This window comes from Lates calcarifer, linkage group LG11 (assembly GCF_001640805.2).
Source record: "Lates calcarifer isolate ASB-BC8 linkage group LG11, TLL_Latcal_v3, whole genome shotgun sequence".
NCBI lineage: Eukaryota > Metazoa > Chordata > Actinopteri > Centropomidae > Lates > Lates calcarifer.
The window spans coordinates 3,061,791-3,627,214 of NC_066843.1; the positions used below are offsets into that span (position 1 = coordinate 3,061,791).

Consider the following 565,424-nt stretch of genomic DNA (forward strand, 5'->3'; position numbering starts at 1 on the left):
CTTCATCATGACAGTCCACTAAGACATTGTCACCACTGCTGATCCTACAACAACCCCCTGACAATCTAAATATCTGTCTTACATCCTCTCACTTACAAACAAAACCCTCAGAACTTTTGCACTTGACAAAGGCAGTCCATCATTTTTCCTTCAGACCATATCCATTAGACTTGGACTTGCTGAAGCTCATCTTGAAGGATAGCCTCAAATTTTTTTCAAGCCTGTCTTAAAATAACACTCACTCTCCCATATATTGAAATAGTTATTAGGTGCTGTAATCATCCCTCCTGTGCACACTGGCCATATAGAGATCCCCTCCAAAAGCAATTTCAGTTTGAGTGATGGGGGACAAAGTCTTCCCTCCAAACAGTTCGTCAGACTGAGCTCATCTTCCAAAGTTATAGTTTTTTTTTAAAGAACAAATTACCTCTTTGTTAATGTCCCTCAACCACAGCTGCAGCAAATTTTGTACTAAGAATACATTTGAGTCTAGCATCTCCTGGTAACATATCTGACTATTCTCACCAAAGTTTTACTGGCTGATTTGTGATAGAGCGCCTTGTTCCTTGCTGTCCCCCTTTACAGTCTTAACAGGCTGCTCTCAAATCCATGTCTTATCCAGAACATTGATTGCTCTCACTGTAATGAATATGTCTGCTGAATTGGAAATTTTGCTCAGAATTCATTAATATGATAGAAGAAGGTAAGGGAGACTGCTAGAATTAGGACTGGATTTTAAGAATTAGAGTTTAACCCTTTAAAGTTTGAGGTTGCTATGTAGAGGTGAGAATATGGGTTTAGGGAATAAATATAGCCAGCAGAAGGTTCTCATAAGTAACATGTGTGGGTGCACACACGCATGCATATGTGTGTAGGTGTTTAATGTGTTGGCACACACAAATGAGCCACATATTGTGTATGTAAATCCATCTGTGTAGTGTGAAAGAAAATAGCAGTCTGAAAATCATGAAAACATATGCAAAACACTGATAAACTGCACTGATAAAGACGAAGAGTGGTCGAGACAGACACTTAATGGGATGGCTGCTACACAGTACACAACTACAGCTTCAAAATCACCACATAATGAACTCCTCCACAACAGCCAAATCTCAGTGAAAAATGTATGATGAGCTTAATGAATCTTCAGAAGAGGGAAGACGGATGGTTAACGAAGACAAAATGTAATTAAAGAGAAAGATTTCGGTTTGTTGTTTTGTCCCTTTCTCTTGGAGAAAGACCAAGATTGCCTCCAGTCCAGTATCTGCTGTCAACTCTGAGACATGATGGTGGATCTGTAGCAGCTAGCAACTACGGCCAGTTATGTACTGGAATAACAGTGTGTTTGATGATTGATCTGCATGGTCATGTAACAGACAAGGACTATGAGGCCATTTCAAATGGCAGATGCAGCCTCGGGTGCAAACACTGCTCCATCATGATGTCTCCGCACTCGACAAGACACTACTACATCCACACACACTGCTACACTGAGGCATGGCAAGTCTTTATAAATGCTGCACACTGTGACCTAATCTGTGATCATATATCACAATCTTTGCTGCGAACCCGCCTGGACTGCAGTCCACAAAGGCTCAGGCCTTGATGTCTAAGACAGGTGCCCTGACCAGGGGTACTTCTGCAGTTGGCAGGTGGCATTTTGAAAGATTGTGGAGTAGCTCAAATCATTTGAAGCAACAGAAATCACACACACGAAACATACTGAGTCAGCTTTAACACCTGAACCACTGGGTGTTGCAGTTGACAGCATGTGCAAATGAACTAACAACTGAGCAGAAAATCTAAACAGGGCTCTAAAAGAAAATGATAACAGCTGCCTTAAAGGTCTTATATGTAAGTATTTTAATTTTAAACATTTAAAATGAACTAGAATTATCAACAGAATGTTAAAGATCTCTGTGTATCATGTTGCAGCGATAGCTATTGAAGTTAGCATGCTAACCAGCTAGCAACATTCATCCTGTCTTGTATTACCACTTTTTACCTAAAGAGGTGATAGGGAGTCACTGGGGACGGCTTTTGGCGAGTAAAGAAGTTTAATTCTTCAAGACTGGAAAGTAAATGGCTGTTAATGCTAACACTGGCTACGTAGCGATAGCAAAAACTTACATTTAGCATAATAACAGTTATTAGCTAAAACTAGTGGATAATGGCTAAAATGTCAAGTCTCTGCCACCTCAAGTAGAATAAATATGACCAGACTGACCTAAACAAAACACTGTAACAACAGAATCAATAGAGATAAATAACATCTAGTTTAAAATCAATTTAAGTCGATTAAAGGGAGCATCTTTTGGCAGGGCTGTGGGGGAACATCAGACAAAAAAAGGTGTGGGAGCCACTGCTGTGCACCGATCGCACTAAAAAAGGGCAAGAAACAGTTCATGGCACTTTGAAATAAATCACAGGGTCTGATTCCCCGTTGGAGGCCAGACAGTGCACACTGCATGACACTTGTAAAATATTTTTAAATCTGTTCTCTCCAAGAAAGTAAAAATATTTCAATTTTTCAATGACTCAGAGGGCCTTGGACTTTTCTATCATTGGAAACAAAAATTCATGAACAGCAGCATTGTCTCAGCCAGCAGCGTCATCTAAGATTTAAACATCACCGAACTTTTTATTTCTGAGATTTTCACTTCCCCCTCGTCCCTCGTAGAACTCGAGGTTTTCCCACTTGAAAGAAAAGCTCCAAAATCCCACCACACGCAGTCCAAGAAACAGCATGAAAGCCTCACAGGGAGGACTGGAGCTGTTCTGAACGGCAGCAAACGGTGGTCGTCCTCCTTATTAGCTGCTTGATATTCACATATTGTTAGGCTGCGTCTTTTTATTTCGTCAGCCCCCTCTCCCTATTGTGTTCATTTTGTTCTCTCTGCATGTGTTTGATCATAATGTCCTCACCTCTGCTGGCTCCTCATCATTAACTCCCAGGAATCCTGCAGTCTGACAGACTGAGGAGCATCGGCCTCCCTCCTCCACCTCCACCTCCCTTCCCAATACAAACACACATGACTCCCCAGAGAAGAAGAAACTGGCAGCACTAACTACTAATCTCTGCACTTTGGGAGTTTTTTTTTTCCCTTATAGGCTCCTCTGCAACGGAAAACCCTCGCTGTTGAATTAGATTTGCTTACTCGTCCTCACCCATCTTCAAAGGACTCAGATAACTGAATATACCTTTTATTCATTTCATGGCACTGTAATTGTTTTTTTTCCCCACTGAGCAAATCCTGAGCAGGTCTTTGGGGAATAGAATTGTGTATATGGCTGTGCTTTCATCTGCATTATGTTTAGTAATAGTATTATTATTTTAGGGTATTGTTTTTGGTCTTTTTTTAACGTACTATTTGTTATATTTTTCTGCTTTTACTGTGCTTTCTCTTTTCCTGCCTCCTCTCTGATTCTGGGAACAGCCTTGCGCTGTAGGTGAGTGGGACTCATCTACTATCACAGGGGTGGGGGGATGCCTTGAGGTCTTCCTATTAAAACAATTACGCTAATTTCACTTTACTTGCAGAAGAAAAAATGAAAAAGAAATGCTTTATTTTAAGGAATCTTGGGTTTGAAAAACTGCAAGCAGGGAAAAAAGTACAGTATATAAAAAATGAAAGGGGAAAGTGAGAGAGAAGACGAGCTTGTCACTTTTCAAGAAGAACAGTGATTAATGCTTTGTATATGTTTCATGTGTTTCTTTGATGAAGACAATAAGAGCAGCTCGACATTAAAGGGATGCAGAGATTTCTCTCCACATATCTGCACTTCCTCTTTTATCATTAAGGATGGAAATAATTTTATCTGCCCAGTTTCGTGTTGAGAGTGATGTTATTAGTTTCCCTGCGCTTGTATGACCACAGCCTTACAATTAGATCCTTCAGATAAAATCAAAGCCTTTTGACGCATCAGAGCTGTGGCGAGATATCAATTATTACCGACGGATCTAAAATAGGACAGATTAAATTTCACAGTCATGGCACTTTTTTCCCCTCCTCTTCTTCCCTCTTTGGCACACACACGAGAAGTCACACAAAGCATTGTTAGTTGCATTTTTTTTTTTTTTTTTGTAAATCTTTTCTTCACATCTCTTGTCTCAGTCAGCACTGTCACATTCAAAGCTCCATTGTTAAAGAAACTACTCTGATATGTGCCTCAAAAAATAAAAATAAACAACTTTTAATAGCTCTTAGATGATAAGTCAGATGCAGCTCACTGTAGTTGTAGAGTCCAGTTGAGTTGTGAGTCCCTTTGGTAAGCTAAAGCAAACTTTTACTTTTGGAAAACCTCCAGTGCATTATTACACAAACAAAACCGCAGTGCATGCTACAGAAAGCTTTAGGCTGTCTATATTCTTGGCCGTCCTACCCGTCCCTGTCTCATCTGAAGGAGGATCTATCAGGGTTGGCAAATGAGGCGGTAAATATGTTTGACTAGACCGTCAGTGGTGAAAGCCATTTCAACTTAAATGTCTGTGCTTTATGTCCTCCTCTGTTGTAAAGGGAGAGCAACATATACAGTTTGTCATGCTACATGCTGCACCATTAGAATGAATGGGTCACCTCTGCATATTCACAGATCTGAAAAAAAGAGAAAGAAAAGGTAGATTTTGATCAGTTTAAAAAATTTGAAATCATATAACATTATGTCTAGTGAACAGAGCACCATCTTGTTTAGCTAATTAATTCTCTTTCCACAGGGAAATGTGTACATATTCAACATCATAAACTTAGTATGGGACTCTCTACAAGGCAGACAAACTTGTTTATTAACAGGGCTTATTGACATCCACCTTCTCTCTTAATTAAAAATGTTTGCTCAGTTGTGTACACATGTTTATTTGTGTTTTCTTCTCCTTTGTTGGTATGGGTTTAAACCTTTCCTTTGTTTTCTATGTAATTGAGTTGTATCACAAATATGGGACTTGATTTTATAACGATATACGTTGTATGCTCTCACTTTTAAAGGTGCTGTATGGGAGTGTTTTGCGATTGCTACATAGCTAGCATTAGCATTAACAAGTCTTAGCTGGAGCTTCAGTCATTGTTTACAAGAGGTTAGAATAAGCTTTCTGGACAGCGCTATTTCCTCATCCTCCCATGTTGGACTGAGGACAGACGGGACATTACAGTAACTCACTATCGCCTCCTGAGGTACGAAGTGGTATTACAAGACAGGGCAAGCCAGGGCCAGCTGGTTAGCATGCTAACTTCAGTTGCTCTTCAAAGGAATGACGTTTGGTGTTGAACATGCAACATTTCTTCTAGACTGGTCAGTAAACAGCTGTTAATGCTAACGTTAGCTATGTAACAATAACGAAAACTTAAATATTGCACCTTTAAAGTGTTCCACTTTAATATGTAAAATAATTAGGAAGATTTTGCACAAACACTGCCAATGAAGTTGCTCTTTTCAGGGTTTTAAATTAAACCAGAATCTAAATTTTTGAGGGGGGGGGGTTATCTCCCTTGGGGCCAGGCCCAGTCAGGAGGGGGCTGCTGTGACTGAACTCCCAGGCAGCCAGTCAGTTCCGACTTACTCCAGTTCACATCATCAGGCTGCATCCCAGGGGAGGAGTCAGGAGTTTGACAGACAGGCATGCAGCTGAAACACTTGAGAGGACAAGCTCAAGGTAAGTAGTGGAGGAGGAGAGGAGGCTTAGGCATTAGGTGCTCGCCCATAATCATGTTTGGTTCTTGCACAAGGAGAGGATGCAAACATGCACGGGCACGCACACACTTGTGTGAAAAGACAATTGGCTCACACAGCCACACAGCCAAAACCCATCAAGGCTCAAATCCATGCAGGAAGTGCACTCAGCCAGGTGCAGTAATGGCACGTTGGGTTGCATAAAAAGTTGACGACACACACACACACACATATACAGCACACATAAACACGTGTAGGTTTAATGCGACAACATTATTGTCTGTACTGAGGAGGAGAAAAGGGAGAGAGTAAAGATAGCATGAGAGAGAGGGAGAAAAGAGGTAGAGCGAGGGGACGAGTGCAGCAGTTTTGAAAGCGTTTGGCTCCGTTCAAATAGTTGCCATGGTTTCGAGATGTTTCCATGGAAATGCTAGCTGCCAATAAAATGAATTTGAGGAGGATCTTTGCAGCAGGTTGGCAGGAAGGTGAGAGCGATGCAGGAGAAAGGGGGGAGCGGGGGGGAGGAGTAGGGGAGGAAAAGGTGAGGAGGGAGGACGCTTCACAAGCTTTCATAATGCACCACTGTGTCACTTACATGGTGTGGTTGACGGGACGGGATGGGGTGGGGGTGGGGGCTCGGGGGGAGAATTTAGGGTAAACAAGGTGAGGGGAACATGGCACGCAATGGAAAGCAAAAGGCACTGAGACTATTTCAGTCTGGATGGGTTGCCATAGTAACCGCAGCCTCACAACACAGAGAGCAGGTAAATACATAGGAGCCTGGCTGGTCACTGATTAACATGTGTGCGATCACAATCACGTCTGCGTGTGTGTGTGTGTCGGAGAGCATGTGCGCGAGAAGGTAGGTGTGTGTGCATGTGTGTGTTTGCGCACGCAAAACTCTCTCAAAACACTTTCCACTAACTCTCTTTCAGGGAAGCGGAGCCAGTGAAGGGAGCTGAATGCATTAGCAGTGGCACCGACTCTGACGCACATTTGTTTATGTGTGTACACGAGTGTGTAAGATCACGATGTTTCATACTTTAGCTGCTCCTTCAAGGGCTAAACAAGGCCTTTAATGTGCGGCCGGTCAGTGAGCAATGTCTGCCCCCCCCCCTTCTGCATCGTCTGCCCCCCCATTCTTCCTTCCTCCCTTCCTTCCTTCCTCACACCCTTCGTCTCATTCCTTCTCTCTCTCTCTCTCTCTGAAGGACAGAGGTATTCCCACATTTCTCGGTCGCCATGGCAACGCTGCAGCAAGAAAGAAAGAGAGGCCGCAAGAGGAAGGGGGTGGTGGGGACGTGGGGGGGTGGTGGGGACGTGGGGGGGGTGATGGTTGGGTGGAGGGGTGGCGGGTTGGTGGTGGTGGTGGGGAGGAGGAGGGCGAGGCTGGGGATGTGTGAACAATGCTAATGCTACTTCACTGATCATCGATTGTGTCCCCCCCCACACCCCCCCTCCCAAAACCCCTGACACAACACCCCATCACCTCCTCCCTCCCACATTTATTTCCCTCTTTTCATTTGTATCGCTCTCTTTCCATCCTCATTACTCTCACGCTCCAGCCGGCGTCCTTCTCCCTGTGGTTTTAAAACTCAATCTCCACATAGTGCTGTCATTGTTATCATTATTATTATTGGGTCATTTAGCAGGCAGCGTTGGTATCCACGGCAACCCGGAGAAGTGTCACCAGTTCCTTGGTGAATACCAATATAGACAAGCATCCATCAATATCCCAATGACTCATTATCAGTCTAATGGTGAGGCCGCTGCTGTCACACTGGACTATAAATAATGTCGTCCCATTAGGCACTGCTGCTGCGCCCCTGCGTGGTCAGCGGCCTGGAGCGTGTTTTTTGCGGGAGGGCACGAACGCGGCGGCTGAAGCCCGTTGGCTTAGCACGCAGGAGTGGTGGAGGCAGCCGAGCCGAGGAGGGCAGGCAGCAGGCAGCTGCACTGGAGCCTGGCTGAGGGGGCTGACTCAATAAACCAGGTAGTGGAGTAAATAAGGCTCTCGCACTCCTTCACATAGGTGTGCACGACTACAGGCTCTGCCCCCGTGTCTGCTGTCTCTATCCCTATCTGTTGTGCAGGCCGACGCACACACATACAAAACACACACAGGCGATCCTGCAGGACCGCAGTGGCTGCTGCCTGTCAGTCCTCCTCTGTAGCTAATCGATGGATTGAAGACGCTGATGAGACTGAGAGAAAGAAAGAGAGAGAGAGAGAGAGATTCACCTCAACCATCGCCTCCTTGCCTGAAGTCATTACCGCAGCTACTTGAATCGTTTAGCACTGCAGCACAGGGATGGAAGCAAGCGGTGGCAGCGGTGACCACGTGCGCAAGCTGAAGGTTGCACGCCATACAGTACACGGATCTTAAAATGTACTACAAGTGCGCAATCACGCCTCGGCGTGCACCAACAAGCCAGTCAATTCACCTTGGTGAAACAAACACAGCACCTTTATGTAACCAGGAGACACAGACAGAGAGAGAGGAGTAAGAGCAAGTTGGGGGTGAGGGTGGGAGGAGGGGGTGAGGCAAGGCAAGGCTGACTCCACTCTACACAAGCAGCTGCTGTTTGCATGTCAATCATCTCCAATGTGTAAGAAACCTGAGAGGACTCTTAATTCTGCGGGGTTGTGCGACAAGTCATTGCGTGTTGATTGCCTGTCTGCTGGATGGTAATGCATTCATAATCGCTTCGTGTTTGTTTGTACAGATTGTCTCCCGGTTGTTCTGCTCTAGTCTGGAATGCTGAATATCAGAGATAATTATCCGATAGAGCAGGTTGCAATCCGGCCGGCTGAAACGCTCTCATCTCCTTTGTTGGATGTCAGGCTATGAGGAGCTCCGTGGAAACGGATGAGGTCCAAACCGGAGCCTGTGATAGTGTCGTATCACAAGTCAACATGCTGCAAATGCTGCGCGCCACAGAGGAGGCTCTGGCACCTCCTTAAAGAGCTGTGTTCACTGCACACACACTCACACACGTCGGCTGGTGGACTGGCTGGTGGTTGATGCCTCCACCGGTGTCTCAAAGAACATATGCTCGCTCTCAGGGAAAAAAAAGACATCTCTTCATGGATAGCTGTGCATGAAATAGTGTCCCTGGGTAAATCCTTGTTATAAATTACATCTTCTGTTGTTTGCTGGATTTTTTTGACCTTCTCCTGGGATGACATATTCTCTGCTCGGTCTAACTGCAAACTGCCGGTGTCATACCTGCCCTTGTATGCGAGCCACATGTGGCTCGGAGTGTGTAGGTTTTCCATTATGAGTTTAACAGTGCGGTTAAAATGTGTCACTGTCAGGTGGAAAACGGTATCTCCCGCGCGCTGCCTCTCCAGAATTGAAATAAACGGCCTTGTTTTCAGCTTGACCAACATGCATAGCCTTGCAAAGCCACTCTCGAATCTTGTGATTTCAGTTTTTCGCAACGAGATTTCAGCCAGGAAAACCTCAGCTGAGAATCGATTGAGCCTGGCAGCTTAGACCCAAACAAATCGGCAAATTATGGAAAGTGGTTTATATGATAATGACAACCAGCAGCAGTGGATTTGGAGTTTGAAATGAGGGCCAACTCTCCACATCTCTCTTCTGAGCACATGAACCTGCTTGGTAAAGATGTAGGTCTCAAACCTACTGAGAAAATGATTTTGAGGGACTGTTCAGGTGAGATTTTCAGTTTGCCAAAGCACAGGCCAGTGAGCGGTGTGTTCGTCCAAACAGTGAACCTCAGTCACCTGTTGGTTCGTCAGAAAGCCGATCCAATCACCTGCTGAGTAATTTTAGTCTCCTCCCACTGACGCTGCGTCTAAAACAAGCTAATCAAAAACAATAAATGAAGCTAAACCTGTTTCTTAGCAGCGGATTGTTGATTTCTCCGCCCACAGACAAACACACATCCCTTGATCTGTCAAACATTAAGATCCACAAAATCTGAATTGCAAAGATTTTCACACGACAGCGCCGATCTGTGTCACCTTTAATTGTGTGCACGCAACATCGTGTACACACCACATCGCAACATATGTTACATGGGCATGCGTGGGTTCGCTGCCTTGATACAGCATGCAGGATGTGTCATAGGTTGTACGTGTCATCCGGTCTTCACTCTCTCTCTCTCTCTTTCTCTGAGTCGCATTACCTCTCCCCTGCAACCTGCTTTCTAATCAATAACTCATCTCTCGATGTCGATTCCCCTCTACCCCCACAGGAAAACAAACGTCCTTCCACAGGACAAACAAAGAGAGGGGAGGACGGAGGGAGGGAGGGGGGAGAGAAGAGGTAGGCACATAGCTGAGAAAATACTGTAAACCCAATGAAATACCTAAGTAGCCTGTTGCGGCGAAGAGGAGGGGAAAGGTGGAGAGGAGGTGGGAGGCGAAGCGAGGAGGAGAGGGTGTAAAGAGACAGCGAGGTGGAGGGAGAAGGATTGAAAGGGTAGCTATGGGATGGATGATTAGCCCCTGTCTCCAAGGTTACACTTTACAACTGTATCACTGCAGAGCGGGAGAGTGGCGATGTGGAGGAAGAGCGAGGGGGGTGGGGGTGGGCTGTAGAAGGGTGACATGGACCGTTCATCACGCCAGACTGAATTAAAGAAGACAGAGGCACCTTTTTCTGGCTCTGACCTTCACCATCCAGCACTAATGCCAGCCTTGACCTCCAGACGACGCGTGCACCTCCCCGAGTAACTACACCAACGACGACGGCGGCGGCGGCCGAGGCAAAGACGCAGACGCCGCCAACTGCCAGCACAGCATGAGCACCAGAGCAGAAAACCGGAGACAAATGGCAGCGAGGAGGAGAGTGACATGCGACAGGCCCCAGAAGGGGAGAAGCAAGGGGACAAATCACTTAGATTCCAGCCAACTGCGAGAATTGGCCTTTTCATGAGAAGGAGAGGCAGAAAAGGGAAACTTGTTTGCAGCTCATCATTAGGACTCCCTCCCCTCCCTTCCTCTTCTTCTCCTCCTTCCTCCTCCTCCTCAAATCCCCATCCCTGTCCTTCCATCAGCTTGTATTTTCTCCCTCACAGTTCCTCCAGCCAGCCTGCCTCCCCCCCTTCAATCACAACTATTTTAACCTAACTAGAGCTGAGAGAGAAATAGAGCCTCGTGATTGAGTTGCATGCTTTAGCCTCACTGTTTTGTCACATATAAATTGCCCTGGATTTCATGCAGTCTGTTCCAATCTTAAGTACGTGCTCGCTGCTCTACCCTTGAGTCATGTAGATACTAGTGTCGCTGAGGTGAAAGTGAGAATTGTTAGGTGGTTTTGCATAATCGACTCAGCGCGACTGTGGACTGCAGCCCAGATAGCGTGTACGCGAACGGAGGTGGTGTCACATCAGCATTTTGAAGTTCCGACACGTGACGCTCGCTGCCGTGCAGAAAACATGTCACACTTACACTTTTTTCCCTTAATGGTAAAACAACTGACATGATGTTCATGCAGTTCAAACCTGTACGCTTTAACATGGATTGCGCGGAGACATCATGCAAAAGAGGACAGTGCTTGTTTTTTTTTAACTGCTGCTTCTCATGCACACACCCACACAAAGGCTGGAGGAGTAATACATGTGTAACTGGATTACAATAATCTGATTACAGAATTTACTGAATTTTTGGAGAAAAAAATAGAAAAGCTAAGTTGCTAGATTACCAGCTTTGGGTGAGGGGGAATAAATGCTTCCTGGTTTACATCCTGTAAAAGCTGTTAGAAGGGAAATACAGCACACGCCAACAGTACACATGGTTTTAAATAATAAGGACAAGACATCACGAGTGTTGTGACTTGATTTTCGTACCGGCAAAGTAACCAAATGATAACGTAAGAGCAGAGTCTTTTGAAGCTAATTTAAGTGTCAGAAAAAGTGTGAAGTCCTCAAGTGAAAGTCCAAGACAAGTCACCAGTTTTCATACTCTCTAGTCTCTCAGGTCTGAATACAAAACATTTAAATGCTACAGTAACAACATCACTTCATCGGTCAGTTCACCACCTCAGTCCAAACTCAAATATTTTGCACAGACACTCATGTTCCCCAGAGGATGAATCCTAAAGACTCCTCTGACTTTTCCAACAATTAAACTGACATTTATGGTTGGGACGTATTGCCATTTATTTTTGCTACGACTATAAGAGCTTTTTGTGACTCTGACAGTTTCACTTTGTCCAGTACTTTCATTTATGACCAGATGCCTGCAAAACTAAATACCCATCAACCTCAGCTGTGTTTAGTGCTAATCAGCAAACCGCGATACAATACTCCACAATCTCGTATCGCAACACCATCACCGCACAGAACAAAACCTTGGTATGAACCGAGCCGTGGATCTGGAGACTCGTTACATTAGCACGAAGAACTGTTGGCTGTGGCGTCTTCGTCTTGTCACGTGTCTGAGACCGAGTCCTTCTGATGTTTCGGCCTCATAATGTATTTTTCAGGATGTCAACACGTCAACACACACGATTAAAGTCTCACAGCCAAATCAAGTCCACAGCTCCAGCTGAGCATCATTGATTATGTTTAATTCCTGATCACATTATTGAACACAGTTTAAACCTGGACATTGATAATATTGTACAGAGCTCTGCTTGTGAGGAAACACACACACACACACATGCAGTACATCTGTTTCCCATCACTGGTTGTGCTCAGCTGTCAGCTGGTTTGCAGCAGAGTTTAGTGATAGGTTTAGAAAGGCACTTCACTGAAATCACATCTAACACTTTCAGAGCTCGGCGCCTTTGTTGTCGATCGACAGGCAGTTAACCGCCAGAGCTCTGATATTAAAATAGGTGAATAAGACAATTTATTCCTCAAACGTTACAGAGGAATCTTTGTTAAGTGACTGAGCGTTAACCCATCCCTGCACCCACACACACACACACACACACACACACACACACACACACATGGTAAGCCAATAACTGTAACCCTGAGTCAGTAGCATTCAGAAGCTGACCTCTTGGCAAACCCCCAGCCAGCACGAGCTAAGTGTTCACCGCAGGCTAAACAACATCCCACGAACAACACACACACACACACACACACACACACACACACACACACACATACAGGCAGACATGGGGCGCAGGCGTAGGTCAGCCGCTCAGGTCACGATACACACCCTGCAGCCAGCCGGTCCACAGCCTCAGTCTCAAATCAGCTTTAACACACTGACACAATGCCTGCAAGACACACACACACACACACACACACACTGCAACACTGCTGCGGCACACCGAGAAAAAAAAAAAAAAAACGATGTCGACTGAAGGAAGAGGAGCCTCTCTCTGGAAAAATAACAGCGACGTAGGAAGAACATGCACATTAAGAATTCACACATGCTGGTGAAATAACCTGCAGACACACACACACGGTCTGTTGCTGTTGTGCTCTAGTGATTTGACACACATGGTTCTCCACTCGTTTTCTGTCTGGATGATTTAAGTTAATAGACCTACAGTTTAAAAACAAAAACAAAAAAAAAAAGAAAAACAAGCACCACAATCTCACTTTGAATTTTGTGAAAAAACGTTATTTTTATTTCATAAATTTCTCAGTATGGCACATGAACAGAGATTGAATGTTCTGAAAAAGATTTTGGCACAGAACCTTGAAGCAGAACAAATCCACCCTCCTCCACGCATCACACTCACACACTCTGCCACACACACACACACACACGCAGAGACACACCTCCGTGACATGTTCCTCCAGTGTTAATTCGCACATCTGTGGTTATAACAGGTTAAAACACAGTCTTAAGAAACAATCACAAGAACAACCATAGTCAATATTGCAGAAGAAAAGCCGAAGCGAAACAAAGAAGCAGATGGAGGCCATGTTTAATTGAACAGAGGGAAGGAAATATCAGAAGCCTTGGTTTATTGTTGGGTTTGTTTTCCATTTTCCTGAGAGAGAATTGGAGTGGTGCAGGGGGGTAAAACGAATGCGTGAGAGAGTGTGTGTGTGTGTGTTTGTGTGAATCGAGGGGTTAATACAGAATCACAAGTTGACATCTAGCTGCAAGGGGGGTGAAAAATGGCAGAGGGAGGAGGTGGGAGGGGTAAGACAGGAAGCATGAGGTAGATAGAGAAGAGCGGAGGAGGGGAACAGGAGGGTTAAAGGGATGAGAGGCACGAGAGGACGAAAGGGGGATAATGCGAGGCGTACTCCCGTGAGCGAGCGAGCATACGAGTGTGTGTGTGACTCAGAGAGAGAGAGAGAGAGAGAGTGGGGAGAGAAAGAGAGAGAGGTTTTAGCTACATTTCTGAAGGAGAGGGTGAGAAAAGGCAGAGAAGCAGGAGAAGTCAGCCGTGCTCCTCCTCTGCCTCCCCTGGGTCGAGGACAGAGAGGAGTCACTCCCCCTCCGGCGCTGGGTGACATATAAGCACCACGGCGGGCCCTTCCTCCTCCATGTCTTTATCTCTGCCGCACACAGATACACAAACACGGACACCGTGCGCACTCGAGTGCACACAAGTGCGCACGCAACCCAATCGGACGTATGCATAAATATGCATACTTACGCCACTCATGCAGATATTACACAAACACACACACACACACAGAGCTGAGGCCTCTCTGTGTGTACGACATATTACACACATGCAAACACACTCACACATGTACAAGTGGACTAAACCCTACATAGATATGGACTGACAGGATGTCTCTCAGTGTCATCTTTTATTCCTCCTGTCACCCTCGTCTCTTTTCAAGCTCTCTCTCCTTTCTCTTTCTCTATTTCTGTCTGCCCCGTCCTCCCTTGTCACTCTATTTCCTCTGGGCTCGGAGGGTGGGGAGGCCTGAGGCGACAGAAGCTGTTGCGTGGTGAGCGGGCTCCACTGCCGACGACGGGCCACACAGAGGAAAAAAACAAAAAACAAAACGCTGCAGCTTGAACGCAGCGGAGGCCTGCCGACCGTCGCTTGAGCCGTTCACGAGCATCGGGGGTAAAAATATAACTTGTGAGGTTGGTGTCACATAGACTGCGAGCAGAAATGAGAGCAGACGTGAAATGAGGGTACTAAGGGCCAGATCGGATAAATAAATCAGCACCAATGAGGAAAGCAGCATGCCTCACTGGCTGACATGTGGGGGTGGAGATAAAAAAGGGTAAAGAAAAATCAATATCTCCAGTAAAAGTTTATTTCATATTGATGACTGTTTACAACTGTTTCCTGCTTTTTTTTTTTTTAACTTCTTTCACTGGGAGGATGTTGCAGGTCTGACTCAAAGCTCAGCTGGGGAGGCTTATCTGGGTCAGGGCTGATTTCTGCTCTGGCTTCACCTCTCCGAGCCCAGACACATTCTGACCCTGGCTGTCGACGTCCGGTCTGGGTTTGACCTCACGTCCTCCCGGTCCTCTGCCACCTCGGCCGACAGATAAGGGTTAGACAGCTCTGTTATCAAACCGCCGGCTTATATCCATATGGCTGTTTGTGTCTTCCTCACTGCCTCCATACGGTGCTCCAACCAGACCTGAATTTACACTTCAAAGCGCTGAAATGTACTCTATGGCCCCCGCCCAGCTTCAAACAAACATCAGACACAGCAGAGTGTGATTATGATGCTGAGCCAAGGTGCCCATAAACAGTAAATCTGGGAGCTGCTGTGGATAGAGGGGAATGTGCGTTTGGAAACTTAACAGTGAGCCTGTCCTCTGAGAGGAGCACAGCTGCTGGGTCAGCACATCCTTTAATAGTTACGGATGGTTCAGGACATTCCAATACAAGTCCCCGAGTCCGCACACATCACAAACCGGTTTCCCACAGCGCTGCAGGGCATGAAGTTGCTCCAGAAGAATGTTTCCAAATCCCAACACGAGCTGCTACATCCCGGATTGTTCTCAAAACACGAATCTGTGTTTGAAAGCGCAATATGGTCGGTGTCGGGTGAAAACCTTGCATCGCCCCCAAATGTCAGCTTTTTCAGGATCTAAGAAAAGCAGCCTTCTTTTGAACTTGCCGCGCCACTTTTTTTTTTTTTTTTTTTTTTGAGTTTACCCCGTGGAGTTGTGAAAGGGTTTCAGCAGCACAAAGGGCTGTGGAGTTTTCTCCCTGCAAATAGAAAAATGTAATCACTCCACTGATGTTCAAAATTGGAGTTACAAGGTTTTCACATGACGACACTGATATCCTCCTTTATAAAGCATTCATGAGAAGCTCTGTGTTAAGCAGCGCTCCGGCTTTACTATTCCCATTAATCGGTACTTTACAATTACATGGGCTGTGAGCGTGTCCCATTTTACTATTTGAGCGACTGTGTGGATTTTTCTGAGTTTTCTTCGGAGCCTCGGCTCAGAGGTCTGCTGACCCACAGCGGAGTGACACAGAGGAGATAGTCATCTGGGATGAGACACCACTCATCACTCTCACATCACAGCCCACACGCGCTGACAACCCCCCACCCCACCCCTCCATCCTCCCTCCGACTCGAAGCTCGCAAGACGACCAAAACGGACATCTTGTGACCGACGACACGGTTACCAAGGCAACAGGGAAATAAGCCACGTGCTAATGGACCGGCCGTTCTAAAATTAAGGACACCTTCACAGGATATAAAGCACACACACACACATGCATGCATGTGTGAATGGCAGCGGTTTCCGTTAACCTCCACTGCACTCAGCTGCAAATTGTTTAAGAAAGCCCCCACCTCAATCAATAAATCACTCAGTCAGTCAGTGTCAGGGAGTATATGTGTGTGTGTGTGTGTGTGTGTGTGTGTGTGGTCAGCTTTGATAAGTGGCTGCAGGGCAGGGTTTTCACAGTGATGACACAGAAAAACGTCTGTGCACATCTTATCTCGAGCTCCAGCAGAAGCAACGTTGCAAACGTAACCAAAAAAAACCCTCCTCATTCAGTCATAACGCGACTGAGCAGAGTGACCCGGGCGTCTAAAAAACTGGTGCCATCGAATCGGCCTCAGACCAGCATGATGGTGATGAAACCAGCCCCTTAACTGCCAAACATCCCACGGCAGAGGCACAGCCAGGCATAGCTAGACAGAGCTGCTGCTGCTGCTGCTGCTGCTGCTGCTGGCCGGGGGGTGGAGGGGGGTGGATGGAGAGAGGGGTGGGGGTTCGGTGACACAGTGGCACACAAAACACTGCTGCACTTAACGGAATCACAGCAGCCATCATGTGAGGAGACAAGCTGCAACGTTTGGCACCGTCTTGATGTGTGTGTGAGAAATAATTGCAATAACGATGCATATAAATTACGGCGGCGCGATGCTCTTGGCCTCTGCAACGGGGAGAAAATTAGCACTGGTGCCTAAGCACATGCATCATTGACACCATGTGTATCAATAATGCATTGAGCTCTGCTGTCGCTTCACCGCTATTTTTAAAAGAGTTGTGGGGGGGTTGGGGTGACAGAAAAGAAATTAAGCAGTGTGGAGCTCACACGGAGCTTGTAGAGCTGAGGTTAACACGTGTGCGACACCGCCCTCAGGGACCGGTGCGAGTGTGGCCGTGGTTTCTAACACCGGCGGCCAAAGCGAGCATCACCCTGAACCTGGAGCGCCCTCGAATCTGTGATTACACAAACCTAACCCTCCGCAAGAGAGCACCCCACCAACACCACCAAACCGCTTAATGTGCATCATTACGATTATGACTCAAAGTCACATCACCACAAATACAGCCGCTGAAAATGCACATTAAAAATCACTTAAGCTTCACCAACAGGTGTTCCTCTCCTGTATAACTGAGCCAGGGCAAGACGATTAAAAAACAAACGGCACAGTCCAAAATGGGGACGCTAACCTTGACTAGCCGGCTAAAGATGTGAGGTAAACAAAAGCTCGCCACTGGCCTTGACCCCTGACCCGCAACTTCATGTGGCGGATTGACGAACGAGCTGAAAGAGGCTGCGGATGATGTGTTGAAAGGAGGAGGTCGGCCTGATTGAACAGACCTTTCATCAGCTGGGTTTATCCCAGTATGCAGAGAGAGAGAGAGAGAGAGAGAGAGGAGGGGGGAGCTGCTTCAGCGCCAAAAAAAAATCCTGTTTTTACTTTAAGTGTCAGTGAGAGGATCATAAAAGTAGCCTGAAGCAGAGGGAGACAGACAGAGCTGGTTTAAACTGGGGATTTAAAATGGAGGTCTGACCGCCCCCTCCTCCCTCTTCCCCTCCTTACACAACCTAGCTCGTGTAAGCCCACCTGAACACACACACACACACACACACACACCGAGCAGTATTGCATCAACAATGGTGTAACATCTTTTGCCATAAACAGCGCACCGCGTCAAATGTCCTGATTTCTTTGCTTTATACAACACTACAACAGGCATTTTATAATCCAGAGCTGCACACACACACACATGAAAACACCACACACACGTACACACACACACACACCCATATTCTGGTGTTTTTCACCTATTCCCTGAATGGGTGAACGAGCGGGTCCCTTCCTGCACAGTAAACACAGCATTTCCATTAGAGTGTTGGGAGTGTGTTCAGTGCTCTGTGACTCAGACACTGCAGCACCGTGACTGTGTGTCTCCGGCTCAACCGCTGCTCTCTCTCTCTCTCTAACACCGAGCCTCGGCAACATGGCCTCTGGTTTGTGCCACTTCACAGGAGCTATAGGGGATACACAATGCTTTTCCAAAGTGATGAGCTACTACAGGAAATAGGCAGGGCACGGGGCATCTGAGGAATTAGGGGTAAATAGCTTTTGTAACAGTCCTTGCTCTCTGCCACTGATGTACACAAAACTGTCGCACACACACTCATCGTACCCACATCCGTGCCCACGTGATAGTTTCTCTGTCATTTGCACACACAGAGGCAGATGAATATGTAAATAAGTTGCGAGGGGAATATGGATCCCTTGTGCTGGGGACAGGAATATGTTAACGACGGATGCAGGGTATGAGTGTTAATCACAAGTGTAGGGAGCATAAATGCGATCAGCAGTGGTGTGTGGGGCCTATGCAAATTAAACGCACAGGGGATAGAGGCATGTAAATCGCATGATTCACTGACAGAGAGTCAGCGGCGTGAGAAATATAGCTGTTGGTCTAAGCAAATCAAATACATTAACGAGGGGAATTACCTGGTGAAAAGAGGGAGAAATCTTTAAGATGGATGTTCGGATGAAATTCTATACCGTCTGCTCTCGTCTGTTTAACATTCGAAACCCAAGTCAAGACGCTGTGATAAGGGCTGTCGCAGCGGCAACAGTTGCTAGGGAAACCTGATGGCAGGATGCTGAGGGTTGGAAGTAGGGAGGGAGAGGGGGGAGCTGGAGGAAGGGGAGGGGGTTTTGTGTGAGGACACGGGTACAATGCTCAGGTTGATTTGCTACCACAGGAGGAACACTGTCCCGGCCCGTCAAGATACGGCACCTCAAAGGAACGTGACTGACAAGGGGGCAACAGGGTGCCTTACGAGGCGCCGACGGTGACGCCGTTTGGCGCATTTAGTCTGAGTGTGTAGCCATGGCAACGAGGTGTTGACATAGCGCCATCGCACTCCCGAGCACTGTGATGGCGATGACATTCAGGAAAGCACAGAGCGAGTGTGAGTGAGCTTGTAAACCAGAGCAGGGTCTTTCCTGTCCCCCTGTGCAGAAAGTAAAAAAAATAAAAAACAAAAACCAGAAGGACCCAGTGCTGACCAATTCACATTCGCTATGTCTCATCTCAAGCAGAGCCAAAGGGATACAAACAGTGATACTACAATTAAAGTTGATTAGAACAAAAAAAAAAAGAAAAAATATATATAGCCACCAAATTTCACAGACTTCAACTGCCATTTTATGTGCCAGGTTTTTTTAATTTTCAAAGTGACCTCTGCTAACAGAACATCTCTCATAATTATAACCAGTGTAATTAGCTAATTATAATAACAATAACAATATTACAATAAAGATAACACTTGATTTAAAAAAACAGAAAATAATCAAACTAGATAAAAACCCAAAATGAAAAACACTTATCATAATAGTTTTGTTTTTTAAAAGAGATCTATAAGGTTCTATATTTTTTCATTTAATTGTCCTTTTTCTTTAGAAAAAAATTCACCCACCACTGTATACTGTACTGTATGTCACCTTCTCCTTCACTGAACGAGCTTCGCTTACCTTTAAAAATGCTTGGCAACGCCTGTCGTCCATTTAGCTCCCTGCTGCCATGAAATCCACTCATACACGATAACACTGAGATACAGTTGTGAAATAATCCTCTGCAAAGGAGCAGTCTTCATCAAAGGTTCATGTCCTGTCTTTAATGTGTGATAACATGAGGTGGTGGTGGTGGTGGTGGGGGGTTAAGGGGGGGGTCCTGACTGCTTGAGACATCAGAGCGGGCGAGTCAGTGGGGGCCGGACTGAGGCGGCCATTTTGAGGGGCCAGGTTATTTCCTGCTGATGTTCACGCTGAGTCCGTCCCACTGCCGATCATCAGCCGGAAGTCCAACAGGATCAGTCATAAAACAACTTCAGTGTCATATACAAATGAAAAAAAAAAAAGTACTTCTCAGCTATTTGTAGGCACAGGTAGTAATAATAATAGTCATCTGAATGATAATAATGATAACATAATAGCAATAATATGTCATATCACAGCTATGACGTTGAAACCGAATGTTGGTCAAATCTAGTTTGTTTTTAGCGAGCATGCTAAACTAGCATGTGCAGCTTTTTTAGTAATATGTACAGTTACATATCGTCGATCATTTAACGTGTTAATCATTAAACGACCATTATAACGACAAAGAAAGCTCAAGCTTGTTATCATTATCACCACTATGATCATTATTATTAATACTGCAGCTGAGCTGGAGACCAAATGATGAAGAGCTGTGGTCGTATTTCATATTTTCGCAAAGATCCCCCTTCTCCGACGACCTTGTTTATGTGAATGTGGCAGGAGAGGAGGAGGTGGGACACACACACACACACACACACTTTGTGTGCGGCTACAAAAAAGTCGAGACCAAAATAAATTCACTCAAATTCACTTTGCCGGGTTTTTGTTTTAGCTCCTTCTCAACGGACGCCGCTCTCCCAACGTGTGTCCTTATGCAAAGCACAGTCGGAGCGGCCATCTTGTTCCAAGTTGAGAAAAGTTGTAAGAGAGGGCCACTACAACAGCTGAGTGTTTTTTTTTTTTCTTTTTTTAAATATATTCTTCAGACGTTGTAGTTTTCAGTCAGAAGCTTGATAAAGATTCTTTATAATTTATTTCTTTGAATGAAAATATATTTACGGTATATATAATATGTACTTTCGGTCCTTTTTTTTAAAATCTCTCAAAGTCCTTTAAGCAATGGGATTTCTCTTCTCCCATGATAACTCACTCTGTTTCCTTCCTCCTTCAAAAAAAGACAGTAGCCAGTAGGTGTGAAAGGGAAAAAGAAGTGAGTAAGTGAGAGTGAAACCACTCTGAAAAAACCATTGTTGTTCTGTCCTCCTGCAAAGTGCTAGTCTGATACATGTGTCCTGGACAGAATCGCTGCACTGCTCTAATTTTGCTTCCTCTGTTCTGTTTTAGTGTTTCCTGGAAACCTGGGACCGTACCGCTCACCCAAACCATTGTTTGTTATTCGGTGTCTCTGCCAAACACTAATCTGACAACATGTTCAATGGCCAATATTATGTCTCCCTCCAAATATATACACTGAATGTGTCTGGAAATATACGAAGCAATCTGTATAAAACCTAGAGAGGCTCACTGCACATGTGTATTATTCACAGCTTTCCACTGTGACTGTGGACGCAAATGCAACGAGTTGGCTTCATCTTGGACTTTGGCAAAGACTATAGCAGGTTGCACAGGCAACTGAATGATTCTGATGTTTGTGGTTTACATCATATATGTGTTTGTGTTGGATTTAGTTGAAAAGTATGTGCAGATGCTTTTGTGGGACTAGTGCTGATCAGATATTGTCTCCTTCAGCCTTCCTATCTGCTCCTCTCTGTCAACAGATTGACAACACAAAGCAGTGGCAATGTGAAATTTCATCTTTTGTGGAATCTGTCCACGAGGACAGCGGGCTACAATCAGTCTCATGTACTCACTGGTGCTTTCTGTATCACTGTCTCTACCCAGCATCCCCTTTCTCCTTACCTCGTACTTCCACTCACTTTTACTCAGATTTGAGTCTCTTGCACGTTTTCTTTGGAGCCGCTCTTAAAGAGCAGCGGCTCGTTCTGGCCTTTCCCCATTAGGCCTTTCAGAGAACTGTGCAGGCCCAGCTGGGGCAGGGGCACAGGGGAGGGCAGGGTGCCACCCGTGGGCGTCCCCCCAGTGGTGGAGGTTGGAACCTGGGAACAGGATATGGATGTGTTCTGAGACTGGGAGCAGGGCGAGGGGTTGTTGTTGTTGTTGAGGCCCACACCAGAGCCTGTGCCCATGCCCAGGCCCATCATGTTGTTGTTAAAGTGATGGGCTTTGTAGTAGTGGTTGAGGTGCTCTGATCGGGCCAGGTTGGGCAGGTTGACTATCTCCGGGTGGTGCAGCCTGAGGCTCTGGCCCCCTCCTATTCCACTGCTTCCGCTCTGCGTCACGGTGGAGCCTCCCGAGATGCCGCTGCCTCGACCGCTGGCCCCGGCCCCCAGCTCGTCCTCCACGTTGATGATCTCGATGGCACGAGCGGGGCCGTGGTGTTTATGCAGCTGGTGCTGCTTCCTCAGCTTGTAGAACACCACCAGCATCACCGCTGCCATGAAGGTAATGGCTACGAAGCAGCCAATGATGATCTTGGTGGTCTTCATCACGTCATCGATGCCTGAGAAGCCCGGCTCGGTGATGGGCACAGTGAAGGTGGGTCGGGTGGCCCGAGGAGAGGAGGAGGACCAGCCGGCCGACAGAGAGGAGGTTGTGGTGGAGACGCCGTCCGGCCACACGTGTCCCGAGGGAGTGGGACCAGGGTGAAGACGGATGAAGGTCTCGTTGATGGCAACCAGTGCAGATTCCTCTTCTCCTGGAGTCTCCACGGTTTCCACAGTGACGGTTGTAAAGTAAGTGTAGTTCACACTCGCCTCAGCAGCGGTGACATTGAGGACAGCGGTCGCCGTGGTGTTGCCAGCAGCATTGGTGACCATGCAGGTGTACTGGCCCGTGTCCCGCAGGGTGACATTGGTGAAGTTGAGCGTGCCATCGTGCAGGACGGATATCCGCACCCGGTAAGAGCCGTGGGTCATCAGGGTGCCGTTGGGGGTGATCCAGTTGACGGACGTTGTGGAGGTGCTCGTGCGACACTTCAGCTCAGCAGCCATACCTTCGGTGACGTTGAGGTCTGTCGGTGGCTCCACGATGACAGGAGCGTAGCAGGTGAAGTGGCTCTGATCGAGCTCTCCGATGTACTTGCCCTTTAAGAACGGGGGAGCGTGGCAGCGGGCGCAGCAGGTGGTGTTGCTGGGCACTGTCTCTTTCAACCACCAGCTAAGCCAAAGCACGTCACAGTTGCAGACCCAGGGGTTGTGGTTAAGGTGTACCCTCTCCAGCTGGTGGAGGGGCGTGAAGAGGTCATGGGGCAGCGAGTGCAGGGAGTTATGGGACAGGTTGAGCTCCTCCAGGTTTTTCAGGTCGTCGAATGCGTTGCGCTCGATGACTGACACCTGCGAGTGCATGAGCCACAGCTTGCGGAGAGACACCAAGCCCTGGAAGGAACCGGGTCGGATGATCTCCAGCCGGTTTCCCGACAGCTCCAGCTCCTCCAAACGCACCAGGGCTGTCAGTTTGGGAATGTCCTTCAGTCCGCACATGCCCAGGTTCAGGTACCGTAGATTGATGAGGCCCACGAAGGCCGCGTCAGAGATGAAATCCAGCTTCTTGAGCTCACCCAGGTCCAGGCGTCGTAGCGAGGGCACACGGTGGAAGGCATAGCCTGGCAGGGTCTCGATGGGGTTGTTGCGCAGCCACAGCTCCCGCAGCTTGCTGAGGTACTCGAAGGCATGTGATGGCACCAGTGTGAGGCGGTTGTCGAAGAGCTCCAGTGTGTTGAGGTTGGGGAGGCCATTGAACGCTCCGACTTCAATCTGACGGATCTGATTCTTGGAGAGCTGGAGGATCTCGAGGTGCCTCAAGTGCTTGAAAGTGTCGGACTTGATAACCTGGAAGATACAGATAAAGTTACTTTAAAACATGTAGAACAGTTCATGTAGATTACAAACAGACATTTAAGTGTTTGTTACTCAGGTTTTTGTGTGACCAGTGGAAGATTCTTGCCTGATATGTAAGAGCTTGCAAAACCTTATAAAACCATGTAAAGAAAAAAGAAGAAGTCACGTCAATGAATGATTCAAAGGCACAAATATGGCTAAATGCATGTTTAAATAAACAAACCACATAAATATAAATAATTCATTTCCCTGCTCATCATGGGAACAGCTGACCCTTCCACCCGAGTGAAGGTGGGCTTTTCAGACAGATTCCCACCGACTGCTGACAGCGACATGAGCCAGTTAAATATACATGTGTTTCCCAGCGTGTGTTTTAGCTTTATGTTGAAATTTCTGTGTTATTTACAAAACAGGTGATGGATCTGATTCACTAAAAAAGGCTGAAAATAGTACTTCCATAATCCAAATCCATAATCCTGACCTGCTAATGAGCACGGTTGTCTTATTTGGAAAATTCCCTCAGCTCAGATTTTGTTTCAGCATCAAAATAAAGGTGAAAAATACCCAGTGACCAGAATAAGGTTGTGCTATCATGGCACAGCACATGTGTACACACAGGAAAATTCATTTGAAGTCAAAAGAGTGCAAAACACAGGTGCTAGACACTTGACTTTTTGTTACATCTCTAGCCCCTACAGTAAACTGACTGTACATCCAGTCCTGTTCCTAACCCTGACCTTATTCCAGTGCCTGCTCCACACACTGAAGTGCTTTTCACACTGTTGTTTCAGTGAGACTCAGGGGACTTTCTACTGACACGTTATAATCCCATGATAATAAGCTGATTATCAGTGTTGGACTATTCACATGAAGTGTCATCACAAATCACCACAGACGACAAAACTATGAAACTAAATTAATATGTTTAGAAAAAAGCTGTCTAAATATTCCGTATGACACTTTTCTTTAATCCGTTTTTTACAAATGAAAAACGAAATGAAAAGATGGTTTTTCTGCAGCACATGATTCTGAATAACATGGGTGCCACGGGGCCCTGGATGGCACATACTAGCACCGGTGCAGTCCAACTGGAGCTCATTTGGCGAGAAGTCAAAGACAGGCAGCAAGTGAGCGCAACTAAAAGCCCCTTAAATCTCTGACTGTTTGAGATATGTGTGGCCAAAGCCCTCTGTGAGACACACAGAGACTCCTGGAGTCAGGCCATCACCTCTTCTGTATGTAGAGCAGGAGAGGGGGGGTAGGCAAAGAAGGGAGAGGGGTGGGGATGTTAAGAGGGGGTGGGAGCTGTCAAGGCTTTACTCTCAGGGTACTCAGTGAAGGAAAAAATAAGCCAGAGAATCTAGGATGCCTTCAGGTGTTAAAACATTTTTAGATTTTTAATCATTTCAAGTGGGGCTGCAGGATACAACAAACCGAATCGGAATTTGTAGGCTAAAAACGAAACGCGACGAATATTGTTATTATTTCTTTCTTTCTTTTTTTTTTTCCACCATGTGAGCAGCATCTCTTAAAAACCTCACATACAAAATCATGTGGCGCCATGTCCCATTTATGCTCCGTTAACGTCACATGATGTTTAATAAGATGTTTTCTCGGAGGAGTAGAGGATGTGAGCGACTGCTCCGTCCGACCTACAGAGCGGGTTTGACACGATAAGAGATGCACTGGAAAATTTTAACAATGTTTAGGATGCTCGTCGCTTTTCATTAGAGGAGATAAAATGTAGTGGAAATGAATTTAAAATCACAAAAGAAACAAAGCACTGTCAGCAACATGAAGGGGGAATCCAATTACTTCAAATGCAGCTGCAAAGAGTAAAAATCAACCCACTCTGTTTATAAAAGTAGAGATTCATGTGCTTTGTATTGATGGTCTGTGGTTAAATGATCTTCCCTTGCAGCTGTAAAGCCACAAAACGCTGTCTAGGGACTCTAGATAAATTGGTAATGCATACAAAAGGCAGCACGGTGTCATGGAAATATGCCTTGCTTTCAATTCATAAAATATTCCCTCAGTTCACCAGAGGCTTAAGTGCCCTTTTTCTACCATTACTGCTGCTTACTTTTCTGTCTCTTCTCAGAACTAAAGTTTCAAAGAGAAAACCTGTATCAACAAGTTAATCCCAACATCCACGACCGGCTGCAGAGGAAAATGCTCCTTATGATTACAGGCGAAAAAGAAAATGCATATGTAAGTATTAAAGACACATTCGTGTATTTATGCATGTAGGAGATGAGCCTTTGTCTCTTCTATCAATAACTATATAAATAGCCACAGTTATAATAAATGAAATCAATAAGTGTATTAAGACGTGTCAGGGGGGCTATGTGCTGAAAAGACTGTGAAAGCTACATGTGTGAGATGATAAAATGTGTGTGATAAATAAGAAATGAGTGTGAACCATGACCTCCAGTCGGTCATCGTTACACAAGAAACAACCAGCAGTCGAAAGAAATCAATAATATTTCACACAAGCATTAAATTACGTTGCCTGTTGCGATTTATGGCGAAGATTAATATGAGTTATTTTAGATTAAAAGATGTTTATACAGAAGTTTTTGTCATGAGAGTCGTGTGCAAACGCTAATCAACACCGACAAGACACCTGCGCTCACCTGTATGGAGTTCTCCTGCAGGTTGAGGTATCTCGTGTTGACTGATATGCTCTCGGGCACCTCCTCCAGGTTCTGCCTGGTGCAGATGACTCGGCTGGCCTGGTTGGAGCAGGTGCAGAGGGAGGGGCAGGAGGAGGCGGCTCCCACCAACTCCGGCCCAGGGAGGAGGAGCCGCAGTAGCAGCTGGGCCAATAGAAAGAGGAAGGGGGAAGGGCCGGGAAGGCAGGTCAGCGTGGCGATGCGCATGGCAACTGGGACATGACCCTGCTCTTTAATCCGAAGGTACAGGTGAGGTGACTCCACACTGGTGGATTTGCGAGAGAAGGTTTACTTTCCCTTTGGTCCTCCCGTGGCAATTTGTTCTTTCTAATTCCACATCCTCCGAGATGTTTTTTGTCCTCTGTCGATCTCTGTGTTTTCTCCTCTTGTTTTTTGAACATAGAAATATGCAGATAAACAGATGTTATTCCCTCTTTTTTTTCTCTCTCTCGTGTTGTCTGGGGATTTGAGTGAGGCTTTTTGTGAAGTGAGAAGAACCCAGGAGTTACTGTGGAAGAACAAAAGAGAGAGAGACAAAGAGAGGGAGACAGAGAGGAGATATTAAAGACAGAACACAGACAGCGCTTCGTGTTTTCACCAACAGAGAATGAATAGAACAAATAACAGGTAGACATCTACAGTATAGCTTATCATGGGACAGGCTGTCAAAAAAATCTTTGAGAAGCATTAAAACTTCTGTGTCACTGCTCATATCAAATCTCACATAATCCCTGAGCAGACGTTTTGTCAGAAATCAAATCCTCACACCCGGAGTGGGCGGGAACCCATTCCTGTAATTAATAGTTCAAGGTGGCGGTATGGAAATACGAAAACACGCAACCTAAAGTAGGACAACAGAGTGTTTCTGTCTTTACAGGACTGCATTCAGCATGTAAACATGAATAAATCAGAGACACATTAATTTTTGAAACATTCGGTATAATTGTAAACAGATGAGCTGCATCACACACACAGTTACTCTCAGACAGAGACGCAATGATCTGGTTTTTGTCGACCGACAGATTATCAATTTATCAGGATCAATTCATTTATTGAGTTAGTCAGTGTCCAGTATTCAGATGTGTAAGAGAGGAGTCCTGCTCACTGCTCAAACGTCTACTAAATTCTCAATAAGTAATAAATGCACCATAAGATTCTGTGGTTTTTGTGACCATAATAAGGCAAATATACGGTGGCCCTGAGGGACAAAACACATCAACATGTCGCAAAACACAAACAAAATGTGTGAAACTGTGAGGTGTCGTTGCGATTTGACCCTCAGGGCCACCGTAGGAGGTTACCAGAGCTCTACGTGATGCCACGCTGCTTATTGTTGAATTGAATGGGAAAAGAAACACAGAGACTTTCAATTTGCGTGATGTAAAAATGTTCATGTCTGTGTTAATCACTTATGAAAGTTGTCGGTTGATTAATGAGCCAGTTCTCTCAGTGTTAAAAAAGGAAGTGAGACTTATGTATTCTAATAATAATAAAGCTCCTAATAATCAATATAAATAGAAAGATAAAACACTGAAGCATCACGGTTGTGATAGAAGAGATTGTGAGAAGTGTGTAAGGAGGAAACCCATGACTCAAATAGCAAAAAAAAAATTACAATTCCCTGTTTACAGAGTGTGAAACAATGTTGGACTTTAAAGAGAAATGTGCCGCTCTTCAGCACAAAGAGAAACACTGTTGGGTTTCTTGCGAGAGCAGATGGCTGGAAGGAGTGAGAGGAGAAATCACTCCCATCAGCCACTTCAGTAAAAAGCAGACAGGAAGTGACAGGGTTTATGGGACATGTGGTCTGTGTGAGATAGAGGCTTCCAGTCTTATTTGTTAATTACACCAAGGAATAACAGTTAATTGAATGTGCTTGTGTTACCACCTTTTTTAAAAACAACAAAACTGAAAGCTGAGAATTTGCAGCAGCGTAGATGCAGTGGTGGTGGTTTGTGGGACTAAAATGCTAATTCCACTCCAGTATGAGCACAGCATCGCATGCTCTAGGGGCTGGAGAATGGTAGCGAATGGTGCAGTCTACATTAACACTAATAGATGGCCAGCTCAAGTCAGGCTCCACCAGCCTGGAGAGACTCAGAGTCCCCCCACTCCCTCCCTCCTCTGCAGGTTATTTAGACCTGAATAACCTTAAATAAGGGCATCCAGCGATCTAGATGCAGTTATTAATGATGATGGTTGTAATGATGGGACTTTGACACGCAAACTCATTTGACACGCCGAGCATCCTCACTTGGCAGAGTGAGAAAGGAGACGAGGAAGGAGGAGAGGGGGGAGACAGAGAATGAGAAGGAGAGAAGGATTATTAATCTGATAGATGACTGTATGGCTGCAGGCAGAGAAGGGAATTATCAACACTACAGTAATAGATGAATACTGAACAGCTGCAGAGAGAGCGGGCCGGAGAAAGAGAGGGAGAAAGAAAAGAGATAGAGATGGAGACAGATGGAGGGAAGGTTGAGTGAAAGGGATGATGAGGGATAAAGACCCAGAGAGAGGTATAAATAGTGGGGAGAGCAGAGAAGAGATCAGTAGTAAAAGAAAGAAAAAAAAAGTGGAAGAGGGAGAATAGGGAGGGAGAGAAGAAGAGACACATTAATATTAATAATCTGAGGGGGGGCTCAATAGAGAGATGAATATAAAACAGAGGGAGATGGAGGGAGGGGAATGACAACACAGAGACGCATATAAAACAGAGCGATGGAGAGATGGAGGCAAGAGACAATACGAGGGGATGAATATGAAACAGGTGGAGGTAAAGAGGAAGAGAGAGGTTTCTCCTGAGTGGGAGGAGAGGTGGAGTGTGTGTGTGTGTGTGTGTGTGTGTGTGTTGATCAATAATGCACACGCAGTAGTTCAATGACATTAAAACACACACACAAGGACACGATGATAAATCATATCAGCGGCAACATCTCTGGTCAGACAGAGCAGGACAGCAGTGGCAGCGGGGGACGGCAACCGCAACAAGCAACACACGGCAACGGTGCAACAGTCAGCGGATTGGGGTGGGTGGGGGGGGGGGGGGCGGGCGGCTGCCCCCTCCCCTCCTGACACCGGCACTCAAGTGTTATTTTTGGATCGACTCTCACCTTTTTTTTTTTTTTACATATTTTAATTTCCAGTCACCCTTATTCTTTTTTTTTTCTTCTTGCCAGCGAGAGCTAAGTGCCAGAGCTATTTCAGGTAGACAGCGTCTGAGCAGAGTCGAAAGGTGCAAAAAAAAATGAAAGAAAGAAAGAAAGAAAGAAGAAGAAGAAGAAGGAGGAGGAGGAGGAGGAGGAGGGAGTCGGTGGAGGCTGAGGTTAAGATGGTGGAGGTGAGCGTGAGTCCATAGAGGAGACTGAGACTAGTTGGAGCTGACAGCTGGTTAGAGGCTGGTTGATTGTGTTCTGCCTCACCACTGCCACTATCCACATGTTACAATCGTCTCTACCTGTAACTCCCCTCCTCCTCCTCCTCCTCCTCCTTATCTCTCTTGATATCTTCCTCCTCCTGTCTCCCATCTCCTCCTATAAAAGCAGGAACACTCTCTTCCTGTCTGCAAACTCTTTTGCAAACTCATTCAACCCCCACCTCTCCTCCTCCTCCTCCTCCTCCTCCTCTTCCTCGTCTTCCCTCCCAGCTGCCTTACACTTCCTTCCTTCCTCCCCACTACTACATATTTCCTGCACCTCCATCCCCACCTCCCCACCCTCCTGTGCGGCGCGCTGTAGTGTCCACTAGCGGGGGTAAACGTTGCACTGACCTCGCAGTTTGATGAAAGATTAACCTGCTACAATGATGCATATTAACCCTTAACCCCCCCTCTTCCTCCCTCCTCCCCCTCCTCCCTCCTTCCTCCGTCCTCCCCCCACCCTCTCCCCCAATTCTCTTTCCGCCACAAACACACTGCAGCTCCCCCCCCCCCCCTTTTTTGCTCTCTCTGCATTCAAATCTTAGCCAACAGAGTTACCATGGTTACCTATTCACCACAGTCTCCCACTCCGTCCAGCTGTATCCCACCGATTCCACATCCACCCCGCTCCCTCCTCCTCCTCCTCCCTCATTAGCACCCTATACACACTCATATACAAAACGGCAATGGAGCAAACATCGAATGACATCAACCCGCGAGGCCGCGTCTACGTTTCCCAGCGCCGATGACACACTTTAACTCGTCCTGTGTGTGTGTCACCCCCCCCCTCCTGAAACGACAACCAACCATAAATCACGAGTGTAAAGGTCAGGGTCATTTTTCCTATGAGTGATGATGCAGTGGCAGATTAAAAGGTAGGTAAACCGACATTGTGGCGACTCGAAACCAAATTAAACGGGCATGAAAATAAATGAAAGGAGAAGTTTCAGCAGCTTCTTAAAGCTCACATATTTGCATTGCATGTTGCAGCACATGAAAGATTTCTGTGGAGGTGGTTTGAAGGGGACACGGCTCAGTTTGGAGAGAGGTGATGTCACGTTTCCACGAACCAATCAGAATCAAAACATGATGACAGCTGCTGAGTTTTTAGCGTACGTTACTACTAAATTTTAACTATGATTGTTGCTAATTTAGCCACAAATATTTTACCTTAAAATAACAGCGATATAGAACACAAAAATGCGAGATATTTCCTTTCAAATATGCAGAAGCTGAAGCTCCACCGCGGCCGGTTGTGGACATATTTTTTAGGACGTTTGTGCGACGGTTTGCAGTCCTGCTGCGGAGGCAGGGGAACCTGCGTGATCGTGATGCCTTTACTAAATGTCATCGCTTTTTCGTCGTATAGTATTTGTGTTCTAGGTGAAAGTTATAACAAAAACAACAGCTCGAAAAAATAAATTGATGTGTAAAAAAAAATGTGTAAAGGCCTAAAAACCAGCGTTTGTCTCTGATAACCAGGAAACTTTGAAAATATCAAGAATTAGAAACAGAGTTTCGGTGTGTTTGTTACAGCGACAGCACTTCCTGCTGCAGAAGCCGAGGATCGTGGGTAATATACACCTGTTTCAGTACAGCGAATGGGACTACGCAATCAGAGCTGCAGAGGGCGCTGTGGATCAGCAAAAATTACATTTTGTTGCTTTAAAAGGCCACAGTCAATATTTCAATGCATCACTTACTCGTAAAGATGAACCCACACAGATTTATCACACAACATTACAGTCCTCCTCAGCCCTACGGAGCTTTTTAGCATCTTTCAGCTCATTGTTTTGGTTCGCTCCCACTTCCTCTCATTTTAGCTGTTTACAGAGAAAACCCACTGTTCACCACCTGCCCACAACCACACAGCAAAGAGACAAAGTTAGAAACTAAGCTGGAGAACATAGTGGAGCATTTAGCAGCTGAAGAGCCAGATATTTCCCTCAGGAGTAAGTAAAGCCAAAAAGGAGAGTTAAAAACAGAGTAAATGTTGGACTTGGGGGACTTTAACTAAACCATGTATACTTAACATTTTTGGTAACAATTTTCCAGTGAGATCTACAAAACCTACACTTCCAGGCAGCCACCGTTTTTATTCATCTCAGTTTGAAAACTGATTTATCAGACTGAAACTCTATCACAGTGAACACAGAGTCTGCATTAACGTTTGTCAGGAGCAACACAAGCAAGCTTTAAGTGTGCTAATAGATTTTTCTATGATGGGGAAAAGAATGGAAACCATGAAATACATTCAAACTCCTAAAACACAGACGCATGTTTTGCAAAATGAGTGGAGAGTATACACAAGTGACTGGTAACAGATGGGCTAAAATGTGCAAAACTCCTGAGCCTTTAGATATAATGACAGAAAAATACAATTCACACCCCCCTCCCTTAATCGTCGCTCCCAGTATTCCTCTTAAATTTCCCCTTGAGCTTCAAAGAGAAGCTTCAAAGTTAAATAAAACATTTCCCCCCACACTGCTAGACAACATTACATATACAGTATAATCTCTGCTCTATAAAATATTAAAATTCAAGACCATTTCTTGAAGCTGAATGATTCCATCAAATGAAATATTCTACATGTCCCGTGTATTATTCTACACATACAGTGCGTCCCTGTAATTCGCTCTGACACATTTGATGTCTTCAGGATCTCGGCAGGAATTTAAAATAAAGTTTTGTGCATCTGAGAAATGCTTGGTTGCCCAGTATGAATTTTTTATGCTCCACTTGCCAAAGGCTCTGTAGGGTTGAATAGGTTAAAAGACCCCTATCTTCATGTTTCTGATCCTGGCTGCAATGATGTATCCTGCACATTTTTATTTCATAAAGATTTATGTCAGCCTCTAAAGGTTGGGTAATTGAGTTTGGATAATTTTACCCTCCACTACGTCTCTGCCTGTGACCACAGAGCTGTAATGTCGGGGTGGAGAATAAGGAGCGCAGGACTCTGCTTCTCTCTCCACCAGAAGCGAGTGATCATGAGCAGAGTATACTGACCACGAGTGGACTGTGCAGCAGCCTGGTGAGACGGAAACTTTTCTAACTAATACAAAGACTGAGAAACAGGAGGGGAGACAGCCAGAGAGGAAAAAAAACAAAAAACAAAGTGCGCTGACGGTCGAACAAGCGGCGCGTCGAACAGACAGGAGGACGCTCCTTCCCTCCAGTGTCCTGTCTGCACATCAGCATGGAGGCCCATCAATAATGACTTGGCGCACACCAAGATGGCAGCTCATGCAGCCACGAGAAGAAGAAGAAGGGAGGGGAGGGGGAAAAAAAGAAGAAGAGAAAAGCTAATAATGTCGGTTTGTGCGGTGGGAATAGAGCCATGACCTTTCCTGATCGCGGTGACATCTTGCCAATCAGGGTTGTGCCTGCGAGGCTTTAAGACAGTGGAAAATTTGTTCTCACACACCTCAATTTCTGAGACAAGGAGGTAATTTAAAATAATAACGTGAAACAGATTTTATCCCAAACAGACACCTACAGCACCAGCTGCTGGTACTTCTGTTATAAGAGGGATGGTATGTTTCATGGCAGCTGATGATCCAGTCAATTAACTTTTTATTAAAATTCAGCTAGCGCTGGTCCAAGTCTGATATGATGAATATGATAATGTTTTTCTGATCGATATCAGTATTGATCAGCAACCCTGACTGAATCTCTTAATCTGAACTGAATCCAAAAGATCTGGTTCCACAGGAAAGCAGTTACAGTTTTGTTATTATCTTGTGTTTCGCTGCAGACTTTTAGTGCCCTGTGTTCTGCAGTAACTGCTGTTTCAGAGGCTTTACCACCCGGAGAAAAATAAAATTCAGAGGGGAAATTGGCTCCTTCGATCTAAACGGCATCAATATCGGCCTTAACAGCCCACATAACAGATACCAATAAAAAACGATTCAGAAACAATCTCGCAGAATTTTGCGGCACACAGGTTGTCTGTAAATGGGAACAATGCTTGTGGTCTAATTGCTTACGACTGGCAGGGAGTTAGTGCAGCGAGGGTGATGAAGAGGGCAAGAGCGAGAACCCAGATCCACCTCCTGCCTTGTTCCCTCCAGCCCTCTGTCTCCCATTTCAGTGTGAATGCCAACAGCGACGAGTGGATGTCTCCTCGCAAACTGACAGAGTCTTGGCACCTTGAGGCATCGCTGGGGGCAAAGTCTCGAGGGGGGTGGGGGTCCTTTGAACTCCATTTTCAAGAATACAACACAGTTCTGGGTGCTACTCCCAATGGTCAACTCCACCCAGAGCAACAGAGGGGGAGTATCTTATTAAAAAAAGTAAAGTAATAGTAAAATAAAATGAATCAGGAGCCACTTAAACTGTTCTTCTAGGAGGTGAAGAGCCTGCAGAGGTGGAATCAGCCACAAAACAACATCTTTTAAGTGTAAAAACTGGAGGTCTTCTTACTTAACATTAAACTAAAAGCTTACTTTCTCTCAAAAGAACAGTAGCCAGGTTCTGAACCTGAGGGCCGAGACCTCCCTGAAGTAAATCTCAGAGATCACGTCATTACAGAGCCATTTTTCACAGTGAGTTTATCTCTTTTCTGATGTAAATCAATTTGTTTTATAAAGTCTGATTTAATCTCTTTATTCTAGAGCAACAACCTGTTTTCTTCAGTGATTTTGGAAGATCTAATTTCCAACAAATTCCTGAAACAAGTGTATTTCTGTTGGCAACACGTTGACTGTGTCATTACACTGATGCGCTGTGCAGATTTCTTTCCACTTGTTTTAAGAAATTGAGCTTTGATGTGAATCAGTGGGATATATATCTGAATACTTTGAGCTCCTCAGGCCTCGGAAAATCCTTCAAATGAAGCAATAAGGAATAATTCACCTCCACACTGAGGGAAGAACTTGTGATGAGGAGTCTCGAGTAGATATCTCTTCATTTATAGAGGTCACAAGTCGAAAAGGTTGAGAATCACTGACAGACTGAATGCTTAAAACTACAGTGACTGAGCATTTGCTCCACTGGAAGATCATCATCATATTATCACTTTGTAAGCTGATATGAACATGTTAACAAACAGAAAACTTATTTACACAGCAGTTAGAGTCATGTTTCTGTCCATTTGGCAAATATAAATCCAATGTTTTTTGTCTTTTAGCTCCGTTTTTGGTCTCTACCGACAAATATCTGTCTCCTTAGCTGCTAAATGCTCCACTACCTTCATCAGCAAGTCACTAACTTTGTCTGGTGCTACACCGAGCTTTCTCTCCTGACAACATCTGCCTGCTGTGGCCAAAAACTATGATTACTAGGAGAGCAGAAAGAGCGAACGGTAACAGTAAGTAGAGAGCAGCGAATACAGCAAATGTTTAGCTAAAGTTAGCGAACAGCAGCCACCAGAAGCAACAGGTCAAACCAAACCAAGCTGCAGCAGTAAAAGCTCTGAGTGTATTGAACTGAGCAGTGGTGCGTTTTATTGCTAATGAATTCAACTTTTTATTTGTAAGAAGATGTGTTATTTCTCCTGCCAAACGTGGTCATGTGATCTATATAAATATTGATTATAGCAGCTTTAAGTTTTAAAGTGTATGAATTAGCATTGAAGTTATTCAAAGCTCAGTCCTCTCGTTGTTCCCATTCTTACTTTGTCTTGACGTGGCAGTTTTCTCATCATTTAAAAAGACAATGAAGACAAACGGCCTCTAAACACCACATCAGTTCAATCATAATTTCTTAAAGTGATCCAGATTTCCAAGAAAAGGCTGGCCCCCTCCAGTGAACTGCATTTGAACACAAAGCGCCAAACCAAATCAGTCTCATCTCACTGCTTCTTATTAGAAGGGAATATGACGGACCACAATACAATCAAGTAAGAGGCTGCAGCGAGGTCTTTCACTTTCCCAGACGTTAATTTCTCCGGGCCTTCCTGGGCCGAGGCGGAGCTGCTCTATCACAAGTGTGATCTCGGCGCTGCGCAGCTCATAAGAAGCAGACAAATTTAGGATATGATAAATCAGCGCTAATATGATTACCCTCAGTGTCTGCTGGTTAACATAAAACAACCACTAAATTTTCACTTAGCAGGCGCTCCTCACTCAGCCTGCGATATCTTGTTTGTCCCAGCCAGGGGAAAAAAAGCAGCTCGTGCAGGATAACATACAGTACGCAGAGGCCACACTAAATATAAACCCTGCCACCTCAGCTAAAAAATGTAAAATATATGACAAAACACACTGCGTTTGTTTGAACGTCCCCGTCCACAGACGTGTCAGATGATAATCCTGCAGCAGAGACAGTTTCACCATAACCAGCCTGTTGTAATCCCATCCAGACCTTCCTCAGTCTGCTACTAACCAGCATTCATTTTTAGCCCAGTCCGCTCATCTAGCCACACTCAGCCCCTTCCTGGTCCCAGGGTAGTCTATCACACTTAAAGCTTACACTCTTCACAAGCCCTTATAAACATTTAAAGCATTTGACTAACCGCCAGGCAAAATTGACTTTGGGATGAAAAGACCAGGGGGCTTTTAAAAAAATGAAAAAGGGGGAAATTCTGCATCAGGACACAGAAGCCCTGATTTAATGGAAAACAAAAAAAAAAAGAAGTAGTTTTTATTCTGCAGAAGAAGCCGAGTCACGCACAGGGTTTTCTCTTTTTAATGATCAGGGAGGGGGAGGGAAGTTGGGGGTGGGGGGTGGGGGGATACGGGGCTGTGACAGAAGGTGCTTGTGAATAGTTTTCAACTGGGGAGCAGTGGTGGTGGCGATGGAGGGTGAGGGTGAGGGGGGGGACGCCGCTGTGTCGTATTGTGCTGGATGGGAGAGAGGAAGCCCTGCACTCCCCTCACTTCCTTTCCCTCTGTCTCCTCTGCCGGCCTCCTCCTCCTCCGCTCTGTTTCCCCCCCTGGAACTGAAAGAAAGCTGGACGAGCGCTGGCCTTGCTGGTGAATGAAGCCCTGACGTCATTTTGCCCACACACACACACACACACACACACACACAGACAGACACACACTGTAAGCAGTGTGACTAATAGTGTACTAACGTCCTTTGTGTTGCCTCAGTTATACCTGATTCATGTCTGGCTCCCAGGGGAAGGAGCCCCCCCCTCCCTCCTGCTTATTGAAATATTCAGAGATGTTAGTACAGGTGAGTCAATGATGCCAGTCGATAGCCGCCCCCCCCCACCTCAATAGGGATTTAAGAACCGGGGTCTGTTAAACCAGCACGCTGCCAGATTCAGGTGAAAACACCACTATTGTATTTGCTATAGATTTTTTTCTCCCTGATATCACACGCAGAGATTTCCCCACATGTGCACGAAGGTTTATGTAGAGACACGTTTGAATCAGCGTCTGTATTGACTCAGTCTGTGTTTGATAGTGTCGTATGTCGTAACGGGACAGAACGTGGAGGGGGAGCAGGGGGTGAACGTTCGAGCGCAGTCCGCTGGTGTTTTTGTTATTTATAAGAGCTGAAGTGTTTTAATGTTTCTGACCTTTTATCTCGTGACGAAGACGAGACTGAGCTGACCGTCTTTAAACGACTAAAATGGATATTTAATAATAAAACTTTAACAGAATCACTTCCTGTGCCCTTGAATCATCTTCCCGTGACTCTGAACACTGCACCTTTAACACCACAGCTACTGATAAAGGAACATTCACTGTACGTACATTATTGTTGATATTTGCTTGTGTGTTGTGTGTGTTTAGGTGGGGCGGTTTGTTAGTCAGCTAGTTTGTTTTGTTCTTGATGAGCACCCATGTCATTTTTAAATATTATTTATATAAGAGGAGGATTCTTCCTTCCACTGTAATTACTGTCTGTTATATTGGAGATATTGGATCTTTATTACTGTGCAAAATAAACAAACCTTAGCCAAGTGATGAACATAACCATAAACAGGTGAAATAATCCTGTAGTCAACACAAGTTGACGAAACTAAAAAAACGAAAACGAAAAAAATGGAAAATTCGTGTCCATGTACACGAATCAATACATTTAGTTTTGGGACTGTTGCATCGGATTTGCTGCTTTGCTTTGATATTTTGTGGCTTTTTCATCTGAACTTTTATTTAAAATGTAAAATCACTGGATGAAATTAAAACTGAAATGTTCACAACATTTTTGTCAACGAATCTCAGTCTTCTGTCGATTAAAACTCGACTAAACGTTTGTGCTTTTCTTTGACTCGACTAACATGAGATAAAAAAAAGATGGGATCATGGACTGAGACAAAGACTAAACCTAAAAACATCTGATAAAATGAACTCTACATCAATCATTCTTCACCTTGCTAACATCTTTAAAGTCATTTTAAAAAGGATGATTTTACTCTGTAAATTTAACAATAGTTAACACTAAAATACATAAAACTCTTATTTTGAAACTGGACGCTGGAAACTGTGTATTTGTACTTGTTGTCTTCTTCTTGTTACAGAAACACAGGTAAAAAAAATGTCAAAGGATTCCAATTAAATTTGGAGGAAAGGGCAGGTGAACGTCCACATCCATCTGTTTTCTACTTTCTGTAAAGGACATTTTGGAACATTTCTTTCCTGGACGACACATTTCTTCAGGCTCTGTGTTATAAAGTGCTAAATCTAAAGGACTGGGAACCTTCCACCTTTACCACCAGTCACTTTCCATCACGTGCCTACTGTATGTTAATAATCAACTTGTGAAAGTGGGATTTCTTCTAAACGCCTGCATTATAATGGATTAGAAGAAGATTACACACTCATCAATATTTCCTGGTTTCTGGTTTAACCTGAACAGGACACACACAGTATTTGTCCTGTTTTATTATCTATTATATCATGTTCCTGTTGTAATAACTATAACATATTTATAAAGTAGTAAATGGACTTTTGATGTCTTCTAACGTCTTGTTAGCACTTGAGCTAATCTGTCATTTTGTACTCCTCAGCTCAACGTGCAGAAGGTCAATTGAGCTTATGATTGTGCGATAAACTATTAATTAGACAGAAACTCCTCCTCGTTTCCTCCTTGTTTACTTATTAAGCTTCTTAGTGTGATCTCGTGACAGGACGTGCGGCCTCAGATGCCGCCACGCTCGCATTCTCTGCGTGGTTTTTTTTCTTTCGCTGCAGCAAAAAACAAACAAAAAAAAAACGTTTAGGGTTGGTTATTGGAGCGATATTACAATAAGCGCTTATTTTTAGAAAACAGCACAACAGCCTGATGAGGTTTCTCAAAGCGGAGCGTTCGGCGTTCCACATTTTAATCACCACTCATCCTTGTCAAATAGGATACACTGCAGCCCCCTCTGCACTGTATCCGTCTCCTACCTCGCCCTCCCACTCAAAATGTCCACAGACGCGCCGCTGCTCTCATTAGGATGCAGGATGCAGAGAGAAGCCCTGATCTATTCAGAGCTGCTCCTACAGGAGCAGGGACCTCCTCCCTCCCCCCTTCAGAGGGGGCCAAGAGCTGCAGATTAAAAGTCAGTGTGTTCATCACCCTGCTAAAGCACTCCCATTAACAGACATTACATTACCTAGCCCACATGTTCAAATCCCTAACTGGGGGGGCTTGGTACCACTCGTCATTACATGCTGGGATGAAAGTCTTTTTAATGTTAACATCTTCACGTTCACTACACCAGCTCTCAAACTTCAAATGAAATCCAGTTATTACTGTCCGCTCTGTGGCGCTGGCTGGTCGGGACGCCGATTTCGTGAACAATTAATCCGTATTTAAGGTTGTTAAGTGTGTTGATACACTCAATTCCTGCGCGCGCTGAGGGGGAAGCCGAAGCCAGCAGCTAATCAAAATGTCTCTCAGCCATTTACAGAGCAATGTAAACTGCAGTTTTTTTTTTTTGGTGGTGTATGGAGGGGTGGGGGGGGTTGCTCTAAAACCTTTTCCCAGTGTTTCCGAGTCGAGCGTTTGTTGCTCCCAGCTGTTTTGAAGAGGAGGACTTGGTTCAGCATTTCTGTGTTTCATGTTGCCCTCGCTTCTTTTTTTTAACTCAAGAGAGAGCATGCGAGTGTGTGTGTGTGTGTGTGTGTGTGTGTGATTTCTTTCACGAGGTCAAACTGTGGCGTGTCAGCTCCGTCTGTGTGTGTGCTCAGTGACATTTCTGTGATGGGGTCAGTCCGTGCTGCATTCAGCGTGTGTGTGTGTGTGTGTGCTCATGTTGTGTTAAAAGAAGTTACTGTACCATGTCTGAGCGTGCAAGCTACCAGATTTATTTTAAGTCTGTGCACCATGAGTGTGAGCTGGGTCACTTTAAAAACATGTAAAATACAGTTTATTTCTGGGTTTGCTCACAGGGACTGTAACACACATTACTGACTGTCTTTCCTGTTTAATTCTAAGAGTAATTTTCTGAAATAATCCATTGATTTTTCACATCTCTGGTAACGTAACAAGGTGCATCTGCTGAGACAGAGAAACTATTTTTATTTGGATAAAACTGGAGACGAGTGTTTGTTTTTCTTTCACTGACTCTTCTTGGATTATTGATGCGTTTAAGTGCCTGTTCTACAATCACTTATGATAATACTGAAGCGTAACAGCAGTTGGCTGTCACATTCAAATCATACCTTTAGCAAAAAAAATATTTATATTTGCTTCTCTTTGGGCGGATTTTCTCACATTTAAGGCGTCTGTGAACGCACCACGAGTCTACATTATCGCACAAACAATAAGGTGACTTTGAACATGAAACAAAACGTATTAACTGTAACCTGATGCATCATGGGAATCTGAATCAGTGCAAGCTAATATGTGGGGATTGTTCTGCAGTAACAGAATATGTGCTTTGGCATTTACAGCACATTTTAAAACGAAAAATATTTGACTGAAACGCGTCGTCTGTGCAAGGTTTAATTTAATATCCATCATTTTAGACTGGAGTGACATTTTGAGACACTGTGGAGCAGCGTGTACAGCGAGTGTCATCCTCTGCATTCAGTTATTTGTGTATATATATTGTGTCTTCTCTACCATTCTCTCTGCTGAGGCGATTTATAGTTTGCACTGTTTAGGTGGTGCAGAGCCCCGGAGTGTGCTCTCTTATTATTAAGTATAAATCTAACAGTTGGAGGCTGGTGTGTGCTGCACATACCAGGACACAGCTCCCTGATTCTCTAATTGGAGCAACAGCAGCACTTTAACAGGAGTTAACAGGTGCTGGGTTTTTTTTTTTTAAAGTTAAAATGAAGTCAAGTCTCACTCACTGCCATCGTTCACACACTCCACCCGACCGCTCCACCTGAGCACCTTTTAATTAGAGTCATTACAAGTATTCCTTTACTAGTCAAGGTCAAGGTCATCATCCATCATGCTTCATATTTTAGAGAGAAAGTGAGAATAAAGCAACAATTAAAACCAAGAATGATTAATGAAGAAGGAAGAGGAGAGTGTCCTGTTTTATATTGTGTTTAAATACGTCAACAATGCAGCTGGTTAACAGATGTGAAGGTGTACGCTGCGTGTGTGTGTGTGTGTTTACTGTTAAAAAAAAGAGGACTGCAAAAGAATACACTATAAAAAGTGGGATGGGATTGTGATGAATCAGAAAAAGAATTCACATTGTGGTGGACTGCAGTGAAGGAGCATTCACTCTGCAGTGAAGCAGGAGCTTCATTAGAATAAGCATAGAAACATTCACATGTGGAGCAGAGGTGGATACACTTTCATTATGTGTGTGTGACTGAGCACGGGACCTTACAGTTTTTGGTATAAATGGCAACAACAAAAACAAACAAACAAACAAACAGCGTGTGCGTGCGTGCGTGATAAGCGACGCTCTCTCGGCTCCCATCCACTCAGGCCTCGCCCCAGCCTTCCCCCTGAGTGACACACTGACTAATACACAGACAGATAAACACTCACACTGACAAACACGATAAGGCTTTGCCCACGGAACACTGACACGGACTGACTGATGGACGTCTCCATGGAGACCAGTCACCGAGACTGACACAGCGTCTCGAGCAGCCGCACCAACTAAAATCAGAGAGGTGAGGGTGAGGAGAGAAAGGGGGGAGAGATGGAGAGGGAGAGGTGGAGAGAGGTTCACAAAGCAGGCGTTGAAATATTCCGGCGTCCGCGTGGATGCGGCGCAGATCTCGGTTTTAACGGACCACGTGATCGACTCTCCCTGCCCTCCGATCTGCTCCTCTCACACCTCAGTCTCACCCCTCCATCACTCACACCTCTCCTCTTACAAACCCTCCTCCTCTCCTTCCCTTCACCTAAGGCATGTTTATTTCCACACCTCACCTCCTCTGCTGATTTTCTCCACCCTGCTCCTCTCTGCGGGTTCTTCTCTCCACCCCTCTCCCTCTCTCTCTCTCTCTCTCTCCCACGCTGTGCGAAATGGAAGCTCTCACAGAGACCTGAGGTTGCCATAGTAACCTGCCATAGTAACCACTCACCATCTTGCGTGTCTCCGTCACGTTGGCGGGGGCTCGGGGCGTCCGCGGCCCTGCTCTGCAGCTCCCAAAGCGGGGCGTCGGTTCAGTAAACCCTGCGGTGTGATGGAAAAGTCTGTCCCGCTTTTGCCTCGCTACACTCCCCCTCTCTCCCCCTCTCTCCCCCCTTCCCTCCCCCAAACCCTCACTGACTGAGAACAATAGTTATGTGCAGGTCAGTTTGCTGTATTGTTAGACACAGGTCACCGGCGGCTGAGAGGAAGACTGGCTCTGAGTTCTCCTGAGAGGCTCCCAACAAAATGACCGAATTAAGACTCACCTGGGCTTCAGGTGCGGCGTCTTAACCACACCAATTAAAACGCCCATTGTTCCAGTGAAGCCTGAACGCCTCACTGCAACAGCACCCAATCCAAAAAGAAAAAAGTGCAAGAGGGGCAAAATATATAAATAAACCAGTACAACTGAGTCAACACTCTACATAGATCGTGGAGAGTCCGGGGAGTTGGAAAACAAACAGTGAAGGCATGTTCAGGTTCACGCGCTGGCACTGAGAGTAATCGTCCTCACCATACGGCCCAATCTGTGATTTATCACCGCGATGGCGCACGGCTTCACTAACTACCTCCTCTGTGGCTCTTAGCGGGGCCTCCGGGGACCGCTGCCGGTCTGTCTCACCGACCTCCTCTGGAGCCACCTCCCCCACCCCCCTGAAAATACAACCACCTCCAACCAGATCCAAAACGGACGTCTGATTTCATGTCATCTTGTGCGACAGCGAGCCCACGCTGGAAACCGAACCCGTCTGTGTCAGGCTTGAATCACGCGGAGGAAGAAAAAAAAACAAAAACAAAACAACAACAACAAGGAGGAGGAGGAGGAGGGTGAAAAGTGTTAAACACCACAGTTTGGTCATCAGGGCTCTAATTTCATGTTTACTGCGCTCATGCTCTGTCTGCTTCTTGCCATCGACATCATCAATATTTATCCTGTCATCATCAGCAGCATCAGTATGCCACTACTGCTGCGCCTCCAGCCAGGCAGCCAGGCAGCCAGGCAGACAGAGGAGAGGCCCCAGCCTGACTCTGCAGTGCTGGATCGAGCTCTTATGCTGCCACTGACCCGAAACAAACTCCCCCAAGACTCTGTGCCTCGATGCAGCCAAGCCGGCAGCAGCCGCAAAGCATGGCGGTCACTGCGGCCTGACCGCCTTCGTTACCCAATCACATTTACTAATACTTAATCCAACCAGGAGAGGATAACATCTCCTCCTTTTTTTCTCGCGGGGCTGAGCGCGCTCTCTCTGCGGCCAGCTCGTTTCAAACGGCCTGAACCGAACCGCGTCCTGACGGCTTCCGTCTCCGGATTTAACCCTGTTTTACTAACACATGGTCGGACACAGCAGGGGGGGAGGGAGGGGGAGGGAGGGGGGCGTCCCTCTCCACTTTAGGTCATGATGAGAATATATTCCTCAGGGGAAATCTCACCATTTCTAATTATGTCAATTCAATGGATTATAGCATTCATTTGGTGTCATTAACCGTTGCCATTCTTCCAACTATTATTCAATAATTAATGCCCGCACAGTCATCATGGTCCCCGAAGGGCCAACACCCAGGCCTGGACCGGGAGACTCGATCAAACCAATCATGGCTAATTATAACCACCCCGCCATCACGGGCAGCTCAGCATCTCTGCTGCAGACGGGTCAGTGCTCATGGACCCCCCCGGTTACCGAGACTCAAATTGTGCCATATCATGCACAAAAAAAAAGCCGAATCTCAGATCTCCGTCTCCAGGTTCAGGCATGGCGTGAGCACGTGGCGACCGGCAGCGACGTGTGTGATATGATCCCAGTGTCTCAGACTGGGTGGGGGGGCTCGTTGTGCTGCATTATTAAGGGAGGTTGTTCCCACAGTTTTCAGCCTCTCGCGGCTGATGAGCGACTCTCTCCTCACCCTTCAACCTGTGCGCATCAGCAAGTCGCACGGCCATCAATCAATGCCACCCTCGCCCTGTGAAGAGATCAGCCACCAGCTTGCCCTGATTAGAGCAGTTTTAGTGTCATCTATAATCTCTCTCTCTCTCTCTGCCATACACACTGAAATGAGTGTATGTGCACAAACGCACGCTCACGCAGACACCAAATTTAGGGCAACAGTTACACTCCTTGCATTCTAATGTAGCAGCAGAGACGTCCCTCGGAATTAATGCAGCGCTTTGTCCTTTTAGGTACAGTACGGGGACGAGGAGAGGCGAGCGACACTAACCAGATTGAAAGCATCCCGGCTTCATTTGAAAGATGCACAAATGGTTGACATTGGGCAGTGCTGTAGTGGAGGGTGGGAGGGTGGGGGGGTCATTTATATGCCGGACTCCTCTCGTGCCCTTTCCCCCACCTCATGTGCTTGTTTTGCGAGGATTTGCTGTGACTTCTCTGGAAATAACAGTCCACAGATCCAGCAGCAGCGGTGGTGGTGGCGGTGGTGAGGGTGGGGGGCTGAGCATTATCTCAAAGTCACACCTTCCCTCTGGACCAGGTGTGCAGGTGTAATTTACCATGTCCCTGTTAACCTGCTTGCTTGTTTTCATCAAGCTCATCGGCCATGCATAAGTGGTGTGCCGCGGAAATTAAAGAGCAGCCTGGCCTGATTCCTCCGATGACTGAACTCACTCAGCCGGTGCTTCATCTGCGACACGCGGGGGGGTTTTTGCGGGACACGTGCGCCCATGCGTTAAAACTGAGTCACGGTGACCACAGGAAGTCATCAGGCCGGTGGAGAGGTTCAGGAGTTTACCTCCTCGTGTTTTGTCGTAAATCGTGGATCTGCTCTGTTGGCTGTAAAATCTGATCTTTTCCTTTTGTCCACCTCAGTGAGGAGGCTGCAGCCACCTGCAGGTGTGTCTGCACGTGGAGCAGAATCCTTAACGCGGGGACTAACCTGAATAAAACATCCAACTAATCCGTGTTAACCTTTCCCTGTGAATCGTGACATTGTTCAGTTTTAATAACATGCACATTGGGTGAGGAGGAGCGGTGACTTCGCACCTTCAGGAGAGTTGAGCGGGAGACTCCCTGCACCTCCAGGCTGCAGGGGGAGGTTCAAACCCTCCCTCCATGAAACCACTTCCCTCGTTTTCTCCTCAGAGTCGCCGCATCCTCATAAACTGGCTTTTAAAGTAAGCGTTTGGTCTGGGGTAACGCTCTGGGGTTGGAGGGAGGGCAGTGACAAAAGTTCGGGACGAACAAATTCCTCTGACATCTCGGCCTCGCTTCTGCAGCAGCAGCGACGCGTCTTGATATTTTTTGAAGCGCTGCCCTGAGCCGGAGGACCTCGCCTTTAAAATGTGATATCATGTGACAAGCCGGGGCCTCGCGGTGACTGGTGCTGCTGCACACACTTCACGATCAGCCGAGAAAGAAGCGTCAGTACTGGACATAAAGGCCGGGCTGTACGAGTGGATAAAATACATACTTTTACAGGCAGCATAAAAGCTTACATCCTCTTAAAGTTTTACGTCTGTGGGTCTATTTTGGATCTAATGGAGAGAATATGCGGTGGAGCAGGGGGCTCGTAAATGCTATGTGTCACGGTCTTTGATTTGACGGCTGAGCTACGATGGTGCAGAAGTTTACAGGTTCTGTAACAAGCTTTAAATCCAACACGGCTGCATGAATAAAAATCACAGGATGTAAAATGAAAGCAGCAAAACAGGAGGCGCTTAATCGGCCTGTGGAGGTGGAGGTGGAGGTATGTGACACAATATGACACCGCCCACTGTCCAGGAACATGTGGAGCTGGAACGACTTCTGCAAATCTGCAAAAACTTGCAGAGTTGGAGGAGGTGTGTGTGTGTGTGTGTGTGTGGTGGTGGTGGTGGGGGTCTGAAAGCGTCATGGCTTCCTCCCTCCCTCCCTCCTCCACAGCTCAACACTCACCCCCACCCCTCTCCTGTCTAATCCTGCCCCAGTGCCCCACTTCACCTTCCAACACCCCATTAATAACTTATTCTCTCTATCATAAAACTCAGGAGATCATCCAGCTGGTCCACACACACACACACACACACACACACACACACTGCCAGCAATCTCCTCCCGCCAGTCCCCAGCCCGCTCGGATTTCTCTCTGAAACACTGCACATTAGCATTTAAATCCTCTCATAACCGTATCATTGTGTAGCAGATAGAGGCAGCAGATCTTCATTCATCAGTCCTAATCTATCTGCTCCTTGTTCTCAGCCGGAGGGGCCCCGGGCTCTGACTCAGAGCTTAACCCACCGCGCATAAGCCGCAAGGTGCCTGCGCATTTTGCTCCAAATCTGGGGTCATCGGCAGGGGCCAGGGAGGGTAACTGACCCCCCACCACCACCCAGCACCCAACACCCCCAGCACACAAATTAACAGTGTAAACTGCTCCTATTAGGGAGGTTTAATTGAGTATATTTGAGTGAGAGCTGCGCGTTAACCGGATCAAATATTAAGCCCTGTCAACAGCTTGTGCTACAGCGGAGGCTCCTCTTATCGCCAAGGTTAGAGGAACTTGTGTTGACTAACACGCGAAGAATAAATCTAAAAAAGACTGAACAGGAGCTGCGGATGTGAGGAAAGTTTGAATCGTGTATGAGGATAAAAACCGGATTATTGCGAATTTATTCATCTGCCCAGTTTTCTCTCTCTCGCTCACACACACACACGCGCGCGCGCGTCTGTCTCGTCATACATGTAAATCCCGGGTATCAGCCACCTTTCCAGAGCCGTGTAGCCATGTGAGGAGGCCCGTGCGCGGATTACACACCAGGACAGTTCACACATCACCATCATCACCATCAGGTCATGAATAAGGATTTCTAATTCCAGCGCATTAGTAGTTTGTTTGTTTGTTGCGCGTTACACAGCGAATGCACAAACTGTCCGGACACACACACACACACACACACACACAGCAGAATCAGAGCACATGAATCTGCATCTCAAACTGTGTGAATGTCATCGACTCTTACCTTTGTTTTTTCTTAAATGTCTGTGATGCTGCGATCAGGTCCTGAAACGCTTCTCGCTCCACACGCCCGGTCGCTTACTCCGAGAGCTCTCACCTTCCCTCAAATAACAGCCTATTCCACTGCAGAGCCGCCGCCGACGCTGTCTTCTTCTCCTCCTCTCCCTCCTCTCTCTCTCTCTCTCTCTCTCTTTCTCCCTCCCCTGTCTCCCTCACTGTCTCTCCCCTCTCTCTCTCTCTCTCTCTCTCAGATTGATTCACCCTTTCCAAGTGCTGCGCTGCCACCGCTGGTAATGAGAATTGTCTCTGAAATCTTCAGGTGGATGGAACCACTGGTCGACAGCGAGGGGACGCTGGGTTACACTGCTGCTGCCGCCGCCGCCGCCGCTGCTGGGACACTGAATACACAACTTTATATATTTATTTACTCAGTATTTATCCCTTTCTTTTCTGTGCGCCAAAAAAAGAAAAAAAAATGACCGTGTCTACTGTTGCAATCTGCAGACATATCACCCTGCACGCTGCACGCAAGAACCCAGACAGCTTTAAATATTAATAACCTATAATGAGATGATACAATAAACAAGTATCTAATGTGATAATAATATATAATAATAATCCAAATAATTGTTAGAATTATAATCAATGAATGATATGAACCCACGCTCCTCCTCTACAGCTGCATTCACTCCCTCCTTCTCTTTGGCCTCATCCTCTCTCTCTCACACACGTGTCCATATGGTCATATAATCTCTATAATATGATGATGGTGGTGTTTACAGCTTGTTACAAGGAACATTTGCTGCTTGGCCGGTTCCCCTGGCAACGTTCAAGCACACACAGTGCTGAGCCCCACCTGTACAGCTCTGCCTCGCCGGATTCGAGTCCTGCCTGGCATTGCGGCTCCCATCATATATATGGTAGCCTATATACAGCACAGTACAGGTATAGGTTATTGATTGACACGCGGAGATGGAGAGGGAGAGGAGGGAGCGAGTGTTTGTGTGTCAACTTTACAGAAAGTAAAATTTCCCCTTTTTAAAGGAGGTTAGAAATGATGTGATTGATCTAAAGAGAGAGCAGTTTAGCAAAGACTCTCCAGGGGGGGAGAGAGGAGGGAGGGGGGGGGTTACATAATTAAAAGGGGGGAGTGAGGTCAGGTTAAGGTTACAGGTCTGGTCAGGGTTGAGTTGTCAATCACCTCAGCAGGATATTAACATGAGGACGTGTGTGAGAGAGAGTGGGTGGGTGGTTGAGTGTGTCCATCAGATAGCAGAGGGAGGGAGGGAGGGAGGTACAGAGCGATGGGTGAGTGTTGGGGGGGGGTTCAGACGGGTGATTAGTGTTGGATTGATAACGTTCTATATCGAGACTCAGAGGATCGCTCTCTCTCTCTCTCACATCCTCGCACCTCAACGCCAGCGCTCCATCACAGGCACGTGTTCTCACGCACACACTCCTCACACACGTGTCTTCCCTCCACCACTGCTGCACACACACACACACACACACATAAAGAAAAGCATGATTTAGATGGGGAACAAGGTAACGACTGACCCCTACAAACTCACTGACCAATGGACGTCATTTCACCATCACCTCTTTGCTTCAGCTCTGATACAGACCAGGGGTTTTTGGGGCTATGTATAGCCCAGTTTTAGAAACATCATTACATATTTTATAAATGCATAACAACCTCAATGTTTGAGCACTGCACACTCCCACATTTACAGTCTAACTGCTCAGACAGACAAAACACAGACTGTGTTTACTCATATATCTCTGCAACATGTTTAATATACATCAAACAGAGTTCGGCGAACGCACAAATTTCATCTTAAACAAAATGATTTCTACTTTAAAGGTGCTGTATGTGAGTTTTTGTTGTTGCTACATAGCCAGCTGCTTACTCACCAAGAGCTTCAGCCATTGTTGTGTTTACATCTTCATCTTCGTCTTTGTCCTCTCATGAGCGCAGACTGGAAGCTAGTGACTAGCTACGAGACGGACCAGGCCGGGGCTAGCTGGTTAGCATGCTAACGTCAAGTTTTAAATGAACCTCCACGGCCTCTGGTTTCTGAGCAGACAAAACAATCAAAGAGTTAGCTGCATGTTTTGTTCATCACATTTTCATATTTGAACCACACACTTTTTATTTCAGTAGAAAATTTAACATCGTGCAGCTTTAAAAGTAACTAACCCTCTGGAGGAGCAGGGAGAGCGAAGGTACGGGTGGAGAAGTCAGGATGTGGCTCGGCGGCTCCAGGGGTGGCTCTTTGAAAGTTTCTGTGGAGGCAGTGGTTCGTAAATCTTCACTCATACGAGACAAAATGATGCGACGGTGACTTTAAATATTTCAATCGTGTGTACGTTTAATCGTCTTAAAGTCAGATGGTGGAGGAATTAGTAACTATGAATGCAGGTGGGGGAAACCACGCCCTCTACTCCTCCGTGAACGCCATCACAACCTTAAAACATACCGCTAACTCAATACTAAGAGGACTGTTGCTGTGGTGCCTGTTGCACTTGCTCTTGTCCCTGAAAGTCCGAGCCTAAGACCCAGACGTCATCGGCGGAGGTAATCGCTCCACCACTTGTCTCACCTGACCTCGGGAGGACGCCTAATCCTGACCCAGCATTTTCAGAACCAAAGCAAGAGAAAAAAATATTTCCATGGCTCAGATTAGATTAACGCACCAGTGGAACCAATTTAAAAAGTTCCTCTCCACCTTCAGCTCTCATGCAGCCCAGTATCAGCTCACTTCCACCTCCGTGTTTTTGGCACCGTGCAGTCACTGTGGTAGTCCTGGCCCCGTCCACACCAAACATGCTGGACCCCATCTGATCCGCTGACTTCACGCAATGTCCTTCACACTGTCTGATCAGTGACTGAAACACCAGTTTCCACGGATGATCCTCGTGCCAAGTCAGAAGCAACTTACCCATCTGTTTTTCAGCACAACAACAAACAGAGACTTCAGTTCTTGGTAGAACAGCTCTCTCTCTAACTCTTAAACCACTGCTGCAGCTGTTTCAGCTCCTGTGTCCTCTCTGTTCTCTGTGAAGTCTCACAATCTGCTTTCTTATTTGCTCAGGCGAATAAAGAGTTTGTTTTTAATCAAATACACTTCATTTTAATGATATTCCACAGGAGCGTATTTAATAATAGTATAATAGTCTCTTTATCTTGCAGATGGTTGCTCGACCTCCTGACCAGCAGACCACCGATGGTACGAGTGAGTCACCCCGCCTCACCCTCAACACCAGAGCCCCCCAAGGCTACATCCCGAGCCCCCTGCTACCTACGACTGTGTTACCACGTCACACTCCAACACCACCATCGAGAAGCTACCACAGACAGCCCAGGTGGAGAGGGTGGACAGCTTCAAATATCTCAGTGTCCACACCACACAGGGACTTGTCATGGTCCTGCCACATCAACACCCCGCTGGAGAAAGCCCGTCAACGTCTCTACCGCCTCAGACGCCGGACAGACTTGAAGCTCTCAGCCCTCAGGGCGCGCAGGAACGTTAACACCTGAGCGTCGTGTCTGAGAGCAGCACCACCGGGATGAGAGGGGTGGTGGTGGTCCAGTTGGCTGAGTGAACCATCAGAACAACCCTCTCTAACCTGCAGGACATTTACAGGCGATGCAGATCAAAGACCAAGAAGACTGTGAGGGAGCTCAGTCATCCTGACAACAGAGCGCTGTCTGTGCTGCCCTCAGGGGGGCGCTGCTGCTGCCTGAAGGCTAAGGAGGAGCCTCTTCCCTCAGGCCATGACTGCTAAACAACAGCTCTGCCCTGCCTCCCTATTTACACAATTCTGTGAAAAGTACGTGTGCAGAGTCTATATTTTATCTTCTTATATCGTACGAGTGAATTATGTGTCTGCATCGTTTCTTTTATTCACGTCATTGTAATTTGAGCTGGAATAACTGAATGCGTGACAAGTAAAATCTTAATTTGATATTTAGATATGTGTTAATATTCATTCTGCACATTTTAATTACCTGGAGTCACTTTCTGACCGACATCAAACCAAGATGCATCACCATGAATTTTTTAGGGACTAGAAGCAGAGACACTTGTTTTGACTTTTACCTTGACAAGTACAAGAGGCAAGAGGCAGAAGTACAAACTAAAAATGGTTGGATGAATCTGACACTGCATCAAAAAAAGGAGAGAAACTACTGTTCCTATTATTCAGACGAGCACTGATGCATCTTCTTCCCCCGGTTGTGATCACAGCATTAGATTTTCACGTCAGTGTCGGCATCAATTACTATAAATAAACTGATGAAACTTATCTGTAGTTGCGGTTGTTTTCTGCACGTCATTTTGTTTCCAGCTTCATTGTAATCGTGTGTGAAAGCAGCGTGTCACCTTCAGGTCGTCCTCCGGCCGTTTACCTGGGTGTAGGTTTAGGTTGGTTTCACCTGCTCGTGGTTCAGCACCTGACGAGAAAGAAGGTAAACGTCTGTACATCATATTAACTACATCAGTATTGGAACATGAAACTGGACTGGACTCGTGTTTTTGGTCTTTGTTAGACTGTGATACAGTTACTAAGACTTTTTCCAGGTCTTCAGGGCTGAGGAGTGATTCAATTTTCTGACTTACTTACTCTCACTTATGGACCATAAACAGAAAATCCCTGTACACTGTACAGATCATTGCATTGCATCATTTCCAGGGAAACATTAGGCCACTACAGCAGACTGACACCACTACAAGTAATAAGGACAAGAACCTACAGCAGCAAAAACATAATACTCTCGCTCACTATCTGAAGTGTAATAGTGTTGGTAGTAAATCAACCACAGACTCCATCCACTGTGAAACTGGTGAAAGTGCCCCAGTACACACAGTTGCAGTATTCAGCACTTAAGAGAGCGCTCCATCGATTTAGCATTGTACTCCTCTGACACTGTTGGACTCTCAGTGGACACTTTAAAGAAACGGTTGAATTGACGCAGCAGAACCAGAGACATCATCTTTTTCGTTCCACACATTCCCCTGTGGTGCCTACGTTACCCACAATGCAACTCTGGCACCAGCATTTTTGAGATGTTGTGGCTAATGTCGCCTGGAGCCTGCAGGAGAGGAGGAGCAGGGTTACAGAGGTCTGCTAAGATCACTGCTCTCTAACTCCACACTTTTTATTACTTTACGTCTCAGACTCGTAGTCTTCAGTCCCAGCTGACGGACACTCGCGCACAGGGCTCCTCCTGCATGGAATAAATCATGATGCACATAAAGTATGTGAATTAAACATCCATGCACTTCCCCTTTAAGGATGCATTCATGTGCCACCAGGTGAAAAACACTCTCACTGGTGGTGCTCAGATCCTTCACCAAAGTAAAAGTACCACTGAACCATGTAAAAATCCTGCATTCAGAAGTGAATACTTGAGTAAAAGTACAGAAGTACAACCAGCTAAATGTACTGAACTGTACTCACTGCAGGTGCGCTCAGCTCGTCCATTTAAGACGATTAAGGTGAACTTGGTAATTGCCCAGGGCGGCACTTTGGCAAGGGCGGCCAAATGTGGGCCAGGAAGGGGCCAAGTATTCACAAGAAAAAAAAGAATTAGTGAGGAATGTGTCAATCAGGCTGCACCTGCAGACGCCTCCTGCCCCCCAGGTAGGACAGAGGATAAAGAAATATACTGCAGCATGTTTGAATGGTGATAAAATGACCCTGGAAGTGTTAGTAAATATATTAGAAACAGATTTCATTAAAAACTAAGAAGTATTGCTGTTGTTATCATCATGTATTTATGTCTTTAATCTAGAAATATATGTGAATATCTTTGGATGCAGCAACAGGGTGTCCGACCTGTTTCTCTTATTAAACGCTGCTCACTACACTCTGCATGGCCTTGGTCGCCCTTTTCCACGTTATGCACAATATGTTCTCGCTCACTTGACCCCCCCACCCCCGACGCTCGGCTCCGCAGTGAGGGTCCGGCGGCGTCCCGGTCCCGGTCCTCTGTAATCCCAACAACAACAAGGCGTCTCGCTCTGTGCTTTTGCATTGCGTCGCTCCTTCCTCTCTCTCTCTCTCCCCTCCCCTCCCCTGCTGCCTTCCTGCCTCCCTCCCTCCCTCTCTCTCTATTAAATTTCCAGTCACACAACAGTGCAGTGGATATCCCTCCCTCTCCCTAACTCTCACACACTCTCCACCACATCCCTCCCTCCCTCCCTCACACATACATACCTCAGTAGTCTGTGGAGGTGTTGTCCTGGATCTCTCCCTATCGCTCGCTCTTGATATTGACTGTTCTCTCCCTCCTTTACTTTGAACCTCTCAATCTCTCTCACTCTTGATACAAGGCTGCTCTCTTTTCACCTACAGTTGTCCCCCCCCCTCCCCCCTCTCCCCCTCCACTCCTTGCCTCATTATTTAAAAGAGCCCCCTCACATTTCCTCCTCTTCCTCCCCACCCCACTCTGTTTGTATCTCTGTGCTGCAGTGTCTGCTCAGGCTATACGGTGTGGAGTGTAACCTCCCCTCCCTCCCCTCCTCTCTCCGGTGGGTGTGCAGGGCTCGCTCCATCAGGCCAGCCTTTAACTGACTGATTGAGTGGACACCACAGGCCGATAAATGAATAAAGATGGGAGCCACTGTGAGGATTAATGTGCCTCATATGAAGACAGAAAGCTTGCCATCTAGTATTTCTGCCTCCGCCCTGTGGATGAGGCTGCTCTCTCCTCCTGTGCCCCCGCCTTGTGTTGCTGTGTCTTACGCTGCGCTGGCATATTGGTTGAGAGACGTGCAGGCTGCTCCTCTTTGCCCTAGGTTGTGTTCAGGTCCCGCGGCCTCGGCGGCGGTCGCTGCGCCGGGGTGAAAACCTCTGCCATCGCCGTGCTGTGCTGGAACGGCGTGGTGAGAGGAAGCGAGGCAGAGACGCCGTCGGGGTTGAGAACACGCCGCCTGTCTTTCTCCTCCTGCCATTCCTGCATCCTCCCTCCACCGCTCGCTATCTCAAGACTGAACTCTCCACAGCCTCCGAGGCCCTAACTGAGCCCTGATCCGTATCTGATGGTGAAACAGCACGCCACCGGCTGCAGAGACTCCAACCTGTGTGATACCAAATTGAACATTCGGGCCGTCGTGACTAGCAAGCAAGGGCTGAACGCTCCAGCGCTTATGCTTTGTGTACACCCTTGAAACACTGTGTTTTCACCCACAGAGAAAGAAGAAGCTCTTTTAAACACAAAGTTAACCAAGCTTGTATCTCCCCCACTAAAGCCAATACTCCTCCCTTATCAGAAACAGCCCCTATCTGGCAACCGCATCCATTAGGGCTGATACGCCATTGATCTTCCCACACCCAGACCAAGTGGACCTCAACCACCAGGCCTCAGAAGACAAATCCAATTTTAGGTGTTATATGCTCCTCCGACCTCCACCCTCCTCCTCCTCCTCCTTCTCCTCATCGTCTCTCCACGCGCAGGGCTAAACTCATCCGCCACCGCGACCATCACAACACATTCGCTCTGTGTGTGGCGAGGCTTAATAATAAGACTGTCTCTCCTGCTCCTCCATCGCTCGCTCCTGTCATCACCTCCTCCGGCAGGGCGTAAAACAAACTCTGCCCCCAGGCCTATAAACCCCATTATGCTGAGCAGCACTTCCTGCCACCAGGGCTGTATAATCTTCATCTCCAGCCCCGTGGCCTCCTCCTCCTCCTCCTCCTCCTCCTCCTCCGTACCGGCCCTTAAACTGGCCCGCCGCCTTTCTTCGCGGTGACAACGGGGGCAGACAACAACCAAAATGCCACACAGCCGGCACTTTAATGTCAGGCCACTTTGCAGTAAAGAGCAGCTCAGGCTTTACTCGTATGTAAAGATGTGTTCAGGGATGTGATGAATGAGGTTAAGTGCTCTTAATGTGTTCAATTACACTTTTTAATGCAAATGTTATAAATCTATATGAGGCATGTTAAAGGAAATGACCATACTCAGGTGCTTTACACTGAAATGTTCAATGCATTATGGGAGTTTTTTATATTTTATTCTAATACTTTAAAGTATACGTTACACGCTGTTGGTTTTAGCAGTTAGTGTGCAAGAATAGTTTTGTTTACTGTCTCAGGGCGTTTTGTTTTGTCCGTCTCGTTGTCGTGAAGACGACAAACATTCACTTGTGAAAAGACAGAAGGTCAAAAGTCAAGGTCACTGTGATCTCATATGAGGAACGTTTGATTACACCTGGACTCAAGGACGAACTGATTAGATTTTGACGCTAATGAGCTGCAGCTGGACTGATTGGCAGCTGCTCTGATTCTAGTTTGTCTGTGTTTGCTAACAGGAAGTGGGCAGGGTAGGGGCGCTGTTTGCATGCCTGGATTTTTAAGGATACCTCAGCAGGTCTTTTGTCCAGTGTCAACTTTCCTCACACTCAATACTTAGCTGGAAATCTTAATGCTTATATAGCACACTGGGCTTTATTTCTCAGAACACCTTTCACAAGAACCTGCCAGAACTCGTTAAATTCAGCTGTGGGGTGCAGGTGTATGTGGAGCAAACATTAGCTATAGAAATTGATAGTTACAGCAGCACGACGAGCGTTTGCTGCATTGCATTCTGGTCTGCAGAGATGAAAACATCAGCTTCTGGAGGTAGAACTGGTCACCGTGGGGAATTTTGCCAAAAATAATTCAACCTCACTGTGCAGACGCAGACAGAATGAGCTTTAGGAAGAAGCCAGACTGAGTTCAACTTTGCTCTATCGATGAAGTTCTCATATTACAAAATTCAATTCAGTGAATTTATGTCTTGAGTTTGTAGTTTATTGTGTTAAATCACGTCATGATCTCTCTATTCGATGCACTCGACCACAGGATTTCTCTCAACAAAATAATAAAGTTTAAAGTGAACTTAAGAGAAGATGATCTCCAGTTATGAGAAATCTATAGAATCTCAAGTGTGAGAGCTGATTTGGGGGAAAAGTGTGACTCAGTGAAGTGCAGCGAACTTTTGTGAGTCTCTAAACATTTGTGACACACTTGCGAGGACAGTGTGAGCTGTGAAATGTTTGATTTCCTCTTCTGACAAACACTAAAATGTAGTTTTGTCCTGAAGTTCTCTTTGAAAACTGAGTTTTTTAGTTGTGTGTGTGTGTGTTATTTCTCTGTGTGTTTGGAAAATGAGAACTTTTTTAAGGGGAGGTGGGGTGTCTATGTTTTACTGTCATATTGTTTTATGCTGGTTTTTGTGCTGCAGTTTTATGCAGTTTTCTGTTTGTGTCCACTTTCTAAATGACTTTTTAATCCTTCTTTCCATCAGTTTTACTGACTAATGAGTCTGTTTTGGTGCACCTGTTTTTGCCACACTGCAACACCAAACTATTTATTATTTTTTTTAATAAATTGGACGTCCATATTTCTGTTGGCTTTCAGACAAAGAGGGCCACTGTTGGAAGGGAACCTGACCTCTTACAGGTCTACTTGGAGAAGCTACGACTGGATGAGCTGTTAATGTTGATTTTAAGAGGCTGACACTAAACCACACTCCATAACTGTTCATGGCAGAAAGGGCCTCTATGAAACATAATTACTAATCTAATGCATTAATCACTCAACACTTCTTTGTGGTTATAAGTACATAATCAGTGGGTTTTAAATTTAACTAAGGATTTCTATAAATGTTCTTTTATGTGCAGCTTTAAGCTGAAAAACATCATCAGATTGTGGTTCTTCGACAGGTTACATTTATCAAGTTTGAAAAGGCATATTCTTCTTAAGTTACTGTGTATAAACAGTAACAGTAAAACAAGAATCATGGTGTAAATACTGACATATACAGTAACAGACAGTAATGGAGCTGAAGAGGCTAAAGGAAAAACATAAACTAATACTTTTCTTCAAGTATGATCTGAATCAGTATTGATTTTTTTAAATGATTGCGGTGGATGTTTGCCAAACGACCATCATGATTAGAGGCCAGTGTAGCCGCCATTTTATTTACCATCACGGCTCATCACATGGACCTGTGAACAATTTTACTGTTAGTAAAAGAGATACTGAAAAACTTATGAGCTCAGACGGGCGCTAATAGCTTGATAGTGAGATGGAGGGAGATAGATGGAGAGAGAGAGAGAGGAAGATAAAGTGAAGCTAAGCCGGGCTCCGAGGGCCGGCCAGTGATTAAGGGATGGGAGGGATGAACACCAGCCACTGAGGGACTAGTGTCTATCTGTGTGAGTCCATGTGAAAGCAGGGCTGAGGAAAAGCTCAGAAACAAGAACCCACTGTCACGGTATCTTAGCAACCGTCTCTGTCTCCCAGGTGACAGGGACTGACATCACTTCCTGTTGGTGTGTGTGTGTGTGTGTGTGTATTCACAGTGTCCAAGTGTGAAAAGGAAAAAAAAAAAACAAACCCCCTGCACAAACTGATACGTGAATGTGTCATGAACGCATGTGTGAGGCTGAGCAAAGTTCATGTGTGTTTCCCCCCCCCCCCCCCCCCACCTGTGCACACTCGGCTCGGCTCCAGCACCCGTGTCACCATCAGGTGCACGACGGGCTTGTGCCCGGTTGGTGCACAGGGTTGAACTCGCACGCGTCGCGTGTTTGCACGCGAGGCTGCGTTTTTCGAAAGCAGACTGTGAGCATATATGTGGAGTCTGAGCCATGTGCGCATGCGGTCAGCCTGATTGTATGTTATGCCAGAGGAAACATGGCCAACTGATACCATCTGGTAGGACTACTTGGCACAAGGGGACTCTCTATGGTTCCACGACATATTGGAGTAGTTAAAATTAACACTGTGACACTATTTGGCAGAAAAAGACACTGAACTATCTATTACTGTGTCTATTTCAGTCTCTCTCTCACCTTAAGGGTCCAAGCTGCATTCACACAGGGGGGAGGCAGGACTGTGGGGACTTTGGCTGGCTGTCAAAAGCACAACATCATCATGTGCATGCATCAACAGCAAAACCTCTTCGCAATGATAATCTTCAATTATCTATGCTCCTTCATTTTATTTAATCCTCGTAAAACAACGTCATTAATTATTAATGAAGAAACCTAACAGAAACAAGTAAAACCTCCATAAAAACAAAATTAATACTACCTCAGATTCCAATGATAAAATATAGAAATGATAGAATAGTAGACTTTCCAGAAGCATAACATAATTGAGTGTTTCCAGTGTGTAGCATGGAGGATTAGCGTGCTGTCGGTTTGACCATTTACATGAAAAACTAATGCTCGCATTGTCTGCCCCTAATTAACTTCAGCTGCTCAGTCCTGTAAAAAAAAAACACAGAGGAAACTACTCATGATTCGTTCCTTAATTATGTTGAACATTTGCAGCAGTAAAGCAACAGAGCGGATGTATGTGTCCAAACTGGCAAACGGCCGCCGAGATTCAACCGAACACCCTGTTTGTGAGTCCACCGTGCTCAGTCAGATAAGATCCATGAGGATTTCGTCCTCCATGACGCTGGAGACCTGGGGCATCCCGGGCTGGGGTACCGCTCCTCTCTGACCTCCAGACATCAGCATCGGACCTGCGCACGGGTTCAGGAGGGTGGGGTGTGGGTGAAGAGAGGAGGAGAGATTTATTAGAGGGTTTAACTTTACAATCTCAGGGATGAAAGTGATGCAAAGAAAGCAGGAGTGTAAAACCTGTTTCATTCTGTTTCTGTGATGTTCTCTGGAGCGCTGACTTTTCTTTAGATGTTGTCTTTGAAGCAACACTATGCAACTATTTACCTTAAAATAACAACTTCACAATCACTTTTATGGTTCACTGACTTGTAATAGAGACAGTGGAGCCTCTGTCATTACCCCTTTGTAACTTTGGTGAGCAGGTGCGATCTCTCTAACTCAGTGATACTCAGCAGCTGAGCTGTGGATCAGTTAAAAAGACTTAGAAGTCATTAAAAACCAGCGTTCATCTCTGATCTCCAGCCAGGAAACTGAGGGAAATATCAAGCATTAGAGACAGAGTTTGGTTGTTTGTTACAGCGACAGCACTTCCTGCTCCAGAAGCCGGGGATCATGGGTAATATACACCTCTTTTTCTATTCATTTAGTATGGAAGGTCAGCTTAGAGGTGATCTGACTGATGTGGGTAAACATCAAGTGCAGTGATTTGTGTTTTTTTAATGGAGGAGAACAAGGTGAAAAAGACTCTAAAACTTAAGTATTTAAAAAAAACTTTTAGAGGAGACGAAGCACAAATAACCTGTCAAACCACAAAGGGCAACCAGTGAGTGACAGAGGGCCTGAGAAAACCAATCTGCACTCTCACTGGTTGTAACTCATCTTCACTGCACCTTGTGTTTGTCTGAATGGGACCATAGTCTGGCTATCGAAAGGAAATTAATTTTTCAGTGATGGAAATCTTCAAAGTTTGAGCTTCAAAAATCAATATATAAATGTACCAGAACTTCTGCAAACTTTTCCAATCAATGCCCGCAAAAATAATTGACAAATTGAATTTGACAAATATAAATTTGGGCTGCATGCACACTGGGATGGAATAACTCTCTGTAGGTTGATTTCTGTTAGATTCAGACAGCTGCACGTGGAAAACATTTCAACTGGTAAAATAAATAAATAAATAAATAGTACTGTGTCCTTTTCTGACTGTAGCCTGATGCTGTTGGTGTGTTGAACCGAAAACAACCGGTCTCATGTTTTTCTACCCTGTTACATATCAAACCAATCAACCTTCAGTCTCTACATTTCCAGAAATGTCATGTCTACTTGAGTCACATGTCTCAGAAGTCTTTCCACATCTGTGGGGGAGCTTACTGACCTGCCAAGGGCTGCCTCCACTGGCCCTGCATTTGAGCCCCCCCTCCTGGTGCAGAGTGGACCAACTGCTGCCCTAAACCCTGGTGAGACATCATGCCTTGCATGTGAGACACCCCACCCTGCTGTGAAACACAGAGACAGAGTCATGTTAAAAGCAGTTAGTCACCTGATAACCCATGAGACAGTTACTGCAGGGTCAAACAGCCACTCGCTGCACTCTTACCGGCTGCTGTTGGCTGAGGAGAAGGCTGCGAAGCTGTGGATTGGCTCCCGGGTTCGAGAGGCGCAGTATGGGACCCTGAGGCGGGGCTTGTCCCGTCTGTGCGACCTGGTTGGGTGGAGCGCCGCTGACCGGTGGCTGTTGGTTGTTCGGTCCGGCTGCTCTCATCGTCATCTGAGGGAACGTCACAGCACATTTCTGATGAATGAAGCCCAGAGCGCTCACTAACTATCCACTGTTTGAGAGCATGGCTACAGTTTGTCGTCTGTTAGTGTGATAACTTACTACATATGAAACAACACAATAATAAATCTGTATTTCCAGACACTGTGCAGCTGGGTTTCTATTGGCCGACTGAGCGCAGCTGCTTAGTTAAAGCTGAATAAAGACGGACTCTGTCTGTAGGTAGATCTCATCAGAACAGGAAATGCATGCTTGTATTCGACCGTTGCATGGGCTTCAGCAGGAGATGAAACAAACGCTCAGCGGACAGAAATGTAATGTGACTGTACCTCGACGCTCACACATCATTTAAGTCTTAGAAGAAAAACACTGAAACACCACTGCTGAGTCAGCCGCCGGCAATTTTTGGAAGCTATTTTCACATAATGACTATGAAAAAAGGAGTATTCACCACCTTCAGGCTGATATTAGTCAAACGAATGTCTACCACCTCATAGTGGACAGTGACAGATAACAGTTGTGGATATTAACCGTCATGTCTTGACCGGCTCGGTCGGCTTTGTGCTGCCCGTCACCTCATGCTCAATACAAACACTTCCTGTTCAGCAAGATACACAAGCTTCTGCATGCACGTCATTGAATGTCGTTCTTTTTTTTCATGCTACAAGAGGAGCATTCAACAGGCACTGGTCATGCTGATAGGAAAGTGGCTGACACTGTGTCTTACTCCTTATTCATGGTTATTTCTGACATTAAAAATGGGCAACATGAGAAAAAAAGGACAGTACTGCGCTGATAAATCTGATGTATACTAATCTGTGTAGCTCAAAGAAAAAAGCAGAACTCAAAACAACAGAAATTTCAGTTATATGTTTGTGGACACTGACTACATGTTGCTTGTGTGTTAAGGCTACTGTGGGTCTCACCATGTTGTTCTGCCTCTGCTGCTCCTCCATCATAGAAACCTGACTAACAGGGGGCATGCCCACCACCACAGACTGGACACAGGACAGATCAGAGAGAAGGGGGGGGGGGGGAGTGGAGGAGAGTGTTACCAGTAAGGCATGCAGAAACCAGCGGGCAGGAAAAGCGTCAACAACAGGCAGCGTGAGAGGGAAACACATGCCAGCACAGAGTGGGGTCGTTTACCTGCTGCTGGACGTTGCCGTGGGAGACGGGAATGGGACCAGGGGGCCTGTTGAGGAAATTCTGGTTGGGGGGGACCTGGCCGGGTTGCATTGGACCCCCCGCACCGCCCAACTGCTGCACAGAAAGGGAGAATTTAACAGCAATTAGAATGTTTTTAACATTTTAATCACCCTTATTTATCAGCTCGGTAAACACACTCTTCTCAAGCACTGCTCTGCCTCACCTCTATACTCGTTAACATCTTGAAGAAACCCAGCGTGAATACTTTTATCTTTTCCTGCGTTCAGGTTAGGACTGAAGGTGACTGTGGTACCACAACAGTACTCAAAGGAGGGGAGAGTGTCAAAGCCAAGGTGACATAAACATTCAAATATGAAGCAACAAAATGAACCATAACATTAGAAAAAATAAATGAAGCATTGTTAAAACAAGGCAGAAGAGGTGCAGAAGGAACGCAGGAAGAGTGAGTGTGAAAGACACCGATTTAATGCATCTGACTCATTCTGCTGAAGCTTCAGTATCAACTTCAGCTGAGCTTTAGAGCTGCGTCTGTGTATTTATGGCTGCTACAGACAGCAGCAAGGACCAATAATCCTTTCAATATACACATGAGCACAACAAAAAACACAAACCACAAAAGTTCTCAAAGAACAACCCTCTGATCAACCCCTTTGTCCAAATAAAGAAAGAAATTCTACAAATCCAGTTATTTCTGTAGCACGTTCACGTTCACCGTCACATGTAGTTGATCAATCAGAACTTTATTACAAACTCAGGATCCAGATAAAAGACGAGACACTACATAGAAGCACAAGATGAAAACATGGTTTTAAAGAAGAATAAAAACCAGTGTCTCACAGACCGTGACCAATGTCGGTGACGTTCACTGTGTTAACAACAATCCACATACCCACCTCTTCTGTGTGCACAGTTGGTGAGCATGGAGGATGATGATGACAATATGGTGTATCGTCATCATCATCCTCATCCTCCATGTTGGTGGGGATTTAACTTCAAGCGCCTCCTGCTGAGGTGTTTGCTATTCTGGATTTCACGGTTTAAAAAAATAAAAAAAGATGATGATTGGTGACTAAAGCCGTTAACAGCCGTTATTCATCCACAGTCAAAGGCTGAGTAAGGAGAAAGGAGGCGACCTGTTGATTTACCTGCTGACAGATTCTGGATACACTCCTGAAAGTCAGCTCTGATTATTCAGATTTATGTTCTAACTCTGAAACTCTGTATTCAAATTCACGTTTTATTTGTGCAGTCCTGTGCTTAAAAGGAGGGAAAGAATCAGAAGAGAGTTGCAGGTGCTGTGGTGGCTTGTTTGTTTCCACAATGAGGGAAGACAAGGAGGAATAAAGGGTGTCTCCTCTAAAGCACAAATTATTAAATACACACTCAGGGAAAAAAAAAGGGATGGAAAGGAGATAAAACACCATCACCCATCCATCTTGCTGCATCTGAGCAAATCACCCTGGGATTGTGCTAATGCACGGCGTGTTTTCTGACCAACAATAACAGAGCAGCACATCGCTTTAGCTCTTCTGAGGGAAACTAACAAAACAGCTGCCTCTTTCTCTCCTCTACTGTCCGTGATTTATCTCCTGTCTTTAACCCAGTAACCTGTAAAATCCCAGATCAAGATTTAGAGCCTGGATCACTTTGCAGGGAAAAATATTCAATTTCGTCTCTCTGTGAACAGAACAAACTACAATCTCGTTCATGAAGAATGCCACTCCAGGGCTTTGCACAGAGAAACCTTAACTACTGGTCCAAATTGAAATTTTAATTACGTTAAGATTGCTGTAGCGCTTCCCTATTAGCAATGCAGCACTGAATATATGATGATACACAAGAGGTAGGGGAAAAAAACCTTCATTATAATTTCATGTCTTCTGCCTTCTCTAAATGCCCTGATACTCACACACAGCTTCAAGTTACATATAGAGCTGACGCGCTTTTGCAAAGACATAAAATTAGCAGGGTGAGTAAACAAGCGCTATCACTGCTGATGAGAGCAGACTGCGAGGAGAAATGTAATTTAACTCATGTAAACCCAACATTTTTTTTAAAACTGAGACACGCTGCTTCTCTGCCACTGGATGCTGCATTGTTTCACAGCTATGCAGCACCTCTCCTCACTGGATGCAATAAGCTGGAGTGGAGCCCTGTGATGGAAAAGACAGCTAATCCAGAGGACACGTTTTAAATCACCCTGTCTCTGGGGATGAAGATGAGCAGGGCGGGGGGAAAGTGAAATGTCCGTGTCGAGTGGACAAGGCAGCAGCATTTGTAACCTGTAATGAACTCGGCAACAAGGACTGCTCCACCTGCACCATGGGGGCTGGAAGGAGGGGCCTTGTCTCTAAGATTTCCTTATTCTGTCCCTGAAGACTGACGCACACCACTGCCACTCCATCACTGCGCCTACAGCATCTCATGTAATGTTAACATCTGGAGACGCTGCACTGCTCAAGTAATAACCACCTGCATTTTGCAACAACTTCACACATCTTCAAATTAACGCAAAGGTGACGGAGCAACTAGGGGAAATATTTTGTTCTGATGGAGTTGTTTTGACTCAAAAATGTCACTTTTTTTTTGCTGCCTCACACTTCACACACAGGATGCAGCAGAGCGACAGGCTGTAAACTTTACAACCAAATCTTGTCTTAAAATGACCGAACCACAAAGCTAACCGTGATGGAGGTAGAGACTTGAGCGACATCGAACAGCAACTTGTTTCTGCTGTCTGCTCTGATACTCTCAGCTCCAGTGTCAGGTGAAGTCTGTCTGCTGAGAGCTGCACGCCTGTCACATCTAAGTCAGAAACTACCGGTGTTACAGCGGCAGGAGAGACAGTCTGCGGCGCGGTGGGGTTTCATAACTGAGCCACAAACAAGGCGCCAACTTTGAGTCCACTGGATACATGTTTCTGAGGAGGGCTTTTAATTTGAAACGGTGGTCACAGGAAGTGGAGACAGCGGTAATACCCGGTTGAGGCGAGAGAAAGAGAGAGAAGATTTAACTCAGATAACACAGATTTGTAATAATTATTGATCCTCACTCTACTGGGACAAATCCCAAATCCTGTAAAGTTTTTATTGGCTGTGTCTGTCTGGTGTAAATATAACCAACACGCTTCAATATATTTAATATACGCTCCATTGCCAGTTTATTAGGTACACCTAGCTAACACAGCCTAAAACAACAATCCTGCAGTAAATCTGTAGCACTGAACAATGCCCTGTGTTGGAGGGTGAAACTAATTTGACATTAACAGTGCATATGTATTGCACCTATGTTTCCCTGACTTAAACAGAGCTAATGAGGTGGGAGTGCAACAGTCAGCTAATGTTGCAGCAGGAATTTAGCTAATGCTAGTCCCATTAGCCTCTAACCAGAGTGAGAGACATTAGTGGCTGCTGTGAAGATACTGGGCTCGCTAAATGAAATGTCAATAACAATGCACCTTAATGCCTTAAACAATGTGCCTCGATTCCCCGGTGCTCCTCCATAATGCCTGCTCATTACCCCCCCAATCAGCACTCACCGCTCTGTGCTGCTGGACCTGCTTGTGGTTGGTGATGACTTGCCGGATGCCGTTGACGAAGCCGCTCTGGTCGTTGGGAATCAGGCCCATGAATATTCTCTTCTTGGACGAGTAGAGCAGCATCAGCACCCGCACTTCACAGGGCGAAGTAGTGTGGGGGAAGTGGACGCAGCCGGCCTGCAGAGAGGGTCACGGGGCAGATTAAGACCTTGACATGGGATCCTGCCGTAATTATAGGATGGGCTCGGGCTTGGGGACATAACCTGCTCCTGAGCTCCTTTGCCCAATCAAACATATCGGTTTTATAAATTGAATGCAAATGGTATTAACTTAATTCATACTGTGCTTTCCCTGGGCCGTAAATCAAATTCAGGAGAAGAGGCAGAGCTCAGCTGGACTGAATACTATTAATGCTTCTGCTATTTCTCAATGGTATTACCTGATTAACAATGCACCACACTGACAAAACCCCTATCATTATGCTAGCCTTCTGGAACTGAATCTAAACTAAACAATTAAAGTGTTTTGTCTGAACTGATGGCAAATCCTGTTATCTAGCTTGAAAGTGACTAAATGTATGGCCTGGAACCCCCTCTAGAGTCTTTACCCCAACACTGCAACACAGCCTCATGCTCAGTCCATCTACTGGCCACAGGTGGGAGCTGCACTCAGCTGCCACTCATGGAAAATGTATTAAGGCAGACTGAATGATGTATAAGATTAGGGACACGGAGGGAACACACATTTGAGGTTAAGAGAGAGTTAGAGTGCTTGAAAACTTACAAAACCATTGGCCATAATGCGGTACAGGCCTTTCAGCGACTCCACGTCTTTGTTGGTGAAGAGAAACTGAACCATTCGAGAGTTTCTGAAGAGGTGACCTAAGGTTGTCTGGAAAGAGAGGACTCGGGTTATGCATCATTCATGAACAAATCACTGCTGTGAACCAGAGTCAGCACAACACTAAAACAAAAGCATTAAAAGAGAAAAAGGTCACACCAGTAACTGCTGTGGAATCAGCTGCATGATGAGCTTCTGTGGCCACTGGTCTGTGTTTCTGTTGGGAGACACAAACAGCACAACAACGTCAAACTGTGTGATGGAAACAAATCCTTTCTCCACAGACGACGTCCGCAGCGTTTGACTGGCTACTCACAGATTTTCTCCCTGGTTGACGTGAACTTGACACGGCAGGGAACGCGTCAGTTTGGTGGTTGAGTCCATAGATGAGGTTTTAGGCTTCTGCAGGGAATTAACACAGAGGAGACACAAAAGCCTGAAAACAGCTGGAGGAGCACATGGCTAACATTACTCTACAATTATTCTGGATGATTTTAAGATCTTGAAAATGCAACCTTAAGCTCATATGACAAAAATCATTTAATCAAACCAATAAACTTTAAAGTGAACAAGGTAATTAAAGTTTTGAGAGCAGTTTTAGATACATTAAATACCACTGTACTCAGTAAATAACAAATTATAATGGCACAAAAATATATTTACTGTGCTTTTGTTTAACTGAGCCTGTTCTGCATTAAGTGTAGTCATGTGGGTACATGGTATAAGCCCAATAACAGCCTGACCCGACAGATGTAGGACACTGGGGAAAATCGGACACGAGAACTTCAGTCTATCATAGTGGACAACAGCTGACGCCGCAGCTGGGACAGTTCACAACGTCCCAACAAAAGGACTAGCATGCCAGACGAGCATTTTGTCTTCTCTTGAAAACTTTGGTGCAGCAAAACAAAGATGTCTAAACGTCAAGAGGCGCTGTGGTCAATACTTGACTCTCTTACAAGTTATTAAAAGGTCATAAGGGTTTTTTAACTGAAGAAACTTCTTTGGATGAAAGGTGAAACATCTTCAAGTATCTACAGCCTGGTCCAGTTCCCTTTGATTAAACCCTTTGTGGACTGCAGCAGGAGTGTGCTCTGTCACCTGCTGTGCTGTTTGTAATATTTATGGACAGGATATCAAGGTGCTGCTAAGGACTGGTGACACTAGAGTGGCACCTCTGCTATTTGTGGATAATGCTGCCGTTTTGGGTGTGTCTGACCATGACATTCAGCGTTTGCTGGAGCAGTCGGGACGAGGAACAGCACCTGCGAGTCTAACATCGTGGCTCTCTGCAGGAATAATCCTGATTGCTCAATCAAGGTGAAGGAAATGCAGCTGTCCCAGGTGAGAGGACTCGGCTAGTCTCGGTCAAGTTCAGTTGAGGTGGTTCGGCTAAGGATGCCTCCAAACTGTCTCTTTCTGGAGTGAAGGGATTAAAAAACTGGTACAAGACACTAGGACATGCTGAGGGATTATATCTTCCAACTGGCCTGGGAGCAGTTGGAGAATATTGCTGAGGAAAAGGGAAGTGTGAGCTGGCCCGCTCACCCTTCTGCCACCGTGACCTCAATCAGGACAGGCAATTAAAAAAAGGACGGATAGATGGACTTTTAAAGACGGGCAGATAACCTGTTCTTTAGCATAATGTCTAGAATCAAAGAAAAAAAAAGAACAACTTTCTAAGCGCATCAATGCAGCAATGCCGCTGGGAAAACTGCCAGCACTCTTCATCTTCAGGGCATCAATAAAGGATCAATAATCAATCAATCACGTATTAGACAGGCCTACTGTAGTCCTTGTGCTGTCCATTACAAATGCATTGTGCTGGGCTTCCTCTGCAGACAAATGGGTTATTTATTTCCAGAGCTTGCTAGAGGAATAGGGGAAAAAGAGCCAGAGGTGTGGACAGTGACAAAACTATCCTGTTTACACGCATCTACCTTTAATTAGAGGTGGATTTAGAAAAAATGAAAAAGGTTGGCGAAACCATTCTGGAAAGTTACCTAACATCTTAGACAACAAAAGCGGAATTAACAGATTGAAATTCAGCCAAAACAGAACGCACCATATTGATAACACTGTACTTAGAACGAGCACCAGCCAAGTGAGTTGGCATCCCCCTGCGAGAGGTTTTATCAACAACCATTTCTTTAAATGAGTTTTTGTGTGTGTGGTGTAATTCCTCTCAACATTACAGATTACTCCAGAGAAGAATCAGACCTAAGGAGTGAACTACAAGAAGAAACAGAAGATTAAGAGCGATGTTTCCTGCTCCTAATCTGCCCACTCAGGCTGTTTGCGACTGTACATTTTCATAGACAAGATCCAGAGTTTCCTCAGATTCTCACTCTTATTCCTGTCCATTTAACTGACTTAGATAATTCTGACAAACAGAAGAGGGAGAATGAGACTATAGTCGATGGAGGACATTGATCCGAGTCCTTCCACCAAACACAAACACTTGAAGGCCTCATGAGTGTCGCACAAAAGCCATTAACATCCATTTTCCTGGCTCAGCACTGCAACTGTAAACTAAATCGATTTGACCTTGAGCTAAACCAATAGCAGTAGGATGGTAGAATGATGTGCAATTAATCATAGTGTAATAATCAATGACAGGTGGTTATTAAGACGTACTGCAGTGATAGGCCCTAGACAGTGGTGATGATCACAATATGTTGGCGGAGCAGTGGTTACCAACTCCATTTCTGTTGTTTTTAATCCCAGCTGTCTACTACAGGCAGATTTACAGCTGGGACATCAGACCAGCAAAGTTAAATAAAACAATAATATTCACTTTACTGCCGAGAGGAAGATGAGAAGATCGATACCACTCTCCTATCCGTCTGGTAAATATAAAATCTGGAGCCAGCAGCTGGTTATCTTAACATAAAGACCAGCACAGATTTCAGGATCAGAATAAAAAATTAATCTGTAGGTGATGATCTAAATAATACTTTCATTTAAAACAATTCTTAATGTAGCATTAATTTACAGCTTTATTCTCAAGGTAACAAATTCAAATTCTGACTTTTAACTGAGTGTTACCTCTTGCCACTCTAGGACGCCGGTCCATGCAACAATCTTATTGGCCACACCTGGTCCAATTTGGTTTGCATTGCCTGGAGGTCCAGACACACCAGGCTGTCAAAGAAAACAGAGGATCAGGAGGTTACATGTAGTCTACAGGTGCAGTTTAACAACAGAAATACAAGTAAATGCACTTGTCAATTCAAAAGAGCATAAAAATCACAGACTTAATTATGTTTCCCATTTTATTAATAATTCAAAACCTGCTATTCTTTAGAGCAGATCAAACTGGAACATCGTTAAATATTAGATTTAGCTAATTTTAGACAGTGTAATCTATATTAAAATAAGATTCAAAGTACAGTATGCTCTGCTACTATTAATGAATGAATTTGAAAAACAGAAAAAACAACACTGACTGTACCCACAGTGATTTTCTAGGGAAAAGGGAACATGTTCTGGTTTTGATCCGAGAGTAGTACTAACATTTAAAATTCATTTTGATATTAGACTTCAGACAGTGTGTTAGTCTGCAAATTCTGCTCTAGGCTGCTGGTGATACAGCATCACAGATTAAAGTCTTGGTTCTCTGATTCCTAACTTGAGCAGGGCCACTTACATTTGAAAATATCAATACGATTTAAACATTGATATTGTTTACGAGCGGGTGAGAATAGCAAATCAAGTCTTCGACTAAGCGCAGCGAGACAGAACTCCACAGAATGTCGACAATGATGAGATTACAACAAACAGGATTAAATACAAGTTCCAAGTTCCACCGCAGACTTATTGGACGTTTGTGGGACAGTTGGAGGTCCTGCTGAGGATGGGACGGGCACTACGGTCCTCATTCTGTCCAAGTTCATCCAAAGGAAGCATGTGGCTTCAGCGGTCTGAGCTAATTAAATCAAGCTGGTATCCTCAGAGTGGCTTCTTTTTTGTCTTTTTTTAGTACAATATTCCCTCTGTGTTATTATTCCAGCAAGGAAACACAGTCTGTGGAAAAACAGAGGGAATCTGGCACTAAAAACTCAAACTCTTACTTTAGCTTTAACTTTACTGCTGCAGGTTTAGTCGCCCATCTCCCACAATGGAACTGTGTTGGGAAGGGACGGCTTCATGGCAACCAGTAACTGTTTTAATATACATATAGGTATGACAATATCATGAATATAAAAAAGGTCAACCTATCCTTTAGGGCTTTGGTCCTAGATTCTGCTTTTCCACTGTTAACGAACCATAATGTTTTGTATTTTCGTCGTTGAAAGGCTGGTCAGGTTTTCTGAAGTGTCAAAACTGAAACACACTTCCTCGCAGTGTTTATCCAAACATATGTCCTGCGTAATGGATCACTGAATCAGCAACTTAACTGTTTTATTTGTTGGATTTCTTTCTAAGAGGGTACCTGAAATTTGGATTTAATATCTTCTCCTGTGCAGCGTCCATGACAGTGGCTACATTTTAAGTTATGTGTTGTTGAGGTCCTGTAGTGGAAGTTTTGGATTTGAAACAATAGTATAGTTCTATATTGATTACTGTCACTGCTTACCATGTTGGGCTGTGCTGAAGGAGCTGTGGGCTGGTTCGCCGTGGGCTGCTGCTGAGGTGGCTGCTGCGGCTGCTGATTGGGTGCAGGCTGCCCCGGAGGTGGGACTGACTGCTGCTGATTGGGAGCGACTTGTTGCTGTGGCATCATAGGCGGCGTTGCTGTGGTGACTGTTGATATGCTGGGCTGACTGTGCTTCACCCCAGGGACTGATGGGATGTTTGGTTGATTGGTGAAGGGGGGACCTTGACTGACCATTCCTGGGACTGGAGGAGGAGAGAGAACACGGCAAATATCAGAACAGACACCAAAGATCCCGTCATTATAGGTTACTCCAGGCGAGAGAAACCAGTAAATACCAGATATCTGAAACAGCAGAACAAGGACAATGTCTTAGGAAAACTGTTTTCCAAGAAAAGAGTGAATAGGCTTTACTGTAAAATCACAGACACAGTCACACATACAGTATGTAAACACAGAGACATTGCAAATAAAATCCCAGCTAACATAAATTGTTCACAAAAGCCCACTGGTAACTCACAGCGACTCTTGGCCGACTGGCTGTTGGCTGTCTCCACGGCCATCTGTGCAGCCATCTGAGCAGCAGTCATGGGGGCCGGATTCTGTCGGCAAGCAGATTAAAGGAAGACAATGCTGGGTAAAACGTTTTAGGGGAAGGAACATAAACACCACTGTCTGAAACGGAGCCAAAAGCAGGCGGCAGGAATTAGTCTCCAGGCTGCCTTACGCTGTGTGGCTGCTTGGCTTTTACCTGATAAGGGTGGGATGTGTTAATGGGTGGAGGGGGCTGTGGCTGAGTGACAGGCAGTGACTGAGGCGGGAGGACAGGTTTGAGCGGCCCGGGTCCTCCACCTGAGGAAACTGGAGACAGACGATGGGAGAAGCTTAAAAGTTTTTCCACAGTTCTGTGAACTTGAGACTCCTCTGAGGTCCCAGTGTCGGACCACAACAGTGCCTCGTTTTAAGTGAAGAAGCAGCTTTATCTATCTACGAATTCACTCCCACTCAGAGAGGAATGTAGGAGTAAACATTAGGAATAACTTGAATAGATTTTCATCTGCAACTGTTGGCAACTACTGCAAACTAAAAACTCCATCACATCATCTTACAGGAGAATTATGTGACACTTTTAACATTTTACGCAGCAATAATTACATCTTAGTAAGGCCGTAATTATAGGACACTGGCCAAAATGAAATAAAAACAAACGTCTGCTGCAGACAGAGGAGGTATCTCAGAGAAAAGAAATAATAAAAGGGTAATTTAGTACCTCAGTGCAAAGCACACACGCACAAAAAAAAGAGATGCACAAAAAAAGATAACAAACAACATTAATGCCAGCTTTACTCCTGTCGTTTGCAGCCTGAAGGAATACAAAAAAGTGGTGTAACATCCTATCAAAAGTGTGTCTGGAGATAAGGAGCTTACAAGAATGCAGCTCCTACAACTGGGAAACTATAAAGCTACCCTATCCTGCACACTGCTACAGATAACACATTGTTCATTGTGAACAAACACGCTACTGTAATATCATCCAAAAGACTCGTCCTGTATTTGAAAGTGTGTGCCTGCATGTGTCTTCATGTGGCTTCACAATATTATTTTAACCTGCGTCAGCTTCCTGAGTGCTCTGTAACCATCTAATACCACCCAACATAAGAGACCTCTGCAGCTCTCTTGAAGATTACATGATGATATAATATAATTTAAAAAGAATTAGATCAAAAGACATGTGATAAGTAGCTTAGAAAAATAAAAGCTGTACTTATTGATTTTTTTGGCCTGTTGTACACTGATAGACTCCACAACCAGCAGACAGACACACAGCATTGGTATATTATCTCCTAATAACATTAGCACTTGTAGCGTTTCACAAAAACCAACAAACACTACATCAATCAGACAATAAATATTGTTAAGAATATCCTAAGCAACCCTGTTCCTTTCTGCGGACATTTAACTGAATCAGACAGACTGGACTGAGCGCAGCAGCTTCCCACACAAATCAGGTTTTAAACAATATATCTCACCAGGAAGTGAGATGCCTCTGACTAGGACCATGTGGAAGGGGTCCTGACTGTAGTCTGGATGGGGTTCAACCGCCCCTACTACAGGAGACGCCCGCTCGAACAAAGCCCTTAGAGCCGGAAGTTTCCGAGGAGCCACCACCGAGAAGTGAATTCCTTTCTGAAAAAAAAAAAAAAAAGATAATATATCAAATGAAAAACAATAATGTTGTTCTTCATCTAACACAGTAAATAAGAATACCATTCTATTCTATTCATTATAACAGAAATAATGACAAGATTAAGTTTGTCATACAAGTGCCTGATGGAGAAAATATCAGTTAAAACTCACATCTCTGATGATTTTGACCAAGTTGTCTGCTGTGCAGCCGGTGTAGCTGACACTCTCCACAGCAGGAAGCAGATATGGAGGAGAGTTACACAGCAACACACACACTTTGTGGGTTTGACCTCTGGCAACGGCAGAAAAAGAGAAAGAGAGAGAGAGAGAGAGAGAGAGAGAGAGAGAGTGTAAAGCTGAGATTTTTCTCACTACTTTTTCCACACTTTGATACAGTCAGATGTTACTGGAGCCAGCTTGTGCTGGGGATCAGAGGAGCTCCAGGTAAAACACATCAACAGTGGCTTCATCAGTCTGTTGTGGTGCTTGGCACCGTCTCCAGTTGGAGAGCCCTGTTACTTTCCAGTGTGGTCATACCTGGACCTGATCCAAGCCACACTCACTGATACTTTTCCAGGCTTTTCTACGTGATATTAGAAACGCTGATTCACACAAGCATATTATCTTAACACAGTTTTCAACACAAAATATATAAGTGCGCAAGATTTTGATTTAGCTAGTTTATCACAACACTCACTGAGTCTGTGCCTCTGTGTTATCAAGCAAATACATGTAGATGACAGCAGCTCTGTTACCATGATCACACACACAGATTTAATTACTTTAGTCTGACCAAACAGGACACACATCCAAGTGTTGCATACTTTTTAAAGGAGCAATAGATTCCTCAGTAATAAACAACAAAAAGCCTGCCTTACATTTGTTCCCTCATCTTCTTAAAGTCATCAAAGAGCTGCAAGGCCACAGAGAGCCCTTCTGCAATTAGACTACAACTTTCTGCTCCACCTCCCATGAACCTGTGAGAGAAAAAAAACAGGAGATTATTTAAATCATTCAAATTGTCTGCTTTGACTTTGTTATGATAAATGACAAGGCAATATTAAATCGAATAGTTCATTTGTAAGAAATTACTGGATGTTGTCGATCCATGAGACAAACTCAAAGGCAGAGCTGGTTGGTGCATGGCACTGTACATACGACTCCGGGGCACAGTCCACTGTGTTGAACACCACAAGACCGTACTGTGTCCCTCCATACTGAAAGGACAAAAAATGCAGGAATTATTTTATTAACAATATTAACAAATCTGATGCAATATATAAATAAAAATCACTCACATCTCCACCAAAATCTGTTTCTGCTGGGGGCCCACCATTGAAATATCTATGGTAAATAAAATAGAGAGATTTAGGCAACACGAATATAAAGGAATAACTTCACAGAGGAGTGTCTGTGTCTCCTTACTCAATAGCTGGAAGTATATAATTTTTTCTTAGAGATTCAAAGTAGGGTCCAAGGTTTGCAGTCCCCTCGATGACAAACACCACATCGGCCACCTGATTGGATCCAGGCTTCGTGGATGGCTCCATGAGTGCCGAAGCTGCCACCACGGAAGTGGACATAGAGGAGGGACAGGTTTTACAATGAATGAAATACCATTAATCCATCATTTTTTAACGGTAGTCCAAGGTAAGAACAACTGGCAGCATCATTAAAGCTTCTAAGTGGTCGTTAATACTAACTGCAGGGACAACCTGTCTCTCAAAAGTGTGGCGTGCCATTTCTTTTGAGTAAACACCTTGTTTAAAACACCTTTATTCTTCTATTCGTCCTAAAAACAAAAGCGTGAAAACAAAGCTCGAATTTTGCAATTTAACCGCTTCTACTGGGCGACACCGGTGAACCACTTATTAAAGATAAATCATTTAAATGTGTGCCATAAAAGGATGAAGTGTGTGCATTCCTGCTGATCCCAAAATAGAAAGTAAAACTACAGAAAGCTAAACTTCCTGAGCACTGGGGCTAGCATGCTAACGAGCTACCATCCAACCCTTGCACCTAAAAAATTATTTAGTATTATCAGTGTTTTCTAGAGTCCAAGGATCTTACAAAGCATACAAAACAAAGCAAAAACACTCTGCACGTCCACAGCAGCTGAACTGCGCAGAGCTCTTTATGTAGCGTTAGCTAGGTAGCTAAACGATAATGAACTATTTAAGCTAACATAGTTAAAATCCCCTAAACTAGCCGGATACTCTCGAGCTACACAATAATATGGACTGACCTGATGGTAAGCGACCGCCAGTGGAGTCGTGGGTTCAGTTAAACACAAAAATAACGTAAAAAATTAGCTTGGATAGACATTTGTTATATTTTTTTTTGACGGAAGTGACAACACGCCAGGTCGCGTCAATGTGACGTAACGGCCATCTTCTTCGTCCCTTTTATTTTTCGCTCCGCGGCGCAGTGCTGCCTCCCATCGTTTAAAGCCTTTAATCAGGAGTGATTTTCACACACAGGGGTCAGCAAGTAGTTTCATGATAATATGTTTATATGTAAATATCTATGTATATATCTAATATATGTTTTCTATTCGTTTCTCTTTTATATTTTGTTTACATCACTTAGGACTGAACTGAGGACCAAGTGTATGTTTTATGCTGCTGTGTAACAAGAGCTGTAATAAAAAACAGTGGCCTGTCTGTTTCATTTATGGATGAACACAAATCTGGTATGGTCAAAAGATCTATCATCATTTATTATTTATCAATATTATACAATAAGGCAGGTTTATTTCTACCACACAGAGGTAATTACATTAAGACAAAATATAAAGGAAACAAAAGGCATTATAAAAACAGGAAATATGATTTTAAAAAGCAAAATATAATAGAAGAAATGTAACTAAACATATGGTGAAAAGTTAAGTAAATGAAAGCTGAAGCAAACCTGAGGGTTTCTGGGAGACAATGTCGCTTTGTCTCTGGGGAGAGAGCAGACGTGTCCCAGACGACCGGACGTCTGCACTGTTCATAACACAGCAGCCAATTAGACATCTGTATTTTGTCCCCAAACCATTTACTGCTTTATAAAACAACAGGAAGCCAGAGCAGAGGTGTGAGGACTGCTGTGATGTGTTGTTGTTTCTTGAATAGGTTTGTTGTCTGATCGACGACATAAGACGCCACTGACAGTCGAGTCTACTGAAGGTTTCCTAAGTTTTTAAAGGGGATATTTTTTAGTTTTACAATATCTTTGAATAACTGAGATGACTATTTACTGTTGTGCATCCAGCGAGGTTCATTTTATCTCAGTTCTGTGGTCACATTTCCTTTGAACTAACCGCTTCCTGTCAACTTAGCAGAAGTCGACATTTAGGGTAAATGAAGCTTGAAGGCACAAGGTCATGGCTGAATATTATCTTGGATTAAATGTCTAAAACTCTCTCTTTGCAAAGCGCTCCTCCGGTGGCATTAGTCATCAGAAAGGTCATCTGTTATCTTATCAGCCTCAAATCCATCTAATGGCCATCCTGATGTAGACAGGGCAGAGGGCCAAGTGAGGACTTTCATCAAGGGTAAAACTGGGAATCTATTCAAGACTTTTAAGATCCTAACTGACTGCTGAAAAGGCTGCATCACACAATTAACCACCCACCGATCATGTTTGGATTTGTTCACATTGTCGTTGTAAAACTCTAAACTGAGACCAGTCTGGTGATCAGCCTGAAGGGGAGAGAGAAACCTGAACATTCTCCTGGGGGGTGTGTGAACAGCAGCTTAAATATATGCTCCTGCAAGACCTGCTGGACCCCCGCCCTTGTTGAATATTGACCTTGAGCGTGTTTCCTGCAGCAAGCCTTCAGAAAAGCGAGGCAACGTGTGAAACATGCATGCACCAGTGTCTGCAGGGCAAATCCCTTGGAACGTGTAGATGTAGAAGCCATGCATGAAGGCTTGAGATGTGTCCATTGGTTGAAAGCAAAAAGTAAGATTATGACTCATGAGGGAAATGGAGAGATTCAAGGTTGATTCAAGGGTGAAATAGCACAAAGCTTTCACTGTACTGTGTGATATTCTCAAACAGATTTCATGTTATTGAGTGTTTTCATCTCAGCAAGAACACTGGGTATTTCCAGGTGCTGTTGAGCCAGATCTCCAGGAGATGTCAGCAGACGTCTACAGTAAGTACAGTAGATGTCTGCTCTTCATCACAGAGACAAGGTTACAGATTGTTACTTAAAGGGCTTTGAGAGCCAGAAAGCCTTGAGATGGTTTATCTATAGAGTGTGTATATTTAGACTGAGTAAAGTTACATAAAGGAAAAGCTCCAGGGACAACAAACAAGCAACAACAGCCTCGACCACAGGACATGTTTCATCTGACCCTTCTTTTGATTGTATTTAAATGAATATAAAATGTTGTTTGACACTGGAAATGCTGAACCTGCTTCAGGCTGAGCTGGTTTGCAGTTTTCCTGTCCTTTATAACCTTTCCTCCGCAACCCGACCCCCTCCTCCCCTCCGAGGCCTCGCTGCTGAAAACAAGAGCATAATTACTCCAGTAGCTACGAGCATGCTAACCTGCTGTCAGATCAGCGCAACACACCAGCGCCTAACCTGTAGTTGTAGCACATCGGCGCACCGTTTCTGTGGGTCCAACAATAGCAGCTACTCCCCTGTGGCAGTGCCAGCGAGTCAGCTCAGCACAGCTCTCAGGAGGGGGCTTCAGAGCTCATCACATCCAAAACCTCCCACAGAAACAAAGCTACATATCAATTTAACCCAAATTCTGAGGAGGGCAACGAGCTGCGGGGCTGGAGCTGGCTTTTCCAGTTGGGCGTTAATACGCAGGGCCGCATCCGGCAACCTAAGCAAAGTTCATCTGAAGAGGGGTTTTTCTGCCTGAGGTGATCTGGATGCAAACATTAAACTCCCCGCAGAGCTTTATATTCTGACTGAGCAACGTGGCCAAATTAAACTGACAGGATGGATCATGAGTGTTTGTGTGTGTGTGTGTGTGTGTGTGAATGTGCCTGCGTAGGCAAACCCTTTACTTTGCAACTCTGATGCTCTCTGCTGCTCAGAGGGATATACTGTGTCTCTCACTGCTTTGAACTTCAACACACACATAGTGGCAGCAGTTGCCAAGCAATTACAGAAAGCCTGCTCTCCGGGTGTGCCTTCAGAAAACTTCTATTTAAAAAAAAAAAAAACCATTTTGTTTTTTGTTTGGTCAGAGAATGACATAATAAAATATGAATGAGAAATATGGTGGGTGCCGCGGAGCTGCATGTCTGCGAGGTCCAGGTGGCGTGGTAAAGACAATCCGTCTCTTGACCGTGGTACCCAGCTGGGATGCTGAGGGCCAGATGGTCTGCTCACAACAGGTAATCACAGCCAGCATGCTGATACACTGACATCCACACAAATGGGCTACCAGAACCACCCAGAGCATTTGGGATGCTGTGATAGTACCCACCCCTGCCAGTCTCTGGGGCTTTTTCTGTTGAGTCTAGCACTGGTGCTGTGCAGCTCAGGCAGTGAGTAATGAACAGAGCTTAAATATGGATTTTTACCTCCATTTTTTAAATGGCAAGATTCTTTTACTCCACATTCATATATTCCTCTTTAGCGTTCTTCATTTGAAGCCTCTGTACCACAGATGTAATGTCAAAGGATGTTTCACAGAAGTTTCTGTTTGTAAGGTGAATATCATTAAGTTCTTCCTTGAAAGCAATTTACAGAGAAGGTCAGATCCTGAGGCCCAGCTCCCGTATTAATACACTGTTCCCCTGCAGAGGCAAGCGACTTTAATACTCCTACTGGTGGAGGTTTCCACTTCCATGCATTCATTGAATTCATTATTTTGAAAGGTTTTGGGTATTATTTATAGTGATGGAATAAAATGTTAAAAACTGTGTATGTGGCATAATAAGAGGTCTGATAAAGAGGTCACGGTCTCTCTGTGCAGAGCTTTCCAGCTGAGAAAACTAAACTTTTGGAGTCCCAGTCACGAAAGGTTTCTGCCGTGTAGGTGTGTTCAGGTGATGTGCTCGTGCAATGAAGTGAATTTTAATGTTGCGTAAAAAAGTAGATTCAGACACGTGCAGATGATCCTGTCAAGAAAACTGTAACACCAAAGTATCACCCGCAGCGACTGCATTCATCTTTAATGATGCAGGGGAGTTCATTATCATTATGGTTAATAATCAGATGTATTAGCAAGAAGAGCTAATGCCTCGCTGTCAGCTCACTTTAGATAAATCCCTCCAGTGTGATACAAACAGCTCTATATTGCACACACCTCCCCCGGTCTCTAACTTGCTCCCCCTCCCTCCCTCTTTGCCTCTTTCAGCTCACTGAACTGAGTGAAATGTCTTTCCGACTAAATGATTTTTTTTTTTTTTTTTTTTTTTTGCACGGTGGGAACGTTGCCATGGAGACAGCACCCCCCCTCCTCCTTCAGCCCCTCCTCCCACTTTTTCTTTCTCAACAGTCTACAGCATTAAAGCTGTGCTAACTGGTGCGTTGTCACGTGTGTATGTGCGCGTGATCGCAACATACGTGTGTGTGTGTGTGTGTGTGTGTTCCCCTGTTCTTGAACCGTTAACACCGTCAGTATGCTGCAGGTGCCCCATGATGAGTGTGCCTATATACAGAGCTATCCTCCTCCACTTCTACACACATCCTGCACACAGCTATCTCCTCTCCAGGTTTTCCCATTTGCGTCCTCCTCCTCCTCCTCCTCCTCCTCCTCCTCACTGGCATTCTCCCGTTCCTTATCCTCCTTCATTTGTTTAATCCTCTCCCACTCCTCCTTCTCTGTCATTCCCCTGCACATCTGAGCTTGGTCTTCCTCCTCCTCTTCTCTCTCTCTCTCTCTGCTTTCTGCTGAAGCGCTGGGGTTGCAGATTGCTACTGGTGGGCATCTTCGCCTTAACGGGAGATAATAACCACATGACAAATAATATGAGTGTTTTAAAAATAAAGGGAGATGAAACAGAGGCGAGTGTGGTGGTGGTGGTGGTGGACAGATGGAGGAAAGCACACAGGGCAGGCAGCCGTGCTCCATTTTGCGTTTGGGCAAAAAGGCGGCCACAATAAAGAATTCATGACAAAGTGGCTGAATAATTACACCCGACTTTAATGCACAGCAGAAAGTCAGAGAGCTTGGTGATAAAAAAAAGTTCAGGCTGCTTCTGTCCAGGTAGAGTGTCCAACCCTCCATGCCTGCGTCAAATATAGACTATGTACATCTGAAATGCTCAGGGCTTTGCATTTTATATATAGCACACCGCCTGGCGTAGGTGACAGTGTAGCTCCACCACCTTTACTGCCTTCCCGACCCGGTGGATTAAAAAGAAGTGAGAAACACAAGGCTGGATGATACATATCCTTTATTTCCATTATCGTTGCTTCAGTCACACTGTTAACTTACACATTCGCCGACGCTCTGCGACCTGACACAGCTGTCCTGACTGAAACAATCGCCCTGACTGAACCCCACCGCTCCAATTCTCAGCGTTAACCAATAAAAAAGTAAACCTCTTGAATAAATTATATATAAAAAAACAACTGAAAATCAAAAAGAATACCAATTCGAGAAAGATAAATACAGCATAAACAACGTTATTTCATCATTGTTGTTTTTGACCACAGAGATAAACAACTGCTAGGTCTCCATTTAGTCGTCATTAGTAGTATTAGTATCAAGTTCATTGTCAGATTTTGCTTAAAGCATCACTTATATAATTTTTCATTGCATCAAGTTGACATCATTCATGTTAATATAAGCATGCAAACATGTTTCCCCATGACCATTCAGAACTGCACTAACACGAGAAGACAGCGAGAGAAAGAGAATAGAGGGGAGAGAGGAGGGGGTGGTACACAAAAAGAATGAAAGAAAGAGGGCAAGATGGAGGGATGCTGAGGGAGCAGGGAAGTGGGGAGGCGGAGGGGGAACAGAGCGAGAAATGGATAGGTGAGGGGTGGGGGAGAGGAGCGGGAGGAAAGGTAAGGATTGCTGGAGGAGAGAATGAGTAATCAGACAGTAATCAGACAGAAACAGAAAAGGGGAGAAGGGTTGGAGGGATGTGGGGATGGGGAAGGAAGGGAGGCAGACAGAGGGGAGAAGAGAATGAGGGAATGTGCTGGCTCCACTATGAGTTTGGTAATCTATCACCAGGCAGTAACACAAGGGCTAAATAGGGTAAGACACAAGCAGAGAGAGAGAGAGAAGAGAGAGGAAGAGGGAGGCTGGGAAAGAACAGAGAATTATGGGGCTTCGAGACCAATGGATCAATACCATATCCACTTATACCAGCTGATCAATAATCCCCCAGCTGACAGACCTCACCGGGTACTTGCAGGTACGCATCACCTCCCCGAGCATCCGACCGAGCACACCGGTGAAGCCTCCCCTGACGCTTCCATGGTAAGTCCAAAGGTAAAGAGAAATAAACCGGATCCCTCCCCTGAAACAAGCACACAAACACCACCCACCACCTTTATGAAAGAAAGGGTGTGTGTGTGTGTGTGTGTGTGTGTGAGAGAGAGAGAGAGAGGATGAGAGGGGAAATGGCAACGATAGCAATACAAGTAGCTGTAGTGAGGTGTTGTACTGTTGTTTTTGCTGAGGTTACAGTAGTAGTTGTAGTAGCGGTGACAGACATGGCTTTATAAATCTGTATCGGTTTACACAGGAAGTGCAGAAAATCCAGGCGCTTATTTTCTCACAACACCTCCTCCCTGTTGTCTTGCTTTAAGGGGATCTAAATTTGTCATGATCTGTAGGCCGTAACAAATGAGCCTCGGTTTGTTTTTGTTTTTTTTCCTTCCTTCTCATAAATTTAATCAAAACACACCCAACAATTTAATTTTCAATCACTGTGCCATCTGTTTTTTTCTTCCCTCGGACATACAGTACACAAATTACTGAAAGAAGTACACGATCAACACAGTTACTTACATCAGGCAAAGGGTCAGAGAGGAGAGGGGGGCTGAATGACTGGCAGCTGATTTCAGAGACGACATAGACAATACAAACTAATGTCTATGAAAAACAGTGTTTCCCCACCTAGTGCAATGAGGCACGTATAGTACACACACACACACACACTCTCTCTCTCTCACACACACACCCACGCACACACAAAATGGCTCCTTGTAAAGACACAGGACAGAAGACACGTTTGGCTCTGAGACGAGCAGGGGGGGGATTTCGGGGGGGAGTGAGGGTGAGGAGGAAGGCGAAGACAGAAAAGAGGACGAGGAGGAGGGAGGCGGTGAGCACAGAAACGTGTCACGCACAAGGTCACAGTGACACACACAGGCATACACACACACACGGACGCGCACGAATACAAAACAAACACGCCCACAAACACGGAAACACACACTAATAAAAGCAACACGGACGTGTGTGTCCTCCTAAAGTCTTGTCAGGGACATGATGTGGACGTGAAGGTCACAATTTTCGCAGCTGAAGCTGGACGATGACGTCTTGAGAGAGGAAAACCAAAAAAAGTCCGGGAATGATAGAAAAATAAAAGAGTGGTGATTTCCTTCCCTGCGGGATGCATCATCCAGTGAGTGCACTCCAAACAGATGCTGGTCCGATCCTAAACGCAGGTCTCGTCTGACCCGTGTAGTCCTACATTAGGAAAAGTCTGCCACTTTGGCCGGAAAGCCGGGGACGATCGAATAGTCCATGTCTCTCAGAAGCTTGTACCATCTCATCCCCAGTGGACTGTAAAAAATGGCATGAATAAACTCCTTTCCTGGTGGTTATATTTATAATGAATGACACAAAAAGACAGAGGAAAATCATTCAAAAAATAAAAGCCGACACCGATGAGCACCATGAGGACCGTGACAAAAAGCATGAGGAAGAGGGACACATTTCAAGGTTGCGTAACATGCTTAGACCAATGAGTCCGTCCTCATTTTTTCACTCCTCTGACATCAATAAAGACCACTGGACGCTTCGTCGTCTTTCCTCTGGGGAAAATAAGCGAGATAAGTCCGAAAAAACCAGAGGGTAGGGAGCCTGGAGAAGGCGTCCAAAATGGTCGGGAGAATCCACCATGGATGTTTCGTCCTGCTAAGTACTACATGAGATGTTTTCCTATACAGTACGGCATATACTGTACACCAATGTTGCAAAGAAAAATATCGACATAGTGATTTTCTTCTTTTATAGTCTGTACAAGGGCATGAACCTTTGGTCCTGGTTGAAATGACCATTCTGTGATGGCTTTCTTTTTTCTTTTTCTTTTTTTTTTTGTTTTGAAGAGAGAAAAGTTTGTCACATCACACTCCTCCTAGATGAAATACTACACTAATCTGAAGCACACATGAACTACGCACATACTACAAACTCTGTGTGTAGGCTATTTGTGTGTATATGTGTGTGTGTGTGTGAGTTATGTGTGTGAGTTCCTGTGCTGCTAGACCCCAAATTTACACCTGATGTCAGCCCTACTGTACCGTTTAATGTCTGCATGTGTTTGGAAATGTGTGGTCTGATGCTCAAAGTGTAGCTTGTGGTAGATGTTTTTTTTTTTCTTCGTCTCGGTAAAGACAGCACAGGAGTTGGAGGATTCATTAGCAGGAGCAAAACAGCACTAGCAGTTGGACACTAGCAGTGTCTCTGCGTCTCTCTTTCTTTGATGGAGAGAATTATTCACAGATGAGAGGAAAGAAAGGAAAGTCTGGAGCTGGAGAGATGATAACGACCTGAGGACAGAGGGAATAAGGGAGAAGAGGCAGATTAAGCAAGAGAGAGACAGGAGGAAGGGGGGAGGAGAGGGGGGAGAATATATAAACAGTATGCAGTACTGTAAGTTGGGGGGAGGAAGGGGGATGCATTACATAACCCATAACATCTAGATTATACAGATGCTTCTGCCTTAGAGCCGCTAACATCTGACAGCTCCACAGCCTCCACTTTATCACACACTCACAGTCAGGTCATGCTTTAAAAGGCTCGACCAGTTTTCTTGTATAAATCTGACTAGAGAGCATCTGCTGCTCAGTGCATGGGTGTGTAGCCGACTATACTTTAAGATTCCAGTATAAAGCGTCTCTTTTTTTTTTTTTACAGACAGAAATCAAGGAGCTACTGGAGTGTTTGTGGAATTACAACACACTAATCGTACGTGTAAAATCATGCTGTAAGAACAAGAATCAGGAGAGGCTCACAGTTTTAATCGGAGTGAGGACTGTCCACCACGATGTGAGGTTTAGGGGAGGATGCTGTAGCACTCTTTGACACAAATGTACCGATTGCTTTTTCCTGCAGGGAGAAAAAAAGACGGATTTTTATTAAAGTCAATACTTTTTATGCATTCAGTTGAAATAAATGAAAAATTTAATGCGATACATTTTTCTTTTACCACACTATTACTGCCATACTTAGTGGTGAAAAGTATGTGCGTTTACTCAACTCCTGTACTTAAAGGACAGTTCAGCATCTTGGAAATAAACTTCACACTCTGTCACCGAGAGTTAAAGGTGCTGTACGTAAGTTTCTGCTGTAGCCACTCGCTAAACGCTACTTCCTCATCCTCTCATGTTGGTTGGTTACAGTGGCAGGACAGGACGGGGCTAGCTGGTTAGCACGCTAACATTTCTTCTAGACTGGTAAGTAAGCAGCTGTTAATGCTAACGTTAGCTATGTATCGATAGCAAAATGTACATTTTGCGCACATTTCGTACTCTTATTATGTAATATGACAGCTAATTAGCTTAGCTTAAAGACAGGAAACAGGAAAAATAATCCGTCGTAGTGTAATAAAATCTACCTCTAAAGCTCGCTCGTAAGTGCATCTATCTCTCGGCAAGAAACAGCCAAATAGTTTCCCAAAATGTAAAGTATTTCTTTAAAAGTACAATTTTTCAATATATAATAATATTTTAAAGCGAAATACTGCACTGGTTTCTCCACTAAGAGCTATACATAGCAGTCACTTTGCAGATTAAGGTTTTACTCACATAAACACATAATCAGCTTTTAAAATATGATGCATTGTTATAGATTAATTACCCAACAGCATGTAGAGTAATTAAAATTTGTTCCACGTAACAGCCTATTGTTCATATTGTGTATGTTTAATATGATCATTAAATGCATTTTGCACCTAATAATGATGACACCACACTTATATTTTTAAATTTAGGTGTTACTTATTTGCAGTTAAACATAATGCTGAGAATAAAATAATACTCTACCATTCTATTCTACTGTCACTACGACTCACTACTGCTGCTGCCTCTAATAATAATAATAATCATTATCTGATAAAGTGGTTTTGGTTATTATGCCCAGCAGCACTGATAGAAGAATGCAGCATAACATAACATATGTGGTATGAGGTCATACTCGTGACACATGAATGCACACACACAGTCACGCTCGCACACACATGAACACACATGATAACATGGTCATTACCTCCACAAGCTGATGCCAGTGCTCTATTGGTTTGCGAGGGTTGGCCAGCATGGCTGCCCAGTGCTCTCTCCCCGGACCGTCAGCGTCGCTGCCTACACGACACATCCCTATAACCTCGTTATGACCAATACTGACACGCGGCGAGGGATGAGGGATGGAAGCAAGGACGAGAGAGACGGAGGGAACAGAGCAGAGAGTCGGGAAGGGAGGGGGGAGCGGAGAGAGAGAGGGATTATAAGAAACAGGCATTGAGAGTCTCATTTATCAACCTTGAGTATTAGGAAAAGAGTACAGTGGCTGAGGAAGGATATTGAATAGCAGCTCACAAATACACACAGCTCGGTACAAAACCTTGATGTCAGCGGGGGAACAGGCACGAGCACAAACATACAAAAGCACACACCTATGGAGATGCCAAATGGAGGGCAGACTACATAATAGGGAGGTGGTGCATCTATACACAAACACATCAAGCAGCCAAGTGTTGCTGCGAGCGGCAGACAGACAAACACTGGCAGGGTTACACTTCTTCTCTCTCCATTAGCATAAATCATGCCTATTCATGAGGTGCTGGTCTATGTAAAACAGGGAACGTCCACAAGGAGGCTGACTCACGAGGCCACCCCCCCCCCAACCCCCTCATCGTGTTCAACACAGCCGAAAACACCATCAAAATGTGACGGACCACGAAGCAAACACACGTTCCACACACAGCACACTACAGAGCATGCAGCAGTGCAACAACAGCGCCGCTCGCTCACCAGTCATAGTCCATCACCGCAATGATGATGGATACACTTTCTATATTTTCATTGGGAATGTCAAACACCAGCGCCTCGTTGTACGTGGGGTTCAGTGTGTTCTTTTTAATGGAGGTCTTCCTCTTTTTTAGCCTCCGCCCGTCACAGATCAGAGAGGCCTTCACGTACGGGTCTGAAGGAGAAACAAAGACAGGGAGGGAGAGACGGAGAGAAGAGGGTGGGATACACAAGGGAGATAGAAAAAAGAAAAACGGAAGAAAGGGAGGGAGGTGAGAGGAGACAGGGAGGAGGAAAAAAGAGAAAGAGGGGGAGGAAGCAGAGAGAATAAGATAAAGAGGGGGGACTCCTGCAAACACTGTTCAGTATTATGCTCGCAGGTATCCGCGTCTGTAACACATAAAAGGCATGAAAATCAAGTCACCTTGGCAAAGCTGGATTAAGAACACAAAGGGAGAGAAGCAGCACAGGTTGAATCACTTCAGTTACCCATTCAGCATGTGCAGCTCAGTGACAGCAGCCAGGGAAAACACACACACACACACACACACACACACACACAACTTTGTTTTTATGCTGCATTTTTAAGCATCTTTCAGGCGCTGCAATCATCCTGGGATCACTGTGGCAATAATAACACCGTGTGGTCATTATCATCCGAGATCTCATTTAATCTGAGGGGGCACTGCTGCTGCAATCATCCAGCCTTTCAGTGAAGGGTAACTAAAGAATAAAACCTGTATATAATGCCTTTGTTGATTCAATATTAGCATTAGCAATCGCATTTCTTGCCCTCGGTCTCTCGGGTGAAACTACTGCTGTGTTTCTCGGTTTTCTGCAGACACTTCACCTGCAGCTGCGTTTGTTTGCAACAAAACACAAGGAAACAAATTTTTACTGGATGTTGTTTTTTTTTTTTTTTTTGCAACAAATGAACTTTACAGCTTCAGGTAATATATTCATCATGGATAAATTCCACACTTCTCTTACATGGTTAGAAACGATCAATCTTGTGAAGCTCAGTTAATTCCAGGATTTATTTAGCAAAGATTTATAGTCATTTACTTCTTTGTTTTTGCCCCTTCCTTTGACGTGCTTCGTCTAATCCTTCTTCAGTTAGTGATTTATTAGGTTTTGAGAAATCAGTCTGTGCTAAACTTTCAGGCGCAAACTTGTTGGTTTTCTTCACAGGAGGAGGGAGCAGTTGCATGATGACAGTTTTCCAGTAAAAGACGGGTTGCACTCCTCAACACAAATGCAACATATTGTGTCCTGTAGCTGCAATGCATTCTGGTTTATGGAGGCTATCAGTAGAGAAAATCTTTTTTTATTTGCTGCTAAATGCCATAAAAGTTGCTCTTTTATCTCAGGGAACTGGCACCATGTTTACAACGGCTGCATGCCAGATGTTATTCTGTATGTTTGGCTCGTTATCCATCAGAATGAGCATATAAACCTAAAATAAGTCAGGAAAGCAACATGCATCATCAGTAGCTGTTAAAGCTGTTTTCTGACATATTTTTCCTTTAAATGAGTTTCCAGTCAGGCTGCTTACAGGAGGTCTCGCAGCAGCACGATGTGTGTGAGTGTGTTAATCCATTACCTGAGAAGCCGGTCAGGTCCATGGCTTTGAGGTTGGTGGCCTTGATGATTGTAGCAGTGAGCCTGCCTGCAGTGGGCAGGTAACACAGCGAGAAATTAAGCTCCCCGAGATCAGCCTTCTCCTGTGGGTCACCACACACACACACACACACACACAGAGACACAGACAGGGATCAGAAATGCAGCAGGGCCGCTGTGATCACACTCACAGACGGAGGAAAAACACCAACAGACAGACAGACACCCTTTGGTTTTCGATGACTGCCTGTTGCCTGAGAGGAGCTACATCTGTGAGTGACGGCGGCTGACAGCAGGCGTCCTAATGTGGACAGGCAGAGCGTTTAAGCAGAGGGGAAGTGCCGTCACTGTAAATGAATCATATGCCAATCTGTCGATGTCCCCGAGTGGAGGAAAGTGTTAAATAGAGGTGACGATTCTCAAGGCTTTTTATATCTCTCCCCCTCCACTCCCGTCTACTGATCCTCTCGCAGCCTGTGGTCTCGGTGGCACCACAGTAATGACACCGGTGGTATTCAGGTCACACTGTGGCGTGATGGCTCCTCAGTGGCTTTGAGCCTCACTAATCAATACTTCCCCCGAGTGAAACACTGAAATACACTGAGAGCCTGATCTTTTAAACTTATTTAATAAATGAAACACCCATGCCAAAAAATTTTTAAGACTTTGCTCTATCTAATTTGCTAATAGCCTTCTATGAATATTTCATATAAATCTGCAGGGACACTGCTTGATATAAAGTTTGGATGTGGCCAGCAGTGCCTTTCCAGTAATCTATGTTTTTTTGAATTGAATGAATTAATCTATACTGCAGTCTGCACGACTTCTGTGCATCCTCCTCTGCACAACACGAGTTTACATCCATGATCTTGATGAGGAAAGAAACTGAAAACCTAACTGGAGAAATTTAACCAATACTTAATCCTGAAACTTTGAACAGCGCTGCACTGGAAAGTTTGAATTTATGTGGTTTGAATTCCCATCTCTGAAATTTCCAGAAGGTCATCTCAAGCTTTGCATTTCAAAAAATGAGAACAGCTGTTGAATTTTGAATTCTGGTGTCTGAATTTCACCAACCTGAAATTTTATCAGGTGAATTTGAGAAATCTGAATACAGCTTTTTAAATATGGAGCTATTACTCATACTTTCACCTCCTAAACCTAAAAAAAAAAACCTCTAAAATCCTATTTTTAAATTAAAACAGCTTTCTGGAAACTGCAAAAAGAGGAAAAGGAAAAAAGAAGAATTCAAAACACAGATGGCTTCAGAGTAGGATCAAAGTTAAATATTTCAGTGTTTTAAATTTTAATATAAAGTGTTTAGTTTCTTATAATAGAACGAGGAGGTGAACAGACTGAGCGACAAAGCAAAACCTGCACGCTGTTTACCTGGAGTTTCCATCTGTACATTGACTCTATCTGATCATACGAGCAGAGTTCTGTGTATATGTACATGTATTTGAAATCTCGATGTCAAACTGTCACCTGTGTCGTGTTTGATATGCTCCGCTCCTGCTTTTATCTATTTCTCGCAGCTCTGGCTCAGTAATTTGCAGCTGCAACTGCCTGATATCGCCACGAGGCTCATTCAAATTTCATCTGATCTAATCTAAAGTGGTCATCTCCTGCAAATGGATGAGATTATTTTGGGTTGTTTCTGCGGTGAAGAGAGAGGCCGTCCTCACCGCGGTGCCCTCCACGATGTCCCTCCAGACGGGCTTGTCCCCGCTGCCCTCGCTGAAGTCCAGCAGGTTGTCCACCACGACCTGGCCGATCAGGTCGTGTCTGGAGAAGCGGTCGAAGTCGTACACGGAGAAATGCAGCTTCCTGGAATGTAACTCATTCAGCGGCACGCCGAACTGAAACGTCTCGTTGAACACTGGGTTTAAGGTCTTTCTGTGAACCTGAGAGACAGAGACAGACTCTTCACATTCCAGCCTGCAAATTACAGTGTGAATACGTTGTGCATGTGGGGCACCAGTGTAACACTTAGTGGGTATCTAGTAGTGGGTATGAGGGCAGTGAAAAGGGAGTTAATAAGACACTGCTTTATTTTACAGCCTACACACACTGTAATAAGTCTGAGCACTCTCTCTCTCTTCACTGTGGAGTATTAGCTCTAAAAAGTAATGACTGGAAACACTCATACATGCATGTGGTTCAAAAAAAGTTAAAGAACATTAATATTTCACTTGTTGAATATATGGATATCTCACCACAGTCTCATTACAGTGTATGTTATCCACTAAACTTTGACTGTTTGATTAAAAAATACTCAGAGAATTCATTTGACTCTTCCCTCTTATTCCCAAACCTCTCATCTTCTCCCCCTGTACTTATATTTGCCTCCCTATTGGTACCCAGTAAGTATTTTATTGATACCCTTTATATTCAGAATAATCACTCAGTGATTTGTGTGCTGTAATCTGAAGCCTTACCACACTTGTTTTATGGCCTAAGCCTGGTTTGTTCCTCTCATGTAACCATCATTTTTACATTTGAGACTTCTGCATTGATCCCTTGACAGATATGAGCCGCGTTTCCCTCAAAGATAAATTCAAGCCAGATTAAATAAAAACAAGACTTAATGCTATTTTGAAGACGCGTCCTGAATCCTCAAAGACTCCTGTATTTTTGCTGGTATGAAAAATGTTCCGTCCTCTGCACACTAAAGTAGATTTCAGACCCATTTCATGTGCGTCTCCGACAAAAACAAACAGGATGTTTTTTTCCCTCCTGCAGAACCTGAGGAGTCGTCGTGGATTCTGGACATGTCTTCACAAACACAGAAACTGCCGTCAAACGAGCTGCAGAGTTTGTAGCTTTTATCTGTGACTCTAACGCAACTATCAATGCTAAAGTCTCATTTATATAAACAGCTTATCTGTGCGCGACAGAATGGAGCTATACTTGGTCAAAATGTTGTGTTTCTTGTGCTGAATCTTTATCACTGTATTTGAGCTTGGTGTTGTTTTTTTCTGCAAACTGCCCAGCTCTTCTTCTGTTTTATACAAAACAAATTGGAAACATAAAAGGCATCGCTTCCTGTGAACTACATGTTTTTTTTTCCTTCACAGAGAAGCTAAAATCGACTTGTTGTGAATATAAAAGCTTTGATTCACTGCCTGTAGGATGAATCACACTGCACCGAAAGCAAAAAAACAGACATTACTACATATAAAATGTCATGAATCAGTATTTTAAATGGACTGATTTACATTCCTTTAGAAATAAAACATCAAGACATAGTGTGGCTGTACAAGCTGGAATGTCCTGGGGCAACATAATTAACCTCTACCACACTGGCTGACCCTGTTCCTCAGCCAGAGGGAGAAAAGTGCATTTCACTGTTTCTTGTGGGATGAAAGATCAAATCAAACCTTTTCAAATTGAATAAAGACCAAAAACTACATTTAAAACTCAATATTTTGTTCCCGGACATGTCCAAGGTAAAAAAGTTCTCTCTTTTTTATCATGTTTACAACACATTTCCTACTCGTAACTCTATTTATTCCAAATAAATGTAGCTCAATGTTGCGTTTTCTGCCTTTTCCATCTGCGTCCTCCATAACAAGCCAAATAAAACAGATCATTTTAAATCCGGGGAAACAGCCTGATGCAAGGAGAGCTGCTGTAATTTCCCACTCATCATATTTTGCGGACAACATTTGTAAATTTGTCCTCAATCTCATTCAACACAATTTTTTTTCTACTATTTGTTGATTTACTGGTGCGACTTAGTTGCTTTGAAACCATTTGATATAAATGCTGTCATGCAATAAAGCCTGTGATAATTAAAATGTGACACACACTCCATTTTCCAGATCCAACTTTTGTCACTGCATGAGTGGGTCTGTCACTCTGGCTTATTAGCACTTGATGATTACTTGTTAGCTTTGGATTAAACAGCAGCTGGTGGAGATGCTTCGCCTTTAGAAACCAGAAACACAAAGCTCTAACGTCGACTTGTAGGTGATGTCTGTTTCTCTTTTGAAATTAGTTGGAGGGATAAAAGCGTGGCAAAAAAAAAAAAAAAAAAGAGTGGTGTAAAAATTCCATGTTAATGAGGATGTGATTGAAATTAAACAATCATCTTCACTCTAAATAAAAGAGGAGCTGCATTATGCAAATGAGAGGAGCATTCATGCTTTTCAATGGCTGAAGGGGCTTTTGTGATATACAGGAGACAGTCACACAAAGGGGGAAACCAAAAGGGAGAAATTTCAAACTGGTACAGCTTCATTCTCACTCTGAAAGTGTACTTTTTCACACTTTCCTGGCTCTCGCAGTCAATTCTGACCCGTTTCATCTTCAGAATTTCTCCCTCTTTTATTCCAACACTGTACAAAACTACTGGTGATATTTATGGATATACTACAACCCACATTTGTGAAGCCACTGAGCTCATAAGTCTCGAGTTTCTCCGCAGAGAATAAATTAGAAGAGAGGAGGATTTTTTTTCTTTTTTAGGGCTAAGGGTACATTTCCTGGTACAGAACGTCCTGAAATGTACTCAAATATTGACTCGCCTGTCCTCAAACACCAGAATAACACACAGGAGCTGAGCAGCGGTGCCCTGTAATAGTCTGAAGCACATTATCTTGAATAAATTATGCCCCAGATTAGATTAGATTACATTAGTGAAACTGTAATGATTCACCATGAGGAGGCCGGGTCATCAGAGCAGCAGGGAAACAGCAAGTCAGAGCGGGATGGTTAAAGCAAGTTAATGTAGAGTGTAGTGAGGGTGTGTTGTTTGTTGTTTGTTTATTTGTTTCCAGAGAGATCAGATTCAGGTGAGTGTTTCGGGAGCGTGAGGCACCTTGGTCTGGAATTTCTTCTTCCTGTCTGGCAGTAGGTAGATCTTCACGTACGGGTCGGAGAAGCCGTTGGCGTCCTTCGCTGGCAGGTCCAAAGCTTTCAGGATCTTCACCACCAACTGCTCCGTGCTGACACACACACACACACACACACACACACACACAGAAAACTCTTTTTATACTTTGACACGCTCATAGGAAAAGTCAGGGGTCGCACACAGTTACACAAATACTCTGACACGACTCAGACAGGATCAACCCACACTCATAAACACCTGTGCAGGCTTTGCACACACATAAAGGCGTGGGTGGTTCTGTGTCTCCGGATCAAGGAGAACCCAAAATAATGTGTGTGTATGTGTGTGTGTGTTTGCGCTTCGTCCCTGCAGCTGTATTATGGCTGCACTATCAGCGATGTTAAATGTAAGCACAGATGTAAAGCCGGTGAGACAGAGTCTGGCTAAAGCTGAGCTCATTAATAATCCTTAACACAGGAGTCTTTATTCTACAGTCACTCTGGGCCACATACACAGAGCTGTTAGTGCGTGAGAATGAAGCTGAGAGCCTGGCTGATTAACCGATTAGCTGATGAACAGGAAACTAATTGGAGACTTCAGGTTTTGGACTGTTGGTCAGACAACACAAGTAAAATGAAGCCGTCATCTCAGACTCTCAGTGAGGCTTCAACCATCAGTGTCATCAGCATGAGAGCGTATTTGTTCATCAGTCGCATATTTCCTGCAAATTTTAATCAACACGGTGCTGATTGTTTAAAGCAGTGGAGCATTTTGATTTGATTTCATGAGAGTACAGATAATATAACATCTGAATTTGAAATACATATTTGGATGTGGCTATCGCTCCCAAACTGACTGATACGTCTTAAATACAGGCACTGAAATCAGGCAATAACTAGACATAAATAATGAATGTTTAACTCTGTTTTCAAACTGTGCACTAACACAGGCCTAGATTTTCAGTTTTATCAGGAACAGAGGGCTACAACTAATGGTTTAATTAATGATTAATCTGCTGGTTATTTACTTGCTTAATTAGCAAATCAATCATTTGGTAATTCAGTGGTTTCCATGAACCCAAAGCTATTGAGTTTACAGTTATATAAGACAGAGAAAATCAAGCTTTTTAATTTTAGAAGTTAGAACCAGTGCGTTTTGGGGTATTTTCGATTACTGAATGACTGAAACAATGACTCAAATATCCACAGTAACGATGACCTAAATTCTTCAGTTCTAAATCTAAATGAAATCAGATTAAAGTGTTATTTCAAGACAAAAATAAAACAAATGTCACATCTTCTGTTTCAACTGTATTTCTTGTGCTAAGACAGAAAACAAACACTGTAGGTGCAGACTGTGGACTATCAGCAGCATTGTTGGCCCCTGAAGCGACAAACCAAGCAGATACACAAATGCACATGGAACCACTGCAGCACGGGCTGCAAGTGTGTCACTGTCACGCACACAAATATGCAAGCATAAACACACACATGAGCGAGCTGACACACACATCTTTACATCCGCCTGCTCCGACCACAGTCACGGCTGCGTCTCACGCGCCGTTTATTATGTATTTAATTACCAGATGAAGATGAAGACGGCTCGCAGGCCTTTAATCAGACCTCGTTAGACTGTGTCTCCCCGTGTTAACCAGTGTGTCAGCACTTCATTAGCTGCTGCAGGAGAGCAGCGTGAACTTTGGGACTGAGGAAGGATCGGAGGGAGCCAACGCCAACAGTGACCCCGGCAGCTATAACGTCTCCTGTCCGTGTGTACCAATCACAAATAAGATACGCTTGTTGACAATACAACCGTGGCCAATCGGGACACGTGTTTACCTCTGCATCACATCCAATTAAGGCAATCGGATAAACATACTCAGTCTGCAATCACATCAAATCAGAGAGATGATGTACAGGGCAAACTGCTGCAGGAAATTACATTTCCAGCTCAGCCAGATAAATATTTTAACGAGAAAACCCTGACCAATTCAAATCTGTATCTAATGATCATTTAATCCAGTATGATTTTTGCTACATGCTGGTGGTACAGACCCTGCAGTGACTGTGATTAACAACTGTGGCTCACGGCGGCGCTCAGATGTACAAAAATTGGAAACGACAGGAAGCTTGTGGACCAGAATGAAAAAAAAAAACAAAACAACCCACCTCTCCCTGATCATCGTGAATTCCTCCTGCATCTGTTGTTTGTTACAAAGACACAGTTGCAGATTTTTCCTGCACTCACGTGTCTTGTTACAGAACAAGACATGAGCCTGAACCAAAACCAAGGTTTTTACACAGCCCCCGAGGCATGCTGCAGAGAATATACCTATTACTGCTCGAGCAGAGAGGGAAATTCACGGCCTTATTCCTGGCAGACAATGCCCGAAAGCTAGCTGCTATTCCCACAGTGGAAATGTGTCAGCTTTTAATGGGATTGTCAATAGAAATGCCTTTCCCAGAGGATCTGAGGAGGACTGACATTGTTGTTCTGACTGTTACACTCCAAACAGCGGGGTCTCGCGCATTAACATACCAATCTTATCACAGCTCCAGCGCTAACACACCTCAACGCGTGTCTCCACACACATGCCCACACACTCGTCTTGCAGCTACATCTCCAGCCTCTCTTCTTTACTCCTCAAGTCACTCCCTCTGTCCTGCTCCTCCCGCTGAAACAGTTCCCCTCCAGTGTAACGACAGGCGACTACAGCTCCACATAAATTATCTTGTGACTTTATAAATGGGAAAAAGGGACACATGAATGGTTTTCATCATCAACCTCCCTCTCCGTCCAACTCCCTGGCTAATTCTCTGTGTCTGGAACTCTGGCTATAACACAGTCTGGTGTTATTATGTGTAGACAGGGGCTGCTGTTTAAAGTGGCTCACCATATATAATTCATGACTGGAACGGCCTCTCGCTCCCTTTCTTTTCTGACCATCAGCACTTTTGGCCCGTTGTAATGTTTCTACATGTCGGGGGGCAGAAATGGGGTGCGACTGCCAGCTGAGTCGAAGACAGCGAGCTGCACGCTCCTCCCCGCAACCCACAATCACCACCAACTTACTGCACACACACTTATATACACACTCACCCAGTCCTCACAGCATGGCACCCACCAATTACGTACTTAGACTCCAACTCTCCAGCAGAGAATATTCAACGGAGAATTGTCAAAGGAGCAAAATGAAAGTAACTACAGCAATCTGTGCCACGCAGTACATAAAAGACACTGCGCTGCTTTGTAACTCACATTTAATAGCGCCACTTTTTTATTTTTAAACGTGAATAGTGTTATCATCATAAACAAACAGGACCACAGCTGAGCATCATCTCATGCTATCGGCACGTTAAGTGGCGTCCTTCTGAATGAGGACGAATCCAACACTCGCTGTCACAAACTCAGCTTTCTACTTGAGGTTTTCTTTTCATGTCTACTGAAGAGGATAAACACGCTGAGAGATATTTTCCCAAGAAGCACCCTCTGTCTGTTCTGTGCCGTAAAGAAATACCAGAAAAAAGAGCGTCTACTCGTAGCCCTCTGACTTAGTGTTAGAAGAACTTCACACCCACCGCTACGATCAAAGCCATGAAAAAAAAGAAAGATGCATTGACATTCACTGGAGACATGCAAAAAACTATAGAGTAGCAGTTACACCCAGTGTTGGATTCATCAGACAGTGTTCAGGTCTCATTTTAAAGGTTTAGATCCTCCATACGGTGCACTGCTGTCACAACAGAATGCTGAATTTATTCATTTATCTATTAGGCACACTGTGGCTCTTTGGATGGCAATGTTGATTAGAAAATAGAAAAAAAAAGTTGAAGGTACAAGCTGGTGTACATAAAAACTCTGAGGCAGACGCTAACTGCAACTCCCAAGAAGAACCCAATCATCAAGCTTAAAGACACCGCTGAGAAAACAGCTTAAATCATTTACATTTGAAACTCTGGGTGATTTGTGGCTGAATTCTGCAACTTAGCGCAGTTTTTTCTTTTCAAAAAGTGTTTTTAATTCACTACCGAATTGATTCATGCCTCCGATCTGCCTCCTTGCCATGGCAACAGCTGCAAAGGCTCATGGGTATGGTGTTTAGACTTTTCTGCCATGCCAAAAATATGGACAAAAATATTGAGGATGTTGTTTGAAGATAATAATGAAATGGGGAAAACAGAAATCGGGAAAACATTTCCAGAACCAATGAGCCATTAGCACGTTAGCATTTACGTTAGCATTTAGCTCAAAGCACTGCTGCACAGCCTCACCGAGCTGCTAGCATGGCTGCACGCATTCTGTGGTGACATTTTGAGAATTAAAAACTGTGAGTGAAACATTGTTTTCTGAATCCACACAGAAAAGGAGAACAGAGAAGTTTTGCACTATTTGGATCAGACCAGGAGGTGTGCAGTTTTTCCCAGACAGCCGGTCAATGGGGCTTCACACAGACGCTGGTGCAGCATCTTTAGGCTAACCTGGTGGTGATGTAACCGCCTCGCTGCTCACAGGTAAACTTTATATCTTAAAATTGCCTCTGGCGATGATTTATTAATGTTGAAAATCTGCAGTTTTTATTAAGAGGACACTGACAGAGCGGCTGGGTTGTTTTGGTGTAAACTCACTTGAAGGCGTAGCGCAGGAGGAAGCTGATCTTGCCGCAGGTGTCACCCTGTTTTCCTTCTCCCTGGTCGCCCTTGGGTCTGTACAGCTCTGGTTTGATCTGCCCGATGCTGGTTACCTGCTCCTTCTCCTCGCCGTGGAAATCAGGACTGGAGAGCTGGTGAGTCATGGGCTTGGGCCTAAACAGACACATGAGAGCTCAAAGTGAAGAGCACAACACACACACATATACTGTGTGTACTATACAGCAGCTTAATCAGAGATGCAGCAGCAGGTGAACCAGCTAAATGAGTTTATCCACTGCTTTTATTTGCATAAGAGTTTACACACTTGTCTCTACACCTGCATGCATCGTAGTGTTAGCAAATCAAGGCTAGTTGTACGGTGATGGAGCTTCTGGAGTACAGAAAACACAACTTAATATCTGTTCAGGGAGTTATTATCTGCAGCTGTGCTTTGGAAAAGGATGATATCAGAAAATATCCGCCTAAAAACAAAAAGATGATTCAATATGAAACTAATATGGAGAGGTTCAAAACAAAGTCAAAGATGTTTTGCTTTTACAGACCCCAGAAGTGTTCATTAGAGGGGAGCAAGATTAAAGCCAGCGTCGTCTAACCGTAATATTTTTACCAGCGTGCTCACAAAGAAAACATTTTACCAGGTAGAGCTCTCCTTTATGTCATTTTCAATCGGTGGATTTCACTTTAATGATCAACGAGCAGGAGCTTAAAGTTCACTCCTGCTTTTATTCATCATTAACACACACAGAAACATCTAGACTCCACTCGTGTCAGCCAGTGCACTCGTACACTCGGCACTGACCGTGAGGTGACCTGCTGCTGGGAGTGAGCGTTGGGCAGGTCTTTATGAGGATGGGCTCCAGCCTCTGAGTTGGGAACGTCTGGAGACGTCTGACTCAGCTTCAGAGTTCCTAACAGAGAAAGAGGAACAAAACAGTCTCCATTGTTAGCCAGTCGTTACAGGGGTGTGTCTTTTTGTAACGCGGGGGCCGCCATCATTGATCTCATCGATCGCACTGCATTGATTTAACAGACGGTGATTTAGCGGCGGAGGGAAGGGAGGAAATGATCAGACATATTTACAACAGCAGAACACCAGGCAGCATGAAAAGGCATACAAGCCAGAGATGTGAAAGAGTGCACACACCCAACTGCAATAAAGACAGCCAGCAAACATTTGACTGGAGATAATGATAAACAGCCTGCACCGGCGCTGACAGCCAGCGCAAATACAACAACAGACTGAACAGTCATCGCTGTTTCCTGAGCTGACATCAGCTTCAAACATCAGCTCATTGTGAACATTTCTGCTTTTTCTCATCGCTGCTTATTTAGGTTGATGTCGAGCTTAAGAAGCTGATTGTAGCCACACCACCAACACATCTCATAAAAGGTAAATAAATGAAGTGTATATGTGTGAATTATTTTATTTATCATTAAACCTGATTGTCAGGCCCAGAAAACTATGAAAAACACTGATGAATGCAAGTGAGACATTTTCTGGAGCACAGGGAGATGTTATCAAATGTCTTCTTTTGCCTGAATGATGGCAAAAATCCTCCAGATATTGAATTTATAATCATGTAAAGCTGCCAGTTCTCCAATCTGAGAGGCTGAAATGGTCGAATGTTTGACATTTGTTTTTGAAACATGACTTACCACAGTTAACTGAACTTAACTCTCTGTCGATCGGCTAACGCAGCTCTACACGATGTATTTATCTTTCATTTTTGAAGATCAAATCAAATGACGTGATGTGTGAGGCGCACGGGTTGTTTGTAGTAACAAACCCACACTGAGTTACGAGCCAACTCTGCAGCTTAAGCGAACGTTTGAGCTCATTGTTATGGCACACTTACTGTTTGGTTCAGTTTCAGTGCTCACATCAACCTTGTTTCCAGCAGCAGCAGCTGTTTTCTGCAAACAAGCCCTGATAAAACTAACCGCTGAAGAAAGCTGAATGTTTAGCTGCTAAAGAGCGAGATTTTGTTTCCGTATGCAGAGACAAAAACAAAACACAAATGAACTTGTGTAGAGGAGATATTCATCAGGAAGCCAAAGATCATGTCGCTGTTTCAACTTTATAAAACCGTTAGATATCAGTCTGCCAGAAAATTGATTATTGCAGCTTTGAGGAATAAACAAATGAATCATTTAATGAAATGTGGGTGATATTGTTGTAATTGGAACCTAAACTCAAAAACACAGTCTCTCTTTTTTCTTAAAGTTAACCGTAACTAAGAATGTGTGATAAGAGACTGGGACAGTAAGATGAAAAAGTAATAATCCCTGAATGTAACTCTGGTGAAAGAAACCCCATTTATATGTAGAATAATGGTCAGCATTCATCACACTGAATTATTTTTACTGTATGTAGGTAAATGTATTAAATTCAGTGGTGTGAGTATATTAAAATGAGAAGTTATTGACCAAGGCATTGCATTACTCTCAGAGTCAGAGTGTCTAATGTCTGTGAGCTCGCTCCCTCACTCACCAGCGTTATTAGGGTAGGAGTCCATGTCCAGGTAGGAGTGCTCCTGGGTCTCATGCGGCCCCCCGACCACGCCCCCGACCTCGCCCCTCTCCAGCCCCACCAGGTCAGAGAAGTGGGGGTGGTGCTGGCCCTGCTGGCCCAGCGTGGGGTAGAGCGAGGACGAGGAGTGGCCCTCCTTCCTCTGCAGCAGCGGGGGTAAGAGCGACGACCCGCCGGCGCCCCCGAGGCTCCCGACGCCGGCGCTCCCGGGCAGCAGCCCCGACGTCAGGCTCAGGCCGCCGCCCTCCTTGTCCCGCCATGGCAGCCAGCAGAGCTTCCACGAGACAAAGAGGGAGACGGAGAGGAGGACGATGCCGCAGAATGTCACGATGACCGACAGCAGGCTGACAGAGATCTCTACAGAGGAGCAGGGGGGAGGAAGGTAAAGAGAGGAAACACAGGAGGTTTAATTTCATCATTACAGCACCTGTATTTACACAGGAGGGAGCAAATCTCAGGGGGATCACCATGGTTACAATTAATCCTGAAGGGGACATGAATGTGTGTGCCCAGTGTCAAGGTGATCCATCCATTAGGTGTTACAACGTTTCACCTAAAAGCACAAATGTGAACGTCATGGTGGCGCTGGAGGAAAAATCCAGCAGGGAGTAGCTGTAGCCGTGAATCCAGCTGGACCAAGGTGCTGCTAGCACGGGCTAAAAACAACAACCACCTCCTGAGTGTGTGTCCTGTATTCACACAATAACACATATGCCTGAGAAATCAGCTGTAAACCACTGCATGATGAACAGTCTGTACACCGCCTTCACACACAGCGTCTACAAATCACACATCATGGAGAGGGAAGGGAGAGGGAACCCGCTGTAGGCAGAAATTGATATGCAACCATCCCCTGAAGCTCATATCCCACATTTGAATCCTGAGCTTAAAATGGGGGCAAACGTTGGCAGAGTGGATGTTCTTAGTTGGGGGGGAGGTGAGGGGAGATAAGATGGTGGAGGGTTGGGGGATTCAGCAAACAATTAAAAAAAAACAAAAAACAGAAACACCCACAGTGATGTCTCTGTGCAATGTCATCCTGCATTTCCTCATGGTTTATTAGCTTTTTAATCTGTGACGGCTCAGGGATTGTGTCTGAAGGGTGGTGGTGGTGGTGGTGGTGGAGGGGGGGATGAGGGAGGGTTTGGGGATGAGAGAGGGGTGGGGATGTGGGTGTTAGCGAGGGTGGAGTATGACTCATCCGAATTAGAAAAAAAAGAACGTACAGAATAAAAGGAAAAAGCGCCGTTTCAGCAGCAGACTGCTGCCGGACAGCTCCAGCGACGGCTTCAGTTGAAAGGAGCAGGAATGAAAAGAGAGTCGACGTCGGCTCCGGAGCTCGGGAACTTTTGTAGTTTTCCCTGCACGTGTCAGAGCCTATGATACGTAAAATCCTGATGAATTCATGCATTTGTAAACACCCTATAAATATTCCATGAATACTTCTAAATAAATAGACAATGAATATTTATAATCATCCTGAACCATTTGAAGTCTTTTTTATAAATAGCATGTTTGGGGTCTGATAATTGTCTTGACAAAAGGACCAATCAGGGCCCTGAGTGAACTGTAGGGCCCACAGCCCTGAACATGAATATTCATAGTTTGTAAGTAGACCACAAAGACTCATTACGATATAGTGTGCAGATTTTCGTGCGCTTCCACCACCTTGCGGCGTCTGACTGGGATTTTTTTCCCTGTCGCCATTTTGGGCTGCGTCCAGACCAGGGGACCACCAATTAACAGCTCGTCCTGTCTGTGGGCAGGCCAATCATCACCTCCGTGTAGAGCAGCACTTTCTTACTATCAGAGGATAATAGCCCCGACACAAAGGCCTCCTTTTCTTTAACCCCCTTTTTCCTTCATATTTACTCCGATTCAGAGTTTCTTTATGGGCATGACAAAGATATAAACACTGTTAAATCACACAAAAGAGAATGACAGTTTATCTGGAACAGGCTGACAACAAGACTGAGAGCAAATGAGTGAAAACAAGACAACAGCAGCCAATCCTCCAGCCCTGAGGTCCATCTTCTGGAATTTGGTTCGCCTTCTGTCTCCACCCGTCCTCCCTCTCTTTCTCTTTCACTCTCTCCTCTATATAATCCCCTCAAACACCCCTCATTCCTTGCTGTCATTTCTTCTCCCATGCTGCCTGCCTCTGCACGCTGTGACTTTATTCTTCTCCTCAGCGACTGTCTCTTTGTTCGTCACCCCTACCTTCTCTCTTCCCCTCCACAAGTTCCCTGCTTCTCTTTCCTCGCTCTCTCCCTCTCTCTTTGGTGAATTATTCATCGGTCTGTGTATGTCATTAATCAGCACTTGTTCAAAAGATATGATGGGGGGGGGCAAGATGGGGGATGGGCGAGGGGACATCGATCTGTCGCGGAGGAGAACAAGACGGAGTGGGAAGTGAGGGATAAGGGAAAGGGAGAGGAAAAAGGAAGGGAGAGAGAGCATGACGATGGAGATCAAGAGACGGGAGGAGGGGGGGAGTGATGGAGTGGGAGGAGAGGAAAAGAGGGCAAAGGAAGGTAGGACAAGGTAGAAAGATATCTGGGAAAAAAAAAGGGACAGCGGTGATGAAGGGGGATGGAGAGCAGGAGAAAATGATCCAAACCACAGAACGGCCAGCAGAGCTGGGAGAGACAGAGGGAGAGGGCTGAAAACAGATTGGTGGACATGTTGGAACAGACATATAAGCTGACTGGGTTTATTCCTCCTTTCAGTTCCCTCAGAGGAGGAGGATTGATAAAGTCGATGCAACTACAGCGCCATGTGTGAAAGAGTAGAAACCAAAGAAGCAATGATAGAGAGAAAGGGAGCCGGGGAAACAGAGAGATGGAGGAAAACAAGCTGACAATGATTTAGAGCGAAACCTAAAGAGGGGAGGGGTTTAAGGATGAGAAAGGTTAATGTATTGATCTGGAGGGGGAAAAACAAAGCGAGGCGGCAGAGGAGCAGGTTGTGTGCGGTTGGCAGATCAGGGTGCACTGATAAGACACGGCTGTGATCAAACGTGCACAGGGACTGTCGGAGGCCAAACCACTCTCCTCCATTTGTCTCTCTTTAGGGCAGTCGCTGTACCTTCCCGAGCACTGATCCTGCCAAAGATCCATCGCTAATCCACAAAGCATGGATAGCGAGTCAGCGGGCGGGTAGGTGGGCGGGTAGTAGGCCTCTGAAGTGCACCGTGAAGAGGGACCACGACTCCCTGTCAATCAGCGACTGATGCAAGCCCACTGGGAGTCGTACATTGCTCCACATCAAACACATCTCCGCTGCTTACACAAGCCATTCGCTGACAGCTTTCGGCGGTCTCGGTCCTCGGAGGGCCTCGGAGACTTCCGTCAGCAAACACCGAAAAATCACAGCTGGTAAGCGAGGAGGCCAACGCCTAAAACCATGGCGTGACATTTCTTCACAGAGCCATCCAAATCTCCAGAGGCAACACGCAGCCAATCCAGGCTAATCTACACTGAGCCACAGATATCCATGCTAATCTGCATAACAGCGCATTGCACTTCCAAATGCTTCAATGAGAACCCACACACAATACTCTGGCTCACAATGCACTCCACAGTGCAGCATGATGCACCTACTCAGTTTGGTAAAAGAAAATAAATATAATTCTAATCCAGCTCTGAGATAACAATCGCAGAATTCTGCCGAGACTCTTTTGGGGCTCGTAAAAGAAATGGGATGGACTTGTACCGTAGCCATTTCAATCTAGCAGATGAATATTTCATGGTTTGTTGTTCTGAGTGCACAGTACTTCTAACCATCTTTAAACATGAGCACTCCTCTTTGCCGTCTCAAACCTTCAGGTCTAATAGTACGTCATGTTGTTGTGCAAATCCACAAGTGATGTGGCGATGCTGAAAATAGATACGTTTTTCTGAATGAAAGTTACTGTTTCCAAGTAGAAGCCTGATTCAGATCATCATGGGAGACTAGAGCGACCCCCATCAAAGACTCTCCCCCTGCAGGTTTGAAAGGTGTCCGTTAAGATCATGGTTCCCTCTCTGCACCTCAGAGTGTTGAGCAACATTTGGTTAAAATCCTGGGTGTGTGGAGCAGAGAATGGTTTATTCAGCAGGAGATGTTTGACAAGCTCCTGTGTTCGTTTTGACACTTCTTCCAATGTGAAAGCTTGCTATTACTGGAGTACATTCAAACTGACATGAGTCGAGCTGACCACAGCCTCTGTTCTGTGTGAAGGAGGAAACTACCAAGTTTTATAAGCCACCTTTCAAATCTACAGGGGAACACTTCGGGTGTTGTTCTCAGCTTTTTGCAAACTGAGAACAACTGTAATAAAAGCCTCCTGATATTTTGGATCATGGCATGCACAGGCATCGTGAAAATGACTCAGGAAAAGCTCCAGGTGTGTCAGTTACCTGTGTCCAGCTGTCTGTTGCGACCTCTCAGGAGGTAGCTGAACTCCTGGCAGCGTTCGCTCTGGCTGTAGCCCCTTGGGGAGTTGAAGCACAGCTCCTCCACCAACACCAGCGCCTTCTTACACAGGTCTTCATCCCAGTCCCCCGACATCCTCCAATCCGCATCGCACTCTCACCAGCAGTCAGCCAATGACAGTGCAGCCCTCGCCGCCCTCACCTATCGGACGGCGCTCGGGTAAGTTGAGTGTTGGCCCGTCCACCTTTTACAAGGTGCGAACTGAGAGAGGGAGGAGGAGGCAGAGGAAGCTGAGGGGGGGTGGGGGCGGCGGCAGGTGAAGGAAGAACACGAGGGGCTCCACAGGGTGTCTTGGTCCGGATCACAGAGACCAGTCTGACGAGCCCATGTATGACTGAGCGACACCCACCCCCTCTCACTGTCCCTGAAAGACATGAAGGGAAAGAAACTGGCAGCGTGAGCGTAAGGACATAAAAGTGTACAAATCAAGGTTTTGGCAGATTGGTCACCTTACCCATTAAGTGCAAACACTGATGCCAAAACCATCAGTGTGTCCCTGATAGATCATTGGCTCCGGCGTTACGTAATATCACTTTAGCATACACTATGAAGAGTGATACTAGGCAACTGGCATTAAGCAAGAAGTGAGAACATCTGAAACAGTTGCAGGCACATCTAAATGCCAAGTATCCTGATGTGTGAGAGAGTCTGTCGGACGTTTGCTGAGAAATTATGAAGTTTCCCATTTAATATCTGACCAGTAGTCACACCAGTGAGCTACCACAAACCTCATTTTTACATTTTTTAACCTTTGGTAGGAAATACGTCCTGATAAAAACTCTTGACGGCGAGGTTTTGGATAACAGAACGTTCCTTCCGGCTGGGTGCAGGTTGCTTTTGCATTTTTCAAACCACAATTAATTTCCATTTACCTCTGTACAAGGAGGTGCCAGTGGAAGGCTCTTGGGCAAATAAAGGCAACATACAGTCTTAGTGTGGCCGGAGGAGCCAAACCATTGAGTTAATGAGCCTTAAATTACCCCCTGAGGTACAAATAAAGTAGGCTATTCTGACTTGAACTGAATTTAAAAGTAGCTGGAAGCTGAACGGTTGTGCAGAGTTGGGTGTTGGTTCTTCGTGGGTTCAGTTCAATGAGCAACCTATTTTCAAAATGGATAAATGGGCAGCAGAGGTGTAGCGCTCCGCCTCATTTTTTTACTAAAGCGTTTGTCATGCAAGAGAGTCAATAAAAACAAATGGAATGGACAGAGTTGTCATATTAACCTTTAAGGTATTGATTTTAGTCACAATGTTAACTCATGCATTACATGGCATGCAAGAAAACAGCACGAGCAGCACAGGGAGTTATTCCTTCTACCTAGCTAACGTTAGCTTGTAAAAGACGAAGGCAGCAAACCTTTTATTCGTCACTCACTCTTCTGACAGTTTCTGTATTTGTGATGCATTTGCAAAGAAATATTACAAAGCCAGACTATGAAACTTGCACAATGCCTGCAGGAAATTAAAGCTACGTTTTCACGGCCTGTCCTTATTAGATGCTTGACCTCTGCCTGTGCTGCAACATTTCCTCAGAGTGAGGAACAGGTAGGTAAATCAACTCAACTCACTTATAGCTGACTAATGCGTGTAAACACCGGAACCGCTGTTACATAACCTACGAAACGAGCCTTATCTTAACAAAAATAGCACTGGTACCTCTGATGGGCCGAAGCTGCATTTCCACTTTCTATTCCTTAAATGTCAGTCTTCTTACTTTGAATAATGCCACATGATTAAGCACTCACTCTTCATGGTGCATACTAAATTGCACGGAGCCCTGCTGTCAGTGATCTCCTGGGGATGCAGTGATGATTTTGGTGTCTAAAACTGACCAATGGGTCAATCATCCAGAAACTTCCTGTAATATTTCAAAGCAAAACACTCTTTACTGTAATTAGAGTAATTTAGATAATTTCCAGCTCTCTTGTGTTGAGTCTCAAAAACACAAATACACTGAAAAAAAACACACAAACACTCAGAGAGTGAAAGAGACAAGCTGCTTTTTTTCTTTGTAGCAGTGTAACTAAATCCACAAATGCAAAGCTCAGAATAACAAGGATGAGTCTCTTGGCTGAAAGAAGCAGCAGCGACCTTAGATTTAGCTTCACATTTTGCCACATAGATCCCTGGTACTGAAGGAAAAATCCAAATTAAAACATTTCATTATCTTTAATAATGTCATAAAGCCGTGGTTTGTGTGTTTTACCTTTACTGAACTTGACTCTCTAGGTTCAGGACCATGGTGAATTTGCAAACCGGAGCGGAGGCAGTCTACATATAAAGTATTCTTTGCAAATAGATTTGGCTGAGGAATGCAGAGTTATGCCTGCAGTGCATGCATAACCTTTAGCTTGTTATTTTCCTAATGTTTCCAAGACCAGAAATGGGAGCCTGCAGAAAGAGTAGCTTTTTTTTTTTCCTTCGCTACAAGTTGGGAACAGAGTCGAGCTCCTAGTCATCTAGCTCCAACAGGAAACGGTGGAACACATCGGTCTCTGCGTTCCCTCCAACACATCAGCATGGATTGGAAGTCGCTGTCAGATTTGTGGAGACTCTTTTTCTGAAGCTCTCCAGCATCACCTGAAAAAAAGAGAAGAAAATCAATCAGTCAATAAGTTACACGAAGACAAGAGCAGCTGAGACAAACAACAGCGAGAACACCAATAAACACAAATGCTTGGAGGGCTACAAACTCTCATAAAACATCAGACTGTGGTATAATTAGCTGTATTAAGCCTGACTGCCTTATGTGTGTACTCCTTGTCCTTTCATCCAAGAGAAACTAGACTTCTTTAGCATGCTGCCTTTATTTTTGAACTCATTCTGTCTAAATAAAAGCAGGTCAATGCCCAAACTCCAGCTTCTCTCAGTCTGTGAATCTCCAGGGACTCTTACTGAGGAGACAGTATGCAAAGTTGTGTCTAATAATACCAATTTTTAACAAAAAAAAAATACCCCTGGTATTGAATATGTCTGGCCAAAAAATGTGCACAACTCATGGTCTGGCTGGAGAATAAATCACGGGCAAAACAACGTTCGTGGTGAGAGGTCAGCTCACTTTTCCACCGAGATGTTTTGTCCTCGTGAAGCAGCGGACCTATTTCTCAAGCAAGGTGCCTCGTCGGACAGAGGAAGGACTATTGATCATTTGATGTATGTTGTTCTGTGAAATGTCAGCGTCAGTCTTTGTGCATTGACTGGCACCTCCCCAGCAAAGTGCTCCTTATGTGTCCATCTGTCTCCCAGCCATCAATCAATCACCACATTAGGCAAAGACATATTTCACTCCGAACAAGATCCGAAACGAGGAATGCTTCCACTCCCTTTCGAGTTTTCTGTCTCTCCCCTCTCCAAGACAGAAACACACTTTTTCTCTCTTGTTCGCCCTCTGTCTCTGTCTCTTTTGAGAAGCTGATTGTCACATTAGGATAGTGTGTCAGTCTAAAGGGAACTCAGATAATGCAGAGTCTATTTATCTGTCCATCACGGCACAGCCTATTGCAGAAATGAATCTGAAATTAGCGAATCAAAACGTCATCCAGACCCAACATCCTACACCAGCTCTTCTCTTGCCTCTCCCCCCTCCTCCACTCTCTCCCATTAAGATAGTAAATCTGTCTGAGTGACTTTAAAACCCAGGATATCTCAATCTGAAGAATGGCTGTCTGGCACAAAACTGCCCGCCTCAAATGCCAGTGAGAGCATCAGAAGGGAGGGAGAGGCAAAGAAGAAATGGAGGAGACAGACAGACAGAAAGAACGATTGTGCAAGCAAGAGACAGAGGGAGAGGGAGACGGAGAGCGAGGGATAAGAGAGAGATGCTGACATTAAATTGGAGGCGAGACAGATAAAGAGGGAGGGAAAAAAATTGGAGCAGAGAAGGGCAGAAAAAAAAAACATAGGAAGCTGGCGGCGAGGGTGACACAGCAACAATGGTAATCAAGGGTTTGAGGATGCAATTTACTACAAGCAAAATATTTACAGAGGCTGGTTATTCACAGATAAATTTGCCTTCACAAACATGTTGACGAATCATTCCACTCAGATAGCGTCATGCCCAGAAACACACAGTCCAACTGTAGTGTAGAGAGCAACACTAAACCTCCCACAGATGCTCCATTGACTGCTGTTCTGCCTGGGATCAATACTCCCAGGGAACGAATACGCCACAACACAGACCAGTCGACCAGTAAGGTCACTGTCCGATTGGGCAGGGGAGACAGGACGGCACGCAAGGTCACAGTCTAATCACACTACGGAGGGAAGGAGAATCAGCAGACCCGGGTCCTGTCCAATCACATCAACAGAGAGAAGAGGAAAATAAGGAGGAAGTCTGCACTCAATTGTGAAAGAGGCTGGCCGGTCAGATTTAGACGAGCTAAATCTGGGGGAAAAAGGTCAGAAACAAGAACCAGACGCCCACTGGATATAAACTCAAACTCAAGGGTGTAAGAGTCACAAAGAGGCTGCAAGTTCAACCCTGAACCAGCGGGGTGTCCTTGAGCAAGACACAGGAGCCCCTGGCTGGCCCGTCCTGTTAATCACTAAGGATAAGAGCTGCAGCTAAACGCCTCATTTTTAATGGCTCTGTCCAGCCATTACATCCTCAATCTAGCTTATAGGCGATAAAGCAGATGAGGCGTTTATGTTTGTATCCCCTTATAATGAAGGGATCATTCTCGTATTTGCACAGGACGGACAGATTTGGAGCCGCCCTCAGGTGAGCGGAGAGCAGAGAGAAGGAAGAAAAAAAGTCCAGAAAATCCGATACAAATTAGTTTTAGGAAGCACATCCAAAATGTGAGGGGGAAAAAAAACCACAGCTCGACACAGTACTCCTATTTCTTATTGCCGGGGCACACTCCAATAAATATTTATCTAATATCGAATGCACTCCCTCACTCTTTTTTTGAGTAGTTGTATTGGATTTCTTATTTTTTGGCTCAGCACTCCTCATACAAGAATTCCACTGGTTTTTCTTCCTCGCTCAGAAATTCCACTGAAAACAGCCTCCGACAAAAAAGAAAAGAAATCCTCCAGCAGGGCGGATGTGAATTTGATAAAACCCGGGGGGGGCGGGTTTTTCAGTAACAAAGATCATGTTAGAGAGCGCGACTGAAATCTGAAATCTGTGTGTGGAATCTGTCTCTGAGGGATGAATCACACACCTCAGCAGGGTTTGGGAATTACAGTGATAAGGCATTTGAAACGCTGCTGTCTGCTGAATGAGGAGGAGAGGAAGACGTGCAGATGCTTAACACAAACCTGTGATCTGTTGCAACCTCATATCATCATGTGGCATTTCGTTCTCTAGTCAAATCATACATTTGTCTTGATGTTGAACGTGTGAGCGCACAAACTGGAAACGGTTCCGAATTTAATCTTACGAGTTAACCGCAACAATCAGGAAGCTTTAAGATCATATCCTTATTCCGTTTTCAGAAAATCCTCTCTCACTCTGTCTCTCTTCATTAGCTCAGACTAATAGGAATTAATGTTTATTGCTAAGACGTCTTAACTATTTTATGGGGGGAAACTGAACACCTTCATAATTGCAAATGTTAACTGAGAACAGTCAGAACCTTTTTTTGTGTGTGTGAGAACATAATGCTTCTGTAGACAAAGGAGACTAATCCATTGGATATACCTAATAGGATGTTTCAGGCGGATCTCATTGAACCTGCTTTCAAGTCCTCCTATCTGCTGCCACGCTCCTTCTTTTGTTTTCATCTGTACCTGGAAGTCATCTTTAATTGAGCCCCTCATCTTCGCCCTGAACGCCTTTGTTGTCGTCTTTTGTTTTAAAGTCTACATAATTTGCGTAAGTGTTTAAGCAAATTTCACACTTGCCCATGTCTGAGTCTTTTCTGGCAGTTTTCACATTAACAGTATTCTCTTTAAAAACATGTTATTTCCAGTCTGCTGTGCTCCACAGTCTGGCGACTTGGCCCCGTGACCTGCTCCTCTCTGTTCCAGACTTTGATGCTGTCTGCTCGGCTGTACCCTGCTGGGCCGTATCATGTTGTGTACCACCTCAAATCGATGTACTCATGTACCCTCAGATCATCCGCCGTTCGCCATCGACTATTCCTGATTCATAGAGGTCGTGACCTCTCCGCACCGGCGCTGGCATATCTTCCTTTTTGTTTTGCATCACTTCCTTTCGAGGCCACAGCGATGTCTGCCCGAGACAATGCTATCATCGCTCCGCTCTGCTCATTCGGCTGTGACGGATTGATGCACAGGGGTAAACAGATAGGGCTACTACAACACATCTTTTTGGTTACTCCAGTGGAGCAAGTGCTGCGTTTCGCCGGGACGGAGACGGCGCCATATGAGGCCAAGATTGAGCGTGGGGATATTAATGTCTATTGACTGGAGGTAATAGCTTTGCTGAGCCTCAGCCTCGAGGTTGTTCCAATTTAGCCTGTCCTATAATAGCTCCAGGACACCCTTTCAGCAAATAAATAACATGAGGTGGGAGAGAGTGGGCCTTAATATCTGTTTAAGACCATATATCTCTATAAACATGCAATCAAACACCCGCTCACATCCAAGCAGCAACTGTCGCCTTTTATCTCCACCTATTTCTATCCCACATTCACACATATCAAAGGTTGCTGTTGAGGCTTTCACAGCTTTCTGCCACTCTGGGCCTGTTGGAGCTGCAAGTGTCTAAATTATCTATAACGTGGGACAGGAAACAGAGAGCGAGTGGCCAGCCAGGAACCCTGGGATACCGCTGCTGCTCTTCCTGTCTCTCTCACAGCCATAGGAGCTGCAGAGTGGGACCTATTTACAGACAGGGAGTGTAATCACACACACACACACACACACACACACAGACAACGGGCCGCCCTCACTTCATTTTTCACCTACCGCTATGTCAGAGCCGGTGAGTCAGTGTGTCTCAGTGGTTTTTTATTTTTTTGGATCATGTTTGCATAAACACGGTTCTCTGGTGGGAAGAACTGTGCTCCTTTTTGATGGGAGTGGGGTGGGGTGGAGTGGAGGGGGTGTGGGTGGAAGGGGGGGGGGGGGATTACGCACGTCTTACGCACGTCAACCTGTCTTCTGTGTGTTTTCTGCGTGCCCGTGCGCGCACCCCTGCTGTCTGCTCGTCTTCTATCTAATAGCGTTTGCGTGGGAAAAAAAAAAAAAAAAGTTAAATCATCATCAGCTGCCATTGATGCACTTGTGATACAGACACGAGCCTGGGATCTGCTCTATAGGCTCGCTCAGCCTCCATAGCCTCACAGACTGCCTCCTCTCCACATATGCGTCCCGCTATATGCTCGAAACATACCCACCAACGGCAGAATGCAATATGGAAGAGCCAGGGAGATGCACAAATAATATACATGAAATACTGATGGAAAACAGACACACGCTGCTGGATTTGGGGCACATTCAGCAGAGCCCGGTGCGGGATGCAGGATCAAAGGAGATCTGATGCGAATATAACGCAGATATGACAGAGGCGGGTGCATGCTGCTCACAGGAGTAACAAAGGGAAGATCTTCCTACCTTGGCGTTGCAGAAACCACTGTCCCCCACTCTGTCCAATTCCCGATTTACGAGCTTCTCCGCTGTTTTAGTCAGATGCGACGCCTGTAAAGGGGCATTCCGCCCTCTTTCGCTCTGTCCACCCCCCTCTCTCTCTCTCTCTGTCTCTCTCTCTCTCTCTCGCTTCTCTCCAAGACGCACCGAGCAATAAGCCCCGCAACCGGGATGTCAGACTGAGAGGGAGAAATGAACAATATGATATCTCTCCCCTCCCCTCTTTTCCCTCCCGTTTCCTGTGTTCTTCTCTTATATTTCCCCCCCTCCTTGTGTTTTTCCTCCTCTCTGTTTCACTATCCCCTCCCTCCCTCCTCTCTCTCTCTCTCTCTCTCTCTCTCTCTCTCTCTCTCTCTCGCTCGCTCCCTCTCCTATTTTTCCTCCCTGTGCTCTGAATACTAATACTCTGTCTTTCCTCTCACTGCCTCTACAGCTCGGCCAGTGCTAAAGACATACTGATGTATGTGGGGCGTGTAGAGGGAAGGAGAGAGAGGTGGTGTGTGTGTGTGTGTGTGTGTTACTGGGACCAGGGGTGGAGGAGGAGGAGGAGGGAGGGGGGTCCTAGGCTGGTGTGGAGGGTAATGGCCACTCTCAGCCCAGAGGGTAGGTGGGTGGGTTAGAAGGGCCCAGGATCTTGTTTGGTCTTATTAGAGCTGTGATTAGATAATAATACTTCTGCAGATGCCCCCGGAGAGGTGGTGCTGCTGTTGGGAGTGGGTGGGCGGTTCGGGGGGGGGGGAGCACATAAAATGTTACTCCTTTTTATGGTAGCATCCCAGGGATGAGAGGAGGAGGAGGAGGTGGAGGAAGTGGGGATGGGGAGTGTGAGGAGGAGGTGTTGCTTGGATGTCAGGCAGCGGAGAGCAGAGATGGAACGGAGGGCCAATGTTCGGCTCCCAGCCAGAAAAAAAAAAAAAAAAAAGGGACATGGCTGTTCGCCTGTTTGTATGTGTGCTGCTGATGATGATGAGTGTGTGTGTGTGTGTGTGAGTGTGTGTGCCATAGAAACCTGAATGAGAGGAGCAGCAGGTTCACACAGGCCGTGATCTAGTTAGAGCGAGACACAGTCTTATTGGAGTCATGATTAGATTATGATATTCCTGCAGGCCTCGTATAAGGAGAGACGGCGTGCATAAAAATGTTTCTGTGTTTTACGGTAACATCAGCAGCAGGATAATGAGGACCCTCCACGGTCGGGCGGGAATAGGTTTAGACTTTCAATCAGAGTGGTTGTTTTTGAAGTGGCGTCCCTCAGGGCGCCCTCCCAGGTCCCCGTCTTATTCCCAGAGGGGAGTCGTCCGACACAACAGGGGAAAAAACTGTGATGCAATTACGAGGGAGCTTGTAAATCGAGCAGCGAGAGGATGTAGTTTTGATTTCCAGATGTCGAAATCCGAATCTCATCACATCCATCAGCCGAAATAATCAGATGGTCTGCGGCCCAGTGGGGGTGTAGTCCTCCGGGTTAATGAGTTGAAAACACGTGTGAACCCCTGCATCAGGGTTTCTGCTGCGCTCTGTGCTGAGACGGTGCCAGCTCTGGCAGTTATGTAAGGCAAGTCATCCCTCTGCCCCTCAAGATTCTCATTGCATATGGGCCTGCTGCCATGATAAATTAACATGAACAGTGTGTGCTTTTGATTCTTCTTCTCCATGTGATGTATAGCTGAGGTTTTCAGGATCACCGTCCACTGGCGGATATTCCTCCTTAAAGCTGCCGTTGTTTCACCGCGCAGGGAAATAAGTCGTCGGCCATGTTCGTGTTAAAACAGGAAGCTTGCGCATTATTCATTTTTGCTCAAATAGAAAGTCTCCCTACTGTGAGTTTTGTTGTCAAGACAGAGGCAGGCACCTTCATATTTTAAGACAGCACACTGATGAATTAATCATTCTCCCAGGCTGAGCCCAAACACCTAATGGGCCACAAAGAACATCCAGGCCTTATTAAAAACTTTGGTATGGAAATTCCACATGCATTTGGTTAAAAAATTATTATAAATGCATGCTTTAAAAAAATAGCTCAGATCAAACAGTTTTTTATTCATAAAAATGCTAATTACAGACATCAGATGGCAAGTGGAGGGAGGGAGGAGACGAGGGGGGGCAGCTGAATTAGCTTAGCTTAAGTGAATCCAAATTTGATTTTGTGCTTTTTAATGGAGAGCAAAGATCGAGACAAAGATTTAGAAAATTTGTTTGGGATGCGATGTCTAAAAAGGGTCACGTTAAAGGAGCGTTCAGGACTAATGTTCCTGCTGAGCATTAACTGATCTACATCAAAGATTTTATCAGCCTGACACAATAAAACCATGTCACTCCTGATATCTAACAATTTACCAAATGGACAAAAAATATCTCAAGAGTCCCTTTGTCTAATGATTTATTACACTGCCCCACTCACTAACAACTTACACACTGACAAAAGCTCTAATATCTTGTCAGTCATCACATATTTCCCAGAGAATTTAAGCAGGTTTGTGGCAGGAACTAATATGAAATAAAAAGCATTTCCTACATAGTTTAATGAAGTAATACCTCATAATTATATGTCACTGTCTTTGTCATTGTTCTGGAGACGGTGATGGCAAAAGGAGGACGGAAAAATGGCTGTGTTTGGAACCCTGCAGCGGGCGATGATTGACTGATAAATGAGAGTAAACAGTGACCTCTGTTAGCTGTCACAGCAGAGCACAGAGAGAGGCTGAGACACACAACAGAAGAGGACAGGGATGCGCAGTGAGGAAACCAGGATACAGACAGAAGAAAGAAGAGCAGGGTAAAGATAAACAAATGGGACTGAGAGGAGAGAAACTAAAAGCTGGGCCGGGGGCTGCAGCCACCGTCGGCTCAGAGACCTCGTTTCCTCTAAAACCGGCTCTAACACCACAACATCTCTCATTTATCCACTGTGACAGGTGCACACAAAACATGCCAGTCTCCACACATGCATGTTACACAGCGCTGCATCTAAACACATCACACACGAGCCTGAAATATTAAAGGAAGAAGACCAAGAGCTGCTGCAGGGGAGACGAGCCCACGGAGAGAGATTAAGAGTGACTAAGACCACGGGTGTCAACTCGATAAGGCAGAATGTGTCTGAGTCCAAACGTTAATGCAACATTTTTTAAAATACCGTGACGAACAAAAGCCACTAAATGTATCAGAAGTTTAGTTGTAAAAGAAAAACCAGCACCTGAGGGAGAATTCAGGACCAATGTTTCCAATCATTAATCACACTGACCACATCATATTTTCATTTTCAAATTTGTCCCCAGAAAGTTTGTTGATAAAAGCAGATTCAACAGTTTCTGATGACAAATGGGACGTGCCACGACCCAGACTTTGATTAAAGGGGTCTAATGCAAATCCTGGAGAGGGATCAGAGGACTCACTGTCAGAGCCTCTCCTGTCCTGATCCACAGTGGACCAAAACCCAGAGGACGGACCAGGTTGCTGCTTCTTCCTCTAACTTGAGACCATCTATTTCAGGAACAGTGTGGAGAGAGGGGACTTTGGTTTCCATAGTTTATCCTTAAGGCAGCAGCGCTCTGCAGGCTCGGCCTGGTTTAGGGTCACCTCCCAGGACACAGCAGCAGAACTGACTCTCACTGGTAGCCATGTTTATTACTGTCTGATCTCTTCTTGCTGTGAGTTCGACAATATTTTAGCACCAGTTTCAGTATATGAAAATATTTTTATTGTCTAATAACTGCAGTGTCATTGAGTGTGTCCTTTTCTTTGTGAGCAGAGCTGCTGGGAGTCTTCAGCTGGGCCGACAGACTTTAAATAATGAAGAGGAATGAACTCTGTGTTAATAGAACAGCAGTACAGAAAGAGACTTATTTGAAATGATTGTGAAAGGATCTTTAAATGGTGGTTTTCAAAATCTGATTAACTAGAAGTTATGTTGGAAAAATGGAATCATAATGGATATAAGGTCATGAGGTTAGTCTCTGGTTTGTGTCTTTGATAAAACGTCGCATTTGTAAAAACAAAACCAAGGTGGTTTCTGGTTTCGCTGCCTTAAAGGCTAAAGTCAGGGAACAAAAGCCTGAATGTAAACACCACAGATCTGCTTTACCTTCAAGATGCAGCAGGAAGCCACCGTCCATGAAACAACACAAGCAGCAGGGGGATGCCCTGGTCAGTTAGGCTTCTCCAACCTCCACCGGTCTCTGCTGTGACTCACTGTAGTGGAGGGGGGGCTCTGACTAAAGGGAGGTGTAGTCCTTAGTCATAAAGACTCATGTCTTTTAGCTGTCAAAATAAAAGAAGCCAGTTGAGCTGACATTTCTCTATATTCACTCACAAAGGGAGACAGTGACTTTAGGCTGCAGCAGCTTTCTGAGAAACGTAGTTCCAAGCACAAGTGGAGATGAAGATTCTCGAGCGCTCGATTTGACGCCTGTTGTTATCTTAAAGCCCGAGAAGTACGATGAATAATGCATCCTTTCTGACAAAGGTGGGGATGAGCTCACTGCCTGAATCCACGGCCGACCGATGAACATTCATATACATCACATGTAGTGTGAGGGTGTCAGCTCAGGGACTCACTGTTGTTTTATGGCCCCATTACCTCACCTCACGTTAGGTGGCAATGCCAGGGTAAATCTGCAGAATACGGAGCCTGTTTTTAGCTGTTAAATGGTAAAAACAACACTGAGCTACAGCAGAGACAGTGAACTCTACATGTGGATCCACAACCAGATATGGTATTAGCTGAGGTAACTGAGGCATCCCTCTCATCTGAGCTGCACACTGAAAAATCATTCACCTTCACGCTCATCTTTGACTGCGAAGGCTTCATCTGTGATTACCATTGTCACTCAGCCGGGTTGCCTTTACTGACAGTGTGGATTTCCAGACTTTTCTGCAGCATTAGTTCTCATCTTTAAATCTGCCATGTTTCCAAACTCTGGCCAGAAGAGGTGGGGTGTGTGTGTGTGTGTGTGTGTGTGTGTGGGGGGGGTGTCCCTCTTGGCGAGGCAAGACGGACGAGACCGACACAGACATCATTTTCAAAGTAGTGTGTTTGTCTGTATGCTCTGTCTTGTCTTGCCGAAGGGGACAGACATTCAAGGTTGCCCATAGCTCACTAAGTTTTACTTTCTCAGCAACACCAACAAAACAGAACATCAGTCGGATTTAACTCGTGCCAGAGAAATTCCTGTGGCAAAACAATGGAACAGGAAGAGTCAAAGGAAAACTACGGTTTATTGCAGCTTTATTTTATTTTCTTAAAAAGCAGCTGCTTAGATCTGCAAGCCAGGCAACATCTCCAGGAAACCGATCCAAAAAGGCAAAGAAAAACAACAGCTATACAGGTTGTTAACAAGCCGACAGGTTAGCGACATTAGCTCTGACTGTGTTTGGCAGGAATCTACAGCCTTCCCCTCTGTTTACAGGTTCATAAAGAGCCGTGCAAACACACTGTGTGAGGCACATGTTGCTGCTTTTGTATTTTACGAAGACGCTCCAGCAGCAGCGAGCTCAGCCTGGGTGACTGCACTCACTCTCCAGAGCTCCACCTCTGAAGAAAGAGGTGACTGATTTAAATAACTTTACCTGGAGTCACATTTCTCCTTTTTCCGTCCATCGTTTCTCCTCTTACCTCGACAAGCCGACTCCCAGCTGTCGAAACAACAGACCGTTACTGGGATCAGTAACTCATAATCACTGCATCTGAATTATAATCTCTCATGCTGCGTTTAAGGCATCTTCATCATCATGGTTACAGTGATATTGTTGTTAACGTCAGGGAACAGTTATGGTTAAAAAACAAACAATGTTGACATAACTTAAAGCTTTTAATATATGTTGGATCAAATGTGACAAATCAAACTAACTTTTTAAAGTGTGCGATGGTCAGAGATATAACAAGTTTGTCCTGTAGGACATGTCTCCTGAACAGGATCTTTTAACGACAGGAAGTGAATGCATCTCACTCTGCTGTGACGCGAGACACCAGAGCCGCTGCACAACCTTGAATCAGGTCAGATCAGGTTTAAAATGCAGCCATATACGATTTGATGCTTCTCAGAATCTAAAGTTTGAAACTCAGCTGCAAAAATCAACTTTAGAGTTTCCATCAGACGAAGCCCCCACTCTGACCTGACGGTCCTGTATCTGCGTTTCGTGTCTAACGAGATTATACATCTTCTGTATGTATTTGCACTTTCTTTCCAAAAGTCTTCCCTGATCATTCTCACCCTCATCATGATCACTTGTTACCATGACAACTCTCTCATAGGACCAATCGCCCACCTCTCTCTCTCCCTTCTTCACTAGCTGTCTCTCGCTCTCTTTCTTCTATTGCTCTTCATTTTCTTTGTCGTGACTCCCCCTCACCCATCAGCCACTGCCATCACCCACTTAATTTCTCATCAGAGGCTTCCATTTGCTCCTTTTTACCTAATCTGTTCATTTTTCTGACTTTCTTTGCTTCGTTCTTCCATCAGATCAGTGTAGGAAAACTCCCGTAGCCTTTCCTTCCTGTGGCGTCACCAGCCACCTCCAGCAAACTCAGCGAGGTCAGTCCAGTCTTTCAGCCCGGAGCAGTTTGGACAGGCCCGTATGCAGTGTGTGTTAGCGTCAACCTCAAAGTCCTGCACAGGAGTGCACGGAGCGTTGGTACTGGGGCAGCATGAAAAGCAAAATCTGTCACTCGTGTGTTTTTACAGTGTGATTTTTGAGCACTGAGTGTCCTCCGTCCTCCTGAGTGACGGGTAGAGAGTCAGCCATTTATAAAAGGAACATTTGGTGAGTTCCTGTGCCTCTAAAACTGCTGGAACAGCTGAAAAAAGGCCCTGAGGGGAGCTGAAAATCTCGGACATAAGCCGATTTACCCTGGCAGTTTGAGCATTGCCATAATTTGTTGATTCATTTATGATAAAACTTGTATTTCATCCTGCCTATACGTCCTCTTCTCTTCAGTGTTTTACCGTACAGCAGCTATAATCAATATGGCATGGCTGCTGGTTTTGGTTTAGGTAAATTGGGCCCAAATGCAGACTTCACAGCAGGAGGGCGTCACAAATCACCAGAGATACGACCCAAAAGCCAACACCAGCCAGACTGGAACAGCTCAGTCATTTATTTAAACACAAAAGAGGAACAAACAAATCCAGGGAGAAAATCCAAAAAGACACAAAGGAGGAGCATGAGAAACACAACCTAGCATGACATAACACTGAAGAGCACAAAGACAAGAGCATTCATACACACAATAAGAAAAACAGCAGGCTTACCAGCAGAGGAGTGAGATGGCTGGAGCACTGGTCGGACAAACACACAGGAAGAGTGGATTATGGAGGGAGGTGCAGGTGTGGACAGACCAGGTGACTGCAGGGCTGACTGAGGGAGTGGAAACAGGTGAGGAGGTGAAACACACACAGGAACAGGAAGCAAAACCACAACAGGGAGGTCATTTCAAAATAAAACAGGAAACAGTGACACTCAGAGAGGCAGATCATGATGTCAAGGACAACACTTGTAAAGTGTTATTTCCAGATGTTGGTGATGAAAAACCCACTGTGCAGATGGACTAAGTTAGCAACTAGCTGGTGAACATAGTGGAGCATTTGGCAGCTAAAGAGCCTGATATTTCCCTCAGGAGCTGGTGGAGAGAAAATCAGAGCTAAAGGGAGAGTGAATGTTGCTCTTACATTTATCAGGTGGCCACTCCAAATGAATGCTAATGCTGCTCTGGATCTGCTGGGTGTGTAAATAAACCAGTTTTCCAGCAAGTATCTAAGGAAACAGTTTAAACATCAACTTGTGATTTCTCTTTTTATTCTGTCATTTCGAGCATTTCTTAGATCTATCTGATCTTAAACCTGCAGAATCTGAAGCTGTGAACACAGCGAGGCCTTTGAAGTTGATATGGTTCCACCTGATGAATGTAAAACTTTCTTTTTGCTCTGGTTTTGGTCTCCATCAAACCCTGAAGGAAATATCTGTCTCCTCAGCTGCTAATTGCTCCACTATGTTCACAGGATAGTCTCTCGCTGTGGCTGGCTGCTCTTTGCTGCTGCCAAATGTTGTGTACAGTGTATTTTAAGAACATTTTTCACTGGAAATAGCTGGAAACGATACCATGAGAGCGGTGAGAGTGAAGTTATGAGCCAGACAGGGGAAAAAAAAGCTTCATAAAGCTGCAGAATCAGGTGGTAACTGTTTGCAGGTCGTCCATATCACTACAAGGATCCTTTTATCCCATCAGATCGTCTTCACATCGTCATTTGTTTTGTAAAAATGTTGATTCAAGCTGCTTTAAACTGTGTGTGCAGCAGCTTCCTTCCTGTTTGAATTCACTTACTTGCATCTACTTGTAAATCACTGGTACTGTACTAAACTTAACAAATGATCCCCTTGTACTTAATTTAATTGATGATTAGTTTGGCTGACCTGCTGGAGCGGGGAGAGGTCTCTGCGTGCCTCTTATCCTCCGAGTGGACGATGTATATTTTCGTCTCAGCGAGTGATTTTGTCTCGGTTCTGAATATTTGGGGGCTGCGAACGTCAGTTGGTGTGGTGGGAGAAAAAGGTCTGACTCACTATGGGCTGCGTCGGGGGCTGGTAAAGTTGATTTTAGTGCTATTTTGAGAGGTACACTTGTTTCTCTCAGTGTTTCTTACTTATCATTTTACAGTTCTGTCATTTCTAGTGCTGTATCTCTAACATTAGTAATGTCTCATCCCATCCCGTCTCTTGGCACCGCAAGCAGGAGACTAATCTAATCATTTAGGGCCTACTCCTGAGTAGTAAATAATTTTCTTGGCATATCACAAGGTTTGTGAGTGGGTATGAGTGGGTGTGTGTGTGTGTGTCGCTCTGTCCACTTTCTCACCACAGTCTTTTACACCCCCTGAGGACAGCGGCAGCCCCAGACCAATTTTTGATCTTTTTTTTTCTTGTTCTACGGCGACACACTATGCTCCATATTTCATGTCACTCCGACTAAACTGCTCTGCTGTTGAGATGTCCACTTTAAAGCTTGATGCACTCCTTGTGTATGGATTTGGCTGCCATGCCAGCAAAGCACTTTGCCTTGAGAGAGGAATTAAACCCCCGAGGTTTTTCTAAGATAGATTAAATAGGGAGGGGAGCTGAGGAGGCTGGGCTCCTGGGAGGGGCACAACCCAAATATAGAGAACCTGCCAAATGCCAACAGGGTGTGGGCGAGGAGGCTGGCCTCTCTGATGTGTGTGTCTGTACATGTGGGTGGGTGTTTGCGTGCACCGTGAGGATTTCTAGGATGTGTGTAAAACAATGCATATGCCTGTTGTTGTTGTTGCTGTGCAAAAAAAATAAAGACAAAAAGATGCAGTGACTGAGGATTACACAGCAGAGATTCTGACACTGAATAGATGGAAACTGTGTAGAGAACCAGCATGAAAGGAGATGTGTGTTGGGTTTTAACCTCAGTTTTTACCATCATATTATAATTTTGTGTTTATTCGGTTTGGCGTTGAACTTGCTCATCTCTGTCTCTCAGATGTTTTCCAGTTCAGGGTGAGTGAAGCGACAAACAAAAGCAGGTAACGTGCAGAATGCCATCGGAGGCAGGGGCGAGGACGACTTGGAGTGGGAATTACAAAAACACAGAGCAGAGCCGAGCGAGAGCCGGAGGAAGGTTTTGTTTGCTACGTCTCACATGTTTGGTTACTCAAGCTAATGAGCAGCAATTAGACAGCAGCCAATTAACTCTGGCCATCAGACTGAGACCGAGGGAAATGAAAAGAGTAGGAACGAGGAAGTGAGGGAGGGAGGGAGGGAGAGATGGGTAAATGACCTGGGAATCACAAGAGCTGTTATCTGCCAGAGATGTTCATGTGTGCGTGTGCATGCTAATGAGTTGTGTGTGTGGGCGCTGATGTGATTGTGTGTGTGTGTGTGTGTGTGTGTGTTCCAGCAGGGGGAGCTGTGTAGGCTCATGTCACTGTAAGTGCTCTACATGACCATCTGGCTCTCACCGTCAGACTGGATGCTGAACTTACAGTTAACTCTCTCCCTGCCAGCTCCTCCTTCACATCCAACAACAACAAAAAGACGCGTGAACAGATGCCACACTTGTCTCGCTGAGGACGGTTACAGATAAGCACATCCTCGGCCAGAAGTATTATTACAAACTGAGTGAGTGAAACACTTCAGACCACAGGATCGAGGACATAAATGATTAATGACACATTGATGGAGACGCTGTGTGAGTCTGAATCTTCTCTGGCAGCCAGTTCGCTGACCAGATTGTGTATCTGCTCCAGGCTGTGGAGATAAGAAAGCAAATGGTTAATGCTGCTGATGCAGTGTTCCAGCTGAACCCCTTAGAGAGTCTCTCACTCCCTCACACACACACACACACACACACACACACACAGAGCTACAAAAACACACTGTACTGTAGTGCTTGCCATTCTTCCGAGTAGCCCGATGCCCTCCCTTTAATTAGGCTAATTGAAATGCGAGAATAACCATTTTCTTGATTGCTCATTATTTTTGGGCAGTTTAAAATGAAAAGCATGCGTATACATGCAGAGGCCGAGAGGAGCAGGCTCATCATTCTCCTTGGATGACCCTGTTGTCTGGTGCAGATCAGTCTGGCCCCTGCAGGCCCGGGGCCTCGGCCGTGGCCTGGAGTCTTCCTGCTGGCTGTGCCCTGCTCTGCTCTTTTGACTCCTTGTGCCTCTTGGCGTTCTAGCTGCCACCTTGCCTCTGGATTTCCAGGGGGAGCATCCCCCGCTGGTGGCCTTACTGTTGTTTAAGCAAGAGAGTCAAGTGGGATTTTCCAGACATCCTTGAGACAAATTGTAAGAGACGGTTTGTGCTTAAGTGCTCTTGGCAGGTCTACAGGTGGTTGGGCGGCTTTTCCTGTGTTCTTGGCCGCTCTGTAAACCCCCGAGCGGACCCGCTGCTGGCCCTTAGCTGTGACAGGAGCCTCCCCAGGGCAGCCTGAGCTTATGGAGAGCAAGGGGACAGAGATAAAGAGAGAGAGAGAGGATTTAAGGGAGAGGGAGAGAAACGCCAAAATACATCTGGAGCAGGGAGCTGGGGAGTGTGTGTGTACGTGTGTGACAGCCTGAGAAAATGTTCATATGTTTTCTGTCTCCCTGACAAGGAGGTGAGTCATTCCCAGGACACACACACACACACACACACACACACATACAGTCTCGTATACACTCACATGTACACAACCGGCTCTCGACTGGGCTGCACGGGGGCAGATCACATGCTCATCATTAGCCGCAGCAGTGTGCAGAAATATTCACCTCATGATGTTACTTCAGACATTTATCATACGTACACATTATGCACATACAGAGTCGTTTGCCTTCGAGGAGCTATGTGATTTCCTCATTAACTTCTCCAAATGTAATGAGTCATTGAACCAAGTTCTGTGGCTCTGTTAATTATGGCCCCGTTTCAGCAGCGCTCTCCATGGCAACCTAAAGTTCTGCCTGTCACCACATGAGAGATGAGGGAATAAAGACATTTTCCCATTATGCTGCCACCCCAGCGTGCATACACGTATTTCTCTTCAAGACAGGCCTGCTGAGGGTGGAGCTGCTGAGGTGTTAGCACCCTCTGCTGGAGAGCTGAGATATGGAGCTGTAACCACTGACCCCAGCAGTGCAGCCACTGATGACTGAGCAACAAGAACAACCAGAAAGTCCTCTGTGGTGATTACAGCTGGGAGTGTGTCCGTGTGTTGACCTCACTGATGAGATCAACGGCTGACACTGTTGAGCTCTTTCTGTTTGGAGAGCGCAGTGAAAATCACGACATCATTAATATGCAAATCAGCTGTTTCCAGGCATTATTGTGAGTGTTTACATTGTGAAGCGAGCTTCAGCTAATGAAGGTTTCAGAGCAGGTCTGGTGAGGAGCGACCGGTCCGATCTGAAAACTGAGACCGGTGGAGTCGAAGTCAAAATGGAGGAGGTGAAGGAAACAGTGTGTGTGATGGGATCTGCCAGTCGCTTTCTTTCAGCATTGCTCCCACCCTTTCATTGTTCCCTTGTAAAACAACTGAAGCGTTAAAACAACTTGCTACCCTTCAGCTCTTCCTCTAATGTGACAGATAAAGACATTGAGCGCTGGATGCAGATCAAATTTCTGCACCACCAATTACAACCTTCTGTGTTGTGTCTAAAGTGGCCCACAGGGGAGGCTGCCAGATAAAACATCCAGAGAGAGCTCTTGACTTTCACATTGTTTGTTTGCATTATTTCTGCCTCTATCAAAGCCCGAGTCAGGGTCAGGTTCATCCTGAAAGGCTCGACTCTGAAATGAAAAGAAATACTCCTTTTAAAGATTAGTGTGCTCGCTCTGGATGGCAGTGTATTTACTGGTAATAACCTTTTTCTTTAAAGGGTTCTGTGGACCACAGCCAAGACAAAACTCAAGTCTACACTATAACAGAGCTGGCAGAACACTTCACTGCGGGAAACAAGCGCACAGGTCATGGACTTGGTTTGTCATTGCTCATAAACGTACTCTTCTGCTTGTTGAAAACAAGATGAAGGATGACTCATGACAAAGTGACTTTTTCCCACTTGCCACTCGACCACCGCCTGTGGCTTTTGTGCTACTTCTCCAGCTAAAGTGTATGCTGAGGTGTCATGAGGGGTTTACTCATTGGTGAACTTCTTCCTGATGGATTGTTGTGAGTGAAATTCCCTCCTCATTCTTTACAGTGAGTAATCTAGTCTGAACAAAATGCAGTCTAATCTCTGTCACGGTCAAAACCTTCACTGAAACAGATTAAAGCAACACAATGTAACTTTGCAGAACAACGGCGCCCCCTGCAGCCAGGAGTGGTAATTAATTCTGTTGGGCTTCATGTACAGAAAACAAAGCCTAACAGTCTCTAGACCACCTAAACCCATATTTATTACCCACGATCCCCGGCTTCTGGAAGCAGGAAGTGCCTCAGTTTCCTGGCTGGATATCAGAGATGAACGCTGGTTTTTAATGACTTCTAAGTCTTTTAAACTGATCTACAGTTCAGCTTTTCTCTGAACTCTCTGGGCCTGATTCTAGTTACACAGAGCACGAGCAGGTGTTCAGGGAGCAGAGTGGGAATTATTACAACATCAAACTGATTCTTACGTAATGTTGCTTTTGGAGAAATATATGCATCACAGGGAAGATGTCAGGGCTCGGCCGAGACTGTCTTTGCGATTCCGGATACGTCTGCCACGAGAAAGAAAACTGTCATCAGGTGAGGAAATTCCTTCCAGGGTTACATCACTATCTCCATTACTGCTGTGGAAACAGATATTCCTACTTCCTCCTGTCTGCTTGCGTTTACGAGTGTGTGTGTGTGTGTGTGTGCAGAGAGCAGCAATATATCAAGATTTATCATTGCATTCCTTGCTATTGCTTGGCTCAAACATAAACACTGATGCGGGGGCAGTTTGCTTGGCTGATGGCCACGTGTTGATGTCAGGCTACATCTGACTCTGCTGTGGCATCATGGAGATAAAGAGCAGCGTTTGACCTGGACAGTTCTCCTGACACGGACACAAGGCTTAAAACTGACTGTTGTATGAGTGTGTGTGTGTGTGTGAGACAGATGACAGCTCGGTTCATGTAATAACATCCACAGGCGGGTCTCCAGGACTCCAGAGGATGATGGCATGGTGATTCATAAGCTCAACACACACACAACATAGGCAACAACTCCTGCTTTGTCTTTTTTTAAAACACACACACACATACACTTTCATTCTTTCCATTGCAAAGTCAATAACTCTTTTTTTGTTTGTGTAACAGTTTAAAATTTTATTTCCAAAAGACAGGCAGTTTGCAAAAAACAAAAAAGAAAAGGGTTCTTGGGGGATATGCATAGTTTTTACATGACAAATACACACAGCACATACACAGATACTGAAGAAGGCGAAGGACGAGGGCAAGGCAAACCCAGCACTTTCTTACTTTGGTAGAGATGCTCTCCATGATAGGTCATACGTACATAGCAACAGATGATTAGATACTACAGGAAAACTATTTGTTCCCCGGTACTTATCTTAAAGGAACAGGCTGGGAAATACGAATGTTCGGCGTCAAACTGAGAATCTGATGAGGAAGCGCGATCGTCTCCATCTCTGAGCGCTGTGTACAGAGATAGTGTTACATTTAGGACATGTTTAGACCTGAACCCTCCCACAAGCACCTTTATGCTAAGATGATCTTATCTGTCATCTGGGCCTGAAGATGCTTGAGGTCCTGCTTTTAAAAAAACAACAGAGCCTCACTTCATCACAACTGATAAATGGACGGCACAAGAGGACAAAGTTGTTCATCTCATTTATCCATCCTCACATCTTGATGGTACCAAGGTAAACAGAAAGAGCCAAGGATCAAACCACAGAGCCCTGCAATTAACGGACAACCTGATCCTCCTCCTCAGTCTCAGCCACTCCAAAACATGCCTTCCAAGAACTCCAAAGCTTGTCTTATTTACACATTATGTAAGTGATAATGCACAACAAGGTGTCCCAGTACAAGAAATAATTAATTAAGTGGAAGCAAAGAAGTACTGAGACTTAAAGTGGGGCAACGTTTCCTCTGCCAAGTCCATTATTCTCGATATCAGTAGCTCAGAGTGCATTATTGTGATTGTACAGTGGCCACTTAAGGAGCTGACGTCTGAGTCTTTCTCTGCCGTTAATGTGCGTAACGTAGCAATAAAAAAATAAATGCTGCTACCTGTAGTTTAATATCTGTTGATGATTGCATGGTGCAATTTGTACAGCCCATTAAAAAGCATTTAGGGAAATATGCTCCAAAACATGAACACATACACAAAGGAAAAGGAGAATATAATGTAATACAGTAACAATATAATCAGTTTTTTGATTCAGAGGTCATTTATCTGTTTTTGATTTTATCTGTTTTTAAAATTAGAGATTGTAGTAAAACTGTTTCCTTAATATTTTGTGTTTATGTTCTTGTATGTGTTTTGTCCTTTGAGGCCACCATATATTTACACATCCAACTGACTTGGATTCACGTTTCTGGCCACTTGAAAAATTTAAGTCCAATATTTACTCTTTACTTTTGCTCTCCACTGTCTCTCAGGGGAAATATCCGGCTCTTTAGCTGCTAAATGCTGCACTGTGTTCACCAGCTAGCTGCTAACTGTGCCAGTCTGCTGTTTGGTGCTGAGCAGGTCACGTACAGTGTCATTTTTAGAGCTTTTTTTTTTTTTGATGTAAACAGCCACCTGCTGCAGCCACAATCGAGGCTATGGGAGCAGTGAGAGCGAACCGAAACAATAGCTGCAGGGCAGAAAACCAAAACTGTGAGCTGAAATATGCTGTAAAGCTCCACAGAGCCGAAAGGAACTGAGTCAGGTGATAATTCTCTCTGAATCTGCCACAACAATCAACCCCTTCCACATACAAGTAGTCAAGTGCTCTATTGGTAAAATATTGATTATAGCTGCTTTAAGTAAAATACAAACTACGACAGCATTGTGAGTTCCTGGAGTGTGTGTTGATGTTTCCAGGCAAGAGAAGAAACTGACGTCAATCTTTTTATCTGACTGAGAGTTTGACGGCAAACAACCACATTCAGCCTGTTCCTTTAAACCACAAAAACAAAAGAGAAATACAGGTCATACAGCTAACTACACCCATCAAGCTGACTCCACTTATACGGCTGCTTCAGATTAATTATAATCACAGTATTAGCATCACGTTCTTCATAATGTTGTGAGGCTTTGTGAGCATTTTAATAGCAATGTGTTGAGGTGCAAAAAACATAAAACAGCTCAAAGAAAATAGCAGTCCTGTAATGCAGTTTCAGCACCAGATGGCTACTTATATAATGTACCTTTAGAGTCCAGCATATTTATCTTTTTTTTTTCTTTATCTTAAAGCATTGCTTATCATATGGCTTCAATACAAGTGGTCTATACGTACTGTATATATTAAAACATTTGTCAAAAATCCTTCGAGAGATTACACAACCTTGGCAGTTTTTAAAAAATCTCTATACGCTAAAATATCCTCCTAAGTGCGTCTCATCACAGACCACATCTTTGGCTAACAGCTACTTGGTGTTGTTCTTTTACAGCATTGGTTTTATTGTCTGACCAGGCTATGACTTCCACAGTGAAATGAAGCGTGTGATGTAACAGGATCTTTCATTCTCATTCGTCTACATGCGGTAACTACACCACCTCCACGTAGTTGGCTGGGTACAGCCCCTCCCACCCTCCGTCCTTCATCCCCCGACACCAGCCCTGATCATCCTCATCCTCAGTCTTCAAAAACTCCTCACCTGCAGGGAGGAAACAGACGTTTTGTTCCTCTCATTTCTTTTAAATTCAGGTTGCAACTAACGATTATAAACAGCTTATTATTTTCTCAATTAAACGATTACACATTTTGGGTCTATAAATGTTCAAGTGTGAAAGGCTGACCAACTCTAAAATGTAAAGATGTTCAGATGATCATCAGTGTGAAGTTTGAAAACCAGGAAATATTCACATTTGAAAAGTCTGGACCTGTGAATTGTTGGTGTTTCTTTAAAGATTGATTCATATATTTTAGCAAAATGGTTTCAGATAAAATTGTGCTAATGAAATAATCGAGCTCGATTGTTTAAATACACTGTATATCAATCATTTTATACAGTAATATAAACTATGCTACATACATCAAGTAGTGCAGTAAGCTGTGTATGTTTGAAGTAGTGTGTTTACCTGCTTTAAAGGACAGCTCATCTGTCTCCTGACCAACATAATCATACAGAGCTCTTACTCTCACTCCTCCAATCATCACACTGGAGGAAGAAAAAGCAACAGACAGACAAAGAGAAGAGACAGAGGGAGACAGATAGATGTTTGATCAGCAGAACCACAGCAGCTACAGAGCATCATATTAGTGTAGAAACTCAGAGCCCTGTATAATAACTTCCTCTGGGATGATTCTACATCACAGTCAATACTCACCTCCTCTCTATTGTTCCTTTCTTTTCCACATCTTTCTTCCCTTTTTTGGATTTCTTTTCAGGCGTCCATTCCTAAAAAAAAAAAAATTATGAATGTTTAATGATGACAGATTCATCTTAACATCACTTTGAATCATAGAAATGGTGAAAAAAACAAAGAGAATACCTCAAAGTGAGGCCAGTCGGTGGGCATGCCAGGCCCGTGGGTGTTTTTCCACCAGCGAAGGTCCTCTTGCTCGTCGATGGCCATCAGTGTGTTGTGGAGCTCATTGTACACGGCTCTCACACTAAACGGCGAGCGGTGAATGAATGAGAGAACCCGAGATTAGATTTTAATCCGTTAGCCGTCGCTCATTCAGAGAGCAAAGGCAGAATACTCGCTGGAAGAAGTGAAGACTGTTTGAACTGAAGTGTTGCTCCTCTAATAAACACAATGTGTTTTTTTACCTCCTGTGACATCTGGAGAGTTACTGGTCATTTTAACTGACAGATACTTCTCTGTAATAAAATCTTTAATTTGTAACTGGCATGTAATCTGCATGCACTGCCATCCATAGCATTTTGAGTACAGTGTTACCTAAAAATTAAGCAGATTAATAGAGTATATAATTTCTCTCATCTACTTGATATCCCCCTGTGGTTCCGGCAGATTTTAAAAAGTAATTAAGTTGCTGTCTTAGCTATTATTTCCTTTATTAGAGTGGAAGTGAGTCACTGAGAAACACTCATGTGCTAATATGTAGTGGAACAGCTTTTAATTGGGGCTAAATTAAATCAAATTATTGATTTTAACACACTTAGCTCTAAACACGCAGCCAGACACAAGCTGGGGAAACCACGAATTAAAAAATCTGTTCTACCTGTTTAACCACACACATCGATCTTTATCTAATCAGCAGAGACAGCATCTGACACACACACACACACACACACACACACACGGGCTACAAAGCTCTGCGAGTTCACCTCTCGTTGTTGGTGATGTCCAGGTGTTTGTGGATGGAGAGGAAGGCCTGTTTGAGGAAGACGATCCTCTTCCGCTCCTCGTCCTGCGACTGGTCAAAGATGGACTCCATCTCCTCCATGTAGCGAGGAGCGTAGCGGTTCACCTCCTCCAGGACTTTCTCATAGCGGGCTCGAACCTGGGAACATTAATATGAATGTAGTCAAACTTTAACAGACTCACTGGCTCATTCGATTTAGATATTATTACATCGTAGCCCAATTCAATTATATGTTCATTCACCTCTGAATCACCTCTGAATATCACGCAGTCCATACTGTCTATGACAGAAACTGGACATTAGAGGAATAATAAAAGTAAATCTTATGGCAGGAGTTTTGGACTACGTGAGACTGCACAGATGTGTGTCTTATAATAACAAGACCAAAAATGAGATAAAACTTCTCATGTTTTGTTCATAGATTTTTAATTTGGATGTGTGGAGCCCCTTGTTTCCCTCACTTCATTCTCTTTGATTGCTTATTAAATATTCCACTCAGACTCATTTCCCTCCACAACACCTGATTCAAGTACAGCTCAATAATGACACCAGTTTTCATAGTGTTTTGAAACCTGCAGCCATGTGTGCTCATTAACAGTCTTGTTCTTCATTGTAGTGGTCAACAGCTCCATGGGATCCCTTGAATCGCTGACAAAATTTCAAGATCAGCTGGAAAAAACAAACCAGACCCAGATGAAAGAGAGACTGAGACTGTGTCGTACCTTCTCTGCCTCCTGCTGCGCCACCTCTCTCTCCTCCTGGATCTTCTTCTGTTTGTCGATGGCGACGTCCGGGTTTCCCTGAGCATGTGCCTCTCGCTCTCTGGCTATGTGCTCCTTACGGCTCACCTTATGGTACGCCGTCCTGGCTTTATCCAGCTGTGGAGTAAATGTACACAGTGGTGGATATTTATTGGTCTGCAAAGGAAGAGCTTCACATGTCACCAACAACCATACCATCCACTCAAAAGCTAATTTTAAAAATTAAGATGACTTTGAAAAGCATCTTACCAGAATAAACTCATTCCTAAATAGCAATGCATGAAGTCCCTGTGGTCTAAATATAGGCCTTGAATTGAGGCCATTTACCTAATGAGCAGCCATTTGTGATGTTACCGTCACTGTTAGTATACCTGACGTATTGATTCCCTGAGGTGCTTGAGTATATTTTTCATGCAGTTATGTAATTTTGCTTTTCATGGACGTCCCCTCGTTAGCTGCTCTCAAATCCCAGTAAAGCTCAGACTCCAGGGGCTCACTGCTTCTGAATGAGTAACAGAAACTCTTGAGAAGTGGTTTTCTGGCTGAAAGGTCTCTGTTCGTGTCACTGAAGTTCAGGGTTGGATGGGAAAATATGAGTTGGCGATGTGACAGAGAAATGTTCAGAAAAACAAACAACAAAATGGCACAACTACAGTAGAAGACTGAGGATACACTCTGTGAATATGTGGAGTGAATTAATGTGACTAAACCTCAACAAACTATGCAAAGTTTTCAGGCACAAAGCCTCACATTTCTAACTGTGTGAACTGTTTTAAGATCCAAATACCACCATCGTTTATTCTGTAATAGGAGTTCATACAAACCACAGCAACAAAAGAAAAAATAAGTTCAATAAGTTTTACAACATGTTCGTCTGTGAACTTGTGACAGTATCTGTAAGATCAACTCTGATAGCAAACTTTCCATCTCTAAGGTTGGACACATCTTCACTCAATTAGCTACTGTTATTCCAAACTCGTGGTGTGGTAACAGTATCTAAACAGAGTGTTTATTAATGAGACAAAATGAATTAAGGATCACTGTGTGGGAAGAATGGAATTTGAATCATAAAATGTGTGAATCAAAGAATAAGGGGCAGCAGCATTCATCCAAACAAAACAAAACAAAACAAAACAATCTGAGAGTTCAGACCTTTTTAAGTCGTTTGGCCCACGGCTTCTGAGCACGTGCGAAGCCCGTATCGATGTCCTGGGACTCCTTGAAGCCTCCAAATAACTTCTTGTGGAAGGTGTCCTTCTGCCAGGTCCTGACCCGGTCTCCATCCTCCGACACCAGGGAGCGACAGATGGAGGCGTGTAAGGAGGCTAGCCGGTCAGCGGAGGACAAAAAACACTGCCAGGCCTTCAGGAGAGATCCATATAGAGGACCTGAGGGAGGAGGAGGAGGAGGAGGAGGAGGAGGAGGAGGGAAGCACAAATTGTTATATTTGCTCATCATGTTGAAGACAAAGTTAGCTGTGGTGGCAGTTACTATACTCACTGGAGTCCACTACTGGCTTCCACTTGTTGCTCCATTCACTGAGCTGCTGAGCGTACTGCCTCTCAACCCGAGCTCTCTCTTGGAAACAGGCCACTATGTCATTACAGGCCTGGAAGGCGTCCTCTGTTCGCTTCACAGTGCGCTGATAGTTCCCAGGCTGCCAGGACACAAAGAGAGAGGAAGATCTACTGTCCACAGCAGATAAACAGCGGCAGGAGGGAGGTCCAGTGAACTTTGTGCTTTAAACCTTCCTACTAACACCCAGTAACCATTTCTCTGTATTGAAAAAGCTGAAAATGGAGGCTATTCAATACAGTCTTCTAGTTTCTTTTCTTTTAAGCTTCATCATTTCAGAGCCAGAAAATACACAATGGTACATCTGCTCACAGTTGACTCCTGGCAGAGTGGAAACAGCATGTAGAACATAAACTGAATTAAACAAACTCACTTACAAACTAAAACTGAACATTAAAGTGGTTCAAGCCAGCACAGCTTTTACTACTACTACTACCACTACCTATACTGTTACCATTCTATTCACTACTACTACTATTACAATAAATAATACCTCTACTATTAATATTATTATTTACATATTAGAACCACTATCTCTACTGCTACTGCAGTACAACCACAACTACAACTGCTGCTGCAAGTTGCAACAGTTGTTTTATTTGTACTAATACTGGTCCTCAGTACAGTGCTCCTGCTCTTTGTAGCAGGCAAACTGTTTTTATGTGACACAGCAATAAAAAAAAAAGAGGCAGCATGGAAAATACAGACGGATAAAATCTCATCATTTTAATAGTTCAGCAACTACAATGGCAAAATATCACTACAGTACTACCACTACTGCTACACAAAGTACTACTATGACTTCCCACACTAAGTACTACAACTACTCTTACCAAAGAGCTTTCTTTTTGACTGTGCTGTCAGAGGCAGAGTTAGATGAGAAGATTCACATTTGTGCACTACATAAAGACTGCAGTCGTCTTTATGCTATGCTAAGCTAAGCTAACCTGCTCCTGGCTCTGGCTACATATTTACTATTAAGGAATGAATAAGTGTATTTCCCAACATGCTGACCTATTTCTTTAATGACTGCTCTGTTCCATTCGGGCCTCCCAAGTGAGTTTGTGCCAGTTAGGCAGCATGCACAAATCCCTGCACTGGAACAGCTAAATGGAACACAGCCATTACAAATGTTATTAGTTATGTCAAGATGTCCACCATACTGTGAGACTATCTATCAGCGCTGCAGCTACTACCATTCTTTCTTCAACTATAAGAACAGCTACCTCCTCAGCATTTAACAGCTATTATTGGTCTGTGTCACATTCCCTGACAGTGAGTCATAACAAGGTCCAGCTTGTGCTCTCGTCTCCCTTCACAGCTGTGACACTGCTGCAGCCGTCTAAGGTCATCCCCCACGTGCCACAAGTGACAGTTTACTGGCGTTAAGTTTCCGGTGGTAAAGCCTAACGCCGGCGGCAGGGTGCGGGGTGTGGCCGGAGGACATGAGGACGAGGCCTGGCCATAAAAAGCCAGATGGAGACGGAGGAAGAGGAGGAGGACAAGAGGGCAGCAGAGAGGCAAGGCCCTGAGTGTAATAACATATCTGAAGCAAGTGTGTTGTTTGTGGATGTGGAATTTGGAAATCTCTCTGCAATTTTCCTGGCAGCCGCCATCAGCTCCTACTCAGCACTCACTCCTACTCTCTTTTTCACTTTCTGTCTGTCAGACTCTATCTGTTAGTCACTGACACATTTAGACAGCTGGTTCAAAGTTTCTGGACACAATATATGTTGTCATGTCGCGTTAAATCACCTGAGGCAATGCACTTATTGTAAATACCATAAAATTACAGAACAGAACAGGACTTTCTCACGGCTGACATTTTCACTTGTCAAACACATCAGCAGCGGAGCTCCAGTTACTGGTGTTGTGTGCTGGCTCACTGACACAGGTTACTAGGAAAGCCATCATTAATGCAATTTGTGACACCTGCACCAGCTTATTGTACAGCATGTCTGCCTTATAACTGATGCTTTCACTGTCTGCATGCTCTTAATATACACTAAACACATTGCACTCAGTACCCAGTGCACAGCTTCCCTCAGTTTCTCAATGCTGTTTGATTTTGCAAGCTACAATGCTCTTACTTTCCTTTTCTTTCCTTTTTTTCCTTTGGCAAATTCTCTGTCAGATAATATTTCTTTCCCCAGAGGAACAACAACTGCTCATTCTCAACTGTGAGCAGACCTTTGCTTCCCACAATGACTCTGTGTTTGTCAGAGCCTTCTACCCGAGACCTAAATCTTTGTATTTTACCACTAATTGGAAGCTCTTCGATCCTAATGGGAATCGTAATTAGTGGTTAATTAAATTCAAGTGCACTAGAAAGGTCAGTCAGTGAAGTCTTAATATGTTCAAACGTGTTGGAGGTGCTAGCAGCAATCGTACGAGGTAGATTTCAGACATATCCAACAGAATATAAACTGATAATGATTTAAACTTGAAGCTGTCTGTGTTTTTTTCCCTTTCTGTTTACTTATGCTTTAAGGTGTGTGACAGTTCCCGTAAAAAGATTTTTCTGCTCTCTTGCTTTCACATGTCTGAGGACAAAGAGAGTGATTTCTATCTTATCTCACTTCAAAGAGAGCAATCACGGACATTCAATGTGCTTCTAATGAAATGCTTTCGCTTCCTCAGAATCAACTGGGGGTGCTTCTCATCAGTGCCCCTTCCTCCTCTCCCCGTTTCTCCCTCTCTCCTCCTTCCTTACTTTCTTTCTTTCTGCCTCTGTTGTGGTTTGCATTGAATCGCCTCACTCGTCTGAGAATTAAACAGAAACAGCTGAGGAATCCAGTTTGAGGCCAACGGCTACGCTGCAAAGACTCAGCTGGCCAATCTCTGAGGCAGATGCAAATCCGCTACCAGAGAATCTGTCCAAGCAACAAAATGCAGTGTCGAAGAAAATGGCCTCTGCTGGAAAAAAATCCTATTTTTCAAATATGACTGATCGTAAGCTGACTAGAAAGTGTGTCGTTACATGGAAGAAGCGCCTGGAACCACAAGTAGAAAGTCACCTCTCACATCTCTCATGCCATTTAACTGTTAAACTCTCAGGATGAGTCAGCTGATGATCAGTTTTCCACATAAAACCAGAGGGCGATCTTATGTTAATTGTGGTTGGGATGATGACAGCAGTGATGTACATTGTTTTGTGTGAGACTGTGTGGGTGCTTTGGCATTTGTACGTTCAACTTCAAATCTGTGTTTTACAAATTTCCTCTTTGAAACAACAAAGTTTAAGTATTAGCAGAAGCAGAGTTGCAGTAGCACTAGCAGCAGCAGTATGTAGTGTTATGTAGTAGTAGTAGTATGTGGCTAAAGTAAGAATGGTAGCAGTGATGGTTAAAAATAGTTAATGCTGTAGTAGAACTAGTGACAGTCATATGGGCAGCAGTTGTCGTATTAATAGAACATAAAAAGCAGAAGTAAACCATTTCTATGCCAAATGTTAAATTAATCTCCCTCCTAAGTGCTTTTAACAAAACATGTCCATTTAATGAGACGCTGCACAGCTCTAAACAACAGCTTAACAGAGCCCCTGACAGAAATGTTTGTCTTAATAAGATAAAGAGTCTAATCAGTCCAGTCAAACATGTACAAAGTCTGCTGCAGATTGAAAAACACAATCATCTTTTGTTTTATATTTAAGAACAGCAGAAAGGCTCCGAATAAGGACACGACACGAGGGTCTGACTGTGCAGCATCGCAGAGCAAAGGGGAAACTGAAACCTGAAGTGTCATAGCAGCATGCACCTATTAGTATGAATGGCCCACTTGTATACTTTACACAATGGACTGTAATTGCAAACCTCTTTACTGACTTTGCAAATACAAAACAGAAGAGCCTAACTTTGCAGTATAATGACAGACAGCCCTTGAGCATGGCGGCAGGATGACACAGACAGGAACAGGCCTGGAAACACATCCAACACAACAGGAGGCTGCCAAAATTACAGGAGGAGAGAGATGAAAGTGGGGCAGTCCATTGAGGCCAACGGGAGACAAAGCCAATATTAAAGCGGTAGAGCACTCAAATTAGATAGCCGGGCACTCTGGATGTTGGAAGTGTTTATAGCTTTAAAACATGGTGGCAAAACAGAGCTGTGTCTTGTAAACAGAGTGCAGAGTGAATGGAAAAGCCCAACAGGGTGATGTTTGTCACTGCTGCTGAACTGAAGTGATTAAAACCTAGTTCATTTAAAACAACAACCATTTAAAATAAAAAGTCACAGATATTTCCTGAGATTTAAGCTAAAATGAAACTTTAAATCAGTGCTGTGAAACCGTATGCCATCACCTCAGTATCCTGTCAATGTAATATTGCACTCAGGGTCTGAACTTGGTCCTGGTTTTGAACTGAGCAGTCTTTGTTCTGTGTGGTTTGTGCTATACAACATGATGGTTGCGATCTGATTTTAAAGGGACAGCAGCTGGTTAGCTTAGCTTAGCACAAAGACTGGAAACAGTGGGAAACAGCTAGCCTGGCTCTGTTCAACAGTTACTAAATCCACCAGCCGGCACCTCTAAAGCTCGATAAACAACACCGGAGTCCTGTCCACCACATGTCCTCCTCTACAACTATAACACGTCGCTTACAGTTTGTTTTTTTACACTTCTGAAGGAAAGCGCCAAAAACTTCAAACAGTTCATTTAAAGCAACACTGTGTAACTTTTGCTGAGTAACAAATGCCTCTGCAGCCACATGTGGTAATTGGGTACAGGACGCTGACACATAAAACCCTGCTGGGCTCAGAGTCTTAGTAGTTATGGGTACAGGAAGCAGTGTACCCCTCGAGGCTAACAGCTCATGTATAGAAAACAAAGCCTATCAATCTCTGTGACTGTGTAGTCCCACTCACTGAACTGAAAAACGGCCGAATGATGTATAGTACCCACGATCCCTGGCTTCTGGAACAGGAAGTACTGTACTGTCACTGTAACAAACAACCAAACCCTGCTTCTAATTCTTGATATTTTCAAAGTTTCCTGGCTGGATATCAGAGATGAACGCTGGTTTTTAATGTCTTCAGAGTCTTTTTAACTGTTTTACAGTTTGGTATTACTCTTGAACTTGTTGGACCTGATTCCGACAGCTTAAGCCACTAACTATCACTCTGTTATGCACCTCTTCCCGAGATCGTACCCAATCACCAAAGTTACAGTGAGTAAGAACAGGCATTCGGGGCGCAGAGTGGAAATAACAGAGGCTCCATTCTCCTTTTTATAAATCAGTGTAGCATCGAAATGATACTGAAGCTGTTACTCTGAGGTAAAATGTTACATAATGCTGCTTTAAGTCAGTCTGGACAGTTCCAACTCCCTCTGCCAAATTAATAAATGAATGTTTAAAAGATGTAAAATGTCTCTGTATAGCAGCTGAATGCCAGCCATTACTGAAATTTTCCCTTTCCCAGCAGAAGACACCATAAATAAAAACATCAAGCTGTACTGTAGCAGAACAATGATGTTGCAGAGAGCACTGAAAATGGAAAAAACACGTCCTGGCTCCTCAGAGACGTGACCTCTGAACAGACTACTTTGTCAAGCAAACACAGACAATCAAATACCTAATGAGCCGAAGACTATAACAAAAACCTTCTCTCAGCTGCAGTTAAACCCAAGCAAGGCGGTTCAGAGTGTACAATGATTACTATTCACATTTGAAAATGAAAGCACAGCCTTGTTTACACTGATACGTAGCCTGAACGACAAAACTGTTCGGTCTGTTTTGACTGGAAGGTCACTGAGACTGGAGAGAGCGAGAGGGAAGCTATCTCCTGTGTATCTCCCCGTCCCATCAGAATTCAAAGAGGCAAACAGACAAAACCTCACACACACACACACACACACACACACACACACACACACACACACACACACGCTCTTACCATCCAGAAGCTGCGATTGTTGGCATCTTCAGGGCTGTTTTCTGATGACAGCGTCGACATCCTGTTCTCTGAGAGGAAAGAATACATGATTAGCTCAGGCCATGATATCACTCTGCCTTTTAATCTGCTCACTGACCTTTCTGTAATCGGCTTCAACATGTTGGTAATGAAGGTCTTAAAGCTTTGTAGCTACAGTATGAACAAGAATATTTTTAAAAGAAGCCTTCCTTGAGGAACGTTCCAATCATTATAAGACCTAGTTAAATGTCAACCAGTATAATATAATAAGTACAATGATTACAGACTTTATTCTCACATGACTGTTTCCCAAACTACGTTGTGGACAATTACCATATTCAGAAGTCAACCACCAACAAAAATCCTTCCACATGGGAGTCACTGGAGAACCACACATCCATTAGGAAGCCATTTCCTCTAATGCAGTGGTTTTTGCCCTACATACCCTACAGCCCTGTTGGATGGACTCAAATGCCCTTTCACTCGACTGGCTAACGTTCCAATATTTTCTCAAACAACTGAACAGAGAATTTTTAGGTTCGGTTGAGTTTGAAAATTGGCATGGACGTTTACATTAACCATTCCAGCAACGTTTATCCGTGAAGTTTAGCTGTGCACTTCAAGCTGTGGTCGCAGACTTTTACATTTAAATGAACGTCCGTTACATTCAAGCCCTCGCTGATTGAGATCACACAGTGCTGATCAAGCCTATCGGCGCCTGGTAAATCTCTCTGTATTTTGCAGTATGACAGAGTTTTAAGTCTGGTGTCTGTGGCGATACTCGTGCTGGCACATTGTTTAGCGGTGCATTGTTTTCCACCAGTAATGATTGGTTTGAAGGAACTGAAGAGGGGAGCAACGGAGATGGAGTAAGTTACAGTAACTAGGAGGATCATGGAAAAACTAAAGAGTCCAAGAAAAGTTTTTATGCTCCACTTGGCGTTCGGAGAATGGATTACAGTCTAAAACAGAAGTAAGGAATACGTCACTGTTTATGTAATTACTCTCACTGCCAGGAGGGGGAGACAAAACCTTCACAGTGCAGATTCTTTGCTCACTTGCTAACTGTTTCTTTAAGCACTCTTCGCAACGAATAGTGATCAAGTGTTTTACAGCTGTCGCAATACGTGGTCATATCTTTAAATCAAATCATTTATACTTTCAGAAATTACTACAGTTATTCGACAGTATTACAAACTACAACTTCCTCTGGTTTAAAGTCACTCCTCTGATGTGTATCTATTTGAGGGTCTATGATATGAAAGCATGATATCCCCTAAGATAAATGCACTCTTGTCCGGACTAATGCGAAGACATACAGCAGGTGTAACATGTGTCAGTGACCCAATCGTATTGCAGAGGCTCCGTAAACCCATTAAAGTGGTGGGAGTTGACGTGTACAGTAAATTTGGACTGTACAGTAAGTGGAGGCGGCGTCTCACAAGCAGTGACGACATCGGCGAGGAAGGACTGTCCTCTCCCAGCTTTGAAACATGAGCTATCCTAAAATAAACAGGGGCTAAAGGTCAACACACATCCCATCATTCGCACTCACTTTCTTCCCATGCTGGTGGCCTTGGTCTGTTTTTTTATTATTGCAGGAAAGAAACACCTGCACACTCGCTAATATGCTCTTAAACCAACAACAAACACAAACTCACATGACAAGAAGTCACTGGAAAACTTTTAAAGTTCTGTCTCTCTCAGGATTAAGTGATCTACCCTCAGTATTTGTGATGAATGTCCTCATTTGCTTCCAGTTTTGAAAAAGAAACTTTTTTCCAGTTAAATATTTAAGCACACAGCAGTTTTGCCTTCGGGTGTTTTCAAACCCTGGATGCGCCCGTAGCTGAACTCCACCCAGACAGTGCCTTCATGTCCTGCCTGTTTTTCCTCCCTGCAGACATCTCTGCTCATGGCTCTGTTAGACGCACAATTAGATTCAATGATTTTCCTCCACATCCTGCTGCTCACGGGGCATCACATGCTCCACCAAGAGCACAGAGTCATGCCTCTCCCAGACTGAATCTTCCTCTGCTTTACTTCTGTCGTTAGCCCTGCCACCGAGGTCTCGAAGATTACACAACCCCCCGAGACCTGCAGGAGGTCGCAAAAATAATGAATCGCCTCCCTTTTAACCCTTGACCTCAACTTCCTGTCCCCTCGCTTGTTGGTTTTCCTCTGGGTTTGACTGTGTCATAGTTTTGTGAGGAACGTGGGGGTGGGGAAGCTCTGCTGTCCCTGCCTTGATATCAAATAATGTGCTACATTCCTGCAAGTTTCACTGAGTAGTCTCCAACCTTTTGACATGCAGTGAGTTTTAGTCGTGTGAATGCAGCTCAAACTGTATGAAAGATTTATCCTGTGAAGGAAAATAGAAACTCTAACCTCCAGTCTACTAGCTTAGCTGTGATCTACTTGCATGCCTCTCAAATATGATTTCATACTCGTTATAAGCATTAGGCTGCAGTCTATGTGGAGGAGAAAGTATGATGCACAGCTCTATATCTACTCGAATCAATTAGATGGCCACATAGGCCTATCAAATATGATTTCAGAGCTTTTATAATCCATTTAAATGTCACGATGAGGGTGGGATTGATCCAGTCTTTCTACATGTAAAAGACTCAAGTCTGAAAAAATATAGGAATAAAGTGTGACTGCAGTTTGGATACGGCTCTCTGTGTCCTCTCAGATATAACTTACTGCCTTTCATTGAAGATAGAAAAGTGTAAAGTAAATGGTAAAATGTGAATCATAAATATTAAGTACAACAGAGAGTATACCATGTAACTTACCACCTACAAGCACAGATCTAATTCCACCATGGGTCCTCCAGACTTTTTATAATCTCCTGGTGGCTCAGACAGGAAATTTGTTCCCCCAGTTTTCAAAGGTCTCCCTGTGATCCAGTAACTTGCATCAGTCCAGACTTTCCAGTATCTAAAACTCTACATTTACACTTAAAACTTTACAGAAACCAACTAAACCTGAGGCTCATTTGGGTCATAAGAGCCCATCTGGAGCTTCCAGCCAACCAAACCCTTTCACCCCTGTATCCTGCACGCACTCTGGCACACTCGCTCACTCCTCCCCCTGTCCCCGTTTCATCTGTCACACATAACTCAACACACACGCACACACACATGCATTGCATAGAGGAAATATATAGCAACAAATGAACAGGCAGAGCAGAAATAGGAGCTCAATTGCTCCATCAGATCTCTTTGAAATGCAGCCATTCAGCCGTGGCAGGCTAACAAGTTCCTTACCTCTCTGAATGTTGGGGCCCTCTCTGCTTCAACCCCCTTTTTTCCTCCTTTGTTTGGCTGGTTAAAACTTTTTTTTTTCAATCCAATCTTTGTGCAGAGTTTCAGGCTTCTTTTTCCTCCTGACTCGTTTTCTTCACACTCCTCTTTCACCCTCTCGCAACTTTGATTTTCCACTCGTTCTGGACAGTGCTGCTCCTGCTCTTCCCCTTTCTTTGGCCCACTGTTTGTGTCAGATGAGTTGGCTTCTTTTTTTCCTTCTTCTCCCTCCCTCACACCCTCTCTCCCTCCCTCTCCCTCTCTCTCTCTCTCTCTCTCTCTCTCGCTCCAAAACAGCTGCAGGAAACTCAGTCTCTTGTTCTTTGTACTCCCCCACTTGTCAGAGATGGTCTCTCGCCTCTTCACTCGACTCATCTCGCTCAGAGGAGTGTTAATAAAGTGAGGCATACTGTGGGGATTTTTTATAGGGTTTGTTTGTGTGTGTACATGTCTAGATGAGTCAGACAACAACCGAGTCACCCAACCTGTCTGCGGGTGAACGTGTGTGTGTGTGTTAACAGGCCCATTAACTATGTTTTAATATTTTATAAAGAAGCACAAGACAGCACGATCAGATAAGGGAAACTTCATCCCTCTGTGCTTGTCTTCAAACCCCCTTTTTCCTCCCTACAACATTCCCTCGGGATAGCTTGGTAGGCCTGCCTCCACAGCTGGAGGATACATCCGGTGTGTGTACTATATGTGTGTGTCTGTATGTGTGTGTGTGTTAAAGTCAAAGCTGCTTTGAAATCAGGGACCCCTGAAGAAGAACTGCCCACACTCACACACTGTATCCCGCTCTTGGTGACATAACACTGCAATGCTAAACTTGTGAAACTCATGTCATGCCTGAACACGCCATGTAAATAACTAGACAGCTGTTACACGTCACAATATTTACACCCAACTGCAACAACCTGCTCTTAGGAAACAGTAATCCTATGTTAGAGGTCCTATAATCAAATCTGGAAGGACAGTAGACAGATATCATGACAACACCCTGAGATCCTGTAATTAAAATGACAACAGCTATAGGAGACGCAAAATGTCAACAAGTGGAATAAGGTTCCTATTAAGTGATGTTAAAAATAACTTCATGCACCGGTGCACTGTGAATCCCCATGAGAGTTACAGAAATACACAGGATTCTTCATCAGACAAAGAATGCTGAAATGTTTTACTTTAGTGGGCATGTGTTTACTTTGTTAAAATGTATTAAAGTAAGTGCGTCTTTGAATTTAACTTACGAAAATATTGTGTCACTACAAAGAAATGTTGCAGCTCTTATAAATAAATCGTAAATCCAGTCTACAAGCAGTACACTTAGAAATAATGTTGACTATAAATGATTTGCCACGTGTAATTACATTTATCTTGCTTACTTTGATGTGAATTAAAAATCTGTTTTGACCAAAAGGTTGACGAACAATAGACTAAATTTAACAGCTTCATACATTTTTTTTTTTTTGAATAGCATATCTTAGCACCATTGAATGTTAACTGACAATCTGATTGTTGATTAGGGAAATCTTCAAAGACAAGCATAATAACTGTTTGACCTGCACCATCTACGTGAACAAAAACACACAGGCTTTTCTGTGTCATATCTTTATTTATCTCCTTGTACTTTGCTTTATTTAGAGTTAGTGCTTAGTACCTACTGCAAGATCTCCTAGTGCTGTTAAGTTTTATCCTTGTCCCTCGCTTATAAGTCGCCTTGGTTAAAAGCGTAGACTATATGAATTAATGTAATGTACGCCGCCACTGTCTACTCCGGTCCAGTAGGTGGCGGTAAGACACTTTTACAATTCAGCTTGCCGCCGATTTTTATAAGACGAAGAAGAAGCTCCAGGCGCAGTCAGTTGACCAGAGTCTGCGTCGCCTGTAACACTGCCGGTCTGAGTGGTAAGCTAATATTACAAACTCAACTAATGTGAAGTTTATTGTTGTAATAAGATATTTTTAGATCAGTATAGTGTTGTAGTGAAAATTCGTAGTTAAACTACCGCTTTTTTACTGAATGTGCAACGTTAACATTCACTGCTGCGAATTCTTTATGCTCAGAATGTACGTTAAACTTTGACTCGATTTGATTAACGCGAGCAGTAACATACTTCGGGAGCCTTTTGTGAAAGTGGAGTGGTTTATGAAAATATAAGCCGGGTATGTTGGACAAATTACATGCCGAACATAGCAGTGAGACATGTGGTTACGACTCAAGGCATGTGGCCACTTGTAGGGCTCGTGTTGTCTGGCACTAAACTTGGCAACATTAAAATGGCACATTTCTGCATTGGGTTTGGTTGTCGCCAGTTGTTGCCGTTTGTCCAAAGCACGCATTAACTGCTCGTAGCCTGACCGTGAGCAACATTGTGGGCCTATCTCCACGTGGTGGAGCCTCTAAGGTACCATTAGCATGATAGCTAGCAGTGATGCTCTACAGGATTTAGCTGTACCTCTCCCCTGATGACTTGCACTGGGCTCTGAGTCTGTATGGAGACAACGTGCATCTTTGGCCCTGACAAGCCAGAGTTTCTGAGGAGATTATTATTAAATGACGGTCAAAAGTTATGTTCATGACAACACAGCAGTAACACATGATTCTTGTCCTTTCAGGTTACTTCCTACACCACCTTCAGACCAGACCTGGCTTGGGTTAAAGGTACGTAAAAGCCAGTGTTTTCTCATAATTATTATAAATGCTCTCATGGCAACCATCAGCGACTGTGAAGGCAGTCTGTTTTACAAGTGTTGTAATGAAATGTGATCACCAGAGGGCAATGAATGCCCATGATTTTGCACTCTGTTGCTGTGTTTTACATAGAGGCTACTGCAACCCAGTGCTTCTCTGTTAAGTGCATGCTTTACATTCATTCCTGCAAGTTGTTTAAACTCAGGAACTTTAGCTGTACCTCTCCCCTGATGACTTGCACTGGGCTCTGAGTCTGTATGGAGACAACGTGCATCTTTGGCCCTGACAAGCCAGAGTTTCTGAGGAGAAAGTAAACTCATGATGGTCAAACGTGAGAATCATAACAACACGCTGACACTTGCTTTTGTCTTTTCAGGTCTTTTAAACCAGTGAAGCTGCTCCTAGACTGGACTTAAAAATCAGGTTAGTGTCATAATGGTACATTTTTAATAGCAGACAATGTGTGAATGCTCATTTCTTATGATGTATTGCACTGGGCTCAGAAAATCAGTGGTGACAGAAGTGCAGCTCTGCCCTTGACAAGGCAGAGTCTGAGGAGATGATGACTAAAGACATTTGTTAATTAATCTGTCTTGTGTTGTTTACCTGACTCTTGTTTTCCTGTTTTTTCAGGTACCTGTCCTCCCACAGACATCTGCCTTAAAGCCATGGTTGTAATGTCATTTTATTATGTCTGTTGTAATATGATTTTTTTTTTTTAACTTAATCTTGCTTTGTATTTGCCCCAACTAATAAAATAAAACTCTGCATTCTATTTTTTCGTTTTTTTGCTGTCTTATACAGTCTTATACCAGCACAAAGAACAGTACATTATTGAATGATGTAATAAGCTGTGAGCCACTCGTATTCCTCTGTTTCCAGTTTGCAGGTTTTGTGCTATGCTGTCATGAGCAACACTGGCTGTAGCTTACAAGTTAGAGTAATTACTTAGTGTGTATACTGTATAAGGGGTATCAATGCAGTACTTTATGGCTATGGGTAAATATAAGCTAAGAATATGAGTGGGAAATAAAAGACTAACAACTCTGAGAGGGACTTAGGAAATAGATTATAGCAAGTATTCTGCAAATGACTGAATGACCGATTTAATAATTACAGGATACAAATAAAATATAGAGAGCGGGTAATGGTGCTGATATTGAAAGTGTATAGTGTATTTTACTTTAGAAACACTGAGCCGCCCTCACAAGACAGTGTTGGAAACACTGCACATTATCTGTGCATATTCAGATAAACTCACTTTTATTTCATCCATTGCTGAAATCAAGCTATGAAACTTGCTCGCGAGTGTAAACATCTGTAGGGAGACTTTTTACTTACAACTAAGCTCCGCCCACTGCGCCTACGTAGGCATTTATCGTTGCTATGGCGACAAATGGCCACTGCCGTTAGCATGTTAGCTGGTTTAGCTAAATCGTCCGGCCAATATCATCCAATAAGATTACAATTCACCATGTTTAACAAAATCATCAACTATTACCGACCACCATAGTCTTTACAACCGTAGGTAATGTGTCGACACAGGAAGAAGAAATCAAGAAACATAACGGCTTCAATCCCCGAAGAGCAACGTTGCGTTAGTGGCGGTTGCGTCCACAAGTATGACGTTACCCAAGTCGTTGTTCCCTCAATATAATATAATATAATATAACTAACAATATAACGAAGCATAACACAAACAATGCAAACAAATCAACTATTAAGGAGAAAACATAGCTATAGGTAAGTGGACAATGTTCGGCATAACACTTTGTTGTTGGCTAGGGTTAGTTATCGTTGCTACAGGGGTACAAACTCCAACACGGCAAAGAAAAACTTCAGTTTTTCACTTTAGAAAAACAGTCAGCGTAACATAAACTTTAGGAAAACAGTCAGCGTAACATAAACGCAGCCACACAGATTACTTTACCTTACAGGAAGTGGTCAATGAATACAGGACACGAGCACGAAGCCTGTCCGCTCCACTCAGCAGCAGGTGTAGGTTGGACGCCATTTTTGATTATATTTTTTCGGTCAGTTTCTTGCATTTCCTTTTTATCGATAACAACTATTGATCCTCGATTAAAGCTTCTCGTGATTTCTTGGTCTGATCCATTTGAGCGACCGTAAACGACGCAAACCACAGGTATTTTGAGAGCCTGTGACGGTGCTAGCCATGCTGCTAATCACTTTCAGCCCTCCAGCTGCGTTTCGCTGACGTCAGACGCAAACAAAGTATGCTGTCCAATCACAAACAAGGAGGGTTGCCCCACCCCCTCCATAACCCGGCTACTACATTTCTTATATAATAATAGATTTGAAATCAACTCTATTAACTATTTAATCTCCCTCAGTGTTATTTAAAACAGTATACGTTTATACCACAGTCAAATTCAGATGATAACTTAACTGTTGCTGGAGTGATGACAGATTTGGGACCTATAAAAACCTCACCCAACAGTGTTTCACTCAAGAAATCACAAAACATAAATTACAACTTTATTTCTGTATCTTTATTATAATTCTAACAATTTATTATCTCTTAAAACATTTGAAATTCATATATGATTATATGAATGTGTGTATATGCATATCACATATACATATATATTCTGTAAGTTACCTTTCATCAGTTCATATTCTCATTTTTTAAAAGATCTCTTAAAGGAAAAGAAATGCTTTCTATAGAGTCAGACCGATTCCCTCAGATCTTAACTTTTTCACCCGACAGCGACGACGAGCCGCCACTCCTGATCATCAACTACTAAATGCAAAGAAAGGATTAAAAACAGTTTCTCACCAGTCACTTAACGAGAACATCATTGTATCAGCAAGAGATGTTTTCAAAGTTTCTTATCCAAAGTTATTAATTGGCCCTATTTACACTAGCAAACTGTTTAGATACCTGATAGAAACAAGTAGAATCTGGCTGTGGATTGAGTTCGGACAGTGAGCCACATTCTGCTTATTTACCCATTCAGAAACAATCCCCCTTTTTGGCTGAAAATGACTTCAAAACCTCTAAAGGGAAATGCAAAAAAAGTCACAGTTGCTAATGGAAATAGGGTCGTTGCATAATATGCTGGTAATAAACAATGAGCTGTGAGCATACTGGCACGTCAGCGACTGCAGAAGGTGCTTTGTACAAACGAGAAGATGCAAAACGATGAGCGGAGACAGGGTGGAGCTCTTAATACTGTCAGGCCATTAACAGTGGAAGGGGGGCAGATGTAGAGAACAGGTCGAACTGTATAGAAAGCAGAACAGTTAAATAAATACATTGTACCTTTTCATGTTAAACATTATTTGGAAGACAGAGATTCTTTAGAACTTTTGAGACTTTTTTTTACATCTTAAACCATAATTAGATGACCATTATTTTCATCGTCCTTATTGCTATTTCCCTTGCATCCAAATATAATCTTCTCAACCACCACCACAGAGTAATTACAGAAACCAATCCCCCTTAATGACCTTTGCTCATTCATATTTATAGCCTGTGTGTATGTGCACTTTGAGCGAAGTGATCTATGAAAACTCATTTATCTTTTTGCAAAAATAGACTGAGGATAGCGAGGCCGGGAGGAGAGGGAACCCCCCCTCCCCGTCGACACCCTCGATGTAAAAACGCACGTTTGATATGTGTTCGAGGACTCAAAAGCAGCAGGAGAGGTGAAGTGTTGTTCAAGGTAGAGAGGTCATGAGAGAGCCCTTATATTTGATCTCAGCAACAGTGAGAAAAGCAGGACTGAGGTTGTAATGAGATGAAAATGTGCCATGAAAGCTGATGAGAAAATGATGAAAGGAAATCAGGACACTGAAAAAGAAAGGAATTTATGCATGTGATCAATCAAGAGGGGGCAGGTGTTGTCCAGAATTGGAAAAAATAATAATTTATAGGAAGTGTTTAAATAAAGTGATACGTAATTTTCACTTAAGTGTATTGTGGGCATCCCCAGAGTAACAGTTGCTACATTTTCAGCATCTGCATAATATTAAATGGCAATTACCGTTTTTAAAAAAAAAAAAAAAAAAAAAAGAGTGAGAAAATAATATTTTGAGGCCTTAAAGTGTAATTTTGATTAAAGCTTCACAGACTTGACAACAGTAAGAAAAAAAAAGTAGTGATTAAAAATGTGCTTCACATTAAGTTGCAATGCTTCTCGTCACATAGAAGCAATGTTAAGGGTACAGTGCACCAAATAATATGCATCTTTCAGTTCAAAAATACCTACATATATATATATTTAAATATATAACCAACACGATTATCTTCACTACGCAGGCAGAAAACGCTCTGACTGCACAAGAGCGCCAACTCAGCCTCCAAAGGCAGAAACCAGGAACTCTCTGAGGCTTTAATAACAGTAAGGACGATGATAGTAATGATTAATAGTAACAATAAATCTCTTCATATCAGTATCAGTATTCCAGTATTCCCATTTAAAGTTTAAAAATTGTAAGAACAATCATAGTATTAAAATTCGATATAAGTGTTACTCTCAGATCCCCATCGGCCGGGTGGCTGCTTGTTTCCTCCTGGATTTAGTCGAGAAAGAGGAGGGGGGGGAGGCCACTCCTGGAAGGAGCAGGGGGGATTGGGTGGGAAAGAGCAAGAAAATTGGCAGTTTTTCCTCTTCCCCTCCCCTCTCCTTTCCAGTCTCCCTCGGACAGAAGGTCTGAACGGGTGTACGACAGTTGCCTCGACGCTGAGAGGAAGTCTTTCCCGGTAAATAAAATCCTCTGGGAGATTTCTCTTCACATTGTCACGTGTCCCGTCTAACAGTTGAAAGCACAGTCTGTCTCCTTTTTGTATGAGTACATCTTGGATCCAAACATATAGTGTGTGTCTATATATAAGGTGTCCCATAAACTCTAACACAAACACAGGTAAGTGCTTGTGTGTATATGTGTATGTCTACATGTTGGTGTATGCATGCAGGCATGTATAGTAGTAACTTGGGTGCCTGTGTGTGCGTATCAGTGTGTTTCTTTTTTTATGTTGTTGGTCTGGGCACTTATTTTTGCTACAAATTTGTGATACAGTGACCAGTCTGTATATATGTCATTATAAGACTTAAGATGATAAAGAGCTATAGAGAAACACATAAGATCCTGGTGACAGGACCTGCAGTGAGGACAGAGCCCTACCAGTGGTGAGGTAAAAACAAGACCTAACCAATCATAGCCAAAGACGCAGCGAGCCACCTGGACCACGAGCTAACCGCCTGCGCCCTCGTCACCTCTAGGAAGCTGTCATGATATGCTGCTCCTGCGTCGTCCTATGTTCACCAAACAGACCGACATTCACTCTCATCCTCATTTTAAAACTAGCATCCACTCATGCAGGGAGGGGTTGTCATTGATTGCACTCTAAATATTCTTGGTGGGTTCCACTCTTAACAGAATTAACCAGCTGGCTGAGGGGGAAGAGGACTACTGGACAAGATGGCTGCACAGTGAAGGACGCCTCTGTCTTCTCCAGCTCCACTCTTTTAAAAATCTACCTGCCGTTTGATTGTTCCTCTCAAGTATTTGGTTCGGTTTCATCACCTTTCCTCACTATCTGCTGCAGCCATAGTGTCTTCATATGCATTTTGGATGAGAGGGTGTTTTGTGTTTGTTGATTGGTGTGACTGTGCATGTATATTGGGAAGTGTACTTGTGTAAATCAGCCTGCTGCAACTGGGGATTTGCCAGCCGGTGCCTTTATGGATCGTCAGCCCTTTTTCCGTCCCTGTGTTTCCATCTCCCTTTGGGACTTGACTCCCTTCTTTCTGTCGCTCTCTGTGTGAAATCTGTTCCCCCCTCATTTGTTGTGTGAATCTACCATGGACAGCAGCAGTTGTGTCTTCCTCCCTCATTGACTCCAACCCCTCCTTCCTTCTCTCTCTCTCTCTCTCTCTCTCTCTCTCTCTCTCTCCCTCCCTCTCTGCATTTGCAACCTCAGCTCCGACTCCCGTCGTCCCTCCTCCTCTCAGTCTGTCCGTCCCGAGGTGAGAGAACAGAAATGGGAAATGGGCTGCTGGACAGCCTGAGGACAGAAGAACAGACACAGGACACAAGTGATGTTTAGAGCTTTTTAGATCACAGTGAATGGTGTTTTGCTGCACCATGCACCATGCACATTCACCTGCAGTTGTGAATTGTTCTCTTGTGTGATTCATCCTTTTTAAAACGGAGAGAATTATTTGTTCATTAGGAAACTATGGGGTCTAGGGACGTGTTCCGATAGCAGATTCCATTTTGGATCTGGTTCCAAGTTGATAAAATACCAAAAGATTAGAATAGATTCATTAAGCTCCCTCACTGAATCCTTCATTCACGTTTTCTGTTTAGGTTTTCTCTTTTGCCTCCCTCTCTGACACTACAGGCCTCAGCCACTGTACTCTGTCACCTGTCTGATGCAGCAAATTTTCCTTCAGGTAACATTAAAAAATAAGAAATTCATTGAGTTGGTAATCACAGGATGATAAAGCAGAATGAATCTTGTTTCTCACAGTGTTGTTTTTACTTTATTTTCTACAGCTTTTGCAGCTGCAGCACGGCCTATCCAGTGAGGACAGGGTCAGTGAATGTCACACAGCAGTGATAAATGGTGAAAGACCTACAAGCTTTCAACACAGCAGGACAACCATGGTTTAGATTTGATAGTTAATCACTGTAGTTTCTATTAGTGTCAGTGTTTGGTAATTGGTCCCTAACGTGATTCTTGAGAAGCTGGATTGTTAATAATATCTAGTTATAATCTTTATTACAGAACAGTTGACATTTGTTTTGTTATGGCGCCGAGTGAAATAAAAACGACACATTTTTTAAAACTAACAGATGTCTTCATTCCCCCAAACAACCAACGACTGAAAAAGACTCAGAGAGGGATTTGATGAGCAGATTCAGAACTGGAATCAGATTCAGTAAAATGCTACTGAACTCCATCCTTAGACACTGCAGAGTTAATGACTGACAACGGCCAGGTTCATTTCATCAGCTGAGCTGCAGGTACAGGTCAATTCACACTTTGTATCTGATGAAATGCTTTACAGCACAGGAGAGGAAGAGGGCGCTGTTCCTCTGGCTCAAACAGAGCTAAAGCTTTTAGAGCTTAAAATAAGGGCAGACGGAGGAAGGAGTGAAAAGCCACTGGAAATTTATTCCTGACATGTTTATTCTGAATGACACAAGCTGAACGACAAAAGGGAGAGAAAAGATTTTATGGTGTTGGATTTCTAACATTAGGACTAAATATAACAGTGGTGTGACTTGGACGGGGTAACCAGTTATCTAAGCCATGATTTAATTTGTTTAAAGTAATTTATATTATCAGCATACTGGTGTTCAAGTGCTTCACCTTCACATACTACTACAAATACTCTTTCTTTCTTTCTTTCTTTCTTTGTACAGACTGTTTTAAAACGTCTAAATGTACACACAAAACACAAAATAACAAAAACAAAAACAAAACAATCCTGCCACATTGTGCTGGATCTACAAACAGAAAAAAATGACAACACTCAGCAGAGTGTTTCATCACAGTACTGTAATTATTTTAGGGAAATAAACCATATTTCAGCATTTCTCATTCATTCCTGTAACATTTACCACAAGGCAACATGATTTTGTGAAGGAATCCTTCTAAACAGCAGTAATACATATTGCAGTGCTAGTTTCTTGAGGGGAGATAAACACGATCAGTGCTCTGGTACCAGAGCTGATCCTATATGAAGTGTTTTGGTTGCACTGGTGCATTTTAGATATGAGATTAACTGTTGTGTTGAGCTGCATGTTGTTAAAAATAACTGTGTGAAAAGTTTTAAACAAGTGTACTCAGAGAAAAATGCATTTAGCCAACTGTAAATATTCCAAATAATTGAGATGGTCCTGCCAGGACACATTTAAGGATCATCTGTGCCTCCTCCAGTTTAGTAAATGAGTTGGCAGTGGTGAACTGTGCAGCCGTACCTGTCCATTACGCTCCTCAGGGCTCGTTCTATGTTCATGCGGTGGCCCACACGTGTCACGCCCAAGTCCAGATAATCCTCCTTGGTCAGAGAGGGCAGGTGGGTGCCGTCGATCTCGTTGTCCAGGAAACGCTCTCTGTGCTCACCCAGGTTCAGGTATCCTAGCCAGTCTGCGACGTCATACTTGGTCCAGTAGGGCAACGGCTTGGAGGCAAACGGCTTGGTAGGGGACGGGGGCGGTAGATGGGGGTAACTCAGGCAGGGTGGCGGAGGGAGAGGATGCAGGGGTGGAGACGAGGTCCCAGACAGGAAGTGCGTCGGAGAGAGGGATCGTGAAACAACTAAAGTGGAGTTTGGAGGAGGAGGGGCACCAGAGGGGGCAAACAGGGGAGGAGAGGGCGAGAAGTAAGGATCGCCAAGAGGGTTCCCAGGCGACGGCGGGGTAATTGAACCTCGGAGGTCGTAGATGGCGCTATATAGGGGAGTGGTGGGCAGGAGCGGGAGGGATGATGGGCGTGGTGGACCCAGCTTGGGCCTCTCTGACGGAGAGATGAGGGGGCTGGGCGCTCGCCTACGCTGGAGCATGTGTGATTCTGCTTTGCGGGACTCGCGACTTGGGATGAACTGGAATTCTAGGGCTTTGGTCCGGTAGACAGGTCTGTGTTTGGGGGAGGTGGGGTACGGGGAGTAGGACGTCGGGGACAGCGGGGAATGTGAACGTGGAGGCTGAGATGCAGCTGGAGGCTGAGGAGACGGGGATCGGCCCCAGTTGGGGTACTGGGAGGCAGGTGTCGGGGACGGGGACAACGATGGCTGCGATAACGAGATCGGAGACGGGGACTGGGATCGAGCCGAGGGGGGGCTCAGAGCTGAGGCTGAGTCTTCTGAAAATCTGTAAACAGAGAGAGAGAGAAGTTGTTACAGAGGAAAAGCACAACAGAAAGCAGAAAACAACAAGATGAAAAACATGCACACACACTAAGGGAAACATTGTCCAGCTATTTTTGGAACCTCTGGATTAAAATTGTTTTATACTGTCAGTTTGAGAATGTGAACAGTAAGTTTAACATGATTTCCTCTCTTTTCTTACTGTCTCACAACAGGCTGTAAATTCAAGCAGGTGTCAGAGTTTTATGTTCTTGCAGACAGAAAAGAAAAGTAGAGTGGAAGTGGCTCTTTTACCTGTGTCTGCTTCTGAGAGAAACACATGGAAAAAGCCAGAGAAATAAAAAGAGAGGTTTACACAGTATAGACACAACACTTACACAAGACATAAACAGACAGTACAGTTTCAGTCAGGGGAGGTGGAGACGTTACAGACGGCACGATGATGTTTTGACACAAGGTGAAACGTGGATAGAGCGACAATGCTGAAGATGTAGTTCATTCTATGACACTGAAAAACATGAAGCTAAAGTTGCCGCTCATGTACCTGTGTCTGCTCAGTGGTCTCTGGCTGCTCCAGCTGTCCTTGCTTCTTTGCTGCAGTTTGTTGCTCAGCTCATTAATGATGCTGGGCTTCATACTGGAAGCAGGAGGGTAAATCTTCTTCCCTTCTAAAAGTGTCCCGGGCTGGCCGCTGCCTCCATCGCCGGCCATTTGCCCCTCGCCCCAGAGAGGTTTCATCTCCGGGGTGCGTGGCCGATCGAAGTATGGCGAAGTGGGGCGTCCCAAGCTCTGCATGTCCCTCACCCCGTATCCATCCTGGCCACTTTCATCCTCTGCCACTCCCTCCTCGCTCTCGTCATCTTCCTGCTCGTCTCTTCGTCTGTGGGAGTGGAAGGATGCGGGAGCGGTACTGGTCTGCCTGTGTAGATCCCCGGCGCGACCTCCGTCTCTGAACCTGCTGGTTTTTGGGTAGGTGGAGGCCGCTGCTGTGGCATTCTGCATCTCAAACGTTTGTCCGATCCAGGATAGCTCATGTAAGACTCCAGAAAATCTCCTCCCCTATCTGATTCCCCCGTCCCGCCTCCCCCTCCCAAACGTCCTCCAGCTCCGACTCCCCTCTCCCCTCGGTCCAGCCTGTCACCTCGGACGCCGGCTCCGCTTAGAGCTAGGATGCTGTCCAGGTGGTGGTCGCTGCTGCTGCGGCTGTCCAGCTCTTCAATCCCAGAGTCCACCACCGTCTCCTGGGACTCTCCTTTCTTGGTGGCAGGGGGAGGACGGTGGTGCTCCCCTGTCCTGCGAGTGCCCGTGATGGCGGTGGAGGGTGTCGTATGTGTGGTATGTGTTCGCTCGTGGTAGAGCTGAGTGGAGGTGCTTGTTGTGGTGGCAGCAGCGGTGGTTATAGCGGCACAGCTAGCGGTCGTGGCATGGGAGGCAGTGCCCCTGTGTGGAGCAGAGGTGGCAGCAGTGGAGGAGGGCGCTAGGGGACCACGGTAGGCTGGGGGAGGCGCGACTGTGTGCGGGGGAGGCGTGGGAGAGGAGCGCCCAGGGGTGTGAGTGCTGTTGTAAAGGTGGTGAGGGTGGGACATAGAGAAGGGTCTGTGGTAGGATCCAGGAGGAGGCGGTGGTGAGACTGACGGGGGAGGAGGAGGTCCTGCTATCGAGGTGGGCTGCAGGGTAGAGGGCGAGGGAGGGGGCGGGGGGTTGGGGGAGGTCTGGGAGGGCGAGGGAGCGGACTGAGTCAGGTTAGCCACCTCACTGTCGTAAGACGTGAGGCTGGAGGCGGTGGAGTCCCCCGCCTGAGGTGAGGGCAGGGGTGTATGAGCAGGAAACCCGCTTGAGAATGGTTCTTTTTGGGGGGGTGGAGGGGCGGTGGTGGTGGGGGAGGAGGCGGAGGAGGTGGCGGGGGTGGTACCTGCTGTTGGCGGGACGTCAGGCTGTTGGGGAGCATCCCGTGTTGTGCGTACCCTGATATTCCCCTGTCGAAGCTGTTAGCAAACTCTAACGGAGGCGGGAGGGGGTCTGCGTAGACAAACTCGTCGTCTGCATCAACTGAGGGGGCGGGGGGAGGAAGAACCATCAGGCCAGTGCCCCCAGTGGTCTGCTGAGAACTGGTAGGTGGAGGAGAGGGAGGGGTGAGGGACAAGATATAGGCATCAGCTTGACTTTCCATCCTGAGAAAAGAGGGCCTCCGAGGCTGCTGGGACTGGGACGCTTGCTGAGCGGCGCTTTCAGCGGCCGCTGCGTTCGCGGCAGCCTGCTCTGCCCTCCTCATGTAGCCCTCTCTCTCTTTGTCTCTCTCTCTTTCTCTCGACAGCTCCCTCTCCCGTTCCCTCGACCTCTCCCGCTCCCTCTCTTTGTAGGTTGGTTGATACGGCTGAGACTGGTAATGGTGCGTGTGGACCGTTTTGTCCTCAGAGAAGCGAACTCTCAGCCCCTCGCGAGCCCCTCCTCCCTCCCGCTCCCTCTCTCCTCCGCCGCCTTCCTCACCCCACACGCTCCCGACTCCTCTGAGGATTCTGGGTGAGGGTGGGCGGCCGACAGTGGGCGTAGTGGCAGCCAGAGAAGACGAGGTGACCAGGTAGGAGGAGCTGGAGGACTGAGCGGCAGATGACACCGGCTGAGAGGTGACGGTAGATGAAGGGAAAACCACACTCGACATCTGGCGGGTGAAGTGGTGCTCTGCTCCCCTCCTTAACCTGCTATCATCCCTCAGAGCGCGCTCTCTGGCAGCCAGGGCGAGGCCTAGCGGTGACGTGGGGTCAAGAGCCTTTCCTGTTAGAGGGTGAATAAAGGTGGTGGTGGTGGAGGGAGCTGGCTGCCTGCCTGCTGCTGTGTACAAGTCAGTAGGCACAGACTTAGGCTGATAGTCCAGGGCAGGTGACGAGTACTCAGGTAGACCAAAGGCTGGAGGCATGCTGCGGGTGTGATGGATAAAGGTGTCTCCAGAGAACATGCCCTCGTCAATAGACTTGGAAGGGCGGAGCCGTGTGGATGAACTCTCAGCCTGTGTGCTGAGCTGTTGCTGTGACACCTGAGTCCTTGTTACTCCTCCTACTCCGTCACTCACTCCCCCGAGACTCACGTCCTCCTCAGCAGACATAAACAAGGAGGCACTCTTTCTGCGGGCTTCGTGAAACCGTTCCCTGTCTCGGCGAGCTGCCCCGACGATGGCAGCCCCAAACTGGCTGGTAAAGTCCAGGTTTTCCTGGGCTCGCATAGAAGGCAAGGATGGAGGCGGCGGTGCTGGGATGGAAGGCGGGGCAGGGGGCTGCGGAGCAGGAGTGGAAGGAGGAGGACCGTGGGGTGTTTTGGCTTCATCTGTCTCCCCTGACGCAGGAGCGTCGGCCTCCACGCTGCTGCCCTGGCTGCTGCGTCCACTGCTGCTGGTCGAAGGAGCCTTGACGATGATGGTGGGGATGGGGATGGAGCTTTTCTCCACCGAGCCTTTGCCCCCCAGCGTGCCTTGGCCGACGCGCAGGTCCTCCACCTTGGATTGCTTCACCAGAGGACCCTTACCTCTCCGAGCCCCTCCTTTAGGACCCCCTGCTCCAGCCCCGGCTGCACTGCGGTCTGATCGCTGGGGTTGACTCTGGGTAGTCTGTTGTTGTTGGGGCATTACAGTGGCAATGCTGGATGGGGGGACGGCGGTGCTGTAGCCTCTCCTAAGACCTGCTGCCTTTGCCCCTCCACCAGCTGCAACAGCCTCCCCAGTGTAGGCAACCTTCCGCGAAGCAGTCCTGCTTTGAGCAGTGTGAGCAGATGCATGTGCATACGAGGTCGTGTGGTCCACCGCTCCGCTGCTGGGGCCAGTGGTGGGACCACCCGCCTCTCTCCCTGCCCCCGTGGGTGAAGTGCACAGACTGGGAGTAGGGCTGGTAGTGCGCAGAGGTGGATGTGGACTGGGACACGGAGACAGACGGCTGCTGAGACGACTTCGCTCTCCAACCTAGCGGCGGAGCGGAGGAGAACGGAGGGTCTGGTGGTGCAGTGGTGGGAGGAGGAGGGATGTCGTCTGGGCCGGGCACCGACAGACTGCGGGCAAACTTCATGGTTGGAGGATGCAGGAACTGCTTCTCCTCCTCAGGCACCCCTGCAGTACAGCATTCACAAATGGAGAGAAAAAAACAAATAGGGATGAAACACGGCTGCGCCCGTCCAAGTACAGATGGTACAGATGGAGAGTAAGAGGCTGATGAACAGGGGAATAAGAGTGCAGAGGAAATGGAGCCAGAAAAAAGGAAGGCTGAGGGTAATCTATGAGAGTGTCTGTCTAAATCTGCCTGCCCATCTACCTGCCAGCAAGTCTGTCCTCAGTTCTTATGTCTGTTAGTATGTAAATCACTTAGTGCTATATATTCCACAAACAAGTAGCAACTGGACAGCATTACACAGCAACATTTGTGTTATTGGTCACCAGAGAAACTATTTAAAGGGAGAGTTAGCAAAGCCTTAGTAAGCAGCACACCAGGAAATAAGCCATCAGAATGAAACAAAGAGATTAGTGGCACTTCTGCATATAACAGATAGTAGTAGAGTGAGTATAAGACAAACAGACATCTTATTTAAACAGCACAGGTACGATCATCTACAGATAGAGCACAGTTTGCCCACAGACGAGACATCGCTGGCCACAGACAAACAGGTCAGCACAGCGCAGACCTCTACTGGTCCAGAGGACAGACAGACAGGCGAACAGAGGGGCAGACGGAAAGAACAGACAGCCTCACCGATGGATTTCTGCCGCAGCATACCGTGCTGAGGGGCGTGACCTGAGGTGTACTGTCCGCGTTCATAGCCGAGGCCCAACCCCGACGACATCATCCCCATCCCGGACTGATCCCCGTAATTTGGCTGGAATGGTAAAAAAAAAAAAAAAGGAGAGCACGTGAAATAAGGTAAAACACACAGTGGTGAAAGTCGTGTACATGTGTGGGTAAGGATCTGTTCCGGTGGCCGGTTCCATTCTGGATCTGGTTCCAACCCTGATCTGTTAAGCTGTGAGCCTAATGAATCCCTTAATGAATCTTTTATTCACATTCTCTGTTTAATTTGTCTCCTCTCTCTCTGACACTGAACGCGTCAAGAAAGAAAAAAATAATGCACGCTGTTGTTAACAACAAACACTTTAATATTCCAAATATTTGCAGGAGGGCAACAGATCTTCATTCACCACCAAAGCACTTCCAAGATTTTAAAAGATTTGGATTGAATAAGCTGATTCAGAACTGGATCCAGACTCAATTAAATGCTCTTAAACCCAATATCTAGAGAGTTTGGTGTTAATCATTACTGACTGATTGTTAATTCCAAATATCGCTGGTTCAAATAATACAAGAATAAAAGACTTTTTCTGTCTGTTTGTTTCCACAAGAACTGACATATTCACTGGTAATAATTCTTCACTTTTTAACATTTCTAAGCCTTTAAATGAAACATAAGATGTTGCTGCAAACGTTAGTGTCATGTTAGAGAGTTTGGACTATATATTCTGCTCCACATGAATATGAAAAATGCTCCTGGTGTTTTGGTTTTCAGTTGTAAATAAAAGTTTATCTTCAGGGTGAAATAATGTGAAACTATGAAACTCTGTCTGATAACTTTTTGATTTAGGACTGAAGGGAAATGTTGTTTTTTTCTTTTAATTTTCTTAAATTTCTGTTTCTTATTTCGTGCCGTCTTTTCTGAACTCAGTTTCAAAGTAGAAAAGCACACATCTCAAGCTGCTAACACATCCAGTCAACACAGGAACACACACACATCTCAGGACACACGTGAATATCCTGCAGCGTTTCCCAGCACACACCTCATTGCCATAGAAACTTCGTCCTCTGTCTCTTTTTGGCCCCTGTGCCCGTGTCCCCGGCGCCTCATTGGTGCTGATTGTCTGCTGAGCTGCTGCAAGAATTTCATCTAGTTTATCTGAGAGGAAAAAAGAAGGGGAGAGAAAGAGACAGACAGAGAGAGACAGAAAGAAAGAGAGAGAGAAAGGGACACACGGCAATGAAACAGAAAAATGGACAGCAACAGAATGAAGGAAAGAATGTGTGGAGAGGGACACACTGGATGAGGGTGGATGAGAAAGCAAGGAGGAGATTCAGGAAACATCCAGTGACCAACATGAGCTGCCTTACTCAAAGCCATCTGATAGACTGTCCTCTTCTTCTCTGCAACTTGTGAGGATTCGAATTCTGCAGGAAAAGAAACACAGAGTAAGCTCACTAAGTGGCTGAGCGGTGAGTGCCAAGTCATTCTGGACGGACATAAATACAATGCCTTCAGCGACTGGTGTACCGGAGCATACCTGATTTTTTTTTCCAAGGGGTAGCAGCTGGAAGGAGGACAAAAGGAGACTTAAGTTTTGGCAGGCAGTGGAAGTGCGATAGCGTCGTTACAGTGAATACTAATCATATTCCCCGGAGCTCGACAAACTGAGTCACCTCACCGAGCTTTTCGATCTTCGATGTAAAAGAACGTACATCACACCCACGCTCTGAGACAGCTGAAGCATGCACACTTATGATACAGTAAATATGCTGCACACATATACAGTATGCTGCTTGCTGTTACACACACACTCACTCGCTTGCACACACACAAATGTGGAATTAGTCTGAAGCTGACTCCCACCTCTCTCCACTGTTAAATGGTTAGGATCCCGTCAGCGGAGAAGTGTGGACAAAGGAGACAAAGAGGAGACAAGAGTTAGTGGTTAAACCAGTGAACAGTAAAGGGACAAGTCCAGAGGGGAGTAGAGAGGAGGAATTAAAGGTGACCCTTTAGTGTTAGCGGAGTTTGAGTGTGTGTGGACTGAATAGGGAGAGTGTTATCTGCCATACTCATGCTCAAGACATTATATTACATAATGTGTGGTTTACTGAGCTGAATTGAACAGAAGTTAAATTTTAATATCCGATGGTTTGGACTTGTGTTTATTTCATCTGTTACTGCACAAATCTTTTTAAAAACGAGCCATAATTTTGTCAAAACACGCGTCCAAACATATTTAAACAATGCTTGTGTGAAATTAAGGTTGTGACAACAACAATCTGTGGACTAAAGTGCACTGCACAGTGATTTCCATTTTAATGCCCTTGTTATCTTGCAGCATGACTTCTAGGTGAACTGGGACACTGCACCAATCACAGAGGTGAGATAGTTTAATAGGCGTCACAGCTAAATGAATTCTAATGCATTTGAATAAGCATATGGCAGGAGCTGACACGGCTTCATCGCACACTGTGCTCCTCTCACCTTGATCCAGGAGGAGGCACAAGCAGCGAGGATTTAACTCACAAAGTGTCTGACTGCAAATGAAGCCACTGTATCGAAATGAACTTAAGATATTTTGTAATAATTGCACTTCATATGAAGTCATTTCATTTAAAGGTTTTGCTTTATGTGATGTATAAAGCTCAACTGATGTTGGATCTTTGAGGATCCTTTGGATTTTTATTTATCTTTATTGACCAGGAAACATGCTAAGCAGGACATTAATTACAGATACTGATACACTGTATCTGCAATAAGCTCACTATGGTCCAATCTCTACTTTCACACCTGTTTATCACAGTTCAGTTAACTTCAGTAGCTTAGCACGATGGCGACGAGGCACCTCGTCAACGCAGTTTTAACATGGTTACTGCTGTGTTTTCATAATTCTGACATTTTCTCTAAAAAAAAACAAACACACACAACTTCCTTCAGCAAAGAGGATGTAGCTGTTCACTTCACTTGTGCTGGAAGAAGAGCATCTTCATAAAGCTGTTCCTGCCAGTGTTACAGCAACTGTATTCATGTCTCTAAATGAATGTGGAGATAATGGTGACTGTCGTATGTCAACTTCAGCACCTGTACAGTATCACTGCATACACACAGTGTTAGTAGTGAAATCACAGTGTTTACAGTGAGCACTGGATCATGTGTTTTTAGTGGGGAGGTGGGTTGGAGGTTCAGGAAACTGGTACCTGTGTGTCAGACTGGGTGCTCATGCTTTGTGCTGATCAGGTGAGGTCACACCACAGAGATAAGGCAGGTGAGGGGGAGGAGGCTGGCGGGGGGAGGGATGAAGCACTCGGGATTAACTTTAGTCGGATCCTGACTCGGGCGAGTGTCTAGCCATTGTTTGTAAGAGAAAGAGTAACTACTGAAAGACAGTATGAGTTTACACACATCATCAGCTGCGCACTGGGCACGCTCAGAAACCAGACGGCAGCGACAGCTACAGCGACGGCGAGCGATCCTAAATGTTTAGAAGATAAAACCCAATCACCAGATATTAAAACACCGGCCAACGTTCTGATCTGCAAATGGGGGCGTTGACCCTCACCATGCACTCGCCTCCCACTATTTTGCCTCAAATAGAGACGGCATAAGCATAGCCACACATAATGCTGTTACCATAGCAACATACCTAGAACAAAGTTGTTGTTGTTTTTTTGTTTTTTTTTTCTCCTCAAAAATTACTCATCTCAATAATTTTATCCTGGGTGTGATTTCTTCCAAATGAACCAAAGACATGTTCAACAAAAGAAGTGACATTTTTTGCAACTTGCTCACTGATACATGATGTTTGTGGCACCCGGAAACTGCAGCGTTACCTAGGCAACAAATACTTGTCAGCACACGCCTGTGTGTGTGTGTGTGCGTGAGGTGTGTGTGTGTGTGTCGAGCAAAGGTGGGCTGCTCTGTGGGCACCGGGGTTAAAGCAGTGGGGTGGGGGTGCAGGGGGGTAAGAGGTAAAGAGAGGCGGGCGGTGAGAGAGGGAGCACAGGGTGGATGGCGACACTTTTTCTGGGTGGGGTTACCTGTAGTGGGGGTGCTGGAAGTGACAGTGTGGAACCTCTGAAAGAACAGTGAAATGCATTGAGACCGTCATCCACGGCGGTAGCCAATCTTCTTCTTCTTCTGTCTCTTCCCTTTGTTTCTGTCGCTGAGTAAGTACACTATCTCCCTCTCTACTTTCTTGCTGTCTAAATTTAGCCCTCGCTCGACTCCCCTTCTCACTTTCAGCATCCTTAACAACCCCCAACCCTCTGGTTTCACACTGTTTCTATCATTCCTCATCACCTCAATCTATTTCTACCCACTAACTTTTTTTTCTCCTCCTTCTCCCTCCCTCATTGTCTACATCTCCCTCTTCATTCTTTGCCATCCATCTCTTTTCAGCCTCCCAAAAGTTCATCTAAGCCTGTTTCTTACCCATCTCCTCCAGCTCTGAAGTCATGGATTTGGATCGCAGGGCGATAGCCGGCGTGCTCAGCCTCTTGCTCTGCTGGGGAACTGGAGGAGAGGGAACGGTTCAGTCGAGCTGTTCAAGATCATGGTTCAGTTACCACCAGCATCCTCCAACAGCGCCACCCCAGGGTGCAGCACATAGACTTACTTTTCTTCCTCGAACCCTCCTCCATGTCAGGGTTGCGGGTTACCATGACAACCTTGACCATGAGGCTGTTGCCGCCTTGCCGGATCATGTTGACGACCTGCCGGTGTCCAACTTTCACCACATTCTGACCATTGACCTGAGACAGAGACAGAGTATTTGTTCACCTCCATGTCAGTGCTTTAGATAACGCAGTGGTCGATCACGGCAGTACCTCTATCAGAAAATCCCCCATCCTGAGACCGGCTCTCCAGGCCACACCTCCCTCGTCCACTGACTCCAGGTACTGCAGGGCAGGGAACGCCGGGGTGGGAGTAAACTCCTCGATAGGAGTCTGAGCTGGAGACGCAGAGAAAACATGACAGGAGAGGATTCAGTGTGTCGTATACAATCAGAACTGAATCAGCGAGTGAGTGTGATTGTGAGGTACTTCTTACCTTTGGCCCCTCTCAGCACAAAGCCAAAACCCTCGCTGTCTTTCTTCTGCAGAAGCACTGTCTTCTCCTTGATTATATAGTCACTGGCAGAGAGGAGACAGAGGACAGACAGAGTTGGGAATAACAGAAACAGACAAGCTGTACAGAACATCATCTGCATCCACCCTCTGCTGTGATCGATAGAAAGTCAAGTTCTAAAATCAATAAATCAATACATTTACCTTTTATTCCCTAACTACACCACTCATCTCCTCTGCTGCCTGCTCCCCACTTCCTGTGTCCCCCTCTGATGACATCACCACCCAATCACGAGGCAGAAGCTAATTTCACTATGATACTGCAGTGAAACTGTGTGTGAAATAATTACACATCTCCTGTTCTTATTTCTGTTTTTCCTCATGTTTGAGTGCTGAGAGCTGTGAGGTAATTTCCTGGAAACTTTCCTCAATATTTCCTTAAAAAAAGAAGCTGTTTAGCTGTACATCCCTGGGATATTTCCAAGATAGGCCTACACAACCTGCTGCTAATTATAACAGAAATGAAGGAAGTGTTAATTGCTGCAGTTATTAAGTGCTTGCTCATTATATTTGAGTTTTTAAGAAAAGCAAAACCTGTAAACAAAGTACTTTAAAATATACACTTTTTGTTTGACTTATATTTTTAGTGCAGATATAAAAATGGGTTGAGGTCATAGTATGTCTATGGAAAGCCTGATTTACCTGACATTTCACATGCCCTTAAATACGCTGTTCTAATAATCTAATTTTCTATTATTAGTAGAAGTAATAATGTAAAGTGTCTCATGTTCTAAATGGCTAAAAGCTGCTTGAAGTGATGACAATAAATACTTCAAAACGGCTGCTGTTAGTCAAACCATAACCCTCATTAATCTGTAATTTATGCCACAATCCCTACAGTACAGTGGTGACATGACACAGTGTTTTGCTCCGCTTCACTGTGTTGTATGTTTTTGACAGCGAGCCCAGAGCCGGTTTCCACCAGAACCTCAGTAAGAGATGCTATATACAGTACGATGGCGCTGCTTGTTGCCTCAGCAACAGCTAGAAGTGGACGCAGGGAAACTTGCTTGGGTAGGTCCACACCAGAGCCAAGCCTTGTAATGGTACACTATTAGTCACTGACAGCAGAGAACAGGCACTGTGTGCTCACAGGTGGAGCCCATACACTATAGTACACTGTCTGCTCCGTCCTCTGGCACAAACAGAGCCGAAAGATGCAGAGTGGTGGCAACTAACAAAGTACATTTACTCAGTATTTGAGGTACTTATTGCCACATTATACTTCTTCTGACTTCTATTAGTACTTCCAGAACATATTGTTCTTTCTGCTCCGATAGATTCATTTGACAACTACAGCTAAACTTTACTTTCCAGATTAAGAATTTACATTAAAACATATCATAAACTTAGAAAATAAAATTCATTGTTGAGGATTAAACCAGTGGTTCCAAACCTTTTTTGGCACAGTGAACCCTCTACTTGAAGTCTCTTGTCACGTTTCAGATGTCTCTGAGTTGTTGGCAGTTCATCCAGAGAGACATTTGCCCTCTAAACGTTTCAGATGGTTTGATTTAAGTGATTGTTCGAGGTCCAAACGAGGTAAATCCATCCAATAATTCACCACGACGCAAAGATTAGAGACAAGTGTTTAGTTTTTAGCAGAAATTACTTTCTTCCTTCTTCTCTCATTCTCTCTGATGTGACCCTTTGGAGGGGCAGCACCCGTAGGTTGAGAACCACTGGACTAAACTACAGAACTGCACAGAAAGCAGTTTAAACTAGATCCACCTCGACTGGCTACAGCAATAAAATGCAGCTTCTGTCTCATGGACTGATGATGAGACAATGAGCCCCAGAACACAGACATGTTTTTGATTATTTTGCTTCCCCTTCCCCGTCTGTTGGTCATTTGTGGTCATTTCTTGTGTCTTTGCACTCGTGTTTTCTCTCTTTGTGGTCCTGTTGTTTTTCTTTCTGGTATTTTTTGTCTCTTTTTGAGTCCCATTATAGTCATGAAACCTTAAGGCCCAGCTCAGTACATAAACTCAACCTGACTGTGACATGATGTTGTTGTTGCCGACAAATTTACACCACTGGACTCAAATATAAACGCCGGGGATCTCAGAATCACCTACGACATCCTCCTTCCCGTTGACCAATAGGACGACAGAGGAACATATCAGCACCTGTTTTTCTTGACAGCATGTTTACAACGTCTTGACCCTCCTCCTGAAGGCTCACAAGGACATGAAGAATAATTTGCAGAGCAGCCAGTCTCCTGACCGAACACGAAGAAGAGAATTTACAGCACTATGATTTCCTAATCTGACACGGTGACTGTTGAGAAAGACAAAAACAATCGAGGCTCCAGCCCCGGGGCCCTGTGACCTCTTGGGCCTGTTCCCAGTAGGTCTGTTCAGAAATACCTCCACAGTCCCTCTAAAATAACAGGTACGACACGTCACGCACACGGACGCCAGGCCACGGTTTAGTTTAAACCACTTCAGTCCAGTTGGGTCTCAGGAACAGCACCACCTCTGAGGTATCAGGGAGTGTTGTGTTGTTATGAATGGAAAGGCCATTCAGTCAGAGAGGTATATGTGCCGTGTCAGCTGTAACATACTGTAACCACATGCTGATAATCCCATCGTGCACCAAAATAGTCCCAGCCCACTCCATCTGTTCATCCCTCTCTCTTTCTCTCTGCACTGCCTTCTCTTCTTCTTTATATCTCTCCATCCTCGTGGCCCCGCCTTCTCCAGACTTGTATCTGTACTGGCTCTCCTCTCACCTGTTCTCCAAACTTCTAATCATTCACTCATTTTTTTATCTAGTCACATTTCTGATCTTTTCAGTCAGTCTACAGAGTGCATCACTCTCTCCACAGCCTGTGACAGCCTCTCTGTCTCTTTGTTATTCGTGTCCTCTTCTGTCCATTTCTGCGCCCAGTCCAGACCTCAAACGCTCCCAAGACCAAACATGCAGTATACTGTACATAAATACACACGAGTGAGTAGTGAATATAGATTACTGTTTCAGTAATCTTGATTTAGAAACACTGTAGAAGCTTCACTGGATTTAGATGTTTCAGATGTGGAATTCAAACAATCAGGTGAACAAAAACCTGCATTCACACACATAAACAACATCTACTTTCCCTAAATTCTAAACTGTAAGAGTTGCATTAGTTAAATCAGATCCTGGTAAATACAGGCACACACATTAAATTCACCCTGTAGGCCTGCTCTGTCCCTGCAGGCAACACAAGCAACAGGTCACTGGAATTCATTCATTTACTGAGCTGGAAATTCAGCCTGTGCTCAGGCAACAAATAACAGTTCAAGAAACTGGTTATTCTGAACAAATGGTGCCTTATTACAGCCTGTTAGCCAGCTCTGTTAGCCCATCAGCATCATGTAACTTTAAGAAACGTGACAGCAAAGCAGCAGAAAATGCAGCTCTCTGAACCTTCTGCACAACCAAAGTGAACAAATAATTACGGCAACTGTTCTACAAAGAGTTGGTCACTGGAAGATGTGTCAGATCATAACTGTCATGTGTACACTGGTACTACTCATCCCACACTCACTCCGGAAGCCGTTTGTGTTTGTGTGTAAGAGGCTGCATCCGACTACTAACTCAGGCTCTGCTGTCTTCAAGGATGTCGTCAACTTTGTCCCAGATCAGTGACTGGATGCTCTGAAGTCCACATTTCTAGACCGGCTACATGGATACAGGGGCTAACAAGGCCTGTCCCAGTTCAGAAGCTCCTCCACATGCAGCTGAGAAGAAACGCAGCCTACTTTTGCTCACAACTTGTGTGTCCTCGGAAGCTCCCCGAGTCCCTCAGTCCACCGGGAGCTGGTCAGTTATTTAACAGAGCATTCAGGTCATCTCCCCTAACATGTAGAATCAGGGAAGGTCACATGACATGGTCATATTAGAAGGTATTTGTATTCAGATTGTCACTAGTCAGTAGTAAATACACTGGCATGGGAATTTAGTGCAGGGTTTAAATCATGGAAGCAGCCTGGCTAACATGGTTTGCTGGTTTTCTTCACACCTGAACACCTGGATACATCCTGGTCTCTGTGAGGCTCTACCATCTGATTTAGAGAGGAGGAGCAGGTTCAGATGCTCAGGTGCACCTTTGCAGACTGCATCCTCAGAGGATGTCACTCAGTATTTCAGGTGCAAGTGACAGAGCTGGACAATCCATCAGAACGTACAGTGTGTCTCTTACTGCACAGGTAAGAAGCCGAGGCATTAACCAGGTTTGGTCAAACAGGCTTCCATAGAGGTGTCAGAAAGAAGCTGGAACTTGTCATGCATGCTGCATCGTTAAAACTCCCTCACCATGCGCTGTTTCCATTCTGTCGGCAGTCTCTTTCTTTCTCCCTGTCTCTCTCTTTCACACACACACACACACACACACACACACACACAAACATCCAGAAACACGCCACGCATCACGCAGGACACAAGAACACATGCAATCAACCGGCCAACAGAGGAGGAGAAATTTTCCCTCACATACCTTTGTGTTTTTGACGGACAACAGCAAACATATCATCCATGCACACACACACACACACATACACACACACACACACAAACATAGGCATGCATGCACACAAACAAACACGTAATCAATCTGCACATCAGTAAAAGCAGCGAGCATCACTTCTGCCGGTGCAGCGCTGCTAGAGGACGTTTGTTCACAGAGCGATTCAAAGCAGAGAGAAAGAGAAACGCCACACACACACACACACACACACACACATGTTCATACAGCGAAACACAGAACGGCTGCACTGCTCATACACCGGGTTGTGCAGCAGCAGCTCTCGTCTGTCTTCACACACACACACACACACACACACAGGCAGACACACTGAATCAAACACATCCGTCTGCAAGCATGCGTTGCAACATCTGTCAATCTATCTCATCGATCCTGCCCTGCCATCCATGATGTCCACATGCATGCACCCCTCCCTCCGCCCCCCCCCCCCCCCCCCCGTCTCCCCCAGCAACTGGAGGGAGAGAGGGAGAGAGAGAGAGGGAGGGGGGTAGGGGGGGTATAAAAAGCCATGGCAGGTACCTGTAAATGAACCAGACGCTCCTATTCACAGGGCCGAGCGACGGCCAGGAAGAAGAGAGGGAGAGGGAGAGGGAGAGATCCTCCTCGCCGCATGCCCCCATCGCCATTTCCTCCCCTCCCTCTCCTCCTCCTCCTTCTCCTGCTCCTTCTCCTTCTCCTTCTCGTCTTCCAGCGAGACAGCAGCGAGCGCGAGCCGCGAGAGGAGAGGAGGAGGAGGAGGAGGAGAGGAGGAAGAGGAGGAGAGAGAGATGGAAGAAGGGAAAGGGAGAGGGAGAGGGCCGAGCTCTCCCAGCCCCTTCATACTTAAGACAGAGAGAGGAGGAATGGGAGAGGGAGAGAGAGAGAGAGAGAGAGATGGAGATGGTTCGCTGTGACTGCGACACAGAGAGAGAGAGGGAGAGAAAGAGAGGGAGAGAGAAGAGGAGCAGGGGGAGAGGGAGGGGGAATAAGGTGGCTTAAAAAAAGGAGAGAGAGAAATGAGGTAATTTAGAGAGAGAGAGAGGGGTGATTGGGTTTCTTCGCAGGGGGCTTCATGCACAAACACACACATCAACACACACACTCCAAACATGCATGTTTTTCATGCCACACACACTCCTCCTCCCTCCATCCATCTCTCCTCACTCCCCCACTTCCTATAGTTTATATGTATAGTATTCACTCTGCGTATCTATCACTGTCATGATTCCCCATTCATAAAAACGGATGCGACTGAGATAAGTCTCTGCTCTATACAGTACAGTCCTATCTGGAATCATTCATTCAGAGGAGGCTCTTGAAGTTAAAATGACTGAAAAGGTATAATCATCATCATGTGACATAATGATGAAAGACAAGTCCAATTATTATTATGTAATATTACACAGATAAAAGCTTTCAGAGGCTGATTTGCTCTTATTTGTACATGACTACATCAGATCCTTCTGGAGCCTCTGCTGCTCTTATTGACCCCACGTGCCTTTAAATCACACTTAACTAACACCCCCCCACCCCCACCTCACCCCCCCAATCTTCTTTCCTCTCCAGCCTCTAACATGCACACACATACACACACTCCATCCTCACATTAGCTGTAAACAAAGCATGAATGAGAGGGTAGAGCAAGGGAGAGGTGGGGTGGGGGGGAGGGAGGGAGGGAGGAGGAGACGCATCGACGCAGACAGGAAGAGGAGAGAGGACAGAGAAACAGCTGGCGGATGAGTGGCGGAAGGAGGAAGAGGAGGAGGAGGAAGAGGAGGGGGAGAGAGAAAGAGAGAGGAGAGGTACAGATTCTCTCGAATAGGCACTCACATCATCTCTTAGTCAGAGCCTCCTTCCACGTATGTCGAAGCTGTCCTCCGTCGACTTGCCCTCCCCTCCCTCCCTCCTTCCTTCCTTCCCTCTCTACGTCTCTCCCTCTGTTCCTCTCCCCCTCTCTTCCTCTCTCTCCCTCTCTCACCCTCTTGCCTCCCTCCTGCATTCGAGGACGATCACAGCGCTTGTCCTCTCTCCTCTGTCATCTCTCTGCCTTTTTGTTTCCCTCCCTGCATGTCAGGATATACCGCTGTGATTCTGTGTGTACAGTATCTGTTTGTGTGTGCATGCATGTGTGATGAGAGGGAGAGAGAGAGGGCATGGAAGACAGAGGGGCAGATAGAGAGAGAGAGAGAAGGGGGATGGGGGAGGGAGCAGGGGAGGAAACATACAGAGGGACCACATGATGGTGTTTATGTGCGTCTGTCTGATGTGTCCCTGTGCCACAACCTCAACACACACTCTGCGATCTGTATGTCGCAGAAGTCGAGTCAGGTGAAGCCGTGCGAGTTTGCGAAATCCACGTCGACCAACTGTTACGTTGCGTACGCACGAGCAAGAGGCGACGCATGTGTCTGACAAGGAACAACAAACCAGCACAGCAGCGTTTAGCAGGGTGCTCTGCCTCTCTCCTCCAAACTGCATGCTCGCTCGTCCTTATTTGACCCACTGTTGGCCCAAAAATGGTCTCATGTGGGCTGGCAGAGGAGCAGCAGCATGTACAGATTGTGTGGAGTTGCTCAGTGCATCTGTGGCAATGACACAGAGAGCAGATGAACTGATCAGTTTAGAGCTTTCATCTCTTTTATTCAGGAAAAACAACGTTAAGCTCAAAGCTACAGAGCAAATGCAGCTAAAACTGCAACAGCACAAACACTTCTCTACAATCAAACACTCTGATAATAATAATTATAATTATATATATGTAGAGAGAGAGAGAGAGTTAGTTAAATGACACACTGTATGTCAGTATATGCTCTTATGTTTATCAGGAGATTCAGCTGCACATGATGTTTTTCATCCCAGATTATGCAAATTAATAGATGAGGTAGGTTCTTACTCCACTGGAAATTATTTAAATGTATTTTGCTTTTAAGTTTTGTGAGAGAAGGCATCAGACTGCACCTTCAGAAAATAGAGAAAAACCCAAACAAGTGTTAAAACATCTTCACCAGTTTGACGTAAATATGCAGCATAAAGAATCACAGAAACACTGCACAGATATACAACATTATACTGAGTTTACTACAACCAGCAAACACTAGTAAAAGGCTGTTTGTGATCAATGTACATTTCACAACTTGCAGCTTGACAGTATTTACCTGTGTGTTTCTTTAGGTTGTTTCTGTGTTGTCAAAGAGGTGAAGATGTTTTACATATCTGCATGTGTTTTCTTCTGTTGTTAAATAAGTGATGACCTTCTCTCACAAAAGGAGGTCATTGTGTTTGGAGTTTTATGAAACAGGACATCTCAAATTTAAAGATAATTGTCACTGCAAAGTCAACAGCTTCATCTTCATTAAGTGAATGCTGCTCACTACAGAACAGACTTGATTTGTAGAAAATATTTTTCACCTCACTGTGACAGCAGTGTGATAACACCCACATATTTAGAGCATGTCTCACCCCAGCTGACTGAGTGACCTGAATTTGGCTGTAGCAGACATAAGTACAAGTTAAAAAAAGGTGGGGAATATAAATAATATAATTACAGCCACCCAAGGAGGAAAAAGGCTGGAGGAGGAGGAGCAGGAGGGAGGAAAGATGTAAAGTAGGTTGAGGACAAACGAGGGTTGATTAAAAAGACATCAGAGGTGGACGTTCATAAAATATCTCTGTTTGTTTGTCATTCGTCAGCACTGATTCCCAAGTCGCCGTAACCCTCAGCCCCTGTGCTCCTGTTAATGTAATCACTGCACCGCATTATCAGGTTAAAGCAGTTCATCTTGCTGACTGCCTGGTTTCAGTTATCACGCCTTGTTATACTGTCACAGCTTGTCCTGTGCTGAAAAAAAAAAATCAGGTTGCAAAATATATCCAGCTGTCAATAACAGGCGGGGGGGCTGAACAGGAGCTGAGGATCAATGAGTGGCAGAGAAGATGACTCTGTCCATTAGAGATTAACCAATATGTTGGGCTAATGTGAGGCATTCATCAAAGAGCTGGACATGCACCCATCACTCTTACTCACAAACTGCAGCCTCCTCTTACAAATGAAAAGTTGGATTCATCAGGCAATAAAATGCACTGCTGCTTAATTCCATTCTGCTGTGATCGGCAGCTGCTGCGGTTTCAGTGTGTTTTCACTGATGAAAAAGTAATTTTGCCAATCACATAAAAAAATAAATGAGTGTGCTCTTCAGTGGGAAGCTTTGTTTTTCTGTGACCTAAATAATGTTTCAGAGGCTTTTCCTCTCTTTAAAAAAAACACAGTGCTGGGAGAAACTCCTGAGAAGCAGGACGAGGTCTGAAACAAAGAAAATGTTTTAGCTAAAAAAGTAAATAAAGTGTCTCAACTCAAGCATGCTCACACTGGAGTATGGAAACATGCAGAGCACTATAAGTACTTAGACTACTTGAAAATGGCGGCCAAAGAAGGAGGACATGTTGTCGGTGCTGATGGCGGTGTAAATTAAATGTCGCATGAAAAAGGGGGCACACACAGAAAAGTCAAATGTTCACTTTTGAGTCAAGTGAGCAAACAGTCAGTTGAGATTTTGACGGGCGACGATCAGGGTCACATGTTGCGACTGTCATTTCCAGTCAGTGCACGACGGCATTTACCATGTCACTTCTACAAGTATTTAGTCATGAAGAAAAAAACGTTTCTGACCTGATGGCACTCGATAAAAAAAGTCATCAACATCATTAGGATTCATCATCTGAGAACCATACACGTCTGCACAAAGTTTGGCGATGACGACCCAAATCATTTTTTATGTATTTCAGTCTGGAAGTGGTGGATGAAGCAGCTGACCAACTATCAGAACCACAGAGTCCTGCTTTGGTCTTCACAGACAGAGTGAGGTAAGTTAAGACATGGCAGAGGACATCTTTTTGTCTCGCCTGCTTTGGTCCCCTGATGCTTGGAGAGAAAAAAACAAAAACACAATACATGTCTCTTTTCACCCATTTGTAAACAGGGGATGCCTTTCTTCCTTCACCCAAGCTCTTCATCCCGCTCTCCTGTCCCTTCAGAGTGCCCTTCACTGTCTGACCTCCAGATGGAGACACCACAGGGGAGAGAGGGTGATAGAAAGAAAATTAAAAAGTACAGGGGGGTTAGCAATACAGTGATGAATAGAAAGCGAGGGAGGGATGCAGAGATGGTCAGGAGATGCGGCCAAATATAGAGAAATGAAAGGAGGGATAGGTGAGATATTACATGTAGAGATAAAGGCTGTGAAAGTAGGCCTGTGTGAGGGCGGCTCTGAGTCAGCTCTGCCTGCCTGGCCAAACAAACAGTCCCGGGCTCCGTCTATGCTGCAGTACACACCAGCTTTAATTATCCATGATGTGTGTGTGTGTGTGTGTGTGTGCACAAACATACATGTGTGAGTTTGCGTGGCTGCTTGCATGAAATGTCACCGTTGATGAAAAGCATGTTAATAATAAATGATACTGTGTGCACGGCCCGAGAGGGAGGGGGGTGAAGAGAAAGGCCTAACAGAGAAAGCTGAGGAGTCTTAAAGAATCATGACGAGCGATACAAGAGAGAAAGAGCGAGAGAAAAGGCAGAGATTTCACGTAAATAATACATGTGATTGATAATGGCTTTATTTCTATGTAAATAATTCTCTCTTTGCTCAGTCCAAGTCCTGGACACTGAAATGAGTTTGCCTCAAAGCGACACGGCTGCTCGCCATGATGCAGATGCAAGGCATTAAAGGGAATGACATTATATTAGTCTGACTTAATGAGAAGAAGTCACACGCCCCAAAGTCAATACAGGAGAGTTTATCCGCTCTTGTGAGTCAACATCACCTCCCAGAGGAACCAGCAGAGTGTCGGTTTCTGGGTCTGCGTTCAAAAAGCTGATATCTTAACTGTAGTCTGCTGTCAACAATGAAATGCTAAGCATGAGTAGCTGTGTGAGAGCGGATGCTGATTAAGTCACAGTAGGTGGATGACTGGATCTGTATTAACACAAAACGCATAATGACCTTCTGTTACAAGTTAAAGATCTCAGCTGCTATTCTGGGATTATTCTTGGCTCGTCCCATGGCAGACTGATACATATGCATCGGTTCAGAGAGTGTGGTCGTCAGGGGCAGCAACGTTCATCTGGTGATTTCATAAGACTGGTGTTAACACAAAGAAACTTCAGACTTAGTCATCGGGGTCGTCTGAAAGCACCTTCGCCATCACCGACAAGTTCATCTCAGCTAAAAACCGCAGCCTGGCAACGCGTACAAAGGAAGGAGCTTCCACTAAAATCCTGATGTGACAAAAATCTGTCTGTCGAAACCAACTTAGTCAAAACACAGGCGGTAAACCTCCGCCTTGAGGACGACTCCGGTATGAAAGCAAGGCGGATCAGCCTCTAGGCCCGAGGCAGCGAACCCTCACACGTCGTCGTCCCCGCCGCATGAATCACCCACAACACATCACATCACACAAATCAAAGTACCCACTGGAACTTATGAATCACAGCACATGAATCATCTTATCTGGATAGATGTGTACAGTATGTTGCCATACAAACAAATCCCCTGCCAGCATGTGCTGCGCTGTATAAACAGCGAAGCAGGAGGGGTCGCAGAGAAGAGGTTGTCAGTTTGAATTCCAGCCGGAGGATTAGGATGAGTTACATCACGCTCTTCAGCAAAGTACTTAACCCCTCGTTTCCTCAGTTAGACTCTCAGGGTCGTATCCAATTCTCAGTTGAAGCAGTAACCTTCTTTTAACCTTCATTTAACCAGGATAAGTCCTCGTCCTGATGGGATATTTTCATACTTCACTCTGGTCCTAATGTCACACCGAACAGACACAGTGCCCCTGAGCAGAAACCCCTGCCCCGTATTCATCCACGCCCCTGCTGCTTAGAGAATCTGTGCACACCACTGCTTCTTTGGATCGAACTGGCAGGTGTTCACCTCGCTGTAAATCAGTGACGGTTAGCGGCAAGGCAGCTCTTACCTGGGAGCGTCAAAGCTGTCGTAGGATCCCACCGTGTAATGGCGGAACAGCCTTTTGGCTCGTTCTCCACGGCTCTCTGAAACCAAAAACCACAGGGACTGTCAGCATGACTGTACCTGCATTTAATCTATTTGTACGGCTTATTATACAGGTGCTGTTCAATCACTGTAAAAATCTATACCTGCAAACTACAACTGAGACCTTGGTGTATATATGTATTAGTGCAAGATAAATTAGTCAATTAAGTGATTGACATATAAATAATCAACAACAATTTAGCTAAATTAAATGTTAATGTTAAAAAAAGCAAATACCAGCTTCTCAAATGAAGATTTGCTGTTTATGTCACTGTCACTTGAATAGTTTTGGTTTTGGGGGAAAAAAAAGCAATTTGAAGACGTGACTTTGGACTAGGAGAAGATGTGAAGAGCTTGATTTAACCATGCTAAATACAGGGATGTTACTGTCCACACTGAAATGTCAACATCAGGTCACAATCTTAATGTGTCCAGTTTAAAAACCTGCAAAACTACAACCTCAGCCGTGCTCTGCATTTAGCACTAATTAGCAAATGTTAGCATGCTATCACATTAAACTTAGATGCTGAACATGGTAAACATCATATCTGCTAAACAACAGCATGTTCATTTTGTCAGTGGGAGCGTGTTAACATGCTGATGTTAGCATTTACCTCAAAGCACCACTGTAAATACAGCCTGAGCTGCTCACACGGCTACAGACTTGTTTAGTTATTTTTAAATTACATTTTATTGATAAAATCAATCAAAATAACAATTCATATATGAATTAATCATTAAAATAATATTATTGGTTGCACACTTAATGTTTATAATGCTAGATTTACTACACAACTGCTACAAAACTTCTAAACTAGCTGAATATTCAGACGATGAAGAAGAATAAAGTGTGTTTTTCCCACTGAGTGTTTTTCAGGATGACCCTGCTGTGTGTGTGTGTGTGTGTGTGTGACTGGTGGTGATCACCTGATCGGTTGTCTTGGCTTCGAAGCATCACTTCCTCCACGCAGTCGGAGGGGAACCAGCCTGTGCGACCCCTGACCGTCCCCTCCCAGTAACCGCCCTCACCAACACTCAACACTGGAGAGGTGGAGGGGGACAGGAAAGACCAGCGTGTCAAGAAATAAAGGGCAAACCCGACACACACCGACACACACACAGACACCAATGAGAAATGAACACACACAAAAAGACGACAACGTTATACAGACGGAAAGGAAATAATGTAAACACACACACAGACATGCAAACCTCCTACGTACTCACCAAGACATACATACCTGGCGACACCTTAGACTCACTCACAAACACACACATATTCATACCTGCAGACATTGAATACAAACATATATAGAGACCTTACACTCATGTTAGGAAATGGCCATTTTACAAACTCATCTGAAGACACTTCCTCTGGCCTGGGTACTGATGGTGTTAACGTGTAGCTCCTATCAGCTTTGAGTAATCTGTGTTTTTATTTTTTGGTGTTTGCTGTTTATTCAAAAGATGCTTATGGCAAGAGATTGAGAAATACACTCATTTTCTCTCTTGTTAGGAGTGAGATAAGAAGACTGATACCAGCAACTTAGCTTAGCTTAGCTTAGCTTAGCTTAGCACAACAGCTAAAAGCAGGTGAAAACAGCTAGCCTGGCTTTAACTGAAGATAACAACCATCTAACAACCTCTAAATCTCACTAATGAACATGTTATATCATGATTTTTGAAACCTGCACAGATATGAGAGTAATATTAATCTTCTTATCTCACTCTCACCAACAAAGCAAGCAAATTATCTCCCAAAAAGTCGAACTTTTACATTAAGCGTCTGCAGCATTATTGGGAATGTTTAACATCTCCATGCTTGGGTGAGTGTGAAAAGTTTCTAGCATCACCTCTGCAGCCCAGTGCTGTTTTTTTAAAGCCTTTTAAAGCTCATTTTATTGTTTTGGTTTTTCCAGGCTGAACATGGCCTGAATGTCTGTCATCACAGGCATGCCTGTGTAACTTGTAGGAAGGAAAACAAACTGTAGCTGCACCAGATCCAAAAGAAGAGTGAATATTGGATTTACATTAGTCAGGAGGCCGTGACTAAAACTTCAGTGGGATGCTTGTGTGGCATCCTGTGTCCTCTGGATGTGTGAGCGAGCCAGTGGTATAACAGGGCTGTGTTTATTTTGATGATAGCATTAGCCATGGTGCTGTGGTCACTGGATATCTGCCATTAGTATTAGCTAATGCTAGGCAGATAACTAAATGTTCTTGGGATGCAGCAGCTGGCTTTGTGTCCAGAATACTTTATCAGTTAGCTAAATGGTGTTAGCTTAAAAGCTGTTAATTAAATCTCACCTCTGCAACTGTTAAACCCCTGCAGTCAGCAGCTTACATATTATAAGGAACAATTTGAGGCTATGCCAAAGCCCCGAACAGAGACAAGCTACTCCACATGTAAGCTGATGTTACACTGAATATTTTCAAGGTGTCTGTAATGTTACTTTGCATGTCACTTTTTACAGGTGTGTTCCTGTCAAAGCTGCCTGTCTGATACACGTAGACACTCTTTTCATTTACACATTCTTGTTAAAGGGGATAAACGCCCTTGAACGCACCTCTGCAGGTGTTGTGAGAGAACAGAGCTTCACTGTGTTTCATTACAATCCAGTCATGTTAATACCAGGTGTAAACAACATGACAAACACTGACCCCCGACCAGAAACTCATGTGAAAGACAAAATGCAGTATTATACTCCAGAACACACACACACACACACACACAGATTATCATGATGGGAAAATGTACATATACTGACCTTTGACCCTGTCTCCCTTATTGAAGCTGATTTCTCTCTCTCCCTGTGCAGAGTGCGCTCGAGTGGCTACAAAGACTCGTCCTGGGACGGCGCTGTAGAGGCGTCTGCGCTGCCCTGCAGTTTGTACGGTGGTGGTGGCAGGAGCGGGCCTGAGTGGGAGGAGGGAGAGACAGAGATTAAAGAAAAAAGTATTAAAATCCTACACCTGTAAGTACTTCAAATATCAGAAGTAAGAGCCTATTTCAGACTATTTTATGTTATATTTTGAACTGCTCTGTATATTGTAGGAGGTTTAATTAAATATATATGATGTGTTATATTATATATTATTTTTTTCTACAGCCCTTTAACACTAAAACATTTTTAAGGACGTGTGTTCATCCAGTAGAAAGTTTCAAATGAGCGTACAGTGTGTTCTGCAGCACTCACCCCTGTCTCCGGCTCTGCCTGCTCCGGTCCTCCTTGTCTCCGATCCTCCCTCGGGACGGGGACCGAGTCCTCGCTCCTCTGGGGCTGCTGGAGCTCCGCAGGGTACCAGTATGTTTATAACCCTGGGAGAGAAAGAGAAGGAAGGTTATTTATATGTTGGAATATGTCAGTTACTGTCATCTGTGTCAACTTTACTGCAACATCTTTAATTAATTAGACAAACTCTCTGACTGACTGAACCTTTAACAGCACATAATGTTCACAGATTAATATAATTAAATGCATGTACAAATGTCTCATGAATAATCCGTCACTCACCACAATCACTTAAACAAGAAGCCTGTGACTTTATGATTTATTTCATCCCCACTGCTTCATAATAACTAAAATACATCTGGAAGGCTTGTGTGAAAAAGTGAGAAATAAGTTGTTGTAATTAGAAGTGTTCGCCACTAGAGGTTGATAAAGGTCATCCATTATGTTTTATTAACGTCCCTTCACATTTTTTAATTTGTGTAGGAATCGTTGGGATGCAGCTGTTCAAGCCTCCAGCTGTGAAATGGAAATATGGGAATGAACTATTTCTCTCAGGTTTATAGAAAATGATGAATCTACTCTTAGCTTTTCTGTTTGAAGAATCAAATCACAGCAGGTTTGGAAGAACAATGTGACAGTACAGCACCGTGCAGAGGTGGGATTCTATCAGGACTGATGAGAGCTGCATAATAACCCTACAGGTGCGTGTAGTCGGACTTCAAATGAAAAGAGGAGAAGAAGAAAGACGAGGAGGAAGGTAGACACAGTAAACAACAACAACAACACAGAGAACAGGTGACAGCGAGTGCAGGCGCAGCAACAGGTCTACCATGACTCCAAGAGTGACTGAGTTCGAAGCGGATCATCAGGGACAAGTCACAGACACCCAAAGGCCAGGATGGAAATATAATAACGTCTCAAAGCATTTCTAATGAAAGGAGGAAACACTCAACACCTGACAGACAGTGAGTGTTAACTTTATATAACAGTATGTCCTGAAATGTTTCTGTTTGCACACTGACTATATGGAGAGGAGTGGTGTGTGTGTGTGTGTGTTGTGGTATCATATTTGGTGTCAAGCATCCTGACTACACAAACAAAGCACTATTAATGGACTAAAAGTAATTTGATAAAACGTCCCAGTCTGGATAGAAACACTCCATCATTTACTCTCCATGTTGGACAAAGCTTTTCAAAACACAGTTTCTTCAGCTTGCCAACACACACAGTGTGTCAGTTTAGTGAGGAAACATCTATTTCTACCTTGTGGATTGAAGTATTATGAATGTAGGCTCGTCCTGTGTCTCCTGTTTGCGTACTGCGTAGTATGCTGAGTTCAACGACAGTTCCACAGTCGAGACTTTAACCTCTGAACCTCACCTGCACAGAGACGATGTTGGTCCCCGGGGCGTTGGGCACTGCCATCCAGTCCGGCAGGTTCATGCTGCTGTCGCTGTTGGCCCGCAGGAAGGGGTGAGGGTGGGGTATCGTCAGCGTCCGGGCGCTCTCCCGCCTCTGGGGAGCGTACTTTGGAGACTCCACAAAGGGAACTGGGAGGTTAGAGAGAGGGGAGACGGGACGGGACAGAGGTGGACGGTGAGGGTGACAGCAGATTTTACACCTCCTCATGTCTTTATACGTTCCATCCAAACTTTTTCAAACATGCTGCCTCCTTTTATTTTGCTCATGAAAAGATTTAAATCCCTCATGAAGATCCTGTGTGTCCAGAGCTTGGTCAAATGCTTAAACTGGAACATCACACATCTCCAGACTGGAGTGAATAATTCAGAGCAGACCTCAGCTACTCACCCACATCTGTATCCCGGTGGTTCTTGATAATTTCTCCCAGCTCAAAATGGCCGGACATGACAGCCACCTGATAGAAACACACACACACACACACACACAGTTTTTAAGATACAGTAAAGTGGAAAATGAAAGCACAAAATGCAAGTGGGGTAGAAACAGGTTAATGTTTCTGTTCTGTAAGTAGCTGTTCATCATGTAGGCGCTCTATAAACATGCACAGAAATGAAATCTACAAATGATTCACTTGATGTAACAAAACCACCTGAGCACTCTCATGTGAAAACATATCGTTGCATTCTTCCCACCACTGCACAAACGCTTCGAAAAAAATGATGCAGGTCAGCGCACGATATCGCAAACTCTCCTGCTTCCTCTCTGTCGTCATCTCCCTGGTTTTCTCTCCTTTAACATAAACAACAAACTCACACAACAGCATCGTCTCAGCTGGCTGTTTCTGCACCGACAGAGTTAATGTATCCAGATTAAAGAGGGAGGGGGGAGGGGGTCACACACACTCCTGCCACCTGGGACCTGTGTGTGTGCATCGCAGCACAATAATGGTTTAAAGCGAAATTAGGCCCCGGCACTTTCTGCTACGTTAACTTAATAAAACCACACAACTAACCCAACACACGGAATCACCCAGCCAGCCGTTACCTGAAAGGGGGTCTGCCCACTGTTATTCTTTGTGTCTTTATTCGCTCCCCTGTAGAGCAGAATTCGTGCACAGCTTTCCTGCAAACAAAAACAACAGTGATTAATGTGCGTTATTGTAAAATATTAATGCTATAATTACAGCTTAGTGTAGTAATGAATGCAATTTGTTCAAATGTTGTTGGCTTTAGGAGTATGGTACTCTTCTTCTTTTCTTTTTTTCCTCGTGCTGTAATGTTACTGCAAATATGTTATAATTTCTATGAAATATCACATGAAATTTTTTCTTTCTCTTACAAGGAAGATACCTTCATTGTGACTGGACATTAGGGTGGAGAGTGTTTTCAGGTTCAGGATGCTGAACATAAAAAGACTCATTCAGCATCTATGATCAAGTTGTTCTGTTGTGCATCCTCACAGTTTGAGCACAGACACCTGGCAGAGGAGGTCTTGATCCTCCGGCAGGATGGTGAGGGGGTCGGTGGGGTCGTTATATACGTCTTTATGTGGCTTTCACCTTCTTATACTGCATGTTTAAAGACATCAGGTGCTTTACCAGAACATTTTTTCCACTCTACAGCAGCTGATGTTTCATCTCTACAAAAAAAAAAAAAAAAGTACCTTGTTGTATAAAGCACAGATGTGCAAGGCAGTGTTTCCAGAGGCATTCTGGGAAGAGGAATCCGCCCCGTAGAAGAGGAGGTGCTCCAGATGCTGCGAGTTCCCGTTCTGACAGGCCTGATGATCACGAGGAAGAGATGGAAAAAGAGGGAGAGAGAGGAAGAGAGAGGAGAGAGAAGGGGCCGGAGGATGTGAGAAAAATGTGAGAAGATGTACAGGAGGGTAAAAGGTGGATTGATGTGGTTGTTTAATAAAGAGGATGAAGAGGAGACAGCGACACAGAGAGAGGGACAAGGCGACAGTTATTAAGTGACACCACATTTAATTAACACCACCTCCAAACTCAGAGAGACAGGAAACAGTGAGAGGCCAATAATAACAATAATCACAGGTAGAACAATTATAATTATCATATGGACACACACACATTCAGGCAGCATCACACACTGCAATTCAGAACTATAAACTTTTCCTCTGTGTTTTATGTTTAATTATGAGTCATACTATGGACACATTAACACTCATTTCCATTCAAATCATCATTTCCTGCTACATTATGAGTCACTGCTGGACTACAAATATATTTAAATATATACTGTGCAGTATAAAGGTATAAAATCTCAGTATCTGTGTTAAACTTATGAGTCAAATTCCACTCAGCACACACTCAGACAGTGTAAGATGGAGGCCATGAGTGGCTGCGAGAGCTGCAGAGACAGATGCTGATGAGGTGTGGGTGATCACACTGAGATGAAGAGGCTGATACCTTTATTTTTTATTCTATTTTTTTTCTCCTGGCCTCACCTCTCCACTTCACCGCTGGAAGATGAGGCCACAGACGCAGGATGAGTGGGATGGAGGGTGAGAGGTGTCCGAGATGAAGGATGAGAGGCGTGGCGTTTCAGGGTATGAATGTTTTTTTTTGTTTTTTGTTTTTTGACGTAGAGACAGACGCTGTGCAGACGCAGACACTGGAACACAGAGTGCACTGGTACATTACAAAAACGATGCATCCACACTTGTGGAATACAAACAACAGAAACTAAAACCCCCAAACAGCCCGAGGCAGGACTTCTCTCTGTCGCTTTCATATCACAACCCCCAAATAGACACAAATTAGGCCACTGACCCCATTAGTTTGAAAGATTTTACCCCGAGCATCTTCTAACAGAGTTCTCCTGTTGACTTAGTGTTAAATTAACTGTACACAATAAACTCTGATTGTTATTTTCTTTAATTCTTTCATTTGTAATGTAATATTTTCACTTTTTTTATGCGAAATCTAAAAAAAAAATCCCCCTGAGAAATTAAATTCTGCACGTACACATACCTGATGTGTCTCGTCCCAGCCGTTCTCGTCCCTGATGCCCAGCTTGGCGCGGTGGTAAAGCAGTGTTTCGCAGCAGGAGGTGTCGCCTCCCGTCAGCACAGTGTGGTAGAGTGGTGTCAGCCCTCGCCGGTCCTTATAGTCTGGAGACGCACCCAGAGACAGCAGGACCTGCAGGACGGCACAGCGGAACAGGTAAACCTCGTGTACGGGCCCTTCTAGAAAACTCGGAACATTTAGGGAGTGAATTAATGATGAATTTTAGGAACCAAAAACACAACAGTAAAGAAACAGGAGGGGAAAACGGTTCAGAGAGGTCATGCAACACCTCAGGCTGGAGAGAACAATATTTTCAACCTGAGCCTGCAGTAAATCTTCATGCAGTTTAGCAGCTGTTTCTCTCCTTTGTGAATAACATGGGCTCTGACAACACATGTAATAATGAGTTTCCTCTCCACAGGTAGCTGCGTACCTGGTGATTTAGGAGCTGAAAATCTGGACAAATGCCTAAAATGTAAATGTGCCACACGCCTTTAAAACCAGGCGATCTGAATTTGAATACTTTTTTTTTCTCTCTCTCTGTTTGAATAGAAGAATAGAGTTTTTGTTCATGTGCATTTTGTGTGTGGGTCGGTGTGGATTGCTGAGTGGGAGGGTCTGTTTATTCTGTCTTCAGCTTGTTTGCTTAAACGGTATCACAGATGAGGATAATACTGTATCGTCTCCATCTTGCAGATATATACCCTGTTGTCCTGACAATGAATCCTCATTGCTACAGCACTTCTATACATGTGTGAGTGTTTACCAGCAGGGCTGTATGGCGGTGGCCTCGAACAGCCTTGTGTAGCGGCGTCAGTCCATCTTTGGCGCGGAAGTCGATATGAGCCCCTCCCTCCACGAGGACCCGGATGGCCTCACCTCCGCCCGGCTCACACTGCACTGCCAGGGACAGAGGAGTCTCTGGAGGACACACACAGGTTCACATAAGAGTTTTTGGTCTGAGGGATTGTTCCAGATTAAAGTCAAAGTATTTGACAGCCACAGCTCGGCTGGCGGCTCCTTGTTTGGATTCCTGCAGAACAGCAGACGAGACAGAAATCAGTCACATTTAACTCCACAGAAAATAATAACTTGTTCTCCTCTCTTGAAACTCATTGTCTTCCAGGTCAGTCGTTTTTTAGGCTTAAAACATTTTTGTGCCGAGTGCACGGCAGTAAATCAGAGTTCTTTTGCTTTCAAGCAGTGCATCAAAACAATAATGCTCTCTAAAAACAAGAAGCTGGATTTATCTACTTCATTCAGCTTTTTTTAACAGATGTTTTCTCCATTATTATCTCACTTTTGTGCACGACTTCTGGCTCAGAGTTGTAGTTTTCTGTCACTTGACTAATCATCACGATTAATCGACAAGTTGTTTCAGCTACATGTAGTTTAATTCATAGTAAGCCGTCATATTTGTATGTAGGCACAGTACTTAAAAAAAAAAAAAAACTCTCCTTCTCTACTTCTTTAATATTGAATGACAAAACTGAGATGTGCTTTAAAAGAATCATCTGGGGACCATGAATGTCTCATGTCATTATCTTCTTATGCCATTCCACCAAAACTGAATCGTTACTCTAAAATAACCAAGAAAAAAAATCTAAATTCAACTAAATAAAATGATTATTGCAGCCAGTTTAACAATAATCCTCAGCATGTGCATGGTCCCATTAAATTGTCTTGTTTGCCGAATCCAGCTCCAGGACCAGCGTCTGAAACCGTCTAGACTCTAGTTACAGATGCAAAGGACATGTTCAGGTACAGTTTCTGACAGTTTTTAAAGAAGATTCACTCCACAGAAAAGAAATCATTCCTAAATCTCACCATCATCTTCTGGGTTTTATTCCCTGGTTACTCGACTGCACACCCTGAGACAGAACAACCAGCAGTTTCCTGCAAAATGTTCAAATCCATCTCTGTGAGAATGTCAGGCAGAATAAATGCTCCTCTGGAGATTTACCTGTTGAGATGGCAACATTAGCTTCCAAGTAAAAGCTTTCACTTTTTCTCACAGTTGCACTGATGCTTTGCCAGTTACACTGACATCAAATAAAGCTGCAAAGAAACCCAATGAAATGATTTCAAAATTAAAGCAACGCCGCGTTTTAACACAACTTTGTTCACTTAAACTTCAGCAAGAAAGGTCAATGGCACCTGGAAGAAGAAAAGCGTTCAGCGTGTTCCCAGTAAAGACGTGATGCAGCGATGTGGCTGCCATGGCAACAGGAGAGTTTTTGGCAAAGAGGAAAACAACTGAGGGTTTTTTTTAAAATCAGCTTCTGTAGATCTCAGGTACAAATAATTTGGGGACATGTTTTAGCTGTGTTTCCTCTGAAGTTACCATGTCGCGGTGACTTCGGGGATGCCCATTTAGCGGTTTCCAAGTGAGCCACACTGAATGTGGCAGAATTATTCTGTGGTGTATTAACGGCGCTCAGTGTGAGTCCTCTGCAAAGCATGGAGAGAGACTGAGAAGAGACAGGACTGATGTAAAAGGTGTGAACAGTGGTGGGGATATCTCAGCCCTCAAACCACAGAACACAGTGTTTTCCTAAAGGTTTTCCATCAGCTCTTCACTCTGCCTGCTCAGACCTGATGCTGCTTTTATAGTTAATGGACTAAGTGTCCGAACACCTCGACACGACCTCACAGTCAAGAAAGGAGAGGAAACCATCTGAGGCCACCGCTGACATTTTCTGGACACAGTGTTAAAGAAGGGTTACTTTAAATCTGCTTCCTCCATTATGTCCACCACAAATAAACATCCACAAATCCACTTAAAAATCAGAGAAAAGAAACTGCTCTCAGCTCCAGAACCTGCCTGAGGATTATTATATTTTGAAGTGTTCTTCAGTGCCACAGTAATTCAGTGATCGCTGTCAGTACATCTGTGGAAACACTGCAAAAGGGAACTGCTAATAGATAATTCAGCTACTTTTTATGGCTCCAATGTTCCAAAAATGTAATAAACAGGCTAAAAAAGGTTCAAGGTTCAAGCTGTAGCCCATAGATAACGCTCTGTCTCCCAAAGGATTATGGGTCTAAGAGGTTGTTGATCAGGACTCTCTGTCGCCCCCTGGTGCTCTGCAGTGGGAGTGTGTTTCACACCCGTGATGACAGGCTGTGTTGTGTGTTTTGACACTTGCTCCCAGAGTGGAGTGACACAGAGCAGCTCACCCAAACTGTAAATGAGCCGTCTGCCCCCCCCCCCCCCACACACACACACACACACACACACACACACACACACTCCACACACTCCCCCCTAAGCACTAACAGGATCTGAGAAAAGCCACCAAATTGTGAACAGCGCTGGCTCAGATCCTTGACAGAGTGTTAGGCCAACATACTGCAGAGCTGAGGGCAGGAAACAGAGGGGGAGGTTTGTTGTGTGCAGAGAGTTTACAGGTTGAGTTTATGCAGCAGAGCCAGAAAAAGCCACTGTACATTTATGCTGTATATATATATATATATATACTGTCTGCTGCTACATAAGACTCTATGAGTGTGTGCAACTATTATCATCCATAACCTCTGACCTATTTCCTAAATAGCTTTACTTTTACATCAGGATGCATTTTATTTAAAAACTAACTACTGTCTCAGAGGCTTTTTTTATTACGTTTCCTAACCGTGTTTTTCTGCAACTTGAATCATCTGTTAGATATTTGAATCATTCTTGACTCTAATCCATCTTTTAATAGATAGTGTATCTCCTGATTCTTCAACTGAACAGCTTTAAATCAAACCTTTTGTCATGAGGTCCAACTTACTTTATCTTCCTGACAAACTCCAAAAGTGAAATGTTTGTCATGGTTTTATCGTTTAAATAAGTAGGAGAAAAGTACAGCCTGTGGACAGATGATCGACAGAAAGGAGACTATGCTGGGAGTCGGAGGAGTTGAGGTGAATCCTACAGTAAACTGTGTGTCTCCTCACCGCCGGTGTCAGTGTCCTGATAGTTGGGATCGAGGCCCTTGTCTAGGAACTTGCCCATCTTGTCCACAGCGCTGGTTTGGATGTAATCCATAAATTTCTTCAGGCTGGCCTACATGTGGAGACAAGATGGCAGATGTACAGTACAGTATAAAACACTGCAGTAGAGATAAATGCATCCTCAGTGACACACACCTACACAAACATGCACACTGCACAGTGGAGATTTTGATTCACTCATGCTGTGCCATGTAACACACAGATCACATCAGGGAGACAGGCTTCATACCTTAGTGTGCAGTTTGGCCAGTTGCTTCTCATCCAGATTGGTCTGCTTGTACACCCTGGTCTTGTATCGAAACTAGAGAGACAGAAAAAGAGAAAGGAAACGAAGAGTTAATCCCAACACAGAGGGCCTTTGTCCTCAATTCTCTTAGCTTTTGGCCTAGATCCACAAAATGGGGCCTGCAGATTTATTTTACAGCGAGGCTTTATCTGGTTTGCCGTACAAACCTCCTCTTCTACTTCGCTGACGACATGAAGTGTGAAAGAAACGTTGTGGCTTTACAGCAGTTTAAAGACGGTTTAGAGCCTCCACTGAGTCGTAATGTAGCATGAAAAGAAGGTGACTGTACAGACTGGATAAGAGATTAGCGGGTGTAACAGGAGAACAGAGCAGGGAAGCTGAACACTTGCGAGAAGTGTGTGTGAAACTTCATTCATAAACTGGGGCTTTATGTAACCTAGTCTAACTTAAATAGCTCACAAACAGAGAGCAGCAGAAGTGTTAAAAGTATATAAAGAATAATTCAACTGTGATGACCCTGAGAATACTTCACAGGACGATCAGCGTGTGAATGAATAACAGTGACATCTTGAGGACGTTCATGCTGCAGCTCTTCCTCACAGTTCCAGCAGCGCTGCGTCTTACAACTGTGTCAAAGAAAGACTGAAATAGTACCTCTAAATATGGCACCCCTTTCTCAAAGGACTGTGGGTACTCTCTGAGCAGCCTCTCCTCCTCCAAGAACTTGGCATCGTGGCCGTCCGTGGCCGGCTGGAACAGACCGTAGTTCAGGACGTCCCGCAGTGATTCGGTGAGGGAGCACAGCACCTGCTGCTTGGCCTTCCACACCGTGGCATCTGGGTTAAACCGCAAACATTTCTGCAGGAGATATAGGAGGAGGCATCAGCTCAGCTTTCAGTTCATCAGATAACGAGCATTGGTTTACAGAGAAACTCTAAACATCAGGGAATAAAAATAATCTTTACTTGAATTAGTGATGTGAACAGGAGTTTTTTTTTTTTTTTCTAAATGCATAAAATATGAAAAAGCCACAAATATTCTTAAACTAGATGCTTAAACTTTGAAGCAGGACTCTGCCTCAGGACCTCAAGCTGCAATCTGCCACATATGGGGTGAAATGATCTGGAATATTTTTGGGCGGCCAGACCATCTGTGACTTTACTTGAGTGTTTCCACGAGATTTCAGAAGGACATTTTATACGTTTTACTCCATTCGTTTTACAGCTGTAGTTGCTAGTTACTTTTCAAATAAACATCCTGCATAAAACACACAGGAGAAGCTTAGAAAATACAACACATTGTTAGAGGTTAAACCAGTTTTTCCCAACATTATCTGCTCACAAAAAAGCAGTGTCTTGTTCAGGCTTCTTGTCCTGTTCATTAAAATGATTGTTGACGTCCAGAGGAAGATAAATAATTTAATATTCTACATAAAAAGCAAAGATTAAAGAGAAGCTCCATTATAAGCCCTCAGATTTAGTTACTGTGACCCTTCAGGGGAGGCCCGACCCTTAGTTTGGGAACCACCGGACTACCGTACCTTAATATTAAGTTGTTCTAGCTCCCACTGGACCAGCTACAACTTTAACTTCCTGCTTATGCATTCGTGCCTCTGGACCAGTGACCAGTACTACTTTAAATAAACATTTACCTGTAACAGAGTATTTGTACATTGATGTATTAGTACTTTTACTTGAGTAAAGGTAATGTGATTACTTCTTTCTCCACTGGTGTCACCTGAATAATTGATAGATACTTTAACTAAAGCAAATATTTTTATTTTCTTTTGGAAAAATAAATATCTGTGCAGCATTTCTGAGGCTGTTCTCCCCTCTGAGCCAGCAGGGGGCGACAGCGTTAGAGTTAAAACAAAAAGGGGGTGATTCCCCCCGGCGGCCTCTGGCAGCAGGCGGGTTGTGGATGGCAGTTTGGTGCAGCTTCAAGTGTCTCCGGTGAGGTCGTGAATGGCCAAATGCAGAACGGCTCAGAGGCTCAGTCAGCAAAGTGGAACATAACTCACTACACAGATGGCTGACATAAGGTTTTTGGCACTGCTCTCTCTCTCTCCCTCTCTCTCTCCACCTCTCCTTGCCTAAAGTGGAGTTGGGATGTTCTGTGACCTTGAGGCAGCAGCAGGATGATTGGCCTGTGCAGAGCTCAGCCAGCTGCAGTGATCCCTGCCTCTTGCTGCATTACTGCACGGGCCCCAGCACTTCTCCTTCACCCAGAGCGTTCACTCCGTCACTGTCATTCATTTTAATCTCTTCACACACACACACACACACAGAGAGATGCACACACACATTTCTCTCTCTGTGTGTGTGTGTGTGTGGTTCCCACAGAGGAAGAGATAAAGCCCTGCACGGGGGTTTTTGTGCAGAGGAGTAACATAACATTTTCTCCCTCTATTTTATTCACTGTCTCCGTTTCTCGCACAGCCAACCCGGTCGCCACGGCAACCGGTTCATTAGTGGAGCAAGCTGCTTGTTGCCATAGAGACATCCCTGTGTTCCCTAGGAGATGGGGTACTGGGAGGGTGTGTGTGTGCTTGTGTGTGTGAGAGAAAGAGAGAGAGAGTGTGTGCATGCATGTGTGTGTGTGTGTGTGTGTGTTAGAGCAGCGTGGCGAAAGAGAGCGGAGTAAAAGGGAGGGGAATGTCTCCGATTTTGAGTATGAGAGTGAAAGAGGATGAAGAGGTGTGTCTGTTTGTATTAGATTAGGTTTCACACACACACACACACTCACTCTCTCTCTCTCTCTCACACACACACACACAGATGCACACACAAACCTACACACTGCACTTACAGTCCCATCAAAGGATGCAAGCAAACACTCTAAAATGAATCACAACCACAGCAGGAGAGAATGAAGGTTAAGGATTCAGTTATTTCGTGCAGCAGCAATATTCCCACAGTCAAACTGCACAATTAGAAAACACTGATCATCATCAGAAAATAACTCTGACTCTAATTTGTGTAATAACTTTGCTTATGGCCTGAGACGCTCTTACAGAGTTGGAGATTTTACCGAGGCAGCCACGCTGCTTATTGATCCATATACCTCCAGGAATATGAGTGATCCTCCGGCGTCTAACTGGCCAGCCAATCAGAGCTCATCACGGATTCATCATCCTTATCAGGACTGTAGAAAATAAATGCAACCTGGTTCTGTGGACGGATGGTTTTCACATTGATTCACACTGTGTTACTAACATTTCTGTACTGTTAGTGCAGCCTGTACACAGGGTTTGACAGTCCACTGGTGTGATTTGAGGGAAAATGCTCAGTGACGATTTTGTTTCAAAATCCTTCACTCAAACAAAAGTACACAAGCATCAAAAAGTGAAAGTACTAATTATATATCACATTATTAGGTTCATACTGAAGCATCAGTGCATAATCTGCGTTTTCCTGCTGTAGTTTGTCAACATGAAGTCACCTAAACGATTTAATACAGCTTCCCATTTATACAGTTTGTATACAGTGGGATACACAGTAAATCTGAGGGAGGTGATTAATGGGGTAAGAAGGGAAAACAATGATCTTCTGTTCACTTTGCTCTAATCTTTACTTTATATGAAATACTGGATAATATGGCTTCATTGGGCCTCAAACTGTTATTTAAATAAAACAATCAGGGTGGTGAAGGTAAAGAAATGTGACGGATCGGAGGTAAAAAGAAAGAAGAAACGGAAACAGTCTAGCAAAGCACGTCCACTTCACTTTCCACCTCTGCTGTATTTTCAGTAAAACAAGATGAATCAGGTTGAACAGTCACACACAGCCAAAGCATTTATCCTTCTTTGCTACAGTTTGCGACTGGAAATCACACGGACTAAATTATGCATTAGGTAACAGACAGGTAGAGGTGGTACAGAGCATCAGCCGCTGCTGTTCGTCTTCTGATTTTCAACTTGATGTGCAGAGAAATATTTTGTTAGAAAGCATCCTCCCAGGATGGCAGGTTCATTTACAGGAGGCAGAATCATAAACACGACGACGTGCACGTTAGCCCGCTGGTCCTGAGTCTTGTCTGTGTGTCACAGTATCCAGGTTTCTGATCATCTGTGTGCAGGTGACTCCTCAGTGTCTCTGCCTCTCATCTCAGAAGATGAACACAGTTTGGTTTCTGGCTGTCACAACTCTGCTGCATTTACCGCTCTGCAGGATTCAGCTCCTCCATCTGACTAGCTAAAATGGAAAACAAGCATCAATCCAATTTGTTCTTTTCATTTCAGCTCGTTGATCGTCATTACATCATTTACCAGCATATTTTTTGTTTAGAGTTGATGATGCACCTGCACACACAACAGGAGGAAACCCTGTTTTTAGTCAGAGGACTGCAGGTCTCTCAAAGCCAGGATACTGCCAGTGCTGGAAAGTAACTAAGTACATTTACTCAGCTGTGCTTCAGTAATATATTGAGCTACTTAACTTGACTATTTCTGTAGTATCCTGCTTTATACTTCTCCTCCACTACATTTCAGAGGTAAATATATCCTCCTCTGAAATATAATGCATGTTCATTGCACAAAATATTATCATCATGTAATTTTAGTCTGTAATCACGTCCTTTAAGTCTCATTTTCTTTGATAAAAAAACAGAGAAAGAAAATTCCAACCAATTTTCAACATGAATCCCTTTGCTGTATTTTTCATGTTATTTGAAATGGATTTAAAACACAGTGTTCTCACTGCACTGAAGATTTTTCCACTTATTTTAAGAAAAGAACCTTTTCAGGATGTAATTATGAACAGAAATGTCTTAATGAGATTCAGGGTTTTGCAGATTTGCTGAAAATGTGCTCCACTTCAAAAGTAAAAGGGTACTTACACATTAATGCATCAGTTATAATAATCCCATAATATAACATATGTATAATACAGATTTCTGCATAATGACTTCTTTAGCTGATAATACTTGTGGAGTTTTACTTGAATAAGATTTTGAGTGGAGGAATTTCATGGTGCGTGTACATGTCACAGCTTTTATGTAACTTCTAACTTTCATATGATTTTCAGTTTTACATTAAAATCCTAACGTGGCTTTGAGCCCTTCTGTTTCTCCTGTGGTTTTATCATTACGCAGACCAAAAATTCTGTCTTGCCTCCTAAAGCTGTGATCACACTTTCCCACTCGCATACGCCCACTCACTCTGTCCATGCTGCTCTTTATCTTCCCCTGCCTATCTCTACCTTATTCTACCCTCCTCCTTCCCGCTCCCTCGCTCCATCTCTCTGTAACAGCTCTGTCATTTATCTATGCAGAAATAAGAGCCCCTCTCTCTTCCCTCTGTCTGTCTCTAGCTCTCTCTATCTCTGTCCCTCTGGCCTTTTTCTGCAGGCCAACTGCACGGGGACTAGAAGCCTTTAATGAGATCTGTGGGGAAATAACCCCCCTACACACACACACACACACACCACCACCAAACACACACACGCCAAACACACATATGCCAGCCATGTCGCCATTTAAGTCAACTTCTCTCTCCTCTCTCTACCACTCCAGCCTCCCCCTTTCTCTCTACAAAGACGAGCAAATTAATTTCTTTTAAGCATTCCTGTCATCCCCTCTCTGCCTTTACGCTCTCTCTCCACTGTCCCTGTCGTCTTTCTCTCACTATCACATGCTGCCCTCCTTCCTCTCCTCCTCCCATACTTCCCTCTCTATTATCTCCCTCCCTCTGTTCACCTTTGGGGCTCACCCCTTCATTAACATACAACCTGTACACCGCTGTAGCGAGGCATGGTGGACTCTTGTAGACTGAGGAGTTCACATATCCTAACTAGGCACTGGAATATAAGAGTGTGTGTGTGTCTGTGTTTGCGAGGTCTAATCCTGCCTCAGGGGCTGCTGCTTATACTTCAGAGTTTGCAAGAATTCAGCTCAAGTCAAACAGCAGAGAAAAACTCATTTGTTTCACGCTGCTTAATGCGCTCGGCAGGCAAACGCCGACTTGACTGCATGTGCACGAGTCTGACAATCTAATAAACCTGCAAACAAAACTGCCACGACCTCCTGCTGCGACGGGATCACATCGACAACCTGTGACTTGAGTTGTGACTGCGCACGCGGGTGAGTTAATGGACCAGCGTCTTTTTCATCAGCCACCGGTGTCAGAGGAGGGATCAGTGCAGAGCATCGAGCTCCACCACAGTAAACCCAGGAATCACACTCATCAGTGGTGGACCACGTATTCTGATATTTAAAGCACAAATATTCTGGTACAAGTTAGAGCTAGGTTTTCAACATTTTACATGATTATTAGCAGCAAAATGTGCCTAAATAATCAAGGACTCATTGTGCAGAATGGCTCCTGTCAGCGTGTTAAATTTCCATATATATTACAGGATTATTATTACTGATGCATTAACGTGTAAGCAGCATTTTAATGTTGATAGTCAAGGTGGAGCAAATTTTAATTACCTTACATACCACTGGGTGCCTTCATTTATAACAATGCAGCAAAATGTTGCATGTGACATCATAATCTGCAAAGTAACCAGTAACTACAGCTGTGAAATGAGTAAATGTAGTGGAGTAAACATATATTCCCTCTGAAATTATAAAGCAGTTTAAAATGGAAATCGTGAAGCAGAAGTATCTGTAAATCTCTAAAGCAGGTCACTACAGTAATGTAACTGAAACAGCAGCTGTACATCACTTACACCTCAACTGCAGCCTTGTTTCTGGACACCTGACCTCACCAAAATCACCAAAATAGCCGGAGGTAAAATGGGACAGGACATCAGCTTTTACAGAGCAGAGCAACTTTTTACACAGCAGCTGATCTGTCTGTGTCTCCAGCATGAATCCATCCAACTGAACCTCTCCAACTAACTGATAAAGCCCAGGTGTAGCAATGGCCAAAATCCCCTCCTGACAAACGTAGTAGACTGATACTGATAGTACACACACACACACATCTCTCGGTCTTTCTTGTCAGCACCTGATTGACAGGGAGTGGAGAGAGATCTCCCCAGGTGGCTGTTAAGAGAGCTTTAAAGCAGCCAAGGTAAATCCCACCGAGGGGAGACAGGACGCATCAACAAATGTTTTCTCTGAGCGAGAGTGACGAACGCTGACTTGTTGACAAAGGTCTGAGGGCATTACCAACTGCTGTGCCACAAAATGCACAAATGATTACATGCATCTGCTCAATATATGATCAAGTACCGGCATGAGGAACACAAAGAAAGGCTTGGACTTGATATTCAGTCCAGAGTAGCAGCCAGTCCAAGGCGTTAATCCCTTTCCTTTACGCCATCAAGTGCCTGTAATCGTGAACATATTGAGGAGATAATAGTCTCACTTTTCTGCGTTCAGCGACTCCACTTCTTCTTTGGTGCCAAAAAATCCAGAGTCACAGATATATCTTTATCTCAAGTCTTTATATATAAGTTTTCTCAGCTGCTGAACGTGGTTTCTTGTCGGGAGCAGGTGGTGGTGATGGTCGCTTGCCAAGAGCTGCAGCCATCATTGCGTTTAACAATACAAGAGGTTAGAATACGCCCTCACAACATTTCTTCTTCTCGGTGAATAAACAGCTGTTAATGCTCACATTGGCTATGCAGAAAGTTACATATAGCTCCTGTAAAGTGGAGCTGTTTTTCACAATTTTTCAAGAAAAGACCAGGTAGAGCTGGTTTTTCCTCCAGGTCTTACTGGCCTTTAAAACGACACTCTGAAGTTTATGGGAAGTTAATAACAGACCTCAGCAGAGTTAACTGACAGGTTAAGTGAATTTCTTTAAAGGTTACGGCAAAATCCTCTGTTTTTGTTACCATCCTTCTGCTGCAGCTCTGACAAGAAACACTGTCCAGACAGAGAGGGAATTTTGTAGATTTGATTATCTGAGTCAACATGAGGACTGTGTTACTTTGTCCCTCAGCACTTTGACTGAGGAGGCAGAATTACAGCGAGCAAAACATGATTCATTCATTCATGATTCATTGCTCCTCGGGACCTAATTAATGTGCCACTTTAAAAAACTGTGAACATCTCCTTTAACTACCTTTGAGAGATCCTTGCCAAAAATATTTGGTCATAAAAATTTGATTATAAGTTGCATTTAATGTTCAAAAAGAATTTAGATGAATATATCATTACCGGATTTCTAATCATTGGTATGAGCATCAAAAATATATTCACGCTCTCAGTGTCAGGTTAAAGTGCATGTGTAGCAGTCCCACTGGGAACAGGACATAAATTGCTGTAGCAAAGTGAATCAGCGTAAATAAATCTGTAATCAAACTGCATCATTTCAACACTGACTGATGAATATCCAACGTTAAGGAGCTGTATAAAAAGGCAGGATCACCAGTGTTTGTGTGTGTTTACGTGTCCTGTGTGTGACTGCACGTGGACGCTCTTTCGTCACCCGAACAACCCTCCTCCCTCAATTCATAACATTTGCATTTGCGCGCCACAGTCACTCCCTCATCTCATTACAACACAATTAACGAGCAATTAGAGTTTATTGAGGGTGAATTAGCTGACATGTAGAACCGGGAGTTACCCAACACCAGCGAGAGGAGGAGGAGGAGGAGGAGGAGGAGGAGGGAGGGGACCTGAAGAGGTCGAGGACGGGATGAGAGTGAGAGAAAGAGGGAGACACGGTAAATGTCAGAGTTATAACTCATGACCTTGGGGAGCAAGACTGGGCAGGAAGTCTGTAAGGTCACGTTTTAGCTTTAATGCTAATGTTTGTCTGAAGATATGTGAGTTTATGCAGCTAATAAAATCAGACATGTGAAGCAAAGGAGATTAAAAGGATGAAAATACTGATCTCAGCAGTCAGTGTCACCCTCATCTGTCAGCAGATCTAATGAATATGATTATACAGAACCTGTCAATCTTGAGCCCACAAATAGAGACATTGTGACAAAGCCTGTACTCGAGTAAAGGAATCTCATAAAATGCAGCATTTAACTACTTTAATGATATATAATCATCTTTACCTTTTAATTTGCACAGTCTTTTCCTCTCATAATAAAACCTAAATGAGAAAGGTGAGTCTGTCCTTCCATGGAAACAGCTCATTTTCCTCCAACTCTGAATTTCTTCCTTGATTTTGACAAATGTTATAAACTGAGTTGATGTGATGAGGAGGAGGAAACACAGCGCTGAGTGTCCTGCACTGGAGTTTGATTTTTATTCCAATTAATCTTGAGCACAGTTGTTACAGTTCAGGATTTCAGGACCCAAATGCAGACACACACACACACACACACACACACACACACACACACACACACACACACACCGTTTAATAACAAAAAGAGCAGGCTTACGAGCAGATGAGTGAGATGATGAACGCTGGGAAAACTCACAGGAACAAAACCGATAATGAGGAGCAGGTGGGAGATCAGGGCTGCCATCGAATAATCAAAAAGATCTCCTTTCCTAACCACTTCTCCTTGATCTTGATGGAAAACATCATGAGGTCAAACAAAGACGTGAAGGAGAACTGAAGGACTTAGGAAAAGAGAACTGCAGCACTGAAGCTCCTTTCCTTTAACACTTAGAGAACGGGACAGGAAGCAAAACCACAACAGACACAACAAGGAAAGTAATTTCAAAATAAAACAGGAAGTCCAGCACCTCACTTCTGAGTTTCATATGGATTTTTATTCTCTCTCTGTAAATTCTGTCTCCTGGGATTTGTTCTCCTTGCAAGGATCAAAGTTAGACTGATAAAGTGAATAAGAACAGTTTTTAGATGGTGTGAACATGGTCTGATTTTAAGATACAGGAAATCAATATGAAGTACAGCTTAAAAAGTCAATGTCATTCAGCAACAGAACCCTTCCTGTCTGCTTCACTCCATCCATCTAACTCTGTCATCCTCTTTATCACTTCTCAGCTGCCTTCTGTTTGCTTTGATCAACTTCTATCTCTGTCTACCTTCATTTACCTGCATCTCTTTTTTATTTCTGTCTTTCATCTACACCTGTCACCTTCTTCTATCTCTTTCTGCACTCATCAGTCATCTCTCTGCTCACTGTTTTATGCCACTATCAAGCAATTTCTGAGGTTTTAACCCCAAGAGCTCCGAGCGAGCGCTCTCCTCTTTTTACAATTAAACTTTGATGCCGATTTGTTAGAATAAATAGGGAGCGGTGAATTATTTATGGTTGGATTTAAAAACACTGAATCAGGGCACACACACACACACACACACACATAGACACACTGCTGAAAACACCCATGCACAGATCAATAATAAATCACACGGCAGCAAGAGGGAGGAAGAAGCGTTGAGCGAGGCATTTATAGAGCACTGGGATGGTAAATGTAAAATATGGACATGCATACACACAGGCAGTCACAAATACATTTATTTCATTTGTAGTTTTATTCCTGCTGATGATTTATAAAGCCGACACATCGCAGAGGCCTCGATGGCTTAATAAAGGGAGAAAAGAGGACAGACAGCTGATGTCTGAGGCCGTCTGTTTGTCAAACACAAAGGCAGTCTGGTTTTAGCTTTAATCTGGCAATAAGCAGAGATTCACACTTTTTTCTTCTATTTTTTTCCCTCTCCTGCTTAAAAAAAAAACACTTGGATGTAGCCTCAGTCTCATGTAGCCCTGATTCTCTGCTCTGCATAATTCAATTATCAGTACAATTGAGTTACTACTCATTATTCCCTTTAACAGATCGCTCATCAGAAAAACACAAAGGAGAGAAAAAAAGAGAGAAACTACCGCTGCCTGGGCGTCTGGCAAATGCCTTTATTTTTTAAGTGTGGGAGAGCAGCTACTGTACATGGAGGCAGCGGCATCTCCAGCCTGTGAAGCCAATTTGGACACGCTCCTGATGGAAGCGTTTGCACTGATGTGATGTAAGACCACATCTGGGGAGCGGAGAGAGCGATGGCGGCTCGGTCTGTCGTGATTCTGGACAGGCCCCTCTTAAAAGCAGTCACACTGAAAAGGGCTTTTTGTGGCATGCTTTATCGCACCATTTAAAAGCTCTTTTGCAACATTAAGCCAGAGGCAGCGCTTCCCCCTGTGTTACCCTCCTCTCTTCACTTCAACTTCCCTCTCCCTCTCTGGATCCTTTCTTGCTTGGAGTGTTTTTTGAAATCAAACGCTCGCCTCGTATATTCTCATCGTGATTGCTCTTGTATGCAATTTGGCTCCGTCTCTCTCCCTCCCTCTCCCTCTCCCTCTCTCTCTCTTTCTCTCAGGAGCTGGGTCACCTTGAAACTCTCGCTCACCCTCTCAGATCAGTCACTTTGCTGACGAGTATTTGCGCTCCTCTCAGTTTTCCGCCGCTGATGCAGAGAAGAAGAGAGAGAGAGAGAATCTGATCGACGTAATGTGCCCAATCCTCATTAGATTTGCAGTGTTTCCGGAGCACAGCACTTTGCAGCTTTTCACTGAACTGACCACACACAGCTGTCATACACTCATGGACAAATTATGAGACGATGGATGGCCCCCGGGGCACAGACGCCGAACACGGCTCCCTCCTACCTAACATCACTCTTCAAAGTCCTGGGGCTCACACTATATTGTGTCAGCGCGGTGGCATAAATGTTCTACAGAAAACCTGCGGGGACAAACACTTCTTTTGAAGGTGTCTCTTGTTGTGACATCTTTTAAGTGAAAGTTAAAGCTTTTCCTTCAGTGTTTCAGATGAACTTCTGACTCAGGCTTTTTGCTCTCTAACAGGAAATACACCCTCCCACTCACAAGGTCACAAAAATGCTCTGAGAGCGCAGGAACACAGTGTATGTTAAAGCCATTGTGTGAAGTGATTTTACTCACTTTCTTGGTGATAGTTGGATGAGCTTAGCTTAGCACAAAGACTGGAACAAAGGGAAACAGCTGGTCTTGCTTTGATGATCAGCTAAGATGCAGACGAGCACATAAAACAAACCAGATATAACTTGGACAGAGTCAGGCTAGCTGTTTCCCTCTGCTAAGCTAAGCTAACCAGCTGCTGACTTTGGCCTTACAGTATTCCTGTCTAAAGTGGATTTACCAAGATAATTAACTGATGCACGTTTTGATGCAGGCGTGTAAAGTTCCCTGCTTTATTCTTTATGGTGAAATTAATAAATACAACTGATCAGATCTAAGGTGTTCGGACTAACGGGACGGCAGCGTGAGATCCAGACCCTGTGTATTTGTGAACTGTTGTCAGATTCTGTGGGCGTGTGCAGAGACAGCACTGACCGTTTGCTTTATGTCTGGGATCCCAATGCGAAACACCATCATGGCGATGTGGGCGTCCTCAGATGGCGCCGAGCTGGCGCTGCGCTCCTTCAGCCTCCTCTGCTGCTGCTGCTGTATCTGATTGGCTGGCTGTTGGTGTGTGGGTCCGGGGTTGGATGAGTAGGGGTTAGCGGTGTGTCCAGGGTTCCCCGGACGCATCTGTCTGTCCCCGCCGGGTCGTCCGGCCAGTTTACCCGACTGCCTGTGTCCTTCACCTCTGCCCCCCCTCGACAGGCCTCCTCTCCGGACCTCCTCCACCATCTCCTCCTCGTCGTCTTCCTCCTCCCCCTCCAGCTCGCCGTTCTCCTCCTCCTCCCCGTCCTCATCGCGCTCGTCCTCCTCCATTTCCTCCTCCTCTTCCTCCTCCTCCTCCTCCTCGTCCTCTGCCCCTGGATAGAGGTGTCGGCTGTTTCCCAGCATCCTTTGTTGCTCCTCGTCGCTGGACAGGGGGCTGAACGGCATCGTCATGGCGACAGAGAGGGGGGCACCAGTGTCAACACCATCATTCCCAGAGAGACACTGTATGGAGAAGAGGAAGGAGAAGACACGATCAGAACAGAGAGAGAGAGAGAAACCACAGAAGAAGAAGTTAGTAGCAGAGTTTCTAACTCTGGTCTCTATGGGAACAGACGGCTTCGGCTCCAGACATGCAGCACTTCTAACCCTCGCTGCATGATGACATATACTATTCACACCTCATGCATAAAGGAATCCACTTGTGCTGTTAATTTTCAGCTTCCAGACTCTCGCCAGACATTCAGACTTCCTGCCTGCAGACGACTGAACCCTCACACACATGAACCGTATCAGCATTTGACTCGACGAATAACACTACGACTGCATTGTACTATACTGGAACGTGCTTCTCAGGAAATCACTCCTGTGACATGTATGTTCCATCCAACTCAGATCCAGTTTGTTCGTGAAGTTTGCATGATTATTCAGAGTCTCCAGAGGATGAATGAATCCTCCTGAGCTTTAACGGCACAAACATCAGGCAAAAATAACACTTTTTACACAAGAGATATCAAAATCTATTGGGCAAGAGCTACACTGAGCACATTCATGCTCCCCTGAATATATACTCTTCCAATTTTAGTCACTGTCTGAGCGACATCTTCAGCCAGTTCATGCTCCCTGAGGGATAAACCTTTGACTTTAGTGACTCCATAACCATTCTAGCAGCTCTGTCAGGACGACTTTAACATCATAAACCAACAGCGCACTGTTTGTTGTGTGCATCGCTTTTATATTGTCAGTTATAATACACAAAGCAGCCTCCAGGCACCACTACCAAGACCTTGTTCTGCTAAAGCTGCAAAGACCTGATATTCAATCAATACCCTTGAACCATTTAAATATAACAGTGTGTCATTCTGAACTAACTCTCGTTTTCTAAAAATAAAATAAAAATAAAAATCAATGAAATACACATTATGAGTTGACTTTGTTAGTGTGGTTTCTTAAGGCAGGACGAAATTAAACGTCAGCTTTTACTAATTCCGTCCCTTGAGGCTTGAGTGAAAAAGCCAACAACATCTTCTGTCAGCTAATCTCTCAGCCTGACCATACGCAGCAGATTGTTTATCACTACACGTCTGCAATATAGACACTCTCAATGGACAACAGCTCTTCACATGATAAACTGTGCACTCTTTTGCTCTTGCCATCACCCCTGAGAGACCCGAGAGAAGCCACTTCAGAGCATCAGTGATGCAGCGTTGTATTCAAGTACAAGCTGAGCAAGATAACAGATCTGTCCCTGGTGGCTCCTGGTTGGCTTTTGTGCGCTGTTTCAGGATTTTCAGCACCACTACATTCTGGACAGCACCGCACAGAATAAAACAAACAGCAAGAGGGACGACACTCAAATACACAGGAGAGCTGTTATATAGACTGACTTTCAAGACCCAAGAGGAACACATGATACAAGCAAGGTCAAAATTGGCTTCTTGTAGAGAAACAAATCAAGTTTACTTTTCAGATTTTACATTCAGATCTGAAGATCTGTTGCACCACTGATCTGAAAACGTAGCAAAAACAAAACTGAACAAAACTGAACTTCAGATGACAGTTTCACGTTTTAACATTCATCTCGAAAAAAACAAATCAGTATCAAGTTGCTGTTTGTTTTCGTTTCACTTCGAATGAATATCAAGTGCAGAATAATGAGGCGACTTTAAATTGTAAATGTACTCAGTGGTGGTGTGTGTGTGTGTGTGTGTGTCGAGGCAGCTGGGAGACATGAGGGAATCAGAGCCGTGTTGTGAGGGAAAAAAAAATGTGTCAGACATATAATATCAAGGTTTTCCTCATGGGACGCTGTGCGAGAGCTAAAACTACCAGCTGTCCAGCACGACAAGAAAAGAGAAGGGAGAATAAAAAATGAAGAAGTGCCACAAGAAAATGAGAAAGGGAAGGGAAGGTAGGGTGCACAACAAGACCTAGCATGTGGCAAAGACTTTTTTAGCACGGGGTTTAGGCTGGTATTGATCCTTAAAATCTTATTCTTTTTGAAAAATAAAAACATGGCAGTAAGGGGAGACTATTACACCTTTGCTACCTTTGGAGGTAACACCTAAAATAAATGAAACTGCTTTACAGAAAATTGGAAATTCTTGTGCAATCTTCACTCTGTCCAACAAACCTCACTTTGAAACCTGAATCTGAGGCTAAGTCACTGGTTAAACGGGTCATTTTTTCTTCTTTTTGGACATTATCTCTCTTCTCCTTCAATTTCTCCTCACTTCTCACACACAAACATGAAAACACTGAGTGCAGGGCTGCTTGTAACAAACACTGCCTCTCTCTCTCTCTCTCTGGCAGGGTTTCTGCTTTCCAACTTTTTGAAAGCCTATTAGCAGACAAACTTCTGTTCACAGCCATGAAGAAAGACGGAGATGGCAGACGAGTGTGCAGCAAACTGTAGAGGTTTAACAGGCACGACATCCAGACTGCATCGCCCACTAATGTCGACAAGAAGCTCAGACTTTTATCACTTGATACCCAGTGACAAATGGTAAATTTATACTTTGTATTTCATCATTATTTCTGCAGAAATCTGTAAGCAGCATTTTAAATATCCATCTCTCTACTTCATGAATTCTTGGTCGGATAAATCCACATCCACACGTCTTATTTTATGATCTAATCCTGTGTTTCAGATAAATGTAGCAGAGCAAACACTGCAGTACGTCAGGTATAAAGTTGCATAAAATGAAAGTACCTAAAAATATACTTAATCACAGCACTTGAGTGAATGTAAACATGGATGAGAATTAACCGTGCTCTCGCTGGAAAGTCGCTTCCGTTACTGCATCTTTAAAGCTTCGGAAAAGGTTAAAAAGCCTCCATCGAATGTAAATGAAAATTAATGAGGCCTCTTATATAAAGCTGTTTCTGACGATTTAGAGGAGTGCTGGAGGAATGAAAGAAAACCAATGGAATTAGAGCAGGCCTGTGAGACTAAACACAGAGACAGGGGAGATGACAGGGGAGGGGAAGGAGGCTGGAAACCAAATTGTTGGAGGGGATTGATGAATAAAAGAGACAAGGGCACAGAGAGAAAGGAGGGGAAGGGAGAGAGCGGTGAGGTTGTCAGAGAGCTGACCAACCACAGAGAGGTACCTGCAGAAGATATGATAATGCATGGAAGTGAACAATCCATATTTTTACATAGTGCTGAGTAATCAAAGATAGGGGAAGCTACAGAGGAAGAAGAGGGAGGAGGACATAAGGGGGAGGCAGCAAGGTAAGAGAGGTGTGATTAGAGAGAGAAGACGTGTGAAAGAGTAAACTGACAGAGGGAATAAAACAAGACTGCCATGCTAATGGCTGTGCTACTTTGGCAAAGTGGTTCTGGGAACTAAAACCTAAAACATCTGAAGGTCAGTTCATTTTGCACACAAGGTCTGTGTGACGTAAATTTTGTTATCTGACAACGTCTGCAAAGGTCAGACCAAAACACTGGAAACTGGACATTTATCTCCTGTGCTGTCCACGAGTCCTGTTCTAGCTTATTGGCTGTAATCACAAAATACTGGACAAATTATTGCAGCTCATCTTGAAGAGGACACTAAATTTCATACCAATCCATCAAGACGTTTCACTACAAGCCACAAAATCAGAGGATCATCTGAGTGCCACAGATGGTGTGATTCATCCTTTGGGGATCATGAAAGTTTGCACCAAATTTCATAGCAATTCATCAAATAGTTGTTGGGAAATTTCAGTCCTGGACCAAAGTGGAGAACCAGTCCATGGCTAGAAAGCATGACTAAGAGGAGAGAGTGCAAAGAAAATGACACACATGGATGGGAAGGACAGAAGAAGAGTGAGAGAACAGAGAGGTGAGAATCAAAAGAAAAACTGTGATGGAACAAGGAAACAAAGAGTGACTGTGGAAGAAGAGTGAGGACCTCACAGGGCTGGATGTTTGAGAGCAGAGAGGATGAAGGTGAGGTTGACCTGTGATACCACTGCCAACACTTTTCGGTTGAAGTTGCCAAAAACAAGCTAATACTGATATGCATTGTATTTGGATTTTGGCCTTTTTCCCCGCATTATCTTGCCAAAAAACTGGCTTGGAAAAACAGATTTTTTTTAGCAGAATTTCATTCCTGTCATGTTGAAAAAGGCTCTGAAACAGCACTTAGAGGCTCATGGGACACAAAAACGCTCCAGTGAAAGCCATAATGAAATTTATTTTACGGTGAGGAGCTCCTTAAAGCAGGCAGAGGCAGGTTTTACTGACACCTTGAAGCTGCTGAGAAAAATCCACCCACACCACACAGAGATCATCAGCCTCCTTCCGAAATAATAACCTGAAAGTGGATGGCGTGACGGATCTGTTTGTTACGCGTTCTCGTTTTTTTGTTTTTTTTCTTTAAAGGCTGATATTAACCAGATATTGGCTGATCCTGAGGGACGGAGCAGAGAAAATGAAGGTAGAGTTAAAAGGCTGAATCCAAACTTTTGAGAGAATCACTCATCGTCAATTAAGCTGGAACAGGTCAGGACAGAGGGAAAATTATGAGAGAGAAAGTGATAATCAGTTCCCGAGAGAAAAGTTATGACTCACACATAAAAGACCTTCATAATGAACGCTGTGTGTGTGTGTGTGTGTGAGAGCTTATGTGTGTCTATCAGTGGAGATGAAGAGGGCGATGGAGTGATTAGATATTGCCTAACGCCAACAAGTGATAATCATCTCCTCTGCTTCATATCTCACTGTCATAAATCTTTATCGCTCACCATTCTCCTTGGAGAGTTGCTTCAGTTTCAGGTCATATCATTAACACTTTCAGTCTGCGCGACAGCTTACAGCCATATTAACCCTGCTAACCCTCACCTCATCCAGCAATCAGAGATGTTGAAGAAAGAACACCGAGTCGACTCCGATTGATTTTCAAATTAAAAACGTAGCAGGTGCACAAAAGAACAAAGTGCAGAGATTTTGTACAGATAACATTAAAGAGGATGGTGTTACAACTCGTTAATGCGATCTTCTTCTGTGATATTCTGCACATTATGTTCTGATGCTGGGTTATAAATAAAAATGGCTGCACTGCCTTCTGTTCTGTTAAGACGGTGTGTATGTAATTTCAGTGTACAGTATATAAAGACAGGAAGAAGCCCACACACGGCCCATCGCTTCAGCTAGACCTTCATCAGGTAGACCCTGCAGACAAACAGCACTACGCACATGAAGGTTATGGGCTTTCACCCAGGAAAAGAAGCCGCCAATCAGTGGACGGCAGCAACACCTCCCGGTATGAATACAAATTAAGGTCAATGAGCTCCTTAAATACAAAAACAAACATGATAGTGAGCTCCTACAAGAGCCCTCGAGGGACGTTAGATGAGAACATTTTTGTTCCAGCTCAGTCCCATATTACACCAGGGAGCCTGTAGACTTTTAAAGGTAGGAAAAGTCAAAATGGATCTCAGTTGTTTAAAAACTGTGGTTTTTAACGGGTTATGTGCTGGACTGTTTCCTGGCTGGAGCAGTGACTTAGTGGAGTTTTTTATCTGCACTTATTTGGACTTACTACTTTCTAATTCTTTGGTTGTTTTAACTGGTTTTTGTAGTGTGTGTTGAGACACTGTTCTGTGATGCTGGTAGATGGATTTTGTTGAGTTCTGTTCCCATCTGTTTCCAGTCTTTATGCTAAGCTAAGCTAAGCTGACCAGCTACTCGAGAGTGGTATAAATCTTCTCATCTAACCCTGAAACTGAATAAAATTAATTCCTTTAAATGCTGCCATTTAATTATTGAACTTGATTAGATCAATAATAAATAATAAGCTGAATTATGGAGGGTGAATCTTTCAGTTTAACATGCATGTGAAGCTTTACAGACTAGTGAGTTAACGGGCATTAGGAGATGGCAAACTTCATTTATTTTACTGCTGGCAGTGTTGCGTTTGATTGCGTGCCCCTGCCTTGGCACATCTACTGTGGATTCATTTGTACGCTTGCAAACATCTGACAGCTTTCATGTTTATCTGCTCTGTCGGCAGTGTCACTTTAAATAGTGTTTGTGGTTCAGTCTCAGATTTAAGACACAGCAGTGTGTTGTACACACAGGCTATGTCACTCCTGCTTTTCATGATGTGTTTATTTGCAGCTGTATTGTGTATTTCTATATGTTAAATATTGGTTCTAATTGTGAGTCCATGTTAAAGATTATATGAAAAACTGATCATTATGTCACCACCACAACTGATGAATGAATCAGAGCTGGAAATATCTCAGACGGACATCACTTCATTTATATTTGGTCGGCCATCTGCAGGAGTGAGACAAAGAAAAAAAAAAACAGACCCAGATGGGGAAGACACATCATTTGAGTCGAGCATTAAGCATGGTTGTATTGTAATCATATGAAGGGAAATGTGAATTCCAGCTGTAAATGTACCCAATAGGCACTCAAGCTCAAATTAAGAAATGAAACAGGTGGCTGGCGGATCAGGTAGTTGTACACTTGTCAAAAGTGAAATGTTAAGATATTCATGGATGGGGAGCAAGTGAGATGAGCCATTTAACATCTGTTTTAAAAGACGCAAAGCTCCCAGGAAGAAGTGGCTTGTTTAGCAAATCTGTGTTTTGGCAAGGGAGAGGTGGATTTGATCTCCGTTTGTTGACTCAAGACACAGTTGCCAGGTGTAAACGTAATCCAAATAAATCCTGTCTCACACTACTGGCGACAGAAGACGACAGGCAGAGGCAAATGGGGTTATGAGGCAGCATTTCTGCTCCTACTTGAGGGGTTTTTATGTGACAGAAGTGAGAGGGAAAATGAGGTAACTTTGCTGGGTGACTTGCTGGAGTCTTGACCTGGTTCTGCTGAGCTTCGATCTATCGGTGCGTCTGTGTGATGCCAGTACGGTGACATTTAACCTCCCTCCTCCCTCTTTTTATCTCTCCTAAACACACATGTATCTTCATGTGCTCGCTCCCTCTCTCTCTCTCACTCTCTCTCTCTGGTTCACCCTCTCTTTTATGTAGGACATAGCGTGTATATAGATAGATATTTTCAGTGTCTTGGTCCCCAGGAAATTTCACTGGGAAACTTCCAAAGAACAGATCGCCCCACTTTCCTGCCACTAAACTGGAACGGCCAATTTCCCTCCCTCCTTGTTTGACATCTACACACAAAATGGCACTCTGATGCGCACAAATGGACACAAATCTCCTGTACAGCCTGTTTGTGACTTACACACACATCCGTCGCCACGATCCCCTGTGAAGCTGCAGATACAGATGAATAAAGGCTAATAATGTGTGTAAACTCTGACCCTGTGGTCAATTGAGCACACGTGTAATCATCCTCCAGCGCCAAAGCGTCCACGTGGGAGCCGTACGTCACAGAAAATGTCAATCCACACCGCGAGGACCCGTGGGGAGCTCGAGCGAAGGAGAATGAAGCCGCATGTTCTACGCACGATCTGATGTAACCGTCCCTTGTGCTGTTAAACTAGGGTGAGCGCCGGTGGAGGAACCTGGTTTGAGTTTGGGAGGAAAGGGCGGGGTGTGTGTGCCACAGCATCACTGGTGTTCTCAGGATGGAAATTTTGCAGAATTAGGCCCAGGACACCTCTGAAAAGAACGCCAGCACATTTGGTGTCCCAGAATCTCCCTCCTGCACTCACTCGTCTCATCATAGCGTCACAGAGCATGCCAACAGGGAGGCTGAAGTGGGTTCAGAACTGCTCGTCGGATGGTCGGATACCCTCAGAAACACCCTCCCCCCCTACACACACACACTCCTTTCTGACAGCAGATAAAGGGGGGTCTGCGTCCAACCATTTCTGACATCCACACCCACTTCTCTGGACTTGATTGGCCAGCTGTGCAGAGGTGAGAGAGAAGATAGTTTTCTTTAATCATTTGTTAGTTAATTTGTGGCACTTTTGCACAAGAGTTTCGGTTTCTAAACAACATTACACCTCGATGACGGCTGGATTTTCACTCCACCTTCCACTGTGACTTTTCAGAACAACTAGCAAACACATCTTGATTTCCAAAGTGCTCGGACAGAACATCTTGTGAACTACATTCTGGCCTGAACTCTTCTTACAGCCACGTTAGCCAAGCAGCTCTGTGAAAATGCAGTTAAGACACAGTGGTGCTTTAAAGCTAAATGCTACACGATGTTTAACACGTTCACCATGGTAAACAAAACCCTGAAGCTGATGGGAATCTCATTTCATTTTGCCAGTACTTTGGTCATAAACCAAAGCATTAAAAGCACTGTATGTTTGACCTGATAAAGGCACTAGATGAAAACTCTGTGGACCATCAAAGTCATTAGGATTCATCCTCTTGGCACCATGAATGTCTGAGATATTTCAGTCTGGATCAAAGTCGTGCATCATCTTTCCCACCCCCCGGAGCCAGACTGCTGACATGGTTAAAAACCATAATGCATCTTAAACCACTGGTCTTTCTACTTTCAAACAAACTGCTCTGAAAATATACACTTTCTTTAACCCATCTCGTAAAATAAACGGCCAAAACACTCCAACTGCAAAACAGAAGCCAAGACATTCATGCTTACAGGAAATCAAAAACCTTTCACGCCGACAATAAGCCCAAAGACATCAATCCAATTCCGCCTCTCTGATTTTTGAGCATCAAAAGAAACAACACTGTAGTACAGCAAGAGGATTTGGAGACATGTTGGGGAAAAGCAATAAAACAAACCCCCGGAGGGCTCCCTATATATAGACAACAGTGGTTTATAGTGAAGACGTGAGTGGGTGCCTGAAACTACATAAAGACAAAAATGAGCGTGTGAGCTCTTCCTGAGGGGGAAGAGTGACCTCGTAGCCTAATTCCCTGTGGTTCAGAATGGTGTTCACCTCAGGCTACCAAACGTTGCCTCCAAAAACAGCGGCTTTTAAGGTGTTTTCTGGTCAAAATCATGATTTCCTGACTTCAAAGCTCAATTTAATAAATGGTAGCTGGAAGCAGAGCCAGCCAAATCAGAGAAAAATATACTCAGCAGCCTAATTTATAAAGATTTCTCTTTCTGTCTTCTGCCTTACAGCGTCCTACTCTGTTCTCTATAGGTCACCTGCAAAATTAATTTGTATACAAATATTATTACAAGGTTGCTGATGTCCCCTGAGCCACATGTTCAATCATTTGCTGAACTATTGATCAAACGGAGGCTGAGTTGTTTACAAGGACTTGTCAGATCTTGACAGCTAATAAATGTCAGACAGAAAGCAATGCCTGTTTGAGTGAGCAACAGCTCTTATTCTGGAGAGTTATATTCGTGGCAGCGATAGCACAACATACAGAACAAGTAAAAATGTCACTGCATTGATTCAGTCAGGAATGAGGCATGTTACTCATCACAATCCTGAAGAATGGTGATTCAGACACAGCAGTGCGTCTTTGCTGCATGTTCCTGAGATCATTTGTTAGGTTCCCTGAGCGTCTTCTGACTCTAAACCTTCTTCTTGAGTTTATACAGAGCAGCTGGTGCACTGTCTTTGTCTGTTGAGTCACGGCTGCCTCTGCTTCTGTTTATTCCAAACGAGCTGAAATGGAAACACTTCACTTCCTGTTTCCGACAGATTTTTTAAACAGAAGACCAATCTGATCGTTTGCATGTGAAACATTTGGCAGTAGGTCGAATCGCTGTTATGTATGTACATGAAAGTGTCAGAGGTTGTGACTTGTGCAGGAAATTTTAGCATGTGATCCACATCTTGGGTGCAAATGTTGATATTCAAATGAACAGAAAACACTGGTGCACATTCGTTGGTGGTGAGAGCTGATGCAAAACTGATGTCTGACAACACATTCAGACAAAGACTGTACATTTATGATTACAAATACACACACTCTTTGGTATTCTATATATTTTTTAGATGAATCAATGACTCAAGGTCCATCAGACATCCTCAGATGTCTTGTTTAGTATCATCAACAGTCCAGAACCAAAAGATATTCAATTAATTATCACAAGAAATAAAGCAAAGCAGCAAATCCTAATAAATGAGAAGCAGAAATTAGAATGTTAAGTGAAAGATTGAAACAGTTGTTGATCAGTCTTCTGACGATCGACTACGTGATTAATTGGCTAATCATTTCAGCTCCTCTTTATAACAGAGCTGTCTTGTACAAGCAGAAACAGTATTTTCTCTGCGTGTATCTGTGGGAGCACGGTGTTTGTTAAAGCATCTCTTTTCTCCACAGAGGAGATGAAGACAGTCAATCAGCTGGGGAGCCAGAGAGCTGAGATCACATTCAAATAGCCTGCTAATTAATTAGCTTTATTCGTCATCGGCACTAAATCTCTGCGGGGCTGCACAGAATCAGTGCTTGCTCTCTGCTAGCAGCTATACAGTATATGCTGCCTGTTTCAAGGAGCTGAGTAATATCCTAAATCACACAGACTCATCTCTCGTCTGGCTGAAGAGCTGAAGTGGTGGCTTGGCTCAGAGTGGCAGGACCCACTTGCTGCTATCTAGGGCCGTGCTGAGGGCCAAGCTGGGGCTATTAGTTGGCAACGCACAGGGAGCTCATGAATAAATGAACCACAATGGGAGTTGCTGTAGGGGAGGAGACCGCCTGAACATACGAGGGGCTGTGAAATATTAAAGGTGGATGCTGCTCCACGGCTGCGGGCGCCAAATCGGAGCCTGACCATGTGGCAACCTCCGGGTCGTCCCTTTTTGTTTTCGACAGGCCAACAGAGAGCGAATCGCCCGTCCAGCTTCACACGTCTCTCAATGTCGGTCACATTCGCAAGAGCCTGCTGGATTTCTGTTTTGCCTCTCTCTTCAGAACAACGTCCTTTGAAGCCCTGTCAGAAAGTGCCAGCCGTCAGCAGAGTGAGTGCAGCGATGGAAGTTCTGATCTCGACCCGCTGGGAGTTGACCAAAGCTGGGGTTGTGCAAGCTCTGACAAGACTGAAAAAGCCGGGGTTTTTATACGTTGGTTAAAATTAAACACCTTCAACGAGGAGACTGGGCCAGAGCTGTGATACACACTCACTTATACACACTCGAAATGAGGTAGAGACGAGCAGAGGGACAAAAGCTGGACAAAGCTGTCACGGTTTTGAAAAGCCTTGTCTGACCGGGTGTAGAGTTTTTAGCTCCCTGTGGTGCAGCAGAGGCTGCATCAGCACTTCTTCCAGGACGGTCTGTGGTTTCACGTTTCAAGCCTTTAGAATGGAAAATCTATTTCCTCAGACAGATACAGCATCCCAAATAAGACACATCATTTAAACACATCTCTCACCCGCTCTATGTGCAGGTCCTTCCACACTGACTCACAAAATGCAGGTTAATCATCAACACTGGCTCAGAATAACGACTGTACGTCAGCTGAGAATTGTCATAACACATGAACATGACAATCAAATGTTACTGCAATCTTCACAGATAAAGGACATTCAACTTTCTACTTATAACTCACTATATTCTAGAAGTGAATAATGTAACTTTTACACTCTGCAGCTATAGATCCAGGTTACTTTGCAGTATGAGTTTTCAGGCAAAACCTGTGACCCACTTCTTAAATATAATGCATTCATCAGTGCACAAAATCTCTTCTCTGACCATTTTTGACTGCAACTGAATCCTTCGAGTCTTATTTTCTTTTAACTGAATATTCCAGCCTATTTCCTGTGTGAATCCCTTTGTCTCAAGTATTATATTATTATTATTTTTCATAATTCAAGTGCCTCGGTCTTTCTTCTTTCAGGCTTCAGACGCTCCTTTTACAGAGCACCTGAGAACAAACTGATTTAAAATAAAAACTGGCTGGATACAGACCTCTCCCTGCACTGACTGACTTGTTTAATACACAGACATGTCTTCATCAGGCTGGGGAACTACGGTCTTAATGTACAACATGATAAAAGGGACTATTCTCTGCATATTGAGTACTTCTGCTTTTGATTCTTCAGGTATATTTAGCTGATAATACTTCTCTACATCTACAGATTTCAACTATAGAAGTATATTTAGATTTTCTACTTTGAATACTTCTACAGCTGCTCCTCTGTCACATTCAAATCAGTTGAGTTTTAAGCTGATGTGTCTTTGTCACTAATGTGTCACTGGGCATTTCTGCTTGTTGCTGCTGCCGCTGCATGATAACACCGTCCTTTGTTTCCCCAACATCCCTGCTGTCTTGTTCAAACACAGGTTCACCTCCTTGTCCTTCACTTGAACAATCCACTGGGACTCGGCCGCTTTTGATGTGCGACTCTCGTCTGCGTGTTTCTTGTTATCTCGCTCGAAGAAAAGTGACAGATAAGTAACAAAAGAAGATGAGGAGCCGGACGACTGCGAGCCACAGATTCAATCAGACTTCATAAACTCCAACTACGTCAGGGGGAAAGCCATCACATGTTAGCTGTTTTAATCTGAGCTATGTAGGCCAATCAATATGGCTCCACATCAAACGGATCCTATGGGCTGTATCTCCCTTCCCCTCTATCCATGCGTTCATCCTTCCATTTCAAGCTTGTGTCTACTCATTCTCAGCCTGTAGCTTGAGCTGACAATCTCAATCAGCACCACTCGTCTGCAGAAATCATTGGAGGACGTTTGTTGTATTGCACGCACGTTTATGCCCGCTGTAGGAGTGAGGATGTGAGTGTGTCTGTGAACAGGTAACCATCAGATCCCCTGCTCTGTCAGCCAGTCTCACATCCAGCTCTGCATACCGCGGAGAAACTCACGCTGTCTGATGTCCAGGGAGAGTTGGCAGGATGCACTGTATCTCATATATCACCTCCCATTCACGCTGCCACAGCCCCCTTCCACTGTTACTATAAATACCGCCAGCTGTGCTTCCATTATTAATGCACCAAGACGCCCAAACCTTCCTTGGCCCGAACATCGCCGATTCATCATCTCCCATAAACTTTAAAACACCCACCACCGCTGCCTACTTCTGGTGCAAACCGACACACATAAACAAGGAGATAAGGTGCACACAGACACACACCAACACACACTTCTGTCCACGAGAAGTTCATTGGTGGAGGAGGAGGCGAGCAGAGAGGGAGAATCAGCATGAAAACCAAAAATAACGCATTGCATTTTGATGACAGATCAGTTACAGTTTGAAAAAGACTGTAATGTAATATGGAAGCAGAGGGCAGCGGCTCAGTGGGGGTGAACTGAATTAAACTTCTTTCTTGCTTAGACACTAACAAATTGAGGTACAATACTGTTGTTTAAAGAGGTTGCAGAGAGAGAGAAAGGAAATAATGAACTGTTTTGCTAATCTCAAAGCTAATCACTGCGTTGGAAAGTGTAGAGGCAAAAGTTAAATCAGCCTAAATGCATTTTTGCATCAGCTGCAGCTGTTTCGCCGACAGGGTTCCACTCTGACGAAAACAAGGCGATGAAGCTCGACACCTTTCAATCACAAGCAGCAAACCTGACACCAGTTGGAGTTTTCACAAAGCGCCGAGTAACACGTAGTGACAGCGGCGTCAGCACAAGTCTCGCAAACACCACAAAGGTCCAGGACCGGACTGACAGGCTCGCTGACATGTATTTAAACATACGGACGTCTTTAACTGCTGATGGAAACATCATTAAATAATCCAGACACTGAACATTAATTATGTGATATGCAGCAATCTGTGCTGCCAAACAGGATCACCTGCTAACCAGAAACGATTTCACTTCAACATATGGCACAATGCCTCTTACAGCTTACACAGATCTTACACATTTCAGCGTTTGGCTGAATCAAATAAGCCTCTCACAGATAAAAGAACTTGAAACACTCGCTGTGGTCGGATACTCTTTGAACACACAGCTCACGATCGTATCGGGCTGTAACGCCGCACTCAAGGCTTATGGGAATAACTGTGAGAGCAAATTTAGGATTTCCAGCAAACAACATGGAAGTGTTTGTGTGTTTGAGGTTAAAACGAGAATCAGATGTGAGTTTTTTTTCTGCTCCAACTGTATGATCCTTCGCAGGTTAAAAAACAAAACAAAGGCTGATGCACTTAAAATCATTCAGTGTGTTTTTAGAAGTGAAAACAGCATCTAATCACTGACTCACTCCTTGAATTTGCAAGTCGTATTTACCACCTGAAAGCAGAAACAAGCAGTGCTTTCAAGCAAGAAGTTCATGTCTGCTGTCTTTCCCACAGGACCTGAATGCAGCATTAGATCCTGCGGCTGATGCTTATGCTGCTGCCTTCAATGCACAAACACACACACACACACACAAATACCCCACCCTACACTCTGATCATCATCCCAGGCCAGCACTGCTCCACCGCCACCATGCATCTGCTGCTGCTGCTAAAAATAGCAACCCCACTTTGATGATGCAGCGGTGAATGTTGGGAGAACTCAGCCCCCCCTCCCCTCCGCCCCCCCTCTGCCTCTCAATGGCGCAATTAGCCCTAATAAACTGAGTGTATTCATGATGCATGGAGAAGTCTGGCCAAAGCCCTCCACTCCTCCACCCCTCCACTATCCTCCTCTCTAATTACCATGAATGGAGTCTTTGCAATCGGGACAGATGTGATGTGTTTGTGAAGGGAGAGGGAGCAACATAGCTCGACAGAGAAATGATAGAGATACAGTGTGTGAGTGTGAGTGTGTGTGAGTGTGTTTGTGATGGGGAGAACAGGGGGGTATCCCCCTGGGAACCAAAGCCAGGATAGGAACAGTTTCCACATATGCACAAACAGTGATACACACAACCAGAGCATCGTCTGAACATTCAGAGTAAGAGGTTTGTTCTACCACTCCAGTCCAGGCTCCAATATCTCTACAACAACTAGATTAATATGAAGAGATTCGTGGTCACTGGATGGTTGATAGCTGAGACATTTCACAGTAAAATACCTTAAACTACTGGGTGGATTACCAGTAAATGTGCCACATATATTCAAGATCTCTTAACCCTTAACAGGTACCATCATCAGCTCAAAATATCAACAAACAAATCTCAACAAATACCCCTTCAAATGACATTCCCATCAGCACTTTTTGTGTAGTGGTACACATTGCATTGTTGTCGAGAGCATGTCAGCATGCTATGTTAGCACCTTGCTTTTTTTAACACAAATACTTGCAATGATCCTCTTAAGTTTGGTTATTGAAAAATGTAGGACCAATATAAAGTAGGATAATGCCCAAAAATGCATAAAAGTTTGCAGCTAATAAGACATTTGTTTGCTGCAATGTCTATTAGCATACATGCTTCTAAATACAGTAGATATATGTACTGTATATTTGTGTTGAGACAGTATTAAACCATCATTTGTTTCAGTTGTAAAGAGCAGAAAAATGGCCACTACTGCTGAACAGGCAACAGGACTATCAGCAAAAACCAGCACATCAATGAGCTGCTGCCTCCATCAGAGATAAAAACTGGGCTTTAAAAGTGATGGCTGGTTTCTACCCTGTCTAACACAAAAACTCTGAAGCAACACTTACGTCTAATCGTCACCTCCTTTCTGATCAAAGGAGAGGTGTTTCATGGCAGACAAGCTGCATCACACCAGGTAGAGAAAAATGTACTGTTGGTAATGATGGCGCCTCTGTCTCCCAAACACCCAAACACCCTGACAGCCTATTAACACCAGACAGAACCATTACTCTGGTATGATGAAACAGACACAGACGGTGAAATGATTAATAGAGAGTGAGACAGAGTGACTTGCTGAGAGATAGGTGGACAGAGGGAAACGACAGAGGAAAAGGAATAAGGAGAAACAAGAGAGGACAACGCTGAAGTAGGACAGAGCGCAGGGGAGGCCTGTCTGTCCCAGATCAGTCGTTTACCGCCGGCAAGAGAAGGAGAAGGAATGAGTGAGACAGGAAAAAAAGAGAGGAAGGAGTAAGAGAGTAAACGAGATGGCTAAATCTGGAGTTATGAACTACATCCCCCCCTGAGCAGCGTGGCAAATATTGAAAAAGTTTAGCTCCACTCCCTGCATTTGGGCAAATAAACCAGGAGTGAGACTGAAAATAATACGGAGGCAAAACCTCAGAGAAAATAAGGCTCTGACAAAGTGTCAGCACAGCAGCAGCTGAACAGAGGGATAATCAGCCCAAAAGACACAGCATTTACCCCCTTTGTCTCCTTCCCACACCCCTGTGGAAGAAGATTCTGAATAAACATGAAGCTTGAAATAATCCAATTAAGTCCAATTAATCAACATTTATCTCCGTCAAGTTTCTTTGAGTCAGGTAAGCTCTGCCCTAGTGTGCTGATAAATCCTCTTTTTGTCAAGCTTTGTTGAACTGAATGAGTGACGAGAACAGATTTTGGTCCCCTGATCCCCGAAGAGGGATCTGCACGGGTAGAAATGTCAACTGTGTGCTGTGTCCTCTGTGTCTGTAGTGGAACTAAAGTGTGGCGTTCCATAACACTTTCCAACCAGGAAGGAATTAATGGTGTTTCCCCACTAACGTGGGCTGAATGTTAATTCATCCATTCAGGCGGCAAATCACGGCTGTTTGCTGGACCTTGACTCTCTTTGTGCCAAACAACATCTGAGGTACAAACAACATGACAGTCAGTTAATCAACACTCAGCAGCGGCTGCATCGGCCTGTTGAACCAGATCAAGTCGACTTTCACAGGCCAAATTAATTGAGCTCCCTGGGAGTCGAACTAAACAGATCTGGACTCTGGGCCGAACTGCCAGACTTCACACTGACTGAGGCTATTTCTGTGCTTTCCCATCATTCAGAGGCCTCAAAATATATATTCATCTGACCGACAGCAGGAGCAGCTACAGCAGCAACTAGATGTTCAGTGTCATACTGGTTTAACAGTGAAAGAATGGCTTCATTCACTGACAGGCTGCCTGTTGATGAGGTAAATAACAAGAGTGTGTTGGATTCCAGCGATTTCAGTCATTAAAATTCCTGTTTCTTACTTTCTACAAGAAAAAATGGATCAGATCAGTTTTTCAGGTCAGAGAGTAGAAATGATTTGGATATCTGGTCAAAAATATGTCTTATGTGCTTGCAAAATGCTACTGATGTGGGAGAAGCACTTCAGTAGTGGTTAGCCTGCAGCTAACCATCAACAAAAACAAGGCAGCGATAACTACGCCCAAACAGACACCAGAATTTTCTTTGTGCTGTTCAAGACGTAAGAAAATCTTGTTCAATATCCCACTGACATTTGTAACGATTCGACATCGATGAGATGTTGAATGAGGAGATGCACAGAGTCAGTGAAGCTAGTGGAGCAGAGGCTAGCCTCGAACTCTGTCACAAAGCAGTGCAATTTCTCTGATGATTAGCTTATTAATTAGTCAAATTTATGTTAAAAACAAAGACCAGAAAGTTCTCAAAGGTTATGCCAAAGGACGTATTGTAACATCTTGAATAGTAATAGGTTGGACCCTCACAGCTTCATCCTCTATCAGCCTTAAATCTGCCTTAGAAGCTGCAGATAAACGTGACACTGCTTTAATAAAATGTGTGTGGCTGATTCATACTCATTTCTCTATATGAGGAAGTGAAGCGCCACTGAAGCTGACCTATGGAGAGCTGGCAGCAGAGTTAGCGTGTAGCTAACTTGACATCAGTATGTGATGAGTATGTTTGAACTTAGAGCACCACTCAAAGCAAAGACTGAGTCATGTATCTGTTCACTGCGCATTGACAAAAGCACTTTGCTTTTATACATCAATACAGACTCTACGCTTCTTCAAATCCACCATTAACGCTCTGACGGCGGCCTTCAAAGTTCTCACGGTTACAGATTTTCGTTCGTGGTGTGTAACGACGGCTGTCTTCTCTGATGATCCGCTCTGCCATCCTCTACCTCCCCGTCCCAGAGGCGACACATCACATACAGAGCATGAATAGCATGTGCATGTGTGAGTTACTACGACTGCGTGTGTGGGCGATATGTGTGTCGCCGTATGTCGATGTCCATACCTCTGGAGAAGCGAAACTGAACACACAGCCACGTCTCTCACGCTTGAACACCTCCAACAAGTTTCAGCTCTGCTACATTGTGCTGAAATCCTCCTCGCCGCTCTGTGCAACACTCTGCTGTACAGAAGTAGCATCTGTGTAATTATGTTTGCCCTGTAAAGTGACCTGCCATCACCTTCCTGTGGGCTGTGTTCAATAGAGACAAAGGCATCTATAGATAGACTAAACTCAGGTGGAGATAATGACAGGGGCAGACTGAACACTTGTTCCCTGCTGGCAGGGTGACCCTTTTCTTGTAGAGGTAGCCACTCAAGTGAGAGGACAGCAGTTTGAACATCCCACTATCAAATCCATCTGCTGTTTAATGCATGGCAAAACACCTACTACTGTATATCTCCTGAGTGAATCATTTCGCACATTTTTAATGTGGAGGCACATCTGTGTCCATGTTCACCCATGCATACTCTGCCTCTATACGCTACAGTCCATATGTCAGGGCAGCCGAAGTGTGATTTACTGGGTGACTTTACACACTGGTTATCCTTTTAATGTGAACACTGAGCAGTGAGCTGCTCTGTGCACCAGATCATTAGCAAATCCTTGGCATGCATGCAAATGTATGTGGGAGGGATTATCAGTTTGACAGACTGATAAAACCAAGAACTGACAAGTGGCATCTCTCATACATGTACCTATCTGTTTTTAAAATCTGTGTCCCTCCACTACTCCTCCTTTAATTCTCCCACTTTATCTCTCTCCTCCTGCCTCCCTGTAAAGCTGGGATAGTGTATTCATCTGCTGGCATCAAGGAGTAATCCACCACCAAACACTGCTCGGTTTGCCTTCCCTGTGTCTGTGCATCCCTCAGCAGATCCTCTCAGGGGCTCTCTTGCTTTTCTCGATTCATTTGATTTTCATTTCAGGTGTTTATTTTGTGCAACTGCTGCTTATCTTCATTTAAAAGCAGGGTATTGCATGCACAGACCGCCATGTGACAGAGGAATTCATGTTTCACGTCGATGCAGTAAACTTGAACATGCAAACCCCACCACCCACCACCCCCTGCTGCACACACACATACATACACACCCCTCTGACTCCACCACTATCCCTCCACAAACATTAAATTGTACTCTGCTCTGCTCTGCCATGCACCCTCACCCCACCCTCCCCCTCCTCCTCCATCTCCATGCAATGTCTCCTTGAGAGAAGAGAAGAAAGAAAAGCGGAAAAGACAGAAAACATTCTTACTGTCTTCTACAATCCCTGATGAAATACAGAAATCCCTCCTCTGGAAAAAGGGGACAGAAGTAGAAAAAGAGAGGAGGGGGGAGCCCAGTGGTTGCCAGTTGCAGGAGGAATAGGGAGTGAGGAGGGGCGAGCAGGAAGATGAAGAAGAAGACTGTGGTGAAAGAAAAAAAAAAACAAAAAAGAAAAAAGAAAAGACAATCACTGCTGCAACAATGAAGACCCTCCTCCTCCTCCACAGCTGCCGCCGCCGCCGCCACAAGAAATTACAAGGTGTCCGGCGTGCCGCTGTACTCTGAGGGATGGAGCATTATCCTCGGCTCCCAGCCCGTCCTCCAGCAGCAGCAGCTCTGTAGTAACACTTCTATCCGCTCGGTCCGGCAATCTCCCCATCCCTCGCTCTCTATCCTCCCCTCCTCCCTCCCCTCAGCATGTTCAGAGTGCCCCTCTCTCTTTCTCTCTCTCTCTCTCTCCTCCTACTGGTTGGTTGGTTTCTCTCTCCCCCACCCCATACACCTCTCTCTCTCTCTCTTTCTCTCTCCCTTTTGCCCCCCCTCCCCTCCTCCTCCTCCCTCCATCTCTCTCTCCTCCATCATTACCCGGATACAGGGCATACCCCTCCCTCCCTCCCTCCCTCTCTTTCTCTCTGTGTCTTTGATGTTTTGGAGTTAGACTCTTAGCTGTGAAAAGAATCTGTTCCTTTTTTCCTTCTCACAGAACACAGTGGGATCCACCCAACAGAGCCGAGACACACACACAAACGCATAAAAGATTAACCAATAATTACCACGCAACATCATCAACAAAAAGCACACACATCAATTAGAGCAAAATTTCCCATTTTTAATGTATTCCCTCCATAATCCAACGATTACATCCATATCAAAGATACAGAGCAGCGCGATCTGCAGCGGTGCAGCCAACATGTGTATTCTCTCTCACACACTGAAATATGAATTAGGAATGAAAGAGATGTGTATAAGAGGATGGAGGAAGCCACTGCTGCAATGCTTATTACCATACATAGAGGTGGGTGAGGGAGGAGAGGACTGTGGGTGGAGAAGGAGCCTTCCACTGACGAGCTGAATTGAATAGCATGTAGAAATCAACTCCATTATGCCAATCAGCGGTGAGTGAAGCATGTCAAACTCGCCTCACAGGCTTTGATGAGCTAACACCCCTTTAATAGTTGGGAATGAGGAGGAGGGGGAGGAAGGAGGGGGGAGAGGGGAGGGGGTCATGACGGTTGTGTATAATAACAATGATCACAGAGAGAAACAGATGTTCCTCAGCAGTCAGATCTGTCTTGTTGCTAAGGGTGATCGATATAAAGCTCGTGCTGCCTCCCTGACACTCCGTTAGGCACGAAGCTCGTGTGGATATTCAAGCAAAATCCCAGAACTTCCACCAACAAAAAAAACATCTGCTGGAGAAACTCCCCAGCTGGAAAACTGTCTGGTTGCAGCTGATGTTGACGGGCGCCAGGCTGCATGTCAAATACTGACAAAATATCACCGCTTCAGAATCCAGCGATGATTCAAAGAGGACAAGCTCTCCTGCGTCAGACTGTTTCACACAGATCATGAAAAACGGCTCCTCAACACACTGTGTCTCCGAGGTATCAGTGAGAATCTCAATCAGCCTTGCTCCTCTTATTCTCACTACATCCTAACTTGTTTGGCATTTTGCTGGGTTGATTTTTATTCTCCTGAAATATTTTCGAGGACTGTGCTGATCTATTTGATCTTGCAGGTCATCTCATAACATTTTCCTGTTTATGGATTCCTCTCACCTCTCAGGGGAGTTGGGGATCCACTAAATCTAATACTATGGTGCTGTTTTATTTGTTTTTGTTATGTTTTTCATTTTCCTGACAAAAATGCTGTCATGTTGAAACACTGCCTTTCAGTCCAATAAATTTGCACAAGCTCTAATTCAGTGAGCTGATACTATTACTGCTGCAGCTTATTATTTTCCTTTAATTTATAATTATTCCTATTATCAGTTAATCCTATGAAACACCAGAAACAAGTGACTCATGTCTATCGCAGTGTTCAAGAGCCCAAGGCCTTCTGATCTAACGTGTTATTTTACCCGTCCATCAGTTAAAAACACATTCACTAAAATGTCACACAAAGAAAAACAGCAGAAATATTAAAATCTAAATGCTGGAACTTTCAAATTTGTGTCATTTTTGCTTTAAAAATTATGAATAGATCATGAAAATAGTTGCTATCATCTCCTTTTATTTTTACTGTATCTACCATCCCGTACCTGGGCTAAATGTATGCGTACAAACATAATACCGCAGTGAAGCAAATGCCAAGTCATGGTATCTCGTCTCAGGCATGGCAGTCAACTCAAAGGTTACACTGACAGGCAAACCCGGACGTCTCAGCTCTTGAGAGTGACATTAACAACTACAACTATCACCGTCCGTCACTGTATTCTCTCTCATCAACATCACATCCATTAGCTCCAACCTGTGCATTTAGAAACGGATGTGAATGAAATGAGCCCTCACACAGCGGGGGCTGCCCACCTCTTCACTCAGCCAGTGACTCATGCAGAGGTAACTTTCCTCACACAATATTCAAAGTATTACACCATCTGATCTATTGGTTTCTTTAAATTAGGTTTGCATTGATTGCTCGGCCTGCATCTGCCAGCACTACCCCTTTGACTGATTGGGTCTATATGTAGCAGAGGAAGGTGTGTTTAACAGGTTTTGTTCATTAGACTCAGGCTGAACCAACAGTATTAATTGGATGAGAGTAAGTAAGCAGCAGCAGTAAGCTAAAAAGGATCGCTGTGCTTCATCATAACAGCACACGCGACTGCAGCTTGTACAAGGAGACGGGGGAGTCGCCTTAATAGCAGACAGTCAGACTTAATAAAGAAAGATAGCCATAATAATGATAAGAGCAATATCCCTGCTTGTGCAGCTGACATATTTATTCAGCCCCCTCTGTCAGACACACAGGGTTTTGTAACAGTCATAATTTACACTAATGCACTGACATCGCAGCCAGTAGCCAGTCATTTGGAGACTCTGCCACCTGTCACCTGGGAAATAATGTGCAATGCCAGTACACCTCTCTCCTCCCCTCTGTTCCCATCCCGAGTCTGTTTCTCAGGGCTACAGACAGTTTGCGTTTCCTCGCCGCCGACGGTGATGGAGGTTCAGGCGCTCCACACTCATCCAAAAATCCAACAGCAACCCAACACAGTCAGCCATTTCACAAGACTACTGTTGCTGTGCAACACTCATATCCCATGACAGATTATAATCCCCAGAGTCCTGAACATGGGGAACATGGAGTCATGTGGCTACATACATGCATGCAGTCAGGGCTTAATGGAATTATGATGTACACAAGAGTAAGATGAAGAGCGGGTGAAGTGACGTCTCAATAAATAATTAAAATGTGGAAACCTATCAGTGGTAAAATGACTGGAAAATATTTAATGTGGCACAAAATGGAATTCCACTGTATTTTGTAGAACTGGGAACTGCACAGAGGAGACCATACTGAAAACAGAAAAAGTACATTTACTCAGGATTTATACTTTATACTTCCATTTTGTGGTATTTAACACTTGTACTCTGCTACATTTCAGAGAGACACGTAGTTTTTACTCCACTACAGACTGGGAGTGAAGTTATTTTTCAACATCACTTCATCTCTTCTTCTACTGCTCTATCTATTAAAATAATTTAATAATATTATCATTTGAATTACAGAAATGCACCTTAAAGAGTACAAAACATATAAGCATCATATCCTACCTGCTCTTCCTCTCTCTTCTTCATCACCTTCTTTTTCTCTCTGTCTCCTCGTCCTTGTCCTGTTTTCCCCGTTCACAAAGTTTTTTTCTGTGTCAGTGTAGAAAATAAAGATCAGTTGATATTTATGCAAATGTTACTGGATACTCTGAAGAAAAATAAAATATAGAGGAGTATCTCGTCTCAGCATGCACTTCAACCCTTTACACCGACTGGAGTAACTTTGGTTTAAAGTTCATCAGTCTGACATGGATGGAGTTCATGTTAGCTAGTTAGCTAAATGAAACTAACCAGTCTCCATCCTGGTGGACGGCAGCTGTTTAACGCAGCGACAGCAGCTGTCGGTCGGATGCTGTTTGACGATAAATGAACTACAATCAATTATCTTTTTACCTGTAGAGGCTTCAGGGAATCAGCTTCCGGTCCGGTTTGCTGACACAATCAAAGAGCCGCCATGTTGACTCCACCCACCCACACGTACGCAACGACGCAGGTAAACAGGTGAGAAAATGAGTGATCCTGGCGCTGTACGACATCTTTGCAGCACCAAAGTAGATTATTTTAGACCTCAAATCGCCCACTGACAAGTTTATTTGAGATTTGTAGAAACTAGTTACTTTTAAGAGTAATTTTACAATTTTACATAATACACACTTTTAAAGATGAAATCAGTGGTTTAACAAACAGCAGCAAAGATTAGAGAAAACTCCTCATCAATCATCTCATATTTAACTTGTGTCCATGTGAAGGAGCTCCAACACAAGGTTAGGAACCACTGGATTAAACTATTAAACTATATAAAGTAACACTTAGAAATATAAAACTATAATGTCATAATTAATGTCATTTTTTCCTGCAGTACTTTTACTGTAATGGAGTGTTTTTGCTTCAGTAAAGGATATGAGTACTTTTTCTAGCAGTTTAAAATGAAATCAAACTGTAGAGATGTTTTGATAATTTGCTGCAAACAAACAAATCGCTGTTGAATTGTCAGATGAATGAATCTAACTAGAATACATTTCTATATTCAGGTTTTAATATTAATATTTGTCAGTGTTTTTCCTCCCCCCTTTTCCCCCTGCCCCTTTAACTGAAACATCTCCAAGACACCCATTCCCTTACTGCTATAACGGATAATCTCTCTCTCTTTCCGTCCTCATTATGAGAAAACTGTTATACTTGGCATCAGAATTAACTGCTCGGCTGCTACTGAGAGCTAGAAAGAAAAGCAGAAGTGGGTCATATGCTTTAAGAGGAGAGGAGAGGGGAAGGGAGGGGAGGAGGAAAAAAAGGGGGAAGAAGAACACAAATGCTGCTTGGGTGGGATGAAAGTACAGGTAGAGAGGAAGGTAAAAGGCTGAGCACGAAACCAGGAGGATGAACGTCTGCCCCAAGCTTTTGAAATGAACCAGGTCAGTGAGTTGGAGCAGGAGGAAACTGGAAATTTGATTCTAGCTTATTTAAAGAAAGTCATTTATTCTTCTGATTTGGTGGACGAATAACGTACAAAAACAGCTAAAACATTAACATTTCTTCTTGACATCTATTTAACAGTGGCAGCACAAGCACTCAGATCCTCTACTGAATTAGAAGTAACAATACCACAGTGCAGAAATACTTAAAATGATGCATTCAGAATATACTCAAGGTACCAAAAGTACTCATTCTGCAGAGAGGCCCATTTCATAATCACATATATTACAGGATGGGCACATTTATGTTTTGGCATTACTTTAATGTTGTAGCTGTTAAAGTGAATTTTAATGATTTGATTTACTGCAGAATAAATTAATCTAGAATATTACATCATAATTTATTAGCTAATTATATTGTGCATTAATAATCTGAATCTGCAAAGTCACTAAAGATGTCAGATGAAAGTCGTGGAGTGAAGCATGACATGGAAATACAGTACAAGTACCTCAAATCTGTACTTCAGTGCAGTACTTGAGTAAATATACTCACTGTTCCAGAAACTAACAATTAGTTGATTAATCAGTCAATAGACAGATAAGTGTAGAGAGGTATCTGTCATTTTTCAAACATAAACACCGAAACATTTGCAGAAATAATGCCACAATTAAGTAGTTAAATAAATATTTAAAATATATAATTAAGAGCCACTGAGACAAGACAGAAATACAAAAAGGAATTAAGTGTCTTTAATGATATAGGCTACATTTGTACATTTCTACAGCAGACTTTCAGTAAGACTAACTGCCAATTAGAAAAAAAGACAGAGAAAGTTTTACCTGTAACAACAGAAAAAAAAGATAAGATGTCAAAGGCTTTGAAATTAAATACTCAATGTAAATATTCAGTTCAGTATTTTGTCCCATTAAATAACAATAAAAAAACATGTAATAGTTTGAACAATCAATGTGAAATATAAATTACATTAAAGCACCTTTTTCAAGAATGAGAATATTAAAATAAATAATTGGCCTTTCCATATGAAGACAGTACATTTTCATGGTAGTAATGTAAGGCTGTGCAGTCACACTGAACACTCCTGTCCAATGATGTTAAATGGGTTCAACGTACAGAACATCATGCTCACGTGACTTCCACATCGACAGCAAATAACTCCGGTTACAATATAAACACCTATGAATGTGTGGCTCCATCATCAGTAACTACTGTAGGTGATGCACAACTAATTCTTCTGTTCTTTCCCTGGAAAAAAAACAAAGACCAAATAAATGACAAAAGTGAGTTACTCTGTGAGAAGATTGCCACTTTTTTTGTGATGTAACATGGTAATATTGAAATGTGTCGCTTAAAACTTCCAACTAGGAGAACTCCCATTACAAAAGATGTCATGTTGTACTATCCTTCAATCCATTAAGCACAACTGGCCTGAAAAACACATATTGCAGTTTCTCCCACTCACTCGTCCACATGGGTACTCAACCGAGCAGCTGTGAAAAGCTGCAAGTCATGTCACACGTCATCACCGAGAAGAGTAATCCTAGAATATATATTGTTTCAGGTCTGGAAATCGTTTTACTGTACACTGTTCATGCACGAGCCTTTCATATATGCACTAATGACTAATGACCTTAGTTAAATCTGGCAGAGCGACAGTCACGCGATCAGGTACGACCACACACCTTACTTTGATCCCTCAAGACCTGCCTGCCAAATGCATGCACACACTCACACAGAGCTAGACACACACACACACACGCACACACACACACATAGTGATAAAAGAGCTTACTGTGTGTATAAAAACGAGGGTAGACTGTTTCAACAGGTGCTTCAAAAAGTCACAAGAACATATCAAAGACTGAGGCACAAAGCTGCCTTTTTAAAACCCACTGATACAAGTACCAGCAACCAGTGACGCTGCTCCTGTCTCTACTGCCATATATAGAAAATTCATACAGCTATGTTACAGTACAGTAAGAGGGCTTTCTATGTTTACAGGGCCAAACCTCCAGTCACAAATATATTTAATGCTCTGTTTTCTGAAATTTGGTATTCTCAGCAAATTTGTAGTGGCTATTTCATTTTTAAAAACTCATACAGTAAAACACGCTTTACATAAAACCCTGTACAAGTCATTCATACATTAACAGTCCATCAAAATAATGATTTAGAAAAGTGTCAATCAGCCAGCGGGCTTTAATAACTGGTAGACTATGAATTACCATGTTTACAAAAACATTTTGTGGCAGATACTGTATAATCCCCTTTGAGCAAAACAATGTTCAAATGTATGCAGTGACACCGGCAGATATAAATTAATCCGAGTACTGGAGATCTAAGTCTACTGTGCCGTCTGTCACCACCAACCTCACCCTCTTGGGTTTTGTGGCACCCATGGAGTGAGATGTTGTAACAGGTCCATAATGTGGTGGGCCCTGTTGTTCCCCTGGCTGGCACTGTTGCTGCATGTCCTTCCTACAGTGTTCATCCTGACCCTTAAGCCCTGAAAATCCACCCAAGGAGAAAGACGCTGGGTTTGAAAGCTGGGGCCCACAGGGCTCGAGAACCAGCCGCCCTTGTGTGCCTGACGGCTCCATCAGGCAATGGTAGGTGTAGTTTGTTGAGCTGAGTCCGGGGTAACCATCCACCCCATCCCTGAGACCCAGGGTCAATGAATGATCGCCACTGAAGTTGAGTACGTAAGGAGGACCTTGATAGCCGTAAGGGAAAGAGGCTGAGGAGGTTGAGGACTGGCTCTTGTTTGCTGGTGCTGGCGTACCAGGAGGTGTACTGTGGGCCACTTGGGGGCTGTTGTGCTGAGACATGGGCGAAAGAGATGAGCCGAAACTGAAATCAAAGGGGTCTTGCTGAGTGTAACATGGCTGGTGTTTTTCGGAGCTTGACGGAGTGGACTTATCATGTTTCAAACTCTTGTCTTGCGGCGATGAATAACCGTCAGACATTTTGCTAGGAAAGAAGAAGGGTCTTGGCAGCGCAGAAAAGTTTTTGTATGTCATGTTGATTTCTTCATTTTCGTGCTTATCAGATGACATCTTACTTTTACTAAAAGACTGAGGGAAAGAGGAGCTGGGTTTGCCGAAATGGAGGTTGGATCTGTTGTGGTGGGTGGAGGAACCAAGATGGCTGACATCTTTTCCAAACCCATGAACAGGCATGTTGCCCTTATGATGGCTGTCTATGCTAACTCCAAGTTTCTGACTCTGCTGGGTCTTGTCAATAGCACCTGATCTGGTACCGAGTGTTCTGGACACGACGGTTGGGCTGCCAGCAGCCGTGGTGTCTTTACAAGGTGCACTATACAAGTTCTGACTCTGGTTGCCCCCCTGAAACTTAAGCACCCTGTGAATAACAGTAGAGGTTTTCTCATGGAAGTTGAATGGATTGTCTGGAGGATTGGGATTTTTCACAGTGAAGAGCTGAGGAGAGAGGAATTTGTTTGACATTTGAGATGTTGGGACGGACTTTGTCAAGCAACTCTGGGACACTCCTCTGACTGTGTTTGGCTGACTACTGCTTGAAAACGACTGGGATTTACTGGGAATGGTCATACGGTGGAAGGGGCCCTGGGTTCTAAGGTTCGTCTGGACTTTGGAGTGGCTGGTGGTCGGCCTGACGTTGATGGAGGGCTGGGTAAAACTGACGGGATTTTGAGATGCAACAGAAGATGATGTTGCCCCAAACGACCGAGGCTTGCCGACTAAAGAAAATGACTGATTTTTGAGGTCTTCTTTGCACAGCCTCATTCCTGGATTTTTACTCATAATTCGATCCTTAGCAGTAAAGTCAGAGTTGCTGAGAGCTGAAAAACTAAAACTGGGGTTGGGTGGGTTTCTGTCTTTGGAGGTATCCTTCGCTTCACATTCCAGAGGAACAGAGTCACTTTTGGAAGAAATTAGACCTGGAAAAAACTGAAGATCCTCACTGGTAAAGTTATTTCCTGGACTGGGTGGGCCAAGGTACGGTGTCTCAGTAGTCCATGTGTCAGACGGGCTGTGAGAGAGGGGACTGCTGAAAGGATCTGTGGGTGGATCCAGTGAACACAGATCTGATGGAGAAGATGGAAGTATGTTTTGTGGCTGGTAATAGCCCTCAAAGTTGAGACACTGAAAGTCCAGAATATCATCGCAGCAATTTGTGAAGCTGGGCTCACCAGTCAGCATATTATCTGCCGTTGTGAATGGAGGAAACTGGGATGGGGGCTGGATAACAGAATTAGAAGCACTTGAACAGGTTGTTGGTTTTTCCAAAGTCTGAGATGAACACAAGCCTTCTGAGAGCCTGGAGAGACTGTTGTCAATTTGTTGGAGAGTGTGACTAAGACAAGTGGTGGGTGTTTCTACAAGCCCACACTTGCGTGTTCTCTCCATTTTGTGCCTCTGTTTCCTTCCTCCACTGTTCATCTCTGGCCTGTCAATGATTCTATCTGCAGCCGAGGATATAATTTCAGTTTTATTGTCACTTAGAGGGGAAGACAGAGACAGTGGTGATAGAGACAAGGAAAATGGTGGCGGTTCTGTTTTCAAAAGGGCTGAGCTGCTCTTCAGTCTCTGAGAGGATGGGCACTCTTCTTTGAGCTTGCTAAACTCAATACATCCTTTCTTTTGCTTTCCTAAAACATGATCCTTTATCTCTTTCTTAACTTTAGGCTCTACTTTAAGCTCAGTTTGTATGAGCTCCTCTTTGCTGTCCACCTCCCAAATATCCTCCGTCTTTCTGCGTAGTTTAATTACTGGTAATGGAAGACCATTTGAATCCAGTGCCGGCTCCTGTTTCTGTTGTGACCCAGTTTCAAACAGACAGCAATTCTGTACAAATCGGTCTTCAATTTTTGTTTCTTGGCCCACAGCTGAAAAAGGTTCCCTGTCATTTTTCTGACACTCCATTTTTTCAGGCGACTGTTTCACTGCAAGCAGACGCTCCCTATCAAGTTTCTCTTTAATTTCTACTTTGTCACTGGTAGATTCACTGGTTTCACATGCATTTTCAACATTTCTAGGGTCTTGGTCTTTATTTAATTTTGTGTCTGAGGAGAAAATTCTAACCTGCTTTTCACACAGCCTCTCGCCTCTCTTTTTCAAACGATGCAATCTGCTCTTTGACTTCTTACTAGCCTGGACATGAGCCTGTGCTGCCTCCATTTCCATGTTTAATACCGATACAGAATCCATGATGGCTTTAAAAGGATCGCATGTCACCAGTTCATCTCCCTTTTCTGTTTTTAATGCCATATTTTCTAATCCTGCACTTTGCATCTCCCATACTCTACCTCTCCTCCTTTTGAAACGAATCTTAAAATTAAGGCCAGGCTTTGTCTCCTCCAAATCACTGTCTTGGGTTAACGTTTCCACCTCATTGTTCTTTTGAAATGTATTTTTTAGAGTTGGATTTTTAGTACAATGCTCTTGGATTTTAGAGGGGTCCTCAGCTTGTTTGCCCTCGTCTAGCTTATCACTCTCTAGTGTCTGAGCACTGTCGATGTCGTCGTCTTCTTGATTCTCTACTTTACACCTTCGGACTTTCCTCGATAAACAGCCTCGCTGAACTTCATTAGCTCTGGAGCGAAGCACTCTGTTAAAGCAGTTTTGTTTTGTGATCCTTTTGGGGGTTAACTTCTGGAGTTCTGTTCTTCTACATCTGCCTTTATTGTCTCTTTTTGCTTTGCTACTCTCCTCTGAACACAAGGTAAAGTCCTGTCTCAGCACTGCAGACGAATTTAATTCAGCAGCCTCTTTAGAAGTTTGATCTGAGGCAGGATTTAAACCTTGTTCAGAGTCTATTTCCACAGAGCTGCGAAATGTACGTTTTTTCAGAGGTATGTTAGACTGTATGTGTGCCTGTGGATTGGTGTCTGGGTGCGCATTATTTGTAGCTTTTTCTGCAATTAGTGACTTATGAGGTAGTGGGTTGAGGCAGGTGGCCGGTGGGTCATTATGCCTCTGTGTTGACTGAAGCTGTAAACTGTCTTCACTCAATTCAGTTTTAAGTGTGGTTGGAACCTCTTTGCTTAAGTGTCCCTTGGTGCTTTGCTTATCTTCTGCTTTTGTTTTCGCCGCTCTGGGCCTCATCTTTCGTCTTTCTGTAATGCTCCTCTGCAGTGAACGATGGTACCTACCTCCGTTTATTTCAGTTTGTTCTGCCTCCTCCTCAGCACTATGCATTTCTTTAGAGGCCGAGGTAGAAAGCCCTCTTCCTACAATATCTCCCTGTAATCTCTTGCCTATTAAGGGTTTATCTTTTCTTAAAATATCAGACAGCAAAACCTTTGCCTGCTTTATGACTATATCTTCTTCATGCCTACTTACTAGCTGTTTAGTCATACTGTTAACCATTTGTTCCGATAGTTTAACAACTCCCTCCTCGTTACATGAATCCTTTACTTTATTTTTAACACAGTGAATGTTAATTTGTCCTCTAGTTTTTTCACAGGATGCTACTTTACATTCAGTCTCTTTCACTTCTTCCAGGGTCCTGTTTCTTTTATATTCTATAACCGTTGGTGCAGCTTTTCTCTTTTCTCTCTCCCCTTCAATTTTGCCTTTGTCCTGCTGCTCTTTTTGTACACAATCTTTTTCTTCTTCTGACACCGTTTGTATTTCAATAACCTTGCCATCCCCCCTTTTCTGGCCGTGGCCTAAATCACCCACAGTTTCACTTGCATGTCGCTTCCTTAAATTTACTTTATCGACAGCCTTGAAAAACATTTCCCTCACCCCTCTGTTACCTTCAGCTGTGCAGATCTCTGATCCTCCTCCCTGCCTCTGCTGAGACCTGGACACTCTCTTTTCTGACTGTACTGTCAGAGTCGCTGGTCTAGGACACTGGCTCTGCCTGCTCCTTCCTCTTATCTCCACTCTTGCTTTCCTGTCTTCGGATGTCTTTTCTGCTCCTACACTTAGTGGCACTGATAACCTTGTTAGATTGACTGTAAGGTATTGCTTCAGTGATATCAGTGGATTCTCCCCAGCTTTCTTCGATCCATCTGTGGCACGCTGACAAACTTCTGACAGGGATGAAGTTCTGATGGTCTTGTCCGCTGTTTTCTCAGCAGCTGGATTCTGAGCCATATCGCTGACACAGGATTCAACGCTGCTGCACTTGTTGCTTTGACTTTCTGTGATTGCCTTTTCAGTCTTCTCTTGTTTTATTGCACTGCAGGTTTTGTCCACCTCAACAGTTGTAGTGTTATCTGTGTTACTGGACCCTGTCCGATGTGTGAGCACAGAGTGAGCCATGCTCCTCGTCCTCGAAGAAGTCCTAATGTGGACTACCTGCTTGTCCACCACTTTAACAGACTTCCCATTCAGGTCAGTGCTGTTTAGTGCAGGCCTACTTTTCTGATGCACTGACATGGAAGAATTTAGGGTGAAAGGCTTTAAGTTGACCTCACTGTTGTTGTTTTCTTCACCGGTGGAATTCAGTTCACTCAGCCGGATTTCTTTTGCTTCCTCCAGTTCTTGCAGCAAGGCCCGCTCTTTGCTGTTTGGATCCTTACAGTTGAGTAAGAAATCCACTGAGTGGCGCCGTACTCTGATTCTGAGGTCCCTCAGTGTAACTTGGGACAAAAGTGGAACTGTCCGACGCTGTCTGACTGTAGAGGATTTCAATGGGTGCTTTCCTGACCGTCTGTGCTTCTCTCGTCTCCACTTCTTTGTTTGACTCAGTTTTCTGTTCTTCAAGGCATTTCTCCTCATCTGCTGGGTAAAGGAATTCCTTGAGGGGATGGCTATGAAAGGAAGACAACAACAAAACAGTGGTTGAACTTGAGGTCGCTCTATACAAAGGCATTTCTTCTGCTGATGTGTATGTTTTCAGCACAACCAATCAATCATGTTTATTTCAAGAGCAACAAAAATTAAATTAAATTCAATTAAAAACCTCTAGCTACAGATATGACCTGAGTGGCTGAGTCCAGACCCTGAGCTGAGATGTGACTGTGGAGGCACATCAGTGTGATTTTAAATACCCAGTTCATTAAACTGCTTTAAATAATTTTCTGTGCTGTAAGCAATTTACTGCATAGCAGATGCCAAGGTAGCCTGTGGTGCTAACAAAGCATGTGATGCTGAGAAGGGTGTGGGACTAGAGTTAACAAATGTACACAGTGTTAAGAGTGTACAAAAACTACACTGACTGTGAAAAACATCGAGCAGGTTTCAGCTTATTTTCTCGTTACCAGGAAGCAGCCAGGCATGTCTACTGTGGGAGAATCTTTACAGCAGCACTGCAACATATTACAAATGGGATGATTCTACCGTATCAGCTGAAACCTGTGCTTTACACAAATATAAAATATTATATTATTATATTAAATCATCGGTCCAGATAACTTTAAGTGGCTTAATAACCTCTGACAGACAACTTTAAAGAGATCTGACCAAAGCTAATTAAGAGTTCCCATCTACTGTAATTGTTTGTGGTCTCACTTGTTAATGTTTATGATGCTCTTTTGTCTGTTTCCAAAGAAGTAGTCATCTAATTACTTTAAAGCCTACATGATAAATCCTTTGTTTTCCTATGATTACATAAGCATATGCAGGCTAATTATAACCAAACAGATAAAAACAAAAAGAAAAGTGAAGTGTTTGAATATTAGCAGCAGTCTCAGTAAACATGTTTGCAGAGTGTATCTTATGTGGAGTCTTTTGATCAAGCTTTTTCCTTAAAAAAAAAAAAAAGGTTCATGATACCTTTGAGCTCACTGCTTCAGTATAGATCATATTTCAAACATGCATTTGTCCAGGCGCTGGATGATTGCATTCACAGTAATTACAGAGCCATTCTCCGCTCCCATCTGTTTCCAGAGACTGAGATAAAGTTGCTCATTAACACTAACTGACTGCATTAGCTGAGCTGGTTTCTGGTCCAACATTGTGCAGAGATGTCCAGTGGACTTTACTGATTTCTCAGCAGGAGATAATGTAATGCTGATTTTCACCTATTTAGCAATGTTAAATCAATCTGTTGAGGTAACAACAAGCAGTGAAACCAGCCTTTTAAAAAGGTTTAAGGACATTCTGTTGTCTTCATTTTGATGTCCTGTAGTTTTAAAACTGAAATCCCAGTGTGGTTTGTACGAATTTTGAGCTGACTGGACCTTTATGAACGAGCAGTGCTGATTGTCCTTAAGGCTTTGAATCTGATGGTGCTCCTAACAACCACTGAAGTGACTAACGCTGTCGAGCTTTGACTATTACAAGCTGTTTCCCCTTGACATTACTGGTGTATAATTACACTGTACAACTAACAATCCTGTTAGTTTGTTTGGAGCCTCTGGTGCTGACAAGGCTTTACGAGAGAACACAGGAATTTTAAATACTTTTTAGCTTTCTATGATTATTACTATTATTATTTTGGCTGATTTGAGAAAGATACTTTTCAGAGAAAATCCTAAACCGGTTACCTTTAAAGATACCTGAGTGTATTCCTGGTGTAATCGGCCTAGTAGGAAAGTGACCCTTCTCTCTGTGATGACGAAGATATCTCTCTCTCAGGCGGTACTTCTGCCCCACAGGGTCCTTTGTCTCTTCACATTCAGGCTGCTTCCCTCTGTGTCTGAAGTGACCCTCTCCATTCCTAAGGAACAGTAAAAATTAAAAAAGGAAATTTAAGTTAAAGCCGATTAAACCCTTTTTTTCATATCTGAGAAACAAAACCTTCAGTTTTGAGCAGAAACGAAGCTACACTGAGGATAATGTCTGATCAGATGATGGACACACCTCTCACAGGTGCAGCATTCACACATTTCATTGCCTTCGCCAAAAAAGCTGGCACCATAGTAACACGTGATCTCCTCCCCAGGTGAGATGGGTCGAATCACTTCTACCCAAGCGATATTCTTCTCACCAGGGACGAACTGGGCGGGTGAAAAAAAACAGAGCAAAGGACAAAGACAAAGGTTGGTTGGCCCATGGGATATAACAAAACAGCAGTTAGGAAACACAGTTTTTAAAATGCAAAATGTCACAATGATAAATCTTACTGGATTACGCAGATAAGATGTAACACATTGATCATTTCAATTTGTTGGAACTCTTTAGTGCGTGTGATAAATGGATATAAACGATTACCTTGCAGTTTGGTTTGCAGTCTTCAACCCAGAAGGACGAAGACACAGAGAGAAAAACACAGATAAAAGATTTCAAATTATTAATTCAATCACAGCAGTGAATGAAGGACAGCATTTTTCTGATCAGCTGGCTTGTACTGAATTCATTTTGCAAAGGCTCAAAAGCTAAGCTGATTAACTCTCAAACATTATTAAAAGATCTTGTCAAAATCTGGCCTGAGTGGACCGAAGAATTAACTCAAATTTCACTGGATCTTTTGCCCAAATTACAATTCAGTCCACACAGCTGACTGACATGTGGCCTGTGAAGAGCAAGCTGCATGTGCTACACACTGAGCGACGGCTGCAAATAACAAGTAAAATAAAGATCATTTTCATTTCCGATTTGTGTATTAATCAATCATTTGGTCTATAAAACATCAATAAAAAGTAAAAATTGTCAATCACAATTTACCATGGCCCAAGCTGACCTTGTTTTGTTTAACCTATGGTCCAAAATCAAAAAATATTCAACTTATTGTCACATTTTAGAAGCTGGAATCAGTGAGTTTTTGTTCAAACAATAAAATTATTCAGCAAACATTAAAATTACTGCAGAATAATTTTCTGTTGATTGACTGACCTGTTTGTCGACTAATCATTTCAGCACTACACAGGGCACATTTTTGATATGTGACTGTATTTATGAGTCAGATTCAGTCATGGCTACAAAAAACATTCTGGTGCTAATTCTGCTCTCAAACAAACAGGATGAAAAAATGTAACTTTCCCAATGTGGATACAGATACAGCATCTACATGACACCTAAAGGCCTAATCAGTAATTGCTGACCATATAAACTGAAAATATATCACTTAAGTTTGAATGACATGAAAAAAAAATCTGCATTTTGTGAATCTCATAGTTGAAATTCTAAGGCTTTTTCAGTAATGTCAGTAATCAGCTAGCATCACAAAATAATGTAATAGGACTTAACTGCTGTGTAGTGTGAATGCATGTAATAAAAGACCTGTAAATACATTTTAAAGCAATAACAACTTCCAATCTTGTGTTCTGATTGTTGCCATATGCATTACCTTTTATTGTCATCTGGATTACAGACTGAGCTTTTCAAAATTAGCTCCTGGTGAAATGCTCTGCTGATGAAACTCACAGGCAAGCGCTCCTATCAGCTATGAAAATTCAGAATTGGTACAGCTGTGTGTGCGTGTGTGCGCTAGGAAAGAATGAGTCATGAATGCAAACAAACTCACCATGGTTAATGAAAGCTGCAGGCCCGAGCCAGAGCTGAGCGCAGCGTTTGCGTGTGGAATACATCACACTGAAGTCATTGACTCCTGCCCTCAGCACGGCACTGTCGGTGGGGCTCAGCTCTGCTATGCAGCCCAGCAGGACCTCCACCCGCTCTCCTGCAAACCTGCAGAATAACAGTTTGAGCGTCACGTAGCTCACAATTCAAAATACACAGTCCGGCAGCAGCTGTTGTTCAGCTACACGCTGCCTTCACAAATACATTGTTAAACGTGTGAGTGATTACCAGTGCCTCGTTGAGGTTATCTTTGCTCCATTGGTCTCTGAGGAGTATCTGTCACAGGACTCTATTTTGACACCGCTATCCAACAGGAAGGCACTGAGGTAGCGATACACCTACAGACATCACAGGTGGTTTAGATTGTGGTCTCACATTCAAGTGACAAATTCAAGAATTGATGGTAGCTTCCTGAGACCCTGACACAAATACCAAGAGAGGCTTAGAAGCACAAAAGTCATTGTAAAACATAGATTTTTATATTTTGTGATTTTATGTTTGTAAGTTTAAACATGAGCCCACATGTTGTCTCAGCAGCTCCTGTCGATGGCTTCCCAAAGCACTGAAGTAGTCACCAGCCAGTTCGCCCACCGTCAGCGCCTCGAACGTAGCATTGAAGTCATGCGTACGCTGAAAACGCAACAGCGTCTCTTTGAGGTTACCCCATCGCCGGATCTCAGGTGGGGGACTAAAGAGGAGAGAAAGGCAGATAATGGTACATAAGAGAAGCAGAAACAGTCATGTGACAAAGTCTAAACATAGTCTGTGTTAGTCCAAGGCGTGCTGGTGTAAAATGCTATTTTTAACCCTGAATTTTAGATGTTGATTTCAGGAGACTGCTCCACCATGTATCCTTTAAATCCTTAAAACATCCCTGTGCTCAGAGCTGTGACTGTATTTCATACACATTCAAACAGTCATTAATGGTAGATTTTTCCCTCCACAGAAAATCCACTTACATCACACTTGCAGGTGGCCACAATGCACTGGAAACAGAAAGCATCAATCATAACAGGCTTCACGTGTGAATAGGGAAGGTTTGCATGAGCATCTTGTCTGTTTTCCCTTGAGTCAAAGTTTTAACAGCTATTAAAGTGTGTGTAATCCAATTGTTGTGCAGAGCCAGACGATAGTTTCCAGTACACCAACTATAACTGTAGATGGAGTGGACAGAGTACAGGAATTGTGCTGAACTGCACATTGAACTGGGGTCTTTTGAATTAATAAAGGTAGTAAAACACTAATATTTCATTCCATAGACTCTCATTTTATAAACAAAGATGTTTAACTCCTGTCTGTATAGAAGACAACCTTTAGGGTATGTAATGGCATTTGTTACATATCCCTGTGAGCATTCACTCAGTTGGCAGTTCATTAGTCTGAGTCTAATACACCAGTCTGTTTAATGTAATACAGTTCAAAGGCACCACAGACTACAGCCCCAGAAATGATCATTAAGTTGAAATAAACACGATTTCAATAAAAACTGAATATGATAAACTTTATTTATAACAGGACTCCTGTATTAGGCTGCACTAGTTTTAGCCAGGTGTCTCTGCTGACCTGAAAAATGAAAGCACAACAAGTCTAAACAGAAAGTGAAAGATCTGTATTGATGTGGAAACGAAACAGAAGCGAATAGTAAACATTTGATGAAACACTGACACGCTCGAGTGAACACTGGACTACAGGAATGTGACACTGTTTGACAGGTTACCTGATGTTCATTTTGTGGGTGCTGAAGCCCAGCAAAGGGTCCAGCACCAAACCGGTGGCCAGGTCATCGGTCTCACACAGCTCCTTCACACTCATTCTAGTGCATCCGTCCATTGCCTCCCACCATCAGCATGCTGCAATCATACGGTCAAAGTAGCACTATGACAACAATAACAACAAACCACAATCATCTGAATTGTGCATTTCTGCAGATCCAGTCTGCAAATTACAAAACACTAGTGACTTGCTCACTTGCTGAAGTCATTCAACCCGGACATTATTTGCATTCTTTCTCAACCACACTCACAGTGACCAGTAAATCATAGCGGTACGTGTGAGTTAGGAATGTGCCCGGGATCACGTTAGCTTCCACAGCACTTTAGCTTAGCATGTCAGCTTGGGAAGGGGAAAACGCTGGGTTTTGAGCTGAGAAGCTAACATGGTAGCACCAGCTGTCTGCAGCTAACGCAAAATGACTGCATCCAAGCACTGATGAAACCCTGGTGCTGGGAGCAGATATGTGAAGCAATAGTGATGGATACTGCACAAGCGGTATTGGTCAAACCTACCTGGGAGTCTTTTGTAGTCAACGAAAGTATCGTCAGATTGACAATTTATCGCAAGCTGCTCGCTTGCTCTGGCTCCCGTTCGCCTAGCAGGGAAAGTTAGCCTAGCAGCATAACCAGCTAGCTTTCCGCTAGCCCAGCGACCCGCATACGAAAATGGAGTCTCCTCGTCACTTCTGGAATTTGCTGGTTTGCTGACGATTGCAAACTCCAGTGTGGATGCCAATGGCCAGAAATGCACCACACTCAACGACAAATAAGTTTAAAATGTGTATGTTATGTAGCTAGCTAAGTGGCTTTGCATAAGGTTCGCCTAGTAGCAAAAGTTGATGAGAGACGTCCACTGCAACCGAACTATTTGTTGGCCACGCCCACGCGTTTCGCTATTGGCTAAGGTCAAGGTCAATTTAACAAATAAGACCGGGAGCTGCGTATTCTGCTCTATGATTGGTCAGGATTTTTAAAGGGTGGGGCCATCCTTTATTTAGGTTTACTGTGTTGATATCAGAGTAGAGGTGAGGATTTCCTTAGGTACACTGGTCTCAGCTGGAACCACTTCACAGAGTCACTCAGTACGCAGCAGAGATGCTCTGTTACCATACGACAGGAAAGCCGCACATATTTAACGTCTGTGCTGTAAATCAGATGTCTATGGTTGGGATTATTGACAACAGTTATTATTTGCATTAAATTGTAATTAGTGAGTAACTCAGTACATGGGGTTAGTGTTTTAGGGGGTGCAATTTAATTTTAGAGCGACAAATTATTATAATAAAAAAAAAGCTGTGATTAAGGGTTAAGCAATGAGCTTTTATTATAAGCCAGATGTAATTAGGAATTCAATATTCATAGTTGAAGCTTTGTTTTTGGCCTAAAAGAATTTAATAAAACGTAATAATACGTTGTGACAAAGCTAGCTTATGTGTTTTTATACTGATAATTTTTTCAAAATCCAAGTCTGTGTTATATAACTCATGAGAGCATCAAAAACCTTCAATGAGAGATTTTGTTGTCTAGTAATAGTGTTTGTGTTAAATAACCAGTCAATCAATATGAGAGTGATAAAATGTTCTAATCTTGTGTACTGGGTTTTATCGGAGGATCTACACACACTAACTTTAAAGGACTACATTATACTGTATCTCACCCTGTTTGAAATGTACATAGTGCACACCTTCCTCTGCTTGGGTAAGAAGTGTACCTTTAGAATCTAGGTCGTCAAAGTCTTTTGTCACTGATTAACTCTTCCTTGTAAATATTTGGGGAAAATGTTTTCTTAACAGTTTTTTAGAATTAGTTATCTAAGAGGCAGCGTTTGCATTACTAGCACACACTCAAGCTGTTCAAATGATCGTGTCTTTAAGGAAAATTGTATCCAGAGCTGCTGGGGAGAGAGAGGTTGAAAATTTGGATTTTGTCCAACAGCTCTTCTGGAGTGTTAAAATGTCTGGAAATCAAGAAGCCCCCCTGCACCCCCACCACCACCCTCCCATTCTGTGGACAGGTTTCAACTGGTAGTAAACAAGCCAAAGTAGTGCTACTGCATATTTTACGGGGTGTCAAAGCATTTGAGCTCCCAGCAACTGCAATTTGCAAGGATTTAAAGTGGAAAGCAGCCATCACTCTGTGGTATTTTATATTTGCTGAATTAATTCATAGATAATTATGGTGCAGAAGGTAATCAGCTGCTCCCCTGAGGACCTTTAACACACCAAACACATCATCATGGTCTAGTAATTGTAGATTTTTTTACCTGCTCACACCTTCCCAGCACAGCTTTTTCATTTTTTTCTTTCCTGTTGGTGATTAGTGTGAGGACAGGACAGGACTGCACCGGACTTGATGTTGCTGTCTGCTGAAGACTCATACATGAGTCAGATTCATAAATCAGCAGGTGATGTACGAGCTGACGGGTGGTGTGACTTCACAGTAGAGGACGTCGGGCTGCGTTGGCATAAATCTGCAGGACCGTCACACACCACAGCCGACATTCAGCCACCTGATGTGGATGGTGCAGATACAGCAAGTTAGCATCCATCAGGTGTTTTCATCAGAAACTGGTGCTGTTTGATGCTATAGCTCTAAGATACTCTGGCAGAGATCAAACAGAAGTCATGCACACATATTTCCTTATTGCCTGCTCCTGAACAAGATCTTTATCATCCAGCTTTAATGCTCTGGTCCTGATTTTACATCAGAAAAGGAAGGAAGAGGCTGGCAACATGAATGGAAACAGACTGGTGTTGCCTGTTTTTTTAACTTCATAAACTCATAACATCTAATAAATAAATAAGCACACATGTAAACATACAGTATATATCATGCTGAAATGCTAGTCAGAGAGCAGAGGCAGACTCTGCTGAAGAGGAGAATAAAATGTCGGCCTTGATGCAACAAAAAAAGAAGTGTAAAAAAATACAACACTCCCAGTGACAGTCTTTCAGTCAACAAGTGGTTGCTACTTTCACTTTTCTATTGAAAGTGAAATGTTAGATTTAATATTTTCCTCCGACTTGACATCACATTTGCAAAGAAAACCAGACACAAATATACAAATTCTATGTTTTATTTCTACCTTGTAACAGAGACAATTTGTGATCGATTCGGAAACAAATGAAAAACAAATAAAAAATACTGTTAATTTCTGTTGTTTGTCTTTTTTTTCTCCTTAATTGTAATAATCTTATAATTTCATATCTACCCAGCGACAGTGCATGGTGCAAAACATCCCTGATTGATTAAAAAATCCTACACTAATAAGCTTGCAGTGTCTAGCATTAAATTTGTCGGTAAAAACAATATGAACAAAAAAGAAGTGATTAAAGAGCAGATTCTTAGAGGTAATAACAACAGTAAATATAGAGTAACAATTAAAAAATGAATAAGCAGAGGTTTGTACAGCGATGGAAATGGGAATGGAAGTGGTCTTCAGTGGACCATTTATTCAGATGACAGAGATCTACAAGCTCCATGTGTTTTTTTTAGCACTATAACTCTTGCAGGAGTCACTTAATTATTTTGCATTGTTGAAGACAATCTCTCCCCAGCGGAGATCATCTCCACAACATCATAACACTCAAGCCTTGTATTAAGATTGTAATTATCCTATTAGACTTTAATACCATACATTTCTGTACATTTTCATTCTACATATCAATTTTATCCACAAAAGGTGGGTCTGTATCATTTACAAATCAAAATAATAACCTTGAAAGCAACACATCGCTCTGAACATTGTTTCCCCCATGTGGACTAACCAGCATGCCAAGGTTGGGTTCAACTCATGTAAATTTATCCACTTTAAAATCTGCACTGAAACTGTGAGTCATCTGACACAATGGTCTTTATGCACATATTTTTCTTAGTATATGAATCACACCATTGAACTTTGTTTTAATTTAAATATCACTTCCTGAGTTGATCTTATTGGATGTGAATTGAACATGAGCACGCAAGTCCAACGATGTTTTCCTCACCTGCCCACCCCCCACCCCCCCCCACACACACACAATACCTGATGCAGTTTATGTTAGAAAGCATAACAGGATTCCTTACTTGTTGATTACTTACATTACTTACATTGATTTCATCTAAAAAGAAAAAAAATGTTTATTTGCTGAGGTACTGAGTTGAAAACCTCTGGCTGAGAAAATGGAGGGAGAAAGGTGGAGCAGGACGACGGCTGAATTCCAGCTTCCCCACCCCTCTGCTCGAGTACGTGCTTCTGCACTACGCTCAACTCGACCAATATTTACTGTCCAACTGTGGAGAGCTGCGATCACCGTGTGCTCATACTCGGACAGAGGGCGGAAGAATGAGGACAGGCAGCAGACAAATAAAACCAGACACACCAATTATGTAATGGAGGGGAGGAAAAGAGTGTGTTTGTGTTATTAGAAATGGGCGCTGAGATACCCTGAAACACTGTAGAAAGAAATATTTAGTCACCAGTTGCAACAGCCTGTGCTGAACTATGGACTGCTTTCACTGGGGACACCCTGTATGCCAGCTGAACTCAAAACACAGTAAAGGGGATGCAAACGTTTGGAAGTGGCAAAAAGAGATGATTACTTAAGAAAAAAAGTGAAGAAACATGCAACAAAATGTCTGTTAGAATCTGAATTCAATCAAAGAAACTATCAGTTTTCACAGGATCAACTTTATATAAATTATTTGATTCTGTCTATGGCTCAAGAAGTTGCTAAAAAAAATACTTTACTAACTTCTAATAGCAACCAAAATGTTGAGCTATGATCACTGGGAACTTGCTGTACATGATTATCTTGAGTACATTAAAGTGTTTGTGTTACAGTAAAACAAGGATTTTCTACTCAGATTCTCATCAAGGTTTAAAGGGCTGTCTACTCGTCATCAGTTCTCATGTTCCCAGTTTTAGCTTTCATGCAACCTCCATTTGGTGTGGGTTTAGATTTAAATAAGCCCACTCTGTTTTTCTTTTTTTTTTTTCACGGATTCAAATGAAGTGGACTTGACTAGAGCACTTCGAACTGGAAAGGTCAGAGCAATGATTCACCATCCCATCTCCCTTTGATCACAACAAAATATATGGAAACCCTCCGAGCTGCTCTCTCTCAATCGGTAGGCGTCTTGTGTATACAGCACTGCTTTAAAGTTCAGCAGTGATTAAATGTCAGATCTACTGTGGCATCTACCTGTGGAAAATATTAACTGCACATGGTGATGTTGGATTATACAGAGCGGTGTGAGCCCTCAGATCTCCCATTACATTGGTGAGGCTGTGAGCAACAGCAGCTCACTCTGTCTCTGTCCACCCTCCTGCTAAAATTCACTTACTACTCAGATTTCATATACATCCAACAATCATTTGAAAAAAATAAACATTTGGCATTGAAGAGATTCCTAATCTTTTTTAATAAAACAGGTAATGTCTGGTTGTTAAACCAGCTTTGGGCCTTTTTCCTACAATCCACAAATTTCCTCTCAACATCATCTTTGGCTAGATCACACTGAAGCAACATGTGAAATGCCCTTTTGTTTTTAACTGCATGTAAACTGGGCCTACAAAACGTCAACCCACTCTCACAGACGAGAGCAGCCACGATGCACGGTGAAGGTCGCAGACAGACAGGACGAAGCAATGGCAAACACAAAGTGATCAGCATGATGGCATAAGTCAAATAACATGGTTATTTTTTTATTCATCTTAACTTTCAGTGAACTAAAAACCAAAGAAAAAAGAAAAGAAAAATCAAACCATGTTGGTTTCATGTATCTACAAAAAAACAGAAGAAGCAGAACTATTTCACATCCATGACTGTGTTCTCAAATCATTGGTTTTCAAAAGGAAGAGAAAAAACATGTCGTCTCATTGTGAATCCATTTCATTCGGAGGATTCACCTGCACATATCCACCTGTGCACCCAGTGTGTGGTACGTGCTGTTACTGTTTGACCGTGCAACATGACCCGACCCCACCCCACTCCCCCCGCTCCCTCCCCACCCATCACACAGACATACACAGACCTCTGAAACAGGATGTACAAAAGCTTGTGTTTAGCATTAAACAGTGCAGGGCCTTAACATAAACAGCTAAGGCTCCTCTCGCTCTCTCTCTCTCCCTCCCCCTCCTTTCCCCTTCCCCTTCCCCTTCCCCTTCCCCTCCTCCCCTGCACCCAGGTTTGAATTTACGTCACGGGTGGGCTAGAGCCCATCTCTACAAAATGACAGGAAAACAGAACACAGGGTAAAGGAGGAAGAAAAAAAAAACATACATACAGAATTCAGCGATTCCCTCTGTATCATTCTCACTTTTTATACACACTCACACACAAAAAATTACACACAAACAGCCGAACAAACAGTTAAAAATAGTTTTAGAGAGAAAAAACATGATTGAACCCTGGACACTTGTTTGCTTTGTTGCCGTTTGGTGACGAGGGAGAAACAAGTTTGGGAGGTAGAGGAAAAAAGAGTGTTGGGCCGACAGGGGGTAGCAGGTTGTTGGAGGGGGACCCAGCGGGTGTTATTTCTTGGCCTTGGCGGCCTTGGCGGAATTTCGCGGCGGGGTGACCGGTCTCCCAGATCCCATTCCTCCCCCTCCGCCATAAGGATACAATTTCTTATCTGCTGGCTTCAGGATCTGAGCGAGACAAAGAGGTTCTCAGTTTGTTTCACAGAAATAAATAATTAACTCGTAATGACTCAGAGTAGAGAGTCATTACAAGAGTCATTTTATATACACACACACCTGGAAGGAGCACATGAGCGTCTCATCCACACTCATCATGGCACCAGCGTTGTCAAACTCTCCACAGTAGTTGGGAGCTGAGAATAAGGTGACGAGCTGCCTCTTTGCAAAAAACTCATAACCATCTTCTACGACCTAAGGACAGAAATGAGACAGTCAATTCCACACACAGTATAACATCAGAGAAACTGTGAAATGAACGCCTGTCTGACAGTGCCATCAAAACTGCACATTATTCTCTAAGTAAAGGTAGATTGTATGGCTGAGCTGATGTAACAGATTGCATAAGCCTTTACTGGTGTACCACAAGTCCCTTTCATAAAAAATTAAAGAGGACAAAAACACATCCCACAGCTTCAGTTAGCAGGGGCACAAAGCCTCCTGGCTTTTAATCTGTACACAGTAACTAGTAAACATTACCTGATGCGCCCTGCATATTAGGTCCATGTCGTGTTTGTGCAAAAATTTGGCCACCACATCTGCCCCGAATGTGAAGGAGACACCACGGTCGTTTTCACCCCAGCCCAGCACATCTTTGTCTGGATCGGCCCACAGCAGGTCACACAACAAACCCTGGTCAGGCACGTCTGTGGGTCGCATTACTCTGCGGATCTGCTCCATCGACTGAAGATCAGGAGAGAGGCCTGGAGAGAGGACGTGCAGAGAGCAAACATTTAGCCCGGTTCTCATCATCCAATGTGGGAAATAATTACGGCTTCTGTTAACGAGGCCTACCTCCATGACAGCAGAAGATTTTCTCGTCTACGATGGCAGCCACAGGTAAACAGTTGAAGCAGTCTGTGAAGGTCTTCCACAGTTTAATGTTATACCGTCGCTTACCTACCAACGAAGGAGGAGAAATGAGGATTAAGCGAACGGTCAAGAATGCATATTTGTGTTTTTTGTCTGTGAACAGGCTCTGTGCACTTACACTCATCATAGAAACCGTAGATACGATTAATAGAGGCGCATTCATGGTTGCCGCGCAGCAGGAAAAAGTTCTCTGGATATTTAATCTTGTAAGCTAGAAGCAGGCAGATAGTCTCCAACGACTGCTTCCCTCTGTCTACGTAGTCACCCAGGAACAGGTAGTTACTTTCTGGGGGGAAGCCTCCATATTCAAACAGCCGGAGCAGATCATAGTACTGACCATGGACATCACCTGCAGGGGGCAGCAGAGAAGTGCAATTTAAACACCACACTGCTACTGGGTGTAGCTGCTTTTGCACACACAGTCCACACTTATCAAGTGACACAAGTGGCAATTAGAAATGAGAAAACTAGTTAATCATGAACAAAACCTTACATAATGACTATGTCGTCTTGGATCAGAGTCAGTCTAAAGTGCAGCCTCTTACACTTGGTGATATTTCACACTTGGTGTTGATGCTTCATCTGTTAAAACTCACCACAGATTTTGAGGGGAGCCTCTAGTTCCAGCAGGATTGGCTGACTCAGGAAGATTTCGCGGGACTTGAGGCAAAGGCCGCGGATCTCGCTCTCTGTCAGCTGGACATTCTTGCCTGGCCGAGAACCCTTGACTGGAAACAGGGAGATAAAGGGGCAGACATTTTATTGGAGACACAATGACACCACAAAGACACGCCTATGTTCTGAGCTGTGAGAAAGACTGACATAAAGCACAGCAATGAAACGTGATCCTGGGATTTTGAGTCTGATCACCAGAGTGGAAAGTTAACACCTCCCACCAGCCAAATGCTGGGAAATTCTGTTAACAGTCCACTCTGAACAGCCACTGCCGCAGGTAACCACATCATTTAGAAATTTAATTTTGAAAATCAAAATCTATGAACATGAGATTCGCCTTTAATATTTACCAAACCACAACAAGACCGGCCTGTGTAACACGCAAAGAGACGCAACTTCTGAGAAAACCTGACCAGTGGAAAGTACTCTGACACTGTCAGCCTCAAAAGCTAGTCCTTCTGCTAAAGTGGCAGTTCAAACCATGTTCAATGAGAAAGATGTGAAACCCACTTCCCCCTTCTGCAGCAAAGACACTGCAAACACGTAATTAGGACTCTCTTAATATGCACTGTTGAGAAACAAAGAATGGCCCACCATGAGCTGTAATAACACTGTTTCACATCAAAAATAAAGGCCAAGAAACAGGTTGTAACATCAGATTAAATAAAATATGAACTGTATTTTTCATGTAAAACTGAAGATAACATTCTGTTACTTCCACTGATACTATCTGAAGAATTCAGCAGGTCTGTCAAGTCTCTCCTTGTCATGCTTTTTCACTCTTTTCCACTCACATCAGCTGCAGCCAAAACACAAATCATGATAAGGCCTTGAACAAGACACCAATTTATTTTCCTGACAGATTATTTGTCATCACAGCAAATGTGTGGTGTCACAGTTCAAATGAAAAGGTAGAAGTGCGATGTCAATGACAGCAACAGAAAAATTCCTCTTGGAAAAACGGAACGTTGGTGGTAGTCTGACAGGCAGTCTTGAATGATTTACATCAGACTAGAACCGCTGCTCATAATGCAGATCAAAATATTTGCCCATTGACATGCCAACCTTAGGGTGTGGACATAATGCCGTGGGACAGTCTGTAGGCACTGTGGCCTTATGCAAGACTGCTCTGATAGAGTTTGGAATCTGGTTTGTTTGTATCACTGACACAATCAATCACGCCCCCATTCCTACAGTGCATGTGCTGCTTTATACAAAAGCAGCTCCTCGCACAAACCATACAAGTGACAGGCTATACAAACGATCACAGTTACTCCTCATAATTACCCATACAATAAACAAGATATTCCAGTTGAACATACAGAAAACTAACAGCACTTTTACTTTGGGAACTATTGAGCAATTAACTAAAACCTGTTTTAAATGTAGCCAATCCTCAGTTTCTTGTAACCCAAAAGGTGAACAACGAATTAATGCCACCAGAGCAGCATTGAAACAGAGAGATTCAACATCTATGCACAAAATACTGTTTCATTAACACATCAGTCTTCAATGACAACTGTGTAGACAGGCCCATCAGTCTCAAAGGAAACATTTATGTGACTGATCAGACAGTTTTCTCTGGGACAGGTTGAGAAGCTTCCATGTGAATACAGATCACCTGACTTGATAAACCAGGGCAGGGTCTTAGAACACAGAACATCAATTTAGCAATTAAAATAATTGCTGACTAGTAACATTGTCTTGTATACAGATGGAAACAGAGGGACAGGTTATGTTTTTTGATGAAGTGATAAGCCGAAAACTGAAAGAAATCACAGGTCACTTTACTTCTTGTGAATTGCTGTAGCATGTGGCTGACACATTTCTCAGTAAAACTAATCCAGTTTTCATAGTGCTTGCAGAACACTTGGAGAGGGAGGGTGAGAGTAGAAATCAACAAATGGATGTAGAATAATGGCACTATCCTGATGCGAAAACTAAAAGCAAGGCCCTAAACAGTGAAAAGTAGGTACAAATACTGCGGTGCTGCTTGTCACTTTAAACCTGGATTACAGAGGGCTAAGCCCTGACAGAGCTTACTCCAAAGTTAGCCACATAGCCAGTGGGCAACAGTGAGCTTATCATGAGGGGTTCAGACAAAAGGCTTTCCACTGTGCTGATCAGGGGACAGAAAACAAAGAGCTGGACCAGCACGACAGAAAAGCCGTCCGGGTGTCAGGAGTGCTGGAATCAACAGTTGGTTTGGTGCGGCACTCCTGACTCAGTGCTGGGTGTTCTGCCTGGGCTTATGTGATGTCACGCTCTCCAGACATGCTATTAACAACACACACTCCCAGAGTTCACTCTAGATCTACGTAAGTAATCCAATTGAAACTGCTCATTATCCAAACACGTTTAATTGGTTTGGTCTCGAAACACAGTCAGCAAGCAGCGGGGTTACCTTGGTGTCCACCAAAATGGCATAATTTATCAATCTTTTGACGCGGCACCTGCAGTGGGCTGTTTCTGGAAGTCTACTGCAGTCGTAAACAGTGTAGATGAACCAAACAGTTATATCAACTGGCAAGTGGTTATTCTCAGCAATAAATCCACAAATGCCGACAAATAAAGGTCAAGTGAGTTACATAAGAGGATATAAATACTGCCACTATCAGGCTTGTTTGTCTTCTCCTGTGTTTGGCTGAAAACCTTATCACGGCCTAAGTATTACACTTCAGCGGGGTCCACAGTCAAAGTCAAACTACAAGGAGGCATAATGTCTGCACATGCATATTTGTGAATAATCCCAATCACTTCCACCAGCTCAGCTTAGGCCAATTGCACAGGGCCTATATTTAAGAGCGTAAACAAACAGAGGGCCAAGGTCACATTTAAAATTCTCTGTGCACAACATTTCTCATTTACCAGCCAAAACATCTTCTCATACTGGGACTAAAGACTGAATTTTGACCCCTAAGCAACATACATGATGTTGCTCCTGTCAAACAGTCACACAAAGATGTTTCTATACAACAGTACCATAGGGGAAACGTATATAAGAGCATGTGTAGAGCAGGCATGACTCCCATGCCTGGTGCACCTAGCCCCACAAGGACAACCACAGAGGTCACAGCCTTATTTCTTGTGCTCTTTAGATGAACTGTATGGTTGGGTATGAAGAGATTTATGCTTCTGTTTGATGTCCTCAGGGCTCCTGTTACACAATCATCATGTGGATGTGAAGATAAAACGGACATGTTTTCCCTCATGCACACACGACTCCAACCATAACAAATCTGTCTCCACACACTGTATACACTAGGCATTTAAAATGTACTGTTAAGGAATGGTTTATGTTGGACTTGTAGGGCCAACACAGACCACCAATCGCTCCACACCTGCCTTAAAACTGTTTCACATCACTGTTGCTTACAATTTAGATATTTTATAGTCACAACATAAAAATGACTTTCATGGTCCATTATGTAAGAAACTTACATGCAGATGTTTTTTTTTCACCACAACCACATGACACTGCTTTGTAACAACAAGAAATAATGTAAACAGTTAATATCCTCAAAAAGCATAGAGAGTCAACCAGTAGTTTCACACAGTATTTACAGTGAGCATGTGCCAATCAAAGCATCTTTGCTTGTACACCTCATTAACAAGTCACTCTGGGAAAGGTTGTGGCTGCAAATTGTAATCAGATCCTTAACAATGCAACTGCAAAACAGAAACAACAACACAGGGCAGTCCACCCAAGTAACCGAGAAGCCCTCTTGGGGAAGGGGCAACAACTGGGGTAAGAAGGAAGAAAATACTATGACTATAGGACTGTTCTCCCAGTAAATCAGAGTCAATGAACGTAAACATCTACAAGTCAAAGGAAGAGTCCCTCAGTGCTGTATTGCAAATAGCCTCGCTCAAATCCTCCAACTAAAAATAATAATGCATTTTTAGACTGGGGATTTCTCTCATTCAGCCCAGCATCTCCTGCTCCATGGAAAAGGCTCAAGCATGAAAGCAATATATATACATATATATATATATATATTATAAAGCCAGAAATGTGGGAGAAGGTGTGATTGGCATAAAATGTGTCAGTGATGTAACGTCACCTATTTCCCCCAGATTTACAGAAAAACCATAACAGTGCATCTCTACTGAAAACAGAAGTGGCTATGATTAAAATATTATCTCTCCAATCAAACAACAGGGAAGGGTTGCTTTGGCCACAGCCTTTCATCCAAATCCAACCATCGAGTCTGAAGTAGGCTACTACATCATAACGTGACTACCTTTAACTTTAGCCGACTTACCTGGAATATAAAACACACATATTATTACTATCAAGATATGTCGCAATGTAACTGAAGTGCAGTGCTGCACATTGGGTTTGGTCTTCCTCACCTTCCAAGAGACGCTGAATTATAGAGTCGATGTTTAATTTGTCCGGCTCCGCCATTTTCTTTATTTTCTGACGTTCTCGAGCAGTGGAGACCTTGGTTTTCCGTGCTGTACCTTAGATTTCAAGAGCAGAGGGAAGAAGAGACGGACATTTTTTAACATTTACTCATAATATACGTGTTAAGTCTCACCGGTTAGCTAACGAGCGGCTCGCAAAGCTAATCGAGCACTGTGTTGGCGGACTGGAACAATCAATGAGCCTCTGCGAGCTGGAGCTAACCAAGCTAGCTAGGTAGCTCCTAGCCAAGTAACATAAGCTACTCATATAAACTAGCAAGCAGCACAACTGAACCGCGGCTGACGTTAGCTATTTAACACAACTTACAATCAGATCAAATGTCCCCGAATCTTGTCTTCACTTTAACACCAGTCCTCCCGAGATGAATACGGTTTAAATATTTATCCTGTGAGCTCAATCTTGGCCCCTTTCCCGAGCTCTGTCCAGGTCCCTTCACTCTTCCCCCAGGAACTTTAAAAAAGGGCCGTTTCTACCGAGGTGTCTACGGTAACGTAGGAGGCTGAATCAAACCGAGCTCTTCACACGTTTCTCAAAACCTGATTGGTCCGTGGTAGAATTTAGAACCCGATTCTCGCATCTGATTGGACGCGTGCTGGGTCCGTCTTAGACTCCGCCCCCAGCCGTTTCCAACGGCATCAATGGAAATTTAAATGGCAGCTCATAGTACGCCACCGAGTGTTTACATTTGGAATTGCAATGTAAAACCTAAACTAAACAAAACAAAAAACCTTCTACTCAAATTAAACAAGATTGTTCCAAAGAGTTAGGGCACTGCAGATCTTTGTGATTTTGTAATTAGCAGAAATAATGTATATCTAAATATATATTAATATATAAATGTTCATTGTGATGTGGCACAGACCTTTTGGCAGGAGGTTGTTCGCTAATCATGTTTTCAGTGTTATTAACAAACCTTACTGTAAGGTTGATAGAGCAGAAAGGGCAAAAAAAGGTCTTCAAGCTGTTCAAAAGTCCAAGTATTTTTTCCCTTCTCTCTCTTTTTTCTTTAGCAGTGGAGTAGGTGACGAATATTTATAGCGCAAATCATCTTGACCAAAAGTAAAAGCAAAAATGAAAAAACTGAAGAAAAACAATCAAGCTAAAAAGCAGCTCTGCACCAGGCTACGTCCCTTTAAGCTCAGGCCCTTGGCAGCTACTGTAGCCTGCATGCCAGCATGGTCTGACCTCTTGGGAGAAGCTCCAACTCCTGTTTTCATAAACATTAGCTTCTCCTACTCCAGTAAACTACAATGACTAAATCAACTTCCAGCAGTGATTTATGTGTTACACATAAGTTAAATAGAAAAATACTCCTAAATGCAAAGAAAGAGTAAATGTTATCACAACTGCTCAGAATCAGTATTTTCTGCCAAACACATCACAAGAGCTCTCCATTTATTCCAAACTTGGCACATTCCCCCAGGAACCTGACCACAAAAGGAGTCCAAATGGGCTGGGACTGGGTCCAAACCAGGGGATGACCGAGCTCGGTCTAGGGGAGAGGTGGGAAACACAGACATGTCGAAATAATAATCCCCAAATATATGTATCTGTGTGATAAGGACATATGTGAAGATGGTCACAATGTACAAACAACAGAAGTTAAATACCAACTGGCCTCAGACATTAATCATTTATTACATCACTTATTACATAAGTAACAGTTTAGCTGCAGGATTTTTATTTGTAATGGAGTTTATTTAGTGTTTGATAAATAAAATACAAATACAAAAATAGCCCCCCACTGCTAATAATATGGGATAATTCTAACTGAACTACAATTAAGTCCACCCTTATAATAACACACTGCAGTTGATGTATAACATCTGTTACATACAGTAAATATTCCTGTAAAGTTTCATATGTGTGAGTTTGTGTTGCCCTGAACATAAAACCCTCTCAACCTGAACCCTCTTCCAAAATAAGATCTGACTTTGGACATATGTTATTCAAACCAAAACTATGTGTGTATGTGTCACTCTGTCTGAATGTGTTTATAGACGCTACACATATTTGGTTTCACAACATCCCTTTTTCTCATTTTTTCCCTTCCCATGATCCATGAAACCCTGCTTACACAAAAACCTAAACCCACTCAGTCTCGGTTTCCTAAATCAGTCTCCTCCGATTCGTCATCTCAGTTTCGACACAGGTAGGTGTAGAAGGGGAGGGTGATCTGGGATGTGCAGGTACAGAGGCCTTGGTGGTTTTTTTGTTTTTTTAGACAAGGTACATGGAAAGAAAAAAATGGGCAGTCCTCCAGATGACTCAGTTTTCTTTTTCTGGCAACTTGTGATGGATACAACCAAAGTGATTCACTCATCATCATCATCATCATCACCTGTGTAATCACAACAATATCAATGTATAGTTTTTGATCAACTACTACTACAAAAACTACTGATGCTAAAACATCGCAACTTTATTTGTTTTTCCTAGAAGCTTGGAGGCTTCGAGGGTTTTCCACAGAGACGCATTAAGTGGGCAGGTCTGAGGTGGAAAAAGCGAGGGAAACATAGGTCTAGGACAAGTCCAGTCTGGTCCTGAGGTCCTTCCCTCCTATGTACTCCCCCTGTAGGAGCTCAGCCCCACCCTACACCTCACATTCCTCTACAAATACCCCATCTTCTCACACACAACACTCATATATCAGAAAACAGCATCTTCAAAACAACACGCAGGGGCAAAGAAGAAAGAAGCTCAAGAGACACCGCACCTAATTTTTCCATTTTCACATCAGGTTCAGAAAAAAGGTAGGCATCCTTTTTATCCACTTTTTATTCAAATGGACAGCCTGAGCTCTGAAAGGAGAGATGATTCTGCAAAAGCTTGAAATGACGGAGGATGAAGGGATTGGTTGAGGATTAGCTGAAGACCTTTTTATGGGCACTGACAAAAAATCATAGAAAAGTACAAATAAACAGCTGTGAGAGTGGACAAGAAAAAAAAATCAGTGAAAAGCTGTTCTCTTTTTGCCTGTGGCCCTGTTTTAAGGGAGGTTTTGATAGGACTTAACATGCATCACCTAATTTAAAAAGATGCATAAATGGATGTTTACAGTAAAAACTATCAGTAAAATTGAGGATAAAATGACAGAACTATAAGGAACAGAAATAAAAACATCTGATATTAAATCCAGTGACCCACATCAGATTAGTTTTCAGTGTTTAATCTGCTCTGAAAGTTTGGGATCTGGGGCGGGTCGCATATGCTTAAAAGTAAGATATTTTTGTCCTGGTCTAAATCCAGAGCAAGTTACTGTGCTGTCCCAACTGTCTGGGTTATTGCCACTTTCTTTGTTATTTCATCGGATTTGAGGCGTAAGAGAGTTTAATGGTGATCTTGGGGTATGACATAAGACATTTTGCATGGTTAGATATTTTACAAAATGTGCTCCACTGGGTGTTCTCTGTTGGTGAAGGATTATTATTATTATGTTTGTCTGTATGAGTGAAGAACAAAGGGAAGGGATTTATTGCAAAAAAGAAGATTATTTACAGCATAAAAAAGTGAACACATGAACTCAAAATTAGCATGTTTCATGTGTTTCGTTTGAAAATGTTTTTCTTTTTTTTCTGTCACTTTAATTTATAAATAAAAATTTCCTTGTTTTTTTTCTAATTTAATAATTTTTGTTTCAGTTTTCCCATATATAAAAACTTAATATTTATCAGAAACAAAGCACAGACAGTTAAACTATTAAAACATTTAATTTCCATTTTTTTAATGAACCAAAGTTTCTCTGACTTAATCAAAAGTTTTTCCTCTAACAAAGACGTTTTCTATTCCTCAGTTTTCCAAACTTTTTCATCTGTATAAAGATGAATCACAAAGTCATCCTTAAATAGATAAGTAATGCAGAGATTTTTGGAGTAAGAACATGTGAAGGAGTGGCTCAGGTGATCCTGGGTGGAGGTCTGGGAGGCCCGGGCCTGTCAGGACTTGAATTTGTTTTAAAAATGTTGCTCCAGGTGGCATTATCCTGTGAAGACCTGTCAGACGGAACGGGTGTTTGTCTCTGTTCAGTTATGTGATCACACACACACACAGAAAAAATCATCCCAGAGCAACAGTAACACTCTGATGTCTTAGATCAGTGGAAGAGATTCAGCAGCTCCTTCTCTGTGACCAGAAGAGGGAGTGCTAGGAATTAAAACTGGACTTTAAAAAGACCCAGTTAGACTCATAGGAGAAATAAAACACTTACAAAAAATAAACAGTGAGAGTTAAGTCAAAAGAATAGAGACAACTGCCCTAATTACTGCTCTCATACCTCTGGTTTTCTCTCCACCTTGTCTTTTCCAGAATGGGATCAGTAGGAGTTCAGATTGTGTGTGTGGCCCTCGGAGTCCTCGGCCTGATCGGGACCATCGTGTGCTGCGTCGTCCCTCGATGGAAAGTCTCTTCTTTCACAGGATCCAACATTGTTACTGCACAGGTAAAGAAAACCTGAACAAACTCTTGTCATGACTGGGTTAAGAAAATACAGTAATACAGCAATATAAAAACACTCTGATAGAAGTAAATGTCCTGCATTGTGTCAATTAAGTAAGTTAACTTAAGTAAGTTAAGTAACTTAAGTATGTAGGTATTATTAGCAAAAATGTACTTAAAGTAGGACTGGTAAAAGTACTCACAGTCTCCCTGTGAGTGTATTATTTTTATATATTATGTTTTTAGATTCATATCACTGATTCATTATTGTGAAAGAGGTGGAGCTGATTTTAACTATTAAATACACTGTTTGAGTTCAGCTGCAACAGTGCATCATCAGAGTAAAAAGTACAATCTGTCGCTCTGTAGTAGAGTACAAGTATATAGTAGCATTAAATGTAAATACATCTTTCTGTGTGTGTGTGTGTGTGAGTAGAGCAGTCAGGAGGGCCTGTGGATGAACTGTGTGGTGCAGAGCACCGGCCAGCAGCAGTGCAAGAACTATGACTCCCTGCTGGTGTTGCCCAGTGACCTGCAGGCCGCCCGCGCCATGACCATCATCGCCGGCATGTTCAGCTGCCTCAGCCTCCTCATCCTGTTCTGCGGGGCCGACTTCACCACCTGCGTACAGAACGAGGACGCCAAGCCCAAGATCAGCCTGGTGGCCGGGGTGGGCCTGCTGCTCGCCGGCCTCCTGGTGATCATCCCCGTCAGCTGGTCCTGCACACATCGTGGTGCGAGACTTCAACAATCCCCTTGTCCCCCAGACTCAGAAGAAGGAGCTGGGAGCGTGTATCTTCATCGGTTGGGCGGCCGGCGTGCTGCTCCTTCTGGGTGGAGGTCTGCTGTGCTGCTTCAGCAGACCCAACTCTGGCAGCTCAGGGGGAACCGCCAAGTACTACAGCAACAGCTCTGCCCCTAGCAAAAACTACGTGTAGTACCTTTATCGAAGGGACTGCAGTTTGAGAGAAAGGGAGGGAGGGTGATTTAGTCGGTGAAAGACTGGGAAGAAACAAAATAGACAACACCAGGAGTTGTTTTAGAAAGAAAACATAAAAGTCTGTAAATATTGAATTCTGATGATAAATGGCTCCAGTTTTTTCTTTCATATTCAAAGTAATGTTGGTGATGTTTCATTTTAAATCTGTTTTACTATTGGGTGCTGGGTTATTCATAAGCTATGAGGATGTAAACGGCAGACAAATGATCTACAGGCTGTAAATTAAACATCAAACTTACAACAGTTTGTGATCTTCGAATTAAAAAGCTTTTATTTGGGTTGCTGCTTTGACATATACAATATCCTAGCTACAAAGCTGTTTCATTCTCATGAAACATGTTTCATGATCTGATAATCTAAACTCTGAGCTCGAGATTAAAAGGTAAAAGAGCTTTTTAGATGCACTAGTGGTTCATACTGTACACAGTCTGGATCAACCACTCTGCCTCTGTTGTATGTCTTGTCTGTTTTTTTAATATACACTGTCAGAAAAAGCTGTCAAATTAGTCTTTAACTGAAGGCACCTCAGTCAGCCTCAGGGAGCATCTGTGTGCACTTCTCTAATGACACGGTCTTAAACGTCCACACGTCATTTCATAGCATTTAATTTTTTTACATTTATTATTGCTTTTTTGTTTTGTTTCTCATTTTGTATGATGATGAGTACAAATGATTAAAATTTGGTCTGATTCAAAATGTGTGTTTCAAGTGTTTGTTTTTTTTAAAAAAAAGTCAAAATGTATTGTTGAAACACAGAAGACTTTATTTTCAAACTAAAAGCATATATTAAAACTGTTTTCTCCCTGTCATTGTCTTTCTTTGCTCCTCTGCTTCTCTCTTCTGCTTGTGATTTCTTTTTCTTGCTTCTAGTTTAATGCTTGCTCTCCAGCTCTCTCACACGCTTGGTCAGCTCCTCTATCGCTGCTTTGAGGTCCTTCACCTCATTCCTCAAGGACTGAACCTCCTGAGGAACAGACAGAGACAGAGTTAGGATCTGATGGAGTCTGACTGTAGAGTTGGTTAATACTTACTAATTGGTGACCTTTGGTATTTTCCCCAATGTCCCTTTCTGTTTATGTTTTTTGATTTCATGTGGAAATAAACTGACAGACACAAAGCTGACAACACAGCTGAAAGACACGACAGAGAAAAACCAAAAAAAAAAAAAAAAAAGAAAGAGGAAGCTAAAGCTTTCACAACTGCTTCCTCTAGTCTGTCTGTAACTGGTACTCTGTCCTCTTCTCTCTCTTTAATTTGAGATTCTGTGTGCTGCTTAGATAATTGTGCATGTAGAAGACAGTAAACAGTATGAAGATGATAGAGAAAAAACATCAGTTGACTGTACACTGTACTGTGTCCTTAAAGGTCAATACATTGTCGGTTAGTTGAACCACATCTTTTAGAGTGAGCAACAAAACCACAAAGTTATCTCTCATGCCTTATCTATCATATATCTTCACATGCAAGTCAGTCAAAACAACACACAGGGGCAAGAAGGAAGAAAAGAAGCTCGAGAAACACTCTACCCAATTTTTCAGTTTCCACGGTTAATCAAAATAAAAAGGTAGGCATCCTTTTTATCCACTTTTTATTCAAATGGACAGCCTGAGCTCTGAAAGGAGAGATGATTCTGCAAAAGCTTGAAACGACGGAGGATGAAGGGATTGGTTGAGGATTAGTTGAATACCTTTTTATGGGCACTGACAAAAAATCATAGAAAAGTACAAATAAACAGCTGTGAGAGTGGAAACGAAAAAAAGAATCTGTGAAAAGCTGTTCTCTTTTTGCCTCTGTCTCTGTTTTAAGGGAGGTTTTGATAGGCACCCACCCACCCAAAGGTTACAAACACTGAAAAGGTTGCGTTGAATTCTTCCTGACAATTAGCTCTACTGTATCTCAGTTTCTCTAACTACAGCGGAGAGAGCATTATACTAATCCGGGTGTTACAAGATGGAGGCTTATTTGATTTGCACTGCAGAAGAATATGTCTTCTGGTCATTAATGAAGCAAATTGCATGTGATGCAGAGACTGTAATCTCTGGGGGAGGTGAGTTCCATGGCTTGGCTAAAAGGAGAAGGGCTAAAATCCCATTGGTTGGTTGGTAGGAAGAAGAGTACTTTTGGAAATATTTAGTTTGTAGCCTGATGCTTTGCTGTAAGAGCGTCATATATCGATGAGGGCCAGGGAGGGATTCAAAAGGATTTGATAAATATATTAGAGGGTCGTCTGCATAAAGCGATAACTTGTGTTTGGTTACATCTAGTCACTCCACTGGCAATAGCTAAAGGTTCTATAGGTAAATCAAAGAGGAATGGTGACAGACAGCAACCCTACCTCGTACCACGATGCAGCAGGAAGTAACTTGACTTTACCCAGTTAGAACGTATTGAGGCCATAGGCGAAGAGTAAATTGTTTTAACCCAGGAAACGAATGTCTGGCCAAGGCCAAATTTTTCCAGGACAGTAAATAAATAACAACCTGGTCTTTTTTCAGCATTTTTTCAGCATTACAACCTCTGGAATACGAGGAGTATAATATATTAAATACACAGTGCATATTAAAGAATGATTGCCTACCTGGTATAAAGCCTGTTTGAGCCAGGTCTATTATTTCAAGAATCACTGTATCTAGGCGGTGAGATAGAACTTTTGTGAGAATTTTACAGTCACAGCAGAGGAGGCTTATTGGTTGATATGAGCCACAGTCGTGGGGGTCTTCACCTTTTTTAGGCATTACCACCATATTAGTTTGAGTCATTGTATGAGGTACTTTTTGTGACAAAATTTCTTTGAAAAGTTTACACAGAACGAAAAATTAGATAAGAAGAGCTTATAAAATTCTATTGGGAATCCATCTGGACTGGGTGTTTAACTTTTTTGCATAGCGTTTATAGCCTGTATTATTTCTTCAGATGATATTCTGTCGTCCACAAGGGACTGAGCTTCCAAACTGATCTTTGGAATTTATAGCTGTTCAAGAAAAGCAGGAATCTCAAAGGGGTTAATGTTAATGTACAGCTTGTGTAAACCTACTTTAGTAGCAGGCAGTGAACAGGTTGGAATATAATATTTTTAAGTGAGTGAAAAAATTACTTACATACCTCAGAGTGATAAAGGGACTGTTCACTCACAGTCCTGTATCTCTTCTATTATTTCAACCAAAAGTCATTTAGCACCTGTTCAACGTCCTGTAGTGTTGGTAAGTGATCCTGAGTCGGGCTGGGTACAGAAAACCAAACCTCACCACCTACATCCCACGGAGCTGTCGTCTGATATCAATGAATGCAGCGCGAGCTTTGGCTGTTTTTACAGTATAGACCGGGAAAACTGAAATAGTCAAGCCGTTTATCTAGCCGTTGTTGATCGGTGCGCCCTGTCCAGCAGCGGCGCGGTCAAAGAGTTGTTTGTCTTCTTGTGGACGAAGCCAAGGCCTCGAGACGTATCCGAGAGCGAGGGCGTTCCAGACGAAACCCGCTTCGACGCTTGTATCGTTTTGCAGAAAACCACGTGGCCTATGAAAAACGAGGCCTCCTACTGAGTGGGACGCGTCACTGGTTCGTTTGGAGTGTCGGTTTCTGGATAAAACCGTCGTAAACACCCGGTACCTCGTGGGTCGTTGTAGGAGAAGTTTGGTTCGCGCGTATCAGTGTAGCAGAGTTAGTGAGAGTTAGTTTGGCAGAGTATTTGTCATCATCATCATCGTTACTATTATTATTATTATTATTATTATTATTATTATTATTATTATTAGTAGTAGTAGTAGTAGTAGTAGTAGTAATAGTGTAGTAGTAATAGTGGTAGTAGTGGTCCCCCACCCCTAAAAGCACTATATCCCCCCCAAGCAGTGTATCTGCACTGTAACACACAAATTCACATATCATTTCTTTCATCTTTGTTTATTTTTAGCAACAAACAACAACAAATATTTATCTTTATGAATAATAACCATAATGAGTCAATGACATTGCTCAAACACAGTAGTACTGAAGGGATAGCAGGGATGTACTGTCCTTGATACTAAAAGGTTCATGAGGGATTTTGGCTGCTTCACATTACTTTGGCCAATAGATGGTCGCTGGTGAGCACAGTGAATGAAGCTTTGGGTAATGAACCTTTTGGTGAATCAATGGGCGGGAAAGCCTCGCTGCTTCAGTAACTTCACTAAATGAAATGTGCTGAAAATAATACTTAATAGCAACAAACCGTCTGTTCCATAGCTTGCTCAACAGCGCCCCCCACATATTCTTAAAAGTAAGATATTTTTGTCCTGGTCTAAATCCAGAGCAAGTTACTGTGCTGTCCCAACTGTCTGGGTTATTGCCACTTTCTTTGTTATTTCATCGGATTTGATGTATAACACATTTAATACAAATATTTTTTAGCTACAAAATGTGCTCCACTTGGTGTTTTCAGGTGGTGAAGGATTATTCTGTTTGTCTGTATGAGTGAAGAATGAAGGGAAGGGATTTATTGTATAAAATAAGATTATTCACAGCATTTAAAAAAATAACATTTGAAATTTATTGTTTTATGTATTGTATTATTTTATTTCTGTCAATTTAATTTATAAGTAAACATTTCTTTGTTTTATTCTTTAATAATTTTTGTTTCAGTTTTTGGATGCAGAGATTTTTAAGAATTTTTGAGATTTAAGAACATGTGAAGGAGTGGCTCAGGTGATCCTGGGTGGAGGTCTGGGAGGCCCGGGCCTGTCAGGACTTGAATTTGTTTTAAAAATGTTGCTCCAGGTGGCATTATCCTGTGAAGACCTGTCAGACGGAACGGGTGTTTGTCTCTGTTCAGTTATGTTCAGCAACAGTAACAGTTACAGCAGATAAATGACTCTGATGTCTTAGATCAGTGGAAGAGATTCAGCAGCTCCTTCTCTGTGACCAGAAGAGGGAGTGCTAGGAATTAAAACTGGACTTTAAAAAGACTAGGTACACACCTGAGCAATGAGGCAAAAACAAACGAATAAAAACAATATTTAGCACAGACGTGGGAAAGAAAATAGATGGAATCTCAAATCTTTAGACCAACAAAAGAAAAAAGAAAAGAAAAAATGGCACTTACAAAAAAAAACAGTGAGAATTTAGTGAAAGCAGTTTAAACAACTTCCCTAATGACTTCTCTCAAACCCCTGTTTTTCTCTCCATCTTGTCTTTTCCAGAATGGGATCAGAAGGAGTTCAGATTGCATGTTTTACTTTCGGAGTCCTCGGCATGCTCGGGATCATGATGTGCTGTGTCGTCCCTCGATGGAAAGTCTCTTCTTTCACAGAATCCAACATTGTTACTGCACAGGTAAAGAAAACCTGAACAAACTCTTGTCATGAATGTGAAGAAAGACATAAAGTTGCTTAAGTAAAAGCAGTAATACTGCAATATAAGAACACTCATCATATTTTAGAAGCTCATTAGATATTTTTTGAATCTGAATTTGTTTGTAATTGAAGCTGTGAGATGAATATAGCAGAGTATAAACTAAAAAGTACAATATGTGAAGTGTAGAAGCATCAAATAGCATCAAATAGAAATACAAAAAGTACAAGTTACATAAATGACTGACATCTTTCTGTGTGTGTGTGTGTGTGTGTGTGTGTGTGTGTGTGTGTGTGTGTGTGTGTGTGTGTGTGTGTGTGTGTGAGTAGAGCAGTCAGGAGGGCCTGTGGATGAACTGTGTGGTGCAGAGCACCGGCCAGCAGCAGTGCAAGAACTACGACTCCCTGCTGGTGTTGCCCAGTGACCTAAAGGCCGCCCGCACCATGACCATCATCGCCAGCATTGTCAGCTGCCTCAGCCTCCTCATCCTGTTCACCACCTGCGTACAGAACGAGGACGCCAAGCCCAAGATCAGCCTGGTGGCCGGGGTGGGCCTGCTGCTCGCCGGCCTCCTGGTGATCATCCCCTGTCAGCTGGTCCGCACACATCGTGGTGCGAGACTTCAACAATCCCCTTGTCTCCCAGACTCAGAAGAAGGAGCTGGGAGCGTGTATCTTCATCGGTTGGGCGGCCGGCGTGCTGCTCCTTCTGGGTGGAGGTCTGCTGTGCTGCTTCAGCAGACCCAACTCTGGCAGCTCAGGGGGAACTAGTACTACAGCAACAGCTCTGCCCCTAGCAAAAACTACGTGTAGTACCTTTATCGAAGGGACTGCAGTTTGAGAGAAAGGGAGGGAGGGTGATTTAGTCAGGTGAAAGAAACAAAATAGACGACACCAGGAGTTGTTTTAGAAAGAAAACATAAAAGTCTGTAAATATTGAATTCTGATGATAAATGGCTCCAGTTTTTTCTTTCATATTCAAAGTAATGTTGGTGATGTTTCATTTTAAATCTGTTTTACTATTGGGTGCTGGGTTATTCATAAGCTATGAGGATGTAAACGGCAGACAAATGATCTACAGGCTGTAAATTAAACATCAAACTTACAACAGTTTGTGATCTTCGAATTAAAAAGCTTTTATTTGGGTTGCTGCTTTGACATATACAATATCCTAGCTACAAAGCTGTTTCATTCTCATGAAACATGTTTCATGATCTGATAATCTAAACTCTGAGCTCGAGATTAAAAGGTAAAAGAGCTTTTTAGATGCACTAGTGGTTCATATTGTACACAGTCTGGATCAACCACTCTGCCTCTGTTGTATGTCTTGTCTGTTTTTTTAATATACACCTGTCAGAAAAAGCTGTCAAATTCAAATGTGTGTTTCATGTTGTTTAAAAAAAAAGTCAAAATGTATTGTTGAAACACAGAAGACTTTATTTTCAAACTAAAAGCATATATTAAAATAGGAATTTTTCAAAATCGATTAAACCAAATAAACAAATTCAAGCAAAAGTTTAACACCTGTTGCCTCATCCTCTCCCTTTGTGTCGCTGCAATCAGAAGTTAACAACTGTTTTCTCCCTGTCATTGTCTTTCTTTGCTCCTCTGCTTCTCTCTTCTGCTCGTGATTTCTTTTTCTTGCTTCTAGTTTAATGCTTGCTCTCCAGCTCTCTCACACGCTTGGTCAGCTCCTCTATCGCTGCTTTGAGGTCCTTCACCTCATTCCTCAAGGACTGAACCTCCTGAGGAACAGACAGAGACAGAGTTAGGATCTGATGGAGTCTGACTGTAGAGTTGGTTAATACTTAAACCCAGGTAGTTTTAAATGTCTCACCCCACTGCTGTCCTGTTGACTACCAGCAGAAGCAGTCGTGGTCTTCAGGAGACTCTTGTGAACTTTGAACTCCTTGGCTTTGGTGGTTGCTACAAACCCGTCCTTTAGAGATATCAGGATAGGCTGGGCTTCCTTTCCTTGAAACCACTCATCAGCTTCCACCGAGGGCTCGGGGCCGATGGTGTCCGGGTACAGATCCTCCTGGAACAGGTCAGACTATACGAGCCGAGAAGGAAAAGAGTGAGTTAAAGACAGAAATGAACCTTTGACCCACAAACTCTGACAGTTTGATTTGTTAAAACTTTACCTTACGTGGCACCGTCATGACTATAGGCTCACATTTCCTCTCATGGAGTTTGTAGAACCTGGAAGAAGAAATATTTGTTTATGTGCTCAGGTTCAAGCTGGTTTTAGAGGAAGTGGAGAAATTTCACATTCAAAATATCAGACACTGTAAACAAGGGTACGTATCCACGGCCATGCAGGCAGCTCTGAGGGGTATTAGCATGCTAACATTTGCTAATTAGCACTAGCACACAAAGTACAGCTGGGGCTGATGGGAGTCAGCCTAGTTTTGCCTGATTAACTTTGTAGGTGTTTGATCATAAACATTAAACACTGCACAATTCAACCTGATGATGGCGCTAGATGAAACATTAAGGTGACAGAGGACATGAACTGCACAAGATCTCATAGAAATTCATCTGACCACCTCACCACAAACTGTTCATGTGACTAAAAACACTGAGCTACTTTTGTTTTTATAAAAAAAAAAAAGTGTCAGTACCTCGCGATTTCACATTTGTTGACTTCCAGGCCTCTCTTGGGCATGTACCCCATTCCCTTCTGGCTCTCCTTGCTGCTGTACATGGAGAGGTAGTGGACATAAGGAGCTTCATCTGTCACCTCAAAGTAACGGATACTGCTGTCCCCCTGTGACGAAGATGTGACAAACAAGTCAGCTGCATGTGGGCGTCCGTGTGGGCGAGACAGACAGACGGACAGACAGGCAGACGGACAGACAGGCAGACGGACAGACAGGCAGGCAGACAGAGAGAGAGAGCGTCATTTCAACATCTAAAGCTCACCTTGCCACAGAGGTAGACGATGCCAGTGTCTGGGTCAAAAAATGGCAGAAGGACGCCGCTACTGGTGTCCAGTTCCTGCAGGGTCAGCGGCTCTTTAAAGTTGTTCTGTTAACAGAAGTTCAGATACACAGAATTAGACATTTTATCATATCTGATGTAATATCTCCTGCCTGTGCAGCCTGCAGGTAAGCTGAGGATTTATTTATTTGAGCTTGATGTGGGATATTGCAGAGCAGCACCGCCCTCAATGCTGAAATATGACTGTTGAGAAAGAGAAGTGTTGTAAATACAGTGAGTAACTCCCTGGTAACAAATAACAGTTTAAATGCAGCCACAAAGTACACCTGTCAAGATACTGACATAATGTCTGTGATTTAAAGTCCCTCTCCACTCCAAAAAATAACTTTGCTAATTGCTACTTGACTTGGATGTTTGAGCTTCACTGTGCAGAATGATGTATGTGCAGAGTTTGACACTAGAGGGCTGTTTTCACATCCATCTGCTGGAGGAGGAAGCTTTCTCTGTGCTCAGACTGAGAGGACATGTGAGTATTTTTATACATTTTATAACACGTCTGGAGGGGATGTTTTATTCTACAGAAACACACTTTTCTGCCACAGTCTGAATTAAAGTATCTCATGTGAGAGTTTTCCTTTTTGTTTGCTTTGGTCTTTGTGGGCGGGACTCAACATGATGACATTTCTGGACATCAGTCAGAATTTAGCAATGCTTGAATCAAAATGCGATGACAGTTGTTGCTCATATTGCCAAGCCACTGTTAGTCAAATCTGATCAGACACCCACACAGTCCCAGGAGGCAGATCAGCTCAGTTTTTGAGTGTTAAACTTTGAATAAACAATAACTAACGATGTCTTTCTTTCTGCTTGCAGCACTGTTAGTACTGAAACTTGTAGAGAAACACTGAGATTTAGAAAAAAACATCTTGTTGACACTCACCGGATCCCACAGCGCCACCTGCCTCTCACTCATGCGACTGAAGCCGGTACTGAGGATCTTGCCGTCGGACACGAACACCGCCCTGACAGGCCTGGAGCCCTCATGAGGCTTCTCCTTCTCCTGTTGGTGTGTGAGGCAGAGCAGAGCGGTCAGAGTTACAGACAGAGCTATCGACTATTTCAGAAGTCCTGACTGTTTTATCTATCGAGTTAAATTAATCAGTAACCAGCTGCTCAAATAATAGAATTTGTGTATAATAATAGAATTTAAATGTCACTACAGATGACCTGCAGTGACAGAGCAGAGCAAGAGGAGGAAACCTACGATGAGGACGGTGCCCTTGCGTGGGTCCAGTATCCGCATGGTCTTGTCCTTGCAGGAGGTGAGAATCTTGGAGCCGTCCCTGTTCCAGCAGGCGCTGTAGATGAGGTCGGTGTGTACGGTGTCGATCCTCACCACCGCCTCCCCACAGGCCACGTTCCACAGGATCACCACGTTATCACAGCCTGCACGGACACAACCGGGGTAAAATAGTAAAATGGTAAAATTCTGCTTTATTTTTCACAAAGTGGCATGACTCAAACTGAAGCCAACTAATTACAGCTTTCACATTTATTTTCCTGCACATTCACAGTTTCTGTGTTCTTTCCTGGAAAAGATTTTCTGACACACAAGCAGTGGCATGTTTTTCTTTGTAGGTTTCTTTACAACAAACACAATAGCAGTGATTGCTGCCATGGCTACAGAGAGTTTTGATGTATGTTTATTTGCATACTGTCTGTAGAACAGTGGCAAAAATATTCTTATTAATATCATGATGTTATCTCAGGCTGTTAGTGGTATTATTCTAAGTTTACAGTCTAACACAGACAGGTTTAGTGGTTCAGGGAGTCCATGCAGAGCTGATCAGTGCTCAGAGAGAGTGGGTGGAGGCTCTGAGAACTTCCTGTTCAACGAGGGTGTGAGTCTCATTCAACAAAACATCTGAGAGATAACATACATTCATCACACCTTAATGCACAAGCTGCAGTTCTGCACAGGAGTAAGCTGTGGGTTAATACCTGCACTCATCAGCACATTGTGGGCGGTGGGGTGCCAGCTCAGGATGCCAACACGTTTGGAGTGGCCTTCCAGCTTGACAACAGGATCTGTGAGAGGGGAGGTCAGCCCGCTGTCCGGGATCTCCCAGATCTATTTACAGACACAGGTACATGGACATGCAGTTTACACACTAAGAATATGTCGTGTCGTGCCTGAGTGAAAACTGACTCGCTTCAAAGGTGGTTTCAAAAGGATTCAGTCATGTTTGCTGTTGCGGTGTTGTAAAGCATTACCATGACACTGCAGTCCTCAGAGCCACTGGCGATGATGTTGTCGTTGTGGGGACAAAATTCGATGTCCAGGACCGGACCTGTGTGGCCGCACACAGTGGGGTAGGACATGTCGATACGCCCCGTCTGCACAGAAAGAAGGATGTTGAGTACAACTCTCAAAAACCAAAATCATACAGACGGTGCTCATAAACAAGGCAGCTGCAAAAGGTAAAGAATGAAAAGAAGAATAACTGGTTAGATGAAGCAAAGAAACACACAACTGTGATGGATGAAGGTAAAAAAAACAAAAACATGATCTAGCCAAGGTGGGAGGAGGAGGTTGATCATCAGCTGATACAAATTCCACAGCTGTGCCTCCAATTACTCCTAATGTCTAGTAACCGGGTTAGAGAGGAGCATGAAGACGAAATCCCATGGCTCCCTGTATCTGTTTGATTTAAAAAGTCTGATTAAACATTTTCTAGCACACTGTGTGATTCAGACGTTGGCAACAAATTCTTATCTCAAACAGGATGAGTTTCCATGTTTTCAAGGTAGATTTCTCTGCTTTCTAAGTTTTCCCTTGAGAATAATATACTACATGTGAGATGAACTCATGAATAACGTGGCTCACCACCTTTTAAAACATTTTGTCAGCACCAAGAATATATAATAAGAATAGATTGAGAGAATAGATGCTTTAAGTTCATTTACATTTTGCTAAATTCAACACTTCCTTATTATCAGTTGATGAGCTTCCTAGACACTGTAGGCAGCAGCAGCATCGACAGTTTGCTGCTGGTCTGATGGTGCTGACTGAAACAGCAGCCTCCAGCAGCACAAGCTACCGTCAAAACAATCCCAACGTTTACTTTATACATTTGCACGTACAAAAACTTTTTAGCACTGTATTATGTCCTTGAGGCAGGAAGGAGAAGATATTTAAGACTTTTGTAAATGAAACAAAAGACTTTTTGAAACCTCTTAAGACCTGAATTGCTTTGACAGACTCAGATATTTAGATGGCCATTAACTAGACCACAAGGTTCGCAATTTTCCACTTTTTCAGACACATAAAATGCTATAAAGAAGTTGCAAACCACCTAAGGTACTCCATAAGTGAGTGCAGAAGAACCGGGTTGAGGCCACATCCTGCCCTGACTGAGCTGACAACAAACTCCTAATATGGTGAAAACTTCTCGACAGCAGAGCGAGTGACGTGTGGACAGACTCAAAGTCGGCATCAAACTTCCTTATTCAGCTGAAAGTGTGATGGTGACTGGCAGAATTCAAATTTTAAAGTGTAAGCATGGTGTTAAAAAAAAAAAAGAAGAAAGAAACACATCAACTTGCATGTGAAATGTTCATAATACCAAAAATGGTATTATGAGAAGTCATAGGACACAGAGAGCCAGGCAGCAGAGACCACTTTCTTCAGGGAGTTTCCTGTGACCCACCTTGCTCAGGGGCAGCACCATGAAGGCTCCTCCACCGCTGGCATCCACAATCATGGCCACAAACTTGGGGTTAACAGAGCAGAAGTTGCTGTCCCAGGTCATCTGGGAGATTCGGATGTCATCGTAGCATTGGTCAGCTTTCACAGCCTGGCCAAAGACGTGACGGAACTTACTGGTCCTCACAACCCTCCTAGACATGGTGAACTGAGAGGAAAAGCAGATAATGTGAGAAGAGATGTGTGCAGACAGAATGTAGTAGATCTGACATTTGAGTGGACATTATAAGACCCCCTACATCAGAATTGGTGACCTTTGGTATTTTCCCCAATGTCCCTTTCTGTTTATGCTTTTTGATTTCATGTGGAAATAAACTGACAGACACAAAGCTGACAACACAGCTGAAAGACACGACAGAGAAAAACCAAAAAAAAAAAAGAAAGAAAGAGGAAGCTAAAGCTTTCACAACTGCTTCCTCTAGTCTGTCTGTAACTGGTACTCTGTCCTCTTCTCTCTCTTTAATTTGAGATTCTGTGTGCTGCTTAGATAATTGTGCATGCTGAAGACAAATGTGCAACAGTATGAAGATGACACAGAAAAAACAGTGTCATTTATCATCAGTTGACTGCACATACTCGGTTCTTAAAAGTCGATAAATCGCCTCAAGTGTCAGTTAAACCACATCCTTTAGACTGAGAAACAAAACCACTAACCTTTCTCTCATGCCTTATTTGTCACACACTTGTGCTGTCATTCATTTTCCCACAGTTATACATACTTTAAAATATACACCTTCACATGCACGTTAAGAAATTCACAATGAATGCATCCTTTATCAAAGCAGGAACCAAACTGGAATGAATTAAGATCAAACCATTTAGAAGCTCGATCAGTACCAGCTGTGAAATGAACAAACCGTGCAACGTTAAGCAACAGTCCCACCACTCAGAAAACACTGAATATGTTTTGTTTTACCTCCATTTGTAGATTTTACTTCCTGAAACCTGCAGCCGCGCCTAAGCTCAGACTCAGAAGCCCACAACAGTTTTGCTGCATGTGCATCACAAGACCTCTCTGGCTGCTCTGAACCTAATTTAATAATCCTTTATAGAGTGAGCCGTAATTTTATCAGGAGCCTAAATGCACGTCAATAATCTCCCTATCACTGTCTCTCTCTCTGCTGTGGTGGAAAACACTGCCTTGTACAAAGTAGGAAACAATTCACTAACTTGAAACAGGAGAAAGTCAGGCCATGTGGAACATAAGGAACAAAGATGGTAGATCCAAATCAATGACATTTTATTATCTTTACTCACTGCTTTCCTGTTATATTAGAAATTTATCTGTTATATATAAAACCATATCCTCAAAGATGTTTCGCAGGTGCACATGAGCTGCAAGACAAACCACAGACAGATGTTGCAGGCCTACCTGAGAGTCGTGTGGGGGCAATTCAGCTGAAGGAGTTCCGGCGAAGCACCAAACACCCTGCTACCAGAATGGGGACTTAGAGAAGACGGTAGGTTAAAGTACATCACAAAACGACATGGAGGAAGTGAGAGTTTCAAATGAAGGTGGAAGTGGGAGGCGTCTCCTGTGACATTTTAGGGGTTGAAAAACTGCAGAAAGCAACATGATCGGAGAGACGATGTGAGCTTTCGGAGATCTTTTGTGAGATTATATCGAGGTGAAAATGCCAGAACAATGTAAAATGTGGTTGTAGGTACTTCAGTCTGCTGTGGCCCTGCTACAGGGGTCAATAAATGGAAGCAGATTCAGCAGATTTATCATCAGAATCACTTCCTGACATGTACAGTGGAGCATAAAAAGGGTTTAAAAAGCCTTACCAGGTCACAGAAGCTTCAGGTTAAAGCCATGCATTGCTGAGCTGCACGGTTGAGGGCGGAGGTGCAGTTCACTCTGAGATCTGAGAGGAGAAGTTTTGATGCAGCCTCCACTGCAACATGATGAGCCAGCTGGGAAACTGCTGAGAGGGCTTCACGAACAGTTACTGTGCACTGATTTCACCAGAACAGTCAGATAAATCTTTATGCTGGATATTTTTCACCTCCCTCACTGTTTTACAGTATCTGTGAGGCTCCTAATCTTAAACGTACATCTGAAAACCCAATTTTAACTTTTACATTTCTTTAACACAAACCCTGCTTTGCAAACTGGGGATGTGACATTTGAAAGAAGTTGGTATTAAGATGCAAATGACTTGCATCATGGGAAATGTAGGAGTTTGACCCATGCTAAGGATAGAACATTTTCTGCCTCTGCTGCATCAATCTGAACCATTCTTCCTCTAAAGTCCTCTGACTTTATGGAAGTGCATTACTGAATTGCTGGACAGCTCATTTAAACTCCTCCAGCTGAGCTACAACCTTTAATTAACCTGTTCTGTTACAATAACACTCGTAGTCTCTGAGGAGCTGAGGTGAAACGATGCTGTTCCTTCTTATCTTTCGATCACTGTGAGGACATCTAATCCTTATTAAACATGCAGGCTGTACTTCTGGAAAGCATTCCCTAGCCTGGTTTACTGGCTGAGGAGCTAAGATGAAGTAGTGTCTTTGTAGTAGTAGTAAGTGAGTACCCTTACAGATATAATATATTCCTTAGCCCAGTGTTGCCAGATTTGACTGATACCAAACAGAGCCTCAAACTTGATGTTACATTAAACGTAAAAAGTATTTCATAACAGATGTAAATGTTAGCAAATAGCACAAATAGCAGACCAACCTTGTGGTAAACTGCCCAATCTGGCAACAATGCTCTAGCCCCTGGTCCTACATTTAACCATCACAACTACAACTACAAGTACACTCCCTCCGACCAACTCCAAAACCAAATCTAAACATTTAAACTGATGTGTGAACAGGACAAAATGTCCTCACTTCCTACTTCTGAAACTCAACTTGTTCCTCACCAACAAAGAACAATACAAAAGCACACACACAAACACACATCTCAATAAGAATAAAAGTGGATGAAAAAGATGTCCTATAGACGGATTTTAAAAATATAGACTTCAGTTTATTGCACAATCGTTGCTGGAGACTGAGGAGTGTGAGAGCCTGTCTGTTACACAGGACGCTAATGTTGGACAGACGTGTGAACTACGGCACAGGAACAAACTGTGTGTCTGTGTTCGTGCACATTAATTTGCGAGCACACACAGACTGGATAATGAGGCACTGTGGGGATGCGATCGGCGCCCCGTCAGTGCAACGGGAGAAAGTAAACTGGACAACATACATATTTCATGCTTGCATGGGTTCTGCAGGAGAGCTCATACACACATGTGTACATACATGGTCTGGAAAATATAAATGAACAACCCTGGAGAGTTACTGCAAACCAGCACTGACAGTATAAGTACCTGGCAGCTGGGTTCATTTGGCTGCAGTATGGCTACAGTAATGCCTGCATCAGTGTACATGAACTTCCACTAGATGGAGCCACACTCACTCCTTTGTCATTTTAGAAATGCTGTGACATTGCAGATATGAAGAAACGATAACAGACAGACCCTCCATGAGCTCCCTTCATCCTAAAGGAAAGGGCTTGTCTCATTATCTGTACATATAGACCAGTGTCATTATTAGGATCCACAGAATAACAGTAATCATAATAATCAGTATATAACAATACAGGTAATCCATTATAAACAGGTCAGTAACAGGCTATCCGGCACCTGTGTTATATTAAAAAAACAGAATTTTGTTTTGTTAGTGATGTTTTCATACATCATGTCATTTTTTTTAATAACATACAGACAAAAGGACAAAGACCAATTTTTTTCTGGCCAGGTTCCACCACTGTAACATGGTTTTCAGAGAGATACTCCCTCTCCACCTTCTCTTTCCCTTCTGTCCGATGTGTTACCAGCTTCATAGCGCGGACAGACTGGACAAAAAAAGGGGAAGGTGGAGGTAGGTTGAAGTCTCGCAGCCATGTTCCAGACAGCAGAGGTCAGGCCTCGGATGTTACAGCTACTGTTATGGCACCCTGAGAAGTGGGAGACCCAGGATGTTGGGAGTGAAGCCCTCCGTTATACAGCGGATCAGAGAGCTGTTTTATAACAAACACAAGTCGACTTCACTGTTACGTATCCTTCGGCTGATAATGCATAGATAGACCAGTGGTAGTCACGAGGTATTCACATGCCCGCCAAGATTCCCCCGCGAATCGATGGTCACAAAACGTCTTAGCCACGTGTCTAAAAAAAGTGGTTACATTTAAATGATCAAAAGCATTCTTAGTTAGGATCACAAAAGGGTCAAACAACTCTACATTAGCACTGAAACCAATTTCAGTTTTTTTTCTGTGTTGTTCACATACATATGGACACAGCTAAGCAAACACACGTCTTTGATATTAATCTGAAGCACCGCACCGAGCCGCGTCTGCTTCCCTCTCTCATGTCTTTGCTTTGGCTGTGAAAGAGAGCAGCAGCTTATATATGGCAAACCATTAACCCCATGTCTTCTTATTTTTCTTTCCTTAACATATTGTGTATGTATCAAAAATGAGTAAGGGTATATTTTCTGCACTGTATGTATATATAATCTACATACATGTATTTACATTATTTATATGGACTTTAAATGTGATTCAAAATTGAAGTTTACTTTGATTCAAAGCCCTTTAGAGAACGATGAACAGTGCAGATTATTTGATAGTGATGTATTGCCTCTGATTTAATCTGTTCAATCATCTTCCTTTAGTGCTTACCCCCCCTCCCCAACCCTCCAAGCCCCCCACTACCCACACAGTCATTTCAAAGAGCGAGTGAACGGCCTGTGGATGCCTACAATGAACAAACGATTAGCTAACACTATGAGACATCAGTTTCTGTTTCACAGCTACAGTACTTTCATGCATTTTTGTCAGTTTCATTCAGTGGCCAAAAATACATTAACTTCAGCTTTTACATTGTACCACGGTCATAGTAGGTAATAATCAGTGTGTCAGAGCGAGACGAGGAGACGCACAGTTTCTGACTCTTTCTCAAGGCGAGGGGAGAGGAGGGGCTGTGGCGGCGGTGGCAGGTGGGGAGTGGGGTGCAGTCTGAGGCTAATGTACGTGATGAAGACTGTGGGAAATCCTTCTTCACCTATGAGTCAGTGTTTGCACAGGAAGCAGAGAATGTGCTATACCTCAGACACTGCTAATTTGGCAAGATGAAGTGTGTGTGTGTGTGTGTGTGTGTGTGTGTGTGGTGGGGGGGGTTGGCAACTAGTCAGTGGGCGGCTGTGACTGTTGGCATGGGAAACAGGTGCAATGTCATTAAGAAAGTCTACCTCTAAACAAAACAAAAAAAACTGGCTTCAACCACTGGTCTTGAGCATGAAGGAACAGAGCAGAGTAGTGACTGAAACACCACGGTGGAAAATGGAGCCAAAACAATCATGAACACTCACACAGAACCGCTGTAACTTATACATGACAAGAGGGTGTAAAGGTTCATTTCTGCTCCGTTAGGTCGGCTTAATAAAACACTCCACCACTTTAAAAAGACTCATGAGTGTCTGACCTCTATTCGGGTTGAAAAAGTGCAAGTCAAGCCGTGCTCTGTCACAGAACACAAATCCAGCTGCAGAGCAAAAGCAGCGCATTCAAACGAGAGGGTATAAAGTGGCAAAAATAATAATAATAATATTAATGATCGACCCTCATAAACCATCAATATCTAGGGTCAGTGTAAAAGTAAACATCCAAATACAGTAGCATCGTGTTCATTCAAGCATCAGGAAAGTTTAAATAAATAACATCTTCTGACGAGTGCTGCACAAGCTTTAAAAGTCACACAACAGAGACGGGTCTTTTTCTACAATATTACTGTGACTGAGACAAAAATCGATGGGGAAAAAATGTGTGTGGGGAGAATATGAGAAGCTAATCCTCAGGATTTGCACAAAAGATATTCTCTGACCTCTAACTTGATCTGTCAGCCAGCGATCCTGCACAGAGACAACGTAAACTGTCTAAGCGGTGGACAGACACACAGTATTATCTGCATCAGCAAACGAGTACGACTAAATAAAAGCATAATAAATATCTATATTCCTTAATTACAGTATTTTATGCATACTGTAGGCAAACTGGTTTTTATCTGGAGTTACAGTGTAAAAACGTGAAATTTTAAATTGCATTTAAGTTGCTGTAAAAGTTGGCAACTGTTAAGTGGCAAACCCTTAACTTTAAGTGCATCCTGCTGCCACATGTACATCAAGATTTAATGTGCACATGGTGGCATTTCAGTGTTAAACATAACAATGTTATGATCTGGATACTGTTATCATCTAACATAGTTTTTAAAATGTACATTAGAGAGGTTATGAAAGTTATGAAACCTCCTCTCTTCCTTATAATGTGAGGTTGTTATAAATGCATATGACTAAACAAATAGGACCATAAGCAGAAGTTTGGCAAACAGTGACGCCACTGGACAACACAGTCTGTAAACGCGTGCAGTTTCTTTTCTGAAATAAAATGCCTGAATTTCATTGGCACTAAGTTCAGGTGCAAACGAAGCCGATAACACTGCTCGTGGTCCAAGCCACCTAAAGCAAGTAAACTCACTGCCAACACACTCAGGAATGAACCCTCTCACCCATCTTCATCTCCTCGTCATCATGTGACAGTGAGAACAAGTCTGACCGACACACACACACACACACACACACATATATGAAGAAAGAGGCAGTGGCATAAAACAAGGGAACACAAACAGAACAACCAGTCAGATGGACAAAGTGAAAACTCTATGAGTGCTTCGTGCAGCACTTACAGTATGTACACGTAGTATAAAAATATAGGTGTGAGGGAGTCTGTGTTGTGTATGTGATGTGCATGAGTTGAAATATGGATGTGCTGCATAGGTAGCAACAGTGACATCTGAGAGGGCTTGAGCAGGTGATATCATTTAGCCACAGACCGTCTTATTCATCCACATCGACTAACGCTCAAGTAAAACTTCTATTATTAAGTAAAGGCTTCAAACTCAGCGGTAACCTCTGACTGCAGCCTTTACCTAAGACTTTATAGTGTTACTCAGTTAATAAAGTTACTGTTTCAAATATTTCCGTTTTACTGTGTGTGTGTGTGTGTGTGTATACAGCTGTGCGTCCATGTTTGTGACAAGTGAGAGAGTCAAAATGCTTGTGCGTGTTACTTGACATACTTTTGCCTGCATTCGCACAGAGTACTGAGATGGACGAAGATATGGACATTCTGAGTTTGAGCGCATGAGGTGAACAAATGCACAGACGACACATCGTCTCACCTCACACCATCAGTCCCCCCCCCCCCCCCCCGATTTCCCCTGCTCCCCCTTCCCTGTCCAGACAACCCCCTCCCCCCCCGTAGAGGTCCTTTAATCTTACATCCCAGCGCTCTTTGTGAGGGGGCGGGGGCTGCTGGCGGGGTCAGTCTGAGGGACAGTTGTAGCTGTTGATCCACAGCAGGTCGTCCAGCACGCCCCAGTGCAGGTAAAGGATGGAGCCCACCACCAGAACATGCATGATCTGATGGCTGTTGCACCAGTAGTCAAAGAGGCCCGGGCGGAATCGCTCCGGGATGCGTGTGATGTTGATGACCCCGCCCAGCACGGCCAGCGCGTCCATCATGAGGAAGTGGCGTAGCGAGGTGGGGCTGCCGCCGCCCACGCCCACCCAGCGGAGCAGGAAGAAGGAGAAGCGGAAAAGCGCCTGCCAGGCGAAGGAGCGCAGCCGGCGGACGCTGCTCCGAGCCGTCACGGCGCAGTAGATGGCGTGGCTGGACAGCAGGATGTAGACTAACAGGGCAACGGTGCGGATGAACGGGTAGCACAGCAGCGTACTGTAGACAATGGGCAGAGCCCCTGAGACAAGAAAACACACACATGAAAGTCAGCACAGAGGGAGGAGGACCCGACTCAGCAGCAACGCAACGCCTGACGCACACCACAACACTCAGAGGTCAAACCGTCTGAACCTCGTCCAACACTGCTTTTTCACTGCAGCACTCAGACCTTGTAGTGTGTAGTCACTGTTAAACATAGCTCTGAACTCCTGTCATGTGAACGCTTCTTAAGAGCCTGCTGAAATGCACAAAGAAATTCATTAAGCCCACAGGCAGAGCACTTAGAGTTGGATGTGTAGACTGGAAATAGAAATAATAATAATCTGTTTTATTCCTCTATTAATCAATCAACAGTTAATTAATTGGTATTTACTTTGATAATAATTTAAGTCATTTCTTTAATCAAACATGACAAATATTCTCAAATTACAGCTTTTTAAATGTAATAATTTGCTGATTTATCACTTTAATGACAGTTCATCAAAGAAATGAGAGACCACATCCTCTCCACTCAATTAGATAAATTCCAAACAATATTAAATCTAAGCTACAGGTGATCAATATCATGTCGTAGGAAATAAATATTATTAATGTGGATATGATGACCAAGCAGGTACAGCCATTCATTGTTCATTTAAACTAACAGGTGCAGCTGCTTTACATTAATACTGCCTTGAAGGAGAAGACAGATATCTAATCTCATGTCATAAAATTAATGATTATTGTACTATTATCAGTGTAATGTGCAGAGCAGGCCAGCCTATAAAGCTTGTTCAAGGTGGATTCATATATAAATAAATGCTAAATAATGCACTTGTCATTTTTTCTTATATTAGGGTAATATAGGCAGCATGGACAGATCAATAATCATTTCAGAACTTGGATTATTGCTTGCATTGGCCAATTGACTTCGCAAAGTACTCAGCAGTCAAATTGGTTCTGACAGATCAATACTGGTGCACCTCCAAGCAAAATACGTCCATGGTAAATCATTGACAATCAATAAGGAAAAATTCCACCCATAAAGTAAACAGACCGGCAATAACAGAGGGACAGCTGACAATGAATCTGAGATGATGAACGGTGCTGAGCGTCGGAGGAGAGCACTCACCCAGCGTGTTGATCATGCAGATTCCACACACGTCGAGTTTGAGGAGGGTGTGGTAGACGGGCTCCCCTCCCTCGTGGTTCATGAAGAGGTGGTAGAGCACGGAGCCCAGCTGGGGCGACAGGCAGGCCAGGAAGTGCACCACGCCCAACCACGTGACGCTGATCTGAGACCAGGGGATGTTGAGAGGCAGCAGCACCAGGAAGCAAACCAAAGGAATGCCTGGAGAGCAGAGGGACGAGGAAACAGAGACAGCGCAGGTTGATAGAGGAAAAACTCAACACAAACATCCCTGAAACACAAACCATTAAAAGAATATCTTTGTCATACACAGTGGCATGTATTTAACAAATGCATTCTGAGTGGAATTATATGTTTTTGACAACAGCAACGTCTTTTGAAGGATTGTTTCTGTTGGATGTTTCTTCTTGTGGGCATCCTGTGACTGATAAAAAGCAAAAGCCTGAGGTAATGTGCATGCTGGTATGAAAACCACCAGCTCAAGCACGATAAAATAACAGGGAAACTGTGTTGAAACCAAATTAAGGTGTCGTGTTTATTGTGATGGATTATCTAGCTCAGGACTTTCCGGCCCGCGGACATTGTTTTTTTTTTCCAAAGTGTACAAGGATGAGTAGCTGTGAAGGGCTCCCAACTCTGCTGAGTGTGTGCAGACACCAGCAAGAATAGTGTGGAGCAGAAGGGGGAAACCTACATGATTGGCACAAACCTATCAGCGTAACCCTCTGAGAGAAAGACAAGGCTCACACTAAGCTCTTATTTTGATGCAGCAAAGGGTCCACACTGCTAATGGCTACATAGCTCCAGTTTAAGTTTCTCTATTTGGCAAAGGGGGAGGCGCTCACTGCTACACGAGCAAAATCCAGACCTTGAAATTTGATCCACATACAGTTGTTGCGATCATTTATCACTCCACGACACACATATCCCACTGCCTTCCCCTTATTTCTGCCCACTCTGCCTTTCCCAATGTCAAGGCATTTGTCCCAGCCAGGTGATACAGGCAATGCCATCTACTGTAACACATCTATTTTAAGTGTGTTATCTGTGCTCCCCCACCGCCCACCCCCACCCCTACCCCCGGCTCGTCCTGAGCCAACCGGCCGGAGAGGACCTCCTCTGAAGGCACCACAGCACGAACACGGTGAAGTGTCTGAGAGCAGAGCTGTGGGCAGGATGTTTTGAGCTTATATGCAAAACAATCCAGCTTAGCTGAAATGTTGCTACACGATAAGAAAAAAAAAACACAAATATGTTCCACCTGAGTTACAAACTCTGCATCTTTTCTTCCACAGTTTTGGAAAATTACACAAAAGCTCAGTGGATTAAACATCACTGCCTTATATAGGCAATGATGTTAATGGTGCATTTGAGGTCACATGCTCAGCTGACGTCACTGGAGTGTAACAAACACTCCCAGGGCCACTTCCCTGATGATCACTACTGCGGTTTACTCTGTGACTGCTGGCAGTTGGAGAGCAATGAAATGATGACCTTCAGACTGAGGAAGTTGTCAGATTCTCAGGAAGTCAGCGAACACACGTCATGTACTGCACTTTGTACCACCGTAGGGTGTATTCTGATGGTTCCAAAGAAACAAGTCATGCTACTGTGTGCCATGCTATTGGCAGTCTAATCATGTCAATCTGAAAACAGAAACAACACCATGCAGATTGCTAACAAGCTGACACATCAGTCTCACCTCTGGCTGCACAGATTAACACATTACTGCAATTAATTTTGGCTCGCTCCAACCTATTAAAAGAATGACATATTGTGTAACCATGACATTTTGGACCAGACGAAAAAGCCACCCCTGGCAATTTCCGTTATGTGCGGTTCAGTTGAACAAATCTTTGTGTCAAACTTCTTTTAAAGAAATCAGTCAGTCGTTAGTGGAGATACAGAGCTGGTAAAATGTGGCCTTCTGCCTTTTTAAAAAAAAACTGAATTAATAATCAAAATTCTCCCTTTGGCACACATACAATGTAAAACGTGTAGTGAATTTAATCAGGAAAAAGCAGAATTGAAAAGTGGCTCTCTGTGTTCACCATCACCAGGTTAGTTTCTGGTGGAAAACTGCAGCAATACAACTCTGTAAAAATAAGCCACTACAGGTAAAAGTACTTGTTACGCAGATAAACAGCCCAATTAAGCTGATTTTGTTGATGATAAAAGTATTTCACTGTTTTTCAAGCAAAAATTGTAGAAAATGTAAAATAAACACTGGTTACAGATTCTCACATGAGATTAATTTCTGCTTTTCTTAATAATTTATCACTGAAAAATGAATACCTTTGGCCCTGTTATCTGATAAACAACTAACAACTAGCTATTTTAATGTGACGTCTTTAAATGTCTCATTTTGTCCAACCAACAGTCCAAAATCCCAAAACATCAAATTTACAGTGTAAGACCAAGAAAAGCAGCAAATTCTCACATTTAAGATCCTTGAATCAGCAGATGTTTTGCACTTTTGCTTGTTCAAATATCAAAATAGTTTCTGATAAATTCTGTCTTCGCTGGCTAACTGGTCAATGGACTGACTGCTGCAGCTCTTGGTCACTTTCCACCACTGATGAATGGTGTATTTGGGGGTGTACTCCCATCACCAGAAGGTATTTAATACTCAGATAAATGCAGGTTCTAGTGTTTTATAACCCAAAACACTACATCTTTAATTTTTTAATTTTTGATTTTTTTCTGGCCTGAAAAACACACAAAATAAATGTTTTCATCATCAGGACAGATTCTTCACATGTAGCTTCAGTGCAGTCTGGCTTGGCATCGTTCCGCAGCTACGGTATACTGTATGTGTACTGTACGTGCATTGGTGTGGGTGAATACTCAAAGTCACACAGGCTATAGAAATCTCACCTGCTGACTAAGCAGCTCATGCTGTTGTTTTTTTTTCTTAATACTCACCGTGAGTGTATATGTTTCCAAGTTCATTGTGCAGGTAAAACAAGCTTCTGATGCAGTCCTGCACAGAGGAGATTGGCCGGTATCCCGTTAGGACGTATTTGTTAAACTGAAGATGTGGAGGTGAACTCGCCCAGTCCAGCAGCCTGGGTCCATTTAAAAATGCCATAGCAAACAAGACCGTTAAAAGGACGCCGCCGAATAAGTAAAAAACGGACTGTACACCTATATACACGTTTAGTAAGATTATTGCGACTAAAACCTTGTGGGATACCATTGGTGTTGGTGTTTGTTCGGGGTTTTTATATTGTGCTGTTAGCCGCCTAGCTTGGCGCTAGCAAGCTCCCGTTAAGTCTCTCAGCGCTACCCGGCGACGGTGTATCCGCGCCGCCGCTGTTTGCTCTGAACCGCCGGTACCTGTGTGAGTGTCATCCGCAGGGCTGGAGACAGACACGGCCAGCCACGTACATGGTGCAACCTCGGGACGGTCATTACATTTGGCATGTGAAAAATGTCAGTGGAGCACCTGGACGCCTTGAGCGGAGCGGAGACAAAATGTTCCTCGTCATGTTAAAGCCGCTTCCTCGTAGGTTAGCATTCCGCCGCAGCAGCGCAGGCTTGGACGCGTCCCGGGCAGGGATGCTGTGTGAGCCGCAGGTCCATCCAACTCCAGATGATGCTAGCTTGATCCTAGCGGTCAGATTTGCAGTAGAGGACTAGCAGGTCATACCTTTACTTCAGTGAAAGCAAACGGGTTCCGTACGCTCGAGTCAGTTCCGTGTGATGGTGGCTAGCTTTCGTAATGCTATTAAAAACCAGATGAGATCCGTGATTGTGGAGCGGAGATTTTGGGAAGGACTGCGGGCTAGCAAGCCGGGCAGTCGGCTACCGCCGTCCTGTGACTGTGGATGAGGGAGCTGATATTTGAGCCGACTGACTCCAAACACAAATGGCCCGGTCCGTGAAGGTTGTATTCAGTTTCTCCAACATCTGTTTCAAACAATTACGTTCCACCATTATTTCTGTCTGGCTGTATTCCCTGAAATGCGGAGTCTTCCCTGACGGCCTCAAGTCCCCTGCATCGCCTCTACACAACGGTCAAGTTTTATGGAATCATGGCGACGACACTTCCGCTCATTCCCTTCAAAATAAAACACAGGGAACGTTATATAGTTAAATTAAATAAAACAACAAGCTGCATATTCTCCGTTTTTATCCATTTATACTTGTGATAGCTTGTTATACATCCTAGTTAAAGCCTCAACGCTGTTTAAAGCCCATTTTCAGATCATTATTATATTATGATATATTTGTGAAAACTCAAAAAGGGTGATTTTATGGCTTTTTCCTCCATTCAGACCACATCAGACCAAGTCTCAGTAAAAAAAAATAAATAAATAAGAGGGAGAGTTTTAAAACAGTTTCAAATAAAGCTTCTAACTCGTGACACCTTTAATGTATTTGTGACGGCACAAAAAATGGTAATTTCACTGCTTTTCCTCATCCAGACCACATCAGACCAGGTCTAGATTGAAACCATTTATATTTAGATTTGTCAAATCTGGATTAGATTAATCTGGAGAAGGTAAAGACTATTTAAAACATTGCTTTGAATTTGAGAAAACTCCAAATGGCAATTTTACTGCTTTACTCAGACCAAATTGGACTAGGTGTAGATCAAAAACAACAGATAGATTAATCAAATCAAGAGTATTAAGACAGTTTAAAATGTAGTTTAAAGTGTCTTACTAAAATTTTAGTCAGTGCAGAATTACCAGAACTACCACTGTTTATTCTAGTGTTGAGAAATAGATTGGTGCATTTCCTTCTTCTCACCTATGGCCACAGTCCACCACCGCTGAAGAGACATGACAGGATGTTCTCTACATTGACCACAGCTGTCAAACCACGTTATTCCACTCCCACCCCCAACCCACCCCCAGTCAAAAGACAGCTTGGAAAATAAGTCTAGATCATGGTCACCCAGAGCACGTAATCATTAATAATTTCTGACATCAAATTTTTAATTTCATGAAGGCAAGACATAAGACAGGACAAACAGGATGGCACAAGGCTTTATCAAGACATAAAGTGGAATATCATCTGAATAAAATGATAGTTGATATTAAGTCCTTGCAGGATTTGCCTCAGAGGTAACATGTAGACAGTGAATAAAAGGGGAACCAGGACTGAGAAACCCCAGAAAAGAGAGGAGCACAAGAGCAGGGGGCACCTCCAACTGAACTGAACTGAACTGAAACACTGCTGCACCTTGTATATTCCTCATGATCCCCTGCATCTGGAGCTATAAGTGCTGTCAAACTCCTGAAAATATCTAGAATTATAAACAAAGTCCTTTAATTTAAGGAGCAACTTTTATTTTGTAGGTGCACTCTTTTCGCTTCTGGTGTTATTTCAGTTGACTGAGTGTAGTTTGATACTGCTTGGCTGCACTTGGCAGTAAATGCCAACACTGGCTGAGCTATAGCTGCTTTCAATTCAGCCAGAAATATTGCATTGTGGGTTTCACCTGAGCTCACAGAAAAAAAAAAAAAAAACATGATTCTTATTTGAAAATCACAACAGATTTATTCATCATAGCAAAACATGTCTCTTTTCCTACTTTAATACTATAATTACTGATTTTTTCAAGAAAAAAAATAGGTCAGCCCTTCAAGATTGTTCCCAAAGGCCTTAGATGTTGAATTTTCAGAAAAATATTATACCAGAGAAACAAAGTACTATTTATAATTGTGGAATATGCATAGAAAATGAAGTCTCAGATATTAATCACGAGAAAATCAGATGCCTCACCTCTGTGAAACCGGTAACTTTGCTGTAAGAAGAAGTCCTTTCACAACTGGAGCAAAACCATGACAAGAATATTTCTTCATGAGTGAGGTTTTGCCACGAGACTCAAAATTAGACACATCCCTGTTAAACAATGGTTATTATTCATACGCTGTAATACACACATAAGGGCTTAGAGGCTCCAGTTAACATGGAGTAAATCTAGTCTGCACGCTAAAAGCTGAGGGTCTATAAATGAGTCACTCGCCTGGCACGTCACAATTTGCACTCAGTGCTCAAATCTCTTAGAAGTGTTGCTTGAATTCTGATTTCAAACATCAGTCATTAAAGGTTAATTTTGACGTCATTAGTGCACAAATGTTGCAGATGCACTTGGAGTTAAAAGTGTCCCAGGAGCCCTTGAAGGCAGCGGGTGACGTGCTCTAATTCTCTAATGGGAGAGGAGTGTTGAGGACCTGGATGAATCACACCACCTCCACCTCTCACCCTTCTCTGCTGCTTGCTCCTTGTGACATGTAGGCGCCTACAACCGCGCCTCTGTGGGACAAACAAGACTGCCTTTGCTCTGGACAAACCTCACGTCATATATTCATTCAGTGTGGCGTGCATGTTTCATGTATTTTATATTTCAGTGTTTTTAATTCATGAATCAATGCATTTATCACTTTTCACAGTGATTCTTTTCTTGCTACTTTATGTGTAATTCTAACAGTTTCAAACATTTTAGGGTTATGGTCATGAATGTTTGTGTATATCTTGTTTCTCACTAAAACCTTACGACATGGTAAATAGCTGCCAAAAGTAGAGGTGAAAAATTAACTGGTGCAGTTCCTTCTTCTCACCTATAACCACTGTCCACCAGCACTCTAAAAAAACAACAGATTGTTCTCTACATCAACCAAAACTGTCAAACCACATTATTCCACCTACCCACCCCCCAGCTCAACCCCCCACCCCTTTTCACCGCATCCAACATCAGGTTCTTTGTCTTTATAAGCACAAAGCACTGATGCTCAAACTTGCGAACAAAGTATGAACATGCAAGACAGAGGTGAGTTTCTGCAGATTTATCTATTTTGAAATACGCTCCAGCTTTGGTTGAAAATGCTAAAGTTTCACAGGAGAATCAAAAGAGATTTAGAAGGATATTGACTTCCAGCAGATGGACGAGCAAACGGCAATCACAGAGATTTTCAAACAACCAGTAGGGCACTCAAAAGGAGTAAGCAGATCACAAACATTAGCAGAAGCAGCCTGTAAAGTGTAGCTGGCTTGGTGTTGAGGTAGCTTCTCTGAAAAACCTGCCTGCAGAGTTTTGTATAAACTGCATTCTTTACGTAAAATAGAATATCATCTGCATAAAATGATAGCTGATATCAAGTGTTTGCATGAGTTGCCTCAGAGGAGTGAGGAGTGCAAGAGGAGGGGACAACTCCTTCTGAACTGAACTAAAACTGAAACACAGCTGAATGGTGAATATTAGTCATGATCCTCTGCGTCTGGAATGGAAAGTGCTGTCATGACCGTCATTCATAAAAGAAATCAATTGTGTGGAGGGTTTAAGTTATTTTAAACTGAGGGATAATGGCTAAAATATCTGGACCAATGTGAAATACTCTTTAAAACCAAGTCAGTATACAGTCAGAACGGCAGGTAGATGATTTCGAAAGCATAACAGTGTGTTCTAGGGCTGGCAGAGAGATTACACAATAAATGAATATGGTGTTAATTTAGCATCTTTTAGAAGTCAGTCATTGAAATTCTCCAGCAGTTTAGACCTGTCCAAAAGTCTTAGTGGTGTAGTAATGAACTGCATCTCTTGCTCATGTTTGTTCAACTAAAATGACTCTTTTTTTAGGATAAACCATCAGTTTATCAACACCCAACTCAGCAGCATGTTTCTGTTGAATATTTGCATCTGTGTCGGCCTCGTGCTGTCCCTCCCTCAGTGTACCTATCAATCATGCACCGACGGGACACCCAAGCAGTGCACAGAGGCAGAGTTTGCTCCAGGTGCCAATCTGGCCGGCGAAGGCTTCGACATCACCAAAATGGAACGTAAGGGAGCCTTTGTGCTCGACATGAATAAGTGGAAACGCAAGGACAAAACATGCATCCTCTGTAGCAACCCTTATCTGGAGAACAAAAAGCAAAAGCTCCCCCTGTCGGTGTTGGATTGGAGGTCAAAACAGTCCTGCAGCGTTAAAGTGTCCAGCGCGCTCCACAAATCCAGTGAGTCTCTGGTCAGTTCCAGCACATCTTCCGTCGAAAACAACTGGAAGGTCAATTTAGATTTTAAAGTAGCAAATAAAGGTGCCTCATTTATGCTGGCTGGTACCCATTCTAAACTGGCTGATTATTCAATGGGAAAAACAAAGAATGACAAGTTCAGCTTCACGAGCCAGAGCATCTCCTGTGAGTACTACAGGTAAGAAGATGAGGCTTGGGTGGAAAATTTCTCTGCGCTCTACACTAGCTCCACACTGTTAAATGAAATTAATAATTTACTGTAACATGTTACACACCTCTTTCATGCTGGTCTGTCTTTCCCTCCCGTCTGGTGTCTCACTGGAAACAGCTACCGAGTGTCCAACTATCCCAAGCTGCACCACGAATTTAGAAAAGCAGTAAAACAGCTCCCTAAAGCCTACAGCCCTGAATGCAAGCAACGGTTTTACAGACTGATTGACAACTTTGGCACACATTACATCACCAAGGTGAGTCACTGCGATGCAGTTTTATCAAGAAATTCACACATCAGTGAAATTATACGAAGTAATAGATTTGCTTATGCAGATAGTGTTTGAATATATAATTCCAGGTGAAGTTGGGAGGAAGTGTTCAATCTGTGACCAGCATCAGGCAGTGCCAGGCCAGCCTGCAGGGCCTCAGCACAGAGGAGGTGCAGATGTGCCTGGAAGCTGAAGCGTCCGCCAGCATATCACATACCACAATAACAGCTCAATCAAAGCACTGTAAGAAAGACACTGAAAAGACAGAAAGTAAGTCATCCTTCTCCAGCCAGTTCAACGACAGGTATTGGTATTGTCTTATACACGTATCGAATATTTTCCATTCATTTGCACCTTCGAGTTTCCAGCACCAGAAAAGCCTGTTGAAACATGTCTCTCCTCCTCAGATTCACAGAGATAAAGGGAGGTCATACCACAGAGCCAGACCTTCTCTTCTCTGCTGACAAAAATCCATCAGCCTACAAGGACTGGCTAACCACTCTGCCACAGAATCCAGACATAGTCTCGTATTCCCTGGACTCGCTTCATGAGTTACTGCCTGTAAACTCCCCAGCATGGAAGAACCTGCGCTCAGCCATTAGCCATTACATCCTGGAGAAAGGCCTGTGGAGGAACTGCAGTGCCCAATGTCAGGCCGGCATCAAGAGCAACTCAAACGATTCCTGCGTCTGCCAATGTCACAACGACCCTGCTGTGAACCAAGACTGCTGCCCGACCCGTAAAGGCATGGCACGGGTCATCATAACCGTACAACGCGCCTCTGGTCTGTGGGGCGACTACACCACAGCCACAGACGGTTACGTGAAGGTGTCCTTCAACGGGCAGATGGTCCGACGGTCTCCGGTCATTTACAATAACAACAACCCACACTGGACCATGGTGGTCGACCTGGGCTCTCTGGATATTTCCTCAGGGCAAAAAGTGAGATTTGAAGTCTGGGATGAGGACAACAGCTGGGACGATGACCTGCTGGGACAATGTGAGCAAATTCTGTCTGCTGGGGTCAAGGGGGACCTCTGTAATCTGAATCATGGCCAGCTGTTTTACAAATGGGAGGTCAAATGTGCTCCGAGTCTGAGCGGAAGTTCATGCACGGACTATAAAGCTTCACCCATGAGTCAAAGTCTGAAGAAGCTGTATGTGTCGCGTCACGCCCACCCTATTCCAAAGGCCGTCCTGTTAGAGATGGGCGTGTTTGTGGACGGATCGAGTTCATACAGAAACATGAGTCTTACTGCCAAGAGTCACAAGTTTGATGAGATGTAGCACCAATGTTTGGCTACACTCAGGTTAAGATTCAATGTCTTATTCACAACATGCATTCTCCATATAGCGTACACAATATATCTCATATTTTGACCATGTAGTCCTTCAATGCAGCTTTTACTTACTTATTTTTGCATTATTTTTTACAGGCTTTTTTAAAATCTGTGCATTTTTAAAATCCATGTTATTATTAGAAAGAGAGAGAGAGAGGGAGAGAGAGGCAAAGAATAAAATAAAGCTTTATTTAGATCACACTGAGTCCACATATGTACTGTAGTGCCTTGAGTTAGTTCCTCACTGACTCTGCTTTATGTACGCAGTGATTCGTTTTCATTTACTGTATTCTTAGTGTCTTGTGTGTAATTATGAATTTATGCATCTTAGATTTACTTCTCTTGAGTATTAAAAATAAATCTTTCTTTACAAGGTAAAATTCTCAGATCGGCATATTTCATTGTTGGCTGCTGCCCTGGTACGTGCAGCATGTAGCTCTCCCCACAGAGCTCACTCAGATTTTATTATGATTATCATGTATTTATTATATAAAACATTTAAGTTAATTTGTAATATACTTCAGAAATTGATCATTAGGGTGTTACAGCTTCCTGTTCTCACTCTATATGGCCACAGCCCACCACCACTTCAGAGAAATGATAGGTTTGTGGTATCCTGGTTCGTTAGTGACTGGAAAGCCAGCTGTTCTTTTATGTTGTTGCTATCAGTTTGAGTTTGTCTACAGACCACCAGCTCCTCCCCCTCAGTACTGGATCTTCTCAGCATCTATGAAACCACATTTTTTTTCCTCTGTTCTTTTGAAGACCACTGTCGCCTCACCCCCTCACCACTTCTTGCTTTTTTTTTTTTTTTAAACTTTTAAATACCAAGCAGTGATATTCATGCTAACAGTCAGTTTCACATATGCAGCTTTAACGGGCGAGACGAAGGTGAGGCTGCACTTGTGTGCATGTACTTTAATATTCTTTCACTTTTCACTCGGTCTTTCTGTGGATTGTTGTAACATCGTGTTTAGTTATTAAGAATTTGGTATAAACTGTTTGTTGCTGTATCAGTTTAGTCTAATTTAGTCCTTTGGTATTTGTAAGAGCAGTCAGCGAGTTACTATGCTGTAAGTCAAGTCCATTTATTTAGAGAGCACATTTAAAAATAACCAATGCTGACAAAGGCGACTGTTGAAGAGACTTGACTTTTGTTAAAAGTTTGCTCTTAAGATTTTAAAAAGGGCAAAGCACTGGAGTTAAAGTTCCACATGTTGCAGGGGTGGGCAGCAATGGAAAATGTGTGAACATCTTTGGATCATGACTGAGAACGTACAAAATAATGTGAACATCTCAGAAGCTTTACGTTAAAAAGGGTATGCAGTGCTGTAATAGCAGATATGAGTCTTTAAATTAGTTCTACAGTGTTTGTACTGAATTCAGTCTCTGTAATTCAACTCGTTTTCCCCAGTTCATTCAACTTAACTCAGTTAGATTTACATTTTCAAAACTCATAAACAACATTGACCTAACTATCTAACTTGAGATCAGTTAACTTACATTTTTAAAGCGGCAGGAGAACTTGTTTTTAAGTTAAGCAAACTGAGGAGGTTTTGGACAAACCAAAGACAAACCAAAGACAAACCAAAGACAAGACGGGGATGACTGACAGAGAGAAATGCATTTAGAACAATTCCTAAAAGATGTGGTTTCACTTTTGCAATAGAATAAATGTGGGGGGAAAAAAGCAACTATAAATCTATAAATGAAGGAGTTTGTCAAATTTGAAGGCAGATTCAAGCGAGACACTCAGTGTAATTAAAACACTGATGGAAACTGCGCAGCTGAAAATAAGGAGGTTTGTCTTATTGTTGTTTAGGCAGAGAAGGTTTTTGGCCATCGAGTATTTAACATCCTCAGGGTAAATAAGAAGAGACTTAAAGCCCCGCCAAGTTTTCTTGCAAACAAACAAATATATATTCAACAACCAGAATTTCTCATCAAATCTTGTTGCAACAAACACACTGAATGCATCTCCTTCCTCATGAAACATTAAGGTAACAACATACAAAGTCATAGTTTCTAAAAGCAGACTGAGAAATAAAAGAGGTCTGAAAATGTTGCCTTGAGGTGCACCACAAGTGATAGAATCAAAGAGATATAAAGAGTTTTCACTTAAAAATGAAACTGCTCTGTTGTGCAGATAAGACTGAAACCACAAGGGTTTACTCTGAATATGACTGAAGGGAACAGACATTAAAATAACATGATTTTTGGAAGACATCATCAAGTCAGATGAAAAGATAAAGAAGTATGTTTGTAATTAAAAAAGAGTGGCAGAATCACTGTACATCCAATGAGCTACTTATAGTGCTCATGTTTGTTCAACTAAAAAGTTTTTTTTTTCCCCAGGATAAACCATCAGTTTTCCTCCATCACCCAACTCAGCAGCATGTTTCTGTTGAATATTTGCATCTGTGTCGGCCTCGTGCTGTCCCTCCCTCAGTGTACCTATCAATCATGCTTTGACGGGACACCCAAGCAGTGCACAGAGGCAGAGTTTGCTCCAGGTACCAATCTGGCCGGCGAAGGCTTCGACATCACCAAAATGGAACGTAAGGGAGCCTTTGTGCTCGACATGAATAAGTGGAAACGCAAGGACAAAACATGCATCCTCTGTAGCAACCCTTATCTGGAGAACAAAAAGCAAAAGCTCCCCCTGTCGGTGTTGGATTGGAGGTCAAAACAGTCCTGCAGCGTTAAAGTGTCCAGCGCGCTCCACAAATCCAGTGAGTCTCTGGTCAGTTCCAGCGGCTCTTCCATCGAAAACAACTGGAAGGCCAACCTAGACATTGACGTAGGTAGAAAAAGCGCCTCAGCAATGCTGGCTGGTACCCATTCTAAACTGGCTGATTATTCAATGGAAAAAACAAAGAATGACAAGTTCAGCTTCACGAGCCAGAGCATCTCCTGTGAGTACTACAGGTAAGAAGATGAGGAGTCAGATTAAACTTTTCTCCACACACTCCCATAGTTAAAATAAATGCAACTTTGTTAAACACTTATTTCATACTGGTCTGTTTCTTGTCTGGTGTCTCAGCTACCGAGTGTCCAACGAACCCAAGCTGCACCACGAATTTAGAAAAGCAGTAAAACAGCTCCCTAAAGCCTACAGCCCTGAATGCAAGCAACGGTTTTACAGACTGATTGACAACTTTGGCACACATTACATCACCAAGGTGACTGAAAACAAAATGCTTGTTTTATAATTTAATACAAGCATTGGCAAAATTATACAGAATAACACATATCATATAATTCCAGGTGAAGTTGGGAGGAAGTGTTCAATCTGTGACCAGCATCAGGCAGTGCCAGGCCAGCCTGCAGGGCCTCAGCACGGAGGAGGTGCAGATGTGCCTGGAAGCTGAAGCGTCCGCCAGCATCAAAGCCACAGTAAAAGCTGAAACAAAACACTGCAAGCGGGACTCTGACAAGATGGGAAGTACGACATCCTTCTCCGGCCTCTTCAATGATAGGTACAGAACATTTGCTCTTATGTCTATTCAAATGTGTTCTGTTCTATTATCAGCACCAGAAAAGCCAAACTGGCTCAACTGTTGAAACATGTCTCTCCTCCTCAGATTCACAGAGATAAAGGGAGGTCATACCACAGAGCCAGACCTTCTCTTCTCTGCTGACAAAAATCCATCAGCCTACAAGGACTGGCTAACCACTCTGCCACAGAATCCAGACATAGTCTCGTATTCCCTGGACTCGCTTCATGAGTTACTGCCTGTAAACTCCCCAGCACGGAAGAACCTGCGCTCAGCCATTAGCCATTACATCCTGGAGAAAGGCCTGTGGAGGAACTGCAGTGCCCAATGTCAGGCCGGCATCAAGAGCAACTCGAAGGATTCCTGCGTCTGCCAATGTCACAACGACCCTGCTGTGAACCAAGACTGCTGCCCGACCCGTAAAGGCATGGCACGGGTCATCATAACCGTACAACGCGCCTCTGGTCTTTGGGGCGACCACACCACAGCCACAGACGGTTACGTGAAGGTGTCCTTCAACGGGCAGATGGTCCGACGGTCTCCGGTCATTTACAATAACAACAACCCACACTGGGCCATGGTGGTCGACCTGGGCTCTCTGGATATTTCCTCAGGGCAAAAAGTGAGATTTGAAGTCTGGGATGAGGACAACAGCTGGGACGATGACCTGCTGGGACAATGTGAGCAAATTCTGTCTGCTGGGGTCAAGGAGGACCTCTGTAATCTGCAGCATGGCCGACTGTACTACAGATTGGAGGTGAAATGTGCTCCGAGTCTGAGCGGAAGTTCATGCACGGACTACAAAGCTTCACCCATGAGTCAAAGTCTGAAGAAGCTGTATGTGTCGCGTCACGCCCACCCTATTCCAAAGGCCGTCCTGTTAGAGATGGGCGTGTTTGTGGACGGATCGAGTTCATACAGAAACATGAGTCTTACTGCCAAGAGTCACAAGTTTGATGAGATGTAGCACCAATGTTTGGCTACACTGAAGCTTACATGTAGCAATACCATTTTAATTAGGTGTATTGGTGATATTAATTTAAGCTAAACACTTTATCCATAACTAATACTGAGAGGCACATCAGTTACTGAAGAATTCTTATTTGTTAGCAAAGCGGCTAAATTATGAAGAATACTCCTAATATTTGGTATGTTCAGTTTTTGTTTCAGTGTAAAATCTTTAATTTGCAGTTGCATGGTTTACGGTTTCTGTTTACTGTATGATTCGTGTTTGACACAAGAGTGTTAACATATAAAAGCAGTGGCAGACCGGATACTTCTTGCTTACTTTATCTATGTATTTGTACGCAGCTTTTACTTATTTATGCCTTTTTTTAAACATATTACTGCAAAATGTAATAAGAACATGTTTGCATTGTGAACATTCTGTAGCACAAACATTTATTTCTGCATTTAATCACATTATTTTACATCATTTTTGTTTATCCACAATAAAAGCATAATATCTTAATTGTTCAAAGTATTTGTTGTTTCATTTTATTACCTTCAGTTTTGAGTGTTGGTGTTCTATTTGTCTGAGGCAGAATTGCCAAACATGAGAAAGGAAGTGGTAAAACTTCCTGTGTGCGGATGAGGCTTCACTGACGCAATGAGAGAACAATGCATTCAAGTAAACAAAATGTTTAGACTCAGACGCTTCAATTCAGCATCAGTTGACATATAATTTATTGGACTGAAACAGTAAATATAAAAATTCATTTTAAAACATAGGCACGATTCTCTAGCACTTATCATCTGTTTATGTTCACCACCCATTTTTCAGCTTCGACAGAATAAGACAGGTGGGGCACTGCAGGTTTTCAACCAACGACACGGACAGACACACAGACGAGGCTAACAAATGTCCACTTGTAGAGAAAGACAAGGGGGTTAGGAAGAAACAACACACCAGGAAAAAATAAAGTGAAACACACAGAAAAGCACACATTACAGTGAACACATTATGGAAATGATCCACTTGAAGGATTTCAGGTCGTTTGAGTTAGCCTGGTTAAAGAGGAGAGAGAAAAGACGACACGGAATCAGGAAAGGACCGGTCAGTGACACAACATAAACCTGCATCTACTGTAAATGGGTGTGAAAGCTGTGAAACCACAAGACACACTACTGATTTATGATTAACTGGACCTTCATGCACCAGATGTAAAACCTCCTTCATCCTCACCTTTGTACCCATTTCCAAAGGCACCGTTCACTCCACCATATTTGCCAACCTGCTCTCCTGTGAAAGGACCAACCCAAGTCAGTGTTATAAATGTGCCCAGAAAGAAACAGGAGCAGTAACAAGAAGAGGTTTGACAGCTTGTTTAAACCTTGCAACAAAAGGTTTGGGCTTTTATTTGAGGACTCACTATGCCGGCTCCATACCCTTGAGTAGAAAATAATCCATAATGCATGCAGTGGTACTTTTTTTATGTGCAAGCAGTTTAAGTAAAAGTGTATGTTTGCAGCATGTAAAGAGAATAATTGTAAGAGCAGAGTTCACTTTCCAAAAATAGTTTTGCTTCATTTGATTTACCAAGGAAAACTGTGCATATCTGAAAGCACAACAGTATACAGACACATGCAAAACCACAAAATAACCAGATATGAAAGCTGTAAAGTAGCACAGTAAAATGTGCTAACACTATGATAGATCATCAGAAACTGTCGAATGAGTGGCCGCTGACCATGAATAAGAAATTCTGGGGTGTTCTTGCTTACCCAGGGCATCCTGAGTCGCTCCCAGCTGTGCACCATAACCTTAACAAACACATGGAAAAGACACTGTTAAGACCAGGACAGAGGACAAATACACAAAATATATTTATGTTCTGATGTGGTGGCTTCAGGAGTAGCTGGAGAAACGTTCAAGTATTGTGCCTCCTTCAAAGCTACCAACAAAATTTTGTTTATGTGAACACATAATGACAATAAAAAATTCTTGATGAGAAACGTGCACAGCATACTGATATACTGATACTACGAATACTCATTTCTGTCGTGTTCAAGGAACAACCTCTGTGAATTTCAGTGTTAGGTACTGGTATGACAAAGAGATACAGTTGGTGTTTGGGTGTATTATGTGAAAGGAGGTGTGAGTGTGTGTGAGAGAGTGTGTTTCTCTGACAGTACATGAAAATTCACCTGTTTGCTGGGCTCCGTATCCTGCACCAGCTCCTGAAACAACACAGAACATGTAGATGCTTTGACTTCAGTGGAGGCAACAGTGAGAGGACAGAATAATTGCACAGACAGATAAAACACACTACACACAGCATATCTCAGATCAGTTTTTATTGTTATCTGTTTGATGGGGCTTCAACGTCGAAGGGTGAGATGAAAACCAAACACCCCACAGTACTTTTTCCATCACAGTTTGTCACGCTTTTCAACTCACAGTCATTCTCACCGTATTTGTTGGAGGTTTTGGCACCTTCAGCACTGAGGCTGAGATGCTGAGCACCATACGGGTACCCCCCCTCACCTAGAGGGAGAAATGTGTCCGTTAAATCTGCATCTGAAATATGAGTATTAGTAACTGTTCTGGTAGCTGTGTCTTTGTGGTAAACGAACAGGATGAGTGAACGTGGTCTAACAAAATGAGAACATTGCAAAGTTTTGAAATTTGCTGTTGAGGCTTTCTCTGTAGGAAAAAAAAAAACTTAGACCCTCACCACAGGCCAATAGAGACACTGTGCTCTATTTTAGCAGTGTAAGTGTGTTTAGGGTGTATTCAAATCCTTTTCTGCAAGTTTAACAAAAGAAAAAGTTGCAGTTCCAGTGCACGGTTCAAAGAGTGGACTTAGTCTCTTCGTTAATCATGGGTGCGTTTTGAACCTAACAGTCAATAAACCAATCAGGATACCATCTCCCATTCCCCTTAAAAGCCAGATCCACCTTGGTGGATTGCTCTGTCCACTGACCTCTCCTCCCTGAGCTGCTGCTGGTGTATTTGGGTTTACATGCAGTGCTTGTTTTATTCACAGTTAGATCCAGTGCCTGATGTAGGACAGTAGTCAACATATATTTTTTATACATATTTTTTTCAGAAGACACAAGATAAAGTATTTTCAAATCCTCACAGTGATGTGTTTTCATCGGGTGTCTGTGTGTGTTTAGCTGTTTGATACAGCTGACTTTACGGTGGAATAAAATCTACTCTCATGGCTGCAGATGAAGTTGCAGCTCCTACCTTCCAGTCCGGTAGGAATCACTGGAGCGTTACCGTAAGGAACCTTAGCAGCTCCTCCTGCAGAAAAAAGAAAAAAGAAAATCAGATGGCCAAACTGACTCATCTGTCCTCTTTCTTTTCACCCTTTCAACTGCACAGGTTATCAAGCAGCTCTGTGCTAGCCACTAGTCTGACTCATGCATGGAAAGCCACTTCAACAGAAGCCTGACTAATAGTGTGACAGACGGATGAAGTCATGTCAGCGCTGCTCACCATATTTGCCACCAGTTGATTCCAGTCCTGCACCAAGTGCTCCTGAGAGAAGACAAGAGGGGCTTCAGTGACATGGAAAATATATTCACACAGAAGCCTTTGGTTATGAGGTTATTTTCCCTCCAGCTTGTCTGTTGGTTTGATGCATCAGTAACAGATCTGGCTGAAATACACTTCTCATTGGAACTGTGCTGCTTTTTAATAATCAGCTCATAACTTACTCTAAACATCACGGATCCTGCAGCTTTGTGCGCTGAGAACAGCACTACTGTTTGTTCATGTCATCTTTATCCACTGGTTTAATCAGAATTATGTGAATTGAACTGTGCAGCCTCTCTCAGCACCTTCTAGTATTCTCATGTGTTGGTTTATTTCTAACAGTGTATGGTAATCAGAGGAACATGCAGTGTCCATCCTTAGATTTCTTACCAAATGCCCCCTGGACCTGTCCAGCGTAGCCTCCTGTATTGAGGGCTGAAAGAATAAAATATAAACAGGGAGGTCACACACCGGTGACTTCACAGGAGACCCGTGAGAAACTGTGAGAAAAGCATCTAAAGGAGCAGGAAGTCAGAGAACCACCAGATTGAAGTGGTCAGCTGTTACAAATAAGAGACAATAGCTACACCCAGTGGATAAAAGACACACACTGGACGTGTTGAGCAGAGAAGGTGTTTTGTTTTGCCCCTCATGGCCTCTTATTTCTTCAGCTGTAGCAGGTTAAGCTTCTACGGGTTAATGCCATCACCTGTTATGGGTTAAAACTGCTCAGAGCTGTTACCTTCATGCTTCCCTTTCCCTGCTTTGCCCTCAGCACCATCAGCTAACTCTGCAGGGTAACCAAGCCCTGAAACATAGTTCTAATTAGCACTTTAATTATGTCTGTGAGCCTTTGACTCTTTAAGTACACAGAGTTCCTCTTTCTCCCCCGCCTTGTTTTTTTGACAGCACTCACCGGCTCCATATCCATCGCTGTAGCCGTTCCCGTAACCTGTTGAGAGGAGGAGCTTACATTTAAAAACTGAATTTCTAAGCAAATCGTCTCAATTCACTGCTCTGTACTGTTCTGACTACGCCCAGCGCCAAAAAGAGAAGAAATGCATGCGTGTCCGATACCTGTAGACAAAGCTCTTGTACCATCTCCACCTACAGAGAGAACAGAACAAAGAAAGCTACTAAACACAAAGGATCAGCCTGTCTTAACTGAAAACCATCACTCCTGTCAGTGACGGCTTTGATGCAAATTCCCTCTGACACCAAAGAGAATTTAGAATGATCCTCGGTCACTGCAGGCAGACGATTCACGCTTCAAGGTTGTGTGTTGGTTCTTCGAGTTCTGCACTCTGCACGACTCGACTGTATTTCTCATTGCACGCACTGATAACTCGTCACTTACCGTAGCCATTGCCTGCTCCAGCACCCAGGTATCCGGCCGCTCCCTCGCCGTAGCCTGTGACAACAAACGTTCACGTCATGGTGTGTGTTTTTGCATTTGTTTGACAAAAGATATCACTATTTAGTCTGGGACAAATACAAAGCATAACATGATGAGTTCCATGCAAAAAAAAAAAAAGGGAGAAAGAGAGATTTACTGCAAACACTTTGGAGATGACCGAAATGATCTATGAGTAATCCTTTGTTTGTTGTTCTGCTTTTTACAAGCATTGTCAATTATTCACGAGAAAAAGGGGGAAGGGAAATACTGAGGCAGCTTCTTGTGTGACCTTTACAGCAATGTGAAGATAAACTCAGTCAGAGCTTTTGTTTCTAGAAAAACTAACAAGCAAATGATTGGTTTACAAGGCAAAGTAGCTGATTTCCTGGTATCTGACACACAGTCGACCGCGTGCCCTCACAGTCATCAGGTGGATAAAAATCCTGATTCTCTCACGTCTGTATTTGCAGATAAGCTTCTGCATTTGCATAATGTTGCAGGGTCTGTGGAGGAGGCCCTTAAAGGAATGGTTTGTTCTGTGGACCAGAGTTACAACCAGCTGCTGGTTAGCTTAGCTTAGCACAGAGACTGGTGACAGGAGGAACAGCTAGCCTGGCTCAGTCCAAACGTGGTATCGACCTTCTTATCTAAGTCTCGGCAAGAGAGCAAATAAACATTTTTCTCAAAATGCTGACTCTTTTCAGAGTCGAGACTTGCAGAAAAGACTGAGAGAGAACAGGATGAAGAAAGACAGATGAAAGAATCATCCTCATCCTCACCAGTTGACTTCCCCGCAACACCCTGAGGATACGCACCCTGTCCGAGCGCAGCAGCAGCTGAGATTTATTTTACAAAGACAGGGGAGTTAGGACACGGTGCAAAGGGAAAAATGAGCACATAAATCCCTCAGTCACAACAAAGAGAAGAAGAATGAGGGAAAATGTACGCGCTTACCTCCAAGTTTGCCAGCAGCACCACCCAGGTACGCTCCCTGTCCCAAACCTGTGGACAGCACATGAGGAATCTTTACCACAGGTAGTGTAAATATATATCAACATCTCCATCTGCTACAAACGGCTGCTGTCCAACATTACCTGCTCCATAGCCCCCAGGGCCCAGGTTTGCTCCCAGATAGTTTCCTGCTCCACCAATATAACCTGCGGAGAAAGTCCGCACAAGATCAGCTTTACTGAAACGCCAAATATCACAAGCAGGTTGAAATAAGAAGGAACGGGGAAAACTGTTGAGACCAGTCTTCATTCAGTGCTTTCCACACACACAAGATGCAGTGACCCAGTGTTTGACAAGTGGAACAAAGAGACACAACAAATTTCAACATCTCCGTCAGGTTTCGATGGTTTTCGACACCCTCTCCTGTGGGCAGTGACTTTCCTGGACCGAATCCTAAAAACACCAGATGTTGGACCTTCAGAATAACAGAATGTGACAACCTGAAACACACTCCATGAACCAGACAGACACACAATGAAACACAGAGATATTGTTGGACTGCTTACAGCAGAGCAGGTCCTGCAGTGTCTGGGCCGCTCCTTAGAAACACAAGAACATTAACACAGACTGGACGAAGTCTAACTCTGATCTGAATCTCTTTGTCCTGAAAGCTAGATCAGTGAACACTGCAATCCTCCACAGACAAAATTACCAAATGGTAATAATGCACCGTTGTTTTTGGCTCAGGGACTTTGAGCTTGTCACCTTCTATGACTGTTTATACACACATACACACATGGAGCTGTGTTATTGATCTAGAATCAGACAGGATCTCAAGCCAAGATTAAAATACATCAAATCGCTGCATTGGAAAGTATTAGTCCTAAATTTGATCTTACAATGTTAAGGAGACCTGGATCCGTGCCTTTGACTGGACCTGGACCAACACGTAATGGGTTTTTGTCTGGCTGACGCCCCGTCCCTCCACCAAGTTTGATGCAAATCAGTTCAGTACTTTTTGTGTAACCTTGCTGACCAGTAAACAAACAAACAAATCAATCAACAAACAGCAGTGAAAACACCTTGGTGGAGGTAACTAACCCATTATGTCTCCCAGCAGCTTTAGAGCAGGAGAAAATGAAGTGAGAGCAAAGACTCAACGATACAATCAGATAAAAGAGACTAAAAGCTGCACAGAGCTTCACATAGAAGTATTTTGATTCAGTATTATTAGCCTCAGACCTGTGATACTGTCAGCACAACACAGTTAACTGTCGCTCCAGCTGCTGGCCCATGACCTAGAGGTAACTTTATTTAAGACAAGCACTCGTTTACCTCCAGCTCCATCCTGAGGCCCACAGCGATGATTGTTACCTGACAACAAGCTGCTGTAACTGTTAGGAGTCACTGATCACACAGACTCTCACTATAATCCATACAGAGGCCTGAGGCACAACAGCAGCACTATCGAAACAAAAAGAGACACGCAAACAGACCTGAAGGCACCAGTACACAACAAGATGAAAAACACAGTCTCACAAACAAACAGCCATTAGATTCCCCCACAAGATGTCTTTATTTCAGGGTTTCTGTGTCTCAGTCAGATAAGATCCATAAAATCTGTCTGAGCCTTGACACACTCCCGTCCACACGGTGCCAGTAAGGGGCCTAAAGTTGTCTGCCATCTGCCAAAAACTCCACATGAAGAAGAGGTTTTACATTTCTAGGTAACTAATTTGCATGGACGGACAACAAGTGAGACAAAGGTTTTGCTCACTACACTTTCACACAACAATCAGGCAGCATCAGATTCCTCTGGTGCTTCTTGGTTGCATTTACACTTGTGCCCAAGACGAACAAAAACAAGGCCAACAGTTCAGAAGGCTCATCTGAAAACAGATTTGTCTAGACATTAGTTTTCAGAGGATACAAGCAGCTGAAACAGATGACATTACTAAATCAATCTTAGGGAAATAAAGGAGCAGTGGGAAATTATAGAAAAATAAAATGGAGAAGGGGAAACAAGGACATAACTATAAAATAAACCTAAAGAATGGACCATGAAAAAATGGAGAAAAAGACAAATATGAATTAAAAAAAGAAACTGAGATGTGCTCTTACGTGTTGCCTGGTTATTCCTGTCAGTCTGCCCTGGGATACTAAGAGCTTTTGGCTCTTTGACATCATGTTCAGCATGATAAAGGTGCGCTGCTTCCTGACCATCAGCAGTTAAACCTTTAGCTTTCTGCCCTTCCACTGAGGCGATGCCTAAACTCTGCGTTCCACCTGCACGTGGGATCACAGGTCCGTAGCTCCCCCTCGCTTGTGCGTGAAGATTTAGAGAACCATGACCACGGTTTTCCACGGCAACGGTCCCACGGCTTCTAAGCCCATTTGCATCTTTGGTCACAAGCCCGAGGTCTCGGACACCCTGCCTGTCTGCTACGGTAGATAAATAGTTTCTGCTCCCCTGACCCTTTGGAAGAGAGAATATGTTTCCTCTGACATCTCGAGTTTGTGGAAGAGGCAGTGGATAGGTTTGCTCTCCCTGTGTTTGTGGAGTTGTGCGTCCAAGATGTCTGCTGTCTTTACCAAGGTGAGGCTGGGCCACTACACTCTGACTCCTCTGTGTTTCTGACCCCAAAACCTCATCGTGACTGATTTCTAACACATCTGACAAATCGCGAATGGATCCACAGTCTGGGGCTCGCTGATTTTGTCGAATCGATGACTCATAGTCTCTGGCACTCTGTACCTGAGAGGACGCCGAGCTCAGATGTCGGGTGTTGTCTTTTTTAAGAGGCAGCTGCTGTCTTCCCCCTCCAGCTGCCACTGTGGCTCCATGACTCATGGTGCTCTTTCCTTTCAGGACCGTAGGCTCATAACTTTCTCCTCCTTGTGCTTGTGAAACAGCCAGGCCAAGATTTCTACTCTGTGTATGGAGGGATGTTGTAGATCCGAGACTTGATGACTGAACTACATGATCGAGACCTCTGACCTCTCCTCCTGTCTGTCGTTCAGCCGCAGTAGGACCAAGAATACTACCTCTTCCAACTGGTGTTTCAGGTCCAAGAGTTCTGTCTCTTTTTCCAGACAAGGCACCAAGTGCTCTGCTCTTTTCTCTCTTCAGATCTCGAACAGCTTGGCCCAGACTGGCCAGCTCAGGTCCACCCAAATCTGCTGCAGACACACCTGGCAGAGAAATATCATGCATTCATGACGTCTTCGTGGCTCAGACACAACAGTGTTTCTTTGAGGGTTGGCAGTGCACTGCAGTGGCCAGAGTCCTGTTTTTCAATTCAAAGACTACTTTGAAATTAGTGATGTGTGTATTAGAGCATTCGATACAATACAACACATCATCCGCAGAGTAATCAGCGCTCATATGGAGGTAATTCAAGACCAAATGGAGACATGATGAAATCCATTATAGTCTGAAATTAGCCGAGTTTAAAGAGGACAGAGTCATCACCATGATGAGGAACTGAGACAACAAGGAGACAACACACTGAGGCCACACTTTGGAAGAACACACAGTACTTCTCATTGCATCAGTGCAATGACATCAACACATAAAACATTACATGACAGCAAAATGTTGCCATCCCAAATTGTTGAAATGCTGTAAACCACACCAGTGTTACAGCACAAGACAAACACACCACCTGAGCATCAGTGTGTGGCAGACAGAGTTTAGGAAAACACTGATGAGGTATGAATCTACAGTTCACAGCAGAAGTTTTAAAAGTGAAAAACTTTCACTGCACAGTTTCACTCGGCTCTTGAAACTATGGACTTCCTCTGCATGAATGCTATAACCAATACTGCAAACCAGAACCAGAACTGTGACCAGAGTAAGGTCAGAGATGAAAAAAATAATAAAACAAACACATGAGGTGTGAGAATAATTTGTTTTTCTGTCCAAATGAATCAAAGAAATGTGCAAATTCCAGGTAAGGTTCTGCAAAAATGGATTACAAGCTTAATAGAGTGAAATGCATCAAGTTGTTAGTTTGTGTTTAGCTTGCTTAACTTTAGCACTCCACACACATCAACACTGATAAACTCTCAGACTGAACCCACAACAATAAGAGCTGCAGAACTCATGCAACATGCAACATGTGCAGTCTGACAGTCACTGTCACAGAGGTTACAGACACACAAACACAAGCAGCTGTGGTGAAGGTTTTACCAGGTTTGAGTTCCTCAGCCCTCTGTCCGGTGGGATACCCAAGTCCAATTCCTGATAACAGAGGATAAAGGCACTGTCACTGATACAATAAAAGGCCTCCAGCTCAGTGGAACAGAGTTACATCAAAGAAAGATATCATAAACAATCTGATTGTCAGAGTCTCTGTGATAAACCTCATGTTCATCCATGACTGACAGCGTAAGGGAGAGTTCATGGCAAGACTTACGGGACATAAGAGAATATCCTCCATAACTGATTGGGGGAAGTAATGGTTCCTGAGGTAAGACATGATTCACCACTCACCTGGTCGGGCTCCAGCATAGCCAGTGCCAGCTAAACTCCCGTATCCTGGTGAGAAAGCAAAGAGCCAAGTTCAGAGGACGTGGAGCACATCTTTAAATCAGACAAGCTGTCTGATTACATCACTAGAGCCTCAGGGTTTTCTCTGTTTTACAAGGACACATAATTTATTTGCTGAGATGCAATCAGCCTCGTATATCATGTTCGCAGACAATGACTGAGTGCCACTTAGCTGAGATTTATCAAACAAACAGGCAGAGGGTTTACAGAGTGTAATTCGCTGTGTGTACTCTCACCATGAGGGAGTCATGGAACAAACTGGTTAATTACTCACCAGGCAGAGTGCCAAGGCCAGTTCCGTAGACTGGGAAACCAGAAAAACACAGAGTTAATTTCTGTTTACAAAGATTTCTACAGATGATCCCAACTGTTTATGGAAGATTTGTCTTTATCGCTGCCGCCTCCTTCCTCTGAAATATTACTCAGATCATCCAGACAGCAACACAACGGCACATATCTTTACTTTTTGACAATTTAGTGTAATATAGTGTCCATGAAAATACAGTCAATCATCGCCTTTTATTGAAGAAATAAAAAAAGTTTCACCTCAGCCTTTTCTGCTAAAGATGCATCCAGCTCAGACTGCCAAGGTTTCTGCGACTAGGTGTGAACAAGACTAAAAACAACCCCACATTCGTGACAGACCACACCAGGTTTCTTATAGCCCTGGAAACCTTGGCCATAATTATTAATAATCAAGAGTTTAGTCTGCAAATCAGGATTGCATGTGTGTGGTTTCATCAAATTTGCCTGGCAACAGAAAACAAAACCCCCAAACTGTCATCAGATGGTGATTCAGATGCTGCTTAACTCTGACTCATGCACAGAAACACGTCATCTTTTATCAAACTGACCAACAACAGAGAAGCAGATGTGTACATGTGTGCTAATGTAGGAACTTATTTCTTATATAAGAGGATGAGGAGGATAAGGTTTCAATGGGTAGATGACATCTTCTTTTACATGTCAGTCTTACCACGTTTCCCTCCGTGACCTAAGCCCAGTCCCACTCCATTTGTAAGTCCAGTCCCCAGAGGCATTCCTGTGCCCAGACTGGCACCTGCAAACACAAAATAAATGAAGGGGCTTCTTTGGAATCCACAAGAGGTCAGAGGTCAAAGGAGTATGATAAAAAGCAAGTCAGCTGTGAGGGGTTTATAAAGACGTACCATAGGGTACCTGGGTTCCATATCCACCTTGCCTCAGACCTGCTCTACCTCCTAATCCGAGAGATCTGTAACCTCCTAAGAACACATTATACAGTTATACCGCTCTACTTCATATGTTTGTGTTTCTGCCGTTAGTCCTACAGGTCAACTGATGCCGGACAACTTACCAACGCCAAGCTGAGCCCCAGGATAACGTCCGGCTAACGTTTAAAAAAAAAGAGAAAATACAAATGTGACTGACATGAAGTGAAAGTGATATACGACCATGCAGCGTAAACAAAGTTAAACATACTTCCAGTCTTCATCGCTTTGCTGCCGTACCGGCTCCCCAGTGCTCCGAGGGCTCCTGTGACTGCAGAGAGAATCAGTTTAAGCAAAAGTGTTTTTTTTATACAGAATTATTTTCTAGTGATACATATCTGTTAGTTTGTTAACCACTGAGTTTTATTGCTAAGAAAACCACTGACCTCCAGGCTTTACTCCAACACCGACAACTGATGACAAAACACACACACACAAGCAAATTTCACAGTTAAGGAAAGTTTTTATTCTCTTATTTGTCCATACAGGGGTTACTCATTTAATTTAATTTTATTTCAATTAACACACAGTTAAAAACAGTTTCTAACATTCTAAGATAATCCAAAAAAGTTCCTCAGTCTTCAAGGTGCTTAAACCCCATATACATATACATACTTTAAGAAGTGAAAACCTTTTAAAACCTGTGTGACGTACCTCTGGCTGGCAGCACTCTCCCCCAGGACACACTCTGAGGTTTAACCCCTGAAAAATTGAAAACACAACAACATTGTACCTTTAAAGTTGGAGGCGGTTTCTGTACAGTGTAATAAACATACACTAATCCTGCATTCACTGCATGGAAATGATGAAAATAATGCACATAATGAAGCGTGGGTGATGCACAATTACTGTGAAATACAAAGTGAACGAGCAAATAAGCAAAACTGAACATTTAGAAGGAAAAGAAAAAGAAAGAGACAGGTGTAAACTGGTCTTTTATATTCATAGGGAATTTTCTCTTCTGCATTCACCTTACATTCATTGATTAACTGATCATATATCATCCACCAGCAACATGTCCATCTAAAGTGATAACTAACACTTACTCCAGGCCTTAACCATCACCTCCATAAAATGACCACATGAATGACTTCCAACTTGTGAGCAGTGCAAATGTCACTAGAGTGTTTCATGACCGCTGCGACCTAATTGGGCAACAGGAGAGACAGAAATCCATTGATGGAAACAGAGGATGAGGAACGTCAGAGCGACTGTGTGGAGCCTGTAAGTTCTTCTCACGACCGGTCGTCAAATTTTGCTCGCCTCCGTCACCTTCTCATCGCATCTTTTGATTCAAAGAAATTAGATAGTATAAACCGCAGTGACTTGGCGGAATCACTGACGTCGGAGCCCACAACACACACATAGACCAGGACCTTTCTCCTCCCCTCGATCTCACAGACATGATATGTAACAGGTGAGTGAGAGTGAGTCAGTGAAGACACTGATCCATCAGAGCTTTGACTGTATGAAGTCATACCTCTGCTATATGTTACAATATGACAGAGCCATAGCTACGTACAAATGTAAAAGCAAACAGGTTTGTGCAACATTAGCTAGACTGTACTTTCTCATATTAGTAGCACTGTTGTCTTTGTAATCTAATGGTTATGTATGTTTTTAATCAAAGATATATTTCATTTCCTCACACAAAGGTGAATTAAGTCTCCATCAGTTAAATCATATAAACCTGATGATTTTAGCACAGTAAAATATACATTTGTATTTCTGACAAAGTGTTGAAAATCAAATCTGTGAAGAACTAAAATATTGCAAACCTCAAATTTGACAAAAAAAAACAGAAGAGGAGAAACTGTGATTTGCTTCAGTAACCCTGTGTTTTTCTTACCGCCTTGCAGAGTTTGCTGAGCCAACCAGAGAACCAGCGAGGTCTGGAGCAGAGCTCGAACCAGCATGATGGAGGAGACCTGGTACAAGGAAGAAAAAAAAACACTGAGCAGCGCAGAGAGCACAGAGACGGACTGATGGACTGACAGACAGACAGGAGGATGGGTATTAAAAGAACAACAGCCCCTCATGTCTTTTATACGGTTTTCTCTCCAATACACTCCCACTGACCAGTCCTGCCCTCTGAACACACAACCATTGGTCTGATTGGGCAAAGCTAACGGCCCATTTCCATTAGCTGAGAATACACACACACATCCTCTTATTAATCATCTCTGATCTTGGCATGTAGCACACAGAAAATATAAGATATGTAAGAGCCAGGCTGCATTTTCAGCTGATGGTTTATCTGAAACAACAGGTCAGAAATTTATTGTATATTTTATCACAGTCTTTTCATGATTGTTTCAGTGGGGACACGACAAACACAAAGAAGCAACTGGGCTCAAAAATCCCTTCAGCAGACTAAGAGCCAGAGAGGGGGGGGGGCAAACACCCGATGCCTCTTGCTGCTCTGTTAACACACAAGGAGACGAGGATTCATGACTCAACAGTTTCATTTATCATACTAGTGAAAGGCAGTGTGGCGTGCTCCAGACGCTGACATGAAAGACTAATGAGGAAGATGAAGATTTGAGAAATGACATGTGAAATGGACAAACGCAGTTCTGCAGCCTTGTGGCGTGAAGGTCAAGCACAGTGGGTCCTGTGGTCTAACAGGCCGGTTGGTGGTGCTGCATGTTAGGATGCTTTCCCCAGATCTTCAAATGATTACACACTCATCAGGATGGACAAGCATCAGGAACAGCAGGTCTCTATACCACAAGATGACTTCCTGAACATAAACTCACACATACAGACACATTTACAAACTCAGACATGAATTATCACGAATTAACTCGTAATGCAAATACACCGTCCTCGCCCAATAATAAGCTTGTGCAAGACGAAAAAGGAAGACAGAGAAATTACAGTATGATTAATTAGGTTTTGACAGATGGGTTGAACTCACCTGCGTCAATAAGTGTTTAACAACAGACCAGTGTTTTGCTGTTTAAACATTACGCCTCTCTAAAAACAAGAAGAGAAAAAGAATGAGTTCAAACAAACAGAATCTGTTTAAGTAGCATAAATATCCTGGTGGAAACTGCAGAGTAAACATTACATCATTTTTGTGTTTCTGTGTTTTTACGTGTGTGTTGGGGGAGTGCTACCTCAGCCAGGTACTGTGTGATTTAGTGAAAAACATGCAACAATAAATGTTTAATGTGGAAACACACACACACACACACGCAGACTGTACTGCTGCAGAAATAGACCTCAAGGCTGCCACCTCAATTAAAACGTCATTTTCAAGGAGTTTCCATGATGTTGTACAGAGCAGCAGGGTGTCGGCTGTCACTGGGCTCTCGCAGTGTGTTACTACAGTCTGCTGAGACTGTGTACCAGAAGCATTAGCCCATGGTGGTATCAACACGAGCTCCAGGGTCTTCATATCGTATAGTGCGGGAGGTCCCCTGGTCAACAGCCAGTTCTTAATGTAATGTTTAAGTTTATGTCGATGCAAACGTCTGAGCGGAGAACCACATATGATGGTTATACTTTGAAAGAAGTCCGTTGTTTTTATGCCACCTGAGGAAAACTGAAGTCACATGTGCAGACCACCGCATCGTCTTCCCTGGTGGTACTGAACATAAGACAATAACATAACCCACGTCTGACTCATGACTCCCTCACCCATGATTCACCTCTAAACATTTATCTGTCTGCATGTTTGAGGGGTCCCTTATAAAAAAAATACAGATCCATAAGGAGATTTTTGACAGTTTTTCAAGATGAGCTGATGGATGTCCGTGGTAAGACAGAGGGGGGTCGGACAGTGTGAGAGAGCAGTGTCTGTGGAGGCACATCTGGGCAGCAGTTTCCCTGTGGTCTCTCACATTAGAAACACTGTGTGCCCCAGTATATACATACAGATTACATTCTGTGTGTCCTCCTGTGCTGCCCTTATGTGTCTTTGATGAAAAATACTGGCACAAACTGCGTCAGTAAAGGCCCAGTGTGTGCAGAAGTATCAGCATGAAGCTTAATGTTGGAATACTGGGGACAGGTGGATCATTTTTGGTCTGTGATGACGATTTACTACATTTAAAAAGTCAGTGTGGGGCTGCTCCTCTGTGAGGTTAACTCTCATCTGGTCTTACAATAAAATAATTTAATATACAGGTCGACACAGCTCACCAGTTGCTGCTGCAGTATGCTCCATTCCTCCATTTTCTCTTAAAATAAACCAAAATGTTCCACAGATGGAGTGAAACCACAAGTATGAGCACAAACACAGACAGAGAGTGTGCAGCAGGAGCAACACCTGAACCTAGTTACCTTCACTTCCCTAATTACACTGATGAATCTCCTCAAAATAAAGACGCTCCACCCGGTGGTCGGAGGTGTAAATACAAATATATATATATATATAATATATATATAAATGTTCAACTGAATCTCCCAATTACAACAACAGCTTTGCCCTGGTGAAATAAACACGTTCACGCTGGTAAAATGATCATTTTCACCCTCCTTAGACTTTAGTTCTCTGCTCATTTTTTGCTCTCCTCCCGGGGACTGGAGCTGCAGTGTTTCTTGGAGGTTTCATGCTCTTCTTCGTCCAACTTGTAAGACACTGTGGGCCACCTCCAGGGGTCTAATGTTAGTGTTCAGGTCCATGTAGCGTATCCAAATTGGGGGGAAGAACACAAAGACCTACAGAGCGATCGAGCTGGAACAAATCTTCCTGCAGGTGTTTCAGCCGAACCTGCGTCTGGCTGAGCAGGTTAGGTCAGACTCAGTACATTTTGGTTTTAAAGATATTACACGTGCCAAATTTACTCAATCAGGAAGTTTATTTAGCCAGAATTTAACTTGTTCAGAAGGAGCCAAGAGTGTCATTAGGTGGAAGACTGAAGTCAGGAGAAAGAGTCTGAAAGTGGAAGGAGAGAGTGAAGCAAACCAGCTGGTCGACCAAACGTGAGGCGAGAAAAAAAGGCCTGTCAGGGTTCATTTTAGTGATGTACAGCATCTACTCCCAGAGGTCAGGCACAGAGGCAACAGTTAGGCCTGTTTACAGATAAAAAGAAATAGTTTCTACAAAACAGAATAGCCTCAAACTTATCCTTTAACTCTGGACAGAAAGATAAATTATCACACAGCGTCCCAGTTTACTGAGACATTACGACAGTGAGCTGATGTCGTTAGATCACCCTGCCCTCAGGCCTGGCTTTAAACTGACCTCCACTTATTAATCAAGTCAGTTGTGGCGTGAGTCCACAGCATCCACGCTGCAGATAACAGACACTGAACCGTCTTCCCTCCCTCCCTCGCTGTATGCACAGGACCAGACGATGCCATGCACAGTGTATGGAAGTTTCCACTGTAGAGTATCAGCCATCACATCGCTCCACGTCCCCTGCTGTCTCAGTCCAACTGAGATAATATTGATGGTGGATTCTGACTCCTCACAGTTTGCTCACAGCTGAGGTCGCAGACAGAAGTCAGTCCAAGTTTGACACCAACACATTGTTATTCCCTGCATCAGATTAGAAGCATTAGAAGACGTTCTTCTGTGTTGTATTGCATCAGGCAGCAGTGTTAGACGTCTGATACGACTTAAGATTAAGTTCAAATAAAATAAGTGAATGAGTCTGAGAGGAAAACAGGACTTTCAGGTTGTGGAGGCCAGATTTATTCTGTCATCAGCAGCTGGTGTTGCTGGTAGAGACACAGAATATTTGACCAAGACTGAGTTATAGCCTGTATCTGACTTTCTGACATTTGTTTTAACTTATTAAAAAATTGATTTCCATAGGAATGTGTCATTTCTGTGAAGCCAGCTTTTCAAATTTGCTTTGGCTGTATAACACTACACTCTGGCTTGGTAAGAATGCGTCACTACAGAGTGGCTGTGGCTGTTTTACTATTTTTACTGTTGCTGAGTCTAAAGTGAAGGCTATAGATCACTTCCTGTGTTACTTTATGTTTGTATGTCACTTTCTTTCTTTCTTCTTACTTTGTTACTGTATTGATATTATTTTTATGATAGCTCCTCTACCACTTCTTAACAGCAAAAAAAAACCTGTTCCTCCTCCATTTCACAACACTGGGAATTTTCCAACAATCTTCCATTAAGTGATTGTACACATTGTCCATCTCACATTAATGTCTCAAGTTTACCCTGTAAAAAATTAAGGAGAATGAAACAGTAAAGCAGTGTCCTTCTAGTGATTTGAAGCCATGTTTTGGGTTCAGTTTTGGTTCTAAACTGCCTTAAACCTCCTGAAAGTCATTACCAGCAGAAGAATGGCTGCCATGATGTCTCTGTCCAAAAAAAAGTATAAGTTCAATAAAGCGTTTAGATGTGAGTTCCTCTGAAGTGAACACAGGAATACGGTAAGTGCCCAGAAAAGCGGGAGCCACACAGATTTACGAGGGAAAACACAGGACAGACTGTTACAACTGGCACAGGCTGCTTTCACCCCTGTCCAACATCACACACACTTACTGCATCACACACAATCCACAGTTGTCTTTCTCTTGGCATCATGTATATACAGACAGGCTTGTGTGGGTGTTAAGGGATGTTGTGGAGGGTAAACCCATCTGAACTAAACCCCTTATTCTGTGAACTTAAAATATGTATAAGTGGTGTTAAACTGACTACATCAGGACAGAGTCAGGAAAAGCAAAACCATAACACTTGTGAAAAATATAAATGTGTATTTACTTTATGATTATGTGTCTGTCCTGTGCACTTTGCTGTGTCGAGTCTACAGTGTTTCCTCCAGCTGTATGTATAAACTCCACACACCCACTGATGGAGGTCTCTACCTGAACCTGATGCAGAGGTTCAGGTAGAGACCTGTTGAGTCAGTCTGTATGTGGCCGCCCATCGTCCTGGCAACAAGAACTGCTGTGTTTACTACTGGAGAGACTCTCAGCTCAGGAGGAAGCGGTGGACACTGCAGTGGGTTGGGGTGGATGTCATGAAAAATAAAGGAAAACAACACCTTGTCATTTTGGATTGTACTTGTGGGCACAATTATAGGGAGGACACAACAAATATTACCGTACTTTTTGTGCAAAGTTTAATAACTTTTGTGGTATTTCTATTTTAGGTAATAGAGTCAGCACCGTCTGAGAAGATGGTCCACAGTAAAGTTGATCATCACTGTCAAAATGGCGACCTGCCGAGCTTCTTCTTTGCACAAAGACCGATGTCCAGACAGAGGTGACTTGCAAGTTTCAATTATGAACTTCAAACTTTTTTAATCAGTCAAAGAGTTGAACTGTTGGTGCAGGTGACGAGATCTGTTTAACTCATTCTTACCTCCTCAGCAGCTCCAGCAGAACACCTGCAGCACATGCACGCTGCACCTCTGCGTGTCCATCTGCCAGTGCGTGTCTGTGCACGAGGCCCTCAAAGTGAGATGGTGTTTAACATCTGCCCACAATAACACAAGAGCTAGACGTTCAGACTGGCTGCTTGCATGAGCAGCTGACATCACTGCTGGCTCTGGATGCTGTTTGCACTGCAGCCCGAAACTGCCCAGACAGAGACGACAAAGGCATTACTAACAGGACACAGTCAAGACACTGCTTCCTGTGAAGATATTTCTATGATAATCTACTTTCACAAACACTATAAAGGCTGAAAATGATATTCTCTGACCTTTTAAAGAAACGTTCTGCTCTGTCAAAGTTAATACTACTCAACATCCAGGCTCTGTGCAGGTAAATCAGCCAAAAAGAAAATGTATGACACAACTTTTAAAAACTTTAACAGGGTCACCTCAGCAGTTCTGAACTCCCAGGAGGCAGAACCCAAATTACCACAGGACAGGAGTCTTAAGGAGCGTTTAAAGACTTTACTCATAGCAGCACTACTCCATCTGGTGGATAGTTTGTATTAAAATAAAATGACTTCTTCCTTTTTTTTCATGATATTCATTTCATTAATATGATTGATTTTGTATGTTCCTGTTCCCCCTGAACTTTCTCAGTAAAATAAATTATTACATCAGGATCACTCATTTCGTTCTTCTGTAACAAACCAACTTATTTCAAGAAGAAAGTTTTCCCATTAAAACAGCTGCACTAACATATAAAGACATTTCTAACTATAAAGTAAGAGTGTATCCTGCTACATGTGACAGCCACAGTCTTCAGAAAGCCTACAGACCTGCATCATAACTTATATTCATGATTTATAGAAGTTATCAAGGTCTCGATCCTGCAGGAATCACCTTACACATGGGGGCCTCAGAGGCTAAAATAGTTCACTTCAGAGTATCAGTGTTAATGAAATCTAGAGGCAGGACAGACCAGCAGGAAGCTGCAGCTATCGCTGACTTATGAATTAAAAAATGTTTACATAAAAAACGATGTTATTGTGCATGTGAACCACAGCTGAGCGACAGGTGTTTTCAGTGAACTGTGAGGACTGACTGTCTGTCACTGCTGCTCTCCAACAAAATGAGTCAAAGAAACCTGAAAGGCCCTCTCCATTAATGTGGGCCATTAATGAGCATTAATCAGCCTTTCTTTAATCTTTGTTATGCAGGCTCAATGTCCACAGCACCAACACACCTCCTCCCCTTTCCCCTTCCTCTTCGTCACACATCAGCCCGCCTTTGCACTTGCCCAAATATAAACTATGTTTCTTGGCGTAGTGACAGATTGAAATGGGGAGGAGTTTGGCAGACTGAGTTCAGTTCAGGACAGACTGAAGGACAACAAGAAGAAAGACGTTTCGGCCGAAAATAAGAAGATAATAAAAGATACTGAGTATTGCCTGCCTGCAGGACAGTAAGTCTTCACCTGATTCTCTTGTATTTTAGCAACAGGATTGCTACCACCACTCTTTATATACAGCAGCATTAGTGGGCCAGGCCTCAACCTTAGATATAGATATTGTGGGATTAGTGCATAAATGTTCTCTTCAGCTAATATTTCAGTATTTTCAGCACTGATCTGCTGTTTTAAATGATTATAAGGCTCTTTTTATATGAAAATACCATGAAAACACGTAAGCATAAACTGGAGCCATTATACTTTCACCTTTTTTAACATAATAAAGTGTGGTGATCACTATCTTATCACATTCAACATGTTTGTATGTGTACTCAGGTGTGGTATACAGTAGTTCTTAGTGTATTTATACCTCAAAGTGCTCGTGTTTATCAGACTTTCTTTCTCCTCCCTCTCGTCCTCTGCAGATGTCGCTGTCTCCAGTTGCCCTGGCCGCTCGTCGAGTGTTGGCTGCTGCGTCACACGCAAGCCATGAGGGAAAAGGTCAGTGTGTCTTCCCTGACCCTCTCAACCAAACACAACTGAAACGTATCAAAGCCTCCAGATTTGAAGCCTGCATACTGTAGCTCGGGTGTTTTTATTAACTGAAAGGTCTGCAGAGCTGGCAGCCAGCCTGCACAGTCACACTCTGGCAAACAATGAGGAAATGTTTTATTACTGATAGGGGCTCTGTAGACAAACAGCCACTGTAATTTGTTTTTTTGCAATAGATTCCCAGGCTCTATTTAGTGCACCAGCCATGTACCTTCACTGGTTGTGTTTTCCACAGCAAGGACCTGGAAGATACTGAGCTTCACGGTGGCTTTGCCTGGTGTTGGTGTCTGCTGGCTCAACGCTTACATGAAGGGCAAGGCCCATTCGCACGAACAGCCAGAGTTTGTGCCATATTCCCACCTGCGTCTCCGCACCAAGGTGAGTCTCAGCTCGCCTGCACCCCTTTACTCCAAAAATAAAGAAATGATCTGGGGTGAATGTATGTGCATTTTCTCCCTCCAGAAATTTCCCTGGGGCGATGGAAACCACACTCTGTTCCACAACCCTCACACCAATCCGCTGCCCGATGGCTACGAGAAGGTTGATCACTGAGAGTCTCATTTCTCAGCTGTGTCCTGCTGCATGCTTGAAAAAACACCAGTCTGCTGTGTACTTGGCTTAATTATACAGACCAGGGGGCCAAGCTGTACCGCCATCACGCGGTGCACCCAGAGAGCAATAAAACCACTTTATTCTGTGATATAATGAGTCTCTTCAGTTTTCTTTTTGCTCAATTTAATCAACACTCAAGCCTTGTATCAGATAGATCTCATTATCTAGACCATGTTCCACCATTTCAAGTGTTGCATTAGAAAACACTGCTGTCGCTTGGAAACTATCAGCGGGGGTTTGCAAAGTCAAAAATGTTCACTTGCTGCATGTAAGGGCTTTAAAGCATGAGGCTGGTGATGATCTGCATTTTTCTCATTGTCAACAAACACGTTTCTCAGATAAAAAAACAAACTCTGCACTCAAACAGAAAGTGATTGATGGAGGGAACAAACACGTCATATATAAGCATCAATAGTGTTTGTGTAATTACTCTCACTGCCAGAAGGGACAGACAAAAGTTCTGCACTGAAGGTTTAAACATTTACAGTATTTCTTCAATAGGAATCAAAGGGTTTGGGGCAGTACTGAGAGACTTGCTCGCACTATGTTGGTTCTGGTCTTTCATGCAATTGGCCGACAATAAGAAAAATACAGGACACTGCCATAACCTCTAAAATGCTAACACCTAGTAGCATTAGCGCGCCGAGTGTTAGACAAGTGGACATTTTGACTTGAAGGTGGCGATAATAAAAAATCAGTGGATCATCAAAGTCACAACAATTCATCCAACAGCTGAAATAAAATGACCTGCTGACACCGACTGAAGCCACAGTCACACTGCTGCACACACACACACTCAACAATAAAGAACTGAAGCCAAAGTGATGTTCCAACAATATATTCAGTGGCATAAATTTATATGGGGCAGGTGAAACCTATACACTATATATCTGCTATTCCATATTATCTCTATGTACAAAATAAACAACTGGCTCCGTGATCAACCCTGATAATTCCAGTACTTCCAGCTAAATGACATTTATCAAATGCACTGAAGACATTTGCTTAGACATTTTCCCAAAATAAAAAATAAAAAAAAACACACACAATATAAATGTCATTAGAAGTTAATCCAACAACAGTAAATAACAAATCGCCATGCTGGGACAGGCTACAGTTTATATCAATTTACACTGAAACGGAATAAAAATGTATGCTTTCAAATTATGAAAATAAATCATGTCTGTTCTATTACGGCTGAACAAATTCATACAGCATGTTCAGATAATCATGCTGTGATTATGACCTGCGCTCACACTATCCTGCTATTTGATAAAATGAAAACAATGGCAACTTTTCTAGAAGCTTAAATCAAGCCAAGTCGACTCTCGCTTAACCTGTGCCACCGATCGCTCCACTCAGTTTGACCCTCCTTGTTCAACTCAGAGCTACTGTGGCCAGGCTCAGCAGATCCTGTTTCAGAGTCTCTGCACAGTCGGCCTCTCTGGCGAGTCTGCGAAGGCAATCCCCGGCGAGGGAGGAGGACAAGAAGGGCCGAGGACAGTCCTGACAGCCCAGCAGCAGAGACAGGCAGGCCCGACCCAGGGCTGGGTAGCTGTAGCGCTGGGAAAACCAGTAGACCTGTGGGAGAACAGCAGCCAGAGCCCCACCTCCTGCACCAGCTGCTGAGGATGAAAAGAAATCCTGAGCTGCTGACTTCAGAGGCTGCGCTGAACCTTTAATCCGGTTCTTTGGTCTTAAACTCAACTCCTCTGGATCTGATGCACAGCTTGATTTGGAAACTGAAGAGACGCTTTTGATTGTCTTCTGGTCCAAACTTTTATTCAGTCCTTTGTTGGCTTTTGGAACTGAGGTTTTCTTACTGAGTGTTTGCTGTGGGGAACTGTTTGGTTTCTTCGTCTGTCCCGGTAAATTTTCTGTTTGCATCTCGATACCGGTCAGCTCTAGCTCCGATGTTCGATTAGCCAGGTTCTCCTCGGCAGACTCAAGGCATTCCTGGTCCATTTTAGATGCAGCCTTTTCAGCGTTGTCCTCTGTGGGAGCTGATGCAGCTCTGGTAGCAGCCTTGATGGAGTAGGACAGAAGAAGAGACACACAGAGATCCTCCAACTCTCTCTGCAGCTCAGTCACTAAAAATCGACAGGCTCCGGTCATCATCTCACCTAAAGGTGTTTTCTGGAAAGCCCAGTCTTCTCCTCCGTGCTTCTCTGTCTCCTTTTGGCAGATACTCAGTCCTTCAAAGACCAACGAGTCCAAAATCTGACACCGTCCTCCCCTCTCTCCTTCATCCCTTTCTCTTGTTGTTTCTGTGTCCTTGGTAAAGCGACATCCATGCAGGTAATGCAGCACTGGCAGTAACACACCCCTGCTAACATCTTTGATGTGGATGGCTTCTTCTGCGCTCCCCTGAGCTTCTCCAAATCCGCCTCTTAAAAGAGCCCTGAAGTATTCAGAGCCGACCCCGTCTGTCCCCTCCACCCCAGCTACAGCCTCCCTATTGGCTGGGACCCGAGTCCCATCATCCAGCAGCAAGAAGAGGTCAAAGTTTGAGAGACCATATGAACATTTGTCAGCTAGGCGAGGCCTTTTCGAGGGAGGGGGCGACACTCTATCGATTTTACTGAGTGACTGTGTTACAACTGGAATTACATGCTTTTTTTCAAGCTCAGTCTTGATGCTTCCTGTCAGGGTGGACAGGCATCCAATCAGGAGAGAAAAGTACAGTGAGTGGGCGTGAGAGGTCAGGCCTGAATGTGGTGAAATAAACAAGTCAGAAAGCAACCTTCCACCTTGAGCAGGGTTGTCTTCATCCACGTCATCATCATCATCGCAAACAAGTGGCTGCAGAGCCAAGAGGAGTCCACCGGTGTCCAGGAGAAGTTTCTTCAACAGGGACTTGTTGCTGTGGAAGAAAAAGAGGATTTTGTAAACAACAACATTTTTAAGATCTTTAAGGTTTTAAAGATTTCATTATCACTAAGCTCACTAATATGTATCTACTGCTCACCTGCTGATTAATGGCAGTGACAGCGCACAGTGCATCTTGTCTGACTCAGAGCCAGACAGCATCACATGTGCGAGAACCCCAGAGCCGAAACCAGACTCACACTGGACACGCAGATTATTGAGGAGTGCGACACCTACACAGACAAGTCAGCAAACAATAATAAATATATATGCTCGTGTATAAAATGAAAATGATATAAAAGTTAGTTCCTGAGCATTATTTTTATCAGAAGTAGAGAAAGAACTGTTTTATAGTCAAACGATGCCTCGTAGATGTTCTAAAGTTACTCTCAGACCCTCATCAAGATATGCCTCTTACCAAGCTGTTTAACTTTGGCTTTCACTCGGTCCGTCTGCCTCTCCTCTCCCTCAAACGCTCCTTCTCTCTGGCAGAGATGGTGGCGAATCAAAGCCACCGAGCCCGTTCGGACCAGCGCCTGCAAACAGTTTGGGTTGCAGCTCAGCCGGCAAAGCATTCGGAAGCACCTGCTGCTGGGGTCCTGGTGCTGGGTGAGGTAGTAGAGCAAGCCGGTCATGACGCCTGAGGTGACCAGAGCGGCACTTGGGTCGGTGGCGTGGGAGAAGCGCGACAGCAGCAGAAGGATGGGCGACTCGGGCGTCCAGGGTTCAGGGTGGTAAGGGTGGTGGTAAGCCATCGGGCGGGGCACAGAGGGAGGGGTGTCGAGAGTGACCTTAGTCAAAGACGCTGACGAATGAGCGCGCTGCCTCCTTCTCTGAGGGGATGAGAACTTTGACGGAGACACAGGGCGTCTGGGTTGTTTTAGTGGGAGAGGAGACGGTGGAGGAACTGGGCTGATTTGAGGCTGTGAGTGCACTGGAGGGTTGAGGACTGGAGGGAGGCGGATCAGTGACTTTCGACGGGGATGACAGTTGGGACTGGGCTGAGGAGGAAACAGGAGAAGGCTGAGCCGCTTTTTTACAAGCAAAGGAGGGGGAGGGGTTGGATGAAGAAGAGCTTTTAAGAGAGATGGAATCAGGATTTGGGGATGAGGTTTGAGGGGACGAAGACGGTGGGATCTGAAGACTCCCCCACTCCCCATCAACACCAGAGGAATCCAGCAAGTCCCCCTCAGAAGATATCAACCCCTCAGACACCAACCAGGACCTAGGGAGAAAGAGAGAGAGGGAGAGGGCACTTAGACAACAGAGAATAGTAGAACAATAAAATCATAAAGAGAGCTGTCCATTTTATTTTCCATACCTGAGACTTTGAAAGCTGGATGAACACAGACCTTGCTCCCTTCCAGCTTCTTCCCTCTTGTAGCCCTCAGGAGGGGGAAAGTCAAAAGAATCAAAGCATGACGAGGGCAGGAGCTCGGCGGGAGACATGCTCGACGTGATGCTCACATCCATCTTCTCAGCAGATGGTTCCTCTCCTCTGGTGAGAACGACGAGGCGAGCAACAAGCAGAGGGACCAGCCCTAACTCCTGCAACTGCTCCATGGCAGATTCATCAAAAACAAAGTCTACGCAGGCCAGAATGGCGAGCCGGGAGAGCGGATGACTCTGCTGGGCAGACAAGAAGCCAGTTAGCACCTCCAGTCCGCCACTCTCCTTCACCTTGGCCCGGTTGACCGCCTCCTTGCAGCACAAGCACAGCGCCTTGAGGAAAACTCCAGACCTCAGCAGGTCCCTTTTGACTTCCTCTGTGAACTTCTGAATGACCCCCAGTGACCCCACCAGAGGGCGCAGGCAGGCTTGGGAGCACATGTTGGCGAGAGTTTTCAGTGCCAGCTCCTCAAAGGGTTTACCAGCCTCCCCGGAAGCCATGACACCGAGTTGAGCGAGGACCCCAGAGCGAGACACCTCCCTGGCACATTCGACGCCACAGCCCCGGGTCAGCTCGTGGAGGGTCCTGAGCGCCGCCCGCCTCAGCGCCTGGGGGTATTCTGGAGCAATGAGAGGGGCGAGGGCAGATAAGGTCCCTTGGGTGAGTAATGACAGGCGGTTAGAGGGAGTATCTGAGAGGTAGAGGAGGGCCCGAGCAGCTGACTGAGCGCATTCCAGTTTGGGACAAGGGTCTTTAGGTGGAGCAGCAGTGGGGGAGGACGGGGCAGAGGAAAGAGACACACAGAGGAGGAGGAGAGGAACACCACCTGTAGGAAAAAAGAGAACATTTACAACACAAGGACACTGGGAAACAGTGACGGGCATGTCATGAAATATCTGGTTTCGTCAACCAACAGCCTAAAACATCAGTAATATAACAATGACTACTGCTCTGCTGCCACCGCAAAAACATAATTATCAGTCAAGTAGCATTCATGCTAAAAATGATGCAGTGAGACACACTGGCATGTCAGATTTACCGGCAGAGTGGATGAGTGCAGAGCTCTCTGGATCCATGGCCAAGTTTCCCAGAGCCCGGGCTGCTCGGTTCTGGACGGTCTCCATGGCCACATTTCTCTTCAGGATCCCCACTGAGACAGTCCAGTCAAGAAATGTTTGAGATTAGATGCGAGTTTTTAAAAACTTCTTATCAAATATAAAGGTTTTATCTGATAGAAATGAGTCCTGATAAGATTGTCTAATGTCACTTACCTACAATGTTTATTCCATCAAGCTTACGAACCTGAAGTGGAGAACATTTTAAATGTGAGCAATTTTAAGGGCTGATTTCATCTTGACAGGTTTCATTCATCTTATTTCTTTTACTTCACCTCTATACGTGTCTCCAGCTCCGTGCAGCAGTTGGCCAGGATGCTCAGAGCCAGGTCCAGTGTTTTCCTGGAGCACTCTGGGTGCTTAAGCAGGTCCAGCAGCGGCCGGAGACCACCCTGAGTTCTGAATCTGGCGATGCCGGCCTTGTCACCCTTGATGTGCTGCGTGCGGATAGCAACCAGAGCTCGCCACTGAGAGATTCTGGACCTCTTGTCTGTTTCTCTGCCTCCACCTGTATCTGCCTTGCCATGCCCCTGAGGTTCAGCCCCTGATCCGGGTTTGGAGAGGTGAGCCAAGCACCAGGTCAAAGAAGACTCTGGTGATGATGGGTGCCCTTCTCTGGAGGGTGCTCGAGATTGTTTCCAGTCACCTTGCACAGGTGTTGCAGCCATGGTCCCTCTGAATGTCAGGCAATGGGTTCACGTATCTTACTTTACCCCCTCTCAGATAGTATACACACTGTGGAGCATCAGTGGGCGCTCCCAGTCAAACACTGTGTAATAACATGTCCATCACTTTAAATAGTTAGCTAATTACTCAGCGGGTCAAATGTTCTCTCATTGAGTTCATTCATATTTTCCAAAATTTCAGTAAAAATCACATTTTGGTGTGGTCAGAAAACTACAGATACCAGCATGAAAAAGTAAAGTTGTACCACCTGACGCCGCAGTCGCTGACGGGAGATGGAGTTCCAACAGCTTCGGTCCACTCCCTAAAAAACAGGCCTACATCGTGAGAAGGCCGAACAAGCGTTATTCTACGTAATGGACGTGTATTTTCTCTGTGTAACATATATTTACACATCAAATGACGAATTAAAGTTCTATTTGATCAATGTTTTGTTACCACTGGCCGAAAAATTTTTGGGAAACAAAATGCAATCGCCTGTGTTAGCCGCTAACGCCATCTTTAGCCAAACAACAAAACAGGGGCGGTTGAGGGAGGGAGCAGGGAGTGAAGAGGTGGGTCGGTTAGATATGTGATGGGATTTGTAGTTCGTATTGCGCTGTCTGGCAGCTCTCGTAAGGCAGTTCCTCTCTTTAAAAACTACATTTCCCGTGACAGTGAAAAGTGGTGGGTTTCGTGAGAGAGCTCGCAGCGTTTAGGGATTGTAGTTTATTTGGTACACCAGAATAATCAAAAGCCTGTCTGCATCAACTAAAACGGACTACACTTCCCACGTTGTTGAGTGACGTTGTTATAATCATCGTTTTACTCGATGCGAGAAAGCGCATCGGTGCCTCCGAGGGGTTGTTAAATTCCACGCTCGATAAATAAACAACTTAAACTGTAATGGTTGTGGTTTAACAGCATGGAGGTAATCGAAACGATTGTGATACAGAGTTCTGAAGTGGAGGGAAAGGAAACGGTCGTGTCCAGTGTGGACGCCGATAAAACCAAAGCAGGTTAGTAGTCGCAGCTTGGAAGTTAAACAGGTTTCATCCAGTCATCGCATGATGCGAGGAGGGCCTGATGAGTGCGCAGTATCTGCCCACTGCACTCATTATAGTCATAAACCGTGATTCACACGATGTCAGCAACATGAATCAGAATTATAAATCATCTGGTGACATTTAGCTTCAAACAGGTGCTCCACTACGCCATACTGTGTCAAATAAAATTATTAAACTTCAAAAAAGCCACATGTTTAATGCAAGGTCATAAATATATCAAGCAATGACATGATGCACCTTTGTTTTCCTTTCTAGAATTTATTTGGACACTACAGGCTACATGGCACCTCATCAACACCCGGCTGGAAATGGACCAGGCTTTTGACCAGCCAGTTTGCAAGAAAAAGAAACTCTGGGAGATGGTTGCCGAGAAGGTGAACGCCAAACTGAGGGAGTCAGAGGTCACAGACGTCACTGTGAAGGCGTACGAGTGCGATCTCAAGTGGAGAAACATGCTGGCCACGTACAGGAAGAACGCAGAGCGGGCCAAGAGGCTGGGGGCGGCCAGCGTCCACTGGGAGTTTTTCAAGACCATGCACGAGGTCCTGGGCAAGAGCAGGGAGGAGATCGAAGCCCAGCGCAGAGCCAAGCTCAGTGGGACAAAAGTGGGCAAGGCCATAGCCAGCAAGAGGTTTACCCCGATCCTCCCCACACCTCCCGCAACAGCCACACCCTGCCCCACCCGGCCTCCACAGGACGTCCTGCAGCTGTACATGGAGCTGCAGGAGAGGAAGATGAACATGTGGGCCCAGCAGAAAGCTCTGGAGGAGAGGAAGATAGAGGCCATCAACAACCTGGCCCAGGCCATCTCCAGCCTGGCTCAGAAGAACAACACACAGGTGTCAAAGGACGGACATTAAACCTGAAGAGATGTGAAGTGGATCTGGACTTTTTACCAAAAACTTTTATGATTCTGCACAGAGAGAACTGTTTGAGTATGTTTGTAGTATACGTAGAGTAGTAGAGCTGAATGGTAACAGATTTCAGAATAAATGAAAACACAACATTTCAGAGTGAGGGACATATGACAGATTACATGCCTCCTCAGAGCTGTTATTTTCTGTTGGATATAATCCCCACTTATTTTTATAAAAGTTAATTATGGCCATCTGAGGTTTGGCAACTAAGAAAAACTCAAATATAACACAAAAGTTAGATTAATAACGGCATCCCACCATCACTGTAACAACCTATGCACAAGTGGAAAATATTTTTTTATGGGGTCACAAACTGAAACAAGCAGAAACAAGCTATGCTTTGATCACAGTCATTGTTACAGGTCATGGACCAAAACCAAAACAATACAGATATTTATACTGATAATCATTATTCCTGAGAGGTATCAATAACTGTATTCAAAGGCATGCCACTTAATGTATTAATGTAATACACTTTATCAGACACTAGGAACAACTTCACAATGTGATGTGTTCCACTAAACAACCCTGCAATAAATACCAGCTTTGTGAATTTTTTTCCAGCTCCATTTACGTATGTGTAAATTGTTAGAGTTCATTTCGGTCGCTTCACAGTTTCCAGGAGCCTGGAAAGAATCTTACTTATCATAAATCAAAACCATGGAGTGGATATTTATGTTCCCTGGCTTGGCTGTGGCCAGTCCTGAATTCTACATTTTATTTGACAAACCACAGTAAAATTACACATATTTATGGCAGAAAACAAAACTACTTTAAAAGACAGAAAAACACAGATAGGAGATCTTTGTTAAAATCAGACTTTATCTTGTAAGAACACAACTTCTCTAACAGACGTCATCACATCATGTGCCTCCAGACTCAAAGTTTTTAAACAACACATCTGAGACGGCGTCACGTCTGCGTACACCCTCGTCATCCGCCTCCCCCTCCTCCTCTCCCTCTCGGTTCATGTCTTCCTCTTTCTCGACTTCTCCTTGAACCACTTGTCCCATGTCCAAAAGCACATTGTGCAACACACAAGCGGTCAGTGCGACAGCTCTGGCTCGATCATAGTTCCCGATATCCAGATACCTAAGCCTCTGAAATCTGGCTCTCAGGTTGGCGACAGCCTGATCCAGGATGTGAAAATGCTCCTCCAGCGTCTTGTTGAAGAGCTCTTCTCTTGGTCCATGGTTTGTTATGTAAGGAGTTAAAATCTGAGCAGTGAGTGGATAGCCAGCTCTGGCTATGAGGCAGGAGTCAGGAGGCATCAGTTCAGGATTCTGTTTCAGTTTGTCTCTGAGGGCACTGCCCCTATCCATGTCTGATCCTTTACTGATTCTGCAGTGTAGGAACTGGCCTCTACGATTACATACAAGCTCAAGGTTTAACCAGGAGTCAGGATGGGCCTCCCTCTTCATCCTCTTCACCTCAGGCACTGTGCTCTCTACATCATATTTCCCTATAGGCAGGCGGATAGGGATCCGAATGTGTCCCAACACTCCCAGGACCTGAGGAACACTTTGCTCCTCGTCCTCTTGCTCCTTCTCTGGACAGAAAAGTGGGAAAAGAGCCTCTACCGCCTCTCTGCCTGGAAAATAAAGAGAAAATACCACCATCACTGTCATTTTCTACCCTGTTTTTGCACCTAAATCACTGACAACATTGTACTGTCATCAACTCACCAACTGGCCATCTGATTTGCCTCTCCTCCAGCGTGTTGATGCGTTCACAGAAAGAGAAGAAGATCCTGTGGATGTTTCCTTTCTCCAGGCGGAAGCGGCGGGACACGGAGCGGTAGCTGACACGCTCAGAGAGCAGGGTGAGGGACAGCAGGACGGTGTGGGACAGAGATAAGCGAGCCCGTCCTGCCATTCGAGCCCGGGATTTGGAGCTTTGAAGCAGGTCTGTGATGTGCTGAGGAGAAAGAATGAAAGGGCTCCAGCCTCTTTAAAGTGAAGACTTGCTGTTTTTCTGTTTTAGATTACTGTAATCTGACTGTTTGCGTTTTGGACTGTAGGTTGGATAAAACTAGACCACCATTCACCATTTCCTGACTTTTCCTGGATAAAACAACTAATCAATTAATGAAAAATAAAATAATCAGCAGATCAACTAACTTTGAAAATAACTGTCAGTTGCAACCCTGATTTCAGCATTTATAATTTCACTTAAAAATGTAACATAGTTGGTTTGACACACAAAAAAAGTTATTTAAATGTCATATTCAATGTTAAAATCTGGTTGATATAACTCTCTAAACAAGTAGTTACAATGAAATGCATAAAATGTGCGGAAGTGTTTACTGTACATGCATTAAATACAACTGGTTCCAAGATTATTAAACTTAAAGCTACATGAGTGTCAGATATGTTAGAAGACAGGATGATTAAAGTCACCTTCACTGCAGCACTGTCCACAGTATCCAGCCGCTCCTGGGACTCTGCTGTCTCCTCCTCTGGGGGACTGCTTGCTGCCGCCGCAGTGTGTAAAACCTGTGGCCCCACATGAGGTTGACTCTGCAGTAACTGTACGTAGAAAGTAGGAGGAGGCTGGGATTTAAGTTTTGCCATCAGGTCAGCCTCCAGGATCTCCTCCACCGCCTGGTCCAACCGCTGCTCCAGCTCCCCCGCAGACAGAGGCTGCCATTCCCGCTCCACCATGTCCAACACGGCTCTGCCCGCCGATAAAACATATTCACTGACCTCCATTTAGAGCTGGTGAAGGACAACCCACACTATCTCAGTCCATGTTACAGCAGGAGGCGTCGGTTAAACCGTTTGTCGCAGCGCGGATACAACTTGTGAACGACCGTTGTTGTTAGCAAAAAGCTAAGCCGACTAGCTAACGTATGCTGCGTTTAAGTGCCGTCTGAGAGTTCGCGGAAACAGTGATGCGTTTAGGAACCGTGAGCGTTTAACTCACTTCACATTTCCTCAGGCAGAAATGCCAAACTTCTGGTGTCAGCACTTCAAATGAGCTTTTTATGATTATAAATGAACATCTTTAGGCTTTGGACAAACAATTTTAAAGTTCTGGGATGTTTTGATGGACATTTGGCACTATTTTATTTTTGAATTATTAATTAAAATTAATTCACTTGTAACTCACTTTGAGTTACTTTTCACAAATCTTTGCACCTAGTTGCTGTTATTATTAGTTCTAATATAAGCTTAAGAAAAACATTAGCAGATACTAATTCCTTACAGAGATCTGGACATTTTAATACAAAAACCTTCCCATATAATTGGTTTTAGATGTGTATTTATTTGTATTTACTTGAGCCAAAAAACAGTTGCTGTTGGTACCATCACTAGTCTGGCATAGACGTATGTACTGGCATAAGTTATTGCATGTAACAGTAACTTTTATTCAGCACTATAGGACACTATATACAATATATATATATATATTAGTTTTCAGAGTGATACAATACTGTATCAATGTGTTTACCACAGGCTACACAATCATACAAAAATATCACAGTGCACAAAGGGTGAAAAACAGTTGTTTTAATGTTAAATCAGTTACAAGTGCAACTTTGATCATGTTCCACTGTTTAACAGCCTCAATTTGCAAATGTTTTCTGTTTTGCTTTTTCATTCAACACTCTTCAGTCAGAATATCCTTTACTGTGGAAACTAACTTTTGTTTTAAATTGTAGGTTTCTACATCATTTTTACAACACTTTAATTTGACGTTTTGTTTGTGCAGAAGGTTTTGTTTCTATTTCTCCCTCACGTTCAGGAAAACCACGTGTATTAAGGTATTAATGGTGTATTAACACAACACAAGTTGCAGCATGAACTAAAACTAAATGGGCAGTGATTCTGGTGATGATGGAGGGTCAAGTGTGCAGCCCACTTTTCACAGACACAGTTCCATAACTCAGCACACGACAAACTATCTGTTTAACTTAAAATGGTTTATGTTTATTATAAACAATTAGGCCCAATGATTAAAGTCAACAACCAACCAACACCTCCATGATTTCATGGGCTACAATCAAACACTGGAGAGGAAAAGCTGGTTAGTTCCCACCTCTGTTAGTAATATAAATTAATCAATAATCACTATTTTTGTCGCTCATTTCATGTTCAACATCAGGCCCATGCCAGCATTGCATGTGTTGTAGATACCCACGACTGAGTGCATTCAGTCTCAATAACTCCTGTGAGCAGCTACAGTATGAAAACTACAACTACTGATCGGTAAAGTACCAAGAAATCTTCACCTTAATGTCAGATCTTCTGCCAAGAAGTGAATCTATTTTATTTCAGATTCATGTTGTTCAAAAGTTCTTGAAATACAGATAGTAACTTAGAAATTCACAAACTCCTAGCTATTGTCGCAACACATATCCAGGCCAAGACCAAAAAACATGTTAAATCCTAGTAATAGTTTAATAAAGAAACACACAAACATAAAAGCCTAAAAAATGTCACACCTTATCAACTCCCACGTTTAAGCCGGCAAAATAAAAAACACAAGTAAGACCGCGTCAGCCTTACCCCAAAAAAAGACTAGAATTCATTAAATACGAGGTACAATTCTTTATGTTCAGCCTTTACCAATCCCATGGATGACTGACAGTGTCATGACAAGTCCGTCAGGTATCTCTGAAGGGTCTTGTGTGAAAGTATCAATTTAGCATGCGTTCTCCGATTTCAGGACAAATGAACCACTTTGAAGCACCCGCCCTCACATTTACAACAAGGGGAATCCATGTTTGTAATTGTTTATGCCCAGCTGAAGGTGGGTAAGGTAAAACTCACCCGCTGAGGCATCACTTCCCAAAATTCAGCCCCTCCCTCCCCCCGTGCGTCCTCCCTCAGATCCCCTGTGTGTCCCTCTCCTTTCCCCGCCCCCCTCCCTCACTGTACGGCCTGCTCGTTGGCTGTGCTGCCCGAGTCCTGGGGCTTCATGACGTCAGGGAGCTCTGGGGGGGTGGAGAAGGGCTCAATCCTCAGCTGCTCAAATGAATCATCTGGGAGAACGACAGAGAGAGGAAGTGACAACAGTGAAAAGACAGAGGAGAGACACAAGGGAGAGAGTAAACTGCTTCTAAAGTTAGAGCTCCTACAGCGTGAAATAAACTGTGGCTTGAGGACTACAACTACTTACCACCCAGACGGAAAGCTAATCCCACAGTGGCTGGAGCCTGAGGTCGGGCTGTTTGATTTGTGAAGCCACAATTGCCAAGAGTTTGACTGTCGTTAAGCAGCACGTCATCCTGGTGGAGAAAACGGAGAACGTAGTATAGAGCCAGCAGTTCATTCGCCACTACATTTTTATGTTTCACCGTACACAGTACAGCCAGTGCAATAAATTCAGTCATCCCAAAAGGATCAATAAAGTCTGTCTAAGTCTAAAGTATATGATATGAATTAAACCCTCTATTACAGTACATGTAATTTTAAATTTCAACACAGTATAATACTATAAACCTTCTGGAAAATCAATTGAGAAACTCGTTATGGATAAAAAACATTGGACAGGAATGTCTGTCATGTAATTAATTCATCACACTGATGAAAAACATTATATTAAAATCCAATATTACCATACAGCAGTATTGCTCATTGATTTCTAACACTGCACACAAAGATTAAATACAACCACACGTATTAAATAGACAACTAACTCATAAATAGTATCATCATTTAGTCTATACAGCCCAAAAACAAACAATATTCAATTTACTGTCATAAAACCATTTTAACTTGAAAAATCTGTCAATCAATTATAACAACTAATCAACTAATCACTGCAGCTCTGAATGGTGTAGTTAATTCTTGGAACATGGACATGTTTACATTAACTTAAAGTATATTACTCATCCATACATCCTCCACTATCAGACAGTGCTTTCAGCAAAAATATGAATTCTAGCATTTCTCAGAACTTACATGAAAATATTACGCCAACATGTGGGTGTAAACAACAATAACAACAAAGAAGGTGTTATATGGTGTGATAAGTAGTAATTTCACTAAACATACACCTCACACCAAGGGAACAGAGTAATTACAGTTCAGTTTTTATATGGAATTTTATAGCTGATGGATCAAAGTCTGTTTTAAACTGCCTTGAACTTGCAGGCAGTTTATTGTGTGAAACAACCCTCACATCCGAGAAAATTTCTTGACTGAAAAACATTCCAGGTAATTTATTTCACCTTATAAAGCCTCTGATCTTCGGGTGGCCTCTTTAAAATGCCTTCCACAATGCGCTTCAGTTCATAGACTGTGGTAGATTCTTTGGCATCTGTGAAGATGGTCGTCTTGTGACGTCGGATCATTAAAAACACATCCTGAAGTGAGATCACGCAACAGAGGAAAAAGTGGAAATGAGACACTGATTACACACAAGAATATTCACATCAGAAAACTTCATTGTTGACCGTGTAAATGCTGCTTTCTTGAACATGTTGCTGTAAATGTCTGGAGGCACATTTCACCTTGAAGCAACTTGCTCATGTCATGACATTTTAGTCAGACTCTTCCAAAGCTAGAAAAACAACCAAGATGTGCTGTGTCTAGATCACTGTATATTTCAAACTGATAAAGAGCTGTATCAGACAAATAATTCACAAGCTCATCTCTGAACCTGTACTTTGTCATTGGTAAATACTGATCAACTGAAGCAAAAATGTTCAACTATAGAAATAAAAGTAGCTCAGTACACTTAAAATTAAAAAACTACTGCTGGCAAAAGTTAAAGTAAGTACTAAAGTAGTTAACTGAGGGTTTATGAACTTGAGCTGTTTGTACTAGCAAGGTGAAGCTGTGTTGCAGCAGTAGTGGTGAGGCTGGCACTAACAGCAGTTTTGTGAATGGGTTAATGAACAACCCAGTTCTCTTCCTTGACGTTACTCTAGTCTTAACACCTTGGCGTTTTAAGACCCACGGTGCAGCAGCTGCTGGCTAGCGTCACGACGAGATAGCGTTAGCCTGCTGTTAGCTCTAATAGCTTCCTCAATAAACTAGGTATGGAAACTGTGGGTCCCGAAAGCTACAAAGTACTTAATACTTGTCAGATATCAAAATCGCTACCTTTAACTGTTAACACTACCCAAAGCTGTGTTGTTTCATGGGAGTACGTTAGCCGAGCTACAGCAGCTAAGACAACTTTAGCTAGTTAGCTTCCTCACGACTAGCTCGCCATTTGTTAAAAACAAAAGTTTGTTAGTTGGGCTGTCATTTATCGAAAACACTGATCATTTCTGTGCCGTTTTGTCTGGACTACTCTCCGCTAACCTTGCTATATTCTAGAACATTGTAATGCTATGTCCAGCTAGCGTGAGCTGGTGTGTTGACGTTAACCAACGCAGGGAAGCTAACCCACGTTAGCATGGGGTTAGCTAAACAAAGGCATCAGCACCTGAATGGTCGCTTTTAGTGACAGGCATTGTTCGGCTAACTGACAGCACACATTTTAACACTCAGACAAGGATTACGTGACTAATTAAAGTAGGGTTTAGCGAGTCAACAGGCCGTTACATTATGAGCTGTATCTGTTTTCCTCACTCACCATTTCTTGCGGTTGGCTGCACACAGGAAAAAAAAAAACGCCTCCACTGCACAGCGACAACAGTGAGATCACAGCAGCATCAGAAAACTGCGTCTCTGCGACCAGCCAGCAGGGGGCAGTGCCGTGCCTCAGTCAGCCAATCAGTGGGACTGTTATGATGCCAACATACTGTGATGTGGAGTGGAGTATTTCTGCTGCTATGGAGAAATATTATAGAAAACCATAGTAAAATTTTTGGATTTTTTTTTCAACTAAAGTCTCTTGAGATATATTATTTCACACATCATTAATTTATAATTACATAAAATATAGTAAAACGTATAGTAAAAAGTCCAGAGAGACACAAAAGAGATACATCATCCAGTGCTTTGTGACAGTGCATTTGAATATTAAAAATGTTCATATGAATCTGTCTCTGTATATTTGGTCCATCCAGTTAACTTGTGTCCTTGTTCTAACATCAAAAATAACCACACACAACTCAACAAAGAATGTATTTAAATACTGTGGTTTCTCATAAAGCATCATTCTTCCCCGTGGAGTCAGCAATGGTACAGTTTTGTAGGATCAAAGCTATAGTGAACAGAGCTTCATCATTATAAACCTTCATCATGTCCCACTCCCTGGTGAAACAAACAGGTGTGTTTCTTTTCACCATAGCTGAGTCTTTGTGTGAGAGGACTTCATTTCCTCCTCTCAGCAGCTGTCACCACAGCAAGTGGAGCAGCTGAACCCACAGCAGCTGAGAGACACCGACAAATCAGACGAGGTGTCACAAGATGTCTGGGATCACAGTTTGTTTTTATCTCATGATGTTTATGATTTTGTGGTTTGGTTGACAGGTCAGCAGCACAGAACAAGGTAAACATTTATTTTGGAAGTAATTATTTAAGGATTGCAGTTAAACAAGCTCTTGAAAAGATGCCATATTACTGCAGTGCTTTTACTTCAACACTGCAAACTGTAAACACAGAGGCTGTGACTCATCTTGACACTGGCTGCAGCTGCAGCTGCAGATGCAACTCTGGCTTAGCAGATGTGTTTCTTATGATGCCAATGTACTACATTCTGCACCTGCTGACTGGATCATGTGTAACGTCTGACATGTTACCACTCTCTGAATTTATGGTGTTGACAATAAGTGCTGCTGACAAAATACTAATCACACAGGAATATTTCTGTCTCATTATTTTTAAAGACAAGTTTATTGGCATGTTTTTTGTTTTCATAGACAAAAGAAACAGCCTTAAATTGCCTGGATTGTCTGGACTAACAATGACTTTTTTGGTAATAAAAGAAATCCATGGGCTCAGCTGATCTGATGTTGGCTTCCTCTCTGGTACCAAACTGCTCAGTCATTACATTGCATTTTACAATTTGACATCAAAAATATGACAAAAAAGTCAACTGAAAACAGCCATGTATTGAGTTGACGGGTCAAAAAAAAGCGAAAAAGTCAAAGCCAAAACTTATTTTAGACTGAAGAGGTTGAGTCCTGTGTTAGTTGCTGTTTATCTTTGCTGTTTTATCTCCAGTATCTCCAGCCAGCAAAGTCTTCATCCTGGTCAAACTACCAGGGTTCCTGTGTTCCTTCACCCTGTGGTGCACCAGCACTTCTACATAACAGTCCTTGACTGAGTCAGAACACTTCCATGTCCCAAAAATATTCTTCCTTCCTGTCTGTTCATAAAGACTGGTTTGGTTTCTACTTTCACTGACCTGCAAAATAATAATGCGGAGTAAGACAAATTGTACATCACTGTTAAATTACCTGTTTGTAAAATTCTACATTATATTAAATATATACAACTCACCCAATAAACTTCAAACATCTATCTAACCACGAAAGCACTCTCTCTGAGTTTGGAATAAGCGTACTGTGGACCAGAGAGGCGAGAGCATAAGAGTCATTTTACAGACAGACAACAACTCATCAAAACTCTGAATATTCAAAAGCTCCACTTACATTCAGTCCTCTGGGGGACTGGACAGGCTCCAGTCCTCTACAGCAGAGCACTGAAAAAGGCCTCTCCTTGGTGTTTGAGTGCTCTTTGAAACACAGACTGAAAACCCTGGCAGGCAGGAAGACATCCCACTCAGCTGCATGCTCTTCTATTAGATCACTGACCATCCTGTTGGGAAGCAGCAGAACACAACAACATACATTTCAACTTAACAATAATACATGTATTGTGTGCTCGGTTTTGTTGTGTACTGTAAATGCAGACCTGTCAATCAGCTGCTGTGTGATCAAATCTGCAGTGCCGGTCTGCTGATGATAGACGACAAGAGCGACAGTGACCTTCAGCTGATCTTTTAGCTCTCTGTTGATCTAGCATGGAGATGGAGATACATTCACACAGAACACATATGTGAGACACTGATTAGGACATGTATGTTCCCTATAACAATATGAGAGTTTCAGTCAGTCAGCCGTGCACTCACTTTGTGGACTATGTCATGAGGCAGTCTGGAGAGGATTCTGAGCGGGTATCCAAAGTGGGAGATGATATCTACGATGTGTTTCGCCACATGTGGAGGGAGGCACGACTGCATGGGCACAGCCTCCACCCATTTGGAATAATAATCTGTCACAGTTAAAATGTATTTGTGTCCGTTCAGTGTTTGAGGCAGGGGTCCTCTGACATCCAGACCAAGCCACTGCCACGGCTCTTTGACCTGCAATCACAACATTATATCAAATCATCATACTCCTTGATCCAGTAATAATCCCAGTTGCTGCTGTTTGTGTTTACTATAGTTAACAGACCTACCTCTATCATGTTTTCAGGATCTTTACATTCTGTCTGTGAAAATGTCAGAAAACCATGTGATTAAATACATCACAATACACAGGTCAGAGTATAAAAATGTAATTACTGTAATTTAAAAGTCTAAAATTATGTCATCGACTCACATTGAAATTATCATCTGGAGCCCACTGAATATCCTGTTGTTGACAAAGGGACAATATTTAGTTATTTAAACACTGCTTAGTAATTGTAATATATATGGTAATATAACTCACCCGTGGTACACAGTAATCTCCATGGAAGAAATGGGGAAATGACTCAATCTTCATCAGCCCTTCATCAACTATAATCCTCCATTTGTCAGACTTTTTTGAGTCTTTGCCTCTGACGATAGAAACAGAAAAGGTCAACACATTAAAGAGGAAACAATCTATTGTGAGAGGAGCTCAGTTCACGTCAGACCTTGATTGACACTTAAAATACTTATTGCATCCATCAATTATGATTTTTTACAGGAAACTTCAGCTCCTGATTATGATTTGTTCTCAGATGGCATCAGCTACATCAAAACCAAGGTACGATCCAGCCCACTCTGCAGTGAGACCTACGGCAGCATCCTTTCATTTGAATCCTGCATATCTGAGCGAGAGACAAAGCTATGCACTTCAGATCTGAAGCACAGTGCACACCCACATCTCTCAGAGTGGAGTCAAGGCCAAGCACCTCTGGGGAAAGCACAGCAGGAAACAGCTGGTGTCCTTCTCTAGTGAGGAGGCAACAAGCTTATCACCATCATCAGAAAAACCCTGGAGACTTTGGCCTCTCAACATGTTGTAAACATCCTGAACGCAAACTCCACCACACATAATCCGACATTCCCAGCTCAAAGTGGACACCTGTCAGCCTCATAAATGCACAGTCAGTAAAATGCAGCAACATACCCTGCAGGCTCTTCCTCTGCCGGGCTGGTCTCTTTGCTCTGGACGTTTCGCTTTGCCGAGGCGGGGGCGGTTGTCAGAGACTGAGCTGCGCTCGTCTGTGAGGCTTTACCATGTGCCTGGGTTCAGAACACAAGGAAACAACACAATGAATGTTTGGAAGTTTGTATTAATTGTGCTTATAAACTACAATATGTGATGTGAAGAACAGCTTGAATAATGACAGCACAGATGTTACTGTCATTGAGTTTTAAAAATAATCTAAGTTACCATATGTTCTCACCTTTGTTCTCTTACTTCTTGGTTTGATGGATGCCTACATCAGGGAGACAGTGACAGTAGTTGCATGTGAGAACAGATGAAGAGGATTTTAAAGAAAGCCAGTGGCCTAGTAGCATTCATTGTCAAATACATATGATCTGGGAGCTGTCTTGTCCTGATACTATTTTTCCCACACAAAGAAGCATCTGCTTTTTAATTCTGAACGCTCCATTGACGCTGAGTAACTTCGTACACACCTTTTTCTGTGTGTCATCAGGGGGTGGAAATATGGTGGGAACTGCATCTTGTTTGAGTTTCACACATTTGCCTGTTCTGTCAATGCACTGCTCCTCGAAATGGTTGATGCACAGCGCAGAGAAGCGGGACGGGGTCCAGTCCTTCCACTTCATGTTGGTAAGCCATTTCTTGAGTTTTCGGGGATGGTAAAGTGGAAACCTGTTGTAACACACAACTCATTTAAACAACTCTAAACTGATAAAGTGTATAACATCCACTACAGCAGCCAAAAACCACATATCTTCTCTGCTGCGAGGGGGAGAAAAGTTTATTAAATATTTCTTGAATTCGTAGTTACATCAAACGTAGTTACATCAGCAATAAAACTCTAATAACTAATCTCAATACTTATTGCTAGCTCTACAGTTACTCTGCTAGCTAGCTAACATCGGGTGACAAATAGTTACTAATATTGAAAACTTACTTAAAAAACTTCATATCTGAATCGCTGGAGCTTTCACAGCTGTAGGCACATTTATACCTTCCCATTTTGTAAACAATTTCAGCCAATTTACGACCAAACAAACTGATTTTGTTGTTACCAGTTGTTTGAACGAACGGTCAGGTTAGCAACAATACAACATACTTCCGGTTAGAAATTTCAAAGTAATAGCCGCATGACACGTTTGAAAGCGTTCGTTTTTAAAATCTTACTTACTTACAGTGTATTCAGCAGTACAGAAGTAGTAGTTTTCCGCTGCATATTAAAATCTCGCGATAAAACTACATTCAACGGCAAATATTACTCATCTTCACTGAGCCTAAATACTTTTATTTTCCGCGATTACTCTACAGAATATTGCTAACTTGATGCAACCGGTTTTGTGTTCTTCTTCGTGGTGTTTTATTCAGCTATGAAGGCTCAATAGCGCCCCCGTCCTTGAGTGAATGCATTTTTTCACATTAACAAGCAAGAACAAGGCATTAAAATAAATCAAATCATGACACTTTGCTCACTGATTCTTCAGTTTTTTTAATTAGCCGTCGAAAAAATCTAAATATTTCTGTACAAAATATAGATTATAAAAACTAATACATCCCTGTTGAGATTTGAACACAGAATGAATCAAACTAGGAGTATTTAAAAAATCTCATTGTTTAATAGATGTTAAACAATGTAGTATAAACAATGACAATTTCCTGAAGCTCAGTTGCTTTTAGATTTCCACTCCACCCTCCACTCATCCCAGTCCAGCAGAGTTCGTTTTGTGTCCCATCCTGCTGCTTCCACACCTGGAAAATTAGAGTAAAATCATGATTTCATTGGTACAAAAAAAGTAAAGCTAAATTAAATAAAGCTGATTATTTGTAGGTTAAAACAGTTTTGTGTGGGCTCACCTTTGAGAAATGGATTGAAAATTGCATCCATCAGCTTGTGACTCTCATGCACCATTTCCCAGTGACCTTTTAAAAAAAGTTTAATTGTTTGAAAGAGTTTAACTTAAGCACCTCTGCTACTCTATTAATGGAGGTAAAGCCTCACTTTGCTGTTGTTGTGTAGGAGTTTCTGTGGAAGCTGGAGGGCTCAGCTTGCTGCTGATCCACACGGCCTGGCACATTGCCCTGATTTCATCATGAACTGACGCCTCTGGTCCCAAACAAACACATACGCACCCTGGGAGGAGGACAGCTTGGTTAAAAACACATTCTAAGTATTTCATTCGACACACTGTTATTCTGTGGAAGAAGCCTGACATACCGTCTCTCATTCCTAAGAGGTAAGGCATGTTGTTTTTCTTCAAAGCCAACTGAAGTTCCTCTGGGCTGCAAAATAAGACTTACATTCAGCTGTGTTGAACTTTTACTGTTTGTAATTTTTCATTCTGTAAGCAAAAATACTGGATGAAATTACCTTTGCACAACCTCCTGTAGCCTCACTCCGAGTTTGATTGGCACCGTTTTCCTAAACTCTGGAAAAAAACAGACAAGACACACAAGATTTAATAATCTTCAATGAACAGAATCGACATATTACAGCTCTGTCTCAATGCATCTACAACTGGACACCTGAGAAAACTCATTAAATTTATCATCACATTTTTTTTACCCAAGAAAACTGGCTCTCTTCGATTGGCCTCTGGTGGACTCAGGATTCGTTTGTCACTCAGGTAGTGCTGCAACACGATCGAAAGCCGCGCCTCATTGAAGGTTTCCATGACAACCGAACGCACAGCCTTGTAGTTGGCAAAGAGGTGGAGGGTGGTGAAGAGGAAGAAGAGGCTGAGAGTCAGTCTGAGGGGAAGACAGAGAGAAGGGAAATGGAGGTGGATGATATTAAAGACAGGAACGTTAATGAATCAGACAGCCTCCCTGAGCGAGATTATATTGATTAGACATAACAACACTTACACTGGATTATTAGTGACGAGGGGAATGAGTATCAAACTGACCAGCAGTCCAGCCAAGTTCACTAAAGTCTCCTGTGGAAAATAAAAGACATGTTTTCATGATTTTGTAAATTTATTTTAAGTGTTTTTATTAATTAAAACGAAGAAATCTTCATCTCTAAAACAGCATTCTGATGTGCCACAGTGGGAGAAGTCCAGCTGAAAGTTAATAGCTTTGGTTTTAGGGTCCTGGTTCAGAGACACATAAACAGAACAGAGCCATCGTCTTAATAACACCTGGGCTACTGTACTTTTTTTAGACAAAAATATGAGTCATAGTTAAAAACAAACCAATAAAAGTACCTGACTGCCATCTTTGGCAGAGATGTCCGCCATGTTGTCTCTGCGAGCCTGATGAACAGTCAGAGCAGCTCTGGTCGCTCCGCCTGCCACTCCAACGATGGACTGGAGAAGACAAACACACACATATAATACTGCCAAGTTCAGTTGGTGTTTATTCAGCTCAAATTCATCAGGAGTCATAAAACAAGTTGATCAAATCTTTAGTAAATCAGCAGAAAATCTGCCAGTTTAAATTCTGATAATCGTCTTATTCAACCTTTAGAAAGTTGAATTTCTTGTCTCTGGTGTTTAGATGTGTGGCCTGGTCCCACATCGTTTCTGACAAACTAAATAATACATGCAAAAACTTCTTACTTGCTTAGCTTAGCAGTTTTTTTGAGAAGTTATCTGAAGATATTTGTACCTTGAATACTCCTGCAGTACACACAATCAGGGTGAAGAAAGGAGGAAAGTATGGAGCCAGTATCTCCATGAACATGGCAATGTCGTTGAGAACATCAGCAAAAAGCCTGGTAAGAAATTTTAAAGGACACATGAAACATAAAATAGTTTTTAAGATGATGTGTAGACGTACCAAGTCCTCAAAATGTAGAGCCTGTATGTGGTGCTTACCTCCATTTTTTGGCCTCAGAGTCCAGTTTACTCCTGTGACAGAGACAAAGAAATTGATCAAAGAAAGAGGAACTGTCATCAGTGAAATAGGAGCATGAAGAAAAGGAAAAAATTAGAAGCTCCCAGCTGAATAAAAACACAAACATGAGTGTACCCTTTCCGCCAGGCGAAGAGGATTCTTCCCAACATGCCCGTTCCATCTGCAGGGGAAGACAATATTTTACAAGCTGCACTGATGAAACAAGAGTATTGCAATTTTGTTGTATTTTCTAAGTCACCTCACCTCTCAATAACCAGGTGACTGTGGCTGCAGCTACTGTCGCCTCTTGGTTTCCCACGCCGACTCCTTTCAGAGAGGCCTGAGTGGCCAGAGTCCCTGACAGAGAGCTGGAGAAAGCCTGACAGAGAGGAGAGAGTGAGAGGACAGTTTCAGTCCAAAGGGGATATTAATGATCTCCATGGCTGTGGTTTCTCCTGCTGTACCTGCACAGTATCCCAGAACTGGTACTGCAGGTAATCTCCACTGACACTCTCTGGGTAGCCTTGAGGCAGAAACACACTCTGAAATGAAAAGTTTTGAAATGTCAGGCCACTGAGAGGCTGGTGTGTGGACAGTCGATGTTGCAGCATGGACACGTGGTAAATCCTCACTTTAAAAACTCCAACGACAGAGGTTCCTCTCGATTCACCTCCACTGCCATCCCTCCTCCTCTCCACCACTCCATCCTTTGCAAAATACTTCCAGGACTCTGCACTGCCATATCTCTCTGAGGCCAACAGCACACCGCTATCGTTCTCCATTTAGGAGCGAAAAACAGATGGGCGGTGACTAAACTAACAAACACAACAATGCTGCAGTCTGAAATTCACTAGAATATGTTCAGTTATGACCCATTGTGGCTGCACATACGTGTTGTTGAACACAGCCGACGTGTCTTGTTTTCTATGCGGTATTTCCGTGTTATTTTCCGCCTTCACAGTTTGGAGGTTACTGATTGGTGGAGAGAGAATAAGGGGCGGGGCTCCGACAGGGAGATAAGAGAGTTCATTGTACGAGAAATTGTGTCCATTGTTATGAACAGCAGTACATTATTATCATTATAAAGAGGGAGAGACATGTGGTCTCAGACTGTGTGAAGCAGAAAAATAAAAATAAAATAATGTTTTAAATATCACATACAGGTTATTTTGTATGTGCAACACTTTATTGAGGAGACGTTACACTGCCTGTATTCAACTCAAGTTCAAGTTGCCAAGTCTTTTTTAAGACTGCAACATGAAATCAGTCTGTAACACATGATATTGTTGTAAACTTTCATATGTTTGCTTGAGTTTAAAATCTAGCTTTGCAGATTTGAACCACATCTGTCCACACAACATGCGTCTATAGTGCTGAATCCAGAGGTGTGTGTCCTGCAGGAATAAAAAGATTAACCCATTTGGTTATACATGACCTTGATCTTTCAATTAACTCTATCATAAATCATCTCGACAGAGGCCCAGACTGTGAGTCACTTTTAGTTTAGTTTCATTTCCCGGTCACAGTCGGAGGTATGGAGGTGACTCTGCTGGTTTCTCTTTGGGAACTGATGTGAAATTTCATAATTTTGGGAATGAACACCATCAGGACGGAAGTTACTCTACCCTGAGATAATAAAGTGGATCATAACCAGAGCAGAAGAGAGAGGAGAGAGAGGAATGCACCTGATAGGATGGATTATAATCAGTGTATAGAGCAGAAACTGGGTCTGGTGATGGATGGAAAGCCACCAGGGAAGATCTGGCTGTCCATCAGATGGTGTAGTGTAGAGTGGGTGGTGTCAGCCCTGAAAAAATGCAGTGAGGTATTCATCAATCACTGCACCAAGGGAGAGTCAACACTGCATGTCTTATCTCTGCGTAATAAAGCAAAGGGATGACAGGAGACCAGACACGCTGAGGTACAAGAACAGGCCTCGTTTGACGCTCTGCTCGGACAAGCACACGTTTCAGAGTGAAATAAGATGCAGATTGTTTCTGTTGTTATGTGTGAAAAGATAATGAACTGAGGTCTGTTTACTCCTCCAAGATGAATTTAGAAAACAGTCACTGTGGCTGTTTCGCCCTGAGGCGAGACAAGTGCTGACACACCTCTCCCCAGTCCTGTGGAATGTAGTATGGGAAAGACACGAGGGAAAGGTTGTAACACTGTGACTAAGGACGGAGGCAGGAAGTCGAACACAAGAAACAGAATATGAGAACTAACGTAACCGGGTGAACAAAGGGGTTTAGAAACGTTCGATGTGGGCGGGTGAGACAGAGAGAAAAGGAAAGAGCGACACAGTAAATGGGTGTGGAGGTTTCACACAGGGTTTCAGTCCCGGCTCTCAGTCCTGTCACTAAACAACTTATATGGCACTCTGGCTCTCACCGGGACAGGTCAGACTCGGGGCTGTTGATTCCTACTACAGCGGCAGGATTGGTGTTTAGATGACCATGTGTGGAAATCTTAACTGAGACTTTTACATTTAAAAGAAAAGGTGTCACCTTAAACTGGAATCCTGTAAAGAAGAAGAAGAGAATACACCTGCCTACTAAAATAAATAACACACTGGACAAACTAAGGAATCGCTGGTTTTACTGAAGGAGTACAGTCAGACTGAGGAACCGATTCAAAACAGCACCTTTTAAATTTGATCAGGTTTGTACTTTAAAGTAAGAATTTAGGCCTGAAATGAGGTTTAATTGTGTTAAACTGTAACAGCTGCTCAGTTTGATATTCACGTCACTGTTGTCTTCAAGAACTACGTTCAAGCTTTTGTTTTCACTTGTGTATATTTACAGAAAAGAAACTTCAGAATCAGTCAACTTTCATTTAGTAATCCACATTCCTACATTTGCGAATACAACCCAGACAACCTTGTAGTTTCTCACTACAAATGATTCACAGGCCTGTGTAACTCAGTGTGTAACTCAATGTGTAACTCAGTTCAACTCTGCTGGTACATTTTGCTAACTGACAAACATGCAGAGTATGCCTGCAGTGCTTAGATCAAACCAGAGATTAGATAAATCACATTTTGTGTTTTCATTTTTCCACATAGCTACCAGCCAAGCAGGAGGTTTACAGACTGTTAAAGTGTGACACTACACGTTTTTCAGGCTTTTTCATTTTTGTATGACTAACAAGGAACACTTTAAACTGTCCTATGTTACACCACACACAGGGTACTTTCTGTTTCATGGTGGAAATACCCCTTCAAGAGAAACTTCTACATTCACTAAAAAAGGATTAAATACCGTCTGGGTATTTGGAGAGACTTGTTTAGACTTTAAATTCTTTTGAACTGTGATTTTCTTGCTCAGTGTTAGACACAACAAACCACATCAACTGTAAACCAAAGCAGCAGCAGCAGACAGAGGAAATAATAATCATTTTCAAACACTTGAAAACACACATGCTCCCTTTGGACCATGTTGACAACTGTATATGCTTCAATTGATCCTGATGTGTTCATAATGAGTCCAAAAAACATGTGTGCCAGATTTAAGAGGTGGTTAACTCAGTCTACTCCTGACAGTTTGACCAAACCATAACTCTGTGTGGAGTTTTGTTATTGTGCAAACAGTCATTAAGTCATTAGGTTTTTGGCAGACTGCATGTAGAGTAATTATTCAGCTATGTTCAGGTTTGATAGCAGAGGGAGACTCTGTCACTGTGACGTTAACTGGAGGTGACGTCAGTTATCAGCTCATTGTTTTCAGGATGGGAGCAGGAACAGAAATAGAATAAATCAAATACGATCCATGAGGTCAATGAGACATAAAACTCTGAGATCATCTGTTGCATCCTGTCTCAACATTACTGTAATTAATCAAACATTTAGTTACACAGGGTTTGTCCTGTGATAAGAGGTGAAACCAGTTCCTGTGTTTTGAAAAGCAAACAATTCTATCTAAGTGTGGACAAAGTTAAAACTATAAATCAGCCACTCGACTCTCAGACACTCAGGTTTTAGTATTAATGATATTACTCAGGTAAACCTTTCTTAAAACCTGCTGTCACGTTTTCCAGACATGGCTGACTCACCTCACACCTGTGTAAAGATGGAGGAAGTGGTCCCACTGCAAACCGTACCGACGTCAGGTGAAACTTGCAATCAGGTGACCAGCTCTGGACGGGGCGTCGCGTCCTGCTGCGATGACAAGCACCACAGGACACTGGCCATCTGCAGCATCATCTGCGGGATCTCCTGCATCGGAATCAAAGCTTTGATTAATTCAGTCAAGGTATTTTGCTGTCTGACTCGGTTTTTTTCTCACTCATCAATCAAAATGTCAAAGCCCTCTGCTGCGCGGCTGACAGTTTGAAAAAACGTGTCGTCAGGGGAACAAATTCCACAGTTTGGTGTAAAATTTAAGTTTAGCTGAAGCCAGGATTTTGCTTCAGTATCTGGAGTCAGACAACTCAAAGGAAAATCCTCCAGAGTTTCAGTTTTAAAGACAAAATTCCCTCATTGTCCCTCATTAAAAGACAGTTAAATATGGAAGATATGAACTCGATGTTTTAGTCTAACTTGAACTTTTTTTTTTTAACCTACAAGTTAATATGCGGTCACACATTTTACACAGAATGAGGAAATGTTCTCATCTGTTTGTTGCCAATATGAACACAAGAAGCTCTACCAGTATGTTCAGAGGCATGTGAGCATTGTTTTAGGAGCAATAGGAGCAATTTATGTTTCACACAGATCACATCAAGGCATAAAAGGGACATATATTTGTTCCTGTGTAACCCAGATAACATATCTAACACTGTTAAGATTTCTCAGTATATTGGGCTGTAATAAGATCAGAAATAAAAGAATATTAAAAGGGGGAAAACAGTTGATTCTGCAGTTCCTATTATTTTCTACATTTACAGCAGTGGCAGGTTTGGGACACTTATTTAACCTTTAATTTAACATATTGTCTTTGTCTTTATGTCGACAGGCTGAGGAAACAGAAGATCCAGAGACAGCGGCAAAGTTTTCACAACAGGCGCGAAAATTGGGCATCATCTCTGTGGTGACGTGGGTTGGCATTCTGATTTCAATCCCCATCCTGCTGGCACTGGGCTCATATCTTCTCACTCTGCAAGACTGACCAACTTTGATAAGCTTCTACTGAGGGGAAACAGACAGAGCGGCTCTTTTGATTCTGGATGTTTATAGAGAAAAAGGAGACAACACAAAGCTGCTTATCGGTGACTAAAAAACCATGAAGGCGTGAAGAAACTGGAAGTTACACGAGACACAGCTTTGGCCTTCATCTGTGCTGCTGCTCCAGTTTACACTTCTGTGCTTCCTCTTAACCATTTATACTTTTTACACAAGGAACAACATAGTATTAAACATTTTTCCATGTTTTCTTATACGCTGTAATATTTATTTACCAATATATGAACATATGGACAAATCCAAATCTAAATGACCATAGAAAATCCAGCATTACCTATAGTTTGAGACATGACACTAGATAACGCATATACATTATGTATTAAAGATAATGGTTATTTCCCAGTACTGACCCAATTCTTAATATTCTGGCACCATAAACACCATTACTGTTTACCGTACTTATTTTAGACGTTTATATACTTGCAGTTACTAGAAAAGTTAATAAATTAGTCTGTGAATGTGAAACACACACACCTGTTGATGAAGGACTGGGTCTGTACTGGAAATAACATGGCATGGCAGTGATCATGGCAGTGCTTCTTCACAACATCCTGCTCCTGTTGTGCCAACGTTTCCTTGGCATTATTGCATTTTTACCATATTAGCTTTATTAATGTATCGTAACGTATCGATATGTTGTATTTTTATACAATCATATAACATTTTATAATAAAATGACAAAAACCTTTGTGCTCTGAGTTGCTTGAAACATCTTGACATGCCCTCATTAAAAAATAATAATAACTTGACGATTACAAACACGCCTACAAAACATCTATTTAAACAAAATCATACAGTTAAGGCAACCTCATTAAATTTGGCAAAGAAACCAAAAACATACATAGGCAATTTATCAAGAAGTTACATTTGCAATACAAATATAGAAACCACAAAACAATCCAGAGAGAACCACAGGTAATAAAAAGACAACCAGTAGTGGAATCTGATTCGAAATGCCCTCTGGAGCGCTGTATTATTTCTAGGTCACATTTTATACAACAAAATCCTCTTTAGCCATAAACTTACAAACAAATAATTCAAGATAATTGAACAGGGTCTGCCCTGAGCTGAATAAAAGGATTTACACTGTCCATCTATCTGCAGACACACTTGGCTGTACATAAACTTCAAGGACAGAAACTTGGTTGTGAAATTGGTTGCAGCGAACGCAAATCTCTTGCTGGCATGTTTCAAAGTTATGTTCAGCATTTAATAAAAAATAGCTGCCTTTATAAAGAACTTACAATGATGCTGCAAGGTTACTACCACTTAATTAATACACTGCGTCCTTTCAAATCAGAAATTTGATGTAATCTGCATTATCGTTTTTGAAAAGAAACGTTAATTAGCAAAACGTCACTAACACTCACCTTTACAGGGAGATTTTCAAATGCTCTGGGGGTGAAAATATGATACTGTACAAGTGTTCAATTCAGGGACGTCAACTTTTGTTTCAAGACAGAAACCGGCCAACGGGGAAAACAGACGGCAAGGGTTTGAGTGCTCAATGATAATAAAGCAATTTTATAATGCCTTTAACCAGTATGTTTATAACACACTTCTAGGATGGAATACATTTCTGGTGCTATGATGTATTGTTCTTCAACTTGCAGGCTACAAATGCTACAGAATTCTTCAATAATAACTTGTCACCACAACATTTATACACTGATTGTGCTGACAAAAAACAAAAAACAAAAGTAAGCGCTGGAAGACTCCCATGGAAATCTTCAAGTTGAAAATACGTTACAGTTGTACAAACAGCACTGCAGTTTTTTTTGAAAGGCTGCTAAATTATCGCCATGTTGGAGGCATCTGTCAACTGTCTTTCTGATCGTTTATCAACCACAAATTCAGCTGATCGAGCTTGGCACAGAGCAGCGAGTCCACATCCTGCGCGCTGAGGGACGGTTCGTCTTTAGTGAAGCCCCCTCGTCTGGTCCTGGAAGATGAAACGCCTGGCTTTCCCACGCCGACAAGTGGCTTCTTTGGTTTTCTGGCCTCACCGACCTCCAGGAACTCTAAAAATCGTTTCACACGCCTCTGGCCAAACCACGACTCAGAACCATTCCGGCGATTGAGAGGCACCTCGAATATGGTCTCCAGCCGGCTGAAAGGTGTGTAACACATTCCAGTCAGTGAGTCAGGGGATGGGGGTTATTACAAACAATGACTGAACACCACTTATTCATTACCATTACAGAGTAAACTAAAAACTGATTCAGTCGAGTACATGATCTTTCCTCTGGTGCCATTTAAGTAAACCCAGAACAACTACTATGCACACTAAAGGACCCTTGATTTTTGAACGTGGTATTGGTAACTATTCTGCAGCATGATGCAGGAATAAATAAGGGAGCTGCTCACAGCAGGGAAAATTAAAATAGACTGTGGACGTGGGCTCCAGGATTTCCTGTTAGTATATAATAAATATATTGATTTTTGTATCCTAACTACAAAACTAGCATACTATAAAAGTCTGAATAAAGTGACCTAAAGGAAGGTTGCCAAATCAAAAGTGAAAAATCAGCACTTCCTCACTGCTCCTGTGCACCTCAGCTGCTCAGTGGTCAGACTGGTTGTATTGACCAGATGTGACCAGCTGTGAATGTGTGTAACTGCATGTGCAGTCTTGGATAAAGTAATGGTTTAGAAGAGTATACAGTTATGGAACTGGGACGCAGTATGTCTCCATTATTCATCCATCTGTCAGTTTTATTTTTGGGGCTGCTGGAGTGGATACAGACAGTTTTTTATTGTTCTTGGTAACATGAACACAGGAAGGCTGCACCGAGCTCTTTGTCCTTTGTTTACAATCTCAAATTTGAGAACACCTTACCTTTCAGGGGGTTTGCTGAAATTCTGGTTGGTGTAAATTTCTTCCAAACTAAACTCCTTCTTTTTCAGCCTGTAGAGTAACATAACGAGAAAAGAACAATGTTAGATGTTCAGTCAGTCTGAATATTGATCAGGAAGTATTCAGTGGACAATCACTTTCAATGGTAGGTCAGAGAGTGATCAATAGAATTTGCCCTACTTTCACATATGTAGCAGAGGAGTGATTTCTGTGGGACTAACAGAGCGCTGAATGCTTCAAATGATCAAACAAGAATTTCTTTTAAGCTCAACAGCAGCTTACAGCATTTGATTATCAGTCAGGCAGGTAATACAACCTAGGTGCACGTCGCTTCCCTGTGAATTATTCTACAAAGGAATTATGATCGTTTATCCTGCTTGCCTCAGAATTTGTTTATACAGTAACCTGTATCAGCTAACACTGGCTTTCTACCTGAGCTTGTTCATTGTACTTACGGAGAAGGAAGTCAAACTGAAACAGACATCTACTTTATTTGATGACTTGCAAATTTTTTTATGTGAAAAATGATGAAACAAGCAGAAGTGCCTCAAACAATGATTAAAGATGACTATTTGCTGACAGCTCTCTTGGCTGTAACGAAGAAAAATGTAAGTGAAGCATTGAGTAAAGTTCTTGACTCTTGACCTGACTTTGTCTTTAAGCCTGTCTTTAAAAATGGTGGGTTGCAATTGAAAGCCCAGAAAAAACCTACTGAATAAACCTCTAAGTTTAGATTACTTTGTCACACACACTGCTCTAAAGTTAAAGAATGAACTCCGATGTTTAGTGTATGCTTCTGGAGTACATACCTGATGGGTTTGGGCAGGCCCATGGGTGTCAGGTTGTTCTGAGGTTTGGGTAAAGTTTTCCTAATTCTGATAGACGACACCTTCCCTCGTTCCTCGTGCTTTTTCACCACCTGTTATAATGAACAAAAAAAAATCTGTGACAAAGCTTATGCATATAAATGTGTGATAGAAACATGCATCTATCTGGGAATTAATGTATGTCAGGTTTTAAAGAGGCTGAGAGATTGTTAATGAATAATAACGCAGATTAATGCGAGAGGAGATGTTTTCACACTTAATGCATACCTTGATTTCAGAATCAGACAGAGCCTTCTCCTCTCTCAACCCAGCATCTTCATACTCCTGACTGGACGAGCTTGTGTCTTCACCATCATCCTCCTCCTCACTCTGTTGTCTTCTCTCAGCCTCACACTCCAAGGGATTCCCGCTGGAAAGAAGCCAAGAGTTCATATCAGCACAGCTCTGACATGCTTGAGCATTATCAAATATTACATGAGATTAACACATTTAAAAACAGTGCGTTACCTGCTACTCGAATCTGAGGCAGCACGAGAGGAGTCGCCTCTTTGGAGGAATCGTGGGAGGTGCCACGTGGAGGAGCTCAGTGGGGATGTCAAAAAAGAAGAGGTGGGAGACGAAACACGGCTGGAAGTGCTGGGGCTGGCAGCAGCTCCAGTGCTGTCGCCTTTCTTGGAAAGGAAAGCAAGGGGGCTAGAAAGGAAACAGGACGCCAGAACTGAGAGAGAAGTGCTGGGAGAAAGTGCGAGACAAGGAGACAGGTGTTGGGTGACGCCGTCATACGGGGCAGATCTCCTGGATGGGTACACCTCCTTACGGAGACACAGAGGGGCGATCTCCCTCTCCACCTCCACACTGCAGACTGTGTGTCGACGGGCCCGCCGAACGGATTTGTGGGCGTGAGAGACCAACGGAGTGTGGGAAGACTGATGCTGGTGTGACGTGTGAGTCCTGCTGTGATGTGGTGAGTGCAGAGAAGAAGTCCATGGTGTGTCATGAGGACGGAGGGAGGGGATCTCTGGGCACGAGTAGCTGCGTAACAGGCGCCTTGAAAAGCCGTTTTCTGATGAGCGAGTACTCCCTGTACCCAGATCTGCATCATCCATAGCGATCGAGTTTGTCATCTCTTCATCTTTATGTGTCCTACTATGCAAAACTAGACACCTTCTCCTTTTGTTATCTGCTCGCCTTGGCTTAATGTTAACTCTTCTTGCACTAGACCTCGGCCTAGAGACACTAATGCTGCTGTGATTACTATCCTCAGCATCAGTGGGTGACACCTCATCTGCCACAGAAGCAGCAGTCTTTTCTTTCTCATCTACGACTTCCTTAACATCATTATTTAACTGTACACAACAATCTAAAAGAGGCTGGGAGGGTGAAGGAACAGGTTGGTGATTACTCTCAAAAGGTGTCATTTCAAAATATACAGGGTCTGTTGAGATTTTACCTTTGCCTTCTTTAGACTGGCTTTCTTTGGTTATCAAATGAGAATTGTTGATACATTGCTTTGTCTCTTGAGTCCCATCTGACTCTGGTAGATTTTACAGCACCTCTAAAACCCCTCTTCGATCTCTTGGACGGCTGGTTCAGCCCTGTTTTCAAGTCCTCCTCTCTTTCAACGGGCACAGAGGTATTAAAATCTGTGGGCGTGAGTTCTAATGGCTTCATTGATAGTTCTGAAGAGGTAGAAACCAAAGTGCTGTCTGATTCTGTCACTGAACTCGCTTCGGACTGGCGATTTCCGTTTTAGTGGTGGTTTCTTGTTTATATTCCTGCTCCTGCTCGTGCTCTGTAGCTGCTTCGTTATAGGACGGATGAGCGCTTCTGATAACGGCTCCTGCTGGGTTTGTCTGGTAGAAGTGATGGCTACGGTGGTTTCCAGATCCATACTGTCTATGTTCAAATCAGGTTCACCCAGACCTGTTCTTGTTTTAAGTCTTTTGCATGAACCACCAGGCTTTGTCTTGCTGCTGCTGCTGCTGTTCACTGACACACCACTGCTTTTATCCAGGGAGCAAACCAACATAGCATCAGGGGAACTTTCAGTCTGTGCACTTAACACTGCTTCATTTATCATTGGAAGCATTTCTTGTCCACCTTTTCCTTTCCTATTTGATCTCGTTGAAACAGCCTGTCTTTTTCTGACAGGCTTCATTTCTTCACTATCTACAACAGTAGTTGTTGACATGACTTCCTTTCTTGGTGGTCTTTGTCCTCTCAATATTCCACTATCTAAAGCCACGTTTGAGAACTCTTGGTTTTGGGTATCCTCTGTACATACAGCTCCTGTCAGCTTTTTCCTCTTCACTGGTTCTTGGGAATGACAGGACAGTTTCAGCCCCCTTTTTGATCTCCCAAGACCTACAGATGAAAAAGTGTCAGGGTTTAGGTGATTTTCCAGCTGCTGGGTGTCCAGAGTGGACTCCAGTGTCCTTCCATCAGCACCATCGGTTAAGTTATTCAAGAGGCTTTGTCTAACTAAGCTGCAACTTTCTATTTTCTTGCTAACATCATCATCATCAGGCTGAAGACAGTCTGTCCCCAGCTGAGTGTAACAGTCTGAAGAAGATAACGACTGAGTTTTGCCAGAATCACTTGAGTCAGCTTGGTGTGATCTGACTGAGTTCCTCTGAGAGAGCTGCTCATCACTGACCTCTGGGTCAGACTCTGCCTCTTTGACTTCAGACAAAAGAGGCTTAGAGATATTTCTTTTATTTCCTGTACGTTTTCTTGGCAGTGGTTTCAGCCGGACAGCCTGCTTGTCCTTGCTCCTTCACTGCACTGGATATCTTTGACTTGGATGCAGGTGAGGCACTTGAGTTGATGGAGGCCTGTAACAGTATTGAGGACCTAATAACTGACCCAGCAGATTCTGAGGGACTGTCTTGCAAAGGCACAGAATCAGGTGAGTTTGTTTCCTTCTGGGTTATTGCACATTCATCTCCCTGTTCAGAGCTGTGTGTTGACAACTCCACACCAAACACTAATTTTTTTAGAATATTTAAGAGCACCAGTTTTTGTGTTTTGTTCTTCTGCTACATCACTAAGCCTCTGCTGATTAGCTTCAGCCTCCTGATTTTCATTCTCACTTTGCTCTACTGGCTGAAACATGTTGCTTGGCTCAACATCAGATGATCCATCGGCCTGCGGTTCACATTCAATGAATCTGTCTGGATGGTCCATGGACAGTGGAGGACTATTAGCTCTGAAGAGTTTAACGGGACTCATGACGATCTCTGTGAAACTGGCCATCTTCGACTTGAATGACTGAAACAACGGGCCAATCACCCATCCCTTTGGGCCAGATGCATTTTCAACACTGTGTCCAACAGCCAAGCCTTCGCATGGATCCACGTCAGATTTAGTAGCATCAAGATTCTGTGTGGTGTTGTCAGCCACCTGCTCAACTACATTTTCTGCAGCAGAGACATTTGGTTTCTTCTGGGGGCTTCTCTGGTCCTTTTGCCTTCAATAAAAAACAAAAAGAGAAATTAGACTGTCAAACAGAGATCACAAGGCAGGAACCCTGTCATTATGTCAAAGAAAAACAAGTATATACACACTGCTCATGAAAGCATCAGTATATTGCTGCAATACAAGGTCTTGTATCTGGTAACTTAACACTCAATTGTTCCCTGTTCATGAAAATCTTATAAGATGAGAACATCTAAATCCCCTTTCAGTGTGGTGCTGTGCGTCATATGGAAAACTACTCAAACCAGGCCTGAATCACAGACTCTGAACACAGTTGCTCATAGGCATGACTGCACTTCAACTACCATTTCTTACTCACTGTTCTTTCAAAGCTGTAGAATACATAATAATACAATAAAATTTGCACACACCTAAAAACGAATGATTGTGTGAGGAGTTTTTTCCACATAAATAAAAATTTCTGAGAAGTGAACACTTCCCATAGCAATTGAATGATTAGCATGCAAATGCAAAATGTAAAAAATTAGCTGTCACACACTTACTTATTTTGGCACTCCGCTGCAAAAGTAAAATCAAATTCATCCTGCAAAATAAACACAAATATTTTATTTGTTGTAAGAAACTTCAGCTGTGTTTTGGTAAAGATATTGATATCATCTGAGCTGCTGATCTAACCATTTTTATAACCAACAAGGACAACAATAAAACCTTTTAAAAAATTAAAAGAAGCACTACACATTCATGATTAATGTGAATTAATACACAGAATTCCCCTATTTTTTTTTTATAGGGAAACTAATAATTTCCTTTTTATTGCACCAAATTGCACCAAATTGAATTTAGATTTAGAAAACAGATATTTAAAAAAACAAATAAAACCTCTGTTTCAAAAAAGCAGTTCTCATAACAACCAACTGTCACAGCAGCCAATTTACTTGATTAACTATTTAGTCATTAGGTGAAACGCTTGTTCTGGACTACAATGTACTGACGAGCAAAGAGGAGACAATGAAGATACATTGTATTCTGAAATATTTGCAGTCTGTGCATTAGTGGGTCATATTAAGACACTCGATTGCTCGTCTGTGTCGGATGCAGCAGACCGTGAAGGAGGATTAAATCACTCAATTAACCCTCACACCCTGTACACTGTACTGGTCTCCAGTGTTGCCATACACAGCCCTACAGTACAGCTGCTGCACAAACAGATTAGACACCGACAGCTTTATTACATGAAAGAGGCCATGGAGACAGACTGTAAGGAGATAGAGGTCGACAGAGAAACAGAGAGGGTTGAGTGAGAGAACATCTAGCGCAAGTAAAGACAAAACTGACCTCATTTTGCTTCTCATGTACATATGTGTTTTCAACTCTCTGCTGCTTGGACTGCGACACTTGCACCTATAAATCAGAGAAATGCATGGGCGCTGTGTGAGCAGTGACTCATTTCAACGCTGACAGTAAAGAAATTCTAAATAAGAGTTTTGAAGTCAAGCTTTTACCATGCTTCCACTCTCCCTTTGTCTCTTGGTGAGGGATGGATTCTGTCTGGACGGTTTCTGAGTCGCTCCACTGTCTGTGCTGCTCTGCTTTTTAGGTGTCTGAGCTCTGATCCCTTGAATACGACCACTCCTTCTGTGTCCAGATATTCCATCATTTGCACAGCTGTGAATGTTTCAAAAAATAAAAAATAAATAAAATTAAAAAAAAATCAATTTAGCCAATATGTAGTATTTTTTGTTTCACACACAGTGAGAGAAAAAGAGAGTGCAGTAAATCTTAGGGATGCAAGATGCACCCGTATTGGGAAAAAAAAAAATTGTCTATGACATGCGTAGACTGTGCAATAGATCAGGAACAAAGGATTATTGATAATGCTGATAACCCGATCTGTCTAAATCTGCACCATGCATAGCAGAATACTAGAAAACTCAACAGGAGAAAAACAGACACATAAAGTTATTGCTATGAAGTACATTTTCCCAGTATCTGTAGTGTATTGGCCAAAAAGATTATGGAAAATCATGGCATATTGTCACAGTTTCCATGGTGTGCAATGTCTGCAAGTCCTAACCCCATCTGCCCATAAAGGAAAAAAGTGCTAAAAGCAAGGAGGGGGAAAATACAGCAAAAGCAAAAGAAACCAAAAGGTGCCAGGACAACTATACCTGGGAGTGATGGAGGAAAGGGGGAGGAGAGGTGGTGAAGGTTCACTGTGGGGAGGTGCACTACAGAAAGGGTTTGGGGGAATGGCATCTTCATCCATTGGACAAACTATCTGAGGGAGTGAGTCAGAGGGATAAGTCAACATCCCCTTGCTCGCTCTCTCTCTCTCCTGCAAATAATAACGGGAAGAAAAAAAACAAACATGTGGGGTATCATATCAGTATGAAAGCATTTCAAAAAAGGTCTAAAAGTGAGATTTCACTTACTTTTATGATCTCTGGGACGGAAGTTTATTCTGAAATGAAGAGGATTTTTTTTAATATGCTTTATTTTTTCAAAATTAAACATCTGCATGTACAACAACTAAACCTACAACGAATTTATATTTTCATTTTTGCACGGAATCCTGATTATTTTCTTGATTAATCAGTTGCCATATACAATGTCAGAAAATACCCCAAGCTAACATCTCCACATGTCCAAAAGCCACAGATGTTTAATTTACCCTCACATAAAAACAAAGAAAAGCTGGAACTGGGGAACTGCAGCATATTTGCTTGGGGAAAAGATAGTTACTGATTAAATAAATGATTTTCTATGACAACACGTGAAAAAAAAGAGAGGCAATATCAAGAAAGATGAAAATAAACATTTAGTGGACAATACAACAGTTAGGAGGTGTTTACGGACCATTGCTGGGAAAAGTGACTTAGATTTACACACATACACAGTCAAGAGGAATGTCTTTCATAGAGTTAATTAAGCGCAACAATATCTTGTAAAAATATTACTCTTGTTTCTGAACCAGTATGTGTTTTACTCTATTGGTATGAATCATTACAATTCATTACACTTAGGGGTGGCCGAGATTACTGGACTACTGCAAATACGTTTTAAATCATAGCCCTTAAGACTGAAACTGTGATTCTTCTGTACGCATTTTCATAATAAACGCCACAAGAATAATTAAGCTGAAGGCAATCTCGTAAAACTCATGTTTTTAATTTGAGCTCTCTCTTTGCCAGTCATTGTCGTTGGCACATCAGCACTTGTTCACTTGCACTACTACATTTACGAAAAGTTAGCTACATCCATTGACCCTGCTAACTAAGACGGTAAGGACAGCAATATCACAAAGGAGGAAAAAATTCGGTTTTAAAGCTGATTAAATACGAATTCGTGTCAGTGAATGTTTTCAATCAAATGAAAGCGGCGGTTTGATCAAAATTGAACCGGGTCTAGTTGCTGGAATGAGCAGTCTCATATTCAAACTTTTATAAATGAGCAAACGTAGCTTAGCATCGGGCAACGTTAATAGATGTCGGACAGTGGCGTAATCATAAAAATAGCGTTAGTTGTCTATATTACCTAGGTAGCAGAGCTTTGTTGTTAACACGGCATGGTTTGGCTAACGCCGATATTCATACTGTGTAACATACAGTTTCTGTACCAGGTAGTAGCCGTAGCCGGGAGCTGTCATATCTCCTAACGTTCGAGCGCTTTTTCAGGGGTGACTGAAACTATCTTCCGATCGCAGTTTAGTCGCATACAGTGGTACTAACTGAATCGCACTTAACAAACTTACCTGAGACGTTGAGCTGGACCGCGGGGTAGTATTCCGACCTCACCGTAAACAAGACATGTCGGACGGCGGCGCCCTACAGCGACTCGCAGATGTACCCGTTTTTACAAATCCAACATCCAAGACAGACGGATCGGCCAATCAGACCACGAGTTCGCTTTCCGCCGGTTGAAATCTGACCAATCAGAGGAGAGTTCGAGGCGTCGTAGGTAGAGGGTAGCCAATAGGATAGCGACGGCAAATGGCTCATAAAAATTATACTCTTTCTTTTATGTCCTCGGCTGACCCAGCACCTAAAAAGACCTAAATTTCATCCAGTGGAAAAAATGAAAGTATAGTTGTAGTCATTCAAGGCTGGGTCATCAAAGCGAGCAATGGCCCTCGAGCCCCAAAAGCCCCAGGTTTACTACATATAATTTGGGTCTAAATAAATTGACTAAACAAATTTGTTTGAAATTTGCACAAGTGAAGTACAATATCAACTATGATGGGTTCCCCATCCTCCATCTTGTATCCTGGGTTTCTTGTAAAATCTGGATTATTTCAGTTATATTTATTATAATTATTGTTGCATTATGGTTGCTTGTGGTTAAGGTCTCAGATGTTTTGTCAATGATGACCATCATTTTCTATAAAAATCAACTGACTGTTCAGTGTATAAAATATCAGACAATAGTAGAAAATGCCCTCATTACCTGAAGTATATAGATATAGATATAGTTGTTTTTTATTGATACTTCTGATATAAACACGAAGATTTAACAGTAACACAAAAAAGTAATATTCCATAAGTCTTATTTGAATTTGAAACATGGCCTACTTTTATGCAAATTGTTATGTCATGATGTCATCAAAAATCATCAACAAATACTCAATTCAGTAAAACCAAGTAAAGCAGCGACACGAATATTTGACTTAAAAATGACTTGATAGATACATATATTATCAAAATAGATGCCAATCAACATTCCTTTTATTAAGTAGTTACACTCGGAATTATACTGACAAAATTAAGCCTGTCCTGAGAGGTAACACTGATGGATCTGTGACTACATGCAAAGTAGCCATAGTCGAATCAGCACTGCTGGTATCTTACTGTGAATACTTAAAGATGTGAGAAGATAAAAGTGATCTACTGAAAACAAATGACAAAAATGCCATTCAGTGTTGAGGTATGAAAAAACATGGCTGAACTGGAAGGCTAATATAGTACTATCTTTTACTCTTACCAGTATATGTGCCAACATCTAAAATACTGTATACTGACAAGATAATTATAATAATTCTATCAGATATCACTGGGAATGTGACTGGCTCAGTTATTAAAATTTAATCAATAAGCCTTGAAATGAACCTAAGAAACAGAATGGCTGATAGAAACACCACATACATGAGTTATTTATTTAAAAACAACGTACAGAAAACAAAGTCCCTGTTAAAATGATAGATCAGACATTGGGGGGGGTTGAGGGGCAAAAACACGATTGGTGACAGTGACCATGATGGCTGTGATCGTTTAAGGCTGAACAGAAATCATGTGTAGAGGTCAAAGTCTAGTCTCTTGGAGTTGTAGAACTGAGATCCCTCCTGGTCTACCCTCCTGCAGTAAACACCACTGCTGAAATAGCCTTCATCCACCCAATCCTGGAAAACAGACAATAAGAAGATTAAACCCCACCTGGTCAGATTGAGGTTAAAGGTAGAAACAGCCTGCAACCTGATAATCTAGTAATCTAACATAATGGGATTTACTAATATGTCTGAAGGTACATTAGTTTGTAGGAGAAAAACAAACAAAACCTGTGTAACGTAAAGTTGCTATTCTGTACAGTGCAAATTATGTTTCTGAATGTACATGAGTATACTCATATATATTTCATATGGCGAATAACAAAAGGTTCAAGCAACCATCAGTTACTTACAAATCTTTTATCTGAGCCCCTACAGAATTAAAATCCACAATTTCCTCCTTAACGCCTTTATTTTATTTTTATTTTCATTGAGAAAATAAAACTAGCCAAATTAAATACTACAAATGAATTCTAACATATTCTGTTTCGAGAAAACAGCATTCAAGCTCAATAAGTGAAAAGATATCAGTGCAGTGCAATAAAAAAAACATTTAAGACATGTATTTCTACTGTTCTCCTTTTCTCTGATCCCCTGCAAACTAAAGAAATAATGTAAACTGGTGTGAGTGAATACCTGCATCTGCTGACTGGTGAAGGGGCCATAGATTTCTGAATTATCCTCATTGTCCCATTTGTACTCCCACATCACTTCATCGCTCACTGAGGAAAGACAAAAGTGGATTAAACAAAGCAAGATTATCTCTGATACTGAGGACAACCACACACATGTAGTACTAAGTTACCTCTTTTGTCTTCATCCTCTGATCTACCACCATGCGTCTCATCAAATTTATCTGCAAACATGTCCAGTTCATCTTCTTCTTCCTCGTCACCATCACCACTGGATTTCTTCCCCACAGCTGGTCTCTTGCTGGTCATGCTCTTCATCAAATAGGCCAGTTTTTCATAGGTTTGCTGGTAGATTTCATACATCCCAGATCCAACCAGTCTGTCAGCTAGAGCTGTGAGCTTTTCAAGCTTTTCTGTATCCCTTTTGGCCTCCTCTGTGGGTTCACTCTCTTCCTCTCAGCTTTCCCTTCTTCCGTCCTCTAAGGCCTCCTAGCCGACGGAGGGCAGCAGCGACTGTCTCCCCAGGTAGCAGCAGTTCGACCACAGCTTCTGTGAGCTGGTGCTGTGTGTAGGATGCCAGGGGGTCCTCAGCAGGCTCCGTCTCCTCCTCCTCTTCCTCATTTTCTCGGTCTGCCTGCTGCTCTTCTCTCTTTTTCTCTTCCTCAGCCTCATCCTCATCACCGGCTCTGCGTGTCCGTTTGGCTCCAAGACCTTTCTTCTTCTGTTTGAAAGGTTGCTCTTTTATTCTCACCTGGGAAAAAAGAAGTTTGCTATATTATTGCTCAGTACTTGAAAAGTTTTCAAACATGAAGTTAAAGTACCTAAAATGCCATTACCCAGTCAATGTTGTCAAGCCAGTTGTCTCTAATCTGTTGTTCCTTTTTGATGAAATAATTTCCCTCTGAGTCAAAGTGTCCTTCCTGCATCTCCTCTTCCAGGTTGAAAGGTGTAATAGAAACTCCCTCATCAAAGTCGATTGTTGCTCCTTCTTGACCTGAAAAAAAGTTAGCATGGTGTCAGGTGACATAATTACTAACACTCCATGTAAAGGAAAAATACTATCTTACTAGACTTATGGCACTTATGCAAAGCAGTGATGGAAGAAATTTTCCATCATCAAAGAATTCAGCCCCTTCTTATTAAAAGCCTGCTTTCTTAAGCCTTCCTTATTTGAGTCAGTGTGGGGAAAACTGTAGATTTACACTTGTCAAGAACAGAAAAATATGTCCTTTAAACTGTATGTGTAAAAAAGTTAAAAATAAAAAGTTCCAGTAATCAACAAGACATACCTTCCACATCATCGCTGGCTAGAATATCATATTTGCTGCTGTTTGTGTCTTCACCTTCATCCTCTTCATCGCTATCAAGGGAATGTTTACCCTTGAACCTGGAGCCTGGTCCACTGACAGCCTCACAACTCTTGTTCCACAATAAGAGAAAGAAAAAATTACATATTACATCACTTACCATCTACAGTAATGTAGGATAAGGGTAATTCTGCACTTTTAAGAAAAGGTGTTAAGGGACAGGTGCATTAATTCGAAACAAGCACATTTACCTCAGGTCAAGACAACTTACTTGATTTTTCTTTATATAATTTCACCTGCACTGTGGTCTAACAGAGCTTATTCTTTGGTCCAAAAGGTTCTTACAGTATTGACTTGAGTGTTGTTTGCTTCTCTCTAATACAAGGCGTGATTTTAAACAGATTTTTTTAGGCTGACAATCTAAAACAGTGAAAGGTGAACACTGTAATTTTCCAAAGCCCAAGATGATGCATTCAAATGAATTGTTCCGTTCAGCAAGCAGTCGAAAACAGAAGAATAATCAGTTTATAAGAGATATGAAAGAGAAAAGCTGCAAATCTTCATATATAATAAAACTCAATCAGCTCGTGTTATAGTATGTTAGCTAAAATAATAGTAACGTTAATGTAGTAGTTAGTTTAGTTAGTAATTTTCTATAAATCGACAAACTGCTGACAGGACCTATCGTTACAACTCAACAATATTCCTAACTGAGTTTCAGAATTTGGTGAAAATGGTTTGGCGTGAATGTTGCTTGGTTTAACTGGAGACAACGAGCCAAGATGATTCTGCGGTTACTCTGCGTGTCTGAGTTTACAGCATCATTTACACCACCGCAGCACTGTGTTACCTTTTTGTTTGGGAGGTCGTCTTCCAGGTCAAACTCTCCATTCCCGTCCTCAAATGTTACTTTCCTCTTCGGCATGGTGCTACAGGAGGCAAGACAGCGACTGTTTTATTCCCCTCACGGAACTTAACGTGAGCAGTAGCATTAGTGAGTAGCTTTATTTCTAAAAAACGTTCACAGAGTAGATTCTTGTAACGTCGTGAATATGAGCGGTTACCGCAGAACTTAGCTTTGTTGCTAAAAATGTTAGCCAACAACAGCGCATGCAGAGCAACTACGGCATTTATCACAGTCCACAATCCTGCTAGAGGTGAGATAACATTTAGTTAAGGACTCAAGTCTAACGTTTGCACACGACGAGTGTAAAAATATACAAACATGGTTATCAAACTGATGTTTAACAGTAAAATGTGGCAAAACCTGCTGAAAATAATTCAAGCGACGTTCGTTTTCGTTTCTTCTTCGTGGTTTTTCTTCTTCTTCGCTTTTTTTTTTTTAAATGTCAGCGGTTGACAAACACCGACAGGATGCTTTACCGCCACCACCTGGTGAGGAGTGGAGCTTCAGGCCTCTCATGTTGTTACGCTGGTGTAAACGATATTATAGTCAATAAATCAGTCAGCTAGAAACCCTTCTAATAATTTATTAATTGTTTGGATTTTTAAAACATGTTATATCGAGCTTTATGATTTTTTTTCTTATATTATTTGGTATTTTAGAGACAAAACTTATTATTTCATCACTCAGGAATGTACATTTTATGTATTAGCATTGAAGTTTCCATCATTAGATTATCTATCAGTGGAGTTTCCCAGGTGAAACTATATGATACTGCAGCTGAGGCTGAATATACTACAGTTTCTTTCAGGTCTGACTTCTTCTGTCCATTGCAGTCTTTAAATTATAGCAACAGTCTCAGCAATGCTGAGATAGCAATATCCAACTGTGCAGCTGCATCAAATCCTGGAACATCTACTCCTCATCCTACACTTTTCTCTTCTCTGGTTTATTAGATAACTGTCTCAAATAGACAACAAAAGTACTAAAATGATTAACAAACTCATATTTAAAAAAAACAATCAGACATCTCTGATGATAAAACCAAAACTCAGCAGCTTGTGTCTGTGACTCCCTTTGCTTGGTTATAGTATAAACTATAGTATAGTATAAATATCTGAATTTGATGCCTGACCAACGTCCATGACTGAAATGTTGTATTTTTTAATAAACCTTATGACAGTGTGCAGGAATTCAAAACTTTCTTTTGCATTTCATTTAAAACTTTTGCACTGAGGTTTATCCTACAGGTTTGATTTTGGCACTGGATTCAGACTGTGGAGACATGTTAGGTAGGAAGAGCTGCAGAGTATATAAGGACTTGCAAATCTTAACACTTTGGACTCTTTTGGATTTGGAACTCCTTGAGGTCCATTAGGATAAAAAGGATAAGTAGCTGCCAAGAATAGACACAACAAGTTAAGAGATGTAGAGGCACATTTTTAAAAGGTCATTTTCAAGCGTATTTGAACAGAAGCTTTGCACATCTCTCTGAAGAATCAACCATCTACTAAGTCACAACAGCTCTAGAGATTTAAATAAAACTCATTTGACATTAACACAAAATGCAGAAGTGAGAGAGAGCTGAGGCAGACCTCAGACTCCACTTCAACATCTAGCATCTCACTTCCAGGTAGCAGCTCTTGTCAGGGAGGCTGGGTTCGACTGCTCGTCTCAGCTGTGTGTGCCCCCCCTCTGCTCAAGGTAGACTGAAGCGTAGAGGAGAGAGAATATAATGTGTCAGGATTTTGTTACCAGGAAGTGGGTCGAGTTATTTATATTTCAACACTCGTCCTCTCGTACCCGAGGGAGAACCAGTGGTAGTAACCTGAAACTATATCATCAAGCATTGTCAGGATCTGGATGTATCGAACTGAGAGAAAACAACTGACTCTACGTTTAGTTACACGACGAGGACCTGCAGAAAATATCTGCAAATGTAGATAATGTAAAGGCTGTGAAGAAGGGTAAAGTGACCCTGTGAAGGATTCAACACAGGTAAGTCTGACTCACTGTTTTTATTGGTATTAGGTAAATGCAGTATGTTTGGAGTCACAATGTGTTTATAATTTACGGCTTTTTAAATTGTGTTTTGTTTCTATCGATCTGTCTGTCTGTCTGTCTGTCTGTCTGTCTGTGGGGTGACACTGGCAGCTGCTTTCAGCATAGTGATAATAAGGAGGTTATTAATATTAATGTCAGTGTTCTCTGATATCCTCCCATTCTTAATAATAATGATTATCATTATGATAATTTAATAGAAAAGTGAAAACTTATTGTTCTTCCTGTTTAAAATCAGGCTGGTTTGCTGCTGAACATTTTCAATGAAAAGATATTTGCAAAATGTTGTAGTATAAATACCCAGTGGTGGAAGACGTATTCTGTAGATTTACTTAATTAAAAGTACCAATATATTCATTTAAACATACTCCATTACAAGTAAAACAACTTTAAATCCTGCTTAAGTAAAAGCACAGATGTATTACGAGATGTATTTTCTGAACCTAAAATTTTGACTCTTTCTTTCTCAAACAACATGAGAAGTTTAGAGGAGAGATGTCTAGTTGGTTGAGCTGCTAACAACTCCTAGACATGTGAAACTTCATAAGGAGCCCCAAATAGAAACTCCTCATTTTGTGAAGGTGACAAGCTAAAAGGTTGAAAACCACTGGGTTATTTTTAAAACTCTATTGTTTTATGAGCTTAACATGTGGTCAGATCTTCATTTGCAAAGTAACTTATCACACCTGCCAGATAAATGTTGTGTCAGTATTTCCCTCTGAATTGTGAAGTGAAGCACAACTTTTATGCTAGTTGTGCTAGCATAAAATTGAAATACTCTAAAGCAGAAGTAGCTCAAACATGTTCTTAAGTTGATGTACTTGGTTTCTCCTCTGCAGGTATTGGGATGAAGCTCCATGAAAAGATTTTGACCCATTACCTATCGTGCACTTCTCCAGTAGATAAACAGGGATATCTCTTCAAAAAGGTGTGAGCAAACATGGAACACAGTCAGTATCAAATTACTGAATCTTGATAGAAAATGTACTCATCCTGCTTCACTGTGTCTTTATAGAAAGAGCGAAATGCCACCTACCATCGGAGGTGGTTCGTCCTGAAGGCAAACCTGCTTTTCTACCAGGAGCGCCCGGCCGACCGACACCTGCTGGGTGTCATCGTGCTGGAGGGGTGTGCGGTAAGACACTCGGAGTCTGACGGACAGTTTGCCTTTTCCCTGGTGTTTGAGGGGCCTGGACTCAAAACCTACAGATTTGCAGCAGCGGATCGTCTGAGTCAGGAGAGCTGGGTGAAAGCTTTGCTGTCAGCCAGTCACTGTTACCTCTCCCTGCTGGTGAGAGACTTAGGGAGGCAGTATGAAGGTGTGTTAGGAGGGTCGTGGTCTCATCCTGTTTACTGATCCTAATTCCTATTTCTATAGATTGAAGTTTATGGCTATTTTTACTCAGGACTTGTTTATTTCTAAGAGTGCATTTCATGTTTTCTATCTGCAGAGGCTAAACAGCAACAAGGCTCTGATGGATCCCATCACAGCTCCTCTGTCAGTGCCCTCAAACAGTCCACAACCAGCTTCTTCTTCCCTGTGCAGGGGCCAGCAGCAGTGGTGAGGGAGGGCAGGAGCCTCAGTGCCGGCACAGTTTTACAAGCACCTTCAATACCCACTCGAGTGGTGGCTAAAAAATCCCCTAAACTGTGGCCCAGGAGAAACGCTCATGTCACACCACTCAACGGACCGGCGCCTTTATATGGCGAATGGCCTTTGGTGGGTTTCAATCCACTTGAGGATTTCAGCAAACTTCATGATTATTACGGCCAGGAAGTGAAGAAAGCCAGAGAGGACTGGCTGAGGAGTCGACAGGCGGCAGAGGAGAAGCACAGTGATGGAGATCTCATCAACCTGGAGTGAAAAAAAAGACAGTTGAGAAACTAAGTAAGAGGAACTGAGACGGAGGTGATTCATGTGTGTCAAAGAGGAACTGAACCCAAAGTGTTTTGAGTTAACCTGTATTTACAAACTGGAGAATTTGCGGCTCAGACACCTGTAAATGTGCTAAAAGTACTTCTGCTTCACATGATTAGCATCAGCTATTTCTACGTATGAATCATGTGACAGGAAGCCGTAACGTTCCTGATTCGCCCTGAGCCAAGACTGTGTCCACGGCGACGCAACAAGGACCAAACAGAACCTGCTGGTGTGCAGATTGGCTCCTTCTCACAGCATGCTGACTTATCATAGTATAAAAAACACAGGTGATACTCATAACATTGACAATCACTCTGTTCTACTCAAGTGTCCTGGAAAGACACGGCAGTGACAGCATGCAGCAGGACCAGGATCCTGAAACTGGAACAGCTTAAAGGAAATCAGTCTTCATTCATTTCACCTGTGCTTTTCAAGTGCATACAAACATTTCGCTGAGCAATGAGACATCCACATGTGGTGCAATTAGTTTCATCCCTGGTGTAAAAAGGCTTTATTAAGCAAAGAGTATTATATATTTTCATTGCATGAAAAAATAAAATCGGTCTGTTGACTCAAATGTCTCATAAACAGTTGCTGCAGAAAACAAACATCACTTTATTTCAAGTTCTAGTCCACATCAGGAAGTTTTAAAACATGAGAATATTTTTCATATACTCACACTAATACATGAGGATGACCGAGAGACACGAGGCCTTTCTCACCGCAGGCATTCTGACTTGACACAGGTGTTACTAATAACATGCCTGTGTTGTAGTTTCCCATGACAGTGAGACAATGAGGCAGCATGAACGATACCAGGACCCTGAAGTCAAGGCAGACAAGTGGAAGTCACAAATTAGTTTAGATAAGACAGAGATCTGAGAGATGAAATAAGACACTTACAAAAATACACAACACAACTTTAGTCTCGATCTTACATTAAAACTATAAAACACTGAGAACAGTGACAGATGGGATGTTACTTTGCTTCCCTGTCATTCAACTTTGTAAATATGAGACATAATACAGTCAGTGTTAGAGGATGAACAGCAGAGGGTGCTGCAGGCACAGTGTGTTTTATCTTTGCAGCGTGATTTACTTGGAAAAAATACAGTGATTTATAGAACAATGCAAGAGACAAAAAAACTATTTTGGAAAATTAGGTGTCTTTAATTGAGTTATTCACTCATGACTGTAATTTCTATTAAAATTTCTATTCAATCCACTGTTAATTAGACAAAGCAACATCCTTAGTGACAAAAATGTTGTAATGTGTTAGTGTAGTGTGCTTTTTTTAACTAAGCTAAAGCTAAAGCTAAAGCTGACATCTGACCATGCGCTTAAACATAAAGTTTACTGTATGGCGATTGATGTAACGCAATCCTAGCTGGAATCAAATGACAAAACAGGGCAACCTGAGGCTGGCAGGTGATCAAACACACCAGAGTATAACGTGACAGACTCTGACTTCCTCCTGTATAGGTCGAGCTGGGAGCTTCTCCACATTCCAGACCCTACAGACACACATACCAATCATCTAAAAAGTGATAGATGGCTTCAGAGGAGCGTGGCGGGAGGTTTCACGTTACAGCGACGGCCCCTGCAATGTACACACATCTGTATGGAAACACTTTCTCAGGGTAGCAGCTTGTAAAGACATTGTATAGACAGGCCGATTTGTTTTTGTTTACTGCGTCGTAAATTCAGGAAACTGCAGCAGCTGACACGTCTGTGAAGAGTTTGAGATGTCACACCTTAATCTCCTACTTTTACTGACTTGTGACTCGTAACATGTAGAAATGAGTGGACACAGTCCTTATTGCATGTTGCTTTATATGGTCTGTTAAAGATCACATTCAGTTGTTTTTCCCCTTCCACACATATTCCACCTTAATTTTATTGTAATATGAAAAGTAAAATTTCCATCATAATAAACGTCCAGCTCATCCTCCCCCTCCTTAAAAATGTCAGCCACTACATGTGGTGCAGCACATTTCATTCCTCCAACAAGGTGGTGATAATCAAGTGAACCAGAGGTCAAAGGTCAACAGGAACACAAGGCCAGGACTGACAGCAAGCGTCGGGCTCTGGATATCCCGAACGCCCAAGACAAACAAACGTCTGTCTGATCCAGATTACCGCACAAGTGGAAACGGGTGAAGAGCAGCGACGTGACTCATCACTGACGATCAGACTGTCAGGGAGAGGAGATCAGTGGAAACACAAACAGTCACTGGCAGAGAGCGAAAATAAATTCATCCAATAGATGAGATTAACAAAGATGTAACTGAAATGAAAACAGATTATCTCCGAGGTAAATTTGGATATAAAACCTGACAAAACAAATGAAGGAAGGCGTTCTGCTCTCTAGGCCCGGCGCGTTGGCAGACTGTCAAGTTTATTTAGCTATTTTGGTCTCCCTCAGCTGTCCCTTTTATGTTCTACTGGGAATGTCTGCTGCCATCAGCCTGCCAAGTAATCCCCATATATTTAAGGGGGGAGCGGGGCATGAGGCGTAGACGGTGTGAGGTGGAGTGGGGGGGCAAACAGGTGGGAAAGTGTTCATGACTGAGGCCAATCAGCAGACACACACCTTTGTGGTGATGAGAAAGCAGGACTGAAGCCAGAGGTTAACGGCGCTTTCACTCGTCTGGCATGTTGTCGCTCATTTAACGCTGACAACAAGACCCATCCTGAAACAACACAAGAAGCCCACATCAACATAAACCACCACTGTGCTTTATAGTCACTTACTTTGTCAGAAGCCTGAGTAAAAAACATCAAGTACTAAGGTACAGCTTTCCCCTAAGATTTATCATGTGACCCCTACAGGCTACAACACTAAAACACTGCTTACACACTGATACACAGCAGTCAGTTTGAATACAGGGCATTTACTTGTAATGGGATATTTTGACATCATTGTATTAGTCCCTTTACTTAAGGCAAGATCTAGCTACTTATTTAATCAGTGTATCTTGTGAATGAGCTTCTATATTTTTAAATTCTTATTCATGTGATTAGTTATTTTGCTTTAATTGTTTTTTTCCTGCTAATTTCCTTTATGTATTGTTTTGCTTCCCAGTCTAAAAAAAAGCCAAAGGTGATGATGATGGCAAAAAAAAAAAAAAAAAAAAAAAAAATCAGTCATAATGATGATGATGATGGTGAAGCTATGTAAGGACAGTAGTGTATTTTTAGTTGATCAGCAAACGTAATACAGGACATTATTGGTAGTTTCTTGAAGGCGAAGGATTTTCAGGCAGTAAAGAATGAGAGAATAGAACAAGAAAGGTTTTTAACAAACAGAAAAGGGAAACATAAGCATAAATAAAGATGTGTCCTTAATACACTGAAGCACAGTAAATATTTGCTCTACATTAACACATGAAGAAAGACAGGAGAATAACAAGATATAACTTATGTGTATTTATTTATATATAAATACTTCTGCACACATGTAAATCTGTGTGATCCAAAGATATAAAATGATTCTCTGTTTTAGCCCGATATTGCCTTGTACTTGTTCAGAGACTAAATAAATCTCTCTTCTTCCATATTGTTTGTTGTGTGAAGAGGTATTTTAATTAATTCATTTGAGGAACGATCCAGACACTTCCATGTCAATAGCAGGCTCCTTATCTGGTCGTCCTATAGAGCCCCTGTCATTAATCAATCCCAGATTTGATATTAGCATCATTACTTTGACACCACTTAAAATAAGAAAGCCGAGCTGTGCACATACAGGGTAAAAGCTGCATCAGTTGCTGAGGGTATAGAATGCTTGTATCTCAGTCTGTAATATCGCAATGGACATCACAAACCAAAAATAAAGTCAGCGAGTGGCCACTGTGCCTCCCTGCAGGCATATGGAGGTGGACAGAAGGAGGGTGGAGAGACAGTGTCCAGCGGTCCAACAAGCATCTATGTCCCGAATGTCCTTATTAGTCCACGTGGGACTGCAAACCTGCTGCATGGTCCCTCAGCTATCAGGTTTACTTAATTCCAAGACTCCTGGGTCTATTTCTGATCTCCTGTAAGGTGATACGCTGTCCCGCCATTCTGTCTCCTTCACTTTTGCCATCAGTTCATCCTTGACCATCCTCTCTCTCTCTCTCTCTCTCCCTCTCTCTCTTTTTTATCCCCATCCAAACTTGAGGCTGTGGCTAAAGTTAGATTGGCCTGAGCGCGGGTATATAAACCCCCGGGAATATACGTATAACGCGGCTTCACACTGTCTTCTCTTTCTTGATCATCCAAACCTCCACTCATACCGTCTCAAGATGGTGAGTACCAGGGTTCCCACATCTCTGCACACTGCTGTCGGAAATATCTACAGGGGAATCAAACCAACCCTTTGGATTAACTCTGCTTTTTGATGCATTCTTCTTGCCTAAGCTTGAAATAATCAAAAAGATGAGAGCATTTGCCATCACTTCTAGCAGATCAAGTGGTTTTTTTTTGGACATTTTTTGTGTTTTTTTTTTCATAACTGCAGCTCTTGGCGACGCAGTTATAAGGATGCTTGCGTACTAATGTGTTGTTAAATCCTAGTTTTACATAACACACTTCAAATTGCATGTCAAACTCAAACATCTGTGGGGCCAAATTAAGGAAAAGGATAAAAAAAAAAAACCTTACTCCTGCTCATAAACAAAATGCATGTCAGATTATTAGTGAAGTCATTAATGTCTTTACTAACCTGGGGATTGCACTTGGACTTGAGAGGGCAGTGATTCTCAACCAGGGGGTCAGGACCTTTCCAAAGGGTCAAAGAGAAATGTGAGCAGTAGTGAGATGATTGATGGAACAGGAACACAAAGTTTATGCTCATTTTTATACCAAACATTCCTAATCTTTGTTTTTAGTTTGACCCTTTCAGGCACCTAATAATTATTTTAATAAAACAATGAAAATGAAATACATTTACAGGGAGAGATTACTTGTTTTGGTGCATACATGCAAGTAGACAAGACAAAAAGGCCGAGAACTGCTGCCCGTACAGCACGAGCATCACAGAGGGTTTAAGGTTTCAGTGATTTCACCCGTGTGTTTGTTCTCCAGGCACCAAAGAAGGCCAAGAGGAGGCAGGCAGCAGGAGACAGCGGCTCCTCCAACGTGTTCTCCATGTTTGAGCAGAGCCAGATTCAGGAGTACAAGGAGGTGAGGTCTGATCGTCCATCCCTACAAGAAGCTCCTTTTTCTACTGTATGAGCATCACTCGCAGCAGAGGGATCAGACGTCTGTGTTACCTCTGGTTAGCCGATAAAGATTCTTAGCTAAAGCTGGTGTGATTACAGTTTAATTTCTTTGAGACTGTGACCAAAATTAGAGTTTGGTTAAGCAGCTCTGGGATCCATTTTCACAGCAGTTGCTATTTTGTGTGCCCCACCACCACCCCCACCCCTCGCTTCTCCCTTGACAATTTAATAAGCACGAGAATGTCATTAGGAGGAGCGCTGAAATTTCTAACACCATCTGAAGCTCTCCACATTTTACTCACCTTTGACCTGCTCCCCAGCTGTCACTCAGTCATCTGCTTAAGTCTCTTGCTGAAGGCTGTGACATATTAAAAGAGAGAAGAGGGGTCATAATGTATTTTGCACATTCTATATTTTTAAAGATTTGCTTCTCTCAGACACTGGCGAGTGTTAAGATACAGAAACTAGGAGCAAAAGGCAAAAGGAGTGAGGTGTAACAGGTGAGTGTTGGGGGTTCAGTAAGGTCAGGAGAGGAGGATTTTATAAGGACGTGCTGTCAGGAGATTGGATAATGATGGTGTCTGTGTTTTCAGTGCGTTGTCAGGGGATATACGCTCCAGATAGAGGAACCATTCCTCCTGTGATAAGTGATACAGGCGTCTTGAGTGCCACTCAGGGAATGTACGACATGATGATTAGGATGATCTTAGCACGTTGCGCAGATGGAAAAATAGCAGCCGGGGGGGGGATGTGTTTGTATCTGTCAGAGCAGAGGAAGCTCCGAGTGTGTGTATGTGTGTGTGTGTGTGTATGTGAGAGAGAGAGAGAAATAAGGCGGTGACGAGAAAGGTCGGTGACTGAGTTCAAGTTCAAGTCCAAGAGGTTATCTTAGGTTTCATGGATGTAAGTTATGAAGGGTGAGCAGATCAGACAGCTGTTCCCTAATGACACTTTCCCAAATTAGTAAGAAAAGACTGGGGGCCTCCTGAAGCACCCCCCCCCACCATACCCGCCCCTCAAGGCCACTACAGTCGGGGTTGACTTTTTGGGTGCAGCCTTCTTCCTACACAATATCCTCTAACAAGATTTGTGTCAAAGATACTCTCCACCTGCTGCTTTAATGGACAAACTGTTGATGGAGACGTTCCCTAAAAGCGTGAAGAGGTCTCACCCTGTCAGACGACCTCCCGCCATCTGTCATCAGTCCCTCCTTCAAGAACTAAACTCAAGTCTCTTTCTCTTGTCTTAGGCTTTCACAATCATTGACCAGAACAGAGATGGTATCATCAGCAAAGATGACCTGAGGGACGTGCTGGCCTCAATGGGTGAGTCCTGGTGGAACAAATTTCCAACGTATAAGCATGTATGAAATATGCGTTTCACCAGTCTCCCCTCTTAATCCGAATGTCTGTGCTGTTCAGGCCAGCTGAACGTGAAGAATGAGGAGCTGGAGGCCATGATCAAGGAGGCTCCCGGCCCCATCAACTTCACCGTCTTCCTCACCATGTTCGGAGAGAAGCTGAAGGGTGGGCATCGTATTGTTTTACTTCTACACAAGCTCTGTACTTGTATGGTCGAATTTTCGGGCCGTTGTACTTTACTTAAGTATTCTACTGCATGACACAAAACATTTCATACATCAACCATGATCCTTTAGAGTTTTTACTGTGCATTATTGCTACTTGTACTTGTGCTTTGAATGCTCCCTCCACCACTGACACAGTGGACTCACCTCTTCCTCCTGTCCTCGTCAGGTGCTGACCCCGAGGACGTTATTCTTAACGCCTTCAAGGTCCTGGACCCCCAGGGTACTGGAACCATCAAGAAGCAATTGTGAGCACTTTTTGAATAACACATTTTACCATTCACTGCAGCACATGTCCAAATAGAGCAAAATCTGACATCTTAAATCTGCCTGTTTCAGCCTTGAGGAGCTCCTGACCACTCAGTGTGACAGGTTCAACAAGGACGAGGTAAAATCAGTGAACTTTCAGTGGATCATTTTCTCCAAAAAAAAGAATATCTGCAAGACTGTGCCTTATTTTACCTCAATTTCCGACCCTCACTCTCTCCCTCAGATTAAGAACATGTGGGCCGCCTTCCCCCCAGATGTTGCCGGCAACGTAGACTACAAGAACATCTGCTACGTCATCACACACGGAGAGGAGAAGGAGGAGTAAAGAGAAAGCTAGAAGACAAGAAAGACAGCACTCCCTTTGCTATTCTGCCTTCCCTGTCCTTTTCTTTTCTCCTCTTCCTCCCTGTTCACCTTCTGTGTTAACCCATGTGCTCAGCCACTCATGTTCAAACCAAAGACTTGTCACAATGAAACATGAGAGGGCCGATACCCATGGGGTGTCTATGTTTGCTTATGGGGAATAGGGATGATTTTCAATAAAATTATCCTGTAACATCATTTCCATCCACAAGCTTTTCTCAAACACCTTTTCTTTCCTCGCAAGCATCTTCTGTCTTCTCACCTCTACATCTCTGTCTGCCCTGTCACTTCAGCCTCTGAGGTGTTTGTGTGAATGAAAATGTGTCCCTCGGCTTCCCTCAGTATCTGAGAGGAAAACATGTTTACTACTGTGGTGGGGTGCACAAAATACAAGGACTTCATTCCAAATTTTGAAGATGTCCTCTTGGGTGGAAGAGGTGAGAGGAGGGAGAGTGTTGGCAGGTCAGAGAGGGAAAAACTTGCCTCCTTAAAGCGACGGCAACTTTTTTGCCTTGAGAAATATTTTTTAAAATGAAGGAGAGGAGAGAAAGGGCCGAAAGAAAACATTCAAATCTTCGATTTCTTTCTCTCCGCTCCTTCTTGCAACTATTAAATCACCTTTTTTTCCATAAGCTGTCTCGACTTCAGTGACTGGACTCTTCCTCGCCTTTCCTCTGTAACGAATAAAAGGGACAAACTGTGAATAAAATCTCTTTCCTTTTGTACAATAGTGTGTCTGTTCAGTGGCTCTGTGGGACAGGGTTTGAGGGAGCGAGCAAGTCCAATGAATAGCAAAAATCCCTCATGAATACACATCTAGTGACATCTAGTGGAGCTTCTTTATAACTGCATGTGCAGACCGGAGCCTGAAAGTCACATCTAATCCTTACAGATCAGCACCTTCTGTATATTTCTGCATTAACAGCACATTAAAGACCAAACCACCTCTATTATAGTAGTGGCAGCTGACTTTCCAGGGTTAAAAATAAATGCTGGTTATTTCAATCCAACCCAGAATCCATAAGGTTTCCAAGAACATAATCAGCAGTCTTAAGATAAACTGTCACACAACCTGATCTCAAGGCTGAAATTCTTCATCAGAATAAGTCATACGCAAACAGGGCATCGACTGCATCAACAAAGCCAAAAACAGTATGATGATTTAATATATTATGGTTTATTACTCATCACAAATGTCATTATCATCATCAATTAAATACATCAGTTGTAGATCTGAAGGAATGAATTCAATTAGCTATGATTTTATTTCACTTTCAACCAGAGAGAGTGGCATGTAAACTTAAAAACACAACAGACGTAACGGCCTGGGGAGAATAATGGCTGAAAATGCTTCTTTAAGTATTTGCATCAGTAGGGTCATTCCCAATCGAATGTAATCAAGAACAATGATTTCAGGATCAATGCAGAAATACACAAACGGTCCTGACAGAAACAGATTTCTCGATTCGTCCTCAATATTGCGGAGCTTAATTTGATCATCACGACATCTCAAGCCCTCTGAACAAAGAGAAATGGCGTCATCGTCATCAAGACATGAGCTGCGAGGACGTATTGCTCATAAAATATTGTAGTCCACGGGCCTGAAAGCGTGCTCAGAGAGAGAGAGAGAGAGAGAGAGAGAGGAAAAAAAAACACCTACTGAAGCACAAAGTTCGTTTTTCCATGGCACCCATCTGATCATCACAATCAGAGGTGAAATCAGTGCTGCTGTCACCACACACTATCAACAGTCATGATGGAGGAAGGTTTGCATAGATGTGTTCAGGTTATCCTCACTAATACTACACTAATCTGTGCCTATAAATGCACTGGCATCAAAATAGAGAAGGGAGGGAGTGTGTGATATTTATATATTTAATTGACAGCCATGTAAAGACCTGAAATAAGTGAAAAACAGTGAGTATGGAGGACATGTTGGCTACAATTACACGAAAGTCCCTCTAATCCTTAACTACGAAAACAGTACAGTTAAAGAGCATCAATGTTTTTTTTTTTGCCATCAAATGGTTTTACACTAACTACCTGGCACTATTCATCATATACTGATGGAGTTCAGTGCCATTTAATGTATGCATAAATATGTTACAGTACAGGACACTGAGTGTAAATAGGTTAGGGAGTTAGTCCATAAGTCATTATGAATGTTACAACACAACTCGGTGAGACAGATATTCTTAAGATCTCAAATTAAAGAACTATTCAAAGCTCAAAAATCATCTCTTAGTATATTATACAGTACAATTAAGACCTTCAACTCCCAAATGTTCTGTCTGTATCACTCGTCTCTCTGTTTGTTCTGCTGGAGGCCCATTTTTCCACTCGTCTGTTTAATACTGCACTTCAGTAAACTGGAGACTCATGAACCTAAGTTGACCAAACCAACAATGACAGTAAACTTAACCAACAGCAAAAAAAAAAAACATGCAACGAGTTTGTTGTGTAAAATTTAAAGGATTTAACGTGCAAAGAAAAGAAAAAAAAATCAAAAAATAAACACTTTAAATGATCCCCCTGCAACTACACTGTGTAGTCGGCCATCGTTCCAGTCAGCCAGGTGTCTCTCACGCACATAGAAAAATACTCAGATCCAAAATAATAATAATAATTCATAATATACTATATTTGATTAAATTAACCACTTTGTACATAAATACATCAGAGATCAGAGGTTAATGCTACATTGGCACACCTGGCACCTCCAGTCAAGTGGCTTCCTATAAGTCCTCAAGGCACAGATTTCACAACTGTGAAACCGGCCTGTTGAGACTCTCGTGTTCTACGTCACTACACTAACGGAGTGGGCGACTTCAGTGGTGCTTTGTGACAAAATCACAAGTGCAAAAATCATCCTTCATTCTCTTAAGATACTTGAAATCACATTCTAATGGGTTAGTGAACTAAATAAGTTCTTACCCATACTGAAATTTGGCTAAATAAATGCATATATGATTTTGTTCATTGAAAGCAGAATAATACTAATTTTACAGATGGACATTTGTTCTGCAGGACGTGTATAGTCACTGCTTACATGTTTTCACATGACCAGTTTATTGATAATGTTGCGCCTGCTTTTTGCAAAATCAACCTCAGACACAACAAATTTAAACTGGGGCCTGAAATAAAAACAATAAATCTCCCCGTGTGTTTTGTCAGAGACAAAAAAAAAAAAAAAAAAAACCCACACACACAGAAGAATATTAAAAATAGCTACCACTACATGGTGTCTGGGTGTACTTTTAATTTTCTCCCTCTTTTTGTCTGCGTCACCAGTCAGATTTATTCCAGTGACAGGAGAAAGTAAAGGTTCGGGAAGAACCACAAAGAGAATTCAATGATGGTTTGACTCGAGAGAAAAAAAGCAGGCAGAGGGAGACTGAAAGCAGGGAGGCCACACATAGAACACTAACACATTGCACTATACTACTAAGGCACACACTCACTCACAACATTTAACATGACAATAAATACATCCTCAACAACATTACTAGCGATTCTGTCTTCAGTGCCTGCATTTTTAATGACTTCTTAGTTTTTTTTTTTTTCCCAGTCACCCAGATAACCTGTCCACAGATGAGAACTGACGGGCGTATGGAGTGCTAACAACATCCTATGTACTGTAGGTAGATTTTTTTATTTACATACTCTATGGCACCGTAACTATTTCTGCAAACGCTCCATTCAACCAACCCTTAATCGATGACCACTAACCACTGCCATCAATCTGATTAAAATAATAAAAACAAAAAAAAAAAAGAATTTAAAAAAACTAAAAGAGATGATGACCATGATCTTCTGAAACATTATTCAGATTCACAGCCCGTGCTCCAGTTGAAAAAGGAAATTTGTCTCATCTTAATAAAACTCGGTGAAAAAGAAAGCATTGAGCGAGGGGCAAAAAGCTCCCCGAGGTGCTGTTAAAACCATGATCCAGTTTTCTCCACTATAGTCCTGGGACTACATTAAGTCTTTGAAATGATGCATTAGGAAGCCATCCCATTTTTTTTTTATATTAATCACTCTTTCTGTTTCTGGGGGTCTTTTGTTCCCCTGACCTCTTTTTTTGTTCAGTGTCCCTTTTCATTATCCTGGAATGACGGGTGGAAAACTAGGCCGAATCTCTCGCTGCTGCAGCTCCATTTTTGTCTTCAGCCTCTCCTCCCCCTTTGTCCTTTTTCTTTCCCCCTTTCTTCTTCTCTTTTTCTAGCCTCTCTTTCTCCCTCTTGAGCCTCTCTTTTTCAGCCTTCTCCTTTTCCTTCTTTTCCTTCAGTTTTTTCTTCTCGTCTTCCTTTTCCTTCTTCTTGTCTTCTTTGCTTTTCTTCTTCTTCTTTCCTTCTTCCTCTCCAGCTGTGGCGTCAGCCACTGGCGCTGCTTCTTTTTTTGAATCTGGACATGGGGGCAGAGGGGCGTTATTTGCAGTGGGAGAAGGTATAGTAGGGGGTGATTTGCTCAGAGACGATCTTAGGGGAGGGGGAGAGAGTGCTGGGGGGTGGTGGTGTGCTTTGTGCTGGGGCTGAAGCTGCAGGCTGGCCCTGTGCTGAGGTGCCTTCAGAGGGCTCAGCAGGTCCGCGTGATGAACCCGCCGCACTCCCAACTAAGGGGCTCTGAACGTGAGGAGCCGGTGCCCTCTGACCTGCTCCTGGGGGAATGGGGGGTTTATGGCTGGGGCCTCGGCCTGGGCTCAATGTTACTGCAGGTGGCGACTGAGGCGGCAGGCTCTCCATTCCTGACGGCCCTGAGAAGGAGCCCTTCTTGGTCTGGAAGGGAACCCTAGACTTGCGGAAGCCTGGGAGCGAGAGGAGGCTGGAGGAGGCCCTGAGTGGTCCAGGTGGGGGGACCGGGGCTTCCCAGGAAAGAGAAGCTGCCACCCGAGCTGATGGAAGCAGCGCGTCGTTTGTACTCATAGATGGCTCTCGTACCATGGAGCCGGCGGCCCGGCTGGTGTGTCAGCTCCCCTCTGGACTCCCGCCACTTCCTCACCTGGATGCCGCACTCCCTCTCTATGAGCGACTCTGTCACTGGGAGCGTAATAATCTGGACGACAACACATCAGACATGGATGAGACAGACAGAGGAAGTGAAGATTACTGGACCGGGCACTACGGGACAAAATGACTCATACCTCGTGTGTCTGAGTAAAAACAGAAGCAGGTTTTACTTGTCTGAGAACAAAAGACCCACCTCCTGTACCAATATGTCCTCTCTGATACTGTCGGGGGAAATGTTTCTCAGACGCTCCATGGTTTCATACATGCCCTGCAGTTCTCGAAGTTTGTCCACAGAGCCAAGCATTTGTTTCAGTAGCACCAGGCCAACACGAAACACTATTTTCACTCCTACAACCACAGACTTAAGTTAGACTTCAGTCAAACTACAGAGCAAAAATAAATAGTCACAATACACTCATGCTTTCTTAAACATCTGGGGTAAAATACACAAGAGAGAGATTGAGAAATGGCTATGAACCGTGTGGCTATGAATGATACCTTCACAGAAGAACATGTCCCATACACGCAATACACAGGCCCACGGTAAGGTGCGTGAGAAGATACACATAAACCACTCTGTCATGTAGAGAATCGGGTCAATCTTGAACTTCTTGAGGTGACGGTATGCCATTGGACATGTGCGCCGTAACAGGGAGAAGAAGATCTCGCCGTCCAGCTGGATCGCTTCCTGCAAGACAAAAATGACACGTCAATAAAGCTGAGAGAACGGACATGAAGGTCTGACAGACAAAGACAAGGGTTTGTTCATTTACTCACCAGCCCAGCACTGTAGTAGCCAGGGAGATACTTCTCACATATCTGGACCGAGGCACCAAAAAGCTTGCTGTGAGGAAGAAGCACAAGCAAACAGTTCAGGTCGCTGCAGATGAGGTTTAAATGTCACCAGAATGTAGTGGGCTGAAGCACAGCTGCATCAGTTCTCATTTATATTTTCTGCTTCTTTTTGGGGCTCTCTTAAAAATAGAATATGCACAGTCATTAACAAAATCTTCTCACTCCTCGGTCTTCCTGTGTTTGTTGTGAGCGACTGATGTTAAGGTCACATTGTGATCTTTCAACTTTGCGAGCAGTCTATTTGGAGCTGAAACACTAAACATTACAGATGAACAATGTGGTGTAAGAAAGGGCAAAATGAATCGTATACAAGGGTGTGATCCAAAAATAATCACATCATCTTGATAAACAAGCTTACTGTTCTCGATCTTATACAAGAAACAGTTTGAAAAGCCATGTTCTCGTGACCATAAAAACAATTGACTTCTTCTCAGACTCAGAATATAGCTACTTCAAGATCACAAGAAACTAATAGCTAGCTTCCCTGTCCTTCTCTAACAGTAAACCAATGCAATAATAACTCTGGCAACACGTAGATAAAGACATGCTTAGTTTGCTGCTACCAGAGATAAACATCAACAGTCTCAGAGTCATTAAAAATAATTCACTGCTACTGGAGTATCACATTGACAGCAGTATATGGGAGTGAATTAACTCTAGTTTCAAACTGTCTGAATACAGATAAGACACGTCTCTGAGATCACCCTCATCCCATACTGTTATCAAACGTTGCAACTGTAACAGTTGATGAAGTGTCAGCAGTGCCACCAGTCTGCTGTGTGCGCTCTGCAACTATTCTTAATTTAGTCAGTAACCTCAATGCAATACGAACCAAATAAAGTTTCGGTTTTGTTTCCCTTTCCCGTACACACCCACTCTCCTTCTCTTGTGCACTCTGTCTTGATTATTGTGTCGGGTGAGAAGGGATAAGCACAAACCACACATGATTTCTAAGCAAGCATGTGAACGCATAAACAAACTGGAGCTTGCAATGTGCATCTTCTTGTGTGCCAATTAATCTGGCATTGAGATGGAAACTCTTTTGTCTCGTGTGAAATCATCTACTAATAAACACTGATAAGACCTATTTAATTTCCCATAGACCTAGAGAGAATCTGTTCCCTGGTCGGCTCAGCTCCTCACCTCAGCAGGCATATGCATGAGCAGCACTGCAGCCACGGGAGCCTGGGCCTGGCAGTATCCTTCATCAGGCCGATAGATAGTGTAGGCCTTCAGGATCCGGTACAGATCCTGTTGCCTGCAGGAACAAACACCAAAATTATCCAGTGGCCAAATCCAATAAAATTCTTCACCAATATGTGCACTTCCCATTTGACTCATGAGGGGAACAATGGGAATCAAACTAACAGGAATCCTGGGGGAAAAAAAACTAAAACAAAAAAAAAAACAGTTGTCTACTGAAAAAAAGAAAGCCACTAAAAAAGACTTAAAAATAAAACAATCTTGACACTACATCTCAATCACTTACCTTCTGAAACTATTATGTTTTTATATGCATTATGAGTTCAGATTATTCACTGATTTCCTTGTTTTCAATATCCTTTATCAGTATCATTATCTGTCTGACATTTTGATTTTGATTCTGATAAAGATCTGTCCAGATTCAAAACATGTCACGGCACTGGTTAGATAACAAATATTTGTGGCTTATGTTCAGTGTGCAGGTGTTACTCTTGTGAATCGTAGGCGTTTCCCTTATGTAGACTAGGGTGTGTGTGTGTGTGTGTGTGTGTGTGTGTTTTTTTTTTTTTTACCCGTGGCCACCACGAGCAGCAAACATCTCATGAAAGGGGAACTGTCTGTGGAGATCCTTCTCTATAATGTCCAGCCATTTGGCCTCTCCCTGCTCTCTCTCCAGCTCCTGCAGTGAACAACATGAGATACAAGTTTAAGATAACTTTTCAGGAACCTGTGGAATCAGTGTCTGAATTAGTCTTTTAAGTAGATTAGACTTCAAACCACATTTCAGAGACTCAACAAATTAAAAACCAAAAGGCAGAAAAGAAATTCTTCCTCAGACAACATGAACAATAATAAACCGACTGTTTGGACCCAGACCCAGCTGAGGCCAGACCCCCCTCCAGTGTGAACATGGGGGCAGAGCTCTGACAGGCAGGATTACCGGTCCCAATAAGAGGCTTACAGCTCACTAGCTCACTAGCTCTGCGCCTGCGCCCCTTTAGCACCCCTGGAGCTGAAATTGCCCTACTCAGCCACAACTTCCCTTTACAGTGGTCCCCACTTTGAGCCAGTTACTCAATGAAAATACTGTAGCTTCTTCACAGTCCTTAAATGTTCTCAGACCAGTTACAGTCAACTTTATGTGGAGAGAGAGAGAAGTTCAAGAATTAGAAAAGAACAGATTTGAAGGATAAAAGATCAAACTAAATATTCATGTTCTCATGTCAGTGTATTTGTTGTGCTATAAAAGTATTTTCAAGACTATGAGAATGTAAAACTGTCCTGTGTGTTTTTTGTGGTTTTGGTGACATTAGTGTTGCTGAAGATATGGTGACGGTTGGAGATGTGGCTAAAGGTTTGTACAAAATGTCATCTACCTCCTGAAGATCCTCTTGGCTGCAAGTAAGAAGAGTGCTACCAAATGCTGGCTTCTGAGATCCACATGAAAGTTTAAAAAAATAAAAGACGATGCGGTCACAGTGATACCTCAAATTTCCCTTTGTTGGCTTCCAGGAGCTCTTGGCTATTGGACAGCAGCTGCCAGGCTTTGGCTCTGAGAGAGGATGGAATTCCCTTCCTGCAGCGCAACTTCACCTATAACGCACAAACAGAAACATGGGATAACAGCTATGGCATAATGTCAAGCCTCAAAGTAACACACATACATCTGTGAGGCCGCCATGCATACCTTCTGGAAGCGATGTTTGATCCACTTATCCCAGTTGTTGAACATATCAATCCACTTCATCTCCCTCTGTCTGGCAACTTCAACTCGGATTTCTTTTTCACTGTAATAGTGAGTAATAGAAAATGACACTATCGCTGACAGAACTGGGAGGTAGTCTGTTTCTTCTCATATTCCTAAATACTGCACTCTGATGTGTTTGTATTATCTATCTATAATCTAATGACACAAATGGATTACCTCACTTTCTCTCTTACATTCATTTACACAACATTACGCTGATTTGCTCAGATACAAAACATCCTTAACAGTGACCAGAATGCACTGCCACTACTGAGGGCAAATCAATAAAACTTCAATTATTCAACAGCCGAAGAGCAATTAGCTTGTCAGAAAAGTAGAACCAAATCTGACAAAAAAGGGAGGAAGGGAGAGGATGGGTGTGAGGGGTGATACCACAGAGACACAGAGTCAGTACATATTGAGTCACAAAACCTGCTCTCAGCATTATCTGAGTCAGACCAAGGGGAGATAAAGGACAGACAGATATGTTTAGAGCAGCAGAGAAGGAGAGGAAGACAGGAAAGATCTTTGGATGACAGAGTGAATAAAACGTTCAGGCAGGGAAGTGGCCGATTAAAAGGAAGATAGTCAGACAGGATTTACATTCATCTGTGTAAACCAACTCTCTGGTCATTATCTAATGTTGTGGAATACAGCCCACACAGAACTATCTGCATAGGACCTTAGTGTAAAAAAGGGTGTGTCATTTTTTCCCCTCTTCAGACAGCCATACGTAATACACATCTAATTTCAGAACATCTTAGACCTAGCTGTTTAACATAATGAAAACAAACAGCCGACATGATCAATATCGCTGCACATTAGCTGGGAGTATGAGTGATTTGTTATTGTCCTAATACCTACCCGCTTTCACTGTACTGACTCCCGCCTAGGAAGCCATATTTATCGGTGCGTCTGACAGTCAGGCCGTTGATCTCTGAGTCTGAGCCCACAGAGCTCCCATCCTCTCCCAGCCCAGACAGAGACTCCAACGTCCCCGACATGAGGCTGGCTGACTCCAGGTAACTGAGGGTATCGGGGGCCGGGCGGGGGCTGGGGTTGTGCAGCGGGAGGGCACAGGCTGGCTCGTGGATCAGTGGGACAGTTGGGCTGGGGTGTTCAGCTCTGGTGGGGCTGCTGGGCAGTTCTGCTTTCCCTGCTTCGCTGGGAGCGCCAGGCTTTGGGGACAGAGGGGGAGGCTGAGCACCAGGCTTTGGGGACAGAGGGGGAGGCAAACTTTGAGGGTTTTGTGCTTGTTGAAGCGGCTGAGGTTTCTCCTCTTCAGCTGCTGTCGATGCTGCTGTATTGGTGGATGCTGCAGGAGCAGGTGTGGGACTGGAATCTTCAGTGGTTTGGGGTTGGCCTGGTGTAAACTGACCACCATCCATGACAGGAGTTGGGTTGTGGGTGACATGCACATTGGGGTAGAGATTAGGACCAGGGTTGAGATCGGGAGAGGGGGATGCCGGCTGCACTTCACTCTCATTCGACAATGCTGGAATCTCTGGTTCAGTATTCAGGACCTGTGCAGCAGCTGGATCATTGGACATCACCTCCTGCTTAACAACATGAGCTCCAGTTTCTACATCTTTGCCTGTTGATTCTTCTCTCTGTGGAGGAGCCTCATGTGCCAGTGATGGGAGGGGGGTCTCAGCAGTGATTTTGGAAGGACTCAGAGGTGGGTGGGGAGTCAAGGCTGAACCCCCTGACTGTGCTGCAAGAGTGTTTCCAGTCAAAGCTTTGTCATTGTAGAGGGCAGACTTGGGTATAGACTCGGGGGCAGGGCTGTTGGGAGCAGGGTGTGCTGCTGAGGATGGAGGGATGGAGGGAGCTGCATGTGGATCACCCAGTGCAGGTGGTGATGGGGATAAGGTGGAGAGTTCGGCCATGGTTCCACTCTGATCTCTCCTTCACAAATAGAAAGAAAATGATGGAGGTGAGTTTTCTATTATCAGAGAGCAGCTATCCACGCAGTCATAACTGTAGTAATAAGTAAAACCTGCAGCTATCTGGATCATAAACAATCTCTTCAACAAGACTAGAGTGGTTAGAAACACAAATCATCTCAGCATTGAGTCATGACCCTGGGACCTTTAGAGGTCAACACCTGACACAAAAGATGAGCAAAGTGTTCAAGCAATTTTCTACGCAGCATGAGCACAAAGTTCCTCTTCTTAAAACTGAATTAGAGAATTGGATTAGAGAAGCAGCTAAAAAAGTTAACTGCATTTTGAAATCGTGGAAATTTTGAGGGAAACTGTGTACAGAAACAGACACACCCCAAACCTTTCTATACTTGTTTTTATTTGAAAGCTTATACGTGGTATTTTTATGCTTATTATCGCTCAAATGGCAATAAAACTAGAGACAAACTATATTTCCTCTTTTACTACACAAAAAATGACATACAGTTAAATGACTTTACGACGGAAAATGTGTAATTCATTATTATTCAGAAACACACGTGAAAGCACTCTACTCCCAACAAACATCACTTTAAATAAAATCAAAAAGCTATAATACCCCGCTGTACTACAATAATTATTTAACACCCAGAGAGACAGAATAACTGTTGACAGAGCTGCATTAATAGTTTCCTCTATAAATGTATCAGTGCACTGGCATTTAACGTTATCAACAAAGCGCCAAGGAAAACCATGGTGATTCAGTATTTTGCTGATGAGGCGGGTTAACGTCTGTAGTAGTGCTTTTACACATCGGTGACATGCTAACGCTAACACCAGCCACTTTGTTGTCACAGCCTCTCTAGAGGCCTCACTCGAAGCGACTCAACTTCCCTATTCAGCCCACAGGACAAATGGTTTACTAACAGCTAATAGTCAACACCCTCCCTGCCTGTCTGCCCGCCTGCCTGCCAGGCCCCGGCCGAGCAGCGTCCACGGCCTTGTCCACCCTGCTGCCCCGGTCAACTGCAACTTCAACTCCGCAGTCTCAACTCACCCACGGCCGGCGTGTCACTGTGATCCGTCCGCCTGGATAGCCAGGGGGTTCCTGTCCACACGTCCCCCCGCCACAGCTCCGGTTCCGCAACCTCCTCCGTGAAATGAAATCACGAAAGAGCGAGACCGGGCAAGGAACCGCTGAACGGGGCGAGGACCTGGAGGAGCAAACGTCCCACAATCGCCGATCTAGCTAGCTAAGTTATCAGCTAGCTAAGTTAGCTTATTTTAGCCTAATGTAACTATTAGCATTAGCGCTGATAGTGTTCTGTTTCTGTTAGCCTAGCCACTTAGCTGAATGCCCCCGTTACCTCGGTTAGACATGCGGACTTACTGCAACCGCCAAATTCTAGCAATCGCCTAAGTAACAGGTCTCATTCTGTAACAAAAAGGACTTTCTTTGTTTCATTTATCCAAGCACAGCGGCAGGGGTACATCCAACACCAATCGCCTACATTTCCTACTGACAGCTACGTGCGTGTTCTCGTCAGTGTTGCCGGGCACACGCACGCATCCGCACAGGAGCCTCCCTTCCACAACAGGAAAATATTGTATTGTCCACGAAGTTAAATAGATATCGCTTTTGACAGCATTATACTTAACTTCAAACTCTAATTTTAATTTGACCACAGTTCATTACGGTGTGTATAGTCATTAAACTACTGTGTCTGTAGTCTAAACGTTTTTTTTTTTACAGCAAGTTATAAAGACATTACTTCAAAATAAGAGTTTTCCCAAGTTAAAACAATGGTCGCGGGTAAACCAATACAATGTTATGATTTAAAAAAAATCATTAGTTACAATAAAGTATTTCACTTTAATGGTGTGTTTTTATTTCACCAGTAGATGGCGCAGTCCCCCTTTAATTACAAGCGTTTTATAGACTTCTCTAATTGACGGATGTGGTGAGCCACCAAAACACACCAACTAAACACACTCACACTCACACACACACAAACAAACACACCCTTATTTGTACATATATCTTTGTGAAGAAAAGCATTGTCACAGTACATTCTCCACCGCCCTACCCTAAACTTCACCTTCACAACTAAAAGCCTACCTCAAACCCTTGCCCCAGCTTAAACCTAATTCTGACCTTGACCCTGAACAAGAGTCAAACCCCTAAACAGCTGTTTGAGGGTGTGTCCCAGTACTAAGTGAAGACTGGCAAAAATGTTCTCACTCTCCAAAGATGTCTTCTCTTCCCAGCTCTAAAGATCATTTTGCTCACAAAGATAGATAGACACACACACACAACTTTAATTGGGTGCTTGCTTAAAGGTGTTAAATAATATAGTGACTCAGACCAAACACACCAATCTTAATTCAACAATACTATGCTGCAGGACTATGTTGGCAGACCAATCAGTGACAATTTAAGTACCATGAAAGTTTTGTCTGGGGAAACTTTGAGAGGCTTTTTTTAGGGACCATGAGTCATTTCTCCACTTTTTTCATACCAGCAGACCTGTAAATGTTTTGAGGATTGCCATGGAATAAAACCACAAAAATGGGGGATACCATGTGCACACTGGAACAACGTCAAGTAATTCTGTGAGGGAACTCCCATGTACTTACTCACATAAGTAAATGCTCTCCAGCTGGTTGTTATGGAGTCTAATGACAAGTTTCCGCAAGCATACAGAGAGGGATGCAGTTGTTCCTACTTTGGGTAAACAAAGATCGTTGTCTCCATGGAAACCAAGATGTGGAGAACTCCCTTTCAGTATGTGGAACTAGTGAGCGCCCGTGTACATCAAAACAAAGCCAGTGATTTCAGATTATGAGTCATGTCTCCAGGCTGTAGTGATGCACCTCATCACAATGGAGAGAAAAAACAGTGACATGCAGCCTCTCCCTGTGATGTAAATCAAACACAAAATCACAACAGACAAAGCTATGGAGAATATATGATAAATAATCTTTATTCAAAATTACAAAAATTTAACACACTAAACAGGATACTTTTCCATCAATATCATTACAAATATAATCTTTAAATATCAGTATCAATTATATATATATTACTAAAGTCCATATACATGTAGTAAATGACTGTAAATTGTGTTTACATTGGTTACAATTTACATAGTAACAAATACTGATGTTACACTCTAATGTGATAATATTAACACATTAACCAGTAATTTCATTACTTTTTCATTATAACTAAGCTATTAATGCTAGACTGGCGGACAACGCATACATAACAAGTGCAGTATTAACAGATTAGCATCAGTCTCTGACTTTTGTAGTCAGTGCCCCGTCTCTTTGGAGCAAAGCCCATACAAAATCAGTGTCATATTTTAAAACAGGACTTCCTAAAACCCATTTTTAAAAAAGCACCTTTTCATAGCTACAACTCTGTGTTTGATACTGCCTTTTCTGCTCTCTGCACCTTTTAACATTTGGTTTTACGTCTCTGGAACTTCTGTTTTAAAAGTTATTTATAATGACATTTTTTATTAAAAGCTGAACTGATGACTGAATCCTAAATACTGCATGAGTCTGAGAGAATGTAAATACATCTGCTATGCTTTAAGACTGTAAGACAAATACTGCATTTTTGTTAAGAAACTTCAGTTAGTGGTATAAGACGGCCCTTTTGGGAGTTTGTAGACAGAAATCACTGCAGAAACACTCACTAAAATATCTTAAAACAACAGAAAATCTCTGAGATCTGCTTTATTAATCTGCACTTTATTGACTGTCTATATGCACACTAATCGCAGGATATGCCTTTTGTTATATACTTTGGTGTCCTGCAAGTCTACATAGCAGCTTCTGATGTGTATTGCAGTAGATGAGGTATCATTAGGAGTCTTTGAGGTTATCCTGAGGGAATGTGTCAACCCATTTCTGTGTGCGAGCTCGACACTGATCCCAGTCATACAGGGGGCGGTACTGGAAATAACGTAGGGCTTTGTCTGTGCCCACTGTGAAGGAAGTACACGCCACAGCCAAGGTGTAACGGTTCAGCAACGGTGCGTAGTTATAAAAGGGGCACAGTATCCAGCGGAGCAGGTCATTAAAAATGGCCAGGAACCAGAGCACCAGTGTGGGCATGCGGACTCTTCGAAAGTTAAACGTGGAAAGGAAAAGCATGTTGAAATCCTCGTAGCTCTTGTAGGGTGAGTCATCATAGCAGAAGAAAGCCTCACCTCCGACCGACTGCGGGCGCTCTCTCAGCGCTCGGGCTGCAAGTAAATGCATCCAGGCCACATTGCCTAGCAACACAAACAAATGGGCGAAATCCAGATTAGATGATGGAAGAAGTAAACATTAGCCTGACCAGAAACACTTAGCAATAAACAGTAAAATGAAGACAAGTGTCTGAAGTCTGAAGAATGATTGTTGTTATGTTTAACAACCTTTTCACAGACCATCTTATGTCTCTTTGGGAATTTGTTTTTTAAAAAGTTGAACTGATGACTACTTCAAACTACTTGAGGCTGAGAGACAGGATTAAAATAGAAGTTCTTTAAAGTATCATTAACAAATGCTCATATGCCTGTGCACATTCATTTCATAGCCACAAATGTTCATTACTGATACATGAACAGTAGAGTTAGTGAGTCAAGCACCAGTACATGAAATTGCTTGAGTAAATGTGTTTGACTGTTTCCCATCTCTTACCACATCACACTGACATCAACCATAACGTCAGCTGAGCACATGTTACAACTATTTAAAAAGACCTACAGCATGAAATGTACTAATAGTGAACTTGCATCCTAAAAATGTAACCACTGTAGATCCTTTTTATTCTAAGTCTAGTAGCAGACCTATAGATTTTAACGTATACAGTTCTGTAATATCTGTATCTGTCACCAGCTGACACCATGACTGAATAACAAAGAGAACAAAGAGTCTTCAGCACTGCAACAGCAAGTTGAGACTGATTAAAAATGCTGTCATCTCACCTGGCAGAAATTATTCACTGTGTTTATTGTGCTGCACTGATAGATGCTGGCTGATACTGTTCACATGGTATTGCTATCAATCAATCTGACTCTCCTACTGTGCATCTGTTTTCATTCTGTGTTATCTGTCTTTTGATGTTAGGGTAATTGTGCTTTTCTGTGAATTGCAGAGGAAGTAGCTGCATGACGTTTGTACTTCTGCTTTCTGTCATCACACTGGGCTTTCAGGTTCTCTTTTACAGTCTGCTTCACTCGCTTTAGTGTGTCACTCGCTCGAGTTAAAAATAGATCAGAGGTTGGTTTGGATTCTCAGGCTACGTTCAAGAAATCCCCCGACATGTGTCCAAAGTTGTGGTCATGATTGTAATTCTGCACTCACCTGCGTAGACTCGCCCGTGCTCAGTGTTGTCTGGGACACCCCCGATGATTAAGCCTCCTCTTTCAACACCCAGTTTGTAGAAGTCCCTAATTAGCTCATGCCCTTCGCCATAGATCCCTGTCGGCCTCAGGGAGCATGTGTATAAACACCCTCCACCTCTCAGCTGGACAGGGAACAAAAACAGAATCAGTTTTAGGAATCAGATGGCAAACAGTACATAAAAACACGTGCATGCAGAGGTTATGGAGTAGATTCTGATTTTAAATAAAAGGAGTGACACCACAGCAAGTCCACAAGGGGGAATATCTGAAAAGTTGTGGCAAAGTTGCACAAGAAATTCCTCAGTGTTTTTTCCAGACTGGAATCCAACCATGCATATTGAGAGAAACAAAACAGTCACTCATAACTTTCTGAATGTGTTACCCAGTCTAAATGGGAGAAGACCATCTTAAGAATGGAATATATATTGTTTATAGTACTCTGTAATATTCAGTAATGAGGATTAATACTCATCACATCTGGAAGTAAATAATTCTTTTTTATTCTGTATCTGCAGCTGTTTCATCTCCACTCTATTGTTAGAGTTTTGTGATTCTAACTTCAACATTGTTTTCTGTTTTCGTTTTCTCTGTGTCTGTAAAGTGTTAAACTGTGACTTGGCTGGAAAAATGTTACCACTCTGATAACCATTAATCTGTGAAGTGAATACTGTAAAATATGAAATACCTCTTTTCCATTAGCTTCTAGCACAATCTTCTCTGCTTTTGCTTTGCTCTTGGGATAAGCCATGATGTGTTTCACTGGGTAAGGCGTGTCTTCATTGCCCCTGTAGAAAAAGAGGTCCAACAGTCAAGGGAGGTATTCAGAAGATGGTGTTTTCTTTCTTTTTTTTTACCTTGCCACACGTCTGAGAGGAATGTTGTTTGCACAAGACCACAGAGAAAGAGCGTGACAGATAAAGAGTTAGGAAGGAAAACGATAAAACTCAAGTGTTTGTGCCACGTCTTGCTTTGCACACATTTTGCAGCTTTCATCTCAAACTGTTTGTCTGTGTAGAGAGCCAGTTTCTCCAGTTTTTTCATTCTTATACTGTGATGTGCAGTGGAACAATGCCAAATGTTGTTCTGACGTACAGCTGCAGCTACATCTGTGCAAACTGACCTATACACTCTCACACTTGCAAACAAACAAACACACACACCATCTGTTGTGACATTCCTGCTCGTGTTAGATGGACGCTGGAAGTTTGCCACATGTACTTTTTATCCTGCTTCTAGCATTCATCAACCACATGTCCTCCCCTTCCCGGAGGATGTGACTGTTCTGCATTTTGGAATTACTACTAATCATGTGTTATTCATTTTGATTTACCAAACACCTAACTGATCCGTCACAGAATATGCTTGTGTTTTAGATTGATCAGTGGTTTCCATGTGGTTTCTATGCAAATCATTTTTCACAGACTCGAAACATGAGGATGTGCAACACTTGGGTCTTTTCTCCCTCTCTCTTGTTCCAGCCACATTGAGGGAATCCTCCCACCCTCGTCGAACACACACTGGTTGACGTCAGAGCCCATTGCAGGGACATTCCTGCACTATGAACAGACAATCTCACATCTAATCAGATCGAGTTTATGTCCCTTTTGCTTCTAGCTTTGAGCATTTCTATTGTGTATTTCCACTACTTGAAAAAAAGACTTTTTAAACTCTTAAGTGCCTCCGTCCAGGGCCTGTAAGCCAGAGCACTAAAAGATCCTGGAGGTTTAAACTAAATTATTTGCCATCTGTAAAATAAATCTAAAAGTATTTATAGTAAATGTGAACAGCCTCACTGCAGTGCATGTCACAACACTGATACTTATACTAAATAAACACAGCGCTTGGAGACATCATAAGAAATAATCATGTGGTTCTGACTCTGTTTGTCATCTGAATAGTTTTTGTTGTTTCTATGCGTCTGTGCACCAAAATATTCTATTATTATTCAGAAAAGAACAATGCAGTCTCTTAAATAAGGCCCAGACATCCCCAGAGACAGTCAATATTTAGAACCACTCATCAGCAACACCAGCATTGCAGCAGGCTGCTGGTGCAGCAGACACCAGCCTTCACAGGCTGCAATGTATGCTTTCACATCCAACCGTCCCCACAGGTTTTCTTAACAAGTCACCCATAATACCAGCAGGTGAGTGTTGTGTAACAACACTTATTCACTACTAACTGATGCTCTAATTTCTAACTGACAATTAACCGCAAGATTGTTTTTACATATTTGTCATGAGAGCAGGTATAGCGTGTTTGGCGTTAAGGCTGCAGACATGTCGTGAACTGTGGCAGCAGCATTACATAACATGTTTGACATACCAGACGGTATCATGCAAAACATTACAGGGAAAATATCAAGTCAGCTTCACAAGAAAGATGAGAAGTGAGCCTGACTGTAAACAGTGGCTTCTGTTCAATGTCTTTTTCCTGTGTTTCCTTTGATTCTCTCTACTAAAAGAAAATGAAAATGCTCCATGGATACTCTGTGTTGTGCATCTTTGTCTCCACCTGATGATATCTTTTCTCCTGATGAGAATGTGCTGTACAGGCCTCATGTTTTCCATGATGGTGTATTCCAGGGAAGAGGGGATTCAAAATAGACACCAAAGAAACGCAACTGAAAGAGCTAAAGCATTTCTCAAACTGGGAGGGACTCTTACAGTCCCATTGGCTTGATAAAGAAAACACTGAACTTGCATAGTTGGTCACTTAGTTAGCAGAATAACACTGAACAAAGCTCAGAAACAAGTAAACCCAGAAAGAGTTTTTTTTAGCTCTACCTGATAAAGGGTTTTCCATCAATGTTGGGACCGATCACTTCCATGCTGCTGGTGTAGACCAGGTACTGGATACCACACTCCACACAGGCATTGATCACATTCTCCGTTCCTGAGAAGAAAGAAAACATTGTCATTTATGAGATGGAGGATGCTGGTGTTGAATAAATCAGACTGAATTTACTGGGTAACACAGGTCTCTCAGTCCTCTAAAACCACATGGCTGACTCTGACACAGCTGGATTCTTTAGAGTCCGGCATGCGGTCAGACAGCCAGAACTGAAAGATTAATATACTCCTTTGAAACTGACTTTGAGATGAATTTAAAAGTCAAAAGGAAAGCTATAACATACTGTAAAGGATGCCCAATTATGTTCTAGTCTTTACAACATAATTGGGCACATAAGGAGAGGAGCAACAGGAAATTCATTTAAGAGTCATGAAGCCCATATGTGTTCTGTTTAGCTGAAGAAAACATGTTTTTTGTTGCTCCACTAAAAGCTGGTCTCTATTAGTGGACATGCTGTACAAAGAAATATGTTTATTGCAAGGTGAAGAAATATGACGTTTTAGACTTTTTAGAGGTTCTGTTAAAATATCCAGAAGTTAAACATTGGTTGATAAAGAGATAAGCGGAAAAGAGAACTCAGTCCACTAGATACACATCCAGTTGCATCCAGTTGAGTTTGGCAGAGAACAAAAGGAGTCCTGATGAGAGTGGGCTGGAATCTGTGTCAAGAGTGATCATTCATGCTTTACACTTTAACCTGCTATCTGGGATATCTAATTTCCATGTAGCAGTACAAAACTTCTGAGAAACACATCAATGTGTGGCTTTGTGTCAGCATACTAACATGTTCACAGACACATTTGCTAACATGCAGATCAACGTATTACTTTGACAATGGATCACCATCTTAATTTAGTGTGTTAGCATGCTAACATTTGCTATTTAGCAGAACATTAACTACAGCCAAAGCTGATGGGAATGTTTTTAGTTTTGCTGCTATCTGGTCATGAACCAAAGAACAGGACAAATATAAAGTGAAATCAGTTTAGACCTTGAGTTTCATCCTCATGGGGGCATGAGAATATGCACCAAATTTTATGGCATTCCATCCAGTACATGTTGAGTGATTTGACTAGACCAGTCAAAACTCTGAGTGAGAGAAAGTCCTGGAATGACCAGTCACCATGATAAATCCTCTGTAGACCATTAACGTCTGTACAAACGTTCGTGGGAGATTTTTCAGTCTAGACATGAGAGCTGAGTGGACCATCGAATATTACACTCCCTCGAGCAAAAACCATGACTTAAAGTTCAGAAATGAAAACATTAATTATGACTAAATGATAAAATCAACATAACTTTATTGCAGCTATAAAAAACCACCCTTATTCAACCTCTGTTTAATTTAAGGTTTGAAAAATAAAAGTGCTCTTGCAGGTGCATTTAAGCCTCTGGGGTTTTGATGGTTTAAACTCAGCCATCGTCTGTCTTCAGGAGTGTCGCGGCTATCGATCGAAGGCCACACACTGGCTCACAGGTGGTTAAAATCTCCAGTATGCACTCCAGCTGAAGGCCAGAGAAAACAGAGCCTTGTACGTCATCAGTTAAATAAATTCTAGCTGGTGTCTAGATACAGAATCATGTTTCAAACTCTTACACTGACTCAACTGTCCTGCACCTATAATCTGTGAAGAAGAGTGATTTTGTGTCTGAGTCTGAGAGAGAGGGAGTTAACGATAACTGTCAATAACTGAGACCAACACGGGAAATTGTGTTAAAATTCTTGTAATACTTCTCAAACCGATCCACCCTCTTCTCCTCAGTGCAGTAGAGGTCAGACTCAAATCACTCCCTCAGTTTCTTTTTCGAGGCAGACAATGTTCAAGTCTGTAGCATTAGGTGCCGACTGCCACTGTGACTGCATTCAGCTTCTGTCTACTTCAAACAAGATAACTCCCAGGCGGATATGGAGTAAGTTGATCACTGAATTCAAGCAATTGTAGGAGTTCTGTTGTACTTCTGTCTGGGACAGAACCATGTGAAAAGCCCACAGATAACAGACGACAAAAGTATCTTTTGTCTGTTTGCTGAATCACGGCAGGCTATCAATGACGACCTCATCCACAGCCAACGAATAAAACCCAGACACAGACAGTGAATGAGTAGACTGCTTTCATACCTTATTCTGTTACTGTGAGCAATCTCCTCAGTTTGGATCTAGATTAGGTTAGATTCTCAACAATTAAAAACACATTTTTTGTTTCATTAAAAGCATCTGACATTCTGCTGTCAACACGTATTTCCTCTCTTACAGGAAGCTCACAGCCAGAGAGGTTTCAGGAATTCAGATAAATACGCTGCAGAACTTCCTGAGCATGTTTTAAAGGATGAGGTTGGAAATGAATATTATTATTTTCCTTATTGTCAAAAATTCCATTAAAAAACAAACCTCAAAATGAACTAATTAGCATTGTCTGAGTATCCAAAGTCTAATATATCTTATTTCTTTGGGCCACAAATAGAGCTTGACTGTTGTCCAGGAACAGTTAAAAACACATGAGCCACAGCATCGTAATGGGAATCAAGTTTCTTGATTGGTGTAAAAACAACCACAGCAGTATATTAGGAGTCAGTTTCACACACACTGCCCTGCTTCCCAAAATACTCTAAAAACAATCCCCAACAAATGACAGTTTCTTCCTGCGTGAGTAAGGTTTGCTATAAATGACAGTGGCCAGCTCTTTGATGAAACCACTCACTTGGTGCTAAACAACAGACAGAAGGGTTGTTTATTCTGTCTGGCTTGTACCGAATGCTCCATGAATTGCTGTTTGCATTTTTGGCAACTGGCATTCAAATCTTTTTAAACATTTGAATGCCACGTGATCCGGGCATGTTGAGCAGCATGTACATTTTGACTTTAAACTCTTCCTTTGAGAACTTGACACTCATTGGTCATTGGCTGCTTGTGTTATTGTTAACTTGGACTGCATTGTACTATAAACTGTTTGTGTTGTGATACTGTTTTAGGCAACTGATTCTCTTCTCTCTTCGTTTTTTTTAGTCTGGCACCCAGACAAGATTTAGTGAAAACACCAGCTTGTGCCAGCTAATGTAACCTCTGCTCGTGACACATATGCACGCAACGCCTGCCACCTCCACCCCCCATCTCGCTCTCTGACTCAGCCACCTACACAAACCAGTGTAGGTGGCTGAGTTCAACAAAAGTGACAACATCTCACAAGCACCAACAAGATTTAACCTAAAAGCCTACAGACTTTATGTAGTCACCTACAGTAAATGGCAGCTCTACTACTGTACAGTTCCCAAACAAGGAAGGGAAACTTTGATTTTGTGGGTTCACTTGGAAAGTCCTAGACAAAGACTAAAGCTAGTACTTATATGTTGTGGTAACTCTGCCTGTAAGTCATATTAAACTTTTTAATTCCTAAATGAAAACTTTGGGTGTTTCCCTAACAGGAAAATTCTTGTCCAAAAAAAAAAAAAAAAAAAAGCTGTTTTAACAGCATTTGTGCACTCATGTGACACTTTATCGCACCACTGCAACCCTAATTAACAGGCTTAGGTGGTTTAAAGTAAAGCAGGAACCACACTTTTTCAAAGAAAGACAAACGGACCTTAAAATAAACCATCAAATGTATCAAGATGAAACCTGTGTCCCACCAGAAACAGGCTTTCTCAGCTTTCAGTCAAAACAGATTAATGTGTTTGAATCAGTTTTACTTTAAACGGACTTTTCATGGGTGGGCACAAGTCCTTGAAAATCATCCAAAGCAGGAGCAGGCGTGGATTTCCTTGGTATTTGTGGTTTCCCACAGTAAAATCCCTATTAAACTGAAACACCCTCTGATGTTTCCTTCCCATCCCTTTTCCTGAGTATCATCACCCACTGCCGTGAAGTCTCACCTGTGACATTGACTGAGTAGATGACATTTTCTGGGACTCTGTGCCAAACGTCCACCAAGCTGGCTGTGTGGATAACAACGTCAGCCCCACGGGAGGCCTCTAACACACTGTTGTAGTCTGTGATGTCCCCCTGAATGACCACCACCTTTGTCCGCTCTGAGGGAAAAACAGGAAGAATCAAAATGAGGTACTGTATGTGACAAGCATCATGAACACTTTCCTAAGAACTGTACAATGCATTCAAAAACAAAACAGAAAACATATTCTGTTTACCAAAAGATTACAAAACTTCCTCTTGGATTCACTTGACAGAACACGGCCTTGCTTCAAAAACAGCTATGCTGTTTGAATGTTATTGTTTGCAAACAATCTGGATAATTTCTCCACAGCTCGTCTTCTCTCATGATAAATGTAACTGCACATCGTGAAAACAAAACATTTTTCAAAACTGTGCATATGCAGGAAAGTCTATTAAGAAACCATCATAGATAGGCAGTAAGATGTGTTTTAAGCTAATCCAAGTCAAACAAAGATCTGACACAATAAAGCGCGTCATTACGTTAATGCAAAAAGCCAATAAGTGTTAAAGATTTACAACATAGCAACAATGACTTGAAGCAACAAGAAAGATCTCTCCCTTGAAAGATGCAATATTGCAAAATCATCTCTTGGTATGCATCATCATCATGCCCAACTGCACTTCACACTATGCTCCTTTGTGGGACTTGGTGAGGTCTTGTTATCACATATGAAGGTCTTGTGCCCGCGGGTTATCTTAGCTCTCATGCACTGTCCTTGAAATGCTGATAGCTGAGGAAACACGTCCCAGCTGAACCTGTAAAGGGCCTGGACTTTTGAACGTAGATCTTCTGAAGTCTGCATGTGTAGTTTTACTAAGTACAGATGGGAGATGTTTAATTACAGATGCCTGGTAAAAATCTAATTAGTGGAAATATGTAAAACCACATTCAGGCATCTTATTTTCCTCTGGCTGTGAGTGTTTTAATGGGTGTTACTGAAACTGAGCTCTCCTTGTTAGCTGATCTCTCTGGGGCTCAAACTGCACTGCATCATCAGCTTGGCTCAGTCCAGTCTGACAGTAAATAATGAAAGTCGAACAAAGCATTTTCCACTGAGAGACAGAGGCGTCACTTGGTTGGGTTCGTTCCCCACTCTGATGAGGGAAGAGGCTTTCTGTTACTGAGTGTAATTAAATGTATTTATGTGGCTTGTTACATGAAATCTCACCAGGCAAAAAACATTGCTTATCTTCTGGTTCAGTTAATTAGAGTTTTTTTTTCCCACAATTTAAAAAATAAACAAGTCAGAATCAGACAGCATGTGAACCACCTCTGGCCACGACTCTGGTTCCAAGGAATACAAACACACCTTGGTCCTGTTTCTCCATTTGATCCCTGAGCAATGACAACACTGGCAAAGTATACAATGGCAAGTTAGAACATCTATATCCTGCCACAGGAAAGAGAGAGGGATCGGGCGTTCCACATTCACAATTACTGTCATCACTGCAGGCAAACTCAGTGACCATGATGACATGTGAGGGAAAAGGATGTCAGACTGTGCTGTTTTTTTTCCATGTAGAGGTGCAGACCCCAGCTGTACTTCTCTCAAACTAATGCCTGCTGTGCATTGTATTAATCTCAGGTTACACATATTATTCACACACCTAGTGTTTCATTTAGATGCTGAGAGGCTCCTCTTACTTGCTGACTTAAAGCAAATAAAGTTGCCATCACCATTTTCAGCAGAGAGGTGGATGAGAGGAGAATCTATACTAGATCTATACTTCATTATAATTCAGTTATAGAATAGGCTAATTTAATCAGTGAACCAAAATCTAGAGCAATACAGGGCTGTTAAAGAAAGACTGCAACTAAACCTTATAAAGAAATGCAGGGACAAACCATGCAAATGTACAGTAAAGAAAACATTGACACAACAACACAAAAATGCACCGAAATAAGTTCAGTTTCATCCTTTCATCATGAGGAATCAGGCGTTTTTAAAGGGCGACACACAAACAGATGTTAAGAACAAATTCAGAGAAATACAATAAAAGCAAGAGCCGTGCAAGACAGACTGAGACAGACTCATCTGATATTAGACACGGCTTCAAAAACACGTTTAAAAAAACTCTGAATCAGCTGATTCCAGCGTCGCTTTTCAAACCGTAACAACGCAGCACGCAGCGGCCGACACGACTCGTCTTACCTGTGCTCTGGTCTTTTAAATTTGGGTCTATGCGTTTGTCGAACACCCGCACCTCCTCCAGTTTGTCCTCCTTCTCCAGCAAAACCCTGAGCAGGTGCCTGCCGAGGAAGCCGCAGCCCCCGGTGATCAAGTAGACGAGACCTCGCTTCGGTTCAGACATGCTGGGAGACTGTGCTGCAGTCACGTTCACTCCCACTTCTCTGTGCGCTCTGAGCTCTGCGCCACCCGACAGTCATTTAATACAGAGGGGTTTTTTTTTTTTTTTTTTTTTTTGGTGACTGAACTTTATTGACACGCCTGCGAACCAACCGTCCTGTTTATCACCTTAACTCACGTTAAAAGTTTTAATTAAGCTACTGGTTCCTAAGTTTTTTCATGCTGAATACCCACAGGGTACAGCACTGAAAGCAACATTTAAGGGGATTTGTGTTACCAACCATATTCTTATTTTGTATTTAAAGAGTAAAATAGTTGACACTTAATATTACAGCCCACATACCTGCTTCAAACTGCGAGAGTAAAAGATTTAAAATGATAAATAGTTGTGTTTGATCCACTTAAAAGCTGTATATTATATTATATTATTACATGACTGTTTATAGAGGTGAGCAAAAAATGATGCTTTCATTTCTCCACTTGTTCTTCTTAAATCATAAAATAAAGTAGAGGAGATTAATAAATACCTGCAGTGTGGTTGTTTACTGCAGAAGGCCCACATGTAAAATATATTTATACTGTATTTTCCTCCACAAACTGCAGTAACTTCCCTGAGGGAGTCATCCCAAAGGGATCAATAAAGTCTAAGTCTAATGTTTGATGGCAAGTGAGACTTCAACATTTATTTTACAATATCCAGTAAAAACCAGGAACACAGGCTTTAATCTAGTACAGGGCTGTTCTTCCCCTTTACTCCTAAATCACGAAAGAGGTACAAGATTAACACAAATATAAAGTTTCATTTATTTATCTTCTTTTTCCTCTTAAATGGCTTATTGTTATCTCTGTGTCTCATCTACCAGTAAGAACAGGATGGAGGAAACAGGACTCATCCTGGGCCTGAACAGACCTGATAAAGGTTTCAGTAGGCGAAATACGTAGGCAGGTGAGTCAACCATCTTGGTAATGTTTGGGCTTTCTCTCCATTTTCCATAGCCAAAAACATGAAGGCGGATATCCATGTGTGGCTTGACGTCTTTCCACTTGGTTTGGTCGGGTCATAAGGTCAGACGCAGGAGAAACGTCAGGACAGAGGCCTCTTTCCTGATCTGGCATGTTTGTCTGAAGCAGCCTCAACTTCTCAGAGGAAACTATGCAGCTTTGGATCCTGAAGGAGGAGGTTTTCAAGGTGCTGCTATTTACTTGAATTAAACTAAACCAGCTGCTTCAGTTTCTAACCAGGGAATGAAGTTCAGAAGGTGATGTGGAGAATCAGGAAGGAAGGAAGGAGGGAAAGTACATAACTTTGACAACTGGCAGTGGGGTCAGGAGGTCACTAGGCTAATATAATGATTTAAAGTAACATTTTATAACAGAGAGAGGGACCAGTGCTTTTGCTTTCGATTCTTTAAGGACACATGCTTATGATACGTAGCTACTTGAGAACTTTTACTTGTAGAAGAGTATTTTTTACATTTTGGTTTTTAAATATTTAAATAGCTGGTGTTTATCCCTGTCATTTATTAATAATGATGATGCTGCAAATGCTGGTAATCCATGCGTTAATGTCCATTAGTCTTCTCACTTTCTAATACACTAAGTCTGCAGTTACATATACATGAATAAAGTTTCCTATAAATTGACTTTGGTCAGTACCAGTTACTTTTTTGTGATGTATTTTTAAATGAATCCAGCAGATGGGAATGCTGCTATTTTGGTATAGAATTTATTTATACATCCACTGAGAACAGATCTAAGAGTAACCGTTGTGCACACAAGGCTGGCATGCACTTGAGATGTTATTTGCAGTAGTGTTACAGCTGACCTCAAGTTAACTTTACAAGGCTTTTCTGTGTTGTGAGAGCAAGACGTTAACTTGTGTCAACCAATGTAATACTGTGGTAATAAGAAACAAACAAATAATTTGACATTGTTAGCACATCAAAGACCTGGTTTGCACAAATCACTTTGTAAGTGTGATATATTGGGACTTAGAGGCTCTGTGGTTTAAGAATAGTGTATTATGTGGATAATACAAGTTAAAATGATTCAGCTCTGTTTGGCATGCTCTGTAATTACAGACTTTGTATCATATGACCATGTATATATTTAAGGAACATTTGCCTATAGGTGTAATTTAAGAGTCTGAGATATTCAGAGATGTAAATTTAACATGTTTCTCAAAATACATTTTAGCTTTTGACAGTCCACAACTGTCAGTGATTGTTCACAGATTTTCACAGTGTACATCCTCTGTAACGTCTTCACTTTGACTGATTTTATGTTAATAAACTTATCTTCTGGTTGGACTAAATGAACTGATATATAACCTGTGATAAACCCATGGTTAAAGGGTTACTGTTAGTCCTTGAGCTGCAGCCAAAGTCAGTGTCAGTATCGGGAGGTCTGAACCGAGGAAAACTGGTCAAAGTTCAATCCTTGTTTTTTGTGTTGTGTAAATAGGAAGCAAGCCAACATGATGATTTAAGATGAGAGTGCACTTACTTGAGGATTTTCAGATTTCCTGATCACTCAGGGAAGTACGTGCTCCTGCTCAGGTTTAAACAAGGTTTAGCGTCTACAGACATGCAGCAGGTTCTGTGAGGCAAGGCAGATCTCATATTACCATCTTAGTTTAACGTGATAGCATGTTAACATTTACACATATATTAAAGTATACTGTAGCTGAGGCTGATGTTTGAGTAGTTTTGCTGTTGATGGCGCTAGATGAAAGGTTTATCCTCTGTTGACAATGAATGTCATGGCACCTGCTGCTTACATTACCCATAATGCAACTCAACCATTGACAGTTCAGTCAGAGATTTTGGTGTGTTATGCTAATGTCGCCTTAATATCTGGTCACTTCTTTCTAACTCCACACCCCCAGATATTTTTTATTCATTTTAAAACCAACTGACGCTGATGTGGCATCATATACACTGCAGAGAGTGGTAAATACACTGATGCGTAAAATGGATGGAGTCTCTTTTTGGTTGGCCACACACACAGTTTGACTGTCACCTTCCCATTTCTGCACTAAACCAGAACCTACAGTTGGGAGGGGTTTCTCAGAACAGTATAGTGCTATATAAAGTTTAGTAAGGTTGTGGGTTCATGACCAAAGAATTTGGGAACTTTTGTTGTTTTCACTCGTCTAACAATAAAACAATACACTTATGAATCGTGGTGAACCAGCACTGTGGCTTGCACAGTGACAATAATATCCTGCTATTTCCGGTTTTAGCTAGCCCTCTGGTTACTCAGAGGAAGGTCATGAATAGCATTTCCTACAGAGACGTGCCTGAAGTCTCTGAGCTCAGATCAGTTCTGGTAAAAAAAAAAAATCTTAACAGTCAATTTAGTTTAAACAGAATGAGTTACACAGAGCAAAGGTTTGGCAAATGTTGGTCTGTCAGATGTAGAGATTTTCCTACTCAGGTCATCACGTGCTGAATTTTACTAGTTCTCCCTTTCCTTTGTCGTCATCGGATGACATGTGAAATCATCTTTTTAAGACAGATTTCAAACGCTTCCTTTCACACTTCTCAACGGGAAATGTCAAAGTTGCAGGTGCACTGATTTCCGCTACACAACTTCCTGTTGATTCAACTCAGCTAGTTATTTATACACACCACAGCAGTCTAAACCTCTTATTTCAAACAGTAAGAGACTGAAGGTTATTAAAGAAAAACAAGACATTCTTTTATTTAAAAAATATTTTAATGCACCATTAATAAAGGGTCCAACGCATTAATACAAGAGAAATATTGCAAATAATATTAAAATAATCATCAAATTAAAAGGAAAAACAATAAAAAATAAATGAATGGAAGGTATGTACATGTTTCCTCCTCATGGAGAGAGGAAAAGGAACAACATATTTACAGCTTGGAATCAGTGTGTTTCTACGAGAAACAAACACCTCTACAATATTTACATGTACTTCTTTGAATTTTTTTTTCCTTTCATCTTTTTAATCTTGTAGTAAAGAGGGTTGGTTTGTACTGAAAGGCTTTCATTACAAGAAATATCTTACACACTTTCCTGTTTGGGAGGGAACAAAATAAAAAGGAGTCTTCTGCTGTTTAAAAGTTCAAAATGAAAGTTAAACTTTGGACGGCCATAGCCATATGAAAAACAGAGACACAACACGAGGGCCATAGACATCCGTCTGTCTGCAGCGTATCACAAACCTTCTGAGGCTCATTTATCGAACGGGCACACACAGTTTATACCTTCCACCCGTCTACACTGCAAACAGTTTGTAAGCAAGACATTTGTTTGCCTTTAGCCAATATATTTTTCAGGGAGGCATGTTGTGTATGGGGTGAACTATTCCACACTCTCAAAATAAAACACGTACTAATGCATTCTGGAAAGGGTGACAAAACTGGAAAAAAGGAACTTTACGTAACTAAACCTTTAAAGAGATCTGACCTAATGAAATAAATCTGCCTTTTAAAAACATCTGTAGCACACACAGGGACTAAGTTAAACAGAGACCAGACAATTATACTAGAACCTGCAGGAGTTTGGTGGTCATCTTTGCTTTAACGGCTGAGGAGAGGAGAACTCGCAGAAAATGTTTTCACCCTCTTGAAACAGGAATCTGACAGGAATCTGCTGGTTAAATCAAAACATTTGCCATGGAAGCAACAGCTGAACACAGACAGACCGACAGATCCTAAACAAAACACTTAACAAGTCCTCCTCACAAAACCTTAGCTCAAACTCGGGGAGTGGTCAAAAAAGAAAAAAACACGGGCCAATTTCAGTTGTGCTGATCCTGCAGACAAAATTCAGCAGCCATGTAAAAATAACATATTTTTAGCTTGAACTTAACGGACATATTTTTCACGTTGGGTTAAAAACAGTAGTTCAAAGGACTTTACTCTCATCCAGACAGAGGGTTGTGTCAAATTAGGAGAGTAACACACGGTGAAGAAGGGAAACAACAGTTTTATAGAGCTGGTGAAACACAAGCCACTGAAGACAGTGGGTGGGTACACTGAAGCTCATTTCACTGTAAGATACTTACAGCTAATGCAACTAAATAACAATACCATTAATAACAGCAATAGTAATATTATAATAATACTATGAAATGAAATTTAAAAAAAAGCTCCAAAACAATCTTCACACTTGGAAATCTTGCATAACTGAAGACCAAATTGACTTGAGTTTGTCATCTGAAAAGTGCGCCCTTAACAAGCACTTCTAAAAACCCTGAATTTGACTGATATTCCTGTGCGTCTGTGTGCGGATCTGTGGGGTGGGTGGGTGCATTTGGGAATTGATGCTGGAACAGAGATCCCAGGCTGTTGATTATGTGAGTTGATGTAGACATAAAATACCAGTGCTTCTTTTTGTTAGTTTTTTTTCCCTAGTTTTCATTGTCTTCCTTCAAATGGATATTGGCATGGAAATAGAAAGACCTTTCATGCCTGGCTGCATGGAGCATATTACCCAATCATGCTCCAACAATACTGCCACAGAAGAGCTAATGCTGAAGCAGAGGCCCCCCTCTTGGAAATCAAATGCCAGGTTACGCAAACCCTCCACACACTGGCTTGTGAAACTGCCAAATGAATGAAAAGTGTGCGTGAAAAGTGCAAGTGTGTGCGTCTCTGTTTCCTGGGTATTGTTTGGACGGCTGTAAGACCATCCAGGGGAATAGGAGGGTGGCTTTGTTTTTGATGTACACTCTAAGGAGGGTGAACCCGGAGGGGGAGAGGAGTGGGGAGGGGGGTGTCCGGGCCTGGCTGGCCATTGCCAAGTGAGGGAGAGAAGTGCGTCCACTAGTTGAGTGTCCCACGGCAGTTCTCTGTTCCACACAGGCAGGGGATCTTGTTCTCCTCCAGGGGGAATTTGTAGTCGTAGGTGATTTCTTCATTGACAGCGATGGCCTGCTTTGAGTAGATCACAATCTTTTTCTGGGACTCTATGGTGATAACCTTGGCGTAGCAGTTTGGCTAGAAGAACAGGGGAGAGAGAGACTGATGAGCAACAGCTCTATAAATAAATTACAATAAACGAATCATGTGTTATCTGTAATCTATGAAAAACATGTTGGATGTGGACGAGTGTTAACTGAGGATGTTCAGACTCACAGTGCAGCAGTGGTTGATGAACCGAGCCAGGTTGCCACACTTGGTAGCATCTATAATTGTGTCGTGGTCCACTCTGAACAAGTAGCTGCTCCCGATGCCCTGCTGTGCGTACCGCTTCTCCCGATTGTCAGCCACCATCTGGACACACAACACACAAAGATTTACTCACTTATCCTATGTTAACACTGAACCAACAACAACACACAGGCACCTGAAGAGGTGCATGAGCAACACTGCACTTCACATTATAATGCACCAAAAATAAAGCAATCGTACCTGTCTGATGTTTTGACCCACGTACTCGATGACCATCTCATCAGCAGCAATGGGCTCCATGGCGAACAGGCCCCACTCGTGGATCCTGCTGCGTCCAAAACGAAGCTTCTTCTTGCGGAACTGCACGGGGTTGAAAAAGAGCCACTGTAACTATGGTCTTTGTAGAATTATACGAGCTCTCAGATAATTATTAGGTTTAAGGTCTTGTAAAGCCCTGACCACATACAACGCTCTTCACTGAGGTTTATCAGAGAAGGTTAACAAGTGTACAAGTATCAGGAAGTGTATTGAAAAAAAATTAAAATTTTAATTTATGTAAATGTCTTCATAGTTGTGCACACAGTTTGCAAGTAGAATGTGACTCAGTATTTATCACAGTTCAAGTGCAAACAGCCACCGCCCAAAGAGTTGACCACCACCCTACAATCTGACCACTACCCTTCTTTAGGGTGTTGCTGTTAAGGAGGAACATCAAGATCAATTTCCCATTAATAACAGTTGACAAAGCTGGTAATTTACACCTGCTTCCAGTGTTTCCTCTGTGTTTTACACACAGCACCTAACATGCTTTTGTGATGTAAAGGGAAGAGGGCTCCTAAAAAAAATATTAAAATATGTGTAAAATCCGACCACTGACAGTCAGACTGCAAAGGACATTAAGGCTGGAAGGAAATACCTCATCCACACCATGGACATTTAACTCACACACCTTACAGACTGTGTTTTTGTGTTTAACTACCTCATCCCCCTGGCTTATCTTCATCGCTTAGTTTTTCCCCAGTCCCAGTTATTCATATGCAATAACTGTATTAACTCAATATGTATATGCAGTGTGATATTTGGTTTATTTAGTACTTTATAAATCTCTGACATCTCTGAGTCACAGTAAGTTGACACAGAGATAGTCAAATTCCAGAGTACCTGTACTACCCTGTTTCTGTGAAAATGACAAATATATCTAATCTGATATGATCCTTTTCTCAGGGATTACTAGGAAAACAGTCTATATCAAGATAATCATAATACAAATTTAATATTGGCATATGCTGATGTCCACTTTCAAACTCTGTCTGGAAGGACTGTATGTAAAGAATGATGACACACTATAATGGACAATAATGTGTAAAACTGAACAATGTGCATGTAATTGAGGGAGTACATGAGGTAACACAGCTGTTATTGGCTGTACCTTCAGCTGGTTGAGTTTAAGCAGGTCAGAGTCCATGACAGCCGTGGTGCCGATGACGGTGAGGAGTCGGCGCTGCTCTGAGCGTCTCTCTGATAGCACCCGGTTGGCCCCCTGGCAGGAAACAGACACAAAACGTTAACCAAAGGGACCAGTGACACAAAATCACCTTATTACATGGCCTTGGATTGGAGGAGACTGAACCAGCAAAGCACTTTGCCCTTGATGTGCAAGATCTAGTTGGTGTGGTTGAAGTTCATTTTGCAACCAATGACTAACGAAGCAGATAAGACTGAGTAAGAGTCAAAGGGAAGCTTCTGTTTCCACAATGTGTGCAAAACTAAATTTAGGCACAACCAACGAATGCAGAATATGAATTATGAAGACTATGACTTGGGTTTAACTGAAAGCACTAAAAACAACTCAGAATCAAGGTGTAAAAGCAAATAGGAAAAGAAGTTAAAGCTAACACTAATCAGCAGTACAAACAAATGAATAAGACAAATACATGACGTAACGTTTCAGAAGTTCCTGAAGATTCTCACGCACAGTATCTTAAAACAAGAGAGCTATGAGGTAACACAAGTTCCTGTGTTTTTCATTCTGGTTCTTGTCCCCTGAGAAGATCAAAGTCAAGGATGAATTTATTCTGCTAACAAGTATTATCTGTGTAGTTAGTGGCTGTTACACCTGAAGGCACATGTTTTATTGTTAATAATAAAAAGATAATGCTGAGGTCACTAACAATTTTTATGAACCTTGTTGCAACCTTATCAGTGTTTTTTAAATGATTAAAACTTATATAGATTAAATTACAAATGAACACTGCGAGTTGCAGTAACCCTCCATTTGCTCAAAACGTTGAGGTTACAGAGTTAGCGGTGGGAGAGGTCAGGTGAACTTGGTTGTAGCTGTCAGAGAGTCATACAAAGGACATGACTCACATTTCTATAGTAGAAAAACTCTAGTCAAAACACAGTGAACAACGCGTCATGTCTTCTTTTCTTGTGTGTTCAGCTTTCTTAATAGAGTCGAGAGCGTTACCTCAAGTGTTGAGTGCTGCACAGCTGTGTAATTAAAAAGACTTTGTGCTTATCAGCAGAGCGCCACCTGAATCCTTTCTGAAAACCACCATCAATTTGTGCTTTGAAAACCTATTATTATCTATTATTTTCTCCTCCACAGTCAGACCACCAGGCAGACGAAAACCACATCACTGTGCACCCATGTCAGGTGCAGACTGTACTCGAACTGTGCTGACACCTCAAAGGTGCTGGGTTGCTTTGATGGCACCCGCTGTGATGTGTCTGAGGACATGAAAGACTAATCTGATGTCCAGTTACATCTCATTTTCAGCTAAGTCAGTAACACTGTCACTCCACTGAGGTAACATCAAAACAATGTGCCATCTGTACTGTCTAATCTCACGTATAAAGAAACAGGCTTTTCTCCATGGTGACAGTGAGAGACAGCCAGAATGGAAAACATATTAAACGCAAATCCAAGCACATCATAGCAACGAAACAGAAGTACATCGACTTCCCCTTCAAACACCACCCCAACACCAAATGTCAATAAATGTTAATGTCCAAATGTTTCTTCTTTTCCTAATAACACATCTGGCAATGTGCGAGTAATATCACACTCTACATGGAGACCATAAATGGTGAATCATGGGAAAAATCATAAATAATATGAGTGTGTATGTGGGTGTGCCGCATGAAGGCTTGAATTCCTGATGTGACCAGATGAACTTCAAAGATAGCAAGATCGTACAAGATGAAACAAAGAACAACTAAATGCTGAAAATAGGAAAATGAAAATGACTAAATTTGGAAAGGCTTAAGTGTGTGAGAAAGAGAGTGTGTGTGTGTGCGTGTAAGAAATAACCACAGCTTACAATAAAAGGAGATTTAAAAAGAGAATTTGCTTAATTTTGCACGTCACTGAAGCTATTTATACAATAAATTATGCTAGAACATAGTATGTTTATGTTGAAGTGGTTTGGTATTAAAGAATATTTAATACTGACAGGAAAAGAAGCTTTTAAATCTGGTGAATTTAATAAAAATGTTCTTCTAGGAAGCTTTCCAGGATATGTGGGGTCATTATTTTGTTTACTTGCTTCAGTGTGTGCTGTTTATAAATGAAACCCAGTTGCAGTAGGCACACATGTGGAAGTCTAGAAGCAGTGACTCTGTCCTTGGCACAGACCACTGCCTAACCAAATGTTCATACATAGAGTTACACAGGTACCATTGTTCTTGTACCTGTGTTGGGGACTTTTAAAAATTGTTTATGTGCGCTGGTTCTCCAGTGCACATAAACATTTTATGTGTTAACAGTTAGACTATAAGATGAAATAAACCCCTTGATAGTGCACTACTGTTTTAACTGGCAGATGAAAATATGAATCTATTTATAAAGTGCTGGATCTTTAAACCATCTCATCAACATCCCTTATGTGAGGGCACAGCATCTGAACTGAACGTGTCATAACAGAGTAAACCCTCTGTATTAGACAAGGCCATTGGCACAGTTATGTGGGTTTGTGGTGATCAGCTATTTGGAAAAGCTACATCACCAATTCACACATCCAGCAACTTCCAGCAAACTGCTGAACAGTTATCTGGAAAAGCGGCTTCACGGTTCCACACATCCAGCAACATCCAATTGTACCATTTGGAAATTCTCACTTTCTTATCCTAACTCTCAAAAATACCATTTCATCTGAGCCAAAGGAGTGTGGACCAACTGTGCTTACTATCCTGCCAACTCTAGTCCTAAGAGGTATTATCAACTGTCATAATCTGTAATAACCATACTCAGCAACCACTGGATCTCCAGCAGTGTGTCTCCAGAGCCAGCTTGGGGCTGGAGAATAAAATGTTTCCACAATATGGTCATCTGGAGCCACGAAATGAAACCTACCTTACTTCAACAACAGCTGTCAAACATTTTAAATGTTATCGTAAACGGAATGATTCATTGGATTTTAATTCGTTAACAAATATATGCTTCTCTCCGGCAGACACCACTTGTGCAGGTTCACCATAAGGCTGTTTCCTATCTTCTCAACAGTTTATATTCCAACCAAACAATCCAGCCCTTTCCAGTCTTATCAAGATGTATTTAAGTCCAAATACCTCTGTCTGATGCTCGATGCAGACTCACTGTAAGAAATAGACTGAACAAACTTACAAAAAGACAGAGGTATTTGTTTTGCCATACAGAGCTCTCCATTACAGATCTTATCTTTGCATTGTTTCCAATGTATTTTAAGTGTTTTAATTTAGCCTTTCAATTGCTAATTTGATCATGTCAATAGAAAAGATCCAAGTCTACTTTAAAATTAATTTGCAAGATCATCTGACAACCACAGAATTTGAGTTTGTTGCAATCAAATAAACAGAAAAAGAAATTCCCCCACCAGAAACATGGTGTGGATTATGAAAAATGTTGGCTTCATATCCCAGAAATCGTCAGAGAATTGGGAGTTTGCTTACCGAGGTGTCGACATTCTCCACTTCCCGTATGACCTGCTCAGGCAGATCCAGGTCCAGATAGACGTCCTTCTCCTTGCGGCTGATGGCGTAGTAGCCCTCGCTCCTGGCACAACCAGTCACATGCTCACGAAGCTGTCCATCCACGTTCTTCTTCTTACGCCGAGGGTTTGGCAAATTGGTTAGTGCAGCTCAAAGGTCAAGGACAATAAAAGGATACCAGGTAATGACATGAAGACAAAACAAACTTTATCCATTAAAAAAAAATCAATATTATGTAGGCTACTAAATGACTGAAAACAGCCACAGATTGTTTGGACATTGGTAACTGAGGTTAATTTTCATGGCATTCACACAGACATTTAATGCAGTAGGTAGTCATTGATAAGGATATTAGTGTGGTTGACCCAGTGAGTATCATTGAGCCAGTCAGAGCTGTGGTCGTCCTGTAGAAGCTTCTCATAAGTCTTCCTCAGCAACATCAAGTCTTCGCCATCCAGACCAGAGTTCCAGATGTCATAAAGGATGGTCATCTGCTCAAACTCACTGCGGTTGTCAAACTTAGGGGCTGTAGGCTCAGGTGCTGGAACAGGTTTGGGCCAGCGTTGGGACGACGTTATCCCTGCCTCCTGCAGAAAGAGGCGCTCGCTCTTCCTCACCTCCTCAACCACCTCATCCTCTGTGTCTGAGCTAGACAGCTCCCCAGACTCGAGCTCCTCCACATCTACATCTTCCTCCAAGTCTGAGTCCTGCACAGAGAAAGAGGAATATTACTGCTAATGACCCGTAAATGAACACAAATATCACCCTGTACAAAGGCTGTGTTCACATATAGTTCCTTTTCCTTGGTCCAGAAGCAAAAAAATAATAATCCATTGTTGTGTTTTAGTTCCTGGCCTGTTTAAGGTGTACATATATAAATATTAGGGCCAACAGATAAACCTGGTTAAGTGAGTCAATTCCATTTTGACAAACTTACCTAAATGTATGTATATATGAAGGATTATTACAACAAGCAGAAGTGCTCTTCTACACAGCAAAGACCAAACATTTAGTGTGGCAGGCTAAAGCTAAAGTGATGCCTCAGGATCTGTCCATCTGAGCTCAGTAGATGACAAGTGACTGCTCGATCACATACATTTCTTACAGTAATTAATTGAAAAAGCATGCCGCAAAATAGAAATGTTTTTTCACAATTAAAGGCAAACAGTCACAGTCTCAGTCTGGCATGCATGGAAAAACTCACTACACAAGCTCTGGCCTGTGGCCTGTGGTTTAAGCTGGTTGGCAAGAACCGGGCAGACAGCATTAAGTTTTATGTTTTACATAAAACATGGAGGCGTCGTCAGTATGTCTGTGACCAGTGACTCTTACTGGTGTTATTGTAGAGAGCTGCAAGGGCAACATCCTTTGGCCAATATCCACTGTATATCCCTTACACAGGAGGCTCTATATAAATCTGGTCATGACAGTTTTTTACAAAAATATCTATTTAAACTATAGTTCTTTGGCAAGCTTATAATTCCACCATTTTGATATATTGAGGGGGCATGCAATGGAGAATAAAGCCATTCATTGCCTTACCTGGGGATAAACCTGATATGACATGACAAATAAACAGAAAACTAAAATTTGAATAGACAGATGAGTCATATTTCTATTGTGTCAGACGCTGTTGTGAAACACTGTTACGTGTGTTTGACAGGCCGTCTACTATTAAGACATCTACGTATGTTTACAGGGAACAAACCAAAGTCCCACCCACCTCTAGTTTCCGCTTCTTCTGTTTCTTGCCTGGCTGCTCCTGTTTTTTTGTGTGATGAACCTCAAGATTTTCTTTGTCTTTTCTCCTCCTCTTTTTGCTCTTGTCCTTCTCAAGTTCGAAACCCTTGCCAATCATGCTCTTCTTCTTTGATGATGGGGGTACACCTGCAGCCTGGCCCACATCCTCAGACTCACAGGGTACTCCCATTGCAGACAAGTATTCTCCTGTATCTCCCCTGGATGGTAGGGCCTCTCCAATGACCTCCTCTGGAGCTTCAAGCACCCCAGAAATGGTGTTGAGGTCTGCTGGGAGCAAGACGGAAGAGTCTTGTCTGGAAGTCCTTTTGGTACTGGGTGGTGCTGGGAGAACAGGGAGTTTGCAGTAGTTGTGCTCCATTAGGACAATTACACCCTCTGGGCTCATAACCAGGGCCAGTGATTCTGGGGAGAAGAGATCCTCCTCCATCTTCTGCTCCTCTGCCTCGTCAGATGTCTCTGTCTCCTCTGAGTCCCCAGCATCAGGGTCCATTTTCAAGGCTACGTCAGCCAACACAGACAGGTCAGTGGTTGAAGCTGAAGCCAGCTGCAGAAGGCTGGACGCTCCCACCTGCTCTCTGAGTCTTAACCTCTGCTCACTTTCCTCCTCATCCTCATCTTCCTCTCTGAGGGAGTGACAGGATGAAGCAGACAAGCTGGTTGTCCGAGGTCTGCCTCTGGACCGCTTATTAACGGTAGGTGGAGGAGGGGCCTCCTCGAAGGCCATCCTGCACATAGAAGCATGATCCAATGGCAGGTTCTGCACAGTGCGGCACACCATAACAGGAGGGGTGGGAGATTTGGGGGAGTCTTTGCCTGCACCTCGTTTGCCGGGGGATTTGACAGGGGTGCTCTGGGGAGAAACAGGGGGTCCCTTTTTGGATTCATCAGAGTCTTGAGTTCGTCCAGATGGGGGAACAATGAGGGCATTTCCTTCACCTGGTTTTGAGGCAAAGGGGAGCAGCTGGATGCCTTGACTGGGACGAGTTGAGGCGGTTGGGGCAGCAGTGCCAGAAAAGTCTGGGGCCCTGCTAGGAGAGAGGAAGGGAGATTCACCCGCCACTTGTGAGGGAGAGAGCGGTGCAGTCGACAGCTGTGCTTTGCTGTCATTCTCATCCGTGGAGAACGAGACAGTTTTCCTGCGTTTCTTGAGAGGGGGCACGAGAACAATAGGAGACGAAGGACGTGGGTATGGTGGCGATGGAGGCCGCTTAGTGGGTGCTGTTGTTGCATCTGCCTTGCTGTCCTTCGCTTCACCTGAGAGAAATATCAAAGTTTAGAAATACTCACACACAATGCACTATTAGTTTTACTGCTATTTGCTGCTGCTTGGAAGTAGCAGTATATCTATAAATGGTCAGCCTGTAACATTTTCATTTGTGTTTGTTGATGAGGAGTCTGTACTAACCTGTTTTGACCTCGGCCTTTGGACCAGCAGCTGCGTTATTTTCCCTAAGAAAAGAATAAATTGAAGCCAGCAAAAACAACAGGACGACAAGAACATTCAATTATGTAGTACTGACGGAATGCATTTCTGAGGCTCGCTCTCCTTCAGTACTGCTAAAAGACAACGTAGACATAACACAGAACTTCATACCTGTCATCCTCTTTCTCTGTTGTGCTGTCCATGGTTGATTCATCCATGGTGTCTGGTCCTTCACTCTCAGCCCTCTCTCCTTCCTCTTCATCCTCATCCTCAGAGGAAGACGAAGATGAGGAGGCTGAAGAGGAAGAGCCGTCAGAGGACGAGGAGAGGCTCTCATCATCACTATCGGCACTAAGGGCATCATCTACAATAAAGATAAATCAAGACAAGATATTTGGTATCACAACCACCTTAACAGAATGTAAACATGACGATAAAAACAGTAATGGGATCACTGGTTGTGTTTTACCATCAGACTCCTTTTCACTTTCTTCCTCTTCCTCATCCTCCTACACATAAATAAAAGAGGGGTTGCAGTTAAAACGCTTTAAGATACAGACAGTGAAATGCTGCCATCTAGCAGTGAGTGTGAGAACAACATGATTCCTATTGAATGTGTTTATATCAAAACGGTTAAAACAAAGGAAATAAAAAAATCTAACTATTTGCATGACATTCATTTAATGGTCAGTCTGCCATTTGATGAATACATATGAAAAAACAAAGTACTTATGCTGATGTTAGTCACCACTGAACGTTCTCATTTTTAAGTTGTGTTTTTTTCTCGCAGCTGGCTTTACAAACAAAAAAGACTGAATAACCCCCCCTCACACCTTTTCAGTCGAGGAGCCATCTGATGTTTCCTCTCCCTCACTGTCAAGCTCCCAGGGTTTACGATTTCTTGGCTTCTTTTTTCTCCTCTTGTTGTCCCGTTCAGCTCCATGCCTGTCCGCCTCTGGCATTCTCCCATCAGCAGCTGCAGATAAGACAACAGTTTCAGAGTTATATGCAGCAGGCCTTTTAGTCAAACCCTCCTTGTACAATCTTTCAACATCAGCTCAGCAAACCTTCGTCATCCTCATCGGGTGGAGTTGAGGGTCGTGGCCTTTTCATGTCTCCCTCTTCAAGCTCTTGAGGTTCTTTCCTCTTCACCTGCACATTAGACACCAACAAATCTTTCTTTACAAATCAATGACACACAGCCAAGAGCTGAGTAACAGTTCTGGCTTTTGTTGAAAACTAGTATAAGCTTATACCACCAAATCTAACACATACATTTTATTAACAGGGGAGATGTAGGTGTATTAATTTATCAAATCAGTGTTTTCACCTTGAAGGAAGGCAGTCGTAATGCTCCTCGGAGAGAAAAGCCCTCCATGCCACCACTCTTTGCCCAATCCACAAGAGACATGAGAGGCTCCCGTGGACGGTTGACCTTTTCTTCTTTTTTCTCATCATCCCGCAAGGCAGATACCCCCCTTACCATTGTCTGGAAGGGCTGGAAAACATTTAATTCAAAACAATCAATCACAAATGTCTCACATGTGTTTTTATTCCACCATTCTACATCAAAGTATTGACAACAGTTAGTCAATGATGTAGTTGGCAGCAGCATAACTTGTTCCTGACAATGAGGAAAGCAAGTTTAAACTGTTATCCTTGAAAAACAATATTGCAGTAACATATCTTTTTACAATGAAAATGAAGAAAGGACAATTTGTAGCAACAAAGTAAATGAGGACTAGTGAGGATGTTGATGTTAGTTTTAATATAATCAGAGCATCTCCATCAGGTAAATAAATCTGTTAAGAGATTTAGTCAGCATCATAAAACAAACCATTTAAAAAGACAATGCCAGCAGTGCTGTGGTAACTCTTCCTTACCTTGGCCTTGGTCTCTTTCCTCTCCCACCATTCATCAAAGGTGGCAAAGGCAACGTTCTCCACCATCTTGCGGTTCAGGTCCCTCTGCATGATGTTTTTCATTTCCTGGATCAGAGTGCCCAGGACCATCTGCACTGTGGCCTCATGTGGATTCTCAGCCAACATGGGCATCTCCTCCCCTGGAGCCCTGTACTCGTCTCCTTCCCCGGGCAGCATGGTGCCATAGCCCGGTGGGGGCATGTAAGAGGGGTAGTGTGGTGGTAAGACATGTGGTGGCCAGCCTGTATGGGGAGGAGGGATGCCATGGTGTGGAGGGGGTGGTATCTGAGTGCTGTGGGGGTCGGCGTAGGGGTATGGCATGTGAGGGGGCATGTAGCGGTGGTCCTGGTCGTAATGAGCGCCCGCCCCGCTCCCCTCTTGGTCCATGTAGGGGTGGTGTGTGTGGGGTGGTGGCATAGAGTGGAGATGATAGGAAGAGTAGTCAGCAGTGGCTGCCTCACCAGGGCCTGGGGTGCCGTTGGATGACGACATGCGCAGCTGGTGTAAGCGACTTAGCATGTGGGTCTGCATTTGGAAGGACATGGGAGCTCCACCACTGTACTGGTTCATCAGCTCCATAGAGGTGGCATAGTCATACATGTGGTGGGGCATGGGAGGCGGATACTCAGGGTGCAGCTCCATGTGGGGAAGAGGAGGGATCCCTGGTGGAGGTGGGGGCTGGAGGGAATAACCAGGGGGAGGAGGAGGAGGCAAATGAGGAGGATAGGAGGGCATGGGAGGGTGCATGGAGGTGCCAAAGTGCTGTGCAGAGTCAGAGATGGGTGGGGGTGAGGAAGAGGGGTCAGCTGTTTGTGAAGGCATGGCAGCCTGGGATGAAGAGGGTGAGGAAACTGAAGTGACTGAGGGCTGGTGGGTGGTCGCTGTTGTTATGGTAGTCTCCTCCTCCTCCTCATCTGAGATCTCCATGTCTTCCCCTGAGGAATGAGGGGAGGACTGAAAAAGAACAGAGAGTTTACTGTGTTAAGATGGAAAATTACCCATGTGTTAAAGGACAAGTGATAATCATACTTTCAAAAATGGGACTGCAAAGATATCTCACTGCTAAAAAAAAGAGCTGTACTGTGGGACAGTGCATTAATGCACTAACCATAAAAACATGGTAAAATTACAAAAAACAAACATCTTTATCCTACATTTATATCCTGTTTGTACCCAGGATATTGACAATCTTTTTGATTTTTTGTTTGAAGACTTGTGTATTTTCTTGTATCTGTGGGTGCTTGTGCTAATTTCTAATAATAATAAAATACCTTTCATCATTTACAGTGTTTTTCCAGTACATATCATTTATAGTTAATGAGCCAGCCAACCTTACTCCCTCCAATGTTATTGCCTCGCTGCAAAAAAAACAATTAAGCTGCCTATAAGTGCTTGCATAACAACATGTGCGGAATAGTTGTGATAATTGAGGGGTGGAATTGTGGTGAAGATATGTGAATACTTGATATGTGATTCATGTGGACTTCTGTGCCCTCAAGAATTTCCAGAGAACCTCTATATAAGCTGCTGATATGCCAACATACAACTTCAGCACTGCTTGGCTCCACTTTGCACTAATATAAGAATCAACTTTATTTTAGTTGTTAGCACAAAAGGTGCAGCAGATACCCAATATTTTGAACCCCGATGTTTGATTATGTGCTACTGATCTTACCTGACTCTGCCCATTATAAGGTGGTGTGTGTGCTCCTGTCCTGCTGCGTGTATCAGCAGCTGATCCAGCCTGTGAGGACTCCTCCTGCAAAGCTCCAGGCCCTGTGAGGCCAACCTGGGGCTGGGGTTCCTCTGGTGGTGGGATATGGGGAGAATAGGTGGAGGAGGATGGTGTGGTTGCATTAAGTACAGTAGGACTTTTCCTACCCTCTCCTCCCTTTCCCCGTTTCCTTCCTCTGTGGCCATCTCTGTCTCTTTCCCCTTTCTTCCTGTGGTCCTTATCCACATTGTCTCCCACCTGATTACCACCTGTGTGCTCCCCTGTTACATCACCTGTCCCACCTCTTCGTTCTCCTCTGTCCCCACGTGTCCCCCTCTGCTTCTCGTCTTTCCTATCTTCCTCATCTTCCTCGTCAGAGGCGAGGAAAGAAAATTTAGCCTTCTGTTCCTTTAGGAGCATCTCAATACGAGAGTCAAGGCTGCTGCTGTGGTAGACGAATGGTAAACTCTCATTGGTGGAATCTGGCTCTGGTGAAGAGGAGTCACGTTGGGGAGGTGGTGGGGAGTTTGAGGAAGAGGGGAGGTGATGGGGGAGTGAGGTGGACGAAGGGGAGGTAGAGGAGGAAGTGATGGAGGGGTGGGGCGGGGAAGAAGGCGGGGGCGTCTTCGGTGGCGCGGGTGGGGTGCTAGGACGGCGTTTGGGTTTTGTCCACTGTTCTTCGCGGGCCGGACTATCCTGGCTGAAGTCCATTGTTCCGAGTGTCTCAGCTACAGCCGCTGCAATAACAGAGGCTGGAGGGAGGGGCGGTGGCGGGGGTGGAGGTGGAGGCAGAGCACTGTGGTGACCAGCATGATAGTCTTTGTCAGCACCTACTGAAGGTAGAGAGCCCCTCTCTGTGAGACTTGTGGCCCCTTGACGGGTGGAAACGTCCAATCCCTGAGGAGGGGCTGGGGCAGGCTCTTTGGAGGAGGAGTATGCAGAATAAGATGAGGGTGGGGGAGACATGCTGTTAGAGGAAGAGCGGTAGGAGTTGGAATTGTATCTGGGGTCAGAACTATTGGAGTAGTCACTGTCTCTGTCCCGGTCTCTGTCTCTATCCCGGTCTCTGTCTCTATCTCTGTCTCGGTCCCTGTCGTGGCTGCTCCTTCTGCGGCTGCTGCTGCCATGGTGGTTGTGAGAATGGTGGTGGTTGCGATGCCTCTGGTGGCTATGGTCACCTGACCGGGATCCCAGGCTGTCTCGCCGGTACCCCCTGTCATCCCTGCGATCCGAGTGGTGATGAGAGTGATGAGAATGGTACTTTGAGGAAGAGTTTGTGTCCTGCTGGTGGTGGTAAGATGACCTTCTGGAGGCAATCCCCCCTGCCGCATAGCGCCCCCCTGAGTCTCTGTCACGGTCCCGTTCCCTGTCTGACATTGGGGGCTGATCGTACTGGTTGGCAAGGGGTGGGGGAGGCATTGAGGAGTGGTGCGCCATATGTGGCCCAGGCCCTCCAACATTTGGGTATGGGGGATAGCACGGCGGCTCATTGGGACGGTATGATGTGGTTGGGGGGTACATAGGGCGACCTCGATGATACACAGAAGGTTCCTGTGCATCCTCAGAGTAGCGAGAGACTTTGTATCCTCCAACAGTAGACGAGACTGCAGAGGACGAGGAGGAGGAGGGTAACATGTCCTGGGGAGGGTAGCCGCTGCCCAAAGTGCCAGTGTTGTAGCCAGTATGCCTACAAGAGACAAATGGGAGTGATTTTAAATTATTACTTTGTCAGCATTAGTGTGATTAACATACACAGACATGCTACTACACACTCCTTCTCTCCCAACTACCTATGCCACCACTGCTAGTTGAGCAAAGTGATCAAAAGCCCCCTAACAACATAAAAATACTTAAAGTAGTGGTGCCTCATAATATCACCACTGAGGCAATAGAAAGCATTTTGAAGTGTAGCTCTTTATATGTAAAGTATCAAAAACTAACCTGCCCCCGGTGTAGCCCGAGTCTTGTGAGAAAGGAGTCCCAGACCTGGAGCTGTAAGGTGTCCCACCACCCTGAGACGAAGCAGAGGAACCCGGGGTGTAGGGACCTGCCATGGAGGAGGGGGGAGGTGTGTCCAGACGTTGATCACTGAAGCCAGTGTCCACAGAGCAAGGTGTAATGTTTCCTGATGTGAGGGCCTGGACCCCTGCTGCCAAAACTGCAAGCTCACTGGAGAGCCTCCGCCTGATTTCTGATGACTGTGCAGAAAGAGGCAAAATACATTAGAATTGATCAAATTAGGCATGTGTGTTTGCTAGCTCTAGAACAAGACTGCATACAACAGTATAATAGTGTTGATAAAACACTCAAACGCATCTTAATATCCATTCACATATTAATTTCAGGTGATCATTAAATAACTGGAGTGACATTTATATAATACCGTGTCAGGCTGTGGCTGTGTCGGGGTCTGAGGCTGGAGCCTGTCTGTTAAAGCTTTGCCTCCCAGGGGCACTGTCTGAGGAGTGTAGGACCCATTTACTATCAGGTCATAATACTTCTGCCTCTGCTGGCCTGGATAAGAAACAAAAGTCACAGAAAAGATAAATACAGGCTGTGAAATGAGCTAAACACAGATACAAACTACATCCATTTATAATGGCATTGTCAAGACCAAGTCCATTAGGCTTAACTACAACTCAAATTCAATACACACTTCACAAATGTGTTTTTTACTGGCTATTTCAGTTCATGTTAACAAGTCAAAGAGTTTCACTGTGTTTCAATGAACATAAACACATTTTTGCAGCTGAAAAAAGTCCAGCACAATCATACTGTCACAGTAATAACTCAAAAGGAGTGAATTAACCTACCCTTTATATCCAGTTGAGCATGGATGATGTTACCCATGACAGAGGTGTTGTGCAGATGCTTGACTGTGTCCTTGGCTCCTCTGGTGCTGGTGAACAACACCCTGGCCAGGCCCAAGTGCTTCCTGGTCTTGGGGTGAAACAGAATTTCCATCTCCTCCACCTCACCAAACTTGGCACACATTTCTGCCAAGAAGGGCTCCTTGATGTTGTCATTGAGTCTAGCAAAGGTCACCTCCTTGAGGGGTATGGGACCCACGTAGAACTCATCAAGCTATAAAGGAAATTGACATGATCAGGGAGAAGATGTAGTAAATCCCAAACTGGGATGTGTGAGATGAATGCTGACTAGCTATTCTCACCTTAAACTTCGGCACTGGCAGGGACAGTTCTGTATACCTGGACCACAGCCTCCGGGGTCTAGGGTCCCGTAATTCACCCACAGGAGGAAATCCAGAGTCCTGGGAAAATTATACAGGTTGCTATGTAAAGCTACAGTTTTAGGTAGATATACATTATAGAGAAAAAATGGAAATCAACTCACTGGCACACTGAAATGCACTCCATCATATCTGTAGATTTTCTGTGCAACCCGTCTAATAGCAGGGTCCTGGACAAGTTTGTAGCTCTTCCACTGCAAACTGACAGCTTTTTGTGTTTCTGCCCCACTGTCTGGATCCATCCTACAACTGAATGTCAAAGAAAAACCAAGACTTTACACAGTGCAGCAGCTACTGTTTGAAACAAAAGCCACATCAGAACAATCAACACGGGAGGCCAAGCTTTAACAAATTAAATGCAAAATGAAGCTGTACTGATCTGAAATGCTACAGTAATTACAGAGAAAATATTTAGCTGCAGGTAGCAGATACTTTGTATGGTAATGTGACAGAACGAATGAGCTGCGTCACATCAGTCAACCAAACACTAACTTCTACGATTTGTGTCTGGTTATAATAAGATTCAAGGCAGACGAAAAACTAAATTAAACTGGATAATAATCCTCGGTTAGGATGCTGCGTGCTGTCAAAACAATGACCAGCGTTACGTCACTGGCCAGTTAGTTCGGCTAGCAACCTGCTGTTAGCAAATGCTAACGTGCAGCAACAAAATGCAAAGAAACCGTTTACCAACGTCAATACAGATTTCACGTTGAACGCACGTTGATTCGGGTTCCGAATCTTTCCGTAGGAACAGCATTATCGATAGCCCTTCCGTTAAATAACGTTAACTGCTGTTAAATTACTTATGCCATCTCGCTTTAGCCAGAGCAAGTTAACGCTACCGTTGGCTAATGCTAACTAGCAAGAACATCAAGTTAGCAGTCAAAACTCTGATCTTAAAGACCCTCCGTCCACATCGGTAGCATTTTATGAGTGGCATTCATGTTATGCATCTCTCTTCGCGGCTCTACCGACTTCTTTTGCCCCGTGTTCGCCAAAACTCAGACCCCACCTCTTCGAGAGCTACTGCCCGCTCATCCGAAAGTAGCAACCCGCCGCTACAGTGTAGGCAGCTGCGGACAGGCCCGGGAGACGAACAAGAAAAACACTGAGTCCTTAACAGAAACGGGACATCTCCAACCCGGCGTTAGAACAAAACCGACCAGCTAAAACAATTCCGCTATCATTCCGGTAGTTAGTAAAGACAACAGCACATCTTTCCGAGCGACGAAGCCATTGTTTTCGCGTTAAAATCCCAATATTGATGAGAGAGCGGCCATCGCGCAACCAACCTGAAAGCCTCGCCTGTTCTCCATCAGTGTACGCGAGTGCAGCCTAAGATTTCTGACCGGCACTTTCGTCAGGAGACGTTACTGAAAAAATACTCCTACATCCACATATAACACAGAAAATACAATAAATAAATAAATACCATGATATATATCTTATGTTAGAAAATTACTGACTTTTATTTATGATCTAATTACTACAGTTGCAAAAATATGATTGAATCTGCTCATAAAGAACCAAGCCAAGTGAAGTGATCAGAGCGCCCTCTAAAGGCTGATCTGCGACAACTCCGCTAACTCAAAATAATGATAGTCTCTATATTTATTAACGAAATAGAGGACAGTTCTAATACTTAATAAACAACAGACATAATTTATCTCTGGCATTTAAATATGAACAATAATTATCTATATTATTATAGATTTTATAACGGACCAGACATGGTTTTTGCATTGGTGGAAGAAGTAATCAGATTCTTTAGGTAAGAGTAGCAATACCACTGTAAAAATACTGCATTAAAAGTACTGCATTCAGAATCTTCTAATCTAATAGAAATACATAAATTATGAAGAAAATGTATTTAAAGTATCAAAAGTAAAAGTGGTCGCTGTCAGTAATTTATCACATATTTTCATATTGTATTATTATAACTGATGCATAAACATGTAAGCAGCTGAGCTGGATTAGATTCTAACTACTCTATATACTGTTGGCCACTTTAATCTTAACAGGTCATCATATTTTATAAACTTATCATGCATTTTATATGTAAAGCATCACATGACTACAGATGTCAAATAAACTCAGGAGAGCAAATTGTACAATATTTGCCTCTTAAATAAATAGGACCAAAACGGAGTAGCTATAAACGGAAATACTTAAGTGAAGTACAACTACTGCAAAATTGTACTAAAATACAGTAAATGAGTTTCAACCCTGCATTAGTGGATAAATGACCTACAGTAGACATTTGTATTTGGCTACTGTCTACTGGATTCAGGAAGTGGACCAATCATTAAAGTGACCTGTAATGTGCACCAAGAAATAACAAACAAGGTAACTCTATTAGACCTGCACACTGTAGATGATTCATATAAGTTTGTGTTGAATCTGCAACTTTCAGAATTCAGAAAATGCACAGATAAGAATCACAAATCTAAAATGTTGAATGACTGAGTTCCAGAGGAGAGCGCCATTAACGTGTTTTTTTTTTTTTATCTGAAAATCACAGGTGAGATAAGACCTGAGTGAACCACACAAGGAGACTGACTGTACACTGACTGTCATCCATTGACTTACAGATCAAATAACCCTCAGTGACCAGATTATTAGGTACACATAAAACTAATGCAGCATGTTTTAAAATGCTGTGTTCAAAACAAGATAAATAAAAAAGCTTAGATCACAGACTTAAATTATAAATGGCCTCTGACTTGACAGGGTTATTATTATGTATTTCAGCTCGTCAAGAGAAGACCATACCAATGTAACTAAATCTGGTTCTGAGACTGCTGACACAATCTATAAGTTAAATTTAGCATTAAGCCTCACCCATCCTGGTGCTCGTTATAGACCCCCACTCTTTCAACTACTGATACTGAGAAGTCTATGTATCAGTTTCTATGTTGTACACTACTATTTTATGTCCCTCAGCCCACGTTTTTTGCACCCGTCATCAGTAATCACCTCATAAATCAAGTCAATTACATGAAATTTACCATTAACAACAAACAGACATAATTTTCCGACAGACTCCAGTGCATTTTATTATGTTTGCTCAGATATTCATTAGAAACAGCCTGCAACAAACCAAACTCGTAGCAGATATAAAATAAAATTTTCTTGATATTATCATTTAAGATTATATTAATGCTAATAAATTTCCAATGAAACAGCAATGCGTTCATTCCTTTAAAAATGTGGCTTGATACCACCAAATAGTGTGTTCCACAACAGCAGATTAGGTTTAAAAAGCTCACTGAGCTGAACAGCTTTCGGACAGAGCTTTGCTTAATTTAGAGAAAATAGTTTGAGAAAAAGAAAAAAAAAAAAATCCTGGCATGAATTGTGGTAACAGATTTGATGTTGAAAAAGTCTCTCTCTTTTGACACAGGCAATTCACTCACAGTCATTAAGGTTTAGCCACACCAAATGGAGCAGGTGGTGACACAAACAGCTAAAGCTTGACACACCCAGAGGCACAGGATGTCTGTTTGGAGCTGCAGCGACTGTGACCCAGAGCTGTGGTGAGAGAAGCTGGAGAAAACTGAGCTGAGCACTGATTTCACGTGTGCTTGTATCTCTAATTCTGCAGTGGTATTTCACATGGCTTTCACTTTGATCTGCTTCATCTTCATCTGCTTCTTCTCGATCTTCTTCTGCTCACGGCGCTGGGCTGCTTCCTGAAAGAGAAAATTAAATATCTGAGACACAACACTTAACAGTGAGAATGAGAGATCTATGTTTAATTGTGTGGTTTTCTTTTAAAAGAAACAGCTCGACAGTTTGGGAAATGCTGAGTCCCTGATTAAGCACAATTCCCACAATGTCAAATTATTCCTTTAAATGTCTTTTCGTGAGGTTAATGGGTAAAATGTCCTGTTCCAGACCTCCAGGCGACGTTGCCTCTCAGGGTCCTCCTCGTTCATGATCCTCTCCTTCTCAGCTCTCTTCTTCTCCTCCCGGCGAGTCTGGGCTGCCTCCTGGCGCTGAGCATGAGTCTGTTTCAGGAAGTTCTCCTCCACCCGGGCCCGGTTTCTGTCAGCTTTCTGTTTACCCTAAATATACCAAGAGGATAAAGTGACTCACAGCTGCACTTCAGACTTCAGTCTGAAACCTGCAAATTAGTGGGTGATCATTTGGGCCACCTCTCTGTTGAGACGGAGTTTCTTGACTTTGTCGATACTGTAGATCACCATGTTCATGAGAGGAAGCAGAGTGTCCATGTCTTTGGGAGAGGTGTTGCCCATACCAGGCACTACACACACAAAATAATAATATACATCAGTTAAATCAAATTATGGGGTAGAGTCAAGATTTTTAGGATAATAGCAGAAAAAAAAAAACACTCACCATTAAATGTAAACAGCAGCGTCTTCTTGGTCTCAGGCAGCTTTAAGGGCTGACCCTCCCTGAAAGACAACACAGGAACTTTTAGTGCCACATAGAAAAGAAGACCTGCATGTGAAAGATTAAAAAGACTGAGTAATTCACTTACTCTTGCATAACTTTTGGACCAGAAAATTGGTCCGAGAAATGGATGGACTCAATCTTGTCAGCATGGTTGGTGATATAATGTACCATCTGAAAAAACAGATTCAAAAGCAAAGAGTGTGAGTTGTTTAATAAGGCCAATATCAAGAGACCCTGCTCAGTATTTACAGACTGCAGTTATTTTTTTATGATAATGCTTCAGGTGAAGCCAGACTTCACCTTGTTGTCCATCACCCCATCTGTGACCTCGCCCATCTCACTAAGAATAGCCAGGGAGTCTGGGAGCCCATACTTGGCCCCAGACTTAGGCTTATCCCCGCAGAACTCACTCTGTGGAAAGAGAACAAAAACCATGACCATTGTTTAAGTATTAAGGAATGCCAGGTGAAATAATGAATGAACTATATGAACTGGATAAATGAACTGTAAATCAAATGTAGCTTTAAATTGCATTCATTTGAAGTACAAATGTTGTAGAGGATATTTACCAAGTCCTGCATCTCCTTCTGAAGTCTGGCCATGGCCTTCTTGGAGCCCACAGCAAACACAAAAGTGTCCATGTCCTCGTCATTAAGAGTCACTTTGATTTGCTACAAACCAACAGACAGACGCTGTGGGTTAGAAAAAGACTGCAAGTACAATACTACCTCTATATAATCCAGTATATCTCTACTTTCCATTCCACTTCAAAGACTTTAAACAAACATGATCGCTAGCTGACTGCTACATACCACTTGGTCACAGGCAGGCCTCATCATCCTGGCCAGAACGTTAAGCAGGTCCTGCCTCTTGAGGAACTGGAGAAGAAAAATAAACCCTAATTCATGAGTCTGTACTCAGCAACATACACTGACAACACAGCATTATATCATAACACATTGTCCATACCTTGAGTTGGATCAGCATGCCTTCACAACACACACGTCCAGAGCACCACAGGTTGTAGATGTGTTCATTTTCCTGGTTCAACTTCCCAGTGCTCACTGCTTCTTTACTGGTGCCATCGTCACCTTAAGACACAAATTACTGACAATTAACATCTACCCCACATTCGGCTGTGACCAGGAACAAAAGCACGAGCGTGAGTTGTATTTCAAACACAGTTGATACACACGACAACACAGAGGTGGAAGAACTCACCCACTAGTGCAAAGTTGCTCTCTAGAAGTTCTCTGTGTGAGTTGAACCAGGCCTGTGCGAGGCGGCTGTTCTTGTTCTTGCCGATGATATAGTTCATGATGTAGGCCAACAGGCCGGTCACCATCAGGATCTCCATGTAGTAACTCTCCCAGCTGTTCTGCAGATGTGGAGGAACCTACAGAGAAACAGCAGCTGGTCATCAGTATCAGTGGAACTGAAATGATAGTTATTCAGACTAAAAGTTGCCAAAGGCTGCAGTTTCAGTGCTGCTACTGTTGAGCTCCCACGGCAACTGTTAATGTAAATTAGGTGAATCCTATTTTACTGACAAAATTCAACAGCAGCTACAAAGACATTATGCATTTTGTCTGCTTTAACTTTGCTTACAGTGGCCTCCAGCAAGTGCAAAGTTAGATTTTCATTACAACACGTAACATTGTGCACATTCAGAGGCTCTGCAGATCATGATCAGCAGAAGACAGTGTGTGAAATCACTTCTGAGAAGATTTTAGGAATAAGCCCAGCTTACCGTGTGGATTATGAGGGGGTCCTTTATGGAGTGGCCTGGCTTCTCTGTAATCCCCTCAAACTCCTCCTGGTCATATCTGCTGTATAAGTCTTGATCCTGTAGAAATATAAAATTGAATTGTGTTTTCTACAGATTCTGTATAAATTAATTAACTATCATAAATAATGAAAAATGATTTCTTACATAAACTCTGCTCAAAATTAAGTCGTAAGAGGTGATACAAAGTCATGTACCTGTGTGTCTGAGTCCTCAAAGCCGTCCTGGCCATCCTCCAGCTCCACAGTGGCTTCATCCTCATCTTCATCTTCTTCGGGCTGCGAGGATGGTGAGACACGGGGCGGAGGGGCAGTTTCCGCCTCAGCGGCCAGGTCGTCATTCATGTCCTCAAACTCAGCAAAGTCGTTGTCATCAAAGTCTGCTAGATCCTCGCCGTCGTCAAAGTCGTCATTGTAACGCCCTCTGGAGACAGGAAAGGCCAGGAGGAGCAGCAGCGTGGGTATGAGGAGGAGATACACACTGCGCATGGTGGGACCTGCACGGATGTGGAAAAGCAGGGAAGGTCAAATACCTTAATTTAACAAACATAATACAAACACTAGATAATGAGTGGACAAAGCCTTACAGAGCTTTCAAAAAGAGGATGTCAAAAGTGCAAGAAGTCAAATCAGAAATTTGTCAACCAGTGTGTGTTGCAACTGCAAAGAATCGCATTAACTTTACGGGCACCTCAAAGGATTACATGGTAAACGTCTGCTAAATGTGATGACAATCTCAACCTACTACAGTTTATTACTTCAAGGCTCCTAATTAGTCCAAACTGAGCCTCTGGCAGTAACAGTTAAACCGTGACAGAGTCCTGGTTAAACTGGTGCATAATTCAGTAACCAACCGGTCCCTGCTCACACACTGGGAATTCACGTGATAAACCCCACAGGGAAAAGGATCTCTACAGACCAAGACTAACTAGAAAACAATGACTAAGGAATAAAAGGAGCTCTGGTGTGCCAGTAGTGGGGGACGGGTCAACATCGTTTAGATAAGAACTGGCACTTAATCAATGTGAATAAATCAAAATTAGACCTTCTGTTAACACAGCGTGGCACTGCTGAGGCAACGTAAGGGCTCAGATTTTAGTAGCCGTGTCATTTGCGGTTGAACCCGGTAAATATTCAAACAGAAATCCGCCGCTAGCACAACTTACTTTAGCTAACCGTTGCGACACGCTGGCTAGCTGGAAAAAATAACGGACTGTTTCACTCTCAGCTTTTCTGCCATGACACCTAAATCTAAATTAACACAGTGCACTTACCTAATGACATATGTAGGATTAAACCACGAGCTGTAATCATATCACAGTGCCCGACCCATCCCCCAGCCCTCACTCACTGTATTATTAGCTGTTAGCAAATCTGGCATTAGCATGCTAACGGTGGCTAACTAGCATGGCACCTTGTTGCTGGCAACCAACCTAATCCTGAACGGAAGGCAGCCTGTTTCCTCTCTCAACCAACTCGGAAAGTGAGACATATTAAAACCAAACGACTGAACAAAATGAATATATCAACTTACCTCGACAATTACTGACAATAATCGTAACGCTGGTTGAGCTAAAGTGACCTGAACTGCCCTTGTAGTGATGTTAAGCAGAAGACTACTCGACACGGGATCGACCTTTCAAAGTAAAAGTAGCGAGACAGGAGGTATCGATATCCCGGACCCTTCAAAGTACAAGTATGGCGGCAGGCAGTATCGAAACTTCCCTTTAACACGACGTGTGACCATGTGACCGCGACCTCGCCAGCGTTCACTTTGACAGTTTATTTTGAATGTGTCTACCGGAAGTATCTTTATGCTAATTTTGTCTGCCTTGACGTCAGTTGCCTTAACGTCAGTTGCCTTAACGGTAGACATGACTGTGTGACTATGAGTCTTCAGTGCCTCCCAGTGGCCATAGTACGAAACTACAACTATGACAATTTCAGAGTAAAATACCATTCTTCTACAAATTATAAATATAGCGTAGAAATCAGCAAACCATTACTCGTTTAATTCACTTTTTCATCATTATATTGTAGACATTTTTAAAATGAATTAAATACTTAACACTTTTTCTATCAAACAGCTAGAAGAACACGACACTACGTATTTACAACTGAGAATATGTCATTCCCGACCAAAATGGAATAGTAAAGGATATAATTATACTTAATACAAAATATAGTAATATACTGCAGTAACATATATTACAATTAATCATTTTTAAATGAATTATTAAATGGATAAAAATGTAAACGATTAAGATATATATTATACATGCCATAAAATTGTCAGCAGTATAAGGGTTAAACTGTTTTTATAATCTAATTTGTAAGGCAATTAATGTATTAATTAATATTCATAAACAGTATAATGTGATGTATAGTGCAGGGAGATTTTATCACACATCAATTTGTGTTTCTTGTTATTTCATATTCATTATTACATTAGAATTATCAAAATTAAACTAAATACATTTTAAAAATGTTCTGTAAAAAGTTTCTAATTCAGTCTAAATGTGTGTGTATTGTATAATCATGAGGACGTCTGCCCTCTCGTGGCCAGAGTGAGTAACTACAATTGTTTATCAAGTTAGATATAATAGCAACGCCACACTTCCGGTTTTAGTATTCAAAATAAAACCCTCCACAAAAGCTGTAGTTGTACACTGTGACCACTAGAGGGCAAACGCACACATTAGAATGTACTGATGACACCACTCTCAAACCGGACTTAATAACAAGTAAAAACTTTTATAGTGGATAGATGGCAACAAGAACAAGAACTAGTACACACACAGTTTTAGTACACAGTCTATTGCGCATACACGACACACATTTGAAGATAAAGAAATAAGTAAAACTGAACAAACAAACTGGACTAAGTAGCTCCCAGAATTGTAAACATATAAACATCTTATCTTGTCCGCAGTTTCTTCAAAGCAATAATAATAATAATAATAATAATAATAATAATAATAATAATAATAATGGTACGTTTGTTTGGACTACATTATTTTAATAAGACCGCACTTTTAGGAAAATGTGGTGGTTTTATGTTTGAAAAAAATAACCGGAAGTCTGTTGTATTCTCTTGAGCTTGACAGTTCTTTAGATCGGAACGGAGCAATGCTACTCTTTGTTAAGTAAAGTCGTGTGAAATCTTGCTCTAAAACAAGATTTGCTAAATCAAATAACCTCCGTCGCCACGTCTGCTGATACATGTTCTTGTAAGATAAGGTAACTGGTCGCAGTTTGCGTGTACGACTACTTATTTCGTAGTTAGCTAACGCTAGCGTGTTAGCTGCTGAGACAACAGCTGCAGTTCGGGAGGATGTCGCTTCACGGCAAAAGAAAAGAGATCTACAAATACGAGGCGCCATGGACGGTGTATGCGATGAACTGGAGCGTCCGTCCGGACAAACGCTTTCGGCTGGCACTTGGGAGCTTTGTGGAGGAATACAACAACAAGGTGCGTAATGTATTGATGTGGCCATTTGTTAGCCACGGCTAAATATGTCAATGTTAGCGAGCTAATGCTAATGCTAGTTGTTCTGCGCAGCACCAACGCGTAAAGATCAGAGTTTTGTTTTTATTCCCCGCCAACACAAAACTCTCCCTGTGCAAATATTCAGCACTGATGTTGCGCATCTTTAGCAGCGCTACCCCTCACAGTAACACCATATATAGCTGATGCTATTTCCAGTCTTCGTCGCCCTGTAAACAGTTATGTAGCTCGTGTGGTAATAACAGGTATTGTGTTTGCTCCCGCACAGGTTCAGCTGGTGGGTCTGGAGGAGGAGAGCTCAGAGTTTGTCTGCAGGAACACATTTGATCACCCATACCCCACCACCAAGATCATGTGGATACCCGACACCAAGGGGGTTTACCCTGACCTGCTGGCCACCAGTGGAGACTATCTGCGCATCTGGAGGGTACGAGATCTGCTGAAATATTTTAGATTATGTCCATCAGGTCCCACTGAAAGACCAAGATCAACACGGACTGAATCAACAATTATCTGTGTGGCAAAAAGCTTCGTATTTATTTTGACATCCAGCTGCTGGAAATCCTCACTGGAGCAAAAACGACTGCTAAAAATATTCCTCAACAAATGTGTTGTGTGTGATTGTGTAGAAAAAAAAAATAAAACTATTGTGCCCTGTTTCAGTAGTAAGTAGTGTTTCAGTCCTGTATTCAGTAGCTGTTTAAATTTGAATTGGTCAGTGTTTTGGGGATAAGATTAGTCTGCTTCAGCTCAGGCCAGCTGGCAGCAGTGACGCGGTCACATTCACTGGAGTATAGACGTCTGCTCACTGCCAAATTCCTTTATCGTGCAGGTCAGCGACACAGAAACACGTCTTGAATGTTTGCTGAACAACAACAAGAACTCAGACTTCTGTGCGCCCCTCACCTCATTTGACTGGAATGAAGTCGATCCCAATCTGCTGGGTAAGAAATCAAACTTACGACAGTGAAAACAGTTTGGATGTAATTGTTCTTTCATGTGCGAGGTTTGAGTGTTTTTTTTTTTTTTTTGGCTTCTCTCTGTAGGAACTTCCAGCATCGACACCACCTGCACTATCTGGGGGTTGGAAACCGGTCAGGTGTTGGGACGCGTTAACCTGGTCTCTGGACACGTGAAGACCCAGCTGATCGCTCACGACAAAGAGGTCTGTTTGTGTCTTTCGCTGCAAAATGAAGCTCTGTGTGGTTAAGGATGTTTCATTCTACATATTTCTGTGTCTCTGCAGGTGTATGACATTGCATTCAGCCGTGCAGGAGGAGGTAGAGATATGTTTGCCTCTGTTGGAGCCGACGGGTCCGTCCGCATGTTTGACCTCCGACACCTGGAGCACAGCACCATCATCTATGAAGACCCCCAGCACCACCCGCTGCTCCGCCTCTGCTGGAACAAGCAGGACCCCAACTACCTGGCCACAATGGCCATGGACGGCATGGAGGTCAGTTCACTGTGGAGCTGCAGCAGCTACACATTCTTACATGTTGTTCCTCAGTAAGCAGAGCGCCTTAATTGTCAAATTGAATTGTAGATGTTCAAATTTCCAGTTTTTTTTTTTTTTTTAGCACTTTTGTTGTCAATGTTGGTTCAGACGTTAGAGTTAAAAGTTTATTCCTAACGCTTCAAACAGGAGCTGACAAAATCAGTGGCTTTAATCTCAACGATCAATCAAAAGCTCCAAGCCACAGTTACTAAATACACCTCAGAGCTCAAGAATGAAGCTTCAGTCCCAGTCTGTCATTAATATTTCTGTGTAACAGGTGGTCATCCTGGACGTTCGTGTGCCTTGCACACCTGTGGCTCGGCTGAACAACCATCGCGCCTGTGTCAACGGCATCGCCTGGGCCCCCCACTCCTCATGTCACATCTGCACTGCAGGTAAGCAGACGCTCAGACTCAAGGCAGGGGGCTGTGTCAGTGGGGTGTTTGTTGCTTTAGGTCCTGGACTGATAACACATACAACACAATCCAGGAAGTCCAATTTGAGTATCAGATTGATGAGATTAAAGGCTTATCAGACACCAGAACACCACTCACAGACAGGACTTTACAACCAGAGTTATCACAGCAGCAGCTGTTTTAAGGTAAAAAGTAGAAATGCAGCACTAACGTCACAAAACCAACTACCTGAAATGTGGTCTTGTGTGGATTTAATTGGCGAGGCAGCACCTTTCCAGGATCTATCGGATAACTACTGTCTGAATTATGTAACTGATATTAAAATGGCCGTTGTGCTGTAGCTCTCGGAGTCGACAGATTGGCTTATTTCAAATGAGCGAGGAAGCTGCCACAGAGCTAAAGTAAATCTGGACCCCGGTCAAAGACAGGCCTCATGTTCTCACATTCCCTGCTCCTCAAGCCTCAAACATTTCTCTTACCGGTCACTCTCCATGTCTTCCTCCCTCAGCTGACGACCACCAGGCCCTGATCTGGGACATCCAGCAGATGCCGCGGGCCATCGAGGATCCCATCCTGGCCTACACAGCTGAGGGGGAGATTAACAACGTGCAGTGGGCGTCCACACAGCCGGACTGGATCGCCATCTGCTACAACAACTGCCTGGAGATCCTGCGTGTCTAAAGCTACGGACACTTACACAAAGAGGAGAAGGAGCGTTGTTTCAGATTTGGACTTTTTTCCCCCTCAACCCACTGATTTCAAGATGAGGATGAGGTCACGAGTGAACTGTCTGAACATGTTCAACATGGAGTATCACACACCTGCTCCACAATAACCTGGTTTACATTTTCTTCCATGTCTTTACTCCATTCTATTAAATGTGTTTAAGCTCTTATTTATTTTGCTCACAAGGTAGTGTTCAGCATCTTCACAGCAGCTGTAAGAAGCTTTGAACTCTGAGCTGTTGTCTTTAAAAACCTGGTTTTTCTACTTCTCGGTGTGATTTCAGCCAGATGTGAGATTATCATGAAGGGTTTAGATGTTGTGCGTTTCATCGGTTTGATTTGTAAAGGTTGATACAAACTACTGTAGGCAGCAGAAGGTGACCTCTCTAATGCGTAGAAATTTGTCGTAGCCTTCTTGTGGACTCATACCATATTATTGCTGATTCAAACGTCAGCACATTATAGTCTTGTTTACCCCTGTGGCAATTAAAATTTTTAAATGGGTGTGTGTCCAGTATCCTCTCTGCAAAATAATTGTATTCAGGCTCGAACTTGTGACCTGTGCAACTTTTAAAAATTGTAAAAATACCCTGAGAGGGCTTCATATCGTCACTGCAGTGGTGTCAGTCATCATATGGTGCGTTTAAGTTTGGCTGCTGATGCTGTGAGGCAGCCGTGTACAGCAACACTGAGAACCTACCAGAGCAATGTTGTTCAGCCTTTTAGCTCCCTAATTATTCTCTTCTTTTCATTCGTAGGAGATTGTGCTTGGAAAGCTGCATTTTCTTTGTTTTAGAGTGAGTTGTGAAATGAGAGGAGAGTGAAACAACTTTCTGACTGCGTCTGCGTCTGCCTCTCTTTTTGTTGTTTTCAATAATTAAAGGGTCATGTCCTTGTAGCATGCCATTACAAGGCAAACTGTACATACATATAAATATATCAACTTAAGATGTTGGTAAGCCAAGTGTTCATGTTGTAGCTTTTTTCATAAAGTTTATTATTGAATTTGCTCTAATAAATTGTATTCCTCCATGTCTTAGGAACAAACTTGTCGTCAGTTTTCATTCATTTACCAGCCTCGATTTACTTTCAGATGAAATCTAAAAGCTCCTCCTTCTCCAACTGTGTCAGTGCTACACAGAGTGTAGGAGTTTCCAGTGGTGTAAGAAGTATTCATGTCCTTTAAACTGAAGTAAAAGTACTCATACCACAATGTAAAAATACACCAAACCTCAGCACTGTGCATGGCTGAATAAGATGCAAATTGAAAATCACTTTCTATAAAAGCACTACTGTGTATAAATGTGTACATTTAAAAATAACAATAGCACAATGTAAAAATGTTCCTTCAGAAGTTTTACTCTGAACATTTTACTTAAGTAAACACAGAAGTATTATCAGCAAAATGTCCTGAAAGTATCACAAGTTAAAATACTCATAATGCAGAATGGCTCTGCTCTGTGATAAATTACATTACTGGAATATTGTTGCTGATAAAATAACATGTAAACAGAACGTTATGTTGAGTCTGATTGAGGTGGAGATAGTTTAAGTTTCTACTGTTGGTAAATTTAAATTAGTTTATAACAAAGCATCATATTTCCTGTATTCAGAGAGCAGAGCTTTTTAATGTTAATCCTCAAAGTGACTTCAATTATTCAATTTAGTGAGTTAGAAATACAACATACACTCACCGAGCACTTTATCAGGAACACCATAATAATCCCTTTGCTCTCAAAACATCCTCAGTTCTTTGAGATTCTGGTCTAAGCACAGGTCAGGCTGGGTCCTTGGATTCATGCTGTTGATGCCAGATTCTGACTCTGCAGGAATCCAGATTTATCAGACCAGGCTACAGCTGCCCAGGTTTAGTGAACCCGTGTCCACCACAGCCTCAGATTTGTATTCCTGGCTGACAGGAGAAAAACTGGACTTGGTCTTCTGCTGTTGTAGCCCATTCTCCACGAGTTCAGCACGTTGTGCTCTTCTGCTCACCACAGCTGTAAAGAGCAGTTGTCTGAGTTACTGTTGCCTTTTCTGGCTGCTCTCCTTCGACCTCGATGTTTTTTGTTTTTCATATTGTTCTGAGTAAACTCTAGAGACTGCTGTGAAAATCCCAGGAGATCAGCAGTTTCAGAAACACTCAAATCAGCCCACCTGGCACCAACAGTGTGACACTGCACTGCTGCATCGTGATTGGCTGATTAGATAACTGCATGCAGGTGTACAGGTGTTCCTCATAAAGTGCTTGTTGAGTGTATGTCCCTCTATATTATAGTTAAGTAGAAGTACAGTATTAAGTAGCATCAAGTATAGTACCTCAAATTTGTACTTAAAACAGTAATTGTGTGAATGTACTTTGTTACTTTTTCACTTCAGTGTGGCACCCTCAGTAAACGATGCACCACGTGAGCTAGGATCAATATTCGGAAAATAAAATGTGGACTCCCAGAGTAACTCTGCAGTGTCTTTAATCTAAAAAAGATAAATAACAGGAATTTGTGCTTCAAGAAACATTATACAGAATTATAAATGCTTAAAAAGGCATTACATTCACCTCATGGCTGGAACTGTGAAATCATCTTGAGACGACCTCTCTGTGTCCTGTATGACTGACAGTTACCATCCACAACCTTCAGCAGTTTTGAGTGATTCCTCTAATGTTGGCACTTTTCAAATAAACACATCTGGTACATTATGAAACCACGTGACCATCCCACAGAAACACGTTTTGAGCTGAGCCGTACAGAAAGAGAAAGAGGGGGGAACCAAGCAAAGCAGTCGTGATCAAAACAAAACTCTAAGAGCTACGTGTAAATGTACAAGAAACCAAGACGTTTTTCTGCTCCGCTTGATCGTGTATGTTGTTAAAGCTTCTCATGATCACCCTTAACAAGCACTGCTGATTCATGTCAGAATGTCAGAGCATGAAATATGAGATGAAAATTACACTGGCTTGAACCTCGAGCCATCATCTTTTACAGTGTGCCAGACAGCTGTGGTATGCCTTTTGATATTTTTTCAACATACACCAAAACAACAGGGAATCTATAACTTTTTACACTCATAGTTATGACATTTATTTGATGTATGGCTCTTATTGTAACCAACACATCTCTAATATTATGAAAATAATTTCAGTCCCAAATAAATGATTCAAATTTTCCTATCCTCTAAATGTGCAATTCTTATACAAAGTGAATGCAGATAATTCTTCACACGTGAAACATATTAGTAGTCCTTGACATTTCACCTCTCCTCAGGAAAACTCAGTCTAGGATGCAGTCGACTGCTTGACGTGTGTATATGTTCGTGTGCTTGCTCATGTTTCACAATTTTCCCACGCAGCTGGGCAGGAATAACCTCTTCGTTGGGGGTGAAGGGACCACAGCAGCCTGTGAGGGCACCGTTGGAGTCTGTAAGAAACAGGAGGCACTCTGAACCCTCAGTGGCGTGGAAGGCGAGGCTTCCCACGCTATTCAGCAGCATCTGAACAGGACAGAGGAGATTTTAAGGGAGGCAGAAGGAAGTAACAACCTGGGGAATATATGGCCGTCCCGTCCAAAGGACCAGGCCTTTGGGTGGTGGCGACTGGTATTCTAGCTGCCTGGCAAGACAGGGTCAGAGACGTGCCTCTGGATCTCCTGCATCTCTGTGGAGGTCTCCAGGTGCTCGGGGAGGGAGGGGAAGCGCTGGCTGCCACATAACAGTCCAGGAGGCTCTTGTACCCCTGACAGTTGAGGAGGGGTGATGTCCACAGAGGGCAGATGTGGTGGGTCTGCCTCCGGTGACATTGACATGGTGTCATCTGAGGCCACAGTGAGATGGATCCCGCTGGACAGGGAATCCTTGGATTTGTGCTTGAAGTCAGAGTCTGGACTCTGGACAGACAAAGAGGGATTCATTCAGACAGAAGCAGAAATGTGTAGGCCAGCCTTTGAATGAGAAAATTAAAGTGCAAACTTGTGCGTAAACTCAAACACAACACCTGTAGCAGTGAGGCAGTGCTGTCGATCTGTACTGGGGGGACAGTATGAATTATGGGTGCTCCTGTGCTGTACAAAGTGGTGGGGTGAGGCGGGTGAGGGCTGGGGGACACAGCGCTGTAGGCTGGAGGCACCGGGGCCATCTGCCTCTGGAGGAGCTGCAGGATCACGTTGATATCTGCCGTCATACGGGTCTCCAGCCTGGCAGGGATGAAGAGAGACATGAGCGAATGTGACCTCAGGGATTTATCTTCATGACGAGAAAACACACAGTTTAACCTCACTTTAATTCAGCCGGATGGAGAGCCTCATAATATTTTTAGAACAAGTCATCTGCTCTTTCATAACTGTCCACTAGGCTTCTCTCTTGCTCTCTCTATAATATCCCCCTCATGCATATGTGAGCATACAGGCAGTTAAAAGGAAGTGCATATGATTAAACTTAACAGATAAGTTTTCTACATCTTTCAGTCTCACCCCTGACCTTTTCTTATCTTTATTTGTCCTTCCGTCCTCCTCTGCCTCCTCCCTTCCTCTCATACACATGCAAGTCATGCAGTTCACACCACGTAAGCACCCAGCTGGGACGTGATATACAAACACTGCACGGGTGGTAGGGAGGAACTCTCAGAGGCATACACATGACTCGGTGGTGGCCTTTGAAGAGTAATAACAAAAGCCTCCACCTTTAACACATAAAGGCAGGAGGGGGTATAGCTCAGTGGTAGAGCATTTGACTGCAGATCAAGAGGTCCCCGGTTCAAATCCGGGTGCCCCCTGCTTTTAAAATTCTTAAACATAAAACCAGCTCACCGGTTTAATTGGGATTGGAGGAGCTCCAGTCTGGATTCAAGTTCGCTGGGCCGATCCTCAGCACATGGTGGTGGGTGAAAACTGGCTCTGACCGATGACGGCCGTCTCTGGCTCTCTGAGAACTGGCTGGATCTGCGGCCTGGCCAGTAGCCATACAGACCTGACATGCTGATAGGTGTTGCTGCAGTCCAGGAAGACAACAAATCCTGCTTTCATTTCTGGAACACTTATTTTCAGTATTCAGAACTACTAGGTTTTATATTGATATAATCTTAGTTTTATTATTTTTGCTGATGTTATTTTCACTTTTACTTTCTTAGTTTCAGTTTTACTAGCACTAGTAAGGGTGGAGGTCTCAAAAGTGTGATGACAGAACAGATATTTTTTATCTATGTAACACATATCTTGTAAGACAAACTGTAAGTCTTCATCCTGTTTATAGTTCATGATTTCTAGTACACTTAACTTGACCCTGCAGGCATTTCAAACTGACTGATGTAAAATGAACAAATGCAGTCTCTTTGTTTCCTTAGATATAATTCTCTTTTCTTTTTGTTTCATTTTTAGATTAGATTAGCTAAAACTTACAGTTTAGTTTACTGTGTGTTTTTATTTGCATTACAGTTTATATCACTGATTTATACTTGGACTCTGGGCTTGAATTTTAATCCTGTGGCCTTGAAACCAAGGGTTAATGACCCAACTAAATTTGCACTCATCACAGATCAGAAAAAAATGTGAGTATGTTAGTTTTTCTCTTATTTCCTAAAATACATGATGTCCCTAACACATCTGGAGAAAGACGTAGCAAAAGTCAGCTGGAAAAACTGAGGCCTAGTAAAAGTTATAAAATAGAATAAAAGGCTACTGAGCCTCCAGACTGATGAAGACATTGTATACAGTTTGAGTCCTTACCTGAGAACGGTGGTCCTCCGAGGTCTACTGGTGGTCCCATCCCAGCTGAGGGTCCACTGTGAGGCAGGATGTTGACCACTGCAGGGGGGTAGTCTCTGGTGTCCCCTCCGGGGGGGTACAGCTCCCCTTTGCTGTGTCCCATAGGCTTCATCTCTTCATCACTAGACTGCGAACAGATACTAGCGCTGCTGCAGAGGTCTTCCCAGTGGGATCCTGCCATCGTGCCCCGGTGGTGGTTTGCCATTGGACAGGACTGATCAGGGTAAGAGTCCTCACGGTCCATCCCGTCTGTACAGACAGAGTCATGTCACAGCCAGAAACAGAAAACACAAAGATTAAACATCCAACAGAAACCTATGGGCATGTGTTAACCTACTTATGCCCTGCCCCTCACTCACCTGGTCGGTTTCGGCGCCGCAGCGAGCCTCTCCGATGCCTCGTCCGGCGGTAGCCACATTCAGAGTCCCTGCTCGGGGTTGGCTGGTTTATTCGATCTGCCTGATACATATCAGCTTCAGTAATTAAAAATACACACCAGATCTCATCCTCCAAGGAAATATCCATTCGTACACTGACAAACACATGTCTACACATGTTTCACAAATCTATCATGTTTAATGCAACTTTGATGTTACTGTTGGAGGGGAAAATAGCACTAAACCAGACTAAATACATGTGTTTGAATATTTACAGCATGGGGAGTAAAGATAAAGTTTGTTGGCAGTAAGAAAAATATAATCACTATTAGACAGCATGTAACATCGCCCTCTGGTGGCACTCACATCTCTCAGGTTGAACGTGACCTCCAAGTTGTTCCAGAACATGTCCGCAAAGTCAGGATACATGTCCAGCACTTCCAGCAGGTCGTCTCTCAGGATCTTGTGAAGGTCACAGTAGGTCAAAGCCCTGACGTCAGCGCTGGACTTCCCTGGTCTTCCATACAGACTGATGGGTTCACCAAAAATGTCATTCTTTCCTAGGGACACCACAGAAAATAGAGAGAGGACTGTGGGAAAAGGCTAGAAGTTAATCCATAAATGTTTGACCAAGTGAGTAAGCCCCTGCAAGTAATAGCAAAAAATAGTTTACTGACAATGCTTTGATGGATGAATCTCCAAAACAAATGAAAAACAAACCACTACAGCAACAATGATCCTCAACAGCACTGCAGCTGAGCGCACATTAATGGTCCCCTCAAACACAGCTCAACAAAAAAATGACCTATGCAGCCTGGATCTGAGTGCTGGCCCTATTGATGATCAATGCCACAGTGGAATGGAAGTGGAGCTGTGCCCAAACACCTCTGGCAACACAACACATAGAGAAGTGTGTGTGTGTGTGTGTGTGTGTGTGTGTGTGTGTGTGTGTAAAGGGCAGTGTGAGTTGTGGCGGTGGCTTTGTGGGAGAGAGATGAGAGGATGGCACAACAACCAGACAGAAAAAGGTTTCAAGTTTTTCATGGCTATTTGCCAGTGGGTGTCATTATTGTTGATTTTTTCTATTAATCTACTATATGTAGATGAATCAAATAACTGTAACTAATAGTGGATATAATCACTGATTTATATCCACAGTGGAACAAAGACAAAATAAGCATAGCCTCCACTGTGGCTTGTAGCTCACCTAATATGGCCACCACCACATCGTCCCTGAGGATCTCTATAGAGCCTCTGGAAATGAAGTAGAGGGCGGTGAGAATGTCCCCACTGTGGACCAGAGTGTCACCCGGCGGAGCGTGGGTGGTCTTGAATCGCATGGCTAAAGCCCGCAGGCAGCCCTTGTTGGCACCTCGAAAGGCTTTGCAGTTCTGCAGCAAGCTGCGGTTCAAGTGGAGGCAGATGTCAGCCTGAAGACACTCAGGGAAACCCTTTAAAACCTGCAGGGCAAAACATGGAATAAGGTCAAATGAGATTGTTTTCTATGCTATGTTTACTTTTTTATGCACTTGTTTGTCCTGCAGCTTTAAAAAAAGTAATCTAAAATTAAAAAATACCAAATGAAACTGAAAGGTACATTAAAAAAACAACCTGAGGGGTGAGAGAAGCAATGTGTCAGATTGATTCAGGAGGTGTACAAAGGACAGCGGCTCCAAGTGATTATCTATTCTCACATTGAATTGGCAGGCGCTAATGCTGCTCTCTGGCTGCGTCATGCTCCAGCGCTGTGTGGAGCCCAAGCCTGAGCAGCAATATGACGCACATCATCACTAAAAACTGGGTCTCCAAAAGTAGGAACCTCAGTGGAAACACTCAGTTCTATGTTTAAATAAAAGAGGACAGCCAGGGTTGACCTTTTGATCTGCAGTCAAATGCTCTGTCATTGAGCTTTACCCTCGACTGAACATAAGGCAATTGAGATTTGAAAGATTTTTACAAACAATTTCTTGTCCTGAAAGATAATTCTTTTAAACTGTAACACAGAAAACCTGAATTTATTTCTTTTCATCTGAGCAGATGAGGTTACATGAAATTTCTCTGTGGAAAAACTGGGTCATTGCTGCAGCAGAACAAGGTGAACAACCTGTTCAGGTCAAATGCAAACTATCAAAGATAATGCTGGGAAACATAAACCTGATGAAAGCAAGCATTGTAATACATGCTGGTGCTCAGTATAATTGTTTTTTTCCCACTCTATAATTCAATGAGAATATATGCACTTATAATCCAGCAGCACTTATGTGGATCATGAATGCACAAATCAGTAGATGTCTGCACTTTATAGGCATGCAGGGCTGATACAGGCAGGGTGTTTGAAAATGTGAATTTTAAATGTGCATCGTCAGCTCTTCCCAAGAATTTGTTCTACATGAGTGGCTAGTATTGCAGTTGCGGTTTGGGATTATGTAGACAAAAGGACCCACTCAGTTATGTGTAACACCAGGGGGCACCCAGATTTGAACTGGGGACCTCTTGATCTGCAGTCAAATGCTCTACCACTGAGCTATACCCCCACAGGCAGTCGCCAGCTTGAGAACCAAAACACTGCTGTGTAACTGAAACTTATTGTGTAAAAGTAAACAGCAAAAACGAAATCTTTCTAAACTGTCTAAACATCAAAAAACATCTTCCTAGCCACTGCACCACAACCCAGATACAGAGATCCTGCCTCCTGTGACCTAGTGTATAAAATTCCTCATGACTTACAGCGTTCATGTCGATGCCGTTGGTGTAGGACCAGGCATGTTGGAAGTACTCCTCTAGCCTCTGTCTCAGGCCTCCTGGGATCTGATGGAAACGTATGAACTCTTTGACCCGCAGCATCTGGGTGTGGTATCGGGCCGTGCCTGAGTACAGTCTCTGAATAATGGCTGACACGTTACCGAAGATACTGGCATACATCAGAGCTGCACGGGACAGAGGACAGAAATACTGAATGTTAGTGCTCTCCTGGTCACCATGTGATTCATATCATATGATCTAAGGACACCTTTGTTGCCATATCCTTCTCCGTCCTGTCATATCTGTCCATCTCTACACTGTTGTTGGATAAAAGTAAGAATGCCCCCAAAAAATTGAGAAAAAAAAAGACAGAGACTTGGAATAATGTCATGAAATATTGTCATTAGCTGTTCCATCACAATCAGGATTCAAACTATACCTGCTTTAAAACTGATGGTGTTTTATTTGTGCTAGAGAGCGCTCATCCTAAAAGGATTCAGATTTCAGACTCACTCCCACTCTACTCACAGCCAATGAGCATGACACAGATGGAGAAGATCTTCTCTGGGTTGGTGTTGGGTGAGACGTTCCCAAAGCCCACACTGGTCAGGCTGCTGAAGGTGAAGTACAGAGCTGTGACGTACTTGTCCTTGATGGAGGGGCCCGAGGTTACGTCACTCTCATTGTAGTGTTTACCAATCTGGTCAGCCAGGTTGTCCAGCCAACCAATCTTCATGCCTCCGATGCGCGCAGAGCCACGTTCCACGTTGCCGATGGCGTACCAGATACAGGCCAGCCAATGAGCGATGAGGGCAAAGGTGCACATGAGAAGGAAAAGGACAGCAGCTCCATATTCTGAGTAACGGTCCAACTTCCTGGCCACTCGTACCAACCTCAGCAGTCTGGCTGTCTTCAGTAATCCAATCAGAGTAGTTGTCTGAGGCTGGTGAAGAGAGTAGATGTCAAATTAGTGACAGAAAATATTGTAAGCCAATGTAAAAAAAATGCTGAAACCAGTGACACAGTCTATTAATCACTGAGTCTGATTTTGCTGCAGATACAAAGTATGTTCAGGTGTTGCTCACTGAGCTATAACAACACTGTGGTGATGTGTTTTCTACCCTCCTGCTGTGCACATCCTTGATTGTAAATGGGAAGTCTGCCTATGTTGTATCCATCTTAAACACTTGACTTACAAAATACAAATGCCTTGTTATTTCAAGATAAAACTTGTTATGATTTGACAGCTACATATCAAGTCAGCCTAAGTCTGAGCAGGAAAGGAGGTAGGACCACTTCTCAGTCAGTGCTCTCAAGTGATGCCCATTTTGAGTGAAAAAGCACAGGTGTATTAATACTGCGAGGCTGTTGATATCTGCAGTCTCCTCTTCATTCTCACCTCCTCTGACCCAGAGCGGAATATGAGCAGATCGAAGGGGATGGCAGCCACGATGTCGATGAGGAACCAGCCCTTGAAGTAGTGCTGTGCGATGCGTCCCGGGTGGCTGACCACCTCGTCGTTGTGGTTGACGTAGGTGGTCCTGAAGTTGATGAGGATGTCCACGATGAACATGACGTCCACCACCAGGTCCACCACGTTGAGCGGGTTGCAGGTGTAGCCGCAGGTTCTCCTCCGCTCCTCCTCCACCTCGTTGAGAAGGAAGGCGGCTGAGTATGGCGTGAAGATGGCGGTGTAGATGACCAGCAGCAGGATGACCCAGTCCCATACTGCTTTGAAGGGGCTGTAGTGAAGGATGGTCCACTTGTGGATGCGTGGGGCCTGGAGCTTGTACTCTGGCAGCACGTCAGCACCAAGGGACAACACCTGAGGACACAGGGAAGGGATGGAGAAGATGTTATGAATAACGAAGGAAGGACTTCACTTCAGCAAACACCTATAATGAGTGAGAGCAGGCTACTTACATTCATCCAAAAGAATAAAAAAAGCTTAGGAAGTTTACTGATTGGCCTGTAGATCAACAAGTTTTAATCATCATTATCATTTTAATATCATTAACTAAATATAGCTTCCGTGGCCAGGTTGAATTTTTTAGGAGTTTAAATTTTTCAGCAGGTTTAATTCTTCACATGAGGTTTAATATTCATGACCTGCAGCACAATTCACCCTCCACTCTCACACTGAGTGTAAATAGCATACACTACATAGTATTTACTGTCAGTGTTTACTCTGACAATAAACAGAATAAACAACCATAACTCTTAGAGCAGCTATAAGTTCTTATTTTCTCATTTCTGGCTTACTATGACTTCATATTCACACAACTGTATATTGAAGAAGACCACCTGAGTATTTTTGTTGACCAACTCTGCTGAAGTTTGGGGGGCACTGGGAAGGACAGTGTTGCAGAGGCATTCGTCATGTTGATATGTTGTTAATACAAACTCAACAGTTGTTGCAGCTGCTTCATTATAACAGCCTTCCAGCAAAAACATTTTGAGCTGCGGAGAGCAAGAAATGTTGAGTTACCAGCAGATGGCCTGGATCAGTGCACATACCAGACTACATACCCCAGCTTCATAAGTACAGCTTCACAAGTGAACACTTCCCTTTTTATGCAAAGATATAAACAAGCAAAAAGACCCAGACTAAACCATGTCATGTCTATCACTTCACTTCAAAAATATCCTGATTAACAGAATATTCACAGATTAAAGTAGCTGTTAATTAGAGCAAGGAAAAGGTGTATGCATTAGTTAGTGGCTGCTGCGTACACCATACATTAATGCTTGTGCCTTCACACTATATGCTGTATGTCACAGCCAATCAGACTTTAATTTATAACATTCGGCACCTAAAGGTAAGTGACAATCTCCTCAAAAAGATTCTCACCATGTTGGCAGGAGAAAATTTCACAGCCCCTTAACGACAGCACACTCAGTCAGTTGCTCAATAAAAAAGCAAAAGCTAAATCTATAGAGGAAGAAAAGGAACAGAGACAGCTGCTGCCTTTCGCAAAGCAAAAAAGACCTTCATCTGGCGTTGCCACTACTAATTGCATTAACAGGCAGAACATCACAGAACAGTAAGGCATCATGACTTGGTGAGAAAAGCGTTGATTATTAAGATCCCACTGACCGGTATGACAATAAGAGCCTCCATGTCCAGGTTGTCAGCCTGGTGTCGACCACAGCAGCAGAGGAGGACACTCCACCAAACCCTCTGCAGTCCTACCTGCCTGCTGTGCAGCGGCCATCTCCTCTCCTGCATCACTTTCTTGCAGAAAAACTTACACAAAAACCTCGAACCCAGAGTCCCTGTGAAGCTCTGTCGTCTCTCCACAGGCACTTTACTGAGTCAAAGCTCTAACTGTTCCTTTTTATAGAGCCCAATGGAGCCTCACCTGCCTCTGCCTCACCATGTGATCCCTGTTTTATCTAGACCATGTGACCCTTCCTGCCAGTGTTCTGGTCAATTGTGGACCAAAATAAGTGCTGTTATTGATTGCACGCCGTGCAGAGAAGTGATTTTAGTTAATTCTTGTTGTCTACAAGGTCAGAACTTTATGTGGTTGATTTCACAGTCATCGCTGGTGTGAAAATGTTCTCCTCTGACATTTTTCTGATGCCCCCATTCATATCTACACTAACTAACAACTGCATGCAAAAAAATACTCTCAGTGCATTGTTGTCCCTCCATCTCCTCAAAAACCATCCAGTAGTTGGAATATAAGTTTGCATAATCATGGTCATAGTCACCATGACAAAAGAAACTTGTTTGACGAGTAGCTACAGTGGCTCCCCAACCAAATACTCAAATAAACTCACACAGTCTAGCATGGCATTCTGTTTCTTTCCACTTTCCCAGCTAAGATGAAAACAGTGGCCATAAATAGTCAAAGTAAGTTGCTTCTTAAGGACAAAGTACTAGATTTGAAAAGCTACTAAATGTGTACCTGACCATATTTGGTAAACAAAGTTAGATCTTCACTAGGAATAACCCCGGCTTGTATAGTTTTCCATTGTGGCATGCAATGCCCTTTAATGACAGGGGGATGTTGGCCTCTACTCTTGCCCCATAAATGAATTTTTTTATGACCAATAGACAGTGTACGGTGTTGGGAAATGGGGTTAAAGTGGAAAGCCGTGCAAGGTTTATTGAATTCTCCAAACACAACAACCTGTTGCACTCTTCTGTGTATCAGCAGCTGACCATAGCAGTTGAACAGATGCGAAAAGACAACACAGTAATGAGAATGTAAACACATGAGCAAAGGTTCACTCATCCAAGAAATATTAAGGTATTGATGTTTTCCACAGCTCTGTTTCATAATGACGACTAGAGAACAACTGCCACTAGTCTGCACGCAACAGCTCTCTGTTGCTACTCTGCCTTTAAAATTCTAAAAGGAAGTAATCAGTGTTTATACATTTTCATATCTAGTAGATTCAAAAGTCAGGGGAGATGTGAAGAGCAAGGGACGCTCAAAAACTTAACAGCATATAAATTATGAAAGCCAGTGTGAAATACATACAGTGCTGATTGAATGATTAATCAATCAATCATAAACACAGACATAATTGTGTATTATGGTTAACCTGCTATGAAAAGAGAAAAATTCAAAGTGCACAATCTTTCACATACAACTTGTTTCTGTTCCTTGTATATTCAATCTATAGAGGACACAAAATTAAGCTTTTCACCCAGAGCATCCTTATCCAGTCTTATTCCACACTAAACATTAGCACAGTACTCATTTCAGTCCTTAAAACACCACAAAGTCAGCTGAAGCCACAAAGTTTAGAAGACCCGACAAACATGACTTTGTCATAGTAAGGTGGCATCAGCTTTACCTGGATAAAGCTGATGCCACTCGCCCGTGGAGTTACAGCAAGTAAGCAGGAAGGGTGAGGTGGTAGAAATGATGAAAAAGAACAGGAAAAAAACAGTGGCAAACAAACAGGGACATGAAGCTGAAAAATGAAGGGAAGAGTTTGAAGAGGACACAAGGAGAGAGATGTGATGCGAGATGTGAGAGACCCAGTAAGGCTGAAACACTCACAGGCTGAAGTTTCTGCTTGAAGCTCATGCTGAAGCGAACCACGGGGTAAACAACGGGAGAAGACTAGGACCATGAGAGAGTGAGAGAGGGAGAAGGCAACCTCTGTCCATCAGTCTGTATCTCCCTCCCTCCTGCTCCCTCGCTCATCCTCCCTGCCTGTAGCCCAGCCCTCACTGCAGGATCCTCTTTCAAACACATTAAAAAAAAGATCCAGCCGCTGCATGAATGACAGCATCCCCTATCTCCACTATTACTCAACAAGCAATAACATCTAAAAGTCAAAGTAGGCTCTAAGCAGATGCTATTAATGCATGAAAGAAATAATGTACTGTGATAGAAAATGCTTTGACTTCTAAAAGAAAGATAAAGTGTATTTACTTTGTGTTAATAAATTTTTTTTGAGTTTACAAGCTATTGTTGCACATATATTGCTGTTATATTTTAATACAATCATGCATGTTTTGGATTTTTCCTAAATTAGTGGACTTTGACATTTTTGCCCAGCCACATGACAAATAGCATTTACAGAAATGAGAAACCAACTCGTATCGGTCTAATGAAGACTATTTAGCCCAAAAAATATCTGGAGAGATATATATTGTACATTCAGAGAAGAATCAGACAACTTGTTTCTCCAGTTTATTTTGATGTGCTTGTACTTGTTTACAATTCCACATTCTTTAGTGGGATAGTTGCTCTAGAATAAAGACTTTCTAATGAGTATGTTATACTTTTTGAATGTGAGCCCGCTCAACACATACACTTCAAATGTACACACGCAATTAAAGTGGACACAAATACTGAAAATCACAGCTCTAACCCCAGTTAATTCAAACTCCATCCAGATTTCTCTCCATTCTCCTGTTTTAAGCTCATTCAAAGCCAGGGGGCACCACACAAACACACTTTTGCTTTCCCAAAACACACACACACACACACTAACAGTTACAGTGTTCTTTTCTACAATTATCTGTCTCTTACAAGCTACAGTCTGGTCAATCACACTGTGTGCTTCATGTTATGCAGACAAATCAATACGAGCAAAGATCAATGACAACCTTCATTTCCCTTTTTGTAAGGTAGCAATCGAAAACCAATTATAAAGGCGGGATCACAAAAAAATTATTGTATAACGGAACACAACTGAGCATATGCTTAAAGATTTACTTACAAATTAAAGACACGATAATTCTGCTGAAAACTTGCACTTGATAAGGTAATTGATCGCCTGCTCCCACATGGCAGCAGCAACGATTACTGTGAACATGACCCGTGGGGCTTGATGTTCATATGTGACCCCACGACTATGATACCACTGCGAGTCAATTCAAGCTCTTTTAAGGGGACAAAAAACTACAACTGGCACCAGCATGAAGACGGCTGGAGGGTGGGGGGTCTGGCTGTGATTTAGAGGGCTGTTGGAGAGTTGACAGATGCGCAGAGAGCATGCCCGCTGCCCTCCACTTCCATTAGCTCCAGAGGCCAAGGTCACAGGCAGCGTCAAGCCAACGAGTGCCGCTCAATAGTCTCACGGCTGCCGCCCTTTTTTACTCGCTTTCATAACTACATCTCACCAGAACCCCACTCCACTCCCACAGTCGTGACGGCCTGCGATTCCCTCACACGCCAACGCAATCTCCATATGCATCCTCACCAAGTCAACTGTGAGTCCACCCCCTTCTATACTGCATTTCATACACACAGCAGACACAACTAAACCTCAGGCTATAAACAAAACAAGCCTATAGCTAACACACAGTAACATCAAATACATTTCACACGCACATTTCTGTTTTGGTAACTTCTCAATGAATAACTAAATAACAATATTGGTTTACTCTCTAGTCACCTATGTGTTTCAGAGGAAAAGAGGAAACTGCAATTTCTAGGGGCAAGAAGTATGTCATGAAGTGAGGGAGATTTGTGTGTTGCCAATACTTAGATAATTTGTACGACATAAACCAGTTACTGAAACAAGTGGATTTGTGCTGCAGAACAAGTGAAAATATCTCAGCCATTTGTTTTGATAAGATTTAAAGATGCAGTACTCGACTAAATGTTTTTTAGAGAACCTGAGGAAGATCGTGTGTGGTCTGTCAACAGGGGACATACCAGAGAGACAGATATCTGCAATAACTCCACTCTACCTTCCAACGGAAACATAACAGAAATAAGACAAACCCTACTAAGCAGCAGACAAACACAGCAATGCTAACACACGGGAACACTCACTTTAGATCCAAAATTTGTGCGTGACGTTAGCAGAGTCAAGATAACAAGTTAAGTGTTCTGCCAGGCCTTTCAGGAGGCCCTTCTGTTCGTCCAGTCAGTTTTTCCAGGGCCACAGAAGCCACGTTGCTTCCACATTGTACACTGAGTCACAGCCGGCTGTCGATACCACTCTCCCTCCTGGTGTGAGGAAGTGAGATCTCACCAACCACCACAAAGACAACAGCATTCAGTCACACAACATTCACATAAGGTAATAGTACTGTTCTTATAATATATAGGAATTATAAAAAACAGGTGTTAAACTATGTAGGACTAAAATTTTTAACTAGAAATCACTCAGAGAACTCATATACCCACTAAATGCAATAGTAGAATTTATATATTTATTTATTTAGTTGCATAGATCCACATTGTGAAAGACAACTGTGCTGAATTTCTGATAGAAGCTATGATTTCTGGAGAACACCAACATCCTGTCTAGACATACAAGGGACTTGTTTGATGTTAAATTATGCTAAATTTGTGTTTGGTCCATTTAAATTTGTGCATTCAGACCTAATTGTCGTGAATCTGGGGACAATTCTTCTTGAACCAAGAAATACAAAGAAATATAAACTTGCTTCTACACCACAGTGTTTAAGGAAGAGTCGGGTTAGTTCAGCCCATGTTCTGAATTTCAATCAGTTTTTGAGATATCCTTCAAAATAACAAACCAACAGCCAAACAAACAGATACACTGGGCCACAAACACAACCTCTCTGGCTCAGGCTGGTTGGAAAGACAGTCCACTGACCTTTGTGGAAGCCCCACAGATAAACTGGGTTAATGTGATACACTGAGGGAGCCCCACAGTGTTTGACTGCCAGTTCTATCCAGGACCAAACAGGCCATTCCATCGACATTTTGGTTGTTTTTAAATAAGAATTAATATTAAGCATAATAATATTTTAATATATTTTCCTGGTAATACTTCATTACTTTTACTCAAGTTAGATTTCAAAAGCTGAAACTTTACTTGTACTGCAGTATTTTTCCACTCTGGTTCTTCTTCCTCTGTTGCGTGTGAGATAATGGTGTGCCAAAATGTGCACGGAGACACCGTGGTGCGATGACAGGTGGCTGATGAGTGTGTTCTGTTGCTGGTGCCATAGATGTCGCACCTCAGGTGAGACTATTCTTTCGCACTTTTCACCCTGTGACTGCAGATGTCATTTAGCATCCTCAACAAGCCAGAAGCGAATACCATTTATAGACATCTTTGTCTGAACTATCTTTGTGCAGAGACAATGACTGGATGTGACAGTGACAACTGCAATAATGGTTAACCTATCAAACTGGATTATAGCAGTGGGACATGATATGATTGATGTTATTTGTTTTCCCAATCAGCAGTGTGATAAAGGAGCCAAAACCAGCTAACACACAGCTATTGTGAAACTTTGCTACCACAACCTCTAAATATGAGGCTGACGTTAGCTTAGAGCTATCCAAAAACATTAATACCACACTGCAAAAATCCACCCATCTGTTACAAAATCCTTAAAATGCATCATCTTGAAAGAAGCAAAATGTACATACAGATCTGGTTGAGATAACTCTACCCAGTAACTTCCAAGAAAAACATGGAAACCAGAGCAATGATGGATATGGATATCTTTCTTAGAATAAGGGAAACTGAACTAAGAAGTGGAATTATCTCGTCTCATGGGCAGATGTTTTTTTCTTGCTTTAAGAAAATGAAGTCTTTTCCCAGTGTATACAATCCTTGGTGGCAATTCTGTGAGTGCAGGCACATCTATTCTTAACATTTAATGAGGCAAAAGTATGACAAAAACGCTGAGCACTGGTTCTTTTTGATGACAGCCATTCAGTCATTCAGCCAAGTTCAAGCGTGAATTCAGTTTTCAAAGAAAAGATAGCACAGAAGCAAAGAAAGAAATTAAAAAGGGAGTCATCATTCTACTTTTACTGAGATGACAAAGGACTCGTCTTACCTGTGTGACCTGAGTGACCTTCTCTGTGACATTCTGGGTGCGGTCTTTTATCTTGCTGGGTGCGATGATTTCAATCTCTGTGGGCGAAGGAGGTCTCATCCGATCTGAGCCGAAGGTGAGGGTAACCTGAGGGATTCGGCCGATGGTCCTGTGTCTCATCAGATCCGAGTCTGACGTGGAGTTCAGAGCGCTGGGCTTCAAATCTACAGCACAGGAGCAGCAACATCAGCGATTAAGACTCAAAAATAGGGAAACCAGGAAACGTTATCAATGGTTGTGTGATTACTAAAACCTGAAGATTAATTAGAATGATAATATGTTTTTTTTTTTAAACTGATATGAACTACAGTTAAAACTTTTTAAAATGTTTTTGTTCATCCACTGTTTTTGGCTCTCAACAGGGTAATCAGGACAGACTGCATTTCCTCTCAGCCTCAAAGACACAGATGGACACACAAATATGGTGAAAATGAAAGAAAATGTGACAGACAGGGTGAAAGTCTAGAGTATGATTGGAACCTGTATAAAAATACAGTTTCCTCACAAAATATTTCCCCTGAGAGAAGAGGGGGACAGATGTGCCGTGATGTGCAATTTTAACACAAATGGACCACAAACCCACCCACACAAACACAACACACACACACAGAGGGATTGATTAGTGTGTCTCTGCTGGAACAACCATCAGTCGGTTGCACGTGCTCAGAGTGATGCTTGGTGTATTATGAATGTCAGAGAAAAGATCTGAGATCTGTCTTTTTGTGTCTTATCCTGTCTGACAGAACAGTAAAGAGTTTTCAGTGAATCATGGTGAGAGAGTCAAGATCTGCTTGTAGTTTTTGTTGCTTGTAGATCATTTACCTTACATCAGATTTTTTATTTGGCGTGTTTTCAGTGTTGCAACAAATATTATGCCCTGCTCAAGGGAAACAGTCATTTTGATTGACTAGCAGGTATCCATTAAGCTTGTATAAAAGTTCATTAAACTGCACATAACTCTTGTAGCTTCTTGGAGAGATAAACACAGCAACAATAACTTAATACTAGAACCAGTAATTCTATATTTTAACCACAAATCCCCCCTGAGATGCTCCCAGTGTCCCACTCAGATACTCACTGCTGTTAATTCGGGGGTCTCCAGGTCGACTGTTCCATTCTGCCCTCATGCCATCAATGTCATCCAGTGATGAGGCACGTCGGAGGCTGCGGACACTGTCCCGGGAGCAGCTCCGAGGTAAAGTGCCCCGTGGGAAGGTGATACCGGGGTCCAGCCTGTCCGTCAGTAGGGAGCGCCGCTTGGTGGACGACTGGGCTGCGGGAGATGGAGGATCCATGTCCTGCTCTATCAGGGCCTCCGTCTCAGACTGCATGCAGCTCTCCTTGGACGGGATCCGAAACTCTTTGAGAGGGACCTCCTCGCTGTTTGGCTGTCACAGGAAAAGTTAAAAAAAAAAAAAAAATCACATTTTTTTTAGTAAAAATCTGTAATTATCAGAATGTCGAAACAGATGTTTATGGTTGTATTAAGATGCAAAATGTCTGTGTTTCCTGTTTTGTTTTCTGAAATGGGCCAAACATGTCTACATAAAATACAAAGTAGGCCTGCAACATAAAAGAATGTCTTATCCCTGCCAAAAAATTTCAACTTTCAGCACAGTAAATTAGCCTGGCTTTGTCTAATATTGTTTCTCACCAGGTGTAACTCATCAAAACACAAGAGAAGTCTAAAGAGAAGTGAAGGAAGAGAAAGATGGGCTGCTCATTCTTCATTTTTGTGTCTTTTGGGCTGAGCAATCAGTCCTTCAAAATTGAAACAATTCTTGCAGCTATTTGTGGCAGCCAAAATGAAAAACTGTGTAATGAATATTTAACAGTTGGATTTTCAGAAAAGCCTACACCAAAAGAGCTTTTGTCACTGAATCATTTGAGTGCAGAATGTTCTTTTGTTTTCCGTTCCACATGCACATGTGAAGAACAGTTAAGTGTCAGTGTAGAGGTAGCACATGCATCATCTTTTGTCAGTGAATTCACCACCACACCTGCAGGTAGTCCACTACAACCCCTTCAAACTGGTCTTTGGAAAGTGAAGGTCGTCGCATGGATCGCAGCACTGGCAGCCTCATCTTCAGTCCTGCGATTCTGACCTGAGGGGGAGACTCTGTGTTCAGCTTAACTGTTATCAAACCTACAAACTTAATCTACTACAAATTATGTTCATATGTATTTTTTATTTTTTTTACTTTGCCTAAATTACTCAGAGTTGTTTTTGTGCATGTATCTATAAAACGCTAACTGAGGACATTGGTCAGTTACTTTCTACTATGCCCATGAGTGGAAACTGAAACTATGGTTTAGTTAATAATTAAAATGTCAGTGCTGACCACTATGATGACGTGTGGCACAAACTGATTAATAGAAATCACTGAAGCAAAATAAAGGCTTTACAATAAATCCATCCTTGGGTTACTCTCTGCCTGAGGCCTGATTTTTTGAGCGAAGGATCAATTAACTCCTGGAAGTCGAGGATGAACATGATGACGATGCCCTCCTCATTTTTTACTGGGACAATATCCACCAGGCACGGTCTGCAGGTCCCTTTAAACACAGAAAGAGAGGTAGACATCAATAGGTTAGCAGGGGGCACCCGGATTTGAACCGGGGACCTCTTGATCTGCAGTCAAATGCTCTACCACTGAGCTATACCCCCACACACTCCCCACTCTCTCACTGCCATTTGATCCTTTTTATGAGGTCACGATTTTAGGGGAGGCCATTAGGGAGGAAACCACAGGAGGGAGTGACAAAGAGAGGGAGAGAGGGTAAGAGAGAGACACTGAAAGCTAAAAAAGGCTAAATGTGCAACACTTCCGTCAGGTCTAACTTCACACTGCAATCAGTGTGGTCTAAAAATAGAAATGGGGGATAGGGCAGATCAGACAAACACACACACACACACACACACACAGAAGAACATACATCTACACACACTGAGTGCCTGCATTCAGTCCTATTCACACATCCACTTTAAGGAAAACTCTGACAGGAATTTAGTCTGGGGGTAAAGAAAAAAAATCAGCCAGTGAGAGACTTGTTCTGAATCATTGTACCCACTTGTTCGCATTTTTTTCTGCCTGTTCAGATTGGGAGCACAGTAGGAAGCAGGAGACAAAACAAATAGATGCTTAGTGGATTTCAGCTGGCATGCTGATCGCATTTCCATGACAACAGCTCTCTAGACTGCACTCCTAATGCCCAAATGTCCAAAGTAACAAAAGACACGTGTGTGTATGTCTGTGTATGTATGTGGACAGTAAATGTGTTCAGGTTTATGGTGGATGATTGTGATCATCCTCAGCCTGGTGTGTTTGCTTGCCTCCATCATGTGTTTCTGCCTCAGTGGTAGATAAACAGGTGAACAAGGAATTAACAGGTGAAAGAGATCAAGGAGGCGAAACACAGACCTCCACAGGTCAGTCTGCAACTGGTGGCAGCATTAAGATTAAGTCTGAGGGTCAAGAGGAAATGGAGCTTTGAGAGGAGAGAACATTTAGTTAAATGCCAACATATGAATTACGGATCAAAAGTTTAAATGTCTGTCTTACTGTGTTATTTCTTTGTGTTTTCTCACTCTGTTCCCTCATCCCCCATCTGTGATAATTGTACTTTCGTTTGCACATAAGTTTTCTAAAATCAAATTTTCACACAAAAGATAAACACAGATTGAGGATGTGAAGGAAAGCAAGAGAAGACTGATGAGGAGGGAGGGGGGAAGGGATTAAGGTTACACCAATAAACCAATATGGCAGAGGAGGAGAAGGAAAACAACTGTGCATGAATAGGAACTGGTCCTCAAAACAGATTAAGAATATGGTAGTGAGTCTGCCTGCCTAGTCTCGCCAGGGAGGTGACTCAGTGCCGAGAACACACTATGTGATTTAAAGCCTGATTACAAAACCCTGATTTGACCACGATGTCTGATTTTCAAGATCACAGAGACACTATAGTGGTTTGCAAAAGAAAAAAAAAACATGGCAGGTTACTATAAATGGTTGCCACACATGACGCGAGACTGAGATTGCTTTCTTGTGGATCGATCACGCTGGACGCATTTCATTTTAATGATTACATTCTGGGAAAATCTGAACGTGATTGTGCAGTTTGGACTAACAAACAACAGAAATGTGATGGGAGAAAAGTATTTGCAGAACTGGTAAAGATTTTTGGATGTTTCTGGAATAAGGAGGATTGTTCAGACAAAAATCGCCCTTGTACATCACTTTACACTGAGTTGAACGATTGCTATAAGACTAAATGGACAGGTTTAGTAATGAATATGAATTGTTTTTTATAGTCATATTTTATAGACAACAGAAACATCGTTAACTTCATCACCTTGTACAAACATCTACTTATGCATACAACCAGGAAAACTAAGTAGGTGACTAGAAACAACTTAAAACAACTTCTCAACTTAAAGTTCACCTCAAAGTTTATATAGAACCCTTAAAAAGTGTCAGGCTTAGATCAATTAAGATTGATTAACTTTTAGGTTCAGATGAAACATGCTGCAAAGGAGCACACAGTCAGCTATATTCAATCTATTAGTGCTTTTTCATCAGCTATATTCCAGAATTTAAGAGCAGTAACTAGAAACATATAAGTAGCCAAAATAGCAGCAAATAACTGACAGATGGCTGAAGTAAATCTGGATAAGGGTGTGTCCTCTCTGGCCTCTTTTCAAAAGATGGAGGGCAAATAGTGGAACATATGGATAATTATGGTGACTATATTTCACAACAATCAACCCAGGGATCTAACACAAACACACTCACAGGGGTTTTTAATCCTTTATATCCCTCTTCCTTATGTTTCACCTTCCCCCCGTTTCTTACCTTCCTTAGCGTAGTATAGGATCTCCACCTTGCGCTCCTCTGAGCCAAGCAGGGCCTGTGCCAGCTGGGCCAGGGCGCTCTTCATGGTACCGGGCCCCACCAAGAACTGGCAGGTGCAGGGCTGCTGCATGATCTCCGCCCTGGTGAAGCCGAACATCTGACAGAAGCCCTCGTTGCAGTAGATGATGCCACAGTTCTTCATCTGAGCGTTGGCGATCACAAACTTGCGATCTGAAGAGTGATACAAGCTTAGGGTCATATCTTGGTTTAAAACGGCAAAGTGCTGAGCAGTTAAGGCATTTACCATAAATATTAGGAGGTTTAACTGTAGGACAGAAGGATAAGGAACAGGGGTTTGAAGTTTTGAGGATGGTTAGACAAACCTTGTCACAGATAGATAAATTGCAATTAATGCTCAATAAATTTTACACTCACAAAACCTTCAAACCCTCAAGATTACTTTGAGCCGTGGCTAGATTTAGCTACTGTCTCATATATGTGTGATAATAAAACTGAATTACTAAAGTTCTGGACTGTCAAAGTTGATTTTTCAGTAACAGGAAAAGAGTAGCTAACGTTAGCTTTAGCTAGGCTAGCTGTGGCTATCTCGCTAGCTAGCTTTGCTTGAACTTTGGGTGTTTTTTAGCTCTGTTTTGCAGCTCTGCAAACCTAACATGCTATTTTATCTTCAAGTATACATTTATATAGCATAATGATATTTTACATTGTAAAACAAAAGTCAAGAAGTCTGAATATGAGGACCTACTTACTGCTTTCAGGTTTGTGGGGTAGCACAGGTGCCTAATTAAAGTGATCACATTAGCCCCTGCTACTGGGAACAAAACACCTCTAAATTCATGTTCTGTTCCTTACTCTCATTTGCTATTTTTAAGGTATTTACAATACAATTACACTTATACTGCTAAAGATTTAATCAAATACAGTAAAGTATACGGTGTTCCAAATCTTCTCCATGGCTTTGTCACTAATGAGGTCTGTCATTATAATGAACAGCTCTTCCTCCTCTGCTACTGCACAATCAGCTGAAGTGGAACTAATGAAGTCCACCTTTCCATGGTGCTAATGCTATTAGCGTCACAATTTCCCCCATGGGACTGAGGAGGAACAGGTGGGCACTCTTAACATAAGAGCCTCTGTGGCGTCACACCTAACTTGTGGGAATTTACAGGTGTTTGACGCCTGTCAGGATTAGCCTGTAAGATTTTTCTGACATTTTTAATTAAACTCGACTTATCCACGTTTGTTATAGAGTTTAATTAATTGCCTACATCTCTATGCAGTTATTGTTATTATCCATTCTGATCTGTTGTCTCTATTTACTTTCTTTTTACTTCATACTTTGCATATTTGTTTGTTTTATGTGTTTTTTTATGTGTTTTATTTTGTTTAATAACTAAATTTTAACCTCACCCATAATTGCCCACAGCTAGAATACATTTTTATATGTTTGTATTCATTATTTCTTCCTTCCAGCAGTCTACATGGAATTGCAAACTGAACAGAAACTGTATAAATTGCACAGAATAAATTAGGCTGGGATGTTAGTTCATCTGATGTGGACCTCCCACCAGCCTGATGACCCTGCCAAGAGGGTCAAACCACTACCAATAATCTCTCCTCCTGGCTGAACAGTGTCAGGTACAACAGTGATGGTTTTTCCTGGGCTGTCAAACCTTTAATGCTGAGTATCTCAGAGTTACTTTGCAAATCCTGAATAGTAATTTTAAGCTCGTATACCATCTAGTTCCTGTTATTGATGATTGTAATGTACGTGGCAACAGCTACTATGCCAAAAACACTGTCCGCCATGAAAGTGAATTAGGACAGTTTTGTTCGAAGGCCGCTAATGGAGGAGTTCAATGATCTAAATGAAAAGTACATACATAACCTCTGCAGCCTCTGACTGGCCCTTTTATCATCCTGTGGTGGAACTGGGTTAAACAGCTCTCCCTGTTTGCAGCCCACACAGATGAGAGGAGGGGACTCTTCTCTCAGTCCCTCTCTTTAAAGTAAATGGGTGAGCTCCTCTGATGGAAAGCACATCCTGTCCAAAGTCATTATCTGGGGCTCACAGCGGAAACTCTGATCGTCACACCGTTGCTAAGCAGCACCACTGTGGCACGTGCACTCACCTGGTCGTGCACGTGGCTGTGCGTGCATACACACACACACACGTTTAGGGACATACAGTAGAGGCATTACATAAGAGATGTTTCTCAAAAGGAAGCTCCACAGATTCGAGCATTGGCCCCAGATCTAATCAGACTGAAACAGACTGAGAGTTGTCAACTACTTCTCCATGTTTAGTCAGTATCTGATCAGGACCACAGGGTTATTTTCTGTCTTACACATCCAGTCTGCGAGTGAGATAAAGTGTGCATTAAGGTGGAAAATGTGCCAAGAAGAAAGAGAAAGACTGACTTGAAAAGCAGACACTGAATTGATTATGTTCCAGTAGATATATGATATAGGGTGTGTTGTTAAGCCTCTTTATTCTACAAATGATATCAACAAAGACATGATTGACTGGTGTACAATGTGAGATGTACAAAATCTAAGCTGGGCCTCAGAGGTTTGCAGGAGAATAGATTTTTTCCCTTCCTAAATGTGTCAGTGATGGTCCCTCTTTACAACGTGTGAGCTAATGGAATATAATGTAAGGCATCAGGTGATCATTCACAAACACACATGCAGGTGCACTAACCCTCAAACATAAAAGGAGCGGCAGAGGTCTGTCAGCGTTGCTGATACAGATTAGATAAGATATTTCAATGTCACATAAAAAGCCTGTCAGTCTGCCTCCTGCTCAGGCTCTGTGGCCCGAGTGAAAGAGCCTAAATAACACTGAACACAATAAAACTAGACAAACATGGACAAAATACAAAGAATAATGAAACCAAGATAAATGAACAAAAGAAATTCACAAACAAAATTACACTTTCCTAACCAAAGCAACAAGGTTTAACCATACTTATTATCATTTTCTGTGCACCCACCCTATACCTTAGGCAACAATGCTCTATTTTAACAATGATGAGATTAATTTATATCTTCCAGGGGATAATTATCCCTGCAGATGACAACCATAAGCCATCAGAAATCCTTTTTGAGAGACTGAAAACATTACTACTCCCCTTTTAATACAGGAGATACTAAAACTAATCCTTTGCCTAATCCTTTTACCCGCTTTCTTTGAACACCTGTTTCAGGCAAACACCTTTATCAGATTACTTAAGAGCATTTAAAACACATTACATCATAATCAATATTATCGAAATGATCTAACTCTTGCTGTGTATATTTAAAATTATAAATGTGCATATTGTGAAGGGTTAAACGTTTAGTTCTTGTCGCTGGTGGATGTTATAAATGACACAGTGTGTATCATGTCAGAAACACATGGCTTTATAAACTCACTCGTTTCGCGTGCACTTACTTTGCTCGTCGAATTTCCTGATGATAGTGTCCAGGTAGGTGTTCTGGAGCGCAACATGACCGCGTCTCACAGGCATTTTGGTGCTGAGAGAAAAGACTTCTCCGACACATGAACCTTGCTATTTCTGTTTTAAACAAAACAATAAAAATAAACAAAATAGAAAGGAGAGTTCAAGAGGGAAAGAGGAAAAAATCTCTCTCCACGTGCAGGACGAGAGCGGGGTTTTGTTTCTCTCAGGCTGCCGCTGCTGTTGAGGGATGAAGCGCTGGAGAATGATGGAGAGGAGGTCTGGTTGCCAGGGCGATGGCAGATGCAGGATGTTGCACCGCTGATAATGCGAATAAAAGTAGACAAAGATACTGCAAAAGCCGCATACAACATCGTTTAAGGTTTAAAAAGAAAAACAAACGGTGCACACTTCATGGTTCCCACGGTTTGTGGTCCCCTGCTCAGTGCGGGGAACCTGTTTCGGGAAAAGAAGTTGTGAACGAAAGCTGTTGAGCGCAGGATCTCTGAGTTTGTTTTTATAATCGCAACATTATCCCCCAAGTTTGGACACTGCACGATAAGAACGGCGGAGAAGAAGCTCCTATTAGCCAGATTCCCTGGATCCACTCCCCTTCCACCGCCCCCCGGCTCCACAAGAGCAGCTGTCAGCAGTGGCAAGTCAGCCTGAGTAAGTAAGGACAAAAATGGAAGTGGGGTTTAATTAGTCTTTCAAAATAAAGTTTGCGAAAAGAAAATGTCCATCACAAATTCCTCAAACTCAAGGTGAGTTCTTCAGATGTCTTGTTTGATCATGAATCAAGTAATTGACTCATTGTTTCAGCTTTATCATACATATAAATCGCATATTTTAGCTCTAATGTGCTATGGTTGCAACTCCATATTTAAAATTAAAAAACCATCTTTATTATAGTTAAATAAGTATATATACAGATGGACCACCTAGTTTTTGTCATCGCTTGGTGAAAGGTCTCAAATGGACAAAAAATTCACTTGTCCCTCTGGCTCAAGACGTTTTACGATTGTAAAAAAGAATTTCAGGGCCGAGGATATTCATGGAAATGACTTTGCATGATTTAAATACTTATTTCTGAAGGGATCTTATCAAGGGGATCTTTTATTTTGAAATCCATCTCCTAAAGCTATGTTTATTGCATTGTGGATGACTTGACAGAGGTCTGACACTGACAGAGTGCAGACCCTCATCGGTCTACTCTGCTTACTCGACATCACAAGTCTCTGTGCTCGAAATAGCAGCATCCTCTTTCTCTGTGGCTGCCATCACACTTCTGGAGTATTATATTAATCTATAGCCATGATAAGCGTTGAAATGGCACTCTTGTGTGGTATGGTTTTCTGTGTGTGTGAGAGAGTGTGTGTGATGTCTCCTTTCAGTGGGACCAGAGAAAGCATGGGGATATTCCTTTGTGATTCATAATGTTTGCCTGCTCCAACATTATGAATCATATCACACTGATGAGGGAGATAAGAGCCACTAAAGCAGAAACAGAGCTGAGGGTCAAAAGCGACCAAAGGAAAATAAACCGCCGTTGTAAAGTCAGGTGAGGAGAGGAGGTGGTCTGCTTTTTACCTACGTGACACTGTGTGACTGGAAATTTCCAGCCTAGATTTTACTGTACCACAGGCAGACATGCAAACTGCAGTGGGCCTGAGTAACCTTACATGATGTGACAAACTCGTAAATATAAAAAAGATTTGTGAGCTTTGATGAACTGTGTTTTCACCTGGATTCCAGTCTCATAACTTAAGGGACGCCACCTTCTCCCTCAACCCAAAGAGGTGCCAGCAGCTCACTCAGAGACAGAGCAGACATTCAGGCCAGAGTTTCATTTGTATACCTACTGAAAGGTCAGCTGGAGAGGCTCCAAGTGGCTTCTTGACACACACTGCACATTGTTAGTTCTGTTTGGGAATGGCTGCCATAGAAGAGTTTCATTGACCAGCTGATGTTTACTGCTGAGTGGCATTTACAGGTCCGTCTCTTGGCAGATCCTACCACACTTCCTTTTCCTTAATATGTCTCCAACTGACACAACACCTGCACTTATTTCATTTGTCTTAATCTAAGATACTTAATTATATTTATTCAAAGGGATACATGAACTTTACTGAGTCTGAGACCATGCATGACCCTCTGAGCTGGCAGGCTGGTGACCTAAGAAGCCATCACTCCACTTTGTCCAAAGAAAAGCAGCTGGTATGAGCACATGTTCACTGATGGAGTGGTTCAGTGGGTAAAGTGTGCTCAGAGATCAGAGGGAACGTGGCTTCACAGTCCGGCAGACGGGCAGAGGTGGTTGCTCTGTGTTTTGTCTCAATGGTCTTGATGAAATGAGGGCTAAAATTAACCAAAGAGCTTCCCGTGACCCGTTGGTGTGAGAGCCAAGTAAGACAGGAATGTGCACGAAAGAGGGCAACATACAGCATCCCACCCATTATTCCACCAATGACAACTTTACTACCTTGTCAGTTCGCTGTGTGATTATTAGTCTAATAATTTGTCTCCTTTTATTACTCAACAACTCAATTTATCTTAAATTTGATGTCTTCATGTTAGAAGCTTAATGTTTGACATTTGACAGATGATTTTACTGTCATGTGATTAATCAGTTTATCAACCAGACAGCTGCTCTCTTAAGCTGTAGTTTATTTTGTTGCAGGTTCGGTTCAGATGCAGCATTATTTTCTATTATCAGAATAACAAATTATGCAGATTTGAGGGTGGTATGTGCTCTCTGCTACGTTGAAATTATTTGCTGCACCCATGAGAGGCAACACCAGCGTCCACTGGGGGACTAAGGAATGTCTCAGTGGAAGAGAATTGTACTGTACTATATAATGAAGAGTATTTTCACTCATGTCTACATCTATTGGATATCTGTGCTTGTGTATTTCAACAAAAAGGGTTGGCATTTTCTAATGAGACGGTGTGCCTGTGTGTATTCATGTTTTCTACAGCTTACATGACAGCTGTTGTCACCTCGCACCGACTGTGGAAAGATAATGAACTTAAAAATGCCCATCTCTGTCACCTTTCACCCCTTCCCAGTCCCCGTGGAACAGGACTGGACGGGAAAGTGCTTCAGAGACAGCCGTCAGGGCCCGTACCCCCGACCGCCTGAGAGTTTTATCTGCCTGGCATTCCTTCAGCTCAGGGTCACCTTCAGTGCAGACCCTGAAACCCTTCATTCCTCTGATAAGAGCCGGGCAAAAGAGATACATACTGTACTTTACATGCACCGAGTCACACAACATGTTTACCTTCAGAGGTCTGAGTGTTACATATGAGGTTTTCATGATTTTCTCCACAAAAAGAAATTAGCCACGAATGCCACATTCATGTGCTGGTGGGAAGGTCCTGGACTTCCATGTTGGGTCTTGAAATGCACTGCTGGTCACTTATTACTTCATTTACACAAATGTTTACTTTGGCCAACTGTACACATGCTTAGATGCATTTGTGTGAACACTTTTTTTTTTACCATACTGAGAAGGTTTCTGATGTCATCGTGCTTTCATTACTGTCTTAAATTTCCAAGTTGCAGATAAAAAAACAGAAGACAAGCAAAAGACATAGACAGATCTGGGTTCTTTATGCTGCCTGAGGAGGAGCTTTGTGCTCAAAATACGCTGTACATCTGCGTGTTAGATTATAACCTAATGCTTCTATTTAACCCACAGAATCAATAAAAATGTTCACTCTGTGCAATGAGCCTTCAATCCTTTTAATTTAGATGATATTCTGAGCTCCTCTGATTGTTCTTTACCATCTGTTTCTTACAATCAGTTTGTCCATATTGAAATGTATTTTTTACAGTATATTATATGGCACATAAATGCTACTTGACCCCTCACAAACAGAACAGTCACCATACTGGGATCTGACTGCAGCGTTGCCAGAGTCAGCTTGTTCAAGCTTTCCTAATTGGGAGAAATTTCTGTAATTGTTATTTTATGGTGGAAGGAGCCAAGTAGACCCAAGATGATTTAGAGACTTGAACAACTCTTAAAAAGGATGTGATAGTGATTATGAAATGGAAATTATAAGAAGGGGGTTGCATTATTTCAAAGCAACAAAAACAGCACTCACATACTCACATGTACACTGAAATAGAATTTATTTGAATATGAGTGGTCTGACTCAATGTGTATCTTAAAATGGTTTATGTACAAATTTCCCTTCAACAGTATGAGCAAGAGTTCAGCAAGCAAAAATAACCAACTAAATAAATATGGGCATCTGACCATTGTTTTAAGACAGAAAAACACTTTCTTTCTTTTTTTTAAGTTTAAAAGTTTTAAACAAATTATTTACAGGGTAACCTAAAGTACTCATCTCGTCTTCTATGTAAGTTTCTCTTTTAATAAAATCAATACAGTGACATTATAGGTAACAGACTTTGTCAGGTGCTTGATAATCAAGTGCAGGTGTTTATTTGCATCTGAGGCAACACTATTTTTGGACACAATTATCTATCTGCTTGGATATACAGTAACACTCCTAATGAACTGTGATATCACAGGATGTGAACCCATCTGCACAGAAGTATAACCTGCCTGACAGGCAGAAACAATCACTTATGATGAATAGTGTCTTCCTGCTGCTCTCAGCCCTATGATACCCTGAAGTTAATGTCAGCATATGTAACACTCATTCAGTGAGATCAGTGCTGATATACTGTATGTATGCATCTGACCATGAAGACTTTGAAATATGTTGAACAAAAGAGGCATCAGTTCTAACAAACAAAATGTTTTATTGTTGTTAAGTTAACATGATGTCATAGCTTATAGCATTGGTAAAAACTAATGTTATATTCACATCTGCAGAGGTTCTCCCAAAAAAAAAAAAAACACAGCAGGATTCAGCTGCATCTTTGCTACGAGACTATTTAGGATCGACATTCAAAAAAACAAAACAAAGTGAATACAACAGAGGGCTGCGTGTTATTGGGAGACACAGAAGACGGGGTTGTGTGACGGGGGTGGAAGTTGTGGAGGGGAGAAGGTGGGAGGCACATGGGAACGCGAATCACAGCATGTCCTTGGCGATGAGCACAGAGACAGCCAGCTTCAGCGCAGCACCACTCTCATTAGTGGCAGGGCCTGTCAGCACGGCTACAGTCAGCAGGGCGTCCAATAAATCACAAGGCTTGGATTACAGTGTCTGAGCTGTGACGTCCATACATCCATCCTTACATGCAGCCTCCTTTCCTTTGTACCCCAAGATCCTTCCCTTTAAAATAAAAAACAAACAAAAAGCAAGGGTTCCTGGTGCACTGCTGGGCTCTGGGATTTGTTGGTTATCTCCACAGCACTCTCCTCTGTCTCTGCATCTCTCTCCTAGCAGTCAAATTTGGAGGAGCGAGGTTCTGGAAGCTGGAGGGCAAAGGACACCTCCTCCACACCTCCAGCCTCATTCTGTCCCTGTCACCTCTGCTCGATAAGTGGGCATGTCCTGACACGTTCTGGTGTCAAAAAATGATGATGTCTTATCAGGTTGTGTTCAAGAGACAGAAGATGCCACCAGCTGAGTGTGTGGTGAATAAAGGGCTCAGAAGAGTAGAGGTAAATTCATGTAGGAAATTTTAAAGGCCCTACACACTCAGCTGTTTTCACTTATCTTTGCTGATTAGACCTCTTCTAGGTTTGTACAGACCCTGCTGTCTCTCCTGTTAGTTTTGTTGCAGCAGTTACAGATGTAAATGCACGTGGCCACATGGCCATAGAGGTCACCACGGTCACTTTGAATGGCAAAAACCAATGCATTCAGCGTCTATCACTGGTGCAGTCACATGGGGAAAAAAAAATTGGAACTGAAATAGTAAAGACTTTTTTGTGACATTGATTGCTCAAAGAGATTCAGAGAGAATTCAGGCAGATGTTTTTTTTTTGTTTGTTTGTTTTTTTTACAGATGACTGACAAAAGAGAAAAATGGATCACTGAAATTTTGCAAGACAATTGGAATCATGACGCCGAAACTTGGATGAAAGTGGACGCACCTGTGTGTAAAAATCATACTTTTCATTTTGTTTCAGTTTGCACTCTGCAGTTGTTTCTCCTGGATTGCCCTTTACCGTCTCTGTATGTCTGATTTTGCTAATAAATCCTGCTCTGCTCCTGTGTGCTTCCAGGCTTTGTTTAGTGTACTTCCTCAGTGTCAGAATAAGGTACACACCGTATTCTGTATGTGTCTGTAAATTCAGTTCCTGGCCACAGTGTCTACAGACCAGACTAAATATATTCTTTGTTTGTTTTGGTCCCTCTACACAGTCAGAGCAGCCACAGGAGAGCTCAGAAAAACCCCAGCATGGCTCTGGCCAATTCACACCTGAGAACAGGTCTAATCAGTAAGAGGTGAGACTAATTGAAAACACATGTGCATGTGTGCAGGACCTTGAATACATGAAGCAACACACAGGCAGAGGTTGATGCTACAGGAAGGGAAAGAAATGTAAAATAGCACCAGTCAAGGGTTAAAAATCAGCCCAGATTCACCGCTCATTCTGACAAAAGCTGCTCTAACATACACAAACCTCTCATTCCCTAGTCCAATTCTGACATCTGCAAACTCCAACTCTCTTCCATTGCCAAATCTCACATACACAATAACCACATGTCAACCTCCACCACGCTATATATTAGCTGAACACGATCGCTACATTTCAAGACCTCTTCTATGGCAGCTAATCTGAAACAATGCTAAAAATCTGGTCTGTCAGTCCAAGTTAAACAGATTACCAGTCATTTCCAGCAGTTTTTACTGGAACAAGCTACAGACTATCTAAGATGAATGGCCTAGATCCAACTCAAGCTAATAGTGGAGCTGTACAAAAAGCTAAACATGGATGTTTTTGGCAGAAATTCTAGTGATGACGTCTCTCAGTACTTGATGGTTATAATGTGGTTATAGAACAGATTAGTCTAAGGATGATGACAAAAATGAAATGGCTGACAGGGCAGCTTTGGGGTTTGGGAACAAAAAAATGTAATAATATGCATTCAAAATCCTCATATTGTGACTGAGGATGAGCTGCGAGAGCGGGCTGTAAAACTTCAAGGAAGATCTTTGTGTTCAGTGGTTGATTCCTTAATGATCTGAAAAGAAAAAGAGACCAGAGTTTTAAAAAATAGAACGACAAATCTCTGGTGAGTTTTTGTATTAGTTGCACAAGGCATCAGGTGCGGTGAGCCACAGTGAATGACTGTGAAAACCTGCAGAAGGGTTCAACATTGCCCCCCAGAGGGATTGAGTAAGAGGTGCAATGTGCAGATTGGCCTGCTTCACTGTGAGCGAGTGCTGCTCTGTAAAAGCACGTACCTCCCCATCTCTGGTCTCCACAGTTCGAACCAGGATGCTCCTCTTCACGTGGGCCTCTGGGGTTTTGGTGTCCAGATTAGTTTCTAAAATATGAACAGAGAGAGAGAAAGGGAACATTCAGTGCAGTCTAGTAAATGGTGGTTTATTATTTCCTGCTCAAGGCCTGTTACTGTGCCCAGAAGATGGTTGCTTATAATTTTGGTGATCCTGCGATCTTTTATTTGATTTCCCCTTCGGGCTAAAATGCATGTGTCCAAAACGCAAAAGCAACTACATCAATAAAAGGAGAAATTGTGTGGGTCACATTTAGTACTGACCTCTAAACTGCAGGTTGGCAAAGCTCTGAACTGGAATAGTGATCCTGGAGGAACAGATAAGAAACAATAACATCATATATACTTGTTTACATTCTGTAAGTTGTGTTATATCCAAACCAGTCCACCAGCTCTCGCTCACCTGCTCTCCTCTCCCTCCAGCAGCTTCCTGTAGGTGGCAATCTCAATATCCAGGGCCAGCTTGACGTTGAGGAGGTCCTGGTACTCCTGCAGGTGCCTCGCCATCTCCTCCTTCAGCGCCTGGATCTCCTCCTCCAGATGGCTCACTGTATCCTGGTAACCAGCACTGTCCATGGCGAAGCGGTCCTCCATCTCCCGGAGCTGGCGTTCCAGAGACTCATTCTGACAGAGGAGAGACAAGATGTAATGAACCATGCAGTTAAAAACCCAGTAATGAACACACAGCCAGCAGCTGATAGTAGTTAACTGAGGTTTTATTTAGTGTCCTACTCAGATTAATTTTAAACACTAACAGCGTTAGTTTTACCACTTTAATTACTGCTTCCTCTACTTCTACTAAACGTTTTCAGTTACTTACTCTGCTGCTTCTTTTCTGTTTTATTCCAACTCTATAACTGCTACAACCACTGCTACTGCGTTTTACCACTACTCTCTGTTAAAGTGTTTAACATAGTCTCATTTAAGATGAGCGATTTCCTGAAAACAGATATGTTCACCAGGTTAGCAGCAAACTTGTTGTACAGTTACTGTAGCTGTTTGTGTTCAAACAGGTAAAACAATATTTTGACACAGTCTTGTTACTTACTGTCCCACGGAGAGCCTCCAGGTCACAGGTCACCACTTGGATCTGGCGCCGGTATTCGTTGGCCTCCTGCTTGGCTTGGCGCAAGGCTTCTGCGTTTCGATTGGCTGCATCTGTCAGGTCAGCAAACTGTATACAAAGACAGACAGTACACTGGCCTCTGAGTCTGTGTGATGTCCTTTACTACAAGTCTCCTCACAAGAACTGTCACTGTTACATCCTGTCTTATTTGATGCTGTATCGCTCCACTTCTCCTTGCTACAGTACATGCTACATAAAAGGCTTATCTTCGTTTTCTGACCTTGGACCGGTACCAATCCTCTGTCTCCTGCATGTTTGAACTGGCCATGGTCTCATACTGGACCCTGATGTCTCTCAGAGCAGCAGTCAGGTCTGGTTTGGACACATCCAGGTCAACATGCACCTGCTGGGCCAGGATCTGGTCCTGTAATTCACGCTGCTCCTAAGGAAGGGAGAGGATATTGGAAAAAAGTTAAAACCAAAGCAAACATTTAGTTACACAGGTGTGGTTAAGGAAACAGTAACTGACTCACTATTGTCTTTCACCTCGTTATTTCAACTTCATTCTTACCTCCTCGTGAATCTTCTTCAGGAAGTTTATCTCATCCTGCAGGGCATCGATCTTCCTCTCTAACTGGACACGGTTTAGAGCTGCCTCATCCACATCCTATATGCAAACAAGGATCCACACAGAGGAATGAGAATCAGACATATCGGAATATCTGTATTATTTAGATGATGAGTCCAGGAAACAGAATTACCTGTCTGAAGGAATTCAAATTGTTCTCTGCGTCCTGTCGGAGGCCAATCTCATCTTGCAACCTGCACAAAAAAAAAAACAATAATAGTAACAATAACAGGTGAAACACACAACATACCAATAGTAGCTTACTATTTTTTTTCTGCCTCCTCCTTTATGGCTCAGCCTCACCAAGAGAGAAGCAGGCATGCAGTATTCTGAATTTCTAATCAGACTTTCCAGTATAATGAAGAGTCAAGCTGTGAGGACTGAAAACATATTTCTACCATTTTACTGTGAGCTTCAGTGCTGCTCCCCGTGCTGCAGGGACGACGGGGGCTCAGCTGAAAGGGCAGCTTACGCATCATTACACATTCACTCCAATCTAACAGCCAGAGGCCTTTCCCACGGGATGGAGTTCACACACACACATATTCACAAAACGGATCCATATACACACAGCCTCGCACACAGACACACACCACCCTGCAATCCATCTGCCGTACACACAGAGAGACATGGAAACATAAATGCTCAGACTTGGGGTAACATCTGTACAGCTTCACGCAGAGTTCGCTGAATGGAGTGGTTCGGAGGAGAGGCGCAGGAGTCACAGAAGTGGTGACCTTTGACCCCTTTCAGCCACGACCATCACTATTCACTTTGTGTCCTCAGAGGGGACCAGCAGCTGCGTGGTAATCAGAGGGTGAAGAAGTAAAGCTTTTCCACCCTCAGGGTCATTCAATCACTCATTCTCCTGACTAAATTCAATTATAGATTCATGCCACGTGTGCACCGTAAGTGAAAAAAGCTGGATATGCGACTGCAGGGAATCAGTGCTTTAGAGTAACAGGGGACAAGAGAACATCTGCCTGGCTGTCTGCTCCCTTTGTGAAGGGCTACCATTGTGTTTGCCTCATTCCTCCACACTCACTCAATGAGTGAGGGGTTCAGTCAGGATCAAGTTTGTAAAGAGGGATCCAGGAGTAAAGCTCAGGGCAGAGCACAGTGGTCTGCATTCCAACGAATCAGAGACAAACCAAATCAGCATATTAATGCATTTGTAATTAAAAAAACAGACAAAACTCTCAGCTATCCAACAATCCTGTCTTATTTTAATCTGAGAGACATCAAAGCTAGTCTAACTGAATTAAGTTTTCTTCCTCTGGTATTTCACAAAATCCTGAAAACAACCAATGCACAGTGCCAAAGCTAAATTGACCAAAGGACTGTTTGTCTACACAACTGTGAACAACCTTTGATGGTAGTACATTTACATTTTACTGGATGTGTTCCTGGTGCTGCTTTGCTTTGAACCAACAGTGTTAAAATGAGAGTACAACAGTTCTTACAGACCGAAAAAAAAAACATAATACTGAATAATACTCAGACAGAGTAAAGAAGGAAGAAAGCAGTAAGGAGTTTACAGCTCCTCCTCTGTCGTCTGATTGGTTAATTTAAACTTGGTCTCTGAAATAACAACCTCTTTGGTCGTGTTTGTGGCTTTGTTTCTGCATTTCATTTCTATTCTTGACATATAAAATCTCTCTACATTTCTATTTTAGCTCAGATTATATTATTTTCCAGGAAAATTTTCAGTATAATCATTTTGATTAATGTCAGCTGGAACATAAATATCACTTCTTCCATCATCAAAAAGTACAAGTAAGGAGTGCAAAGAACAGGGCAATTTCATTTGTAAAACACTAACATAAAAGGCTGATTTTACTATTGTGTGCATAACATTAACATGATCCTCCTACCCACAGGGTCCCACCCTGTTTCCTCCTACCTCTGCTTGAGCGTTCCTACATCTGCAGCCAGATTGTCCCTCTCTATCTCCAGCCGAGCTTTGCCAGCGGTGAGACCATCCACCTGCCGTCGCAGATCTCTCAGCTCCTCCTGGTAGATGTCTCCCAGGTGGCTGGGCTCCTTCCCCTTGAGCTGGTTCAGCTCTGCCACCAAGACCTTATTCTGCTGCTCCAGCAGGCGCACCTTCTCTATGTAGCTGGCAAACCGGTCATTCAGGCCCATCATCTCCATCTTTTCATTGGTGCGAGTCTCCTTGTACTGGGCCTTCATCAGGGAGTCAGCCGAGAAGTCCAGCCGGTCCCCGGGGCTCCCCAGGAGCAGGGCCGCGCTGGCTGAGCCCAGGGAGATCCGAGATATGGGGCTGGAGTGGGTGAGAGTGCGAGGGGTGCCATGCCAGGAGAAGCGACCAGAAGAAAGGTTCCCAATTCTGACTGCTGTGGCGCTTGAGCCCTGTGGCCCAAAACGCTTCCTGTACGAAGACTGGACTCTCTGACTCTCCATGATGGGGAATGAAGCTCTCTTGGGGCACAAGCAGGGCTTTTATAGAGGCAAGCAAACCCCCCCAAGTCCAAAGCAGAGAGGCCACAGGGTGGGGCAGAGAGAAGGGAGGGTGGCAGGCAGTGAATGGGACAAAAAGGGAGAGCGAAGGGGTGGTTTACATGACACTCAAAAAGCTGTGTGCCAGGGATTGTCTGTGCTCGTCCACTCAACTACAAATGTCTCTTGGCTTTCTCCCTCTCTCCCCCTCTCCTCCCTTCTCCCCGGCCTCTGACTCACTCTCTCTCTCTCTCTCTCTGTCTCTATCTCTCTCACTCTTACTTTCAGCCCTTTTTGTCTGTCTCTCTTTCTTTCTGTTCCAACTGAATGAAAAGGAATTTGTGTGACAGGGTCTGGCCACCAATTCAACCTGACCACACATGCGCTCTCTCAAAAACAGAAACAGAGTTTGAACAAAGGGAAGGACTTGTTGGGAAGAGATTTCAGCAGATTGATGGAGAAGCAGAATCAAATACTGAATGTTTCTATGTGGCACATGTAGAGTACAGTGTCCAACACAGAAACCTGCAGGATTGAATGAAGTTACACTTTGGATCCCACATAAATACCTCCTTACTCTAATGGGAATAATTAATAATGGGAATACAAATACAGTGTGTGACAATAAAAGGAAAACTTAACCAACTAAAGTGTATTTTGTGCTAAAAATGAATCTTGTGCCCAATCGTATCTTGGCAGCATGTCCAAATATTACACACTGCTGTACATCTACATCTACATTTGTTTGACTGTTGTGCTGCAGGAGCACATGTACACATTTATTTACAGCAGGGGTGGAAAGTAGCCAAGGCTCCAGAGAGGCTGTAGGACTCTGGGGTGTTCACTATGTTGCTGGCTCTAAAGACAGATGGATGGTAGAGAGGAGGGGGGAGTGGGTTCAGACCTAATCTGAACCCTAAGAGACTAACAGAGGCTGCGTTACAAAACCATTTTCATCCATTTCCTTGACGACCACAGGGCCATGCAGCTACGTCACAGCACTTCAGCTGATCTTCCTCTGACTTCTTTTTCAAGAGGAGGTGATTTGTGGAGATGAAACTGTGACTGACTGTCTGCTCTGCTTCTGTGTACAATATGTTTAATCTCATTTATTTACTGCAAATACTGAATACTTTATGAAAAATGTAGCTGAAAAAAATCAATAAATATTGTCAGTTAAATATATATAAAAAAGTTTTTACTTTTCCTTTAATCAATTCAGGAGAAGTGCAAAAAGCATTTTTTCTTTACCAATCAGTTGATAAAATAATTCTAAAAGGATTTTACTTTTACATTTAGCTGCCACTCACTTAACAATTTTATAAACTATGTTTTTGTGTTTTGTTTAACAAGCAACAATAAATGTAACTTTGACAGAAAGTGAGGCAGATGTGAGAGTCATGGATTACATTACGTAAGTGTTCAGAAGTGACTGGAAAACAATGGCTGTCCGGAAGTGGAAACAGCAGGAAAAATACATCCAAAAACCCACAACTGTGCAACATGCATTTCACAAGTTTCCAGCAAAATATTAAGTTTAGTTCCTTCATTATTTGGAATTAACAAGGTAAAACTTGTAGAAACACTGGCATGGCCACTTAACTGCTGTGTTGCTACAGGTAGTAAAACCACAACACGAGTGGAATATAAAGGTCCTCTTTGTTACTGGGTCATAAAATCACAGGGAGTGGAAACCAGTGGTACTAGGAGACAGTGAATAAAGCCCCATATGACCCTACTATCTGGCTCCTGAGTGTTGTTGCTTTTAAAGAAGGAAAACAACAACACAGTGTCTTGAATTCCAATTGGTCTGTGTTAATAGAGGTTAAACGACATGGCACACTGTAAGTCTGGCAGAGATTTGTTGATTTAAAAGGCTCCGTCTCCAAGGATTAATGGCACGGTTGCATCATTAAGGTGACAGTAATTGTTTCGGCTCGCTGGATTTTTTAGACAATCACGGCCGTTGCCTTAGATCTGGTCACTGAGGTAATATGTCCCGAAGATTAAACATCCACGCAGAGAGAGAGGAGACGGGTGGTGCGCACCTCTAACTCTCCTCCCTCCCTGCTGCTGGAGTCAGAGAAGGGCCAAGTCAAACAGCTGATTCATGTGTCCAACATGAGGAGACCGTCTCATTTGCGGGACTTACAAGGAAAAGAGGTATGGGGCGGAATCTTAATGCTGCTGGACCCAGACTGATCTGAGGCCAAGGCAACATGGCTGCCAGCTAAGTTTGACTGAGTAATACTCAACACTCGCTTTGTGCTCTGGCATTTTTACACCCAGAATCCCCAGTGCGAACCTCTCAGCTACCATCCTTCAACCCAGCTGAATGTACATGGCAACATACCAAACTGAATCCTGACCAACGAGCTGGAAATACTGTCTCAGCTCCACCTTCATCAAGGATGTGTTTCCCAGTATAAATTAAATGAGGAGAAGGCCTTAACATTGACTTACTGAAACACCTCTCAAACGTTAGGTTACCTCTGAGGCCTGCACTTAATTAAACAAGGTTCATTTCAACCACCTGTGTTCGTCCTCGCTAGTGAGAGTGTCAACACATTGCACTATTGGAGGAGTAAACACAGACAAAACAATGGAAGCAGAAAAGAGAACAACTTCACAGAAAAGTGATGCCAAAAACCTTTAAGTGATCAACAGCTGGAGAGAAAGTGTTGCAGGTTTTTGTCTTTGACACACACATGATAAAGTTTGGGATCCAGAATTGAAATGATTGTGTGTGTGTGTGTGTGTGTGTGATAATGGTTTTCAGAACTGTATGATTTTCTTAAAAAGAGACGTCAAGTAGAATTTGGAAGTTATTACTAGTTTGGCTGGTGGTGCTTCTTAGTCATCACCATAATCCAAATAATCCATGTGTCTCCATTAAAAAACAATGAAGTCACATGGATCAAGCAAATACGTTTGTTTTCAGCAAATATCTGAGAACACGTGTCGACATGCAGCACATTTAAGTCCTCAATTATTGCTATCTTGATCCAGGATACTAGATCAAAATTGGGCTATTCAAAATTTATTATTCAAAATTTTATTAAAATCCATTCCTGTACTGTTTTGACTTTAATGGTCCACTTAAACAGGTGTTTTCACTTATTGGCCTGATTAGACCTTGTGGAAGGACTGTGTGCATGTGTGATTAACATCCATCTGACTCACTGATCAGTATTATTGCACCTGTTAGCGTGAGAGAAGCTGCTCTATATTTTTGATTTTTTGCTTGTTTAACAGTTTAGTTTTGTTAGTTTTACTTACTAAAGGATAGGAATACTTCTTCTATCACAGGTGCCGACTTTCTGGATCTTTCAGGTGAGAGGCATCACAGGTACAAACAACACGGCTGAGTGCTTGGTACTGAAGCAGCAAGGCCTCATGGGAATGGCCTGTGATGAAAATCAGGGGGGCTTAACTGGGACAGACAGACCGGCTATATGACTCAGCACCACCAGGTCCAAACAGAGCGTAGCCACAAAGAGGACCAGTGGAGAGCCGGTTCAGGCCCGAAGCTCCAGTCTGCCTGTCAGCAGGAATGCTGGAGGCCCTGGATCTGCATACCACACAAACACGTCACATAATGAGCACAGCAGTCAGATACAAGCCCAGGCTGTAAACTGTTCAAACCATGTGTGTTTGATTGTCCGTACTCATACTAATGGCCATCAGACATTTAAATATGACTGATCATATGCCAGAAAATAGAAGGTATCATTAAACAAGTCATGTTAGCAGCTGTGAGGCTGCACTGAGGTGCAGAAGTGCTTTGACTTAAATGCTAACATCATCAAGCTAAGTTTTAGTTTGGCATGTTAGCATGCTAACATTTGCTAATCAGCACAGCACATCTAAAGCTGGGAGCATCATTAGCTTTGCTGGTATTTGGTTTTAATCCAAAGTACTGAACAAACTGAGGCTTTTACCAGATGATGGCGCTAGGATTAAGTTATCTGAACTCATCATGAGGGGGTGGGAGATGAATCTGTGTACCAGTTTTCATGGCAATCAACCCAAGAGCTGCCAAAACATTTCACTCTGAACCACAAATGTGAACCTGCTGGTACTGGAGGAAAAATCAGAGGGTCGCCAAAGCCAGATTCATCCTCTAGGGACCATAAGTATGTGTGCTGAAAAATGGTGGACCAACAAACCTACTCACATCTTTCCATTACGACATAAAAAAACTATTTTTAAAAATGTTTTTCATTGTAAAATCCTCAGTTCTTATAGCCCACTATAACCATTTAGTTATCAGTCTTTACCTTCTCCTTGTTTACAGTGAAAAAAGAAGGCAAGCTAGAATTAATCAATTCATTGAGGCAGCAAAAAACAAACCTGTCAAAAGCAATGCATCTCTGTGTCACACCATTTCCAGAAAAAGGCCCTTTGTTCCACACAATTTGTTTTCCCATCTCACAGCCAGACACGGTTGCCGAAATCTCTCCTTCCTGTGTCTGCCTCCTGTTTTTCGTCATGAGAAGAGCGAGAGAGCAAAAAGAGAGGAGGAAACAAAACGACAGAGAAAGAGAGAGAGAGAGAGAGAGAGAAAAACTGAGTGCATCAATCAAGTAGCTTCCTACTGCCAACAATGAGCTCAGTCTGCTGTGTCCTTTCATTTACTGGACTCACTGAGTCTGGACAAACCACAACTGTCCTCCTACGCATGTAAACAAAAAACAATGTAGCATGATTTTGAAAAACAATTTATTTGTTTTGGAGAGAGGCCATGACATGTATGTATATATATAATATATTTATATATATAAACACTGTCATCAAACATACTATTCTTTTCTTGCTGTAAAATAAATCTGATACATTAGACTTTGCACTGCAAGTCCTGTCATGATACATAATCATACATTTACATATATAGATTTCTAACAACTAGTTTGTATTCATTTGCTTATCCCAGGGCCCTTTTTCTTAGAACCACATCTTTTTCAACACTGAACGTATTTTAGCTGCCTTTAGCGATTAGCAGCTCCACAGAAATATTTTCATATTAGCGTTAAGGCAGCAGCAAGCCCTTTGCCCTGAAAATCATTTTAATACTAGACTCGTTGTCTGAACCCTGGGATAAACAAAGTCGTCATCTGGGTTGAACAGCGAACTCTGACATCCAGCACTGGCTCCAATCCTGCTCGTCTTTGGCTCACACACACACCCCTTAATTGCGTTTTAATAACACTGAGATCACACAAAAATATTCCCAGCAGTTTCTTTTGTAAATTAAGCCTTTAAAGGCCTCATTCATGAGACCTCATAGATGGTACAAAGTACTACGGCCAAATGATGCAAAGTTTCCAAAACCTGTCAGGTAATACTGTCATCTGAACGTATAGCTAAGGATGTGTGGAAAGTTTTTTTGAGCTGGAACAAGAGCCAGGCTCCCAGAGTTCGTTTTCCATCCATTTTTCATTTATAAACCCCAATTCTGTAATGTCTGCAAAACCAGCTGCTTTCAATGATTTACTTTTTTTAACGACACTATGTCCTGAAAGTATCATTAGATTTGACACAGTCTAAATATAAAAAATATATTTATACATATATATTTGCTTATAAAATCTAATTGGAATGGACATGGGGATATAAATAAAAGTGAAACAATTTTCACATTTGAAGTTTAAAAAAAAAAAAAATCTAATTTGGTAAAGAGCACAAAAACCCCCACAACATTCATTTTAGATAAAAGTGCATCTGATTTAAAATTGATCCTTAAGCTAAGGCTTCTCAGTCAGGGATTTCTGGGCCAGACACACATGGACACTGTGATCTAAAGCGAAGGCCATGGTAGTCACAAATTAAGGCCTTTAGTTTGTCATTTTTCTGACCATAAAAAGCACTGTCTGCTACACTCTCACTAATAACTGATACCAAGTCCATACCATAATCCTGTATCTGTCCCTTTTTGGCACTTTGTAGGCTGAGAACACCTGTGATAATGAAGAGAAAGAGAGCAAGGTGGCAGGCAGAGGGAGAAGTCACACTGAGGCGACAGATAGAACAAGACTGGGAAGAGTTTAAAACGAAAAACTCTTAAAAGGAAACATTCACACTGAGCTCCTCCTACACCGTTACATGTCATCCTCATGCTTTATACTGATTCTCTTCATTTCCTCAAATGCATTAAGGCAGAACCAGACTCAACTGGTTACTTGAAAATAGAGAGGGACAGTAATAATGACACTGGAGGGAGAAAGATTAAGAGTCATATCTCTGACTTCAAATCAGGTATTGTAGCTGCAGCCCCCAGTCTGTGCCTCTCGTTTAATACTACTGCATCCAAGTCACAGAGCTGAGAATTAGTTTCTTTGAAAAATAAATTCCTGACTGTTTTTTTATTTATTTAGAAGGTTCACTGCTCTGAGGTATTTCCACAGTCCTCAAAAACTCCTCTAACCATCTGGATCAAAACATATTGTGTTTGCTGCACAATGAGAAGGATTCTAACCTGTTTTCCAGGTCCGCAGCTAGAAATGACACGTTTTTATTTATACAATTATCATCAGTTATATTTGTCTATACTGATGTTACTTTGAATTAGAATTTTCTTATGTTAATATTTTCCTTGTGATGTATAGAAAGAGCGAGGACATATGTCATTTCTCGCTACTGAGAAAGGAAAAACAGTTGCAACTTGTGAAACGTGTTGAAATATTTTTTCATCCAGGTGGTTGGTCATATTCAATTCAAGTGTTTTTAAACAATCTGAGTTTGTCAAAGATGACTGAGTAAAGACTTTTCAGAGAAACAAATGCTTAGATCTGTGACTTGAATGGTGATACTCCACACGAGAGCCACAGGCTGGAGCGAGCAGCTGCAGTGCATCATGGTCTATTGAGGCTGATGACAGTGGAGAAATTTGTGTATTTGGTACTTGTAATAAATTTCTGATTGCTAAGATATGCTAAACGATGTCTACTGTCTTCTACCAAAACATGCCTTAGCTTATTCACTACTGTTGGTTTCAATAGCTGAACATGATTTTGTTCCAGTGTAGCTACTCTACACATATCTCCATCTGTGTTTTACTGAATCCACACAGTGATGTAGCCAGCAATGCAAAGTGCATCACAAATAGCTTAAACAGCTTTGAACAGAGTTATAACTGGGGTGGAGTTTTCTTTGTTCCCGAGTGGGAACAGAAACAGGAAGTAGTTGCAAGTTGCCAAAGTTGGGAAAAAAGAGAACAACCTGTCCAATTGACACTGTGGTACACCAGCAGCGTTTACCATCCGCTGGGCAAACTTTGAGCTTTAGGCCTGCTGTAGCTTTAAAATGGTGCTCAGCTAAATATTTAAAAGTCAAACACTTGGGGCTTCCTGGCATTTCTCATAACTGCCCAACAAGTGAATGTAAACACAGGAGTTTATGAAGACACAACTGGTACATGAGCTATGACTCAATAATGCTGAAACTGGAGTGCGAGCATCTGCATGTTTGTATCTGACAAAGATCAACTCCCCACCAGAAACTTAATCTGTGTTTTGTTTCCCCCTGGTGGTGACGTCTGTATGAGCATGTACTTGCATTGGTTTTCAAGGCATTGTGTTGACTGCAGCTGTCTCCTTTGGATTTGTGAGAAAGGACACTGACTCTTGTTTGAAGCATCTGCATGGTGGCAGAGGCTCAGTGGGTTTAACACTGACATCCAGGCCAGGTCCACGTCTGGTCTCCTGTCATGAGTGGGTTTCAAGGAAGCTACAGATACTGCTGAGGCTACTGTGCTACTCTCTGGTTCAAGTTCAGAAACCAGGCAGGTTTCAGCACAGGATCTGGGAGAAGGGGTGTCTGAGCAGTTCCTCAGCACTCGGCCTGTGTTTGGCCTCCACAAAGATGCAGCGGATAAAGTCCCGTGCTTGGTCGGAGGTGTGCGAGGGCAGCAGTGGGTTGGTGGGCTGGGTGGCGATCTTGAATATGGCTGCCATGGCCTCGTATTCAGCCCATGGAGGCTTTTCTGTCAACATCTCCACCACTGTACAACCAAGGCTCCTGGAAAACATGCATGATTAGTCTTGTTTCATGTTAGGTCACATAACAAGCTGAAACAAATGCCACATATTAAGTCTCAGTTACTCAACGCTAAAGCTTTGAAGGAATGTTTTGAGTGGAAACTTTCACGCTTGCCGTCTGCAGAGGGCCTCCTCCACCTGTTTGGGAGGTACATACAAGCCCTCCTGGGAGCATTACTCCCCCTTCAAGCACCAGGCTGAGAACCTGGAACATACCAACCTCTGTTACGACCTGCCTGACTGGCCTTCAGCCAATCACATCACTCGCCTGATGGGTCACCACCCAATCAGATTGCAAAAGGGAATATTGTCTGCCCTGTGTGTGGGAGTGTGGTAGGATCTGGGATACATACAGCAGACTCCACACTTTATTAAAAAGGTTTTTTCTTTTTAAGAGCACTGTGCTTCTGTCACCCTAAGTAGTAAGGTAAGTTGTTATTTTTTCCTCTATAACATTCACATGTCTCGACCTGTCAGCCCCTGGTGACTTGGCAACGTATTCGGAATGATCTTGTTGAATGAAGGTATTTCTACCAAGTCAGTACATGTACGTAACCTCTGAGCTAATATTACTGAGAGATGTAAAGCATTTGGTAAAAACACACTTAAATTCTTTTACGTTTCCATTAAAATGTTGCTTATACTCAGAGTGTATGTGTTTGTGCATGTTTGCAGCATTAGCAGGTGTCATATTCCCTTGCAGGAACAACAGTACCTGTGGTAGTTAATTTCTGAATCCAATTAAGAATCTAGATTTATAAGTCTAAAGGAACAGTGTACATTTACATCCTTTAATGTTAATATGTTCTAGTTTTACATTTGTAAAATCTGCACCACAGCTTCAACTTGTATCCTTCCTGGTAGATGTCCTAGCAGCAATTTCAATTTAGTGACAACTAATACAGGTCAAGCAGGATATCGATCCAGTTGTTTGATGAACTGGGATCAAACTTTAATTTAAGATGCTGTGTATCTCCTGGCCTTACCAGACATCAGCCTTCCTGCCGTAGCCCTCTCCACTGATCACCTCCGGGCTCATCCAGTAGGGGGTGCCGGTCACTGAGCGGATGCCGGTGCCAGACATACAGATGGTCTGAAGCCTCTTGCTGGCACCGAAATCTCCAAGCTTCACGTTGCCTGCTGAATCCCGCAGGATGTTGGCACCTGAGAGCCAGAGTTGACACAGAACAGATAAATATTTTATCCCACCAATCATCTTCCACACGTGGTAAGACCCAAACATCTAAATATTAAAATGCTGTCTAAACATTTATCCACTGTTTAAACAGTGTAATGCTCAGGGCTCTGTAGTTAAACAGGATTACCTTTGATGTCCCTGTGTACGATCATGTTGCTGTGTAGATAGGACATGCCCTCCAGGATCTGTCTTGTGTACTTCCGGGTCACGTTTTCTGTCAGGGCCCCGTATGCCTTCAGCTGGTCCTTAACTGAACCCTGATAGAAAGAAAGAACATGTATCACCTTCTACTGCTTTAAGACATGAGTGCAGAAACAGACAAACTGTGAATACAGGCGCTCATGAAGACCACCAACCTACTCTATCACCAAAGCTGTGAGCCAAAGACGCAGGGAGTGAAGCAGCCAGCCTGAAACCTGGCACCTGAAACACGTCTGTGATGCATTCAAAGCCTGGGGAATTTGATTGGACTTTCTGACTAAATAATCCCGGAAACTAAGTAGTCCTGGGAACTAAACTAAACAACTAATTTCCACCACAGCTGAAGAGCTGCAGTGATTAGCCAACATTAGAAGATAAAATGCCAGAGGGGCAGAGATACAGTAGCAATGATCTGCTCAATGATGAGTAATTCACAGAGTCTTGGAAAACTAGCTGACTACTGGCCGAAAGCACAACAAAGTGCTGAGTCTTTTTTTCTGGTTCTTTTTCAGTTTCAGTGCATAACTCCCATGAACTGTTTATGTTGCTAGTTTTTAGACAAGCATGGAAGTTGGCTACACATTGTAACTATGGCCCAGGAACTGAACTATAACAAGCTCCTGTGAAATTCTTCAGTTCCTAAAATTGTTCCTAGAACAACAGTTCCTGCTGTTGAAAGGCGCCATAAGTATTTCTCTTGTTAAAGACTGAGGAATCATTTCAGGGAGAACACAGGAAACATGTCCCAACCACTAAAATTCTTTGTATCATCAACTTAATATCATTTCAAAATGTTAAGTCATGGGAATTGATTCTTGTCCTTTGTTTGCTTTCTTTCATTCTTTTTGTGTGACTGGTGCAGTTACCCTTGTCTTGCATCATAACATTAAATACAATGTGATGGAACACGAAGACTGAGGTTAGGGAATTGATCTCTGGTGTTCGACTTGAGGAAACAATCATTGTTCTGAGCTGTGGTTGAACATACGACATGAAAGTTGCTCAGACTCACCCCCGGCATGTACTCCATGAAAATAGTGAGGGTCTTCTCATTGTGATCCCTCAGACAGCCGTAGTACTGAACGATGCGCTCGTGATGCAGATTTTTCAGCAACTGGATTTCACACTCTAAAGCACTGACCTCCTGCATAGAAACAATGACATGGTGGGAAATTACACACTGAAGATTCAAACAGCAAAAGCTGTCATGTCTGAACAGCGCATCTTTGTTCATTTACTGTTTTCATTTGCAAAACAAAATGCATTTTTCAGATATGTCTCATCCCTGCAGGCTCTCTCATATCTGTTACCACTGATGACAAACAAATGTAACCATAAACACAGGGATAGATGACAAACAGTCATTTATGACGGCATGTGGAGTCAGCCAAAAGTGAAACCTGAAGTAGAGAGTAAATAAAAGCCAACAGTACAGTTCCCTAAAAGAAGTTCCTGTGTTTACTTCAGAAAATGAGGCCACAACAGAGAGAGAGGGAAGTCAGAGACACACAAAGTAATCCCAAAGTCCCAAAACAGAAGCTGGTTTAATAGAGACAACAACTGATTCCCATCTGCTACAAGTTGGGGGGAGGGAGAGAGGTTGTGTGGGGGGGTGATGAAGGGCCAAGGCAACGCTGACCTGTCACCCTCCACCACCACCACAACACTCGGCTCCTCTCAGATACAGGAAGTGACAGTGCATGTTTTCTCTGTGGCAGACAGGAAAAGACATTAAAATGGGGAAGAGGGGGGTGGAGGGATTTGATACATTCCACTTCTTGAGTTCTTGAATTTTTTTCCCTGAACATTGATTATTTTGTTTCTGTGTCAGGGGATAAAATAAAGCTGGGTGGCTTAACTCCTGATGTTTTTAAGACGGTTCATTCATTAATCCCATGCTCAGTCAGTTATGCTAACTACCTGCATTCCAGCATAATGACCTGAACAGACTAACAAACACAACATATGAGGTCATTCTTGGTGGAGCAGGTGCAGACTTGTGATTTGTTATTAATCAACAAACTAAGGTTTAATATTTTACTGTAATGTTTTGAGACATGAGTTCCACTGTCAAAACAAAGAGGGGATGAGGGAATGTAATTTCCGGACAATAAGATATGAACTTTGTGCAAGTGGTGGTAGCAGAAATATCTACATGGAATGTCACCGACAACAACAAATATTTTCAACAGTATCAGGAAGAGAAGCGAAGGAATCACAAAGAGAAAGTGAGCATGCTGTCACTGTGAAAACAAGGATAAATGAACTATCCATGTATTGGTAGCTAACATGTGTCTCACCTTGCTGGTCTCAGGACTGTCAGGATCAAACTGGACTTGCTTGGCGGCCAGCTCTCTCCCTGTATCCACATCGTAACACAGGTAAACCTGTCCAAACGCTCCCTGGCCAGAAGCTTCCCCCGCCGCCACGTCACTGGAGCGCTGGGTGCTGGAGGAAAAAAAAAACAAAAAACACACACACGCAACTGTTAATGTTTTTCATTAAACATACAATAATATGCCTTACACATCACAGAGAAGTGTAACATGAAAAAGTCAAATTCCATACTGCTTCAATGCACTATTTATACTGTTTTTACCCTGCAACACATCATCTGTTTATCTTTTAAGAATTCATGTCATCCTAAAAGATGATGTGATTTTTCTAAAAAACATTTTCACAGTTCAGCTAAATCACCACTCACACTTATGGGCAACAGAACGGTCCTGAGGACGGAGCCTTCCCTGGGCATCGACGAGCTGCCAGCTGCCCAGACTCTCCTCGCTGCCATTGAGCGACCGACGTGAAGGCACGAGAGTGAACAGGTTCCCCTGGGGGCGACGAATCCGAGGAAATGTTCGACGACCTGAGGGAGATCGAGAGAGAAGTTGGTTGGCGGTTAATCACATGATGAACAGGAGAGATTACAGGAGGAAATACCACAGAGGGAGAGAGCAGAAGAGACGAGGTACAGAGTGGATAAATGGAGAAATCCTACCTTCACTGTGGTCCTTATGATGCAGGGAGACGTGGTACCTACGAGGATAGGTGCCTCCCTTTCCTGCTACCCTGTCATAAACATGATTCTCCCTGTCTGAAAGCAAATATGAAAAAGTCATAGGTCAGCAGGATTACAACAGGATTATTTCAACCACAGTTTGCACAGTGAATCACTCAGCATTCATGTGAGCTACTTTACTTACAGCTTACTAATACTCTTCACATAAGCTTTTAGCTGACTAACACTATTTGTCTGAGGTCACTAACAAGCAAACATTAATCTTTATTAAATCAGTTATGTTATACCCTCAACCTTTTAAAGACATATTATTCATGCTTATGGTTGACATCAGTGCTTGGTTTGCTGTGAACATGAACCGTAATTCCTGTCCCAGCATGGTGTTTTTGTGGTTTTAAAGAAACCTGAAAGTGCTATCACAATACTTTATCTCATAAGATGTGAGTGTGCTGCATTAACAGAATATTCCTGCATTATAATCGAGAAAGTTAAAGGAAGGAGCTGTGGTGAAGATCTTTTCTTGTAGCTGCTCTTACCTGAGCACTCCTGGCGATTATCAGGGTAACTTTTGGCTCTGTGCATACGCGACTTCCTCAATGAGGGGCTGTGAGAGAAGGAGGAAGGAAGAAAGAAGTGTGAGATATGAGAGGATTTCCAAAGTAAAACAGTCATTTCCGTAGAACGTATTTGGGTATTTACGCAGAACTGGTCATTTTTATTTCACTTTACAAAATGAAAATAAACATAAATTATAAAGATGTGATGGAAAAATAATAAAACATTGAATGAGTTGTGAGTTCCTGTGCACAGGCAGTTTTAAGTATTAATCCTAGCAGGCAGGGTTTGCTCCTCACCTGTCTGAGTTGCTGTCCAGAGACTGACAGCTTCCAGAGACAGAGTTCTCTGCACTGCTCCAGGGATCCAGCACCTGTACCCGGCACAATGGAAAATGAAGGGTGCATGCATGTGTGCTTTGTTTACACAGGTTTCAGAAAGAAGAATCCATCCTAAAATTTATATTTGGGAACTTTGAGAGGCTTTATTCTAAAACAGCTCCACTAATTCAGCATCTTCATAGCCCTTATCATTCCTTCACAAAAATGTAACTAATATCTCTGAAAAATCAGCCAAGATACTAAGAGTCTATAAAACAACTTCAGCAATCAGATTAAGTCTTGATTCAAGCTGTTGACGCTGAGTTGTTTACTGTGAACAAATCTTAATAGTCTGAGATCATAAACACAGCACATGAATTCTTTTTTAAGGTGGATTTTCCCCATTAATTGTGAAGCTATGACTCACACACTGATCGCTGGTCTCGGGGATGAACTCCCCCTCACTGTTTATGCTGGTGTATGAACCTTGGCGGGCGATCCTCTGCTGGCGCTCAGGCACATAGCCAGGAGGCGGTGAGCTACGCCCTGTGTTCTGAGAACCTGGGATTAGACAGCAGTTATGAGCATAAAGGAAAAGATTAGATATATGAAAAATAAGAATTTAAAACAATATTTGGACTTTACAGGCCTGAGGACTGAAAAGTGTATGAGAATGTCAGCAACTATGTACCTTGAGTACATCAGGTGATTACATTATATTGTGGGAAAAACTGCTTTGCATAATTCTTTAAACCAGTAACCTGTTCCATCATTGAGATTTATTTTCTATTTTCCAGGGAGTACAGGCAGCACAAAAGCGAGTAGTAACATTTGTGACAAGGTTCTCATGAAAGTCAGAAAAGTAAAAAAATTCAGAAATGTGCTCTCTCCCTCCAGTGGCATAAATATAAAGAAAACAGCAAAATGCTGATCGCTGCCATTCTGACAGAAAGGAGGAACAGCTGGGAACTGGTTTTTGTGTTTATTGCCTGCTGCTGTCATAAAGTCCAGATCTCAAGCCCTCATGCAGCCACTTTAAACCCCCCTGCTCCAGGGGGAAAAAAAGATCCTAAACCAGGCCACTGGTCCACCACACTAATAGAACGCCATAATCTGATTGGCTGCTGTCCAGCAGGCATCGTCTAGTGATGGTGAACAGGAAAAGGAAGAGGACCCATTGCTAGAAGGGGAAGCCAAAGAAAGAACAGCCAGAGAGAGCGAAGGCGACCGAGAGGGAAACTGAGGTAGTAAAAAAGAAGCAGCAAAGGCACAATGACATGACAGCTATCCATAAATGAATATTTACAAAATGTTGAGCCTTCTAGGAGAATTAACATGTTACTTCTCTTCCTCTGAATCAGTGTGAGTCAGGTTGTGGCAGATAAGATTAGAGATGACTTTGAATGGCAGTTTAGGATATGTACCTGTTGATAGGTGGCGTCCTCTGGGCTCGGCGGATTGGTACACCGTGCTAACGTCTCCAGTGGACTGAGAGGACTTGATCCTCACCTGTTTACACGGCACATGGTGGGAGGGGGAGGAGGCCTGCAGTCAGGGACAGGAGGGGAGGACAGGAGGTTTAAACACGACCACAACACATAATGTAATAATGTAATGTAAATGAATGAGGAACCTTGATTTTTCACAACATGGCTCTGTGATGAAGAAATGGCAGTGGTGCAATGGTACACTATAATTGCACGCCCTGTATGCGTGTGTGTGTGTGTGTCTCACATTGCTGTGCTCCTGAGTGAGCAGCAGGATCTTGATGCTCTTCATGTTGGAGCTTCGGTCCAGCAGGTCGATTGCTTTGTCCAAGTCATCCTGACCTCGCAGAGGGATGGACAACTGCCAGCATTCAAAACAAACACATTAACACTCACAGAAAAACAACAAGGCATGTGAACAAACACATACCAAGATTCACAAAGATACTAAGGCTGCACAAATGTTGAGACGATAAATTAAACACAGTATATATATGCAGATGTGTACAACAATAAAGAACAATTTGGACACATATACAAGGACACACAAACAGACATATTCAGACAAAAAATGTTATTTTCATATCTGATTAATCAAGCAAAAATACCAAATATTCCCTGATTCCAGCTTCTCAAATTGTCCTAATCTTTGTCTTTGTTTATCACTATATTTCATCTCAGAGGATAAATAATTAATTAAATGAGAAAATGTGAATTTAAAAGAAACAATAAACAACATGTTTGCACACATAAATAATAAACACTCAGCGTCTAAGACAGAGTTTGAGTGAGAGAGAGGTGAATGAGAGGGGAGAGGTGAGTGGTTAAACAGTACAAGAGTCTCCACTTTACCTCATTGTTCATATAATGCAGGTCTAACTGCTGCCCAAAGACACTCTTAACTTTCTGCTGGATTTCCTCGAACTGCACAGGCCGTCCAAACATCAGGATCCTTCACATGAAAAAAATATATATCAAGAAATCACACAGACGAGAGAGAGAGAGAGAGAGAGTTGAGAGATTTGTATCAGCTGCTAAGGAAACTGCTTTTGAGTTACACGCACATGTGCAAGCAAAACACGCACATGCTGCTGTTTTTAGTGAGTGCAGATTCTTCTAAGTACACCTTGCATTTTTGTGGTTTGTACTGGCAGCCACAGAATAACCACAGTCCTTTCCTCTATATTCTCCAGCTCACATACCAGTCTGAATTAAGTTCTGGAGTGTGTGTTTGACTCTCTTTCTCATGAACTGGAACATGTGACAAGCATGTGAGTGAGTGTGTTTATGTCTGTATGCGGGGATGTTTACGCTCTGTCTCACTTGCATATGGATGTATGTAGAGCATCTACACACACACACACACACACACACACACACACACACACACACACACACATAACATGCATGTAAATAAAACCAAAAGCAAACTCACCTTCTCTCTCCTGAGAATTCAAACTTTATCCTGACATCATCCTGCGGGAAAACAGAAACAGGAAGGTCAAGGAGCGGACAAAGGAGGTCATCTGAGGTCATCGCGTAAGAAACTGTGCTGCTATTTTAACTAGTACAGCACACGCTGTGACTTATGTTCACTGCAAACATAACCGTCAGATATGTGATCTTTCCAGAAGAATACAACTCAAATAGTTTGGCTTTTGGAAGCTGCAGAACTTGCACATGTTATGTCTTCACCTATAGGTCTTACACAAGGATAGTTTGCTGGAAAGAAATGTCACTTTGTACTTTTTTCATTGCTTCATCATTTATGAAAACCCACTTCCACTCATAACAAACGCAAAGTTTTTGAGCTAGGAAAATGGTGGAGACCCAGGGGGACAATCGCTGGTTTTAAGCAAATACTACCCTGCCTGCACTGGTTATTCTCGGCAGCTGCAGCTCAGTGATAGTGGTAAAATGCGAGGGTGGGTGGGCTACTGGCCACCTTTCCACACAAGCAGAATATATTTTTAGAGAAGTAATTTTAAATGACTGGAATTAATCGATTTCAGATGTATGAGCCCCATAGCTGTGGGTGGCTACTTGAGAAATTCATCTGTCATTATGCTAAATTAGCCTACTGTGTGGGCCAGGGGAAATACTATAAGGCGATGAGAATATACCTGAATGGATCATAGGGTGATACCCCTGGTATTTTATTACAGCATTTGTACATAAATAAATTCTATGGCCAACACACCCATCGTCTTGAGGATAAAAGAACAGTTTGCCAGCATTTCAGCGTCATTCATGCTGGATACAGCTTAAAGGCTGCTGAATTTCAGAGCAAATCTCACCCTGTGTGTTTAGTTTTCCCGCACAGTGATGCAACTGTGTGTTAATGAACAGTTGAAAATTCATGCTGTGGACAGTATTTGTTCTACTGTCCTGCTAGAGCTTCCTCTTAACTATGTAGGACTTACACATAACTTTATTAAGGTTTTTATTTTGACAGTCAGCAGACACTGCTGAGGGACACTTTCACTAATACATGGTTGTTTATGGAGAGACATTTGTGGGGTTGAGAGCTTTGGATTTCAGGGTCTCAGCTTTATTTTCCAAACCATCCGCAGGCTTAGTCTTCTGTAAATCTGAAGGATCCGTGCTTTCTTTAGAGCCAAATTGGGATGCACTGACACTGTACCTGTCTGTTGGTCTGAGCCGGTGTCTTGGGTTTGCTGTTGTCATACGACAGCACAGGCTGGCGCCGCGTCATCTGGAGGGCAACCAGGTCCTTCATTATAGAGTGGAGAGCCTGCCTCTCATCTGGAGAGGATAATGGGTTGGGTAAAATACACAATTAGAGTGCAGATTGGAAAATGGATGGTCTGAGAGCGTATGTATGACAGAAAGAGAGAGAGATACGAGCCCTTAGCACTTGGCTCTACTCTGAAAGGTGTGTGGAGACAATTAGTCCGTCATATTTAACTACAGCCATATTGAGACTATCCTATGACATGGTATTAGAGCCAGGGACTGCAGTGTTTTTGATATTCCTATTCCCATGTTTGATTTCGGGGCAAGCTCTGCCTTGGTTGGACTAACTCACGAAGAGAAAATATTCTCCTTGTGTAGCTTGGACAGACATCATACAGCCCCGGGGCAGCGGAGAGAACCAGACCCCCATCTCCATGACACTGAAAACCAATCCTTCACCCGGCAGCGTCTGGAGCAGCAGCTCGCACAGGCTTTGGCCTTAGGGATAGTGTTTGGTGTGAGTCTGTGTGTCTGTTTTTATCTCATGCTGTGAGGAAACCACACACTAAACGTCTGCCTAACATCAGAATTTAGAAGACTTACTCATTGTGGCGATGTTTGTGTACGTGATCTACGAGTCAGTCTCCAGAAACGTGTCCCTGCTGTGCCACAACCTGTGGTGATAAAAACAGAAATTATTAGTAAAAAGTTTGTGATAACTGAGGTCGGTATTGCTCTTGTTAATATTTCATTGCTTAGAGACACAGCATAACAATATGACTCTGTGAGTCAGACAGGAGATGACATATGACCACGGTTATCAGCCAGTCTCACAAAAGTATGTAAGTGAAGTTTATTTGTATAGCACGTTTCAAGACAGAGCAGTCACAAAGTGCTTCACAGTAGGAACATTTAAAGACGACACCATAAAAACATAAAAGGAGACATAAATAGGCAAACATAATAAACATACACACAAGGCACTACTCAAATGCTTTTCTAAAGAAGTATGTTTTTAGCTGCCTTTTAAAGGATGCCATGGAGTCGACAGTGTGAAGTGTGGGTGGCAGCTTGTTCCACAGCTTAGGAGCTACAGTTTGGAAGGCACAGTCACCCTTAGTTTTCAGACGGGTACATGGAATCATAAGAAGACCTCTGTCTGAGGACCTAAGAGCCCGGCTCGTGGTATAGGGGTGGAGTAATTCAGTAATTCGGTGCCTCACCCCGTAAAGGGCATAAAAGAGAAAACCAAAATCAAAATTTTAAACTGAAATCTAAACTTGACAGGAAGCCGGTGCAAACGCTTCAAAAGTGGGGTGATTTCTGAGCACGAGTTAGAAGCCTCGCAGCAGTGATTTGTACAGATTGGAGGCGATTAATTGACTTTTTATTCAGACAAGAAAACAGTGCATTACAATAATCCAAAACTGATCCGAATCCTAAAACTGCTGATGATCTGACCTAGTGGTAAAATGTACAATGAAAATAAGAGGACTTAACACAGATCCTTGTGGAACACCACATGATAAAACAGTGACAGCTGATAAAAAAGTGCCTGCTGAGACCAAAAATGTTCTGTCAGAGAGGGATGAGGTGAATCTTCATCATCTGCACTTCAAGAGTTAAAAGAAGAGGCATTCACCGACTGACAGGGGAAGGCATTCTTGAAAATGACAGCAAGTCCGCCTCCACATCCATGCTAGACCCTCAGCCCATAAAACATCACCTTAGCAGTAAACATCAGAAAACTGAAGTTTGGCATGGCACAGTAGCTGTCCTGTACCCTTGTAATATGGTATCTCAGTGATCAAATTACACATTAAAATATTTTAATGTGATGCTAAACAGAGAACCTCATTTTCATTTAATGCACAAGCCTTTTGTCTTTGATTACATGCAGGCCTGTAAAAAAAACATACCCTAAACTTGCAGAACACAGACAGAGAGGTTTTTCTGACTGAAAGCCTGAGTGAATGAGAAAGTGTGCAGTGCATGTGAGAATGTGTGTTGTGTGTTTTGCCCATGAGAAAGAATGACAATTGGAAACGGCTGAAACTCAGAGCTACACTGGCACGGTTCATATGGGAAGAATGTTTTTTACGGGGAGTTTTCTGCCATTTTAAATATCTAGCAGCTTTATACTTCTCTGATTGCACGAGCTACAGAAACCTAACTCGGCTGTGTTCTAACTCCATTGTTGATGTTAACAGGGCAATATTATCTGCCTAGTTCAAGGCGTCAACAGCATTATAAACTGAGGCATTTCCTTCAATGGAGAGGGTTTCCCCCAGATTTGTACCAATAAACCAAAACTAAACTAATTCAACAAAGACAAACACAACAGGACATGAGTTCTTGTGACTTTCAGGTCCTTAAACACAAACTTAGTTCTTGAAAATACACTAGATTATGACCAATATTACTTGGTAAAGCAGATGACTTACTTTCGAAATGAAAAGACAATCACTCATCAAATCAGACACTTGATTGAGTAAACTGCCTCTACCAGGGATGCACTCGTTGGACTGTCTAAGTAACACTGCTGAGGCCAACTATGTCACTTATAAACAAGATTAGGTTCTTGCAGGAATTACTATTCAATAATTTACAGCTCTTCTGTGCATAAAATCGGGCAGCATCACCACCTGAGACAACCCACTGACTCTGTGGATTTCTGGGTAATAATCACCCACAGGAATGTCGGGCACGTCCGTCTGTGGTCGGCAGAGCGTTGCCACGTTGCTTTCAAGCTTCCGCCACTCTCATGTTCCCCTGCCAACAGAGTAGATGCCAAAGACTCTTGTCCTTCAACCCTGCGAACTTCATGCTTATGGCATTTTATCCCCTGTTGCATAGCATGGGGTTTATGAGGTGTGCAATTCCTCCACTAGCTGCATGGATGTACTGTTCAGGTGACATAACAGACAGAACCATTACGTCCTCTCTACTAACAAAATGTTCTCCAGTACCCTGGGTGCTGGACCAGCTCAAGTTGTGCACCTTAAGGGGTCCCTGCAGGCAACAACACAACAACTAACCCCCCATGGCCAATCCCCCTGCTACCCTCTTCTCTCTCCTGCCTCTCCTGATTTTAATTACCTCCCAAGCGGAATGTGGGGAATTCAATGGAGAAGAAGGCCGCACTCTACCAGTCCAGTCAGCTGTGCCCACTTTATTTTCCTTGTATCACATTTCCAGGACTAGCAGGATTTACATGGATTTTCCTCCCCCCTCTCTTCTCTGTCTGCTTTGAGAGGTGTTTAGTCTGAGGCTGTTTTTCCCAGCCACAGTCCTCACTCTGTCTCTGGCCAGTGATGCATCTGGACTCAGGGCTTCACAGCAAAATCCCCTGGCCTGACATCTCTCCTGTTTCAGGTGCACATGTGCTTTGGATTCAGGGTAACCCACCACATTTAAATATTATTGCTAGTGCTTGCCTTGACTAAAGTTTCACATATGCTTTGTAGTGTTTAAACACATACAGCTACATTTAAATATAAATTTCTAAAGACAGGATTATGTTCAAGTTCAGTTTTTGAAATGCTGCTTATTCTGAATGTACAGATAACAATATGTAGAAGTCAAAGAAAAGTTAATAAAGATAAAAGAGAATGTGGACCATCTGTGACCCATACCTCAATCCGTTCTATTCAAATCTGACCATTCTGAGGCCAACAAAAATAAATGAAGGATCCAGTATTTCTCCATCTGAGTTATACAATCAGTTAGCAGTTTATTAGGGACACCAAGGTAAAACTAATGCAGTCTAATACAACTGTTGTTTAGTTTAGTTCACATTGAAACTGCTTTAGAGGTGTTGATTCTATTTTAAAGTCATTCTTGTGTTTCTATTATTTTGATCACCACATTTACATCAGTGACAACAGGTTAATGACAGAAATACCTCTCTCAGCTCAACAGCACCACAGACAACATCCTCGAGAATAAACATACAGATGGACCAACACCTCTCCATAACAATTTAGGTAGATCTTTATGTTGGGAAACTAACTGAAAACATTTTGCATACTTTGTTTTATGAACCTGGATTAAGATCTGATCTCAGTTTTAAAAAAAATCCTAACTCCAAAAAGAAAGCTTGATTTTCCCATATGACCCGAATGTATCATCAATCACTCATCGTATACCTGTCATCCCTGTCACGTGCACAGCTCATCAACTCTCACCTGTCGCCTTAGTTTACGAGCTCGGTCAGGACAAGAGCGGGCTTGTCCCGCGTGGAGCCCGACTTCGGTCACCGATGTCTCGCGGCAGAGATGACGCAGTAGGTCCACCCGTTGCTCTCGTCCATCGGTGTCCTCAGTCAGACCGACACACCGGGGCAGTGTGTGCGTGTGCGCGAGGACGCCATGGCGGGGCTGACCCCCCCAGGTAACGGGGGCTCGTGTTCTTCAACGGAAAGTTGGAGCAAAAACACAAACCGATCTTTTCCCAGGATGTAAAAACAAACACGGTCACATCAGACAGATGTGAGTTTCACACAAAAAAGAAAATGTTCCGATGGAAAAGCCTACATCAGACTGCTCCAGCTGTGGCACAAAGACAAACTTCTGCTCCGCTGTAGCCTCGGGTCTTTGGAAAACTCAAATTTCCAAAACATTATTAGAAGTCACACTAGACGTCAGCGCTTTCAGTCCTGTGGGACACAGATTTGTATCCCATAACCGCGTTAAACATGAAAAAAAAAAACTACCAAAAAAGGTGCAACAATAACCGTATGGCCTGTATGAAATCCATTTGTGAGTAACAGGTCGCCAGAGGAAAAGACCGTACAATTTCCGTGATTTTGATGGCCTCTCTTCCTGCTAAGTTTGCAGATTTTCCCTCTCTGTGTTGCCAGGTTTGAGTCCAAAATATTCTAGGCTGGGCAGATTTGTATTTTTATGACTGCTCCGGATGCACTGCAACCTGAATTCGGATCTAAACACAATCATACATGACATGCAAAGAGGCCCATGTCTGACCTATAACAAAAGTACAGAGGAATTTGATTCAGAGAGCGACATAATGGAGTTCAGACCTGCAGAAAAAACCGACTGAAACGACACTGGCGGAGAATAATCACCAGCTGTGTATGTTTATATTATACAAATAAACTCCGTTTGATATGCGGAGCGAAGCCAAGTTGGACAAACTCCATCGATGTTTAGACTTCGCAGACTCTTAAATTACGGTTCCTGGAGCATTAACGTGAAACCCGGACTGACTTAAACGTGAAGAAAACGCAGTCTTTTCCAACGACACAGTCACAAAGTTGTCGTCCGACGTCTGTGTCTCACCACAGTCCACAACTTTCACCAACCAAAACAAAGCGAGAAATAATCTTCAACCGAATACGTCAAACTTCCTGACAGAAACATATCGCCACCGGAACCCGCTTTTATGCTTCCAACAAGTCGTGAAAACTGTGCTCCAATGCTGCATCCATGTTTCCCAAATGCTCCACTATCCGTCGTCCATACGTACGTAAGAACATGGATTTATCCCCATGGGGATTTCTCATAACTAAACTATCTAAATTAGCGCCGTGCAGCCGCGGGAACGCGCTGTTACTCGGTCGAGTTCTTTCCACGGGAGCGCGCCCAGTATTATTAGAGGGGCGGGCCAGCTGTGACGTAGGTTGGAGTCATGCTGCCTTCATAACTTTCGGAAAATCGGAATTTCAACTCTTCATCGCTGCATTTTCGTACTGCTTTTTAGCACTAAAGTCATAAAGCCATAAAGCTGTTTGAGTCCCATTAGTGGAAGTATTTCAGTGCTCTGGATTTAAAGTAATTCTTGACTGTTGTAAATTACTTTAGTATTTCCATTTTTCTAATCAACTTCACTAAATATCAGCAATGGTGGAGGAGGAAGCCTATTCAGAAATAATATAAATATTATATTAGAAGTAATAGTCCTGCATTGAAGATTTTACTTTAATATTGTTATTGCTGTTAACTATTTAAGGGAAAACAGTTAACTGGGAAAGTGAATGAGGGCATTCAGTCATTAACCTCCTGGGAATTTCAGGATTTTGCAATCTTTACATAAATAAACACAATAAAGTCAGTGGATTAAATCAACACCAGCATTTTATTTTTTCTCAAAAAGCATGTAAAAAACAAAAATAAAAGAAAGAGAATGCACAAAATGATTGTGTGTATTGGCGCAGAAGGGGGGCGCTTACATTTTAAATGTTCTATACCACAACTAAGCAATAGAGAGAAGGGAGAATAGAGGAGAAAGACTGCAAACACAGTCCAAGCGTCCTTTTGCTGTAAGGCCACCTCAATCCACAGGTCAAGTCTGTAATAACAGAATACATTTTCAAAGATGCATACATTTAAAATGTCTCAATGACAACAGCATTGAAAAGTAAGTCCACATCAAGTTTAGCACAAAAATGAAATGACTCACAGATTTAACATTTAAAACGTTACACTGCAATCATTCACCTGAGCCTCTTGGCACCAGTGTAAAGTGTACCTTGTCTGCTCTGTTACACTTAGAAGTTGCAATTCACAGATTTTGCAGTTGTACCTTGGCGAACTGCTAACAGAGAATGACAAAGACAGCATTTCTAGATACAATTCTCTTGATTTTAAAGCATTCTCAGGGATCCAGAGGACCATTTTAAAATGCAAAAAGGAAAATATAAAATAGACATTGTCACACAGAAGAATTTGTACGTTACATGTGGATAAAAAGTGGTTAGATTGGAAAATGGCTGGTGGTTGAGTGAAGTAATTCTATGTTAAAGAGTGGGACTCAAGAGTGAGCAGGTCTGTTTTTGAAAAGGCATGATCAGGAGATTTCTTTGTAAAGATCAAAAGGTCTTGTTTGAAAGAAACAATAAGATCAGTTATTTATTTCTAAGGCTTCTCTTTTAAAAAAGTAGCAAATATCCATCTGTTAAGTTTAGCTTTCTATCTGCACAGCATGCTTAAATTCACAGTAAACTTTCAGTCACAAAAAGTACTTTGTGTCATTCAAGTGTCAGTCAAGTCTCAGTGGTATCAGACATTTTCTAAAATGAGATATTTGAATGGCTTCAGACTCATTCTTTGTATAGAATGAAATACAGTTGTGGAAAACCTTGTCTAAGTGGATTGATTTTTCTTAGGTGTTGCAATTAAATAAGATCAAAAGTGTCTGGAGTGCAGCAGCTGCACTGCAGACTGAGGCAACATATTCAAAAACTTAAAGGCTATGTTGAGAAGTTCTTGGGCAAAGTCATTTTTCTTCCTCTCACGCTAGACACTACTGTCACACTCCCCCCAGCAGGGGGTGCTCTGCACTGGGTTTTGCATGCAGCATGCAGGAGCACTTCAGGAGACCAATACTGTGACATACCCTCCATTAGCCACCTACTGTAAATTCAATATTAAGAAATAGGTCCAGGTGCTAAGATGTATTTAGCTAATAAGACAGGAGATGAGAAGAGGAAGGCATTTAAGGGGGGAAAGGGGGAACAAATATCAATGGATGCTCAAGACACTAAGGTTGGACTGGATCTGTCTATGCCCCCATGGAAACTAGCAAGTTATAAGAACACACTCAAATACAGCAGAGGGAATACCATCACAAGACGCCAAGAACTGACAAGTGTGAAGTGACGAAGGAATAAAATTGTGTAGTTTCCTGCAAGGCTTAAGCGCTGTCCATCAACATCCTCATTTGTTCCACAGAGCTGTAATTGAAGCAATTTAACCACATTTACAGCTCCTCTAAAAATGTTTCATACGACGCAGTGAAGGATGTTTATAGACGAGGCCTCAGTTTCCCTGTGATTATCAACATCTTGTCTGGTGATCGTGAGACGAGAGTACGGTATGATGGGGAATGTTCACTAATCACAAACTACAGCTCTATGTACAGATAGTATACAAAACACAATCTGAGAATTCCATTAAAATTTCAACCATAAAAGCTCAGAGAGGATCAACTTATGCCATGACATCAATCAAATCCAAACTCAAGTGCTTCTAAAAACCTTAAAAAGTGATGTGCTATGCTTCAATGAGACAAATAAAATCATTCACAACACAAAAGATAGATACAGTCATAAGATAAGGCTATTGAGACCCAGTCATACCAACATGCAACGATAAGACTCAAACTGGTCATTAAAATAAGAACAAACCATGGGATGATGCGAACAATAATAAAACTAAAATTAAAAACACGAGAGGTGAGCTGTTGCTGATGTGCGCGGTTATTTTACAGTACTCTGTACCCTGTTTTTTCCTCAAATATGACACCTGACAAAATTGTCTCTGACAGCAAAGTCACAATATTGAGGACTATTATTTTGATTTGTGTTTTGCTAAAATGAGGAAATATGTAATATTTTAAGAATCCTTGGGTGAAAATTGACCTGAGTGTATGCTCTACTGCAAAACATGGATGCACTGTAACCCCTCTGATATGTTTGCCTGAGCATACAGTTTACATATTCCAAAAAGAAAGGGTGCAAATTCTTAAAAATAATAAAGATAAAATAAAACTAGTTATTATTAATATTATACTCCCCATACCAGAGAAGGGTTTTGGTCACAATCAACTACCAATTCCAAACAGGACATTGGAAATAAAATTAGGAAATACAGATATCAATAAAGTCGAACCCAAAATATATCCCTAAAATGAATTTTTAAGTGGTATGGATTAAGACTGGCCAGTCATTTTCTAGCTGTTTGTGTTCTGATGGCATTTAAAAAGCGAGTGAGCACGTGGGTGATTCAACAGAACCCCAGCATATGAGGCCTGTGTTCATTGTGATGTGTTGGAGGTGTTAGGAGGAGGCAAAGGAAGAGGCAGGGCTGGGATGGGACACAGGGAGACACGATTATGCCGTCTTTGTTATATTGTCTGTCTCCTTGGAGGCCCAGAGCTCTTTGTGCTGTTTGCGTCCAAAGCCCTCGTCGTAGTTGCCTTTGCTTTTGAACAGCTGCTGGAAGTGGGGTTTGCAGTAGAATTCACCTTGAAGAGCTGCAAAGCTGCCAAGGCTGCCGGGGAAGGGAGGAATTAAAAGAGTTATATACAAACCAAAGGAGTCAGGAGAAGAAGAAAGTCAAGTAAACGCACAGGGAAACAGTGAACTATATATAGTCACCTGAGTTTGGCATTGCAGTGCTTGCAGCAGAAACATGATGAATGGAAGACCTGGTTGTTAGCAACCAATCTCTCCATTGGGTAGACCGTCTTCTCACATGATGAACAGACTTCCTTTTGAGTCTTAAAGCTGAAAGACTGAGCACATAAATATACAGATTTACTACCAGACACACAAACAGGAAGTGATCTTTGGCAAGATGAAAGCTAGTTTTTACAAGACACAAAACGCAGGAAAGACTTCCTCTGCTCTCTTCTGAGATCAAAGGCTGATGAAAGTGAAGTGGAGCCAGAATAAAGCACACAGAGAAGACAGACAATGTCTATTTACCTTAGATCGCTGGACAGGTTTCTCTTCAGTGGTGCTTCTGGTGTCCTGGGAAAACAAAGAAAAACAAATTGAATATGTAATCAAATATATTTAAATGTGTGTGCAGACGTCAGTTAAGTCCTAAAGTGGAGCAACAACAAATATTAGGTGAAATCAGCCATAGATGTCTGACCTATCAGCAACAGAAGAACTTAAAGGACAGATATTTTGCCCTGTCCTCTTATTACCTTTACCAGTGTGTTAGTATTGTCAATCTGATCTCTCTTTCTCTTCCCCTCTTTCTATTCGCTCCATCTGTCTCTTTGCACCCCTGGGAGAGGATCAGGTGCCTTCTGTCTGGTCATGTGAGCCTGAGCTGTGGGACGCTCTGCATGGGGCTGCCCTCAACATAGCAGAACAGCTCAGGACCAGCCTTATAGTTAAGAAACTTCACGGGGAAATATCAACACAAAATGTCTTACAAAATGGAAGGTTTCTCAGTGATATGACTGACACCTATTCTGCCGGTCTTCATCTCTGAAATTAGCTTCATGTTTTTGCAGCTTTGTAATCCCTGCTTGTAATGAAGCATTTCTTTCACCCAGCCCTACAATCATGCACAATTGTAGGTTTACTCTTTAATTTTCTGGCTGCCATTTAACGCAGGTCACCACATTTCTCTGCACACTGTAGGTGTTGATGTTTTTGTCATTTCATTGCAGTTTGGTTGGTGATGACAGCAGGAACTGAGAGACTTCCCCAAGGCACTGTGAAGGTTAAGAGGAAAGAGAAAGGCTTGCATGATCTCAAGCTGGAGGAAGTTGCACAGTAGTAATGACTGTATCTGCCCTCTGGAGTATTACAGCCGGTCCCCAACAGCAACAAGCACAGCCTCATCTTGAAGCAGGACTAACAGGTAGTTCAAGCGGATAATAGACAGACAGAGAAACATTCAGACGCATACACAGTAACTGCCATGGAAAAGCCAGTGTGCAGGAAAGAAGGGCAGCCTCTGTTTAGACGGGGGAAAAGTCCACTGCAGACTTTGCTAAAACCCTGTTATGTAAGGCAGTTTGGCTGGAGCTGGAGCTGGAGGAAGGGGTGGATGAAGGGGGATTGTGGGGCTGCTACCAGACTTGCAAAGAGAGTGAAAGCTTTAGCATCAGAAATAACTGCTGCTTACTCTTTGACTTTCAGAATTTCTTGCTTAGTGGGAAAAAAAATCAAGTGGCTGCCGCAGTGATGGAAATTACAGCATGGAGTACGTGGATTCATCCAACTCATAAAAATGCTGACTGGCTGACATGATCACAAGTTTAACTCACCAATGAGAAGCATGTCGCGTTCAAAAACTGCTGGAAGAAAAGTGGCTGAAAAACTAAAAGGGTCGGACAATTTGGGTAAATCTTCTATCATAGTACATGAAAGAAAAGATGTAATAAAAATCCATTATCGCCAAGCCCTTGTAACTTGTTGAAAATGTCTGATTGTTTTAAAGCCTGTGGCAGATAAACTTCTCATGAAAATAACAATTGCAGCCCAAATGTGAGAGATAAAAAGTGCTAAGTATGCAGTCAAAAGATGTCAGTGCTGTGACCAGCACAAAATCTTCAGTGTGCATTAACCATAAAAGTCACACTGACAAACAAGTCATGCTCATTCATGTGCAACGTTGCTCCCAACCTTATACAACCAGAGACATTAAAGTCATTGCTACCACAGCCTAACTGCCTCATGCTGTATGCACTATTATTTCACCTTTCCTTATCTGTGCATCACTTGTGAGTTCATCTGGCGTGATGAGAGTGGCCCTCTTTGATAAGTAATCTAAAACAGCATGGATGTTGCCTCTGTGCTGTGATTTGCATACTATTTTTGACCTTGTTGAGTGGTGCTTCAAGGCAACAACGGGGTGTTGTCTGCACTTATGAGAACCGGATGACATGCTTTAGAAATAATTGTCTCATTAACAGTGGGGCCATGCAGCTTCCTGTAGATGCAATCATATCTGCCTCCTCTTTATCCCTGGATCCTCTTGAGTTCAGTTAATGTTGCTGCTAGCAGCTCACAGTTTGTTGGTTATCTAGCAGACTGCATGCTAGACCACTTCCTGTCACTGCAGTACAACTGCTGAGCCAACATGACTTTGATCTTCTCAAAATTATTCAACACTACTGAAAACTGAAGTTTGAATGTGTTAAGTTCTCACAGTGCATTTGTAGGGATGGTTTACTTCAGCGGGAGGCTGTGAGAGCATGAAAAGTAGATCAGTGAGTACTTCATTTGTACATATGAAATCATGAAATTTATGTGGCCAAAAAAGGAAAACTGATCTGAGTGAAAGCATAGAATTGTCCATGTTTCTTTTGGTAAAAACAACGCAGCAAGATTAGTTACCATGTTAGGGGCACAGGCATGCATTCCAAACACACACAGACACACACATACACAGACATCCTGGAGGACTGCAGATTAGCTTGTGCCATCTTGTCTTCTTTTGCCTTATATGTACATGAGTCTCAATTGTCACCAAACAGCACGAAATGTGGCAGGAAGTTGTTTTGACACATCTGCCTTCCTCTGTCTTGCATAGCATCAGCTAAACTCCCAACCGACGTCCACCCCAATAAACGCCTGCTAATGACCATTTGTTCTGTCTGAATGCTTTAAGAGTACAGTGAGAACAAACTACAAGAGAATCATAATCTCTGTTCAGGAGCATATAACTCACAAAGTACCACAAGAGTCCTCCTGACTAATAAGGGAGGTAAGACGTTGCATGGAGTGGTGGGAAATTAAAGGCTTTCATGAGCTCAGAACAAGGTGTTCAATGTAAACATACATAAAGAAGGTTTGTTGTGCAAGTAATTAGCTCTGCTCTGCTCAACAGTGTTTTAACTGTGAAGCAATTTGACATACCAGTGTGTGAGAGGCTAGAGCCAGCTGGAGAGTTGTATCTTACCAAACAAAGACCACTTTCACACAAGTGGTGAAATCTTCTTGCGACAGAGCTTCAGCTCTTACCTCACAGCATCAATCTCTCACACGGAGTCCTCACTTCAGTTTTAATCACACCTGCACATGTCTGCCTGTGTGCGTTTCTGTGTTCATGTTGCGCATCACCCCGGAACCATGTTCCTCTTCTCTCTTTGTATGTATTTAAAGGAATAGTTTTGGGAAATACACTCCTTTGCTTTGTTGCTGAGATTTAGATGAGAAAAGAAATGCTACCACTTTCATGTCTGTATCTTCTCTATATCTATATCTATAAGAGTGAAGCTACAGCCAACAGTTAGCTTAGCATGGAAAGTCTTGCATTGAACCACTGTAAACCATTACAGATGCAAGTGGTATCAATCCTCTCATCAATAAAGCAAATAAGTACATTGTGCAAATATCAGACTTTTCCTTTAATCAGTAAAGTGCAGCTTCAACTGCACACAACTTGGGGATCCTCTACAAACACATTTAAAGCATTACTGTCTCAAATCCCACCGCTCCCATTACTGTGCTGCACGATTCACCACAACAGGCCCGTAGAAGGGAAGGCAGGCGCTATGTTAACCAACGCCTTATGTCATTAATCCAAAACGAGGCTCCCACTCTCTCTCATTCCTTATATTTAGAAACGTGATCATTGTTTAATCATCTGAGACAGCAGGTCAGGACAATAAGAAAACAGAACAAATGCAAAGCGCCTCAGCCTTTAAACACACCACAATAGTGTTAATAAGCCCATCTCTCAGTTGTCAGTTGACGTGAAACTAATCATAACAAACAACATTTTCCAGTCCAGTTATAACAACACAGACCACAAGTGTTAAGATTTTTTCTTACTGTGTATTGCATTTGCTGGACCTGCAAAGCCATGGCACTGATCCAACAACTAAAACTGCTGCTGCAGGAAAATATACAATCTCTTCTTGACAGCAATCTTCTATCAATAACTCTGAACGTGATGAGACACAGCAAGTTATGTGGATAGAGAGCAAACACCCAAGTCTGGTATGAAGTTAATAAAAACAATAGAAAACGATAGAAAATGAGAGTTAAAAGAACATTAGGTTTGACACTTGACTGTGTGGGGGACTGATGAAAGGGGGATGAAACAGTCTGATCCTTCAGAATGCACTACACCAGTCTGCAGAGTAATCACATCTGAGAGCGTGATGGGTCGTTTGGTCAGCCACTACTTCTCTTCCTTTTCTGAAGTTCCTGTACCAACGGGAAAATGACGGGGCATTTTGCTGTGAAGGCAAATGACAATGAATGCCTCTATGTCTCTTCAGTAAACTGACAGATGCTTGGTTTTTCACTTCCTGTCTGTGGAGCATGTTAGGGTCCAAATAAAACTTCATGAGGAGCTTTGGGGCTATATTAACATGGGATTACAAGCACTTATGGACTGACTGTCTTGAAAAAGATGGAGAAATTAGGGCTGCAACTAACGATTATTTCCATTATTGATGAATCTTCCAATTGTGTTCTCAATTAATTAATTAAAAGTGCAGCTATTCAGTGGTAGATTGACACTTTAACGTGTCATTTCTGAGACAGACAGCCCTTTCAGACAGAGAAAAGCAATGCAGATTTTTCACTTGTAACTAGCAGTCAGCAACTTCTGCTTAGTTGACCTTCAGTTCTCCACTGTAATGTCTGTCTAACCTTGTTGAAAAAGCTCCCAGTGTTTCCTTTGATGAAGCTGCCACAGGGCACAATTAAAAGCACTTAGATAAATCCTCTGATAAATGTGTCAGAGATCTGTCCTATACCAGGACAAAACATGGTCCTGGACTACTAACGAAACCAAAAACCAAAGCCAACAACAAGGTACAAAGTCTGTTCTGTTAGAAAATGTTCCCACATCTCTCATTTTTGTCTAGTGACCCTGAACCAAATGGCGGTCAAGTCTGTGATGTTCATGAAAACTAGTGGTTGCTGCTGGTATGCTGCAGCAGCTGGTCTGTTTATATTTTCTCCGTAAAATTGCAAAGAACAAACCCAGTGACTGCCTGTGAAAGAATGTGTAGAGGACCTGGAGCCTGTGTTGACTTGACATAGTGAGATGCCACTCGTTGCCATCTGTAACCTCTCTGAAGGTTGTGTAGAAAACAGCCTCAAGTGATACAACTGATCAGATGTTATCATGGAGTGGAGAAGAGGGAACATTTCACAACCAAATGCTCCTTCAGGACATGGAATTTCGGACAACATGCCCTATCCTGTCTTGAAAAAAAATCTCACATGCAAATCTCTGCTCTGCCATCACAGCACATTTCCATCACGCACTGAAGGCTCCTTAACTATGGATGGAGACAATGTGGCCTGGGACAATTAAGGCCAATGGACAGGAGAGTTAATGTTTACAACCGATTTTCCCCACATAAGGCTTCTTAGGCTGTCATTTCCACAAATTTAATCATGGGTTATTTAAGTTAAAGTGCATGGATTTCCCATAGAGCTCAACAGACTTCTAAATATGACTTGTTAGATGTCTGCTGCTGACTGACGACACTGTGGGAAGCACTGCATATAAACTATTTCTAAACTGTCTGCTCAGTCTGCCCTGTGGTATTTCCAAACCAGATAACCTACATTAGATCAGTACTGACAGCGACACAGACATAAAGCAATGTGAGTAAATGGTTGTTGATCAGATCAAAAATACATTTGCTGCTGAAAAGAGTCACACAGAGCTTTAAACAGCGCTTTGGCTAAGTTTGGACTATATCAAAAAAAGATATTGAATCACAAGCCACAGAGTTTCTTATCTTCCTCTTAATTGAGAATTGGCTTTTATCAACTTATGGAGACTGAGTTATTGCTGTATCTGTACTACAGCTGAACTTTTATTACAAACTATCTGTCTGAGATCTGAATTTCTACAATGAACCATGTTTGGAACTTGAAATAAATGAAACAAATCAAGGTATAAAGAATGTGTTTGTGAAGTCTTTGTCTTTTATGTCTGAGATAATATTACTTCAGTACAGGTTTACAGAGCATAAAGTGAGATTTATATTCCCCAGAGGAGAGGAGAAAAAAGGTAAACTGTAAAATCTTACCTTTTATTATGTTTGGTTTAGTTTATGGAGTGCATTCATGTACTGTATGTGCCAAATTGGCAATCATCTGATATCTGAAAAATACTGACCTCTTGTTCACGTAACTGATTTGGCTTGCAAAAACATGACGTCCATGTGCAGCACACATCATAAAACAATATTATGACAAAGCAGGCAATCTGCAAAAATATAAATCACTTTCCCCTAAAATCCCAGCATCCCTTCAAAGCATTAAATCATATTGAGAAACAACATCTAAGCCTTTCCAAGACCTGAAAAAGTCTCTATGGTCATATTTCTCATTTTCAAAGCCTGTAACACAATAATTGACTGGGAATGGGAAACAAATGGACAGTTATGCTGCTAGTTAAAACAGTTTCTCTGGTCACTTTTGCCTGCAGCTCTATGGTTGGACCTGCTGGCGACCCACTTAATACTGTTCTGCACATCTGACAGCAGGCAAACACGGCCGTTCCCAACATATGGCACTTCTGACATGCCCAACAAATTTTTTTTGTGTCTGTTAATGGTAATTGTTTGACCGATGAGCTCATGGTCAAACAAAATCATTGTTATTAGTCCTCACTGTGCAGCTCTGTATAATGTGCTTTGTCTAAACCCACATTATTTATATATATTTTTTGGCAAACAAGTCAGTCAAATTACAACAACAGCCTCTCAAATCCACCAGGATAGTGACGTAAATCAGCCTACAGAAGCAGGGTGTCAATCTGTGCTGTCAAGTCTGACTGAAATTACAGTCAAGCAGTCCAGTAACAGTGGCAGGAAATGAAAATGACCATATACTTACTTAAGCCTTGTCGCCATATGCCAGGGTTATAATGACAGGCTGCTGTAGATGTGGTGCCCTGAACGGATAAAAAGTGGTTTCACCAGACCACAGAGCAGCTTGTAAACTACTTGACAAAACAAACTCAGGCAAAAAATTTGCATAAAGGGTGAAATCCATGTTTTCCTCCACCTGGGGTGGATCTAATGCTGAAAATACAGTCACTCATGCATTCAGTGCTACTTATCTGACAATCGCAGCAGCTGTGGGTGAGTTGATAAGCTGCAGATGATATTTAATGGACCATTTAGTTTCAAGTTTAAGTGAGCATGGTTGTATGCACACTAGAAAAACCCAAGACACAGTTGCACAAAAAAGATCAGAAAACAGGATTGTTATGATCATGTAAACAGGGATATAAATAACCCAGTTTTCATGCTCCCTGTAAACATAATCAATGAGATCAATATGGGAATACCTTTTGATGGGAGGGTGCTGTAAACTTCCCACCTCTACTGTAACAATGATACTGTTGTGTCTAGGGTTAAATCATTTGCAAAGTCCTTATACAGACTATTTGACTAGGTGAACCTGATTTACTACATGTTCCTCTCAGCTGGATAGCCATAACCTTTATCTGCAAAAACACATATTTATCTGCTATGGTTTGTACTGACAAAGGCTGACAAACTAAACCACAAATCAATTTACAAATGGGCTAAAATGGAGGAAAAAAATAATCAATTATCAGTTAGAGAGAGGGGTACTCGAAAAGCAGGGGTAATGTGAGTTACATGTATCATTCAATAGGTTTAAATCACATTGTTAGTTAATATTAATTAGCCATCCAGCTAGCTAACTAATAGACGTTGAAACAAGCGGCACACTGTTAGCATTTTGAAGAACACGATGGCGGGGGTTTAAATATCCTTTAAATAAACGAAATCTCCTCTCGTACCTAAATACTGCATTTAAATCCAAGATTAATTCAGCGGCTTACACAACAAACCGGCTCTTGGTTAGCTAAACCTTGGCGAGTGGACAGACATCATCACCTCACCTCATCTCACAAAAAAAAAAAAAAAAAGAGCCGGGGGGCGAGCAGCGGAGGGAGGGGAAGCTGCAGACACACAACAGCCGAGCAAAAGCACTCACCATCTGCGCTTCTTGTCTGCGACACACTGGCTGGAAAACGCAGAGTCTGTTCACTCAGTGGCTGGAGGTGGATATCGGCTCTCTCATTCACTTTCCTGGGAGGTTTTGTTGTAGACGCTGGCCCCGGTGCCGGTGAGTTTCTACCCTCTGCTTCGCTCCTCGTCTCGGTTTTCAACAGAACGTTTTTTTCTTCTGCAGGATGTCGCACGCGATTGGTTCTCATCTGCCCTCGATGCATTCAGGGCTCGTCGGACAAATGACAACTACGTCTGGAACAAGGATGTCACTTGAAGACATTTATGCAAATGTTACCCTACCTCACTAACCCTTATTTAAAGCGCTTTAAGTGATAGGTTCACGATTTTAAAATCTTAAAACATTTGCTCATATGAACAATCAGAGAGGTTTTGCTTAGAGATTCCTTCTAAATATGATTTCAGTGTAAGTGATAAGGGATAAAATCCACAGCCTGGTCTAATATTAGTGATCTATACTTATTACAGATTTTCAGCGGTGTTTAGGTCAGGGGGCTGTGACAGCCTCTCCAAAAGCTTCAGCTTGTGTCTCTTGAGGTAATTTGTGGACGTCTGCTTTGGACCATTGTTTTGTTGTAGACGCCAGCCTCTTTTCAGTTCCACTTTCTTGACTAACTGTGGAATATTTCTATCCAGAATTTGCTGATATTTAGTGGAATCCATTTCCCACATCCACATTTCTTGTGCAACTGGCTGTCACACAGCCACAAAGCATTATCTGTCCACACCCAAGCTTAACAGTGTGCAGACAATATACATGCCTGCTGTGTGCATGCTGTCTGGTGGTTCACAGCTCAGTGCATTTTGGTTATTTTTTATAGAGGGACATAAACTGGCAAGATAAGATGAACATTAATACAGCTCTGGCAAATTTGTATCAAAATCAATCACTATGATGAGATACAGAAAACATGAAACAATCCTGCAATTAATTCTCCATTTACATGTTTGGCAGTGGACAGAATATTAAACATAGCTGCCTTTTAATTGTTTTATTTTGGCAGTTTTACAGGAGATGAAAGTATTATGTTGTCTGTCCTGGCCAGGTTGTGATGTGTTCACTGCCCTCCAGTGGTCACTGTGAGACACTATAACACTGCGTTTTATTTGAGGCCAAGACATTCATTATTTAAAATCTAGTCTTTGCTCATTATCAGTTTATTTATAAAAGTTAACAACAGGTACAACTATTGGTAAAAACTGCAGTAAGAGTTACTAAAACAATATTTCTGGCATTAGTTCAATTTATAAATGTAATTTGCATTGAAGACTGAATGCAGTTTTTTTAAAATAATAACTAAATAATTACTTATTCTCCAAATGTAAATAAGGAAAGGCTATTTGGACAAAATAGTTCATCCTTTTTTTTTTTAAGTCAGCAGGTCTGTTGCTCTGCCTCATAATGATAAAAATATGACAATAATATAACTGCATGAAATAGTAAGTAATAGTAAGAAAAACAGCGCAACACCTGTACATTTCCTGTCAGTAATTCTGTCAGTGTCTAGTAATCACATACAAAAATAGATGCCAAAGGAGTCATTTTAATCAAAACTTCACATTTTCCATTTGTGAATGAACACTTGAAATCCCTCTCATACAAACAAATGCATCTTCCTGAAAAACATTTTGAAAGCAAACAGACTAAATGCCAAAGAAAGGCACTTCACTAAAACTTGAATACAAGACACAAAAAGAGCTATACACAGTTTTTGATACTTTTTGTTTGCACCTTCAAAAATCAAACTGTTCTAAGAGTTAGCTTCGTAGATTAACAAAATGCAAACACACAAACACACTTGGCAAAGATCCATTAGGAAAAGATAATATGTCAGGTTTGCAAGCACAAAAGCGTGTTAGGAGTTCAGTGAGTAGAAACAAGACAACAACCAACACATCCTAACTTTGAATTGTTTACTGACAGCAGGATTCATTATGGCTCTACTGCTTGATCCTATTGACTTAATATAACAACAGTCTTGATGGTGTATGTACAGTGGCTGTCTCTGAGCTGCTTGTGTTGCTTGCTCTGTTGAGCTTTGACCAAAACATGAGGTCCTAGCCAAGCTGACAGTAACGTCAGTACATTTCCCATTTATTTAGAATCCACGAAATCCCTCCTACTATTCTGTGCTTGTGTCACCCTCTGATATGCTCTGCTATCTGCCTACACAGGCAAGCTTGCCATGGAGCAGTTGGTTGCACATATTATTCTACTGATGTGTTTATTTTTTTCTTCAGTTGTCCCACCTGCTCTTTCTACGCTTTGGTGGTTCAGGGACAGCAAAGCTATCATCTCCTCTGTCACTCCCCCTGTCTCCCCCATCCCTGTCACTCCTCCGATCATCTCTGTCCCTCCTGCTTCCATCTCCATTACGGCTGTCGCTGTGGCGGCTGCCACTGTAGCGATCCCGGTCCCCGTGGCGATCGCGATCTCTGTCTCCATGCCGATCTCGGTCGCCTCGGTCACTATAACGATCCTCACCACTGTGCCGGTCACTCCTGTCACTGTGGCGGTGGTGGCTGTCCCCATGGCGCCCCCGGTCCTCACTATATCTGTCCCGTGAGCTATCTCTCTGTGAGGGAGGTGCAGGAGGAGGGTAGTTGTGCTGTGAACTGGGTTGACTGGTGGGCACTGTGCTCAGGGAACCGGCGCTGGTGAAACTGGACATTGACAACATGGCAGAATGGGACCTTTCTGAGCCATTGGCAGCCTCTGTCGGCACAGAGCTCAGACTGCCGGCACTCGTCCAGCCTGATGAGCTGCTAGACTTGGTGCTGAGCTTAGGAGGGCCGCTGGACGCAGCCACAAAGTGACTCTTATACTGAGCCTAGAAGAAAAGGAAACATTGAGAAGAAGGGATCAGCTGCCTGGAGGGAAAACAAGGTGCGATGAAACTTCAAAGTAAGGATTTTATTGCCTCATAACATAAAATGTCCAAAATATATCTGCAGGGTGGTGATAGGACTGTTGATCAATAATCTTCTTGGACAGGTTTTTAAATTTATGCTTTTGTAAAGTCATCTTTGCCGCCAGTGCTGGCTGGAAACTTAAACACCTTGTGCTGTGAGTGAGTGGCAACACATCACATCATTTTGAATTTTGCTCTCTTTTTTTTATTAGTCTGCGAGTGTATCACATAACAGCAAAATACACTTAGTAGCAAAGACAGAATTCTACCTGGAAAGCTTGTTTCATTGCAGACATGCGATCTCCCATCGCCCCAGTGGCTGGTTTGCTGTAGCCCTCAAAGCTACTAGTGGAAGACAATAAACTGCTGCTACTGCGTTCCTGCAAACACAACAGAGGGTTACTCATTATCTCTTTGAATTTTCTTCAAATATCAGTCTTCTCAATCTAGAAGAAATATCTGAGCCATCATAGTTTTTAATACTATCAGAGGGTCAGAGTTCAGATGTTTATTCAGCAGTAACTCACAGAGCTTTCAGCCCCCAGGCCTGGTCTCTCTCTGTAACCAAGACCACCTCCACCAATATTCAGCTTCTTTCCTTTACCACCCTTGAATCTGGATTTCCTAAACCATGGATTCTGAGAAGAAAAATGTTAAGAGAGCAAAGTTAAACTCCACTCCAAAAAAAGCTAAATGTTTACACTTTCCTTAATCTTTTACTTATTCATCTCACCTGCATGGCTAAATCCATCAGTTCTTTAGAAACAGCTTGATTAGCTCCCTCCAGATTTCTCACAAGGTCTCCAGCGAATGTGGTGTCTTTGCTGGTGAGGAGAGTGTAAGCTACGCCCTTCTCTCCGGCACGGCCAGTTCGACCGATCCTGTGTGTGTGTGTGTCGATGTCTCGTGCCACATCGTAGTTTACCACTGTGCGAATGGATGGGATGTCCAGACCACGAGCTGGGGAGGAATAAAAACAGAAATGTTAATTTCTAAGTAATTCTGTCATTTTTTGTTTGTTTCATAACTCTCAATACAAAGTAGACTAAACTGTTCCTTCAAAGAGCAAATTCCTGAAATGAGCCACAGATAGGTTCATGTAGACATTTAAACATAAACCCACAAAGAGGGAAGGAAATGAGACATAGAAAACCTCTCTCATGTCTATCACTGCCTTGAGTTGTACTCACCAGCTACATCAGTGGCCACCAGAATGGGCAAATTCTTCTTCTTGAAGTCACTGATGACCTTGTTCCTCTCACTCTGGTCCATGTCTCCATGCAGGAGGCCAAGGCTGTAACCCTCCTGTGTCAGGTTAGTGGCCAGCTCCTCACAGTTTGCCTTCTTGGTGACGAAGATGAGGACGGAGCCGGAGGAGGTGAACTCGACCAGCCGCCGGGTCAGCCAGGCCCATTTATCTGTCCCGCTGAGCAGCAGCTCAACAACCTGGGTCACATCCTCATTGGCCTGGTCAGAAAGAAAACACAGCATTTTTTTACTATTAATGACAGCTTAAATATATTTTCAAAAATTAACTTTTGCTCTGACAAATAATCAGTGCTTTCCAAATGCTGTTGAGTTTGGATGTACCTCTCCTATGTCTCCCTGCACCACACGGATAGGATCTATCAAGATGTCTCGGGCCAGCCTCTCAATCTTCTTTCGAAATGTAGCACTGAACAGAAGAGCTATGAAGGAAATCAGATTAATGGTTATTAAAAACACTCTGAAGCCTTAATACTTATGAAAATGAAACACTGACTTCATACTTAAGGAAACCCACTTACTCTGTCTGTCTGGGCGGACATGGCTAGCAATAGATCTGACCTGATATTCTGAAAGGAAAGAGAAAAATAAGCTGCAATGCATAAAACAGGTTTATAACATCTTTTGTTATGGAACTGATAACTCCAACCTACCAAAGCCCATATCAAACATGCGATCTGCCTCATCAAACACCAAGTATGTCACTCTCTGCAGGGACGTGGCCTTCTTTTTAACATGGTCAATCAGACGACCCTGTGAAAACACATATTAGCGGTAAACCATCTGCTTCTTGCAACAGCGGCATGAGAGTATTCTTCACAGGAGCAAGGTTTGAGACAAAAGTTGGCAGTCCCTTCTCTTACCGGAGTGCACACCACGATCTCTGCCCCCTCCTGCAGAGCCTTGGCCTGCTCCCACATGCTGCCTCCTCCATAAACTGCCACAGAACGCAATGAGTAGGCTTTCCCAAAGCGCTTACACTCTGCATGGATCTGGCAAACATTTAATATGGCAAACATTAGTGCACCAACTCTCTTAACAAAGTACTTTTTGTTAATACAGCAGCAAAAAACTCTATTAATTAACCCCTAAAAAACTGACTCACATCTCTTCCCATTTCTTACCTGTTGACACAGCTCTCTGGTGGGACACACGATAACAGCGATCGGTCCCTCTCCTGCTTCCAACTCCTTTTGGTCCATGATATGAACCAGCATTGGCCAGATAAAAGCTGCAGTTTTGCCACTTCCAGTTTTTGCAATACCAATCATGTCACGTCCAGACAGAGCTATAGGCACACCCTAGAACCCAGATACAGAGCAAAAGTCTATCGTCATCAAAAAAAAATTACATTTTCAATTATGTTGTAACCTTAAGATAAACTTGCACTATACCTGGCACTGAATTGGTGTGGGCTGAGTGTACTCAGACTTGCGGATTTGGTGCATTAGCTGCTCATCAAAGCTGAAGTGGGCAAAGCTGGTGCAAGGTTTTGGAGGGGCAGCACCAGATACCTGAGAAAGTAAAAAAAAAGGAGCAGGGGTCTGTGTGTGTGTCTTTTTTTCATATCTAATGTTGTGAGAAATATTGAGGTAAATATTAAGGTGAAGTGTGTTTATAGTCAAAACAAAGATAACCAAATTGGGAGTTATAACTGTCACATGTATATCACTTCAGCTATATAACGTTTATACACTCACATGCATGAAGTGAACCATGAACTTACCCGCAAGTTCAGTTTATGCCTTAACTCCAACACTTGCGTTCCAGTCAGGCTGCTGAGCTCCTCGTGCTCATCATAAAAGTTTTTTTCAAAGGGTGCGTAATCAATCTATGAAAAAAAGGACAAAACATGCTGCAAAAATCACAACAATCTTACACATGACAAACACATAAAATGCACTCTTCAACTGGCTGTGTTTAATCAGTGTTGTAAACTCTACCTCTGAGTGGTCAATAGGAGGGAGCGGCATGATGATTTTCTTGGTGGTAGAGGCAATTGGGTTCCCGTCACTGTCATAGTCAATGTTTTCCTCCTCCTCCTCCTGAGTCAGCCCGGCTGTGGGATTCTCTGCCATGTAGCGGAAGTAGGCTTCCTGCAGAGAGCATAGCACTTCATGTGAAAAAATGTGTCGGATTGCTGCTTACAACAGCATCCAGAAAACAAAAGCTCACAATATATCTGAGGAGACATTCAGCTTTCTAACAAAAACATAAATTACTGTTTACAATCTGATATCAACTATCAGTGTCAATTACTGACATAAATCCAACATGCTTTTTCAAACTTTCTACAACAACAAGAATAATCTACACAAGAAAAAACATCCCCATCATAATGATCCTAAATAACCTGCATGGTGAGATAGAAGGAAAGGTAGGGGACTTTATAAGAAAAGATACGGGAGAGGGAGTGTTTGGTCTGGCGACCTCTCTGATCAGCGATGTAGTGAATTAAAAACTTTGGAGGGCTCACTCACTTGTTCATCTTCTTCTTCAATGTCATCACGAATACCCCTGAAATGACAAGCGGAGAAAAAAAACTTCCCTGCGGCTCGTTCATACACCCAAGACAGCCCACATCCCACTATGACTAAGGTCACTTCACTTACCTGATGTTGTCTATTAAACCAGGAAAAATACTATTGTATGTGCCATTCTTTGTGCCAGCAATTGGAGAAACTTAAGATAAAATTTCTGCATCAAGCTGAATTGTTTTTTGTCATTTCTGACCTTTGTGTAAGCAGTGAGTAGTACAGGAATTAAACTAAAATTTACAGTATGAGTATCTCAAATTAGTGGGCTCACACATTTTTAATTCAGTTGTGGGCAATCTTTTTTCTCCTTCTGGCCAAATTTCAATTTATACACCTACATAAGGACCTTAGAATGACTAACAAAATTAAACAAATGAAAACATGTGAGCAAATTAAGTCTTACTTGGCGGACTTTTTCTCCTTCTCCTTTTCCTCTAGTTTCTTCATGTCTTTGGCTGCTTGGTTCTGAAGGAGAGAAGAAAACAAGATGTGTTACAGAAAACGACAGATTCAGTATTTGGAAATATGCACCTGTTTGTCTCTGCCGACTGCAATTGTCTTCTCACCTCAACCTCTGCCATGAAGGCATCCAGTGGGTCATCCTCACTGTCTGAGCCACCACCAGACTGCATCTGCTGCCGTGTGGGTGAATTCTCAGCAGGGATGTACGGCAGATCCACATTGCTGCTGGACTCCTCTTCATCATCTTCAAAATACCTTGTTGACAAAAAGACAAAGATTCCATTTTATATTCAAATCACATTACATGCTGATAAGTTTTCTCTGGGGTTGAACCAAACATGTACAGTATATAGACACATGTATGTGTAGGGGGAGAGATGTAATACTCACGCATTTTCCTCATCAAAGTTTGCTCTTTTTGTTCCTATTTTGTAGAATGATGGGAGCTGCTGGCTCTTCCCATATCCCCCACTTGATCCAGAGGCTCCGAATGATGTGTGAGATTTTTGAGTAAGTTGAGGTTCCTCTTTTTTACCTGCAAGGGAAAATCCCCCAAACCCAAACCCTCGCTTCACACCCGGACCACCTTTGTTCCAGTTCATGGCTGTGCTGTGAAAACAAGAGGAGAAACAAGCCTTTAAATTGTAAAAACTCCACTTAACCCAAATTTTATCTAAAATGTGGTATTTTTCTGTCTACTCTAATACTTTATTTAAGGTAAAATGTGACTCAGCACTTGTTCTGAATGATGACAATAACTCTTCAACTTGGCATTTAGTCAACAAGGACCACTTATAGCTGGTGTATTATGGTCAACGATCATGGTTTCACTAGAAATAAGACCAACTGACTGTCATAAGTCCGGGTAAATGAGTTGTTCTGAATGCCATTCAGTTTGTTAGTGAAATCGTGTTTTGGTTGGTTTATTTTAAAATCAGCAAAGAAACCCTCCAGATACTTTCGGTATTACTGAACAGGACTTCCCCCACCGCAGTAACGTTAACTAAACCAGCATAGCTACGTACATACATAGTTGTGCAGGTTAAACATAAGCCGAATGTTGCAATCAATTCTCGCTTTTAATAAGACGTGTTTATTAATGTCCACTGAGGCATGTATATCTGCCAAAAAACAACGGTACATTTACAAGGCATATTTTAAATGGAGTTCGGTACGAAATGGCGTTATAAGGCTGAGAAACTAACGTAACCACTAGTTAGCCGTTTACTAATGACGACACAGCATTTACAGGATTTAGATGCTTTTCTAGATGCATTTACTTTGCATTACAGCAATTTCGTAACAACTTAACACTGGCCATGATTTTTATACTAACGCTAGCATTAGCTCAAGGCCGCAAAACGAGGCCGAGGTGGGGGTGTGCGAGGCTAGGTTTGACACTTGACTGTGGAAATGGCTTAGTTAGAGAACATTTCATAACCCCGTGCAGTATACAGCAACATTTTTCGTTTACTGAATGTGTCTATAACTTTATTACAGTGGTCAATAGAGAGTATTTACCTGTTTCTAGTGCCAGTAAAAGCTCCCGTCCGTGTTGTCAAGAGAAGCGGCGCCTACGTCATCAGCGCGCGCAAAATTTCTCCATGGGCGTGTCGTCGTTGGTGCGCGACACGGCAGTCAGCCAAGAAAGCGAAGTGGAGGGCTGTCAAAAACATCCCGCAGGAGAAGATGGGCAGCTAAATAAGTTGTCCTAAGATATAATTTTACTCCAAGCAGACATCAATGTTCTAAACATCATATTGGTAAGTTATTAAGACATTAAAATAAAGAAGTTTCTTGCTGAAGTAAGTCATCATAGCTGCTTTAGCTAACGGTAATTTACAAGCGCTAGCCTGCGTCCTCCATCATGGCAACATTAGCAAGCCATTAGCAAGAACTGAGCTCTGATTGAGACCGATCTGCTTTCAGTCTGTTTTAGTGATTGATTTTCTCTTGAACTGGTTCAACTACTCCTCCTTCAATAGCTTGAAGTCTGCCTACGTGTTTGCACAATAACCACCAATATTCAAGCGTGAGTGTCGATTGTTATCAACCTCGAAATCAGCATGAATGAAGGTATGATCAATCAAGCCAGAACTGAATATTGTGAGATTATCTGGCTGGTAGACTTAACCTCGCTATTCAAGGTTTAATAATCACGTTAATAAGCAATTAATTGTATGCATAACCTGCATGAGGCAAGACGAGTTGTCATGTTTGGTTACTTGCTAAAACGTCATGTCTCTCACATAGTATCACTTTCAGATATTATTTATGTTCTTATTGATTGATAATGATAATTGAGCATGGTAGAACAAGTACAAGTGACTTTTGTTAAGTTTTGTTTTTATGTTATCTTTTGTGTTATGTTAGTTATTTATAGGTTTGTTCAACAGGAATATTTCACACTGATAAACACTACTGTAAATGCAGCAGAGTTAGCCAAGAGGCTATTTTAATCTGTAGTCTCTTGACATATGTTACACAGTCGCCATAAAACAAAATTAAATTTAAAATTACTGTTACTGAGTTCATTTATACACGGACACACACAGACACACACGGACTAATAATAACAGGTTACAGTACGTGATGCAGGGCACTAATATATATATATATATATTTTCAAGTACTATTAAAGACATTCAACACAGAAGCACATAATGCAAGACATGAAACATGCAAAGTAGAAGCACAGACATAAAAAAACACATACAGTACATAAAATACGTAAATCTGCCTGGCACAATAGCAGGAGAAGACCAAACAGAGACATTTTCTCCTTCACATTTTTTTCACTTTTCTCCACAGATATTCCCTGAAATTGTTTTTCAGCATCATATGTAACACACTCAAGAGGACCCATGTCTTTTCTTGTAAGTGGTTGCTAACTATGTCATATTTTAGAAATAGGCTTCCAGGGACTGGATTAAATCTAATCCTAGTCATAGGATTCAAATCTACAATAGCCATATGTTTATAATTGATATTTCCACTGAAGTTTGTATTTGGTCCAGGAGAAGGCTAAATTCCTGTTAGGGAAATCAGTCCAGCCAGGGACTATTGTTATCATGATGAGATAATTACAGTTATATTAATAAAGTTCTTACAGAGACCAGTTGCATGCATGAAGTTGCTAGGCTTTTTATGCCACGTTCTATGACTTTCTCTTCCACACAAGCATCAGAAATCTTCTATAGCTGAAATTAGGCCATCAGCATGAACTATCTTTATTCAGCAGCTTTAAATATGTTTATGTTTCTGTGGAACTTTTCCTTATTCTTGCTTGCTTTTTCTCTCTTTTCTTCCATGTCTCTTATTAACCCTCTGTATCTGTCAGCGTTGGGTATCTGAGAAATTGAGTGTGGAGAGCCTGCGGGATTTGGAGTTATTTGGAGGTGAGGTTCAAGTCAAATCAACTTAAAACAAAAGAGTTCAACATCCCCAAACCACTGCTCACACCCTAGGCTCTTCATCACACAAACAGAAAACAACATTCAGTACTAGATGAGGCTTTGCTCAAGTGAGTGGTTGCTTTGTTCTGCTTCCCAGATGTCATCCATGACTTACAATTATGAAAGTTTGCCAACCAGTCAATCAGTCATCTGTCACTTTTTGAGTGCTATTGCCTCACTGTTTCTGTTTGCTACAATAATTTATCAGAGGAGGCACAAGCAAAATAACTTTTAATTAATGTCTCATGTGGCTTGTCACACGCCATTTTATTTAATGCTTCTTATGATTTATTTTAGTCTGCTGTGTTTATCTTGTGTGTAAAAAATTGTGTACTTGCTTTTGGCTGTCAAATACTTTTATTTTCCATTATATCTAAAGGTAACTTTTCTCTCTTGTGTAAACACAGTTATTGGGCAATTAAATTGAATTTAACCAGGACTTTTTGCATGTCAGCTATAGATAAAACAAGGCTGTTGTACCAAGTTTTGAGATAACAGTGAAATGAATTAGGCATTACTGTTGACACTCATGCTACAGTGAAATTACTGTAAATATGAGCTGATAGCTGGAATAACCTTTCATGTCAGTGGTAATTACAAATAGCGTATGCATGTTTTCGTGTGGGCTGGTGTATCTCATGGTGTCATGGTTTGCAGAGCATCACCAGTTAGCAGTCCAAAATGAATCCCAGAAGGTCCAAGTAGGATCCAAATCATCAGTCACATGTTCAACCACAATAATACAACACATTCTACAAACACAAAGTATATAAAGTAAGCAAGAAGAACAAGGAATGCAATTTAGTTCCATTTGTCCCTTTATTTTTAGCAAATGAAAACTGACAAACTTGTTTGTGATTTGTTATGAGGGCATTTCTGGTTTTGCAGGGTTCACAGCTTTCAAATTCACGAGAAGCACTACATCGCCTTTATTCATTTGGTGATTCGAGAAACATCCATACTGTTATCAGCTGGCTGCATGATCCACAGTTTCAGTTAATCAGACCCCTGGGGTTTGATAACACTTTATAACACTGACCTCTGTACAGCAGCAGCAGGACGTCAGACTTGCCCACTTACTTCTGTTTTTATCTCATTTCTGCCCAACTGACATGTTTACATACATCACTTACATCGTTATGAGCAAAGTGAGTGTGTTATAAGAAGTCATGACTGTCACTCATTTGAAGCAAGAAAAAAAACATAGCTAAGACCGGCAGCCTTTCACATTATTTTATCCAGGGTATGTAAGAAACATTATTTTGCCACAATAGAAAAGATGAGTGAATAAATGTTTGTGGTAGTTTAAGGATCTGCTGAGGCTTAGTTCTATATGAAGTTGAGAATTTTGCATGCCAGTCCATGGGACAGCTCAGGAAATCTACACTCTTGACAGAATGAAGGTCAGATATCCCCACTATGACTGATGACAGTGATTTATTTTTTCTGTGATATTTCCAGCAGTCTCTCTACTACTGGAGAGATGTTTTTATAACAAATATAGAAGAACTGTACTGTTTGTGAAAGTACAGTGAAAAGGTCATTTTCAAGACTGTAGTCTGTGAGTTGTAAATGACGCCTTTTGAGGTGTCCTGAGGCTAAAACAGTATGTTTATGATTGTGAATCAATACCATTAATAAGAAGTTAAAAAAAATGGCATAATTTCTGTGTATAATGGAAAGGTTCTGGAGTGGATTATACTTTCTTTCTTAGCAAGCTTTGCCTCATTTTCATTTTCTTGCTGGCCGATCATTGCTCAATGTTGCATGTTTGTTCAAGTGTATCATTTCTGTTTTGGCTATGCTGTGTTCCTATTGGCTTACATAATATTTGAAAAGAGCCTGCAGGGTTTAACCAGATTATTTTTCTTTTTTTTTAATTTGCTTTGGTAGGAAAATATTTAAGTCTTTAATGCAGATATAAGCACTTTACTGGGGTGAGAATTGATTTTTGCTGTTCCAGTGCGTTTTCAGTTTAATCATGTTTCCACAAGTTATCATGAAAACTGTCTGTATTGATTATGGTATGTCACTCTGTTGCCTCAAAGGTAAAGCTGCTGTTTCAGACAAATTCTGTTAGTGATAGGGAAACCAGCAAAGGTCATCAGTGAAGTTCTGCAGCATGCAGCAAAACTCCCACTACTAGAGGCTGCTTCCCAGTTCAAGAGCTGCTCTAAACACAGATCCTTCTCTTGTTTTGTGTGTGTACATGTCTTTGTGTCATTGATGTGGTTTTTCTACCCCAGAGCAAGCTCAGGGACTCTCTCACAGGAAAGTAAGTGTGGTACTCCTGTCACTGCATCGTCATCCCCCATTTGGCTTTTGTGTATGTGCGCGCATGCATGTGCGCACACAGATTTAAATGTAGATGAATCCACAAACCCCTGAGGCTTTGCACATTTACAGTATGTATGCATGAGTGTTCAGTTCATGACACACGCTGTATGTGCTCGTAGCTCAGATGGCCATTTCACCCCACGCACTGGGCTTCTGTCGGAGAGGACAGGGAAACAATAGAGTGTTTGGTGACGTTTTTTTCCTTGAAGAGGTCAAGTAATCCTCTCATACAGCCAGTCTAAATGGTCCTGTCTGAGTCCTTGGTGTGCTGTTAACATGCTGTGCTCTAGATAACTGCTCTGTTTGGGTTTTGGCGTCTTTTTAGTTGCCTCACTAAAACCCTAATTCTTCCTAAGAATATTCTGTGCTGTGAGTCCTCAGTGTTTGCGTTTTGACACTGCCTGTCTGTGTTGACGGCTTGTTGATTTGATGGTGAACTGATAAGGTGTTACACACTTTGATATCAGCCACTGTGTGTCCCTGCAGGCTGTAGATGGATGGAGTTCCATGTGTTCAGCTTTAGCAATGCATGGCAACCTCTTCTGAATCTGATCACACTGGCAGCCTCGAGTGGACCCCATGTGATTAGATTAGTGTTTATAGATGTTCCCTTAACTGATGGCTGCCATAGCATGCTTGACTTTGCTGTCATGCCAGTTTTAATTAATAAAAGATTTTAAAAAATTAATAAAAGTGTGTAAAGTTTGGCAGAAGGCACTGTTTGGAACTGTCCACACGTGGAACAACTCCTGGTTTTATCTGTGAGGATACTTTCAGAGTCGTGTGTGTCTCTGATCTTGATCTTGAAGTCATTTCTTGCTCATAGGATACAATTATTCCCAAGGAAGTGCACTATTCTAATTCTGAATGTGCATCTTTGTTCTGGTCACCATGGAAACAGTCCAAATATTCATACAGCTTGCCTTCATGTGCCTCCACAGCTTGCTACTGCAATCTGTCCATTTCCATCATTTGAATGTCAATAAATTGATGGAATTCAGGAGTCCTCACTGCCAAGAGTAATACGTTTTTCTTATGTGTGTTTGTGATGCACAAGTGTAACTAACTTAAACTAAAGGCAGGAACAAATATGCAATGTGTAGACCACACTTGGTGATTCTGGATTTATGTGATATTCTTTATCACTACACAGTATTAATAAAACTGCACTTCCTCAAGGAGAGACCGCATGTTATTGTTTGACAAATACTGAGATACTGTAACTGTCTTAAGCCATAAAAACACCATGCACTGTGTTATATTTAGTCATACTGTATTGGAATATGTTTTCATTATTAGACAGTAGATGTGTATTTTGGAGTGCCACTGCATTTTACTAATGTCTTCCAATCTCTGTTTTCTTTCTTTGGCTAATGCCATGGGCCACGCTAACACACCTTGATAACACTTGGGTGATCTTTTAACAGATATTGCACATATGACTCAGCCTCTGGTAGTCACTTACAGGCCCTTTGGCACAATCTTACACTGTAACAACAAGTGAAGTCAGTGTCACAACCGATCTTCATTCGCTCTGTTTCCTCTCCTCTGCCTTCAGGCCCATGAGGACAGTCAGGAGAGTCTGACCTCCCTCCCTCGTCGGGACACCATGGGCAGCTTCCTCCCTGACAGCGGCTCATACGAGCTCCTCACCGTTATTGGTATGTAAAGAAAAAAAAACACGCCTGGACCTGGCTGCTTATATTGATTTCAAGATACACACGTATCTTATCGTGTAAAATCTGTAAAATCTTATCTTACGTATCGTAAAATGAAATCTTTGTTGTCTGTGTTTTAGGCCGGGGCTTGGATGACCTGATGACTGTTAACCTGGCTCGATACAGACCCACAGGGGAACATGTAGCTATCAGACGGATTGACTTGGAGTCGTGCACTAATGACATGGTTACCTACCTGCAGGTCTGCATCATTCTACCATCTTCTTTTCCAGCAGTCTACATGATTCAGCTCCCCTGTTGTTGTTTTTGCCTTTCTGCTGTTAGCTAATAAAACCCCCCTTTCTTTCATCTCACTGCTTCATCTGGAATACTTGTGTAACCCTGTGTGTGTGTGTTCATGTTCTAATTAACTTTCCTGTCTTTACTCAGCCCTCAGTGCCAAATTAGATTCAGAATCATCTGTCTGTCGTCTTGATGTGATAAAATGTAGTTTCCTTTCCTCTGCCTCTCAGGGTGAACTTCATGTGTCAAAGTTGTTTCACCACCCCAGTATTCTGCCCTACAAGAGTGTCTTTATCGCTGAAAATGAATTGTGGGTCATCACCCCCTTCATGGCTTATGGTAAGAAATACACTTCAACAGTTGCTGTATCTTATACATAATACAAGTATGTCAGTCTCTTTAAGCAGGGTGTAATAATAGAGGACAGCTCTCTCGTCATGATTATCTGTGTTTGATCATTTTTCAGGGTCAGCCAGAGATCTGATCTGCACACATTTCACTGATGGTATGAGTGAGCTGACCATCTCATACATTTTACTCGGCATGCTAAAAGCTCTTGAATACATCCACCACATGGGATATGTGCACCGGTAAGACACATTTGTAGATTGGGTTTGAGTTATTAAAGACAGACATATTTCTCATAGAACTGCCTGATACCCAGTAAATTCTCTGGGAAACACCATGTGACAGAGTATTTATATATACAGTATGTATATGTGTATGTGTCATACTCTTACACAATATACTCTCCATTAATGCAGTTTTTTTTGGGCCTATAGTTACATTAGGTTTGACAATATTGATAAACTAAATACCAGTCTAACCTCACTTGTAAAAAGATGTCCGAGTGATGTTCAGTGTCTGGTTATGTGTAGGAGTGTGAAGGCCAGTCACGTGCTGATCTCAGCAGACGGACAGGTCTGCATGTCAGGTCTGCGGAGTATCTTCAGTCTGATCCGTCATGGTCAGAGGGCCAAAGTCGTTCATGACTTTCCTCAGTACAGCGTCAAGGTGCTGCCCTGGCTCAGCCCTGAAGTGCTGCAACAGGTACTGCATTTCTGCACACTGTAGCATTGTATCGTATTATGATGACACTGTCTCTGACCATAATCCACAAGTTTTGGAAATGCTGTTCTGCAGCAAAGGTTAAAGGATTACATTTCTTCATGCTGTAAAATCAGCAGGAATTAGAAGTATGGTCTCGATGACCTGGACAGTAATGATCATTTCACATGTAAACTTTTTTTTTTTCTCAGAACCTGCAGGGCTACGATTCTCGGTCTGACATCTACAGCCTCGGTATCACAGCCTGTGAACTGGCAAATGGACACGTGCCCTTCAAAGACATGCCGGCTACACAGGTGACTGATTGTAAAAGCAATTTGTAAATTGTCCTCCTTAATTGAAAAGGAAGGTAAATGATCACTTCCTGTCTCCTCTCTTCACTCTCACAGATGCTGCTGGAGAAGCTAAATGGGACGGTGCCGTGTTTGCTGGACACCACCACTATTCCACCAGAGGAGCTGTCCATGAAACCATCCCGCTCTGGGGCTGACTCTGGGATCTGTGAGGGTCCAGGAGCCGGAGGGGTCAGACACTCCAACGGAGAGCCCTCCACCTCGTCATCAGGACACCCGTACAACCGAACTTTCTCCCCACACTTCCACGCCTTTGTTGAGCTGTGTTTACAGAGAGACCCAGAAAAGAGGTTGGTGTTTTAATTCCTGTATGCTTAAATACTGTATAGAACTTGTTATCAAATTTTTAAGGTTCAAGACACTCATTTTTTTCCTGTTGTTCTTCATCAGACCGTCTGCCACCACTCTCATAGGCCACCCCTTCTTCAAACAGGTGTGTAAAATATGGAGGAAATGTGGGGAAATAAAAAGACGGGATTTTGAAATTAGAATACTAAAAATACATTGAAAAAGGTTGAAGATGAAGAAGTTCCTGTTTTTATGTCTCTCTCAGATCAAACGCCGGCCCTCGGAGGCGCTGCCTGAGCTGCTGCGGCCTGTGTCGCCCATCACCAGCTTCGAGAGCTCCCAGCCACAGGACTCTCCCTCTGGACTGGCCAGTCTGGAGTCAGGTCTCAGCCACCTGGAGGTGGATGACTGGGACTTCTGACAGTGGAAGACTCAGAGGGGAGACACTTGTAGGACTCTGGTGGGACAGGATGAGATTTGTTTTTGTAACAGTCCCCTTGTAAATAATACAAAACTGAAACTAAAAGGAGTTGCTGTTCTCAGACAGAGGTTAAAAGCCAGCAGCCATCTTGCCTCTTTTGATGTCTCCTGCACGCTTGTGTTCTCTAGATATGCACAGACTCTTGCACTGCACTGATGGCCTCTCTCTCTCTCAAACATACACACCTGTTTACAGATTGCACTCACACATAACAACCCCCCCTGGAGCCAAAACACAACAGGACTCCTCTATTCCTCATGCTGTTGCAGAGGTGTCAGAGGAGGGTTTATGGATGTAGATGTAGCCTAAACCTAAAGATTCTCATGAAATGGATCAGTGGGAAGCTGCTACTAAATATTCAGAGGGACTCTCTACCTCTTGTTGGAACATGGCCGCTGTATGTGGCCCATCTGCTCAGTGAGACCACCATAAGGGTACACTCCAGTCCTCACAGCTGACACAGTTAGCCCTCTAAACCAGATGGAAGGTTTCAACTGTTTCCTGAGGGTCAGCTAAATGAACAGCATGTATATGCATTTCTTCGCTCTCTGCCTGTGTTACAGTGTAAACTACATCTCATGCTTTACGCATCACTTTTTCTGCACAGAGGTTAAGTATAACACCTGTTTAGTTTAACCTTCAGAGCATAGAAGTCTGTATTTCCTTGAACTTACTCTGGGCGTGATGTTACTTATGTCAAAAGTGAATGTTACATTGGTGCTTGTTTTGTCTGCATGTATTTGAAAGTGAGGACAAAGCAAAGTGTTGCAAATGTCAAACTTGACTTTTAACAATAAACATTGTTCACTTTAATGTTTTAACTTGATACCACACACTGAGTCAGTAAACCTTCTAAAAAAGTAGTTTTATTCCAAATGTACACAGACAAACACACAAGGGGAGGGTTGAAAAGGTTCAGATGTAGCTAATCTTCCTCATCTGATGGTGGTTGGTCTGTTGCGGCATTATGTTTCTCCATCTTGGCCATTAACTCTGGAATAAAGGGAAAATAATAGAAAACATAAGAAGCAGTTTATTTAACCAGTCTTAAAGGTCTTATGAGAGACTCTGCTCACCTTTAGCAGGGTTGAAGACACCGTTGGTTTGAGTGTTGCATACATAGCAGCGCTTGGACTTGCGGTAATGCTGAAGAGCACAGGCCTCACAAAAATAATGCTTGCACCTGGGGAGACATTTGACTGGTCAGCACACTGCAACTGGTAAAAAACAAGGCTCCGCACAGTGAAGAAGCAAGGAAACAACATACAGGAGAAGAGGCTTACTTTGTGACGATGGGATTCTTAAAGGAATCTCTGCAGATGAAGCACTTGAAGGGCATATCCTCCTCATCGCTGCTCACCTCGTAGTTCTCATCATCTAAAGGAACACAGAGTGTTGTTCAAGAAAATCTGATGCAGGCATGAAATAAAACATGAAATCTCCCTCCTGAACTCACCATTGGCTCCATATCTGCCCTCCTCCAGCTCCCTCTCGATCTGCCAACCATGTTTGTAGTCTGATCTGTCGTGAAGGAACTTACAGCTGTCTAAAAGCAAGAGAGAAGAACATGAAGAACACTAAGTAATCAGGATTGAAAAAATCTCAATTCCAGTTCATTTTTCAACAGATAACTGATAATTTAAATTTAATACCCACCTCCAAAACCACAGAAACCAGTCTCCTTATAGTCTTTGCAGATGTCTGGCTGGTAGTCCCACCTGACTGTGGCTCTCAGGTGTTCAGGGGCTCGGATTGGTCCTTTTCTGTAAGAAGGTTGAAGAAAATTGTATGAATCAGCAATGACTGATATTAGCATTGATTGTGTCATTATTTTATGAACATGTTAAATCTTGATACTCACCTGACCATGCCAGAGGAGGCGTTGCCCATGGTGGTATCTTTGGGCTTGATGAATTTTTGGTAATTGTTGATGCCGCGGTAGATTTTATCGTCCTCTTTGCCTGTCAGCTCCTGTTGGGGAGAAAAAGGGTTGATTCAGTGAGTAGAAAACTTCAATATTATTTGGCAAAAAAAAAAACTCAAACAAAATTTAATCAGACAATGCCAATAATGCATATTTATCCAAATGTGCTAAGAAGCACTTCAGACTTGTACATTAAAATAGAAGCTTTTTTCAAAAATGTACGCTGTGCACCTCATCTCTTACCTCTTGGATTTTCTGACTCCTCTCAAATATGGCCTGAGCATCCTTGTCCCTCTCTGTGTCCAGCTGATATGTGGCAGTTGCACCCATGTCCTCAGGTCCCTCTGGTTTCTTTTTTGAACAAGATTAGCAGAATAGTGGAGAGTGAGAGAGATTTCTAAAGTAGTTCCATCAAGCTAAGAGACTGTGGTTTAACAACAAGTGTTTCTCATTTATTCTTCCTGAACCACACTTCCTGGAACCCAAACAAATGGTGATATTAAGAAAGTCTTAACTCACAGCTGATCGTGTGGACTTGTAGGCAACAGTGATCTTCTTGTCTTCTTTGTCATCTTCACTTTCACTAGAAGATACAGCATCTCTCTCAACTTTCTTTGTCTGGACAAGGATGAGATGAGAATCGAATCATGTTTATCTCGCTGTTAAACTCAAAAGAATTTTATAATTATTATCATTGTTGTTATTATGGTACCCTTTGAATCATGGGGTTGACTCGAGTGTCTTTCTTGTCTTTTCTGACCACAGCGCTCTGGTCCTCATCACTGTTGCCATCTGAAACAAACAAGTTTCACTCATTTGTTTCCACATATATATATATATATATTATATTTATATATATATATGTATGACAGATAGATACATACATAAATTCATGCCACACATGTGCGTGATGCTCCAGCATGATAATTCACCATGTCACAAAGTCGTCTTAAACTGGTCTCATGAAAATTATATTAAGTTCGATGTACCGTACAATCAGTATGGTGTATCTAATTAAATGGTCAGTGAGTGTATACTAGTGTATACTGTACTGGAATGTTACACGACATCTGAATAAACTGGAAAGGGAGAAAATGCGGGCTGCCCAAACATATCACATCCCTCCAAATTCCGAGGGAACTGAAACACAGCAAAAATTGGGGAACTGTTTTTTTGTCAAAATTTCGCAACCTCACCACAAAGTGCAGAGCTGGCCCTCATCTTTCTGTCGTTAGCAACACGTTTGGCTCTTCGTCAGGTAACTAACATTGTCATTACTGTTAAAAAATATATAAGGAAGACAAGCCCACACACAAACCCTAGCTAGTTACTCTTACATTTGAGAACTGTTGACAAAGCTACGGCGTTACTAGCACAAAGATTAGTGTGAGTAAAACATACGAACGAATAATTATTACCTTTATCACTGTCGCTTGCTTTTCTCTTTCGCCCGGAGAATTTTTTTGTAGATTTTTTGAATAGAAAAGTACAAGAACCCGCTCTAGGCTCTTCTGATTCCGCCATCTTGCCAGCAATATAAAAATAACCGTTTTTGACACAGCGCCACCTAGTGTCATGGAGCCAACCGTTTGAAAGTCAAAACCCACTACTTTAGCCCACATTTGACATGAAATACAATAAAATATTCTCATAAGAATGTGAAGTCGACTTTGTACTTTTACTGTGGTCTTTATGCCTTTGTGGTATGACACGTGTATCCTGTCATTGCTACTGGATGTTCATTTGTGCACCATAGACTGTATTTAAAAAGTGTACACTATATTGATTGTTTTGACTGTGTAGAATGTATTTTTATTGTGTATTTTCAATTTTGTGCCTACTCTGCTAGCCGATTTCTCTTTAAGATAGTAAAGTTAATCAGTTAATTTGATATCTATGTAGGCCTACAATATATTTTTGGAGAAAGAGAAAGAGATAGCATGTAAACCACGTAACTGTAAAAGCCGTTCTATTGCTGCAAGTTTTTATTTCCACCCTGGTTAGTTTGTAGTTGTCCCACATGTGGAACTAATTTGGCTGACATTTTTGCTTTTCCTCAGAGCATTTTTGCTTTTTTCTAACCAGCTTTATTAAACTGTGCAGAGCAGGTCAGAAAATGTCTGCATATACTTATTTATCTCAAGAATTTAGAACTGTAACATGAAGTGGAATAAACTATAATGAACAACAAATTATAATAAAAAGAAATCAGTTGACAAAACATCAAATGTGCTTAGCATTCCAGGACAGTGGCATTGGAAATTTTTCTAGTGTTTATCTGTCGCAGAGATTGTTAGGAGATCAATAAAAATTCATTTTCAAAGATGTATCTGCTGGTGTTTTGAAACTGTATTTACATCTTGAGAGCTATTTACATTGGCCTCTCAGCTGTGCCAAGTGCATGACGTACGCTAAATACAACCGGAAATACAGACGAAAATAAAAGTACCATTATTCGACAATCAACACAGTCAAACGCAAATAAGTGAAGGTGATTTTATTTTTAAAGTTCCAACCGGAAGATGTATATTTATTTGTGTCTAACTTGCCGCAGGTCGTTTCTGTCCTGTCCTTCTCCAGCAGCAGCAGCAGCATCGTCCGTGGCTCTCCTGCAGAGGACAGCGGGTGTTTGTAGGACACAGGGCCCGCACGGAGGGAGGGGTCCTGGCCTGGGCACGGATCCCGAAGAGGCCCCGGGGCCGCCGCTGGATGGAGTCGGGTTGCATTCAGACAGCAATGGCTATGGGTCTGACATCGAAAAAGGCGTCTGCTCGGAGCGTCGGCGTGGAGCGAAAAAACCTCATCACGGTTTGCAGGTATACATCACGACACCGTCGACATGCTGTATTTATCTGCAAACTGTCAGTCTGCTGCATGCTGCTCATTTTTCAAATATAATATTATATTAATATAGTGGAAGATATATTTATCACTTCTGCACTGATTCCTGAGGTGAAGCAATAACAACTGGACACAAAACAGATGGAAAATAATGTAGAATAATGGACAAATTTCTAGAAAGGTTAAGGATGAGGAGGAGGCAGGTGTGTTCACGTACCCCTGCCGAATCACACCCGCTTTTGTAGATGAGGAAAAATATATTACCTGTTATATTCATGGGATATAGTGTCCTATATCTACATTTGCATTTCCTGGATGCACTTTGAAGTAACATTCCCCCAAAGATCAAACATTTGCTCTGACATTTATTTAATATCCCTCTAAAATATCTTATAAGAAAGCCTCTTTTATTTTGAACAGGTTGAGACACCTGCTTGATTCCTGTCTATACTGCTAAATGCAGCCTCAAATGATACACAGATTAGATTAGTGGTCAGTTTTAGAATAGGACTGAAGAACAAAAAGAGCAGGTTTACTTCTCCATCTCAGTCAGGCTGACTGCCTGTATGGGACAAGGGCACTGGGAGCAGCTCAAGGACTCCTCCCCCCATCGATGGTCCTCAGCCTTCAGAGTACACCGAGTGCTGATGTACTGTGATGTGCAGTCTTTATATGGCTGCCATAAATCAGTGTCTTGTACAGTGTTCAGAGAGGTTGGGGCTGAGAGTTCCTGTGCATCAGAGAGTTCAGTTCACCATCCATCAGTTTAACTGTCAGAGCTCAGAGGACTCTTAACTCACCTGATGTAAAATATCCATATAGTTCATATGTTACAGACTGTTTTTACACACAATATAGTAGTTATCAACCTAATGAGCTCTTAAAATGAAAGTGGTTCTGACCTCGGATCACAAGTTAAAGCCTGAATGTGAACATGATTGGTGAGAAGGTCAACCAAAGAGTGTTTTTTTCTTCTTCATTTGATGTGAAAATATCTAGTAATTCACTAGATATTTAAAAGCACAATTAGAAAAAAGTAATTAAGAAAATAAATCTAATTTGTGTAAGATAAATAGATTTATTTTGTGACAAGCTAAAAACCTTCAAGTTATATCTAGAATATTTCCTGATGAATTTGATATCAGTCTATAGTACAGTAACCTTATGTATTACTATATTCTTCTTGGGACCAAACTTCCTCTGATGCAGTCAATAACATATTATTTGTGATGACACTTTCATATTTTATAGTGTTTTAGTTCAGTAATATTCCTCAATATTCCTCTTGATACTACGACAGCAGAATGCAGCTTTTATATAAGGACTACAATGAACAGTTATTTTTATTACCATTTAATCTCCTGATTATTTTCTCAATTTACTGGTAAACCATTTTGTTCATAAAATATTAGAGGAAATACGTACATGTGATAAGCTGAAATAAGAACATTTTTGGCATTCCTTCTAAAAAAATGAATTAAATTACTTTTATCAAAATAGTTGATTATTTTTATGTAAATTATTTCAGCTCCATAACATAGAGAAATATATATAATAATATAGAAAATGCATAGAGACATAATCTGCTTTACAGTATTTTTTTATATTCAGTTATATCACCAGAGACTTGTAGGAAAATTACAGCTTTACTTTGATAGTTTTATAGTTCTCTTGTAAAAATGTATTATAGCATTACTATAAGTCTTGAATTGCAAATTGACTATAGCCATAAATGGTACTGCAGACAGGAACATAATTTGTAGAGAGTGTGCAGGCTCTCTATGGAAGTGACGTCTTGTTTTCATGGAATTCATGTTGTCTTTGGCCTTACTCACAGTGAATACACGTGGTGTTTAAAACTGAATTAACATCAAAAAAAGTAAAAAAAGACAATGAAATTGACACACAATCAAGCATTTTTATTCCATTACCTCTCTGTCCAAGGTTCTTTCTGCATTTTAGTGACACTTACAGTGAAGTAAAACACACAACATCACACAGAGCATACCTGCAAAGAAAAAAAGTTCTCACAAGGGACTTACAACACAGAGAAGGATTAGTGAGGGCACAACAACACTATTGTTTTCAGTTTGGTCTGACCATACTAAGACCAATTTAATCATTTAAGCATTTTAATGACAAACACAATGGACAAGACAGAAATAAATCTCAAACAGCTTTCCATCAGTAATGCTTACTACACAGTTTCTTTCCATTTTCTAATGAACAACATGACATTGATTAGGTTCACTTTGAGGGCACTTTCTTCCAGGCGCCTGTGTCGCTAGCCACGTCTGCATCTCCTCAGTTGTGATGTTTCGGACCTTTTTCTCCGTTGTTGTTCTTGATGTCGTTCTGGTCAGAGTTGCTTCAAGTAGTCACAGGTCGTAGTGATCGTACAGTCTAACAGGAGAGGAGACTCTGAATCAGCAGTGACCCTCTGGCTGTGCATTAAAGCAGGCTGGGCATCGTGTTGGTGCAGGATACAGGATCCAGGCGCTGTCGTGCTGACTGAGACACAGCTGCTTCCACAGTATGAACTGCTGCCTGGCTACAGTAGCTAAGCTGACGTTAGTGCTTGATTAGTACACCAAGCCAAGCTTTTATTTTCCCCTAATACATGTGTGTATATATATAAAATCTGACCTCTTATTTCCCTCATACATGTTTAACATACAATCAGCACACACAGAGATTAACATTTTCAATTCCCAACAGTTCGTTTGATGAAGTTATGCCATTTGGTGGGACTGCAGAGAAGGGGCTTCACTTGTTGCTGTATAATGTACCTCAAGGCTTTCTGTCACTTGTTTTCATAACAGACAGACAGTCATCACAGTTCTTTAAAAGTGTATTTTACTTGGTCTGGAATAATGTGAGTCACCAGTACCAGGCACAGAAACTTAGCTAATCTCTACTCTGTGTTTCAGTGCCTTGTTTACAGTGTCATACTTAACAGAATGCACCAATTTTAATTAGAGACACATATGTACAGCAATAGACAAGTGTGTATAATAAAGGAAAACCTGATCAAACATTTGCACCACCACAGGGAACAGTTTCTGCATGAGGCCTGTGTCAGGGACTCCAAGGCAAAGACAATAAGGTCTGTGCCTGTAAATAAACTGAATCTGAGACTCACAATTCCAATAATCACCACAGATAAAAGATTGTTGCTGTCTGGTGAAAACCTTGCAACCTTCAGAATAGCCTTGGTTTTTAAGACAGAGTTTACTGAAATAGTTTCATGGCCCAAAACCTGTCAAATTGTATCATCCTGCAGAGGCTTGTGTCAGCCTTCAGACTGAAGGTAACACATGAATATCACTTATAATGTTTTTAGCGGCAACATCAAGAAATCCAAAGGAATTTAAGAGACTTGGTGATATTTATCTTGTCCACAGTCACAGCAGTGTCATTGTGATGGAGTGTATCTCTGTGCTGTTGCCACTAGCAACAGGTTTTATCTTAACATGGCAAGGCCTTTCTGCAGTCAGAGGGAATTTTCATGCAACTAAAGGTTAACTTTGTTTATCTGGGCTGAATTTAACAAAATGGTGGAGATCAGCAGTCACAAGACAGTTTGTTTACAGGCCTCATGCTGCACTCTGATGTTTAAAATGTACTGATTTGTTGTGTCAGTCTGGCTAAGAGCTGTCATGCTGTCATCTGTGACTGCAGGAACATGTTGATGTGGACACGGTGAACCTAAGAAAACATAGATAAGATGAGTGAGACTTGACAGGTCTGATGTGTTGCGCCCCTCAACTGCTTCCCGTAAACAAACAGAACAAAAAAAAAAACAGGGAGGGAAGGAGGGAGGTTGATGTGCTGCATCTTGGCTGAGGTTTGAGCACTTCCGGGGCGTGGCTCGAGAGGAGAGAATAAAATGTTCTGTTCTCTTGTAAACACAAATACATATTCACATCAGTTGGACATACTTCTGCAAGTGGGCAGCACTTTGTTTTTTTATTTCGAGAAACAGTAAAGGGTGACAGTTGCGTCATTTTGTGCCTTTTTCCACCTCTCAGTTCCAGGAATAATAGGAAATGTCAACAAATCTTTGAACCTGCATATCTGGAATAACTTTACTCTCTAGTTCAGTTTCTGTGCAGCCTTCTTTTGCATTTTCCCTGATTTCTTCTTTTATTTTTTCCAACACTGTCAAGTATGTGAAATTACAGCAGAAGTTTCTGTAGGTTTAACTAAACTTTTGGGCATCTCTTGTCAGCGGATCAGCCTACTCTCTCACCACCACTTTCACTGTGACACCCTGTTATTCTTTATTTTACCCCCCTGTCATGCTCAAACATCTGATTTACACTCTCATTGCTTCTCAGCCCAACACCCTTACTGTCCATCTGTCACCCTGATCCCTCTACACCTCCTCTGACCATGAAACACTTTGCCTGGACCACTCATTCACAGAGGGGACAGGTGAGAGAGAGGGACACACCCTGCTATAGTTACATTTTTATATCTTTTAGTCTGTGTGGCTTTGGCCCAAATTATGATTCTTATCTTAATATTTATCAGAGCACAAGGCATTCTTTCTCTTGGCTGTATGTGCTGATCCAGGACAGGACAGGACCTCTCCCCCAAGAGTCCAGGACGATAAACACAGCACTGGCTGGTGTTACACAATGCTGCGGCCAGTGAGGAGTCCGCCTGTGTCATCTGATCGTGCTGGTTATGCCAAGACTAAAGAGAGAAAGAGAAATAAGAAGAGAGAGAGAAAGAGAAAGGAGTCACGGAAATGTTGACGAGGGAGTTAGGAAAAAAAGAAAAAATGGGAGAGTTAATGTGAAGCTTTGTGTGGTTAGCTTCGGCCGATAGATGCAGTTTTGGTTATCCTAGGTGGTGCTGCAGATCAAACACAGTTGTGTAAGTACAGTAGAGGGGTGAGGAAGGAGAACAAGGGGGCATTTAAAGAGAGCTGAGAGTGGGCTTGGCAGAGATCCAGGCCGAGTGAGAGGGGGCACAAAAGAAGCTTGTCAGAAGGCCCTGCAGTTGTTTTTCAGTGTCAAATCGTACCAAGAGCATGTTGCTATTCCACTCCATCCATTTGCATTTAAGGCACGCCAGCGATTCCCCTTCAGATCAAAGGACTTCAGTTAATTTACAATCATCTGCTGCAATGCTCCTTCTGAGAGAACGCTGCCACTTTATCAGGTCAGAGAGGGCTTTTGCAACAGTAGACTGCCTCCTGTCATGATTTTAGATGCTATCACATCAACAAACTGGTAGCTTAGCCATAAATCGTGGTTCCCATACTGGGCCCTGGGAACTGCTGGGGGCACTTGATGGTTTTCCAAGGGCTCGGTATGCAACAGGCCTGATTTGATACATTTTTCTGCACAAAGATGGAATCTATGACCAGTTTTGACCATCACTCATTACCCAGAATTTTAGACAGAATAGTACATTTCTCTACAAAGTCATATTTATCAAAACTTATTTTCTGATGGGATTCCTTAAGAGAAAGTTATGTCAAAGAAGCCCCTGTGGTCTAATGCAGAGCTTAAATGTGAATTCCTGTCTCAACATACAATTTTTGCAATCAAACTGGCATCACCTGCCAGGTGCATTTTTTTTAGGTCAAGCACATACTTGCAGAAACCCTACCTTACACCCTGGAGCTCCATTACTCATTAAAACCTTAACCGAGCTACTTGGTCTTTGCAGAAAACATTATCAGACAGAGTTAAATGCCACTGACCTGTGTTCTTGATAAATCCGGCATGACCATAACAAGTCAAAGCTCCAAAAGTAAATTTAATCCAGTTTTCGCTCTCAGTTGGAATAGACCCTGTTCAGATGCTGTAGTGGTGTCCATATGTTCTCTGTGATGGTGCTCTTTTCTTGTGACATTTTGTGCCAGTCCCCCCACCCTGCGATGCCTTCTCCTCTCATCTAGAGCGTCTTGCGCTTGGGGAAGATGGCTTTCCGAAAAGAGGTGGTGGTGGTGCCTCTGCTGAAGGAGGCACTGCCCAGGGAGATCTTGGTCTTCCCACTGGTGATGGTGGAGGAGCCCAGAGATGTTGTGCTCCTGCCCCTGGTGATAGAGGAGTTCCCCATGGCAAGCTTGGTCTTCCCCCTCTTTATGGTGGTGTTGCCCAGGGTTAAGGCCGTCTTCCCCTCGGTGAAGCTGGTGTTGCCCATTGAGGAGAAGCTCGTCTTCCTGACCCAGATTCGACGGCGGGGTTCGGGGCTCACTCGACGCAAAGCATCGCACACTCATGCAGCACGCCCTGCTCTGCAAGACCTCAAGGGTAATAGTAACATCAGCTACAATCCAGAGAAGACCAGAATGCTAAGCGTGGATAGCGCGACCCCCGTGTCGCATAATGCCTTCGTTGAGCTGGTCGACGTGGGCTCTGGAAGGCCACATACCACCCATGTGTCCCTGTGAATGGACAGAGGCAGCCGTAGGTGGCCACAGCCTATCTGGGGAGACTGGGACAGTGGAGCGATTGTGCCATCGCCACGACGACACCGGACAGTTGAAGGACACATTGTTGAAAAGGGGACAATCTGCGGTGACATCACTTTCTTCTGAGCCATTGTTCCCTATAGCCTCTGATTGTAAGACATTCCCTCTGTGTACGACTGTATGTACCATATGTGAAATGAGCCGCATAGTGTCAGATTTGATAAGAGAAAGGATGGATGTCTCCATGTTCTCCACATCTATTGTAGGCTTTGATTGCACCCATCCTGTGTTTGTGCTGTCCCTCCATTTGAAATATAGGTGTGGTCCCTTCAGTTGGTGTTTATCATCCATTTGTGTCCTTGTTGAACTGTTCACAACTCATTCCAGCATCTGAGTCTTTATTTTCTTCCATTTTATGTCATTTAAATAATTGAATATCCCATAAAAACATACATACAAAACAATCAAGCCGAGCAGTGTTTAGACATGTTACTTTTATAAGCACTGTTACATCGGTCAGCTTGTACAGTTTTCTAGTTCAAAACTGGGTTTGCCGTTGAACATATGGCGGAATAGTTATGGATCTTATCAGCATGCAGAAATATACCACATTTATACCAAAGATGTAGACATGTTGATGACTATACATGCACAATATACAGGAGAATAGTGGCATACACGCTCTCTTTTGTGTCTCCACATACATCACACATGGCTGTTTCACACTTCCCCTCCCTGCCAAGTTGACACACCATAAACCATCATCCCGTCGCTGTCACATTTGCATAACACGTTCAGCATGGCTCTTGATTGCAAACCTATTAGATCTGCATCTCACTTAGCACTTTCTTACTTGAGAATTGGCTGTTGTACTTTGTGCAGACAGGTTATACACAAATAACATCCTGCAACTCTTGACACATTGATCACAAACATAGCAGCTCTTTATTTTTATACTACTAACCTGCTAGAACTGACATATCCTTGGGTTTTTAAGTGTGTGAAGGATTCATGTGTGAAAATCCCAGTAGATGTTGCTGTGCGTTTCTTTGCCCCTGGTGAGGGTGGTTTTGACCACAGACACAGACTTGGTCCCATGAGTGAATGTCAGAGTGGTGAGAGAGCTTGTGGTCTCCCCTCGTGTAACAGATGTTTTGCCCACCGATATGCTGGTGTTTCCCAAAGTTGCGGTGGTTCTGCTCCAGGAGATCGAGGATTTACCCCAGGAGATGGCGTACTTAGTCCTCAGGAACGAAACCCTGCCTTTGGTAAAAGAGGTCTTGCTTGACGAGAATGTGGTTTTCCACTCATTGTTAGAGTCTTTTTTGGGCTGCTTGGATGCTTTGGGTGTCTTAGCCCTGGCTTCAGGGGTCCGTTCCATCTAGGTGTTCCTGCGCTTGGACGTCAAGGCTTTGCGGAAGGAGGTGGTTGTGGTTCCCCGGCTGAAGCTGGCCCGTCCCAGAGCCACAGTCGTCTTTTGCCTTTGAATGGTAGAGTCTCCCATGGAGGTGGTGGTCACTCCCCTGAAGATGGAGGAGTTGCCTAAGGAGACGGTAGTTTTTCCCCTGGCTATGGAGGTGCTTCCCACCGCCAGGGCAGTCTTGCCCTCTGTGATGCTAGTGTTACCCATCGAAGCGGAGGCAGTCAGCCCGAGCCCGTGCCTGAATTCCGGTTCCTAACATGCAAGCTGCATATCTTCTTTCCTGTGCTGCAGCAGGGTGAGCGTGTGAGGTCAAAAGCCAAACTAAAGCTGCAGCAGCAGCTGCCCTAAATAGATCAGACCACAATGTATAGATGAGTGGGAGGGAATTATTTGATCATTCTTTGATGCTGGCCGGTCCCCCAGAGGGACACGACCCAAAAGGACCTGGAAGCACAGCATACACAAAGGCTGAAAAGACAGGGGATTAATTGTATTGTTTTCATGATAACACTGCCAAAGCACTGAAGGGGTACATTGTGCAGTACACAAGACAATCGGGGTGACCTCAGTATGATAAGATGGCGTGGTTCCCAAAAAAGGAAAAAACCTCCTCCCCGCTGTCGTTGCAGGGTTCAAATACAGTACTACATTTGTCTGCTTGGATACAGTACACGGCTGCACTTCAGAGGCTTGTGCAGCAGGCAACCAACTGAAAGTTAAATTATGTAAAGTAGATTTTTTTTTACATTGCACTGTTTTGTGTTTTTCTAATTCCACTTTTCTCTGTGTGCTTCTATTTCAGGTTCTCTGTAAAGACTCTCCTAGAAAAGTACACAGCAGAGCCCATAGATGACTCATCCGAGGAGTTTATTAACTTTGCTGCCATTTTAGAGCACATCCTCAGCCACCGCTTCAAAGGTAACACTGCAGGTAACATATAGCACAGGAAAAGATGGACAAATCAGTTATTAAAAAGTTACTTAATATAAAACTTGAATAGAAATCCATGTTATATATTATACCATAGGCATTAATCTTAGAGACAAAGTGATATTATTATCAAAAGGCCAAAAACAGATATAGTTATGCAGTCAGCTGTATTGTTGCTGTGGCTGCATGTTTACAGTGTGGGCTGTTGTCAGGGCAGAGATGATTCATTGCTCTGTTTAAATGTTGGACCAGGTTCAGGAAGCTGGTTCAGCTCAGATGGACAGCGCAGTTTCTGGGAATATATCCGGCTGGCATGCAGCAAGGTGCAGAACAACTGCATTGCCAGCATTGAAAACATAGAGAACATCAGCACATCGCGAGCCAAGGCAAGGATATTTGTACGCACAAATGTGTGCATGATTTTGTGGTATGTGTGTGTGTGTGTGGTGGTGGGGGAGACAGCTTCAACAAACATCAAAGAAAGCCCTCTGTTCCCACTCACTCCTTACGTTGTCCTGCAGGGCCGGGCGTGGATTCGAGTGGCACTGATGGAGAAACGTCTGTCTGAATATGTGTCCACTGCTCTGAGGGACACAAGAACAACCAGGTCAGACTAACCACTTAAAGGGACAATCCACTACTTTACGATTTTGTTTATTTTAGCCACATCTGTGACTCTAAGTGACTCCTGCTGCAAGATATGCACTGAATCTCCATGCGTGCTCATCCTAATAACTTCTTCTAGTGTAAAAGACCCAATGCACCTAATGAAAGTACATGTCTGCGACAGATATGGAGAACACCAACTACACTATAATATCTGGTTTTAATTTACTGCAGGTAGAATCACTTTTGTATCAGTATTATAGATGAAAGTTCAGAGATGATAACCTCCTCTTCACCTGACAGGAGGTTCTATGATGATGGAGCCATTATGCTGAGAGAAGAGGCTACGGTTCTGACTGGCATGCTGATTGGACTGAGTGCCATTGATTTCAGGTGAAGACAAACACAACAGTACACCCCAGGCTTTTTCAGTCGTGTGGATCATATTTGTACATTATTTTAAATATCTTAAGTTAGGGTCTTCTAGCCTTTTATATTACTTACAGGCCCAATATTTAGTAAAGAAAGAGTCCTCAAGATGGAATCTGAATTTGATTATTGCTATTTTTATTTTATTTTAACTGTGACATATCTGTGTGGTCTCAACTCCTACGTTTAGTAAATCTGTTAAAATAATAGTAGACAGTATGTTTTCATGAATAATACATTGCGATGAGATGTATATGCACAGTCTCATGTTTAATGTATCTCTGTATCAGTTATGAAAGTGAGAGTATGTCTGAAACACACAGTGTCAAAGTGGCCATTTTTTTCAGTTTTGTATTTGAAAACATTCACTCCATAACAGAACCAACATTTTTAATATTTGTCGTACTGCATTTCAATAGATAGATATTTGTTGATAGATCGTGCACACACCCGTCAGGTTTGTGAAATAAAAATTAATGTAGAGCGGAGTCACCCATCTTAAAACGTACTTGTGTTTTCAACTCCATCTCTGTGCAGTTTTTGCTTGAAGGGGGAAACTCTGGATGGGAAATCTCCAGCTGTGATTGACTACACACCGTACCTGAAGTTCACTCAGAGGTGAGACACTCCCACCAATCTTATCACTTCACCTTTAGCATTGCATGTATGTCACACTGTAAGCCTCCTGCCTCTTCATTGTACAGTTACGACTACCTGAGTGATGAGGAGGACCGCCGCAGTGTGGACAGCAGTAACAGTGAGGAGAGCGTCCCGGAGCATCCATACATCCCTCTGGTGACTGACGAGGAGAGCTGGAGCAACAAGTGTCGCAAGATGGAGCAGAGGTTTAAGATCGTCTACGCCCAGAAGGTGACACACAATAACCTCTAAAACCAAGTTAAGGCTGTTGAAATTCTTGTTGCTCACTATGAGCTTCAACACATAAACCCCTGTCTCCTTTTGTGCACGGTGTGCAGGGTTACCTGGAGGAGCTGGTGCGTCTGCGGGAGTCACAGCTGAAGAATGTGGAGACGGAGAACAAGCGTCTGAGAGCCAAGGTGGACGAGCTGACAGTCCAGAGCCAACAGGAGAAGAAGGAGCTGGAGGCCATCGTGCTGGAGCTGCAAGCACAACTGTAAGGAACAAGAGCAAGGTCCTGTTTGGATTTAGTTTAGTTTGTTCCTCCTCTCACAAACACAAGTTAGCTTTCTGTCATTATAAAGTACATGCATGTTAAGCTGGGGTTGAAAGAGGAGCTAAAATTGGAGTTAAATAGGAACAGTTATTTTGATGGAAATTTTCAGTCTATAAACCTACTTAATGTAACTGGAAAATTTTCTGTATACAAGATAAAAAGAAACTGAAAATTTGTTGCAGATGCAGTTTTTGATCATGCCAAACACATTGAGAGGCTGCACATTTTTTACGCTGACTCATCTGATTTCAAGTGTACAATGATACAATATAAACACACACCTAAAGGTCCAGTCCTTGATGTTGTTACTGCACCCAAAGGCACCCCCAAATCCCCAATTTCCTCCCTGGCTTACCACTGATGTTTTTTAACTCAGTTATAAACCGTGTTGGGTTTCAGACTATGTTTAGGAATTCTGGGATTTGGGGGTACTGCTGGGTGCTGTAAAAACATCGGGGAGTGATATTACTAGCTCCAAAAAATACTGAATTGACATTCATAGGAGATATGCAGTTTTTTACTTCCTCTTTTGATGTTATGTACATGTTTGCTCTTTAAAATGAAAAGTATTTCTGTTGAAATGAATCATGTTTTTCTCTGTGATTCATCCAGCTCTGCCCTCATGCCCTGTGATTCCTCCCATCTGGCTAAAGACCTCTCCATCCCACTGGTCAACCAGTGGTCCACTATCACAGACAACCAAGGCGATGTCAAACTGTTCCGCAGGTACACTTACATGTACAGAGTGTCTCTGTTTAATATGTACAGCTTCTCTGTGATGCCTTATCTAACTTTGATTCCTACTGGAAACTAACACACATTCTGTAACCCAGTAATAATTTATGCCATGCTGATATTTTTATCCATCCAGGAGGAGTTTCCACAGTTTGGAGCAACTATCTGCTGAAGTCAGTCTGAACTCTGACTCCCAGAAGACTGATGGGAGACAGAATGGAGATGCTGCCTGGACTTCAGCAGGTAAAGTGACTTGTTAAGTGCTACGTAAACACATCACAGGATATTCACTGCAGCTTATACAGTAAAATGTGTAACAGTGTGTAGTGCTGATATTGAGCTCTTTAATCAAGTTAAAATTTTTGACAAGTCGGCCATTTTATGCAATTACACATAATCTTTAGTAACCACTCTTTACTGAGTACATTTAAAATTAGCATAGCTTTATTTGTATTACTCTAGCATACAAAGCACATTACTGAAGTCACAGTACTTCTACTTGAGTAGGAATATATTTGTACTCTTCCCGACTGCATAAAAGCCTTTCAGTGGCAGCCACCCATGCACATGTACGTACTCATACAAAGACAGGCTTGATGCTTGTTTATGGTGTTCTGTGTGGGCAGCTTGAACTATGCATGATCATAAGCTGATGTGTTATTGTGTTCTTTTTCTCTGTTTTGTCCTCGTAGGAAAAGACAACACTCCCTCCATGCTGGGTCTGTGTGGCTCTCTGGCTTCTTTGCCGAGCTCCAAGTCCCTGGCCAGCCTCAAGTCCAGCGAGTGTTTGGTCAACATCAGCACTGAACCCAGCCCCGCGCTCTCTCCCAGCTAGGAGCTCCAAACCAACCACAACTGAGATTTAACCCCCAGCCTGTCTGCCTGGTGATGCTGCGTTGACCATGCCCAAACACCCGACCAAAACCCCGCTCCCACCGTCCATCCGAGCTCCATGAAATACAACAGGAAAGTCATGACACCATCTCTGGATTTTTGTACACATGAGAGTGATGTCATCATTAACCAGAAAGGATCCATCCATTTTGGTTCTTTTCCTTCTCCTCGCCTTATCTGACTTCTCTCACACTTTCCCACCACCACTTTGTACTATCTGTGAATCTCCTCATGCAATTCCTCTGTCATACTTTCTCCAAAGCATCGATTTATTTCCTTAAATTGTTTTTCAATCTTGCTCTTTATTTGGGTATCAGTGTTCTTCCCATGGCGTTGTGTGTGTGTTTGTGCGCTTTTGGCCTTTTTTCCTATTTTCTTGTCAAAATGTAACCAAAACAGCACTTGCAGCTCTTTGGATGCAGCCACTAACAAAGAGAGATGTGATGTGATTATCCATATGAAGTAGAGGATGGGTTTTACAGACTGTCCTAACAGTGACATCGCAGTGTGTTTTCGTGAGTTTGACTGAATGGTATCTGGGGTCTGCCACCCCTGAAAGTGCATATCATTTCTGCTTGAGTAACATCACACTCTGTTACAGTGCAGCTATTTATTTACTCTGTCAAATCTTAAGCTACTGCATATGTTCATTTCTCTGAGTTTAGCCAGTACAGCAGTATGTTCTTTTTACACATATGCAGTTCATTGGGTTATTTTATTCGTTTTGTGTTGCAATAAACTGCCTTTTTCCATTAATGATTGTCTGTTTGTGTCTGTCACAGTGTTAAATGGTGAGTAATGTTTAGCTGTCAGTGATTCTGAAAATGGCTCCTTAACTGGAGGTTAATGGAGACTTTGCACTGAGCAGCTAGTTGTGTGGGTAAACATGTAGTCTGGCTCCATCTTGTGGTTCATTATTATAAGTCGTAACGCACTGAATGTTCATTATTTCCTGAGAACGACCTGAGGGTTTTAAAGGGAAAAACGTGGGAAGTTGATTGTGAAATCAAATAAATCTTATTCTAGCCAACTAGGCCAGATTGAACTGTTCTATTGATTCCAATAACAGTCAAGTTAACCTGCAAATGATGCAGATGCTGAACTCCTGCCACTTACATACTGCTGTTTTATAGCTGACCCTGACCTCCCTGTGGAAAAGTGGAAAATTAACTGACCGAGGAGGCTTTTCAATGGGCTTATTAATTTCTTGTGAGTTGTTAAACTCATGTTGTTCTAGGGATCTTGCTTGATTCTCTCACTTTCTTCCCCACAGCTTTTTTCAGACAGCACCACCTCCCCCCAGCAGTTACAGAGCAACAGATAGTGTGAGAAAGCTTTATTCATGTCAATGGCTGTTAAATATAGAGTTTATGAAACAAATACACACCCACTGGATTCATTTTTTCTCATGACATTTTACACGTTGCTATGACTTGGTGCACATGGTTAGTATTTCTTTCAGGACTGCAGTCCTCATCTGTGCACACAAGACTCAAAGCTGGTTATAACACTGTAACCACAGAGACATTCAGCAAGCTTTCTATAGATTTGTACCGTTGCCAGAGCATATTGCTGGAAATATACTGTCCAATCTGAGTTGTACACGAGTGTCCATCAAGCATCTTTTAAGAATTATTATTTAAGACATGAAGCTTGAAAGAAGAACAAATTTCTTTATGCCATTTAACATGTACACATTTAGTGACTGTGTTGAGGTCAACAAGTAATAAAGAGGAAGGTGGAGAAAATACATCAGAGTATTATTCAACACCCTGTATTATTCATAAAACACATGGCACTCCATTTGTGCAAAATGATATTTTTTAAGTATATCAGTACTCATACTTCTTACTTACTTCAGCATTAATGATAATAAATCTGAGCAAAAACTTTTGTTTAGAGTGAACTATACAAAAAGCACTGATAAAGCATGTGTGAATGAGTGTGTTAAGAGCTAAGCACAAACATTTAGGAAGGAGAGTGATTTGTTGAAAGACTTTATGGAAAATGGCAGAATATTAAACTGAATTTCAGTTTCATTTGTTTATATTATTGCACAAAAACATGACTGATTATTACTTGCTTGTAGTTGCTGCAACTAAATGCACCTCACCAGGTTTCAAAATATACTGATGATAAAAAATTTGTCCTGGACCCCTTGAACATCTTCAGTGACCTTTAGAGGTCCCCGAACCACACACAGAGCCACAGTGTGAGTAGACCCGGGGTTTAGATGTGGGTTTGAGGGAGGAGGAGGAGCAGGGGCAGGCCCGACATATAGTGGAGGAAAAAAAAAATCTCAACTAAGTGGGTGGGAACTTTAAGTTTTTTTTAGGGGGGCTTTCCCTTCAGGAGACAGATGGATGTGAGGACCAATAGGTGCTCAGTAGTATTCTGCAGCAACCAACCAGATCGACCTTGGAAGTATAGCCTACACGAGATAGTTGCACAGGTTGAGCTGTTGTGTTGTCACTTTGCACACACAAGAGACATGAGCAGGAGGGTGTGAGAGGATCGCGTAGTTTCTGCAGCTTGTTCCCTCTTCCTCCTCTTCAAGATGAAGAATAACATGATCTGCTGAACTGCAGAGCTCTCTCAGCTCGTCTCTCCGCTGTTTCAACTTGAAAATAAGTTGTGAGGCAACAAAAATCATGGTCATCATCACAAAAGAAAGCTGCCGCAGGGTGCCCAACAAGAGGCCCGCTCAGAGCTTTGGATCATCACTCTGGATGAATTGAATGTGGTCGGAGAGAAAAGCCAGCGCCGTGCAGAGCTGCAGTGAACGACGGAGAGAGAAGGGGAAAAGCAAAGCAAAGCAAAGCAAAGCTGTGTGTGCGTGCGTGCGTGTGTGTGTTTTCATAAGCGGAGCTCGGCCGTGGGAGCAGAGTGGGGGGATGTCGGGCAGAAGTGGAGGAGCGCCTCGGGGGTGCAGCAACCCCAGCCTGCAGCCCCTCAAAGCCACAGTCCCATACCAGCTCCAGAGGGGCTCAGCTCTCCTCTGCAGAGAAGTCAAGACGGGTAAATACACACTCAGGAGGAGGGGGGTTAAATCTGCATTCACTTCCATGTGGTCCAATGGTGAAGTTTTTGTTTGGTGATAATGTTATCATCATCATCAACCATAACATGGTCACAAAACTTTTGGTGTTTATGATCGAAATGTGGTGGATCTAATGCAACATAATGGATTTCTCTTTCCATCACTTTGTCTCTATTAAATTACAGAGGAAAGAAGAGCTGAAACAAACTGTTGATATAATCAGTCAGTAACAATTTGAGTCATTTTCAAGCAAACCTTTGAAACATTTGCTTGTTCCAGCTTCTTCAGTGTGAGGCTCTCTGTTGTCCTCTGTCTTACATACTTGTAAGTTGAATATTTTGGTTGGTTTGACAAAAATGGGTCACTGAGACTGTAATGGGCCTTTAGTGATGGATATTTTATTGACAAAACAACTCATTTGTTTGACTGAGACAGTAACCAGCAGATTAATTGGTAATGCAGATAACTTAGCTGGTTGCAGCCCTAAAGCAAAGCACAGAACATCAATACTCCCAAAATAAGAAAAACAGTGTTGATGAAGCAATGTTTGAATTGATAAGTTTTTATGCTGATAAAGACATTAATTATTTACAGCACACTTAATTTGGTGAAAGTAGAACAACTGTTTGATTAAATAAACCTTCAGTGGATATGATTCAGATAAAATGGACATGCTTCTCATGCTAATTAAGATATTAAACTGCTTTAATTTGACTAACTTGATTAAAAGTACAACTCCAGCGTGCTATGAGAAAGTTAAGTCAACAATGAAGGCTGCTAACCCTGAAACATAACACTGTTCTCATAATGTTATTTGGACACTCAGTCGCCCCTTTGCTCTCTGACCTGTGGGATCTCTGCTGCGTGTTTCATGCTAACACAGCAGCAGCTTTAAAGGCCTCTTTGTTTGACTTCAGATGTGTTGTTCTTTAACGTATCCATGAAAGTCACATCTGCATGTAGGGGTGTTTATTTATACATCCTGTCTGCCCTGCAACCTGGGCTGATGACAACATACCGTGTGTGTGTGTGTGTATGTGTGTGTGTGTGTGTGTGAGTGTGAGTGAGGTAGATAAACTAGTAGCCTGTGGTGACTGTTGCCCATGTTGTGTAGTTGGACAACTTTGCTCCAGGTCAAAGGCATGGTCCACACCTGCCAGAGATTACAATGCGCTGCCAACATGTACACACACACACACACACACACACACACACACTCACACACTCACACACACACACACATAGTTGCACTCATGCAGCTCTATACACTGCATGCCTAGTGGTGGGGAGGAAGCCTGGGAGCAATTTTGTGAACAACTACCACTGGTGTTAAAATACTGTTTAGCCTCTTAAAGAGAGTTTATATACACATACAAGTCACATGCAGTGTTACTACAAGCTAGACATGATCACACAGGCATCAGTCTTTATCACTTCTGCGAGACAGAAATAGTTTTGACATGCGCTGAGTGAGGGTTTACACAATCCTGACATGCTAGCTGACTTAGTGTGTTTTATGTCTATTCTCCAAAGCTGACAGGACCTCGGCCCGGCCTCCAAAACCCACCATCCGCAGGACTCTTTCTTTGGATGCCATCGTCGGACCCTATCTGCAGGGACAGTGGCCCAAAGAAGCCGAGAGTACGGCTGTTACGTGTGTCAATGACAAAGCCACACAGGTGAAAATATTATCTATTAATATGTCATGACACTGTCAAATTAATTGTGATGCTTTGGTGTAATTACTGTGATCAAATGAGACTGGGTCAGGATAAATGTCAGTCTGCTATACCAGTACAAATGGTGGTGTAAGAACATATCTCCCATAAAACCTGTTGCTTCATGTTGCAGAAAAAAAGGACACAGGTTAGACTCCAAATGTCTCTCTGCTCTGCTTCTGCTGTGTGTTAAGGATTTCTGCAGAACACAAGATATCTGATGTTTGCACTGCAGGTGTTTGGTGGTTCCAGTTCGACGCTGTGAGTGGAAGGCAGCCAACTGGAAATAGTCGTTTTTGTTCTTCTTTAAAATGTGCTGTTCTTCCCCCTCTCCCCCCTCGACTGTATCTGCTCCTAACTAGTGCACAAAGCCCCGACTAACATCACCAAGCTCCGCGGCTTCATCTTCGCTCCTGACACAGTTTAAACCCGAACGAACCCCCTTTGCCTCCATTGTGAGGAACAAACCCTGCCTGACCTCATTATACAGACACCCCATCCCCCCAGCACTCTCCTCAACCACACACACTCACATGCACACCACCACCCCACCCAGTAGCTCCTTCTGCCATGGTTCCTCTGCATTACTTAAGATGATATAACTGATTGTCCACAGTTGTTTCGTTCTTCATCAGCCATATTATCAATCCTGCTGCAAATCCTGCTGAAAATGCACTGATGTGGATTGTTATTTCTAGAGATTCTAACACTATAGTAACTCTATAGAACATAAAACAGCACAAACAAGAGGAAGTAAGTTGTTCCTGTTTAATACTGAAACAATTAATCAGTTAATCAGTCAATAAACAGAAAATCATTGCCAGAAATGTTGATGATCGAGTAACTGGTGAATGCATTTAAATTTCATTTTAGTCTATAGCCATGCCAGCAGCTCTGTGAGGCTGTACTTAGACACAGTGTTGTTTTGAGCTGAATGCTAATAGGCTCACAATGACAGCGCTAACACACTAATGTTAAGCAGGTGTAATGTTTTCCATGCTCACATGATGTTTGCTATGTAGCACAGAACACGAAATACAGCTTAGACTGATGGGAATTAGATTTGCAGGCGTTAAAGCAAAGTACCGGACAAGTTAAAATTATCATTAAAGTCATTACATTTCATCTGGAAGGGGACATGACTGCGTGTAGGAAAGTTCATGGTACTCCATCCAATAGTTGTAGAGATATTTAGACTCAGTGGTGAACCAAGTGCAGCTTTTTTATATGATTGTGAATTGAACATCTTTGTCTTTTCAACCACTGGTAAGACAAACCAAACAATCTGTAAACTTGACCTTGGGCTTTGTACATATTTATACCTAACAGCAGATTAATTGAAAGCGAAGATACTAATTTTTTTTGTTTCTGTTTCTGTGTCCATACTGCACGCAGGTATTAAGTAAACATTAATGAATCGCCCAAGCTGGAAACGTTAGCCATGCAGACCAAATGCTCTGCTACCTTTCAGTCTTTTTATAGGTTTGTGTCCCATGATCCCCCCTGGTCATGTCATGGGGAGGGTGGGGTTGTTGGTGTTGGAGGAGGGGGGAGCGGTGGCAGCTGTAACTCTACACCGATGTCAGTGTATGACTGACTCCTGCTGCGTCCTGACTTATTTAGCCCGGTGATGGACTACGTTTGAGTTTACTGGACGGGGCTGAAGATGTTCTCGGCGTTTCCCTGCACACAGCCACAGCACCAGTAAAGTTTCTCTGAGTTGTGGAGTCGACAGTTATACAACAGGTTGTGTTTCGGGGGGACAGAAAGCCATGACGTAGCCGTGCTGCAGGCTGAAAGCTGAATGACTGTGTGTAATGGTAGCTGCCTTATGAATGTCATGGACACCAGTGAGTGGATCGGATTGTTTGCACGCGTGTGAAGCAGTTGACGCTGAGGAGGCGGTGGAGGCACCGCAGCTGTGAGTGTCTGAACCTGCTGGTCAACTCAACCTGGGTTTCACCTGTTGATGATGAATTGCCAGTCGTCTGCACCCAACCAACAACCGGCAGCGGTCACCCAGACTCCCACTGGTAGAAGATCAAGAGTCAATGTGAAGAAATCGGTACAGGCGTGTGTGTGACACTTAGGCTTTGTCGAGTTGTGCACAACAAGACTTTCTGTTGGCTGTTTGTGTTAGTTGTTTTTCCTCTTCTGTATGTGACTTTGTGAATAACAGTGTAACTGTATGTGTGATACTGTGTGTGTTAAATGCACTGAGGTGTTGAATGCTGATAGTTGCACTGTATTTATAGTCTTCATAGTGATGTGGTTTGGATGTTTTCTTATATGTGTGGAAGCGGGGCTGTTTTGCAGCACATAGTGGTTTTCTCATCGCCTTCCTCTGTACAGCTGTTGTGGGGCAGGTGTGCAAGACAGCTGTGGGACTCCACTTCAGTGTTGTGCTCTCAAGTTGTAGTGTTGTTTGGAGTTCACTGGGTTTAACAGAAAATACAAGAAGCCTCCCAAAGGTCAACCCTGCTGATAGACAGGGAACCTGCCAAAAAAGGCAGTTTTCCACCACAGCCCCCAAAGGTTTGATAGACAAAACACTGGACTCTTTATTCACCACACTAATATTTTTTACAGACTCCAAGTTCCTGGGCAGAGGAGACCCAGGGAAGGAGAAGCGTTGGCGGACACAAGCGCTCAGCGTCGTGGGGCAGTGCCGAGCACCTGAGGGAGGCAAGTGTTTCAGTTCATCATTACAGCAGTTCCTTAATCAGCTCTTCTGTTTCTCACTCATAGTCACACCCTTTACTCTGCAGCTTCCCACTAATAGAGTGAAACATTAACAGTCCCGCAGGGGGAGAGTGAGTAACCTCTCCCTTTCAGAATGAATAGTAGCGACTCCTGAATCATTTTTCTCTCCACTCTGCCCTCAGGTGGCCAAGCTCAGGCACCAGTTGCAGAAGCGTTCCCGCCATGCCCCTCCCTCGGCAGCGTACGAGCTCCCCCACCACGCCTTGCCAGCAGGTCATGTGGCAGGCATCACTCAGGTAGCCCGCTGCTCTTTTGCCTTTGAGGATATGTGAGTTAAAGACCCACAGGACAAAGTTTTCATGATTTCACAGCTGGCCTTCACAGGCAGACTAGGCAGAGCCCAGTAACAGGGATATAAAAAACACTGGTGCTTTTCTTAGGAACGGCTGTCATCAAAGCTCCTGTGTTACTGCCATGCTGTCTGAAACCAGAATGTCTTACCATACCATCAAACAGTATAAACAGAATAGAACAGACAAACCACAATTTTGTGGAAGTGAATAAACATAGTTACTGTACGTGTACAATCAAACACAGAAAAGCCTTTAAATTTGCCGTATTTGACTTGTTCTTCCTCAGACGATGCCCCTGATTCCCCTGAACAGACTCGCCCCGCGACTGAGACGTAGTGTTGAAGGCCTTAACCTGGAGCTGGAAGAGGTGTTTGTGTCTGAGAAACCTGATGATCAGCATGAGGTTAGGCCTCTGAGCTATGCATATAATCCGTAACATAAGAGTAATCAAACATAGAATATTAGTTGAAGCCAGCACAGAAATGATTAACATATGACTTAGTTTGCCCTTAAAAAAGCCATTTAAATTCAGTGTATTTGTGATGTTATTTGTCATATTTTGTTTTCTCTTCAGTCTTTCCTTTGTTTCAATGGCTTTTGTTCTGACCTCCTTGTCTGACCTCTTTACTTGAATATTACAGATTCTGGATATCCCGGACGGACACAGAGCTCCTGTCCCTGCTCAGAGATGCAGTAGTGGCTCTCAGAGTGAGCCCTCCCCGGGGCCCCTGGATCCCTCCCTCCTCTCTCCTTCCCAGTCCCCCTGTCCTCTGGATCCATCACTTCTGTCGCCTTCAAATTCCCCCTGTGTCTTGAACCCACTGCTTTTGTCTCCATCGCAGTCTCCCTGTCCCATGGGAGAGCCAGGTTAGACAACTCTGCGATTTAATTTATTTGGAGATTTTCTTTAAGTCCTGTGTTTGTTTAAGGTTTTATTAAAAATATTTGGATGTCTCTGACCCTGTGTACAGAGCCGGTGGACTGTGAGACCCTGTGTCCTTCACCATCTACACTGCTTCCTTCATTTGCACTGGATCCTCCTCTGCTGCAGCCCTGCTCCTCTTCCCCTCGTCCCAACAAAACCTACTCCTTCCAGCGCGAACCGCCAGAGGGCTGTGAGCGAGTTCGAGTATGCGAGGAGGCGATGTAAGTATCACTTTGTGGACCAGAACATCATGTATAGATGATATTATCACAGTCTGGAATAACCTTCAAATCAAGATTAGACTTTAGTGTCACAGGGTTACTGCACAGAGATTTTTTTTTGCTCTGTCTAGCAGAGTAAGGTCGTGTGGAAAAACCCCTGTTCTTGAGTCTGGTTGTTTTGGTGTACAGCGCCTACAAGAGGGGAGAAGTTTGAACAGCTTGAGTTGTGTCCAGAGTATGAAGGGTCAGCGTAGATTTCTCCTGCCTGCTTCCTGACGTGGGAGGTTTTTAAGGTCTGGGTGGACGGCATGTTGGATGTTGGCACCCTAACCCTAACCCTGTGGTAGTCTGTTTTTGTCCTGTTTGGTTTCTGATCCAAACCAGACAGTGATGGATATGCAGAGAACAGACTTGACCCAGGGACACATATTGTGATAGTTATTATAATGTTTTAAATGTATTTGCATGCCAAACTGTACTTTTAGCGCCATTGATGATCGAGGATCTTTGGGTACATGCCAATAAAAGCCTGGTTATGCCTGAAACTAATTTGTATGACATGTTTTTTAATCATAGCTGCTCTGAATAGCCTCAGTTGGAAGGGGTGAAAAGCTGCTATGATCGAAAGTGGAAAGGCTCAGTAAATCATTGAAATGGGGCTCACTCGTACTTCTCGAGGGCACTGCACTTGTCTCTACACATAAAAAGTAACTTGTAGTGACAAGTAATAAATATTTGTGTGAAGACAAAAAAGTAAAATAGGAAGCTCGGGAGAGAGGTTCAAATACTGCCCACTTTCTCACCTCCTCACACCTGGCCACTTGCTGCATGAAGGGGGCCTACTTCTTGGATTGTTTGTTTCAGAAAGTTACAAAAGTTGTCGGCTGCAATCTGAAACAACAATCTGAAAAGTGCTTTTTCTGGAAAGTTCTGCTGACCTCATTACTCTCTCCATCTCTTATCTCCAGGGCTGCTTGTCAGGATGAGCCTCTCCTCCAGGCATCCTGCCCTGACCCCAATAAAGTCAACTTTACCCCCCACGGAGGCTCCGCTTTCTGCCCTGTCAGTCTTCTGAAACCCCTCCTGCCCTCCATGGACCTCCTCTTCCGTGGCCTGTCAGTGTCTCCCGTCACTGGCTGCCCAGGTCAGGCCTCTCCTACCAGGCACCTGGGCATGCAGTAGGTGGATATCTGAGCAGGGCCCCTCAGAACTGAACCACACTGCACTGCCAGGACCTGGAGAAACTGGGTGTGTTTTACATGCAAGGTGCCAAAAAATACCTGTGCTCACCTGGCTCATCACTGCTGTAACATGCCATGATCACTGTGATCAAAATTAAAAGACTTAGAGACTGTAAGGTCATACTTCAGACTATCTTTGGCCTAAAAATCTGTCTGCTTTACTGATTATTTCCAACAGGATGTTTGCATTCAGCTGATTTTTACATCATCAGCACTTGAATTGTCCATGTATTCTTCTGCAGAGACTACAGGCTCTGGAAATGTTGGTGAATGCTGGAAAAGTTTTACAGATGACTGAGTTTTTGAAATTGTTCGCTTTTATTTTTTATGTGTCAACTCGGACAAAGCTCAGACAAAAATGCCGTCTACTAGGGAAGACTTTAAAATCAAAATAAGTGAATTCAGAGTAAAAACCCAAGCACTTAGATCGTTTGTTGACATGAGTATTACATTCTTACTATCCTTTACTTTTGATTGATACCCTAGTAAAGCATGGTTAAGTTTAGATGAAGTTTCAGCATAATTACAGAGACTTCATTGTTGAAAAACAAAGTACTTGATGGGATTGTTCCTGAAAATCTTTTGCTTGAAGAGAAATATTTTTGGCCGATAGTTTACGATGGCCTACTTTTCTACAAATGTATTTCTAGTAAGATATATATTTTTGTATCTTTGTATGGAAGTTATGAGGCTGGTGAAACTTTTTTGTATTCACTAAAGAAACTGACTTGTATTTCTGTGTGTACTTTGGTGGTTTATAAGCAGGAATGGGTGTTTTATTAGCTTTACTAGCCCTACAGTGGGTATTGTTCTAACCAAACTTGCAATTTTTGTCAACCTTTTAAAATTTTGAATGGGTCACACTGAGGTTTTTGTTTGATCTGAACCTTATTGGACCCAGTGGCTCTGACCACAAAATGTTCATGTTTGTGGAAGAGGTTAATTCCCTCCGTTTGAGTTGTTGTTAAAATGAATAAAAAACTGTCTTTGTCAGCATTATCCATGCAACACTGATTAAAAATATGATCTACAGTTAAAAAAAATCATAGAATAAGCAGATGCTAATGAACAATTAGTAACATTTGTCAGCTCTGTGTTTTCTCAGACCAGATAATGCACCCTTTCTTACTTTTTTAAGGGTGCTAAGAGTTGAGAATGTTTAGTGTGCTATTGTGGAGAAAATAAAATTACCATTTTTTTTTCTTGGACGTTCAAATAGTTTCAATAATTCCTGTGGTTTTTTTTCTCTTTATTCCTGTTGTTGTGCCTGCATTTGACACGTGGATTTGTGGTTTTTAAATCTAAGCACCGCCTTTTTCACCCAAATCTGCCTTCTGATTGGCGGAGAGTGGCTCTCTTCTGCCTTACATGGACCAATGAACTTAATCCACATCCTAGGACGACAAAAAGGCACGCGACATTTCCAAGGAAGGACCTCATATTTTGTAATAGCGGTCTTTACAGCTGCTATGTTACAACACACGACCACAAATATCAGTTTTAACAAAAAAGCAATTCATATTTCTTGTAGCGTTTTTGACACTGGATCGACGCGGTTACTGTAAATCCACCAGTATGGCTTTACGATCATGATTTAATTCACGAAACTCAATTTAATTGTTCAGGCTTAATTTCTGATACCAATGGGGTCCTTTCACAAAGCCAATTTTCCTGACGCGACCTCTTTTTTCCCTTTAAATATAGGTTTGATTTCTGAATGAAAACACGAACTAAACTCACCTGACAGTCTTTACAGGTGGGAATGGGATGCTGGTGATGTTACAGCTGTCCCGGAGCGGAGATACACTGGGATGATACTAAATAAACAATAATGACTTGATATCTCCAGACAATTCAAGATACCGTTAGCAAACTCTGGGAGATAACACCCACTGCACGAGAGGGTTTAGTGATATTTGTCAGTAAAACCTTCATCTTATATAAAATCTACAGCTAACAGAAAAACGCGAGCACCATTTCCGGGCTCGTGACATCGGCTATAGTGGAGCGGGACGTCGGTGTGAGGGGAACGGGGAGCGGAGCGGTGTCGCTTACCATACCCGGGCTGGTGGACGACAGCATGGCTGCGGGAAAGGGAGCAGGGAAGCCCGCCTCGCTGTGGGACAATATGCGAATACGGTTCATCGTTTGCTTCCTTGGAGTCTTCGTGTGTTACTTTTATTACGGAATATTACAAGAGACAATGTAAGTAACGGTTAAAACTCCGAAACAAATGGTCGGCTGGTGCGAAACTCAATTTAAAAAACCTGCAAGTTTGATGTTTGCTTGCATAATGAGATCCCCCTGATCACCCAGATACCTTCCCTAATTATTACTATTTTCATATGGTATAGATTGATATAGCTGCAGACGATTATTAACAGAAGTCAGAATATGCTAGTGAGTCCAAACTATTCTTGTTTTATGCTAATTTGCCCTTGTCGACGCGATAAACAACATCGACCTTAAATCGCTAGCTTTTTGAATGGAATTTGGTGGCATTCGGTTGTTTCTGTTGTTGAAAATGCAGTGTTGTCCGCTAAAACGTTGAGTATATCTTCTCTGATTCTAATCCACTGTATTTATTTGGGGTTATTATCCCCCATAGATGGAAAATACTTTTATTATATGTCTAAAACAAACATTATCTTTCATATTTTGATCAAATTCATCTGTAACAAACCACCAAGCCGTTATGGTTATTTGTGGTTTTCTAGAAAGAGTAAATGAAGTAAGGGGAGCATGACACAGATGGTATGTTGTTGCCTAAGTCACTAGAGATGACGGCAATCATATCTGGTTTCAAAATGATGACTTGAAACTCCTGTCTCTGGTGAACAAGTCTTTTGACAGCCTGAATACTTGACTTCCGTTACAAATTGTGATCAGATAGTACTGTCGTCACAGTTTCCTAAGAGTTATTTGAGTACAATTGCAAACTAACACCAGCAAGCGAGACAGGACCTAAAAATTCTTGGTCCTCAAATAAAATGTCATAACCACCTCACCACTCCGCTGTAATTTAATGCATTGTGGCCTCTCCTTTATGAAAGGCCTTTTCACAGCTTGGAGACTGATGAAAGCACTCCAGTCTTTAACCTCAGTGCCCACACTCCTGCCAAGAAGGCCAGTGTACTTCAGTTTCACATTCACTGTCTGCGATCTGGTGCATTTAACACAGTGTTGTTTCACTGACTTTTCCAGCACTCGGGGTGATTATGGTCAAGGAGACAAGAAGGAGAAGTTCAGATTTGCGCGGACACTGGTCTTCATTCAGTGTATTATCAATGCTATCTTTGCTAAGATCTGTGAGTATGTGCTGAAATAATAAAAATGGTTTTAAAATCATCTATTATGTCTGAAGTTGTGAAGTTATACATATATTGTTGATGATGGGTTTTATTAAAAACATCTTTTTCTTTATCAACAGTGATCCAATTTTTTGAGGGCTCCAAACCAGATCACACCAAGAACTGGCTCTATGGACTGTGTTCCCTCTCTTACCTTGGGGCCATGGTCTCCAGTAACTCTGCCCTTCAGTTTGTCAACTATCCCACACAGGTGAGTCTCCCCTTTTAGGTGGGGCAAAGTAAGTTAGTTAACATGATTTCTGGGGATTTTATATCAGTTCTGCTTGGTGTCCTGAAACTTATCTTTTTCTTATGATAGGTGTTGGGGAAATCCTGCAAGCCCATACCAGGTAAATCTGATAATATAATTTTGGTTTGCATCTTGCTCTCGGTCTACATATCATCTGCATACAGTGTATCATCTGTTATCACTTATACAGTCTATTACTAAACTGATGTCTGAAGTAATATTTGCTCTAAAATGTGCATTTCCCACAAATGACAGTGTAGGTATAGAGAAGGACTTGTGCTATCCTCTGCTATGCTCTGTTTCAATATTGACTAACTCCTGAGCTGCCAGGTTTCATAATGTGCTACTGTACATATGTTCAAAGTTAAGTTACCCATGTGTATAAGGTTCTTGACAAACAAGAGAGATTCTGATCTCTCTCTGAACTGATCTAGGACAAATAGAATAAACAAACTCTTTTCAGATGTGTGGAGTTCCGAGCAGAGTTGTAGCAGGTTAGGGCATGTTCTGTTTGTACATTGAAGGTTATGTCTCATTGCTCACAGCTTGTTATCTCCTCTTACACACATGTACATAGACATACATACATTTTTTCCACCATCCATATGTCCCACTCTCAGGGGTGTAAGCCTGATACTGTATCCAGGCTGAGATTAACTCGCACCACAGATATGTTACACTGGTATTCACAGCTTAAAGTGATCCATCATGTTGTTGTTGTGTCATTCCAGTGATGATCCTTGGAGTTACAATACTGAGGAAGAAGTACCCACTGGCTAAGTACCTGTGTGTGCTGCTGATTGTGAGCGGTGTGGCTCTGTTCCTCTACAAACCCAACAAAAGCTCAGCTGTTGCAGATGACCATGTTTTTGGCTTTGGAGAGATTCTGCTGGTGAGATAACATAGATTTACTCTCCATCCATTTCACTTATATCACATTTATTGACATATGTTGTCGATCTATCTGTGTCTCCTCACTGTATCCATGGTTACTGGGGCATTTTAATGACATCTGTCTCATGGCTTGGTGGTGTGTTTTGGTGTGTCATAGCTGGTCTCTCTGACATTGGATGGTTTGACTGGCGTGGCCCAGGACCACATGAGGGCTCGCTTCCAGACGGGTGCCAATCACATGATGCTGAACATCAACATGTGGTCCACTCTGGTGCTTGGACTAGGTGAGTTAGCTGTGCTCTCTGCCAAGCTTTTGTATAATTGAATATGTGCCATCGTGTGCCAGGAGCATGGAGTGTGTTTTTTTTTTTTTTTCCCAACCAAGACTTCATCAGGCCACTTCACTGACTGGCACATCTGCAGCCAGAGAGGAGAATTTAATGAGCAAAATCACCTTGGTATGGTTCAGTGCTGCCAAAGTATTGTGCAGTGCAGTGAACATCCTGTTGCAGATCTTTCTCTCTAAATCATTTTCAGAGAATGCTGAAAACAAAGAACTAATTATTACTATTGCATTGACTGTTTTTTAAATAACGATCTGTTTATAAATCTATTAATTGTGTGTGGTGTATTCTCAAAAGGTTATATTAGTTGTGTTGATTTGTAACGCCACAATAAATTTTTACAAAGACCCCAGGATAAATAACTGCTGTAATGTAGTTGCTAATGGCAGTCCTAATAAGCAGAGAAAAAACCAATAAGAGCTGCGTTAGAGGCTGTTTAATAAAAGGTGAACACTGTTCTCTCAGGAGGACTCACTTCTCTCAAAACTCATTAATTCATTCAAGGCAAAGTTTTCGGTGTTATCTTTACAGATAAAGAATTCAGCACCTCAAAGCCCTTGGTTCTGTAAGGAGGTTGCTATAATATGCTGAAGAGTAAGGCACATAAAACAAATGCAATATAATGAGGGGCCTTCTAAGGTTAAGCGCTAATGGGCTGTGTGATAAAGATCAAAAGGTCAAAGCCGATATGAGAACTGAGGGACTTTTATCATTCTTTAAACAAACTAATTGGCAGTGCCTGCTATCTCTGAGTACGTTTCCATCTCTCCTGAACATCTGCTTCTCACTTTCACAGGCCATATTACATAAAGAAAATACAATGTTTGTTTTTCATGAGTGTCACATTCAGCTCTAGGCTTTATTAAAACACCCTCAGAGGTCTTCAGTATATGCAGTGAAAACTACACATACCCAGGTTCACTCCTGCTACCTTTATTAGAACTCCACCTTTGATAGCTTTGATGTGCTGCAGCTATTTCCCAAGATACTAAGGTATTCATATATCTCCACTCCTACGAACCTCTGACACCCCCACACAAGTTTCACCTGACTGTTATTACTGTATTAATCCACTTGGTGGTGCCATATGCCCACACTATAAACACTGTGATCTAATTTGCTCAGCACATTTCAGTCAAGGACAATACAACTAAGGCAAAAAATGTGGCATTAATATCAATCACTGAGTTATGTTTTAGAAATGACATTAATGTTATTATCTCTCTGTGGCTGCTTTTTTTCCACTCTGCTCTCAGCTGTGTTGTGGACAGGGGAGGTATGGGAGTTCCTGAGTTTTACTGAACGCCACCCCAGCATCCTCTACAATATTGTTCTGTTTGGTATGACCAGTGCTTTAGGCCAGGTGGGTGGATGGATGAAAGAACTGATGTGGTTGGTGTGGTTGTGTAAAGTAATAGGAAATATACCATTGTATTGCATTGTGAGAGAAACAGTACTCTGATAAAAGTCTGGGAATGAATGCTTAGAGAAGACCAACTTCTTGGCAGTGTGAATTCAAATTACAGTCTTTAACTATTTTGTTTTTACCCTCTACCAGACCTTCATCTTTATGACGGTGGTGTACTTTGGGCCTCTGACCTGCTCTATCGTCACCACCACAAGGAAATTCTTCACAATCCTTGGCTCTGTTATTCTGTTTGGCAACGTCATGAGTACGATGCAGTGGGTTGGCACCGTCCTAGTTTTCCTTGGTGAGAGTTAATTCTGGTCTTTCTTTCCTCCTGCCTTTACTCAAAAGATCCCATGTTTCTCTCATGAATACAGGGTAAAATTGTTGACAGGTTTTAACTCTGTCAAATGGTTGCAAAAACATGGCTGAATCCATCAACAGCTGTAGCCTGAGACAGTTACTGTGTGTGTTTGTAATAACAAACAATTAGGTCCAGTTGGGGAATACTTAAGCTTCCCACACAAACCATTTGTTTGACTGGTAAATTATGCATCGAGAGTATAGCTGAAGGGGAGTTAGTAAATTTAATGCTGACATAGCTAGAGAAGATCCCAGAGTCTTTTTATTTCTTAATTTTAATGTTTTTATTGGTTAAACTGGTCGTTCCATTGGTGAACTCCAGAGTGTAAAATAGTGTCTGTTTAGCTGCTGAAGCTTTCCTTTGCTCCTTAATCACATCTTTGGTTTTCTCACCTCAGGTCTCGGATTGGATGCTAAATTTGGCAAAACCCCCAAGAAGACAACACACTAAAACATCTGGAGCACATGAGAGAAAGACAGAAAACATTGCAGGAAAAATGCAAATACTCTATAGCCAGTATCTTATTTTCATAAGACATCCTGTACAGGCATACTGTATGTGCCTATGTGATTTGTTCAAGTACAGTCAGATTTTTAACTTAACTGTATTTAAGAGAGAGTCGTCGTAGTTTTCAACTCCAGCTTCTGTTGTGTACTGCTGATATACTGAAGAGAACGTTTTACCAGGGATCAAGTTGTGAATGAGCTGCGATGAGCCACTAACATCTTTTTTGACAACAAGCTACTCCACAGTTTTGTGGAGGAATTTGGACTGGCTGAAAGTCGCAGGTGGAAAAGAAAGTATGTAGACAAATCTTTATTGTTTCTGAAACCAGCTCACCTCCCTTGGATGGAAGTCAAACCAAACAAAGCCTAAGAAAACACATTTCAGCTAACTCAAGAACTTACCACCAAGTAAGGCTTGGTTTACAAATTGTTGCTTGAATATGTACTGTTATCACATATGTAGTTTATTTCTTGGCAAACATTTGGCCAAGTATCATGCCATTTATGAAATATAAACGATTGTATGTAGCCTGTTGTGTTATGTCCAATCTTACTATTGAATTGTTTTTACTTTTATTTTCTACAAGTTGAAAATAACTTACCATAAAAAGGGAATTGTGTTATTTCATGGTGATTTTTTTTATTTATTTCACAGACTACACTTGATTGGTTCAAATCAGTTAGTTTTGCAGCAGCAAGCAGCAACAAACATGCATCTGATACAATGTTTAGATCTCTCTTTTTGAAAGCCATGGTTGTGATCACCAGTGGAGGAAAATAACTCCATAACTCCATATATTTACTCTAGTACTGTACCAATGTACAAATTTGAAGTACTTGTATTCCATTTTCTGTACCTTTATGATTGTACTCCACTACAATTCAGAGGGAAATACTGTACTTGCACTACATTTATTTTACCTTGCAGATGAAAATCCTTCATACAAAATATAATCAGCTAATAAAATATTATGGATTATTATGGATTAATCACCTGGCAGTACATAAAGTAGCTGTAACTAATATACTAATGTATATCATTCTGAAATGGGCCAGTTTGTATAATGAGTACTTCTACCTTTGGTCCATTAAGTATATTTTGATGCAAAGTACTTTTACTTTAGTGAAGTGTTTTATGCAGTATGTTTGATTTAATACGGTATTTCTACACTCTGGCAATGATACTTTTACTTCAGTAGTAAATCTTTGTACTTGTACACTACTGGTGTTGGGTACTTATAATAAGAGTATCAAATTTGCCCAAATTTGATCATATTTGCCAAAGTAGCACAGCTTCAGGGAATCTGCACCTCTGTTGTCAACAAAAAAACAAAAACAAAATGAAAGACTCTAAAATCTGAATCTTTTCAGGGAGAAACACACTGAAAAACAGACCAAACACAGGTGGAATAACAGACAGTTACACTTAAGGATTAGAACTGATTGAATTTCTTGAGGACAAGTGTAGTTCTCTTCTTGTGTGATGATGAAGGGAAACAGCGCCACCTGCTGCCTGTTTTAAACAGTTCACCTTCTCACAGTGACACAAGAGACAGAGGCTGTAAAGTATGTCTGTTATCTCCATCATGACACTGTTGTCATTGTTGAAATCAACTGGTTGTATGTGTTTTTAATTAAATGTAGGCATTTCAATTATCCCCCCAAAAAACATTAAGCTAATGTAGCCTCAGTTACCATGAACGCTAAAACTTGATAAGAATTATTAAAAATAACTACAGTGTGTGAAACAGGATTAAGTACACACATTACATTATATATTATTTATACAGTGGTTAATGGAATTATAATAATGAAATGTTTAATATTAGTGTAAGAACTGATTTAGTTTTTTTGTTGAAAACAAGTGACTGTGGCGACATTTCAACCACTTTGATTTTGCCCGAACAAAATACTGTGTGGAATTCAAAACTGAAGCGACACAGCAGCATACTGATGAAACCGTGCGAAATTACTCGATTTTTATTACATGTAGTGTGGCATAAATGTTTTACACACCACATATAATAATTAATAATGATGTGTTTTTGCCGCTGTGGGTCAGGCAGTATGTGTAGCATCCTATCTGCGTTTCCTTGGCCTTTTCTTCCGCCCGATCTCGCAGATTAAATTGCACACACCGTTTTGGCAAGACTGTTGGTAATCCGTTTATTTCTGTACAAACTGTGATAAACCAGCCCTCTCAAACGTCCAAAATGTTCGCCACGGTCCGCAAACAGCTTAGAAGCCACCCAGCTGTAAGTATGGTTTAGTTTTATTCAATAAAATTCATATTAAAGGGCTTGTTCTGAAGTGGGATCATCTGAGAATTTTTGTAGCTAACTTAGCTTAGCTAAACTAGTTAGCGTTGCTAGCCTCGGCAAGCTAGTCCTCTGACTTTGACCGCGCTGACTTTGAGAAATTCCGATAATTACACAGAGATGCCTCATTGTTTAATTTAATATCTAACTGTTGTTGATTAATCCACATTCTCCCTGTTCTTCATGTCCCAAGACTTTTGGCAGTTGATGCTTTGAAGTCAGTTCAGGTCACGGCTTCACTCACTCACGATAACAGCTGATGGTTTAGCTAAAGAGGGGGTCTGCCGTGCTGGAAATAGCAGCTACTAGCTGACTGGGTAGCGTTAGCAACCAGCGTATCTATGTTGACTTTTACTTGAACTTCATATTTTTTTGAGTCATATTTGTTCTGAAACGTAAATACAACAACAGCCATAGTGCGTACAAGTAAATAATTACGCAGAAAGAATACATGTAATGATTAACATCACCAAAGTTATTTTATAGGTAACACTTCGTTTGTAGGCAGTTTTGCTCTGGTAATTTATGCAGGGCAGTGTTTTCAGTAAATACAATCTGTCAGCAGTCTCAGTGTGTTTACTGTTATAGTTTTTACCTTGAGCTGTGGTAGTTTGTCCTGAAGCTGATGAAGATTTCTTACCTTCCTGTCTGTCATTTACAGCTCATCCCCCTCTTCATCTTCATCGGTGGAGGAGTAACCATGTCCATGATGTACCTTGGTCGTCTGGCCTTGAAAAACCCTGACGTCTGGTAAAGACTCCAAGTCATGACACATATCACTTTGTTGTATCTTTACTTTTTCCTTTCAGTAATGAGATTTTGAGATGAGAAACAGTGTAAGGACGCTGACAATGTTTCTGTTCAGATATTGTGATACTTGAATTTATTAGTGTTTGTCTGTGAACGTCTCTGTAGCATCTTTTATAATAAGCCACTGTTTTCTTCTCTACAGCTGGGATCGCAAGAACAACCCAGAGCCCTGGAACAAACTGGGCCCAAATGATCAGTACAAGGTTTGTCTCCCTCAGTACTTGTGTAGTTTTTCTGTGCTGAAGTTGTTGCTGAAGGATGTAGGTGGTTATAGTCAGGGATCATAGTATGGATCTTTGCCAAACTTGCTGCTGAGCTGTGGATTATTTTCTCAGTTGGATTAATCAAATGACATAATCTGGTTAATGCTGCCTTGTAGTAACAAATCTGATGAAGTCATTATCTGTTCACACTTGATTGAAAGTAACAGCAGGAGTTTAACAAGACAACGAGAAGGCAAACGAATCGCTCAAGTATTCAGAGACAAATACGTTACTTAATCAGAAGAAGATTTTTATGAATCATCTTTTGAAATTGAATGATTCTACAGAGGGGAAGTATGGCAGTATGCAGTGCCAAGTCACCTGAATATACATGTTTGCCCTTCAGATAAAATGTGTGTTTTTTTCTCAGTTTTTCACAGTCAACATGGACTACAGCAAACTGAAGAAGGATCGTCCTGATTTCTAAACATCACATCTGCTGGACCAAAAGCACAAAGATGAGCTGATCCGCACAGCCCCATTTTGGACTCTTGGAACCTTAGGGATGCAGAGGCTAAACCCGCACAATGATTCATATTTAAGTTCCTCATTGCATCCCATTGGCTTTTTGAGATGGTGTCTCTTATTTCTCTTTTTCAGTCACTCTCAATAAAGAGAAGGAGTCTTTTCTCCTCCATACAGAGAAAAGAACCAGTTTCATTTATTGTCGTTTTATTTGTGGGCACTTTGCTTTTTCTGTGTCCTTGATCTTGAGTCATGTTTTAATTTGTATTGTCACTCTTGAAAAGCATATCACATATGGTTATTTGCATTACCACTCAAACCGCCTTCCACACTGTTTACAGTCATGTCCTGCTCTGCTGTCACTATTCAGGCTTTGCTTTCACCTCATCTCACCTTCGTCCTGCTTTGACCCAGCTGATGGTGAATTGTGCTACACTATTCTTGGCTGCTATCCAGAACCTTATCGGTATGGTGGGGGCAGACTTTAACCTGGTCACATTTGAACAGTGTGCTCCCTCTGGTGGCAACTGTGGCAGTCCAGAAGATGTAGTGATAACCACTACTGAAGCTGCCCAGTGTTACCTCTGCATAGTTTTCCAAGGTTTCAAAAGATGCTACAGTCGTAGACATTAAAGGGAAGAGTGAGACAAAACATGTCTCTCACTGCAAAGGTCACATGATGTTTGTTTAAAGCAATAACGTTCATGTGTAACACGGAGCAGTGGAAATAGGACTCTGTTACGGGACATACGGAGGTGTTTCTCCTTATAGAATGCCATCGCTCTCACCCAGATGAGTTTGTAAATGTCAACAGGTCGCGCTTTTCCATCTGCAGTGTGGAGAAATGCGACAAGGATGAGCAGCCAACGCAGTGCAGAAAATGTCAAGGAGACCTTCATATTTGAATAGAAGCCCACGTCTAAATCTTCACCCAGCCTCTTCATCGCTGTAATGATCCACACGCGTATCTCGCCTTTTTTTTTCTTTTCACCAGGGGAAATGAAAATGAACTTTCTGGCACAGCATGTAACAGTTTCAATTCTTTCAGCATGTTCACCTTGTTGACTCTGAGCACTCCACCCCCCACCCAAATAACTTCTATCATATTAGTATATTTAATAAGTTCTTGAAAATGGGAGTAACACAAAAAATGCCTTTATTTTCCTGAGCTCATTTATCTGCTGATGTAACCTGCTATTTTCATCTTAATGGAAGCAGAATGAAAGCAGGTGACCTGCTGTGTGGCTGGACATCAAACACTGGTGGCTGAATGACTGGTGGGGAAAAAACAAACAAACAAAACTGATAAACCCAAAAAAAACCCAAAAACACTTTCTGTCTTATTTCATGCTGCCATTGTCGGGTTAGGGGCTATAAACTTTCTGTCATTGTGTAGACTTAATTATTTCAGCCAAACAAAATTAGTCTGGAAATGTCAAAAGAGATCAGTGGAGTTAACATTTTTTAAATTTAGACTGTGACAATACTTCTGCCAAGTAGGAAATTTATATACTTTCAAAACGTTTTACAATTTTCGTATCAGTGATTTTGTAAATCAACTTTGCTACATCTGAAGAATAAACACCCTCAAATTTCTGTTGTCTGTCCTGACTTTTTAAAATCATCCTCAGATTCATCCTCCATGATTGTCTCAACAATATTTCACAGTAAGCTGCTGTTATTCCTGGAGTCATGATGCTAACATGGAGGAAAAAAAAGAAAGTTTTTTTTAGATATGACATGAAGTATTTTAGTCAATGGCCTAAGAACCATTTCATGTTAAAGAGCACCTTTATTTGTGTTTACTTTTAGCTTTAGAGATTTTGACTCAGGATAATTGTTACAGCTCGGAGGAAATAGATTTTCTTTGCACGTCTCAAATGTTTTGTCGACATTAAAGCTCTGTAGCTACAGTCTGGTCCATCATTATTGGTCGTGGAGCTTTCCAAATCATCAAACCAGATAACTGTCAATACTGAGGGTCAGCTTTTGACAGACAGCTGAAGGGTTCAGAGTTCAAATGGCTTTGTGGCAGTGAATTCTCTGAGGGTGCCGGCTGAACACAACTGTAGAGCCAATCTGACCTGCATCTTTACCCTCCTCCTCACGACCCCTGACCCCTCTGTTGAATCCAGCTCCTTTCTGCCACATTGCAAAGGTAACATTGAAAAAATAATGAGGGAAAATAATGTGGGCTGAGGCGGTTGCTGCTGCTTCAAATTGTCTTCTAAAGGTCATGCCAAAGGTCAGGGAGTCCAGAAACAGGGAGTGCAGAGACTCCTGCACCATTCATACTAACAAAGCATCTTTATAGTATTTGTGTGAGAGAGAATGATTAGTAAACTTCATACACCTGCTTCATCTTACAACCACATACATGCATCGACATGTTGATGGTTAAGTTTTATTGTCCATTTGAAAAAAAGCCATATTATTGTCATGCATAATATGGCACGAGACAGTTTTATATTCTATGTAATGAACACAGAATGCGCCTGTCACTTAAACATACGGAATAGAAAAGTTGAACATGTTTGCAGAAGCTACACATAAAAACACCCTTATTTAAAATCCAGGAGAAAAAACACTAATATTTTTCACCCACGTTTATCTCTATGTCAATATCGCCTCTGTAATGTCTTAGTTACCTCTCAATTACCTGTCTGTTTTCACTTAGTCACGCAGACATACACACTCACAGATGCATTACTGAAGGAATAAACTGCTTTCCCTCCCCTGCTGTGAGCTGTGTTGAGTAATGAGTCAAAGCCTTTCTCCCTCTGATTCTCGCAGAGAGTGTCTCTCATTTTCTGCCGCTTAGTGTTGGACTCAGAGCTGCTCTCCACTCGCTCTCGCTGTGTTTCACCCCACCTTTGTCCTTTGTTTTTCCTCTTTCTCTCTCTCCCTCATTCCTCCTCATTCCAAGAGTTTTACTTTCAGGAAGCTCAGACATGGAGGACACACACACACACACACACACACACATACACACATCCAGCAGACAGGGAGCCTGTTGTGGAAGTTTTATTCCAACAAAATCACATTGATCCTTGAGCTTGCTCACTCAGGATGACAAAGTGCCATTTGCAGCAGATGCACAAAAAGGTCAGGGTTGTCGATGTATTTTTGCATGAGGGATTGAGTAAGGACGCTGCAATTTAACAGCCATTTCAACAGGAATACCACAGGAATTAATCATCCCCGATATCTCAGGGACAGAGGGGCTTGTGTGAGCATGTTTTATGTGGTGTTTCAGAGCATGCATCACTCACTTTGGGAGTCAATTCAGTGCTGGGCTGGCTGGATGGTTAGAGACAGTCTCATAAATACAAGGTCTCAGGTTTGATCCCTGAAACAACTACTGTGACTTGTTAAAGTGTCCTTGAGCAAGACTGTGAACCGCCTCAGGATGGACTGTCAACCAAATGTCTGTAATGAAAAAATATCTGTAAGCTAAAGAGCGACATTTAAAGTGTGCTTTCTCTCTCAGCGCTTTATGAAGATGGAAAGACCTGAAGAATGTTAACAAAAACTGGCAGACACCAGATCCAAGTTCCCATCATCCTTGGCATCTGTGTTTTGATGAAATCTGTTTTTTTTTTCTTTTTGCATTCATGGTAGGAAAGCAGGTCAAAATTTAAATAGCTGAAAATAGAACATCTGGCTAGGCCTTGTCAGTCAGCAGTGTGTAATGAAATATGGAAATTGGGGCGCTCTTCAAAGAGATGCGGGCCTCTCGGTGCCGTCCTGGGTCTCCAGCAGGCCCCTCAGCAGCCCCGGTGGAGCCCCGCCCCTCTGAAACGTGTGCTACATTTCCAGGTGCTGCCGCCGCGGCCCAGTCCGCCGCCAGTGCCAGCTCGTTAGCGCTCACAGCCTGGTGGAGCTGGCAGCTGGCATCATTAAACTTCAAACCGGCTTTCGACCCGGGGTGCCGCCGCGGGGAGAGACCGCCCGCTCATCCGCCTGCCAACAGCTGATCAGAGCCACGCTGACACCAGCAACCAGACTCCATCTACACGCTGTCCAAGCAGCATATCCACACACCAGCAACCACACCACAAACCATCCAAGCAGCATCGCCACGCACCACCAGCCACACCACAGACTATCCAAATAGCATATCCCCACATCACCAGCAGCATCCAAACATCATAACAGCTGCTTTGAGCAAACCAGTCTGTGTTCACCGGCCTCCACAGCCACCTCTAAACCTGAATGAGAACTATTTTTAATCCGAGCTGTACCTGAAACATCATCCTGTCACATTCAAACTCATGTGCAGCCATGTTTGGTGACTTGGCAGGAAAATGAGGGGGAGCAAAACAGCCATAACCAAGACCCTTCATGTTCATGCTGAGCAGCAGTGAAGAAAACAGCTGGACACTAATAATCTCAATGCAGGAATGAACTTCTAATGGATTATAAGCACCAACGTTTCAACCAGGTAAATGAATATTCTTCTATATTAAAAATCTTCTGAGTCTGTTATCAGCTATATTTGTCTGCAGCCATGTGTTCTGGTGAAGTGCCATTAAAGGAGCTATTTCTAAGTTTTTGCTGTTGCTACATAGCTTTTGTTAGCATTAACAGTTTACTTACCATTTTAAAGGAAATGCTGTTCAGCATCACTCTTCACTCCTTTAGTCGCTAAGAACTGTCTTCAGAGGTGGAAAGCAACATCAGCATTAACTCTACTCTTGTTTTGTTTCTTTTCTCCTACTGAAGTTAGCATGCTAACTAGCTAGCTGTGGCCCAACTGGCTCATCTCATCTTTCTGATAGCAACTCACTGTAGTGTCTGCTTCAGGTCCTACTCATGTATATTTAATCTGGTGAGGAAATGAATAAGTTGAATAAGCGACAGTGAAGCCTTTGTGTCCATCCTCCAGAACCATCCTCCATGTCTTTCACTAGTTGCATCACTCCTTCACCAAGTCAGACTAACACCATACATTCCTCTCCTAATGCCACTTTTACAAACACCAGTTCACAAACACATCCACGCTCAACCCCAAACTTACAAATCTACTTTTGTCGACTTTATATTGGAGGCAAAATGGAAAAAACGACGTTGTGACACACCAAGTGCACTCAGCTCAGAGGGAACATACTCTCCTGATATGATTTTCTTTACAGATACTGCATCCAAATAGGTTGTTGGCCATTTCGGCTCATTCTTTGCCTTCCATTCAAATGATGAAACAAGATTTAATTTGCACTCAATCAGGTTCAGGTATGGCAGAGCGCCCATATCTCGCCAAACCCCAGTGACGCACATGAACACTGGTCCCACCGGAGCCACAAACGGGTGCGAGCTCCATTATCATCCTTTTGTTTCCTCACATGTCTGTTCTTTTTTCCTCTCTGCTGCTGGGCACAAGCAGAGACTTGGTAATTTCCACTGTGATTGAGTCATGAATGATAATGGCTTGATTATTTGGCGAAAATTGGTCTCTTTAGATTCATTTCATGTTCGGTGATAATTGAGAAGCTTTGTCGGTCTGGATAATACCAAACTGTTCGACTGACTGCCTTTACACATCCCTCAGTCTTTATATTTTCACAGCTGAATTCTTTGGGGCAGTGGAAAACTCATTTCATTTTCCGTGCGGTGGGAAAATCTCCAGATAATTTCCATTAAATCAACCATACCGCAAGGCTTTAAAGAAACCTAAAAGCCAATGCAAGAAACCTCTAAGTCTTTTTATATCTTGTGAGTAAAGACTGACCTCCCATGATACCCTGCAGTTCATCAGAGAGCTGTCAAGGAATTTTGGCTCTTCCTTTGGGCCCTGGGTCGTCTTTGAATTGTCTGCTCTCCGGCCCGGAGGAAGCTACTGTCACTCTTTTACAGTAACACACCAGACCTAAGAAGTCTGTTATTTAAATATCGATAAGTACCCTGGGATCTGGTTTGATTTCTTTATCACTTATGCTATGACCATAATGTTTCTTCCTGAATAGCAGAGAATCCATTAATGTGCTCTAAAGGTACCTCTGGGAGCGGCGTGGGCTGCTGGGAGGAGAAACAGCCCAGTTATGCTGCTGCTTTTGGAGAGAGGACCTTAGTCATAATTCAGCTCTACCACTAATGAACACAGACACCCACAAGTATCAAGGCTGAATCTGGTGAAACCCAAGTAGGGAAGAATTTATTAATCTACAGAGCTAACAGAGAACAGATATTAGATCTGAACGAGCTTATATAAGGACAGCATTTCAAATTTTCTATTTTCTCTTTTATTTGGACGAGCTACTTTTAATGAGTGCTGTGTGTATCGTTACAAATAAACAGCAGGAGGTTAATAGGAGGTCCAGTAGAACAACTGGTGTGGGTGGCTCAGTCCTTAAAGGACCCCTAATGAGCTCTCAGCATGTCTTTAGAGACCTCATGGACTGATTTATCACCAAACTGGTGACACAAAGGTCATGAAGACACCTTGTGATGGACTTCAGTACTTTGGGCTTTTGACACAACCCTGTGACCTCCACCTTGCATCACAATCCTCTCCTTATCGTGCTATCACACAATCCACATGCATCATTATGCATCCAAGGCACTCCTTAGGGATAATCCATCCTCACATCAATATGTACAACATATCCAATTTGGCACGTCTCTCTCCCTCTCCCAGTGTAGAATGAGCTTTCACGAAGCCTCCAGTTTTGATCATTTCAAAGCTGAGTGTGCTGAGAGACCTTGAGAGGACATGTTTTGTCTGAGTAAAGAAATGCCTCCGCTCAGAGAGAGGATGCAGTTGTTGCCTACATCCACAGGGAGGCAGCAGAGTGTTTGTGGGAGAAGGAGGTGGCAGGGCGACCCCGCTCTGTAAGCAGTTGACCCTTGTGGCGGCGGAGGGCTGTGGGCCGAGCGCCGTCCCCGTGTTCCCCGTGTTCCCCGGTGCCTTCAGGCCGGTGCGGGGGGGGGGAGCTGGACTGAAGAAGCAGCACTGGGACAGGAGCAGAACCTTCGGACTCCATCTGTCGCTTTCTCCACAGCTGAGAGGAGGGAGACAGGGAGAACCAGAGACAGGTGGGTCCACCCCCCACCAGCTGGCACTGCAACCAGCATCTGCCCACAGCCAAGGCAACTTTCCTTTCTCCTCGTCATCACAGCCCAGACAGCTCACAGTCCCTTCTTCCTCTCCTCTCATCCTTTTTTTTATCCCTCATTCCTCCACTCTCTAAACTCCTTTTACTCCCTACTTTTACATAGTTTCTTTGTGGCTCAGAGGGTCTCCAGCAAAATCAGAAGTACTCAAGTCTCTGTGCACTGCACTGTTCTGCTACTGCTGCTGTCTTCATTCTACAGTTGTACAATTCAATACTAAATCAATGTCAGCAAAAATGAAGTGTGGGGAGTCTGGAGAGAGATGTAAACAAAAGACAAATTAGGCAAAGATTTTTATGCTTTGAGACAAGTGGAATGTGATTTGTGAAAAAGGGCTGCGAGTTAAGTCAGAAAGATATACCAGATCTTATACAGTATACCGAGAGAAATCTGACCAATAGTGCAGGTTTTTGAGTTAAAAATGTGTCAGGGCTGGATTGTGAAATAGAGTGTGGGGCCCTTTTTTAGTATTCTTATTTCTGAGCATCTTATACCTTCTATGGAAAGATAAAAAGTAGAAATGTGGCAGGAAACGAGGAGAGAAACGAGACAGAAGACACAGTTTGTAGCCCGACCTTAACCAGGGGCACTGCAGGTGGTTAGAGTCTTAGGCCACCAGAAGCCCTGAAGAAACTTGTTTTCACCCATTGGCTCTTATCTGTGACTATGTGTTTTGTATGAAAAAAAAGCCATGCAAATGCAAATTTTAAAATATTATGATAATTACAATATGCCATATTGCATCTTTTGGAAGCTTAGAAACCTACGGCAAAGCCCTTTGCAGTTAAAGACAAAATATTTGAACTTCAGCAGATAAAATATTTAAAACATTTAGTAAGCTTTGTTTTGAGATGAATGATTTAAAAGAGGTCAACACAGTTTTTGTAAAATTAACTCTGTTAAAATGTCTCTAAATTTGAGAGAGAATTCAGGCTATCTTCCCCCCGGGGCCTTAATTTCCCAGTTTTTTGCTAACGTAGCATTTTAAAATGTCATTGCTTACTCCACTGTAGAGCTTTAACAAGGACTAAGTGCAACACAAGAGGCCCTGCAGCAATAATGTCACCTGGAGCTACCAAAATCCTAGTCCCGACCCAGGAGCGTACTGTATATCCCAATGTGCCTGGCCTATAGGGGGCGGTATAACCTCTCTGAATGTGTCACTGAAATAATGCAGGACCTTCGTGCGCTTCTGTCACAGGCAGGAAACGTTTAACCTCACAGGACTGAGTATTTATTGTTTTGGCTCTGAATGACATGAGACACCGTGCAGTCTTTACTGTGGCAGACTGTGAATACTGTGATGCTGAAGTGAAGTGCAGTGATAGCAGCCCCTCCTCCCTCCTCTGCCTAATTCTGCTACATCTCTGGTGGACCAGGCTAATTTAGTTGAAAATTGATACAAGGATGGGGATAAAATGTTAAGCAAGACAATCCAGCAACTCTGATTAGGCTGTATGCAGCCAATTAGGCCTACTGGCTCCCATCTGAAGTCGAATGAGCAGCGACCACGGGCACATTAGCCTACTGGAGAGCTTTTTCGATCTGTCCCATAACATAATTATACCCACGCTGTTACATTTAATCAGATTCAAGTCAGATTTAACGTTCTTTTAAAGTGCAGGCAAACAATAAAACCAAAAGGGCAAAGTGCAGCTTGTGGCTCTATAATTCCAGGGACCATCATAACAGGAGTATTTGGTGGCTGCAGTTTGACGTCTCACTCACTAATCCACATTAGATATGTGGCTAAAATTTAAATGTAATGTTAATATAGCCACTGTTTTATGAACTGATGTGCAAACCTTTAGAGTTCTGCCATGAAAGGACAAACTAAGAAACCAGGATCTACATTTTACTGTATCATCAAGCGTATTCATACTGAATTTAAGCTGGGGTCAAACTTGTTTTAATTCACCTAACGTCTTCATGTTGAAGGTATTCTTCTGACAGTTGCTTTTGTTTACATTCTTTACTACTGCCCGTTAAATAACATCCCTTGAGTTTTATTCCCTTCAAAAGAAGAGGAATCCAATTTAAAAGCTTGCTCCATATTTCCTGTAATCTTTGAGTGAGTTTTAAAGGGAGCAGCAGTTGGTGGTAGGCTTACCCAAAATAACATGCAAATGAGGTCCTATATATTGCTTTCAAAAGAACATATGAAATGCAAACTTGCCTCCACAACACAAGTATAAATTAAATTAAGAATTGACAATGCTTAACTTCTATATTTGAAGTCAAGATTTGTACTTTGTTACTGGTGCTGGTGTTAGAAGCAGCTATGTCTGTGCAAATGTAAATTCATCATCTAAAAACCTCACGAGTCACGTAAAGAGATGAACGAGTTATCATTACAAAAACAATATTGTTTTGGACTTGTTTTTGTCTGTATATTAGCTCTGATGCCACGTCTTGTTGGCCTCTGCTGCCTGCTGGGTTTAATCTCAGCTCTCTGTGGACCCCAATGTCCATCTATTCATGATGATTAGCTGTAATAGATGTGCAGTTGGGTCCTGATTGATGACCCAGGTTGTTTGTTGACAAAGCCTTGATATGTTACTTTAAAATGCATTAAGCTGAAAAAAGGATGATTTCCTTCCACAATGACTCAAACTGGAAAGACTAGAACGTGTGTATTAATATGCAGTCCTCATATGTTGAATCTATTTATACATTCCTCATTGCTTATTACACTGCTTTTCATTGCGGTGTAGTATAGCAATAGCACACCATAAACGAGATTTATAGCTACATAGGGAAAATTAAAAAATTCTGAGAAAGACAGCATGAAAGGTGAGGTGGAATTATGTATTTCAAGGTGTGATAACACACACCTGTGAGTACATAGTACTATTATAGATGCTGACTATTAGAGGTGACAGTTTGCTACAAAAACCTGTGAGCATTTCAGATATGACATATGTAATGTAACCAGGAGACAATGAGCTATTGTTGCCGACAGTACCATCTACATAAACACGGGAGACTCATATAGACATCAGTTCCTGGTGACATCCGTTTATAGATAAAAGATTTTGGTGAAAAGATGAAATATGAAAAATATGAAAGTTTGACCAAGAGACAGTCCTAATCGCTTCTCCTTCAATTTTCAGCCTGGTTTTAGTTTGCTAAATACACATTTAATAGGCACATACACCAAAAATGCACCATGATAATGTCAGCCCATTAAAAACACTGTCTCATACTACTGTTTCTGCACTACATTGCACTGCCATATTTGCACTGTAGCGGAGGAGACAAATGTCCCAAATCTCCCTCTTTCACACTTTTATAAGAGGTCTAATCCCATTGTTAGTTATTGCGTTCATTTGTCTCCTGTATTATCATTACTGGAGGTGATTGGCAGTCCCTGGAGATGCTTTTTGGCGGGTCCTCTCTTTACTTGAAATGTGTGAGCCAGGCGTGATGGAGGCGCCTCTTGGCACTGCGTAGTACCTATCTTCTGATCATCTGTTATCTCTGACTGAGCATATTGGATTATTGATTTGGAGAAGGAATGTGTTTTTGTAGGCGTTCAAAGACCCACATTTGTCTGTAGAAGCCTAACGTGCTCATTGTAGCGTAACTGTGACCTGATAAAATGCTTGATAGGAAAAAAAAAAAAATCCTAATTCTCTTTGTATTCTAGCATTTGAGAAATTCCAGACTGGAGCTGTCCGTGGTACTGAATTTGATTTTTTTTTTTTTTTTTTTTTTTTTTTCCATTTCAGAGTGAAAATAGCAAGGTGAAAATGTGCTTCAGTTTTAACCTTAAAAGAATATGCCACAGATTTAGCACTGCACCTCTACAACATTGTTGGACTTTTTAAAAGATGAAAATTAATTCAGTAGAGCCAAAAATATCATCTCTTCAATTCAGTGTATTCTTCATCCTTGTGAAAACATGTGTGCATACACTACCCACAATGCAATTGACTTCTGCCAGTTTGGTAATAGATTAATTTGTGTTATCCTAATTGCAGCTAATGTAACCATGAGTTTCTAGCCTCTAGCAGAGATGAACAGTGGTAAGCTTACAACTTTCTCATTTTTCATTTTCAGATTTGTAGCCTTCAGCTAAAACCGACTCTGTCTCAAGTGACATCACTTGAGGCAATTAATTAATTAAAAGATGTTGCGTTTGGTCGTTCACCTTTAACACACATGCAGTAAAACTGCTTCATTTCAGCTTCAAACACATCATACCCCTGTGTAACCAACTCATGGTTAATTTTCCCACACAGAGGTCCAAACAGAAAAGCTTTAGCTACAGTAGATTGAGGATAAGAGGCAGTGAGATATTAAAAAAAACACATCCACAAATACACACTATAAGCTTGACCATCTGGGAACAGGATTAATTTCTGGACCATTACTCAACCTCCACTATAATGGGCATTCCTTGCACCAAATGTGTACAAGTGTGTTAGTGCACATGTGTGCGCAATGGTGTAAAATGAGCAGGAGAATGCATATAATACAGTAGTCCGCACTTTGATGGTTCCTCAAGAGGATCTATGAATTAGGACAGCCTGAAGATCAGCAGAAGGAGAGAGGAGGAGTCTGTCAACAGGAGGAGAGCATAGTGGGAATAGGGCGAGACGTGGCGATGAATTTTATTGA

The 565,424-nt window shown here is 42.9% G+C and overlaps 38 protein-coding genes, 5 long non-coding RNA genes, 6 other non-coding genes and 2 pseudogenes across 82 annotated transcripts; 20 read left to right on the plus strand and 31 right to left on the minus strand.

The window, feature by feature from the left end:
* Positions 1-13,196: 13,196 nt before the first annotated feature.
* On the minus strand, positions 13,197-47,813 carry lrrc4ba (leucine rich repeat containing 4Ba). Of its 2 annotated transcripts, XM_018672199.2 has the most exons (3): positions 47,248-47,813; positions 26,407-26,953; positions 13,197-23,761 (listed from the first exon to the last, which is right to left on the minus strand). In XM_018672199.2, the coding sequence occupies exons 2-3, from the start codon at positions 26,650-26,652 to the stop codon at positions 21,797-21,799; spliced, it is 2,211 nt and encodes a 736-aa protein (XP_018527715.1). In that variant the 5' UTR covers positions 26,653-26,953; positions 47,248-47,813; the 3' UTR covers positions 13,197-21,796. The 2 variants fall into 2 exon arrangements, with proteins under 2 accessions (XP_018527715.1, XP_050929804.1); XM_051073847.1 differs by lacking the exon at positions 47,248-47,813 and having other exon boundaries at positions 26,407-27,310.
* Positions 47,814-58,219: 10,406 nt separating this feature from the next.
* med25 (mediator complex subunit 25) lies at positions 58,220-75,770 on the minus strand. 7 transcript variants are annotated; one of them, XM_051073843.1, is made up of 20 exons: positions 75,671-75,770; positions 74,186-74,321; positions 74,059-74,104; positions 73,853-73,977; positions 73,639-73,737; positions 72,932-73,052; positions 72,604-72,760; positions 71,325-71,434; positions 71,094-71,175; positions 70,556-70,818; positions 69,025-69,120; positions 66,293-66,378; positions 66,136-66,193; positions 65,920-66,027; positions 65,137-65,313; positions 61,578-61,688; positions 61,355-61,426; positions 60,249-60,419; positions 60,027-60,147; positions 58,220-58,770 (listed from the first exon to the last, which is right to left on the minus strand). In XM_051073843.1, the coding sequence occupies exons 1-20, from the start codon at positions 75,753-75,755 to the stop codon at positions 58,667-58,669; spliced, it is 2,328 nt and encodes a 775-aa protein (XP_050929800.1). In that variant the 5' UTR covers positions 75,756-75,770; the 3' UTR covers positions 58,220-58,666. The 7 variants fall into 7 exon arrangements, with proteins under 7 accessions (XP_050929800.1, XP_050929798.1, XP_050929799.1 ...); XM_051073841.1 differs by having other exon boundaries at positions 60,249-60,443; XM_051073842.1 differs by having other exon boundaries at positions 61,578-61,691.
* A 2,983-nt stretch (positions 75,771-78,753) lies between these two features.
* Positions 78,754-112,038, minus strand: syt3 (synaptotagmin III). Of its 2 annotated transcripts, none has more exons than XM_051074002.1 (13): positions 111,577-112,038; positions 106,256-106,629; positions 103,974-104,413; positions 99,535-99,930; positions 97,843-97,951; positions 97,020-97,196; positions 92,380-92,506; positions 89,243-89,461; positions 87,541-87,661; positions 85,941-86,112; positions 85,180-85,309; positions 83,928-84,021; positions 78,754-79,657 (listed from the first exon to the last, which is right to left on the minus strand). In XM_051074002.1, the coding sequence occupies exons 3-12, from the start codon at positions 104,122-104,124 to the stop codon at positions 83,932-83,934; spliced, it is 1,692 nt and encodes a 563-aa protein (XP_050929959.1). In that variant the 5' UTR covers positions 104,125-104,413; positions 106,256-106,629; positions 111,577-112,038; the 3' UTR covers positions 78,754-79,657; positions 83,928-83,931. The 2 variants fall into 2 exon arrangements, with proteins under 2 accessions (XP_050929959.1, XP_018527733.1); XM_018672217.2 differs by lacking the exon at positions 78,754-79,657 and adding an exon at positions 80,103-83,462.
* Positions 112,039-125,368: 13,330 nt separating this feature from the next.
* On the minus strand, positions 125,369-145,774 carry si:ch211-51c14.1 (protein kinase C and casein kinase substrate in neurons protein 3). Of its 3 annotated transcripts, none has more exons than XM_018672176.2 (10): positions 145,754-145,774; positions 137,806-137,873; positions 131,840-131,996; positions 131,492-131,727; positions 130,301-130,456; positions 129,541-129,716; positions 128,741-128,861; positions 128,576-128,646; positions 128,327-128,406; positions 125,369-127,902 (listed from the first exon to the last, which is right to left on the minus strand). In XM_018672176.2, exons 2-10 carry the CDS (start codon positions 137,863-137,865, stop codon positions 127,793-127,795), a joined length of 1,167 nt encoding a protein of 388 aa, XP_018527692.1. In that variant the 5' UTR covers positions 137,866-137,873; positions 145,754-145,774; the 3' UTR covers positions 125,369-127,792. The 3 variants fall into 3 exon arrangements, with proteins under 3 accessions (XP_018527692.1, XP_018527688.1, XP_018527689.1); XM_018672172.2 differs by lacking the exon at positions 145,754-145,774 and adding an exon at positions 141,096-141,397; XM_018672173.2 differs by lacking the exon at positions 145,754-145,774 and adding an exon at positions 140,622-140,913.
* On the plus strand, positions 142,952-144,598 carry LOC108880599 (uncharacterized). The gene is made up of 4 exons (XR_001960513.2): positions 142,952-143,036; positions 143,748-143,793; positions 144,200-144,246; positions 144,457-144,598. It is a non-coding gene; the product is annotated as an uncharacterized LOC108880599 (long non-coding RNA).
* Positions 143,587-143,677, plus strand: LOC127143061 (small nucleolar RNA SNORD88). The gene has a single exon (XR_007814228.1). It is a non-coding gene; the product is annotated as a small nucleolar RNA SNORD88 (small nucleolar RNA).
* Positions 144,043-144,133, plus strand: LOC127143060 (small nucleolar RNA SNORD88). Its single transcript, XR_007814227.1, has one exon. It is a non-coding gene; the product is annotated as a small nucleolar RNA SNORD88 (small nucleolar RNA).
* Positions 144,296-144,385, plus strand: LOC127143062 (small nucleolar RNA SNORD88). The gene has a single exon (XR_007814229.1). It is a non-coding gene; the product is annotated as a small nucleolar RNA SNORD88 (small nucleolar RNA).
* A 2,083-nt stretch (positions 145,775-147,857) lies between the features above and the next one.
* On the minus strand, positions 147,858-221,815 carry shank1 (SH3 and multiple ankyrin repeat domains 1). Its single transcript, XM_051074003.1, is given in 30 exon segments — positions 147,858-149,857; positions 151,783-152,673; positions 153,214-153,686; positions 153,689-154,534; positions 154,537-156,495; positions 156,497-156,759; positions 157,397-157,520; positions 158,473-158,588; positions 158,801-158,857; positions 158,971-158,997; positions 159,297-159,305; positions 161,868-161,948; positions 162,052-162,187; positions 162,263-162,387; positions 162,486-162,568; positions 174,042-174,117; positions 175,046-175,159; positions 176,887-177,035; positions 177,316-177,437; positions 178,732-178,901; positions 179,161-179,227; positions 179,818-179,895; positions 180,436-180,552; positions 181,766-181,933; positions 182,568-182,722; positions 185,744-185,852; positions 186,030-186,101; positions 186,702-186,905; positions 198,239-198,796; positions 221,731-221,815. Coding segments are annotated over 30 exon segments (7,461 nt in total). The 5' UTR covers positions 221,755-221,815; the 3' UTR covers positions 147,858-149,769.
* Positions 221,816-223,867: 2,052 nt separating this feature from the next.
* Positions 223,868-237,210, minus strand: kmt5c (lysine methyltransferase 5C). 4 transcript variants are annotated; one of them, XM_018672213.2, is made up of 10 exons: positions 236,843-237,210; positions 236,275-236,407; positions 235,080-235,245; positions 234,786-234,895; positions 234,502-234,665; positions 233,250-233,269; positions 232,899-233,035; positions 232,583-232,755; positions 229,904-230,905; positions 223,868-224,403 (listed from the first exon to the last, which is right to left on the minus strand). In XM_018672213.2, exons 2-10 carry the CDS (start codon positions 236,385-236,387, stop codon positions 224,384-224,386), a joined length of 1,905 nt encoding a protein of 634 aa, XP_018527729.1. In that variant the 5' UTR covers positions 236,388-236,407; positions 236,843-237,210; the 3' UTR covers positions 223,868-224,383. The 4 variants fall into 4 exon arrangements, with proteins under 4 accessions (XP_018527729.1, XP_018527728.1, XP_018527727.1 ...); XM_018672212.2 differs by having other exon boundaries at positions 223,868-227,227; positions 227,333-230,905; XM_018672211.2 differs by having other exon boundaries at positions 223,868-230,905; positions 232,595-232,755.
* Positions 237,211-241,994: 4,784 nt separating this feature from the next.
* Positions 241,995-249,479, minus strand: ppp1caa (protein phosphatase 1, catalytic subunit, alpha isozyme a). The gene is made up of 8 exons (XM_018672209.2): positions 249,295-249,479; positions 248,913-249,023; positions 244,478-244,609; positions 244,000-244,230; positions 243,804-243,908; positions 243,489-243,712; positions 243,069-243,203; positions 241,995-242,960 (listed from the first exon to the last, which is right to left on the minus strand). The coding sequence occupies exons 2-8, from the start codon at positions 248,965-248,967 to the stop codon at positions 242,844-242,846; spliced, it is 999 nt and encodes a 332-aa protein (XP_018527725.1). The 5' UTR covers positions 248,968-249,023; positions 249,295-249,479; the 3' UTR covers positions 241,995-242,843.
* A 2,095-nt stretch (positions 249,480-251,574) lies between these two features.
* On the plus strand, positions 251,575-255,231 carry LOC108880604 (claudin-4-like; annotated as a pseudogene).
* coro1a (coronin, actin binding protein, 1A) lies at positions 254,667-267,943 on the minus strand. Of its 2 annotated transcripts, none has more exons than XM_051073718.1 (11): positions 267,825-267,943; positions 266,397-266,600; positions 264,961-265,083; positions 264,688-264,817; positions 263,951-264,132; positions 263,627-263,746; positions 262,669-262,773; positions 262,368-262,513; positions 261,888-261,945; positions 261,581-261,796; positions 254,667-255,386 (listed from the first exon to the last, which is right to left on the minus strand). In XM_051073718.1, the coding sequence occupies exons 2-11, from the start codon at positions 266,592-266,594 to the stop codon at positions 255,294-255,296; spliced, it is 1,371 nt and encodes a 456-aa protein (XP_050929675.1). In that variant the 5' UTR covers positions 266,595-266,600; positions 267,825-267,943; the 3' UTR covers positions 254,667-255,293. The 2 variants fall into 2 exon arrangements, with proteins under 2 accessions (XP_050929675.1, XP_018527696.1); XM_018672180.2 differs by lacking the exon at positions 254,667-255,386 and adding an exon at positions 261,158-261,488 and having other exon boundaries at positions 267,825-267,939.
* Positions 255,523-261,209, plus strand: LOC108880606 (claudin-4-like; annotated as a pseudogene).
* Positions 267,944-273,707: 5,764 nt separating the features above from the next.
* paqr4a (progestin and adipoQ receptor family member IVa) lies at positions 273,708-279,447 on the minus strand. The gene is made up of 3 exons (XM_018672181.2): positions 278,299-279,447; positions 275,356-275,574; positions 273,708-274,263 (listed from the first exon to the last, which is right to left on the minus strand). The coding sequence occupies exons 1-3, from the start codon at positions 278,570-278,572 to the stop codon at positions 273,830-273,832; spliced, it is 927 nt and encodes a 308-aa protein (XP_018527697.1). The 5' UTR covers positions 278,573-279,447; the 3' UTR covers positions 273,708-273,829.
* Positions 279,448-282,064: 2,617 nt separating this feature from the next.
* On the plus strand, positions 282,065-290,146 carry LOC108880580 (perforin-1). Of its 2 annotated transcripts, XM_051074021.1 has the most exons (6): positions 282,065-282,157; positions 282,965-283,534; positions 283,685-283,823; positions 283,928-284,142; positions 284,246-284,915; positions 289,433-290,146. In XM_051074021.1, the coding sequence occupies exons 2-6, from the start codon at positions 283,002-283,004 to the stop codon at positions 289,640-289,642; spliced, it is 1,767 nt and encodes a 588-aa protein (XP_050929978.1). In that variant the 5' UTR covers positions 282,065-282,157; positions 282,965-283,001; the 3' UTR covers positions 289,643-290,146. The 2 variants fall into 2 exon arrangements, with proteins under 2 accessions (XP_050929978.1, XP_018527670.1); XM_018672154.2 differs by lacking the exons at positions 282,065-282,157; positions 282,965-283,534; positions 283,685-283,823; positions 283,928-284,142; positions 284,246-284,915 and adding exons at positions 285,924-286,069; positions 287,534-288,106; positions 288,222-288,360; positions 288,446-288,657 and having other exon boundaries at positions 288,763-290,146.
* Positions 290,147-290,337: 191 nt separating this feature from the next.
* Positions 290,338-305,601, minus strand: LOC108880577 (uncharacterized). Of its 6 annotated transcripts, XM_051074020.1 has the most exons (27): positions 305,460-305,601; positions 304,231-304,289; positions 303,160-303,238; positions 301,965-302,012; positions 301,697-301,723; positions 301,522-301,581; positions 301,397-301,429; positions 301,230-301,304; positions 301,037-301,120; positions 300,335-300,364; positions 300,004-300,048; positions 299,701-299,751; positions 295,652-295,714; positions 295,512-295,559; positions 295,337-295,393; positions 294,519-294,572; positions 294,239-294,268; positions 294,078-294,113; positions 293,904-293,969; positions 293,552-293,596; positions 293,123-293,164; positions 292,871-292,927; positions 292,088-292,162; positions 291,823-291,855; positions 291,400-291,438; positions 290,861-290,917; positions 290,338-290,682 (listed from the first exon to the last, which is right to left on the minus strand). In XM_051074020.1, exons 3-27 carry the CDS (start codon positions 303,224-303,226, stop codon positions 290,678-290,680), a joined length of 1,227 nt encoding a protein of 408 aa, XP_050929977.1. In that variant the 5' UTR covers positions 303,227-303,238; positions 304,231-304,289; positions 305,460-305,601; the 3' UTR covers positions 290,338-290,677. The 6 variants fall into 6 exon arrangements, with proteins under 6 accessions (XP_050929977.1, XP_050929976.1, XP_050929975.1 ...); XM_051074019.1 differs by lacking the exon at positions 304,231-304,289; XM_051074018.1 differs by lacking the exons at positions 304,231-304,289; positions 305,460-305,601 and having other exon boundaries at positions 303,160-303,653.
* Positions 305,602-305,816: 215 nt separating this feature from the next.
* On the minus strand, positions 305,817-310,577 carry LOC108880583 (uncharacterized). 2 transcript variants are annotated; one of them, XR_001960512.2, is made up of 3 exons: positions 310,432-310,577; positions 308,599-308,813; positions 305,817-306,801 (listed from the first exon to the last, which is right to left on the minus strand). It is a non-coding gene; the product is annotated as an uncharacterized LOC108880583 (long non-coding RNA). The 2 variants fall into 2 exon arrangements; XR_001960511.2 differs by lacking the exon at positions 305,817-306,801 and adding an exon at positions 306,808-308,230.
* On the plus strand, positions 309,909-311,318 carry LOC108880581 (cytochrome c oxidase subunit 6A, mitochondrial). Its single transcript, XM_018672155.2, has 4 exons — positions 309,909-310,076; positions 310,487-310,562; positions 310,849-310,991; positions 311,076-311,318. The coding sequence occupies exons 2-4, from the start codon at positions 310,487-310,489 to the stop codon at positions 311,163-311,165; spliced, it is 309 nt and encodes a 102-aa protein (XP_018527671.1). The 5' UTR covers positions 309,909-310,076; the 3' UTR covers positions 311,166-311,318.
* Positions 311,319-312,047: 729 nt separating this feature from the next.
* armc5 (armadillo repeat containing 5) lies at positions 312,048-317,810 on the minus strand. Its single transcript, XM_018672156.2, has 9 exons — positions 317,533-317,810; positions 316,874-317,273; positions 316,755-316,785; positions 316,523-316,633; positions 315,415-316,309; positions 315,059-315,318; positions 314,512-314,970; positions 314,194-314,326; positions 312,048-314,088 (listed from the first exon to the last, which is right to left on the minus strand). Exons 1-9 carry the CDS (start codon positions 317,676-317,678, stop codon positions 312,603-312,605), a joined length of 3,921 nt encoding a protein of 1,306 aa, XP_018527672.1. The 5' UTR covers positions 317,679-317,810; the 3' UTR covers positions 312,048-312,602.
* Positions 317,811-318,068: 258 nt separating this feature from the next.
* si:dkey-66i24.7 (uncharacterized) lies at positions 318,069-319,798 on the plus strand. The gene is made up of 2 exons (XM_018672158.2): positions 318,069-318,280; positions 318,584-319,798. Exons 1-2 carry the CDS (start codon positions 318,187-318,189, stop codon positions 319,186-319,188), a joined length of 699 nt encoding a protein of 232 aa, XP_018527674.1. The 5' UTR covers positions 318,069-318,186; the 3' UTR covers positions 319,189-319,798.
* Positions 319,799-319,917: 119 nt separating this feature from the next.
* LOC108880584 (uncharacterized) lies at positions 319,918-322,141 on the minus strand. Its single transcript, XM_018672157.2, has 3 exons — positions 321,645-322,141; positions 320,931-321,162; positions 319,918-320,836 (listed from the first exon to the last, which is right to left on the minus strand). The coding sequence occupies exons 1-3, from the start codon at positions 321,954-321,956 to the stop codon at positions 320,109-320,111; spliced, it is 1,272 nt and encodes a 423-aa protein (XP_018527673.1). The 5' UTR covers positions 321,957-322,141; the 3' UTR covers positions 319,918-320,108.
* Positions 322,142-322,742: 601 nt separating this feature from the next.
* elob (elongin B) lies at positions 322,743-326,888 on the minus strand. The gene is made up of 4 exons (XM_018672160.2): positions 326,779-326,888; positions 325,424-325,558; positions 324,370-324,478; positions 322,743-324,232 (listed from the first exon to the last, which is right to left on the minus strand). The coding sequence occupies exons 1-4, from the start codon at positions 326,779-326,781 to the stop codon at positions 324,120-324,122; spliced, it is 360 nt and encodes a 119-aa protein (XP_018527676.1). The 5' UTR covers positions 326,782-326,888; the 3' UTR covers positions 322,743-324,119.
* Positions 326,889-327,951: 1,063 nt separating this feature from the next.
* On the minus strand, positions 327,952-331,604 carry zgc:153292 (uncharacterized protein LOC100003014 homolog). Its single transcript, XM_018672159.2, has 12 exons — positions 331,452-331,604; positions 330,988-331,186; positions 330,753-330,785; positions 330,473-330,588; positions 329,807-329,915; positions 329,696-329,728; positions 329,553-329,585; positions 329,224-329,457; positions 329,007-329,110; positions 328,745-328,910; positions 328,593-328,655; positions 327,952-328,497 (listed from the first exon to the last, which is right to left on the minus strand). Exons 1-11 carry the CDS (start codon positions 331,514-331,516, stop codon positions 328,611-328,613), a joined length of 1,137 nt encoding a protein of 378 aa, XP_018527675.1. The 5' UTR covers positions 331,517-331,604; the 3' UTR covers positions 327,952-328,497; positions 328,593-328,610.
* A 370-nt stretch (positions 331,605-331,974) lies between these two features.
* rusf1 (RUS family member 1) lies at positions 331,975-335,304 on the minus strand. Its single transcript, XM_018672125.2, has 14 exons — positions 334,981-335,304; positions 334,813-334,890; positions 334,613-334,727; positions 334,484-334,529; positions 334,330-334,362; positions 334,121-334,226; positions 333,718-333,819; positions 333,377-333,447; positions 333,075-333,259; positions 332,880-332,937; positions 332,727-332,791; positions 332,511-332,642; positions 332,366-332,431; positions 331,975-332,260 (listed from the first exon to the last, which is right to left on the minus strand). The coding sequence occupies exons 1-14, from the start codon at positions 335,128-335,130 to the stop codon at positions 332,175-332,177; spliced, it is 1,293 nt and encodes a 430-aa protein (XP_018527641.1). The 5' UTR covers positions 335,131-335,304; the 3' UTR covers positions 331,975-332,174.
* Positions 335,305-336,570: 1,266 nt separating this feature from the next.
* Positions 336,571-340,215, plus strand: LOC108880628 (uncharacterized). Its single transcript, XR_001960515.2, has 3 exons — positions 336,571-337,009; positions 338,384-338,598; positions 339,301-340,215. It is a non-coding gene; the product is annotated as an uncharacterized LOC108880628 (long non-coding RNA).
* An 807-nt stretch (positions 340,216-341,022) lies between these two features.
* prr14 (proline rich 14) lies at positions 341,023-350,525 on the minus strand. 2 transcript variants are annotated; one of them, XM_018672215.2, is made up of 11 exons: positions 350,401-350,525; positions 349,082-349,110; positions 348,818-348,927; positions 348,152-348,314; positions 347,985-348,050; positions 347,192-347,232; positions 343,719-346,680; positions 343,479-343,620; positions 343,194-343,303; positions 342,367-342,435; positions 341,023-341,637 (listed from the first exon to the last, which is right to left on the minus strand). In XM_018672215.2, the coding sequence occupies exons 7-11, from the start codon at positions 344,627-344,629 to the stop codon at positions 341,346-341,348; spliced, it is 1,524 nt and encodes a 507-aa protein (XP_018527731.1). In that variant the 5' UTR covers positions 344,630-346,680; positions 347,192-347,232; positions 347,985-348,050; positions 348,152-348,314; positions 348,818-348,927; positions 349,082-349,110; positions 350,401-350,525; the 3' UTR covers positions 341,023-341,345. The 2 variants fall into 2 exon arrangements, with proteins under 2 accessions (XP_018527731.1, XP_018527730.1); XM_018672214.2 differs by having other exon boundaries at positions 348,818-348,984.
* A 1,243-nt stretch (positions 350,526-351,768) lies between these two features.
* On the minus strand, positions 351,769-355,190 carry cd2bp2 (CD2 (cytoplasmic tail) binding protein 2). The gene is given in 9 exon segments (XM_051073897.1): positions 351,769-352,041; positions 352,603-352,688; positions 352,772-353,049; positions 353,051-353,349; positions 353,435-353,592; positions 353,888-354,017; positions 354,756-354,834; positions 354,970-355,053; positions 355,173-355,190. Coding segments are annotated over 7 exon segments (1,137 nt in total). The 5' UTR covers positions 354,831-354,834; positions 354,970-355,053; positions 355,173-355,190; the 3' UTR covers positions 351,769-351,930.
* A 1,038-nt stretch (positions 355,191-356,228) lies between these two features.
* On the plus strand, positions 356,229-359,368 carry pheta2 (PH domain containing endocytic trafficking adaptor 2). The gene is made up of 4 exons (XM_018672230.2): positions 356,229-356,807; positions 357,710-357,798; positions 357,886-358,189; positions 358,322-359,368. The coding sequence occupies exons 2-4, from the start codon at positions 357,718-357,720 to the stop codon at positions 358,732-358,734; spliced, it is 798 nt and encodes a 265-aa protein (XP_018527746.1). The 5' UTR covers positions 356,229-356,807; positions 357,710-357,717; the 3' UTR covers positions 358,735-359,368.
* Positions 359,369-362,915: 3,547 nt separating this feature from the next.
* mylpfa (myosin light chain, phosphorylatable, fast skeletal muscle a) lies at positions 362,916-366,408 on the plus strand. Its single transcript, XM_018672201.2, has 7 exons — positions 362,916-363,077; positions 363,856-363,954; positions 365,242-365,317; positions 365,414-365,518; positions 365,747-365,825; positions 365,917-365,965; positions 366,071-366,408. Exons 1-7 carry the CDS (start codon positions 363,075-363,077, stop codon positions 366,170-366,172), a joined length of 513 nt encoding a protein of 170 aa, XP_018527717.1. The 5' UTR covers positions 362,916-363,074; the 3' UTR covers positions 366,173-366,408.
* Positions 366,409-366,762: 354 nt separating this feature from the next.
* On the minus strand, positions 366,763-378,467 carry LOC108880618 (TBC1 domain family member 10B). The gene is given in 13 exon segments (XM_018672200.2): positions 366,763-370,666; positions 370,668-371,072; positions 371,074-371,262; positions 371,410-371,564; positions 371,715-371,904; positions 371,994-372,041; positions 372,043-372,060; positions 373,215-373,329; positions 373,847-373,953; positions 374,760-374,867; positions 374,962-375,061; positions 375,886-376,929; positions 377,983-378,467. Coding segments are annotated over 12 exon segments (2,790 nt in total). The 5' UTR covers positions 376,911-376,929; positions 377,983-378,467; the 3' UTR covers positions 366,763-370,336.
* Positions 378,468-379,884: 1,417 nt separating this feature from the next.
* hsd3b7 (hydroxy-delta-5-steroid dehydrogenase, 3 beta- and steroid delta-isomerase) lies at positions 379,885-391,504 on the minus strand. The gene is made up of 6 exons (XM_018672218.2): positions 391,280-391,504; positions 389,048-389,203; positions 385,114-385,222; positions 383,013-383,112; positions 382,287-382,449; positions 379,885-381,211 (listed from the first exon to the last, which is right to left on the minus strand). Exons 1-6 carry the CDS (start codon positions 391,437-391,439, stop codon positions 380,799-380,801), a joined length of 1,101 nt encoding a protein of 366 aa, XP_018527734.1. The 5' UTR covers positions 391,440-391,504; the 3' UTR covers positions 379,885-380,798.
* Positions 391,505-395,133: 3,629 nt separating this feature from the next.
* On the minus strand, positions 395,134-413,970 carry setd1a (SET domain containing 1A, histone lysine methyltransferase). 2 transcript variants are annotated; one of them, XM_018672203.2, is made up of 21 exons: positions 413,918-413,970; positions 412,727-412,871; positions 412,545-412,643; positions 412,186-412,456; positions 411,756-411,886; positions 411,314-411,570; positions 409,334-411,059; positions 407,620-408,612; positions 407,067-407,234; positions 406,804-406,888; positions 406,570-406,712; positions 406,206-406,245; positions 405,908-406,100; positions 405,719-405,762; positions 404,276-405,567; positions 402,905-403,259; positions 402,514-402,695; positions 399,011-399,121; positions 397,822-397,941; positions 397,546-397,683; positions 395,134-397,407 (listed from the first exon to the last, which is right to left on the minus strand). In XM_018672203.2, the coding sequence occupies exons 2-21, from the start codon at positions 412,862-412,864 to the stop codon at positions 397,234-397,236; spliced, it is 6,660 nt and encodes a 2,219-aa protein (XP_018527719.1). In that variant the 5' UTR covers positions 412,865-412,871; positions 413,918-413,970; the 3' UTR covers positions 395,134-397,233. The 2 variants fall into 2 exon arrangements, with proteins under 2 accessions (XP_018527719.1, XP_018527718.1); XM_018672202.2 differs by lacking the exon at positions 413,918-413,970 and adding an exon at positions 413,638-413,907.
* Positions 413,971-415,655: 1,685 nt separating this feature from the next.
* Positions 415,656-420,534, minus strand: ccdc47 (coiled-coil domain containing 47). Of its 2 annotated transcripts, none has more exons than XM_018672191.2 (13): positions 420,367-420,534; positions 419,031-419,329; positions 418,798-418,893; positions 418,269-418,443; positions 418,017-418,138; positions 417,860-417,925; positions 417,617-417,718; positions 417,348-417,458; positions 417,133-417,218; positions 416,988-417,046; positions 416,783-416,892; positions 416,525-416,692; positions 415,656-416,317 (listed from the first exon to the last, which is right to left on the minus strand). In XM_018672191.2, the coding sequence occupies exons 2-13, from the start codon at positions 419,319-419,321 to the stop codon at positions 416,237-416,239; spliced, it is 1,467 nt and encodes a 488-aa protein (XP_018527707.1). In that variant the 5' UTR covers positions 419,322-419,329; positions 420,367-420,534; the 3' UTR covers positions 415,656-416,236. The 2 variants fall into 2 exon arrangements, with proteins under 2 accessions (XP_018527707.1, XP_018527706.2); XM_018672190.2 differs by lacking the exon at positions 420,367-420,534 and adding an exon at positions 420,107-420,131.
* Positions 420,535-421,911: 1,377 nt separating this feature from the next.
* dcaf7 (ddb1 and cul4 associated factor 7) lies at positions 421,912-426,026 on the plus strand. Its single transcript, XM_018672193.2, has 7 exons — positions 421,912-422,304; positions 422,609-422,767; positions 423,173-423,284; positions 423,387-423,505; positions 423,587-423,796; positions 424,116-424,233; positions 424,763-426,026. Exons 1-7 carry the CDS (start codon positions 422,167-422,169, stop codon positions 424,933-424,935), a joined length of 1,029 nt encoding a protein of 342 aa, XP_018527709.1. The 5' UTR covers positions 421,912-422,166; the 3' UTR covers positions 424,936-426,026.
* On the minus strand, positions 425,339-452,099 carry kcnh6a (potassium voltage-gated channel, subfamily H (eag-related), member 6a). Its single transcript, XM_018672192.1, is given in 17 exon segments — positions 425,339-428,860; positions 428,968-429,166; positions 429,779-429,959; positions 430,694-430,981; positions 431,092-431,191; positions 431,476-431,669; positions 432,317-432,569; positions 433,837-434,036; positions 434,380-434,794; positions 435,251-435,676; positions 443,099-443,301; positions 444,216-444,525; positions 445,138-445,227; positions 445,229-445,242; positions 445,544-445,693; positions 447,991-448,221; positions 451,448-452,099. Coding segments are annotated over 17 exon segments (3,612 nt in total). The 5' UTR covers positions 451,524-452,099; the 3' UTR covers positions 425,339-428,578.
* Positions 429,673-429,744, plus strand: trnac-gca (transfer RNA cysteine (anticodon GCA)). The gene has a single exon. It is a non-coding gene; the product is annotated as a tRNA-Cys (tRNA).
* On the minus strand, positions 433,572-433,643 carry trnac-gca (transfer RNA cysteine (anticodon GCA)). The gene has a single exon. It is a non-coding gene; the product is annotated as a tRNA-Cys (tRNA).
* trnac-gca (transfer RNA cysteine (anticodon GCA)) lies at positions 445,734-445,805 on the minus strand. Its single transcript has one exon. It is a non-coding gene; the product is annotated as a tRNA-Cys (tRNA).
* A 4,112-nt stretch (positions 452,100-456,211) lies between the features above and the next one.
* gfap (glial fibrillary acidic protein) lies at positions 456,212-463,193 on the minus strand. Its single transcript, XM_018672129.2, has 9 exons — positions 462,447-463,193; positions 460,677-460,737; positions 460,487-460,582; positions 460,196-460,357; positions 459,898-460,023; positions 459,253-459,473; positions 459,114-459,157; positions 458,797-458,879; positions 456,212-458,573 (listed from the first exon to the last, which is right to left on the minus strand). The coding sequence occupies exons 1-9, from the start codon at positions 462,965-462,967 to the stop codon at positions 458,532-458,534; spliced, it is 1,356 nt and encodes a 451-aa protein (XP_018527645.1). The 5' UTR covers positions 462,968-463,193; the 3' UTR covers positions 456,212-458,531.
* A 4,515-nt stretch (positions 463,194-467,708) lies between these two features.
* Positions 467,709-486,129, minus strand: map3k3 (mitogen-activated protein kinase kinase kinase 3). The gene is given in 18 exon segments (XM_018672128.2): positions 467,709-471,019; positions 472,026-472,203; positions 472,365-472,494; positions 473,451-473,582; positions 474,739-474,848; positions 474,851-474,886; positions 475,143-475,304; positions 475,437-475,532; positions 475,994-476,061; positions 476,312-476,385; positions 476,760-476,893; positions 477,757-477,877; positions 478,067-478,180; positions 478,672-478,771; positions 479,255-479,295; positions 480,464-480,585; positions 481,120-481,190; positions 484,704-486,129. Coding segments are annotated over 17 exon segments (1,851 nt in total). The 5' UTR covers positions 481,124-481,190; positions 484,704-486,129; the 3' UTR covers positions 467,709-470,790.
* LOC108880567 (uncharacterized) lies at positions 471,460-475,351 on the plus strand. Of its 2 annotated transcripts, none has more exons than XR_007814104.1 (4): positions 471,460-471,586; positions 472,029-472,267; positions 474,753-474,819; positions 475,122-475,351. It is a non-coding gene; the product is annotated as an uncharacterized LOC108880567 (long non-coding RNA). The 2 variants fall into 2 exon arrangements; XR_001960508.2 differs by having other exon boundaries at positions 471,469-471,563.
* Positions 486,130-486,593: 464 nt separating the features above from the next.
* Positions 486,594-498,141, minus strand: limd2 (LIM domain containing 2). Its single transcript, XM_018672130.2, has 4 exons — positions 497,954-498,141; positions 489,965-490,009; positions 489,635-489,771; positions 486,594-489,527 (listed from the first exon to the last, which is right to left on the minus strand). The coding sequence occupies exons 1-4, from the start codon at positions 497,954-497,956 to the stop codon at positions 489,368-489,370; spliced, it is 345 nt and encodes a 114-aa protein (XP_018527646.1). The 5' UTR covers positions 497,957-498,141; the 3' UTR covers positions 486,594-489,367.
* Positions 498,142-499,512: 1,371 nt separating this feature from the next.
* On the minus strand, positions 499,513-506,773 carry ddx42 (DEAD (Asp-Glu-Ala-Asp) box helicase 42). 2 transcript variants are annotated; one of them, XM_018672131.2, is made up of 18 exons: positions 506,687-506,773; positions 505,556-505,774; positions 505,270-505,420; positions 505,107-505,168; positions 504,647-504,683; positions 504,110-504,262; positions 503,893-503,997; positions 503,561-503,680; positions 503,291-503,467; positions 503,030-503,158; positions 502,820-502,919; positions 502,688-502,735; positions 502,491-502,588; positions 502,091-502,367; positions 501,634-501,860; positions 501,428-501,538; positions 501,170-501,280; positions 499,513-500,819 (listed from the first exon to the last, which is right to left on the minus strand). In XM_018672131.2, the coding sequence occupies exons 2-18, from the start codon at positions 505,765-505,767 to the stop codon at positions 500,226-500,228; spliced, it is 2,712 nt and encodes a 903-aa protein (XP_018527647.1). In that variant the 5' UTR covers positions 505,768-505,774; positions 506,687-506,773; the 3' UTR covers positions 499,513-500,225. The 2 variants fall into 2 exon arrangements, with proteins under 2 accessions (XP_018527647.1, XP_050929790.1); XM_051073833.1 differs by lacking the exons at positions 504,647-504,683; positions 505,556-505,774; positions 506,687-506,773 and having other exon boundaries at positions 505,270-505,355.
* An 8-nt stretch (positions 506,774-506,781) lies between these two features.
* On the plus strand, positions 506,782-515,921 carry strada (STE20 related adaptor alpha). Of its 6 annotated transcripts, XM_051073834.1 has the most exons (14): positions 506,784-506,928; positions 507,151-507,241; positions 507,977-508,041; positions 508,506-508,563; positions 510,867-510,895; positions 512,516-512,618; positions 512,756-512,877; positions 513,149-513,257; positions 513,385-513,508; positions 513,797-513,968; positions 514,178-514,282; positions 514,376-514,629; positions 514,730-514,772; positions 514,893-515,921. In XM_051073834.1, the coding sequence occupies exons 3-14, from the start codon at positions 508,030-508,032 to the stop codon at positions 515,046-515,048; spliced, it is 1,287 nt and encodes a 428-aa protein (XP_050929791.1). In that variant the 5' UTR covers positions 506,784-506,928; positions 507,151-507,241; positions 507,977-508,029; the 3' UTR covers positions 515,049-515,921. The 6 variants fall into 6 exon arrangements, with proteins under 6 accessions (XP_018527651.1, XP_018527653.1, XP_018527655.1 ...); XM_018672135.2 differs by lacking the exon at positions 507,151-507,241 and having other exon boundaries at positions 506,782-506,928; XM_051073835.1 differs by lacking the exons at positions 508,506-508,563; positions 510,867-510,895.
* A 33-nt stretch (positions 515,922-515,954) lies between these two features.
* rnf113a (ring finger protein 113A) lies at positions 515,955-518,597 on the minus strand. The gene is made up of 10 exons (XM_018672141.2): positions 518,451-518,597; positions 517,745-517,824; positions 517,552-517,650; positions 517,276-517,383; positions 516,970-517,079; positions 516,765-516,871; positions 516,565-516,654; positions 516,392-516,485; positions 516,185-516,291; positions 515,955-516,101 (listed from the first exon to the last, which is right to left on the minus strand). The coding sequence occupies exons 1-10, from the start codon at positions 518,554-518,556 to the stop codon at positions 516,034-516,036; spliced, it is 969 nt and encodes a 322-aa protein (XP_018527657.1). The 5' UTR covers positions 518,557-518,597; the 3' UTR covers positions 515,955-516,033.
* rundc3aa (RUN domain containing 3Aa) lies at positions 517,897-533,274 on the plus strand. Of its 3 annotated transcripts, none has more exons than XM_018672132.1 (12): positions 517,897-518,290; positions 519,587-519,848; positions 528,532-528,659; positions 528,912-529,045; positions 529,181-529,266; positions 529,569-529,658; positions 530,232-530,312; positions 530,399-530,564; positions 530,672-530,829; positions 531,502-531,615; positions 531,761-531,867; positions 532,317-533,274. In XM_018672132.1, the coding sequence occupies exons 2-12, from the start codon at positions 519,742-519,744 to the stop codon at positions 532,457-532,459; spliced, it is 1,314 nt and encodes a 437-aa protein (XP_018527648.1). In that variant the 5' UTR covers positions 517,897-518,290; positions 519,587-519,741; the 3' UTR covers positions 532,460-533,274. The 3 variants fall into 3 exon arrangements, with proteins under 3 accessions (XP_018527648.1, XP_018527649.1, XP_018527650.1); XM_018672133.1 differs by having other exon boundaries at positions 519,613-519,848; XM_018672134.2 differs by having other exon boundaries at positions 517,899-518,290; positions 528,532-528,647.
* Positions 521,778-525,776, minus strand: LOC108880575 (uncharacterized). The gene is made up of 2 exons (XR_001960509.2): positions 525,593-525,776; positions 521,778-524,574 (listed from the first exon to the last, which is right to left on the minus strand). It is a non-coding gene; the product is annotated as an uncharacterized LOC108880575 (long non-coding RNA).
* A 1,696-nt stretch (positions 533,275-534,970) lies between the features above and the next one.
* fam117aa (family with sequence similarity 117 member Aa) lies at positions 534,971-543,947 on the plus strand. Its single transcript, XM_018672205.2, has 8 exons — positions 534,971-535,536; positions 537,092-537,237; positions 539,866-539,961; positions 540,162-540,275; positions 540,619-540,735; positions 540,974-541,199; positions 541,304-541,478; positions 542,447-543,947. The coding sequence occupies exons 1-8, from the start codon at positions 535,257-535,259 to the stop codon at positions 542,658-542,660; spliced, it is 1,368 nt and encodes a 455-aa protein (XP_018527721.1). The 5' UTR covers positions 534,971-535,256; the 3' UTR covers positions 542,661-543,947.
* Positions 543,948-544,372: 425 nt separating this feature from the next.
* slc35b1 (solute carrier family 35 member B1) lies at positions 544,373-550,458 on the plus strand. The gene is made up of 9 exons (XM_018672206.2): positions 544,373-544,924; positions 545,924-546,027; positions 546,150-546,280; positions 546,389-546,419; positions 547,051-547,211; positions 547,371-547,497; positions 548,814-548,920; positions 549,116-549,269; positions 549,727-550,458. The coding sequence occupies exons 1-9, from the start codon at positions 544,800-544,802 to the stop codon at positions 549,777-549,779; spliced, it is 993 nt and encodes a 330-aa protein (XP_018527722.1). The 5' UTR covers positions 544,373-544,799; the 3' UTR covers positions 549,780-550,458.
* Positions 550,459-551,922: 1,464 nt separating this feature from the next.
* ndufa4a (NDUFA4 mitochondrial complex associated a) lies at positions 551,923-553,877 on the plus strand. Its single transcript, XM_018672207.2, has 4 exons — positions 551,923-552,090; positions 552,815-552,903; positions 553,106-553,166; positions 553,597-553,877. Exons 1-4 carry the CDS (start codon positions 552,049-552,051, stop codon positions 553,651-553,653), a joined length of 249 nt encoding a protein of 82 aa, XP_018527723.1. The 5' UTR covers positions 551,923-552,048; the 3' UTR covers positions 553,654-553,877.
* Positions 553,878-565,424: the final 11,547 nt, after the last annotated feature.

Bases quoted from the DNA above. Each gene is read 5' to 3' on its own strand.
- si:ch211-51c14.1 (XM_018672176.2), bottom strand. From the start codon at position 137,865: ATGTCGACGCTGTCATCAGAAAACAGCCCTGAAGATGCCAACAATCGC. The intron at 131,728-131,839 runs GTGAGTATAGTA...CTCCTCCCTCAG, and splicing joins GAAGCCAGTAGTGGACTCCA to GTCCTCTATATGGATCTCTC. The intron at 130,457-131,491 runs GTCTGAACTCTC...TTTACTCCACAG, and splicing joins GGGCCAAACGACTTAAAAAG to CTGGATAAAGCCAGGACGGC.
- mylpfa (XM_018672201.2), top strand. The intron at 365,318-365,413 runs GTGAGTCCTGGT...TGTGCTGTTCAG, and splicing joins GGACGTGCTGGCCTCAATGG to GCCAGCTGAACGTGAAGAAT. The intron at 365,519-365,746 runs GTGGGCATCGTA...TGTCCTCGTCAG, and splicing joins GTTCGGAGAGAAGCTGAAGG to GTGCTGACCCCGAGGACGTT.
- LOC108880577 (XM_051074016.1), bottom strand. From the start codon at position 298,722: ATGCATGATATTTCTCTGCCAGGTGTGTCTGCAGCAGATTTGGGTGGA. The intron at 294,573-295,336 runs GTGAGGATGAGG...TTGTTGTCACAG, and splicing joins TGTTGCGGGGAAGTCAACTG to GCTACGGCGAGGGAGCGGCC. The intron at 291,439-291,822 runs GTGAATTTTCAT...GTGTTTGTTAAG, and splicing joins ATACGGAGCCCAGCAAACAG to GTTATGGTGCACAGCTGGGA.
- kmt5c (XM_018672210.2), bottom strand. From the start codon at position 236,387: ATGGACGGATGCACTAGAATGAGTGTGAAGGAGCTGTGTGAGACCGAT. The intron at 234,666-234,785 runs GTAATCACTCAC...GTTATTCTGCAG, and splicing joins ATAACCTCAACGAGGCACTG to GTTTGCAGGAGAGCGGGTGG. The intron at 230,906-232,582 runs GTAACCGGTTTA...TTCCTTTCATAG, and splicing joins ACACTCAGGTATCTTTAAAG to CCATCCCCTCAAGGAATTCC.
- ndufa4a (XM_018672207.2), top strand. From the start codon at position 552,049: ATGTTCGCCACGGTCCGCAAACAGCTTAGAAGCCACCCAGCT. The intron at 552,091-552,814 runs GTAAGTATGGTT...TGTCATTTACAG, and splicing joins AGCTTAGAAGCCACCCAGCT to CTCATCCCCCTCTTCATCTT. The intron at 552,904-553,105 runs GTAAAGACTCCA...TCTTCTCTACAG, and splicing joins TTGAAAAACCCTGACGTCTG to CTGGGATCGCAAGAACAACC.
- ppp1caa (XM_018672209.2), bottom strand. From the start codon at position 248,967: ATGGCGGAGCCGGACAAATTAAACATCGACTCTATAATTCAGCGTCTC. The intron at 244,231-244,477 runs GTGAGTTTTAAC...TGCCCCCTGCAG, and splicing joins GGCTCCCCTCAAAATCTGTG to GTGATGTCCATGGTCAGTAC. The intron at 243,909-243,999 runs GTAAGTGCACAG...CTTCGTTGGTAG, and splicing joins CTACGGTTTCTATGATGAGT to GTAAGCGACGGTATAACATT.
- rnf113a (XM_018672141.2), bottom strand. From the start codon at position 518,556: ATGGCGGAATCAGAAGAGCCTAGAGCGGGTTCTTGTACTTTTCTATTC. The intron at 516,292-516,391 runs GTAAGCCTCTTC...ATGTCTCCCCAG, and splicing joins AAGAATCCCATCGTCACAAA to GTGCAAGCATTATTTTTGTG. The intron at 516,102-516,184 runs GTGAGCAGAGTC...CCTTTATTCCAG, and splicing joins TGTCTTCAACCCTGCTAAAG to AGTTAATGGCCAAGATGGAG.
- elob (XM_018672160.2), bottom strand. The intron at 324,479-325,423 runs GTGAAATAAATT...TTTCTCCACCAG, and splicing joins AAGATCAGAGGCTTTATAAG to GATGACGTGCTGCTTAACGA. The intron at 324,233-324,369 runs GTAAGTAGTTGT...TCGTTCTCCCAG, and splicing joins ATTAGCTTTCCGTCTGGGTG to ATGATTCATTTGAGCAGCTG.
- ccdc47 (XM_018672190.2), bottom strand. The intron at 417,219-417,347 runs GTGAAGTCTGGC...CTGTTTTTTCAG, and splicing joins ATGGGGTGATGGACAACAAG to ATGGTACATTATATCACCAA. The intron at 416,318-416,524 runs GTCTGGAACAGG...TTTCTCTTTCAG, and splicing joins AGAGGCAACGTCGCCTGGAG to GAAGCAGCCCAGCGCCGTGA.
- setd1a (XM_018672203.2), bottom strand. From the start codon at position 412,864: ATGGATCCAGACAGTGGGGCAGAAACACAAAAAGCTGTCAGTTTGCAG. The intron at 407,235-407,619 runs GTAAGGAAGAGT...AATGTTTTCCAG, and splicing joins GGAAAGAGACCAAGGCCAAG to CCCTTCCAGACAATGGTAAG. The intron at 402,696-402,904 runs ATATCCTTATCA...TTTGAGCTGCAC, and splicing joins TCACTGGGTCAACCACACTA to TAACCAATTTGCCAAACCCT.
- limd2 (XM_018672130.2), bottom strand. The intron at 489,772-489,964 runs GTAAATAGACAT...TTATGTGCTCAG, and splicing joins AACCTGTCCAGCGATCTAAG to TCTTTCAGCTTTAAGACTCA. The intron at 489,528-489,634 runs GTGACTATATAT...CTTCCCCGGCAG, and splicing joins CACTGCAATGCCAAACTCAG to CCTTGGCAGCTTTGCAGCTC.
- fam117aa (XM_018672205.2), top strand. From the start codon at position 535,257: ATGTGGTCGGAGAGAAAAGCCAGCGCCGTGCAGAGCTGCAGTGAACGA. The intron at 535,537-537,091 runs GTAAATACACAC...TATTCTCCAAAG, and splicing joins CTGCAGAGAAGTCAAGACGG to CTGACAGGACCTCGGCCCGG. The intron at 540,736-540,973 runs GTTAGGCCTCTG...TGAATATTACAG, and splicing joins AACCTGATGATCAGCATGAG to ATTCTGGATATCCCGGACGG.
- prr14 (XM_018672215.2), bottom strand. From the start codon at position 344,629: ATGACACCTTTTGAGAGTAATCACCAACCTGTTCCTTCACCCTCCCAG. The intron at 342,436-343,193 runs GTATGTACTCCA...GTTACTCTACAG, and splicing joins GGCCTGCCCAAACCCATCAG to GCTGAAAAAGAAGGAGTTTA. The intron at 341,638-342,366 runs GTAAGGTGTTCT...CACACCTTTCAG, and splicing joins TTCAGCAAACCCCCTGAAAG to CCGGCTGGAGACCATATTCG.
- paqr4a (XM_018672181.2), bottom strand. From the start codon at position 278,572: ATGGTATCCCACAAGGTTTTAGTCGCAATAATCTTACTAAACGTGTAT. The intron at 275,575-278,298 runs GTGAGTATTAAG...TCTGCTCTCCAG, and splicing joins TGGAAACATATACACTCACG to GCATTCCTTTGGTTTGCTTC. The intron at 274,264-275,355 runs GTGAGTGCTCTC...TTCTTGTCTCAG, and splicing joins CTGCATGATCAACACGCTGG to GGGCTCTGCCCATTGTCTAC.
- syt3 (XM_051074002.1), bottom strand. From the start codon at position 104,124: ATGTCGGGGGACTGGGATGAAGACCTGTGTAAGAAGGCGCTGGTGTTG. The intron at 97,952-99,534 runs GTGAGTGAGGGA...TTTCTCTGTTAG, and splicing joins CTCCTACCCTAATAACGCTG to GAACTCTGAAGCTGAGTCAG. The intron at 85,310-85,940 runs GTGAGCGAGCGG...GCCGCGTGTCAG, and splicing joins GCGGTGATGGACTATGACTG to TATTGGTCATAACGAGGTTA.
- rusf1 (XM_018672125.2), bottom strand. From the start codon at position 335,130: ATGGAGAACGATAGCGGTGTGCTGTTGGCCTCAGAGAGATATGGCAGT. The intron at 334,227-334,329 runs GTAAGCACCACA...ATTTCTTACCAG, and splicing joins TCTGAGGCCAAAAAATGGAG to GCTTTTTGCTGATGTTCTCA. The intron at 332,938-333,074 runs GTAAAAAAAATG...GTTTTTTTCCAG, and splicing joins AAGAGAGCCAGTTTTCTTGG to AGTTTAGGAAAACGGTGCCA.
- gfap (XM_018672129.2), bottom strand. From the start codon at position 462,967: ATGGAGAGTCAGAGAGTCCAGTCTTCGTACAGGAAGCGTTTTGGGCCA. The intron at 460,583-460,676 runs GTAATTCTGTTT...GTTTGCATATAG, and splicing joins ATTTGAATTCCTTCAGACAG to GATGTGGATGAGGCAGCTCT. The intron at 460,024-460,195 runs GTCAGAAAACGA...CTTTGTATACAG, and splicing joins AGGATTGGTACCGGTCCAAG to TTTGCTGACCTGACAGATGC.
- hsd3b7 (XM_018672218.2), bottom strand. From the start codon at position 391,439: ATGTCTGAACCGAAGCGAGGTCTCGTCTACTTGATCACCGGGGGCTGC. The intron at 383,113-385,113 runs GTAGAGCTAAAA...CTTTTTCTACAG, and splicing joins GATGGAAAACCCTTTATCAG to GGGCAATGAAGACACGCCTT. The intron at 382,450-383,012 runs GTATTTCATATT...TTCCCTGTCCAG, and splicing joins TAGAAGCTAATGGAAAAGAG to CTGAGAGGTGGAGGGTGTTT.
- pheta2 (XM_018672230.2), top strand. From the start codon at position 357,718: ATGAAGCTCCATGAAAAGATTTTGACCCATTACCTATCGTGCACTTCT. The intron at 357,799-357,885 runs GTGTGAGCAAAC...GTGTCTTTATAG, and splicing joins AGGGATATCTCTTCAAAAAG to AAAGAGCGAAATGCCACCTA. The intron at 358,190-358,321 runs GTGTGTTAGGAG...TTCTATCTGCAG, and splicing joins CTTAGGGAGGCAGTATGAAG to AGGCTAAACAGCAACAAGGC.
- dcaf7 (XM_018672193.2), top strand. From the start codon at position 422,167: ATGTCGCTTCACGGCAAAAGAAAAGAGATCTACAAATACGAGGCGCCA. The intron at 422,305-422,608 runs GTGCGTAATGTA...GCTCCCGCACAG, and splicing joins TGGAGGAATACAACAACAAG to GTTCAGCTGGTGGGTCTGGA. The intron at 423,797-424,115 runs GTCAGTTCACTG...TCTGTGTAACAG, and splicing joins TGGCCATGGACGGCATGGAG to GTGGTCATCCTGGACGTTCG.
- LOC108880581 (XM_018672155.2), top strand. From the start codon at position 310,487: ATGTCGCTGTCTCCAGTTGCCCTGGCCGCTCGTCGAGTGTTGGCTGCT. The intron at 310,563-310,848 runs GTCAGTGTGTCT...TGTTTTCCACAG, and splicing joins CGCAAGCCATGAGGGAAAAG to CAAGGACCTGGAAGATACTG. The intron at 310,992-311,075 runs GTGAGTCTCAGC...TTCTCCCTCCAG, and splicing joins ACCTGCGTCTCCGCACCAAG to AAATTTCCCTGGGGCGATGG.
- armc5 (XM_018672156.2), bottom strand. From the start codon at position 317,678: ATGTGTAAATATATGTTACACAGAGAAAATACACGTCCATTACGTAGA. The intron at 316,634-316,754 runs GTAAGTGACATT...GGACTGTCTCAG, and splicing joins TGATGGAATAAACATTGTAG to TGGGGATCCTGAAGAGAAAT. The intron at 316,310-316,522 runs GTAAATCTGACA...TTTTTCCTACAG, and splicing joins TGCACTCATCCACTCTGCCG to GTGGTGTTCCTCTCCTCCTC.
- ddx42 (XM_018672131.2), bottom strand. From the start codon at position 505,767: ATGAACTGGAACAAAGGTGGTCCGGGTGTGAAGCGAGGGTTTGGGTTT. The intron at 503,681-503,892 runs GTAAGTTCATGG...TTACTTTCTCAG, and splicing joins GGCATAAACTGAACTTGCGG to GTATCTGGTGCTGCCCCTCC. The intron at 500,820-501,169 runs GTAGAATTCTGT...CTTTTCTTCTAG, and splicing joins CAATGAAACAAGCTTTCCAG to GCTCAGTATAAGAGTCACTT.
- LOC108880584 (XM_018672157.2), bottom strand. From the start codon at position 321,956: ATGGAGGTCAGTGAATATGTTTTATCGGCGGGCAGAGCCGTGTTGGAC. The intron at 321,163-321,644 runs GTGACTTTAATC...CTTTCTCCTCAG, and splicing joins TGGACAGTGCTGCAGTGAAG to CACATCACAGACCTGCTTCA. The intron at 320,837-320,930 runs GTGAGTTGATGA...TTTATTTTCCAG, and splicing joins GCAAATCAGATGGCCAGTTG to GCAGAGAGGCGGTAGAGGCT.
- si:dkey-66i24.7 (XM_018672158.2), top strand. From the start codon at position 318,187: ATGGAGGTAATCGAAACGATTGTGATACAGAGTTCTGAAGTGGAGGGA. The intron at 318,281-318,583 runs GTTAGTAGTCGC...TTTCCTTTCTAG, and splicing joins CGCCGATAAAACCAAAGCAG to AATTTATTTGGACACTACAG.
- LOC108880580 (XM_051074021.1), top strand. From the start codon at position 283,002: ATGTTTCTGTTGAATATTTGCATCTGTGTCGGCCTCGTGCTGTCCCTC. The intron at 283,824-283,927 runs GTGAGTCACTGC...ATATAATTCCAG, and splicing joins GCACACATTACATCACCAAG to GTGAAGTTGGGAGGAAGTGT. The intron at 284,143-284,245 runs GTATTGGTATTG...TCTCCTCCTCAG, and splicing joins TCCAGCCAGTTCAACGACAG to ATTCACAGAGATAAAGGGAG.
- rundc3aa (XM_018672132.1), top strand. From the start codon at position 519,742: ATGGAGTCGGGTTGCATTCAGACAGCAATGGCTATGGGTCTGACATCG. The intron at 529,267-529,568 runs GTCAGACTAACC...TTCACCTGACAG, and splicing joins AGGGACACAAGAACAACCAG to GAGGTTCTATGATGATGGAG. The intron at 531,868-532,316 runs GTAAAGTGACTT...TTGTCCTCGTAG, and splicing joins TGCTGCCTGGACTTCAGCAG to GAAAAGACAACACTCCCTCC.
- strada (XM_018672135.2), top strand. The intron at 510,896-512,515 runs GTAAGTGTGGTA...CTCTGCCTTCAG, and splicing joins AGGGACTCTCTCACAGGAAA to GCCCATGAGGACAGTCAGGA. The intron at 513,509-513,796 runs GTAAGACACATT...GGTTATGTGTAG, and splicing joins CACATGGGATATGTGCACCG to GAGTGTGAAGGCCAGTCACG.
- slc35b1 (XM_018672206.2), top strand. From the start codon at position 544,800: ATGGCTGCGGGAAAGGGAGCAGGGAAGCCCGCCTCGCTGTGGGACAAT. The intron at 546,028-546,149 runs GTGAGTATGTGC...CTTTATCAACAG, and splicing joins TGCTATCTTTGCTAAGATCT to TGATCCAATTTTTTGAGGGC. The intron at 547,212-547,370 runs GTGAGATAACAT...GGTGTGTCATAG, and splicing joins GCTTTGGAGAGATTCTGCTG to CTGGTCTCTCTGACATTGGA.
- coro1a (XM_051073718.1), bottom strand. From the start codon at position 266,594: ATGTCTAGGAGGGTTGTGAGGACCAGTAAGTTCCGTCACGTCTTTGGC. The intron at 265,084-266,396 runs GTGGGTCACAGG...CTTTCTGTGCAG, and splicing joins TGGTGCTGCCCCTGAGCAAG to ACGGGGCGTATCGACATGTC. The intron at 262,514-262,668 runs GTGAGCTTTAGA...TCTTCGTCACAG, and splicing joins TCGTCTACCTCTGTGGCAAG to GGGGACAGCAGTATCCGTTA.
- zgc:153292 (XM_018672159.2), bottom strand. From the start codon at position 331,516: ATGGGAAGGTATAAATGTGCCTACAGCTGTGAAAGCTCCAGCGATTCA. The intron at 329,458-329,552 runs GTAGGTCTGTTA...TTGTGATTGCAG, and splicing joins ATCCTGAAAACATGATAGAG to GTCAAAGAGCCGTGGCAGTG. The intron at 328,656-328,744 runs GTAAGTGGAGCT...TCTGGTCCACAG, and splicing joins AGTCCCCCAGAGGACTGAAT to TACGCTTATTCCAAACTCAG.
- lrrc4ba (XM_018672199.2), bottom strand. From the start codon at position 26,652: ATGCGCATCGCCACGCTGACCTGCCTTCCCGGCCCTTCCCCCTTCCTC. The intron at 23,762-26,406 runs GTGAGCGCAGGT...TGTATCTTCCAG, and splicing joins TGCAGGAGAACTCCATACAG to GTTATCAAGTCCGACACTTT.
- med25 (XM_051073840.1), bottom strand. From the start codon at position 75,755: ATGAACAGTGCAGACGTCCGGTCGTCTGGGACACGTCTGCTCTCTCCC. The intron at 73,053-73,638 runs GTAAGGCAGGCT...TGCCGTTGCCAG, and splicing joins AAGAAGATGAGGGAACAAAT to AGGTCAAACCCACAAAGTGT. The intron at 71,435-72,603 runs GTGAGATATATT...GTCTGTCTCCAG, and splicing joins CAGAGGCATCTCACTTCCTG to TTTCCTCAGGTGGAGGACCC.